The sequence below is a fragment of the Osmia bicornis genome, chromosome 10 (genome assembly GCF_907164935.1).
Source record: "Osmia bicornis bicornis chromosome 10, iOsmBic2.1, whole genome shotgun sequence".
Lineage (NCBI taxonomy): Eukaryota > Metazoa > Arthropoda > Insecta > Hymenoptera > Megachilidae > Osmia > Osmia bicornis.
The window spans coordinates 8,019,406-8,558,027 of NC_060225.1; the positions used below are offsets into that span (position 1 = coordinate 8,019,406).

The window sequence follows — 538,622 nt, forward strand, 5'->3', positions numbered from 1 at the left end:
GAAGCGAAGGTTATCCGTTGGTGTTTCGCAGCCTTAATTGCGTGCACCGTCAGCGGATAATTGATGAAGTAACGCGATTATCCGTATGGTCGGATAATTCTGTGGATTGTTAGGAGACCGGCCATCCTGGAACGTTGATAATCGATCGTCCATACAATTGGTTCGCTCTATCCCCTCTGGCAATAATACAATAACCGAGCTATTTGTTTAACCACCAAAATTATTCTCTTTTCCCTCGTTTCTCCATCGCCGCCCTTATGGGTGCCTATAGGGCGTCGCGTGTCGCGCCCTGTCGCGTCATCCGACGAATTTTCTTTCGCAAAAAGAACAGGCTATACAAAAGTAGCAGAGAAAATGCTTTTTTTCCTCCCTTTAGATTCCTTCACCGTTTCCTTTTCCTTTTCCTTTACCTTCCCCGGTCTCTCGAGCTTTCCGCTGGCGGCGGATCTCGCGACAAAGCGAAGGAACGATGGAACTCACAAAGGAATTCCATTCGAGATGAATTAACACATATTTCTCACGGTAAACGGAAAACTTTGTTATCAAGACGAGCGCGTCTGATGAACCGTCTTTGAGCACCAGTTTTATACAACAAAGAAAAATCTCTTACATCCTTCTGTACGAGTAATACTGTTTCGTATCATAGAAAAGTTTTACTTGAATTCCCCGAATGCAACTGACGGAGGCATCTCTCGACAAGCAAACAGAATTGCTCGTTTCAACTCCGGACAACTTTCGATCCGTCTGAAAGCAAGTTGGAGTTCGCGGTTCAACTTGCAGCGGGAAAACGAGCTATGGAAGTGACTCGAATAGCCATCTTTCGGAAGGAACAAAACTCACCATTGGTAGATCTACAGTCGAAAGATAAATAATCAACTTGCAATTTTTCATTTTCCTTCGACGCAATGCACTCTTGGATGCATTGCTCGTATCAAACGAAACACGTGCAAAATAATAGAGCGCCTGAGTAATGATATTTTGTTCTACTTCTCCGGTAAAGCAGTTCCCACTGTTATCCGCCCGAGATAAGAGCAACTATGGAAAACTATGGAAATTTTCCAAAGAAAATCCAACTGAACTACACGAATGTTTAGGAAAAATTTGAAATACTACTTTGAAAAATTGAAACCGTATATTTATTCTGTTTACTCGATTAAATTTACAATTTGTCTTATCACTTCCACAAATTCGCAAATCACGTCGTTTAATCTTCTTGATGGATCTCGCGGGGTGGTTGCGCTAATTTCTGCAACACCAATTCGGGAATACGCTTTTCCTCCAGGTTTCTTGTCCCGGGCAGCTTGGCAGGCACTTGAGACTTTTCCAGCAGATTCAGTCCTCCGGGTAATAGGAAGGGCTTGTCGACGACCAGCTTCGACAGAGGCATCTCTTTCTCCTCCAAATTTTCCGCGAGGAAAGAGGTTCCAGGAGCTGCCGAAGCTCCAAGCGATCCGACGAACAGCACCAAGAAAATCATCTGTAACGATGTCTCCGATCACTGTCGAGAACCTGTTACAACTATAACGATCCTCTTACCTCGATCATGTTCGCTCGGATAGCAGCGGCCAACTGTGCTCTGATCGGAATCCCGGATCACGATACTTTTATACAGGTAGACGGGAACATACGTGGCGACACACTGGTCCCACCACGTGAATCGACGTTTTATTTCGATGAGTCGAACGACCACGACACTCTGCCCGGAGCAACGTCTTTCCTCATCGAACTGTTTTCTTTCTTCAACAAGCATCTACCTGTTTTCTTGCAAGCGCCAAGACTCGGTGTAAATAAGCGAACCGAATGTTTGCGCGCGAAATCAAAATTGCACCTTCAACATAAAATGCAGAAATAATTTTCCCATTTGGTGTAAATATTGTTTCAATAGAAGAAAACAAATGTACTGCGCGCTAGGTGGTCTTACGTCTATTTATCTAAAACCGAGAAACCGGTGAAATCGAGATTCGTCGAATCCCTCTTTGGTGATGACACGATACGATGACCAAGAACTTTTTCTCATCGTATTCTTTTCTTTATTTTCAGGATCTACGCAGCGAAGAAGCAATAACGCGACTGACTCCTACACCATTTTTATATGTCCACATATCCTGTTACCTTTTAAGGTACAACGACACTAGCCCATTGCTAGTCGATAACGATTAAAGGCGCGTAGTTTGCGGTCATTGGAAAGGTGACGTCAGTTTAACCCTCTTCCAGTCGATTACTCGATTGTTACGAGCAAAGCTAGCCCCTCGTCACCGTAAACTCGAACTTACGGAGAGAAAAATGACGTCAGGCTGTTCATGTACCTTGACATTTCTCGCGTCACAGCCAACTTTTCTCTCTGCCGCGTTTCCGAACGAGAAACAATGCGCCCCCGCTGTGTTCGCGCGTCGTTGCAACCGAAGCAGAAAACCTCGATCGACGTTTCCTGCAATTTCGGGAATCGTTTAAAATAAACTCCACCCCTGGCCCCTTCTTTTACCCTGCCTCGGCAAATCGTTACGATCGATCTATTTGGATCGTAAGACCGTTGAATATTCTTCGGTAATCGTTAACGTAAGGTAAACAAGACGGCGGCCAGACGTTTCGCGACATCCAAACACACCAGCCGTTCGAACGCGGTAATAAGTGAAATCGTATCGGTAACAATCGAATATTCGTTGAAAGCGTTTCGTTTTCCACGATTCTTAAATTAGTCGTTGCTCAACGGTGATTCGCGTGCCGACGCGTGTTTTAACGCGTGTATTGGTAACGCGTTCGTTTTCATCTCGAAACAGAGAAAACCGAAAATACACGGGGTTTGACGTAGAAAGCAGAGTTTCAAAGTAAGCAAGCAACCAAGGAAAATCGATCTCGTATTTGTTTCTTTTTGCCTGTACACTCGAGGAACCGTGGCTCGAACTTCGACGGACTCTAGGAACAGCTCTAATTTCGCCAAATCACCTTGCGATCTAATTCTACGCGACCGTACGTCGTCGACGCGTTTCTCTTTCTGCGTATTTTCTTGCTCATTTTTCTTTTCCAATTAAAATGAGCCGTGAAGCGATCCCGAGAAGAGCCGCGCTCTCGTTCACCGCACTCGGCGGTATTTTGGACATGGATCAAATTATGGAAAGCGATACGTGGCATGATATCAACAGATTCATGCAACAGAATTTCAGGCAACAAGTGTTGAACGAATTGAGCCCGGAACGCGTCGCAGAAGGTAAGCAGGACAAGATTTCACATTAACGTCCTTCGATCGATCGATCATTTATAACTGACGACAGGTGATGAATACAGCGGAAAAGATCGAAAGACGTCATCTTCCAGGAAACCTCGTGCAAAAGGAAAGAGTCGAGAGGACGAGAAAAAGTCGACGGAGACGAAAGAGGACGGAGGTCAAGGGTCGCAGGAAAATGAAAAAAATCAAGGGAAAAGGAAGAAGGGTGTTAGCCAGAAACGGATGGTAGATGGTAAAGGCAAAAAGGAAGGTAAACAAAGGAGCGTTCCGAAGGAAAAACCGAGTAAAACTTCAAAGGCGTCAAACAATCGGCAGAAGGTTGAAAACGTTTTGAAACCGAACCCCAAGGTAAACTCAATCTCGAAACCAACCAGGAAGAAGGCGGCAAGTGCCGCTAAAGATATGCAAGCCACAGGTACTGAAACTGTAAACGTAATAACAAATAAAAATGAAACGATGATAACCACTTTGGGAAGCATAAACTCGCAGCTGCCCGTCAATACTAGCACGCCGAAGAGCAAACGCGCGCAAGTTAACGATTCAATAGGGGAAAAGGAAGCAGAAAAGAACGCATCAGGGTTGAAAAAAGCTCCCTTCTCGACGGACGCTTCTTCCAAGAAATGTCGTGCGACGGAGATTTGTCCGAGAAAAGATTTGAGTAAAAGGAGGGATGAAGTTACAGTCGGGAAGAAGAAAAACACAAATGCGTCCGTAAACTGCGAAACTGAGGAGACTAAAAGGAAAAAGGAAAATAAAGAACCCGCAAGTTCGAACACGGGAAAACCACTGAAGTGTAGCAAGCAAGAGGAGAAAAACACCGAGACAGGTAACTCGTTACATTTTTTCTATCGACGTGCGATTTTATTATGTCACTTCGATAACCGTTTAGTGGTTCGACAGGTAAGAAGAAGATCGGAAAGCACGAGCAACGGCTGATCGAAAAGCGGAAAAGACGAGAGGAGAGAAAAATCAGACGCCACGAGAGAAACGCGGAAAAAGCCATGAAAGCATTCGCGCATCACGTAACGAAGATTGTTACGAAAATGGGATACCTGCCAGGTAGAGTTTCCGTAAACGTTACTTTCAGCACAGGTGGAAATAAACTTCCGGTGAAGCGCGATTTATGTTGTGTATTGCTTTTTCCCAGACAGCGGTTCATACCCGATGGACGATTCCGATCTTTCCGACGAGTATTTGAGCTTTTCCAACAGCTCGTGTTCCTGCTCCAGCACGTGTTCCAACTGCAGCTGCCATCTGAATAAATCTTAGTTTCCAAAGAACCAACGATACCGAGAAATTTTAAAAACTTGACAATTTTTAATACAAGAACTTGGGCGTTCTAATTCAACTTATTTAAATGAAACGAAATACACGCGTGTACAGGTCATGGAATACAGAAGTTAATGACTAATCGAGCACTTGAAGTGGAAACGTTTAATCACGCAACGTATCGATCCTTAACCCTTTCTCCAAAATACGCCTGCCAGATACAATAAATTCTGCTGTTGTATCCTGAATTAAATATGTTTCGTAAACGCTTGGGAAGCTATACCCGGTTGTATAGGATAAAAATAGGTGAGAGTTAGGTGATCGAATACTGGTAAGAGCAGTTATATTATACAGAGTTAATATCCGTAACAATTCATAGCATTGTGCGGCACGTTGTCCGCGGCTATTTCTACCCTCCCGGTCCACGTGCTAAGGGAGCATCGCAAAAACAGCTGACAAGACGACTAGTCTCGACTCGATTGAAAGCAATTCATAGGCGAAGACAAGATGTCAGGATTTTACCGAATCGAAGCGAATGAAATCGAATCGAAACAGTTATACGATACATCGTATTACCTACTTCCATCGTAACGGTTTTCTCTATTTATATCTTCGATATTGCCGTCGTTGCACTGGTATGTACGATCCATCCCTATGGACATTGTATACTTGACATACATTTTAAAAATACTTTCTGGTTTAAATTAAATTCCACCTCGGGTGTACGCGCGTTATTTGGCGATCGGTAACGCGTATTATTTGGCCATCTCGGGCGTACCAGACTCTTATAAATTCGTAGCCGAGGATCGTTCCCTTCGAAGTACCGTTTTAACGATACCGACGAGAAGAATTACGAGACCGCAGTTACACACCTTTGCACGTGCTACCGGGAAAGCGCGGGAGTACTTGAAACGTCTAGCTGAAGGAAATCGAGCTAACACTGTGACCGTCACTGTAGAAATAGCCGTGACTAGCACGGCAGACGGTAATTCGAATTGTCAAGGATATTAAATATTCAATTTTCTATTTTCATTCCCTTTGTTTTCCATGCCATTTGATTCAATCAATTATTTTCTACCTCGTCACTGACATTTTCTATTTCAAAATCAATTCCCTTCTCTCGATATCTTACGATTTGAAATTTTTGAAAAACAAGGCGATTAGCACTTCCGAAAAGATTTGTAGAGTATGTTTTGCTTACGTGTGAGAATTTTCAGCGGAACGTTTCACAAATACGAGGAATCGGTTAACGGTCAGTTTACAATGAACAGAACGCAGTAAGATTCGATTTGTAAAAAAAATAAAAAGAATGAAAAGATGGAGAGCCGAGAGTATGTTTGATCCTCGCATCAATGTTCCATACTCTTTTCCGATCTACGTCTGCGCGTCTCGGCCGGGTCTATAAAAGCGACGTAGGGCGTCGCGACGACTCCAGACGCGACATACGCGCATTACTGAAAATGTGACATCGGAACTGGCCGTCTTCTTATCGACGCTGACAGTTTTCAAATTTTCTGTGAGAAGATAATTAAAAAGCCGATAACATTCAGATCGGTTTCTTCTACTTGACTGTTTACTTCGATTATTCGGTTGGTGTGCAAATTCGTGTTTCATTATAGCGACTTGTACCGGTCGCGGTGAACATGTAAAAAGGATCGGTAGAAACGATCCTCGGTTGAACAGTACAGACTTATCAGTGAATTGTATAATCAGTGACACCTTTAACATTGTCGAAAGGATTACTGCCATCGTGGTAAGTTTCTAGATTCAATGCCATCTCTGCGTTACTGCTCTACTTACTCGCGTAATTAGTGAATGAAATTAACCGTATCAAAGGCAACCGGTGACGTTCAACGATAACGCGAATAGTAAACGCGTAACGCGATTAATTTAAATGAAATTTATCTGGAAGATGCGCTGCCTTTCTTTTTCTTCAGGCAACCACCCACAACCCCACCTACTTTCAATCCACCTCTTTTACTCCGGGAACCTCTTCCTCACTTTCTGAAAACGCGTGTTACGCATAAAGACATAAGCCAAAATATTACTTCACTAATGTCTCTCGCGCGCGCTAAAATAGTTCTAGTAAACAGAAACGCTAAATATAACTGTGTCCAAAGCTTGTCAGAAGTAGCTAGTAAGAACCGGTAAAGAAGTGAAAAAGAAAACGAAAAAAATAATCGACTTCTACGAATCGGAAACGCGAAAATCGGACGGTATAAAAATACAGAACGAGCCACGCGATACGAAAGCAAAAAGAAAATTAGTTCATGACGAATAGATCGTTAGACCGACGATTACGTTGAAAATATCCTGGAATAGTTAGTTGAAATCGCGTGCGGATTTTTGTCGACGAGAAAATACTACGAATCGATTCTCTCCCTTTTCTTCGCCCTTCTTCTGACGTTAATTCGAATCGAGAGGGTAGAAGCGATAACGAAACGGTTTGACGCGCGTTGCCGCAGCGAAATCCTTGCTATTGATCTAGGCAGCTCAAAAGGTCCTGGGTTCACCCGGCCAACCTCCGGCATTCTCCCCTTGCCTCCCCCACCCTCCGTCTCGTCCTTCGCCCACACAACTCATCGACTCGAATTTTCCTCGATTTCGTGAAAAAACACCCTCTCTTCTCTACTCGCGAAGGTCAATCCCTCTTTTCATTCCTAGTATCCTTTACCTTCCTCGTGACCGTGCAAGGATAACAGATAGGAAGAAAGAAAAATAAAGTGAATTTTTTGCGAGATTCACCCTAGTCTCGAGAGTACGATGCCCTCTTCGATAAAAATCGTTCCAGGCGTTAAACGCGTTTCACGCTCGATCGGTCGGTGCGAACGGCGTCGTGACAATTTAAAATAGTACCGATGACGTAAAACGAACGGAAAGGTTTACGCGAGCGAAAAGAAAACGAGAGAGGGAAATACATATACATAAAAATTCATCGCGCCCGATTTGATTGCAGATGAAACTTCACGAGAAAAAGGAGTCCGGTATACACAGGGTGCAGGAGATTCCTCTGGAGGAGCTCGAACTGTCGAAGGAGTACGATGTGGAGAAAACCCTTGGCGAAGGGAGCTTCGCGAAAGTTTTATTGGCGACTCATCGAGCGACCCGAACGAGGGTCGTGTTAAAAGCCGTCCATCAGGAACTGACCACGGAGAAGGACTTTTTCCGGGAGTTTCACTACTCGTATCATCTTAGCCCGCATCCGAACATTTTGTGCTCGTACGCGGTCGCGTTCAAAGCGGAAAAGTGTTTCGTTTTCGCGCAGGAATACGCCCCGCACGGTGATCTAGCGGCGAACGTGAAAGCCGGAGGACTTTCGGAGGAAGGGTGCAAGAGGATCGCCGGTCAGCTTTGCTCCGCTCTCGATTTCATTCACTCGAAACAGCTGGCACATCGCGACATTAAGCTAGAGAACGTGTTGGTATTCGCCGCGGACATGTCGAAGATCAAGCTGTGCGATTTCGGCTGCACCAGACGAGAGGGGACTCTGGTTAACAAGATCCGATGCACCTGGCTGCCGTTTCAACCGCCCGAGATCTACGACATCGTGAAGAACGAGAGGTACGCGTGCAAGAGGAGCGCCGATTGCTGGCAATTCGGGATAGTGCTGTTCGTATGTCTAACAGGAAATCCGCCCTGGCAGAGCGCCGACCTGATCCAGGACCCGGAGTACTCGGCCTTTCAGAGATGGCTCAAGAGGAGAACCACCAAAATTCCGCCCACTTTCAGACGATTCACGCCAAGATTATTGCGCTACTTTAGGCGAACGTTCGAACACAAACCGGAGAAGAGGCCGCACGTAACGGAGATCAACAAGTATCTGAAAGACTCGTGGTGCGTGAATAAAATAAGTCACAGCGCGACTTCCACGTCGGTGGACGCGAGCGAGACGATCGCAAGGAAGGGCGACAGTTTGTTGTACCTGGACACGATCCTTGACGATCAAAGGAACGTGGATGAGAACAAGAACAAGCTTAGGAAACTTCTCAACAGTTACGGCCTCGAGACCACGATCGATCAGAAGGTCGTTACCAAAAGGATCTGGGAATGGGTGATGCAGTGCGATTCGAACACCGCCGAACCAGCTTTCGTAGGTAGCCTCGGCACGGAGACCATGTGAGGGATGGTGAAAGCTTCCAGCGAACCCTGTCTCCGAAGCGATCGCCGTGAAAGAAAGTACAGTTTCGGTGGTTTCAATGGATCCCACGATGGACACTCGCCATCTCTGGTGCACCGTGACAAAGCAACGTTCGAAAGAACTCGTCTTTTTCGAGATTAGAACGCGTTAGTGTCTTTCTTATCCGAGATTCGAACGATCACCGTACATGGACGCGAAAATACGTGTGATAACCCCTTCATTCGGTACCCTATCCTTATTCCTCTCCCTTCGCATCGTCACCTACGTTCGCCTACATCCAATTCTTACCCCCTTTCCCTCTCCTTCTTCTCCTGCATCAGTTTTCTCTACGAGCGGACCAATTATCGATGAATCTATCGCGGATGTACATATATGTGCGTATCCACGCACCCATGCGAAACACGTGCGCACCCATACGTGTATGTACATAATTATGTATTTACGTACGACGCCTTTCGCACATTTCCTGTCGCGTGACACAGCTTCGAAACGACAATTGCCGAAAGGTTGCTCGCCAATAGCCGAATTCGCAGGCGATTCTCCTCCAATTTTCCTTTTTCTTTTCTTTTTCTTTTTTCTTTCCAGTATAAAGAATACGAAACGAATGTGATAACAAAAACTCGTTAAGACTGCGGCGAATGAGAGCGTAACTGCGATCGGTGTTTTCGGTGTCGACTATAGAGACAATAATGACTGCGGATTTCCTAGTAATTTATTACGTTACGATAATTAATATAGTCTAACGGACAGTAACCGGTAGAAGTCACTGTACGAGGCCTTGCGTGAGATCGTTTTATCGGGATAGTTGTTTGGAAAAGAATAGAAAGACGAGCGTGGAAAACGCTCGTTTCAGACGAGAACCAAGATGGTTGAGGATTTTTGAAAATCTTTGTATACAGGTCGAGCGACACGTTTAGCGTTACTAAATAATACAGTGCATTCGTACACATAGCGCGCATATATTCTTCTAGCAATTTATCGGTAGGAATGAATATAGAAAAAATAAAAAAAAAAGATCGGTGATGCAGTTTGGTAGAGCTCTCTTATTACAAAACGTGTGTGACACAATTCTTTCCTCGTGTCTATTGAATAAAATCGACGAAACCGTGTCGAAAGGCGAAAGGAAAGAAAGGTGTGACAAAAATGACGCGTTAGGCCTCCGTTAACGCGAAGCAATGTTTTCTATATAAAAACATTATCGAAATAAACGCATTAAAAATGAAGATTATTGTATAACGTGTACGATACGTGCATATCTCTTCCCATTACTATTGTTTTATTTTATATAATGAACATTTTTCAAGCAACGTTTCAGGGAGAAAAGGTGCCTCTTCCGGTGCTTCGTTCCAAAAACTTGGAGCAAACTAGCACGCAGAAACATTTACTTTCTATCCTTGGACTGTTAAATGTAAAAGAGAGCAATTAAGAGGGTCATCAACGAACACTCGACCTATGACCTTTCCCTTTTTTCCGAATCCGCGACTCGTATCGCGAACGTGCCACTTATCCAATTTGACACACCCTTGACCTACGAAACACATGTATCCTTCTTTTTTTCACTTCTTTTTCATTTGTCGAGTGTTCCAGTGCCTACATGACACGCGTAGCGACAGACTATTTGTTTAATATAGGTACTCAAACGAAACCGCGCTAAATCTTCTGGGTTCTGTTACGAGATCAAACGCAGCGGTGAAAAACGAGGAAATATAAAAAGAGAAAAATAAACGAAAAAATGAAAAGACACATGTATTACGTGCGCAGTTTTCTTCGAACTGATTCACAGCTGGTGGTGGAAATCAATGTATTCGCATAATTTATCGGTCGATTCGAAGTAGAAACAAACGATTCGTGGAATCATTTGGCGATATCCTATCTAACGGAGCGAACTACAGTTTCCCTGGGGTATAATGAATTTTCCTATATGGCAGCGCTATTGACGTGGACAGGATACAGAGAAAATCGGATTAAGGAACGTCAAATGGTGGCAATGTGTATCCGGCTTTCATCGTGTCTGGATACAATGCGTATTTTCGGCCTGCGCGTTTCTATTTCCATACGTCCCACGGTTATTCTCGATCCTCGGCTTCGACAGGCTTTTTCTTCCAACGTGCGAATATACCTGCTTCGCGTCACGTACGACAGACCGGTTTATTCGGCATCACGTTCGACGACGGTTTTAAAAAATGAAAACGAAGGCCCGGCGAACGAGAGGTAGAACGAAAACAGTTAGAAGACCGTGAATTTTCGAATAGACAGGAAGGGAAAGAAAGTCCAAGGAACACGGCCGACTGGGGGATACCGTCATCGATCCTCCGGTCCAACAGCCCGACGTCTATTTTCATACAAGCTAAACTATTTATATATACGGACAATGTTCCACTTCTATCACACGCTGAGAGAAGCTAGCAACGTCGCGACTAGACATATCTCACCGTATCACCTATTATCAGATCGATCGGATGTCCAGAGCAAGCTTCCAAATTGCATTCAGCCGTTTCCATTCGAACCAACTATCCTGCGGGTATTTCTGTACCCGGCACCCGGGTTATTACGCCTTCTACCGCTAACGTGCTTTCGAATTTTACGACCCCTCTTTCGACTTCTTTGACGTCAAAGAAACACTCTTAAGACGATATCGTCTTTCATCGGGTACCACCCGGCAAGGAACCCCAATATCCGAACCGCCTCTAAAGCGATTCGGATAAAAGCGGTAGTGTACGATTGTAAACGTTAATATGTTACTTAGCCGTTAGCTTAAAAACTTAGGCTCTGATTTATTGATTAAAATTCTGTTTAGTAAAGTATAGTAAAATGCCGGTCGGGCAGTGAGTTACTTTAAGGTTTCTTGCAATTCCGGACATATAGGCGACTGAAATATCTCCCACAGCTTGTCGAATTCGTCGACAAACGGTTCAACCAGTGAACGCTGATTAGTCACCAAAATATTATCGAAATTTCCAAAGAACCCAGACATTGTCCAATTCGTGCTACCGGTGATTAATACTTCTTTGTCCACGATCATAAACTTGTGGTGCATCAGGACGTCCAGCTGTTGCACTCGAAGCGAGACACCTGAAACGTGTATATTTTTATTAGTTATTCAAAAATATGAAAGAAAATTCGGCTGATAATGATCGGACGCGATTGTGTTCCGGAATAATCGAACAACACGTACTGTTACTATAAAATAGAGCAAGTTGCGTGGCGTCGTTTTGTGCCATGTTCTTGTCTAATATCATTCTAACAATCACGCCTCGTTTGCGAGCGTTTACTATCGCCGTTGACAAAAATTGAGAAGTCAACATGTACATACAGATGTCTAAACTTTCTTTCGCCTGGTTTATGTAATTTTCCAAGTTTCTGTAACATTATCTATCGTTACTCAAATTTGAAAGAATTAAAATATAAATATTTAATATTGCAGTTAAACGATCAAGCGATTACCTGAAATACCGAACGGGACAATTACTTTTAGGGCAAACTTCCTCGGAAGTAGCGTGCGCTCGACAAAGACTGGAATCCTTCGTAAAAAACATCACTTCCGAGATGTTTTGTTTTGGTTCATTGACATCAGCTTGTGAAATTCCGCAGGTGTTTGTAGTGTTTGTCCAGAGGTCGTGAAACCTTTTGTACAATTGCCAAACAAGCTCGGAGACAAACGCTATTCCTCCCAGTAGCAGAAGTTTATTATTTCTCACTTCTAAAATGAAACATCTATAAATGTAGCTGCGTGGAATTTTGTTGGAGCCACAGTTTGATTTTCGCGCGCTTGAAAATCTCGCGTTACCGCGAACTGGTGAGCGCTAGCAACAAATATCGCTAAAAAGTATCACTTTTAACAATGTTCTAACGATTCGATTAGAAAATGAATAAAAGTATCCAATTTTCTCGTTTAAATAACTATCAATTAGCTCTGAAAAGCAAGATTAAATAAAAGTTGTACGTCGAAATACTATAACCTACAGATCTACACTTTAACAGGAAAAGTATTAACAGTTATGAAGTAAATTTATTATATAAAGTCAAGTACGATGCAACATACCTATGCATATGTTTTTCATTGTTTCTAAAGTATGATAATTCTCATTTGGGAAAGAAAAACAAAACAGAAATTACAATCCTCACTTTACCGCCAATGAAAATATTATACAACTTGAAATTGGCTTTATGTTTATTCAGGAGTGACACTACACCCACGATAAAAAGCTAGGATAAAGGCGAAAACCCCTGGAAGATCGATCGAGAAGTTGACAAATAGTTTCCACTGTTTTTTAACAGATAGCACCGCCAGTTCACTTAGAGTTTAGAAACCTGTATTACCATCACCCGACATTAGTTTCGGAAATTCGGTTAATAAGTTGTTGAGTAGTTTCAGCCGTTTCTTAATAGATGCCATTTCCATAGAGCCATTTTCAGCCTATTCCTGACAACCATAGCTTACAATTTGTAGTTCGAAAGAAGACGGAGGAAAAGGTTTGTACGTCAACGGGAGGAATTAAAACGAGATCCAAAGATGTCTCGAAGGGCGGCAATTACAGCAATAAATTGGACAGCGCTTGCCGAGCGAGTCCCGGAATCTGAAAAAGCGTCATTTTCCGCTTTTAGATCTAAATCTGATCAAATTTTGCAACGGTTAGTAAGATTCACAAGATCAATTCATGTTTGGAACATGAATGGTTACATAATATTCCCGCATGCATTGCTTTGTTTTGTTCAAATTAAATAATTTAAGAAACAAATTATTACATGTTTAAAAATTCATACTAAGATTGTATCGTCTTTTAAGTTTCTGCATAGGAATGTACTCCACGATGTCATAACCAACTTTCGTTCAAAGACCCACCGATAATAATTACATTGTAACAGCAAGTTTAAATTAATACTAAAATCTGTATTAAGCCCTTAATTTCAATAAAAAAAAGATGAGAATATAATTTAAAACCACTTTATATGTTAAATCAAACAAAAAGTAAACCACCATTTTTCTAAACAAATTAAAGTACAATGTAGAAATTGTTAGAAAGAATTTAGGGATATAAAGTCAATTTTATATTTTACAGCATGGTGGCTCATCCTGAAGCTCCACCAACAATTGATTGGGAATATTATAAGAAACATGTTTCAGCTACTAATTTAGTGGATAAATTTCAGAAAGAATTTCAAGCACTATCAGTACCATATCCAGCTGATAAATACACAGCTGACATTGAGGCAAAAAAGCAGGAAGCGGTAATTAAATTTATTATTTGTTCATATTATATTACCTAACACGATTATTTCTGTTATAGGCTAAAGATATAGAAGCATTTACAGAAGAGGCCAATAGAGCTATTAAGGAAATTGAATTAGGAGGAAATAACATAAAGAATATGTTACCATTCAATTTAATGACAATGGAGGATTATACTATCTTATTTCCAGAAGGAACCTGGAGTAAAACGAATATTTCATTATGGCCTCATACAGAAGATGCTCAAGATTCTCCTGAGGATGACCTGGAACCTGATGATGATCATTAAGTTCACATGTTGAGAATTATCATAGTCCTGTAATATTGAACATTAATAATCAAATTTTGGCTTTGAATTATTACATTTCTCGTGTATTTAACTGTTGATAAAAATCAAGTTTAGCAAAATTCAAAAACTATCAAAATGTTAAATGCACGGTAATATAAATTTATTCATTGTGTTTTTGTAATTTAAAGGAAATCATGTTTAATCTGTATGTAAATCAATTTCAGTCATTTATTACAATAAACCATTATAAAACTTATACAAATATAATATAAATAGAATGTCATGATTTATATGTATATGTATATGAGAGGACAACTTGCAGAAATATTCTTCAAGGCTGATTTTCAAATGAAGTCATTTCAATATGAATATATATTTTTTTAGTGTGTTACAGATAAAAGTACTTAGAACCAGAAATTTACATAACTACGTATATTTTTCGTGTATTTATTCATGTAGTCAGCGATAAGGTCATTGCTAAATATATCATCTTTTTTTAGTCGATCCGACCAATCAGTTATTGAAATTAAACTCAACATAGTTCGGTGCTAATTTGTATTGGTCCAATTTTTTTTTAATTGATTCGACGTTTCATTGTAACTTGGTCTTACTGTAATACGTGTTAAAAACATATGTATGTAGGTATCAGGCAATTACAAAACTTTAAATAAATTTAGGAGAAAGAATTTTAAGAATGAAAAGGTAGTGTCAAAATTGCTACATGTTTGCTGTTCACTCAAAACACCTCAACGAATGGTGTAAAAGGTACAATACATATACTACTAGTAAATGATGTCTGATCCTTGTCACCCTTCTGTGGTTGGTCTTTGTATTTTATTAAACTTTACAAATTTGAACGAATTACTTAATACTTTTATGCTTAAAGCAGTTTACGAGTAAAATCGTGATATACTTTGGTTTTCAACGATTAGTAAATTCTTTGTAGGTACACTCTGTTGATCGGTTGTTGTCGATACGGTGTGTACCTATAGATTGAACGCGTGGAAAATCGGTTACAATACCGTTTTTCTCATCAGTTTCTTTTTCGAATATCAGTATAAAATATTTTCGATGTAAGATCGAAGTGTGCTCCGCGCGATTGCGATATTGCATTTCAAAAAGGGGAATAAACCGCAGCAGTAGATGCTACGCTATTAGTTATTCACCTTATAAATTTGTATCTTTTATACGTAAATAATTTGATCATTGCTGCTTTTATAGTAAATTTGTGATTTATAAATACAATTATCTTCTTTTTTCGTTATTTTATATTTTTTTATCATTTTATCATCGAACCTCTTTATACGTGAAAGATGTGGTTACAAATGATCTAACCTTAACAATATGTGAAAGTTTAGGATTTTGATGTTGAACTATATTTAGCTGTACAACGTTTGTGATTTTATATTTTTTTATTACTAATCGAAACTTATATCAGTACTTGATCGGTATACTATTAATGCAAAGTGTAGGTTATGCAGATTGTCTGCAGAGTAATGTAATGAATAGCTGTGGGAACTCTAATATTAGCACGAAGCTACGTGGATCTAAGTGCTCGGAAATACAGGAAGAATCTGTTAGCAATAATCGTGCTGGAGGGTTAGAGAAAGGAGATATAAATGTTTTAAGTGGTTATAATGCAAATGATTTTAATACTCCAAGAGGCACACTGGTCATTTGTCAAAGAAATACACACACGTATTCGTCTGAGCATAATTTCTCCAGATTCAAACCAAGGTAAGTTGGATGAATCTTTAGCTATCATTCGTAGATGTTTAATTCTTTAAACTTTTTCAGAATCGGTGCTGTTCCACGCAATGAATTCCGAATGGCTCGTGGAGGCAGCTCTGGAGATCGTGCCAGGGGCACATTACGGGGTAGAGCATTTAAAAAAACACCTACCGATCGCGACGCGAATTCCGAAACCAGCTACTATCCTACGACTAGACCAAAATTTCAAGAATCGTTGAAAAACCAAGAAAATGCACAGGGAAAATATTATGATGACAAGAGAATATACGGTTTGTTCATTTTGGACCCTTTCGAATACTCGAAATGTAATATCTGTATTAAGACCAAATTCTAAAAGATAATTTTATTGCATTGCAGAAGATTCTAGAATTTCTAAACTGATGAGGAAATTATGTCGGGAAGATGATTACGATCACTTTATGGTGCTATGTAAACAAGCGCAAGAAGGTATAATAGCATCTGAAAATCAAAGGTACATACGACGAAATTTGGATGTTATTTGTGATAGTCTATTAGATTTATTACATACTGGTCCTGGACCGGAAGCAAAACAACAAGTTGCAAAATGTTTAGGCCGCGTCGGCTATGCTGCTGAGCAAGATTTTAAACGGTAAATGAAGAATTTTGATTATACCGTCTACATTTATTCGATTTCTGGAATCCCCTTTACTTAAAGTGAAATTTTGTTACATTTATAGCTACATGGATTGGGTTTTCAATAAATGTTCGATGGAAAGGAAGGACGATATAAAGTCCCTTTTGATCAGGTCCTTTATCGAAGCTTTTAAATTGGATGCAGGATCTCCGAGACTAAAAGAATTCTCAGTGGTATTTAACTTTTTCTTTATAATTATCAAATGGTTTATGGTAGATATAGCGAATGATGTTACTGGTTGTTACAGCTAATGATGTCACAGCTGCAATCAACGCTAGAGAATGTGGATCGTTCTGATTTACTGGTAGCAACGGTGGATGCTATATTGCTGATAATGGAATCTTATCCTGAAACGTTTTCAAATCATTTTCGCGATACGGTTGACATATTAGTGGGTTGGCATATCGACTCGACACAGCAAAAAGCGATTGCGACTTACGCAAGTCGTAGCTTGCAAAGATTACGAAGCTTTTGGATAGCCGACTTACAATTTACTTTAACGCTATTGGGACAGTTTTTAGAGGACATGGAAAGTTATGACGAAGAATTATCTTTACCAGACTCTGGCAGAAGTTCGCCCGGAGATGAAACATCTCCAACGCCCAAAGAATGTATCCGTCGCATTACCTCTTTGATTTCAGTGTTCAATACAGTCACGAAAAGTATATCCGAGCATTTGAATCCCAATCTGACTCCAAACGTACAATGGTCGTTTTTATCCGATTGTTTGTCAAAGATGTTGAAAACAGTCGTGAAAGCGATTGAATTAGACGATGACAATGAAATTTTGCTTGCAAAATTAACCCTTTCATCCGAGGGTGCTGACGAGTTGCTGAAGCGCATCCAAAATGTAAGCGTTATTCCGGCAAGAAATTCGAATAAATCGGAGTTAAACGAAGAGGACATCGTCAGTATGTTCAAGTCACTGAACCTTAATAAAAATGATTTAAAAAACTTGAAACATAACATCGAGAAAGAGACTTTATTGAAAGAAAGAGAATCATTGTTAAGCATCGTACGATGGATGGAATTGAAAGCAAAGAGAAACTTAGACTTGACCGAAGAAAAGGAAGAATTAATAGTAGTCGCGAATGAGTGCGCATTTTTATTACTGGGATATCTCCAGAGTCGTATAACGAAAAATCACGAATTACTTTACAAGTTTATCGATCTTCAGTTGAAAAGAGTAAACATCTTCTGGGACGACACGATCATTTCTATGTTGAATACCATTTCAAAAATAATAAAAGAGGTCTCTGCAAATCTACCACTGGAACTGGTACACAAATTGCTGGGAAAAGATTCTGTATTACTCAAATTAAGATTTCGTGATTCGATTTCCATTCAGAACGCCAGCCTAGGCGTATATCACAGTCTGCTTAGCTTGAAAAATATCCCACTGCTACAGGAATCGTATCGTTACATATTGTCCGATTTAGAAATTGCTTATAAACTTATTTTATCGGACATCGAAAGTTTAGTTGTGGATAATCCGTTACTCAACGATGTAAAATATAAAAAAAATGACGCGGAAATCGTGGTTATTTTCTTGTTGAGAGCTCTTTCTGATATAGGTAAATATCACAAGGTGTTGCAGTATAAAAGTCGATTAAAGTAAAACCGTTTAATCGAAAGTAAGCTAATTTGTTATATGATATTTTTAGCGAACGCAAGTAATTCGATCATCGGTATGTGGGCACTAAAACCAAGCATCTTGGAGTTGTTGGCAGTCAAGTTGAAGCTTTACGACAGTAGTTTATCAGCCTCCAGCCCGCTATTACAATATAGTATTTTGTATTTGTTGTATGCTCATTGTTCCAGGTAAAATTTAAGAAGAAAAACGTTGTTCAGAAATTGACCTCGATGTTGCAATTCAACTACAGTATCTTTTCTTTTTCAGATACAACCACTTCGTACCAAGTTCAAGCTTAATAACTGGGACTACTGCTTGTCGTCCGATAGATATGTTCCCCGCAGCGTTGGACGTACCAACGACATCGCCTACCAGTGGTCATCTCTCTATAATTCTGAATCTGATAGCTAAAAGTTACAACGAACATACACCTGAGCAGACATTGTTGCTCTTGTCAACGTGGATGCAAGAAATTTGTATACAATCGGAAAATTATATCGGTATCTTAAGTAAAACGAAAGAATATGAGAACGTTCTCGCTAGTCTGGTTAGTTGTGGCGCTACCATCGATCGAGATATCTCCATTGCCGTTTGTAATCTCTTTGAAATATTGATGAGCGCGAAGAATGTTACGTGGAAGGAAGAGATTTACGGGTACATCGTGGATCTAGTGATGTTGCATTTAACTTCACGAGACGAAGTTGTAAGGGAAAAGTATGGTTCTTTATTGACACGCGTACCCCTGAACATAGTAATACCGAAACTCAATAAAGAATGTGTACTGTCGGAAACAAAGGTAAGGTCGTACGAGAATCTTCTGAAAAGTACGTTTCTAGTTAGACTTTATTTTCTTATAGAAATATATGGGTATCAAAAGTTACTCGACCGAATCCTTAATTCTCGCTCAGAGATTGCATATGCGAGGAAACAATAATGGAGAGATGCAAGCTCAACATTTTAAGACGTACATGGCCTTTTTATTGCAAGAACAGTATCTAGATGCTTCGGAATTATCAGAAATATTTACATTATGTTGTCCAATTTTGTAAGTAGAAATCCTAAAAGTATTAGCGGATCAAACGTTCGTGTCAAGTTAGCTAAAGAATGACAGAAACGAGAGCAACAGGTATGACGTATACATTTGTATTCGTAGGTCTGAAAACGAGACTACAAGGAAGATGTATCGATTGGCATTGGTAAATCAATCCTTCTTATATTTTTGGGCCGGTTTCGAGGCAGCTCAACACTGTGTGACCAACAAACTTCGCACATCTTTGGGAAAGCCACAGGAAACGTTCACGTCGATCGAAAGTGCCCTGAAAACATTGGCCCGCGAGATATCGTACAGCTTGGAGGTAACCAGGAAAGAAAAGCGAAGTTTGGATCATCTATTGAGCGAACATACACGCGTCCGATTATTCATCGAGTTTCTCGAACATCTCGAAAGGGTGATACACAACGCGGCCGAAGGCTGTGCGATTGCTCTGTTGCCATTGTCGAAACCAGTTAGAACCTTTTTTCACACGAACAAGTCGACTTGCAAGGAATGGTTAAATCGCATTCGATTAGCATTGTGCGTAGTGTCGTTGCATTCTGGCCTGGCTAGTAGCGCTTTGAGAAATAGTCAAAGGTTGCTGGAAGATCTAAGCAACAGCGATAACACGCAGGGTATCGAGTTCGAAAGGGCCACGCTTTGCACGGCACAAGCGATGGTGATACTAGGTGAAGCGGAAGCGTTACAAGGACTTTACGTTTACACCAAAGAGAAAGACAGAAAGTTTCCTTGGCTGAAAGCTGCGATGGAAGAAGCTGCGAATCATTACGAATCCGCTGCTGAAGCGTACAAATTAACTATCGAGGAACACGTGCGTGTCTCGAATAATCGTTCGAGAAGAGATTCGGAGCACGAAGAAGAGGGTGAGGAAGAAGGCGAGGGTGGAAGTAACAGTGTTGACGGTACTAACGTCAGCGAGGAACTTTCTTCCGATGGTAAAGGTAAACACACGAAGCCAGAGGGTGACAATCAAGTTCTTAGCTTTTGTATGCAACGATTGTCTCATTGTTACGAAGCGATCTCCGATTGGACTCAGTTGGAAGCTTGGAAACAACAGCAAGCGGAAATCCTTTCTCGAGATAAAAATGCCTCGCTTAAAAGGCACCTGCCAGCTGAGAGTAGTACCCATCGGCAAGCGAAATGTTTAAAAAGCTTCGAGAACGGTGAGGCTATACCTCTAGAGGATCTAACAAACTGGAATTTATTGGAAGGCGAAACTGGGAAACCAGGTAATTGGAGTTGCGCGAAAACTCTGGTCGAATGTAGTAACACGTTGAAAAATATCGCTCTCAGGATTTATCTGAACGATTACAAAGATCATTTCGAGGAAGAGATCGAACGATGCCGGAAGGTGTCGGCTAAAATAATGGAAGAAGGTCTTAGAAACGTGCCCTCGGAGTACTTAAACGAATCGATATTGGTACGCTTTTCAGCTGACGGATTGAAGAGCTTGTTATCGGACCGAGAAGAGAACGTGTTCGAATTGTATAAGAGCGAGAAGGTCGACCATATGGATTCGAGCGTTTTAACGCGAACTCTTTGGTGGTCGGAATATTTCGGCAGGGTAAGAAAGAAGGACTCGAAACCGTCGTTGAACAGCAACGACGTAGCTGATTTACGACTGCACATTGTTCGCACTGCTAGGAAGGAAGGTAACTTCGAGCTAGCGAAACGCGAACTCCTGAATTACTTGAAATCCGAACGTGAGCTTTGCTGGTTCGAGGAGAACAAGGGTGGCGAACGAAATTATCGCGTTAATCTTGACTTCGATCAGGTAACCGGCGACATTTTGAAAGACGTGATGCACGTGAAGTGGTCGAAGAACAATATCCGAGCATTCCGAGAGTATTCGAAACTATTATACGACATGGAATGCACTGACAAAGCTATGAAACTTTGCAGCGCGACTGCGCTTGGAATATCACGATCGATCGTCGAAGGAGAACAATCGTCCGAGTTACGAGAATACGGTACGATTCTTCTCCTTACTCTCGGTAAATGGATCCAGCAAGAAGCAGGTAGTATCGAGAATGGTCAGTTGGAACAATTACTCGATTTCGAAGCCGCTCACAACGACGGCTTGATGAACAAGTTATTCGGACCGACTACAAGTGCTATACCCGTCTCGGATATGATAATCGGTAGATTGACACAGTTGGGTGTAAATCAATGTCCTGATCTACCCTTTGCTTGGTACAGCTTCGCCAGTTGGTGTTACAAATGGGGAAGGAAGATCGTGGATAATTCTAATTCTGGTCAGCTGACCGATGCTGACAGAAAGACTATACGGGACTTGCTACCGTTCGACACCGACGAGACCGACTTGAACGCTGTCTTTTCAATTTTATCGCAAAGCAAAACGATTCCAGAAGACGAGAGCGACATCACAGACACGTCCAACGACGTGAATACCTCCGATATGATAGAGAATCAACTACGAAGCGTTCCTGTACTAGCTGGCGCGAGTGCTGATCGCCTAGGAATGCTCATAGACATCTGGAGGCAAGCGCAGAAAAGGATCTACTCGTATTACGAGCTTTCTGCAAACGCATACTTTAAATATCTACAGTTGGCCTCGATCAAAGACGCCAACGACTGCGTTACTATTACGGCTACCCTTAGATTGTTAAGATTGGTTGTGAAACATGCTCTTGAGTTACAGAATGTACTGGAGTCCGGACTTTCGTCGACTCCCACAGCACCCTGGAAAGAGATAATACCACAATTATTCTCGCGACTCAGCCATCCTGAGTCTTACGTGAGAACACGAGTTTCAGAGTTGTTGTGCAGAGTTGCAGAGAACTCTCCGCATTTGATCACCTTCCCGGCGGTGGTCGGAGCCGTTTCCGGTCAGAAGAAGAATTGCGACAAGGTTCTGTACGAGAAAGCCGAGACCGATTCTTCTCAAAATGATCTGGATTTCATGGAAGAGGAAGAGGACATCGGCGCTACCGATAGTTCCGCTGCTCACGGTTACCAAGACGAGCAAGAGAAGTTTATGGATTGTTGTTTCACTCAATTAGTAGATTGCTTGTCGAACCGAATCCAAGATTCCATCGAACAGGTAAAGATACTGGTTAAGGAGTTGCGTCGAATCACTTTATTATGGGACGAGCTGTGGCTGGCTACTTTGTGCCAGCATCACACAGAAATCTCTAAACGATTCGAACAATTGGAGATGGAGGTGCAGAAGGTACAAGACAACGTCTGGTTGAGCGCCGAAGATAAAGATAAGTTGATCGCTGAAAAGCATAGAATCATATTGAAACCCATTGTCTTTATATTAGAAAATCTATCGGCTATGACTTCCGTGCCAGCTGAAACGCCGCACGAGAAAAACTTCCAGGAGAAATTTGGCCCTTCGATAGAGGAAGCTATAAACAAATTAAACAATCCAAAGAATCCTGCTAAACCCCAAATCGCCAGTATGTGTTTGAAGCAGTTGGAAAGCAAACTTGCCCAACGCGTGCATAGACGCGCTACTTATACTCTCTCTATGAACGACATCAGCCCGGTGTTGGCCAATTTGAGAAGCACGTGCATCGCTATGCCAGGTGTTGCTGCCAATGATAATAAAATCATCACCATCGAGTCGGTCGACAACAATGTTCAAATACTACCGACAAAGACCAAGCCAAAGAAATTAATTTTCCATGGCTCTGACGGACACGTTTACACGTATCTGTTCAAAGGACTGGAGGATCTTCATTTGGACGAAAGAATCATGCAATTCCTGAGCATATGTAACACGATGATGTCAAAGAAAGTCGATTCTAAAAAGGTGTACAGGGCACGTCATTATTCTGTTATACCATTAGGACCACGATCAGGTTTGATACAATGGGTCGACGGTGTCACGCCTTTGTTCGTACTTTACAAAAGGTGGCAGCAAAGGGAGAGCGCTGTGCAAAATAAGACTGGTAGTTCAGCGATATTGCGACCCTCTGAACTGTTTTACAACAAATTAACACCTTTGTTGAAAGAGCGAGGGATCAGTTTGGAGAATAGAAAAGAATGGCCGATTCAGATTTTGAAACAAGTGTTGGCCGAGTTAATGGCTGAAACACCAAAGGATTTGTTGGCAAAGTTAGTTGTTTTTTCGAAACGATTCTCTTTCCTTTTACCCTGACTTCCTTCTTTTTTCATTTTCATTCCCTGGTTCTGTGTCTCTTATACAACTGAATGATGATACTAATATTTTCTGTTCTTATTACAGGGAGATTTGGTGCAACAGTATAAACGCTGGCAGTTGGTGGCAAGCAACCAAAAATTATTCATACTCCGTCGCTGTAATGTCGATCATTGGATACATCATTGGATTGGGTGATAGACACTTGGATAACGTGTTGGTTGATTTGAACACAGGAGAGGTTGTGCACATCGATTACAACGTTTGCTTTGAAAAAGGCAAAACTTTACGAGTTCCAGAGAAAGTGCCATTCAGAATGACTCCAAATATAAGAACAGCGTTAGGAGTAACTGGTGTAGAGGTAAGCGAGCTCTCTTACCACCACCCTGGTATCAGTCTACAAGATTTACATAATTTATTCTGCTTATTTTTTCAGGGTATATTCCGGTTAGCGTGTGAGAATACGCTTCGAGTGATGCGCAGAGGACGAGAAACTCTGTTGACTTTATTGGAAGCGTTTATTTATGACCCACTGGTCGATTGGAGAGCTGGCGCAGACAACAGCATCGCTAGTTACGGAGCGTGTCAAGCTAGAGCAAGGTGCACTGGTATTGGGAGAAAACAGCTGGAACAGGAACTGACGCGAGCAATGTTTGCCGTTCGAACAGCGGAAATGCGTGCCGAATGGTTGGCAAATAGGTTGGTGAACAGTAATCAATTATTACTTCTCTCAGTTTAATTTTATTTTTAACTATTAACTACATCGATTGATTTATTCTCTAGGGATGAATTGATTAAGATCTTTCCATTGTTGTGTCACCATTTAAATTGTTGGATCGAAGCAACCGATGCCACGCGTCAGTGTCAGGATTTATTACAAGACAGACACCAACAGCTTGCCTTGGTCAAGGAGGCACAGGCAATGGGACGTAATCATCCTTTGTACTCTGTGATCAAACGTTACAATTCGTTCAAACGAGCACGCGATGCTCACGAGAAAGCGAAAGCTGGATTGAAAGAAAAGATAGAAGATTGTGAGAAGCAGATCAACATGCATAATGTAAGTTAGGTTATTTTTCTGTTATCTTAATTGTTAATAATCTGTCGTATTGTAATATCAGATGGCACTTTCGGCGGTACGGGGCCCTCAGTTGGGACAATGGCTGGCAGAATTGGGAACGTCTACGAATCAGGAGGACCACGTTGTATTTGATCTCGTGAAAGAATTTTTACAGAACGCTGGTCAAAGTCAGATGATTCTTCAATGCGAACAATCGGAAAACGAACTAACTCAATTGGCCACACAGCAATCTATTTTAATACGAAGTTGTTTGGACCTTTTGAGTCAGTACTCGGCAATTTGTAGCCTTTATCCGTTGAGTAACATGTCGCAACATCGTACAGTGCGTTATCACGGTTGGGCTAATCAGCTGTTGAGTTCTGGAAGCGTCGAGGCGTGCTGCGATGTCATGGCACAGTTTGAAAATACTTTCGATCCGATAAAGAGTTCGAACAATCAGCAAGTACAACAGATAATAACGTTTTCGTATCAGATGCAAGCGATTCTGAACGAAGCAAACGAAAGATTGAAAAAGGCCTACGAGCGAATGGTCTCGGAGGGTTTACCAGATTCGATTGGTAGAATAGAGAAGGCGTACTCGGAATCAAGATTGCAGATTCAGAACTTCTTAAGAAGGGAAAAGGGAGCGGAAAGAGCACTAGAGTGCGTTAACATAACTGCTTTGTGCGCTCTGAATAAAAGGTACCTGATGATGGAAGGTGCTGCCAAGTGCGCTGGGGATTGTTTAGTCGATCTCACGTCCAGAGAAGGAGATTGGTTCTTAGACGAAATGCGTTTAATGTCCTCGTTAATTGCTGAGTTGGTCAGCTTGATCCCGGATTGTCACAAAACTAACAATGATCCCAAGATATCTCTTATATTAAAATGTTTAAGAGGATCCGACTGTATATACAAAGGGTTGCAAGAGTTGAATTACAATTTCCACACGATCATTCTACCCGAAGCAATGAAGACTATCATAACGGAGGAGCCGACAGTGATCAGAATGATCGGTGAACTGACCGAGATAATCGTATCGCCTGGAATACCGCTGGGGGATATCTTAGGACAACTGGAAATGCATTTAAGATTCACCGTCATGGAGATGGAAAGTCCTCACGCGGTAATACAGAGCATAGTAAATAACATGAGATTGCGATTCGAGGCTTTATTGTCTCGGCCTGCCGAGATTCAAGAACCAAATCAAGACGAGACTTTAACACCTGGCCAGATGCTTCTGATGGGTTTCAATGGGTTATTCGAGAAACTCCAGATGGAAGGTAACGCGTTGATCGCTACTTTAAGCACCCTCGATATTCCACCTTCCTGGCGTAAGATCGATCAAATTCGAGAAGCGAAAGAAATGTCCGCGCCGATATTCAATAAAACAGCTTGTCAGGTTTTGGAAGACATGTTCCTTGTCAAAAGATTGCATACTATACAAGAGTTTTTCATGATGTGCAGAGACATAGCGACCGCTTTCAAAGGCGGTTTAGCGAACGTTTACGACGACGAACGATTAAATAAACCAATAAGAATATTTACAGCCGATTATGTGTCCAGGCAGTTGCTCGGTGTTACCTCTCAAACGTTGGCCATCGGTCTTTGCTTCTTACTGCAGAGAATGGGGCTAAGCGTTACCACCGAGATCGAACAGAGGGATATCGGGGCCGAGAGTAAAGTATCTATAGAGGAATTGTGCAGGAAAGTAGTTGATCTTTGCATGAAGAGAGGTTTTTTCTCGGGATCTGTTCTGGCACAAGCGAGTGCTCTTAGTAGTACTCTTGAAAGCGCTTGGCGAAGAAAGCAGAGCGCCAGATTCGCGCAACAATGCGTCGAGGTAACAAGAGCTAGTATGCAAAGACTTCAGTTGCAGCTAACTGCTCACCATTGGTTGCACGAGGACAGTTTACTAATCAGGTCGAACGTTAATTTAATGAATCCTTTGAGTAAGTACTTCTTGTCCTAATGCTTTCTCTATTAATAAGACACTCTAAATATTATTTTCTGATTTATGTCTTTTTTACTATTTCAGATCGCTCCGCGTTTATGCTGGAATTACGAAAAACCGCCGCAGCGTTGACTGGTTTACAATCTCGAGTATGCGAAGCGCGTGAACAGCAACAGAATCTCGTTTCTAGCGCAGTCCAGCGATTAAAATGGGCTGCCGGAGCTAATCCAGCACTCGGTGAGGTGATGTCCGCGTTCGATAACGCCGTGCTCGCCTCCTGCGAGAAATTAACCCGGCAACACAATCTCGCGACCAGCGTGATCAGCACTTGTAACTCGATACTGCACTACGAGGCTTTGCGAACCAGAACTTCCGAAAGCGTGACCCACGACACTAATTTCGTTAAGCTGGTCAAGCATTGGGAAGAAAGTTGTATTTTGACAATAAATCTGAACATTACTGTAACCGCGATCGAGGAGAGTCTGGTAGAATTGTTACAGATGGAAAGCAACGTTGACATGAATTGGTTAAAGCAAGCAGAACGATTTATTTCCGAGGCGATACTCGATGTACAGAAGAAGCTACAAGAGAAACAGGAAGGTTTGCTTGCAGCGCAGGAACATTTAAGGGAACGTGTGTTGAATCTGCAAAGGGTGTTGACCGAACATCATAGGCTGATGTCAGACGTTCGAATTTTACTGCGTTCTATGGTGAAGCAAGAGAACATTGAAGGTTTGCAAGAATTTCTCTCTTCCTATAGATCTTTCACCGAAAGCATATCGGCGATCGTGAAGGAACTCGAATCCGATATCCTCGACGTGAACCGAGGTAGAGTAATTAAACAAGACTTGGAGAACATGGCAACTACGGTGCCGAATCTGTACAATGAACTATTAGAGTTTGCTAATGAGAGGAAAATGAATTCAGTGAAGATGCTCGAGAAACAAAAAGAGACTGAGAAAGAGAAAGAAAGGGAAGGAGAAAGGGAGAATGAAATAGAGGCTTCGAACATCGGTTTGATGAAGAAGAAAGGGAAATTAATGAGGCAAGAGGGTGTGTGTTACAGCCCTAGAAAGGGAGTTCCATTGGCTCGAGATCCAACCACGGGGAAAGGTAAATTTAATTTTTTTCTAGACTGATTTTATATTTTACTTGTTTATTATTTTATCTTTAATGTTTCCCTTTGTAGCTGTCCAAGAGCGAAACGCTTACGCCCTTAACGTATGGCATCGCGTACGAATGAAATTAGAAGGATGCGATCCACATCCGAATCGTAAATACACGACAGCTGAACAGGTGGAATACGTTATACGTGAAGCTCAGAGTACCGACAATTTAGCCCTTTTGTACGAGGGTTGGACGCCATGGGTCTGAACGAAAGCAGATCGACGCGGTCGCGTCGATGGTTCAATGCTCGTTACACACGGTACTCGAGTCCGTACCGTTCTTCGCTCTACGCTCGACGGAGCCAGCTCTCTGTCCAACCAGGTGTGAAGTACATCTTCGTATCACCTGGAAGAGAAAGTCTGTGTCCGCAAAGATGCCGCGTGAAGTTCGGCAGCGCGCACTTGCATTCAGGGAAATCCTTACGCGATCCGTGATCCGCGATCGAACTTCGATTTTGGCACCGATTCTATGATTATCTCAAAAATCTCTCGTTAACTGTGACGTACCGTACATATTATCTAATGACATTTCGTTTTACTTATGCTTCAGCTACGAAATCTTAATCGAAACAACTTGTACCAAAAATTATTGATCAGATTGTCGATGGAAAAAAAATATAATATAGAAATAACTTTGGGAGAAAGAATACATCGATTCTGGTATGTTTAAACGATTACGATAGATTTGAGAAAAGCATAGAATCTGCCATATCTTTGGGATAACGAGGCAACGACTGGAAGTTTAGGCAGCGATGCGGAGAAGCTCGACGATCAATGCGTCGATGGTGGCACTCGAAACTTTAACGAGAACATCGGTGGTGACACGTTAACTGCCACGGACATTCATTCATTCATTCGAAGAAACGGCCCTTCTCTTGACAATTTATATATCATTTCTCTAATATTTTAGCCAATGTATCGGTCGGTCGGTCGAATTTTATTGCCGTTCGCTTTACGTTTATAGATTTCTTTGCAATGATTCAAAGCGGGACCAAGAATGACGACGTTATTACCAAATTACTACAACGTAACCAAGGTTCGTTATGATATATTTTACGTATTCGTATTCACGATTTGATATGATTTCTAAATCATTGCGATCAACATTTTTGTATTTCTTCATTTTCATTGCCGTTTCTTAAATAATAGGACGATGCTTTTTCAATCAGTCGACAATTTAAACACTGCTTTACAACAAATACTGAATTTTATATTTGCAGGAGTAAATTCGTCAAAATTATTCTTCATTTTATATTTAACAATGATTTTATTGAAAAAAAAATACTTTAACAACGGTTGTAATAATCGATCACCGATCTACAATAGCCCAAAATAGTGAGAACATCGAAAAAAATGATAGCGTTGCAAATACCTTACAGAAATTTGTTCCTTTTTGTATTTAAAAAAAAAAGAAAAAAGAAAAAAAAAATGTACGATGATCAGAACGAATACTTGATCATCGATTTTCTCTTTTTATTTGTGAGGGAAAAGGGGAGGGAGAGAAGGTCGCAGTTTATAATTAATAAAGTTTATGGTATATATAAAACTATGAAGAAAGATGTATTCCCTTCGGTTTAATTACACTTCTGAGAAGCATTCTTGTCTGCGATTCATTTACTGTATACCTCTTTTCAATGCAATGCTAATTCTTTCCTTTTTAATCAGAATTCTTCGAACATTTTTCTACTACTTCATTGAGAAACATTTTTTTTTTAATTGTATATCATAAAAAGTTTGTATTTAAAGTCCTTCCCCTCTTTCTCACATTTCAATCGCTACTCAGAAAGGATCATACTCATAACAGGTACATAAAATAAAACTCTCAGTAAACGAATAAATGTAATTTTTTAATAAATCACATTGTACAATTCTATATTACAATATCGAAAACTTTATATTACACTTTGTATCACGTTGCTTATCTTATTCTACTAGTATACAGTATACGTGTATACACGTGTCCAAGCACAAAGATTGATTTCAACAAAAGTTCATCAAAGAACCGTCCACCCTGTTACGATAGTGCTGAATTGCAATGCAAAACTTTACATTACATACTTTGCAATTTTACAGAAAATTATGTGTTAAAACGTAACCTTATCGAATACAATTATAAGCCCAAATTTCTCAAAAGTATTCACCATGGAACACGCAAACAGCGAACAAAATTTCATTTCCTTTCACTGAATCTTAACCTTTAATCTTACATAATTTACATAATTTGCCATCAGTCTCTCCAATTTACGGTCTTTTACCTTGTTTAAATAAGTTTCGGCAATTTCATTGCGACAGAATGGTACACCTATCTTCATCGTACCTACAGCTTCTTAAACTGCTGATATCATTACGATCCTAACTTGCCTATTGTATTTGATCAATCAATAAATTTAATCCAGAAGAATTTCAAGTATCTCGTTTTAAGAGCTGATCGATCTGTGTTTTATACATCTCTTTGATATCTTCAAGGTCCAAACGTAGTTCTTGATTCTCCTCCATCTTTTCTCCGTACATTTGTAACAATGCATCGTATCTTGTCTGTATATCGTGTAAACTTTCGTTCAAAACCGTAACATCCATAACTTTAGCATTTAATTCTTCGATCTTTAACGTTAACGTAGATAATTCCGTATTCAACGCATCTCTTTCTACGTTACGTCGTGATAATTCCCATTGTAGTTGTTGTATTTCACCTATAAATTCAAACGTTAAGTCGAATCAAAGGTAAACATATAGTTTGTTATTAACAAACACTTGAGACGTACCATCTTTCTGTTTCAACTGAGCTTGTAAGTTTTCAAATATGGAAGTATTACCGGCTCCTGTTCTGATATTATCGAAAGTCATCGTATACGCATCACTACTGTCTTCCGTAATAGAGTTCCGCAACTAAGAAAATAAAATTTATATTTATAATCTTGCAATTTAAATTTTATCGTAAAAAAGAGTTAGTTGTTCGTAAATATTACCGGCCAAATACTGTCTATAACATCCACAGGGTCTTCTTCCGTGCTACTATTAGGACCAAATGATTCGTTGTCTTCGATATTTTGTCGTTGCTCCAACATCGCATGATTTTTTCTCCTTTCTGCATCTGCAGCTGCTTTCTCTACGGCTAATTTATTTTCTAACGCGACAATTTCTCTGTTTAACTCGCTTATTTCAGACGAATGAGACTGTTCGAGTGTCTGTATCGTTTGCTGGTGCCTGAAAATAAGATTTTATCATTTTAATTTTGCTGTGAAAATAAACTACAAACTATACTAATCTTTCTTACCTCAGATTTTGTTCAGCTAACTTCTCCTTTTGAGTCATCAATTCGTCGTATTGTTTTTGCAGTTGTGTTTTTTCATTTTCTTTGACAGCGAGTTTTGATTCTAATTGCGATATTTTAGATTTTAAATTAATATTTTCTTCTTTAAGATAACGATCAGTTTCCATCAAATTCTCAATCTTTGTTTGTAATTCAATATTTTTGTCCGATAATGCTTTCTCTTGTTTCATAAAACTGTTAGTTTTATGTAATAAGTTTGCTTGAAGCTGTTCCAGTTGTCTTAACAATGGTTTCGTGGCCATCGATACAGATTCTGATAGTTCTTCGCTCCTAGCTTCGGCAGCTTCTAAGCGTTTTAATAACTCGCTGTTTTCATGCTTAAGAAACTCTTCTTTTCTATACGTAAAATAAGATAAAAAGTGAATAATATTAGAAATTATTAAAAATTACTTGTATAGACTTACTTGACATGCATTTCCTCGGATTCTCGTAATTTAAGCTTTAGTTCTTCTGTTTGCGCAAGAAGTTGACACGTTTCCCCAGCACTATTTGCTACTTCCTTTAATTCCGTTTCCGTCGCTGTTAAAATCTTTTTCGTTTCACTTAACTCTCTGAAAAATGAAGTTGGATGGAAAATAAAAGGGATGCGAAGAAATGAAGAAAAGTAAATCGCTTTACTAACATTTTTGCAGCGTCCAAACTTGTCTTATATGCATCCATCTTATGCAAAGTACTGTCTAATTTTTCCTGCAGTGTTAATATCTCCTTTTCTTGTTTCTTCGTTTTTGCCGTCAAAGTATGAACAGCTTCTATTTGAGACCGTTCAACTTCTTCTTTAGCGTGCAATGATCTTTTTAAACGTTCTAGTTCTGAGCTCTGTTCTTCTATTTGCTCTCTGCAATTGTTATGCTTAATTAGAGACTACTAATTTATTTGTTCATTTAGATATTTAGAATAAGAAGAAGGTTAAACAAGGAAGAAATCAATACTACTTACGTACTTTTGACTTTTGATCAAAGCATCGTTTTCTTTTTCTTTAACTCGCAATTTTTTAATGATATTACTATGCTGAAGTTGTTGTTTGCTTAATTTCTCTCCTTCTTCTCGAAGTTCTTTAATAATTTCGTCTTTCTCGGCACTCAAAGTAAACATTTCTTGGGAGGACAAACGGGTAGCCGCTTCCACTTTTAACTGTTCCAAGTTTTTCCTCAACGAGTCTCGTTCTCGTATCGCTTGCTGAAATTTTCTTTCTAAAGCGGATAATCGTTGCGTATATTCATCTGTGATTTGGTTTAAATTTTGACTTTGTTCCGCGTGCTTCTCAAAATTATCGAGTTGCCTGTAAAAAAAGTAAAAAGCAATGTAGCAAACTATAATTTGTCGAGAAGTGAAAAACAATTTATGCGTATATTGCACAAAATTTACTTCTTTAAATTATTATTTTGCTCTTGCAATTCGACGTTCATTCTGCTAACGTCGATGAGCTTCGATTCTCTCGCTTCTAATATCTCTGTCATTTCTTGTATACGTTTCAATAACTTTTCTATCTCAACATTTGCCTCGTCGGATCCAACACTAATTTCGCTCAATTCCCTGGAATGTCCTCTGGTTTTTAAGGTCTTCGTCAGGAGATCACCGCCCTTTGTTAATTTTGCCAAGCTCTGACGAGACTGCGTCGAACTTGAATCCCCGTTTGGACTTTTCTCAACAAGAAAACATTTGTCATTAAGCTCGATGTACATAATACAAAATACACTCATGAATTATAAAATACACGTTATGTGCATACATACAAACGCTATTAAATTATAACCGTACCTATACCTGGATATGATTTCAATATCGCTGGATGTTGTGGTTTCTAATTCGTCTCCGCTAGTATGCCCGCTGGTTTGATCCGAACCAATTTTAACTAAATCAGAACGACTGCAAATAAACGACATGAAATTTATGCTATTTATATTGTACAACTGATGATACCGTGTATTTTATTTATACCTTTCCGATGAAATCGGTGAATTTTCTCGAGGCATATCCGCACTTTGTGCTTCTGTCTCAATAATTTCTCCCTTTTCGATCATCGCATCTGCTAACATTGTTTTAACATAGGAACTAGCGCTTAGGGGTACCTCTAAAATCTTTTCCTCTGATTTATGCATTAACTGCGGGTTCTCTTCTGAACTACTCTCTATCAAAGTTCCTTCGCAACTTGAATCCGTTGACATCAGGTGCTGATCAGTAAGCTCCAGTGTATCAGACTTAAACGGATGCGTTCCTTCATCGGTAGAATACCGATCAGGTTCTGCTGGTTCTATAGTAGCGTTTATCAATCGGTCGAAGCTGCTCAGATCGCTTTCAGATTTTTTATTATTTCCATCAAAGTATTCTGATTTACGAATAGGTTGCGTGGTAATTGCTTCGATCGGCAAATGTAAATTATGTTTCTCACTTAACGAGTCTAAGCTTAGATTCAAAGAGCCATCGATGCTTCCTCTTTTCAAAATCTGCTTACCATCTGAACATAAATCATGCATTTGTCCGCTCGAAGAAGCATTCATAGGCATTTCTATTTTACTCTTGACTTGCTCTTTATGCTGAAACGATTCCAACATCGTCACGACGGTACTCTCTGAAGCCGAAGTATAGGAATCTTCTGCTAAACTAACTTCATCTGGCTCGTTTGTATCGTGTGTAAGTTCTACGTTTTCTGATGAAGTTTCTGTTGCATGTCCAGTAGATAGAATTTTGTTAGGGTAAGGTATCGCTTCTGGATACGTTCTCATTGATGGTGCGCTGTCTATAGTGTCTGTGTCCAAATTATTATGCGGTGTTTTTACTTCTTCCATGGGAGATTCGTAGGGGGAAACATCGGAAGATGATGGATTCGCCTGATTCTCCTTGCTTACACTCTGTGCATCGTTAATATCTTCCCAACAAGGAGTAACTGAATCGTCCCTTTCTAATTCGCATGACGATTCAGAATTTCTCGGTTCTACCGGTGATATGTAAGGACTGTTATCGCTTTTCCAGTCTCCTAAAATTTCTACCGAACTCGGAGATGTTACTAAACTGTCTGGTAATACTTCGACCGAATCAGAATTTACTTTAGTACCCGCAGTCGATGGACTTGCTAAATTACTAAGGGAACTACCCTCCGACTCAGGAGTAGTGGTACAATCGGTATTAGAACGAGAACCAAGAATCTCAACGCTTTCAAGGCTTTTCTTATCGCTTCCGGGAGATAAAAAAGACAATTTGTTAGAAGCAGAACTTTCGGAATTTGAATTCTGCTCAGTAATTTCCGTCTTTTCACATTCTGACTTCTCATCTTGATTGTCCTTAAAAGCTGTGTCTTTTTCAATTAAGCAAGATTCAACTACATTAGCTGATTCTTCTGTAGTACTTGTTGAACACTCTTCAAGTTCTTCATTGTTGTTGGAAGGTGTGTCTGCTGTATTAATGGTACTAGCTGGAATTAGTTGCATTGAAGCACTAGAAGTGGATGCACCAGCAATGTCTTGACTAGGAACATTGTGAATTTTGTCATCACTGATTTTCTCCTTGTCATCTTTTATACCTTTAGCATTTTTTAATGGACTTGATTTTTTACTTTTATAGTCTTCTGAAAAGGATGAAGAGGATACAAGTTTCTGTGTCTTTGTTTTTTGACTTTCAGTTGGTGTAGTTTGCAAAGACTTTGAATGACCTTTTGCATTATATTCCCCTTCGCTCAATTTTGGTGATTCAAAAAATGATCCAGTAAAACTACCCCATATGCTGTTCGCAGTTTCTTGTTTAACATCTTTGTTTTTATCATGATGAGGGACATCTTCCTCTTTTTTCAATCCCCAAGATGCAAAGAAGTCAGATGTATCTTCCTTTTGATTCTCTATAGGTTTCTGATCTTCATCTTTGATATCTAATGCTTTATCAATTGTTTTCTGAGCTTCCTTTAAAGCTGTCATAGCCAAATTGGCAAACCCTGTAGCATCAAACCAGCTCATTCTTTACTGTATGTAATACTGAAATGAGAATAAGTATTAACCAAATTTATTACCTTTAAATATCCAACAAAATTTTAGTTTTTATTAATATTTCCTCAAATGTTTGATACATGAATTAATGTCAAGAAGATAACTTACGTTGTATGGCATCGTCGAAGCCGAATAAAAAATTGATTCCCCAAAGGAAGGGGTTACGTGACGTTTCCAGAGGTTAAGTCACCTGTGATGACGTTTATAAATTACAGATTTCGTTTAAACGATCTTCATGGAACTATGGATCCACAGAATGATTGCGAAAAACTGTTGGAAGAAGAAATTGAATACAGTAAGTAAGACAAAATAAGACAAGCAACCAGTGGTTGTATTTTCGAGTAAGGAATTTACAACTACCACAATAAAGCGAACTAAAAATAGTACAATTATTTTGTGACCTTACTTTCCATCGATATCAGCTTCATCTCCAATTAAATAAAGTTATTAACGTCAAGAGAATAACAAAGTTTGTACAGGTAAAACATATTTAATTGTTGACAATGACAGCAGTGACTACAGATGAGATTAGATCTGCATGCAGAGAGCACAGCCAGTATGATAATCGTACCTGTTTTATCAGCCCCTCTTTTACCATACCTTGCACTGACAACTGAAAAGACACAATTTGGACTCCTTTTGATTCTGTTTTTTAACAAGTGAGGCAAAATCAGCACAAGACCGCAAAATTATTAGAATAATTATTTGACAAACTTATATTTTGAAAAGACCGCCAAGTATTTTTAAAGTTCGACCACTGCGCCATCTATACAAAAGCGGCGGAGACTACTCAATAAATTAACGACTTATCGACTGAACTTCCGACAGTCGGTAATCGACTCTTCGGCAGTCGGTAAGTTAACGAATAGTTTTCGCCGCTTTTATATAGATGGCGCAATGGCCGATGGCGTGGGGTATTAGAGACCCCATTGACTATCCCCGCGCGTCGACCTAAAATCATCGTGGGGTTTCAGGAACCCCGGTGACTCTGCGCACCAACGAAATAACATCAGGGGTGCCAGGGACCCCGTTGGCTTTCTCTGCGCGCCGACCTAAAATTATCATGGGGTTTCAGGGACCCCGGTGACTTTCTCTGCGCACCAACGAAATAACATCAGGGGTGCCAGGGACCCCGTTGCCTTTCTCTGCGCGCCGACCTAAAATCATCATGGGGTTTCAGGGACCCCGGTGACTTTCTCTGCGCACCAACGAAATAACATCAGGGGTGCCAGGGACCCCGTTGCCTTTCTCTGCGCGCCGACCTAAAATCATCATGGGGTTTCAGGGACCCCGGTGACTTTCTCTGCGCACCAACGAAATAATATCTGGGGTGTCAGATAACATTTATGATTATATCCCTCTTCTGGGTCTGAGGCGAGGACCCCATTTATTTTACTTTTTCCACTTATTTATATAATTTTATCCCTCATTATAGGCCAAGGCCATCCCAGTATCCCTTACATCCCTGCATACCTTATATTCCTGCAAATCTTAAATAACATTTTTTTTTTTTTTTTTTTTTTTTTTCGTGGTGGAAATCTTCAGAAAGACACCTTCAGCCCCCCTGGGGAGGGGCCGGAGGTAGTGTGGGATTTTTACCCACTAAAACCACCACGGTGGCCTGCACTAGGGCGGTAGGGAGGGTCCTTTGACCCTCTCCCATGTGCCAAACTCCGCCGACATCGGGGGCCACACCCGACGCCGGCACACCTCGGGCCGCGTGCGGTGGAGACCGGGGCCCCAGCCCCGGACCCCTACGGGATTCCTTTACATCCCTCTTTCCGTTTCATTTCTGCATTCTTTTCATCCCTAGTTCCGTTACATTACTGCATCCCTTACATCCCTGCATTCTTTTCATCCCTACATTCTTTTCATGCCTACATTCCTTTTATCCCTACTTTCCTTTCATCCCTATATTCTTTTCACCCCTACACTCTTTTCATCCCTAGATTCTTTTCAACCCTACATTCCTTACATCGCTTCATCCCTTTCATCCGTACATTCTTTTCATCCCTATATACTTTTCAACCCTACATTCCTCACATCTCTTCATTCCTTAAATCCCTACATTATCATCATCCCTACATTCTGTTCATCCCTACACTCTTTTCATCCCTAGATTCTTTTCAACCCTACATTCCTTACATCTCTTCATCCCTTACATCCGTACATTCTTTTCATCCCTACATTCCTTACATCGCTTCATCCCTTAGATCCCTACATTCCTGCATCCCTTATAATAAATATATTATAAAGATGGCTTCCAGTAAAGGTAAGTAAAGGTAAGTAAAGGTAAGTTAGTTCCTTTTTTCGCCACCAGAGGGCGCTGATTCGATGTCGAATCAGCGCCATCTGGTTTTGGAAAAAGGAACTAAATCATGATCCATTTTTGGCCCTCTAGCGGCAAAAATGTGAACTAAAATTTCGATGTCGAATCAGCGCCATCTGGTTTTGGAAAAAGGAACTAAATCATGATCCATTTTTGGCCCTCTAGCGGCAAAAATGTGAACTAAAATTTCGATGTCGAATCAGCGCCATCTGGTTTTGGAAAAAGGAACTAAATCATGATCCATTTTTGGCCCTCTAGCGGCAAAAATGTGAACTAAAATTTCGATGTCGAGTCAGCGCCATCTGGTTTTGGAAAAAGGAACTAAATCATGATCCATTTTTGGCCCTCTAGCGGCAAAAATGTGAACTAAAATATCGATGTCGAATCAGCGCCCTCTGGTTTTGGAGAAAGGAACTAAATCTTGCTCAATTTCTGGATTAAAAGAATGTAGGGATGATAATAATGAAGGGATGTAAGGGATGAAGCGATGTAAGGAATGTAGGGATGAAGAGATGAAAACAATGTAGGGATAAAAACAGCGTAGGGATGAAAAGAATGTTGGGATGGAAAGAATGTAGGGATGATAAGAATGTGGGGGTTTAAGGGATTAAGAGATGTAAGAAATGTAGGGATGAAAAGAATGTGGGGATGATAAGAATGTAGGGATGATAATAATGTAGGGATGAAAAGAATGTAGGGATGAAGTGAATGTAGGGATGGAAATAATGTAGGGATGAAGTGAATGTAGGGATGGAAATAATGTAGGGCTAAAGAGAATGTAGGGATAAAAAGAATGTAGGGATGCAAAGAATGTATGGATGGAAATAATGTAGGGCTGAAGAGAATGTAGGGATGAAAAGAATGTAGGGCTGAAGAGAATGTAGGGATGAAAAGAATGTAGGGCTGAAGAGAATGTAGGGATAAAAAGAATGTAGGGATAAAAAGAATGTAGGGATGAAAGGAATGTAGGCATGAAAAGAATGCAGTGATATAAGGGTGCAGAGATATAGTGGAATGAGAGATATAAAGGGTGCAGACAGAAGTAATAAAATCAGCACGTTCGTCCTCCTAATGAGTTTATTCAATAAGATAAGAAGATAATTACTGGTAATTAAATAAACGCAGAAAATAAAATAAAGGTATATGTATGCCTTTAGCTACCTACATGAAGCTAGCCGGAAGGAATAAGAGAAAGAAAAGGACCTCGGTTTACAATATTTATAAATAATATATAATATATTAAAGTATATGAAATCATTTATCTTGTCCACTGCGCCATCTATACAAAAGAGGTGGAAACTCTTCAACAAATTACCGACTTATCGATTGAACTTCACACAGTCGGTCAAAATAATGAATTATGTCTAAATATACAGTATCCTATAACACCCGTACATCTTTCATTTTCTGCATATTATTATTAAATAAATACTAATTTTTATTAATTAAATAGTCACATGACTTAAAACCGTTATTGGGAGCAAAATTTCCAACTGCTCCAGTGGCGCAATTGGTTAGCGCACGGTACTTATAAGACAGTGAATCGTGAGCAATGCCGGGGTTGTGAGTTCGAGCCTCACCTGGAGCAATTTTTTTTTCCTCTCTTCTATATCATGTATTACACTCTAACTTCCCCGCAAAACAATTATCTAAATGTTACCTACACCTACGATACACATTTTTACTCTATATTTTCAAAAGTAAGCAAGTACCGAAATGAAACCAAGACGGAATTGTATACGAGTTTTAATTGTATTTCTTACATTCACTATGATTTATGAAAATCGGATTGGCAAGTACCAGGCATTTAGCTCTGAACAAAGCTTCAGACCTAGTGTGAACAATGCGACTGATGCTAATGTGCTTGTGACGAAAGGATCGCGTCTTAAAGCGCGGAGAACGCAGGAAAGAGAACAAGTGCAGACATCATCAAAGTAACGAGTACCCTTATTCAACAAATATGAATCTACGGTGCGCTGTACTTCCTCGAGTTTACGTATTCTATTCTCTAAAGGAAATATATTAATAATATTAACATGATATACCACAATTGTAAAGAAATTACAAACTTTTTGTTAACGTTTGATAAAGTTATACTTGCTTCGCGATATACGCCGAGGACAGGATGGTTCGCATTCGTCTCGAAACATAGCAAACTCCGTTACCTCGTCTGCAGCTTCTCTCTCCAACACTTCTTTATCCATTTTCTTCACTTTACCTGTTTCATCTGTGCTAGTCGTTCTATCTGTTGCATCTGTACCAACAGCCCTATCTCCACTATCCATATCATCAGTCTGCAACCCTGTCGCGTCTGTAACTTCCTGTTTCAACGTCTCTTTGTCCATTCTACTCGCTCTATCCGTTTCATCCATCCTATCCACACCATCAATTCTATCTGTACCATTTGCTTTATCTATTCTATCTATTCCATCCTTTTTATCTGCTCGATCATCGCCATCCTCTTCATCCGGTTCCAACTCCCCCTTGGAATCGGATGTGTACATAAAAGTCTGTTTTGCGGCATCTGTTTCAAACGGTCCATCGAATCTTATGTTAGGTAATGGTTGAATTTAGTTGAATAACTTTTATATAATTCCCGGATGTACCGATGGGTTTTTACCTTCTATAGCATCGCTCCACTGCGTTCCAGACGTTTCTTTACTTCTCTTGATACCCGATTTATAACTAGTCGGGGTTTGCGTTCCATCAACTCGCTTGCCGTCCTCCTCAAATTGAAAATCGAACCTCCCTGTTGCAAATTTGTCACCCACGGTTCGGAACAAAGCAGCTGCCGTGCGATCGCCGGTCATAGCTCTTTCCCTCAAGATCCATGGCGACTCGAGAGCTGGAAGCTTTACCGATTATCTTTCAGCAATGATTCGCGCGGAAACAATATGAACGAACGTGTGTTCAAAGGAATAATATAACCGAAACGTTGGTCGTACCGATCTTCCTTAGCTGTCTCTTTACTACTGGACACCGCGGTTCACAATCAGGCATTTAGATAAGCTTCAAGAGTCGCTCGAAACAAGTTCCATGATCGAACTTGCAATCGGAAAACCGATATTTCTCTGCCGTTTGACGGCTCGTTAATATAGGTTGACAAACGACTTTCGTGCATTCAATTATCCTGTCACTCCCTCTCGAATTTGTATCACGGAATATTCGAAACGAATGTGTTCCAGATTGTCTCCGGAAAATCGCAAAGCTAGTGTTTGCGAAGGACAGTGTCCTGAGAGTGAAGTCTCGAGGCCAACTGATTGCGAATATTACGGAGAATGTAAAAGAACGATAGATATTGATCAAGAAGATGATCAATTACCTTCGCGATATTTGGAGCAAAGAATCTTTCATTTATTGTTACCAGCGATAGAAGAAACTCTTATAGAAGCATCGAAATGGAACGCTCTTCGAGTACTCTGACGCTTATTTTTTAATTATGTACATTAAAGTAATTAAGGTGAATTATCGCAGGTACAAAAGTGTCGCTTCAATGGTCTCGATTATATCGCGGAGCTTTTGTGGAATCGGAATCCACGTCGTTCGAAGATATATTCGCCTATGCTGAATGTTTTTGAGATACCTCCGTTTAAAGAATACCTGCTTAAACAGTGTGTAAAGGTGTACAAGTAAATTTGCATATTTCTTATTGTGTTTTATTCTTAGTCCTAGACCGTATTACCCAAAGTCGTGGTTATGGTCTGAAGAGGAAGCAGCGTTGCATATACAGAGATATGTACGAGGATGGTTGGTAAGGAAACGCGAGGACGTTCAAGAGATGAGGCAATTCTGGAAGGTAAATAACATACTTTATATTAGTAATATCACGTTATATTATATCTATCGTTTAAAACAGGATATCGCTGGGAAAAATATATTTGGTGAACCTGATCAGTCGCTAGGAACATCAGGTAAACTTTTCTTTATACCTGTGATGTTAACACAGCTACCAGAAGATATGATTGCAGGTGAAAAACAAGATCCAAAATTGATCCGCTGTGAAAAGTATCGTTCGATGTTTCTCAAGTACAGAACGAGGCGATTGAAAACGCTTTCTGATTCGAAAAGACAGTATCAATAAGGAGATTTTCGTTAAAAGAAATATTCAGCGTATGTACATTATTCTATCATTAAATCTATTACATACAGACATTTTTTAAATGCATTCAAGATGAGTCGTCGTATTTAATATCTGCATATAAATGCGGAGTTGCTGGTTTTCCCAGGCCCATAGTTACATCGACCGTGGGAGTTTCACCCTCTTTGGCCAGTCTATAATTTTTCTCGCCCGTGAAATTATATTTCAATGGCAACTTCGGTATATCAGTTTTGTTCTGTTTTCTCGCCTCGAGACGGAGCATTTCTTTTAGTAGCGGTGGAAATTCAACGGTGGCTGGCATAATTTTAAGTTCCGGTTGAAGATCATTGAGAAATCGGTATTCTTCATCTTTAGGTATTAACACATAATCTGCTTTAGGGGTCGCACTGTCTATCTGTATAGGTTTTGTGCTTTTTTTACCTCGGAACGTCTTTTCAACAAGCGCCATTACTTTTCGCCCCTCCTAGAATACGAAAATCCATCGGATAGATTGTCATTTTGTTTTTTAATTAATTAAACGAGAAGTAAAGTATGCAAAGCATCTTACGTGTGGATGTTTAGTGGTATCTGGTAATGCTGCAACTTTCAATATCCTCATGAAACACGGTTCTGGATATCGCTGAAATCTACTTCGTATCACCATTCTACCTACACCATGATTCTTTAAATTTGCCACAATTTCCCACAAAGGTTTTCCTTTGAAAGTGGTCGTGCGGCCAACATATTTTATCGGCATCTTTTCTACCCTCTAAGTCGTTCAATTACGAGCAATCAATGGTCTTCCAAATTGATTACAGCCTAACCTCTTCTTTACAAACACCAATTTCAACAACATTCGTTCAAGCAATGACTACAAATTACAGACACAAAGAGATTGAACGTTTTTAAGAGGTTATGATTTTCGGGGTTCAGGCAACCCCACGCGCATGCGCGGAGCACGGTCGGTAAAACAGGCGCCCCTGTTGTACGAGACCCTCTTTTATCAGACGTAGGAAAAAAGAGGTCCTTCTGCTACTGTAAAAGTAAAAATAATCAAATAAATCAAAATGATAATTTTCATATTAAACATCGCTTATTTCGTTATTTATCCATATACTCTATTTGTTCATGTCCTATCCACCTTTCCTATATGCAAAACTGTATTGCTTCTTCAAATGCATCTCCTTAATAAGGGAATGTAAAACGTCTATTTATCAATCGTTATGCAAATGAGACTAAAGAGGAATTTCTACAAGTACCTAAACCTTAGTGAATTAAAACTAAATCATATAACTTCGATCCAATATAGAATACTATTAACGACTGCTTATTTAACTGACAATAATTATACTTATACCATAAGCCAAGTTACATTGCAGATTTATCGAAATAAACCATAACGGGTGATTAGTCAAAGTAATTGTGTTCCATAAGGAATCGAATACCGATATAGAATTCCATATTATGTACGTAACCTACTTAAATTCTAAATATCCCTGTCCATACGAGTGCTCATAACTACTGATATAACGTATTCTATATAAGTAATAATGCGTCTAGATAAACACTGCAGTCTTTAATCGTTAGCTTTTCTCCTTCGACTATGAAACGGAGTAATCACTAACGTCAAATGGTCGTCTAAGTATTTAGTAACAGATTGAAGAAAAAAAAAAGGAAAGAAAACTTCAAAAGAAATAAATTAAAAAATTAATTATCAGGATTTCATATTGTTCATTAAAATGTAGTTACATAACAAACAGATTGCAAATAAAATGCATTACTCAACGATCCGAATACATTTCGAATCACGTTCAACAAGAATAATTAATCCATTCTATACCCCACGTGTAAATTAAATGGAAAACAAATACATTGGAATTAAATTATACACACTTACAAACTATCGCAAATAATTACGCGTTCTTATAATACATTGAAATGAAAATCAGGGCAAGTTGTATGGGGATGTTAATAACGATTCACGATTTGCTGAATCCAATCGAGATAATGAGAAACGCGAGCATAGACACCAGGAACGCCTGATTGTCCACAACCGATTCCCCAGGACACGATACCAGCGAGTTGCCAACGACCGTTTCGTTCGCAAACCATCGGACCACCGCCATCTCCTTTGCACGCGTCCTTTCCTTCCTCTCCTCCGGCGCAAATGAATCCTGGATGAAGATTAAATCCCGGACCCAATCTCGTTCTTCTCATTTGTTGCTCGCAAATTTGATTACTCACTACAGGCACGTCGACCTCTTTCAAAATGTTCTGATATTTCCCGAAATCTCCAAAGGCGTCTTTGCCCCAACCGGTCGTCCAGCATCTGCAACAAATTTCGTGCGAAATGTTAGAAGGAAAAATGAAAGTTATCCAGGAGAAAGTACGAGAGAACGAGGTTTTACCTGTTCCTCGTGAAATCCTCGCGTGTGTTCGGTAAACAGGCAGGGCTGATGTGCGGATTCTTTTGGAAATCGACGTCGTGATCGATCCTAAGTATCGCGATGTCGTTGTAAAGGGTTCCTGCATAGAATTCCGGATGCACCTGGACACTTGCCACGTCTCGTTCGATGTAGGGATAGAATTCGACGTCGTGATTGACGTCCCATTCCCCGAGTCGTACCCGGAGATCTCGAGGAGCGTAAGTTTTCACGCAATGAGCAGCTGTGAGGATGTGCCGAGAGGAAATGAGAGTTCCTCCGCAGACGTAGACGCTCTCCGTTGGATCTTTCTTCAGAATGGCAACTTGCCATGGATATTCGCCTGCGCGGAACCTTTCCAATTAGTCTCGCACAAATTGAAACGCAAGAGAAAAGTAGAGAAAAATATCTACCGAATTCAGCATCTCCATCGACGTACGAGGGAGTTTTTATTCTTCCATTGATACCCTGAGTGTATCTAACTCCGCACTGTCCAGGCTGTGGTTTTCTCATCGGTTGCCTTTTCGAACAGCAAACGTAACCGGGCCCGCAAGCTCGTGGAGCGCCGAGGAACTGTCTCTGTTGAGGAAGCGGAATTCTCGTGAAACATTTTGAAATCGTAGAAAGCGCGTGTCGTGTCGAAGGTGCAATTGCAACACGACTCGGATTCTTCGAAGAATCAGTCACGCGTCCGAGGGAAATGTTGTTCTCCTTTCGAATTTCATCGACGACCATTCGACTTTCGTCGATGCTTACCTCGGTTACATCTTTCGATAATTGCACCTCGCGTTTTCTTCGGCTCGGAAATGATACTTTCCCTGTGGACTGTTTGTTACCGTTGCTACGCGCGGAACCGTGATAATTCTCGTCGTAATCGTAATCGTAATCGTCGTCGTCGCCTCGATAGTAATCGGAGTATTCGTGGTGATGAGGATAAGGTGTCTCGTGATGGCCGTTATAGTGATGAGGGGGATAACGAGGAGGTTTCACGTAGTGAGGTTTCTCGTGAAACTCGACTGGTTTCGAGGGATAGTAATGCGACGCGTAGTTATTCCCGTAATTATCGAACAGCGTTTCCTTCTTTTGTGACAGCAGATGACCGAGTTTCTGAACGAGATTCTGATTTGGCGTCACGTGGAGATTGACAAACGGTTTTACCACCTTCTCGCCGTATTCGTCTTTGGTGAATTGCACGGCTAGCAGAGGATTCACGGAAACCAGGCCGAAATTTATACCTTGATCGGCCGTACCGTACCCTCTGTACGGATTTACCAGGACATTGTCACCGTGAGGACCTATCGGGTACGAACCACCGGTTTGAGGTAGACCGAAACTGATCCCCCAGGTTGGCTTGAGGTTTAATTTCGAAGAGTCCAGATCGCTAGCATCGAGTCTCTGCAACCAGAGAGTCGAACAGTCACGCAGATAGAGATCCGAGCTTCTAATTTCCTCCAATTTCGTCAGCATTTTAATCGATTCGTGAATGCAACAGGACCGGTAAACCGCGTACATTTAACCCGGACCTGCCCTCTGACGTTTACTATTCGACTTTTGCATTCGCGAAACCGCGGATTCCGAATAAATAATCGCGGTTAGAAGAGAAACGCGCGAGAGAAACGACGATTGCATCGCGAACGTTTCTCTGATTATCATCTAAGAAGATAAGAAGATTTGCTCTTACCCCTTCACCGTTACTCTTCTTCCTGCCCTCGATGTTCTCAGATTCATCGGTTCCTCTCTTGCTCCTCACATTTCCCTGCGATTCTGTCTCTTCCTGTCCAGTGCTTTCCGAAGAAGCGTTCGAATCGATCTCGGTACTCTTCGCCACCCGGACGATCGTAGATGTTCCATTTACGACCACCTCCGCATTCTCCGATTCGATATTCTTATTTAAATTACGGGGATCGATGGGTAGGAAAAGATCGTCTTTACGTCCAGCGTGTTCTCCAGGGCATTGATCGTATGGCACGCAAACGCAGTCGGAGGCAAAGCCCGCGGAGAAATCATTTCCAAAATTCCCATTGTTGTTACCATTGCCATAAGAGTTGAAATAATTATTGTTCGCCGATCCGGAAGCAGTGTAATCATTGACGTTACTCTGTACCGCGTTCGAAGAGACATAATTACCCGGAGAAAAGTACTTGCCAGTCTTCTGAGCGTCTGCTTTACCGAAGGAAAAGTCTCGTGCTGGCTTCTCGTAAACGGGATACTGTTCGGCATAATTGTTCGTCGAGACGGAACCACTCAAACCATTTCCATCGTTGCTCGTTCCTTTCACTTTGAACGCCTTTTTATAGTCGTCGAAATCTTGGAAGCCACCGGCGTTAGAAACCTCTTCGAAGCTCGTCCCAACGGCTCCGTAACTGGCACCCTGGCCTATCGTGCTCGGGACGAAGGAGGATCCACCCGCGCCCTCCGGGTGATGATAATGATGATGAACGTGTTGTTGAACAGCCTCGGAACCAAGGGAAGGTCTCAGCGAGATTTGTTTCTTGTCGATGCCATCATAACTGAATCCTTCGTTCAACAACCCCGATTCGAACACCGGCTTCGATCCGAACGACGGAATCGGTCCCGGTTTCTTGAACCCGGGGTAGGAACCAATTAAACCTGGGGGGAAATGCGAAATCGGTGGATGCGCCGCTCCTGCTGATCCGTAGATCACTTCCGAGGGTGGTCCGGAGGAGATAAAGCCAGGAGAGGGTGGGCCGGGTTTTAGGGAAACTCCGTAGGGTCGTTTAACCGGGATAGCTGGCAGTGGTCTTCCGACTGGCTTGATTGTGACAGGTTGAGCGTAAATTATATCCTGAGGATGTATACCGCGATGGGGAGAGTAGTAAGGTCGACGTCCTTCGACATTCTCGCACTGTTTAAATGATTCTTATTAGATACATTTTATTTTTATATTCTAAATGATCGATTCTTTTATACGTACGTTCATTAATCCCAGCGAGCATAGTTTATCTCTGATGTACGATCTAGCGATCGTATCGTTCCCAAGTTGAAGGGCGTTCTTCACGTTGGGGTCGGAATATATTTGATCGTAGCCCTCGATGTTGCGACCCTGTCGATTAGAAACGAGAATTTCCTCGATCACGGATTCCACCTGCAAACGAATCAATCGCGTGATTTCTTGAACCGAATTGTGTAAAATATAATTATTTACCGATGGTTGGGCGTTTCCTTCGACGATTAGCTCTGCATTCGTATTCGCACTCGTTTCTGGCACTTCTCTTTTGTTCCCTGGTCCGCTGGATGATGGAAGGTCCTCGGTTTGCCAGGACCACTCCGGTTTTCCTGTATCCAAACGCAACGAGGATGGGGTGTCTATGGGAACCATAGTCGCGACGCTGCTCCCGGCTACGCCGAGTAATAAAAACGCCCACAATCTCATCCTGCAACTAAAGAAATACACTTAAAGTCGTCGCGAAATGAATCGTTAGAGGCTCGTATCAATCGGTTCACCAGCCTTTTTAAAAATTCGCGGTTGAAAAGTTCTCGATCGCCGCGGACGGTCGACTGACGGTGAATCGTACGGAACGATCGGAACAATGGGCCGGGCGACCGACAAACCGGCAAACGAAAGCGAGAGGATGTCGGAGAAAGTCGGTAAACTGGTCTTTGTACGATGCCTTGAGTCTCGTACTTACACGCCTACACCATCGCGCGTCTTTCGAAAATTTTCGAACCGGTGAAAGTTGTTACGTAACATTCGCGCGACACGAACCGATCCCTTTTTCTTTCACCGAATATAGATCGACGGAATAATAAATAAATTGCGTAATAAATAAAATAAAGAAAAATAAGAAGATTGAAAATAATATGCAATTAAAAAGAAATGGGAAAGTTGAGCGAATATAAATGTACGAGAGTAGGAGAAAAAGGAAAAGTTTCTACACGACTCTTACCTTAACTTCGTCCTGGATTTACCGCTGTAAACTTCTCACTAATTGAAGATCTATATAACGAGTAGACTGACAACGGATGTCTCGCGATGAGTCGAGTTTCGCTCTCTAACCAAACGCTTTCTCCATGAACGAGGTTACTCTGCGCGTTCACCGATGCCATTCGTATCTTATATAGACGTCCCTTTCGGAGATGCTGAGAAGTCGGTAAAAGAACTTACGGTGGGGTACGATCGTGACTCATCGTGCTGCCGGACATCCGTTTTGGATAGGTTCCTCGAACCGCGTACCCCGGCGCCCAAACGTTTTCGCAATCCTCGCACGATCGTTCATCTTCTTTGACTCCTTGATTTCTGAATCGATTATTCAATCTTTCCTCAGAGTTGAAGACTATAATACTACCCTTTTTTTCTAATACATATTTATCATTTAATATAATTTACAAATGGATAAAATTAAAATTAAATTCTACCCTTCTCGAGGGTGAATCACCGTTTCAAAAGTGACACCGTTACGCAGATGAAATTAGGTCGACAGCGATCGGTTTCGATAATAACACGTAACAATGCAAAATTGAAATGCTAATCTATCGATGGTTTGAAAGATTCGTTTACGGTCACAGTGTCGGAACACGGTGACACGAGGCAGGCTACGTAGGTGCGTATGGATGTACGCAAGCACATTGTGTAACTCGGGATTTTCGTTAATAGACTTGCGTAAGATCCACCACGAAACGTCCTCGTTTAAGAATACACGACGATTCTTAGATCTGCGCAGAAAAACCTTGATTAGCCAATTATTAAAATATAAACACGACGATGGATCAAACTCGACGAGTGTTTATTAATAAAACCACAGGATAGGTAAATGTCACCTGGTTGTTTTGATAAATGTACGAAAGTCGATGGTTTCTTTCGCCGAAAGATTGGCACAGGATTAACTCGTTCCGAGTTTGGAAGCGAACGAAAGCTTCCAAATTTTCAAGGAAACCGATAGTCGTCTTTGAACGCCTCCTCGACGACCATTTTCGTCGTAGCTTGTGCCATTTCGAGATCCGGGTGAAAGTGTTTCTTATTTCTGTTCATAGACGAGTCTTACAATAACAAAATCATCGATTGTTTAGTTAAATAGATTTTTCTTCGTTTAATCAAATCCCATAGATCCGGTTTAGCGTTATAGATCGAATAATGAGTGAAAGAGAAACGTTGAAAAATGGACGACGAAAGGTGTGTTGCACCGGCAGGTATTCGGTTGCGCAATCTGGATTTTCCACCCTCTCTCGTAACCCTTTGGGTTTTACGCGTGCCAGGTCGCGGTGAAATCGGCGTCGAACGATCTTTTGCCAACCGTAGCCTAGAAACTCCAGGAAACAAGAATATTTTGCATCGAAAACGTCGATGCACCGGAGGATTTCTTATTCTTCGCGCATCGTTCGCCAACCGCGCGAAAAGTTTCGTTTACTCAGAGAAAGCTGGATCTATTTTCACTTTCGATTTCGGTTGCAAGTTCGAAAAAATGCGAAAGGGAAGACGGATGACGCATCGAACAACCTTTCTATGGAAAGAACTGTTTTTATTTCATGGAAGAGGAAAAAAGAAACTTGAAAATGATTACTTGAACGAATTTATCGATGAACGATACACGAAAGTGAACGGTGAGAAGCCGGTGCTGCGTAGTTGGTAGATCTACCGCGGGATCCAGGACGGTGTTGCTTTACGATCCTCGACGTCAGTAGATAATGCGATAACCGTGCTGTTCGATCGAGTAAGTGGACGGCGCTGCTGCTAGCTCGAGAGATCCCAGAGCTGGTACCGCGTAAGCGTACGGGGAGACCTGGAAAAGAATGAAAGTTAGCGAAAACATGGAGGATCCGGCGACCTATCAATGATACAGACCTGAATCGGCGAAAGAATGGGCGCCGCGGCGATTGGGGAGACCAAGGGTGGTGCCACCCATTGGGTCAGTTTTGCCGTCGAAGCTGGAGTCCTTATATCTGATATCAGAGCTTTGGCGGACGAGGCCGGGGGTCGTGCGATCGGCGAGGTCGATCCTATCGTCGACGATGATGAGAAACGATCCTCCGACGTGGTGGGTCTCGAGGATGGCGCGGATATTTCGGAAGATCCCGCGGAATCCATCGGGGGCAAAGTTGGGGCTGCGCTAACCGTAGCGAGCACGACGGCGAAGAGAATCTGCAAAGGCATTACCTTTACCCTTTTTCCCTTACGAGACGCACAGTACGGAAAAACACGTTCGAGGGTTTTACTCACAAATCTGAACATGGCGAATACGAGATTTCTACGCGTACACGCTACGAAACGCTCCTTTATTTCTGGACGAGGCTCGACTCGAAGCTCTGGTACTTATAGAGATCCCAAGGGTGCCGTAAAAAGGAAACCCGTCCCGTTTGCGAGTAGGGACCGCCAGTTCCTACACGTCGTTATATTCCTCTTCGACTTTAGAGGGCGGGACTTATCGAGCATCTTCGTTCCTCCTTGAATATGCACACTTGGCTCTATTGAAAATCTTTAGGGAACAGTATTTTATCGATATCTCCCCTCTCGACGATTGGTCGAACCGAGGGAAAATATTCGTTTCAGGAACTTTCTTCTTTGAAAATTCAATATCTACTAAACATATTTTTCTAAGGACCTCTAAGATTCCACTTATCCCGAGTGGAAAAAATGAAAGAGGGAAGGAGTGGAAATGATTTTTACAAGGAAACCCTGTTGGGAAGAAGGGACGAGGGCGTGCCTGGCTGGACGAGAAAAATCGGCCCCGGTGATTGTAACCGGTTCGCGGGGTTGATCTCGGTACTTTTCTCGTCCCTCCTCGAGGTCAAGTTTATTATCCAGCAGGCAAATTTCTCGAATCTTCGAAGGAGCTGTCGACTAGTTTCGCAAGGTATACTCGGTACACGATTCTCGACCGGTTTCTCTCTGAAACTCGATGAGAAACGGTATCGAGTTCAGGGAAGAAGGACGGAATCGGAGTAAAAACGGAAGGAACGATGGGAACGAAAAATAAATTCTAGTTCGAGTTGAAAATGAGCAAAGTTTATTGATGATTAACCGACAGCGTCGATTCTCGTGGCGCAGACGGTAGGATGCGAACCGATCGTGGGAACGACTTTGTCGGAGTAGCACGGTCGACTAGAGCGGCTGGAGAAGCGGACCCGTTGGTTGATTCGGCATTGTTCAGTATGTGTATCCAGCGACGATCGGTGCGTGTGCGAGGACGGTTGCGGCCGGGGCGGCGGCGACCAGCGGAGCGGCGGTTTTCACGACGGCGGCGGTTGCAAGAGGTGCAGCGGCGATGTACGGAGCGGCGGCTATCACCGGGCTCTTCACCGAGACTTTGTAGGTGTTGGCGTAGCTGGTGGCGACGGGAACGGTGTGGGCCACCGCGACCGGTGCGGCAGCGACGACCGGCGCGGCGTGGTACGCGGCCGCCGGTGCCAGGATGCCTGGTGCTGGTTCCGGTGCCGGTGCGGCCAAGGCACAGGCGAACAAAGCGAAGAGAGCGACGAATTTGTACATGGTTGCGACGTTGGTTGTCGTTGCTTTGACGATTAACGAACTGATGCTTAACAGCTGAGATCGCTGAGAGTCGAATGATGCTCGACTAACCGATCCGCTGCCCTTTTATTCCACCGCGCTGACCTCTCCCACCATAACGCAACCATCTTCGATTATATGCACCTCTGTGTTTCGCTCCATTCCGTTCCACGCTGTTCGATTTCTTTCCTTCGAGACAGGACTATCCCAACCACTTCCACTACCTCCGGCGACTGCAATTCAGGGTCTCGTTTCTTTTCGTTCTCCACCCAGCGAGAACATTGTCAAGGACTACGCCGCTCGGCTGGATCCGCGTGCAACGTACCCGAAAGGCCCCGTCCCTCTCCCTTTTTACTTTACCATCCGGTCATTGACGATATCATCGACCTTACAACTCCGTCTACCCTTCGTGCGGTTCCTTGTGTTCCGAAAGATTCCGTCTTTCGAAAGGAAATTAAGAACAGACGGATCCGACGATTATAGGATCTATCGGCTATGTCTATAACGGGCAGACCCCCCCTCGCATACGTATTTCGAGATAACTCCGATTAGTTAACCGACCGTTCGTTAATTAATACACGCGAATCATACCCCGTAATCCGCTCTCTATTTCCACGCTAACGTAACGTCGTTGTACTGGTCGAAGTTAATACCGATAACGTTACGTTATCCTGCATGTTTACTTCGAGCCGCGACGCGATTGAGTAACGATTGGTAAGCCTCGTTTATACGCCCACTCCGTGGCGTATGGAAGGTGCGTCGCGACGCATACCGACGCGACGCGAATCACCTAGAGAGGTCAGTTGGCAAAATAGGGAGGAATGAAAACGAGGATAGTTGTGACATTGTTTGCGAAACTTTACGGCGGACTCGAGTTCACGTATCGTGACAATCGGTTGTTCTTTCCGGAACCAGTCCACCTCGTCTAAATTTCTCTTCTCTTTTTCTTCGCTGTTACTCTTTGGTCCTCCTTTTTCATCTGTCAACCACTGGCCGCGTGTTTCATAGCAAGGTCGTATTTCGTAAATACCGCTCCTTGCTCCGGCGTCGACAACGATCGTCCTCCAATGTTTTCATTTTTTTTTCAATTATTCTTATTTTCTCGCGTTGACCTTCGTTGTAACTCCTCTCTGCGCGACTTTCGGTCGTTGGGAACGGTGGATCGATGGAGGCCGATCTACAGGTAAAAAAATATGAAAGATCGACGATAGCTGTTCGGGCTTAGCAACGCCCAAATCCGGAAAGCCTTGGCCTGTCCGATACCGCGAACTTTCAGATTACTGAACGAGACAGTGATTCCACGCCTGTCGGCTCGTTTCGCCGAAAACTGACCAGGTTCTCTTCGAAGAGGGATGCTTCGGTGTATAAAAGAGCTCGACACGCTAACGGGCGAATCACTCGTGAATCGCGAGCCGATTAAATGAACGACCGTCTGCTCGAAACACGATACACTTTCGGTTATTTTTATCTTCCGTAATAAATTCCTTGGATTTATCGAATGAATTTTTAATAAACGGTAGAAAAGAAATAGAACCGAGAGGAAGAAACCGGAAAGATGAATAAACGCGATAACTCGAATGTAATTTCCGAGACCTCGACCGATCGAATGTGGAACGCGTACCGACTCTAACGATATCGTTGACAGACCGTTGTTTTATTCTCGCGTAAGAAGCTCGACGATTCACTCGGGTGTATGATTTTCCCAGTTACCGATGTATCAGCAGTTTCCAGGGAGCAAGCGAGCGTGAAAACGCGCATGGACGCGTGTGAAACCGTCTAAAACGTGGGAACAGTGTTCAACCAGGTAGCACGGCTTGAATCGATTCTGTTGAAAAATAAACGTACGCTTGTTTCTTGAAAGTCTGACGTTCAAATAGCTTCTGCGATGTTCCATAGTATATTTAGACAAGAAAGCTTTGGAGAAAGGGTGAACAAATTACAGCAATAAGTTACAAACGTAATTGGTACACTTCTAACGATACGATCAACGCTGATGAACGGACTAAGGGATTAGGGGAAGATCGGGTGGACAGGAAGAAAGGATAAAGGAGGATGGATGGAAGTGGTCGAATGTGTGTTAAGGGTGTTACGAGAAGAAAGCTATTTCCAAGTTAACGCAGATAACACCGCAAAGATATGAAACTCGCATTACATTTCTTTCGGACGAGTTAATCTCAAGGGTTTTCACCCTCGCCCTCTTCCTCCTCGTCAAATTCGCCTTCCTCTTCCGCTGTTGCTTCTTGGTACTGCTGGTATTCGGACACCAAGTCGTTCATGTTCGATTCCGCTTCTGTGAACTCCATCTCGTCCATTCCCTCTCCCGTGTACCAATGAAGAAACGCTTTCCGCCTGAACATCGCGGTAAACTGTTCCGATACTCTCTTGAACAATTCCTGAAAAATGAATTCAATGTTAGAAAGGTTCGAACGAATATTCACGAATTTACTTACCTGGATGGCTGTCGAGTTGCCGATAAAAGTGGCCGACATCTTAAGTCCGCGAGGTGGGATGTCGCAGACGGCGGTTTTAACGTTACTCGGTATCCAATCGACGAAATAAGTGCTGTTTTTATTCTGAATGTTGAGCATTTGCTCGTCAACTTCCTTCATCGACATCCTGCCCCGAAATACGGCCGCCACGGTCAGATAACGACCGTGACGAGGATCGCAAGCCGCCATCATGTTCTTAGCATCGAACATTTGCTGGGTGAGTTCGGGGACAGTGAGAGCTCTGTACTGCTGCGAGCCTCTGTTCGAAGAAAAATATCGGGTATCGTTCGAGGAAATAAATGAAAAATTAAATTAATTTACCTGGAAGTTAGCGGTGCAAAACCAGGGATGAAGAAATGCAATCGAGGAAAGGGCACCATGTTTACGGCGAGCTTTCGCAGATCGGCGTTCAACTGTCCGGGAAATCTCAGACAAGTGGTCACCCCGCTGAGGGTGGCACTTACCAAATGATTCAAATCGCCATAAGTCGGCGTGGTCAACTTCAAAGTACGGAAGCAGATGTCGTACAGAGCTTCGTTGTCGATGCAATAAGATTCGTCCGTGTTCTCGACCAACTGATGCACCGACAAAGTGCAGTTGTAAGGCTCGACTACCGTGTCGGACACCTGTAATGGATTTTTTATATTAGAAGATGAATACGAAGGAAAAAAGGAAGTTGTACCTTCGGCGAAGGAACTACGCTGAAGGTCATCATGATCCTATCCGGATACTCCTCCCGAATCTTCGAAATGAGCAACGTTCCCATTCCAGCCCCGGTTCCGCCGCCCAGGGAATGGGTTAACTGGAAACCCTGCAGGCAGTCGCAACTTTCGGCTTCCTTTCTGACAACATCGAGAACGGAATCAACGAGCTCTGCGCCTTCGGTGTAATGCCCTTTGGCCCAGTTGTTCCCGGCTCCGCTTTGTCCAAACACGAAATTATCAGGTCGAAATATCTGACCGAACGGTCCGGAGCGTACCGCGTCCATCGTGCCGGGCTCCAAGTCGACCAGGATCGCTCTAGGAACGTATTTCCCTCCGGATGCTTCGTTGTAATAAACGTTTATGCGTTCCAATTGTAGATCCGAGTCGCCATGGTAAGTGCCGGTCGGATCTATACCGTGTTCGTCGGAGATCACTTCCCAAAACTGATAAGAAAAATTCTTATTAAATGTATTAATTCATTTTTCGATATCTCACCTTTGCTCCTATTTGATTGCCGCATTGGCCGGCTTGCAAATGGGCGATTTCACGCATCTTCCTTCTATCTATGGAAAATTATATTCTTTCTTCGATGTGCTTCTTCGCTATCTTTACCTTCGCTCCGTCGATTCTATTATCTCTTCTTTTCCAAACCGAGCTAGAAATTCTTCTAAAACCAGGAATTCGTACCAGACGCACGCGTGGACATTGAAAAGCTCGAAACCGAAGACGGTAATCAACAGGTCGTGTTTTGTTTCACGGTTGCCATGGATCTTTTGTTTCGCGATCAACCTCGGAAACTTCGCTCTGTTCCCACCGATCGGAAATTGCATCCTGTAAAATTAATCAATTGCCAACGGAACTATCCTATTTCCACTGAAAGCTAATAATAGATGAAACTTGACAAAATAAAAACAGAATATTTTGTGTGTGAAAAATTTGTTTATTGTAACATTTTACAAAATTGAAAGATCAGAAAATGTTGATTATTAATTAGGGGCGGAAATTCAAAGAGGACAGAGAGGGAAACATCCAGAAGCATCGTTAGTTTGATCTAATTCCAGTTTGGTGTCCATGATCTGCACGGTGGTGAACAATGATGGTATCGAATGTTGGGCAGTTGTTTGGTGGCTGGACGGTGGTTGGTTCGAACGCAACCGGATGTTTCGCGATTCGTCCTCGAATGGTAACTCGAGCAGGTACAGTTTTCAACGTCTGCCAGCGAAGTAAGTCGCGGCTGGGAGGTTGGTGTATGCGAGCGGTGCAGCAGCGTGGGCGACCACGGGGCTGGCGATGTAGGGTGCAGCGATCGCGTGGTTAATCGCGTGCGCGTTGTAGCTGGATGCATAAGTCCCGACAGTCAGAGCCGCAGGAACGGGTGCCGCTGCGTAAGCCGCTGGTACCGCGTGCAACACTCCGGCCGAGCAAGCGGCGATCAAACAAGCGAAGAGAACCTTTACACAAATAAAGAAAATACATGTTAGTTTAATGTTTAATCAATAGACGAATTTAGCTAGGCTAAATTCTCCGTGAACTTACCAAAAATTTCATGGCAGACATTTTGCGATTGGAGATCTCGAAAGTGGTTCGAGTGGTTAGCTACTGAATACTGTACTGACATGTGGATTAGCTAGACCTCTTTTATACTCGGTTTCGTCCAGGACACACTCCCACTACATACATATTCGCGACACTGGTTTGTGGCACGATGCGACAGTAACACACGCTTCTGCATACCAGATTACCTTTACTCGTTTTAAGCCACGCCCGAGATTACCAACGTTGACCCTACTACTTCGTATGCTCGAATCTAACCTTCTCCACTTTTTTTTCCTTGTAACAGTGCCCCTTGGGTTGCGTCGATCGACGTCACGATGTCGATCACCGCGTTTGACCATGATCAAATCGTCTTTGTTCGAGCACCTTTGTGCCTCTTACTTCTTAATCATTCCTGGAGTGTCAATTATTTCTTAGGGTTATTCGAGTTTACAGAGTTTAGAAATTATCGGGGGTACCTCCCTTGGAGTCTAGAAAAAATAGATGGTACCTCCCTTAGAATTTAGAGAAAGTTCGGGGTACCTCCCTTAGAATCCAGAAAAAATTCAGGGTACCTCCATAGAGTCTAGAAAAAATCGAGGATACGTCCCTTAGAATCTGGAGAAAATTGGGGGTACCTGCCTTAGAGTCTAGAAAAAATCGAGGGTACCTCCCTTATAGTTTAGAAAAAATCGAGAGTACCTCCCTTAGAATCTGGAGAAAATTGGGGGTACCTCCCTTAGAATCTAGAAAAATTCGAGGGTACCTCCCTTAGAATCTAGAGAAAATGAGGGATTCTTGAATAGATTTCTACAAGAGGTGGTCTTTATTAGCAACAGGCGTTAAATTATAAAAATATCGAGCATGTGAATCATACGGATCTCTCTCATTCGGTTTCCCGAAATAATCTGAAACCTATGTAATCGCAATAATTGCAATTTCAACGGGTGATATATATGTTGGGTGCGGCTCGCGCACGTTCTAAATACGAAACGCGCTCGTTTTGCGTTTGCGACAGCGATTGGGACATCGTAAGTTTCGAAGATAGTTCATCGAGCGTGACTCGAATTTCCTACATAAATCGTCGTCTCGTTCATCAACTAGCTCCCGGTTTCAACGCATCGGAGAAACTTTCCCTCGGTTCATCGATACTACTCTTTGTCCTAGACGAATTCTTTCAAGTTCAACTTTTAGATGTCGTAATAAATCTCGTGAGCAAAGTATAACAAAGAGACATGGTAAGAAAGCGTATAATTAATTAAATTTATCGCTTCCGTGTCTGCGAGACATAACGAGCCAGGGTCTTTAATTAACAAAAATACTGAATTTTATTTCAGTAACTGCGTGTTTTCTTGATATACTTGATAAGATACTCCAAGCCAAGTCTCAGCTTTAACAATGGGTACGAAGAATACGTAGACCATAACGATTACCCATCGATTAGAACCATCAGAATTTTTACTCTATCATCTTAGTTCATAATTAGTACCTTTGCGAAGCTGGTAACAGTCATAAGTCGTATCGTTGCATCGTTCTACTTTGAGGAACATGGAAAGAAAGGTTTACGAAGGTTGTAAGAAACGTAAGAGTAAATTGCTGTTGTGTTCATTTGCTGTTTATTCCATAAAAACGAGAAACTTAACGTAGGGGCTGAGGTGTGATGTGGTCATTCGGGGTATTCAATAGGGGTGGTAGGCGTAAGCAAGGGGCGCGGCAGGTGCGGCCGCATATGCGAACGGTGCGTGCACGGCATGGGCTGCTGGTACGGCTGCTGTCAGGGCAGCGGCTGCTATGGGGGCAGCGGCTACAGGGGCAGCATGGACGGCGGTGGTGTAAGCAGCGAGTGGTGCGGCAGCAAACGTGTTATAATTCCTAGCGACGACCTGGCTGCTTCTAGCAGTGACGATGGGTGCGGGTAAAGCTGCCACATGTGCCGGAGCTGCGATCAAGGGAGCTGGGGCGATTACGCCGGCAGAGGCGACGGCCGCCATAAAAAGGACGATGCACTGAAAACGAAGAGAAAATAATCAATTCTCAAATGATAGTAGAATTTGAAAGAAAAGTAGTATATTTGTTCTTTACAGCCACTTACCGCTAACTTGAACATGTTGAACTTGATGTGATTGATTCGACTTTGCAGCGAACTGTGCAGATCCGTCGAAGCGTCCAGGTTTTATACCAATGACCACCGCTCTTCGAACAGAGAACTTACGAAAAGTGGATGCGTCGCTTACGAAAGTTTTCACCCTCCTTCTCCTCCTACCTCTCTGTATAGGTTCGTGTCAACCGGCGCATTGAAATGCCGAACGCGCGGACCGTCCGCGTTTTCACGCGCCCCCTCGTCGTCGATCCTCCGCCACGGGGCCGTCGTATTTTCAAACCGCTCGCGTTTCGTCGCTACAACCGGCGACTAATGGGATCGATCGATTTCGATGACCTTGATATCGAAAGAGAAGCACAGGACGGACGGACAACTTCCACGAGTATCGTGAAATTACGTAAGCCACCACGCCGAGCAATTGTATAACCCTTTCAGCTACGTGCCTGCCCGCTTGATACTCATAACAAGGTTATAACGACGGCCCACTGATTACGCCGATCGTTCCGCTTCCCACACGATCTATCTCCAACTATTTCGCTTAGTTTTTCACCACTTCTGATCGAATCTTTCCATTCCATTCCATAGTCCGCGTTCTAAACTCTGCTTAGCTTTGTCTATATTAGCATTCGTCGCCAAGCGGATCTTTCTCATTCGATCAGCATGCTTTTTGTTCGCGTTGTCTCATCGACACGATCGTTCGATTTTAATCGATTTTTTCCGTCCCTCTCACTTAGCTGATCTGGTCATTCGCATTCCTTCTTCTATCCTCGCCTCTTTCTCTTTCCGTCTTTTTCTACTGTACCACAAGGCCGCACAGCTTCAAGGCAAGGCGTACGCTTTTTTCTCAAGTTCAAGTTCGTCGAGTCTGGCTCGAGGGAACGTCGTTTCCCCTTAAACGTATGCGCCTTGTCTCCCAACCGCGAGGATTTCTTCAAAATGTCAATATCCTTTGAGAATTTCTTCTCGTACCCTGAAAATTGTCAAAGTTTCAGAGGAACCCTTATTATTTCAAGTCCTTTGTACTCGATTCCCCGATCGTCTGATCGCTTCCTTCCAAACGGACCGGGTGCAAGGACAAATGTAAACGCCGCAGAAAAGGGAAAAACCTGTTTACTCCTGGCGGAAAAAAGCCGTGCCGAAGAAGGGACTTGAAAACGATGGAAATCGCGCGGAATTGTCGAGATAGGTACTGGTACCAGGGTAACCTTGAAGAAATTCAGGATCCGCTGATAGTTGGCTGCTGCAAGGGAAAACGTATCTCGACATGCACAAAGGGAGATGTGGATTGGTCGGGAGTCGGTGGAGAAAAAATTAGTAGTAACCAACAAGAAGGAAGCGAACGTCCCGTTCACGGTCTGCTTCGAACAACCGGCTGTTGCCCTTCGTGGAACACCGGAGACGGATAAAAGGAACGAGATGTAGGAAGATGGGAAAGGGAAGGGATACCTGGAAACGCGAGGATATTTCTTTGTCGCGGTTTCCCCTATATAAGCTCCGATTCCTCAGGATTTCGAGTATCATCGTTTCAGCTCGTCCATTGTACGCTCCTACGTTCAAACTACCTACAATCAACATGTTCAAGTCTGTGAGTGAGAGGAACGAATCGGATTTGAAAGGTAAGCGATAGAAGAATAAAAATCTAATCGAATTATTTTCCATTCAGCTGTTGTTCGCCGGATTATTGGCCGTCGCCATGGCCGCCCCGTCGCCGGTACCAGCTCCAGTTCCGGCTCCGGCTCCAGCTCCAGCACCAAGCTCAGCAGCTTTGATCGGTGCTCCAGTCGCGGCTGCTTCATGGGGGGCGGCTTTGAGCTCCAACATCGCGGCTCCTCTCGTCTACACGAGTTACCCACCGCCCCTACCCCTAGCCGGTTACATACCCTCGTCGCCTTACATCTATAAGAGCTACATTTACTAATAATTACACCAACAACAAACCGTCCAAGCAACCGATCCTCTCGTTTTCCCTAAACTTTGAAAAAAATTACTAATCCTTGTACTTTTCACGAAGGTGTCGTTTTCCTACTTCGATTCTCCGTCAATGTTCTGTATCTCTAGACTTTCGTTTGAATAAAGTCGTTTAAAGGCAAGATCGTATCGTCTTCTTATTCGAGAAGCCGACCTTCCGCTTCTAACGTTTCCACGATTATTTGCTTAATGAGAATCTGTCGCGACAGAGCTTGTTACGCGATTCGTCGTTGTTACTCTGTAAATCCAATTATGTAAACGCGTACGTAGGCGTGACCGCACTCCGAATAATCGCTCTCCACCCATTTGTGTCATATAAATATGTGTATGTATCTGCACGATCTGTCTTGTACATATGTGAAAGTATATACACATAGGTTCGTGGTGAACGTAGATGGAAAAGTGTCGCTTTCCATTTGTGATTCGAACGGTCCCTCGTCTAATTCCGAAATCTATTCGCATTTGAAGCGTATTAATAGTTTAAAAGCTTACACGATCGATACGAAGCGTTCTCCGTTTCGGGACGTTTAATCTCGTATCGGGACGGTTTCCTGTTTGAAACAAAGCATGAAGATTCGTTAACGATGAATGGGGGATGGAGCTTTGTGAAAATCGGACAAGGCCGGTGACAGAGGGAAGTAGCGTAGGGTGACGCAGCCACTCGCAGTCGCGAAGTGTGGGAGCTTTTGTTTTTTACAAACGACGAATCAATTATGCAGTCGACAATAACAATACCGGCTCGTTACGTAAAGGTAAATGCAACGTCCTCGCAGTCACGTATATCGAGCGAAGGGATGCGTACTGAATCCATGATGGTTGCTTGTGTTTTGTTATCATTAAAGGGAGACGCAGACGTCGATATCCACTTGAACATTGATAACGAATAAATCTCGCGATCCATATGAATCACCGTCTCGTCACGTTGCGTTTTCAGACGGCAACGTGTTCCGTGTTTCAATATTCTTGGCACCTGAATACGTACCGACACAACAATACCGAGAAACTTTTTCTTCTCGTTCCTGGAAGAAGAGGTGCAAAGTCGAATAAATATCCTCCCACGACGAATGAATATTGTTGCGATGAAAGAGCAGCGATTGTTCCGTAACATTGGGTGGATTTGAGAAAATTCGTTTAACAAAATTCATATGCATCGTTGGTATGTTTACGAGCTTATTGATCGTCCGGGTACATCTAGCTGTGGCGACGATGCGATCAGGCCGGATGGTGCATCCACCCCTTGGCGATCGATCGTCGCCTCGGGTTCACCGACCTTTCCGCTTCGAAACGCGATACGATACTATTTCTGCCCTCGTTACCGCCCTCTTCTCTCTTTATCTCCGATTCACTTATCCCTACCTGCGTACACCCTTAACGCTCTTTCAACTATAGCTTCTAATTTGAACGCGTTCGGAGAATCGATCGATCACGAAATCTCCTTCTTTATTGCGTCACGAACGGACATTTCCCATAAGATACGAGGGAGAACAATGATCGAGCGTGTGAATAAAAAGGATGATTGTGACGAGAAACAACGAGGCGTTAAATCGGCCATCCCATTCATGAACCACCCCCGCGTGGAGGCTCGCAACGCTCGATCGACGACAGCGAATCAATGGCGATCATGTTGGTCGAATCGATCGAGGGGGTGAGCGTTTGAAAACGCGTCGCGACGCGTACGCCGCGACGTCCGCGTCCCAGCGCGCACCGCTGGCACCCTCACGTGGAGCAGAGGACATGCGCGCACCCTCCGCAAAGCCGGAACGGTATAAAAGAGAAGACCGCGAATCTTCGCATTTCAGTCCGTCTACGAGTACGCGATAGACACTTGCAACTAACTCGATAGACGATACACATATTGGCGTGTTTTGCGATAAGAACTCTATCGTTTCCAAAGCAATCAACCTTCAGAGGAAACGTGCAAACACATTAACGATCGCAGAAGAGATTTTCTGCTAGATACATCGCATTCAAAGAGTGTGAACGTGGTGAAAGATTTGTCAACGTTTGAAAAGCGTGGCTGTTTTACCCCGCGTACACTGTGAAGTGTTTTATCAAAGTATCAGCAAACTGATCGACAGGGAAAGGAGAAGTCTGAGCGTCGATTTCGAATCAGAGATGGAAGAAACGACGAGACTAACCGATCCCGAGACAGATCGTCGCCGAGATAACCAAAAGAACGAGATGAAACGAAAGATTGGTCCCATCAGGGGGGCGGGTCCCTCGAAGCAAGAGTTCGGGGACGACGAATCCAGCACCGACAGCGGTTGCAGCAGTGGCGGAAGTTCCGGAAGCGCGGAGAGACTGTCGCGTCGCGGAAGTAGCGAGCGATTATGCCGTGCCACAAGATCCCCGCGAACGCACTGTTATCTGAACCGACTTCGTGGTCGTTCGACTCGATCGCAAGACCGGATATCCGGCATTCAAAGAAGTTCCGAACGAGTTCGAGCCAAGTCGTCTCGTTCGTGGAGCCCTGGAGATGTGAGAGCCGTCGCGAGAACATCCGAATCGCTCTCTTACTCTCCCAGCCCTTCGGACGCTCAAAGCAGCACCGACAGCGATTCATCGAAACGATCGTCCACCGCGGACACCCTTCGCAAAGCCTTCCAAACGCTCAAATTATCCTCGAAATGGGAGGGCAAGGAGCACAAGCACGCGAAGAAGAGCCCTAAAAGAATTCTACGCAGTCCGGTATCTTACACCTACGTCAGAGGACTGTCGGGACTGCCGACCCAGAGGGTGCCAAGGAACGTCGCCCAACAACTGACGATGCCGTGTTCCTGTCAAGACTCCGTCGCTCTCTACCGATAAGAAGTCCACCCGATCAACCGGTTCCGATCGATTCTATTATTCGATTCCATCCCTATCCACTTCGTGTTTCGTTGCGCGTTTCACTTGAACCGTCGATCGCGCAAACAAAACCCTCCGCTCTTGGACCATTTTTACCAGCGATATTTTCGAACCAGCCCTTCGAACGATCCACTTGATCGCTAACACTCTCGCGTCACACCGCGCGTACCTTCGTGTACGAACACGCGGCCGTTTCTTCGGCGCCGACTTTTTTAAGCCTCGACCAAACGAGTGGATCAAAATTGTATACGAGACGAGTCGTAGAACAAAGAAAATCGTTACTTCCAATACGTAGCGAACGTTTTACGAGACGCGTCTTCTCGTCTTCCTCGGTATTCCTGAGGAACGATGATATAGAATACGACGCGATCCTTCCACGCACCCTCTCGAGTCAAAGGAAAGATGAGACAATTCGGGTGCGTCGATGTACCGCGTTTTTAAGTTTTTCGTCTGTTATTCGTAAACGAGATAGATTACTTAGAAAGAACGTAGCTATGCAAACTTGTATGTACTTTTTGTAGGAACGGTTAGTACACCGGATAACATGTACACTAGACTTTATTACTAGTTGAACGATTCGCTGATCCATGTTGATCGCGAGTAAAAAAAGAAAAAAATCTTAATGGAAGAAAGAGGAGAGAGAGAGAGAGAGAGGAGTTAAATACGTAATACCGATACGACCAGTCGACTTACACGAATTCTATCGAACTATCGTTTCGCGAGAAGGTAATATTACTCGCGATACACGAGTCAATTACATATGTGAATGCGTCGAGATCGCGCCGAATAATATATGATGAGCATCGAGTATGTAATGCGGAATGAAGAAAACAAAAAAAATGATATATAGAATTATAGAAGTAAACGCTCGCGATCTCGCGCGATCTTTTTCGCTGACCGTTACCGCTTTAAGGTACGGTCGTGCACGTTTCGAATAGATCCTAGAAACACTTGTTCGTTAAGGGTACTTTTTAAACATATCAAGGTGTTTTTTTCGTTCGACGCAACCTGTCGATCGAGACAAGCAAAACGACGAATGTCGCTTGTTTCGTTAGAGTGGTCCAGTCGGTAGTCAAAATACATTTTCGGCGATGAAAATTAAACGACTCGTTTCGAATTCTCTGATAAGTAAACGATGGAAAAATCAGGGTAAATCGATCGATTGCGACGAAACGAGTCGACGATGAAAATTTCTCTCTTAAATACTATCGAAAATTCTCGTTTACGTAAAGGCGAACGTAATCGTGAAACGTATACGCGATCTTTCAGTGCCTTGTAAATACGAAACCGCGTGAATGCACGATATGTCGCGGAACGATTGGCACACGATCTTCGCATACTTGTACGATATATTGTAAAAATCCAAGAAAACGCCTAATAAGTATCTCTCGACGAATTTCTATTCGCTAAAGCGCAATAGTTCTCGCGGGCGAAAACGAGAGAACGCGAGAACGCGAGAATGAAAGAGAATGCGAATTAAAGCATATTCTCAGGACTGAATGTTTTATATTAAGTGCTATGTCGATACTATTCGTAGTTTACGTATCAAATAAACGTTTTTCATTCTAACAATTGTTTAATCATTAGAAAACCATTTTAATTCCTCAACTCCAATTTCATTCCTTGAACCGATAAGATGAAAATCTAAAAATAAAACAGAAATGTTTCTGGAAACGGTGACGAGCTACTTTGCGCGAAAATATGGATAGATAGAAGGGAAATTCAGGGAAATCGGTCCGGAATGGATTCGTATGCAACGTGCCTTTGCCGGAACACGATCCATGGACACAATCGTGGAAACGTGGAAGGACGTCCCTGTTCCGTTTATAACTACGGCCATGACAGAATCAACGAGTGACCCACTTGCAGGGGGTTGCACTCCGTGACGTCACACGAAGCAAGCGACGCCATTCATGACCCTACTTTGACCCAGATCACCGTTAGTATCGTCCTTAGGAAATACCATAGTTCATTCAAGGATCTGGTCTAACCGGGATGCGCACCTCCGCGTTACCTTCGAACCGTCGTACAACTATTTTCCAGCTACCAAACTCTTTCTTTCTAAGCCAATGTTCCTAGTATCAATTCGCTTTTATTCTTCGCAGGATTTTCTAAACGATAGAAATCAATGCGTAAGCTAGGGAAACAATCGAGCAATTCTTCCCTGTCACGTACGCGATTGAATCGCAGGTTTCGAGTCCGTTTGGCCTAGTTTTCCTTTCAAACCAGTGACGTCATCGACGTCATTGAGAAAAGGCCGTCGACAACGTGTCCTAATTTCGAGCTTGCGATTGAATAAACCCGGTCGCAGCTTGCTATCCGTGCTTCCTCGCTGCGTACGCACGTCACGCAAACGTACGCGTATCTCTAAACGGATCCCGAGTCTTTTTGTTCGTTCGCGATAGAAAAGGCTCGTTGAAACATTGTTCACGTTCGAACGGGCAGAAAAATCGTATGAAACGAAATCATCGGGTTAGTTATCAGCGGTACCGTTCGCATAGGCGAATCAATTGAAACGGGGACAATCGGAAAATCCGCACCACCCCCATTCACCCTGCGATCCTAGCCGCGTCGCGAGAACGTACGGTCCGGGGGTCGTTGCGCTTTCCCGGTGACGTGGATTATTACGTCACGTCGTCATGACTACCCTCGATCCCCGCTTCGGGAAACTCCGTGAAAATTGGGGCTTCGACCTCGAATTGGGTCGACGTTGCTCCACTTTCGCACCTCGACGCCCCGTCCAAACGTCTCCCTTCTTACGATTCCTACACCCACCGCCCTGGATAGCTGTTTACCATCGATACCACGAATCTAGACTCTTCCTGTTAAGCCGCGTTCCTTTCAAAGACCTCTTTTAATTTCGCAGATACCTACTTGAAAATATATAGAGGAACAAACGTGATAAGGTGGAGTAAACAACTATAGGTAGGCATCCTTGCAGAGGGTGGTAGATGGGGTGATTTTGAGTAACTCTTTCCTTTACGGAATTGCTCGCGAAGGCTTGCTTTCTGAATTATAAATGTAAACGTCAACTGCTCGGTAGGAATGTCGGCTATGAACTGAGCTCGACCGAAGTCACGCATAGCTTATCAACACCGTTTGTAAATACCGGTTGTAAACCGTCGAACACGATTCTACCACCATTAACCCCGATTCCACTATTAATAACTGAGGAACTAAGATTGGGATTTTGGTAAAGGTAGGGGTTGTTAAAAATCAACCCCTGCAGGGATACCCACCCTTAGCTCAACGTCCTGTACATAAAAACGATAGAGAATCATAATGTAAGTAATGTATATTATTTTTCTCAACGTAACACGATATTATTATCATTATCATTATCATTATCGTTACAATTTTTTCTTCTTCTTCGTTCCTCCCGATGCCGCCGTCTTAAGCAATGCTTGAAATAATGCTGATGATAACAATAGTAATGGTAATAGTAGTAGTAGTAATAATCATTATCATCGGTATAATTATAATGTGAAACATTCGAAGATTACGATACTTTCCGTACGCGCGATACATAGGCACGAGTGTGCGCGTTCAAGCGTTCGATTTCAATCGGTACCGATCGGATAACAATCGAAAGTATTGTCAAAAGTACTATTCCCACAAGATAATGATAAAACGTTTCGAAAATGACGACGAGCTGCTCGAGCTATCTAGAGGCACTATCGTTGACGTGTACTTTCCTTACGCGAAAAAACTTTCCTCGACGTTCGTCGTGTTTTGTACGGATTATTTTTCGTCTAAGAAAACGAACGAGGAGAACGAACAGCCGGAAGAGTTTAAATAGAAGAATTCGAATCGGACGATTCTCTAAAGGGTAGAAAATTTTCGAAACACTCGACAGGGGATAACCCGTTAACTAGAATAGAATATTTCACCGAAATTCTCTTCCGTTCTGTTCATTCCGTTTCGTTCGCTTCGTATTCTCGTTCGTGTTCGTTTGCATTGATTGAAAAAAAGCGTAGCAACGGTAGCGGATAACAGAGACGTGCTATACGACGTTCGAATCGTAGATAAATCGTGAGATTCTCTTTTCCAAGAACCGATTCGTACGACCGATTCAAAAGGAGAAACAATTCGTTTGCTGGGCAAATGATCCCTGGACTCGGTCAGCAGAGACAACCACTGGACGATTTTCGCTCGAGCCCTGGAGCCTTTATGTACGTCCTATAAAACAATTCGATATATTTCATTAAAACATAGAATCATTAACCGCGTTATATAAACAAGTACCTACGATTGCTGGCATTCGTATGCATCTATCATGAAGAAAAGCGATCGAGTTACTTATTAAGAGCAGACAGATGAAGCGTTCTTTTTTTTCTATCCACGAACAATCCAAACGATTAGTATTTAGAAACAGGCAGAAGTAAAAAGTGTTCGACACGAATTCACGCGTTTTGCTGTTATTAGAAAGAGAAACTGGTCGTTCATGCGAAAGTATTACGATAGGAAAGGTTCTTTGTCGTTAACAACTTACCCATCCTATTCACTGAGCACTGGCAGTAGAGACCTTACGCGAGGATCGAATTAAAAGAAAACAGTATTAGATGAACGTACCGCGAATATTTCTTAATTTTATATGTTCGCTTTTCCAGAATCAATGAACGATTGAAAAGAGAATGATACTCTGTTCACTTACAGTTCGATGCTCTGAATGATAGACGCAGGACACATGCTGTCCACCTTAACGTGGCAATGTTTGTGACACTTCATCTGACAGTCTCTACACTCGTACCCTTGTTTGCCCAATCTTCTCGCGAGGGTTCGTTTGCATACTTCGCACACGGTCCCTCTGAAACGGAAGCCTTCGTTAGAATCCCCCTTTCCTTCTCGACATACATTAACGATCCAAATTTACCCAGACATGTGTTTCGCTATAAACGTGTGGTCGTTGAATATGTGAAGCTTCGTGCCCTTCTTTCGCCATTTACTTTTCTGTGCGAGCGACAGCGGTACTAAGTAATGCCTGAAAAATCGACGCACGTGCGTTATAAAGGATTCATTATCCTCGGTGGAAGGATCTATATCTTTGTCTGTTTACTTTTTGATACCGTTCTCTAGGGTTTCGAGAACCAAGGTGGAAGCCTCGTTAATGTAAGTTCTGGTCGACGCTCCGCTTATTCCGGACGCCTCGCTCAAGCTCGATCGCCTCGAATGTTCTTCCTTCCCTGGTATCGATAAACGAGCTATAAAATTTAAGCGAAACAATCGTATGCACTTCCTAGTTGTTAGACACGCTTGAAAAGCGTTAGCATTATCGGCGCAGCGTTTACATTTACTTTGGCGGCATTGACATTTATTGAATCCAAATCACACTGGACAATGTATCGTTACGCAATCGATTACGGAACGGTTCCTATTGCTGTTGCATCATCGCTAACAAGGTAATCGTACTCACCAATGTAGCGTGCCATCGTGTAGAGGTTCATAAGCGGAACAAACAAATAGAATTTTAAGAGCTAACGACTTCGACTACAAACGGGAAGGAACTCTACTCTAAAAACACTTGGTACAATCCTTTTCAATTCAACCGAATGTGTGCTATTTAAGAAACATACCGGAACCTGGATCACGGGCTCTGTCCGCGGATATAGATCTCGAGTGAGCATCCTCGTGATTCGCATCGCCTTCCGGTCCGACCGATCTGCTTCTCGTCTTCGATCGACTCAGTCGTTTCTTTATCGTGCCGAAGAAGTCGCGTCGTTTCCTTCGCGTTCTGCCTCTCTCTGTGTAACGAAGATAATTAGAGAAACGTAACAGAGAGTCGATGTATAATTAATTACCTTCGGAATTGGAGGAGTTTGGCGTACTCTCTGGTCCCGAGGTCACGCTGGTATCTTTCGGCCCGTGCTGAAATAAATAAAGTCATACGTTTATACAGGATTAAAATCGTAGGCGTAGACTTTCTCCTCGGAACGAGTGTAAACACAATTAGCGACGTTAGAGAGGGAAATTGGAACAAACTTAAGATAGAAATAGTCTGGTATGAAGTCGTATAATTACCTCCGGTGATATTTCTTGCCAGTTGCCGCTTTCCGTCAGGGCCACCTGTGGAATTAGTAAACACACGCCACTCAGCTGACGATAATTAGTGTTGTCGTGAAACAGAAGCCTGATTGATTTCCATAAGACGGGATGATCGGATGTGACAAAGAAGAATTAAGTACACGGAGAACGATCCACGAAAGGAAGAAAACAAAAATACAAGCTAGATAGATTTTAATTATAAGGACAAGGTTGGCGAGCAACAATGCAACCACAAACAGAGCAAAAATCGCATTGTAGTGGAAGGTGAGGTACGTCAAGCGATCGCTTACCTTAACCACCTGTCGCTCCGGTTGCTGCAAAAGAAAAGTGACAACAACAAAAGTAGACGATAGTCAGTCGGTGTTAGTAAAGAAAGAGAAATCGAACGTGCAGAATGATCGAGCGTACCCTTTGCTGGCTGTGTACGATCAGAGTTCCCTTGTTCCCGTTCGATTGACCAGTTCTGTACGGAGATTCGACCGCGTTGCCGTTCGTCAAATAGTCTGTAAAATAATCGATACTATTATCACAGTTAGTCGAATAAACGATAGGAAAAATTCGACCTACCGTCGAAGGATTTACGAGATTATTATCTACTTCCGTCGTTCTACCAAAAGCATCTTCGACGCCCGTAATCGTGTCATTTCGCTTACCAGATGGTTTATCGCGTTTGGCAACGTTTCCTTTCTTATGTAATCATCGTATTCGCTGTCATCGCTATTCGCCAGGTTCGCTACCCTGGTAGTCGAAATAACTTGCTGGGATTGACAATCGGGGAAAGTATTCTAACCGGAAGTAGGCGAGCGTGAAATCGTATCGCATCGTGCTAGAGGATCGTTAAAGTGTACGTTAAAATAACTGAGCAGAGAGAAGGAAGGGCAAATGCAAACAATCTCAGATACTATCTATAGTATTACAACGTGTGCTCTTGGTGTATAAACACATAAATATACTTCATGCGTAGAACTACATATCCGGAAGACCGATCCCACGTGCACGAAATGCAGACTCGTACGAAACAGGAGGAATACCACTAGGAGATTAAAGTAAAACGGGGCTAAACGTAGATTTACGTCTCGTTCGGTATCTAAAACGATCACGTTTCGTTTCAAGGTGACTAACTACTAACGGGGTATCACTATGTTTCTCACACTCGTGAACTCGAACGCAATGCCTTTCAGATAAATAACTGGTAATTACCCCCTTCGGATTGAACGGTAGAGTCGTACAAGATAAGAGTGCTGTTACCATTGTTGTAATTGTAAGCGAGATTTGTCGGAGTATAGATACGAGGAGTCGGCGACGGCAGCTTTATCGTCTCCTTCACCTTGTAAGGTTTGCCCCCGACCTGAGGCACCTCTGCACCCTCGATGAATAGAAACTGAGAAAATATAGAGAGACCAAGAAAGGAGGGGAAAAAGAAAAAGAAATGAAAAACGTGTAATACCGGACACCGTGAAATAACACCTTTCGTAGATCTCTCTTACCTCGACCGTCAAGGTACCAGTAATATCTTCCTCTTCGTACGGTCGATTCTGGAGCGGGATTATCTGCCTCTGACTCGGATTCGCGAGCAGCTCGTCGATGCCGACGATTCCTAGACCGAGGAATCGTTGGGATTTATTCACACGGTCGTAGACTTCTAATAAAACCTCGGATGTGTTGCGATTTACATCACTATGGATAAAAACGACAGCTCAGTAACGTTCGATAGAAGATCAATATATTAAAGATAAATATACTGACAATAAGAACGCTTCGTCCCACTGTGGATTTCTGGTATCTTTCTTGACGGATGTCTGGTTCTTTTGGGAAGGTTCGTCCAGCTCGACCACGCAATACGGTTCCACGGATCCTTGTTCTCCACCGAGTTCTGCCGCTCGTACCACTTTCACGAGTAATCGTTTGTCGCCTACGTGTTGATGCTGCGCAGTCGTTTGATTCTGACTTTGAACCCGTTGCCGCAGAGAACCACTCGACGTATTCTAGAGAATGATCGTAATCGTTAGTGGAAAAAGGATCGGGTTTAGTTAATTGGTAGGAATAGAAGGGTACCATGCCGTCGTAGTGTGTCGACATTGAGTAGGCGGTTTGTTGCAGTTCCCTCCATAACCGCGGACAGCTTGGATATTGGAATAAATTCAGATGAACATTGGTCCCCCTTAACGCCCCTATCACGATTTCGGTCACGACTTCCTGTAACTGGCTCTCGTCGAAATCCTTCTTTATCGTTCCCACCTGAGCCAGCGACACTTTCACCTAACAGAAAGGAAGCTTAGACGGATGCAAGATTACCAGGTCGAAGAGAAAGGATAAAGGGTATCGAACCTCCGGCCAGCCGTCGCATTTCAAGTCGAGCTGAAGTTTCTCGGTGATGCAAATGACGTTTAATCGCGCTCGAAAGCGATTCACGTTTACACGGTAGTGGTTGACTTCTAGTTTCTCCGCCTTCCTGCGGAACGCTTTCAATTGTAACGCTGGAGTAGCCTCGCAATCGCACGTGATCGTCTGAAATGAAAACACGGTTGTATTCGATCCGCGCGTTCCCCTCGGAAGGTACAACTCACCACGTCGTCCTTGGAATCGCATTCGCAGAAGATGTTGGAGAGATTCGGTGGATGGGTCTCCGGAAGAACGCGGACAAACTCCACCACGACTCCGTTCTACGAGAGAGAAATATGGAGGAGAGCGTTAAACGAAAGGAAGCGCGATCTTTTCTTGGGAAAAGTTGCTCGAGAACAGCCACGCGCCGCTGAAGAAGGTCGCGTTGCTTTATCTAGTCTCTGTTTCGGGGTCGAAACAATTATTTGCGTGCTCTTTGGTCACGAAGAGGTGTTCAACTCACCTCTTCGAAAGAATTGGCGGTAACGTCGTTGAGGGAGCCGACCCAAACAGCGAGTAGCTCGTCGAGGATAGCCGGGTCGGAGTAAAGCCAAACGATCACTTCGTTTACCCAACGGACCGCGTCGGGGTCAGCGCCCGTGGCAGTCGGTAGATGCAAACTCCTCGAGCTTCTCGCCGGGCTGATCAAAGCGCCGGAACTCTTCCTGGCTGTTAGACGTTTGCGAACTGGAGGAGTCGGCGGTACGTAAGAGCCGGAAGGGGTTGTCGCGGTGGTACCGCTACCAGACGGATGATTAACGACACCGTGGGATCCGGAAACAGTGGCGCCAGAACCGCTACCACCACCTGCCCCGGGCACCGAGGTAACCGATGCCGAGGATAGAATTTTTTGTTTGCCAACCGGAACCGTCTTGCCGACGCTACCACCACCGGCAGCTCCACCACCACCGGTACCACCACCGCTAGCAACACCACCACCGACACCGACGCTATCGCCGTGAATGATATGGCCGTCCTTGGCGGTAACAGTCGTACCCGTGGATAGCTCGTTCAAAACGAAACGATTGTACACGTATTTCCCGACGCACAGCACCACCAACCCGAACAACATCCAACCGAATATCAGCATCGATAAGGTATCCATGGTCGTGTCACCAGCCGAGTCGAAACTGCATATCAGATCGTCCACCCGCTCGGCCAAGTCGGCCATATTGCCCCATCGTTCGGCCAACCAAGTCCAATTGGATTCCAAAAACATTCTTTTCTATTTTCACCCGCTAGCGAACAGCGCCCCACTACTACCGCGTTTCAACTTATTATTAGATCATACGTATACCCTGGGCCCCCAGGACTACGGCACTGCCTCCTCCTCGATTACGTTTCGCGCACGCACCGGCGATCCTCTTAAAGTCAGTCGACGATTTCCTCGCCGATGCAACCGGTCTAACGTTCTCCGGTTGATTCAACCCTCTCGTTCCCGGTCAGTGTACTCGACGAATCGTTTTCTTCCTTCGACTTGGATTATCTAGGCCAGTTTTACCGTAAAGTCCGAGGCTGGTTTAAATTGAATCTCGACCGGCCAAAGGTACCGCTGCTACCACCGTGATCGTGATCGTGACCGCAATCGTGATCAATTCCACTCTGCCAAGCCACAGACACGTTCGATTTCATTGCCGCGTCTCGGAGCTGAAACAAGAACGATCGATCGGTCAATGAACGCGCAGGGACTAAAATACTTTTTTCGTTCCGACTTGTTTGCCCGAGCTGTTGCCGAAACCATCTAAATGTAGATACCAGCGGTTTCGTATCGCAAACGAGATAAAGATGCAATTTATCGGTTCTTTTCTCTTTCGCGCGCTTCGACACGCTGACGCGTGGGCCGCGTGTTGAATGGTCGGCTATTCCCTCACCGGTGTTTCGTCATCGTACGCGTCATCTCCCGCGATTCGCGCATCGCGTCATCTCCTATTCGTGGCATCGGCTTTCATTGTCATCCTGCGACACTGCGAACGCGTGTTGGTCGATCGTAGATCAATAGTCCGCGGATCTCAGTTAACGCGCGAACCTTTTTGGCTTCGGTTGCCAACGAACCGCGCTGCTCCGATTCAACAGTCGTATCAATCAAATTTCAACGTGTTCGTGCTCGAGAAAACGAAAACAAGGAACTGAATTAGAATTCTTCACCGTTTCCACGACTCGTCATTGATCCGTCGACGCGGCATTAGAATTCGCTCCTCGTTGATGAACTACGCGTATACTCTGCAGAAACGAGAGACAGATCGAAGTCGAATTCCCTGTTTTCGTTTGGAACCGCACATGGACCACCGCCCCCGCCTCCGTTGCTCCCAATCAACTGTCACGATTCTATAGAAACAACTATCCGCTCGATAAGTCTTTCGATTGATTAATCGTCTCCGACCTTTTCCTTTAGCCCATGTCGCTTGCTCTTCGAAAGCTTCACTGCATCGCGTGCGTCTCTCCCGTTTCGTTGCTGGTCTATCGTCGCAACGCGTGGTCGTCTCCCGTATCTTCAAGCGCAAGCGCGTATACGGCTTTGCCGCATCTACCTCGACGACTTTTCCTTCCCCGTTCGCGTGTTTCCACCAGTCCACCGATACCACACGAACGCTCCTGTCCGCGTTTTCCTCGACTTCCTTTCGTAGACGATGCGCGGCGAGTTTCGAGGACGCGTGCCAAATTCCCGGTCCGGATTAAACCGACTTTCTCGATACCGTCGACGCGTTATCGATCGGCGGCGAAACACTCGTAGGTCGCACCCACGATTCACGGAGCCGAATAAAACGCTCCGCTCCGATCGTTGAACGGAAACGGCACGAACGCGATCGACCAAGCTTGATTTCGTGCTATCCTGCCGCTTTATGCGTCATTCATTCTTTCCCCTCCTTGTTCCCTTCTAACTTCTGCCCCTCTTTTCATCGTGTTCCCATATCCATGCTTTGACCTCACTACGTTTCCTTTTTTTTTTTTTTTATTCTTACGTCATATCTAGAAACAGCTCTTACTCGTGGACGATCAAAGAGCAACGACTAAAGTAGAATCGACGTAATCGGCGATCGTTGACGGTATCGAGAAAGCGGAGTAAAGAGAGCACAGCTGATAGTCGCGCACTTTTGTTATAGCCGATTCGAACGGCACGGATCAATGTTTCCCCGTCGGCTGATAGGGGATTACGGTTCGCAGAAATCGGGTCGCGATCTTATAAATAAACCCGAGGAAAGTATCGGCACGGAGAGACTTTTTCCATCGTGAAAGGGAATGCTCGGTCGAAAGAAACACTTGGGCGTATACTTTTTATTATTGTTTCGTCATTCATTTACAATACAAATATTTTCAAGATACGTCTTAAGAAACAGTGTGTTCGGCATCGATTCAAAACCTCGTATGTATACTAACGTTCGCTAATTGTATTTCGTACAAATTCTCCTCGCGCGTCTGGCGATCGCTTAAAATGCTAATAAAATACGCTATGCGGCCTCGTCGAGCTTCTCCTTCTTTAAGAACGAGTTTAGGATAACGTTCCGTCCTTGCCGTGGCGACCGATCGTTTCGATAGTTCACGAAACAGACGAGCCGAACGATCGCTCCAAGGCGACGCGTTTTTATTTATTGCTTTCCAGCCGCGAATCAACGCGCGACCTCGATTCTTCTCGCTTTACTATCGAAACGACCGGATTACAGACACGGTTTCCATCGCGTCGATTCACATTCGAGCAACGACCGGAAACGGCGACGAGACTCGACGATCGGTTTGCGACGAACCAATGTACAGAAATCGTTGTATCGGAACTGGAAATGAAAATAATGACAGAAAACTGTGAATACTATTTTTATCGAACTTGAAAAACACGGGGTAGATTAATGATAACGAAGAAAAGAACATTATGACCTCTCGTTGCCGCTGCGTCGCGCGTTAATATATAAAGTAGCATTCTCGTACGTAATTCTTTATATCATACGTGTATTTGCTTGTTGCTGATACATTAATTATGATACACACCGTTTATAATGGCCCTGGGGTACGGTATATCTCTCGACTCGAATTAGTCGGTGTCGCGATAAGCAACGTGTCAATCCGTTTTATCGCCATGCTCTCTTGCGTTCCTTAAATAATTTCAATCGTAACAAACACTCGTCATTTTCTTTTTTTTTTTTCCCCTTTTTTCTTTCATTTTTCTTCTTTTACTCTTAATGCTCGCGCGTTAATCTTGTCGTTATTAAAATTATCCATGTACGATGTATGTATATATAAATATACATATGTTAAATAGAATATAAATGCATCTAATACTAGTCTCGCTTTTCTCGATTAGCTGTTCTCGTAACCCCGTGCGATTCGTTTCCTCCCTTTCTTACTGATCGAACTTTGCGTACTTTGCCGCGCCCAAAACTTTCCCCTTTCGAATCCCTCCACGGTTTTCTACACTCCTTTACACCAGCGTCGCAACACGTAAACGCGAAACACATTCACACCCGCGCACGCACACCTGTCGATTCTTTCGTACCTGCTCTCCTGCTTGTTAATCAGTTTAAATGTAGTTTCGCATCTTCGAACGAGAAGCTTCGTCGAGTCGTTGTTTTTTCTCTGTTCAAAGATCACGCGATCGAACCGTAACATTGTGTTTAGCTTAAGAGCAACGGGGATAAAGTTGTTTTAAAAAAAAGAAAAAATTGTAGAAAAGAAGTAAAAATGAAAATTGTACAATTCCATCGATGGAATACAATTGACGTACAAAATTTCGCGTGTTTACACCGATCGCAAACAACACCGCCGGAATGATTGTGTAGTTATCGCTGGGAAAAGGGGATTATCACCTCTTTCCCCTCTCTTATTTATCGTCCGACCGATATCATTTCAACGCGATTCAATCGTTTTTCGTTGAAAATCCGGAGTCTTTTCTCGGCTGTCGAAAGCTAGGAAACTTGATAAAAGTAGTAAGACCACAAGTAAGACATGCGTACAAAGAACATGTTTATGCAAAGATATGATCGATAGTTTGGAATAGCAAACGTATCGTATTTGAGAAACGTAAAGTTCAACGGGCATGCTTATTACCGAAAACGTTTCGTTTCCGTTCTTCGATTTTCTTATACGACTAGAGAAATTGTTGCGTTAGAACGATAGTTAAAAATTTCACCGATAATACTTATAGTTTTATCTAAAACAAGCCTTCGAACATTTGCATTCTTAATAATTCTGTTAATTTACCGATCAGTCGTTTACAATTCTCCTTATAAATAAAATGAAAAAAAGAAAGATACTTACGCGACGAAACATTCATGCTTGCTCGCGTCATTCAATACTAGATACGCGGGTACTATAATATCACATCATACCGTATCGTATCGTATCGTGAATCGAGTTAAGTTGATATAGCGTTATCAAATATTGTTCGAAAATACATCGATGCTGTCAAGGAAATGGACACGATTATCATTTCTTCACGTTTGTGTTTCCTCGCTTCTTTCTACGCACACTCACGCACACACATTCTCTCTCTCTCTCATCCCCAATTATATTTTTGGTAAAAGCAATAAATGCCAATAAGCCGGTGCAGATCAGCGTATATACGGCTATATTATAGATACATAGAATATATACGAACTGCAACGTTAATTTACTCATTTTTCGTGAGAATCGTACGAGAGACGCGATAAAAAAATATAAGAACGGAGAGTAGTATACAGTATCGGTAGCAAACATGATCGCTCAGTCGCGCATTGAATTTTGAATTTCGAACGATCATTGGATGCGTAAATATAAAAATCAGTGGCAATCCTTTCGCGCTCGGATTAGTGTAAATGTATTCTCGTCGATCGTTCGTTCGTTAGTTAGAAATTCTGGCAGTCGATCGATGATCGTTTTCAATTCTAATCTATCCGTTGCGCGCAAGTACCAAAAAACGGTTTTATTGGTGGAATGTATCGTAGCTGTGCGTATTAGTGAGAAATCTGTACACGGAAGAGGTGGTATGTACGAAAGAAGCAAAAGTTAGAACCGATAGTACGCGGTGCATTTTAAATACAGAATCGAAGAAACGTCGCGTCAGTCGATCGCAAATGAATTAATCACGCGTTCTTTTAGCCCCCAGATTTAAATGCATTTAGACTAGACGAGTCTCTTTAATCGAATCCGGTCGATATTTACATAGAAACTGTTTTCCATTGTGCGTGGGATCAGCGTTACGTTACGTTACATTAAGTTATCCGTAATTTAACTCTAAAACACGGCGATCGTCATTGATAATAAAAAAACAGATTGTACAGTACCACCGAAGATTAATACGCATGCGAACGTAAATGACTGGAGACGTGTACGTGTGTGTGTGTGTTGTGCATCGAACTGTCTGAATTAAAAATGAATTTTATCCAAAGTCTCAACGTTGCTTACCTTCCGTTTGGCAAGCGACGATTGATACGGTTCGCTTAGAACATTAGATTAGATATAACGTACTTACACACAAACATGTCTGATATACATGGGGTATAACTGCATTCCATTCTCGCGAATACGAAGTAAAAAAAATTGCGTACGGCATTGTCGATGGATCGTATCGGCTGACCTACACGGTAGTAGAATCCTTCTCTCTTCTCAATTATACGCGAAACTGGTCCTCGTCTGTCGCATCTTTATCTTCTACTCAGTTCTGCTCTGACCGCTAAAAACATCGTACGAGAATGTAAGGAAACTGTCCATAAGTTTCTCCTCCGATTAGACTTGTAACGCTTACCGTCCACAATGTCTTGTTTCATTTTTTGAAATTCTTTGCGTACTTCCTTGATGATCTCCGCCTTAAACGCCTCCATTTCTTGAGCAGTGAGGACAGCTCCGTCGTTAACGCCGTTTACTTTCAATAGAGTATCCTCCGATGCTGAACCAAACCTTTTGCGAACCGATTTCGGTGATTCGGCACCATTGGAGAATTTATTATTCGAATTATTCTTGTCCCATGATTTCTTGTCGGGCGAACTCTCGGGTTCCTGTTGGAATTGACCAAAAGAAAATGGAAAATATTCGAATGAAATAAAATACAAGTGGAAGAAGCATACCTGCGGTTGTTCGGGTTGCTTCTTCTCGACGGCAGCTCGTCTACGAGCCAAAGTTTTAGCCATCTCGTCCATCATGGAAGCCATACCGCCACCTCCGCCTCTTCCCAACGTGCCGTAGTTTCCACCGCTTCCTACGCTTCCGCTGCTACTGGTACTCGAACCGCTGTTCTCCACCGGCTGTTGCGATGACTGTGAAACAGGAGGAACACGGTTAAACAAGAAGGAACGGAATAAAGAAAAAGAACACGAACCTGTTTCTTTTTTAAACGAGCCTGTAGAGCTGCGGCCAACGAATTAGAGTCTGGAGGCGGGTCGCTGTTGCTGGCAGAGCTGACAGGATTGCTAGCAGGAACTCCGGGAGGAGCAGAACCGGAAAGCGGATTGAGATTGACGGTGTTCATTTTTGGCGCGGGTGGTGGAGGAGGTGGAGGTGGAGCAGCAGGACCGGCTAGTGGTAGCATAGGAGGTGGTTGTGGGCCAGCACTGCCGACAGCGGCATAAATACTAGGATTGACCGGTGGCACGAGATGACCACCGGCATTGCCGCTGTTACCTCCGGCACCGCCAGCTCCGCAATTACCACTGCTACCACCGCCACCGGTGCTGTTGTACTGATTCACCGAATTCGACGGCGTTCCGTACGGATTCGTCGCGCTCGAAACTTGCTGCAACTGACCGGTCCCGTATTGTGCCTGTGCCTGAGACACGACGCTGTACTGAGTTTGATTCGGCTGACCGACGCCGACGTTGACACCGACACCTACCGCGTACTGGCTGGTACCCGTTGCTCCGCTGCTCGCGTACTGACCGAGGGAATTGGTGCTACCGTATTGGCTTCCACTGGCACTACCAGCACCACCACTTCCACCACCTCCGCCGTACTGATTCGCTTGTCCCGACTGTCCGCTCGAATAGGCGTTACTAACTTGCCCGTTGTTACCGTAAAAATTATTCTGATTGCCGGTGGAATATTGGCTCGGACTTTGCCCGATCACGGCAGCGGTCGCGTACTGGCTATTGTTCGACCCGACGCCGTACTGATTCGTTTGACTGCTACCGTAAATCGACTGAGCTTGAGTCTGATTTGGCAGATTAGTCTGCGACGACGGGGATTGCGCGTACTGGTTCATCATCATCGGAGGCGGTGGTACCGGTGCGTTAAAGTTCATCATGGCCGGTGGACACGGCGGGGCCGTGCTTGACATGGGTGGCTGAGGGGGTGGTACCGGAGGAACGCTACCGGTCGACATTTGCCCGGCACCGGTGACCAGAGTACCGGCTACTTGCATCGATTGCATCACGGTTTGTTGCTGAGGTTGCGGAGCAGGCGGGGCCGACGAGGTTCTGTGATGACCCGACTGCGGTTGCTGCTGCAACGGCTGTTGCTGCGCTTGCTGCACCGGATGCTGTTGTTGCGGAGGCTGCTGCGGAGGCTGAGGCGGGGCTGTCGGTTGCTGTTGCTGCTGTTGTTGTACAGATTGCGGGGGCGGTTGTTGGGATTGTTGTTGAGGTTGCTGAGGTACTTGTTGCTGTTGCGATCCGAGGGGACAACTAGGAGAAATCGCGTTCGGACTGTTTGTTGCTGCAACGAAACGAATATTTCCATGAATCGTTCACTCGGGTTCTATCGTATCGCTGCGCTGACGCATATTACCTTGACTCTGTTGAGACATTCTGCGTTCCTGAATAATCGCCACATCCTCCCTGGTCATAGTTCTATATAAATCGATCAATCGTTAACATACATTCGAAAATCAAATAAGATGAACTAATTAAAACGAACCTGTATCCCATATCTTCGTCGTATTGAGCATTAGTCGGCTGTTGCTGCTGAAAAACTGGCTGCTGCTGCGTAGTCGATGCAGGCGCTAGGCTTCTCGATATGTTGCTTCCATTGCTCAACACCTGGACGAAACAGGATTACTAAATCGAGTGATATAAAACGTCTACGTCGCTACTGTTCAACGGTTTAGAAACGCAAAGATCGAGACTAATTAATGCAGAAGTTATGATCGCAAGATACGCTTTTCTCTTGGTGTTTCCATTTGTTTTGTTTCTTCGTACGGTTTAAACTCACATCGAGCGCTTGCAGCATCGCTCTGGCAAATGCGTCGGCGTCGTCCTTACTGGAGAAATTCAGACCGTATACTTGCTTGTTATCTCGCCATTGATGAAACGTGACTGTCGCTTGATTGTATTTCAGTCCCTTCAGGATCGCGCAGTTGATGACGATCTCGTGATCCTGCAACTTTCTTCCAACCACGCGGAAGGTATTGTTCACCTGATGATGGTACAACTGAACTTTCGAAAGTCCTGACGAACTGCCGCTCGGTACCCATTTTTTGTTAACGTCGTCGTAAACCATCACCGACGCGCGAGCGGACGATATGCTCACTTCGCTGAAACATGAAGAAAATCGTTACTCGACAAATTCATTTATATATATTTTTTTAAATCGCGTATAAAGAACCGCTACCACGATCGATATTCTTCCGGAAGGGATCGTTGCGGTCGCCGGAAGCGCATGAATCGGCCGGCCGTTTCTCCGCTCTTTGGTATCATTTAGAAGAATAAGATAAACTAAAATCGAAATACAGTTTATCGGTCAAAGGACTGGTGGATTTCACGTAAAAATCTTGTTACGCTCGTTGTCACTTTCACCGAGTCGCCGGCGAAACGGGAACAGAAGAGAACAGAACGAAACGGAATACGAAAAGATACTGCCACTTCCTCCTCTGCTAACCGTACGATCAGACAAGCCCGATAACAGGTCGAGCCGTATCCGCGATACCATTCTCCAATCTTTTCCGTGTTCTTTATCTAGCGTGCAGTCCCTCCGTGAAACGGCTACCTAAAATTCGATCCTTTCGTTTGACTTTCATCGAGAATCGAAACGGATGAAATTTAATCGGAACGATCCACGCGTGAACCGCCTCTCGAAATCTGCCTAACCCAGGACGCTTACAATCTATTGTTACGCATTATTTGCGGCTAGTTGTACCATCAGACGCGTTACAATGGTGGAGGCACGAAGGAAACGGTTCCCGAAAGTGTAGAGTAGGTAAACGTTCGTTGAATCTGAATTAGTCTAACGATTAAAATACAATGTTATCCCCGACGGATATACGTTTGTATATCGGTACTTGAAACAATTTCTGATCGTCACGAGGCGCGACGTGAATCATAATGTGACTCACGAATCCCCGTAAAAACGGTATTGACCGATTTCATTGATAACTTTTACGGGAACAGCTTTTTCCACGAACAACTCGCCAGGCGTGTAACTTATTCTACTATAAACGAATCGGCGCGTAACGAACACGGTACTCTCTAATCTAACGCTCTATTGACATACTAGTTTTCCTGGAGATTTTTGGAGAAATATAACACGCGCTCGGGAAAGGAATGGTCGAGAAACGAGGATTCTTGTTCGCGGGGTACGCTGCGAAAATACGCGCGTGCGTGCGAAACGACGTCTTGTCTAATATAAACAAATGCTTGCTGAAATTTCCATGTTGCATTGTTTTTCTTCTTTTCTCTAACGTTGGAATCGAAGGTGCTGCGGATGTAAGCGTTGCATGGTCGTACAACCGACATGGTACGTGCGAAGGTGAACAGAGTTTGCGTTTACAATACACAAAGGCGTTGAAACGTGAGCCTTTCGTATACGGAGATGATTCGGAGATGATTTCCGGTAAACGAAATGTAATTGATCAGTCGGTGAAAAAATACTCGGATGGTAAGGATGGAATTGGGAAATGGATGGGTACTGTCACTTTTCTGTATATTTATGAAAAAATGTATCGGTAAAGCTTGTCCCTGTTATTTGTACTTTTCGGTAGATTCGAACGCCGAACGTTCGTCACAGTGCACCGAGGAACAGTGAAAAGATCGGACGCGTTTAGTAATAGAAAATTCAGAAGTCGGATCGAATGTATCCGTCGGTTGACGGTGGTATAAACAATGGTCGAGGGTAAAAAGAAGTGTTGCACGAGCCCATAAACCGGACTGGACTCGGTTCGACTCGGCACGGCTAGACCATCTCTCTCTTTCGATGCTGTGTCGTATACGTGGAACTTACTTCATGTTTGTTTGACTCGGAAGCGTATGCTATGCCTTCATGCAAGCCGTATTCCTGCTTCTGCACAGTATATCACCGATTCCATGAAAACACGCGAGATTCGGGCAGGATTTGCGGTAGTTCGACATAAATAACGTACAGCACTAACACCACCCTGACACCCTACCTATGCACATCTGGCCAGCCATATTGCCGACTCCAGACCCATACTCCTACCACCCTTCGTCTCGATGCACATGTCTACCTAGAGGGAATACTCGAATCGCAAGCGTTAGTACACTCTGCCATTTTTCTGCCACCCTTTTCACCTTTCTTTCATTTCCGTAAAAGAAAAAAGGTCGAAATTAATCATCGGGAATTATTAAAATTTTCAATATCCATTGCGAATGATATTCCGATCGACCGATTGAAACTGAAACTATCGAATCTCGATAACGATATGACGCAATTTCAAATTCGATCATCGATTATCGATCTAAGTTTGATTAGACAATATCTTTGACATTGATCATCGATTTATCGAGAGTTCATCGACAAATTTAAATCTCGTGGCAAAATGTATTTTTCAAATGATCGAACGTGAAATTTTAATTAAAATTAAAAGGGGTTGGAATTGAAGGAATTCGATTATGCTGATTATTTATAGAAAAAATAATAGCGCACACTTTAAAATATAACGAAATGGTAAATGTACGTACTAATTTCTGTTTCTTTTACAGTGATATTTTTTTAATTGCTTATAGGGTATTTTTTATTTTAGAATCAGACTCTGGTTCTTTCGGAAGATGTAAGAAATCGTATTTACGCGATGAAATACGAAAGGTAAAATTTTGTATGAACCGCTGGACCAGTTTAATGGTTACGTTGGACATCAGATGGCGCGGCAATTTGAGTTCTACACGAATACACAGGAGTTTCCACGGGCCCTGTCGCCGACGCACCTGGCGCATCGACCGAGAAACAGAAACAGCTGTCTGTTCGAGGCAACTTCGAGAATATCGTTGGTTGATCGTCGATCCAGAATCGTGTGGATCCTCGTTGCATTATTCGTGGAATGCGGAGTAACGAGATCTCAGGGTATCGTGTCTGTCATCAAACGCGTACTAGCCAGCTCCTTACATCGCCACTCTTTACCGCTTTAGGCGGTCGCTTCGACGATAACGTGCTTGCCTTTTATTTTTCCGATTTCTACGATCCGGAACGTATCTCCCCCTTTCCTCTCTCGCTCCTTCTCGCTCTTTCCCTGACCCCACTTGCTAGTTCTCTCGCTCTTTCCCTCTCTTTTTCTATCTCTCTCTCTCTCTCTCTCTCTTTTTCTTTCACGGATACAGTGTCTCTCTGTCTCACACTTTCTCTCTCTCCCGTGCGAAGTTCCTCTGGAGATTTCTGTGTGCTTCGTCGACGATGTAAACAGAGTGATATTTTTTGGAAGAAAAATTTCTATTTCCTGCCTTTATTTACCGTCACGATCGTTTCTCTATCACTGTTATTGTTACCGCTGCTTTAGTGCGTACACGAATGTGACGCACCTATAGTTGGAGTAACCGCGCATCAACAAGCAGCATTTTCTTCGATGACATTGTCTTTTATCGGTAACGATTTCTAAGATAATTGTTGCATGTATCTAGACACGGGTTCCCGTAAATTTTTTTAGTAATCTTGATTTCTTGCCCGACCCTTTTCCTCTCTACGAGGTTATAGAGATAAGCATTCTCCCGCGCTACAAGATACACCTTTCAAAGATACGAGACGATGTGTTAGAAGCAAAGTTAAGTGACCTTAAAATGTAAACATTCAGATTATAACAAAGGATCACAATTTCTGACTGTGGTATTGCATAAAAAGGAATTGAATGGCTCAAACTTCAGAAGAGTTTTTTATGGCATTAGTGTGTCATGAGTTTAACGACAGTCTTGCACAGCTTCCATTTTTATTTTATTCCTTACGCTTTCATCCTCCTTTCCTTTCTCCCAATGCTTTGCTACAATGTAATGTTTAAGGATATTGTGCTTTTATTTATGCTAGTTCGGTTATTTATATCAACAAATAAGGATTTATCCTTATGCTTTGCGACCGCTTCATATTTTCCATGCGATGAAGCTTTCTATGTTTATTTTTACAGTTACACCATCATGAGTACGGCATAAATGTATGCAATTGTTGTACAATGAAGAGATCATTGGTAGAAATTACCAAGTAAACATGGGAATACCGCTGATAAGTCCAGTAGGAAAATATTGAGCGCATCGGTAGAGATGCGCTTTGTACCATTAGAAAGAAACTGAATGAATAAGCAAAATTATAAGGAATGGTATTCTATTGGATTCTACTGGATGTTAGATAAGCTGAAAAATGTCTGGTGATTCAGGATGGAGCGCTGTTATTCACCATCCTTCGGAATTAGAATTGCAAAATTGGAACTGGGAGGAAAACGATGGAGAGCAGGAAAGGGAGCTCCCATCGACTGTTGATATGGATGCCATAAAAGGCGGAGGTAGCTGGGACCCAACCACTGAACCTAATGGTAGCGGTGCATTGTTTCGTTTAACAGCTTACGAAAGCCGGTCATATATAAATGAATGCTATCATGAAAACTTTGTTTGCGTTAGGAACAGATTCGGTTGATTCAGAAGAGGATTCCGATTCCGACGACGAAAGCTCAGGCGGTTCAGAAGGTAGCTGTTCTTATTCGGATTCAAATTCGGACTCGGACGACGAGAGTAGCGGCGAGGAAGAGGAGGATACAGGATCCAATTCGGATTGTACGTCGGAGCACAGCGAACAAACGTTTTCCATTCAGGAAACAAATTTTGAATCGGTATGCACGCGTCACGATGACACAGTATCGTATCTCTGTTGAATCAGTTACAGTTTTATGTAAGTATCCGTTAAAGAATTAATTAAACCCTGTAATCGCACCCTAGGGAGCGCTTAAATTAAAGATTACTATGAAAGGACCCAAAAAGGAGGATTTGGAAAAAACGAAATCCGAAAAAAACAGGAGGAACGTATCGAAAAAAGTTAAGGCCAATCGCGGGGCTAAGGTAATTTGCATATACTTATTATTGATGCGAATTATTGAATCGTGGTAGGTGGAGTAACGCTACGTTTGGCTGTCGATTCGATCGGATTCTCTGTTTCGGTAGAAGTACTATTTTCTCTCTATCATGTTTAGTCGTCCGAATGCAGTAGCGAGGATTCGGATTCGTCGGAGAACCGGTTACCTTTGCAACACCCTCAACAACAGCAACAGACTCAGCAATCTCAGCAGCAGCAACAGCAACAACAGCAGCAGCAACATCTACCGCTTCAGGAGATCAATCAGGAGGATTTAGCGGCCATTTTACCGGATCAAGAGCACGAAGACGCACCGTTCGACGGATTTGAGGATTCGGAAAGCGGTCGGCTAGTATCGAAAGCAATCGAACGTATGTCGCTTGGAGCCGATTCGGATACCAGCGAGAATGCCGATCAAAACCCTGTACCTGTGTATAGCTCCACTTTATTACAGCAATTTGTCGAGAAAACGGCTTTGCTATCGGAACCGAGAAAAAGGCGAAGTAAAATAGGGAAGAAGGTGAACGATTCGGAATATCCTTGCGTCTCAAACGTATCACCGGACTCGGGAATTCAATCGGTGGACAACAGTCCTTTACACCTAGCAATTAGTCCTGTGAGTCCTCCAGCTCCGACGCAATCACCGGTGCAACCAGTCGTTACGAAGCCAGCGGTGAACGTGGATCGTGTTCTGTATCCTCCGAAACGAAAGCCTGGGAGACCGGCGAAGACGGTATCCGCGCAACCTCGAGGTCCTGGCAGGCCGAGGTTGAAGCCAGAAGTTGTGGAAAAAATAGAGAAGATAGAGAAGATCGAAAAATCTGGGAAGAACGAGAAGGGCGAAAAGAAGGAAGCTTCCTCTCAACAGCAAAAAGTTGTAAAAGAAGAATGCAGTAAAAGAGGGAAAGTAAAGTCGGTGGTGCAACAGAAAACTGGCGCGCCTCGGAGCGAAAAAGAAGACGAAAGCGAATCGGCTAAGAAGTTGAAAGATAAATCTGTTTGCCAAAAGAAACGGAGTTGTAACATTTCCAAACAGTGTTCTCAGGGAAAGGTAAATAGGAAGAGGAATACAAATTCAGCGATGCGAGTCAAGTGCCTAAGTAGAAGCGTTACGAATAAACACGGGAAGGAAGGGATTAAATGCAACGGCGGGACGTGTAAAAAGATGAGGAAGGATAAACCTGGTGGCGGGAACAACAAGGCGACAACTCCGTTACGACGGCAGAAACAGTTAGCCTGCGATCGAATATCTGGCGAAAGGAAGGTGATCAGTTCAAACAAGAGAAGTTTAAAGGAGAACAGAAGCGGTACGACGGGTCCTTTGGCCAAGAGACAAGCATCGTTAAAGAAGAACGTCGCGCCGGTTACGCGACGCGTTTTAAAGGAGAATAAGAACACTAAAAAAGCAACAACCGGCTTTGAAACTAACGGCGTTGGTGTGCAAACTCTGATATCATTGCCGGTCGGCGAGGTGTTGAAAGCGGAGAAGGTGGAGAACGTGACGAACAATAAATGCGACAAGGCAACGCAACCAATACACAACCATTGCCATAAACACCATCATCACAAGCATCGACGACGATTGCTGTTACCCCCGAAAAATCCTATACGCATCCATCCGTGTATCATACAAGAGCTGGAGAAGTTGATCGAAGAATTCTCAAGGTCTTGCAGTTTAGGTAGGAACAATTCGAGCTCGGGATACTCCGAATTGCCGCAGATCTTTCGCGTAAAGAAACTAACGAAGAAGAGGAAAGGCGACGTTACCACCAGCGACGATCAGAAGCTGAAGAGACGCTTGAAGAAGGAGAAGACGCTATCGGGGACCGATTCTAAGAGCAGTACAAACGCGAGTACGAACTCGAATCCGAACGAACAAAGATTACCTTTGAAAAAGAGGCATTACCACGTGTCGAGTCCGCACAGTTCACAAAGTTCGAACGGAAGCGGCACCGACCTGGCCTCGAACGAAGCGAACTCCACGGAAAGTCACATAGAAGAAGCGATCGAAGCGACGATAACTAGATACGGCGGTAGTTCAGCGTCTTTCTTCCAAGAGGACTCCGTTCCAGTCACCCCGAAGAAAAGACACAGGGACAGCGAAAACGCGAGTCCTGACAAGTCGAGTGCAGCCTCCTCGGATTTATTGGAAGAGAAACCGTTGAACCAAGTGGAAGTACAACCCCGCAGAAAGAAGAAGATCGTGAAGGATCTTCGCGTGACCGTCACTAAACTACCCGCCGAGACTCACGGCGCTTTCGACAAAAGCGACAAGCTCGATAAGAGCGATGGTAAAGCCGAGAAGTCGGAGAAATCTTCCAGCGACTCGAAGAGCTTGAAGAGTCACGCGGATAGGAACGGGAAAAGCGAAAAGACAGTTGCAGAAAAATCGATAAAAACTGATAAAAGTCAGACTGATAAGAATGAAAAGAGAGATGCGTCACCGGAACACGTTCGCTTGGACAAGAATATCAAAGTCGACGCGGCGGAGTTCCACGTGACGGAGAGCTTCGACGATAGCGAAACTGCGAACGAAACTAAACCAACGCAAAGTAATCTCAGTTCCAGCGTTCCAAATCCATTGAACTCTTCTGCTGTGCTGGTATTGACCAAGAAGAAGATGAGACGACGAAAGGCCATCAATCGTACCGGTTTTCCAACGCTGAAGAAGAAGAAGAAGAGAATCCTGAATTCGAACGAGACGGATGGTACGAAAGGCGTTAATGTAACCAGCGAGAATGGTACGGACGTCCCTGTCGATGATCAAACGCCTAAGGAAGGAACCGAGGATTCCACGATGGACAGCAAAAGCACCTTGCTGAACGCTGAAATAGAGGACGTGTTCAGCGAGGAGCTGAAACACGGCAACAACAACGCTGTAAGAGCGCATTCGAAATCCAGTATGAATTCCAGTCCAGAGAATACCAGTGCCTTGGATCAGGAGACGTCGTCCGGTCGCGAGCAATCGGAGCCTCGTTCCGGTCAGCTGAGGGTTCGAAAAGACCTCGTCGAGACGGACAGCGACAACGGGTCCAACAAATTATGTCCCGTTAAGTTCGAGAAGATTCAAGACTCGAGGTCGTACGACGAGAACGCGTCCCTGGAGGAGTCTCTCGAGAGATACAATTCCAATCAAAAGGTCGGGGAATTGAACGAGGAGAACGTGAAGAAACTGGAACGCGCGAGTTCCCAGGCGAATATCAAAACCGAGCATTCCACAGCTTTCAATGGAAACCAGAAGAAACGACGAGGTTCCTCGAGTCCTTGCAATCTAGCTCCTAGGAACATAAAGCGTCTGCGAAGCGCAGGCTACGACACGGAGAACGACGTGTTGTCCGGCAGCGATATCCTTCCGGAGGACCACGAGGTCGGCAAACATTCGAGCTCGACGCACACCAGGAAGAAACAGTCCAGGTGGAGGAAGCGTTACTTTCAGGGCGGTATTCTGCAGGACTATGGTAAAGATTACGAGTCAAAAACCCGCGGCAATATCGAGAACATCAATGCTTCTGGGAAGAATAAGATTGTCTGCGAAACTAACGAACCCGCGTCCGCCGCGTTATTGTCCGCCACTTATCAATGTGGCAAATTACTGCGGCAAAGAAAAATGCCTTTTCAATTACCTTACGATCTATGGTGGTTGCACACGCAGTCGAGACTGCCTAGCAGAGAGTCCGTACCGTCGTGGAATTATAAAAAGATTCGTACGAACGTTTATTACGACGTGAAACCGACTACTCTGTACGAAGCGCAAGCTTGCGAATGCAAGCCGGAGAGCGGTTGCGGAGACGATTGCATCAATCGTATGATCTTCAGCGAATGTTCCCCACAGCTTTGTCCCTGCGGGGAGAAGTGCGAGAATCAGAAGATTCAGAAGCACGAATGGGCACCGGGTTTGCAGAAATTCATGACCGAGGACAAGGGTTGGGGCGTTAGGACCCAACAGTCTATCAAATCCGGTGTCTTTATTCTGGAGTACGTTGGAGAAGTTGTCTCTGAGAGAGAATTCAAATCCAGAATGGCGACTAGGTACGCCAATGATACGCATCATTATTGTTTGCAATTGGACGGTGGGTTGGTGATCGATGGACATCGCATGGGAGGTGATGGAAGATTCGTGAATCATTCCTGCGAGCCGAATTGCGAAATGCAAAAGTGGAGCGTTCACGGGCTTCCCCGCATGGCGCTGTTCGCTTCCAGAGACATTAAACCTGGAGAAGAGTTAACTTATGATTATAATTTCGCCCTGTTTAATCCATCCGAGGGACAAGAATGCAGATGCGGTAGTAGCGCTTGCAGAGGAGTAATTGGTAATGAAATTTTGTTTCATTGCATTTTCTCTCCTTATTCTATCATCTTTATTAATTATGTCTTCTGTTCGCAGGTGGAAAGAGTCAAAGAGTTTCAAAGAGTATCGCTACTCTTCCGGCTCAATGTGAACCCACAGAGAGAAGATCCGTTGGGAGGCCAAGAAAGAACGTACGAAAGTCTAATACTGTACAGTCGGTGAATTCAAAGGGCATTTGTAAATCCCGCAAAGTGGGGGACACTAATTTGATTAACGCACCTGTTCTGAAACCCATGTCTCATCAACAGCGATGCTTTGCTCAGCAACATCATTGCTTCTTATTAAGAAATTTAGAGAAAGTCAGACGGGTTAAGTCGTCGGTAAACCAGGTACAGGTACAGAACGGTAAAACGAAATTTAGTAACGCGGGTACCGTGAAGGAGAAGAGCGTTGGCGATGCTAAAATCCAATCCGATGCATTTTTCTCTCAGTTAACCGCTCTGACTAACACAAATACGCGTACGGTCCGAACTAGAAGATTAGCGCAAGCTCAGGACGACCCGGAAGTACATAAAACCGCAAAGTTAGCTAAAGTAAGAAGAATAGAAATATTCTATAGTTTTCCTTGTAACAATTGTCGCTGATCATTAGCAAGTTCTAATTTGTTTAACAAAATTCTAGGTGCTGAAGGATCTTTATAGCATCGTTGCAACTGCAAACGACGAAAATGGACAACTGCTGTGCACGCCGTTCATGACGTTACCTTCCAAAAGAAAGTTACCGGATTATTACGAGAAAATATCGGATCCTATAGATTTAACTACGATCGATCAGTGCATCGGAACTGGTCATTACAAAACGGCCGAGAATTTTGATCAGGATATGATCAAACTTTTCGATAACAATATTAGATTCTTTGGTAGGACCTCGGAAATGGGTATCGCCGCGGCTAGATTAAGGAAATTGTATTTGGGCAGCAAACCTGATTTTGTGGACGCGATTACGGACGCGACGGGCTGCCCTCCTTCTCAAGGTTTCTTACCTCCTCGAGGTTCAACGGCTGGCGAGGAAGATGTTATCAGATGTATTTGTGGCTTGCACAGGTAAGCAAACGTAGTATTAAATATTGCACAGGTTAGAGCTACTCGTATTTGATCCTAAATATAATTTTATCGCCTTAGGGACGAAGGTTTGATGATTCAGTGCGAGAGGTGTCTCGTCTGGCAGCATTGCGATTGCGTTAAAGCCGACACTAGCGTAGAATCTTATTTGTGCGAGAGGTGCCATCCGCGTCCGGTGGATCTGGAGATACCGTTGGAAGGCGACGAGGAGGAAGAGGGAAAGAAACACTACGTTACTTTGATGCGTGGCGATTTACAGCTCAGACAAGGGGACACCGTGTACGTGTTGAGGGACACTCCAGAGAAACATACGTACAAAACCATTCAGAAACCTGATTACGAGCAGATGGATATCTTTAGAATCGAAAGACTCTGGAAGAATACAGAGTAAGTTCTTTAAGCTAATTAATTCTAATCGTTCTAGCGTTTTGATTGCGTTTGATTCGACAGAGGAGAGAGATTTGTATTTGGTCATCACTACTTAAGACCCCACGAAACGTATCACGAGCCTACTCGAAAGTTTTACGAGAACGAAGTTGTCTGTGCTCCGCTCTACGAAGCTGTCCCGTGCGATTTGGTTGCCGAACGCTGTTGGGTTCTCGATCCTCATACATACTGCAAAGGTGGTTCTTCTTTCCAAATGTCGAACACAATTTTCTATTATATCTTCTGTATATTTTCTTTAGAAACGCTTGTTTTCCTTCTTTTTTTTTTCTTTTTTAACGAAGGACGACCGGTGGGTTCCACGCCAGAGCATACTTACGTGTGCGAGTACCGCGTTGATCGCGCTGCTCGACTTTTCACGAAAGTTGCCAGAGCTAGGCATCAAGTCTGCACGAAACCATACGCGTTCGAAACGTTTCCGCAGCGTATCAAGCATTACCGTACATACTTGGTAAGTACGCAAAGGAAATTGTTGAAAGAAATTGTCGATAATTGGGTGAAATTTTACAGCCACACAGTCTCGAAGGAATACAAGTTGGAAGTAAAATGAATAAAGAGAAGAAGAAAGGGAACAACCAGGACGCGGATACTAATCAGAAATCGGAAACAAACGACAACGCGAAAACGCAGGTTAAAGATCAACAAAAATCCTCCACGAGTAAAGGTAGACGACGATCGAATGAAATTTTATCCATCGCTACTCCTACCACATCGTACGCTCAGGTAACGATTTTGCTTTTACGAATCGGTGTTGTTTTAAAGTGATAACCTTTTTAATACTTTTGTGGATAATATCGTTGGATACTTTTAATTTAATACCTTTACGTGGATCATTCCAGCGAGAAGAGCAAAGAAGAAGGTTGAATAACATTTTAATCGGTTTACTACAAAAGATGCCGAATAAAAAGGATCCTTTGGATCTGTCGTTTTTACTAGAAAGGAATAGGCGGAATCGTAAAAGGCCAGGTGGATTGAATCCGTGACATTGGGTTATACATCAACGATAATACGGTATTATCGTACACGCGTATGTGTTCATGCTCGTTCATGCACACACACACGTAACGCATTGGTACTATGGGCCACTAATTTCTATCGCAGTTACATCTGTAATCAAAGACGATCTACCGATCGGTTATTTCGTTTCGCTACACGTAAATTGATGTCGTTTAAATCGTCGTTTCGCAAAGGAAAACGATAAGCTACGCGTTTTCGTCTCCTTACACTATGACCCGTCCATTCGTATAATTTAATCTTAAAAAGTGAATTACCACTCTTCTCGAACCTAAGCTATATCAGTCGAGAATCTTTTTATATATTGTTTTTACGTGTGTGAAACTATAGAAAATTCGTAGGAATCATGTTTCGATTGAGATTTTCTGTAGTTTCTTGTCATCGTTTTGATATTTTTAGACAACTTCCTTCGCTTGCGTCAGAAGTTAGGTATCGGGGTGAACAAATGGGAACAGAATCGAATCGTTCGATTCTGTTCGAAATATTTCACGGCGTAATGTTACGCGACATTTTTTTATAAGTATTTCGATCGTATAGAGTTTATTTGAGTTCATGAAATGGATCGACCGGGATTGGGAATTTAGATTCCGGTGCCTGGAACAACGTATCAATCGAATTGCATATAACGAGAGCTATTATTACTTCTAATACAATTCTAATATAATTAGAATCGTTAAATTGTATAAAAGTAATTTGTAAATTTCCCTCATAGTGCATATATTTTAAGTGTACAAATTATATACATATTAATTGGGAACGAGGTATGCGACGCGACACGCAGTGACAGTAAGAAAATCAGAACGCGCGGCGGGCGTCCAAGAACGATTTGAATAAGAGAAAGAATATCGAATACATGCGAGGCTTTATTGCACAAAAAGTACCATTATATTTTTCATAATCCCAGTGTTACTTTGAATTAAGTGTAATATATAGGTTTTTAAATTAATAGATAAAACTCTACTAACATATTTAATTTATTCACTATCGCGATCGAATATAGCGAATTGTTGCTATAAAGACAAATATACATACGCAGGATTTCGTATTTATTATTACATTATACAGTTAGTAAATACATATTATTGAAAGCTATTTAATACGTATAAGTCTTATTTACAATATAATATACATATATATGTATATTTATATATATATATATATATGTTTCTACGCTTTGCACGATGTCCGAGTTTGTTTTTATCGAATGAACACACACTACGGCTACCCTGTTTCTGTTTTCCAATGTTAATTACACAAGCATGTCGTTCTAGCGCTATCGTAAAATCATGTACGACGAATTTCAATGGCATGGAAAAAGAAATATTTATCTTTATTCATTATTACTATCGATGAAACTAATGAATTTAGAATTCGTTACGCTTTAATTGATCTTTTATCGAACATTTTGGAAATGTTTTAAAACGCGAATTTTATTTAATATATATATATATAATCATGGAATTAACGCTTGTTCTTAGCTCACGGATAACTGAATGATTTTGGATTCTCATTGAACTTTCAATAGTTGTCTTAAAACAAAAAAGGGTATCGTTCTTTTCTAGAAATGATCCATTAAAATCCAAGGAGATCATTGCAACGGAGCACGAAGCTTTTTCCGCATGGAATGGCAGAAAAGAGAAATGTTAGAAGAGCTTATAATTTTACCGATACAATTACCTATGCGAGCTACGAATGAGAATATCTGCGCAATTACACGGAATATGCGTTTATAAATGTCATTAGATATACCAGAATTGTGTACATGTAAACCAGTTTGAATTAATTTAAACTCTTGTTCGTAGATTAAACAAAATGGTCAACATGGTCGATTACGTTGACGATTGCGTTAAGCGTGTGCGAAGACTGAATTACTGATACAGGATATTTCTAGCAGGTAATTGCGCTGATCGTATCTGGGTTGTAAATAATTTAAAACACGAAATAAATAGAAGATATTTTTTATTTTTACGAATAAGTTTGTACACTTCTGTCAACAAGGTAAATTCTCCGATTACGGACTAATTTTGTGAAATCAATATTGTTCGATCGTACATGAATGATAGAAATTAATTGTTCTTAATCATCGATCCGTGATCAACGCATAATAAGAATATAATTTGAACTTGGTCGACTTCGAATCAGGATCATCATTTTTCGTATAACATGCATGGAAAATTAATCATCTTATTTGAACATTTCATTTCTTTTAATCTCATCGTACTCTCATTTCGCGCGCCGTACCACTTATCGGAAATCTATTTTAAGTTCGAAGTCTCGCAAACTGTACAAAGTATTGTAGAAAAAGGAGGTACAAAGACAATCATCCTGTAACTACGAAATAATTGTTTTTCCTTTTTTCGTTATTACTGAACTAACAAAGGTATAATATAAAACGGGTACTATACTTTATTTGTAAGCTTATTTGAACGAATCGGTTGGGATAAAGCGATACGTAGACGAAGCGAAATAGAGAAAGAAAACGGTGATAAAGAACAAGGAGAAAAACGATGTTAAAGAAAAAGGAATTAGGAACAGGAGGAAGTACGTTGGGTAACAAGAGCGTATCTGTTGTTTATAGAACGATGTTATATAAAATATAAAATTCAATTTTCAAACACAAAACATGATCTGGTAATCTCATCGATACAATAAAACGCGCGTGCATATAAATCAAATCTAATAATAATTTATTCGTGACACGATATATATTTTTTTTTTTCCTTTGTACATCATCATTAGCATTAGAAAGATAAGTCAAAATCATACACGGTATCACTCTCGTGGTTGTCTCGAGAACATATTTTTTGTGTTTTTTTCTTTTTTCTTGTTACATCGTATTTTGCTATTAATGTATAAACAGACTTCCAGTGAACGTTCCGCATAATACGTTTGAAAATCTGTACATATTTACACGAGTCTTTTTTCGAGAGCGATAAATCATTGCAAAGGTGTTGCGGTTGTAACAGCTAACTGCATAATGTACCCATACGTGGAATTCTTCCTCTTGATCGTTTTTCTTTAAATCAAAAATCGTTACAAGACGTTATTATACGTTACCCCCTTTTACTCGTTTAAAAACTACGTATTATAATACGAATAGATTTTTGTCGTTACATGCATCCAATTACGATTATCGATCACCAACGGTGATCAATAACAATAAAATTTATTTAATATTGCATTTCGCAATGCAAAACACTTGTATGAGGTGCATGTGTAACGGTGCCTTCACTCGATAAAATCTAAATTCTTGATCGAGTTATAAAATCGCGATAACTTTGGAATTCGTACACTGCAAAATATACGAACGAAAAATGTGAATATATTGTCGTGGAAAAACTTGTCCATCTATTTGTGTGCCGTCAAAACCGATGTCCTGGTATCGACAACACTCTAATCAGGAATTTTCCATATATCCTCGTCGGTCTCGCGGTTGACTACACCCCCATCGTGGAATTGTCAAACGAAGCGGTTCTTACACTTTCCATTCTACCTGCCTAAAAGAATAAACACGAACGCTCTTATAAATTATCATAGAATCCCTGGAAAAAAAAAAATACGGTGGTTAATTTGATACTTTCATCAACCAATTGATTTCTTCTTAAATTATTATTTTATCATAAATTTCCTACGGAACCATCTGTGTAGCAAAAATATCTTAAATACCTTACTATTCCACTCTCCTAACATATCTCGGCGGATTATTGTTTATTTGCAGCCTGTCTGCTAGATGATGTTGTTGTTGTTGTTGTTGTTTGTCCACTCGGCTGCTGTTGGCCCCAATACTGATTATAATACTGCTGATTCCAACTATTGCAGTTTCCATTGCCATAACCCTGATTATAATTGCTGCTGCTGCCGCTGCTGCTGCTGCTGCTTTGAGCGTAGGAGCTTTGCCCGTAACCCCTCCAGTTACCACCCCACTGCTGCGATCCACCCCAGTTGTTTTGTTGACCCCAACCACCCTGTGATTGACCGCTTGACCAGTTACCTCCTTGGTTCCAACCAGACTGTTGCGATCCTTGATAATTCCTTTAAAAAATGAAGATAATAATAAGAGAGAGTTAATCACTGAACAGTGAGAAATTGAAAAGTAAGAAAAAAATATAAGTACCACGCTGGAGCCCAGCCACCACCTTGACGAGTATTCAGAGAACGACCTCTTTCGCTTGATACTATTCTTCTATCCAAATTACCACCACCTCTACGATCCATTCCACGATGTACGGACGGAATAGGTGTCCCTCTTCCTCTTCGTGGTATCGGAGGACCATAGCCACCACCGCCGTGTCTTACGTGACCTCTTTGTGGTCTGTCTCTTCGAGGCATATTACCTCCACCGCCGCGCCAAAGAGGAGTACGATTTCTTTCAACATCTGAGAACATTTATCGTTAAAATGTAATTTACTTTTATTTATACTTTCGTTCACCGCTGTATTTTATTACGATTCGTACAATTATTTCGTCTGTCACGATAATCTCGACTGTCCCTGTTGTCCCGGCTACTTCGCGAATCGCTTCGATGTTCACGGCCACTGTCTGATCTCGAATCGATTCGCGGTATTTTACTCGACTGCTGATGACCATATCCAGCTTCTTTTCCCTCTCTGTTGTACTTCTCTATAAGTTTTGTACCCTCTTCTTGGTCCAACTCTATCCAGTTAACAACATCGAAAGAGTCGCCAACAACTGGAGCTCTGAAATTAGCTGAAAACACAGAGTGCATAAAATATAATTGCTTGATAGTGAAACTCGTATACGTATCTCGTTGTAAAAATCAAACAACGAACCTTTCATTTCTAACAGCATCGACTCTGTGATTTCTTTGCCTTCGATCGGCTTATGTTTGCTACTACGCGACTTAAATTCTTCTTCCGGTGGAACTACAACTATCGCCTTCCTCTGATATCCATTGAAATTCTTCATCTTACGTCTTTGTGCGGAGGGGTACACATTTGTCTACCAGAGGGAAATAAAAATTCTTCATAATATAAAGTTCATCGTTAAAAAATCAAATATACATACCTGATCCAGTATATAATTACGTCTTCTACTCGAAGCCATTTCCAGCAATTTGTCCAAAGCATAAGTGCATTTCTGAATAAGTATCTTCCATTGTGCCTCGTAATCTTCTTTGTTAAATAATTCTGGATCCTTAAATAGAATTTATCATTTAAGTAAAATGAAGGATACCATATGTTACATTTGTCTGGAATACGTACTTTCATTTTATCAATCAGATTGCCAAGTCCTAAGACGTTGTACATTTTCTGTGGATGCTCGGCCGCGTATTTTGTTGCCCAGGTGGTCTTCCCGCAAGCGGGTAATCCACACATCATTATCACTTCGCATTCTTCTTTCTTCTCTGGTCTCCGTGGACCAGGGATTTTATACTGAGGTTCTACGTTCCCGATGGAAACGTAGTCTTGCAAAATTTCCTCGGTCCATGGAGTTTCTTGACCAAAGTTACAAGCGAAGCTGCAATTTTTACTCAAAATATGTGGGAATAACGGCTTGTCGCCAAGTTCTTCCTTTGAAATATTGAACGCAATCCCTTGATCTTTTCCGTTTACGGTATATGATAATACAACGCTGTTCTCCGACGTTGCATCCAAGTAACAACCGATTACATCATCTTTACCAAATTGAACTCCGTAATCTTCGTACTGATTATCTGTTAATTTTTTACCGGTACTACAATAGCCGTAGCTGAATTTCTCTTCTCCAAGTTGCATGGATGTGTAAGGAGTGGACCAACCGATCCTCAATACATGCGGATATTCTTCATTTTCTGTATTGACTGGGCAATGGTCTACTATCTTTGCTTCGTAGTATACCTTCCCGCAAAGAAAACCATAGGATGCTCTAGCACCAGCCCACATGTGTGAAAATCCATCGTTGTGCATAGGTGTGGCAGTAAAAAAGCCTTCCTTATCGATAACCAAATTCAAATCGGAATCGTCTGAAAGAATAAATAGAATTGACGGATTAAACGAAGACATCTGAATGGAGCATAGTATAGTTATCTTCATTTATATACCAACATACACCAAGATAAAACTAAAGCAGCATCGTCGATTTCGGGTTCGTTTTCAGCTAGTACAGGCGGCGGTGTATCATGACGATCTTCTAAAGGACTGGGAGACCTTTTCCGCTTTCTATCCCTGTGGACAGGAAGCTTCGATCGTCGTGCTTTCGTGACTACATCTGTATCCTCTTTGTGTTTTATTTCTGTCATCTCTACATCCTTTCCACGTAAACGAAAATAGTTCAATGATTAAAAATAATATTTCCTGTAGGTACAGTAACATTTTCGTGTAACGAAATGTAGAGGACGTAGCTTTACGCGAAAACCATCCGCGATCTCCTACATTGTTAAATATGAAAAATATATATTTCCATTTTCTGAAATATGTTTCAACTGCTGTCCTCTATATTTTACTGAGATCGCGGATAGTATCAAGTATTGCAACAATCAAAGAAAAAATTACAAGGGGCATATCTAATAAAATAAAAATTAAAGATATACCTGTTTATCTTGTTTATCATCGACATTAGTGTCCGCTTCTTTTTCGCTACCAAGTAAAATATCTTCATCCATTGACTGATCGTCATCTTTTGCTTTTTCGCTTTCGATCATAATTGTATCCTCTGCTTTTTCGCTTTCGATCATAATTGTATCTTCTGCTTCTTCAACTGTATCATTTGTTGGCTCTTCTGTTTCAGGAATGTCAGTTTTAGTATCACAAACAGGTTCCGCAGTTTCAATATTATCTATTGGATTTATGTCCTCCTTTTCCTCATTTGCAACAGATTCCATTGTCACGGTATCCGTTTTATCGCATGCATTATCATTTTCTGTCAATGTATCATTCTCGTGCGCATTGGGTGTAACGTTTTCATCCTCCCCCATGCCTGAGGTTTCTGATATTTCTTCTTTTTGATTATGATCTATGTTATCTGTATCATATTTCGATCCTTCTATAGCTGGATCAACGATATTGCTACACTTTACAGGAGACTTTACAACAGATTCTTGTGAAATATTTATTTTACTCTCATTGTCAATATTTTCTTTAACATCATTATCTTTTACTTCTTCTTTTTTAACTTCCATAGCGTTTGTACCTTCTTGTTCTACTTCAGCTATTGATTCTTTAGTTTCTATTTGATCATTCTTTTCAGGTAATACAGATTTTTCTTCTTGCATAACAGTTTCTTTTTCTACAGCAGTTTCTTCTTGTACCGCCGCTTCTTGCGCCGCGGCTTCTTCTTGTACTGCAGTTTCTTCTTGTACTGTAGGTTCTTCTTGTATCGCAGTCTCTTCTTGCATCGCAGCTTCTTCCTGTACTGCTGCTTCTTCTGGTACTACAGTTTCTTCTTCTATGGAAGTTTCTTCTTGCGCAGCAGACTCTTCTTGACTACTAGATTCTTCTAGTAACATGGACTCTGATATCGCGGGTGATGGCTCTCTTGACATATCGTTTTGATCTGATTTTTTCGGAGATGTTTGCTTTCTAGAATACGGAACTCTTGTAGTTCTTCGTTTCTTTATCGCAGGATCCTCCCGTGGTGTTGTTACTGGCGATCCTTTGGATAATCTACTAGATTTTTTTGGTGTCTGTGGCATTTTGGTTGATTTCGTAGATTTTTCATCATCTTCTTGACTCATAGCATCATATTCTGCATTGGTATTTGTCTTCTCTTGATCTTCTTCTAAAAGAGTAATATAATATATCATTAAATGATTTGCAAAATTAAAATTATACATCTAAGAAATACAATATCGACAAAATATCGATTAAATACGAGATTCTACAACGTATAAAAATATCTAATAGCGACGCGGGTACAACTCGTACGTAAACAGAAGAAAAGGCGCGTACATTTCGCATCTATCTAACATTCAAAATATTGAAAATAAATGTTTCACAACCATCGATTATCTCGAATAACGGCTGGAACAGGTTATCGCATCTAACTCTAATGTAATATAACGGGAAAAGTAAAGCGCGCTGAACGAAGATCATCTGATTTGAATGTTTGTCAACATTGAGATAACTGGGAACGTTAGTTATCGGTTAAAGAATACTGCGATTAATGAATCGTAAAACGTCGTAAATACGATCGAATGGAACGACTGGAACGTACGGTTTGCATTTTCTTCATCTATCGCCTTGCGAAGTCTCTCAACAAGCACTGACTTGACGCCTTTCGTATCGAGTCCACGCTTAGAGAGTTCCATCCGTAAATCAACTACTTTTAACTTTTCCGGATCCATTGCGCGTGATACTTTATGGTTTCTTTTAGCCCACGCAGTTTTATTCAACAGAAAACCTCACGAAAAGCCCATACACGCGCCAGTGACCCGCGTTAAAATATACAATATGGCGACCCAACTGCAAACAACGCGTTACGTGTAGTAAATGGATTTTATTGGCCAAATGTGGCATTTTTTCCAACTAACGCTAACTTCACTACTAATGGAATTATTTCTTCCCCTTGCATTGGTATACTACGACAAGTCTTATTGGTTATCTTAACGCGGGATAGTTGTTGATTCGTTCAAAGATTACGGATGCAAGCAGTTCTAGTAGAAAGCATTAGTCAAACACGAATCTGTGTTTGCTCAGTAGTTGGACTTGCTGGAATTGTCCAGTAAACGGTGTTGATAGATGAAACAGAAATTCTGTGATTATTCCCTGAGTTTTCAGTAGTCAACAGTTTGTTTAAAGTATAAAAGAAGCGTCACTGAATTCTCTTCTCATTTGTTTATCAACATCTTAAGTTATACAATTTTTCAATTGGTAAATGTCTAAAACTTCAAAATGGCACTACGGTGTTACGCCACTGTCATAGAAAGCGTCGGTGTCTGTTTTGTACTTGTCAATGTTTATCAATGATTTAGCATAAATATATTTTTTTATCACCTCGATTTTTTCAACGTTCAAATATGAACGTAATAAATGCGAACTGGTTACATTCCGTAGAGGGAGAATCGTTGATGCATCATTTTTATGTGAATACATCGAAAAAGAGAATATTCTATGGTAAAGAGTAATGGTCGTACGAATGATTTATCATCACGTAAATTATTTGATCATCATTTTATTCGTAGAAAATTTCTAGGCATCCTGGAAAGACCACCTCTACCGTCGTCGATAGAAGAGGTTACGTATAAAATTTTTATGGTTGGCAGATCTGGGGTAGGGAAAACTTCTGTTGTAGCTTGTCTTGCTGGTACACTGGACTCTAATAATTACATTGAAACTAATGGAATAAAGAAAACAAACGTATTTTGGCCAGTTAAAATATGGGATAAAGTTGTATTATTTAAATTACAATTTTGGGACACTTCAGAGACAAGTATTAAAAAGTACAATCATATATTACCTGTAGGTAAAAGATTAAAATTTTATGAAGCACAGAAAACACGAGCAAGAACCTATGAATACCCTTCAAATTTTTAGGCATGTAAAGACAAAGTTGATGCTATATGTTCAGTATTTTCTTTTGATGATGCAACAGGTTTCAATGATATACCGTACTTGATGAATACAATGGCAGCTATTAAAGAGAAACCAGCAAATATAGTGATAGGAACAAAGTAACTTTTTACAATTTTCCCTTTATCTTCTTTTATTTCATCTACATTTATGCAGACAACTATAGTTGTATTTCATTATTCCTTAATCAGATCTTGATATTTTGTAGATTTAAACCATGGTCCGGTTCTGCTGTAGAAGATGCACAGATAAAAGAATTTGAAGATAAATGGAAAGTTAAAGTTATCAGAGTCGACACGAACAAACTTTCTGCGAGATCGGAAATATTTGATTGTTCTTATCAGTTAAATGCTATATGCAATATTCTTTGGAATAGAGATAAGGAGTTTATATCGAAGCAAATGGGACAGGGTTAAATTACGGATACAGTATACAATTGTGATGATAGCCATGAATGATTTTTGCATGAATTTTAATACAAAAACATGTTTAATAATTCCTTTGCATCGTTTTTCATTTTATCCAGGTGGTCGTATTTAAATAGATAATGCAAGTAGTTTATCGATTATCGAAAGATCGATCGATAAATCGTCGAGTAGGTTCCGCCATTTTTATATAGATGGCGGTATGATTAATATTCTAAATTTTATACGTAATAATTGAAAATTGTTATTTTTTTTTAAATCACTTTTAGTAGTATTCTCGTCAAAATTAATATTTTAAGAATTCCTGCTTTCTCTGTAACCCCATTTTCCCCGAGGAAGCCTACTCGATACTGTACAGTTAATGTTAAAGAAATATGGCTACGGTTTTCGAAAGTTCGTTCTTATCGAACAGATTACATCGTATCGAAGAACAGTATGAAGAATCAGCAAATGCTTTTGGTCGATGTGATTGTACCAGTTATAGTTATCTTGCCCTAAGCGTCATACTGTTTACTATTGGCACAGCTATCACTATTTTTGCTCTGAACGATAACGCGGAGGGGCACATATTTTTGCAACTCGGTCACATGTGGTTTATCGGTCCGATATTCGTCTGTTCCGGGCTAATGGTAGCTGTCAAGTGTATGCTTTATCTTCGAAGAAAATCAGTCATACAACTAATTTTTCGTCAACGGCAATTGTTTAGAGTAAGTGTTGTAAAATTTATTTTTAATTTCGTCAGTTTACTTATCAATGAATTTATCAAAGGTATTAACCTTACAATTTCTCGCATTAAATCTATAATAATTTTCAGGAATTAACGGGTACCCGCGGCCTGGAACACATTAGTACGATATCATCGAATCCACCTTCTTACGAAGTAATCGCCCGCGAAATATCAAACGAATTACCTCCACCCTCTTATGAAGAAGCAATAACTCTTGTACACAAGAGTACAGAAAATAGTAAATATTTTTCCATTCATTATTAGTATGTTATTTCAACGCGTAATTGATCGATAAACATTTTTATTTTTACTTTAGATGCCAAATCAAATCGTGGAACTGTTTCCTCTGAAGGTATCTCCATTGCCCAAAATATCAGGCGCAAACCTTGAAACGGATACTGTTTTCGATCGGAAGATCGATGGCCACAAATAATTCCGAGTTATCCTTCTGATCTACGAAGGATTCACTCGTGCATCATTTTTCTTTATTGTAAGCACAAAACTGATGCACGAACGAGAATATTTTCAAAGGCAAAGGTAAAATTCGTAAAATCAACACGTTCGTACTTATTGTTAGTTCAAACATCGATCGAACGGGTGAAGGATCTATATTTTCTGTTCCTCTTCTTTATTTTTTCTACAAACAGAACTGGCATTGTTTGTAGTAATTTGATTTTAAGAATGTTAATACAAAACGTACGCGATAATGATTTTGTATCAAATATTCACTGCCCTTGGTGAATTAATGATCTATTAATACAGTGTAAGAAGTAAAGATCTGACACTGCGACTGTAATGAATTTTCCGCACTGTATTACTGATAATTAAGATCTAGATATTTTCATAAGAATAATCAACTGTATATACACATAAATATTTTTATACGATACGTGCAATGTATTTGAATTATTTAATTACCCGAAATTAATAATTTGAAAGGAACAAACGTTAAATCTGATAAAAAACAGAAACGAATTTTTTTCAAGAAAAAACACTGCCCATCTCGTACAATGTTTATTCTTCTTGTAATACACGCATTAAAAACAGAACGAGGAGACAGATATTTTTACACGTCCTTCTTCGTCTAACGAAAAATAACACGTACAGTTTATTAATGTACAAAATGTACTGCTCCTAATGCGTAAAGATTATACAAAGAACAAGAGGTGGTAGAGAATGATTACAAAAAGAAAAGAACAGAGAACTTAAATGTACTTTCTCAGGACTGAGCAACAGCCAACATTTCTTCTTGATGAATGAGATGTGTTGTATTATTGACAAGGCTCATTAATTTCGATAACGAAGCGGCCCACGCATCTAAAAGAGCAGCTGGTTCCTGAGTTCCAGTGAAACGAACTACACCAGCTGGACGATCCGTCCGAGCATTTATTACACCAGTTTCCACTAAACTGCAGAGGCACGCTTCCGTTTCTTCAACCGGTAAGTCCAATAACTCGGCCATTCGTGTTAGAGTGATTTTCGTGTAATATTTAGCCATAATTCTGATATTCTGTGAAATTCAATGAAAACAGAGCCGATGTCTAATGCCAGGATAATTCGTGAAGAAGTAGAGTTTGGAATCTTGCGAACTTACATGTTCCACGACACGATTTCGAAGATCGGCCCATCGTTTACAACCTTCTTCGGTCGAAGCAGTAAAGACCTCGGTTGCCCTTAATTCTTTTTCGTAAATTTCACAAAGGCCGGACCATTTAATCAGTTCTGGGTTCACGAAAAGGCGTAACAACTCCCTAGAAAATATCAATATATATACGTATGTATATGTATTTATTGGTATAGAAAATAAAACTAACGTGGAGTTTTGTTAAATAGTCAATGCATAGTACTTGTATGTTGGTATCTCATCTAGAAGTTTATCCGTAAGCAGTCTGTGGGTCAAATCAGCTTGTTCTGGTTCGTGTGGCGCGAGTACCAGGTAAAGAACAGCCCGAGAGAGAGCAGTGTGCCTTTTCTTTGGATCATCTCTAACAGCCGGAGTTTCGAGCACAGCTCGATTATGCCTACACAATTCTAAATGCCAACCTTCGTGGCGGGCTAATTCCATCATCAAACTGAAATTAAATAAACATTTTGTAACTGTAATAATTTAAATTTTACTCTAAGACAGGGATGAGCAATTCGCGGCCTGCCACACTTTCTCGTGTGGCCGTTCAAAGATTTTATATTTTGAATTTTAAGAATTCCTGCAGTGTTAAATTTGTAGCTGGCACGTTGTAAAAAAAGGTTGCTCATCCTTGATCTGAGATATCACCGTGACAACAGTTCACTCACTCGTAATATTTCAGTTTCAGGGTTTGCGTTTCTTGGTCGTTATCGTCATTGAAAAATTTAACATTAATTTTCTTAGCGATTATTTGAGTACGCATAAAATCTTTCTTCGCCAAGCATAGCCGCATTTGTTCCAAGATAAGGGCCGCTTTCTCCAAACGTGACATACTACCGTATGTTTCGACCTAAGCAATATTTTAACATGATTACGTTTAAATTATTAATACTTTAGCGTCTTTTCTTGAGAATTACATACTTGTAATTCTAACATAACAGCAGTAGCGCCCGAAATATCGTCTTCCTCCTCTTTGATTTTTGCCAAACGATGGGTAAGTCTAGCTCTTTCAACTTCCACGTATATCTTGAATAAAATAATTACGTCGATTTTTGAAAATCCACTTTGAAGGATAATAAAATCCGAACTAAAACAATTACCTTTCCCTCTGTAACTGCGCGTAGAGTTTCTATCAATTTCATTTTCGTTTCCTTATCAGGCATCTTATCCACGTAAGTACAACATTCTTGGACCATCTTTGTAACAGCTTGTTTTAACTGAGACCGTCTTTTGGACAGTAAAACTACATGTTCATTTAATGCTGCCCAATTTTTTGCTTCTAAACAAATTTCAACGATAGCTACAAGAATTCGCGACGTAGACGACACATCCGCACTCTAAAAAAAGGTATAAGATCTTAATCAATCTTTATATTAATTAAGTAGAACATCAGGACTAAGCTTTACCGTTCGCGCTAATTTTTCCAAGGTCAACAACTGATCCAAGGCATCGTGCAATTTTCCTTCTTGTGCCAGCTTTTTACATTCTGGAATTTTTGTATCACAATTACCGCTGTAATCCACGTCCATTTTTACGATCTTCCCGGAATCCATCGTGCTTTCGGGCATTGTGCCTGTATTTTCTATTGAAGAGGTATCAATCGAAATAATAAATACCAAGCCGTACAAAATCACGCATGAAATACGTCGGCCAACTTATCTGTAACATTTGTAAAATATAAATTAACTCCTAATCTCCGGTAAATCGATGGATTTAATTAAAAGAAGCAAGTAGTCACCTTTGTGTAGAAGTTTGTTTTTCACACATAAATCGCTGTTTTCTTTCCGTACATGTACGATCGAGTAACGTAACAATATCTTTAACCATGTAAAACCTGTAAGAATGATTCCTCGTAAATTTGATACTCTCTATCGTATACACATGTTTCAAAAATGACTGTCATGCAGTATACCTAAATACGCTGAAAACAGTAGGACCAAACGATGAAACTGAAAATGGCACGAACAAATGACCTGAACCTGGCTTCTATTCTAAAATTCATTGTTGCACAAGTTTACCCTAGAGAGAGCAGCACTGTTCATAAAAGATGGCGCTGCGAGCTTCGTAAAACTGAATTGCAATTTTGATTTCAATAAAAAACCGAAGCAAGACTCGGGCTCCTGAAATCTTAGGGCCGGTCCTGGTTTCAGCTCTTTTTTAAACGTGTTATGATTCAACTTCGCGGTTGAAATCGTGATTCTAGGATTCGAAAAACACAACCTCCTGGTCCTCGAATTTATCATCAGAAACATGTAGAATCATTGATGATGGAAAATGATCCCAAGAATGACCAGCTAAGGCTAAAGATAACCACGTGTGACGGTATACAAGTTCTTTTTTACTTTTAAACCATATATCCTAATGGAAATACGGCTTTAATTAAAAACAAAATTAGCCTATACCGCGATAGTGCTTTTTCAAAACATTTCCTGAAGTCCCTTTCAGGTCGATTATCCTTGTTTCTAATATTCCTTTTTACAGATCTTTCTATGCTATTAATTATAAAACAAAAATACTCGAATTAGAAGAAGAAAGAAATGGATAAAATTGACCAATGTTCCCCGAACGACTATAAACGAAAAAAAAGATTGGAGCGCAAACTTCAATTCGATCAAGCAATTTCGAAGGTAAACGTATTATTTCTATATTTATATTTCTAAAAGCGTAAATTATGATAATTATAGGCAAATACGATTAGAACTTTATCCGAAACTCAAGACTATTTGAAGGAAAGAAAAATTTTCGATATATTCCATTTCCTTCTCGGCCATTTGATCGTTCATCGACCACCAAATCCTATCGAGTATTTGTATCAACTCCTCGACGATTGTATATTATTCAGATCAGGATTTAAAGGGCCACGATTATTTTGGATGGAAAGGTATACTTTAAAGATATTATATTTAAAATAACATCGCGTTTCATTTCAATTTTAACATCAGACACATCGAGGCGGTATTCCAAAAGGTCAGTACCGGTACCCCGAATTTTCTGTCGGAAAATCGTTACAAAACTGCAATGAAAATTTTGGGTATACCCTATCGTAATATTTGTCCCGAGGAACGTGCGCCAGGACACGTAGACAAGGAAACATTTTGCGCGGAGGCGTGAGCATTTCTTCCTTTTTTTTTTCTTTCGTCGAACCAAATTTACTAAGCTATAATTAATTTCAGATTGAACAGCATGGAAAATGAATTCGCTCGTATCATAAGGCCAGCTAATCGACGCGGGTCCCCCGATTGCGTCTGCGACACGTTCGACGTATAAGGACAGTTTAGGATAGTAAAATAAGCGCAACTAGTATAGTAAGAAAGAAAGGAACGACGACTACAGTTCCAGAGTCTCAGTCCATAGGAAGTGGAATACCTTGTCGTCCTAAAAGACGCGTAACGAAAGGAAACGGAAAGGGAGAGAAAAAGATAGGAAACGATGATGGTAGCTGGAGGGGAGGAAAGAGAGAAGAAGGGTGAGAGTCAAAAGACGAAGCGAGTCGAGGCGAAACGAGTCGAGTCGAGTCGGAGCGGACAAACTAACGACTATCAACGTGAAAAGAATAACAGGGAAGGGAGAAAGCGGACAACGGAATACTCGAAAAAAATAATCGTGTATATACGAGTGTAAACCAGGCTTTACGACACCGATTACATTATTTCGATAAAGAACAACCAGTTTTTTACTGCGTTCGACGCGGTGCAAGCATGATCCTTCGGCTACGTTCGATCTGGTTAGTTGTGCATAAACGATCGTACGATCGCGCGACTGGAAGGTTCAGTGCAGAAACGAGAGCGATCATTTCGCAAGAGTGAACCGCGCAAGGACGTTATCAATTCGTTGAACATTTATACTGGGACATTCCTTCTGCGTATCGTTCGACGATGGTGATCAATTCTGAGAATAGTTACCCGGAGCTGGCAATATAATGGCGATGGAATCGCGTTAGAAAGGTGAAAGCCCTGTATCTAAGGAGCGAAGACGGAAGATAAATCCTGGCGTAGATTTAAATACGCTCTGCACCCCTCTTGTTTAAAAAACGATTTCCTCGAAGAGTTTCTTCAAAAAGAAACCCACTATGAGAATGTCTTTCGAGCTGGACAAATAAACTCGAAATCGAAAGTCTAATTATTATTATTATATACATATATGTATGTATATATGGACGAGAGGAAGGAAATTGAAATGTGCCAGGAAATTTAGTCGAAGCTAAAAGCGAAAAACAAGGATGCTTACGTTCATCGCTCGTTCAATGCTTTTGCTATTCTCATTGCTGCTTATTAGCATCGTGTCATCGGCCCCAACCTACGAGCATGTTGCGCTCCAAACCACCGCCGACCAGTGCGACTGGATCGGAAGGTTAGTATTCTTTGTTTCATCGGTATCAGCATTTTTAATCGACGTAGCTTTTAAAAATACTTTTCTGCTTTTTTTTATTTCACGGCTCTTCTTTCGTGCCGTCGTCAGTTTCGACGTAAATAGGGTACGTTCAACAAGCGACAATTCAACCGTAACTTTATCCAGCGATTTACGAGGACGATATCTCGTATTTCTTTCTCTTTCCCCCTTTCGATCCGTGGTATCTGTAACGCAGTTTGATAACGGGGAACGAAAATGTGTACCATTATTAAACGCGAAACCAGTCGCGCGACTTAACGTAAAACCGGTTCTCCTTCGTCCAGTCGGTCTACAAGCAAAACGGAGAAGGAACGCGCCGAGCTAGCATTCGATTTATCATCTCTTTCCTTTCTAAGAAGGAACGACAACCGGGGTATGCATACGTGTATATGTGAGTGAAATGAAACGGGAGAATGGTTACGTGGCGAACCGCGACCGCGGTAGCAACAACATTAACAACTGTCATTGTCAAAAAACATATATCAATCTTATATGCACGAAGATTCTAAAAATTATTTCTGTTAAACTTTGTATCAAAGGGTTAATGAATAAATAAATATTCTTTATTTATATTGCAGCGGGGGCGGTGGCAGAGGAGTTCGACCGGTGTACCTCCGATGTTCAAGAGGCACCGTACTCTGGCGTTATCCAAGGGGAGCTCTAAGGGTAGTTTTATCGCCCCCCGTATCGACCGGATTCATTTCCAAAGTCCGCTACGAATTCATTGGGAAAAAGAACAAGTACGATATCAGGAAGAACAACGTCAGCTCAGTCGACGACGACAACGCCTTTCGGTTATCCGGATTTCGTACGTGCACCAAGGTGTCGGGTTCGATAAGAGTATACTTAGAGACTCATGGAAAACTACGACAGGTGTATTCACCAAGGGACGGCAAGCACAAATCTACGCACAGATGTTTCCGCGCGAAGAAACAACCCGCGGCGCTTTATATAGAGGCAGAGGAGACTGGTATGACCGGTGAACGTCATCAGGATGCAAAGTTGCAATACGATCTAGAATTGCGTTACGTGGACGATCGAGAGGGAAGATCGCAGCTGTTCGGCGAAGAGGAAGAAGAGGATTGCCGACCCTGTTCCATGGACGAATTGGCTAAAGCTTATTGCCAGAGCGATTTGGTAGCCAGAGGTACCGTGAGCGCCGTTCAGAAGCAGCCGAGTTTGGAGGCTGCAGAACTCGTCCTTGGAGTAACCAAGATCTTGCGTCGAATCGAAGAGAACGAGGTACCATGGTTGTCTACCACCTCCTACCTCCACCTCCTTCTTGCTACTTTCACCAGTAACTGAAAAATAACACTAGTACTAGTATTGGTCTAGAATAATGTAACGCGATTGTTATCGTTTGTTGCTGAGTAAAACTGTAAGAGAAAGCACGCGGTAATATGCGATTGGTATAAATTGTTTTTTTGATTTTTCAACAGGGCAGCAACGATGCGGACATAAGCGAATCGTACGACCGAAGGAACGTTCGTGTAAGGGTACCAACCGCCTGTGACGCTCGCCACGGTCAGGGGGAATTTGTGATAATGGCCAAACGGCGACTCGGTGATCTCGTTCTCGTTTGCGCACCGAGGCTCGAGACTTGGGTTAAAGCGGTCCACGAACTGGACACTGCACCCTGTGTTCTTCGAAGTTAGCGAGTTACTCGGCACGCTAGCCAGAAGTTTGCAACCAGATGTTTGTAAATACTTTATATTTTTCTATTTTTTACGATGCGAATTATCGATCTCCGAACTGTGATATTGTTTTGTAGAAATTTTATCGCAACAAATATATCCGTATCTGAAAGTCAATCGACGTCCCGACTCCTCTACGACGTTCCGTTTGACATAAAAGTGAAAATTATTTAGGGATTCGATTAATTATCCAGGCGAGTAGCAGCTTATATGATTTTCTTTTTATATAGTATTCGTACTCGCATATACAAGAATTCCATAAATAAATTTTACTGGTACGCTCGATCGTTCAGTTCAGTTTCATTACACGTTCGTTACAAGCGTTAATTACACGTTGAAAATATGCAACAGATACGCGGTTACATGGACGTAAAACCACAGCGTAAAAACGTAATTTTTAATCGCACAACTTACCGTGTCAAACGAACGATACACACTCGAACAAACTTTTTTCACATGGTATTATATTATTACACGATACAATTTTCGCCAAGAAACAAGGACGATTAGAATAAATGCGCAATTTTACGGCCAACGTCGACTAGATCGATTCACAACAATTATCCCGTACGTCTCTCTGTATCCGTCAGTCGTCAAGAACGACCGTAGGCAGAAAGGATAAACGATCCGCAGCAAACGTTCTAACGGACAACGCGGCGCATGGTCCCAAAATGATCAAAGATCAAAAATACTTAAAAAATATTTAAAAAGCTATCGAGATAGGTGTAGATACACCGTGTATCTGAACATAACGAAAGGAACATCTCGTGGCGAATATCATTAATTCTTCACTGGCGGTACCTACGTTGCGTTCGTAACGATTTAAACAGGACGTTCGATGTTCTTACCTTAACTCTTTAACGAGGAAACGACTACCGCGTAGTCGTATAAGGATAATTAGGACACAACGGCACAACGAGATCGTCCATGTTCGGTAAAACGACAAGCTTTTCAAACTCCCTGAGTAACTTCGCTTCTATCCATTTGGTTACGTAAACGATGTTTACCGTTCTCTCGCCGACCGCCGGTTTTACGGTAAGGGTTACTTTCGGCACCGGCTTGAAACCGTACCATAAACGATCGGACGGTGCCGGCGGAATGTTCACGGACAGAGAACCTTCTATGCTAGAGACGGTAACCATCAATCGGATCTCCGTATTAGAGACACCCTCCATGGCTCTTCGGACGTAGGACAATTCAGTTGCCTGACGATTAAAAAAAAAGAAACAGATATTTATTAATCAGTCACTGGGAACTGAAGTAAAGATTAAACTCACATGTTGAAAGTATTTATTAGCAGCTATTTTGTCAACCATGCTAAGGAACTTTCTCCCAGACGATTGTGTAGCGCTATAAAGAAAATATGAAAATAATTAAATGATACTAATGCTGGTTTCTTTACGATTATACTATATTATTATTGCTTACGTTGTTTCTTTGGCTGTGTTGCACAATCGAGTCGTAGAATCATCCTCGTCCTCTGTTGAGGTTTCCGGGGTATCCTCTAAGTCGCTATCAAAAATCGCTGACCTGACGATCGACTCGTCTTTCTCTGTAGGAACAATAACGTTGCTGTTACTTGGAACCGAACCGGTCCTCGTTAGTTTCATCAGGTTCAATTTCGTTTCGACGGTCATTGTTAAAGATCCTTTGTACATTATATCAAAATCTAGCCAAAGACCTCTCTCGTTGATTATCGGTTTCGTTATGTTACGTATCGTGGGCGCTCCTTGACCTATCGTCACCTCCGAAACTAAAAGGCACTCCATAAAATAGGGTAGTTTTATGCTAGACAGTTTCCGTTGTATCTTATCCTGTATAACGTTTATAGTTTCCGGACACCTGTGTATATCGAACAGCACGCGAGCTATTAAACAATTAAACCAAAGTGTATTGTCGGTAGTGGCGGAGCTGGAGTTCTCCAGCTTGCTCGTGCAACCATTTGCGTCCAGATATTTAGCCATGTAAGCATTGTAACTAAGTTCAGGCACGCTTTTCTCGTGCGAACTGTTAGCGGAAAGGGAACCCTTTGATTCCGCGATGACGTTCCTCTGAGCTGTTAACGATGTGTTCGACGTCGACGACGCGTTCACGTTAAAGGACAACGAATCTTGCTTCTTAACGCGTCGAGACGCGGCTGAAATTAGACGCCTGTACCAATCCTCCTTCTCACGGTCAGCCCTGGCGAAAACAAATATTTTTAATTCGTTTCTCTGCTTGGATTTCTTGTTCAATTTCTTAAAAGTACTTTTCAGTTCTATTCTCTCTCCTTTTTCCGCATCGATACCGCAGTCATTGTCATCGTCGGTCATCTTTGCTTCGTTACCATTTCCTTTGTCTACCTCGTCAAAGTCTTTTCCCTCCTCGTTCACCTGTTGCAGCTCCTCGTCTACTTCATCATCATCGTCGTCTTCATCCGCGTCATCTTCGTCGTTATCGTCGTCATCGTTATCATATTCATCGTCGTAGTCATCGTCATCGTCGTAGTAATCTCTCTCCGCGTCTACTTCATCGTAATCCAAAATGAACTCATCATAATCCGCCTCCTCAGCCTCTTCGTCTTCTTCTTCCTCCTCCTCATCTTCCTCCTCGTCTATATCCAATTTATTCCCTACCATCGTTTCCATTTCCACGTTCTTATCTTCCTTTTCATACCTCTCCTCTCCATTTTTTCCTTTTTCCTTTTCTTTCTTACTTTCCTCTTCCTTCTCATCCAGCTCTTTTTCCTCCCCTTTCCAATTCATTCTGAAACTTTTCTCAACTTTCTTTCTTCTTTTACGTAAGTTCCTCCGTATTCTGTTCAATTCTTTTTGCTGACCCTTTTTGTAACACCTACCCTTTCTTCTTCTCTCCTCCTCTACCATGTACTCCGTTACTCCTTCGTTCTTTAAAAAACATTCCTCGTATTCTACGTAATCATTGTCAATGTCATCGTTATTCGTATCGCAATTGTAATAAGAATCTTCACCTTCATCTTCCACATCTTTCTCCTCGTCCTTCCTTCTACCTTTCGTCGATTCATCACCCTCTCCGTCGATTAAACTTTCCTCTCCCCAATTTCCCACGCGTTTCCTATCAACTTTGTATTTCACCCGCCCTTTCGATGCTCCCTTACGATAATAATCGTTGATCGAATACTCCTCGTTGATCGAACTTTTCAATGTCACGTTACAAATCAGAGCGCCCTTCTTCAGAGTTATGCAAATTGGATACTTTTTACTCCATCTTCTTTTTCTAGCTAATCCATAGGGTACCAGTTCTATCCTTGCCCCAGCCAAGTTGTACACCCTTCTTCTAACGAATTTCAATTTCTGTTTAGGCTCATCCCAGACAGCCTTCTTCGGTATCTTCATCCTCGTTTCCATGATACGCAATATGTTTCCTTCCAATCTAAAAAATACTGATTTTGTACGTGCCACGTGATAATTATTCGGTTCGTAATTATAGGGCAATTCGTTCAACCAGCCTTGGAATCTTTCGATCACAGAATGCTCTTCCGCCGCCGGTATCTCTAGGACAGGTATTATCGTAGGGGAATCGAACTTTTCTTCCGGCATGGTTGTCAATACTCTTTGAAACTCCGTTAACGTACTGCAAAATGTAACCGTCGCGATGATACCCATTATAAATCCAAGTAAATATTCCGGTAAAGGAGCTACGTGATAAATAGAAAAAATGGCAATGAAAATGGCGACAGATTTGTACGTCGTTTGCAAGATCAACTGTTTCATCAAGCGTAAAAATACTGTTTTCAAATCTATTTGTTTTGGAGACGCAGCGAAACGCGTACAGGACTGATGCCGCAGTTTGGCGTAGTCGTCCTCCCTGTTGGAAGATGCTTTTGCCGTTGAAAAATCATTTTCCGGACAGGAAACTATGTCCTCGTTTACGCTTTGAGCAAATTCCGAGGCTTCGACGCCGCTCTCCACCGATTCGTCTTGCAAACTTTTGTCCTTTAAACCAGTCTTTACGTCGGAGAAACCTACGTATCTAACCGGATTACCTCTTTGATGACGACCCATCATCGTAGATGACTCCTCGTTTACCTGTTTACCTTCTTGTTTTTTCTCGCAAGGAGTAACGCTTCCTTGTGTCTCCTCTAGATCGCTCGAACTTTCTGCTTTCGAGTGGCGCCGTTTCTTTTTATCGCTCTTTATCTCGGACAATTTCTCCTCGAACGTTTTCGTTATCCTTCCTTTGAAATCTGATAATACTTTCCATGGATCTAACGAGGGCTGTGTACCCTCCGGTAATACGTTCTCTGTACCGATAGATCGAGTCTCAGAATTATTTTCCGAAACATCCGATTCGTGTACACACCTCTTTTCGATGCGTTTCGACGAGGTTGAGGTTACTTTTGATACATTCGTTTCGCACTCCGGTGTCAGCCTTTTCTCTTCCTCGGAACTTGGATATATCTCCTCCAATTCATCGTCGCTGGCATGATAATGGATCACAGGAACAGAGGTCGTGATAGGTTTACCTTTTCGAAAGAAGAAACAACGAAACACATAAGTATCAATTATTGCGTACTGTCGCGTCACGATTGCATTTTGCATAAATTCGTCAAATATTTATGGCTTTGATTATTTTCTTACCTTTTATCATGGCCAGCGTCACTTTTCTTGGACTCTGTTTAGTATTCATGATTTTGCCGAATCTTTCTTTATTTCGATGATCGATCAATACGTGAACATTATTAAAAATTATAATGCGAAGAATCTCAGCTATCCTGTAGTTTCACACGATCGATGCGTAATTCCGTGTTAAAATTACACGAAATCATCATAACAAATACAACAGACGACAACAGCTGACAACAATAATCAGATGACTCCGTATTTTATCGACGCGTTTATCTTCGAGCCGTCTTTTCATGCGCAATTGATCGTAATCAGCAACTTTTAACGATATCCCACGTCAAATTTCACGTTTCATAATTTGATAAAGACATCTTTAATAAATTTCAAGCATAAAGACCATAGCACGAAATTAAAAAACTATCAAATCAGTGATAACATTGGAAGGTCCTGTTTCTATACGTTTTTACAAATTGGCCTTTCCACGCGACCGCCTTAAACTTTATATATTTTTTTAAATTACAATTTATTTCGGGCACCTGTATAGACAATTGTTTTTTAAATTTTATATCATTCGATTTCATTTCGATTTTTCAAATTTAAATACGTTTACAGGTAGTTTTTAAATAAAGAAACTCAGAACTTCCCTGGTGTACGATCTCCACGCAAGATGGCGGATCGATCGCAATGTGTTCGAGTTTGGAAACTTCTCTTTAAACCGACAATTCGATGTCTATCGCGTTGGAAGTGTTCCCCCTTGACGTTTGACGTTAGGAATAATTATCGAACAAGTTGTAAGGTTTCGCCAGAATAAAAATGGTGTAAGGAAAATTTGTGTGAAAAAAGATGAGCAGGATAGCGAAGATGGCCTGTCCTGGAGGTGGCTTGTACGTCCTCGAGGGCGAAGTCTGCCTCTTAGCGACGGCTATGAAAAGGGGTACTCGTTGGTCTTCCCATTCCCATCAGGTTAGATTAGTTTTTAAATTGTTCATTTCGAAAGAAAACGTGTCGTCATATACCCATCGTAATTTTCACTTAGCCTCATCAATTACCATCGTCAATTATCGTCACGTTTGTGTAAGGTTAACGAACGGATTCATCATTAACAAATCAAACAGGTTGTAGCGAATAGTTTGGCATGGTGATCGGTTCAATTAAATGATCCTTACAAATTTTATTCACGTTTGTATTTACACATGATTATTTTTAAAGGACGACGACCAGGATGCTCTTCTGAAAGGACTCTGCACTCTGAAAGAAGCTTTGAACGAAGCGAAAGATCTATCTTATTTGGAACCAGGAGTGTTTTTAGCTCCGTTTTTAGAGATTATAAGGTCGGAGGAGACAACCGGGCCTGTTACGAGCCTCGCCTTGTCCGCAGTGAATAAAATCATATCCTACGGTCTGATTGGTGCGTAGTATGCCAGAATTTTTGAAGGAAGGTATATTTGAATGATGTATATTAAAATGATCTAACTGCAGATCCTGATCACCCAGCGATAGCGCAATGCGTGGAGGCCGTAGCGGATGCTGTTACGCACGCGAGGTTCGTTGGTACCGATGCCTCCGGAGACGGAGTCGTTCTAATGAGAATACTTCAAGTTTTGAGGGCTCTCATGTTATCCGCGGCTGGAGATTCCCTTTCGAACGAAAGTATCTGCGAGATTATGCTCAGTTGCTTTAGGATATGTTTTGAGACGCGTCTCAGCGGTAAGCAGATTCGACGGGCTTAAATTGTTCCTCGATCGTTTGTCGATTTCGTTCGTTTGGTTGTAGAGTTATTGAGGAGAACTGCCGAGCATTGTTTAAGGGACATGGTGCAGCATCTTTTCACTAGATTGCCACAATTCGCTGACGACACAAGGGTTCTGTTAAACATGAAGGTAGCATGATCATTTGTCTTTTAATCGAGGGCTAGAATGAATGAAATATAAACTGTCTTAATTATATAAAATGAATTTAAGTTTTAAGTTAATCTGAGGACGATAAGATCCTATAGAATTTTATATATATAAATTTATAACGGGTATAACGTTTAGATGTGTTGCTCATTTCTATAGAAAATGAGGACGAACAGTATGGAGAGCGGTCGCAGCAAAAACAGAAGAAACAAGAATCATTTGAAACAAAAGGCAAAATCGAGCTCGGATAATGTAGGTGATAGCGAAAGTCAGCTTCAAAGTCCTGTCGATAGAGTGAGACCGAGTCATTTGGCGACAACACCTGTTACTACCGCAGGAAATATTGTCGACATGCAAGGTGCTTTAGATCATGGGGCTGCAGAGAAAGCGGACGAGGAAAAGAATGTTAACAAAGATAAAAAGGATCCGAACGACGTGGGTGAAATCAGGAAGCAAAAAGACGAGTCGAACGCGAAGATAAAGAGGGAGGATTCGAAGGATATACCGGGGTGTAAGGAAGGTAACGACGATACTGAGAAGGAAAGAGGTAGCTCCGTGGAAAAGGAGCAAGTTTTACAGGAAGAAAATAAGAGTATAGAGAAAGAAGAGGTGGACGAACAGAACGAAACGGAACTGAAGAAAACGGATGTGTCCAAGGAAGAAGGTCAAGGTAGGTATTCGTTGGTTGCGATACCGATACAATTATGGATGAAGAAATATCGTTATCCATAATAATTTCACAGAGGGTCGGTCGGTGGAGGATGAGAAAAGTACAGATTTAATAACATCTCCAGCTGGAAGCGTGGAAGATTTATCAGTAGATGAAAGTACAAATGGTGCGTCTAAGACGTCGAAAACAAAGGATCCGGAACAAGTCGAGGAGTATATAAATGCTCAAGGAGTACGCTTTATGTCGCTCCAACAATTATCCCCCTACGGTGCTCTGTGCGCTCGTGAATTATTTAGGTTCCTGGTGTCTTTGTGCAGTCCTCTCGATAAACAGAATAACGAAGTTATGACGCATCTCGGCTTGAGTTTGTTGCAAGTGGCTCTGGAGATCGCTGCCGATGCCCTTTCGAATTTTCCCTCGTTACTCGCTCTGGTGAAGGACGATCTTTGCAGGAATCTTATTCTGGTAAGGATACGGTGTTCCTGTATTTATTCATTATCTGTAGGCAAAGAAATTGATACAGAGGACGCGCGATAATCGCGATCGTATTTATTAGCTTCTTGGCACAGATCGATTGTCGATCCTTGCAGCGGATCTGCAGGTCTCCTTCCTGCTGTTTGAATCTCAAAGGGAGCATTTAAAATTTCAAATGGAACATTACACAAACAAATTGATGGAAATAGTGAGCTCCGATTCGAACAGGATATCGTACGATCAACGAGAACTAGCGCTCGGTATGAATTCTATCAAGTTGGAAACTACTTCAAATCAGAGCCACGTGATTTTGATCTTATTTTTCTTTAATTTCAGAGGCAATCGTCCGATTATGGAAAATACCTGGCTTACCAGCGGAATTGTACTTGAACTATGATTGCGGTTTATATTCTACCAATTTGTACGAAGAATTAATGAAATTATTATCGAAGGTAGGTTGGTATTTATTTGTAAAATAACGAACAAGTTTAGACTCGATTAAAAAAAAGCAAGTTATTGTACATTGTTGATAGAATGCTTCCGCGTTGATGGGAAATATGCACAATATGCAGTTCATTTCTTTGGACGCGATAATTGCGTTGATCACTGGAATGGAGATCAGATGTAAAGGATACAAGCTATTGTGCAAACCTTCTCGACACAATGCTTCACCGAATCTTCCTTCACGAGAAGAGTTACTTTCTATAAAGGCGAACAAGCGGGTATGCGGATAATTGCAACGTTGCTTCATTTCATTATTGTTCGGTAAAAACAATCGTGTAACAACTTTTTATCGATGTTAGTGGCTGGTACTAGGCACGGAGAAATTCAATGAAAATCCACGGGAAGGGATTGCTAAACTCACAGAGCACGGTCTCTTGGGTGGGAGTCCGGGTAATCCGGATCCAGAGAAAGTAGCGAAATTGTTGAAGGAGAATCCTGGGCTGGATAAGAAAGCAATCGGAGAATACATTAGTAAAAAGGAGAATAAGAACGTCTTAAATTGTTTCGTTCATAGTTTCGATTTGAAAAATACACGAATCGATCAAGCACTCCGGCTTTATTTGGAATCCTTTAGACTCCCCGGGGAAGCGCCGCTTATCTCGTTGTTGCTTGAAAAATTTGCGGAACATTGGCACGTGAGTACGTCTTGCACAAGCGATATACTTACCTAGGCAATCGATTCGGTGAGGACGTCGCAAGAACGAATGAATGAACGAATGAATGATCATTATTTGCAGGATAGCAATGGAAAACCGTTCTCTTCGGCAGATGCCGCGTTCACTTTGGCGTACGCTGTGATCATGTTGAACGTTGATCAACACAATTACAATGTAAAACGGCAAAACAATCCCATGACTGCGGACGAGTTTAAAAGGAATTTAAAAAAGGTGAACGGCGGTGCTGACTTTGACCAAGATATGCTGGACGAAATATATTATTCTATCAAGTAAGGAAGTGAGAGAAAGAGAAAGAGAGAGAGTAAGGAGCGGCATACGTTAACACACGTATCGTTTTCTTTCGCGTTCTCTTGCAAACAATAACAAAATTAGAATTCTTCGTCGAGATTCTATGGTGTACTAATCTATTTTATTAGGGGCGAGGAAATCGTGATGCCTGCCGAACAAACAGGTTTGGTGAAAGACAATTACCTCTGGAAGGTGTTGTTACGCAGAGGCGTCGGCCCTGAAAGTACGTACCTAAGAGTAGGAAATACAGGTGAATTCGTGGACAAGGAATTGGTCGAACAAGCGTGGGCGCCCATCGTGAGCGCCCTTTGCAGAGCGTTCGACAAAGCACCCGATCGATCGTTGCAACGTCGAGTTGCCGAAACATTTCTCCGGTTCGTTACGTTGCGTATAGATTCTGGAAAGAAGAGATAAATGGTAACGTTGTTATTTATTTTCCATTTCAGTTGTGCTTCCATCAGTGCTCATTTCGGTATGAGCAGCGATTTAGACATGCTGGTAGTAAGTCTGTGCAAATTCACGGGTCTCGCGACCGGTGGAGAACCCGACCAAGTGGTGCTACAACTCGGCGGAAGCGGCAAGTGCCAGTTGGCTGCTCGTACTGTGTTCACGATAACACACATGTTCGGGAACGCGATGAGAGCTTCCTGGAAGAACATCATCGATTGCTTGCAGTCGTTGTACAAAGCAAGATTGTTGCCAAAGAATCTGACGGAAGGGGAAGATTTCCTAGATTCCTCTGGAAAGGTGTCGCTTCTTCGAGAACCGGCTACGCCGAAACCAGCTCCGGTTGATCAAGGAATATTGTCCAGTTTGTATTCGTACATAGCTCTGGATACGTCTCGAATGACGCATCCCGCGGAGACGACAGCGAGGAAAAGGGCCATCGAATTTATCAACAATTGTTACCTGCGACAAGTGATCGAGGAGAGCAGGTTCTTGGAAGTGGAGTCCCTTCGGTCGATGGTCGGAGCTTTGGTGTTCGTAAACTGTCACGAGGAAGACGTCTCTGTATTTCTACTGGAATTGCTGTTGGAAGTGACCATTCAGAATCGCGATCGAGTTACATGCATTTGGCCGATCGTTCAAGCTTATCTGGACGGGTTGCTGACCAGCGCAGCGCGAGAGAATCATCCCTATCTTTTGGAAAGAGTAGCCGTTGGAATGCTGAGGCTAGCGATTCGATTGTTGCGAGGAGAGGAATGCGCGTGGACCGTTCTGCCGTCTCTGTTACCGTTAACTCATCTACCTTCGGTGAGCAGCGCGCCGCTTGCCCGGCAGATCGCTTACGGTCTGTTCGAGCTGCTTAAAACTGGCGCGGCGAATATCCACAGCACGGAAGATTGGCGGGTGGTGTTCAATCTGTTGGAGTGCGCTGGCGCTGGAGCGTTATCGCCGAAACAATCCAACACGGTGTTGGACGAAGCGAGCAGCTGTAGAACGTCGGTGTTGGATCCGAGACCGATCAGCCCGGTGCCTGAGTGGGTTCTGGTGTCTCCAACAGGGACAGAAGCGCCGTTGCCCGTCGCTGCCGACACGATAGTGCTCGACCGGGATCTGCAGCCTCACGATCCTCACGCTCTGATCAAATGCTGCGAGAGCCTTATGTTCCTGGTCCGCGACGTAGCCCATGTAACGCCCTTTAACTTCGAACTGTGCATTCGTTGCGTGAGAACGTTCGCCGAGGCGGTCCTCCAGTGTTCCGGTAAAAGGACCAAGATGCACGGTGGGAGCGAGGAGCCGGCTGGCTATCAACATACCCCTATTCAATTATTGGACCTGATGTACACGCTGCACACGAGAACCGGCCAGGTGTTTCGCTGGTGGGCCGAAGAGGGTAACACGATGGAGGGAGTATCGCTTTGGTCGCAAGCGTGGAGACCTTTGTTGCAGGGTATCGCGAGATTGTGCTGCGACACCCGCAAACAGGTTCGTACGGCAGCGATCACCTATCTTCAGAGCACTCTGCTTGCTCACGATCTAGCTCAATTATCCGCGGTCGAATGGTCCCAGTGCTTGGAACAGGTGTTGTTCCCTTTGCTGGCACAGTTGCTGGGACCGATCGCCTCCAACGATCCCATCGGCGTCGAAGAGACCAGAGTCAGGGCGGCGATGTTGTTGTCCAAGGTGTTCCTTCACCATCTGAATCCTCTGTTGACCCTTCCAGGCTTTCTACCATTGTGGTTGACGGTGTTGGACTTGCTCCGCGCCTACATGCACGCGGACAATAGCGAGCTCCTTTACGAAGCCATACCAGAGTCGTTGAAAAATATGTTACTGGTGATGTCCTCGGCCAACGTGCTGGCTCCAAATTCGAATCTCTGGGCGCCGACCTGGAGAACCATCGACGGCTTCTTGCCAAACTTGAAAGCGGAACTGTTCCCGGAACCGGCACCCACGTCACCGCCGCCTCCACCACCTCCTCCACCACCCTCGGAGCCTTCGCAGCCCTCGCAACCTACACAGACTCAAGAGAACACTGCGCAGGTGATCAGTTTGGTCGAACAACAGCAACCATCCTTCTCTGGATCGATAGCGCCTCAGCCGGAAAAGAACGGATCGCTCGATCCAAGTAGGATCGCAGCGTTGCCTGGTCAAGAGTCGGATGCGAAATCGATCGTGTCTTTAAAAGAAGCTGCCAGACCTGATACTCTACCGATTTCGATACCTCTAACGCGTCTACCGTTCGACAATAACGGCAAAGAATCGCAACAGGTGATCACGTTGGTCGCTCAACAACCACCGATCGTATCGAGTCCGGTTGCAGTGCAACCGGTCGTGCTCGCGACATCTCCAATCGACGCGTCCAGGAATGTAAACGATTGGTCCAGTACCGACTCTGGAGTACAACGACCGTCGCGAATACCGATGGAATCGGATCCCGAAGCTACCTTGCCAAAGATTAGTCAAAGTAACGAGCCAGAAATGATGATCGCGGCAAGTAAATACGAAGAAGAAAGGCAGCAGCATCAGCAGGTTTCGTTAGAATCGCAATCTATACCGTTATTACCACAAAAGCAACAATTCCAAAACGCTGGAGTAGCTAATTTTTCCCTTCGAACAAACTCGTCTGAGGTAAATGATTGTTTTGCAGATGATCAAAAGCGTAAATCGGCAATAATCTATTGTTACATCTTCTTTACAGACGACGAACTTGGATTCCGCGGCAGCTATGTTTAATTCTGCAGCGTATTTCAGCGAAGATCCAGCGGCTGATCGATTGTTCGCCGTCACTAACCCTTGACCACTGTACATTCGCTATGTATATTGTATCATTTCCACGGAAGAGAAATTTTCGAGCGTACTTTTAACGAAAGAATAATCGATAGATAGAATCTTGTCTTGTACATTTGGCATTGCGATATATTAATAACAGTAGTATATCACAATGAATATTTAATATTACTTATTATATATACACACATGCTCACGCACCCTCTTTCCTTTGCTTCATACATTCGACAAGAGAGAGAGAGAGAAAGAGAGACATACATGTAAATGTTATATACATTATACACACACCTATATATACATATACATACCCACATGTAGACACGATTGTACATACAAATAATTTTTTTTTTTTTTCAAGGTACACACTATGCACGCATGATTCCGTGGAACGCGAGTGACTCTCGAGCTTTAAATGTACACATTCTTCTACCTGTACATTTGTTAAGTGGTAAACAGCGGTAAGAGGCAGACAAACAAAATAAATTGTCCGTGCTACCTATAGTTTAATTTACAGTTTCTTCTGGTTTCTTACTGAACGCGGATCACGCGAACGTGACGCAAGTTGTACGCACACAACGGCCACAAATTGCGTTTCGAACACGAGGCGGCTATAATTAGTTGACAGATAGAAGACGCGATTTAGATGCGTTTCGCTATCCGTCATTCGGCAACTTTTCTTCCTCCGCGCCTCTCTTTCTCTTCCGTTCTATTTATCTATCCGCTCGGCTTATGTATAAGAAATCGATCGGGAAAGAAAAATAGAAGTCGGCTTTATTGGTCTTTTCGACAATAGTAACCGAGAGTTTTACATTTTTGGCATAGGTGCTGTGGATGAACTTTGCTCTGGTCGGACACGTCCAATCCGTCCGGTTTCTCCAGCGGCCTCTGAAAGCACGCGAAACGTTAGAAGATTCACGTTCGTCTCCGCTGAATCGCAATCGCGAGGCGGCGGAAAATAGTTTTAACGTAGCTGCCAGAGGTACTCGTGTTTTGAAACTTTTGCTCCCCTACTAAAAATAATGCGCTGCCACGAGGAAGATTGTTATCGCTATGGCAACACACGCTCGCCGGAATATCGTACCTGTTTATGAGGGAAGACGTTTACGTGACACTTGATACATTCTTGGCCCATATTGGCCCAGCTGTTGCCCGACATCCATTTGCGTTTACACTTTGGGCATTTGTACTCTCCGAAGCAACGTTTCTTCCCCTGGTACGGCGTCAGACCCTCGCCCTTCGGCCGTCCCTACAATGGAAAGACCGAGACACGTTTCACGCTAACGTCAAAGAGTTGGCATAATAAGAGGCGACACTCTGAGAGAGAGACTACTTGTAGAGAGAGACAAAGTGATACAACCCATTTATAGGTCCGGTAATCTTTGTTTTCAGCTGTGAACAGTCGTGAATTGTTTGTATTCTGGATTTACGTATTTCAGTTCAGGAGAGTCCATAACTACGAAAAGACCAGTTTTCGTTCTTTTCTGCGCATCTTCGCCCTGATTGGCGATACCCCCACTCCTATAACCTATACGCTTGCGCATTGCGTCGCTAAGGCGCCTCCACGCGGTGCATCTACACGAAAGTGCATCATTTGGAGTCTATAACGGGTAACCACAGGATATTCACGTGTATTATTCTGTATTCTCGTGAAAGAACGGAACTAGTTACCTTTTTAGATGATAATTCGCGATTATCGGAAATTTTAATTACTTGTAACTTCTAAGTGTATCGACCGATACTCATAACTTATTTGAATCAACGAAAGACATATTTTAAATTTTCGTTATAGGCTCGCATAAAGAAGTTGAAAAATTGCTTTTTACTATTTCTTTCCTGATTTCGGCAAATTTTAATTTTTAAAATCTTAGTAAATTAATTTGTATAGCTTTTCGAGAAACCTGAAGTCATTTGGTCCAATTTTAAACTTATATACGTTTTATATAAGTACATAAGAACGAATAATTTAGATAAATGAGAATAGATATTTTTGATCTATTATGCTTGTTCTTTAGCAATTGTAGGTCCATCTCATCAGGGAGACATTTCATCATTCGGCTTTCATGCCAACATCGATATCTGCAGGTACACCGAGGAAGCGTAAGCTCGAAAATAGAATTTCTTATTTAGAACGCGAAAATTTCGAATTAAAAGCGGAAGTGCTAGAACTTAGAAATAACCAGTCTAGTTTAAGTACATCTCAGCGTTTATGTAAAAAATGTCAATACTTCGATTAACAATGTACAGAAAAATTGATGACGCAAAAAGGTTTCTAGTTATTAAAGATTGTCATGGAGAGAACCCATTTAAAGGGACAGCGAATCGTCGACATCAAAGGTGCCATCGGGAGTGTCGCCTCTTGTTATACCTCCTCTTTGCTAACGTTCTAATTAACGCGCGTTAGTCATCCGCGTATTTTAAGAAGCGACGCGGCACGTCGCGTGGACGCAGGCTGCATGGTTCGACCCACCGGCTGCACTCTCGACAAGAAGAATGAATTCGCGTTGAATCGACCACAGTGGAATCTCGTTGGTTAGCAAGGATAGAGAGATAAAGAAATAAACATCGAGTATCGCTCCATTCGAGCGCGCACCTGTGGACAATCTTTGATGTAGTGACCTTTGTTGAAGCAGAGGTGGCAAAGATAACTGGGCGGAGGTCTTTTCGTCGGCTTCCTGTCCAACAGGCTGAGATCCGTGAAACGATCCGCAAGATCGTCGCCGATGTTCTCCGTGAAACTACTCGCTATCCCGGCGGAGGAGCCGAGCGTTTGAACCCGTTGCAAATAGCTGTGCGACCTGGTTGCTGGAAATCCGTTCCAGATACCCGGCAGCAGTTTGCTCTGAAGCGAGAAGAACCAGGCGTACGAATCGTTTGAAGATGAACAGTGAATGGAAATGGAAACGCGCGATGCCGCGGACGTTTCCGTGCCTCTACCTGATCCGGCGACGGGACATTGTGATCGGCGATCGCGAGATAGATCCAATTGAGCAAATGCGGCGAGTAGTGGGTCCGTTGGACAGACTTCTGTCCCGGATTAGCGACGAGGTTGTTAACCGATCTAAGACCGAGCTGGATCGGTTCTTGAAGCTGGTGCAGCTGCTGAATCGTCGGCTTCGGATGGCAAGTGGCCATACCTGAGCCCTGGGCCCACCTAATTAACCCTTGCTCCACCCGATCCTCGATCACTTCCTACGTCGTGCGCGCGATCTATCCCGGTCCTTACGGACATTTTTGGCTACCGAGGGTATTCGCATTTATCGTTGCGCCGACCGAATATCTCTGTCGGAATCGCGGAAAACTTTAGCGCGCACTCGATACCACTAAGTTGATACACCTCGCGTTCTTCTTCAAGGGTAACTTAACATTTTCACATGTCGTTCGAAGGAAACACACTGCTGCGTACGAATTGCCCGCAACTCCCACGTCCTACGTTTATTCGCGGAACGGCAAGATAAGCAGCGCTTCTTCTCGAACCAATTTCTTCGACTCGTTTCGCCTTCTTTCGAGCGTTTGCTCGTTTTCCTCTCGAGGCTGTTACAGTGTGTCAGAGTGGGGACGGTGGTCGCGCTTCTTCCGAACATTCGACAATGTTTCCCGACGCGTGAATACGTAAAAACGCGTTCCGACGAATCTGACCGCCGCTCGAAGACCCCCGCCATGTGGTGCGGCTATTTCAGTTCTTGCTATCTACCGTCTAGCTCGCCACGAGACACCGAGTATGCCGTATACGCTTTTCATAACGCCTTCGAGTCTTCGCCCGGATATTCTTCACGAAATCGGTCGAGAGAGGGACGAATTCCTTCGGCTTGTTTATCGGCTCTAGGAGGAGGAAAGTTTCGGATGCCTCGCAAGTTTCGGCGTTTGCGATTAGCATACCTCGATCGTGTCTTCTCGCCTTCGATTTCACGCTCGAGCCAGACGAGCTTCGAAAACTTGGCATCCAGCCTCTCGACCTTTCGACCTTTCGAATCTGCGATAGAATTCGCGGTTTCACGGTAGCGACCCGTTTTAGCAAGATGCGAACAGGTTGTAAGTCAACCACCGATGGATTAAGGAGATCTGAAAGGAGGATCTAGAATACAGCGATTTTTCTCCGCTGAGCATTTGAATTAATTCTTATTTCAAACCATTTCCCTTGCATTCTTAAGCGTCGAATCTTTTGCGCACCCCCTAAACTCAGCTGACCAGCATTACACGGCCACCAATACCCCCCACCCCATTGTTTTCCTAAAAAAGCCGCGAAAATGCGTGATAAAAACCATTTTCAGAATCTTCGAGGAGTACAACGCGTCGCATATTAATATTAAAAAGAAGGAAATTTATCAGATTAAGATGTCATTCAGTGACGAAGATATGGAAAATGAAAGAAGCGATGAAGAAAGTTATAATGACCTGTATGGAGTTCGAAATGGGTCAGTTTTTGTGATAGACGCGACGCCCCCGATGTTTGAAAATGATCCGCACGAAGGAATTTCTTATTTTCTACAATGCATTAGAGTATGGGAATCATTTAATCTATATTATTTTGTAATTATAAGTTTCTGATATTTATTGCATTCTATATTACATGTATTTTATAATTTAATGTTTAATTTAGCAATATAAAGAAATCCTCAAGCAAAAGCTGTTATGGAATAGACAAGATTGGATGGGTTTGGTCCTATTTGGGACAGAAAAAGGGGATACAGATTCAGGAATGGAACATATTTTAACCTTACAGAAATTCCATCCTGTATCAGTGAAAGATATAAAACAAATAATGGAAATAGGTAACTAGTTTTGTTATTACAAATAATGAAACAATAAAATAATTTTGAAATACTTTGTTTAGATGAAGGAGGCAAGTGGCGATATTACCAAAGTATTGCTTCTACTACAGCATATCCATTATATGATGCTCTTTGGCAAGCAGCAAGAGTATTTACTTCTGTCTGTGTCACTATGCCACTTAGAAAAGTACTTTTATTTACTTGCCAGGATAATCCACCAATGACAGATAACAATGAAAAACATAGAATAAGAGTAAAAATACCAGATTACAATGACGCAAACCTTCAATTATTTGTTGTTGGTTTGGGTGAAAATTGGAATCATGATTTGTTTTTCAAAGATTTAGAAATGATATCCAAAAATATAGATCCTGATGATTATGAAAGAATGTCTTTAAAAGATGTATTACAGCAAATAAAATTACCATCTAGAAATATGGCAAAACTGCCTTTGAGATTTGGAGATAATGTGAATATAAATGTATCCCTCTACAACTTTTGTGTGTAAGACAGAGTTTCATTCAAATTCATTCTGCTCATATAAACTATGTTAAAGAAAAAAAATGGTTTTAGTAAAACAACATATCTAAGGAAGAAGAACATAAGTAAAGAAACAGCTATTCCATTAAATACATGTTCATATTTACAAATAGCCAGTGATGGGGTATGTATTTTACTGTAATTTATCATTTTATCTTACAATCTCTAATAATTTTTCTAATCTTATCTTTAATGTTGTAGATAGAATCTGAAGATGAAGAAAATGCAGTACAGCCATCTCACGTTTTAGAAATGGATGTTCAGAAATATCAAACATATGGTGGTAAAAACATACGTTTCACATTACCAGAAGAACCGTCTTTATGTAGAATGCAACAACCAGGCATTGATTTAATTTGTCTGAAACCCATTTCTTATCATCCATTGTACCATTTTGGACCTCCATATTTAGTTATACCTACCAAAAGTAGCAATAAAGGTACCAGTAGTTGCAACTTCGATGAATTATAAATGTTAGCAGCTAAATAATATTACATAAATTTGAATTTTTGTTTCAGATCAAAAACTATTATTTGCGGCGTTACTTCATAAATGCGATGCCAAAGATTTAATGATAATATGTGCGGTAACGATACGAAGACGTTCTTCGCCACTTTTATATGCTATGATACCACAAATACAAAAAGGGTTTTTTTTTATACAATATACCATTTAAAGGTATAAGTTATTTTAGTATATAAATTTGATCTATACATAAAACGCAAGAAACAAATAGTCCCTTATTTTTTTCAGAAAACGTTCGAGAAATCAGTCAACATTTGTCAGAATACATATACGATGACAATAACAATCTACCTCCAACTGACGCAAATGGAATTGAAGTACTTGAAAAAATGATAAATGAATTAAGTATTGAGTATAATTCAAATCTTTTTTCAAATCCTAAACTTCAAGCTCAACTTCAGACTGTAGAAACATTAGCCTTACAGTTAGAAAACAGTGATCCAATAATTGATACTACACGTACGTTGTATTTAAAAGATAATAATACTTATTTTTTCAATTAATAGAAACTTGGTAGCTGTAACATAAAAAAAGTAGCGTGCAGTTAAAATTTCATTTCAGTTCCAAAAACTGAGGAGATGCGTGAACGGGTGAAGGACTTGTTGGTTGAATATGATAAAATATTTAATGAAAACACAGATCATCCGACAACAGGATCATCCAGCAAAAGAAATAGAAGTGCTGATGTAACAGTAGAAAGTACTATGTTAGAAGATTCAGAAAAAGTACACAAACTTGTAGAGACTGGACAGGTACAATTAAACATCATTTGAAATATTAGTAATTAAAATTTATTAATTTCATTTACTTATACAGATAGAAAAATTCACTGTACTGCAGTTAAAAAGTGCGTTACGAAAGCTGTATTTGAAAACGTCTGGTAGGAAAGACGAATTAATACATAGAATCACGCAATATTATAGACGCCGTCCTCCGTATTATTAATTGTTGTCTAGTGTGTAAGAGAAGATATTTTAATATAATATTTTTGTACAATTTATAATAAAAGATGTATTTTCATTAACTAATGACGGTGTTTAGAGAGACAGAAAGAGAGAGAAAGAAAGAAAGTGTGAAAGAAAGAGTGAAAGAAAGAACGAAAGAAAGAAATGCCTATGTATGAATTACGGTTTCAGAAAAGCCTTCTAGTAATAGGGTAGCAGAATGTGTAAGGAGATTGCAGGAATATCTGCGCAGAATGGCTGCGCAGTAGATACGTAAGACAGTGGTGGGGGAACCTACGTCTCTGTGGCCTGGTAGTAGGGGAGCAGACCGTGGAAGGAGGTGCACGTTTCTTCGTCAAGTGTGACAGGTTACAAAGTAAGTAATTATTTATTATTAATTACACAATTATTGCTACTGACAGTGAGAATCGGGCTTTTACAATCGACGATTTTTATAGATGTAACATTGTTTTGTATTAATATACGCGTAAATCGTGTATCTACGCATTAGAAACTTTCACTAATTTCTCAAGTTTGTGAACTATTTTGAACATATCACTTTCTGAACTTGTATAATTGTATTAGCAGAAACAAAATTTGCACGAATTTTTAATACCAATTTGATAAAAATTGACTTTATCGTTAATGCGTAGTTACTCCTATTTCAACATTATTCGTAACTAGTATTCATAACATTTTCGCGCCTTCCTTGTCATGAAAGATCTATTTTACATTGTCAAGAGTCATCCATTTGCTGAAATTATTCTCGTGATAGTAGGATATTAGGAAAGTCAAGAAGGTCGATTGAACTATTCATTTTGTGCCACTAACTCTGGTTATATTTTCTTGGTTATAAGTGGTCAAGATGGCCGACACGCATGACGCGCAAAAGTGGCGGGAAATAAAGTGCGCATGCGCGAGAGGGACAGGAAGCACGATGAGGGAACACGGCTTGGCGTTCAGCAATGGCTTCTAGTACCAGGACAACGAGAGGACTAAGGAGGTTTGCTGCTGCGTCGTCTACAAATTAAAAGGTAAGTGGTAATAATTATACATTTACCGCTGTTCAGAATTGAATTTTTATGATTGATTTTTGAAGAATGATATTTGATACCTAATTTTAATTAAAATCGAATAATTTTAATAATAATAATAAGATGGAAAATCGAACAATGGCAGTTCAGGAAAAATAAAGCTGCTGGTTTTAATCGAGCCAATCGATTATTTGGCTTGAATCGTTTTGATCGTTTTATTTATTCGTCTCTCGTCTGGATACACAGTAGTTTCGGTATAGAATTTTAATTACAATATTCGATATTATTTTATAAAAGTAAATACAATTGTATATCGTTAACAATAATAATAATGCGCATAAATCGGTAACACACGCTCCGACATTGGCTAAAGCATTCACGTTCATCGTAGGAATAATTACAGATGTACGCTCACTTACGCTTAACGCTTAATGTTTAACGCTTAACGCTTAGTCGTTCTTTCAATTACTTACAAAGGAATTCGATCTTGAACGTTTCGCGGCTTATGTACAAGAGAAAGGTAGAACTCGAAATATCTAAGGGGTTAGCGAAACGATTCGCGATCGCGCGAGCCACGTGCGAGCTTCGCGAACAGGAGATTTCCTCGATCGACGAGTTTTCCGTTTTACGATCATCTTTTCCCTTAACCCTCGATCGATCGATCTCCTTCGTCATCGTAATCGTACTTTATCGTCATCGTTCAATCTTTTTCCTTCGAACTCGAAACGTTTCGAAATTACAGAATAAATTTCGATCGGTATCCGATTCGACGCTGTTCTATTTGCGACTTCTGTCTTGTCGTTCGGTCGTTCGCTCGAGGGTCAATCCTGATATCGATCAACGCTATTATATTTATGCATGTATTCATGCGTGTGTGTATGCACCTACATAATCTCGTTAACGATTCTCCTGCGGGAATTTCAGGTAAATGTCGCGATTTTACACGCGGTTTCTTCCATTTTGTTTGTATACGTACAACGATCGACGAGTTTTTTTTTTTTGCGGATGGTTGTCGATGCTTCGAGCACCTCGTATACTGTCCAAAGAGGTTTCTACATTCACACGTGTTTACATTCGTCGATTTGACGCACGATTTTAGCGTCACGGGATGAACGATAGTCGGGAAACAGTTGGGGAAAAAGGTTCGGAAAAACGCAGGAAAAGGGAATGAATCGGTCGAGCCGCGAGAGGAAGATTTCGTTCGTGTTTTGGGGTTGCCTTTCGTTTTTCATCTCGGTTTTATCCTTGATATTCAGAACTAATTGGAATTTAACGAACCAAACTGAATAAAAGGAGGCTTCACCTTCTTTTTTTTCTTTCTCCTTTTCAACATTAATTTCACCTTGTTCTTAGACATTTCCTACCTTCTTCGTATCGGTATCTTACGTGTGTCCCCCTTCCCTTCCCTTCTCTATCCGTTCTCTCTGTCCGTTCCCTCTTCCTGCCTTTGCTCTCTACACTTTCCAGTTCTTTTGCAATCGTCTTATTGTTTTTAACAACTGGGTATTGCTTTACAGTACGAATAAACTGTCATAAGGCACTTTAATCTGCATTGCAAATATATATGTATAGAGAGAGAAAGAGAGAGAAAGAGAGAGAGAGAGAATGAATCGTTAAGTTCGGATTGCGAAATACGAAATACGTAAAGAAAGCATCGAGGTTGATCGATGAGGAACGAAACAAAAGCGATTGAATCGCTTCGGAAAAACAATACCTATAAGCGTCTGGAGAGCGTGTATAAACGTATTTTCTATTCAACATAGGAGAGAAAGCCGCGGAAAACTTCCAATCGTTAAATCGTAGAATGGTTCGTAAATAAAAGAAACTTTAACGTACGGGTATATACAAGTTGTGTTCACGTTTCTACGCGCGGTTCAGTGTCAACGCCTATTTTGAATCGTTCATTATTTCTATGCCTCTTCCTCCTACCGTTTTAACCCGACCGATTTCACCCCTTTCTTTTTTCTTCTCTTCTCCGCTCCGCAATCGTCGTCTGAATCGGTAGATCACGTTTTTCGTTACTTTTGCACGATCGATCTATGCGAATCGATTCGTTTCGAAACGGAGCATCGGAGACGCGAGAACACCGATCCAGATGACGATAATGTCGAGTAGAATTTTTCAATTGAATCACTTATCAAATTTTCTACGTTCCACTGTTCTTTTTCGTTCGATTATTTTAGCACCTCTGCAAAAGTTTCGTTAAAAAGAAAACAGTAGACTTGGTTGCTCTCGGCACTAGGGATGAAATACATCGATTCGATTATTTGATTCGATCATCGATCGTATCGCTTACGCATTATTATCATTATCTTTATAGTTATCATTATTGTTACTATTACTATTACCGTTACCGTTACCATTACTACTATTATTGTCATTGTCGCTATTATTGTGGTTACTGTCGTAATAGTGTTAGTAGTAGTGGTAGTAATAGTAATTAGTAATAGCAGTAGCAGCGATAGCAGCGATAGTATTAGTGGTAGCAGTACCTCTTGCCATCGTCGTTGTCATCATTATTGTTTTTATTGTTATCAGTATTACTGTTTTTTTTATAACTGTGCTTCTTTCCATTTTCTGTACTCAGAGAAATATTTTTTAGAAAAAATTAAGCAACAGCAATTATTAATTGCTAACGAGACCAGCTACGATGACGACGATGATAATTGCAGGTACTGCCTATAATAGCAATAGTCTTAATAGTAGTAATGTTAGGATTAGTGGTATTAATAGTAGTGATGATAATAATAGTAGTAGTAATAGTAGTAGTGGTAGTAGTAGTAGTAAGTAGTTGTAGGAGTGATATTAGTAGTAGTAATAGTAATAGTAGTAACATCAATAATGCTATTAATAGAATCAGAAGCATTATCAACGATAGCAGAAGCAGCAGAAGCAGTAATTTTAGTATTAATATTAACGTTAATATTAGTGTTATTACTAGTATTAGTATCAATAATGGTATTAATATCGATAATAATATAAAAATAGTCATAGTAATGGTAGTAGAAGTAGTAGCAAGTGTAAGAATAAAACTGGTTGTGTTAGTAGTAGCAGTCTTAGTAGTAAGAATACAATTATTAATATTATTGTTGTTTTTTTTTATTATCAATGATGGTAGTACTATTAGTAGCAGCAGCAGTAGCAGCAATAGCAATAGTAGTAGTACTAGTGGTAGATAATAATAGTAATAATAATAATAATAATATTGGTAGTAATGTTAATAGTAATATTATTCTTATTCTTATTCTTATACTTTCCACCGTTATATATAATCGTAGAAGTAGTATTAATAATAGAAATGGATGGTAGTAGTTTGTTGTAGTTAATAGTAGTAGTAATAGTGGTGATAGTAATAATAATAGTAATAGTAGTAGTTAGAAGTAGAAGTAATAGCGATAATAGCAGCAGCAGTAATAGTAATAGTAGTAGAAATATTATTAATAATAATAGTAGTAGTATTACGGATTGTGGTCGTAGTAGCAGCAATAGTAGTAACAGTAATATTAATATTAGTAATAGTAATAACTGTAACAATAGTCGCCGTAAAAAGAGAGAATAGAATAGGTTGCGGAAGAAGAAGAGATAAAAAGGAACAAGGAGAAAATTTCCTTAACGATATTAGAAATACAATTGCTTAAATTTCTTTTAAATATTACTTTTGGACGCAATCAATTTTTTTTGGCTAAATGAACGACGAAACGGTGGATACTTTGCCTCTCCCTCTTTTTTTCGATGTGATTCAAATGAAATTCTATTCTTCCAATTCTCGTCAATTTTCTCCCAATTTCTTGTTACTTGAAAATTTCATTTTTCCTTTCTCAGTGGTATAAATAATTGAACTATCCTTAAGAAACGAACCACAGAAGGCTCGTTCTTCTCATCCCTTAACGATTATCCAACCGTTTTCGCCGTCACTTCTGTTACCTGTTTTCTTTTTTGTTCGTTTATTCGTTCAAGTACTTAAGCTTTATCGTTACTTTAATGGTTAAATTTAATAGTGATGCGATAATACTTTAATAAGGCCCAATAAGGCTGCGTGGGTTTTGCGAACCGTCCCACGGTAATACAAAGTACGACTTTAGCGTTAAGAATTACCACGTGTTACTTTTTTCCTTAATTAACCGCCTAACTTTTTTCTCTTTTTCTTTTTTACTTTTTCTTTTTAAACATTTTTATAGCGCGATGCCTCGCATCGAGTTCATTGCACGCGAAAAAGTGCCGGACTTTGTCCGTTAAAAGGAAACAAGATTTTTCACTTTCGCGTCTCGTACGAATTACACTTTCAAGTAGCGAATATTAACGAAACTTTGGGAGAGAAAACGTGTATACTTGTACACGCTAGCTTATACGTATATAAAAGAATGATCGCCTCGACTGTCGAGACTTTTTTTTTTTTTTTTTTTTCAAGACTTTCGATTAGTTATTGTCACCTTGTATTGTTCATTATTCGCAGCTTATACTTTTCTTATGGAAATTCTCACTTTCGCACAATTTTTAATCGCGTTACGTCTCTTGCGTGCGCGTCTCGAATTATTCTCTTTCCTATTTATTTTAATTCATTCGAAAGAGTATCGGGGGAACACTTGATTTTCTTTTCTTTTCTTTTCATTTTTTTTAACGTGTAGTTGCCGAGTACACGTGTGTAAGTACGTATGTAATGTGTATGTGGGTGTGTCGAGTTAGGTGTGTAGATGGTGTGAGTGTGCTTAATTTGCGTTCAAAGAAGTATAACTTTTGAAACGTTCTTAAAATATACGTGGTAGCGACGTGGGCAAACACGTGTGATACTTGTATATTTTTTTTCTTTTTCTTTATCATTTTCTTTCTATAGATGGACGGTAGAATTAAAATGGTTATCTGAAAAATACATCGAAGAATTTCTTTATCGACGATAAGAATTTGAAAAGTGTATATATAAAAAAGCGCGAGAAAAATCCGTTGGACAGATCATTGACGAACCGCGTATTGTCATTGTGTATTTTATAATTATTGCCTATTTATTAACGTCGCAAAAATCTGTCACGCGTAACGCGTGATTGCAAGTTTATCGACGTTTTTATTCCGGAATTTCGCGACTCCTTTTCGAAACTTATACACGCATGCGACGTCTCTCAATCTCAATACTCACTTGCATCGACTTTTACACATAAACGCCATTGATTATTTACTCCGTAAATAATAATAATCTTTCACTTGGCTTTTTTGAACTCTTGAATTAGCCCCGTACCCACCCCAGCCCACCCAACTTTGCCCTTATACCCACCCGCCCGTCCCTTCTTGCGTTAAATGCACCCTCCCTTACCTTTCTATTTAGATTTATATTCATATTTATATCTATATTTATATCTATATTTATATTCATATTTATATTTATATATATATATATATATATATATATTTATATTTGTATTTATATTTCATGTACCTACGTGTACGTACAATTTTAATAGTACTTTTCTTCTTCTCTCTTTAACTTACTAAATCATTAATCGATACTTTCATACATTCCGCATAAAAAACAAGGCAATCGGATTGAGTTTGATCGTTTACACGTTATCCTTACACCCATCTTTAAGTACTAGTCGATTGAATCACCTCTTATGTCCGCTTGCGTTCACGCTCGCGCATTTCTCTACCTGTACATGTATTGTATATGTATCATACATACGCGACACATGTACAGGTATATGGATAATTGATGTATACATAGTATATATATGTGTATATATATATAGTCTCTTTTACTTTCATCAATTTTTACGTTCTACTTTCCTCTTTTCATCGCGCAGCTAATAAGAAAAGATTAAGCTCTTAGTAAGAATACTTTTAGTAATTTTTCTGCTTTCATACACGTATTTTGTAACTCGTTTATTAATTTCCACCCTCTACTCTTTACCTGCATTCTCGTCCGATCATTACCTCTATTTCGCCTTGCTCTAGCGACGCGGCACTTTCTATTTTCCTTAGACTTTCGTCGAATTCTAGCTGAAAAGCGGAGGAAATATGATTTTCTCATTGACGGGTGTTCGATGGACCGTCGGTTGATCTAGTGTCGTCTAAAACCGACGGTCGTTTAAAACGTCCTCCCGTCTGGTCATACTTTCTCGATTGTCCGTAATATTGGCGTCGCGTCGCGTTGCGTCGTCCCGTTTCGTTTCGTTTCGTTTCGTTTCGTTTCGTTTCATCGTAATCGGATTGCCGACGATCGAGAATCCGTTGTAAGGTAGAAAATTGCTTTTGGACCTGATTCGAGGACACACGGATCGTTTTTCAAACGGACTCTGACCGTGTCTATATCTCCGTAATACTAGGAACGAACCCTAAAGGAAACCGGATCGAGGCTTGTCTGGGAACGTGCCGAAAATCGCGTAACACGAGCCCCCTTAGACCGGTGGTGGCTCGGCGTAAGGGTGGATCGCGAAGGGTCGATAGAGGTGCGGACACGATTGAAACCGTTTCTTTTCTTTTCTTTTTTTCTCTTCTAATACACGCGTAACTCGGCGTAACTCGTTCGAAAAGTTTCGTACTAGATACTAGGTATACTTTCGACGAACGCGGAAGAAAACGGTAGGTGGTATATATGTATAGAGAAGGTTTTGATTGGAACACGAAAGTCGAGGGTAATATTCGATGGTAAAGCGGCGCGAACCCTTCGTTTCGTGGTAGCGGTATCGAGGAACACTTAGGGACATCCGCATTCGTCCACCACCATCTTTGGTAGATCCCTTTTGATGATGTTGGAATCGGGGCCGTAATAGATTAGCGACATTGGCGAGAATTTTAGAGGGGCACAACACGGTTGCATACCGGCCAGTCGATCCATTTTCCTGTATTCCTCGATCACGTGGGTGTAGTAGTTGAGGAAGGTGTCCGGCGTTCTATGCCCTGTCGCGCAATCACCCCTGCAGTAGTTGGCGTAATACCTGCAAACGACGAAGAAATACACCTTCGAGTATTTAGTCGGTGTCGCTTTGCACGCTAACGAACGTAACGAGTATCGCGTTCCTTGTTAGACCGGGGTAAGCCTTAGATGACTACGCAATAATTGCTTGCAAGTTAAGGGTTTAGGGACGTTGCACTTGTAAGCGACACTCCGATTTCACGGGATACCTTACGAGTGACTCTACACAGTCTACAGTCTACAACGATCGACGTCGCGACGGCTATCCGCTCCGCGAAAGTGTTGTCGTCGCGTGCCGTCGTCTAACATTCCTCTTCCTCCTCGTCATCGCGTGTTATTTCACCGACGACGAACAAGAACAAGGATCGCACGGTTGTAAATGAATTAGTAATCTTACCCCTGCGGAGCGATTATCCAGTCGTCCCAACCGAGTTGAGAAAAATTCACGTAGAACCTTTGCTTGCAACATTGACCCTTTATCGCGCCGCTGCATTCGACCGCCCGTCTTCTAACTCTTTTCACAGCCGCTGGATCGGTGCGAACCACTAGGAACGGTCTGTCCGGGTCTTGAGTACCTGAAACAGGGAATCCTGGGATAAAATATGATCGATTAACGATGATCGAAAGGGATATTCACCTTTTGCGTTAAACGACGAGTCGATCACGTGCGGGGAATGACCATTGAACGTCGATACGTGGACGTGCGAACCACATCCGGTACAATCGACTAACAGTGTCAATTTGTCTCTGGTCGAACCTTCGTTAGTCGTGTACCAACTGTTCACCACTCTGGTGACATCGAACTTTAGCCACCCCAATTGACCGATGTTCACACCTAGGGACGTTACCATTTCCAGATGTTGCCCGAGCTCCTACGAAAGCGCCTATCGTGAATACCTGTTCTCCTTTTTTTCTCTCATTCTTCCTCTTTTTTTCCTCGACGGTATTTGTTTGAAGCTTCCCGATCGAGCGAAACCCGACAACCGTAGCCGATAATATCGAACAAATTATCGGTAAGGCGGCTTAAGATCGCGGTACGTTTTAATGGGATTAAATTCATATAAATCGGATAAAAGTGTGAAAGTCCTTCCTTTCTTTTCTTCCGTTCGGGTAGAAAAATGACCGGGGGAAAAGAGGGGATGAGAAACGATAATCGAATAATCAAGGGATTAAAGTTACCTTTCCACGCAAGTGCGTCATGTTGCCGCAGCGTACCCTGAATACCCACAGCGTAATGTTTCTTTGGTTCGTTTCGCCCTGGCGATGGTGTTGATAATGATGGGCGTGTTTGAATTCGACTCGCGCCCAAAGCGTTGCCCTCTTGATTTTCAAAGGTTCCAACGCTGGTTCCCCGCTGGACATCGGGAATTCCAGTAGCGGTTGTCCGTTTAACGTTCTTCCTGCAAATTAGACAAATTTCCTACATTCGCATCAGCTGGATCGACCGTCGATTTCTTCCAAGTTAGATTTCTTTTTATGAGAACAGGGAAAGGGTGGAAAGGCGGGTGTCGAAAGATATTCTCTCGTGGGGGGAGGCTCGGCTCGATGAAATACAACATAGAGGAGAGAAAAGGTTGTTCGTCTGCAAACGTAACAAGAGATACATCGCGGCTATCGAGCAGGGTGTACGTGTGTGTGCGGGTAGGTTCACCCGCACGGATCTGCAAATATCCGCGATTGTGTGCGTACGTTGAGTGAAAGCAGGGCGGCTTCATCCCTTAACGGTTTGGTGAGTCACGGAGCGGGAGTCGCTGGAGGGGCGGGGATAAGCACGGGTTGTCTGCCGCCCGTCTGCCTTCCACCATCTCTTCCCCGCGACCCACCTACTATCCCTCTCTTTCCTTCTCTTTTCCCTCTTCTTCCGTTTCGTTTCGTTTCGTTTCGTTTCGTTTCGTTCCAGTCCGTTCCGTTCCGTTCCTTTCCTTTCCTTTCGCGTCTCTCTCCTTTCTTCCCCTTGCTCAATCTCCCCTTTACAACCCACCACCGCTATCACCCCATCCCCTTTCTACCCTTGCGCAACCAGCCTGCAAGCACTACCGACACCGACACCGACACCGACTCGATACGGGCACGGTCGAAGACTCTTTTACGAGAGCCAACGACATCCACACCCTCGCCGCAACTTCAACCCTCGACGAAAGAGCGCCGCGACGTTAACCACCAAGAGATTCAACCTACCGGCCTGTTGGTTGTACACGCTTAACCCCTTAAGTATGGACCAACCGATATACGTATATACGTACTTTTACATGCATAGAGAGACACGAGGATGCGTTTGCACGCGTGCATACATACAACGAGTACCTAGAGTCCCCCGTTTCTCTTTCTCGCCCGCTACTTTTATACACCCGGCAGACTTTCCGTATTCGCACCTATTCACTTTGCGCTCCTCGTTCGCGATCTTGCATCTGAAAGTCTACCCTCACCCTTCCGTACGTACACGCTTTCTCTGTCTCCGTCGCTGTGTCATTATTGTAAGATCGCGTTGGCCGGAACAAATGGAACGGAAGTTTTTATCGCGTGATCAATATCGTCCGTCACGTATCGCGACGAGCGAGGTTTTGGCTCGCGGATTAGGAGAGCTGCCACGAGACTCCAGGACGTCGTCGTTTCTCGGTATCCTTGTTTCAATAAGACCGTCGCGTTCGTTCCCGTCCAGGATTTCCAGATAACGAGCCGGAGAAGTTTGCTTCGAAAGGAGAGAGATCATCGATCGTTAGCGCAGGGAATAGAATCGATGCTTTCGCGCCAAAAGCACCCTTAGGAAGCGGAGGAAATTTCTTAGACGCGTTTGTCCATTTCGAATATGTATATCAAGAATATTTCTTCCCCTTTGTTCGATTCCTCGCGAATGGCACGATTTGCGTGGAATGAAAAAGCATCTTACCATTTTCCTTTATTATCCCTCGAATTGAGACCATTCCGCGGATCAATTTGCGAAACGCAAAATTTTTACCAATCGTCGTCCGCCATTTATATACGTACATATGCATAACAGTTGGACCGAGAGATTTAAATGAAATTGGACCGTGATACTTAGCGAACGTTCGATTAATCTGTTGCTCTTTGGCCGCGACGGGGGTGGCACGGCGCGACCCGTTGGCCCAATGCCGCCACGTTATTCCTTTCTCGGTGGATGATTTTCATTTTTTCGCTTCACGAATTCGTAAGAAGCAGTCGCGACAGAAATTTGTCGTACGAGTTAATGGTCGCTAGCTCGAGAACCGATGAATCCCGGAGGGGCGTCGTTCGACTTTCGTTCGGCCTCGCTCGAGTTTCGAGTGGATCGTGTGTCGTATACTTTTCGAGGTCGGTACATCGGCTACTTTTGCCCCTGCGCCGCAATGCGACACCACTCCGAATCTACATTCCCATTTTCTCGCGTTCCCGTCGCATCTTTCCGACCAGTTAATTTTACGCTCGAGACCGTCACTCGATCGAGCAACTTTGTCCGTCGATCGTTTTCGATTTCTTTAATCCTTGCCTTCCCGATTCATTACGATAAGCTGTCGCTTTTTTTCTCGAAAGGTTTAGCCAGGTTGATCGGTTGAATCGATATAAGTTCATCAGGGCGAAACGTTCACACGATCTAGGAAAAGAGTTTCATTAAAACCGAAAAATGGAGAGAAGGAAATCGAACGTTGAACTTTCCGTGAACTTCCTCTGGTACCGCGTTGAATTAGCACTTGGATGTATAACGTGACCTCTTTAGTTATAGTCCCAGGCGACATTACCATTCCGTATCACCGTATTTCAGTTTCGATCAGTGTCTTTTTCGGTAATTTTCATTTTTCTGATTGCTCGGACGCCTCGTTTCTCCGACGATACTTTTCATTGTACGTACGTTCGAAGGAAAGACAGGAAAACAGGGAAATTAAATGCTGGTTCGAGGGATTAAGAAATTAGAAAGCAGGGATCCTCAGAGGATCCGGCATCTCGATCTTGTATGGGAATCGACACTTTGTAACAGGGGATGACGGAGTATCTATTTCTACGATTTTCTCTTTTTCTCTTTCATCCCCCGGCTTTACACTTTCTTTCTCTTTCTGTCTGTCTCTCTTTCGTATCTGTACGACTGCTCGTAAACGAGGTTAGCGCGATCGCGGTAGAATGTGACCGTAAATTTGGTGCGGGAGCATGTCAGCGACGAAAAGAGGGGTCTCCTCGTCGCCAAGTCGTCCATTTAAGACGTCGCGCAGTATAGTAACGCGCTGAGGAAAACCGCTACGAATGAACAGAGCGACGAAAGGATCGAGCGCACGAGGGTGGAGGAGAAGAAAAGGAAAAAGGAAAAGGGAAGACGGAAAGCAAGGGTAGATGCGAGAAAAAGGAGCCAACGGAGAGAAGAGGAGAGAGAGAGAGACGAAGATATTATTCTTAAGATAATGATCCACGGTGGCCAAGAAGTTGTCTGAGAAAAGGCAGCAACGTTACCGACTCTATCCACGCGGATGGACCGTGCGCCGCGACGCGCCGCGTCGTGCGTCGATCGAACCCGCCGACTAAACTAAATTGCACCAGCTAAACTGTAAGGTCAGATCGTAAAGAAGAAGGCAAGTGGGAAATCCATTTTGGTGAACGTCTCGAAACCATCGGACGTTCCTCTCTTTCAAATTTTCCACCCGCGATTTTCTTCGAACAACGACGATTTTTCGAAACACGAGACCAGAAGCTGCGAAAGATTCCCTTCGATATGGAAATATTTGTACTTTCTTAAAGAGAGGAGAGAAAAAATATCGAGGAATCGAAAAGCGTTATCGCGCTGAACCGACGCGACGGACGATGAATAAACGAACCAGCAACAAAGGAGGAAAGAAAATCTTATTTCATCGTCCTGCAAAACGAGCTAGAGAAATGCTGAGGCAACCGCGTAGAGGGGAACGAGAAGCTAGGATCGAGATAACGGCTGAGGTTTTCGCGAATTTTTATCGCTCGATGGACAAAGAAGAATCGGGCAAATAAATCGTAACATTTCGGGCTTGCGAAATTGGTCTACTCGGATTCATCAAGCAATTTCTTCTATCCGGACAAACTGGAAACGTTTCGTCGACGAAACATTCCAATCATTTCATTATATTTACGACAAGAACGTTGCTCTAATGAAATTCTCTTCGATTTTTCCACGATGAATCGCAATGGAAAGTGTCTAACCCGAGCGTTGCTTCGACCTCGGTGCGAACCTAATTACGGAACTACGGAGAACGCGATACTGACGTGTTACTCTGAATAGTATCGCGATGTTTGCGCACAGACCGGCGATATAAGTAGCTGTTCAGGTATATCGTGCACCTTAGAGGGCCGGGGCTAGTGACCGTAATACGGTCAGTCAAATAAGAGGGTCAGATATAGCTTGTTGGTAACCCTGATCCAGATTTATCGCCACGTGGTCGCTCGCTAGGTAGCCGTCCGTATCGCGGGTTGCCATTCAAATCACGTGCCGCGATGCTGGTGTATCCGAATCGCGTTGCTTTACCGAAAGGGTCTACTTCGTTACACCGCTGTTTCTTGCTGCATAGTACACGCGAAAGAAGCGAGAGGCAAGTTTTGAAAATTATTACCGGAACGGCGCAGAAGGTGGCGTTCGTTGAAAAATCGTGCGCGTTGGAAACGTCGCGTGCCGAGTTGCCACCTGAATCGTAAATCACATTGTCGCGGTATTATCGTGCATGCACGCGATACGTCGCGATACAGGTCCGCGAACAGCGATCTTTCCACTTTGTTGCATTTTAAAGTTTTCCAATAGGAATAGGGAAAACTGGGCGTTTCCGAGCGAAGCAGCCGCGCCTCGTTGATGGAAGAGAAAAAAAGTGGCCAGGTTCCTTTTCGAAGGTAACGAGAATCGCGGGTAATTAACGCGACTAGCGTATCGAACTAATCTCTCTTTTCAACGTTTTACAACGATCGGGGTGAAAAATGATGTTCGCCTCTCGAAGAAAATTCGATTTTCTTTCTCTTTACGATAAAAAATGTCTGGAGCGAGCGCGCCAAGCCGGGATCGCGAAGATTAAACGGATCGAGTACACGGGGTTGGTGAACCGTAAAACTCACGCAGTTTGGACGTCGTTGGATTACGCGATCGGTTAGTATGCAGATCGAGATCTTCGCTGTGTGCCAGATAAACGATAAAAAATCAAGAAACCTCCAAGTGGGAAGGGAAGAAAGAGACGAGATAAGAAAAGAAATCGAAGAAAGTACCTTCAAGATGAAGGATACGTATGTAAAGACGAGTAGAAATGGAGAAGTAGAGAAAAGTAAAATAGCATATCGCTGAATTCTATTGTAGAGCATGTAGCGCGGCAGGATGAAGAAAGTCAAGAGAGAATAAAGGGGGTGTAGCAGGAGATGTACGAAGAGCGGCGCCCCGCTGGAGCCACGTGCATCGATCTGACTAGAGGCGCCAGCCGTCCTATCCGTCGGCTCGTTCGTCCATGAGTTCGACCCTGTCCCACTCCAACGCATCTCGAACCCTCCTATCCCGTCAGCCTCCCTGCTCCGATATTCCCACCCTATTCTTCCCATTCCCATTCCCCATTTCCCGTTCCCCTTGCCTATCGCTCTATCGCAACCCCTCGCGGCCATCTCCTCCTCTTCCTCTTCTTCTACTTCTTCTCAACCCTTTCCAATCTCTCTTCTTACACCAGGAACCCTTTGTCGAACGGCAGGACACAGAGAGAACAAGGGAGGATCTCTCCCTTTTCTTCCTTTACTATCACCGTCTGGAAGGTCGTGTCTTAACCCCATGCACGCGGGTTCGTCCCTTGGATTCAACCAGGTTGAACGAACTCGAACGCTTTGGTACACGAGTTTCCTCGCGCAACGCAACTGCCCCTAAATCTCCTGCTCGCGAAATAAAACGCAACTCCAGTTGAACGATCGTGACACTGAATTTCCGGATGTAACCACGCCTTTCTAGTAGAAATTTAAGCCGAATTTCCCGATCGAGATTCTTTTTGCCTAAGAATTTTCGGAAAGGAAATTATGTATCTTTAGTTTCGAAGAAGAGAAATCGCGGAGGGTTGGTTGTTGTTTCGAAAATTACACGACAATCGATCGAACGAGATTGTTCGAGGTGTCCAGGGTGAAGGAGTTCGACCCTGTCCCGCTCGAAACTATCTTCAACTAGTTGTCGTCCTGGTTCGTCAGCCCCGATGTCGTGACCTTCCAAGACTTTCCAGTATCCTCGACGACCATCCATCGTATGCGCACGCGAATCCTCTTGATGCCACGGCATCAAGCGTGAGGGAAGGGGTTGGAAAATTCGTTTCGACACCGCCCGCACCGCGGATACGCGAATCGATTGGGGGAATCGATAAACATCGGTTAGACTGATTGGGTTAGGTAAAACGATCGCTCGTCTTAACTCGGGAAATTCAAGGTCAAGGAAACGTCCCTGGGCACACTTTATCGCGGCGGATTTGGAACGGATTACCGAGGGTGTCGCGTTTAATGCGCTTCGAATGGCCGCGATTACGTCTCGGCGTATTACTTAATCGAAGACTTACGCTCGTTTCAGTCGCGTCGCGTCGCGTCGGTAAACAGAACGGTGCTAATGAGATGCTGGGAAGAATTTGTAAGCCTCGTTTTTAACGAGTAAATTCGTAGCGTTAAAAAGTAAGCTTTCAAAATGGAACCTTGCCCCGTGAAAAACACGCGTGCCTTGCCTTATGTAATGTCTTAAGGCACCCGCTGTGTTTCGCTGTTCAACTCGAACGTTGGTTAAACGCTTTATACAACGAAATGATTCATGCAACTTTAATTATTGAAAAGGAAAAGGGAAGTAAAAGGAAACAAAGAACGAAATTTATTCGTTTGAAAGCAGCTAAAGGCCTCGTTTCCCATAGATAAGAAGAGGAAAAATTCGTTTTCGGTGATGGAAATTGAAATTTTCGTGGCAGGAAAATTTGTGCGCGCACCTAAGAGGAAACGAAGAGCGAAAGGGGTGGAGGAGGGTGAAAAACAGGGAGCAGGACGCGACGGATCCATCTAATTAACCGGGGCAAATGATTGTTGGCAGAGCGTGTTGCGTGGGGCCGCCAGCCATGCGTACGGACAAGTTAGTCGTCCGTTTCCAGGCGCGACTATTACTACGCTTCTGCAATTCCCTGTCACGAGTAATGGTTTCCTCTCGTACATGAAAAACTCGATGCACAATAAACCGCCAAAATTATGACCGCAGGCTTACGGCATAGGCGATGCTGATAGAATGGACCGGCAGATACGATGGTTCCGAGTGGACGGGGATAAAATAGAGGAACGGTTCGAGAAAAGAAGCCGGAAAACGAGGAAAACTGGCGGCAATGACAAAGCTGTTTCGCGACTATTCCATCCCTCAGCTTCTTTCTTTCGTTCCTTCTCGAAATTTTGCCAAATTTTCTGGTTCGATTTTTCTAGCCCGAGGGGAGAGAAAGGAAAACTTCTAAACGTATCCCGTCCGTGCGGTTTAATCTCGCGCAATGCGACGTTCTCGTTCGGAACGAGTTTCACCGAAACGCGTACAGTTCAATTATTTTTCGTTTAAGACTTTTCCAAACTCGTTTTGCCACGTTTCCCTCAGGATATTCGTAATTAACTAAATTTTAACGAGGAATTGCGCGTCTTTTCTTTACGTTTCTTCTCGAATTCGAAGGTAACGCGTGCGAACAACGGATTTCTCATCCGATGGTGATTCGATGCTCCGTAATTCCATCGTCTGTCGCATTAACGAAAAAAAGAAAGTCCGTCGAACGAAAAGCTGGTAGCCCGTGCAACCAGGGGAATCAATATCGGAGAAGCGATGGTAGTTTATAGTTTCTTTAGTTTCTTCAAAAAGAATGACGTGTTCACCGGCTATCTATAGTGGAGGGCGACATTAACGTCGAAGTATCACGCATGCCGCATTACGATGCGGTCTCTGATACAACGATATCAGAAAAGCCGAGCAACACGAATTCGTGTACGCGAAATATTCCCTGGTCCACCGACACGACCTCTCCGAGCAATATTTCTCCTGGAATGGTCTGCTTTCGCGCGCGGCATCGATCTGCGGATTGGCTAACAAAAAGAACGATACGCGAGATGCGTCGAGATGACCAGAAATTCGAGTAAGCGAGTGAAAACTGGGGGGGAAAACACGATTTACCGATTCCTTTTCTGTAGAAAATGATCTTCGGTATAGAGGTAGACTGGTAAGAAAGATCGATAGATGACGGTCGGCGAAAAGAAAGTGGTAATTGATGGAATCTCGTTAAAGGCTCGTTAATTAAACCGTGGCGAACGTTAAGTAGGAATAGCGTGGCAGGAGCGTAAACGATCGCCAACATTACTGCTCACTCTCTACCGGCGACTAGCTCTATTACCCTCTTATCGTTAAACTTGGAGTTGCTGAACTACGGAACGAACTATAGACCGCTGTGGCGTGACACCCATGTCCGCGAGCCACGTGGCTCGAGGCGTGTGGCCACGCATGCATGCGAACCAAGGTGTCATTCGTGACGTTACCCTCTACGTACACCTTTCGCCTTCTCCCTCTGACTAACGGCAAATTATCATTTTCTTTCGCGATTCGATCCGTTTCACTTTTGCGAGCTCGGCCGGAGGGATGAAACGAATCGAATCGAATCGAATCACAGGTTTCTCGAGTAGCGTGCCTTGTGGAAAATTGCAAGAAATCGGCCCATCGTGTTCTCCGTAATTCGGGTATCGATAAGTTGAGGGAAATTTTTTGGGAGGATATCGTTATTAAGGCGAAACTTACCGGGCTCGGCGAACGTGATAATCTCGGAGGTTCTCGCGTAGAAATCGTCAATCTCCTCCTGCGAATCTTGAGCGTCGCGTTCTCCGTAGACTTGATAGGATGAATCAAACCTGGAGTTGTCTTTAGCCGAACTCTCGGCTCGGTGATCGAGATTTTTATAGGAATACTCGTCGCCGCCGTAGAGAATGTCCGGGGAATAGACGGTGTCATGGTCGTCGTTCGATCTGTCGGACGGATAACGAGACGAGGATTGTGCCTCGGCTCTGTAAAGTGTCTCGAGCGCCAAATGCCTAGGCACCGTGGCCAAAGTTCTGTTTACGTCCGGTCGCGTTCTAAGGCCGAGTTTAGTTAGTATCTGATGCTTGATCGCCTCCAATCTGAGATCGTCCGGGCTGGGCGCGGCGGTATCCTTCGAACCACCGCCCCGATTCGTCTCGTGAATATGCTGCTGGTGTTGCTGTTGATGCGGGCAACCGGGACAAGTATGATGATGATGGTTTTGTCGCGGTTCTACCGGCGATAGGGTTAAACAGCAAAGCGCTAATCCTATGAGAAGCACGTTCGAAGGTAGCAGGGATCCTCTGTATCTGGAAAGGATACGAGGCGAGGAAGCCAATTGTGGGGGTTGTTGTACTCGACAGTATGGAGCTGTATCGATCGGTGGATCGATCGGAGTTTCGGCGTTTCTACGTCGACTACACTCGTGCGTCTTCTTCCGGAAGAGCCTCTCGTTTCGACCCGCGTTCGAGCTAAGTCCAGCTCCGTACGGCACCTGGTGCATCTCGGCGGCGAGTCACCTCCTCCACCCCCACCACCACCTCCTCCTTCCTTTTCCCTCGGCCTCCTGTTTTCCTCGTCGCCGATCTTCCGTCCCGTTCGCGATCGGTGGATCCGACTCGGTTTCACGCGATCGCCGATCACCGATCCGATCAGGCTCGTTTCTAATACTACCGATAGATCCAATCGAATGGAGATGCAGCCCGATACCGGCGTGCTCGTCGATGCTATTACTACGATCGAAGGGAACCCGATGGTCGGCGTGTTTGATGGGAATCCTGGCCTCTGGCCGGCGGTACAGGGACAAACGGTTACGCTTACAGGAACCTGTTGACAGGCTAAAGATCGGCGATGACGATGACGACGACGGCGACGACGACGACGACAGGGAAGAGGCATTCTCGCCTAAACCCCCCATTACCAACTACCCGGTGCCGCTGTATCAGGATCGATCTCACCCGCAAGATGGACCGCCGTAACCGGGTACACCCTATTCGCGTTCTCGGCCATTCGCGTTCTCGTTTTAACCGTCTTGCACGTCCACGGGTTACGCGCCTTATCCTTCTTTCTTTGCCTTCTTCTTATTCTTATTATTTCCCTTCTTCTTTCACTCTTCCGCTTCCTTCGTGTACCGTTTCCGTATTTCTTTTCCGCTTCTCTCACTTTACTCTTTTACTACGTTGACACCTCGTCAAATTATCCTATGCGTTTTATACTAAGTACGATCGGAGTAACATGACAATTTAGGCCTGCGATCGGGATTATTCAACTCGTAGAGATCGCGTTTGACTCCGATCGGTTTCGATACAAACGACTAGGGTCTCCTCGACTTTCTTGGACACTTTCTACGCGTACCTAATATCTCACTACGACTAAGATCCTCGGAATGATGCACCATTTAAAAGCCTGGCACGGCTACACGAGTAACAAGGGGCATTCGAGCCGAACCGATCCTTTCCTCGACAGGATGGATCCCCCTGTGCCTGTGCGTCTGTGTATGTTTCTCTAGCTTTCTTTTTATCGGCTTTCAACACAGATTCTAACCGTTCAGTGTAACCGCGATCCTCCAAGCGACTTCTCGAGGTTCACGAGCCATTGCGGAACTATCGATCTACCCGCGTACATCCTCGTCGATCTATCGGATGCGGCACGGCTAGCTAAAAGGCCCGTTTCGCTGTACAAGGGGTGGAAAATATGATCAACCGTAACTGTCCGTTGCTCGCGCGTCTTTCTAATTGTCGCGTGTTTTTTCTTTCTCCTTTCTCTTGTTTCGGCTCGTCGATATCATCCACGATAACAACGAAACGCCAAAGGATCCCTATTACGACCGAAGCACGCTTGTCGGAGGCGCGCCGGACACTGAGGGGCATCCACCACCACTACCAATACCGATACCACCACCGCCGTACCATCACCGCCAGCAGCAGCAGCACCAGCACCACCGGCACCAGAACCAGCAGCAGCAGTAGCACAACCACCACCACCACCACTATCGCCACCGTAACCACCACCGACCAACGAAACACTATCCACCCACCCACCACGATATAGATACCGCAACAACCGGCTAAACTCCCCGATAACTTTATACAAGCGGTCCCCTATACCTTTACTTCCAACTTGCCTCCGTGCCTTTTCTCTTCTACCTCGATACACGGTTACTTACACGTACATACAATACTCGAACCTCGTCGCGTTCGTATCCTCTTTCTTACGTTCTTCCCTTTCACCACTTTGAGTACCTGAAACGGTACATCCTCCGGCTGACCGAATCCTTGGACCACGTGTTCCAACCCCAGCTGGAAAGTCGGACTTTTCGAAAAATACGGGGTAAACGTAGGGATAACGTAGAAACGAAAGGGTGGGAGAGAGGAGCAAGAAGCACGGACCTCGAAGAGTCACCACGTGGCTCACGCGTGGTACCGTGCGCTACGTGTATCCTTCCGTTTCGCTCTTCCGTTGAATCGTTCAACCTCCAGGGTTGTTCTACAAAATTGCGAGTTTTCTTAAATTGAAACTTCGATTTCGTGGTATTTCGTAGACCATAGTTCGATTTCAAAGAAAGAAGCTAAAGAGCTTCGAGGATGGTTGTAACGGTGGAGATTTTCTTTGCCCTTTGCTTTTCTTCCTTTCGATCGACGAATGTAACTGATAATCGACGTGTCAATAGCGGCTGTAACTTGAACGGTTCGCATGTAGACGGTGTAGAAAAGCAGCAGAATAGATTGAAAGAAAGATAGAAAGAGAAGCGAGCTAGCTGTAAGCATATTGATCAGAAGACGGTAGTTGGCCTCATGCCACGTGGTGATGCTGCGAGAGGCGCCGGTCTTTTCTCCTATTATGAGCCAAGGTTTCTATCTCCTTTCCTTACTTTCTTCTAGAATCGTTCGTTTCTTCGTCGTAATCTTTCCTAAAATCTCTCCCACTTCTTTCTATTCTCTCTCTTTCTGTCTCGGGTAACATACACCCATACAGAGGCGAGGGTTGCCCCGCGCACTCCACCCCTTTGTGTTTCTTGCTTTTCCATCGTTTCCATCGTTCTCCTACGTTTCTCCTTACGCGTCAACCGGGTTACCGAAACGCTTGTAATCGTTTCTACCGAAAAAGGAACTGAAACGATGGAGACCATCTACGATTTCTACCCGATCCCTGATCCCTCGGCATCCGCACCGAAAGGATAACTTCGGGATCGCTTAAATTAAGACGTCAGGTTAATGAGCTAACCCGCGTCGTTCAGGTGTAAAAGGTTGCTGCACCCTCTCCGTTCCTTTCTTCTCCTTATTCGCTTCTTTCCGCTCTACCTCCGCCGCGATGTTCCCGTATCTGTGTGTGTGGTACCGACATCGCTAACCTTGAATAAAGGAGAGATTGAAAAAAAGGGAAAAAAGGAGCAATGTTCACGTTATACGAGCGAGACCAGATAGAAAGGGGAACCGCCTTCTTGGGTGGCTACAGGTTCCGCGATTGAGGCTCTACCGCCTCGCAAACGCGCTGGCCCTCCATCGCTTCTTTTACGTTTCGTTCCTTTTGCCGACGCCGAGGCGTCGATAAGAACGTCCCTCTTACAACTTGCCTCTTTACCAACGAAGAAATTGCAATTTCGTTCGCGACTTCCGTTTATCGTCCACGGAAAACGTGGAGCACAGGGGTCGTGCTGCTATTCTATCGACGGTCGCAAACCACTTTCGTTTATTACAGAAACGAAAGGTAGCAACGATCGATCGTTACAATTTTCTCGCCTCGTAAAATAGGGTAACTGAAATTGCCCGGCTAGATATCGAGCGTCTGCTTTATCCACGGCTGAGAAACAGTCTCTGCTTTATCGAAAGTCGAGGCTAGCCTGTGTTATCCTGGGATAGGATCGATCAGAGGAGTTGAAAAAATCGCGATCGCAGCGGGATCGTACGATTTTTTCGAACGATGAGTGTATCCGTTCGTCTAGATTGACGAAAACTTTTTTAACGTGGGTTTACGTTGTTATTGTTTATCGATGAGCTGTGAATCGAGGAAGGCGACGATCAGACACGTAGTCTCGTCGAATATCAACGAAATAAGAATGCAGAATATATCGTAGAGGGGATGGGAGATGCGAAGGAGAGAATCGCGAGCTTGTTCGTGACGCGCGTCTGGGAGCATTCGAATTAGATTGATCTATCATTGTCTTGTCTGGCAGTCGTCTCGACCGTTGATTGCAACCGGAGCAAATATTATCTTCCTAGAACTGTCGTGATGTTGCCGATCGTATTTGCACTACTCCCATCGATCATTCGGCTGCCATTTCTGATGCGTACGACGAAAAGGAGACGCAACCCGCGGAAATTTCGTTTATTTCGTGAAAGATTCCGCGGTGGTAAGGATTGTGGTTGTCGGTGAAGCTCGTTTTCGTGGCAGAAGGGAGACAGAGTCGAAATGAGAGAAAAAAGGAAGAGACCGAGAAGGGACAGAACGAAATGAAACAAAATGAAGCGAAACGAAATGAAACGAAATGAGGAGAGAAAGAAAAGGAAAAAGATGGAACGAGGTTCGAGACGGTTTGATCGAACGCGGATGTGCGTGCAGTCGGCGTCGGCGGCGGTCGACGATCACGAATCGGGGGAAAATTATAGGTACTCCTCTTTCGTAGGCTGTCGGTTCGATGCTATCTGTCTTCTCCTTCCGGGAATTTCGCGGCATAAATAGGAAACCGTGGTGCACGGGGTCTGCTGCGAGCCGGAACGGGGCTGGTTACGACTACGGCTGGGGCAGCATTGGAAAACGCTAGGTAACAAGGAATATTCGGCACTCGCCACGATTTATGCACCCCTCGCGACGAAAAAAAAAAACTAGATTCCGAGCTGCACGAAAGCCTTTCATATCCTCCCGGTCGTGCAGCCTTTTTACCCGTGCACACACGGTGCAAGCTTGATCGATATCGGCTACGTCGTTCGTTTCTTGTCTCTCTGAACTTTGATCCACCGGCGCTTCCCTCCGACCGCGACAATTTCTATTAAAGACACCGGCGTTATCTCGAATATCACCGCCGTATAATTATATACGCAAAGAAAGTGTATCGGTGAAAGTCGCGGTATTGAAATAGTCATAAGAAAAGAATAAGAAAAGAAAGAAGAGCCAGGGAGGCGTAGGAATAGCGGAATGATCCCGGGTGAGCATTCAGGTTTCGGTCGTTTGGGTGGCTGCCTGGCTGCCCGTGTTACCCGATGCCCCCTTCACCTTCACTGCACATATAAGGGCTGCCAGTCCCACGCACGAACCAGCGAAAAAACTGCATACGCATACGATAACGGGGGTGCGTGCCTGAGGGCTATCCTTATGGGGCTTGGGGAGGCCATACAACACTTTAGTAACCCCGTAATACCTCCCCTTTCAGGCAGCCAACTAGCCTCCGAGTATAAAGTAGCCAGCCACTGCGCCTCCTCTCTCTTGGCCCGTGTATACCGAGATTAAAAGGCTGCTGAGGGACTCGCGTCGAAAGGGATGCCACCTATCTCGGAACGGATATGTGACTATTTATCGAGTGCTACTCGGAGGAGGTCCCTCTATTGTTCGAACGTAACGACGTTGGAATTTTCAGACAATCTCGATCGAGTCGAGTGTCACTCGGCTTTCTCCATCGAGGACCGTAAGGATTGCGTTTGCCCTCCCTCTGCCCCGCGTTCCTCCACGAACACGACTCGAGTCGAGTCGAGTCGAGTCGAGTCAACTCAACTCAACTCGTTCCAGTGCGATCGAATGCGTGCTTCGTTGCCTTCGTGTAATCGCGCGAAACTCAAGCAAACCGAGAACCTCGCTATTCTACTTTCTATCGATCCTTTCGAACAGGAAGTTCGACGTCGAACCCAGGACGTTTACTTCGTTTCGCGGTTTAACAAATGTCGTTCGCGAAGGATGGATCTAGAGATCGAAGGGCGGACGGGTATTTCGAAAATTTCCGAATTCCTTCCGGCGACGTGCACGCACGATAGCGCGAACGAACGTTCCGGAGCTAAACGCAGAGCGCTAGAAATACACCGTAAGCCGTAAGTTAATTCAAGTGCATCGCCTTCGCTGTCGCTACGTAGATATCGTTCGCTCTTTTCGCGAGCACCCTCGTCGAACGAAAATCCCGCAGCCCCGCCTCGTTTCTCCTCGACGTTGAATACCTTCGAGGATTCCTCCCCCTCCGTCTCCCCGTTCGTTTCCGTTTCGAATTCTCGACCAAAGGCACTGCCGGAAGAGTGCCGCGTTTACCAAACTTTTTCGGTATCTCTGCTCTGTCTGCTGAATGTTGAAAAAAAGAATGAAAAGAAAAAGAGAGAGAACAGGTCGCGCATCCCCTTTTATCGTTCGGAAGCATCCCTCCGTCGTGTTGGTGGCGCGCTCCTTCGGTGCTTCAACCCTTTGCGAAAAGTCGCAAGGTTGATGTACCCTGACGCTGGAGAGAAGGCACCACTTCATTCGAGACACTAGAACAACGAACGAACCCCAACGTTTCTCCTGGAAAGCTCGAGTATCCTTCTCCAAATACCGTATCGCATTCCTTCCGAGTTTACTTTAACGAGTTTAAACTTTTAAACGTACCGTTGTTGTCGAAAAACTTCGTTCGTACCGTCGGGTAAATGGCTAGAATCGAATAGTCAGCAAACGATAGAAAGGCTGACATTAATTATCTTGAAACCGCTCACTCGTAAAATGCAAATTCACTTAATAGCTATGCTCCGTTCCTTTAAATCGGCTCATTAAACGAATCGTAAAACGTAGCCGGCCAACTGCCATTGCCATTATGCCATTTGTAATGATAATCGCATAATGGGACTGGCTGACGAAAAATCGGCGAATCGGCAGGAAATGCACCTTTAGAGAAGTGGAAGGAATGGAGGGAAACGAATGGTAGATCGAACGGAAGGGGACTGTCGTGTCGAGCGATAGTTGTTCGAAATTAACGATCTAAATACAAACGCTACTGTGAGAGACAATCGCGCCTTGTTCCGAGTGCGAGATTATTAAGACACGGTCTCGTCGCGACGCGTCGCGTCGTGCCGTGTCGAGAGTACATGCCGTCTCCACGGATTGATGGTCAGGCCAGTGGCATCGAAAGCTCGTTGCCATTCGTCCGAATGCACAACTTGTACTCCGATTACTCAATCGCATCGTGAAAGCAACCGCCGACGTTGATTATATTATCTTCGTCTCTCTTCTCGAATTCTTTCGCACTGAAAGTCGAAGGCGTTCGTCGTTGAAACTCGAACGATTAATTTTTATAAAAACCTTGAAACGGTTAAATAGGAATACGCTTATAGTCGACATTAACGTCGACGTCAACGAGGATTTTCGCGTTTCTGTTTGGACGAAAGGGGAGCAGTAACCCGACCGTCGGCAAGGACGAGTGCTTGTCGCGGCGTCGAAGAAAAACAATAAAACGAGAATTGGCACGTCTGGCGAAACAGTTGACTGCCGTAAAGTCAACTGGCTGACTTGTCCACTTGTGCATCCGAGGATCGCGTTATGAGCAACATCTCGACGGTGCATTTTCTCACTTTGTTCTCCCTAATGCGAAGCCAGTTTTGCCCGACACCGTCCAACTGCGCTTATTTCGTCGCACTCCAAGCACCGATCCTTAATCGGCACGAAAACAAAGGAACGATAATAAATTAAAGAATGAAGAAATCGAGTAAACTCTTCTTGTTTGCCAGCTCTTTCCGCTCATTTTTCGGTAAACATTACCGATAACATTGACAATGATTCGGCCCACTGACGAAAAGAACAGTCGGTCAGACGAATGGACGGTGCATTCGTCAGAGATAGAAGCCGGTCATTACGAATGCCTAAAAATTGTCAATTTTTCCTCACTCGCGATTACCGCTTTAACCTTTCGACGGAAAATCGCGTACGTCGCGATTGCTTCTTGCGTCTCGCGTGAACAACTTGTGCGAGAGCGAAGAAAGCTCCTTCTATATTGGGTCACCGAGCGTGGTATTAATACAAACGAGATAAAAAAGCACGTACACGCGTACTTTCTCAACAGAGATCTCTTTCACCGCGGAAGCGAGATTCTTCCTCATTTTTTTTAACATTTTTTCGACCTTCAGTTATCGAGTGACTTTCAGTTGCACCGATTGCACTTGCATCGAACGGATGCAACGCGGGAAAAGGTAAGGCGACGATCGTTGTACGCTCGGTGATACGTGAATTGCGTTTCAATTATTTCTCCTCGTTGTTATCATCAACTTTTACGTACAATTCACTTACATCGGTGTTTATTTTCCGTGCGAAGGCCGTCCTGTGTTGGCAAACTTCTTTCCTCGTTCGCCTTTGAATTCGCGAAACCGATTTAGATACCGCGCCTCCCCCGCAAAAACCGGAGACATTATTTTAACCGAAGTAGCTCTAAATTGATCGCGGATGTATTTCGGGGTAAATAGAAGATCGCGGCATTTTTCAGATTAAAAAAATACTTCAATGAAACGTTTCAAACAAACAAGCATCGGACGCACAAATGATACTCGGGCTCGTTTAACTTTGACCTTAAGATATAGATTAAAAATATCGATATCAAAAAACATTTGTTCGTTGCGAAGAAATAGCGGATATGCAGCGTAAAACGAACCACTGGCTTTGTACTTTGTCGTATCATTTTTACGTAAGTATTCTGCGTGGGCCTGTTCTCTTTTCGTGTTTGTGAAATTCTGGAAAGATTAACGCGGTAACGAAAGTTTATCGCGGTAAATGGTCACCGTGAACCTTACGATTAGACAGAGAAGAAATCAGGAAAAGTGGCGTGCAATTAAACAATATGTATAAATGAAAAACAATCGAAATATCATCACTGGTGTTTCCTGTGTCGAACTTATCGAGAGGGGCGAATAAATCGACACACTTTTCATCGAAAAAACCATTTATTTCAGCGAATAAATATCCTATGAATACTTTCTACCTAGGAAGTACACATTTGTGTGTATGTATATGTTTTGTATGTGTTCGTATGTGGTGGTGTACATCTGTGTATAAGTATGCAATATTCGCCGCCCTTGTCTGGATACTGGAAGTACACAATTCCGTTACTTATTTTTTTTTTTCTTTTTTTTTTCTTATCTTTTTAATTATAGGTACATTGAAAAAGAAAACAAAACAAACAAACGGAGAACAAAAGATAAAAGGACAGAAAGATAGAACAATTAATGTACCAATTTTTTTCACGAAATTACAAAGAGAAACGATACCGTTGGACGTTGAAACAATAAATATCGTGTATCTTTGCGCCACCGTTTTTATCGGTAATACAAGGTTGAAAATTGATTGCGAAATTTCGTGGAAAAGAATGAAAAATCAGAGGAAAGTATTTTTGTCTCCGTAAGGATTACGATAGATTATCGCACACGTTTACGGAGCGGAAAGGAAGGAGGAAGGAAAGTAATAAACAGCGGTATGTTCTTCCGATCGGCGTACATTAGAGCCAAGCAGCTAGATATCACAACGACACTACCATAATTTACCGAATCGCAAAACGACGCGGTTTGAAAATACATCGTCGAACCTTGTCAATTCTAAAGTGTACTTTTCGATCGCGTCGAAAGTGACCAAGTTAGCCGCGATATAATGTGTCGTACACACGTAAATAATTAATTGCCGTTGACGCGTTCGATCGACGTGGACAGTCTAACAAAGTATGCACAAGATAAATCGCGAATTACGTGTAACACGCTCGTCGATCGCGATACATACTATATTAATTGCTGTATACCGATTGCCGTCAACAAGTATAGATACTTAAAGATACACGTTTATCCGTATAAGTGAAATCCTCGCGAATCTTTCGCGAAAGATTCGGAAAGATTGGCTGAAAAGCTTGGACACGACGTTATTTACACAGAGCTTCGTACACATTTTCCTATGCGTGCAATCACACGGTTTCTTAAAAAAAAAAAAAAAAAGAAAAAACAAACGAAAGGGAAAAGGAAGGAAAAGTAGGCGCATCTAGTGCGAGCTTATGGGGGATCAGGGAATCGAAGGGGTAAAATGTGAAAGAAGTGAGGAAGGAAAGCGGGTAAGAATGGATGGAGAAAAGTGGGAAACACAGGGGGGGTTGGAGAGGAAAAAGAAATAACGATTCACTGTACACCGAGATCTCGTAGCCAACACGTTTCCACCGATCAGCGACGACTACCAAAAACGAATCGTGGTTCCGTATTCTCGCGTTTTGGGAAGGCATCGATGTGCGAAGGGAAGATTACGATAAAAAACGTTTGCTTCATCAGTTTTGCGCGATTCGTAAAAAATTCTAACTCGGTAAAGATCGATTGTCAAAAACGGTATCCGAGAAACTCGATGCGATAGGTTCCCATATAAAAAATAGGTTCTTCCGCGGTCGTTCTCTAAGATCAGGTGCAAACGCATCGACAATCTTAATAATAATACCGTGACTCTAGGAACTATCCGCCTTACCATGGACCTATAAACGACTTTCGATATGCCTTGCTACTATTACTAGCCGGAAGGATGGACGTTTCCCGTCCATATTTTATGTCTTTCATCCAAACTTCCGTATCATTGTCCATTGCATTCGTTTTCATTTTTCTCGTCGGCGTTTCGCGAAAGGTAAATGAGCGAAATGCGTAAATTAACCAACTCGCGGCACTGAAACACCTGCGAACACCCGAAACAAGGCACTTTTAGTCGATCGAACGAGAGGTATCGTCGAGGATCGCGCAACGACGTCGCAGAGCAACACCTTTCTTTCTTTTCCCCTCGGAAATTATAAACGGGTGTACACGGGTGTATATGCGATGAGAAAAGTAGAGTAAAGTTGAGAAAATAAAATAATGGAGAATAGAGAAGAGAAGCTGGTACGTCCTTGGCATCTTCCTCGGCGTCGTTGCTCTTCTCGAACCAGAAGCTGGACTATGAGCATCCGCATCTCTCGACGACCATGCCTGGTAAACGCGAGAACACGATCTGGTACTCGTTGTCGAAGTACAGCATCGTGATCTCGGAGAGTTTCCTCGGGGCGCAACACGGACCGGAGTTATTAGGAGGTTCCGCCAGGCTGACGATGTGGGTGTTCGGATAGGCTGGCAGAAAGGCCATCGGACAATCGCCCGAACAATAATTCGCGTCGTACCTGAAACAGATGGAAAAATATCGCGACGCGTATAGTGAAACGCGTGCGAAGGGCGTAATAAATGGATACTTACTTCTTGGGTGCAATTATCCAATCCCAGCCGAACTTCTCGAAATCAACGGTGAGCTTGTAACGGCAACACCTGGTTTCTTGGCTGGCCTCGTCGCAATTAAGTCCCACGTTTCTCTTGATCCTGGCTCCCCTTCTCGAGTCGAGTTCTTGCGTCTGTACTTCGAGGTAAGGCGCGTATTCCGCGGCAGGATTGGTCTCGACCAATTTCGAGTTCCTGCGGTGATTGCCACCGGGGCCGGAAATCTTGAGCGCCACCCCTAGATTGTCGCGCGGGTGTTTGAACCATTCGGCGACCATTCTCCTCAGCTCGATCGTCACCCAGTTACCCTTGCGACCGATCGGTCGAGGGTGTTTGGTAGTCAAAGGTGGTCCCAAACTGGCTCCCCCGTTTTCGCTACCTCCGCGAAGAATCCTTTGCAAGGTGATCGTCACCGGACCACCATCGTCCTCGCGACCCTCCCCGCTCTCCATGTCGATCGGCTCGTCCATGTCCGAACCGTCCTGCTCCTCCACTCCCCATATCCACAGCGACAACTCGGCCCTCGTCACCCGATGCTGCACCACTTTGTCGGAGAACTTGAAATAAAGAACGTCCAGGCTGCCCTTCGAGTGCCTTAGCCTCTGATCTGCAACCAAGAGATCGTTGCCAACGATTCGTTAAACGAACGCGAGATCCGTTAAATCGACGAATGGAAGACGGTACCGGAGTCTCGAAACGGAAGGAGCGAGAATCGATTCCGAACAAGGTTTCACCGAGGATGATCGAGCACGATGCTTAATCAAGCACCCGTTCCCGGCATCCACGATTGGCAATAAATCAAGAACAACCGGGAGAAAAGTAACCGCGGAGTTTCTTGCCGCGCTGGCCGAGAAGTACGAAGACCTCGGTTCAACCGGCGCACGTGCGTCCGACATTTGCAACGAGAACCCCGACGACATACGCGATCGCTAGCAACCACGTTTCTCGTCGCGATCGAACAGAGGTAGATGGAAAAAGGAAAAATAACGTTAGTCGCGGCTCTATTCGGGTCATCGCTGGTCGAGACCGCTTCCATGAAGGGTAAAGTAACCTCAAATCGTACCGTTACGCCAGACTACGTTTTTCCTTTGACGATCAATCGGCGACCTTCTCTACCGTACCGATACCTCTGCCACCGTTTAATCCATCTTCTAACCCGGACTCGTTCTGGTATTCGACTTGATTCGAGTTCGCTTCCCTATTTTTTTTTTCTTCTCCTCGCGACACCGATTGCCTCGAGAAAGAGACACGATGCTCGGGTGATCTGGGTGCTGTTTTTTCTGGGTGCGAGAGCAAAGGTGACGTTATTGCACCGCGTACCTCGGCATGGCGTGGCATGCGACAGCTAATTGTCGCGCGCTCCGTTCCAGGGAAGTTTCTCGTTTAATTATTACGCTCGGCAGCGCGTCACACGCGACGATCGTTTGTTCGAGTTCGAGCCCCGGTATCGTTATCGCTGTCACTGTCATACTCCATGTCGTATGTACGTCTGATTTCCGGCGACGTTACGAGATAATTACTTATCGGTGATTCCCCTTCCTCTCACGGTCGCATCTACTTTCGATCCCAGCGTCTTCTATTCTCACCGCGTCCCGACGGATTCCCACGTTTCACGCTCTGTCAAGGAGACGAGCAATTACCATTTTCCAGCAGCAATCCGTCCGTCCAACGCGAGAGAGACCCTCTTTAAATCGATTTATCGCCGGTAATTGCGCGCCGCGTCGATGGAATATCGCGTCCGTCGCCTTCTGACATCCTCGAGACGTCTTTTCCGTCTAGCTAGCTAAGGTAACTCGATTTCACGCCACCGTTCGTTCGAGTAATTTATACCAAATGTTACTTCCGATCGAACGCATCAACCTTACTCCGCGTTGTCTGGAGAAACGAAACGAGAAGCGGCAGGAAATTTCGATCTACCGGAGGAGTGGATCTTCTTTGTTGTTTACGGGTCAGACGCGACGATGAGTCAGGCGGTGTGCCGAAAAGTCGTGGATGGGAAAGAGCGGCGAGACAGAAGAATGGCAATTTTATTTTCGTCCAGACCCGGTGACTACCCACCGTCTGGCGCAAACGAGACCTTTAAAGCTACATTTAACGCCGTCGCGCGCGCTTTTTCGATGCACCCTCTCACAGTTTCTGCAAAAACACGCGCAAAACTCGCGGAATTCGCGGGCTCGAAAGGGATGTTCGATCGGTTCGAGGAAAAACCAGGCGACCCGACGCTCTCCAACGGATAAATTGCGCGAACGGAGGCGAAAGGGTGAAAAAATGAAATAAGAGGAACCGAAAATCCAGGAGGAGTCGAAGGAGAGGGAACGAGCGAAGAGAAAAGGGGATGAGAGACAACAAAGCTAAAGCAGCAAGTACACATCGTGCTTCGGAGCTTGAGATAAATATAGTTTTAGCAAACGGAGGTCACTCGCATTGCTCGGCTATACTACACACGCGTTTTCTAGTTTCTTACACCGTAAGTCGCGTTACTTTCGTTGGAAATAACCTGATCGATCGATCGATCCGAGAATTTTCTCAGACGGTGTTAAGAGAGGAGATGCCGAGAGAAATGCCGGCTCGGTTGGAATTTGTATCTCGCGTGGAATGCGAGAAATATAAGGGAAAGCGAAGAGAAGAGACAAGTTCGAACGAGTGGAAATGATGGAAAACAACGGTGATACCGCGGTGTCGTGGCCCTGCCTATAAATAAATGAAGAAATAATTGATACTGCACGAGCTTCTGCCCGTCCCCTTCGCAAACCGCCGCTCCTATCCTCCATGCACTTTTCACCGCTATCGGTTCGGTTCTTTCACTCTTCGCCGCAGTCAGCCATCGTTCTAAGGGCGACGACGTTTAAAAATATCACGCGACAAATGGTTTAGCGGCGTCTCGTTGGTGGACCCAACTAAACGAGACTACGTCCAACTCGTCGAAATTTAATACCGAAATCACGATCTCGTCGATCGCTAAGGATATCCTCTCGAGTACCTACGAAAGGTACGTTGATTACGAAAAAGAATATTCGTAGGTGAGAATCGCGTGTTCACCGCGTGTTTCGTGCAACTCGTTTCGCATGAACGTTCGAATCCTAGTGGTCAACCAGGGAGCGAGTAAAATCAACGAAACTGCGGTTTCCGTGCGACTTACGAACGGTCGTTACGACACCCGGACTACAATACAATCGGCGATTGGATCGATGATAAGTTTTAATTCGCCTGGTACAAGAAAATTCCTCCGATAGCCCGACCAATCTACAAGCAGTTATCGTATTTCCGGTAGCGATTTCAACGAAAGGGCGGCCTTTTTCCGCGGAAAGATCGCTCCGTACGCGGAAGGGTGGGTACCGGCGAGGGCTGCCGTTCACCTGCCGGGGCGGACGTAAAAACAACCGCCCCCTCGAGTAATTTCCATCGCGTGACGAAGCCGCCCTGCAATTGCGACTGCACTTCGACAGCATAACAGCGTAACTCGATAAAATTCGCATTTGGGTCACGCGCCTTCTCTCCCTCTCTCTCATCCTCCCAACCTCCCTCATCCACACCACCTTACGAATACCCGTCTCTACCTCACACCGTTATCTTAACGCCATGCTTCGCATCCATCCTTCCTTCCTTCCTTTTATTTCATTTCATTTTCTCGAAAAGAGCCTAGCAAGTACCTCCTGGCTAAAGTATATCGCGTGCGCGTCCGACAAACTCCTGGGGGGGCACCCCTTTTGAAACGCGGCAGGACACGGGATAGAAGTAACGCACGGAAACGCCTCTTCCCTCGTTCGATCGATCGTTCTTCGCTCGATATTCTAATAAAATGAAAATTTCAATTCGGTAACGAAGGGAGAAACGTTCCCCGTTTCGAGATGAAATCAGAATCCGCGTTAGGTAGCGGTAACGCGACACCAGTTCGACGCCGATCTAATATTGTAAGCACACGTCTAACCAACGATAATACCCATCGAATTGTTATGTAACCCTAGTAGTCCTTAAATGCGAGCAGTCGCGGTGCAACGTTGCACCGATATCCGTCGCGCTCGCGCGAGCGCGTTTTAATACTCGCGGAGAGAACCGGGAACACGACAAACTGGTTCTCTGGATCCACGTTACCACCCGATCGATTCGATAATACGCGCACGGATCTATTGGGCACGATCGGCGAACTAGATCGTCGATGAAATATCGAATGGATACCGAAACCGTTCCTTTCGTCCACGCTTTGACGGTTCAATTTTACGCGCCGCTTTACGAACAGTACGATACTCGAAATAGACAGATGCGATAGATGAGTTCGATGGAAATACTGGTGGCATACCTTCTTGAAACGTACCTCGACAAAGTGGACCGATTGAGAATCACTGGATAGCATGGCGCCTGTCTGCGATGCTGACCGCAGTATCACCGTCTCTACTGTCATTATACAACGGCTAATAGATCCGTGTTTGAATATATTAATCGGGATTAATGTCAGCTGGATTGCCGCGTTTATTGCTCGAATCGGAGCGACGAAAAAATGCGAGGGTTCTAACAGCGGCCTGACTAACTCGGAACGCCAGTTTAACGCGATAATGAGCGATGGGCCTGACCTAGGCTATGGCATCGACCGTGACCTTCCCAACGGATCGAGCAGCCTGGTTCACCGTTCTCCAGCTACGAAAAGAAACTTTCGAACGGAACGTATTCGGTACCTAAATGGTGATGACGCGATGTTCGTGGATTCCTTTCACGAACGATCGGTTGAGATTTATCTCGCGAAGCTTTCTGGCAACGCAGTTGCCGATGCAATTAACCATTTATCGTTGCCGCTACGATTCGCAAAAAGAAAACAAACAGCAACGCAAAAAACGATTCCGTTGCAATCGCGGGGCATGGGAAATCCGTTTCGATAAAGAGACAGCGCTAAGCGATCGACGATCATCGATGTTTGGCGGTAAAAGAAAGACGGTGATCGATCGCGATCGCTCGAGGAGCAACTGGCAAGAAATCGAAGGTAGATCGAAGGGAGATCGAGAGGAATTCGATCGGTTGAAAAGCGCGGAAACGGTGGCGATTAAAGAAAGAAAATTGGGTGAACGGAAGAGATGGAATGCGGTCGTTCCGCGGCAGACGAGGAAAGAACGAACGAGACGATAGGGGAATTCGAAGAGGAGCACACACGAAGATGGTAAAAGAGGACGGGTTGGAAGGGAGGGACTCGGTGGAAGATGAAGCTGGAAAGAAAAAAGGAAAAAGATTGCACGAATACCAGAGATGATCCTGCAACGGCTTTCAGGCGTTCCAGAAGAGCGATATAGGTCGCCCGAGGCGATAACCCTCTACGAATTCGATAGTATTTCTTCCTCGACTTCTTCGATTATTCTTTCGACCGGAATCCGTAGGTAGCTTCGAGAGTAGCCACGTTTCCCGGCGATCGGCTACTACAGTACGTGTACGCGAAATCAGGGGAGAAGACGATACCGAGCAGTTATCGGTTATTTATCCTTTCTTAATGAACTCGTTCCGCCCGCTAATCTTACCGATAACCAGACCACGGACATAACTTTCGAAACTTGGACAGTTTTAGCTGTCATTATCGCGGTCGTAATAAATTTCAACTGTCTCGTTCGAGATTCGAATCGAAACAGATCAACGTACGTACTTAGGTACTTTTATTCGCGCGATATATTTCGAATCGAGCTCGTCGAGAAATTCCAGAAGAAACCGAGCGGCACAGTAATTTCCATCCCGATTGATACACAAAAGATTGGTTACGAGTGATCGCGGAGAAATTCCCTCCTATAATTACGCGAACGCTGCTAAAGATACATCGAGCGGTAATAAATCGTTGATACGTATCCTTGATCACGCGATCCGACAGGACGTTTAACGTACGATAAAATAATCAGTCGCGTACCGTGTCTTGTCAACCGGTGATCGCAGATAAACAGGGTATTAAAGTTAACATCGTTGGCGAAACGATCGGTTTCCAGCGATTCGATCGAACAGTTGATTTTCCTCTACAGCGAGCTCTTGATTTCTTGAATACGAGGACGATTAAGCAGAGATTAACGCCCGGTACGTGACTATTACAGAGTCGTTTGCGTTTAAAGCGTCGAAGATGAGCCTGCCCGAAAGATCGTAACTTCTGCCTAACATCCTCGATTCTCCTGCTCCTCCGTTTTAGATTCGTTTTTGCATCGATCATGCATAAAGCGGGATTGGCTCTTTTTACGGTATTCGTCGCCTACCGGTTTCCCGACGATCGACAACGCGATGAAAGACCGACTCGGCTCGGCTCGACTCGACTCGGTCCAACTTTTTGAAGAAGGTGCCCTGTTGCTCGAAGCAATTACGCTCGAGACGCGGAGCTATAGGTGGTCCGATAATAGGGGCCATTATCGTTGCTTCGCGACCAACTAGTCCTCGAAGCCTGAAGGCAAGATCGAATTTCAAATCGATGCCGTTGCGTTAGAACCCGCACGAAGGAGCGAGGAAGCCCGGAATATTTTTCAGCCCGACGAAAGGGTTCGAACGAGACGCGAATTTTCGAGCGAGCACCGACGCGACGCGGCGCCGCGGACTCAGCAACCCTTCCACGCGCCGACTCCATTTTTCATCGAGAAAAACCGTGTAACCTTGTTACCAGTTTAACTAGCGTCAATAGAGACAATGTAACGAACAATTTATATAATTATTGTTTCAATTTGATCGGGCTATCGTTTGCAACCGAGTGCGTATCAATTGAAAGGACAATGTTGCAAAGTGCGGTGTAACGATCACGTCGGGCACCGCCGGGTTGAAAAGGTTAATTCGGCTAGTGTTGCCAAGGAAAAACATGGCAGCTGCAACGTAAGAAGTTTTATCGTTGAGATTACAAGTTGCATCCCATTGCAAAATGCATATTCCAGCGAGGACGCGTTCTCGTCTCACCCCTTAACTTAGCTTCGATTCTAGGAACTCGAAACTCGAGGGTTAATTAGGAAAACGAATGATTAGAAACTTACGAGGTTGCGCCAGAGCGAAAACACTCTCCGTCTTGGCAGCGTATTCGTCGATCTCCTCGTGGTGGCTGATACCAGGCTCGAGGGGTTGAGGTTGATCCGCCTGCATCCCGTACATATCCATCAGCTTCGAAATCGGCGGGATCCTCGGCAATGCTCTACCCGTCATGTTCGGAGCTTGTTTCAAGCCAAGCTTGTTCAAAATCTGTTCTTTGATCGCTTCGAGGCTGAGCGCACGTATCTCTTCGTGCATTCTGCAAGCGTTACAGGTGTTACCGGCCATCACCAGGTATCTGACACGAGCTCTTTCAATGCCAGGAGCATCGAAGGCACCGAGGAGGAACAGCGAGAGTAGTAGCAACGCCCCCCTGACCATCTTGCTCAAGGTCACCCTTTAGTTGGATCAGTTACGATGGGCCTTCCTCGCCGAACCAACTATCAGATACTCGACTTCATGATCCTTGCACCTTGTCAATTATTTCCTTCGGCTCTTACTTTTCTCCCTGGTCCTCTTCTTCTTCTTCTTCTTACGATACTACTCTTACTTCTACTTCTTCTTTCTTCTCTACTTCCTCTTTTACTTGTACTTGTTCGTAATTTTTTATTTTTTTTATCTCGCGCGGATTAGAAATTCGTACGCTTCGGTTGCTTTTACTTCCTCTTCTTTTTCCTCTTCCTCCACTTCCACCTCCGCCACCGCCACCACCGCCGCCACCACCACTACCACCACCACCACCCCCACCTTCACCTCCACCTCCACCTTCACCTCCTCTTCCTTTTCCTCTTCCTCTTCCTCTTCTTCTGCTACTTCTTCTTCCTCTTCTTCTTTTTCTTTTTCCACTTCCAACTCCACCTCCTCCTCCTCCTCCACCTCCTCCTGCTCGTCGTCGTGATCGTCGTCGTCGTCGTCGTCGTCGTCGTCTTCGTCGTCGTCGTCGTCGTCGTTGCTGTCGTTGTTTTCCTTCTCCTCCTTCTCCTCCGCTTCCTCCCCCTCCGGCTCCGTCTCCACTTTCACCTCCTTCTCCTCCACTTTCTTCGTTTTCTTTAACTCCAACTTTTCCTCCTTTTCCGCAGTCCGCTTCCGCGACGTGTGCTTCTTCTTCCGTGATTTATCCGGCCACGTTACCCCTTTGACTTTGCGAAATTTCACGGTACCCTTTTCGAGAAGATTCCTTCGGCAGCCAACGCGCCGCTCCTCCTCGCTTCCGTCAGCCGATGCATCACCGACGCAAGGCGAACAGCCTCGGCAACGATCGCGATCTACGTGATCCAGTTTCGTTCTATTCTTTCCTTCGATCCGTGTAGCCGCGAACCTTTCCGCGATCGTTTTTCCCTGTTTTCCTCGTTCGACCGGCAAGAAAACGATCGTTAGATCGATAGAAAAACGAACTCGGTTCTTCCACTTCTAGTTTCGTTCGGTTTCTTTTTAGTTTCACTATCGTTCCTTCACGGCGAACACCAAAGAGATCGTTTCTTCAATTGTCACGCACTAAAAGCACCAGGACGATACCTTGAAAAAATCACATTTCACTGGAGGATCGATCGGAATCGCTTTCCCTCGCGGGATAAAAGCCTCCTAGATCCTCGCGACTTTCAGCGCGAACTTTAATTCAAACGTGTGCGCGCTAGCGATACGCCACTCTATGTTTACCGATGCAACGCGCATCTTGTTGAACCTGTGACAAACATCGCGATGACCCGAGAAATATGTTTCTTTTATCACAGTCACCTTCCTCTTCCTCGTGCGATTCCTTCTATATATTCGAACGGACTTCGATTGTCCACCGGTGGACGAGTGAGATCGATTCGCCAATTTTTAACGATTCGATCGGCCCGATTGGACGTTAGACGATTAAGAAGATAGTGAAAGATACGAGACCGAAGAGAAGAGATCGTAGAAGGATAACGCGAAGGAGAAAAACGACACAGAAAAGAAGAAGCGTTTACGCGCGTGGCAGTGGCAGGCAGCTGGTGAAACAAGCCGTGTTGCCGTTCAAACAACTCCACGGGATCCTAAGAGCTTGCTGGCTTGTCAAGCACTGAGTCAGGAGGCGCGCGTTCTCACCGCATATATGTCGACGCGGAGGCCTCCTTCTCTTCTTCTCTCCTTCTACTCGTTGCTCTCTCTTTCTCTATCTCTCCTTCTGCCCCTCTCTTCTATCTCTCTCCATCGTTCTCGTTCAATTTCCATCTTCGTTATTCTCGTGCACGTTTCGTATCTTTCCTCGTCTCTTCTCTCCTGTAGGTAATCTTACGCATTCGCATCTACCAGCCGAACGGTGTACTCTATATGTACTCGCTTGCACCCGCTGCCACCTAGATCCACATCTTCTGTTTCTCTTTCACCGCCCGCCACCTTTACCAATTATTCCACCTTCTTCCTCACCTCCAGCATCGCCTTCGTGACCGCAACCGCAACCGCTACCTGCCACCACCATCACCATCACCATCGTCGTCGACGTCGACGACGTTCCCTTCCACCACCTCCTCGTCGTCTCTTCCTATCTCGTCTTTCTTCTTTACCAGCTCCTCGCCCTCTTCGCTGTCAGTTTTGCCTCCTCCGCCTCCCTGTTCTTGCAGCCGCCTGTAATGCCCCGCTACCCCCAACCTGCCATCCCGTTCCCCCTTCGGCCACGCGGTCCATCCATCCCCCCCTTCCCTCCATCACGCCCTCCGAAGCATCGTCCATTGCCGCCATACTATCTCTCTTCTTCCGACTATCTCCCGCCCTTCCGCCCTCCTAATTTACCTTACCCCTTTCCATTTCTCTCTCTAGTAACCTCTGCTACGTTCACCCCTTCTCTTTATACATCCGCCCTCTTCCTCTTACCGCTCGGTTACGTTCGGTAAAATCATTTTTCGAAGCATAGATATTTTCAAAGAGTCCATCGGTAAAAAGCGAGATCGTCGAAAGGAACTCCGTTCCCCCTTGCTCGTCGAAGGTCCGCGATTGCGAAAATGAAATTTATGCGCGAAATGTCAAGGTCCTCGAAAGGAGGAGAATTCGAGCGAAGAGAAGCAACGCGGATCGAGCGAGTTTAACATAAGGGATGATTTAAAATTCGACGAGGACTTTCGTGCATACAATGTTTGCAATTTCTGCACGGGCCATGGATCGATCGAATTTTGATGTCGACCGATTCGATGCCACCGCCGATCAGCCGACTACGATAGCGAACCGGAGGTTGAACAGAAAGGAAGAGAAAAAAAATCAGAGATGTAAGAAGAACGGCGGGTGGGCAGGAAGGAGGGAAGAAAGAGGAACGAAGGGAATAGAGATCCCGGAGATAGGGCATCGATAGTCCGTTCGTTTTTCGCAACATTTAAAATCGAAATCGACTTTCAAAACGATTCAAATCATTCACCGACCGGCACAAGATGCACACTACGTAACGCATTACAAAACAGTGAAATCGGCTATTTCTGTACAGCGACGTATACATTTCGATCGACAAAGGAAACGTTTCTAGATCGAATCCTCGCTGAAATATAATTCGGTCGTTAGGATTATTCCGGCTTTGCGACATTGTAGCAGAGTCGAGCGACGATCGGTGCAAGCTTGAAGAAGATAAAGAAAAAAGAACGAAGAGAGAGAGTAGAAATCGAGGAAATTGGAGCGACCAACTGTGCGAGGGTGTCAGACGATCCTCCACATGTTTCATCCAGCCCCCACGCGTCGCTGGCCATGAGCCGTCGCGATCGGTGGTCGAGAGCGCAGTCCCCGTTGCACTTGCATCTGCATCACCATCAACACCAGGTGGCTCCAAAAGAAATGATCACCCGTTTACTTTTTTCCCATCATATTTTTTTTCTCTCTTTTCGTATCGCGTTTACGAGCTACTATACACCATCGCTCGCTCTGAAAATCCCTCTTTCCTGATTTCTTAATCTTCTTGGTTTGAAACTAACTTAATGAGAAGTTAATGAGCGCTGTTTAATTAACGCGATTTACCGCGTGCGCCTGAAACGTAGGACAAATTCTGCTTGGATCGTGAATCTACTGATTTGCAAATTACCGATTGTTAATTACTCGTCGCGTTTGTTCGAACCCCTTCGATGATCGAAATCGTCGTGCGTCGTTCTCTAATTGATCGAACCATGCAAACAGTTGGCAATTTACTTGGATACCACTTTGTTTCCTGTCTAGCCATTTCATGGTAGAAAACGAGGAACATCGCCTGGTTACATCGATTCCTTTCGTACCTAATTAATTTAGAGTCTACAGCGTAGACCGTACGAGGAATCTGACCAATTTTCCGTGTACCACCCACACACGATCCGGTCAAAATACTCGTATGATTCATTCGTCTAGACATGGATAAGTATAGTAGCATTAGGGGAAAAGGGGGTTGACGAGAGGGAAAAGAAACTAGTCGGCTGGTGCGTGCACCGTAATAAAGGCGTTTCTTCGCCGAAAATGCAGAACGATTTACCGAAATGCGGGACCATCGACCGGCCAGACAGGCCACTACCAATGGACAGACTCACGCACTGCTCGTTCTAACCACGCTCGTTTATTCCCTCACCTCTGATCGTTATTATTCTGGTATGCCAATTATCGCCATTCGAAATTCATTTTTTCTCATCGTCGAAGTAAAGTATCTTTGTTCAATTGAATTTCTGAAAATCAATGGGAAATGAAAAGGAAAATGGGAAATGAAACCAACAGTCGTTATTTAATCATTTCTTTATTTGATTTAAACGCGCGTCATCAATAAACTCGAGATCGTTGAGTGATTATCTGTTCGATCGAAACAATCATTGATCGATTTCTTACATCTTCGCGATCGATCGCGGAACCTTTCATTCTCATTCGTCGGCAAACTGAATTGGGAACCACTCGGAACATGGAATTATACAACGGTCGGAAAGAATCGCTTTCCTCTTATCCACTATTACGCGTTCGATGTTGCTCGAACGATGTAAATTGTAAATGTAAAAGAAAGATTCATGGCACATCGTTTAACAAACACCGTATCGATTAAGTTGTACTTACATCGAAGAACGAGCTAACCTGGGCCGACTAACTTATTCGTCCCGATAAAACTTTCGATCTCGCCGGTTCTCGACGGTTATACATGTAAGCGCGAAGGATCGCTATCGACATTCTATTTATACAAAATAATTACTTAAATTATACGACAAATTCAGTTAATATTTAATACGTTGTGTACAATCGGTGTCGTACTTTCTAGCCCGCAAAAAAAAGTAAAAGCTTTCTCGCAGGCTCGAACGGCGAACTTTTTACGCGACAGAAGCACATTGAAAAATGTCGTCGCGGAAACCTAACGCGCTACCGATTTCATTTATAAAATTAATATTTCTCGAAGCTTAACACTAGAGTTACCTGGCCGCTTACAATCGCTCTGGCTCATCGAGATCGTCGAAGAAAGCAAAGATAAAAGAAAGGATACCGAACGTGTAAAGTCTGATCGTCGTCTCCAACGGATTCCACTTTCTTCAGTTTTCTCTCAATTTCTTCGTATACCTTTCGAAGAAGGTAACCAGACGGCGCGATATGTTTTTACTGGGAACATACACGAATCGATTGAGTAACACTGATTCCACGTATAAAAGTGAAAAATGACCGTTCGCATAATAAAAACACAGCTCCCTGTTGCGGCACAGTCAGATTGGGATAAACGATTACTCGTCTCCGACGATCGCGATGAACCAAGCGAACCACCCATCGTTTCGCTGCCGATTTTTATATAGGACGAGCGCGAAATGGTCCTGGTCTGCTTTCAAATCGCATCGTTCGAACGAAACAAGCGAGAATTCAGTACAATGGGAATCGTTTGATAAAGCTTCCGACGTTTGTCCGGCAAACGTCCAGGGACGCGCGATTTCTGCCCTCTCCGCAAATTACGAACGCATCGCTTCAGCGAACGAAAGGAACTCAGGAGATAATTAGAAGGGTGGCTCGGATAAATGGAAGGGTGTTGAAAATTGTTGACGATCGGCGGCTTCGAGAATCGAATGAAACAGAATCTGTTTAAACGAAGAACGCGTTACCACACCTCGCACTTGTGAACAGGATTCATTCGCGAGCCTAGCGCACACCGGAATTCCGGGGCGAAATCCGGGAGATTCGATAACGGTCCTATCACTCTATATTTCGGTGGACAGTGAGAATCTTTCTCGATCTGAAGGGCTATCGCCTCGGAAGTTATCGCTGAACACCAGACCTATGAAGACAAACGAGTCTCATTAGTGATTATAGAGAAAATAACGAGCTATTCGTAATTCATTACCTGGGCAAAATTTAAAAAGAACAATTGACGGTGCGTGAAATCGAGACCAGGTAACAACTGCTGATCCTTGTAACTCTTCGAGGTTGTCAGATACGCGTGGTAAGCCGCTTTGAGACCTCCGTTGTCCGCAATATTTTCTCCTATAAAACGACAAACCATTGGACGCATAAATCGTTAGACAGACGAATCGTACAATTTCTTCGACTGACCCAAAGTTTGTCGCCCGTTTACGTGTCGGCCATGTATCTCGAAATTATTGTACTGCTCCACGAAGCACTCTGTTCTGTTCTTAAACCTCTGGATCGTGGCGTTGTTCCACCATTGATTCAAATTTCCATGCAAGTCGTATTCTCTTCCTGCGTTAATATTTATTTATTCATTACTAAACGAGATTAACCCTTTGGTAGAAAATTTTTTATAGGAGAAAGAAACAAGTATGTACCTTGATCATCGAAAGCGTGAGTCAATTCGTGGCCCATCACCACTCCTATGCCTCCGAAATTCAGGCTCTTCGGATTCTCCATGTCGTAGAAAGGACTTTGTAAAATACCAGCTGGAAAAACCATTTGATTTTTCGTAGGCCTGTAGTAAGCGTTCACCGTGGGCGGTGTCATGATCCACGTGGTCTTGTTCACCGGTTGATCGAGCTTTTCTAAATTCTTTCGAAGATTATACTTGTTCACCCTTATGTTGTTCAGAAAGTATTCGTTTTGTTTAATCGACAAGTCTCTGTAACGCTCGTCCAGCTCCCGTGGGTTCAATATAAAATCAGGGAAACCGATCATATCGGTGATCGCGTTCGCTTTCTCTTCGGCGGCGTTCCTCGTTTCCGTGTCCATCCAATCGAGGTTCTTCAGGTTCTTGGTGAACGCTTTGCGGACCTGATCGATCATCTCCTCCGCCTAGAATCGAGGGTTCACAATCGTTACGCTCGCCGTCTAACCGACTTGGCTTATCGTTAGATAGAAGACAGTTAATGAGTATCGATTAACCATGGGTTTGCTCTTGCCACGGAACACTTCTCTGACGAACATCGCGCCGATCGCGAAACCCATCGCGTTATTCGTGTCGCTCACGCAATAACGCCATTGCTCCTCGCGACCTTCCGAACCGATCAGAGCTTTCCTAAGTCCTTTGTAAGCATCCCGGAACGGCTTCGACAGGTAAGCCGTCAGTGATCTGACCGTCTGCCAAACCAGATAGTTATTCAGTATTCTGCGAAAAGAATGCACACTCTTAGCAGAGGAAGCGCTTATTTCGTCGATCCAAAGTACTTACATTTTTCCCTCGTCGGTCTTGTTGTATTCCAAAACGAGCTTGGACAGTTTCTCGAAATACTCCGGCGCGAAATTCACGATCATCGCTTTGCTGTTGATCTTCTTGCTGACGAGACGGGTCGCGTTTTGAAAATAGTCCACCCAGGACATCTAAAATTAGGCGAACAGTTTCCTCGGTTACTGACGGAACGGTAGAACCACCATGGCACCGTGTGTTACACTCACGAATGGCGCTTTGCGTTGCAGATCGCTCAGAGACATCAGATTGTAAAGCTTCTCCTCGTCTCGACGCTCCTCCGGTGGCGTCGTGATCTCCGCAAGCTTCGTCTCGAACTCTATCACTCGTTGCATCTGCTTTCGCGTCGAATTCTCCTCGCCACCTAACAGCACCCCGATCTGAAAACGTGTACGAATTACCTGTACGCGATTTACCGGCGATTAGAAAGATCGAGCGGATCGGTATCGCGTTTCCGGTGTACCTTTGTCATGTATTCCAGATAGGCAACCAACACCTTACCGTGCTCCGTGACGTTTAAATAATTGTCCGCGGTTGGTAACGTCAGACCTCCTTGATCGATCTAAAGAGAGAAAAAGAAGGATTATTATTAAAAATACACGCGATTGATTACGCGTCGTAATCATGTAGGGAGCTTTAACGCGGGAACTCACTTGTATAATGTGCCTGCTGCTATTTCGATCGTCTTCGTTCACCGCCCATGTAAACAAACCGTCCATGTTGTAGACGTTCTGCAGGATGTGCATGCTATTTTGCAACGACCAGGCGGTCAGATTGAATTTCCCAGAAATATTCCAACCACCGATGCTGTCCAACAGAGTTACCATCGGTTTAGCGCCGAACGATTCGATAGTGTCGTTCGCGTCCATGCAAGAGAGGAAGTAATACTTGGCCTTCTTCTCAGCTTTCGAGACCATCTCGCTGAACGGTTTCTCTGTTGAGAAGAAAAGCAAACATAAATTTTAAAGAGGAATTTCATTGGTATACGCGTCCAAATATTTGGCGAGAATTACCGAGAACGTTTTTCACCACCAGCTGATTGTCTTGCTCGAGTTTGCCGAACGTTCCCCACATGCTGTTCCCATCAGGAATCGGATTCCTCTTGATCCAACCACCGCATGCGAACTCGTAGAAGTCGTCGCACGGATCCACCGTGCGATCTATACTGTTTATGATGGCCGCGGCCACGGTTACGCAGTGCTCGGTTAAACAAAGCGCACCGTCTGTAACAAGATCGACGAGGGATGATGTCCATTTTTTCGGGATTATTCTCACCAGATGTCGGCTTACCTTCGTCGTGCGAAGTGACGCGAAGTATCTGCTCCTCGTTCCAACCGTTCTCGCTACCGATCACGATCGACAGCATCACGACCATCAACAGCAGGCCGGCGCACACGATGAAGAGACATTTCTCCAGTGCGCTCCTCGCTCTCCACAACGAGGTTCCCTGTCGTCGTGGAATGAGATTTTGAGAACAGATGGCGGATAGAAAGGCGATCGAATTCCAAACAGACAGCTCCTTGTACGCCCACGTTTATACCTACCGAACGATATCTGATGTGCGTTGCAGAGGTGCTGATACCCTCGCTGTTCAATGCCACCGAACCGATGCTGCTACTGTCCTCGTCCTCGAACTCTGCCTGCTTGTACATCATCATCTGCGGAAAGAAAGACAGATCTGCGGAGGAAAGGGTGGTTAGCGTCGACGGCCAATGGATCGATCGTGTTTACCGTCGGTTCCCGCCTCGATTGGCAAACCTCGGAGAGAGACGCATCGACGCGACGCGACGCGACGCGCGGCAAAACGCGACCAGTCTACGAAACGCTTTAGATAAACGCCGGCCTCTCGGCCAGTTGCACAATGGCCAGCATACGAGATAACGTAATTAGTAACTCGTAAATCTTTCCACCAACGAAACCGTCGTCTCCTACACGGAAGCGATCTTCGCTGAAATCGTTCGACTACGTTGAAGAGTTAAAGAGGCGTAACGCGCGAGGAGGAACAGGGGCAGCGAATTCGAGGGAAGAAGGAAAACGCAGTCGACGGTGACGCGTTTTTAGACGAAACTAAAAATACGTACTCTCGAGTGGTCGGTTGCAATGGTAATATCGAGCCTCTCTCCCTGGTCCGCGCCCTGTCGCGCGACCCACAGAACACACAGAATCTCGGACGACTAAATCACGATTTATACGCCGTTTATTTATGCCGCTAAACGTTCGCAATTACGCGACGATAAGAGAACAGCAAGAAGTAGGGCCTTTGACGTCGAACAGATAACGTAGCCGGCACCGAACCTACTTTTAGTCAATCCATAGAAAAATTGACCGGCGAAAACTATCTCGAGCGTTCGCGATGTTGTTGCTTAATTAATTAAACAGATCGTCGACTGACCAACACACTCGATGAATGTTCCGTGGATGAATGAAACCTGACGGATCGTCGTGTAAATAGCCGAAGAATAATACCGCGAGACGTGATCGAGGATCGTGCGGGAACTGCAGCCCGCCTGCACGCGGAGAGTGCACGCGTGCAACACGAGGATCTGGCGTAAGCACGCGCACGCGTATGCAGTCGTGTTGGACGTTTCGTCTCCGTTCGTCTGCTAACAGGAAACGGACACTTGTGGCGCCGTTCATACGATTAAAATGCCTTTTGCTGGAGCGTAGCTTCGACCAATTCGCGACGCGTCTATCCCAAAAGGATAAACAAGCGTCGTCGTCGTCGTCGTCGGCTTATTAAAACCCCGTTCGTTTGAAATTTCGCTAAGATCATCAACGCGTCTCGATCCTACTTCCACTAACGAGCAACGTTAGCTGTTTCGGGACGATCGAATTAACCTTCCGCGGTCCGCGTTTCTCGTAACGAGGAATATTCAATGTTCCAACCCGACCACTCGCCACGATCGTCAATTCCGTAACGCGTCAAGGTTCGTTACGTAACACGAATACGCAGTTCGCGAAAAGACATTTGGATGGACACTGGTACGCGTTCTATTTCCGTATGTTCCAGAGAAACCGACGAGGCCGCGCGAAATCGAGATCGAAATCGCGTTTTTTCGTCGTCTTCTTTCCAGGTACACGAGGTACACTCACCTTCACCGACATCTTGATGGACACGATCGGCTAATCACCGCACTCGTCACTTTAATTGTCGGTTCGCACTGTACTGATAGTAGGTCGGAACGACTCCCGGGTGAATTCGGAGTCGACGCGAACCGCAACGGCGAAGAAACGGGTACGATCGAGGTGGTTTTCCTCGGGATCGTTCGTCCTCCAGGCTGCAATATTTTCCAGCCTTTTTCACCGTTCTCCCGCCTCCTATATCGGTGTTCCTAGCTTTTCGTCGCTGCCTCTCATGGGGATGCTTCGACGCGCCTCTCAACCCCTCTACCGGTCTCCAACGCGTATTGATTTCCTCGGCTCGTGGGTGCACCTGCCATCTCTTACGCTCGGCTTCGCGCTGCTAAACCGTCCTCAAACTTTACCCCGTGTCCACCTAACCGACCCTTTCCTCCCCCTTTCCTTGTCGTCCATCGTTGATAATACCTACCGATACCGAAACCCTCTGTCTTCCCTTTTCGAGCGTACCGAGTGGAAAAAAACCTGTGACGAAAATTTTCAGCGATCAGAGGATTGCACGATCCACTATTGACGTCACACGGCTCGCAAAGAGACAGCGAGACGTTATTAAAGTGTAGAAGAGATAAATGCAAGGTCGAACAACCGGACCGACGAATTTCAAATCGGGTAACCGGACCGACGAAAATGAAAACGCGCTTTTCCGCTTGATAGTCGATTAATTAAAAGCAATCGCACCCTTTCCTTCCTTTATTATATCGTACACCGTTACCTGAATAAATACTTTTGTCTTTATTTCAGAAAGACCACTTTTTCGCGTGAGGTACAATATAGGTATATCTTGTAATATATTAATACGAATATGATTGCACGTTACGGTGGGAGGATCGTTCGGACTAGTTATATCGTTAAAGCTATATAATACGCAGATTACGCACGCACATAAAATATAGTGTTTCCTGAATCTGTACAAGACCCAATGATTCGGAACGATAATTATCCTGGCCTTACGCGTTAAACATTTGTTCAGGCGGATAATTAATACGGCTCGTAGTCCGCTTGGATCGGTTAGAAAAAATAATTTTACGTGTTACGTGTTGTTTGGATCAAATCAGGCTTATAAAACTTCGAATTTTTACGATATTAACATTGAAAGTAATTTGAAAAGAAAATAACATCATTTTTAATTATTACGTATCATAAAATTTAGCGTATAATTGAAAAGTACGAGTAACAAAGTAAATATCAATTCAAATTTTCGCGCGTCATTTGTGCCCACCCACAAGCGGCGGTCCGCCAGAGGCCTATATATAGGGGGGCCCCTTGCGTAAGCGGTCAGTCTCCCCAGGGATGCCTGCGGGGTAAGATGGGACCACGGGGCATCGTCTCGCCTGGGAAAGCCTGATTTGATCGCGAATGTATATGTATTGCGTGTGTATAAGTATATAAATATATTTATATCGTGTTTATTTTTATATTTATGCAAGTACACGCATATGTGTTTTCTTTTTTTTTTTTTAAACTAACACCTTCTTTGTTATCTTTTTTTTTTCAGGTAACACCTTGGCTGTGAGATCGAGTTTACTTGCTTTCGGGAGATCGATTATCCCGTTCTACTCGATGTTACACTTCGTCCAACGGACTCGTTTATTGGCACGTACGCTGTTTCTTTGGACCGCTGTTACAATCGAAAATTTAGTTGAAAACTTACAGACACGGCTGCGCGTCGATTCTCGTCGTCGATCGCATTCGTGTTTAAATAATAAGGTCGTGTTCCATCCGCTTGAACACAATTCGCGGCCACCCGTTTTCATTTCCCATTCACAGCATTTCTTTTAACAACACGAATGAAATCGAGCCGCGCGATCCTTCGTATAGGTACAACGTGAAACGAATCTCTAGGAGAATGAAAGAAAATATCTACCCCTATAAGCTGTCATCACCCGTAAATCCTCTAAAGCTACGTATAATCATCTTCAGACTTAACTTTCCTTGGCACTCTCTTTCCGCTGCGGTTTATTCGTCCTTAATACAGCATTTTCACTTCGCTTATCTTCGTTATCTCGCGCCGAAATCGTAATAAGTATAATAACGGACAGATCGGACCGGACACCTTCTCGTCACTTACACACCTTACAATTAATAACATACATATATAGGGTCGCTGCGCTTCGAATGGAATCGTTCGAACCCTCGTAAATATCGTAAACTGCATAAACGTGCACATTAAGAAATCGGTAAAACGTTTAAAGTGTTCGATCGAACTGAAAAGCAAAGTACACGATTTCATCTTTGGAAGAGAAAACCCGCGGTTCAGTATCGTCGAACACATCGTTTGTTTCTTTCATTTCATTTCATCCTCTTTTTTTTTTACTCTTAAATACTTTTGTTATAGAAAATACGACGCACGAGACGATCGGTAAAATTTCACCTATCGATTAGATTTATTAGGTAATTAGAATTATATTGAAAAGTTGTGTGGTTCGTAAAGTGATGTGGTTCGACGAGGTGCAAAGATTAGAAAAAGGTGCGCTAACGAGTTATTATTGGCATACCGATATTAATGTAAGGACGATCAAGTACAGCGTCGGACAACGCTTTTGCTTTTTGTGCGTAACTGGAATCGATTCGAGCCCGTTCGTACAACAAAACTGAACGAGACGACACACGTATATGTTTCTATAATTAAAAATAACCATAATAAAGTATTCGTTTCTAAACGGATATCCGACGGTTAAGGACGCGTACAAAAATACATATTCACGATTCGTTCAGCTACGCTTGTGTCGCGTCAACGGCTGCTGATTGATAACAAATTGTTCCGTAATCGATAAGTAATCCGGACAAATTGAGACGGTGTTAAATGATCCCGTGGGCCCCTTGTTCGAACGCGAATAGAAAGGTAATTGCATCGGTGATAAATATCAGACACGTAACGCGGCAAAGACACCTTTTATCTTAATTTATCATAGAATTAACGGGAATGCAAAACGGTGCCTTTGGGAGAAACGATGCGCGTCTCGAGGGCAGTTGGATAGATCGGAAAAATAGTCAACGCGATCGACGGACGTTAAAACGTCCGATTTTCTTGATGTACCGTGCGATCGACGAATACCACGGCATCGAAGAATCGTTTAAAAAAATAATACCGCGTTCGTTTTAGTAACCTCGATTAACGGGTGTAAACTTGGCAGAATGAACGTTCGCGGCTAACACGAATCGGTTTTAAGGTGTATACAAGAATAAGCGCTATGTGTACCGACAATAATAACAGTAATAGTAATAGTAATAAGAATAACGATGAAAATAATGATAATAGTAATAATGATAAAGTGTCTTCAGTGTTCAGTCCAACGATTTCGATCGGTCTAATCTATGATTACTTTCAAGATCAGAATTTGTACTTGTACTAGTATTAACGAGACGCGAACGACCAGCCTCGTTATCGAGATTCTCCGTCGAGGAGGACGAGCCGTTCGCGTCGAAACGCGCTAATATCACATTATTGGATGGATTCGATTGAAAAGAATTCGCACTAACGTTAACCGTATTCAAGCCCTGCGACGAGCTCGCGTTACGACGATTCGCACCCGTTGCTGCTGGCTCGGTATTGATCAGCCCGTCGCAGGAATGGGGCATGATTTTCGACAAAGCGTTCTCCGCTGGATATTCCTTGCGCTTCGCTTGACCAGCGTATCTACCGATCGCTCTCAAAGAACCACCGTACACGCGATCGCTCTTCGCGTATTCCGATTCAAAGTCTTCCGGCGAGTCGACGGTAGACTTGGAATCGTTCGTACGGTTCGAATCCTCGGTGGTATTGAACGCCGACGAAAAACTGGCCTCCGTCTCTGACCTACTTTCACGCGTTTGTCCTCGATTTTCTTCGACCTTTTCGCTGCCACCTCTTTCCACCTTATTGCTACCGTGTATCTTGGAGATCGATCGGTCGCTCCTCTTCCAAACACTCTCGTCCTTACTGCTACCCGGTGTACAATCGATGTTCACCATTGTGCTGTATCTCTTCGCGTTCGATATCTCGTAGCCCGGATTCTCAGGATCCGGTGCGTCGGACGGCTTCTCCATCGGATACGGAACGTAATTCGTGGAAGTTGCTTGATAAATTCGATTAAAGCTATCCTCGGGAACGAAGGCCGGCGGTCGTTCCTGGTAGGTGAAAGGTACGCACACGTTCTGACCGATCGGCCCGTCCATACCGAGGCAGTATTGCGGGAAATGCGGCAGAGGAACGCATTCCGGATTATCGAGCTGTCGAGATGCCACATTACCGTGACGATACTGCGCCTCTTGTTCTGCTGTGTTATTCAATCTTGCCGAAGAGTTGCAAGCATAAGAGAAACATTGTGGCACGCTTGAATTCGCCGCGACCCCCGCAGCCGACTGCATGTTCGGTTGCATCGTAGTCTGCGTGTTCGAATCCGGCGATGATGCTGGATTTGATATCTTACCACGCGTTTGTGCTATCACAGTCTCGTAGCTTGGAGGCGGACCGTACAATTGATAATATGGACAGTTCGCATCGTTCAACACGACGTTCACGTTCTGATAATTCGTCGACGTTGTTGCGTTACCATTGTATACGGGCACCGTTCCGTTCCTTTGAGGACCTACGGTGATACTTGGGATTAGATACGGGCCGTTGCCCATTTTTCTACCCGATTACGACTATGATAATTAGTTTCAATTAGACGAGACCATCACTCGCCTTTCCACATTCGATGCAGCAACACGGTATTCCGTGCTGAATTATAAGTGATACGAGCTCTTTGCCCCTGGCAAGTCGGCCCTCGAAGAGGATTTTGCCCACGGGGATTGGAAGTTCTGGCCGGAATGGCTGATGTAGCCGCTCGGTATCTACCTTGTAACCAATATCGATACCACCATCCTCCGCCGGAGCATACCAGGAACATTATTATAACTAATATCCTGTAACAAAGGACGATAGAAATTTTCCTTTTATAAAATCAAAATATCATTCGAATATTCCACGTACCAATAATACCATAAATGGTGGAAGTGCAAGCCAGGTGATACACAGCATCCAATACCGCAACAATATTCAGTTCTGGAACACCTAAAAGCAGGCAACCGGAGATGCGCGTGTGTATTTAGATGCGTATGCATATACGTGGTTGCATACTTTAGGGGCGATATTTATTGTGTGTGGAACTCACTCATAATATTTTATTTCTCCAGGCGTTTCAGAGGCACAATATTTTGCTTCTGCCTAAAAGAAGTTATTTTTTTAAATCGTTATGAATTATTATTTCGTTATAATTCTAACGCGATTGCTGTTAAATAACAATCGAATTCAAATCGGAAATCAGGAAAAGCGCGTTAAACACGTGCACGAAGAAAAAAGACAAAAGAAGATGAGATTCGAATGATCGAAGCTCGTATCTGTTCGTAATTGATCGAAAGTAAAATTCGATCTTAAAATTAAAAAAAAAAAAGAAACTGATGTTTTAGAGCAAACGATATCAGAAACGAACACGAAAGAGAACGCTCACGTATATTAAACACTTGGATGTTCCAGCGAATATCGCCAACTTCTTCTTCGCGTTCCGAGCCATCTTCTTCGACAAACATTCACACTGTCGTTCCTAACAAATAAAAACGATATGCTCTATCAGGATGTTTTGACATAATCACCATTTTGTTCCGACTGTCATGTGCACACAACATTGCACACCACTTATTGATTTCAATTTCGGAACTTTACAATGACGTCATTGGGAACAGAGTTACCAACGTGAACGAGGTGAATTTTAAACTGATAACGCTATATTGTGTGCCTGTGCTACCAAACTGTACCACATCAACCTGTTAACAATGATGCGTAATATAGTACGCATTGATTGAACATTTTTCACGTATTACTTGCGTGATAACGTTGAGGATTTTATTGGAAATAACTTATCGAGAAACATAGGTGCATAGAAACAATATTTATTACAAGCAAATCTTTGTTTTCTACATTTGTACAACATAATTCTCTGTTTTTGTCGATTCCTGGTTTGTTACGGATACTGTTAGATTTTCCTGTGGTATAGACATTAAATTGTAATTAATTTTAAAGTATCTTTTCAAGAAAACACCATAGATTCGTCGTGAGTTGCAGTAGAGGTAAGCACAGCACAGTGACATAATGGCTATTGCTCCAAAAATGATTGCCCTGTTAATATAAGACTTTTGTCAGTATTTATTATCATTATTTGCATACGATATTATATTAAAAAATTATTGAACATACCCTATAAGTAAAGTATTAAAATTTGTTTCTTTGCAGCAAACATTATCACCACAACAATACTCCTGTGTGCCACACAGACCCCAAACGCAATAATGCGACGAACTCTGAAACGAAATTAGATATAGTTTAATTGTACCTTATACCACCTTGGTATATGAAAATATTTAATTACCATTGAAGAAAGAAAGATTGGAAAGTAAAGGAAACAAATTTTTTACATGACAACTGATGACAACCGATCTGTCATCATCTAATCATAAACTACGAAAGGTTTAGATAGCTGTAGCATAAAAAATACCTATCAAACTTAAAGGTTCCTTTTTCAATGAGCGATATCTCCGATTATCGATTTGTCCACAAGAGGGAGCTTAGAGACTCAAATAACTAGCTACGTAGTTCATCTAGTATTTAGAAAACATCGTAGATAAGGTTAGGTTTGAACATTGCTTCTTACCGATTACATGCGACATTGTTGAAAGTAATCTTGTAATTGTCTGTAAAATATTAATTTCAACGATTTACGCTTAATAATTTTACAAAAATGGCATTAAGTCCAGGTACAAAGCAAAAAATTGCCATTGTTTTAGATGTGAGCAAAGTTATATTCCACTGGGGATTCATTCCTGCTGTATTATTTTTAGGTTAGGTTCAAGTTGGTTAAATTATTTTTGGCAAAGTTGTTTTTAAATAATTACAGATATAATTGCATGCTTACAACAGTTTTACAATATAAGAAGAAAACAATTTTTTAAACAAAATAACATGTTTTATAGGATTTCGAAAGGGTGCTGATCCAGGCATGCCGGATTTATCGATTATGAAGTAAGTTTCGATATTAATATACACTATTTCTATGTAAAATAATACATTTATTATTAGGACAGTAAAGAATATATATACAATTTTGTATTTCAGCTTATTATGGTAATAAATACACCCGTCTCAACATTGTTCCGTCTTATTTTTCATAAAGCATTTCCATTGTTGCATCAAGATGTATTCCTTTGTTACTGTTAAGTTTTATATATGTTTACCTTTACAATTATAACATATTTGGATATTAGTAAGATGTTATTCTCATGTTGGATCTGTTAAAATAAAAATTTCATAGTTAAATATTAAATTATAAATTCACTTTTAATAAACTTTTGCAAGAAGCTATACATATGCTTTGAATACAATTCAAAATCTCACAATTTCATAATCAGTGTGTCCATGTATGAAAATAAAAAGCACTATATCTTTTTGAAATTCTTGAGAGTTGTCGTTGTTGAAACGTAAAACAACATGAGAGTAAAATATTTATAAAAAGTTGTAGATAAAATGTAAAATCGAATAAAAATATGCATTGTTAAATGAAAACCTTCGTAATTGTTGACACGTTGTTTCATGTTGGTAACACTGGCACCTAACCTGTCAGAAGTAAAGTAGCAGATTGCAACTGTAGTCAGTTTTTGGCACAGAGGTATAACGTTTTAGGTTCGCGGTTTGCTGTGCTTGTCATCGTTTGGAGCACAGCAGTAACGAGCAAAGGCAGTTCAAATTTCTCGTTGTAGCGTATGTAGAGAGAGGTAGCAGTAATTCTTAAAGGTGGCTACCACGTTTTCACAAGAATTCCCTTGTCCAACCCTGCCTGTTATGCGGTGGTGAACGTCGACAGGTGAGTGCGCGCTTTCTGTCTCACGATACTTTCCTCATTTTATCAACGAAAAAAACGTTTCCTCTCATGGCGAATGGTTACAATGGTGTTATTTCTACCAATTGCTCTTTGTGGATCTTCAATAGTGACGGATGGTAGTGTTATAGCACGAAGATTTGCGATGTTCTGAAGTTTCCTGACGAAAAGATTCGAGCTACTGCTAACGATGTGCATCCTGATGTAACTACATCGGTATGGACCTTCCAATTACCGACTAACCTTTTTTGAACAAATGATTTTTTTTCACGAACATCTTTATTCGGGTCGAATCAACGATCGCTTGTCCTTAACTTTCTTGTACCTACACAAAGGTTTCATATGACATTATTTATAGTTTTGTACAGGTTTTCAGCAGCTTCATATACGTTCATTAGTATATAGTTGTAACACTCACATTTTGACGTTATTTGTAATTCGTTTAAATCATCATGTGTAATAATTCACTGAATTTATTGCCTTTTCTTTTTCTTTAATTATCATCCAAATCATCAAATACTTGGAATAAACTGATATTGTATTTCTGTTTCAGTTTTCTTTTAATTACCTAATCCTTTGTTTGACGTATCTCAACTTTGCCCGAAACATAATCCAAGTTCTTTTTATATCTTCTGTGCAGAAATTACGGTAGAAAGTAGAAACAGTGACGCTCACTCGACAAGCACATAGAAAGAAAATGTCAGGGCATAGAGGCGGTGGAGGGGCTGGGAGTCATCAAGGAGGCCCACCAGGCCTTAAACAAATAGATTTAGATCAAATCTGGGGAGATCTACGCGAGGGTATCGAACAAGTCTATAACAGACAATGCATGTCTAAACCAAGATATATTGATTTGTACACGTATCCTTTGTAACATTTTTAAAAGATAAAAATGATTGACAGCAATCTAGATTAATTTCCTTACTACTCTATATAATTTGTCAGACATGTATATAATTATTGCACAAGTGTTCATCAACAATTAACTAGAACATCGACCAAAAGTAAAAAGGGACAAATTTCTCAAGGAGGTGCACAGTTAGTCGGTTTGGAGCTATACAAACGTTTACGCGAATTTCTTAGAAATTACCTCATTAGTTTATTAAAGGTAATTATAATATTGGAAAATGTCACCTGTTTACGTATTCGAAAATAATTCACGATTAATACGGCCGATTTTTAAAATTTTTTACGTAGCACGGAACTGATTTGATGGATGAAGATGTATTACAATTCTATACAAGACAATGGGAGGAATATCAGTTTAGTAGTAAAGTATTAAATGGTGTATGCGCTTATTTAAATCGTCACTGGGTACGCAGAGAATGCGAAGAAGGTCGTAAAGGAATTTATGAAATTTACCAATTAGCTTTGGTGACATGGCGAGATAACTTATTCAAGCATTTAAATAGACAAGTAAGAAATTTCACTTAACGTAGGATTACGTAAGAAATACGATTTAATCGAAAAAATGATGAAATCATTTTTATTGTATTTAATATTTCAGGTCACAAATGCAGTGCTTAAGCTGATCGAACGAGAACGGAACGGGGAAACAATAAACACACGTTTAGTCAGTGGTGTAATTAATTGTTACGTAGAATTGGGTTTGAACGAAGAGGACCCTGGTGCTAAAGGACAGAATCTTACCGTTTACAAAGATTCGTTTGAAAATGTCTTCCTTGAGGATACCGAAAGATTTTACACTCGAGAAAGTTCAGAGTTCCTCAGACAAAATCCAGTGACAGAATATATGAAAAAGGTATCGAATGACATTCTAAAATGTATGCGTTTTTAAAGAAATTATTTATACAACTACCATTCTATTACAGGCGGAACAAAGGTTGCTGGAAGAACAAAAACGCGTTCAATTGTACTTGCACCAAACAACGCACGATAGATTGGCGAAAACGTGCGAGAGAGTGTTAATTGAAAAACATTTAGATATCTTTCATTCTGAGTTTCAAAATCTGTTGGATGCTGACAAGAATACAGACTTGGGTCGCATGTATCAACTAGGCGCAAGAATACCGAATGGTCTTGGGGAATTACGAAACCTTTTAGAAGGCCATATAGCTAATCAAGGATTTGCGGCTATCGATAAATGCGGCGACTCTGCAGCTAATGTACTTTTTTTTTTTACTGATCTATCGTACTTGTAATAAATGATCGTCAAATTAATAATACTTTAACACAGACTTTTACACAGGATCCAAAGGTCTACGTGAACACAATTTTGGAAGTTCATAAAAAATACAATGCTCTAGTACTTGTTGCATTTAATAACGACAGCGGGTTCGTGGCAGCTCTTGATAAGGCTTGTGGAAGATTTATTAATAGTAATTCGGTAACTAGAGCAGCGAACAGCAGCAGCAAATCGCCGGAGTTACTAGCAAAATACTGTGATCTGCTACTGAAAAAGAGTAGTAAAAATCCGGAAGAAGCAGAACTCGAGGATACACTCAATCAAGTTGTGAGTAGAAATCACTTCTACAAGAAAGTGAAAAAAAAAGAAACCTCAATTAAACAATGATATTACATTTTGATTATAGATGGTAGTATTTAAATATATCGAGGACAAAGATGTATTCCAAAAGTTCTATAGTAAGATGTTAGCGAAACGATTGGTACAACACATGTCCGCCAGTGACGATGCGGAAGCGTCAATGATTTCTAAATTGAAACAGACTTGTGGTTTTGAATACACTTCAAAACTACAACGAATGTTCCAGGTACTGTATTAGACTATAAAGTTACAATTCATACGTATAAATCGCGTTCGGTGCCACACAAGTTGAATTTAATGCTTTTTTCTGTAGGCGAATATTTTCACGTTATCTAACGATATCGGTTAAAATTATATAACATTATAATTGTAGCAGTCTGTCCACAGGATATTGGAGTGTCCAAGGATCTAAATGAACAATTCAGAAGGCATTTGACGAACTCCGCCGAACCATTGGACATAGATTTCAGCATACAGGTGTTATCTTCCGGTTCGTGGCCGTTTCAACAATCGTTTACATTTTCATTGCCGACAGAGGTAAACTTGATTAACGAATGATTTATTCACGTTTAAAAGTAAATATTATTATAATGTTGTATTTTGTACATTACAGCTAGAACGATCTGTACATAGATTCACTACTTTCTATAGTTCACAACATAGTGGAAGAAAGTTGAATTGGTTATATAATATGTCTAAAGGAGAATTGCATACAAATTGTTTTAAAAACAGGTGATAATATGTTTAGTTGTTAAGTCCTAAATCAATAAGCGTTTTGCAACGTTCGTCGGTATATTTTTATAATTTAATCGTAGATATACGTTGCAAGCATCCACTTTCCAAATGGCCGTCTTATTGCAATACAATGGTTCTACCTTGTGGACGATACAACAGTTACACGATGCTACACAAATAAAAATGGACTTTTTGCTTCAGGTAGCTTAGAAACGTGGAAAATGAAATTTGAGTATTCGATCGTTACAAAAATATTTTCAATGTTTCAGGTTATTCAAATATTGTTAAAAGCTAAACTATTAACTGCAGCTACGGACGATGAAAGCGAATTGACACCACTATCGACGGTGGAACTTTTCGCAGGATATAAAAAGTATGTACATTTAATTACGCGCGATGAATATTTTTTGAAAAATTATATATTGATACATTGTTCTTGTAACAGTAAAAAGTTGAGAGTAAATATCAATATACCAATGAAAACAGAACTAAAAGTTGAACAAGAAACGACACATAAGCATATAGAAGAAGATAGAAAACTTCTGATTCAGGCAGCAATTGTTAGGATTATGAAAATGCGGAAGGTATTGAAACATCAGCAACTGGTCGCTGAAGTATTGAATCAGTTAAGCTCTAGGTTCAAACCACGAGTACATGTTATTAAGGTAAGTATTTAAAAAAATATATTTTTTATAATATCTTATATTTTCAGAGTATTTTTTGAATGCGGGAAATTTATCGACCGATTGCGTGTATTTTTTACTTTTATCAATTTATCATGACATGATATCGATGATGACTCGGAATGTTTGAAAATCTATTGTTGTGAAACAAAGGATTTTATCTTAACATAAAGGTGATTCTGCTCTTTCAGAAATGTATAGATATTTTAATTGAGAAAGAATATCTGGAGCGCACAGAGGGTCAAAAGGACACTTATAGCTACCTGGCATGATCAAGTTGATCTAGGACAACGATACAGCAGCAACCATATACTCGAACGAAAGATGACTCTTCAATCTCATTGCTACCATGCTGTCACAATATTTATTTACATCTCGTACTTTGAATCTCGTACATTTTCCTTGTACATGGATGCCTTTGTACCATGTTGTCCCTCTGGTCGCATTTAGAGTCTCGATTTTATAATATGTTAATAAAATCATTTCATAGTCAAGCTGCTAGGTGTGTTACTGTCTGTGACGCCTTCGACGGAAATCGAAACATCGCTGAATTTTTATACGATATCGTGTTATGAAATGAAAAATGCACGAGTTAAATTTTTTTTTAAATTCATAACATTACAGAGAACAATATGAATTACATTCTTGGAGTTATAAATTGTTTAATAAAACGGAAAGATATAAAGCTGATTGTGATAAGAATGGAATGATATAACATCCTACGAATATTATTAAATTTATTATAAAATGATTGATATACGTTTAAGTTACACGTTGATTAATTAGATAAAAAGCTGGGCTCTTTTTTTTTCTCTTGTTTTGATAACACGAAGTCAAACCTTTCGTGTGTGACTTTCTCTTTGAGACTGTAAAATAAGAATTATAATCTTACCACCTATGTGTATTATAGCATGATACAAAGTACATAAAAGTTACATAAGCACGTAGATGGTAATGCAATTTAATGCAGCAGTCATGAATAACAAACATTAAACGTATTTAAAACAGAACAAAAATTTTATACCAGTGAATTAAAAGGAATCTGTCCTGGCAATATAAAAATCCGAGTTATTTTTAACTATCAATTTAAAGTGAACTTTTGTAATAGTTGACAGAATTTTGAAAAAAGCATATTATTATTTTCATAAATAATTTATAGTAATAATAATAAATGGAAAAATTCATGACTTACTATATAAAGATTCGATAAGATTAACGAATATAGAATACATGTTGTATATACTATGTCTAAAGCTTGAAAATTCATTTTTCTTATAGAGAGAAAAGAGCGACATTCAAAGTCTTTTCAATGACAAATATATCAAAATTTCGATTAATCATTTGAATGTTTTTAGAAATTGATATGAAATTCAAAGTGCAATATAAAATGATTTAAAAATGCGTACTATAACGTGACTTTAAGTGCAGGCACGAACAAAACTTAACACGGAGGATGAAGTAATTGTTGTTGAATAAATATACAATGTAAAAGGGAATTTTGTGACATTCAGTATGTAGAACAATTGAAAACTGAAAATTTTTTAACTGATAATTATTATAATCAAAAACAAAATGATAAGGGAAGAAACGGGGCAGATTGTACTAAACATTGAAGAGTGAGTAACGTATTCATATTTAATTATAAACAAAAAGCTATTAACTTAATGTATGTTATTAAATAAAATACAATAATTTTATAATTTTATTCAATAAAATCTTACATATTCAAATATTGAAAAGGTAAAATAAAATTGTTCAAAGGTTGTGCGAATAACGTTTAGTCGGGAGTACCAATACGTGTATCATCTTCACTCACTTTTTTTTTTAAATATCTGACACTATTTAAATAATTTAGAAGTGGATATTTTTTAAATTATTCATTTTCTTCTGTAAATAGAAAGTTCACGAAACATTGTATTGTTTAGATATGTAATTAAAATATAAATTGAAATTTGTAAAATCGATACAATATTTGATTTGAAATGACAGGTGTTTTCCGAATTTGAGTAATGACATGTCTCTTAAATACATACGTGTTATATATTATATACACATGAAATCGAAATGACTGTCTAACAAAATATCGATTATGGAATGAAATGTTCTAAATTTTTGTACATAACAACCGATCCTTATCGTTAACGATTTTATTTCTCGTGCACAAAATAGGATTTGCGTGTAAATAAAAATTTAGTGAATCATTTAAAATGATCATAAATTAAAATTGTCCAGTTCAAGACAGTTACAATGGAAATCAATTATACATTTTCTCGTAATTTTGTATCATGATGTTTTTTAAAAATGTTATGCGACAGTAATGAAACTTCATAAAACGGTATGATTTCCATGGTGACAATATTTATACTTTTTTGTATTTCACTGTAAGACCTATTGCAGATCTTCATCATTCAAATGTTATCACAACTGTGTGTAGAGTAAATAAATAATTGCTATGATTATAATATAATTATAAATTCGTTTATTTCAAATTAAAAGGTGTTAAAATGCTTCACGAATTGAAAGAAATTTTTTCGAATAAACACAAGTCTTGGGTTAGAGAACGCAAGCATTTAAAATTTCATAGCATCTGGCAGGTAATGTATAGGATACAAAATTTCTGTGAGGAATATCATTAGAAATTACATGCTGTAATATAAAGTTGTACAAAACGTGTGGCTATGAAATGAAATTATTCCAGTTTTTGCAATGTATAAATTGTAGTAGTCATTCAATAAACGTTTTATATACAATTTATCATATGTATTGAAGCTTTTGGTCCAGTAATCTTGAGAAATCTTCTTTTGTAAATTTCAATTGTCCAATTGTTATTAAGCATGCCTTGTTTGTACAGAAATATCGAAATAAGTAAATAAAATAATTTCATATATTTGTGTACACTAACAAGTGCAACAATTACTTACATTTTGTTTCTTTAAGTTATCTATAATTAACATTTGTTTTTTAAATGCTTGTAGTACTTCTGAAAGTTGTTTCCCCAAATTGTTAACAGTCAGTCTCTTATCTTCTTGTAGTTTTCTGATTTGATTTCTTAATTCCTAAACATACATCAAGTTTCATGAAAATCTAGAATGATAAATTTCTCTGGTTGTATCAAGTACATTTTATAATTTATACCTTTTCTTCTGTTTGAGAACATTTGAGTGCACTTCTGAGCTTATCATTTATTTCCAAAGACCTATTTAATCTGATGTTATAATTACTGGCATGTTGATCTGATATTTTTATCTGTTTCTCAAGTTTATCCAGCTCCTGTTAAAAAGATATCTTATAAATACATATAATTTATTTTCTTACTTTTACTAATGATTTGTACTTTTTTCATGTTTAAATTTTCAGCATTTAATGCTTGACATTGACACTGTAATTCTTTATTAGTATTTTCTAATTTTGTAACTGTTCCTTTTAATGATTCCACTTCATTTTGTAATTTTATTTCCAGTTTCTTATTTTCAGACTCCAAACTTTTACAGATATCACTCTAAAATAACATTTAAAATATTAGTTAAACAACTTCCTATATACTTTTGTATCTACAAAAACTTTACCTTTTTTTTGTATTCAGTTTGTATTGTTTGTAACTCATTTTGTAGTATATCTATTTTACTTTTAAACAAATTAATAACAGTTTTATTTGCCAGGTTTCTTTTTTTGGAAGCTTCATTCACAATTTCCTCTTGTGCTTCTACCTTTCTGTTGTAGAATAATAATACAATTACAGTATATTTAATATTAATAAATAATTATTTTCTATCGATACTCACGATTGTGCAAAAATATGAGGTAAAGACGAGTTTCGTTTAACAGGAACTTGAGCATTATTTTCTGTTTGCGCTGTTACATCTTCGTTTGTAAAATTCGGACGATATATTTTTGGATCAAAATCCGATAATCCATTGTTATAAGTATTGATAGCATTATCTATTTTTTCCATTAAATTATGCGCTTTCTCCTCGAGTTCTTCATTTAACTGCCGAAACCCTTTCTCTTTGATCAGTAAATCTTCGGTCATTTTTCGGTATAGTTTAATTACTTTTATTAATTGTTTAAATATTTATACAGGGATACAAGTTTTTTAATATGTGCATAAATTGTACTTCAGTATAAATACTGTATATCAATGTAAGTACATGTATTCGCTCGTTGTTAGGCATTTTGTGTACGTACATTTTATTCGAAAAAATACATGATTCATGTTATCATCTTGGGGTCCCAAACACCCCCAGGTCAGGTTAAATCTGCACGTATAGAGCACAGTTAGTTTAACAGTTGTGCCTGTTTTATCCGCCTCTCTTTTATCACACCTCGCACTCACAACTAAGAAGACAGAATTTGAACGCCTTTTAATTCTATTTTTTAGAAATTAGTCAAAACCTACGCAAAGCCAAACAATTATTAAAATAGTCATTGTTTGACATAGTTGTGGTTTAAAAAGCCCGCCATAAATCAAATTTTTAAAAATTCAACCCTATCGCCATCTCTACGAAAACGGCGGAAACTACTCAACGTTTACCGACTAGGTTTTTCTAAAGGAAACTACCAATCGGTAAACGTTGAGTAGTTTCCGCCGTTTTCGTAGAGATGGCGTTAGGATCGAATTTAAAACACCACCCTTCTGGCGGGAGAGTTAATTTTGCAATTAAATTGTATTATAATTAACGTTTTAATTTGTAAGTCAATTGTAAAATATGAAAATAAGCATTTTAAACTAGCGATTTTATCGAGGAGGTAGCATTAGTTCTAATAAGCTGCTTGCAGTGACTTGCTGACCTCGAAATACTGAGTGATGCCACAAATTCAAGATCCCTCGAAAACAAAGGCATGTCCAAAGGCGGGACTTTTCTGAAGTTGATCGATACAAAGGAAAAAGAAAAAAAAAGAAGACGTTAAAGGTATCGGTACCATGTATAACATTCAAATTCTGATGACAAATAAAAATGACAGCGCGTTTAATTATACAAGGTATGTCTTTTAATAATAACAGCAACACTCTGTTACTAACGAGAAACTTTTTTCTTTTACAATTTTTATACTAATAATTATTGTTTCTTTACAGTTTTTGATCAGTATCAAAGAGCCCGTCTTTCATTCGTTCAATCTGTTGCCGATTTTGCGTCGAAACCATACAATGTAGAATGTTTAGAAGCTGCTGGGGCTTTGGATCTATTGTATCCTTTGTTAGCAGATCATGTACCATCCATTCAACACATGGCAGCTGTTGCTTTAGGGAAACTTGCGAATAATAATCATAGGATAGCACAAACTATTATAAGAAAAGACATGTTACCTCAGTTATTAAAGAACATTGATAAACAAAATGTACGAATGTAAGCACATTAATGATAGAAAAATAATTTTTAATATAAATTATATGAATCTCAAGTATATTTGTTTCAGAAATTTTATAAAAAAGCAGCTTTATGTGTCATACGTGGAATTGCTAAACATTCCCCTGAATTGGCATCTATAGTGATTCAAAATAATGCATTGGATGTCATTATACTTTGCTTAGAAGATTTTGATTCTGGAGTCAAGGAGGCTGCTGCTTGGACATTAGGATATATTGCTAAGCATAATAAAGAATTAGCTGAAGCTATTGTTGATGCGGGTACTTAGATTAATGTTATTATATCGATTGATTTTGTTAGGTTTCTCTACTAATAATAATGTTAATAGGCGGTGTACCTCTTTTGGTCTTATGTTTGCAAGAACCAGAACTATACCTTAAACAAATTAGCGCATCCGCTTTGTTTGATATAAGCAAACATAGTAATGATCTTGCAGAAACTGTAGTTGATGCAGGAGCAATTCCTTTTCTTGTGAAAGCATTAGCAAATCCTGATAACAAATTAAAGGTGAAATGAATTATCATGTTCGATGATTTTACAGTATAATAATCCACTTGTTACTGATATATCCAGCACCAAGTTCTTTCTGCTTTAAGCAGTATAGCAAAGCATTCTGTACAACTGGCTGAATCAGTTCTTGAAGCTGAAATTTTACCCGATATTCTGGTACACATGGCGCATCCCGATGAATGTGTTATTAAAGCTGCGGCAATATTAACTAGAGAGATTTGCAAACATACAATAGAAGTAAAATAAGTATAAATTTTTTGTTCGTTTATTTTTGTTAACATTATTTATTTTCTTACAATTATACTTTCTTTCAGATGGCCCAACTTGTTGTAAATAACGGCGGTATCGGTGCACTTGTCGAATTAATTGCTACTCCAAAATTAATGGCCAGATTATCAGCAATAATGGCAATTGGATACATTGCTGGACATTCGGATCAATTAGCTATTGCAGTTATAGGATCTAAAGTATATCATTTTAATATATCTGCTATTATATTTTACTGACATACCATATTTTTGCAGGTAATCGATCATCTGTCTCTAATATTGCATAAAGAGACAGATAATCATGTACTTGCTGTAACCGTATGGGCAATTGGACAAATCGGGAAACATACATCGGAACATGCAAAAGCAGTTGCGGTTGCAAATGTTTTTCCAAAATTATTACAGGTACATATAAAATTTTATGCTATATTACTTATGCTTGTACATTACTAAATAATTCATAGTTAATCCTCAGATTTATAACGATCCAAGTACTCCAGAGGATCTTAAAGCGAAATGTAACACAACGTTAAAACAGGTATTACAACGATGCATGTACGTAGAAGCATTGGAACCTTTGTTACACGATTCGCCTCCGAATATATTGAAATATATTCTTGGACAATTTAGTAAGGTAAGAGGTGTAATAGTATTTTAATTTGTACATCATTCTTCGCTTTATACATGTCCCTTACAAATTGTTTTTAAAGCTTAAAAATGATAACGGTATGGTAAATGAAATAATATTTTTCTTTTATTATTTATGTAAATGATACAAAACCAATATCATAACAAATATTTTTCTATGCAATACAAAGGATTTTTGCATAAAATTATTGTACAATTATAATTTCTGATCTAAACATAGTTGCATAACAAACTATATTTATGTATATGTACGAAATATTATTAAGCTATCTAATATTGCTCTACTGAAAAATTGGTCAAACAATCGTATAAGATGAATGTTTCTCTTTTGTCATATAAAATCTGTTATACTATAACGTCATTCTAACTGTTAAGATTCTAATTTTGTGATATTACTCTGATACAATGACAGTTTATTCAATAGCTATATATTTTGTTCATAAAATTTTTTGCTGTTCAACTTTCCTGTATGCATTTTAATTTGACATTAGTTAACGTAGATATCAAACATCACATACTTTTATTTAAAATTAATATTCTCGATATGCTGTACATCCTTGTGTTTAACAATAGATCGATAGGAAGTGAAAATATCGATAGTAGCGTCGAAAGGTCCGAATTACTTTTTTTTTTCATTTCTTCTCTTTTTAATGCTTGTCTAATAATTACTATGGCACATATGGTGCCCTGGAAAAGCACATTTCTCAGTCTTACGACAATAAATGGTTCGGCTAATATAATGAGGACGATTGAATGGTTAAGTGCCTGTGGATTCAAAAGTTCATATTGGAGCGTGAAATATTTGAACGTACTTTCTGTTGAATAAATCCTTTGTTTCTAATGCATCGTGATGTAAGTATCTCGTAATGGCAGTATTTGATGTAGAGAAACTAGCAAGTATATATAAACTTTGCAGATGTAAATTAAGTACTAATGAATGAAAAATTTTCTGTATGAAACTGTTTGTCAGTAAGGCAGTAATTTGATACTCACACTAATATTATAAATGTAAAAAAACCTTAGTATTATTCGCTTTGAATTATAATTTTTGACAAATATCGATTCCATCGACTATAGCACTGTTAATAAATGTTATTGCATTCCGGGAAAAAAAAACAAACGAACCAGCATTTATCTTTCGCTCTAATTAAAAACTAAAAAAACTAAAATACCGAGGTTTACCAAAATTTTTGTTGCAGCACAATTTCGAATTGTAAAGCAATTAAGGCATATACTCGGTTCAGAACATGCAATCTGTCCAAGTATCTCTGAAAAATGAGAAAAATAAAAAGTTATGTTATGCCGCTAAAGTTATTGCATAGATATAAAAAATCGCAATTAAGTAAATATTTTCACAGCTAAAACAAGATTTAAACAACATATTTTTCTATCTAGAATGATGAAACCGCGTAACAGTAAAGCAATATAAAACAGAAAATGTTTTCGTTACTTTAATATCCTTTAAATAGAAGGTCCTGCTTTGTAAAGACTAGAATGTGTGTTAATTTGTGCTGTAATTTTTAAACATTTTATAATAATATATCATTCTTCCATTGTATCATTATAAAAGAAATATGAACGTCTTATATCAGTAAGTAATGGTAGAAAAAGCACATATGATACATATTCGTATCATATCGATTTTAATAATAATCTACATAGTCATTGTAGCAAACAAACTTCAACCTAATATATGACGATTGCACGTAATTAAAAGATAAACATTTACCAAGATAATGTCTTGTGTAAGATAAGCTTTTTTTTAAGTAGAATTATTATTAAGTACAAAATCATTGCCTTAAAAAAAAAAAATTAATATTTTATCAAAATAAAAGATTAAAGTTGGTCTGCTACTTTATCCATGCAACAAAATTATTATTTTATTCATCGTTATCATCGTTAGGTTTAATGCTAGCGTAATTGTTCATATTTCTATTCACCCTTAACATCTTGAGAAAACTGCCTAGGACAAGTATTGTTTTTCTGTGCCTTCTGAAGATCCCCGCATAAAGCTCTTCGCGCACATCCCTTCTATCACTCACATCGGAATCAATACTCGATACAGAGACAACAGAGGGCTTTGCTGAGACCGGTTGATGATAGTTGTTGGTCTCACCGGAATTAAGAATAACACAATGTTGATTATTTATCATGTCTATTACTAGTTTCCCACTTTTTCTCTTTGATATCAAACCGATGTTCTTTATACCGTATCGTAGTTCACAGTATTCAAGAAAACTTTCTCAAGTTTTCTTCTCGTATAGTCCATGAAACTTCAGTCATTACACTGCACGATTTTCCGTTCAATTAACTTCTTATAAGTTACAGATTTCTACCTTTCTGATATCAGACATATTTGCTAGGCTTCTTGCAAACAACACCATTTAATATACAATACTATTTGACTGTCGTGTATAGTGATGTCATCTCTCTTTATCACTTATATCATTACTTGTTTGAACTTTAAGGCAGCTGTCTTGTTATCTTTTAATTACAATGCTTTAAGTCTCTTAATAATCTTCAATCTTGATTTTCATTTCACGTTTCTCCGAATTATTATTTCAACTATTTGAATAAAAAATCGTTGTATTTAGAGCTGTGCTTATCATTTACGTACGTATAAATGTTACGTATATTTTTACTATGTATTTAGTAAATTATTTAAAAATGCTTCAAAAATTTCAGGACCTTTCAACTTCTAATATGTACAAATTCTTTCGGATTAAATATAAGTAAAAACTTATGATTTGTAATAAAAATCGACAGACAGTTACAGTTCAAGTTCTGATAAGAAAAATGGTCTTGAATTTTCTTCTATTCCTTTAGCGGCCAATCTTTAGTGCCACATAGATCCGACTGAAAAAAAAAAAAATAGTATTTCATTATTATAATACTATTATAAATTAATAACATTGGGACAATGAAAGAGCTTCGAACAAATCAACAGGTTTACGACGAACATATTCTTTCGCAACGTCGTTCTGGAATTTTGTTTTCGAAAACAAGATATTCTTAGCGACGAAGAAAAATAGGGAACCTGGACAGATTTGGCATCGGTCATAACGCGTTACGTACAATGTTTCTAATATAACGTTAAAAAAAGAACATTACTGTACTCGTATAAAATATTCGATAATTTATTGGAATATTATCGAAATCTAATAATTGATATTAATTACAAAGTTCCTTATATATTGTTATCATCAATCTTCGTTCAGATTGCTATCAGTCGAATGCGACAACGGTGTTGAAAATTTGTCTGATTTGTACATTAGATAAAAACAGAATGTTGTAATACAATTTAATTTTGATTCGTTACTGATTGAAATATCTAAAGAATTAACCCAGGTTTTACTTTTAAGTAAATATTATGAAAGAATATGTAAGTCATGTTTGAGATGCGTTATTTTTAAACGTGTTCAAGTACAAACTGATTATTAATAAATGATAAGAACATTATAAGAAATCATAAATTATCTTAATTTCTCTTTTTTTAAGAATTTCTTTTTCCACAGATACTGCCTCACGATGCCAGGGCAAGAAGACTATTTGTGATATCCGGTGGCTTGAAGAAGGTGCAAGAAATTGAGGCTGAACCTGGTTCAATGCTCTTAGAATATATACAGATTATCAACTGTTGTTTTCCGGAAGAAATTGTCAGGTTGTTTTTAACTTACATTTCTTATCAATATTTTTCCAGTCAAATATATGCAGTACATATAACAGCTATTAATTATGTTAATAACATACAACAATTACAACTTCACTGTCTGAATTATATGGAATTTTATATCCTTTCAGACTTGATTATTACTTTGCGACTGTATTTGGGTGTTTTTAAACTGTCCTTTTCTCCTCTTTTACCTATAAAATATTTTTATTTGTTAAACTCATTAAAATTTCAGTGCTTGTTGGGTATATAGAATTTGTATAATGATGATATGAATGAGTAATTATCAAAAACACTAGTTGCTTTTGATCCAACCTTTTTAAAAATTACTTACTGAAGAAATCCGGAAACGTGAGCTTTTGTTAATGAAAAAGGTCCAGTCTTCTCAGAGTCGTTTACACGAGCAACGAATATAAATAACTGCACTTCTGTTTCTAGATCGTGTGTCTTAATTTAAATCGGGCAAGTAATCTACGGCGTGATCGCCATGTTGTCACAGCTGATTACATTGGAAAAATATAAATTCAGACTTTAATAGATCAATAACTTTACGTTTTGATGCAATCAAAACACTGTTTTGTATTATCGTACCCATATTGATACGCTATCAATGTACAAGCGGCACATTTATCATTGTAATTTTTACACGTTTAATAATCATTGTTCATCGTTTAAATTTTTATATTGAAATACTATTTTATTCTGTATTAACTTCATTAGAATCAAAGTTTAATTTTAACAATTAATGGACACAATTTTTGTTATTAGATATTATTCTCCTGGATATCCGGACAGTCTTCTGGAAGCGGTTGAACAGTATCAACCGAAATGCCCGTCCTTGTTCACGTTGGATGAACATTTATCCTCCGAGACTGATTCCAAATCTTCGTTATCATCTCAAGTTGACGAGTGTTAAATTATACAATTACATATATTGTTTAACGATATATTAAAGCAGTATGAAAAAATCTTTCCAAATGAACTGCTCAAATTAATGTGGTTTTGTATTTCAGAACAGAAATATACATATACACGAATAGACTATTATGTATGTGTTAGAAAGAACTATGTATATGTATATACCTTTGTAATACGATTTAAGTTGTTTCTTAATCAGTTTTTATCGCTGATATCTTTAGATAAGTGATAATCACTGAACCACAGAGGAGGTATAGGCACAGACGAGATTTCAGATAGAGCAAGTAACTTATGAAAGTTTGTGTTTTATGATCTGAAATATCGACATCATCTATAGAAGTTCTTCAAATGCCATCTAACATATTTCCCGTGTAACTCAAACTGATTTCATCAATAATTTTAAAAATTGTATTATTTACATCTCCTTTGTGTTTTGGGAATTTAACACGTTGCGGTTTAATATTTTATTGTATCGAGTATTGTATTAAATAAACCATGGAAGTTAATGAAAGGATCGTGAAGAAAAGAAAGGTAAATCGTGCAAAGCAACCTGTAAATATGGTACACCGAGAAAAACGCATGCCTTCGAGGGCATTGTATACTAAAAAGTTTAAAGCACCTTTGAAGAAAGTTCGCAAAAATGAATATGATCCAAAAGAAGAAGCCAGGTATAACAAAAATGTATAAAATACTTGGAACTTGTTTTAAAAATCATCATGTAATTTTGTACAGGTTAGAAAATATCGTATTTGGCGATCCCAGCGATATTATAAATAATTTGCCAAACGAAGAAGAATCGAATGAAAGTAAAACTGTTACTACAAGTAGCAATGATTCAGAACATTCTAAAGAAGCAGCATGGGTTGATGAAGATGATGTTAAATATTCGTATGTACATTATGTTTACTAATGGAACTTGATAGTAAAAGGATACATTACTAATTGAAATAATTGATTTTTACTAGAGTACAAGCTGCTGCAAGGATACAAGGTAGAAAAATTGACAGCAGTGTACCACAAAAGTTATATAAAGACTATTTACACAATAAATATAAACAACTTGTGGGTACTCCAAAGTGGGCAGAGCTTAACAGAGTAGACAAAGAATCTGATGATTTAGACAATGAAATATTAAAGGTACTAAGCTTCTTTCAATAATTTGTTTAGATTACATATGTAAATACATTATTTTCTTTTAGCATAGCTGCCATTTAGAGAAACCTAAAGTAAGAAACTTACCAAAAGATATAATAGATATAAAAGCACTGACTCCCATAAATAAGCAAACACATACAGAAGGACCAATTGTATCCAGTGTTGAATTTCATCCAACTTCTACTGTTGCCTTAGTTGCTGGTTCATCTGGAATTTTATCTCTTTTTCAAGTAAGCTTGTGGGAGTTAATTATAATTTGAAATAGAAAATCATTAATATAATTGTAGGTAGATGGTATTGAAAATAATAAACTGCACACAATGCAATATAAGAAGTTTCCCATTAGTACAGCAAAATTTTTGCAAGAGGGTACAGAAGTCTTGCTTGGTTCTCAATATTATTCGCATTGTCATTCTTATAATTTACTCAGTGGAAAGACATATAAAGTACTACTACCACATGGGGTCACTAATATGCAGGTTTTTATTATTCAATAATTTTTGTGGTAATATTAACAGTCTTAAATAATAAAATTATTAAATAAATAATTTAGAAATGCGAAGTGTCTCCAGATGGGAAATTATTAGCACTTTGCGGACGATTGGGTGAAATTTTCTTATTAGCAAGTTCAACCAAAGAACTTGTAGCTACCTTAAAAATGAATACAAGATGTAGGGCATTGTGTTTCACTTCAGACAATAAGAATCTTATTACACATGGTGGTAAGTTACAGTTTTTAAACAGTTCTTAATTTTTGTTTAATCGTATCTTTCCATAATTACAGATAGCAATGAAATGTACATTTGGGATTTGAACAGTCGTATGTGTATTCATCGAGCTGTAGATGACGGATGTCTATCTTGTGAGTCAATTGCGATGTCTCCGAGTGGTCAATTTTTAGCAACAGGTAGTAAAGAAGGTGTAGTTAATTTGTACGATACTAAAACGGTGTTAGAAAATCAAATTCCAGTTCCTTTGAAAATTGTTTTAAATCTTGTAACGTCAGTTACCAGTTTGAAATTTAATTCCCATTCTGAAATATTAGCAATGTCTTCAAACAAAAAGCATAATGCTTTTAAGATGATGCATTTACCATCATTTACAGTCTTTTCAAATTTTCCAACGTTTCAAACAAATATAATGATGCCAGAAACCATTGATTTTTCACCAAGCAGTGGTTACTTATCAGTTTCTAATAGATCAAACAGTGCTTTTTTGTATAGATTAAAACATTATGGAAATTACTAGGGATAAATCATCTGGTAAAATATAGTAAAAATTAAGAACACGTTTCGGATATTGAATAGATTTATTTATATACAAAGTGCATATGTCTATAACAATTACAAGTGTTATTCTTTTTGTTACTTTGAATACATATATACGTATTTTACTCAATGGATTACCTGTACCGCGGCATATTAATGTCGTATAAAATCGAATAAAAAATGTTTGACATTTAATGGGAAAATATACATGTATGTATATTGAAAACAGTAGATAAATAATACATTTTCGATTAAATATCACATTTATCGTGTATTTATATCCGACAGAATTTTTTTATCTTTTTCGGTGTGTTGTATACTATGTATACAAAGTCAGGAATTAATTCTAACACTTTTACTAATATTTGAAGCCAATAAATGTTAAGTTCATTTACCACGTAAAACAATGATTTGAAGTCGTGTAAATATTCATAATGCGTATTCAGAAGCGTAATTACCTCCTTTGGTCAGTTTTCGATTTTTATAAGAAAAAGAATAAAACTATTTATACAAGTATATTTCATTATGTGGAATACAATAAATGTATGTATTCGCACATAAACACACACTCAAGTACGCCATTCGCACATTATTCTTTACTTCTATACTTATTTGGTTGATGAATTTTCATTAATATTTTATACTATTTGTTGGCTTTAAAAAATGTCAATCTTCGTGCAAACTTACGTACAATCAACATATGTATATACAAAATATTTACTACCATATATACAGAATATTTTTTGACCCTTTGGTCAATAAAGAAATTTTTCTTAAGTCTTCGTCTCTTCTTTCAGGGTTGAAGTATCTATGTTAGTTTGTTCAGTATCTATATTCCTTTGGTGAATAGGCGTGAGAAATACTAGCTATTGGTCCCCGGCGGTGGTTGCTAGCGTAGTAGTATCTCCGCTACTACTTTCTACTATCAGCATTACAGTTTCAGCAGCACCTCTTACACATTCCACTTGATGACCCGCCCAATCCTTGCGCTGACAAAACGTAGAACAATACGGCGTTCGTCTGCATAAAGAACATTCTGCAAATGCTTCTCTATTACAGTTGGCACACTAGAAACAGTAAAAGCCAACAGTTAAGAAAGGATAAGCTGCTTAATGCTAACTCATCATATTCATTAGACACGTTTCGTGTCGTTACCTTTTTATTATGAGAATCCGACGCTGGTTGCAATCCAACAGTTTCAATAACATCTCCTCTACCTCCTAATTGAGCAACTAATGCCTGTTCTCTTCTTTGTTGTCTACTTACTTCCTTAGCCTCATCCAAGGTACGCCTAAATTCATAAGCTAATTTTAACATTTTATTGGACATCTCCTCGAGCTTTTTAAATATATCATCGCCTTGTCCATTTTCAGTTTGATGTACAGTTTGGACAACGGTATCTTCGTGCGGTTGTTGCACGACTAAACCCTCTGCTGAAACAAACTGGGGCCACACTTCTTTATCAGGTATGACTACTTCACCGTCACTTTCGTCATTGTTACTACCATCCCGCGAGTTATCACTTTTAAGCTTTCGGGATGGCGTTTCCCCGTCGGAGGTGTCTCTGGCTCTTCTTCTGCGTTTGTAGGGTGTAAATAATCTTACTGGACCGGTCTGGAATACGTAGAAATTTTAATACAATTTGCAAAATAGAATTAGCTAGGAAGTAGTATAGTGTACTAACTGCACTATCGTCGTCGCAGCACGCTGCGCACGTGCAAGAGGTAGCGTGTGGCTTTAAAATTTGTTCGTCGATTAACGTCTGTAAACTTCTACCGCCAAATCGAATACTGCGCTTCCAATCTTTACTGGATGCTCTTCCGCAAAGAGCTTCGAATTCGCTCGGCGTATACCAATCTTGTCCAAGTTTGATGCATCTTCCTCTTCCTCCAGACCCGAATCGACTTTTATGCAATTCTGCATTCGTATTTTTACATCTAACTGGTAACACTGCTAAATTTGCAGATTCTGACCAGCTGCATATTGGTTGTGCATTAGCAGTCGATACATGAATTTGTTCAGATTCTTGTTCCTCTGTGCTATTTTGAATTACTATGTGGGTTGCTTTTAATTCTCCGTTCCAACGCAATGGATCTGTATCCTTATCATGACGCGGTTCACAGATAAAACCATTGTCTACGCATAGCATCTGTTTGAACTGCCCGGAACCAGGTAACTGAAAGGATGAAACAGAAAAAAGAGACAAAGTTACGTGCCTTGTTGAAATTCAATTCTTGCGCATAATTTCTGTTCAGGACAGAATACTGATACGTTCAAATAGCAATACACAGACCATTGTAATTGAAATTATGATTATTAAGATTGCATTTAATCTATGTCGGATACATAAAATATTGATGTACAATTATTGTTAAAGGAAACAGGTGTTTTTCTATTACGATGCGCGGGCAGGCGCAGTTTATGTTTTGTACGCTATACGTGTTCATTGGCACTTGAAGGCATAGAGAAAAAGTAAAACTCGAACTCATCTTGGCAGCGATTCTTTGACGAGGGTGTCGGTTGTCGTTAAAATTCTTTCTGTACAGGAGAAATGTATCGAATGAGTGGAAGTTGAAGCAATTAATAATTCTTTCGTTTCGGGGGTACCTGTAGTTGATCCGATGTGATGACGTTGAAGGTCGTCCCGTTGGTCGAGTTCGCAACACCAATGATTGAACCAACGGGTAAAGAAACCGGTACACCAACTCCTGGAACACCAGGAACACCCGCTACTGGAGTGACGCTCGCCGTCACGGCGACGGGATGCGCCTCGTGCTCGGTCGTTAGGGCAGACGCCTCCTCGGTCTCGCTCGTCAACGGTTCGGACATGTCCGGTAGCACGGCGACACTTTCCGATGTTTGACTTTCCTCCATTTCGGCTGTTCTCGCCTCACGCATACACAATGGCGTCAGCGCACGCTTAACGCAGCGCCACGATTTTCGGCTAGCTATGATTACACGCGATCACGATACTTGAAATTTACTCAACATCGGTTACAAAGTAATCACAATCGAATCGAAATTAACAGTGCCGTCAAACGAATTTCCTATTAACTAACTCAATTGTCATTATTTCTCTACAGTTTGCGACGGAATCTTTACTTTTTTCGATCGCATAGATTCTAAGTACGAGTACCCACTGTTGAGAGCCATCTTTACATGCGTCGAGCAGCGCTAGGTTTAAATTATCGACGTTATATTTTGAAACTTTCATCGAAAAGATGTATCGTTTTAAAAACTATACGGAATATTGATTTTTAACAGAATTGATCGTAGAGAAACAAAAAATAAATTCGAATACAATTGTAAATGTGTACAGTCTTATATATAAAAATCGTGAATTTCTTCAGATTTTTAAAACACCGATTTTTCTAACCTATTTTCCTGTCGTATCGAACCGTTATTTCTAGCTTTTTAATAATTAGTTAAGAATTAACGATTGATCGCTATTGTACGAGGAAATCGTCGATCGATTATGTTGTCAAAAAGAGATGCAGAAGGCGTAGATAATTTAAAAGAGATAGAAGAAGCTAAACCAACCGCATTAGGTATACTTATTGCTATAGTAAAACGAAAAAATCGAAAATAAAGGTATTATTCCGCTACATTTTTTCGTTACATTTTACGATTTTCAGAAAGTTGCATAGATCAGGTTACAATATCATCAGAGACATGTAGCAGGAACGGTTCAAAGGCGACGAAAGAAACTTCTACGCAAACTTCTTTAACAATGCTTAGATATTTGATACAAGCGTCATCGGATAAGCACTTTGTCGACTCAACAACTTCACCGGTGCGCTTTGACCGGATGTCTGAAGACAAAGTGAAAAATCACCGTGGAAACACGAATCCTTTCCCACACATGTTTGTTGAAAATCAGGTATATTTTCTATATCATTTTTAATTTTAATTTAAAATTATTAAAATTGATATCGTTTAAGATGTCGATCACAGTCAGCCCCGAAGCAACGATACAGGCAACCGGGTTGCGTCCATCGAGAATCAGGGCACCTAGAGATGTTCTTCAAGTATCTACCTCTTTCTTATCGAATAATTCTGGTATTAAAAACGAGGTTTTAACCATAACCACCGATTACGGTAGTTCATCAACCGATACACGTAGCACGTTGGTAGATGCGATTAATCAGAATGGTATGAATTTATGAATTTTTCTTTTTATCCTGGTTTAATTTTACCATGACAATTGTTTTTCCTCAAAGGTAACCGGGCTCTTCATTTATCTCTACAAGAAACTTACGCAGCTGCGCCTGTACCTATGCCACCGTTACCGCACACCGGTTCGAGGAACAACTTGTTCAGGCGCAGGTTGAATCACCGATCGTGGAACGTCATGGGATTATTTAACAGTTGCTTAAGATGCGTGTGCACCGTTAATAACGAAGTATTGAATTTCACGCGTTATCAACATTTGCCAATGTTTTTGGCGGATTGTACAAATTGTAAAATAACGATTTACGCGATAGTCAGATACGCATCCTTACGTTAGAGGTGCACCCCCTGCTTATTCTACAATGTATGCAAATCATAGAACAACGATGCGCAATTGGAGACCTTTTCGATCCGAGAGTCAACCTTCATTCGTCGCTCCGGTACCACCGCCGAGTTACGCTCAAGCTCAACAGATTCGTCAAGCTTCTTGTTCCTTGGACGATTTGCTTTCTCCTTCGTTTGATAGTATATATATTTAAAAAGAAGTTACATCTGTAATTGAGGTGTACCTAGACTGACCATGGATTGTTTTATTTTTTAGTAAATCGGAATAGAATCTGGGCATCAAGACCCGTGACTGCGATATGTCCACGGTGCACCACGATCATCGTCACCACCATAGAAGTTCGCCAGTCGATGATCACTCATATCGCTGCTCTCGCACTTTTCCTATGCGGGTATAGAATTTTCAGTGAAATAGTTTCATTGCCTTTTTTGTAACTTCTTGTTTATTTAAATATTCTTCCTTGCAGATGCTGGCCATGCTGCATGATTCCATATTGTTTGAATTCGTGCAAAAATATCGACCATCGTTGTCCTGTTTGCCGGGCGTATCTTGGGACTTACAGACCATGGTGACAAACGTTTGAAAACAACGTAGAAAGTTGCATTCCCGTCTAATATTCGATGCATTTCTCCACGCGTATTTATCGAGATAATTGTGTTGTGTAATAAGAAAATTTTAAACGAATTGTCTTGTCGAAAGATCTCAGGAAGATAAGTACTTTTACTTTTCCAAGAGACGTTCATTAGTCGCTGGTAAAGAGAACTGTTCACGTTTCTTTAATTACAACTGAGAAAGTGAAATTATCTCGTCTCGAAGGATAAGCACAACGAAATGTCGCCGGTTAAATTTCTCGGTTTTCCCTTTGTTCTTATACAGTTAAACGCCCAATTTAAAGCAAATAATCTCGTCGCTTTCTTTAATTTAACGCGCAGCCTGTGTAAATACATACTTAGTTATATTACCCTTCGAGCCATTTTTAAGTCAAAGCGCGTTCGTCTTGAGAAGATTTTCTCAGCTCTTCTCGAACAGTGAAAATATAAATCGTCGCTTCAGCTTTGCCGAGTTCCCATGATGCTAAAACATTATATCGTTGTATTTTTATTAAATTACATTGTAATGTGCAACAACGTTGACGCGTGGAATTCTTTAAGAAGGTATCGACATTTTTGGCAAGCAAATAATTATCCTTCGAACGAAACATCGTCGAGTACCCCCGGCAGAGAAAAACGACGTAAGTTTACATAGAATTTCTCATTTACAACTTAACGAAAGAATTCATACGTTTAGTTTTCTCGCTGTTCACTTTGGTAAAGTTCGACAATAACGTTTGCGTTGGGGCAAACGGCGAAAATGGCACTTGTTTGGCAGCCTCGGAATGCTCGCAACGCGGGGGTGTATCCACTGGAATGTGTGCGAACGGTTATGGAATTTGTTGCATCGGTAAATTTCCTTTATTATATTATTTTCTTTTCTCTAACGTTTAAATCGTGATCCATTTGTATCAGTAACTGTGTCCTGCGCCGAGACGACGATCAACAATAACACCTATTTCGTTAATCCGAATTATCCATCGTCGTTCGATGGTACTTTGTCTTGTCAGTTGACACTGATTAAATCGCATCCAGCTGTGTGTCAATTTAGGTAAGCTATTACCTCTTACCTCCAACAGATAAATTAGAAAACGACTGTAAATTGGTGTACGTTTCAGATTGGATTTCGTGCAGTTTAACATAAGAGGCCCAGAAACGACTAATCACCAATGCATTTACGATCAGTTCATCGTATCGGGAGGCAATCCAGTGCCCACTATATGCGGAAATAATGCTGGAAATCATAGTACGTGGTAACCGGTTTGTCATTAGATATATTCAGATTCTTCTTTCACTTAATTAAGATACCATTTTTTGTAAAACAGTATACGTTGACGCTGGCCTTGGACATACGAATCCGGTTACATTAACATTCGTTACAAGTGGCAGTTCTTTTCCTCGATCTTGGAAAGTACGGATTTCTCAAATTCGTTGCGATACTATATACAGAGCCGAGGAAGGATGCTTGCAATATTTCACCGGGATATCTGGTCAAATTAATTCGTTCAATTATGATCCAGTTAGTGGATTGCAATTGTCCAATCAGGATTATAGTATTTGCATTAGAATGGAAAGGAATTTCTGTGGTATTCAGTACATGACATGCCCTGTTGAAGGTAATAAGTAAATTAAAAAATTAGGGTTTCAATGTATGTATTTAACTCATTGTTTTGCGATAAGGTCAAGCAATGATGCCTAACGGTGCTGCTCCAGCACAAATGATACGCAGCAGTGCGTTCACGCTAACAGGGAACACGCAAGGTGTACAGATTGCATCAATGACAGGGGCAGCCTGCCAAACCGACTGGTTAACTATTCCTTGTTCATTCAATACAGGTAGATTACCGACATCTATGATGATGTGCGTTGATCGATTTTGCGGGGGTACGTTCAACGCTGAGAATCAAAATTTGAACGCGTCTTCTGTTATCAGTAAGTTTGTTATAATTATTAACTAGGCTGCCATCCGCTTCGTGAATGACATACTGGAGCGAGGCGATTGATAGGGAAAAATCTCTATCAGTAGTTTAATAGCAGAGCTTCGCTCCAATTATTTGATAGTATCCTAATAATTGACGAGGAACACTGTGCCCTGTATTTCTCAGTGATACATGATCTAACTTGCATTCATTTTTCAGGTACAGTGAAACCATTCAGATTAATTTTTCATACGGATAGCATCGAGGCACCGAACGACGTTGGAAACAGAGGATTCTGTTTGAACTATGTGCAACAACCTTGCACCACAAAGTTATGATGAATGAAAAGGTGAACAGGAGGACATAGTTAACACATTTGCAAATACATCCATACTTTATTAACTCACCAGCATCTGTGGATTTAACGATTCAGGACAACACATGAAATATGCTAGAATTAGGTAACACGAAATCACAAACACTAAGATAATCCTGTATGTTATTTAACACAGAGGTAGGTTTACTTTTAATAAGTAGAAATTCTGTTGGTCAGTCGTTTTTCGTCATTGTAATTTGTAAGGCAAAACTGAAAACGAATATAATAGTATAAGTGGGACCCGTTCTGTAATCGGAATCTGGCTCGTAAATATTCAATTCACAGTTCCAAATCCTATCCGCTTTTTTTCAATGAACGAAATCCCTTTCGTCTTACGTTCGTTTAGTCTCGATACTTTGTTTCCAACGATGAGATGGTTAATTGCAGATGTTAGACCGAATCTAGCTTTCAGGCCGTTGAAAATCTTTCTGTCGATCGTTTTAACGATTGTAGGCGACGAAACGAATCTTTATCGCCATATAATAAATACATAGGCTAAAATTGAGCTTGCATTGTACGTACGTTTCTTTCTCTTCTTTTCAATTTCATCAATGAACCACCGTGCATTAACTTACAACACTGATTTTATATATACAACTAATACTTAAAAACTTTTCACAATTCACTTCAAATCCGTGTCGTACGTACAATTTACATAATTTTAATATTTAATGTAACACCAACATTCAGTATAATCAAATAGCCAATACGTAACTTGTTTCCGTTTATCAGAGTAAATTATACTCGTCACCGGTGCTAATATTATCGTCGTTATTAGTATAACTATTATCATCGTTACATTATTATTACAAATTGTCCTCGCACGCTGCAATTCGCGTACCGTAATAAATGGTACAATTAAAATAAACAAACAAGTTTATAAAAATACGAGTGAAAGTTTAAAAAGTATATATATATACATAATAGTATATAATATAGTGCGTCGTATAAAATTGGTCAGCCAGTTAGTGTGCGATAACGGTGCGAAATGTCTTATCATCGATGAAATTGTTACGAAAATTGTATCAACGGCGATCGATTAGAAAGAAAGGTGATTTGTTGTGATATTTTCTCTTCGATTTAATGATACTAATTCTACTTCGACATTACTGTATTGAATGAAAAAAACTAAACCAACGAATAATTGTATCGTGCTAAAAAGAGAATCTGATCAAATACTGGCGACACCATTGTATCAAGATATTCTAATGATACTTGATTCGAAATTTTCTCTATCTAAAGTGATGGTTTAGTTTTCTTTATCAGGGCGTCGAATGATTCAAATGTGTTTCTAAATCTCAATTCAAAATCTCTCGCGATTAAGATTCTTTCGCGTTTCGCGCTTGGATGAAGTACGTCAGTAAATCGATAGGCAGCGGGAACACGATCGTAGAATTTTTCTCCGCAGAAATGGTATTGAGAGTCTGAAAGCGATCAGTATATAAAGTATTTTTAATATAGTTTTATTTAAAAGAACGTACCTGTAGGTAACGAAGTTGTAACGCGGCAGGGGAGTCGCCGATCACCTCCGAGGCTTCTCTCAATGCACGGCTAGCTTTCTGTTCACCCTCCGCTGCTATTACCTATGGTAAAAGATAGATCGATGATTTTTTATATTATCTTTTCGAATTCGAGAACAAACCTTAGCGCGAGCCTCGCGAGCGGCTTCAGCCTCCGCAGCCATGGCTCTCTGTAGTTGAACCGGTAGTCGCACGTCCTTGCTGTAAAAAATGAAATCGATCGCCGTTGTAGAAGGATTCTATCGATCGCAATTAACACTCACATTTCCACTCGCTCCACTTTTATTCCCCATGTGTCGGTGGCTTCGTCCAGGGAGACCTGACGTTCGATAAACAATTTCATTAAAACGCCCGCGTGTTTAGCTTTTTATAACGACGATCGAAGGAAGCGTATTACCTGCATGTTACCGGAGATCGTTTCACGCTCGCTGAGTATCTCGTGAAGCGGTCTGGTACCCATGGTGTTTCGAAGCGTAGTCTGTGCCAACAGCCTGGTGCTATGGTGAACGTTCTCCACGTTAGCGATCGAGATCGTCGCGTTGTTCACACGATAGTAAACCACCGCGTCGACGGACACTGTTACGCTATCTTTCGTCAATACCTGATACGTTGATCAAACTTGTCTATTTAGTATTTACGATTTTCTCTTAATACTCTTTCGTATCGATTTACCTCTTGCGGCGGCACGTCGTACGTTCGTGTTCGCAAATCGACGCGAGCATAATTGTCCACGCAAGGCAATATGAAAAAGATCCCTGGAATTCGATCGATGAATTACCTTGCGATTACACGATCGAACGGGATTTTAAATGTATGTCTTACCTGGTCCTTTAGCGCCCCCGGAAATAAGTCGTCCCAGTCGAAATATCACAGCCCTTTCGTATTCCTGCACCACCTAAGATCGTTTTATTAATCATTGCGTATTAATTACAGGTGCTGTATCCTTACCTTGAAGCAAATGAACAAGGAAAACGGCATCGTCAGGATCACGATCACCCAGGATAGCGCAATCAGAATACTCCCACAGGTGTTTTTATCTGGTGTCGCGTTTTCGTTTGCTGAAACAGGACGGAATAAATGATCGACCGACGGAGATTTAGTTTTTATTCTCGTCAAGATCGAGACGATTAGAGGAACGTTTAACCATTCATTCCGCAAATGGCCTATTCACGCGCGGATCGATACACAAGTCGCGGTCAGGAAAATACGACTATAGAAGCGATAGATCAAAACTCTTCGACGAAGTTTTTCAACAGCTGGAAATTTTCGTTTCCGTCCGCTTACCGTTCGTCATCTCGAACCAATTAACAAACTCGATACGTAAATCGAGCGTGATAACCACCCTCGGTGTGTCTCTGAACTGAGAATAAAGAGGAGAGAAGGGCGGTGGTCGCGATGGTCTGTTCCACTGGGTAGGAAAACGAGGCAGGGCAATGTGTTATTCGCGTTACACGGTTCACTATGACGAGGTTGCCTATCTCTTGTTTAACCACTCGCATGCCTCCGTTTTTCTTTCTCTACCTTCCACATGTACATTCTCTGTGTACGTGACCACCCTTCTCCCTTTAATCGGACCAGCATGCGCGAAATGCGCACACCCCATCAGCTTTTCCTCCTTTCAACAGCTAGTTTCCCTTTTCGTTTCCTCCCGTTGTCCCTTTCGCCTTCCTCTCGATTCGACGATTATCGGTGCTTCTTTTTCAAGATAGGGGTGGTTGATCCTTCTTTCAGAAAACAGAATTCGCATTGCTTTTTCGCGAGTGATTTAAACAAATTCATGTTTATTGTTTTGTTCATCGCGATTCCGCCTTCCGTTTACACGTAATATTTCTATCGATTTGTTGTTAAAAATAACTCGTTAAACGTGTTTATAGTCGTCTATCAGAATTCAAGCGCAGGGTTAATGCTAAGAGAGTCAAGTTTACCTATGCCAGGGCTAGTATCGGTAATGATTGACCGTTTCTACTGGAACGATAAATCGTCGCCTTCGAAATTCAGCGATAGACGTGCGTCGTAATTTGCATAATACGATTCGTAGTTAACGCTTGTGCATCGAGTAATGCGCGATTACTCGAGGGTGAGGGTGCGAAGGATCGTAGAATAATTGACGACCTTTAGCGTTCTTGTAAACGGGAAACCTTGCGGCAACGTGTACGGAAAGATTCGACCTTCTTTACACTCGATTAATATTTTATAACTCATAAGCTGCGCAACTAGGAGAAGTAGTTCGATCTTGCCGAATTTGACACGTAAGCCGTAAGGTGGATGGATTTTCGATACCAGCGATGTTTTGCTCACCACCGATTATGCGGTTCTGAATATCATCCGGCCGCGTGTTGATCTGTACCGTCGACCCGTTTCCATTACTCATCGTGGCCATGGGAATGGACATGTCAATGGGGTTGACCCGTGATTCGAATCTCGCCACCTGAATTAAGAAAGTGAAATGTAAAATGCGTTTAATAATAACGTAAAACTTGCCGCTTGATAATTTACCGATTTTAATAATTGCCGCGAGCAATCTTGCGAATTTGAATTTCATTCGACGGAATCTTCCCGCTTTCGGTGACAAAAATCACCCCCACGCGTTAGATTAAATACGCGTTAATTGCGTGTAAGCGTTCTTGTGATATAAAAGAAGGTGGAAATTGATCAACGATATCAAGACACTCGAGATCCGTGTAGAGATAGAGGTTCCGATCCGATTTATGGAAACGCGAAGAACGCGGGAAAATTGGAAAATTCAGAGAAACAGGTATTCACCTTGCGTCGATTGTTGAGCGCCGTTGAAAGAACTAACTAGACGAATGAGGGGAGCGTCGCGGCGTCGGGACGCTTTATACGGGGACGGCCGCCGCCCTAACTAGTGATATAGGAAAGTACATAGCCAGCCCGGCGTTCGTAAACGCGGTGGCTCATTTTCGCTATCCTTCACTTTGGTAATTGATAGAAATTTCCGGACACGCGATCGAAACGATTTTCTATCTTCTAATCGAAGCTTTCAATAATAGATGCGCACTCGGCACTGTTTCCTGTAAAATGAAATTATTTTCAACTCCACTGCGCATTGACAGACGCGCGAGTGAAGTTTATTCTTTATCCGTTGCGTAACTATGACTAAAATATTCAGTCATTGTGCGTTCTATCTAAAAGCGAGATATTAAATTCGCCTCGTTCGTGACTCATTCCTATATTTATAGATCCGCGCGATACAATTTTGGATAAACTAATTCTAATTTCTAAGGTGAAGGATTGGAATGAATAGAATTCGTTAATTAAGAGCATACGTTTATTGACATACTCTTGATACTTATAACAATATTACTGTATGATACATCGCGTTTTCCGATTCAATTGTAGAAACGAGCTTTTATTATAAATGACTATAAACCGTTTTTTGAACAGCGAAACTTTATATCCGAGGGAATATAACGTTAGTTTTTATCGACTTTCAAGTAAACTTTCTCGAGTATCAAGGTACACCGATAAAAAGTGAGATACAAAAATGCACCAATGTACCATTACTGTTCGAGTTTCTGTTCGGTTAACACGGGAGGAGCGAAACGAATGCTTCGTTTATCTCCTACGAGCGCGTTAACTCTTCTGTATCCGGTTCGATATCTTCTCGTGTATGTAAGTGCAATACGCTTACAGGGGGGCACAGGTATACGCGCGTATCGACGCGACGGGAATTGATTAGGCAAATTATTATTACGATGCGTTTGAAAAATCTAACGCGCGACGATCGACGTACACGATTACTTCCGCTGCTAGTTTTGGTCTTTGTCGACGCGCGACTGGACAGTGCAAGCCGGGGAAGATATACGCGTGTATCGTGAGTAAGTTTTCAAAATACTGTCTCGCAACTTTTTACAGTCGTCTCGTTACCGATCACGATCGATGCGGTCTGCTCTGCATACTCGAATACTCGGCGTTTAAAACGCAAGACCCGCTTCGGAATAAGTGGTGAAGATCTTTTCGATCGAGTTTACGTAGGCTGCTGTCCTCAAATCCAAGCCAAGATTGTATTTCATGGCTGTCTTCATGATAGCCTGCGAAAGGTACGAACAAGATTATCAGACAATTCGGATTGATATCTAATTAAATTAAATAAAACAAAGGAAATAACGTTACCCTAGCGGATCTTTCCATCGTGTAATCTAAACCAGAGTGGACGATATCTTTTTCAGATGCACCAGAGATACGCTTCTGGAAAGCTTCAGAGGGTGTAACGGGAATTCGACCACCGACTCTACCAAACCTACGTTCTAACGATTCCTGAACGGATTCTACGAAGAACAGAAAGCGATAAGTGCGATGGTAACGTAGTTTCTAATAGAACAGTTGTTAATAAATATAAATGGTTGCTACCTAATAAATGATAATTTGATTCTCTCTCGTATTTAAAGGTAAGACGACCGTAAGACACGTGGTTCAGATTCTTCAACCATTCGAAGAAAGAGACTGTAACACCACCAGCGTTGATGTACAAATCCGGTATGACCAAAATATTCCTCTCGATTAAAATTTTATCGGCAGCTGGAGTTGTTGGCCCATTGGCAGCTTCGGCGATGATTTTCGCCTAACAAGAATGTTAATTTTACAAGGATTCATCCCGGATGAATAGCCTAAGAGGAAGAACTTCATTTACCTGAATGCAACCAGCATTTTCTTTGGTAATGACTTTCTCAACGGCGGCGGGTATAAATATGTCGCATTCCTCGAACATCAGTTTATCACCATCGGGGTACGGTTTGGCCCCGGGGAAGCCGACGATGGTACCATTCTCTATGCGATAATCTTCCAGTTGCTACGGGCGAGGGAACAATCTAATTAAACTGTTCACATCACAAGATTGTTTTCTCGTGATTTTTTTTTTAACAAAGCTTGCCTTTGGGTCGATGCCCTCCTGGTTGTAGATAGCGCCGTCATGTTCGATTACTCCTATACAAGCGGCACCGGCACGGTGAAGGTAACGCATCGAATGAAGACCGACGTTACCGAAACCTTGCACGATGAACGTCTTTCCGCCCCAACCGGGGGTGGTGCCTGTTTGAAATTAACCAAAATTTCTTATCGAATTTCATAGCAAATTTATCTTGAATTCTTACTAATTTAATCCCTTCCTCACCGATCATGCTCATGTAATTAGCTTCATTGATAAAGTTCTCCACTCCGTGAAAGACTCCGCGACCGGTCGCCGATATTCGTCCGTGAATTCCTCCTTGATTGATAGGCTTTCCAGTTACGCAGGCGTGAGCATTGATGTCCGTGTGCCCTATGGTCTTCGCGTAAGTGTCAGCGATCCAAGACATCTCGCGTTCTCCGGTACCCATGTCGGGAGCAGGAACGTCCAGGCCGGGCCCTTTGAAAATTCAAATCCGGATATTATCAATGTAGCAATCGCTGGCACGCGTTCGTCATTTTTACACGGTGCTCGTCACCGGAGAAAGGATTTGAAAATTTAATTAACCGCGTGATTGCTTCTATTGCGTGTTGCGAGATACTTTTAGAGCCAAGCGAAATTTGATCGACGGTAAACAGTTTCGATCGAAACAAATAGATTTCGCAACGCATCTTGGCCTTCCTCCGCTACTCGGATTCTTCTTTTTTCTCAATTCGTCCTCACCGATGAATCCTTTCTTCGCGAGTTCTAAGGTGAATCTTCTGGTGATCTTCTCGAGCTCGTGCTCGGAGTAGAGTTTCGGGTTAATCTTGATCCCCGCTTTGGCGCCCCCGAATGGTACGTCCACGCAGGCACACTTGAAGGTCATTAGCGCGGACAAAGCCTTCACTTCGTCCCGGGAAACGTCCATCGAGAAACGAATACCTAAAATGAGAAATAGCATTGTTATGGCGTAATATCCGTGGGATGGTGTATTTCTGGCTCGACATAATCATGTTTGCGTACAAGGGCTAAATATAAATTTTATTTGCTAACTCGTATCTAAGATTGAAAATCTCGAGAAGGGGGCTATAGCATTTAGAATTTTCGTCACTTTTGTACAGGCCAAACGTTATGAGTTATAAAAAAAAATTCTTGCGCCATTGTACTTAGTGGATCAAAATTTCAATGGCTAAATTTTTTTTTTATGGGGGGGCCACTTCCGGTCTGACCGGAAACTTGCTCTAGTTCATTTTTTTCACGATAGATCTACGATCGATCTCGTCTGAGCCTCATATTAAAATATACGATAAGGACTGTATCTCGTGAGTGCAACGGGGGATAGATATTGATCATGCTGGATTATTTCGCGATTGATACGGCCTTGCCTGATGGACAGGCGCGTAGATAGCGCAGTTATCGATCGCGAATCGAACTAATCCGCGATTGTACGAGAGCAATCGATTATCGATTTCGAGCGACAAATCTCGGAAGATGGTGTCTCGCGGAAGCGTGTGTCTTAAAATAGCTGATGATTTCTTCAAACAAATTACATAACGAATTGTTGTTCGTGAAAACAGCATCACGCGTGGACGTTTCTAAACACGTGTTCCGGGGCACGCGTTTCTCAGTGTATATACGCGTACGGGTATACGTAAGAAATTACTATTTCGATCTCTAGTAAAAAAGCGAGGAGAAGTTGTGAATTAGAGGTCGAGGAGAGTCAGCAACGTTATGCAAATAGCGCAGTTCCGAAATAGCTTCACCACTGCTTCTCGTTTGTCCGCATCTTAGCGTCCTTACACACCTCGTGACCTCGTTAATGACTTTTTTTAAATAACAAGGCCGGCCTTGGCGGCCATCTAGGGTCCCCATAAGACGATTTTGCGTCTAACATAAGAATGCAAGAAGGGTAATGTTTACTTGAATATTAATCGATGTAAATGCAAATCTAAATTAGTTATACAAGCTTTAATGTTAATTTTATAAATTTTATTCGAGTTACTTTTTTTACGTCATACATGTGAAGGGGCCCTTTTTCCGAGCTCGCCTTGGACCCCGAAATCTCAGGGCCGGCCCTGTTAAATAACATCTCGAAGCTATACCTAATCGATATACGTATCCGCCTAACGTCGCAGCAAATATTTTTAGCGCGTATGGTAAGTACGTGCTTGAAACGAATTTACGAGCCTTGTTCCCTAATCTGTTGCTAACGAATGCATGTAAAAATCGAACGTTTTCCTCGACGAGAGCATTGACCTTTTCACCGTCATTCATGACATTGACACGGTACACGTGATTGCCAAGCTCTTAATTTAAAACACGATTCAAGGTAGTTAGCTAATATTTGGCAGGGAAGAGGAAAACGACTAGACAGCTTGGCATCGCTAGCAATGAGCAATGCCGCTGGCTTCTTTTAACTACAACGAAAACGAATTTTCAATTCCTATTTTTAATTTCGCAAGACGAGCGACCAACATAACCCCTAAAAATCATACAGATAACAGAATTCAGATATGCAACGCTTAATCGGCGAGCATCGATGAACCTAGATTATATCGATACTTATCATAGTCGACAGGTCGCACGTGACTGCCAAAGTCAAGTTCGATAAAACTGGCATCCAACTGAGTTTTATCACAGACAAGGTCACCGTTTCTTTTTAAATTTATTTACTGTGAATTTCGTGTGTTAAATGAGATCATTGTGTCGTTTAAAAAATTTTAATTGCCATCGTACGTCATAACTTAAGTGTATATAACAGCAGTGCTTAATCGACGTAATGCGATCCTCGTGAGTAATAAGTATGGCGCGTGTTTAAACGTATACGATACAATAAAACGTAAACGTCTGCGTGTTATTTATCATTCTCGATCCATTAGCAAGGCGTGCGTCAAAAACAATTTTTTCAAATCAACTTTCCCAGCAATTTAACGACTAAACGAGAAATTATTTTAAGATGATCGTTACGTATCCCAGTAGGGTTAGTCGCGTTTTTCAGCCGTCCTCTGGAATCGAGGTTAAAACCGCGTTATATATCGGACGAAGCCACAAAATTGTCGCAAGTGTTACAGACTTGACAGTATGTACGCAGTACAATGAATACCTAAAAGTAACTGATCAGCTGTGGTAAATTCGAGGGTTAAGTAGAAAGAGAACCGGTGAAAGAAACCTAAAACGTTTATTGTTGTTTCCTTACGCGAATCTCTACGATCAAGTCGATTTAGAATTCTTTCAAATTCGCTACGTGTCATAGTCGATGACGTAATTGGTGCGCTTACCAATATCGAATTTAAACAAGCACAGGTAATTGCGGCAATGAAAAATAATTAATTTACGAAAACGTGACGTCTGTATAATGTATTGGTAAAATAAAATATAAATGCCTGCGAACGTTGACATTATCGTAATCAGAATTTAATAAGGAATAATTGAAATTCGAAACGTGGCTGATTTTACCTCCTTTGCAAGGTACTCTGTGGGTCGAATGCTGTGCGCGGTAGCCAGTAATCATCTCGTAGTCGCCAGAATCGAGTCTCAGGGGAAACGTAGTCTCGAGGATATGATCACATGGTTCCATCAACATCAAGATACCCTTTACCTTCTTCTTTCTCTCTTCCACGCTCAACCTCGAACGTTTCCCAATATCCTCGACCAATTTGTCCTCGACGATCTGACAAGCGCGATGAAAAAAGTATTCGACCATGTCGAAGAATTTTGGATTTGGATCGTCAGGGATGTTCTTTAGTTTATCGGGTATTTGATGGTCGGCATAACCGCGTGTTTGAAACGCCGGTACGATGCGTATCAATGCGTTGTGCAGGATGTCATTGCACGGCACTTGCTTCAAAGCGATCGACGATCTAGTCAGTTTCTTCACGTGAAACATTTTCGTTGATCCTCTATCACCACTGTCGCAGACGCCTTTATTTCGATTAAAAGATCCTTCAAATATCTGATTCACAAATTAAGTACTCGATTCTTATTCTTATCCTTCGATCCTTCTTTCGATCCTATCGGAGGTACACTCTTTCGTACGACTGGCCGAGCAATCCTGTTACCTTACCACCGATCGAAACAACCTCACTTTTCCACCGCTCTCTCGCGACACAACTTCTCAACCTACACACCTCACCACCCTACTTGCCAACTACACATACTCCAAATCGCTTTTTACATACTTGCCAACTGGAAATTCTCCCCACGCATATACGACCGAGTTACGATTGCCAACTTTCACCATCGAATTTACCTACCGTGTAACTAGGACAAAAAATTTATACCCACTCTTTGGCTACGATCCCGATGTGTATCGTTGTTTCCTTTTCTTTACCTGTAAACAATCAATTTTTCAACGATATTTTAATTGTTCATTGTTGGATTTTAAGTACTCCTGACAAACATCGATTAGTGATAAATCGAGTGCGATCGTTATCGATTGAAACAACCGAAGCAGGAAGAATTTGAATATGAAAAATTAAACTTCGAAAATCGTGGATGGTTTTTTTTATTTAAGTATGGATCGGTTTAAAATTTTATTAAAATTGTGTAAAATTATAATCGGGATTATATTTTTGTTAGGTTTATAATCTTTTCGCAATTAAGCGCAACACCTATCTTAAGATATGTAATTTTTTTCATTCCTGGAATCTTATCGACGAAATTATACGTTGTCAATGACGATTTTTTTTTTTTATTTGCTTATGCATATAAGTTAACATGAACGTATGTATTTAATCATGTATTTAAATAATATATGTACTACTACTAGGTAATAGTTAAGTACATTAAATTTTTCATCATCAATTTTCATGTATATTCGAATGAGTGATACATATAAAATTGAAATTATGTCAAAAGAGTCAAATTTCTCAGATTCTGGTAGTAGGAAGCAACGTGTACCTCCTGTAAAAGTTGCTCATAAAAATAGTTACAACGAAAGTGAGGCAATGCCTCAGTGCTCACGACTCCAACAGGAGGCAATAAATTGTAAGGATAATCGCAAGAATGTTGCGAAACAAACTTCCAAACAGGTACAGCTGAAAAGTTTCTCTAATCATTTATTATACACAAGCAATTAAAGTATGCCTATTTCTTCCAGAAAACCCAGAATGATCGCAAAACAAAAAAGAAAAAGAAGAAGCAAAATGATAAAGAAAATCCAAGTATAGTTTATTCTGAGGAGACCAAAGAAAATGAAACTGATGTTAAAAAATCGAAATCCTTGAAAGAAAAGGAGACATTTCCAAAATATATACCTACAAGTAAAATCGATGAAATTTTAATGCTCAAAAATTCAATGGATGTACAGTATGTAGAAGGATATCTGCGTATTAATTCTAGATATAATAAGCATGCTTATTTATCTTTATTCGACGATCAGTGCGATCTACTGATAATTGGTATAAGAGACCGAAATCGTGCCTTGGACGGAGACTTTGTTGTAGCTCGTATAAATCCTCCAGAAAAATGGCGCACGCATCAAGGACAGATACAGAAAACAGGCATTGTTATTTGTATAAGAGAAAAAATACATTCAAGGAAAGCGGTTGGATGCTTAAGACAAAGGGATTCGTCCGTATTTTTTTATCCTAGAGATCAACGCGTTCCGTTGATTAAAATACATCGGGAATCGTTGGAACGATTCGCTGCAGATTTAAACTGTTGCGATGATACATTATATCTCGCTGTTTTAACTAACTGGGTGAAGCCTCAATTTGCGTTTGGGTATGCTAGAAGTTAATCAATTTATAAAATGATTTATAGAGATAGATTTACAGAGATCATTGTATTATATTCTTTACAGAAAAATTGAAAAAGTAGTCGGAAGTATAGGTGATGTAGAAGTTGAGTCTAATGCAATATTACTTGAACATGATTTGGATGTAACACCTTACAGCCTTGATGCAATAGAAGGGCTTCCTAACAGCGACTATTCATTAACAGAGGATGATTTAAAAGATAGAGAAGATTGGAGAGACGAATGCGTGTTTACCATAGATCCGTCCACAGCAGTTGATTTAGATGATGCAGTTTCTTGCAAACTTTTAAAAAATAAAAATTATGAAGTAATTTGTTGTCTATTAAATCAAACTATCCAGTTAATTTGTATTATCCGCAGTTATTACATATATTGTTTTAATTACAGATCGGTGTACATATAGCGGACGTTACTCATTTCCTTGATTTTGCATCGCCGTTGGATGTCCAAGTTTCAAAACGAGCAACAACCATTTACATGGCGGATAATGTATACCATATGTTACCAAAACAGTTGTGCCAAGTATGTTCCCTACTACCAGGCCAAGATAAATTAGCTTTCTCTGTTATTTGGGAATTGACAGAAGATGCTAAAATTGTCAGTCATCGTTTCGCTAAAACTGTAATAAGGTCGTGTTGTCAAATGGCGTATCAACATGCACAGAAATTCATTGAAAATCCAGAAAAAAAATGGCCTAAAAATTTCTTAAGTATAAGCGGAAATTTTACTCCTGACGATTTATCGAGAAAAGTAAACATTTTAAATAATTTAGCCGTTCAGATGCGTAATAAAAGGTTTGAAAATGGAGCACTACGAATAGATCAACCAAAATTGCATGTTACAATTGATAGGACCACGCGTTTACCAGTATCGTACAGTATAGAAGAACAGCGAGATAGCAACAGGTATTTATTTCATTTTTTAAAACCAAGATAATAACCAGAGACCATATATATACATGTATTCGTATATGTTTTAGACTTATAGAAGAATTTATGTTGTTAGCTAACATGACGGTTGCCACTCATTTGTATGATACCATTCCCGAAACCGCTTTGCTACGTAATCATAGAGAACCATCGCAGCGTGTTCTCAATACGACCAAAGAAACTCTGCAAAGATTTGGAATTCATTTGGACGTTAAATCGTCTGCTTCCTTGCATGCCAGTATCAAACTTTACGAAGAAGAGATAGATTTTCAAAGTAGCGAGTCTAAAACTATGACGAAGTACAGAATGATGGTCATCAACAGTCTTTGTTCCAAAGCTATGGCAGTATGATCACTTCCTTCATTCATTCCCAACATTCTTTGTTTTTCTTTTCTCTTTTTTTTTGGTTTTTAAAATTACTAATTTCTACAGCGTGCGACTTACAAGTGTTCCTCGACTGTTAACACAGAGGACGACTTGAAGCATTACGCTTTAAATGTGGCCCTTTACACGCATTTTACTTCTCCGATTAGACGGTATTCGGATTGTGTAGTACATCGTTTGCTATATTGGACTATGCAAAACGTAACATTGCCCGAGAAATGGTCGGAAAAATTGTGCAAAGAGTAAGTTGGTTGTTAGGAAGAAGAAAAGTAATTGATATAAAATTATACCTTTAATTTTTTTATTTTTATCGCAATAGAATAGCAGCAATTTGTAACATCAAAAAGTATAATGCAAAAATGGCTCAAGAACGTAGCAATGAATTGTACTTTACGTACTTCGTGGATTTGAACGGTCCTATGATCACTATAGGCATCGTGTTGAACGTAACAGAAAATTTTATAGACGTTATACTATGCCATGTTGGTATAAAGTTAAGGATTTCTCTTTCAGAGTTACGGAGTTCGGCGGATATTGAATATTCTTCAGAGTATTCAGTTCCGACGATACGTATTTCTTGGAAAGAAACGTCTGCTAGTCAGGTAATATTAAAAAAAAACATATATTACCAGTGTTGCAAATATAACGATTCGAATGATATTAATTTACCCGCTATTTCCAGGTAATAAATGTTTTTACTTTATTGTATTTGCAAGTTGAAAAGCATCCCGAGTTTTTTCAACTGATTGGTACCATTCTACCACCGAATGAGGAGGAAATAGAATCGTAACAATTTATGTTGTGAATCATGTTTTTTTTTATACGATATTTACATGAAATTCATATTTTGGACTATATACATTTGATGGATGTTACGTTGAATTTTAAGTGGCTGCTTAAAGACAAGTGGATCATGATTAGATATAAAAGAGACATTATTTTGTAATGATATTTTAGAAGATGGATCATTCGAAACAGGTAAAAAAGAAATATATGAAATTTCTTCTCAAGGACATTCTTTATTTCACATGTGTTGTAATGTACATCGCGGGAACGTCTTTACATGTTTATGATCGGGCATTTTCATTCGTTTCTAAACGATTGGTACGTGTACAAATAAATAATACTTACTTGTATCTAACTTTGTACATAAAATTATATATACCACGCGTAAAGTATATATTCTAATTTTACGTGAAATAATTAGCCGAAATTGTTGGAATTTATCACATTAGAAGATTTAGAAATACGACCTCATTTTATTATGATCAGAGTATAAATTTTTCTCTTTAATTTCATACAAGTCTATGTTAAACGTTAATGTTTTACAGTAAAATATGTCTATGTTATTTCATTACTAACAAATTTTCGGTTAAAACGTAGTCTTACTTTCATAGTGGCTCTAAACGTGTCATGCAACTTTAATTAAATTTTGTACGTTATACTTTAAAAGATCAAATATATATATATATATATATATTTTTTCATATATATAATCTATTCAAAAAATGTTTTATTCGATCAGTAATAAATGAAGTAACGTTAATCTTAGATCTTTTTGAAAATCGTGTCTATTCGTTACCGCGCAAGATGCTGATCGTTACTTTCAAGCAATGTATCTTCGTTCGAATAAAAAAATATCGGCATTCGGCAATGTATCAAACGCAAAAGCGATACATCGGATAACAGTCTTTTTAATTTATTCAGTATCGCTTACATCAATAAATTATAATAGAAAGTATTAAAGTATAATTAACATAAGTTAACGCTCGTTATGATTAAGCGCGATAGAGAATGTACATCAAAGAATTTTTTTTTTTTTGTTAATTTCACATCACCGTTGAGAATCAAATTATACCTAGAGCGTTAGCTCGATGCCTGCGGCTGTTGCTGCGATTGAGACTTATTTCGATGTTCGTAATTTACGAGTCTTTTCCCTACCAGATATTTATCGTTCTTTATGTGTTCGTAAAGTTTTTTAAATTGTCGAATTTGGAAATATATAACGATACACACCAAACTTACTAATAAAAGGAAAGGATATAAATGTCTAGCGATAAGAATTTGTGTCTGTAAATTTGTGATCAGAAGAGGAATTATACCGTAGGCTACAGCGTAAGGAACAGCCAGAGCAAGACCAAAGCAACATATTACCGGCGCTGCCAATTCCATAACGATGAATTTCAAATCTATTTCTCTAATACCGTCATTGTACGCCCGTTCAATTGCAAGACGAATCCTCCAATCTGGCCCCATCATGGTAATGGCGGTTGCTATTTTTGTGTATAAAACGCCTAACGCCCAATCTTGCCAGATAAACAAAATCGGATTTTGTTCTAAGGGTACCCGCAATGGTACTACGACAACTAATTCAAGAAGAAGACCAAACAAAAGCGGTATTAGGCCAATAAGTAGGAAAAACGCTACCGACGCTTTAACACCTATGATTGCCCAATGTTTTACCCTATCCAGAACAGCTCTTCGACCGCGGGGTAACCAGAAAAATGCTAAGGCTAATCCTCTCGCTGCAGCCCAACATACGTACGTTCCACATGCCACGGTGTACACCTCGTGTACTCGTCCGGATAGAGCTACCGTGGCTTCGCTGGTTTCTGAAAAATGATAACAATGAAAAACAACATTATTCAAGGAAGGAAGAAGAGTACGAAGTAGGCTTTAATGTAGAAAATCCATAAACTTACCAGATCCGCTCAAAGTAGGTGGTAAGACCGGCGGAGACGGAGCCGGAGCTCCGACCATCCATAGTGCCATTACTCTGCGCCCGAGCCAAACAGGGAGAATCATTGCGATCAAACTAGCAACGACAAGGGAAATGCAAACACAGAATAAAAGGCCGACTAGCCGGGCAGGGAACCAACGTGGTCTGATGTACGGTTGGAACCCTTTCGGCGCTTCTCGTTGCGATAACGCCAGATGTGCGGCACCTAAATCCGGATGCTGCGGTTCCTCGATCACCGCCGGGTCTGGATCCTCGGTTTGGTCTCTCAGAAGATACGACTGAAGATCTAATATCCAGGCCACCACTCGACACCAGCCTCTTATCAAAGCTTTCAACCATGTTCGCGTATGAGACTGTTCCAGCAATGCAGGAAGGATGACTTGCAGCAACAGCAATTCTAATGACAATTCGCTCACCTGATTTGAAAAGAGAATAATCATTGAAAGAAAAATTCATCCGTTAAGAAAATATAATTATCATAATTTGTTACCTGAGCCTCGCTTTGGACAGTCACTGTGTATGGTAAAAATCCTGGCCAAGCCCATCTTAAAAGTTTCACCGGTAGCCAAAGCATTAATAAAATAGCTGTTCCAAATATAACCGCGGATGTCACGAGTCTTCTTACGTGTCTTAAAATTGGAAGATGTATCATTTCTTGGATAGGAGAGAAATCGGGATCGTTCAAGTTTCTCAAAAACCATAGCACTCCTGGCCGCAGCACTTCTCGTAAAAGCAGAATAAACGAAGCAACGTAATATATGTAAATCATTCCTACCAGCCAATGTATAAACATTGATGTACCAGGAGCCAGTCTGAAAGAAGATTCCCTGTCTCTAAGAGTGGCGTCGAACATTGCTAACGAACAAATGTCCAACCACCAGCCACAAACCAAAGGAAGTACACCTATCTCGACGACACTCAAAAGAGAAACTTTTACTATGACATAACATAAACCCAATATACGCTGAGAGCGTTGGAAACCTAAAAGAGCAGCTAATGTGTGAAGAACTACCAAACAGACTCCAATAACGCAATAACCACAAAGTGTGGTAACTAATCCTTCGAAGTGCGATGCAGCCGCGTACTCTTGTAATCCCAGACCCGTTATAGCGAAACTGCCAATATGATAGGGGCAGAAAGCGAACACCTAAAAAATAAAGAAGAAATACACATTTTGGACTATAGCAATACGAAATTAACTTCATATTTTGTAGTAAAATATTGAAGTAAATACCATGATGAAGAGGGTATTCAGCGAGACAACCCAAAATACGTGTTCGAGAAAAAGAAGAGATCCGTCTAAGCCTAAAAGACGTTCCCAAGTTAATTCCTCAGCCGGTCTATCCCACTCCAGTGGAATCCAATTTGCTTCTTCGGCTTCTCCTTGTGCCTGACCTTGCACTTGATCTCTCCAACCTTCACCGGCACCCGCATTCGCTTGTTCAGCTTCTGCAGGCAACTCTTCTCTAGGTGGTACTGGTTGTTCGATATCTTGGGCCTCCATATCTCTAGGAGGTTGCTCTGCTTGTTGTACGCCGCTCCTGGCGGGCATTTGCTGTTCAACATTGCCACCAATTCCTTCGGCATCGGGTATTCTTTGATTATCGGACACGTCGATTTCCTCCGCCCTGTGTCCTTCTACGTTTCTTAAATTATCATTGTTCGAATGATCTGGCAAGATCGGTGGCTCGTCAACGAACGGTGGGACATTGTTATTGTCTTGAATCTCCTGTTGTTGAAGAGCTCTTTGCTCTTGATGTTGTTGCGCAGGTACTTCTACGCGAGGCGGTGGGTTATCGACGGGCGGCAATTGTACGTTGTCCCTTTCGAGCCAGTCAGGACCTCCGGCATGTAAAATTTGTTCTCGTAACCATACTATACCGATAAACGCGAACAGTGTGCAGGTGACTACGAAACAACCGTGAAACACGTCTGAGGATATATTTTCTGTAGACAGTATGTCCATTGGTAATGACATTATCTGTAAACGGAAATACAATTGTTAAATATAGGATATCTCTTGATGCTCGATCTTCTTCTTATAGAGGATAATTACCCTAACTAGATCCAGAGGTCCACTGAACAAAGCTCTGTAAGTTCTGCAAGCAGTCAATGGAACAACCCCGAGCCAAGCAATTGCAACTAAAGTATAATGCAACCAATATTTTACTGCTCTTACAATGCTAGAAATTAATCCACCGATAACATCTTTCAGTGGCACGCGCCGTGGCATGTCTGGACTATAAATTGGCGTGAATGAAAACCGGTATCCACAAAGTTCACAATATTCTTTGCGCGAATAACGCATCCATTGTATTAAACATTCTTGATGTATCCATTTAATACTGCCTGTGCATATACAAGGATGGAAAAGAGGTCTATCTGCAAGGCCTTCAGAGCGGCAGACCCTGCAGATATCTGCACCTAACATGTCCTCCGTCATGTTTGGCTTCTTTTAAAATAACTGATTAAAGTAACAATCTCACTGAAACAAGAACAATAAGACAATGTATTATAATATTTGGAATATATGTTTACAAAGTAACCGAACTTAACGAAATCGTGAAGTTGGTTAAATGGTACGTTATTACATGGAAATTTGAATGATTTAATTAAGATCAACAAAGGTCTGATGAAATTTTAACGATCCGACTGTGAATTAAATATAAGAAACGACGAAAGCCACGTTGAATTTTAATGATTATTGTCGAGAAAGAGAAAAAAAATAAGAGACTATGTTGAAAACATCGTCGAATAACGGATATTGAATACGTCCAGCATCTTCTTCACAAATTGTAAAATCACTCCATGAACTACGTGTATTATTTGGAGCATTATGGTATCAACTTACGCATGCCTTGACAAAGACGCATGAAACTTAAAGTTATTGTGCAAAATTCTGAAAATGTCTACTGCTACTTCTAGCTCTTTCCTTTTTGCAGTGACTACAGGGTCACCAAGACTGGACATGTCTTCGTTTTTGAGGGGTCAAGATTTTTAGGGTCCCAAGGTACCCCAAGGTAAAGTTAAGTATGCCTGTAGAGAGCACAGCCGGTATGACAGCCGTGCCTGTTTTATCACACTCCACAGGGGCAAAGAGTAAGTATATATCATTTACGTAAGTTATATCAAGAGTAAAGATATCATTTGATATCTTGATATTTATTAGAAGATATTCCCCGATAAAGGTAATAAAAATAATAAATTTCAATAGATATAACAATAATTTAATTAACAAACAATTGTAAAATTGAAAATAGTAATTAAATAAATTTGAATAGAATAATCAAACAAAATTTTGCAATATACCCACGAGAAAATGTAAAGAAATAAACAATTTAAATAGATATAACAATAATTTGATTAATAAACAATTGTAAAATTAAAAATAGTAATTAAATAAATTTCAATAGAATAATTAAACAAAATTTTGCAATATATCCACGCAAAAATGTAAAGAAATAAACAATTTAAATAGATATAACAATAATTTGATTAATAAACAATTGTAAAATTAAAAATAATAATTAAATAAATTTCAATAGAATAATTAAACAAAATTTTGCAATATACCCACGCGAAAATGTAAAGAAATAAACAATTTAAATAGATATAACAATAATTTGATTAATAAACAATTGTAAAATTAAAAATAGTAATTAAATAAATATTAACAAATATCCGATAGAAATAGTTAAATGTAACTAGCCGCGGAACCGGTGAAGCGGAACGTCATGCTTGATTGGGCGCGCCGGTACCCCATTATCAACAGCTCGACGAAGCGCGACCTGGAGAAGGGGCAAATCTAGTCAGTCTTATCGCGACCGCTGAAGGATAAGGATCGATGTGTCAAACATATACCGGTACGGGTTGATACCATCGATATTCGTGCATGGATTTATTAGTGTGTTACTACATGTGTTACTGTGTGTGTCTATGGTGTTTCCTATGGTGTTTCCCATGTGTTTTGGAATATTTATACGGATATATTAGTGCGTTTTATGGTGTGGTCATCCATGTGTTTTGACATTTTTATACAAGTGCATTACTGTGTCGTATGGTGTGGTACCCCATGTACCTGCATGTGCTTTACTGTGTTTTATGGTGTGGTTCCCTATGTGCTTTGGCATATTTTTACGGATTTATTAGTGGGTTTTATGGAGTGGTACCCTATGTGTTTTGGCATATTTATACGGATTTATTAGTGGGTTTTATGGAGTGGTACCCTATGTGTTTTACTATAATTTTGCAAATATTATTTGCATTTTTGATCTTCATGTGTTTTGGAATGTATTTGCATGTGTTTTACCCTGTTTTATGGTGTAGTTATTCCCATATAGCTTTGCATGCTTCTTTTTGAATTTTCCTATGTATTACCATATTAATTACAACAAATTGAGAGAAAACATATATCGTTCAAGAATCGTGATTTTTATGCTTTCAGATGAGTGCTTTGCCAGTGGAGGTACAGTTACTTTGACGAGCCAACATACGAGCTATGGATCAATTATGGATCAATCTAAGATGCGTGGCGAGTGCAGTGGTACAAGTCAACGATCGGTGAGTCGCATGCTTTAAAGTTCCTCCGATTCCCATCATGTCGTAGGACGAATGGTCCGTAGCGACACGGGAATTGGTTGTAATTTTTATTTTTTGAGCAAGCATAGTGACCCACGAATATCACTGTATTATTTAATACAATGATAATCGTGCAAATTGTTTTTTTGTGTATTTTATGCCTTAGCTCAGGATAGGGTTTTCTTGTACATATTTACATATATAGATTTCCAGTTTAAAAATGTAGAGAAGTCGGATGACCCTCCGACTTCACAATACATTTTCCGTTTTGAGGAATTTTATGATTTTGGCGGGGATTTTGTTGTTCAATTGTTATTTTCTCAATTATTGCTGAAATTTCTGTTTCAACATTTTATAGTTTCAATTGGTATTTAATGTTGTCTCTTTTTGAGAATTTTTTTGTTTTAGGTGGGTCACGATCGTAGCCACCTCCACGTGGTGTGACCCGGTAATCGATATCGTTTTCTAAACATTTATCAGATGATAATTTTAGAAAACGATATCGAGCTGAGAGCTACGATTCGGTTAACATAAAGTAGTAAAATCAATTTTTCGAGCATACATACCAAGATATGCGATTTATTCATCGAGTTCTTTATTTTTCTTTGGTTCTTTCTTTTCGAAACGATCCCTCGATCCTTCAACCCCTTGTTTAGTTCCTAAAATCACCGTCCTGAATCATAGAGTGTGCCACAAAATGACTAGCAAGAATGAGGTTCGAAGCAATCTGCTATTACCATCAAGGTGCATGAGATTGTGTAGTGCGAGGTGTTTCACATTTTTATACTATAGAGTACATGTTGCTCGTTTTCGAGCTACAAATTCACTCTTTGTCGATCCATAGTCATTGCTTCTCGTAACAACAAACTTGCAACATTCACAATTAAAAAGTTACTAGTTTTCGTTGGGCACCTCGACTATAACATTTATTAATTTGACATTTATTAATAAATGAAATTTATTAACAACTCGGACTTCAGCTGAATTAACACCGTTTTATAATCACTGCTAATTACTAAGTCATTGATAGTTTTCGTTCAATAGAAATTATCTTCTTATTATGTTTCATTTACTGTTTAATACGACTGAAGTTGCCGGGCAATGTCAATGGCGGTAATTAGAAGTTTTGTAACCCTTTTTTGCAAGTTACATTTAAAACATTATGAAAAAGTTTAAAACGATATGAACTGTTGCGCTTGTCGAATATGATTTTACAGTATGTAAGCTAAGAATACAGTTATCTTTCGTTTTATTTATGACAGTATTTTATAGACGTATTAAACAGTTTATAACCTTTTAGAAATAGGAACCCGGAATCATGTTGTATTTTCTTTATTATATTAATTTTATTACAAACAGAAGTAACATATCGAGAGTAAATTTGTATAAATCAAAACATTATCAATTATTTCTCGCAAGGTTCAAAAGTTCTGTTAAGGTGATGAAAGTTCTTAATGTTGCGGAAAAAAATGATGCCGCGAAAAATATCGCAGGCTATTTATCGAAGGGTACTTCTAAACGGGTAACTTAAAAATTATTACGATCAAAATGTAAAAATTTTTATCTACAAATGTTACTTAATATTTTTCTATTTTATAGAGAGAAGGATTATCCCCATATAATAAAATTTATGAATTTAATTCACATTTATGGAATCAGAATTGTGATATGATCATGACTTCTGTGTCTGGTCATTTGTTGGGTTTTGAATTTGTTGGTACATATCGAAAATGGCAGGGTTGTCATCCGTTAAGTTTATTTGATGCACCTGTAGTAAAACAGTGCATAGATGATACTTTCATCAAGATTAAAAAGACTATAGAGAGGGAAGTACGAAAATGCAATGCATTAATTATTTGGACAGATTGTGATCGTGAAGGAGAAAATATAGGATTTGAGGTCATTGAAGTCTGTCAAGGAGTTAAACCTAATATTCGTGTATATAGGTGGTAGAATAAACTATTAATGCATGATAGGATATTATTTTATTTTATTGTAAATGTGTAACTTTTTATAGGGCAAAATTTTCTGAAATTACACAAGCATCTGTAAATAGAGCTCTTCAGAATCTGATAGAGCCAGACAAAGCAGTCAGTGATGCTGTTGATGTAAGAAGTGAATTAGACTTGAGGATAGGTAATTAATAGCAGTGATTCAATCTACTTTAGAATTAATCTATTCATAAAATCTTCATTTAAATCATTGTAGGTGCTGCATTTACAAGATTTCAAACACTGAGACTTCAGAAAGTATTTCCTAGAAGTCTGTCTGACATGTTGATTAGTTATGGTAGTTGTCAGTTTCCTACTCTAGGTTTTGTAGTTGAAAGATATTTAGCAATAGAAAGATTTAAGCCAGAACCGTATTGGAAAATAAGCGTGACCGATATCCGCGATAATCTTTCTGTGGACTTTAGATGGGCAAGAGGAAGATTATTTGAGAAACTACCTTGTGAAGTTTTTCTTGATATGTGTCTTGAACAGCCTAATGCCACTGTACAGAAGGTAACATGTAAACCCAAGAGTAAATGGAGACCGCTTCCATTAGACACAGTTGTAAGTAACATAGCAATCAGTTGAACAGCAGGTATGTTACAAAGTTTATCCAGTGTAATTAAATAATTCTAGGAACTGGAAAAACAAGGTTCTCGAAAGCTTCATTTAACCGCTAAAGAAACTATGAGAATTGCAGAAAAATTATATTCTCAGGGTCTCATCAGTTATCCGCGTACAGAAACAAACATATTTCCGAAGGAATTAAATTTAACTCCTTTGGTAAATCAACAAGTAAATCATCCAGCTTGGGGTAATTTTGCGCAACAGTTGCTAGGAAAAGGATTAAATCCTAGACAGGGGAAGAAAAGTGATCAGGCACATCCTCCTATACATCCAACAAAATATACTGATAGTTTAAACGGTGCGGATACAATTGTTACAATTATTTCATTTTTATTTCATTTTAATTAAATATGATTAATTATCTTATGATAGGCAACGAAGCGAAAGTTTACGAATTCGTTGTTCGACATTTTTTGGCTTGTTTATCGGACAATGCCGTCGGTCAAGAAACATTGGTAGAAATTGATATAGCTGGAGAAAAGTTCATAGCTAATGGTCTACAAATTATCGAAAAGAACTACTTAAACGTGTATATATATGAAAAATGGAGCGATAAAGAAATTTACCAGTACCAAGAGGGACAAGTATTTAGACCAAGTAGTATAGATATGGTACAAGAAGAAACATCTCCGCCGCAATTGTTGACCGAAGCTGACTTAATTAGTTTAATGGACAAATATGGCATCGGTACAGATGCAACTCACGCGGAACATATTGACACGATAAAGTCGCGTCAATATGTAGGTGTAACTGATGGAAAATATTTAATACCTGGCAAACTTGGAATTGGACTGGTGATGGGATATGATCTTATGGGGTTTGAAATGTCAAAACCAAATTTAAGAGCCGACTTGGAAAAGGGTCTTAAACTGTAGGTTGCCACTTTATTATCGTTTATCGAACAATACAGAAAATGTTGAAATTCTCAAATGAACATCTTTTTGTTCGTAGGATATGCGATCGACAAAAGGATCCAAAAGTTGTGTTAGAAGCTCAGATAAATACGTATCGTGAGGTGTTTAAAATAGCAATAGAACGTGCTAATTTAATTGACAGCGCCTTAGCTGACTATCTCGATGAACAACCGGCAGAAGTACAACAGATGGAGAGGATTAATCCGCCTGAAGAAATCGCTATCTTTAAGTGCCCTAAATGTGGCTTAAATATGGTCCTTAAGGAGAAAAAAGATAAGGCAAAATTCATTGGTTGCATTAATTTTCCAACTTGCAGCAATGCAATTTGGTTCCCGCAGAATGTTGAATCTGTTGAAGTTCTAGACGAAGTTTGCCCTCAAGTAAATATGATATATATTAAGAATTATTAGTAACTGTTATACGATATCTAATGATGATTTTTTAGTGCCCGGGGGATATGCGTAAACTAAAATTCAAGTTATCCAGAAACGCTTATCCAATTTATGGTACTTCTTATACAACTTGCATAGGGGGCTGCGATCCTATGTTCAACGAATTATTGAATATAAAGAATGAGAGTATTAAAGGCATCTCTCAAAGAAATGAAAGTGGTTACTACAGTATGCCCGATGATACGAGATCAGCTATCATTCTAAATCCAACCGTAGTAAGACCCGGAAGTAGTAATAGTCGAAGTGGTGGAAATAAAACAAATTTATCTAACCCCAGTACGTCTGTAGGGCTCGTTCGAAATCAAAGTAGTAACCGTAATACGACGAGTAGGTCGACTAGTACGAGTGTTAAAAAACAAATTGCCCCTAAACATAATACATTCGTTAACACCAATAATTTTAATTCATCGATGGTCAGTCCAAGATCAGCTGAAAATGAACCGAACAGAACTTGGGGTCATATCGATAACGATGCCGTTATTATGTGTAATTGTCATGAAAATGCGATTCAATTAACCGTAAGAAAAGAAGGACCAAACCAGGGTACAGATGATTCTCTTTTTCATTTTGTTCTTTTTAAATATTTACAATGAATTCGATAGTGTTAGTGCTTCTTGACTTGTTTCAGGAAGATTATTTTATAAATGTGCAAAACCTCAAGGCTCTGGTTGTGATTTCTTTCTTTGGGCATCAGAAAGTACAAGTCAAACTCCAAATCATATAAGTAATAATTCTCGTCCACCATTCATTGCAAATACAAACCCTGGTCCAAGTACAATGTCATCAAATGATATTAAATGTCATTGTAATCAACCAGCAAAGCAGTGAGCAAATACTTACAGTAAAATTTCTTAGTCTTTCTTGATATCTTGATGATATAATTCATAATTTATGCAGGCGCACTGTACAGAAAGATGGTCCTAATAAGGGGCGTTTATTTTATTCGTGCCCCAAAGGCATGAGCGATTCTTGTAAATTCTTTCAATGGGCGGATGAAGATAGTGAGAATTTTAACAGTATGCCTACTGACAGTAATACAAGAACAGCAACTAGAGGCAGGGGACGAGAAAATACGAAGAAAGGGTCTCGAGTTGGCACTGGTAAAAGAAAATGCGGAATTTGTGGAGTAGAAGGTTTGTATTTTATTTGTAGAATGCTAAAAGCCTTAAAAAATCAATGTTACTCATATTAGAGTATGAAAATTTATGTCCAGGACACACAAGAAAAACTTGTCCAGAAAATGTAATGGATTAATGAAGGTATGTAAAATTTGAAATTTGCCTTATATTATCATTATAAAGTGTACATATTGGAGTTGACGTACGTATACGCGTTCGCGTACCTTGACGTGTGGTATTGTACAAAGGAAGTATAAAGGAAGAAATAAAACACGAATTAATTTAATAAATTTTTATATCAAGAATCACTATCTTTGTTATAAGATGAATTTCTTTTTAATCTATCTAGTTCTTCCTTTTGTGAGTTGAACTCTGCAGTTGATTGTGTTAACTGTTGAATAAAAAGAAGTATTAATATAAGAAATAAATATGAAAGGTTTTATAAATATTTAGTAGTTTGAGTAAAAATAAAAATTAGTTACCATATCCAGGAGTACTTCAAATTTCAGTTTTAATAAGTTGTTTTCTTCTTCCAGTCTTTTCATTTCTTTCTTTAGTTTTTCATTTTCCTTGTACGTTCCTCCAATCTTGCCAGATTCTAAAATAATAACATTCTTATTCGATATATCGTTCGTGCTAAACTTGTTTAGTAAAGTATCGACGTTTTACCCGGTATCCATACACCTGACTCAAAAACAGTTTCCTGTTCTCCTAATTTTAAACGTATGGGTCCAATGTTCGGTCCAAGTTCTTTTTCGATACGTTTTGGGCTAAAATCTTTATTTGCTAAAAAGATTCCTGCCTTTCTGGTAGGCGTCTTTTTTGGGGAAAACTTATTTGAAAATAATGGCATTGTATTAGCTACCTAATAGCAACGTGTTTCGCTGTTATACTGTACTCGAAACTTGTGAAAACTATTTATTACATATTATTTTATTGAATAGAGTAACATGTTTCATCGGCATTTCGTATATTGTATAAACAACGCGTAAACGTCGATACTGACACTACATCTTCGATAAAATCACTAGGATAGGGTTGAAGAATATAATTTCCCGCTTCGCACTGAAGCGTCTCTGGACTTTGAACAGGTAGGAGTATTTGATTTTACATTTTACAATTAGTTTACAAATTAAAACAGTAATTACAATTTAATTGCAAAATCAAATCACTCTCTACTTTACCTACTTTCGAAATTTCGGTCGGTAAATTGTCGAGTAGTTTCCGCCATCTTTTAGGAGATGGCGCAGCGGTCGAATTTCTGATTAGCTTACCGACAATTAGTTTTTAAAAATATGATGTAGAATATTGCTATTTAGCTGCATAATACATTACTAAAATGGATAGAAATTAATTATACGTATATAAAAGTATTTTATCATATTGAAAATACTTAGATGTATTGAAAATGTGAAAGGGAATATTGAAAGTGGAAAAGGAAAACATGAAAAAATGAATTAACTTGCTGTAGTTTCAGGATGTTAAATATTTTTAAAATAGACTGTATGTATATGTATAGTGTGTATTTGATATAAAAATATTTAAAAACATTATTAGTTTTTACACGTATTTAATAAGTTAAACTTTAAAAATATTGAGAATGGCACATATTTAGTAAATTAATAGTTTTTTTTAACATAAATTACTGATATCAGCCTTTGAATCGGGGCTCAACGAGCTCCAATAAGTATTAATACACTTCTGTAATTTTAATTTACTTCCAATGTTACTATTAACATTACATACTTTGTCAATTTCATAATGCTCTTCTACTAACTTGTCTATCCACTTATCCAAATTCGAATTAACATTAATTTCGTCAACTGCAGTATAAATATTTCGTTCGTAAAAATTGATGGAACTTAATAAATGTGACCATTTTTTATTCGTTTCTTCAGTAACATGATAACTATCTCCAGACGCAATATTCACTTCTTTAGCTTTCTCTGTAGAGATCTTTTTATTTTTCCAATATCCCAAAGGAGTGACCAAAAAATTCATTTTTGCTATTAATAAAGAATCAGTGACCAAGAACAAATGCCAAGTACCCACAACCAGATGGTCGCTGAACTGTGGTTTAACATATCCTGTCTGAAAACAAACATTGCATTAATCATCCAAAGAACATTAAATATAGAACAACTAATTGAAAAAGAAATTACTAAAGTTGTTTCTTCCAGTTGAATGTAATTAACATCCGCTAATTTACCATAGGGATCCACCCATAGTATAGATAGATTTTGTGGTGTCATAATTCCAACATCGAATTCGTACCATAAACCTGGGTACGAATATGGTCCTATACTTCCCATTAAGTTTCTAAACATTTTCTCTTTTTGATCGTAATCAGTATTAACTGATAAACTTTGTATCTTTCCCAACCACTCTCGACTAGTAGAAAAGTTACGTCGTAAATATACCAAACCTTCTATTTGTTCCACGTATTTTTCTTGAGTTAACGGTTGTACCGTAGCTTCTGCTAATATTAATATTCCAACAAATTGATTGTGACTGAAATAGGCAGTAGTTTCCAAAAGGCGTATATTCTTGCAGTCAATATTTAGCTTACGAAAAATCAATCTAGCTAAAGAATTTGAAATAGTTAATTGCGCGTCGTCGGTCAAAGGACTTAGATCAGCTGTATGGTACAAATTTTGCCAATAAGCATCGTAACCCTTTGCAGTGACGGTCCTATTTATTTTCTCCGGATACAACCATTCTTCTACTCTGTCAATGATTCTTTGATCAATGACAGGTTCAAATTTTCGTGCAAAAAATAAGTTGCGGTCAATCGTATTTCGAATTCTGCTAAAATCCTCGAGCTTGAAATCATTCGGGCTGCAACCACACCAGTCTACTACAGCTTTATACTGACATTTACACCCCAACTTTCTTTTCCAATTAGTAACATGTAAATTGTTATCAATATACGTATTACAAAATCTTGAGTTACGTAAGACCGTATGGAAAAATGACTCGGCGGGTAATAAAGTGTATTTGAATACTTTTAGTAGATCGGTCACTAATTCATCAGGATTTTGATTAGCAACATATTCTACAAATTCTCTGCTTAAAGCTACCCAATCGCTACCACCGTCTATCTGAATACCTATAAAGAAACAACAATCGTTTATGAATTAAATAAGGTGAAATGATAAAATTAAAGAGTGAAAATTTACCATTTGGTAATTTACGATCGCCTATCCTCCACATGCGAGTTTCACATTCCACAAAAGTCTTATCTAAACCTTGTTTCGTGATAAAACGTTGAACCTCTCTTCCATGAGATTTCACAAAATTCATCCCTTTATTCAGACTAAGGAATTGAGTTAATTGTGCATTGTTTTTGATAGGATAATCAGATTCCGATAGATTGACGAGAAAATCCCAATGTTGATTATGCTCAAGCATTTGTTGGGCAGATTTCAAAAGAGTCGTCAATAGACTAGCACCTCCCCAGATACTCGCATGTCGTAGATTTTCTCCTCTTGCCACTTTAATGTTATTCGTTTTGCAAGACTTCTCCACTTCTAACATTTCTCGGTAAAGATAATCTTGACGCTAAAAGCATGATATACATTAGTTACAATAATGTATTAATTGTAAAATGTATTCATCTCATTACCGCGTCAACATGAATGTAAAATAAATGTGTAGGATGATAGAGAACAGTGATAAGTCTCTTCACTTGTCGACTGGCTCTGCCGTTTACTGTTAATAAATAAGCGATTCGTGCAGGTTTTTCATTTTCACTGTCTGTACTTGCATTTCGAGCTTCCTGTGCTTTAAATCCTGTTGATTACACAAACTTGTATTATTATCAAAAGTTAGAATTGCATTGGCAATTTTTTCTCTATATTTCCTTACTCTGAATTCCAGTCAAAAACACATTAATAGTCAAATATCCACCGCAGGAATATTTTGGATTGCCGGAACATTTCATATTGCAACTAGAATCCGGTAATCGTTTTAACTGCGACGGTTTTTCCATTCCACAAAAGCATTCAACTCTGAAATTAAATGCTCATTACATCAGGTTAATTTAAAGAAATTGATATATTTTATCCGTACACTTACGAATATTCAGTACCGGCGTATAAATATCCTGATTGAAGACACAGAAAAGCACAGCGCTCCGGCGAATTGTTCCCTTTAAAAATATGGTAATAACCAGAAAGTATTCTTAATGTTTTATCATCTTTAAAACATCCTAAACTGACTGGTTTATTTGTAAACCCTGGAGAATGAGAGCACAGAGACTGTATCCTTTCTGGGTATAATAATCCCTGTTGATTAAGGCAAGTCACATTGACAATGCTTTGTTTGCATTTTTGACTTTGTGCACGCGTTACAGCGCTCACTGCTTCTCTGCCAGTAAATTCGCAAGGTGGGGTAAAGTTTAATGATTTATGATCTAATTTTATTCTAGTAGTATGGTTCTTCTGTGATTGTGATACTTTGTTCGAATTGGTATGTTTATCCGGTGGAAGCTTCAATTGACGAAAACCTTTTGGTAAACCTTCATCTTCTTCGAATTGGGATAAATCCTGTATAAAGTACAATTTATGTTACAATATAGCAGAGTATCCTTAACATTATTATTAAGAAACTTACTTCTCCTGAAGACAGTTGGCTGGTTTTTCGGTTTCGAATTTCCAGACCAAAAAATGTATGTGCCAAATAAATTTGTACACATAGTACTGTAATACCGAACACGAAAAGTATTCGGTACTTTCGTAAACAACTAGAAGATCGACTTATCGAATTGTTTTTTGTTATAGCCATTGTTCTTGCGCTAGGTAATTCAAATGAACCATACCCTTAGAATTTGATTAATTTTATAATTGTCATTGACCAAATGACAGGATAATCTTATACAAGTTGTAAGGAACATGTTGCACTTATATATTATACATACAATGTTACATTCACTGTATTACCATTACTTTATATATATTTATATAAATAGTTCGAGCAGTAATAAATTACTGAAGGACAATAACAAAGTGTAAAATGTAGGTTTGATAAAATATTTTGATATGTATAAATATTTATTGAAATAGTTACACGCGTTTATCTTGCTCTCAGTTCCACCAGGAGATATAGGCTTAAAAGTTTAGAAAAGAAAATCACGCGGTAAGACATTATTTCAATTGGTATTATTTATTGCTACAAATTAACAAACATATATACATAAAAATCTATATATTGCATCATAACGATAACTTGTCGCAACGATATTTCCGGCGAATTCACAATCAATCGGAAGGGTCAACCTTATAAAGTTGATTCTAGCTCTTTTTTCTCAACAAGAGAATCACGAAATGTAACTAGATATTTTTAGTAACTAAATTACGGGATTACCCCCCAAAGAATACTTATTGTAATTTACTCATTGCAGTTATATGTAACGAGTGACGATTGTTTTGTGTTAGTATTGTTACTTTGTATTTTTATCTCTTTTCTAATCGTTTATTTTATCGCTGTTTTGGTACTTAGGAGAAATGCGATACTTTTTTATAAGATAAAACGAACGATATATCAGATTGTCTACTTATAGTTCGGAAAAATTAAAAAAAAACTCATGTCGCAATCGTTTTCTCGAGGTTGTGTTGGATCTTTTATATGTGTATCAAGTATTAAAAGATGAACAAAGAGAGGAGGAAGGAAGTAGGAAAAGAGGGAGAAGGACGGAAAATGATAGAGGGGGACAAAATGTCTGCTGATCTCAATATGTTTACTAGCAAACGTTTACATGCAACGTGACATGCTTGACATTGTTCAAGAAATGACTGATGAAATGATAGAAAAGCAGTGGCGTGATGGCCGTATCGTTTAATCGGTATCTTATTTTACCGGAAATCGAGAAGAGTGAGTTTAAAATATCACAAGAGAACAAACATAAATACACGGATGAAAATACAAGAAACTCATCAAATGAGCAAAAAACCTCCGTGATACCGGCAACCGTACCCTTATGTGTCTTGGGTGATGTCCAGTTACGTTTCCTTTGCCCAGATGATCTGGAGGAAGTACGGGCACTCTGTCAAGATTGGTTTCCAATTGGTATGAATGTTTCCCACCAAGTTTAAATAAATGATACCTTTACAAAGAGTAATTATATTGCTTCTCGCATGTAATCCTTTTTGGTTCTTTTTTTATTGTTTTTAAATTCCATTGGTGTAAGGATTTCTTAGCTCTCCGTATGATTTTTACTCTGCATATTGAACTAGGTCCAATTCCATCAACATAATCAAATATAAATGAAATTAAAACTGAACCAAAAATGATTAATTACTAAAGGTATTGTAAACCGTTTTAGTAGATCATGAGTGTGATTGTACGTTTCATTAACTTTATATTAAAGATTTCCTTAATATGGATGTTAAAGTATTGATTTATTTTGCCATAGATTATCCTTATTCATGGTACGAAGATATAACAAGTTCCTCACGGTTTTATGCACTTGCAGCTGTATATGGCGGAGTAATAATTGGACTTATTGTTGCTGAAATAAAGCCTTATGCCAAATTGAACACAGAAGATCGTGGTATTTTGTGTTCGAGTTTAGGAAATGATTGTTTAGTGGGTTACATACTTAGCTTAGGTGTGCGTCGAGCGTATAGAAGAAATGGAATTGCTTCGTTGTTACTTGAACAATTATTAGCACACGTTACCGCTCCGGAACGTTCTTCCGTAAAAGCAGTCTTCCTGCATGTATTATCCAGCAATGCACCGGCTATCTTATTTTACCAAAGATGCCATTTTCGATTACATAGTTTTCTCCCGTATTATTATTTGATCCATGGCAAATGTAAAGGTGGTTTCACGTATGTTTTGTACGTTAACGGTGGACACGCACCATGGGGTATATGGGATTGGTTGCGTCACATAGCCAGCGCGATGGCTAGTCTTGGACCGTGCAGAGTACCACGTTGGATTTGGCAACGGCTTCTTTGGGCTACTACTATTCTTTCATATCATAGATGATACTTTTCGATGGCATACCAATGTTAAACCAAATACTTCCTTTTTTTTGCCTTATTCTTTTTTAAACACGCGTATAGCGTAGTATATGCCAATTTGGATGTTACGCCGGTTCAAGGAATAAAATTATTAGCTTCATCATTGTTTTTTTACAATTTTACGAATAAAATCATTTACCGCTAAAGTGACAATATTTAAATCGATGAACATTATTTTATATTCGATTGAGGGTAATATTATATATTTGCTCCATTTTATAGTTCTTTCACCATGGATTATATTACAAAGTGATTCAGTAGCTTAATGTTTAAGATAATTAATATGAATATATTAAAGATAAAGCGTTTAACTGCCAGAGAATTTGATCGGTTCGAAAACGAACGTTTTTTATTAAACACAATGTTTGTGTGCCAGGGTTCATTATACGAGATATTCAGAAACAGAATTAAGCATTGGTGATGGGTTAGAACTTCTTAAAATACCATTCATTTTATTGAACATTTTGATACATATTGTTTTAATGATATGTAGCATTGTATATTTCAAATCAGTAGCGTAGTGAAATTGTTACATAATTCTAGTCAGATTGATTGACTTTTGAAATAGCTTTCTTTATTGTGTATATTTTGTTTTCTTGTTTTTCTACTCTGATTTTTATTTGTTCTGCTTGTAACATGATTTACCTACTTATTTGATTCTTAACTTTAGAAAATAATATTTTCATGTACCTTGTTTTAGATCATTGATCAAATGATGCTTTTTCTAACTAAAGATATGTGATTCTGGGGCCATTACCCATCACCAGTTCAAATACAATTAACAACACACTGTTCAAACATCTGTCTTATTACTAGTTGAAAGATTCTAATGATCACAATGTGTAGTTACATAGATGTTGAGACTGACATCATTTTTACTTAGTTTCTTCACTGCATACTCATGAAAGCAATCATTTTCTAATCTTTCAGTTATCATTCTTCATCCAGATGTTACAGTTACATCTCTTCCCTTAGCATACTGTGGTATTTTGGAGTATTTTGTACTCCTTTTTGAAAATTATTATTATTTTAATTGTATAGTCAAAGTTCAATTTGTTGCAAAACAAAACAAAAATCTTTCCAGTGGGTATATTAAAATATATGAGATTTAATTACAGCTTTTACAGAAGCAACAAGCAAGACTGATGTTCTTGCAAATAATTTATGATATCCAAATAAATTTTTGATATGATAAAATAAAAAGTTTTGTTGGATATTAAGTGACCATGGATATTGTAAATTTTGTATTTTAATAGATGAATGTGCAATATGTACGCATTTACTTATACTTCTATGCGTAAATTAAAAATAATCTGATTTATGTGGAAAGGAAATTAATTCAAAGTTTAACAGTATAAAGTAAATTTATTTTGAATGAATATTACATAAAACAAAATCAGTATTTTCCATGGTGATAGAATAAATTAAGTTGCTTCTTGTTTTAGGCTGTGCATGTATTCTTTCATTGAAAATATTCTAAGACATCATTTGTATTTCGTAATCAGCTGATAAAAAAAAAAATAGCATTGTTTATATTTATATATTCGCATAGAAAAAGCTTTTGTATCAATGATATATATGAATGTGAGTCATGAATGTGTGCGAGTCTTATTTATACATAATTGTACATATATATATTAAATGTATCAGAGTAGTGTACATACTAATGTATTGACTTTGTTTGTAATAAATTGACATGTTACAAGTTTTGTTTCTTCTGAACTATTTTCACAGAAGAAAGACTTACAATCTGTGTGCAATACACAGTTACATATAGAATATGAAGCTTTACACATATAAGAAAAAGTATAGGTACATATACACAATGGTGGTATATGTGACATATTCACCTTAAATAACGAATTACTGTTTTTATTATTATATAAAATAATACCATCATTTAATATTACTGAACCTTCCTACAATTTTAAATTAAAATACAGTAGAAAATTAAATACTATTACGCATGTTCTTGATATGGCCAGTGATAACCTAATATCATCCTATGTAATTCTGCAAGAATAGCAGTGACAGCTATAAATAAGTTGATATTAAGTTGAAAAAGAATTAGAAACAATGAATTTGCTACCTAAAACACACGAGGAATTTAGCCAAGTCGACTATTGGAATACATTTTTCAAGAAACGTGGTAAAAAACATTTTGAATGGTATGTTCTGGTTGTACTTGTTGATAAATATACATTTCTATTAATAATCGTTATTTATCTTTCTCTTTTAGGTATGGAGAATATCCAGAATTATGTAGCATACTTCTAAAGTACATGAAAGTAAAAGATAATATTTTAATTGTTGGTTGTGGTAATTCAACGGTCAGTATGTGTCTATATGATGCTGGTTATAGGTAATTTCATTTTATATTTAAACTATAAGAGTTGACTTTGTATATCATGTCAGGAGAAAAATGTATGACCTATATTGTTCATATACATTTATGTAACTTCCTTTTAATTATAGAAATATTACTAATATTGATATATCACATATTGTCATTAAGCAAATGCGTGATATTAATGCATCTGTGAGACCAGATTTAGTTTATGAACAAATGGATGCTACTCGATTAACATATTCAGATGATACATTCAGTGTTATATTGGATAAAGGTACTTTAGATGCTCTTATGCCAGATACTAAAGAAGAAACATTATCTATCATTAATAAATATTTTAAGGTATATTTATACATATAATGAATTCATTTTAATATAGAAAAGAATGACTATATATTATTATTATTTCAGGAAATTTCAAGAGTTTTACGTAACGGTGGTAGATACATTTGTGTCTCATTACTTCAGGAACATATCTTAAAAAAATTGCTATCTTATTTTCCGTATTCTGGATTTATGTTTCGTATAGTACGTTGCCACGAGGCGGAAGCAAAGACACGAATAGAAGAAGGAAGTTCGATTCCAGTTTTCGCGGTGATCGCCACAAAATTTATTAATCTACCTCAAACTGTAAGCATTTGAGTAACAACATAACTTGGTTAAATATATAATTAAAAGACAATTTATTTAATCAGTTTATAAAATAAATAGGTTCTGGAAGTAGCATTAGTCGATGGTCCTCCAAAGCGATTGTCATCAATAGATGACATGGTGTCAGCTATTTTATCAGTACAACAATCGGCATTGATTTGTAATAGCCTTCAAAAGCGTAGCGTGGCCGATGTTGGAGAAATCTCATTAGATTTGCATTATCCTGATGATAAACATCCACGTTATACAATTTACGTTTTAGACCAGCCTAGAATTCGGGGGACAAAAAGTTATGCGGCATTTATAGTGCCACAAGGAAAGTAAGTCTATAATGATTCTAGAGAACTGTTTATTATCAGGATAGAAAATAATTTTCTCCTTTTTTAGGGAAACGGATTGGTTATTTAGTACCAAGGAAGGAAGACAGCAGGTTCTTAAAAGCGCCCAACAAGATAGACTTGCTATTGTTACGTTACGCAGAGAACATAAATTTGATAGTTGGGATGCTGTGAAAAGTGAACTGGAAGAGTGCATTTTAAATTTAGCACCAGAGGGTTTATCTGGTAAAACTAATATCCCATTTTTGTCGTTGGGTTCAGACGTAGGTGTTAGAAAGACGTGTTACGAAGGGAACAGTGATTTAAGCGGTCCTTTTGTTGTGGAGGAGATCGAGAAAGATGGTTGTGAATTTAGGAGATTGATATTCTTAAATAATCCTTATGTAATTCAAAGTGAAGCTCGTCTTAAGCAAGGTATGCAATTCTCTTATTATGATTATACGTTTCAAGCATGTCTCATACATGAAGTATTATTTTCAGCTAAATCCAGACGAGGTAAAATGAAGAAAATCATTGATCCTGGATTTTTAGCATGCGATCATCATTTGTACATGAGCATCGGTGTTACTGCAGCTATAAGTGTTAAGGAATGCGATGAAATCATGATCATAGGACTAGGTGGAGGAAGTCTATGTACATTTTTGTACAACTGTTTTCCTAAAGTATGTATATACACCCTTGATGATATTAAAAGTATCATTCCTATAAAATTAATTTTTATATTCTTTCCAGTTAAACATCGTAGTGGTTGAAATTGATGATGCGATGTTGAAGATTGCTACTGAGCACTTTGGTCTTATTCTTGATAATAGAATGAAAGTTGAAATTGCAGATGGAATTAGGTTCATCAAGGAGAGCGCAACGAAAGGAAGGAAATTCAAAGCTGTACTTTTCGACGTAGATAGTAAAGACACCACAGTTGGAATAAGTTGTCCGCCTAAACAGTTTTTAGAAAGTTCTATTATAAAATCAGTCGCTGATTGTTTAATGGATGGTGGTTTTTTCGTTTTGAATTTAGTCAGTCGAGATCAAAGTATAAAGATGAAAGTGAAAAACGATCTTAGGTCTGTGTTTAAGTCCATCGCGTGTTATTCGGTGCAGGACGAAGTAAATGAAATTGTAATATGTTCGGTAAATGAAAACGATACTGTTAGATGGAAGAGTAAATTACAAACAGCTGCCACGACACTAAACGAACAAGTGTCTGTAAGAAAGTTATTAAATAATGCGGATACGATTGATTTATCATCTTTCATGGAAAACTTGTGCATAGAGTCATAGTTAAAAAGATCCTATTTAACTATCTGAATTTTTGTACATAGTAAAGTGTCTTTTATAAAAAATCTTTCATCCCTATTTTTATTACGAGCCAAGAATTTTCATGATAGAATGATTCTCGCATATTTTATAGTTCTCAGAAAACGTCACGTGAAAATAGTGTACAAAGCAGAGTAAATAACGTTCCGCGACCCTTCATGTTACGATATGTTTGATTAAAAATCAAAAAAACGCGAGCTCGGTTCACGACACTCGCATATTAGAAAGATTGCGTGTTATTAAAGTAACGTTAATCGCGATGAACACGAAGCATTATCTTTTATACAGATTTCATGGTTATCGCATAGTATATATATATAGTTAGTAATAATAATTAAAAGTCTATCCTTCAAATCTAAATATCTGATTCTAAAATCAGTCATTTAATAATTTAATTTTAGATCAATCGATAATGTCGGTAATATCGATAATGCCAAACGTCATAGTATCGATACTAATCAAAATCATAACCTGACTTCAGTATCATTTGATCTTACATGTCGCACCGTCATTACAACGAATATATTTTTTGTTTTTACAAAAGCTTTCGCGTTCATTGATTTTTTTCGATATCGTTATACAGGTAGAAATGACATTAATAATTGTTTCGTGCGGAGTCATAAGTAGGATCGTGGTAACACATCGTTAAAACGTCGAGTAAAAGCGAGTATAGTTATCTTTATTTTTACAATCAATGATGACCCACATTATCAGCCGTCGTTTAACATTCTTTTATCGATTTCTTTCCATTTATTATAATCACTTTTGCGGAACAGGTTTGTTGATCAGTCTTGAAATTTACGAGGGTCTTGCATTATTCATGTTATTTATTTCAATACGGTAAGCAATTAAAAAAGGAAGAGAAAGAAAGTAATGTTTATAGAGGGGTATGTGTGAAAACATTAAAGTAAGATGTTTTATGATAGGGGTATGTAAATGAAATTTGATTTTGATCAATTATTTAAACGACATTGACAAAGAATATTGAATTTCAGTACTTTTTCTCATATTTACGATACTTCAAATTTATATGACCTTATCTCACAATTTATCTTTTATTATATTGCACGAGGAAATTGAAATTTGAAAATTCAAACTTGTCATCAGGTATCACCGTGAAGCGTTTAAAAATAAATAGTTTAATATTTGTATACTGTTGAATAATTGTGACATTTGAAAAGATCCAATTTTCACTCCCTTTGATTCTATTATTTTTTCCAAATCGAATAATTATTATTATTATTATTGTTTGACAAACTTGTATTCACCTCATGCAGCTTGATAAATAAATCATTTTAAAAAAGCAATTGAATTCTTATTTAATTTACCTAATTTAATTTCTGAATTATTTATTTAATGTATGCAATTTCTTTTCTCAGTTATTTATTTAATTGCCTTAAATATTTTTATAAGAGCGCAATCGGTTCAACGGGGTCTCTGACACCCCAGCATGAATCCAGGTCATAATGCAGAGAGCGTCGACGGTGCATTGGGGTCCTTGACACCCCGGATACCTACTGTCGGTATGCAGAGTCCCACTGGTGTTTCGGGGTCCCCACAACCCCAAGGTGATATGTCGGTATATAGAGATAACCACAGATGTATCGGGGTCCCGGACACCCCAGATACCATATTGTCGGTAGGCAAAGAGTGTCACTGGTACTTCGGGGTCCTCAACACCCCAAGGTGATATGTCGATATATAGCTAGCGCCAACGATGCATTGGGGTCCCTGACACCCCGGATACCATAATGTCAGTATGCAAAGAGTACCACTGGTATTTTGGGGTCCTTAACACCCCAAGATTGTATCCTGTCGGTATACAGAGACAGTGATCGGTGCTTCGGGGTCCCTAACACCCCAAGATGATATCAGATCGGTATCCAGAGAACGGGGAAAGGGGAAAAGCATTTATGACTTTATCCCTTTTTTGGGTCTCGGCCGACCATCCCCTTTATTTCTCTTTTTCCAGTTATTTATCATTTTATCCCTCTTTATAGGCCAAAGCTCTCCCTTTTCAGTTATTAATTATTTTATGCTTTTTATAAGCAAAGACCCACGCTTCCTAATTATCTATTACCTTACCTCTGTATCCTTATAACACTGCATCCCTTACATCACCATATCCTTTACATTCCTGAGTTCTTTATATCCGTTGATCCTTTACATTCCTGCATCCCTTGTATCGCTGCAACCCTTATAAAATATATATTATAATTATATTATTTATGGTTGCTGGTTCGAGTAAAGGTAAGTAAAGGTAAGTAAAGGTAAGTAGTCTCGTGTTGAACAATTTTAAGTTTAAATTTTCGTGTAAATTTACTTCCTTTTTTTGAAACCAGATGGCGCTGATTTGACTTTCAAAATTTAGTTCACATTTTTCCCGCTAGAGGGCCAAAATTTTAGCAAACTTTAGTTCCTTTTTTGGAAACCAGATGGCGCTGATTCGACATCGAAAATTTAGTTCACATTTTTCCCGCTAGAGGGCCAAAATTTTAGCAAACTTTAGTTCCTTTTTTGGAAACCAGATGGCGCTGATTCGACATCGAAAATTTAGTTCACATTTTTCCCGCTAGAGGGCCAAAATTTTAGCAAACTTTAGTTCCTTTTTCGGAAACCAGATGGCGCTGATTCGACATCGAAAATTTAGTTCACATTTTCCCCGCTAGAGGGCCAAAATTTTAGCAAACTTTAGTTCCTTTTTTGGAAACCAGATGGCGCTGATTCGACATCGAAAATTTAGTTCGCATTTTTCCCGCTAGAGGGCCAAAATTTTAGCAAGCTTTAGTTCCTTTTTTTGAAACCAGATGGCGCTATGATGGGATGTCAGGATAAGGGATGCAAGGATGTTGGAGATACAAGGATGTTAGAGATGCAAGGATGCTAGGGATGTAAGGATGTTAGGGATGTAAGGATGTTAGGGATGCAAGGGTGTTAGGGACGTAAGGGTGGCAAAGTTGTAGAGATGCAGGGATGTAAAGGAAGGAGGAAGCTAAAGGATGCAGTGATGTAAGGAATGCTGAGATGAAAGGGGTGGCAAAGTTGTAGAGATGCAGGGATGTAACGGAAGGAGGAATGTAAAGGATGCAGTGATGTCAGGAATGCTGAGATGAAAATAATGCAGGAATATAAAGGATGCAGTGATGTAATGAATGCTGCGATGTAAATAATGCAGAGATGTAAGGGGTGCAGAGATGTGACGGAATCAGAGATGAAAGGGATGCACACAGGAATAATAAAATCAACACGTTCTTCCTCTTAATGACTTTATTCAATAAGCGAAAAAGATAAATACAGCAAATTAAATGAACGCAGAAAATAAAATAAGGGATATGGATGTTTAGTAGGTAGATATGCACCCTTCGGCGGTCGCTATAAGACTGATGGTGTTTCACCTCGCTCTAGGTCGAATGGTTGATAACGGCGCCGCAGCAAGCTACCTTTGTACCTTTATTTACCCAACGGGGTAAATTATTAAATTAAATTAGACCGCCATTTTTCCTACGGGGACCTCCTGGGGTAGTCTAGGACCCTTAAAATCATGACCCTTCGAGAACAAAGGCATATCCAGTCTTCTGGTTATGTGTAGTCACTGGTGGGACACAGCAGGTGACCATTGCTTTCTGGACACCGGAAAAATGTGTAACGACGAACTTTCACTACTTAATGAGACGTTTATACAACGAATGACACAGAGAAGAAAATGCCGGCAGAACATCCATCTTAGAATAATTATTTTTTAATTAAGAGCGCCTGCAGACTTTCGCCGCAAGATAAATGGTCGAAGAAGAATAACGCTTATTGGTCATTATGATTAGCGCGAAATTTGGAAATGGATATAACAATTCTCTTTAATATAAAATAGATTATACTCCGCGCATCATGGTGCTGAGAAAATGCTAAAGGAAAATTGTACGTGAAGTCTTAAAATAATAAAATCCAATTTCTTGGTTATACCAGAGTCGAAAAGCAATTTACAATGAAATTCATGGAAAGCAACAAGCCAGGATTGAAAATCAATGCGCACCGTCGGTTTATTACGCGCTCCCATTTCGGCTCGTCTTTTTCAAAGAATTCCTACGATCTTTTATAATTATCTGGGAGTCTTTTCTCGTGAAATTCGTGGTTCTTCAAGTCTTGACCATACCAGGACTATGTTACAGCTTATTCTGTATCATAACCAAGGTTTACGCGCCTCTTTTACCACCCTAACCTCTCTACTCGCGATTAGCTGATTGCACTTCATAACAGAGACCGTCTCCGTCTTACTATTCCTTCTCTTTTTAAGTATTTCCTTCTAGGAATACCTGACAGGTATCCCTAGAATTATTTTTAGACGAAATCTTGTATGCAAATAGAATTCAATCATTTGTGTAAAGGACAAACAAACCATTAGTGAACACTTGACACCGTGTCACGGTGTCCCCGAATTTTCATTTTCCAAAGGACCTTTTTGATTAGCATAAAATAGAATACCGAAGTCCACTAGCTTGACATCGATTTTAAGGTGAAACTTTCGAAGGTGTAACCCAAACAACCCTTAGACTGACGAATCTACACAATGAAAGTCTTTAGGGGGTGAATGTAGAAAAGTTAACACAGGTGTTTTGTTGTGCTAACAACGTATCACGTTCCAATTGATTTCTCTTCAGAAATAACAGGGAATCGTGTAAACGATGCTTCTTATGCAAAATAGTTTGCTATTAGAAAGATTTATAAGCGTCATGTTAAATATCGTGAAAGATTATTTAACACTTTTCAGTTCCTTTTACATAATTTTCATGACTTTCGTGTCCCTAATCGTATTCGATAATGTCTTTTGAATTGTTAATGATCTAGCTATGTATTTCCATAGAAAATATCCCATGAGGGATTCTCTATGGAAAATGCTCTGTTTGCTATAATAATGGAGCTAGCCGCGAGTTTGATACCAGGGGGAATGGAAGTAATCGTGTGACACGCTTTCACATTGTGTTTTATAAACCCCTGCGGACGGATTGACCTCAGGGGAAGTAATTACGATAAAAAAAGCGTATTTCCGTTTCAACTATTAAAAATTTAAAATAGCAAGAGTAGAAAAGTCAATAAGAAATGATTAATTGTTACTAAGTTCACATGAAGCTAGTCGATAAATCAGTATTCAAGAGAGTAGCAATTATGACTGGAATAATTCACGAGGTCGTAAACTTTTTAAAGCGTATCGGATTTTTTACGTGTTATTTCCGTTCCTTTCGAACTAGAGCTAAATTAACTTCGGTTCACTGATGCACAGCTAACACGAGTAAATCAATATATAGAAAGAAAGATGTCATGAACACTTTTAAAACTATTAATTGTTATTAAAAGTTGTAGCATTTTAATTTCTGTTTAAAAATTTTTCATTTCCCGCGCCACTCTTTAGGTAACGCTGTACAAAATTCTACTTTACCGATTGAATAAAACAGAATATAAAATCAAATCCATTTAAAAGTAACATGAAATAATTTAATTTCTTCTATAGAAACGAATAATTATTATTTTGTAAATGATATTAATGACCAGTCAATTGCTTGTAATTGGTGTAAAGAAATTTGTATAAAAGCTTAATAATGTTTCTATAGGTAATGTAATCACGCGATAGAAAGGACTCGATACCAGAATTACCGGTAAACGATTAACATAAAAATTTCAGGTCAATGTGGGAGGGTTCCCGTGGAGACCCGTGTAAAAACATTTATCTGTTGTTCCCGTGAGGGAATTCTCTTCCTAAGAATGATTTTAATCATGCCTTTTCTATGTCGCAAGAAACGTGCACGATAAATATCGACAGTGAATTGTACCCGTGGGGGTGCTAAATAAAAGATAAGTCGACTTCTTTCATCATGTTCGTTCTTTTCAAATAATAGTTCTCTCTACTATATTTACGTTATTTTCTAGAATCACTTGAACGGAATAATAGACGTTTTATAGACGGCACTTTATATCAATTCTATTTAAGTTTTTATCCGATTTCGAATCATTTTTATATTTCTGCTTTTGTATTTGTGCTCGATACTCGTACTCGGTCGAAACGAGCCTGCATAATCAGACCATGTAAGCGCAGAAACAAAGAGGTATAAGTGCACGATGAACCGTACAGGAGCGAGTCGAGATTAACGACGCGAAGGAAAAGCCGCGTTTCCAAACGACTGCGTTACATTTGCTGCGTCTATAATTATAGGCAATAAAGCCAGAGACGTGGAAACCAGAGCGGTATTGGTCTGCACCGAAATGTTCCTTATTCCCTAGAAGTGTTTCCAGAAACTGTGCACCGTGGTTCTTTAGCACTTTCGCGTAGAATTTTAATAGGAATTCCTAATAGGAATTATTATCGAAAGTCGAACTTTCACGAATTCCACTTTTCCTAGTATAATGAAACCGAGGCTACCGTACTTTCAATACCGTCGAATGAATTATTTTTAATTAAGGAACGACGAATAAATCATCTACCGATTCGTAGAAGAATCAGTGGAGCCAGGTCGGTTGAAATAAAAGGGGGAAGATCGTATCTCGGGTAATTTATCTTTTTTTTTTTTCTATCGCGCTTTCATCGGTTATCCGTCGAAGGAGGCGTTCACCGTTGGTAATTCATCCCTACGGGCTAAGGATAATCGTCGATAATCTATTATACTGACTGGGTTATTCTTTTTTCTCACCTGCTTCGCTCGGAGGCCTCTGTCAGCCAGAAACCGGGTAGAGATGTTTCAATTAAAAAGTTTAACTACCTGTATAATTTTATATCACCGCAATAGCGTGGGTTTGAAATCATTTTTAAGCTAGTCGCGTAGCGTGTTGCGTGTCGCTGTGAAAAAAACGCTATTGTTTACATAGTGGGCATTGGTAATAGCCAGGTCGCGTCGCACCGTATGACGTTAACCGTTCGACGGTGCACCGAAGATAAGCGAAACGCGACGACACCCCTGCTTATATACTTACACTTATCCCGGTCACGTGATCAGTTCAAGTCACGTGATATAGCGCGCGAAAACATTAACGCATTGAAAATGGATGATATGATTTTCTTAGCGTTTGATGTTTTAAATCTATTGAAAGGATATTTTATCGTGTTAATTAATTATTATAAATTATTGGTTGCAAGAATGAATTATAGCCATAAATTATAACCGATACCATATTTATACAAGTTATAAACATATTTTTGGTTTTACCGATTAACACAAATCTGTCTTCACGCATTTGACAGTCATTCGATTATCACGCTCGCATTTAATTAAATCTATTTATCTCATCCGCCTCGGTTTTCCATCGCTAAAACATTTGTCAAACGTATAAACGCAAATTTCGTAACGATCCAAGGATTAACTAATCGATTTATCTAAATAAAAATCTCCTTCACGCGATTACAAAGACACGGTGAACATGAGATCGGACAAATTTTCATTACAATCCACGATTCTTAATTAATCGATCACTTAAACGCTAATGGTATGATACAATTCTGTACGCACACGGGACCAAAGTCTTCGGTTAATTTCCTTCGGGCTGTTTAATTTCAAATTATCCAAATTTCGAATACACCCGAATAAATACCTTTCGACCAGGTCCGACTTATTCTATCTTTGGTCCTCTAGCCGCTATGATTCTTTGCCATTTCGAATTTTTTTCCACTTCGTTCGAATTCGATGAGACTTCATTATACATATCTGTTTCATTTTTCATTTACCATTTGAATGTGCGCCTTGACGATTCAACCGAATGGAAGATATATATATATATATCTATAATAATTACTCTTAATTTCCTTCGATATTCCTGCATCTATTTCTCACTGGTAAAAGAAACACGTATCCTTATCGATATTGCCACTCGAGTGATTAATAAAAATCGCTTTCAAATGTAAGTGGACGTAGATTGAAACATTTCAAAAACCCTGCACGTGCAATTGGTAACGCTAGCTGGTATTAATACATATACTAGGCACTTGCTATGCATGTCTGATATACACGGATTTGTGCGCTCGAGCACTCACACACGCGCTGGTAATGATACACGAGGAAAGGGAAATGGGATTCTTTAAATTTCTTAATTTTAATTAATATCTTATTTCTCGGAGAAAAGATTGTTCATACTCCAATGTACTCCCTTTCACGCGTGTACGATTACGCCACGCATACATCATGTAAATATATAATATATACATATACAATTTTCTTCGTTATTATTTCTATAAATGTACGTCTATATATACAGCAATTAATGGACGGTTAAAATTCCCTATCTCATAACAAGGCATCGCGTAGAAACCGAACGCAATATCATGTATCAGATCTCTAATTTAGCTTAAAAAATATGCAAAAGCGAAGCTCTCTTAAGGCGCGTTTCCATTGTCGAACGTTTCGAAGGTATTTAAATACCGGTTACCAACGGAGGCCAGGTAGTAGGAACAGGTGTTCCTTATACATTCTACCTAACGCATTCGTGCTAGACGAAATTCCTCGAGATAAACAAAAACGACTTCTTCCACTCTCACCGATTACTCATTCTAATGGACGTATACGTTTTTTTCTACGATACTTTCAATAACGATAATCCTCTTCCATTTTGAAACTCGTACCTGTGCCGTCGAATCTTCTCCGAATTGTATCCAGGGAGAATTCGCGGCTGAGAAATTAGTAGATCCGCACGTTTAAAAGGACAAAGGGTATAGGGATAGAGATTGAAACGAAGACAAAGATATGGAGAGGAGAAAATGATCTCAACTGTTACCGGGAACAGGGATAACGTGGTAGGAGGTTTGCTGAAGTGGCGGTGAATGTTTCAGGTCGTTCGGTTGAGAGGGTAGCTGAAGGGAACGATAGTCGAGGGCCGGTGCCGCTGGATGCTGCCCTTCCCGGTGTCTTCGCAGGTCGACCTTCCTCTGGAAAGCTTTGTCGCACAGGCCACACTCGAACGGCTTGTAACCCGTGTGTTTACGCATATGTGTGATCAGATTGCTGCTCTGTGAGAACGCTTTGCCGCAGACCACGCACTTGTGAGGTTTCTCACCTGAAACAGACGAATTCCAAAGTTATTAGAAATGGTTAAAGAAATTGTATTTTTCATATTGTATGAAAAGGATCGAAGATGTTCTTCTTCTTTAACTTAGGTCATTCGAATGATTGATGGATAGGATGCAAATTCGATTAACCATGGAAAGAAAATGATTTAGAATAATGAGTCAAGGTGAAGCAAGCACACCTGTATCAACCTATAAATCGTGGCAAGGTGTTTGTCATTTGTTTGACAGTTCGAATAATCTGTTTGCATGGACGATGAGTAAAGCTCCTTCAATGATCGTTCCTTTTTTCAAAAGTTACACCGATCCGCAGACGCAATGTCAAATTTTGTATTTTTGTATTTTGAGCATCGAATTTTTGCGCTTGCAACTTTGTTGTTTTACGAATTTCGAGGCCATCGCGCCCTGCAACTTTGCTAGCCTTTGCGCCGAAGTAATTTTTGCGATTTGCAACTTTGTTGTTTCATCGCAGGCGGATTTTTGCGGCGTGCAACTTTGTTGTTTCCCATCTAGGATCAGTCCCCAGGACCGCCCTGGTTATCTAGTTGCACCGATGAACTACTCCCTACCTTTCTTTTTAATCACCCTATTACACCGAGCAAGAGAGGCCATAAAAAAGGAAAAAGATGATGCCACAGGAGATTAGTTCTCTCCACGCGAAGCATATTTTTCCGGGAAGCTTTGTTTGCGCTTGCAAATAAATAAATGTTCCCGGTAGCGTCGAAAATGAATTTCTTCTCGATAGAATCTTAACAACAACGATGCCCTGCTCGTACGCAGCTTTCCTTTTTTATCGTCGTTTTACAATCGTTCGACCGTTTGTTTAGAACGGCTGTTTGCACGAATTATCAAACGATCATCGTTAGACGAACGCTCGAGGACTTTTCGAACGAGCTTTTACCACTTTATCGGTAGCCCAATCCGTATAAAAGATCGTTCTCCGACGAACGATAATGGTCTTTAGCAAATATTTAAGTTACCTGGAATTTCTTATACAGCTCACCGAGGAACGAGTTCAACCCTTCCCGATAAAAAAGAGAAATTTCTTCAAACAGCTTTAATTTAATCAATACTCTGAAATTATGGAATTCTAGAATAATTATACTATTGTCACCTAATGAGAATGAATCACCTGTATTCGCAATAATCGTAAAACGAGTATTGTCACAGTTATCAATCGATCTGAAGCTGCGAATGAATAGCGAAGTGTGTAGGTAGATCGCTTTTAATTTGCACGAAAATCATTTCGATAATAGCAGAATGGCACTCGAGGTTGGTCGATGATGCTCACCAGACAACCATCTTTCATTAGTTGTAAAAGGGTTAGGCAGATCGGAAAGCGAGCGAACAATTACGATAATGGTATTTTTCCTCGCGTCGTTCGGCCGCGATGACACAAGCTCACCGCCGCGTCGCGGCGCTTGCGATAACAAAGCGTCATCAACGCCGCGCTCTGTTTTATATCCATTGTTCGTATTTATAACGAAGACGATAAGTCTGATGATATATCGATGCAAAATCGATGCCAAATTAAATAGTCGAAGAAATAAAATGATTGCCATTCTGAAACGTTACCTTTCTGACAATTTTATTTATCATTTTCTCTCCCTTTTCTAACACTGATTTGATTAATTAATTAATTAAAAAAGAAAAATTATTTCTGTCGAGTTTATATATGACGCGCTTTTGTTTTTATATACGAACAATTGTACGCGGATATAGACTGGGCTTTGAATGTGTTTTCGAATGACATTACACTTCCGTTTCTAGACAAAGTTCCTCTAATATGCAAAGTGGAATTCTTTCATCGACGATAGAACGTTCTGCCTGTGATCGGAATATAAAGACGCGAAACCCTTTGCGAAAACTTTTCTGATACAAATGCCGGTGTTTCGGATGAAACATAGCAAATACCCGTTTAATTCCATTAACAAAACCTTGATATCACAGTTGTTATTTAACGATTTACGATAATATTGTCAGAAGGTACGCGTATGCTTCAACGAGTGACATAATACAGAATACCAATACAGATGTTTGTGTATACAGAAATGTACGATTTTTAATCGTTGCAGATACAACGAACGATTGGCGATATGAGTTTTGGGATTTCTAACATTTTAGAGTAAAAATGACCCCGTAGGATTTTGCATATCTGCGAGAGTTAATGGTTCTCGTATGGAAACGAGACCACAGACGGTTTTTAGTAATTGATAATAAAAAAGAAATATACGATTTTTAATCATTGCAGATATATCGAGTAATTAACGAAATGAGTTTTGCCATTTCTATCATTTTTGGGTAAAAATCATCCTGCAGAATTCAAAGTTAACGGTTCTTGCATGGAAACGAAACCACAGACGGTTTTCAGTAACGGATAAAAAAAAAAAGAGGAGGTGTCTTCGACGAGCACGCGTACAGCCCTTATGATGCTAATTAAAAAAGGGACGCGATCCTCGTGGCAGGCACGTGTCTGACCGGAAGCTCCCTCGAACCGTGACAAACAGCGCGTTTCCCATCAGTCGTCCATCTCCTTCCGGTTACTTTCTATCGCGAGAACACGATCAAATTGTCCCTAAAACGTTTCCCCCCGTTCGATCAAGATTTCTTCACTGCTCTTTCATTTTTCTACGTAACAAACTCGCGTCTGAAAGTTGTTCGCGACGTAGACGTCGCATAATTAGCAGGCTAGATAAAATACACGGTTACTATTGCGTAACATAACCCTGGAGTGTATAGTAGTGTACACTTGCAGTGTTTTTCAAACGAATCGGTGAACAGCTTTTCAACGTGTCTCTGCTTTTTCGCGGCGCATCGATAAAAGCAGCCTTGACAGATAATTGCGCTTAATTACTCAGGAATTATAAAAACATGGTAGCGATGGGTGTCGAATTTTAATAGGTCGATGAAAGATGAACCCCGGTTATAATTTATTAAGTAATCCTGTTAAATTCAAATTACCTATTTTTTTAGAATTTTAACCCGTTTTAATAAAGAAGAAATAGTAATTAAATGAAGAGAAATCAAGTCGTTGAATGATTCTATAATTTCTTTTCTATCTCCTATTTTCTTTATCTCTGAAAATTTATCACTTTTTTAAGTCTTTCTATTTAGTTCGACGAAAATAAGTAACCTTTGCGAGTAATAATTGTACTATAATTTCTTTTCGTGTCGTTAAACGACGTCTAATTAGCCACGTGTAATCGTTACTTCGATGAAATTTCGTTTGACGTGAAGCAAATTGTTTTAAACGAAATTTGTAAGGTAAAGGAGTTTTTAAGTAAATATGAAATTGTTTCAAAGATATCCTAACAGTGACATAACCGGAAAAAAAATTGTAATAATTACTTTCGAACAGGGAGCATCAGTTTGGTTCGAACAGTGGTTACACAGAGCTTGAAAATTGTCTACCGTGGGTTTTTCTGGCTAAAACTTAGCCCATCAATAATTCCTATGGGAAATATGACACACCTTATCACCCCATGCGAACTCATCGTCCCTTTTTCAATTCACAATTTCAGATTTAACTCGAAAAACAGATGAGTGTATTAAATTTTCAAGTAGAACATCAAGAGAAAAATGATGCAATTATTTTAAAAGAAAGGATCATTTTTTTTTTCGATGGAGAATTGATCGTTTACGATGAAGAAGTTTTCTGCACGATCTTGAAGAGAAATTGGAGAGAAAAGAAAGAGGAAGCAGAATCTAAGAATGGTTATCGATAGTTTCATTTACGATACTCTGCTATCATGATATAGGGTTATCAGAGGAAATTGCACGACAATGCACTCGGAAATACCCTTTTGCTGATCGTAATGAGTGTATCGAGGAATTCTAGGGTCATTTGTGAAAAGTTTCAATTCGAAGTTTTTACTGTTTTCAAGCAGCAATCTATAGTATCAATTTACTATTAGTAAATGATATACATTTCAAGCATTTGCAATGGGAAACGATGCATATAATAAAAATAGGAATTTTCCTAAATTTTAGAATTTTAGGATTTTGGAACTTAGCAACTTTGCAACTTTGGAATTTTGAAATTTTGCAACTTTGCCACTTTGGAATTTTAGAATTTTGAAATTTTGCAACATTAAAATTTTGTAGATTGCCACTTTGGAAATTTAAAACTTTGCAACTTTGAAATTTTAGAACTTGTAAATTTTGAAATTTTGGAACTTTGAAACTTAAAAAATTTTGGACTTTTGGAATTTTAGAATAGGAAGGGGGAAGTCGAGAATTATCTAAAGTGGGCAAACCCACTTTGCCCCCTATTTAATCACACCGACACCTCCACTACCACTTTCCACTAAAAAATAATTACAATCATAATTACCACCGTTTCATAATAAAGTGTGTGTTCGTGCACCACCTTCACCTCGCACCGTACGCTTCCACAATAATATCTACAGTATACTACAATAACTTTGGCCCAAAGTGTACGTTTCTCAGTTTCGCTCTTTTTTTTTTCCAACGACGTGGTAATCCACGCGACGCCATTACATGAAGTTCATTAAGCGATCGCTGCATAATTAAACAGGGTGGGCTGCTACCAAAACACACGTACGGTATACGTACACACGTGTAGCAAGGTATCCGGTGCTATCATTAAAATCGGCCACGAAGTAAACGTTTCAGACGGTAAATATTTAAGTCGACCGGTAAGGGCTCAGTAATGAGAGTCGAGATGGATCGATATGGACACGTATAAAACAACCGTATACCATATGTATCCAACGTATATGTACGTTCATGGGTCGCCGACACTCTCGATAAATATTACCAGTTCGGTTGAAAATTGCTTTCTCATTTCGTTCCTCCTCTCTGCATATTTATGCAATTACAAGTTTACCGTAAGTAATTCGACGCTTAGCCACCCAGGCTCTTCTTCCACGCTTCTCGAATCCTGTTTTTAACAACCGACCGTTTTAATTACTAATCAAAACGAATATTAAACGGTCTTACAATTGCAATTTCCCGATTACACGAATTTCATTCGTCTGGATGAACGAACAGCTTCGACAAATTCAGCTGCAGAAAAATCACTGAGTCTTCAGCTTTGTTTAATTATCGATAAGTGGCTGTTAACGATCACCTGAACTGCAACGCAGAAACATTTGGGCAAACAGAATGGAAAGAGATTACAATTTTTACCGGTCTCTGATTGCCTCCTTTGCGACTTGGCATTAATCACCCTGTCACCCGCATACGATTTCACGGATACACGCGTCACATTTTTCCTTATCGCCGCAGCGAACGAGAAATCGACTTCCAAAATACTGAAGAGGAAAAATAGACGACGTCGTTTGCGGAGGAAACAGAGAAATTCGATGCAGAGTTATTATTACCGCGTTAACAATTAGAAATAATGTATAATAAAATTGAACTAATTATTGCGTAATATATTGCAACACGCAACAGATACTTCCGTATCATCTCAATTAAAAAGCACGCTGATGATCCGTCGATTAAAACGCACGTGGCTCGAACGAATCAAATTTAGAAACTAATCTGATTTTTATTATGTTGATCCCTTTCTTTTCCGGCTTACGAGCCTACCGGTTGGGATTAATTCAATTTTTCTCCTTCTTTTTACGTCTTATATGTTCTATCAGTTATTCCATAGATTTCGTTCTTTTCCTCTTTTCGAAAATAATCGAGCAAGTTTGTCAAGTTTTCCAAAAGTTCAACTAGCCTGTTAGTAAAAGAAACTTGTTGTACGCTTAATTTTCAATTATTCAAAGTAACCGTCGAGTTTCTTACATGCTCGTTCGCTTGTTTAATTATTCAAAACACCATTGTTACTTCTTGTTCTTTCAAAAAAGAGGATAACTTTCGAAAGAAAGCTATGGATTGAACTTTTTATAAGATACAAGTGACAAATCAATCCTCTTCCTATTTGTATTCCATAAAAATTCGATAAATATTATATCGATGTAAAATTACCCCCTTCCATTCACTCGTATCTCTTTATTACTCAAAATAACAGAAATTAGATGGCAATACATTTCTACCATTAAAAATTCTACGATCCATGCGTGATTCACGGGCATATGACACTCGGAATACACTCGCGATATGTGTATGGATATACGAACGGGTGTGTGTGCAACAAACCGAGGATGCATTCTGTTCTACGCATTATAGTGCACATTAACATGCACGCGTCTCGTCGATCAAAAAGGCGCGGTCTATAGAACATGTTGCACGACATCAGCTTTTTCGGTGTCCAAGAAATGTGCATGCTAGGTATTCAATGCGATATGTATGATAAATATTCGACGAGGGAATTTTAGAATTTTACGATTTGAAACTCTGAGATTTTGAAATTTTCAAATTTTGGAGCTTTGGACATTTGGAATTCTAGAATTCTGAAATTTTCAAATTCTGGAGATTTGGAATTTTCAAATTATAAATTTTTGGAGCTTTGAAAATTAGGGATAATAAAATTTTGGAGCTTTGGAAATTTGGAGTAATAAAATTTTAAAACTTTGGAAATTTAGAATAATAAAATTTTAGAGCTTTGGAAATTTGGAATAATAAAATTATGGAGTTTTGAAAATTTGAAACTTTGAGAGTTGAAATTTTAGAATTCTGAAATTTTCAAATTCTCCAGCTTTGGAATATTAGAATCATAAAATTTCCCCGTGCCACTAATGTGTACTTAATATTTAAAATAATACTTGGACTCACCGGTATGAATATAAGTGTGCTTCTTCATGTCCGACTTCTGGTGAAACCTTTTGCCACAGTATTGACAGGGATATGGTCTGGTGTCCGAATGGATCAGTAGGTGAGTGCTAAGAGTACTCGATCGTTTGAACGCTTTTCCACACTGTTTACACTGTAACAGAGTAAAACACCATCGTATCATATTCAACGTTGTATCGCCAACCTATTATCCTCCCACTATTTGCCTTTCCCATACAATTCCTATGAGACTTTCTCACGTAACCAATTGAAATAATTGTAACATAATAAGAATCGAGGTAAATTAATAGTATTCGCCAATCGAAATCGGCGTGGAATAAGAAGAAGAAGAAGAAGATGAAGAAGAATGACGCGCCAGGCGCACCTGTGTTCACGAAGACCCGAGTCTCTTTCTTTTCTTGCTTATTGTCACACGGGCGCCAGTCCTGACAATGCTGCCGACCTAGGCGTGTCTCCTTTCACGATACACGCGTTGAATCGTGTACCACCATAGAATATTATTACCAAGGTGCATCGGTACCGGTAGACCAGGCATGATTCACATCCCTCCTCGATCAATAATGACGAGCGATGATAGTCTTTCAAACACCGTTACACTTAGCTAATTTTTTACACTCCAAAATATTTCTAACATGGGAGAATTGAAATTTTCATTTTTCTATGAATTTTAAAATCCGTATCCGCAATTGGATATTTTTGAAAATGATGAAAATTAATTGATAAAAATTGTATCGCACGCGGACAGAAGAAAATGGTATCGAACGAGACACGGGATGTTTTTTAATTGTTACCATCGATGTTTCTTCTGGGAAACCTCGAAACGTACGATTTATAAGCTCTTTAGAAGCCGTTACACGTTCTACGGTGTCCCAAAGGGACAGCCGAACGAGTTTCGGTGGACTTCTTCGATGCCGTCCAAATGCAGTAAGCGGTGCATCGCAAGGTGCATTCTGGATGACGCGGCTCGTCTGTGACTCGGTGACCAGACGATGGAAGAATGTAATATTTCATGGAAAGTTATTTTATATCCACCGTGCATGACTCGTTCAAATAATACAATTTCATATATATTTTTTACATTTACTTTACAGAAAATTAAGCCAGGAAATGGAACAATACGTAACCCGAAGTTACGCATCAATGTGTGATCCGATAGACCACCCGTTCGTGTGTATTTGCATATACGAGGAGAAATCCATCGGAGTCACGCGACGGTGGTTTTCACGGGTGAACGCGAGTGTGTCCAAACAACGAGGAAACGGGTCAAACGGTTTGACGAATGTCGGCAAAATCTCGACAAAAGGCGACGCTGCAATTACGGCTGATTGAATGGAAGGTCTGAAACTCGTCTTGGCCACCGTTTTACGCGCGACATGTAACTGCGAGCGGACATATTAAGATATCTGGGCCACACGCTCGTCGTACCATCCTGATTCTGACCGAAAAAAAAGAAAAAAAAAAAAAAAAACAACCCGTCAATAAACCGGATCGTGTGTCAAAAATTTTTACCAAAACCCTGCACACGTACGTTCTTTCCTTTCAGAGGATCGGAAATTTCGCAACACGGAAACCGCAATGTCGACGTTTCGCTTTTGCTCCCTTTCACGCTTCCCGAAAACGTGTGAATTTAAACGCATCGTACGAGACATAGAAAGTCCTGACACAATTTCGTGGCACGATATTTAGCGAGTGCAATGATGCAGCTCAGTACACTCGAGCCCGTGGGCATTGCAACGTCCGTAGGGCAATTTCGTGTGCACGTATGATTTAAATTATTAATCACGATATCATAGTTTAATCATTTGATTTTAGAACACTGTAGAAAGAAATATTTCAGAAACGCATAAATCATGTACAATTTGGCTAAAATATACAATCATATATTGATCAGGGCACCTTTTACGAGGCTGAAATTTTAAGACCAATAAAAGTACGAAACGAGTATTTACGAAGCTCGTAAAACGATTTCACACATGGACAGAAGAACATAAATACTCAAATAAGATATTTGTTTTCCAGTGGCAGTTCGGTGATCGACGAATGACCTAATAAAGATTTCCAAGAGAGATATCGATATTGTTTTCCAGAAAATCATTGACCTACTGATCGATCTCTTTCAATATAGAAGGAGAAAATAAAAATTTTCAAAGAGAACTCACTTGGAAGGTTCTTTCCGAGGATGACGGGGGCGTCAAGGGTGAATGATGAATTTGTCGGGTGATCACGGGCGTGGAGGATGGACTCCTGGAAGATGGTATCCTGGTCTCCTTCGCTTCCCTCTCGCAAACAGTACCCGGTGACCAAATTTCACTTTTCCTTCCAACGCTGGACGAAACATCATTCGGTTTGGTGCTTAAATTCAAAGGAGCTTCTTCCTCTGTAATCAATCAAATAAATTTTCCTTCGATATTTCATAAATAAAAATTGAAAATTTCAAGGAACAAACAAGAATTCCTTCCCCGTTACACTTAATTTTATCTGTAAATATAACAAGTGTCGTGAAACGCTTTATCGTGGAAACACGAACCTAATTCGTTATCAGTCGACGAAACGAAGGAAGGTACAATCATTGGTAATTACTGAAATCGAAACGTTGTACAGCACCGAGAAACGATTCGTAATTGCCAGTTCTTTATAATTATAATTTTAACGCTGCTCAAAGAATGTTTAACATTTATTCTTACCGAATTTAGGTTTGTCAGGGGTGCATCTTCGGGGTGAGCCAGCTCGGGACGAATTCAAGGCTTCCGTGTGAATGGGCGAGCAATTTGCGACCGGTGTACTGGTTTGTTGGCTGGTGATCCTCGAGGGTGGCAACAGAGAAGGGGGCAGTAAGAGACTCACGTGTCGTGCCCACCATGCAGCTCCGGTTGACCCATAACCACCGTACATTAACCCGCAGCGCATCTCTGTAACCCATGAAATTAAGATTCGCCCATCTAATCGCGCCTCGATGCGCCCTTAACGATCGTAACTATCTTACCTCGTGGCGTGCTGCTGGTTAAAGGTAAACTCTGAAGTCTCGCGTCGGGATTGCAGGTCGAGACAAGGGTGAAAGCGCTAAATCGGTCGGGTGCCGGTTGGCTGAGGTTCACGGAGGAAACCGAGGAGGGATTGGAGGATGTCGCGGTGCTCAGGCTGTTTCCGGCTGCGCCTGGACTCCAAGGTGAAGGTGGCAGAGTGACACTCGGACTGCTCGGCGGTGAAAGTGTGGCTGGGGGTGACAATGCACCCGCCGGAACTCCGATCGCATTGCAGTGAAGTTCCGGTTTCATGTACCAAGTTCGCGGCACCGCTTCTGATAAACAGATCAATAACAAATCTATCAGTACGTTTTTTAAATACTCGTTCCTCTTATTTTATGTTGTAGTTAAAAACGATGTAGAGTTAATGCATTATTCTAGCTGCTCGTAGTCGGTGGTGGTTATCAGATTTGGAAGGAAATCACAAACACGCTTCTCCCTCGAACGAGAATTATAAATAATGTATCGCGGAACAGGCGTGCGTGTGTTCATCCGTGAGACAGAGTTGCAATCTGATCGCGAGCTCGAAACGGACGTGATTGTACGATCAACTTTATTCGCCAGGAAAATCACTGACTATTAAGTGCTCCTCTCAATGAAAAATTTGAAAAACTTTGAAGAAATATAGTTTCAAGTGACTCATGAAACGAAATATCTGACTTTAAGATTTCTCCAGTCTATTTATCGTCAGCCTTTGTTTATTGAATAATTCTAACGTTAAGGTTTGTTTGATAAATGAACGCAGATAAACAAGTAAATCGTTAAGTCGAAGGTTTTCTGGTATACTGATAAGTGGTCGGTCGCAAACGCGGTTAATAAATGTGACTGCTCGTTGTTTGAATAAATCTGTAATACGATTTGCAAACATGACTGTGCAAAATACTCGCACATAGGAGCGGGCTTTGAATTAACATAGATAACTGAGCCACAATGCCCGAGTTTCATGTCAATCACCGACTGTCATTTATTCCTTCGAACTTAACACCACTTTGCCTTGCTTCTCTTCGACGAAAAGAAAAATGAATCTTAAAGAGACAAACAAAAATATGGTAATGAGGATCTTCGAACGAAATGACGTCAAAGGGTATATATAATAATTCACAAGCAAATGACGTCAAATTGGGACAGGAAATTAAATATGAATTATTATCGTAAGAAGATTTATTCTTTGCTATTATTATTCAACACACTGCTGTTCGATTTAATTATTCGATCGAGTGATTTAAGTTTGACTATTGCAACTTTCATTAGAGATGGAAATCTACAATACCTAATTCTAATTAAGAATTATATTAAATGTAGGGTCGTTTTCCCTAAATCAGGGACCATTTTTCTCCAGAAATAATGGCTACGTTCCGGGATCCTATCTTTCCCCTTTGACGTCCTCGGGGAAACTGACGAATTAGCGCATAGGGCCTCATATAGGTATATAGGCCTGTGGTGGCCCACCACTTGGGTTCGCGCGGCAAAATTTAAATTATTATTTATTCATTATATACTAAATTTTATAATATTTAATAATTAAAAATTATATTATTTTTGTTTCCAAATTACTTTTAATATTAATTTTCGTCGAAATTAAGATTCAAAGAATTTTTGTTCCCCCTGTATTCGATATAAGAAAGTCAGAAATCGAAATCTATGAAACCTTGACGAACAATTTCGAATTTCTTCGACTCTTAAAGAAAAGAAAAATAAGAAGCAAGTGTTTGTACAATCTGTTCTGTGGTAGACACACATTCGTGTCAGATTTTAGTGGACAGCTGTTCTTATCAGTGATTAAGAATCTCCCAGAAGCGTTCATTAAAAAGGAAGACGGAAACGTTGACACTTTCTTACTTTCGACCGATCGATTTCGACCTACGATCGAGATTTTCAGGGGACCTTCTTTCGTAATTAGTGGGTAAACATTGAATCGTCGAATCGATCGAGAAGTCTGCTATTCCGGGAATATTGACGTTTCCTGTTCTTCTATTTTCAAACTCGAAATGCGAGAGAGCTGCGTTTGATTAGTAACATATACATATGTAAATTAGAAGAATATTCTATTTGAAAATGTCGATTGGAAAAAAGATTTGTCAAAGTCTCAGTATTGATAAATTTTGATTAAAGAAGAAAATGCATTACCATGAATTTTTTCAAATATTTAAATAAGCGAAGAAAGTTGTTTTCTTTTCAATATCTGCATTCTTTTAACATATTTTTCAATATAATAGATAATAATTGATACCAATGGTGTCCGAAATGCTTGGAAGTTAAATGATTTGTTTAAGAAAAAATAGAAACGTGTGTCGTAACTCGTAACTCAATTTGAAAGTTTAATACCTTGCTGGTAGATGTATTTTTAAATCTATTGTTTTTCAGCGTCCGTTTCATCAGAATAATTTCTGAAAATTAATAGCCTATTACTAAATGATTTAAGCTCGCTTGAGAAGATTAAAGATCGTGATAAACAAATTAATACGAGCGGTATTTTTCACGGTGAAAAATCATTAAGGCGGGTATGCGGTAAGAAGGAACGATCCAATTAATCCGATACTATCGCTCATTTTCGACTTAATTGAATGCATAATCTTATTCGACACTGCCAAGGCCGTATTAAAAAAAACTGATACACTTTCGTCTTTCTTTAGAAAGAATACCACTATCATTAAACATAACTTCTTTACTAATAAATAGTACACCCAGGGTCGTGTTTATTCCTAGACAAAATAGGCGCGTACCTAAGGCCCTACTGCACGAAATAAATAATTCCCTAATTTGAATAAATTAAAAATATATGTAAGAAGGGCACAATTTTAATTTACATGCCTAATCTCTCCTATCACACAAAAAGCACAGCGAATAAATATAAGTACCAGGAAGAGACTCACCGCACATTACGTCCAATTCGTCGATCGATCCCTACTTTAGATCATCCGACAGTTCATGGAGGCTCCGTAATCGGCACTAGATTTCCAAGCTTCACACAAATCCGCGACACAATTAACCCCACAGAGACGGTTCACCTACAGTGTCTTTCCATTCACTCTCGCGATCTTGCACGTGGCGTTAGGTTAGGTCGCGGTCTCGTGTTTCCGGTTCGCGCGGAAGCGTGATAACAGCACACTTTATATTCGATGTCGAATTGATCTGATGAAAATGTAAGGAGAGTCACGGGTAAAAGTAATTTCTGACAGCTGCTCGATGAGATGCTCTCAGGAACGTCCTGACTAACAGCAAGACCCTGACTGACCCTGATCTGGTCGAGAAGGGTAGACGCACGGTCTCGCGTGGAACGCGCGTCACAGTCTGCTCGCAACCGAGCCGCTTACCTGCTTGGGTTTCTCTCTTCTCACCTGCACTCTTCGCTCGCACCTCTTCGCTACCTGGAGGCCACGCCCCCCGGGCTCACACGCGACCAGTTTACCGGCGCCACGGTGGGGGAACCGCTTCCTCCCCTCCACCCGGCGAAAAGGATCTTCCTTCCTGTTTTGCATACGCGGGCAGCTCTGCGCTTTTGATTGCGCCGCGCCAAAGAGATACGCGCCGCATTTAACCTTTAACATGGTTAGCTGCCGTGGAAACCACTGGACACCGATCTGAAAAAAATTGAAGAAAAATGTTAGTATTAATTTCGTAGATTATAGTATCTTGTAGACAATTACAAAATTGTTGTTATTATCAAATAAAACTGACTTCTACTGAATCACACTTTATTATTACAAAATCAACCAATAACCTTCTTTCCCGTGTAAATCTATTGGACCGTCTCCTAGCAACGGCGCCCAAAGGGCAGGGCGTTTTAAAAAAGGCGCGAATTTTATCTTTTGAATCCTAAATCGCGATTGTAAAACAAGCATCGAAAGGAAATTACAGATACCATTCATGTATTATTAGAATATTCAATATTACGTGGAAGTAGAGGTTAGGCGGGAATAACGATGAACAATAAGGTTAAAGAGAAAATGGTGCTAGAGAAGGAAATCGTGAGGGTAACTGAAGCGAGACGATTCGGTGAAACCAATAGGAAGTCGGAACGGCGGAGCAAGAGAGATGCGCGCGCATACTAGGGACGCGAGTAGTAGATTTGATTCGGCGGGGGTCGCGCGAAGGAGTGCCGTCACTGTGCATGCGCACGATGGACACGTTCTATTGGGCCGCCTTCCTAGAATCGGATCCACCTTCGATGATCGCGCACACGATTCTAGGTGAATCTAGATTAAGTGGCTACCAATCAATGACCTTGAAACCCTCCACCGACGAATAGTCATTGAGGGTCTCTGCAACAACCGACTTCGCGTCGATGTAGGTCAGGACCGTAGCCTCTCGCTACGTCTTGCGTCTCCGAAACTTGAATCGATTATTTTTTTTATTTAACTTAATTTGTAACTTTTATTGAATGTTTACAACTGAATGAAAATGAAAGTCAAATGATTTGTAAGAAGCAGAGTATTTTTCGTTATTATAGTATAAAAGTAGCAAATAAACTGTACACTCATTTACAATTAAAGATCAACAATGTATTCAATAGCTTATAATTATCTTTTCACGTATCTTGTTTTTGTTGCTACCTTTTTCCATGTATAGAAAAACTTGGTGTCGTGGAATGTGTTGTATACACGTTTCTTCTTACTCGAACCCAAGATTTTTATTAATTTTCTGATGAGGTTACGCATTACAAACGGGACAATCATGTTCGGAGCGCGTTAAAGCATTACATTCGTTTCGAAATTATTTCTCGAATGATGGGAAGAATTGAAAAACTCTGGTGGTCGGGTTTAATTTCCTGTAAATTACATTGACCAATTTGAGGAGACGATGCTTAATCGTTAATTTCCACCTTGTCAGTCGCGATGTACACTCACCTTTAAGATAATTAAACCACTTTCTCGGCTGGTCAGATATATATTTACCGTGACTTTTATAAATAAGCCACACTGTAAATACATTGTTAATAACATATAAAACTTAAGTTTTTTAATATTCCTCAATTATAATAAAAAGCGTTAATAATCTAATTACCTGTTCATTAGAAGCACAAAAGTTTCTATGTCTTTCATAGAAAATTATAAAAATAATTTATCATTTAATCGAATGAGGTTCATCAATGCTATAGAATATCAGCGGAAAGAATCAATGAACAAAGGGGATGCGAAGATAATGGAAACTCCTTGAACGAGGAGAAACGTCCGCGTAAGAAGAGAAAGGAAATGAAAGAATGGTACTAAGGGAGGAATGTATTGAAAGCAGGTCCCGATGTCCTTAACCCACTGGTGCACTTGCATCCCGCGATAACAAGCTACCTGGCAACTTCGGATAAGTGAAACTTGCATAATTGGCCGACCAAGGTGGGACAAGGAAAGAAGTCGACCGGTCGGCAGGTAACTGCACCTGCGATGTCTCCAAGGTGCGCGCGTGTGCCGGCGCGGCCGTGTGCTTTCAACCAGACAACCGCATATCCTGAACAACGTTCAAAGAACATCGAATGTGTTTGCGGTCGAACGTGCACGATCGATTGGAAGCACCAGTGAAATTGGTCGAATGATTTGTACATCCTTCCGATGCTTGATTTACACCCACGTCCCACCGCGGACTCGGACTGGAAATTTCAACGGGTTCCTTATATCGGAGTTACATATATTAAGTCGTCGACATTTTTGGCACGTTGACTGCTCGTACAGGGAAATTTGTGGGATTCGTTTCGATTCGAAACGGAAGTAACGCGTCAAGAGAGCGATAAAGATTTCTGAGCCTATTTTGTATTAATTTCATTGATAACTATTTTCGAGATATTAATATTCATATTTATTCGGAGAATTCTATCTCCATCGACGTGCCAATCAAAGGTTTAATTATTAATTCGTGTGCTCCAAGAATTATCATTGATCGTGTTAATGAGGGAACTTGGAGATTGATACGACGGAAAGAATACGTTTGAGACGGAAGCAAGGGTACCTACAAGCTGTTCCGTTCTTTGGGCGATAATTATTAATCGGTTTCGAACGGTACACCATCGAGATTTGTCCCGGTCGAAAGCTTTTAATCTCCCGTCGAGATCCAGGGATCGTTACGAAACGGTGCTTAAAATGCAGGTGCAAGGGAGAATACCTAATAGCGAGTGCAGCTTGAGGGTTGAGGTGCAGCAGTAAAAGGAATAATTAACGAGTAGGAGCAATTATCACGGAGCAGCTTGCGCTCGCGACGTCAAGCGCCATCGAAACTTCTTTATCATTTAATATAATTACCTGCCGATACAATGTGTTGATAATTGAACAAGAAATTATTACGTAGATCTATCATCGTCCTCCTCCCCCTTGAATCTGTGATTCTATTAGATCGCAGATAGTATTCCTGTCGCGATGGTACCTGATTGTCGAAACTTACACGAGTTCAACGTCCTTAAAAACGGCCCGTGAATAAAGAAAAATTCATTTTCGTCCTTTGCCGGCTTCAATCGAATAACGTTTCTGTTACACCTGCACCGGCGGAGTGAACGGCAGAAAAAAGTAGGTGTGCAGAAGGCAATTAATGAGTAAGCGTAATTATTGGTGGATGGACAGATCGGGGCTGACATCGTGATTGCGTGGCTCGCGTGTTGCCACCGCTTCCCGTTACCTTCGGGCTAGTCGGAAATCATTCGACATCTCGTGGACTCGTTCCTCCACGTGTCACACGTAATTTCTTCATTTTCAATACGAGAAAACGATCTTATCTCTTCCCCTGATATTTCAACTACTATATTGAAACTACCAGCGGGTACCATTATTACCATTTTTACCTTCAAGGAGTTGCATGCCTTTAGGCGGCAAAGATCTATGAAGAATGCAGCAGCGATCCATGACCATGTGGGCACGTGCACCCGAAGGATGCACCCAAGGATGCACCGAGCGGAACGCGCACCCGACGCGACGCCGAGCAGCCAGCTAGCGCACCCGACGACTTCCCTTCCACTTGGCTGGTAAGCGGATCGTCCATTGGCGTATCACCTGCCTTTCCGTCCCTTACGATTACCGGATTTTCATTCGAGGGCCAAATGTCGGCCCTCGCGTTCCACGGACTGTATCAAAGTCGGAATCGTTGCTTCCAGCGGACCGTTATTGCTTAACCAACGCCATCGCGATTATCGCTTATCGTATCTACGATCCAATGTCCCCGTCCTCCCTTCGGTGGATGGTGTAGAAATTGGACGTGAATATGGTAATTTCAAGTTAGAAAGAGAAACTTGAATCCATAGGTTAAATTTTGTCGGTTTATGGAAATTTGGAAAATGAAGATGCAAAATTTTTCAGGTAGATTTTTCAATGGAAGGAAATTGTAGCCGTGGATGACGGCAAGTTTTTATTTTGAGGTCGGTGAACAAAATGGCGCCAACTACGCCAATGATGGACAGCACGTGACTACGGGGCACGCGCCGGCACGCGCCACATTTATCACAGAAAGCACGCGCCTTTCTTCCCCTCTCCTTTTCTCTTCCTTCCTCTTCCTGCCGTTCCCCACTTACAATTTTCTCCCTCCCCTCTCTTTCCTTACTCCTTTTCACCTCCTCCACATCCATGCAACCATCTCTCTTTTCCAATCCCACCTTGTCTCTGTTCATCTCTCCCCATCGGAGACACCACATCTTTCTCCCAAAATAAAATCTTAAATTTCTCTTGTCAGTTCCCTCATCTTTCTGCTCTTTTTTTTCCCTCCTTCTCACGGAGAACATCTCTTCCCTACAGTTTTCACTCGCGATCCTTATCTCTCGAATGATTTTTCAATCGATCCTTCGTTTCTTTCTCTCGATGATAAATGCCCGCGCGCTCTTGTGTGCCACATGCGCTGCAGAGGAAATTTAAAGGTTCAAAAAGAAGGCGAGAAACGAGCCCGCGATCATTTATTAATCCCATTGACGTGGCCTCTTCGGTAACATTGTTTTTTCGTGGAATTATAAACTACAGGCTGAAGTTATTAATGATACGATTCAGCCTTTAATCTGTCCATTGAATGATTTCATAAATTGCTTTGAACATAGATTATTTTTGCCGAGGATGAAAGTCATCGGTTAATTGGTCCAGCTTCGTTTTTGTCAAAAGTCGACGCTTCGATATGTTCCTTTGCTCGAATGATTAATATTTCCATTTTGATAGCAGACACCAGTCCCATCGTTCAATGATTAAACTTGATGCGGCTCTGACACGACCCACGATACACTCTGTTCATCGGCAACATTGTAGATAATTGAACAATTGACAGCGACATCAACGAATAAAATTGACTGGTCAATAATGGCGGAATCGTGTCCCCACGATGGTATCGAGACGAACGGAAGAAACATCGCGGACGATCCGTCATTGTAACGAGGTGTCGGACGAGCATCGGGAAGAAAAAGAGCATCGCGATTTCGGTAGGGGCAGACAGTCAGTTTGCCGGGGCATTTTTCAGTCTGCGAGCGGATACGCTATCGGTCCTGGCATCCAAAAATCCTGCCCTCAACAGCACCGACGTCCCATGCATTATTCAAAAGGCTGCGTGCACGCAGCGCATGTTCCTCGTTCCCCGTGTTTACGTATGTAGTACACAGTGCAGGCGTGTGTAGACGGGGGCCCTGTACAGTTGACGTCACTCTGCTCGAGAGAAGATACGAAACGCGGGGCACGCGTCCCTCCACCCTGGGCTCCGCACATGCACAGCGAAACAGAGACACCGGACCGACAGCTGCGCTTCTCATCCACACGCTACACCCGCGCTGCCCTGGCGGGCAACGCGGATTAAACGATCCCTCCTGACCACCGTCTATGCTTTCGATAATTATATTTACCACTCGAGAAGTAGACGCAATGATCGTTAATTACAGCGACCGGTTGTTTCAACCGGCGACGTCTTATGACGCCATCCGAACGGGGAGAGAAATTTTTATTCGTTACTCGAATAACGACCAACAGGAATACGTAGATCCAAGCTGGTGATCTTTAACCGTGGGTTAAAGTTTCGGTAGTCGGTGTAGGGCGATGGGGGCGCAACAGTGTTTTACGCTTGGTTTCCTCCGTGAATCGTGGTGCTTCATTTAATCACCCTGCAGGGGATGAGCGCACACCAGCCCCTCGGTTTCGAGCTAGGTGTCCGTGCCGTGACACCGGCTCCCGAACAGCTGCTCCCTCCGGTTAAGTGCTTTCCACTCGAAACCACGATTTTCAACCATTTTTTTTTATTTACAATATAATTTCGCTATCGACGTAATTAATGTCCGGTTCCGTGTTCGATACGAGATGCAAATTTTCCAACTTACAACCCGAATTATCTTAAAGAGCCGATCTTTAGTATTACTGCAGAGGCATCACGAGTGTCGTGAAAATAAAACTGTCGTCGCGACGAGCGACATAATCGTTTTCCCACCTCGGAAATAATTCATTAGGATGTTTACGAGTGGTCGCGAGCCGTGTTCCACGTTATCGAGGACTTCGTTTACGGCCGTTCGCAACGTCAGGGTCAAACGGCTGCAAGGAGGATGATTTGTACCGGCTCGTAAAGCCGTGAGACTCGGCCAAACATTTCACACCTGTTCTTAATATCAACGTTCACCGAAATATTCCGAGGAATGAAATTCCAGGTGGAACGGTAGGGCTCGCACGAATCGACGGAGGGAAAAGGAACGGTTGGAAAATCCCGGAAGAAGAGGATCGACGGGATGACGGAAGAACGATTTCGAAGGCACGCGATGGGCACACGCCAGGAGGAGAAGGTGGGTGCTATTCCAGGGGCCCGTATGTCGCGCGCGTGTACGCGTCGGGGGCAGTGTGCCGACGTTGGTTGGCCGGGTGTCATCTGGCAAGCAGAGCAACACATGGGCGTTTTGTCTCGTGCGCCTGTGTGTTCGAACCGAGAAGCCTAACCTACACCTATCCGCATAACGGTCGAATCTGCCGATTCGGCATCTCCGAACTTTCCTTTCAACCATTTCAGTTTTTTTCGATTCGAAATTTGGAGACAAAACCGAATCTCTCTCTCTCTTCGTGTATAGATAGCACCGAATCGGGTGTCTCGGAGAGATTACAAACAGGTTCCATAATTGGTCGCAAAAATGGCCCATCAGCTGTACCGATAAAGTCAGGCAACGACGTTGATTTCAGTTTCCTCGATTCGAAGTTTTGAGACAAAACCGAATCTGGTGTCTCGGAGCGATTACAAACGGGACACCGGGTATGTTCCATAATTGGTCGCAAAAACGGCCCATCAGCTGTACCGGTAAAGTCGGGCAACGGCGTTGATCTTGGCAACTGTACCAGCCGACGAAACCGTAAGATCCGCTTCGATGATTTCGAGCGGTTAATCAGGCGAGCGTGCACGTGCTGTGGACAGGGAACGCGACTCGTTCCTTTTTAATTGAAAGCAATGGACGGAAAAAGCTTGATCGGTCACGATGCGTATGCCCGCGAAATCGAAACGAATTTTACTGGTAAACGGGACTCGGTATACGTAGACGGGGAACGGGTTGAATAAGGAAACCGAGACCGATGCGGAACGAAACAAGACATCACCGTAAACGAAGGATCTTTGTTTAACCAATTAATACACGCTTACGTTTTTGGCATCGTTCGAAATTACGAGCCCGTACTTGTCATCTGCCGTCATTTTTATTATCGTCATTAAGTTTTCAATGAGTAGAGGCACAGCTGGAAGGAAATGAAATCATATTTCTATGCAGAAAATAAGTAGAATTGTATTCTGTCGATGATGCGGGAGACCATTTTGGTCCCTAATAATGTCATTATAATTGACACAAGCTTTCCTACGGCAAAAACGAGCAAACAGTTTGATAGTACGTTTTTTTCCTCAAGGTACAAGAATCGTTAACCTTTGGTCGGCAAGACTGTACAAGGCACCGGTTATCATATAATAAGGACCAGTTTTTCAACGGCGTGAATTGGCCTGTGTTTTCCGTAAAAGAAGTACCATTATAACCGTGTTTCGTACGTCTTAATTGGATGAGATGGTTCTTGATTTCGGATAACGAACTGGTTGATCGTTGAAAGTCCAGCTTGACTTTTCTTCTACGTTTCCTTTCGTTTACGTAACGCGCCGTGTGCCGTTTTCAAAGATTGCTGCACGTCGAATCTTGGTTAATAATTAAAATTCAGATTAAATTATTGCGATTCGGTCGTTTTTTAATTTACGAAATACACGAGCGATCGGGTTTTATCATTTTCGAACTTTAAAACGTCGATGAGTTTGATTAACGGCGATCGATGTTTCGCTTGTTTTATCGCGTACACGATCGACGCTAATTATGACGGAACAAGGTATGATCCATATACCAGGTGTCCGATAAAATGGACCGGTAAGGAAGCTGGAAAGCGTTAAAATTCTCGTTTCGGGCGATTCATTTGCCGGTTGAAGAGGAATCGGGAGCTTTCCCCCGGCAGAGATACGTTCGCGATAAGCCACCTAAGGATCGAGAGAAATAGAGGCCTTTTCTTGAAAAGCAGAACAGAGATAAAAGAGAAGAGAATGATTACGTAGCCAACTGCACGCATGCGCTTTCAGGTTGCACCTGACCATTCAGTGCTTCTTTTCCAAGCGCGAGCACATATCCGTGCCGTTTCATTTCGTTTCGTTTCGTTTCGATCGAGGGTTCGTTAATGAGACACTGCCTCGATTTCTAATGAGAGGTTTTCCTTTGCCGTTTCAGGGCCAACCGATTGCGATCTGCCGTACGTATACGTCGACCCAGATGCATATGTCCCCGTGTCTCTTGGAAAAATTGTATCGTTAACTGATGCACTCTGGCCGAAGGGTGCCCGATGGAATTATGCGAAAGGTGGTTGTTCCAAGTTTTTGTTGCCATGGGCGATTATATTCATCGAGGGAAATATTTGAGAATTTTTCGAATTTCAAAATTTCAAAATCTTACAACTTTGGAATTTAGAAAAATTTGAATTTTTAAATGGTAAGGGGGTACCAGTGGACCTTGTTACGCCACTGGTAACGATAAGTAATAGTGTACTTTTACAATAGACGTTTACTCCGAAGGACTACGGCAAATTGATCTTGGCAATTTAACACTTCATTCACGAAAACGAGCTGCGGACTTTTACGACTTCATTCACAGTCTGCGGATACTTTTGAACGGGCCAACGGCAGACGGAAGTGTAGCAGGCTCTTTTCTTACACCCTTCGCTTAACCCTGAAGCGGTTACCATTTTTACACTCCGTCGATTACACCTTGGAACGTTCAATTGTAAACGGATAACGAGGGTGTAATTTCACTCTGTGAATTGCATCGAAACCCTTTCACCGCTACTCTTTCTTTAATTACTTGAAGAGTAAGTATCGCTGAAGGGAATGACGGTAATTTTGTTCTCGAAGATGGTTTTTGTATCACTCAATCAATTAAAATTCATATTTTATCCTAATGATTTTTCATTTCACATTTTTCTTCGAATCATTAGAATTGGTAATCAATTTTTTACTCTCCTAGGGTGATTCGAAGTACAAAGACAAGAATTGCAGGTTCTTAATAAAAAGGAATGCGGAGGGGCCATTAACTAAAAAGATCAGCTGTTCTTCGGGATACTTCCTGAACGAGCAAGAGGAACCCGCCCCTTTAAATCTCTGTGCAGGACCGTAAAAGATTGGACGGCTGGAGGATGCCACGGTCGTTCGGCTGTGCCCATTAAAACTTAAGCATTTATGCTTCACCGTTATGAAATTCCTTCGAACCATCCGCCCATGATTTTTCATTTTTTCTTTCTTACATCGAAATCGTGTAACATACCTTTGCTGAGGTGCGTGAAAATTTCTTGAATTCCAATTTCTTGTTATCGATATTCAAACATTCGAGTACTCGCAACCCAGACACCCAAGCACCCAAGTATCCAAGTACTCGAGAAATGATTTTTCAGAGGAAAATCAGTGGTAGTTGAAATTCAACTGGGTTCTTCGCACCGTATATTCAGGTCCGCCGCGAAGGGCGAACTTGAACGAGGGACGAGGAAGACTGGTTTGGTAATTGAATGTACCGAGGTGTATGATTTCGTCGATTTATCCCTGAGGCGCGAGCGAGCCGCGGCTAATTTAAACTAAATGCCTGCCGGTTAAACGCCACACGCTGCTTGATCAGCTTCCCTTGATTTAAGCGTTTCCAAAGCATCCTCTGTACTTTCGTGTCGTTAAAGGGAACTAATTAAATATCATCTCTCACCGGATTGACCACCGTTCGCCCGATTCCTTCCCTCCTCTAAAGCGTCGGGATAAAAAATCGAACAAAACCGACTGTATACTTAACCACGGTTATTGTCTGCCTAATTATCGTCTTACGGAACGATTAACCATCAACCACTTCTACCTGGACAATCATTGGTCCGAGGATATTATAAATCTCTGGTATGGCTGAGCAGCTTGTTATCAAAATCTATTATACTTCCCGTAATTCTAACCTGTACTCGTTTCATTTTAATTGCGGTCAAAAGAACGAGCAGTGATTACACGAAACCGAGGATCATTATACTTCGTCTATTGCCTTGATGAGGTTACAATTTGTTTGTTTTAATTTTATTCGAACACGACACGGTAGCGAAACTGATCGTGACTCAGAAATGGGATTGGAAAATTTTTTACTTGTTGAATAAGGGGGATTATTTTCAATGGTATTCGAGGTATTCTACTATACGAATTATTTAAATACCCAAGCACCCAAGTATCCAAGCTCTGGGTGCCTAAGTACTAGAATATGCAAGCATCCAAGTATTCAAATATCTAAATATGCAAATTTCCAAATTATTAATTCCTTCTTTTCGTTCGTTCTGGACCCGATAAAAAAAAACGCTGAATCGATGGTAAAAAGCGGAACCCGTGCAATCGTGATCGAGAAATCGAAGGAGATTCAAGGTGAAAGGGTCGATAAATGCATCGGGAGAGGAAGATGGGGAGTAATCTGCGGTGCGCGGCGTGTCGGATTGTTCGCTGTTAATCTTGACAAAATGCCCGCGGAATATTAATTCGTGAAACGGCGGCCGGTATCGGCACGCCGGGCTACCTAATGGGGCCGTGACGAGGGGAGAACGGGCCAAGTTTCACGATCGCTCTCCACCACGCAACCGCATAAATTTCCATGCGTTCCGTGTATCAGGAACGCGTAATATCCAGGTGATTTTCAAAAGAATTATTAACTGCAGATGCGAATGGAAGAAAGTGTCGCAGATCAAATTTGGCCCCCATTAAAGAAACACGGATCTCGTTATTCACGATCAGACTTTTCTCTTTCGTCGATCGGAACTAGGTCGTAGCCGCTTTCGGATATTTAGCCATTTTACACCGTGAAATTTATTAGACCGCTTATTACAGGCCCTTTCAAATTACTCGAGACGCGTTTCTCATTTCTGTATCATCCTGTACATCGTATTGCACTTTCTGTGTAACAAGTGGCTGGGAAGTCGAAAATGGACAGATCCGAGCGAGAGGCGTAAGAATCGGGGAAAGTGAAACGATTTTCAGAAAGGAAACGATGACACTTGCCGAAGAATAAGAGGGTCTCTCGCACGGTAAAGTTACGTAAGGGGATACGGTAATATATTTGTGTCGCAGGCTACGGTTTCGTAACTCAAAGTCTGGCACGTGGCCGGACAAAGAAAACTGTCTGTTGCACTTCTTACGCTCGACTTCTCTCTGCAACATTAATAATGCGCTTGTTTGCATAATAAATGTGCACCGTGTGCGGTGACAATAACGAACCGCCGTCTGATAGGAAATCGAGTCGCCTTATTTCGCGACGATACAATCAAGAAATGACGTTCCCATCGATAACGCGCCAGCTATTTTCATCGGCTTGATTAACGCCTTTAGAAATCGACCACTAATTGTCGCCAACATGTGTTTCTAAACGATTGCCGTCTCGAGATAACGCAACCTTTCGTGTCTTTGGCTGATATTTTTATTTCCAACAAATCCAAAGACGTATACTTTGTTTTTCTGCATCCCAAAAAGAGCACGTTCATTCGTTGTAATTTCATTTTATCGAAACAACGATCTTTAATTATCACCCTTTCGCACGAAAACGCGAAGGAAACGGTCACCGCGAAGAAAAACCTTCCACGAGTTCTGATAAGAAGGAAAAAAAGCACTACTGAAATTATTAAAAGTTGATTAATGAAAGGAGATGCGTACACGTGTTAACAGCGGGTGGTTTCTTATACGCGAATGGCTTTTAAGAAGGTGCGCTAAGTTTTTGTAGCCTCGAATTTGCCCGCAGCCGCGGAGGATCACGCGTGCTGAAGAACAAAGGCGGTAAAAGAGGATTATGAATCCTTCGTGCCGCCACCCTGATAATCCTCTCGAGAAAAAGAGTAACTTGAACGGTTAATCCGAAAGACACACGCCAACGGCTGTTTCTTCCTCTCTCGACCCTCCCTCTTTTCCTATCAATTGAATTTTAACGAATTATTAACACCGTCACGTATCACGCGATATCGCGCGAGTTGACTGGTGAAGAGAAAAGATAAATTTACGAAATTCAATTTGCAAAATAGCAAATTGGTAAACCTGGTCCCAACTAAAGAAACGTGAACGAGCAGACAACAAGCGAATTCCTTTGAAGCACCGACACCATACGGGAAACATCTGTTCGTTCACGTAGTTGCACGTTTTCGCGCAATATCCCGTTCATTGAGCGACGATGCAACATTTGCGGACGTATTCTGCGGTTTGTCGCTGTAATCTGGACCTGATCTCGATGAAACCTGATCTCCCGATTGCTTCTTCACCTTTTTTTTCCCTCCTTCAACCTGGTTCGAATCGTTCCTTGCGGTCGCGCGACGATCGTCTTTCGATCAAACTTGTGGCCAAAGCTAATTGAGCCTGTTAGAAGCAAAAACCATCCACCCTATCTTTTTGCGGATCGTTTAACCACGAATCAAAATAAAGATAAAGGAATGAATTTTTAAATAAAAAAGGTTTCCATACGTTTATTACAGAGGTAGACTTAAATTGCCCTCTATGAAATTCAGTTTCCCGCGTTAAAACGAAAGTCCCGTTAGACTTTGGTGTATATTCTAATGTAAAAATGCTGAACCGAAGAAACGGAACGTGGAAACGAACGCGTGGACGAGATGAAACGACAAAGATAAAGAGGAGGGGCAGAGCGGAGATAAAACGGAAATCGGGTACGCTCTCTGTTCAACACCTGGAAGTGACTGCTGGTAAGGATCGCCCTGAAGGTTGAATTACGAGGTAGCGAAGGAGTAGGGGGCACCTGTGCGGCAGGTGACCGCTATCCTGCGAAGCATAGCGGAGCTTGAATATTCACGCACAGACAGACGCGTCTCGTCTTGGCTCGTGTGCGATCGCTATCGCCTACGCCTACCAAGCGTTCGCCTCGTTTCTAATTACCCCGCAACGCAACGCGCGGCCAGCCGTATTAACCACGCTATATGTTTACTCGCTATTACCCAGTTCGCTCTAAATGGATTTCGAGGGAAAAAAAGAAGAGATTCGCGGGTAGAAATGCTATCCCCCTGCGTTCGTGGTTTCCGTGGGCGCATTCGTTACCCGTGATTACTTGCGAGGCTGCGCAGATGCTTCTGCGCAACGAAGTGAGACGCGCATGCGCGCTGGATATGCTTTTACTTATTTCTAAATTTCTAAATACATTTCTGAATATTATGGCAATTATGGGTCAGGGAATTATAATATTGACAGAAATGAACCAATTTGCTTTAGCTTCCAGTAATAAAATACTGTTATTTTAATTACCACTCGACTTATAGCCACTCAAGTTCTTCCACGCTCATAAATGGTGTCGTAAAATCTGAATTACCTTCTAAGATGTTCGAGGTAATTTTTACTAGTCCACCCTATAGATGTTCACGCCCAAAATGGAGAGCTCATAAGGTGTCTGAAGGTGCGCCTTAATTTGCTCATTTGCATAGAATCGACGCGTTAAAAACCGGCCGCGAAAGGGAGAGATTTTCGAAATGGAACACGTTGAAAGAAACATGGTTGCAGAAGATATGCAATCCCGCTAATTAGAAGGCGTGCGATCGCCGTCCCGTTCGATTCTTGCGAATTCTGCGCAAACTGTGTTCGGTAATAATTTGCTGGCGGCACGATTGTGAAAGAAAGCCGGCACTTGCTTGCTAAGAAGGACAGAACGAAACCGGCCAACAAAAAGGGTTTGTTGGACCGCGTTTGTTAGGGTACCGTGATTGGCCCTGCGACGGGGACAGGTGCGTATCATCGCGCGAGCACAAGGCTCGCTTCCTCATTTTTTACGCCCCGGAAATCTTTACGCCCGTGTAATCCGCGTTGAGTAATGATACGAGCTGGAAACGACCACGATTCCACCTCGGGAATGAGATCAATTTATTCTGGCATTGTTGCGCCTTGACCAAGAAACTGGTTGGTAGAAAAACCTACAGGTATTCTTTTACACAAGTGGGTATCGAAGAAAAACTATAACTAAACTAAGATAGAAAAATAGCAACTCGAAGTCAATTTGAATTCTGTATCAAAAACAATAATTACAGTATTTCCAAAAGCAGTAACCCATAAATATGCGTTTTCTTAAAACGTGTATTTAAATAAGACAGATTTATCGATGCTTTCATGAAAGACGAGTTCATCGTCCTGAATCACGAATCTCAGTCGACCTTCATCATCGAGCGAGCAATTAATCGAACAGGATTGGAGAAAGGGACGAGCCAGGGTGAGATCCGATTGCGATAAGCATCAGGAGTTGCCTAAATAAAGGTGGAACGTTAATTTTAGAAGGGGCCTGCCCACTGGTCGAGCCAGAATAATGAAAGCAGCACGAACACCGGAAATCAGATGCGAGCAGCAACAGGAGCAAGAAGTTGAAACGCCCACCGAAGTTTTTCGCGATGAGTGCACATATTTCTTTTCGACGCTACTTTTTGAAACACTGTAACCATTTTTTTGTACATACATGAATAATAATAAAAAAAAATTTTGTTTTAATTCTTAAAACCGCCTTTATATAATCTTCCTTTAAGAACGTTCTCTTACGATTGGTCGCAGCTGGATGATCCAGGAACGACGGGACAGGGGTGTGTAACTAATCCGGCGTCGACGACATCGTTACCAACCTGACGCGCGATGCTCGCCTCGAGCGTGTAATTAATATACACAGGTTGCTGGTAACTCAATCGACAAGGTTGCTGCACTTGTACCTTCTATGGCTGCAGCATGCATCGCGGTATCGGTAGGACGAGTATGCGCGCGCGTGGACCCGGGGCGCAAGCGTGTGCCCGCCGTGTGTGGCAGCGTGCGTGGCGCGTAAGCCCCGCAACCGGACACCGAGCAGAGGCTGGCACGCGCCGAAAGCCAGCTCCTCGCTTTTCTTCGCTGCTCGCTCGTCAATTTACCGCTTCGATACTCTTTGCGTCGGGGAAAGGTGTTTCGAGGACGACCGTGGCCCATCGTGGAACACGCAAAATCAAACTACGGCTAGATAACTCGACGTTAAATAATCGATCGTCGGAAATAGGAGAAATTTCTTAGAGTGAAAAGTTTCGTACCGACAACCGTTTCCGTGTTTCACAGTTTCGGGTGAAACGTTGCCGCGAGAGAGCCGGAAATCAGTTGCTGATTCGTGATAAATTTCGAGCAGGTGAAATACACACGTGGTAAAAGGCTCGAATGTGTTTTATATTTCGAGCCGTGCACGTACACGCGGACAGGCGTCGAAGAAAGTAGGCGCGCGAAGGAAACGTACACGCGAATTCGATAGCTGAAAATGACCGATAATAATGATTCCACGTTCCCGTTTATTACGGATGATATAATTTATAGATCGTAACGGCTCGTGTTTCCGATCCGGCTAATAATTTGTCACGGCGTAACGGGATTCACGAGAATCACTTCCCATTTTCGCGGGAGCAGCTGGAAAGCAGGATTTCGGCAATTAACTGTTACCACTACTTCATTTTTAAAACTTGTCGATACGACGCGGAGATCGGTTAATTGATCGATTAAGAGGAGTACACGCGTGTCGTCGCCCGTTCCGGAAACCGTCATCTTATCCTTCGTTTCCGGTCCCCTTTTAACTTCAACCCTATCGAACGTATGATCTTTGAAATACCACTTGTGATATATCAAATTAAGGCTTAAAATTTACTGAAAACGAATATTAGGTATTTTTAATTATTCCTAATTACATTCATTATTTTACCATATTCGGTATTATTCGTTTGATTATTTATGACACGATTTACGATCTGGTACGCGAACATACGTTACACCGAAAATTTCACCAGTGACATTTATTTAACTTTGGGTACTTAATGATATTGCTGTTATATTGCAATATTCCAAAAACGTGAATTTTATACCTCAGCTTGATGCAACCTTGTTAAAGCCGACGTATAAATTACACGACCGACTTAATTATCTTTACGTTTATCGATCCAATGAATACAGTTTATCGATTTTAACTGCTAAAGTAAGGTTACAAGGTATAATAAAAAGCGTTTCCCTTCTGTCTGCCACGGAACGACCTCCTTTTTCCACTTCTCCTTTACACCTGGCTAAGATTCGTGGAAACATCCAGACTCTAAGATAATTTCATCACATAAAAGTGTCGTCAAATGGCACTTGTTATATATCAATTTTTAGCTTAAAGTTCCACGAAAATAACTACATAAACGCCCTGTTAATATTCTTAATAAAATATCACTAATTCTGGTTTGCAACGAACAATATTGTCAATGAATAATGTCTTCGAATTATCTCTCGTTTAATGCTACCCAAATTCTTATTGACACTTGAAAATCCATTTTTCATCTCGCGTTCAATCAAAGGATCATCACCGAATGATTTGATAGACGTTGAAATTACGATCGGTATAATTTACAAGACGAATTTTTCTTCGTGTAATAAGAGAAATTTCGAGGAGTAATTTTTGAAATCTCCTCGGGTAGCTGTTGCCAGAGACGTTTTTGGCATCGTAATACGATCGGCGGCCTGTAATCAGCCGCACCTCGTACTGCGTTTTATTGTCAGGTACGAATGTACGAATTTTCGTGGCTATTATGTGGTTAGTTAGTTAGATTTTTTACCAACCTCCACCTCTTGTGTACTTAGTCGATTTTTTTGCTGGAACCTCGAAGAAATACCGCAGAGGAGATTACCCTCGGAAGTACGAGAAATGATTAAGCATAATTTAATTAACCGAGATTTAAAAAATAAAAATAGTATTAACCTATGATACATAAATTTCGATTATTCTGCTCGTTCAGAATAATCATCCCGATGAAGGTTTATTAACGTTCGAAAATATTGATAAGCCTTTTTTATTGTTTACAGCACTTTCGTTAAATAAACGCGGTGAAATGTTTCATCGCCGTAACTGTACTTGATTATCGTGGACCAGAAATTTCCATGGATAATTTCTGGAACGTTTTTAAAGGCACGGAAGGAAATCATGACCGTCACGTGAACGGCAATCACCGATCGGTAATCAACCACGCGAATGACCACTCTTGCAATCGAAATCCCAAGTGGATCGAGACGGAGGGTGCATTCGAAATGACCGATCGATCTAAATATATTTTTACCATTCATTTTGTCAGCGATCCTAGTTCGACATAATTGTATTTTTATCAATTTTTAAGTCGATCAAATAAGAATCAATTATTCGAAAGAAAAAGTAGCGAGGGTTTAGAAATAGTTACAAACGCGCGCAAGTAGTAAAAGTCAGCCATAAACGCGCGCAGACAATGTACAAACGCGATGGAATAAAATTTTCCCCGAGGAAAATGACATCACAGGTGCCCATCCTTCCCCCTAGGCGTCCCCGGGGAGACTGACAATGCAGCGAAGAGGGCCTCGTATATATAGGCACGTGGCGGTCCACCACTCGCGCCCAAGCATTTACGCGGGAAAATTTGAATTAACATTTATTTCCAAATTCGTACTTTCCAGTTATGTACTAAATTTTATAGCGTTTAATTAATAATAATCGTATTATTTATATATTCGAACAATCTTATAGCCATCGCTAGATGGAATGACCGAAAGCGGAAGCCCCGAAGATGTGGGTCACTCGTGGCTCGATAATGGAGGGAATTAACTCGGTAATCACCGCATTCGGCTCTTCTCCACCCACATCGAAGAAGAAGCCGACTGTTTGCCGCCGCTGCCGGCTGATTTTCACTCTCTAGAAAATTTTCGAAGCTGCCAATTACCGATCTGAAATCGGCATGGCTAACGGGCCTGCATTCCGTCCCTTGCATTCCGACTACTTTATAGATTTTTCGAAATAATTCTCGTTAGAGCGGTCGGGTTCTCTTGGGAAATTTATCGTGAGAAAGCTCGTGAGAAATGGAAGGATTCGCGAACGGAACCAGATGGAGAATCGGAAGACAATGACGACGGTAGAAAAAGAAGAGTCGCAATTATCGTAAGAATTATTCGCACGACGGCTACCGAAACAGCAGCTGCGATCCATTGTCGGCCGCAATTCTTTACTTCAATTCTTGCGTCATTCTGTGAACGTGAGTACACCCGCGTGTAGACCGGGCTGATACTCCGTTTAAATACACTTGGCAAAATGGTAAAATTGTAAAAACTGGTAACGCGATGGATAATCCGATGCAAATAACGTTCTAATATTATAATCACACATAGATAATCTATGACCGTTCGCATCCGGTTTAATGCGTTCCTTTAATAAGAATTCCAGGACAGCGTAATCCGATTTGAATTTGAGAAATAGAACGCGTTAATCGGTAAATCCTTTGTCACTTCCGAGCGAAACATCTGTCATCCGTGTCTCAAGGAAACGTTTTATTCCTTACGTACATAACGAGCAGCCTGAACAGAGTGTTCCATATTCTTTCCAACGTTCCTCATTGTTACCATTATGAAAGAACATTTTTTCACAAAAGACAGAGCATCTTGTTGAAATCAATTTCCTGGGGCCATTGTTTCATCGAGTACCATTTTACCAATTTGGAAGAATAAATTTTGTTTTCGAATACAATAGAAATTTTCAATGAATAATGGAATGAAAAGAGATAAAAATGTTATCCTCGAGGAGACAGCTAGGAAGATGTATCACAAGAATCTTGTGAAAAGTAACGAAAGCTAATTACCCGAGTGGGACGATCGCATCGTAACAAATTAAGTTAACGCTTGATACATCGACGGTGAAGAGAGAAGAGCCGCTGAATTTCGCGATGCGTGAGAGTGACGTGGTGCATGGTCAAGAGGTTTTTTTGCACTGAATATAACCAAAGGGGGAAGACGAATCGTAATTACGAAAATCAACCGTGACGGAGCAGCTGCTGCCTCGTTCGATTAATTGTCGTGCAACATCTCCTCGAGGCTGTTCGAAAACTGGCCGATGCCACGCTTCCTTACCTGACATTTGATCTTCTCCAAGGTAGCCGTGTAACACAGCCCGTTCATTGTTTCCTCGATACTGCAAAAATAAATAATCGATTAATCCGAATACAAGATAAAGAAATCATCTTAGACATCTCGTAACTGAAATAGCACAACATTGTCCGTTGCGATCCACGATTACTCGTCTCGTATAAAGAATATCGATAAATCTTTTGCACCTTTATTTTCCTTATACTTTAACCTTTAAAATGATATATCGCAAGTCATGTTTCCCGATACTTTTATGTTATCAAACTTTCTATAACATGTTTCGAAATCGTCCGCGAAAGTTCAAGTTCAACGGCAAGCTGTCCCGGATAATTATATTATCCAACTGTGAAATAGAACTCCTCCTCCGACACGTGATACGACTTTGTCTCCGAATGTCCACCCTGACAGCATTTATCGGCAATTTTCAGATACAGGGAGTTCCTCGGTTTCGGGGGAACAGCTGCACGCGCCGCGGCGCGCCGTTACGTGAAAGTGTCGACGTTTTTCATGGCATCGAGAAGAGAAATCGTAATCGGGATCGGTTACTCCTTTCTACTTTGTAACGACCACCGAATAAGTACAAGATGAATAATTTGAACGCATTAGTTCACCTTGCCATGTTCATTATACCGTCGATACAACGGGATAAGAATTTACTTTTACCGACTCAATCGAAAGATTTCCATGCAATTAGAGGAGCAACGAAGAAACTGTTCGAATTGCAGTTAATTAATGTTGATTTCAAATGAACCATTCCCTTGCTTCTTAAATGCTTTCTTTTACTCTCTCGCCTGGCTTATTCCAGGGTTATTGATGAGTGAAATTTGAATATTCAATAAGCCGTATAATCAGTTAGAATGGAGTTAATTATTCCGAGTGAAAATTAATGACATAAAAGTACCGCAAAGTAGCACTTGTTATACATCAATTTAAAGCTTAAAGTTTCCTGAAAATGGCTATATAAACGCCTGATCGAAATTCTTATTATAGAAATTAATTAATGATCCTGTATTGTTCGTGTACGCTTTTCTTCACAAAGAACAGTAGCGTCGTTATTTCGATGGAGAAACCGAGCCTTGAGGTAGCATTTTACGTTTCAATTACCGCGTCGAAACTTTAAGCCGACAATTTATGCGAAATTGTTGAAACAACGTGTTCCGAGAAGAAAAGAACGGCTCGCGTGAGTCTCTTCGTATCGGGGACAAAACGAACCACCTCCGAACAATTCATCGATTCTTTGCTCCGAACGAATAAAATTCTCTTCTCTATGAAAATTAGCCTTTTAAAGACAGGCATTTGATTGGGCAATAAAGCACGGGGATTGGTAAAAAGAGGCAAAGATTCCAAGAATCACCGATGCCGTATCCACATCGGCGAAGTGGTTCCGGTTCTGGTCGAGCGGAAAGTCCAAAAACGAGCTGTGCCCGGTCGAGATACCGAAATATCTGATCCGGATGATTCTTACCCGGGCCCCGTTTCTTTTCTCTCGATACGCGGCACTTGCCGCCGCGTATTTGCAGCTGTACGCCATTTACGGGCCTACAGCAACGCAACGTGCCGTTTTTTTCCCCCTACGTCGCGACGCGTTCACTTTTGACAAACAACACCGGCTACACGATTCGTGCACCGATCGTTTATACGACGTTTCACCTACTCTTCCCCCCTCCGACTTTTGTCTTTCCACGAAATACGTATTTTCTTTTCTAAAATGTTACATAGAGCGCGAATAAAAAGCAGTCCTTCCCGAATCGTTTACCGAAAATGGAGGCAGACCTCGCTTCGAAAGCTTTCGACTGTAATTAACCATCAATTACGCTCTCATAAATCCACCATGCGAAACAAAGAAGCAATCGCACGGTTAAATATATTGCTATCGATCCTTCGGGAGGGATAAGGTTGTGGAAGAAAAACGGGAGGTGTTTAATTGTTAATTGGATACGCGGCAGGGACGAGAAAACGTAAACGGTAACACGGTTAAATAACTGGGTCGATCGCGTGAATCCGATTTCGGTGGGATCCGACACAAAGGAATGACGAAAATTCGTTTTTGAATTAACTAGCATCGGACACCCGTGACGAACGAGTTTATCGTGGATTACGTATCCGACCCGGGAAACCGTGTCTCGTGATTATGGTTACGTTGATATTAAATGCCATAGGTGTTTCTCGTCGCGAGACACCGTAGGTGTATTTAATCGTGGTGCAATCTTCGCTCGTGCCAAAATGGATTCGGAGAATGAATAATTGCGGCGGCCGCGAGAGAGCGATTCGATTACAGCACCTGTTGATATTTCCGAACTTTTCACGAGGAACCTGTTTCACGATACGATAAAGCTGTATTTGTTCATTCTTATTAATTACAATTTTTAATTAAAACGCGTTCGATAATTATTTGTATTTGGAACATCAGAAGTAAATAAAATGAATACTTGTTATTTATATTCCTGGTTCACGTCCTTCCCCTTCGGTGTCGATATAGGAATCTGGACCTATCAGATGTGTCTAAATGTTTTCGCAGGAAAATTTGAATTGTTACATATTTATTATTCATACTTCAATATTTAATAATCACGAATTATATTATTTTTAATTCTAAATTATTTATAATATTCCTACATCCCCTGATTTAATCACGAGTGTGGTACATATAGATACAAGTATTCCGAAGTCGTTTGTCCGAATCCTTGCAGGCACGCTTTCACCAAGATCGAATTTCTTATCTTCTTTCGTGACTGGATCGAAAAAGAATTAAATGACTCGGTAATCTTTCGAACGGGCATTCTTGAAATTATAGCATTGTCCGATCGTCTTATCTTATATAAAGATAATAGCCGATGATGAACAGGTGGATATAAAATGATCCGCCAAGAAGTAACGAAAAATAAAGTTTCTTTCCCATGGTAAAAGGACGAGGTGAAATTTCTAATGAAAATTCAAAGACTCTTCGAACAGATCAGCCTTAAAACCGGATACAAAGCAGGTGTATAGAAATGAAAGAATTAGGCTGATTATTCAGCCCCATGGTCGCACGTGCGTGAGAAAAGTCATCCCCTAAGAAGAAACTGTAAGAACACCTTAAACAGTGTCTCCAAGTAAATGTCACTTGAAAACATGCGGGAAGAACTCAACGGTACACACGTGTATTTTATAGTATCTCTAAGTCTTCGCCACGTGTCTTCCGCTCGAGCGAGCATTCCTTAATCGTTAAAAATTAATCATTCCGAAGTTAAACATTTAAAGAAATCGAAGGATCGGTAATTGAAACGTCACGGTTCCCACGCTACCCGGTTGCATTTTAATATGCGGGTAGTAATAATAAATTGTTTCACACGGTCCATCGGCGTTGATCCAAAGAAGTAAGGAAACCGAAAGGAAACGATGGACACGGTACACCTGCGAAACGCGTATATACTCGCGTATAATTAAATAGATCGTTGTCGAGGGGTATTTTTCACGAGCTCCTGATACTTCGAAACATCGCGAAACGTTATGCATATTCAGGCTATCCGATCGCGCGGGATAATTTACCGGATTCCACTTCCGTTTTACGCGTCTCGCTTTCCCGTTTCCCTCCTTTTTCTCTCGATACGCGTTTACATAAGAAATTGATTTTATTACGTTAACCAGTTTTCTTATTGCAAATTGATTCTCGAGTATATTTGCAAAAAAGAAGTGGCGCCGAAACGAGAAAGAGAGAAAGGAGGAGAGAAGAAGGTGGAGTGCAGAGCACGAGCCATGCGGCTCCTGCACCATCTGTTGCACCGTTTCGCTGCACTACACGGACCTTCATGGGACACCATATGCTCTCTCTCTATTGCATGTACAGCCGTTCCCGATGCAGGCATGCGTAATGTTCTACCGGTTCTCTCAATCACACCGTTTCGTCATGATTTCCGTAACCCAGGGATTCTGGGTTGATTTTCGGTCGATTTTCCAAAAATTTTTAATAACATTTTTCTTTATCGTATTTGGGGTGATTATGGAATGGACGGAGGGTCGTTCAACGTCCTCGCGATATTCAGTGGGTTGTATGTAGAAGCAGTGTTCGGTTCCAGGCGACAGACGGAGGAGCATCGGACCCTCGCAACTGTCCCCCGAGGCTAGCACGCGTCGCCACGTGGCCAGGTAACGAAAAAATAAAAGAGGAGCAAGAAAGGTAAAAGCCATCGACCAGCGGCAAACTTTATTTCGTCGGCCCCGTTTCATCCACCTTCTATCACGGCAACAATTTCATTTCCCATTCCCCCCATCCCTATTTCGACCGGATTACAAACCCTATCTTCTTATCTACAATTTAGCTACTTTATGGCAAGAGCCCCTTCCTTCGATATTGTAATTTTTTTTTCTCGATATTACTGTTATTTTTTCGAATAAATATATGCACGGTGGCAAAAAGGGGGAAAGGAAAACCGCAGAGAAACGGGTGTAAAATGCAATCACTGATGACGGAGCATCTGCCCCGTATATTGGCTCTAAAACCATATATCTAACCCCATATATAGTCTGTCATGGGATCTCGGAGCGTTTTATATTGCCACTCTGTGTTTGCTGTGGGCTGCGTGCATGGGAACTCCGGAAAAAGCAGATACTCACGAGGTACTTCGTTTCATTAGAATCCATCGTGACAATATAATTATTACAGTAATTATTGAATTTTTATCAGCAGAAGGGTTAGAAGAGTTAATCGAGTCTATTAAGAGATTAAAAAATATTTTTTTAAATTTCAGGAAACACTGTCGGGAGTAAATAACTATTTTCATTTCAACGTGACAATAATTATTGAATTTTAATCAGCAGCAGGAGGATTAGAAGGGTTAATCGAGTCTCTATTAAGAGATTAAAAAATTTTTTTTTAAATTTCATAAAACACCGTCGGGATTAAATAATTTTATTGCACCATCGAGGATAAAAAGTGCAAGTATCAGGTTGGGAATACCAGTAGTATCAACGATCAAGCAGAAAATGTAATGTTATGTATCAATGGTGGGCGGTTCGCGAGACTTCCGAACGGCTACGTGGAACATGAATCTTCTTTTATTTCGTTGGGATCCAATTAATACGCCACATGACGTTTCCGACGAACGGAAATCGCCGAAGGGACCGGTGGGTAGAGAAACGAGCCAGACGTCCAACTCCTGGAGGGTCCTAAGTTAATTGTTAATCTGTAATTCAGTCTGATCGTTCTGCCACGCTACCGTGGAAACGTCAGTTGGACTTTCACGATTTTTTTCAATCAAAATCTGCCATTTATTCGAGGGGAAAATGGAAAAAAAAAATCTCCTTGTATATTTTGAAATTCACGAATTTGGGTTTAAAAGAAATTTGCCAAAGCTCGATTGTAATCTTATACCCATAACGCGCTTTCTATCCCCTAAATTAATTGCAAAGTTAATTGCAAGGTTTGCGGAAACCGATACCATCGACGCGTAACGTCTTCCTCGTTTCGCTTTAAAGGAACAAAGAGTTTTGCTAATTTCTCGCTAACAATCTGTCTGCGGGCGCGTGCCATGTGGCAAACACAATTTCACACTTCGATCAGACACGCCCGATTTTCCCGAGATCCTAAGTGGATGAAACTACAAAGACGAGCCTCGAGAACGTTTAACGATTGTGTGTATAACGGCAACGTTCTAACTGGCGAAGAAAAAGGTACACCTTCTGGTGTTCGCAAAAGCTTGAAAATTAAAAGAAAAAATACCACCTTTTGGGATATCTAGGATATTATTAGAATTCTTCTTTTTTTTTCTAAAAAAATGTTTTCTGTCAATAGGGTGTTGTAGAAAATCGGAAAGTTGGTTGGCGAAAGAGAAACGAAGATTATTGTGCCTGCAGTGGTAATTAATAAATGAAGGAGTGTTTTGCACCGATACGAATTGCGATATCTCTTCTTGCCAAGACGAACCATTGAAAACTGGACCCGGCATACATAACTTTAAACGAACCACCGGAGATGTACCATCACCTGCCTCTCTCGCCCATTTTAATTTGTCACCACGTTCTCACCATCGACGTCGCCGAGTAAGACTTTCTCTGTCTTCTGGCCTGGTGTCATGAAATCCGAACGCACCCGACCGACAGAATTCTCTTCCTTTTTCGCGAGAAACCATGGAACGCCAGCTATGTCGTGCAACGAAACCGGCTGTACTGTTTCTTTTCACGACCATTTATCTCGGCTGGCAAAAAAGAGATGGTCGACTTTGTACAGACATTCGATCAGAAGAATAGTTGAATAACTAATAAGACAAATGATTATTTTCTTAGCAATTATGTAGCCAAAATCATTGGGATTACGAGGGTTTCTTCTGGGATGGGTCTCTTGGAAATTTTGGAATTCTGGGATTTCGGTTTTGAAATTCCTAAGTTTTGGAATTCTGGAATTTCGGTTCTAAAATTTTTAAATTTTGGAATTTCCAAATTCTGAAATTCTCAAGTTTTGGAATTCTGGAATTTCGGTTCTAAAATATTTAAGTTTTGGAATTTCCAAATTCTGAAATTCTCAAGTTTTGGAATTCTGCAATTCCAGTTTTGAAATTCCCAAATTTTGGAAATCTGAAATTTTGCAACAGTAAATCTTTAGAATATTAAAATTTCTACGAAGTTGGCTCGCAAATGCTATAATAATTTTCGAGCTGTTCAATTCGAACGCCAACGTCGCGTGATGATCCCTAGAAATGGATTTACGCGGATATCGAGGGAGAAGCTTAGCCCCGGCATCGTCAAAGCAAAAATTTTCCCCAGGGATCGTGTTCCCCCTTCGCATTTGTCATTAAATGCGCATTAGCTGCATTGCATCGTGTACACGTGACTTTTAAACGAATTGATCGACGAAATGGGATTCAGCAACGCGAACGTGATCGTTTGAAACAAAATATTTAGAACCAGATTGAAAATTTTAACGTTTCGGAGAGAGAATTTATTTATCCGCAGAGCAGGTTTCTTTTTCTCCGGTTAAAATTCGCCGATGTGGGAGCAGAAAACGGAAAAGTATACACGTAAGGAGAAGATCGGTACAGGTGGCAATGGAAAACGGTCAGCTGCGCGTTCCAAGCCACCGAGAACTGGCTTGTACAGGTATAAATCGCTTGTAGACACAGTTGCAAGGAAACAACCACGCTACCCGCATATCCTCCGCTTCTTTTGCAATCCGTTCGATCGTTAACTTCCAACACGATTTCTATTATAATTACGCCGACGTCCGAACGCTTCCGAACGTTAAGATCGCTTCCGGTCATATGCCGGTCCATTTGGAGCGCAAAAACAATAGCTATCGCGATCCTCCGGCAATTATTAATTTTTTGAAAAATTTATGCACTGCGAACTATACGTAGAATTTAATTGTCGGCGATATTTAACTGTTGCAGTTGTTCAACTAACGGGACGACAAGTTGAATTTACGTCTGCCGTAAAGTAGCCTCAGCCAAGCATTTTGTACCTGTTGCATGCGTGGACCCGTTCGCTTTTAAACACAGACATTTCGCGGGCGTAATTAATAACGCGTTTCTTAACCTGGAAACGAGCATTGCGTGTGCTTTTTTTTTTACTTCTGCGTTTCGTGCACCCGTCTTTCATTACGCTCATAAATTTCACCTCTGCGCGAAATGTAACACAGGTATTCGTTTTTGGTAAACGAGCGATATCTTTTTACCATTCTAAGGTTCGAAAATTGAAATTTCCAAATTTCACGTTCCCAAAATCGCAAACTCCAGAAATTCTAAAATCCCTAAATCTCCAGATCTCTAATTACACCAATGGTAATAACGCCAGGTGTGATTAACTTTCAGGACACCGTGTACATTAAAACACGAGAAGTGCGTGCGCGGTGCGTTAAAACCGGATCGAGTAAGACGCGCGAATTATTTATTATCATATACTTGGCCCAGTTTAAGGCTCGCTCGTGTTGATACACGAGTATTGAACTTGTGTCACATCGCAAGTTTCCTGCAGTCTTGGTGAATGATTTAAATCGTAAGAAATATAATTCACGACAAGTTTAAATAAGATTTGTGACACTGCGTATAAAGATAATCACATACCGTGGTGAAAACATAATGTAAATAATCGTTCGAAAATTTTTAATTTCATTTTAATCAAACCGAAGTGTAATTAGCCTTCTGTTAAATCGTCTCAATTACTCTGCAGTAATTACTTTTGAAATTGATTTTCTCGTCTAATAAACTGACAAGAGATCGTGCCCGGTGTCGTTGATAAATTAAGAAATATTTTATTTATTTCTGTTATAACCGATCGAATGAAAGGAATAAATCCTGTTGATATTAAAAAATAAAATTTCAAGATCACATCTGAATAATTTCTTCATTTACCTTATTCCCTACTTGTACCACTTTTCTTCGAAACGAAAGTGAGCATTACATTATCCAAATTTCCCAGTTAATTCGGTTAAAGCAGCTTGTGTATCGTCGAAACGATATTTCCGACAAATAATCCGAAGCCGGATCGAAGCGATTCAACGATCCCGCATCGGGTTCGCGTAAATTCGTTCCCTTCCACCCATACGTACATATACGTCTTCACCTGTTCGTCGTTATTTACGCGTCTCGGTAAAGCGAGAAAAGAGCGGAGAAATTGAACGAAGGTTAACGGAGAAGGAAAGAAGGAGAGAATTGTTCGAAGGAGGAACGCTGACCGTCGACTTACCTTCCCGCGTGACATTTATTTTTATGCCCGCTCATTTGCGCCCGCTTATGGTCGAGCACGTGCTACCCGGATCGATTGAACGGAGTCTCTGCCGCCTCCATAACCCATAACGAACGTACAGCCCTGCCGAGAAATCGTTTCGTCCCCCCCTATCGTAACCATCTTCTTCGATACAGTGGCCACGAACAAAGAACGATGATCGTTAGCTTTGTCATCTTATGACGCCATCCGTGCCGAGAGTGTTAAGGAATACGAATCTCGACCGATCGATGCCTAATTGTATAATTGCAATAAAATAATGATGAATTAGCGCTGGCCAATTGGAATTTTCATCCCTTAACATTTTTTATACGGATGGCGTCATAAGACGACAAAGCTAACAAACGGCCATAAAATTATAAAGCTTGCCGGTGAATACGTAACTATTGGGTCATATTTGTCCCCGAAGATTAATTCAAGCTTATTGCCTCATAATCACGAAAGTAGATATTTATACACGTTCCTTGATAATGATTGATTAATTCAATTATATAACTAAATTCTCAAGGTGCGTTTCCGTATATTTGAATACAGATGTTTCTTCACATCTGACTATTTTATCTTATTACCGCGTACGGTGTTTTAGTGGAGATCGGTCACTTTAGGCTGAATATTTTCATACGATAAGAATCTGTCCAGGTATTTACAAAATCCTAATGGTAGGAAGGAAATATACGGGGCGTCCTATTTATCTTTGCCATACTTGATTCCTTTCGAAATTTTACTAATATTTAGTAAATTAAATTTCACTAATTTTTTAGCTAGTAACCTATATAAAATAACTAGCGACGCACCTCGTGCGTCATATATTACTAATAACAATCATTTGTTCACGCGCAAAGATTAATACTAAGACGAAAATAATGTTCGATCGAAATAAAGAATGGCAAGGAAAAGAAACCGAATAAGTGGATCGACGTTATTTTTTTTCTTTTCTTGCACGAGAAAGTCGCGTTGAATTATTATCGAAGCACAAACGTTTCTTTGTTCGTGTTTTCAACGTCGAAGAAGTTTATATTTCATACCTGTGAGCACAACGTCCCGTTGCTATGATTAAGAAGCTGTGATCTGATCGAAGATTTTTATCGACGTACACCCGGCTCGAACGTAAAATGATTCACCTTAATGCGTCTGTACGTTTTCGAAATAAAGTACCTATATGAACATACTTTGACCATTTCTTTGATCCTTGAAAAACAGATGTTCAACATCGTTTTATCATTTTCTACGAGAAGAAAATTTCGAGCTTACTAATTAAATAAACGTTTGCAATATTTTTGTAATGGTTACGTAAAAAGAAAGATGTCGCGCCTATTATACATTCGTACTACTGCGGATTTATAGATCCACATTTCTAAACGTTCAAAATACCTAAATTTTTGCTTCGATAATTTTTCTACGAACTATCCTAATTAATTTTAACATACTTTTCTTAAAAATATTTTATTTTTATTAATTCTTCGTAGATCCTTATTAGACGTCGCCCATATTGTACGTTTGTACTACTGCGAATTCCTACCTTCCTATTATCTAAATTTCCTGCCATTAATATCGAAATTTTTGATTCGGTTACTGATTTTAAAAAGTGAAATTTCTTTTATAATGAAAGTACAGTGAATCTCTGTTTGTGTAACTAGACCACACTGATCCACGGACGCGGTTTATCATGGCTCCTCGATGATTCGGGGGCCGGTTTTTTGCAAGAGTACGATCTTTATCGAGACCGAGTCGTCGGTGTAATTTTAAATTCGCGATGCGTCGAAGCGTCATTAAAGTGGTTTAAGAGGTATCGGACCGATGTAACCGTGCGGTTTTTTGACTTAAACACGTTGCCTCGAGGCGCGTTTAACTCCGATTTCAGAAACTTCCACCGATTGCAACTTTTTGAAACACGACCCGGAATAATGTCTCTCTCTCTTTCTTTTTTTTTTTTAAATTTGCATGGATTTAAATAGCGTTCTGTTAACAAATTATCGCTCGTGTAATTAACTCGTTCCTCCGTACGAGATTTATATAATAGGAAACGTGTTTTACCTTTCGCGACCAAAATGGTAAAAATGGCAAAAATGGTAAAAATGGTAAAAATGGCAAAAATGGTAAAAATGGTAAATCGTTTTATCTTTCAAGGGTCACACCTTGAATGTATTTAAACAGTCATCACAAAGGATGATTAAAAATTCAAGTTAACTAAAATTTCATCACTGGGCGTGATCAAGCACTTCCGTGAAACGAGAACAGAGTAGAGCGTAATAAAACGGCGGGAAGTTCCGTGAACGCGATTCCGTTGCAAGCTGCAGAATGCGATAAAACGATTAAACGGATGATCGTGAGTTCGGTATGGCAGGTGCCAATAAAAATCGGTTACGTCTTATTACGGGTGACCTAGATTTGCCCACGGAACTTACAAGCAACCTGTTGTATGTAATCTTAATAAGGTGATGCACAGTGCAACGGCTCGAGCCGCTTGTCGCGTGATGATTGAATAATTTCGCGGAAGAAAATGAGAGGCGATGTTCGCGGAAGTGAAATATATATTCAGACACGCGACGCTCTTTCCGCTTTCGCTTTGAAGCGCATCGATCGTCACACAAGCAAACCCACAGGGCTTATGATCCAACAAATAACCATGAAACAACCAGCTTTCACGATTCAACTGAAAGATATTGTGATCGGACGATTACATTAACGAACAATTCTAACGATATGTAAATGGAAAGTTGTTTCCTTTCTTTCTACATTTCAATGTCAATTTTTAAAATACTTTTATGTCATGAAATTATTATCAGATTTGATGCATTCCAAATTTAATATTTTAAACGTTCGATTCTCATCGATAATTGATCGCGATAATCGATTGCGATATTCGACTATAATGGCCACGCCATTTTGCTTCATTCTAAGAAGAAATAAAACCGATACTTTTATACTATTATCATTATGATTTCCTTTTAAAATTAACAATTTGCAAGCATAAATTAAGTTAATGAAATTAATTATTCAACTTAAAGATTAATAATCATATAATAATTGATATATCCCTAACCCTTTCCAATACACTCACTACACACCCCTTGCAATTATTAGTGAAAAAGCAATTTGAGATTTCATTTCTTTGAACTTAGAAATCCGCAAGTTTAAGAAAATACGTATTAAATCTCACCTGTGTATGTCTATCGATAAAGAAACCCTTCTTTTTTCTTTCAAACACACACCATATAACCACTTTGAACGAACTAACGAAATCGGCCACTGATTCACCATCTGTGGTTAAAAATGAGAATCATAATTGCAGTCGCAACGATTCGGACAATTTCAAGAATGTAGTGTCTCCATCTGTTAGATGTGAACGGAAAGCAAAGGTAGATTGACACAATTGGCACAACGCGAGCGTAGCCCTGGGATTTGGTTGAGAAAAGTAGAGAAATTGATATTTGGTGCATTGTGTGTGCATCAGAGGAAAAATAGTTCAAAATGAAAGTGCCCTCGTGATAGGAATTTCGGCGAGAGGAATAGAATTTTGGTGCATTTGAATTTTTTTAGTTTACACAGATTTTTCAAAACGCATCGTTTGCCCAACATTCAACAGCATGCTATCCTTTTAACCATATCGTGAAACGAACGAACCCGATCAGATATTTTATTTATCGTTCGTTAGCTGGGAAACTGGCCAAACTGTACAGAAATTCGTTCGGCTTTGTGAATCGTACGTCATAAACCCTCGTATCCATCATACAGTGAGTGTCAATAATGTTTTCTACTATCACTTTCTCACGCCTATGACTCGACGAATTTTCTTAAAAACACTTTTACATGAACCAGCGTAAGGATGATTGTACGAGCGTCAAAAATGCTTCTTGAAAACCATGTCATTCGCCCAATACACAGTACCTTGTTTGTAATCATCTCTATACTTTCTGTTTCTAAATACTATAATGTCAAGAATTGTCCACAGTGTACACCCATTTATACTTTATGATGGTTGTAAAATTCAAATTGAAAGAGAGCACTGTATACATATTTGTATATCTGGCATTTCATATTTTGGGTTGAAATTTTGGTGCCTCTAAGACTTATAACGCTTTGCACGAAGCTATTAGAATGTTACAGGATACCAGTAACCATACACATCCAGTTAGGATTACCTTTTGAACAACACCAAATTCAACAGAAACACTTATATACAATCAGCACTTTCACTTTCATGTAGCGCAGACTTCCATATTTGTATTCTCTAATACAAGTCTCTTTGCATGTCTTTTACGAAGAACATCTTTGGCAAGCCTGGCTGTTGTAAAGATGACGACGGAAGGATATTTTGATTGTAGGAATTTGAGAAGATCAGAAGGCCTGGTACAGGCACGTTCAAGAGCCGTGGTGGTTGGTGAATGGTGTTGCAGATAGACTCGGTGTGGGGTTGGGCGTCACCCCCGCTGCGCCTCCAGCTAGGGGGGTCTAGGGGCGCCTCGGGGAGAGCGGCCGCGGGCGCCCCGTCCTCGCAGAGGATGGGTGAAATGGTCGTGGAACGAGCGCCATCCCCAGCCCGCCTCAGTCATACATCCGAGAAACATCCTCGTGCTACGCTCACGGAACTGAATGTCCTTCGTCGCCACCGTGAACTCTGCGATGTTGTCCTCAACGTTGGTTCCAGAAAAATATTTGCGCACCGGGTTATTCTATCGGCGTGCAGCCCGTACTTCAGGTAAAACGTTGCGTTCAATTCTAAGAGAACTGATCACTTCATTCTACTACAATGTCTTCTTTTCTTGTACAGAGCAATGTTTACTGGGGAGCTGGCGGAATCTCGACAAACTGAAGTTACAATACGTGATATTGACGAAATGGCGATGGAATTACTAATAGATTTCTGTTACACGTCTCACATAATCGTCGAGGAAGCGAACGTTCAAACTCTCCTTCCAGCAGCGTGCCTTCTCCAGCTAGCAGAGATTCAAGATATCTGTTGCGAGTTTCTCAAACGCCAGTTAGATCCTTCTAATTGTCTAGGAATACGTGCGTTTGCGGACACTCATTCGTGCCGTGAACTGTTGAGAATCGCGGACAAGTTCACCCAGCATAATTTTCAGGAAGTATGTCTTCCGTATCCTCAGAGTTTCATTCTGATTCGTTTTCCATTTAATTTATACGTTTGATCTTAAACGCAGGTAATGGAAAGTGAAGAATTTCTATTACTACCTGTCGGCCAATTAGTAGATATCATTTCGTCGGATGAATTAAACGTACGAACGGAAGAACAGGTATTCAGCGCTGTTATGAATTGGGTTAAGTACAACGTGACCGAGAGAAGGCAACATTTGGCGCAAGTCCTTCAGCATGTACGATTACCCCTTCTTAGTCCAAAGTTTTTAGTTGGAACTGTAGGCTCTGATCTTTTGGTTCGATCCGACGATGCGTGCAGAGACTTGGTGGATGAAGCTAAGAATTATTTGCTACTCCCTCAAGAGAGACCGTTGATGCAGGGACCCAGAACACGACCCCGTAAACCAACTAGACGCGGTGAAGTTTTGTTCGCCGTTGGAGGATGGTGTTCCGGCGATGCGATAGCTAGCGTAGAAAGATTCGATCCGAACACCGCCGACTGGAAGATGGTCGCGCCGATGAGTAAAAGAAGATGCGGCGTCGGAGTGGCCGTATTAAATGATTTGTTGTACGCGGTTGGGGGTCACGATGGACAGAGTTATTTAAATAGCATCGAACGATACGACCCGCAAACGAATCAATGGTCTTGCGACGTTGCACCCACTACGTCGTGTAGAACTAGCGTAGGTGTTGCAGTATTGGATGGTTTCCTTTATGCGGTAGGTGGTCAGGATGGCGTCCAATGTTTAAACCACGTTGAAAGGTAAAATATCTTTGTCAAATTTTTTATTTCGTTCCTTCCATAAGAAATGACAAAGCATATTTCTTCTTTTCAGATACGATCCCAAGGAGAATAAATGGTCCAAAGTATCGCCTATGACTACTAGAAGACTTGGAGTGGCTGTTGCCGTGTTAGGTGGTTATTTATATGCCATCGGCGGGTCTGATGGGCAATCACCTTTGAACACGGTAGAAAGATACGACCCAAGACAAAACAAATGGTCTCAAGTATCCCCTATGTCTACTAGACGTAAGCATCTAGGCTGTGCTGTATTTAATAATCTAATTTATGCCGTTGGAGGAAGAGACGATTGCATGGAACTGTCCAGCGCAGAACGGTATAACCCTCACACGAACTCTTGGAGTCCGATAGTAGCCATGACATCAAGGAGAAGCGGAGTAAGTGAAAAATACTTTTACTGTATTATATATTCAATTCAATTGCTTCCGATTTTTCTTTGTTAATAAAAGAAATTTGTTTCATCTAGGTGGGATTAGCGGTAGTGAATGGTTTACTGTATGCCGTTGGTGGATTCGATGGAACTGCCTATTTGAAAACTATCGAAGTATATGATTCGGAACAAAATCAATGGAAATTATGTGGTTGTATGAATTACAGGAGGCTCGGCGGAGGTGTGGGAGTAATGCGAGCCCCACAAACTGAAAACTACATTTGGTAGCTCAGGCCCCCCTCTTCAGCCCAAATGGCTGAAACTCCTTTAACACCTCTCACACCGATAACCCCTGTTACACCTGTCACCCCTCCCGCTCCTGTATCGGTTCCTGTTGTTATAACTAATACTAGAAAACGCTACCGCCGATCGATGAGCATTATATAAGTAACATGTGCGTTTAACAAGACTTTGCCTTTCTAAAGTCACTTTTATTCGCGTATCTGTTAGCCTTCATTAACTTATCATTCATTTTTAGACATCAGTCATTTTATTTAAGATTCATATTCTACTAAATATGAATGTATATTTTTTTTTGTCTTAATTTAAGAAAACACATTATGCTCCAACTGCCACGATTTTATCATTTTCTTTCTAAGTAAGATTTTGTAAGATATTATTTCCTATATTATTTACACATTCTTTTATGCATTACGAGATACATTTGATTCCAGTCGTTTTAGACTTAAGTGTTATATTGTAACTTCTTTTTCTTTTTTTTTTTTGTTATAGCGGAAAGGCAAAATCTTCTTTCTTTTTTTTCTTTAAACTAATATTTTTATTTCAATGGAACGTTCGCTGTTTCCATTCTTTTCAGTGATCGAAGAAAAGAAACATATTTCAAAGCCCTCATTAAACACCGGAAGTACGTTACGAAGGGCTGCTTGTGCACCAATTGATACAAAGAAACAAAAATAAAGATTTAATCAAACGAAACGTTTCTGTCTCGATAGTATGCTTTTTACAACGTATTTTTATCAACAAGACTGAACTGAAACCAAAAGTTTATGTATATCTAAATAAATGAAACAAATGTTTCAGGCTCTAAGCACACTTCTGTTTTTAAGACAATGTATGAAATACACTAGTAAGTTATAGGATGAATTTTTATTAAGTAACGAATGTGTTGTAGTTTCGAAATTTAGGTTTCTTCATTTTCTTTCCTGTACTTCATTATGAAAAAAGAAGAGAAACTTGATAAATTTGCGTTTCGTTCAAGATAATTAGTCTTATTGTACAAAATGGTGATAGGGATCATTAATCCAACAATTTCATAATGTAACGTTTGTGATAATAATCTAGTAAGAGTCAGCAGAGTTCGGCTGAATGTGAGCAATATTTTACTAACAATAACGAATATTATTTTATAATTATTTGAATAGAAAAATTATAAAGAAAACTGTAAAGATTTTTCTTGATTGATTACAAAATTGAAAGTTTCACTAGTTGTGTTACATCTATGAGATTGTTGACAAAAAATAAAAAAATAAAAGAACACATGACTAGTATAAGAATATACTGAACGATACGATGTAACTGTCTATAAATTACTTGTTACAAAATATCATTATTAGAAACTACAAATTCTCAACATTGTATCATGACATTCTTCAAACGGAACCACCAGTTTTAATTAGAAGTATAAATCGTGAAAGAATTTCTATTTCTTCATAAACACGGTAAATTTGTAAAATCAATGTAGCATAAGCGAAGTAAATTATGTTGAGTTCGATTAATCAAATTAGCGAATTAAAATGGTACAAATTATTGTAATTGCTAAACCGAAGTTCAAAAAATAAGTGTTCAACATCGGATTCGATTTTCAAGTAGTTAAAAGAAAACGTAGCTACGACAGAGAATGTTACTGTTTTCAAAAAATTTCAAATCCTGCACAATTGTAGATGTTTGTTTTTCAATGACATTTCATTTATCATCTTTCAGGAATTTTTCATTGTCTGTTTATGAGTCCTATTATCGGAGCAGACAATCAAATGAATATCAATGCAGAATAGAATGTAATATGTGGGAAATTGAAAAATTCATTGATTTTATGATTGTATGTAAACAAGTGCAAATAGAAATAAAAATACAGTATTAAAATGTTACTTTGCCCAACTTTAGTTATTTTCAAAAAGTTCAATTTATTCTACTCCAGCAAAAAATTACATTCTATCCTGCATAATAAGAGAACAAATTTTTTACTATCATTTTTCAATCTTCAAAAAAAAGTTTCATATACATTATCTGAACAAATTCTGAGAATGTAGTACAAAACAATATATGAAGTACTCTTTTCAGTTTTTAAATGGAAAGAGAGAGGAAAAGAACGAAAGAGAGTATGATAGAAAGTATGAACGCTATGTAAGTAACGTTACACGATTTTACATTTATTTTTTCTCTTTTGTTATCGAAACAGAACTCCATAAATACTGTCTCAGGTAAGAGACATATTTACTTATATCTGCTATGAACAAAATAAATAAGTACATTATTGTATGTTCATTACATACACTTTATTTGCTAGTTTTTATAAACTTTATTTGTAAATGGGTATTTGCTTTTGTATATATTAAAAGTCTGTCCAAATGTTAAGCAAAAATATAATGTTAAAATAGAAGAAAGAGAATCTATTGGTGTAGTGAACCTTTTATTAATTAAAATTTCAGCATTCAGTTTATGTTAAGATGTTGCAAATTTCTCAAAATCTCAACAGATACTATAGAAATGAAACGAAAGAATTAAATTAATATTCATTTAATTTGAATAAATATTCTTTTGTGTACTCTACTCTTATTGGAAGATTTCAATTATGCCGCCTAAACGTGGACGAATAAGATATAGCCAACAAACAAGTAGAAACTGTCAATATAATATATACATTTTTTCATATATTATTAAAGGAAATTAATACAAAGATTTTTCATCTATCAAATAACGCGAGAAAATGAATAAATCTTTTAATGATGATTTATATTTATCACGTTATCACGATATGTTTAACTATAGCATTCTCGAAGCCATTCTGATATGCGATAAACATGAGTGGACATAGTAACTGATCACTTATCCAGAATCCTGTATTTGTATTAAGTTTTAATATATTTGCAAAAATGTCAATAGAAAAAATTTAAATGTGATTGGGAGGGACTAATATATAGCTGACGAATAAATGCTTTTATTCATTCCGTAACCTAACAGTTCCTTTTTTAATTTTCCGACCGAATAATGTACGCTTTAACACAAATTTTGTTAACGCATTTACTATTTTCCTATTTTGTAATCGGCGGTCCCGAAGAAGAGCAAGGTGTAAAATATGCGAACAAGTGCGAAGGTATTGTTATACATATTTAGAATTTTGTTCTATACTCTACACGATACGTTCTTTTGCAGTTTGCAAAGTTGTTGCCACGGAATTAGAAGCAAGATTAGATGAAACTGGTAAAACGCGTGATGTGCTCGAGATTGGTTATTCGGTCGACGATGTTTTGCCCAAGAAAAAGATGGAATACAAAAAATCGTAAATTCCAAATACGTTTAAAACATTCCACTATGTTACACCATTATAAAATTCTTGACTTTCATTTTCAGAGAATTACGTCTATTAGAAAGTATGGAGGATCTTTGCGAACGTATATTGGAGTATAACATTCACAAGGAGCGTTCAGATAGTACAAGATTTTCTAAAGGAATGAGCCAAACCTTCAAAGCTCTTCATGGACTTGTGTAAGATAATATTTTCATACATTCAGAATGATGGAGGTAAATATGATTGTATATTTATACAGGGACAAAGGTGTCAAGGTGGAACTAGGAATTCCATACGAATTATGGGATAAACCATCAGTGGAGATAACAACTTTAAAATCACAATGCGAAGATTTACTGGAAAATCATGAGTCTGATATTGAAGAGTGGTATTACAATTATCAAAGAGAAATTCCTTTAATTAGGTACTTGTGTTCAGAGAGGGCATTGAAGGGTGGTGATGATTCTTGCCTTAAAGAAAAGGGTGAAACTAACAGTGATACAAAGGAAAAGAAAAAGAAGAAAAAGAAGAGTACAAAACCTGAGGATACCAAAAAAGATGTTAAAGAAGAATTATAAAAGTCCTAAATGCATTATTACATCTGTTAATAAGATGATGAACTTGAAGTTCTATATTAAATGAAAAATACCCTTCTTCATAAATTTAACTAATCTATTTCTATCTAGTCTGTAAATAATACACATTTTGCCAAATTTCTGCCATAATTAATATTGTATTTTTAATCATTTTTTAATAAATAATTTTATGTTTAATAACAATGATTTTATATGGTTGCAAACTTAATATTCTGAACATAGCCACTTGATACTATATGCAAAATGATTTTAATTATGAAAATACATATTTTATTATTTTTACTGTTCATTAATTTGGAGCTATCTAAAAGTATACTGCTCAGAGGTAAAAGAGCTCAAAATGGTCAATTTCCTTGGTTAATACAATTTCAAACAATAGCACCATGCGGTGGAGTTCTTATATCATCTGACTGGGTTTTGACCGCAGCACAATGTGTACAAGACAAGAGAAATGTATGGCACAAATTATTCTTAACGTTAAGAAAACCGATATTAACGATGTAATTTTTAATTTCATTTATGTAGTCCATTGTTTTATTTGCAACTGGGCTAAATGGAACCGATACCAAACAAACTGTATCCGTGAAAGCTACATACATACATCCTCATTACGAGCCTTACTCTGTTCTTCCTGATCGAGATTATAATATAGCTCTTATGAAACTAACTAAACCGTTTGACATGTGTAATGGTAAAGTAATATTACCGAATATACCCGGCAAATATAATAATAATTATACACCGTGTTTAATATTCGGTTGGCAAAGCTACGTTTCACCATCCTCAAAAGTTCTGGCTAAACCAATTCAATACAGCGAAGTGATTCTTAATTCCTGGAAATTATGCACGTATATGATAAAGACAAGTGTGAATTATACGAATGTATTTTGTGCAATGGTGGAATTTAAAGATGAAATGAAAGCATGCGCTGGAAATCCGGGTTCACCGGTTGTATGCGAAAATCAACATCGTGAAACATCTTTAGTCGGAATTGCATCCTGGACAAATTTTTCTTTAGAATGCGGCGATCTACCAACGTACCTTGATCTTGATGCATTTAGGTATAAGTTTGGGAACAGAGTTTATAAATTTGAAATACGATATTGAAATATTAATGTACAATATTATTTAAGGATATGGATAAATGACTTGATTTTTAATGATAAAGAAATGGATAAATTGGAAGACAATGATAGACTATCTGGAAGAGCAATATCCTACCGCAAAACACCTACAGAAGATGAAAATCTATCTCACATTTGGAATAAGTTATATATACCTATTTTTCATCAATTTAATCCTATAAATGAATCCTCTCGTATTCATTACATGCCCTATGAGGAAATTGCAAAGGGAACAATTGTTCATAGATACGAAGAAATTGGTAAGAGTAAAAATCTTCCCAATAATCAAATGATAAAATCAAAGAAAAATCAATTAAGCGATTCAAATAAATCAATGTTATGTAAAAGTAAAAAGTTTGATCCAGTTATAAGAGAACCTGACATAGATCAATTAGAAATAAATGATTTTGAATTCTTATTACCAGTTAATTCTAGGATTACTGTTATACATTCTAACAGTTTATATTTCCTGTACCTTATATTTTTATACTTTTACATTATTATTTACATGTAATATATTGTATTTAAAAGTATATATTTTATATAAAATACACAATTTCATTGAGAAAATAAGAAAACTTATTTCTTATTTCTCAGGTATACTGGTACCCATTTTGTTTTACCACGGAGCTCTCTTAAACGTTCATATTCATCGTTGAAGTCTTGATGTTCATCTCTGAATAAACCATACTTTCTAAGATTCTTCATCAGTAATGTCGTTTGAGTGTGACGTGGATAATAACTAATTATATCTGCTCGTTTATTTATCGGTTGTTCACTGAACATCTTAACAACTTTCATCGACTTGTTGTTTGTTATTCTTGTTACTTCACCGAATATTCGATTACTTAAACGATTCATATGCTTCGCGTAATTAGTACCCACATTTTTTAGTTTAATATATTTATCCATTTTGAAACTTAAAAGTATCCTTTTAAGAGCGTCGCCTAAATCGTATAATAAAAGATTAAGGTTACAAAGGTTAAACGTTTGGTACTGTTTGCATCTACTGGGTGAATGTCAAATATACATTTATACATACGAAATGTAGCTAATTCTGGACATAAATTTCAATATTTAATTAATGATAGTCGATGATTAAAAGTTGACAAATCAAGTTTATAAGTATTATACCGCAGTTCACCAGAGTTCATAACTGCGACGCGCTGCGCGCAGGTTGGAAGATGGTGGGGGAACGCAGCGAGCTCTCTGCTAATCGCTTTCCACTTCGTTTGGGAGTATCGCCAATCAGGGCGAAGATGCGTACTAGAGATGCGCGAAGAACGAAAACTGGTCTTTTCGCAGTTATCGACTCTGGTGAACTCCGTTACTTCCGGTTCTCTTCTTAGTTGCGTCACTCGCCACTGAATGGCACCATTGATACTGTTTTCAAATTGCACAGCAGCGTAATTGTGCAAACTTGAAAAACAAATTAATTCAGTCCCAATAAAATGTGCTCGCGTGACTTATTTAAGAATTAAGTGCACAAACGTTTAACTTGAATAACTGAATTTAATTAAATCCGACGGAATATTTTTCTCAAACAACAGGGCCACCCTGTAAAATCGGAAACTAGGATCTATCCGGATCGGAATAGTATTTGAAACGATTAAATTAAGTTTAGGAGCATAGAATAATATTTCAAATACTATCGTGTTTAGATAGAAAGCTATTTCGATATAACTTTCGCTTGAAATATACTCATAATTCATAATTCTTTCAAGAGGAATCTGATCGCTGTGCGATCGTTCTGGAAGAGTCGAGGGTTGGATTGAGATCCGAGGCCGGATTACTCGTGGTAGAACATTCGCCGCAGAATATTCCAATGACAACAATGATTGAAGATATCGGCAGGTAAATTACCAGCAAATTAGATTGCCGAGTTTTGTTGAGGCTTCTCGTAAGCGAATCGAGAAACCTGCCAAGAGTCAGCGCTTCTCAGAACTTCACCGACCTCGGGCAAAGTGAGTGCTACACGAAATTATTCGACGGACAAGTTTCCAAACGGACCTTCCGTGACACGTGTACTACCCGAGTTTCCTGTTCGAACCACCCGCCCGCTGGGTAAGTGTCGATGATTGTCGAAAATTTACTCTCAAAACGTAACGAAAAATTTGTACAACGATCCGATCGAACGTGTGAAGTAACACTCGAAACGCGAACGAATCTAGGCCGAATGATAACACGTATGTATTTTGTTTTGTAATAGCAACCGCTTATTATAGAGTTCTGTGAGCTGAATACAAATTTGTAAATCCTGTTTCTCCATCACTTTCAATTTTCAAGAAATTTCAATTCAAGAAGTAGACATCAAACATTCTATTGTGAGTACATTATAATTCGAATGAATTCTAGAAATTTTTCTAAGTATACTGGTATTAATTTAATAAATATTTTAAAGATACCTAACCCCGTTGGTATTATAGGTGACTGTAATGGTTTATTCCAAAACATGTACATTTCAAAATAGAAAATTGAAAATGATGGCAATTATCTATGTTAAAGAATATTGAATTATGTATTTTAAGGGGGAAAAGTGCCTTCGCAACTCGAACAGAACTCGAAGGTTGTGACGTCATAAGCCGTTCAGAGTAACAGTGTTTATTTTCTCAAATTACGAAGCGATTTTAAGTAACTGCCCGTTTTTGTATACTCAACGCCAAATTAAGAATAGTAAACTAACCAAATTCCATCTAAACGCTGTTACTTAGAACGCGATACTGAATTTCAAATCGAAATGCGAAAAATTTCGAGATCCCGAGCATTTATATGGAGGAGTTCGGGTTCTTGCCCGATCCCGCCCGACTTCTTCCGACCCAACGTCATCCGAGTTGACCCGATTCAACCCGAGCTCTGCGTCGGGCAATCTCGGGTACTCACGCGTCTAGCTACCCAGCATTTACCCCTATCTCATTAGGGAGGTGACTAATGACCTAAGATTTAATGATATTTACGCAGAGTCCCTTGTACAATGATTAGACACTCAATGATGAATCCCAAACAATGATCAGTCTATATTAACAGAAAATTCTTATTTTTTTTTTCTTTCTTTGGTATATGAGTTTTTGATCAGACTCGATGGAGACTGGTATCGGAGAAGAAGTTTATGGACCTTTCCTCTTTGAATCGAATTTTCTATTGCCAGTCTATGATGACGTAGCTGTACCGTTCCTATAACAGGAGTCCCCATGTACACTTTGGTTCTGTTCTATTGATTTTTCGTAGAGGCGCAAGCGCTATTCGACTGTTATCTGGCAAAAGGGAGGCGCGGCTATAACCATGGATCCCAGTGTACTCGCCAACATGGATAAGGACGCACTAAAGAAGCAGATCGAGAACATGAAGTACCAGGCCAGTATGGAACGATGGCCCCTGTCGAAGAGCATTACCGCGTAAGTCCATCAGCTTCTTCTTCCCATTCATATATCATACATGTAATTTGTATTTTTTCACTCCTTTAGTTTGTTTTTCATTGAAATTTTATCCTATTCGATACATTGCTCGAGAGGTATGCTGGATGGTGGTCCATGAAGAGCTTTGCGTTACAAGTCTGACAACCTCATTTATCTCCGACTTCTCATACCATTCATGTTTTTCACCATTTTAATCGTTTTCTATCGATATTAATAACAACTTTTTATCGTTTTGTAAAAAGAAATTGATGGCTGCAATTTATTTTCATTTTTCTCCCTTTCGATTCATTGATTCTCATGGAATATGGTTTCCTATTCGGTTCGTAGGCATCCGTTCATCTGTTGCTCCAATTTATTTGATTTTTTCCTCGGTTTGTTTAGTAATAATCAGACGGGGTCGTGTTTAAATTTTGTATTCGTTAAGATAATGAATGATTGATTCGAGCATCGATTGAAATAAGAATTCCGAATTCTTTGTTTAAAATAAACGATTATCGATAAATGTTATTTTTTAATGTCTACGTTATACTGGAGTAATGGGTCAAATCGATGTTCAATTTTCCGGGGCTTAAATAGTTTTCCATTGTTAATACAAATTCGAAGTTGTAAGATTAATTTTGCGATAGACACAACATAATATTCTTCAAGCGTTCTTTTTATAATCAATTCATATCCAGTATTAATGCAGAGTCATTAAAAAGCTTCTGTTAAATGTTAACTGAACAAACAATATTTACATTCTAACATCCTTGAAGAACACTAGTTGAGATAATAATAAATCTTCTTTCCTAACTTTTCATCGAGTTTATCTTACGATTATTCGATCAGCTTCAAATCACTGGATCATGGCGGACAATGTGTAATATTTACATGCAAATGAGGATATAATTCGTGTAGAGTGTGTTATAATACTCGCAGTAGCCGAGAACCAAGGCTGAACTGCGCTGGCGTTTCCATGTTACATACAGAGAGAGGATCTCCTTGGACGTGGAGTGTCCACAGTTAATTACATATTCCCTGAATAAACAAAATAAAACAAAACATTTGTCAGATAAAAATATCTTCATTGACAAACTTATTTACTAAATTAACGCTTGTCAATGAATTCGATAAAGAATTTTACACGATGACTAATGTAACCGTTGATGACTACGAGATGATCGCGTTGCTATTACGGTGTAAATAGTGCATTAAGGTCGTCGACATTCTCCGTTCGACAATGTTCCGATCATAGGAATTACTTTTACAAGGACTTGTTACGATCACTATCCACCGAAGAATACATCATCAACGCTGACATAGTTTTTGCTCTAACATTCCTGGTAATCTCGAGTCATATTTCAACGGTTTGATCTATCAATATTTCTTAATATATTATATCTGATAATGAATTATTATACTAAAAACATCTATGAAATCTCATTTATCTGTTCGCTCGAAACTGCCTTTTACTTTGCAACTAAGGTATTAATATTGATACGTAAGTGGCAAAGACAATCTTGATCGTAAGTGCGCTCGAGATACACGTAATTACTCTGGAATTCCATTCCCTTTAAACGCGTGTTTAAAATTTTATTTCAATTTTCATCAATTATGAAACTCGACAAATTATAAATAAATTTACTAGTCAAAGAAGAGAAAAATTCTTTCCGACATTTGTCAAGTTTTATATCTTAACTGCTAATACGTTAAAAAGTTAATATCATAGATTTGTTTGCTGCATCCTGTGCAATTAATTAGTCTTTCATTCTGAAGCAAAAGTTTGCAAAACGAATCACGAAAAAAAAAAAACACCCCTGCTCCTTCGAAGCCCAAGAGCAGACTGACTGGCCTCCGCGCGACGCTATTGGCTTTATCAGGTGCATCTGACTCATTTACCTAGGGGTAAAGTAACGCGCCCTGTGATTGGCGGATCAGACGAGCGCAGCTATCCGATTGGTCCAAGGGGTTTAATCAGTAGGACTGTTGTTCGAATTTGTACGAATTTATATTGCCACGCGAAACTTCTCCGCAAAAAAAACCATCTCCGGTTGCAGTCTATAAGGGGCTGATCGAAATTTCACTCCCAACTTATCCATTATCCCCCTATCTCATAGTGTCACATCATATGGGAAGTTGATGGTTGTTCCTGGTTGCGGAACAACGCGGAACCGCGTTTTAACAGCTCTGCTATCCCGTAACTGTGGGTATTCGAGGCGAATCACACGCGACGGTAAAAAAGTTACCACGGTTGGTTTCTCGGAGAGTGCCAGAGTGAAAGGTACCTCCCATTTTTGTCCTCTATTCCCGATCAAACTAATCCCTCTTTCTCTCTCCCTCCCACTAAACTCGAACCCTTTCTAACCCCCTCACTTTTTCCCTTTACCGTGGCGCGATATCTTCGAGGAAACGGTATTGTCCGTTTTATTGTGACAACTGGTCCAGTTCGGAAAGGAACGACCATTTTCTAACGGATTCATTTATGGATCGTTTCTGTTACTTTTCTTTTTCCTAACTTTGGACTACTTACATAATTTATCATTAGTTTTACTTCGTTACATTAAAGTGCACTCTATTTTACAAATGATGTACTAATAATAAATTTTGGAAACTTTTTAATTCCTTAAATAGGATAGTGATTTTCTAGGGTATTAATCAAACTAATAAAGGTAATAAATACGGTGAACGCGTTAGAATAAAACGTTGATTGGAATTAGGAACGTCGGAAAGCAATCTGTGCTGGCAGCAACAGGTCATTAACCCACATTCGTTTCTAATACAACAGTGATAAGTGAAAGCCTATAATTTTCTCGTATTTTCCAGTGAGCTCGATCCTGATTAACGAGAACAAAAGATTCTATCGTTATTTATTAGAATACAATTGAGAAGATTTCGATTGTTTAACACGATCCTTATGTTCTAATTTATTATATCAACGGAGTAATAAAATCCTGTACGTTCGGAATTCGCTAATAAATCTGTGCAATTAGTCAGCGGATAAACCGTCGGGGGAAAAAGGGGACACAGAATCGCCGTAAACGTAACAAGGTTCGAAGCGATGCAAAAGAAAAGTGCAACGAATAGTTGGTGGTCGTTTCCCCGCGACGACGGCTCGGTGAAAGGAACTCGGCTACTATGGCCGATTTTGCGTTCAAGGAGAATTCTGTGTGTTCCGAAGGAACGCCGATTGCTCGATCAAACTGATTTTTCGTACTTCGTTGGTAAATGTCTCTAGGCACCGGCAACAGGTTCGCGAATTGTAACGAAATCCAATAAAGTCCATCGACTTTTATTTTTACCAAATTTTGATTTATTCGTACTCTGACCTTTCCGCCAGAAATCCTATCCCACGCGAATTTCATTAATTTCATTAAAACGAAATTTAAATTAAAAAAAAAAAAAAAAAATTGTTTCCTCTAGTGAAGTCATCACTGGAGTTTTGACTGTAACAAAATTTCTTTCCAGAATGAGGGAGTACGTCGAAGAGAACGAGAAGACTGACCCGTTGATACACGCGCCCGATAAGAAGAACAATCCCTGGGCCGAGAAAGGCAAATGCATAATCATGTAATCAGGACGTAGAACCGCAACAGAGTAGGGGAGGAGAAGAAAAAGAGCAGGCATCGACCAACTACCATCAGAGAAGCGGGAGATAAACGAGAAGAGGGTCTTTTTAACTGCGGTCGAAGAAACTATTAAACAAAACCAAATAAAAAAATAAAGGACGTATAACAAGGAATGATGAGGAGGAAGAAAAAGAAGAAGAGAAATCGAGAGACAGTTACAACGGAATTGTGCAATGATATAAAATGGTGGATCAGGAAGGAGCCAAGTGTTGTTCGTAAACACCAAACATGGAGGAGCGAGGCTAACGCGGAGGAGAACCAAAGTAGCTGGAGCAAATTATTCAACAATCTTATTCTTCGTGGTTACCTGTTCGTAGTTACTTTCCCGTTTGGTATGCAAAGTAACGAACGCTTGAATTGAAGCTCGGTTTTACCTTCGAATCGCGTGAAAAATCTACTAACCCTACCGCGAGGGTTAATTTAACCTCCAAATTCGAACATGACATTTTAATTGCGGTTAAGCTTTTGTCTTATCGAATGTTTCGTTTAAGGACTAAATGACAAAAGAGGTTGACCAAACAGGGAAGTATACAGAAACAGGGACATGATTTAGCCTCGTTTCCTGTTACAACTTCCGCCTCATCGTTATTTTGATCTCGATGTATTCGAACGTGTTATACGTCGTATACACCATGTGCAATTTCGAATCTAGTACCATGAAAACTCTTTTTGAACCGTTCATTATATCGTAAGGATTATTTATTCTTAAGTACACTGTGTAATCTAACGTCATTCTATGTACACACGTTATACCATATGTCGTCGGATTAATATGCTATGCATATTTCTTCGAATTTCTTACGGAAAATATAATAATATATTCACATCGTTTAATCATTGCTTACCTTTTTACAACACGTGCCCGATCCTTTTGGTATCCCCTTTGTAAACCGTAGAAGAATGTTAATATATTTGTTGTTTTATTAATTAATAGACTGATAATTGATTTATATTCGGAAACGTACGAATTAATATTCTACATTCACTTCATCAGACACGCGACCCGCGCGTACACACACACGCCGTCTATCCGAATACTGAAGGCGGAAGGAGGGGATCCTTGCTAATCGCCCACCTATTGGCGCGGCAAATTTAAACGGGCATAAAGTATCTATCGTACAAAATTGAATTTATATTCATTTATTATTATTGTTTCTATTTTATGTTTCCAATGTTTATTTTAAAATTATTATTCAAATATTTATTATTTATATTGTTGGAAAATATATATAGTTGCAATTTAGTATAATAATTAATTTTGTGGAGTCAGTCTTTGATGACTCCCCACAGCTAAATAAATAGATAAAAGTAAAAGTCAGTGTTCTGAATCGTCCAACTCTATAAAGTAGATGTTATAAATACAGTAAACAGGTTCTGCTTAAATTAAGCAATTCGCAGAAACTGGAGTCGTAGTTTGGCTTTTTTAGAGGCTCAATTATGAAACGATTGGTGGCTGACAATTTTAAAATTACTACTCACCAAATTTTATTTCTCCATCGCAAACTTTTAATAGGAAAAAAAAATTATCTCCGTTCGAAAATCTTGACATTTTAATATTTCAAACCTTCTTTTATCGAAGAGGAAAAGATTTCTTTGTGATTTATGTAAAACGAACAAATACATTTGATCGATCACATTATACTTTGAAGCGGTTTATTTTAGTTTCAATGAAGTTGTACGAGACAGTATCGGAATGTTATTACACAAAGTGGATCAATATCGATGATCGATACTATTTCCTTCGTAGCGTTATTTTGTAACGCTTGTGAGAACATTTTCATGGCAAGCAACTGTTAAGCATAAATGCAACAGACTTTCTATATTTTTTCACGGTGCGACATTGCGATGTAAATACGCTAACGATTATTATGAAAGAGTTAAAAGCTTCTTATTTGACAAGCGAACTGAAATATTTCTAATACCATGAATTGGCGTAACCAGGGAGAGAGTAGAAACTGCCCCCCTTATCATCCTAAAATTTCAGATTTTTAATAATCTTTAATTTTTAAAAAATTCCTCGTACCCAGGAAAGGATCCCAGTTACCCAAATGTCCATAATTCTCCTCTGAATTTGAAAAGCAATTTAAGATATACCTAACCACCAGGAAGGTCGCGAATCGAATGGAGATATCTAAACAATTTCCTAAACCTTATTCGCGTCCTACAAAGTTCAAAGTTGCCCAGGACATTCGTGTTTCCTTGCTGTTGGTGAAACCGGTTCGCAAATCCTACGGTCCACTTCTTACCAGGCGCATTTGAATTTCATTTGCGAGCGGTCTTATGATAAATCGATGAGGGAAACGGAATGATACTCTGGATTTTCCAAGTTTCTGCCTTTCAAACGAATAAAACTTCATCTTAAAACTGTTCAAATATACAGGGTGTTCCATGTAACGGGGCCAGAGAAAACTTGGATCAGCTAGTGAAAAGAAGAATGTTCTTAGATATTTTGTAAGTTTCCAATATTTTGGAAACAGTGGTATATGTGTATTGTGATAAGATAATAAGATATCTTGCGGTCTACTTTTGGTCTCATTGTAATTCTCTATGAAATAAACCTTTTTCACTACCAGGTTCGAAGGCTAATGAACTATGAAAAGGATTATCCCAGTCCCTTCCTAAGGAACCTTACTCACCCTTTCCCTTCCTCGTCATAATAAAAATGAATTGAAATAGTCTAGCAGCCGTCTATGCGGCTTTCTATAGCATCGTTCTCCATCGCAAACTGTACACAAAATGAAAGGTGAGTTTAATTGTTCCGAGGATCGAGGAGTACAATATCGGCGCGTCTACGATTGTCGTTTACTTAATTCACCGTCAATTAACCCCGGGGGTAATTGGACAGGAGAGAAAAGAAAGTAAGAAAGGGAGGATCGACGTTTGAATGAGGCTAACGAAAGAGGTAGAGCTCGTTCTCTTCAAAGAGAGAATAAACTAGCAAGCAAGTGTTTGCGCGTGAAAGAGGGAAAGAGGAGGGAGAGGGGGAGAATGACAGCGAGCACTGGTTCACTACGGTCAGTGCTTTCTGAACTGTTGTCAGTGACAGTTCTTCCATCATGCGGCGGTGGATCCACGATTATTGATTCAGCATCGATCACGATATTTTTTCATTCAATCATCGAACGGACACTGTTTCTCGCCGCTCACGAACGCTCGTTGTTTGCCCGCTCGAGCGCGATTTATCAAACGCGTTTCTCGTCGACGATCTTGGTGCTACTTTCCGCTTTGGGAGCGTTACGCTTGCACGAAATACTAGACGGATCATGGTGAGTGTGATTTTCCTATGGGGATGATTTTTACGGGGTGGACTCGGGGGGAGAGACGAGGAAAATCAGGGAGAGACTCGTCGAATTTTCTCAATTTTCCTCATCGTTATTATTATAAATTTTCATTGAAAATTCAAGAGTGGAGAGCCTTCAGAACAAGGAAGAAACTGGGAGAGACTTGGATCACATTTTTTCTAAATTACAGATTATCCTTTTTTGAAAAAAATATTTCTTTTCCAACGCGAGCCGGCTCCATTTTCAACCTCGTTTTATTTTTTCCATTCGAACGATATTACATCACGCGTGGATTCATGTAAGACCACCGTGGAACCGGTCTGAAAAGAGATCGATTCGGAAAGGATTAAAACATACATCGAGATCGTGACAGGGCTGTGTGACCGTTTTTTTTTTTTTTTTCATCTTTTTCCTGGCCAGACTGATAGGATATTTCGGCCAATTAATCCACGTGTCGACGTTGAGCGAGTTTGACAACTGAAACCGTTCGTAGCCTCTTGAAATCCTTAGAAAGTGTCAAATTGGATAATTTTGATTGATTTTCATATAGAAAACAGAAAGTTTGAAACTAACGAAATCGTCCGACTGTTTTCATCAGTCCGGGATAATTTATTCAATCGAGAATAATTATTGTCAAGGTTCGTATACCTGCGAACCGGAATCGTTCGGGACAAGGTTAAGAAACTTTTTGGAAGGAAAGTGAATCGCGAATAGCGTTCGCCGATATATATGTCCCGTAAATCGGTCGGACCGCTGACAGTCCTCAGCCTACGCGTTCCTGAGGACCTTCGATGTAACAAGTACCGAGAACTCGTTTCGTCCTTCCGGGTTACCCGAGCCCTCTCACTTTCGTCGTGCGACGACCTCGTGGGTCGATTCTGTTCCTTGATAACCGAATAAATTCGAAACGAGATTGAAAGGAGCAGGATATTGTACAGGCTGTCCCATGTGACTGGGTCAATTCGATAAAAAGCAGAAAAAAAGAAAAGAATTATCACTAGGAAAAAATGAAACGGTATCGGTTCCGGAAGTGGAGGTGTACCAAAGATTTCAAGGTCATTTTAAGCACAAAGAGTTTTTTGGTCAAGAAATTATCTTGAACGTGTTAAACAATTGTCAACAGTGAAGAAGAAAAGAAAGTCGAATATAATCAACGATCGCCTCCATGAGGTTCCTTTTGTAGCTCAAAATGGCCGATACCCGGTGGACATCCTCGAATGCAACGTATTGCGCTGAATTATTAATGAGCGTCCCTGGCAATCGCTAATCGTGACTAGCCGCGTAACGGTAAAGAAAAAGAGAAAAGTTGTTTCTACATCCAATGACACCGATCGGTGAAACCTCCGACAGCCTGGTTCGCGCGGGTCAGCCCGTTCACCGGGATATTTTTCGCCTCTAAGGACGTGCCATTTACAATTTCATTAATTAATTAAATTACCTATCTTAAATCACCTGCTATCCTGGCACCCTGCTTTTGAAAGAGCCTCTATATATCAAAGCGACTGGAAACTGGAACATCGGCAATTTCCATGCAAATGAAACGTTACCGATCGGAATCGATGCCGGGAATAGAAACGAAATCCGTGACAGACTTAACGTTTGCTTTTTAGAAAACATCGGCACGGTTGGTTCTCGCAAACGCATTTATGCTCGCTCGTTGCAACGCGGCGGGAGTGAACGCAGCAAGGATAGGGTGCACCGCGTGCTTAGATAGAAATTCGACCGGATTCCAACTGCTTTCTACCCGAACTTTTTTCTCGCTCAACTCCCCGCGGAATGTACCGAGTGCGAACGGACAACTAAACGAACGCGTTTTTACCGATGGATCTAAGAATATAATCAGAGATACCGGAGCTTTCCTCATAGAATTTTCTCTAGTTTCTATCATGTTATAAAGCAAAATATTTTCAATAGAAAATGAGGAACGACGGAAAAGGAGATCGAAGAAATTCGATAGATTTCCCGGGAACGTTCGCGCGACAGGAAACTGCTGAAAGTTTCATAAGCGTAGCTCGGTACCGCGAGCCTCCGGCGGAAGTCGAGTGAAAACGTGTGTGCCTGGTAAACGTGTGTTGCCTGAAAACGATAGGTGTGCTCGGTGTTCACGGCAGAAAGAAATTCTCGCGACCGCGACGAACAACGAAGTAGCCACGAGTTTTTCCCTTCGAACAGGTCGGCAATGTTTTCAGCTTGAAATACTGTTGCTTTGAGAACGAACAACAGGTCTGACAACTCGCAACCTTATGTAAGATCCACGAACGGCTGTACACCTACCTATTGCGGTATTGTACTACTATCTGGAAATAATAGATCCTGCGAATGCATCGGATTTCAATAAGATAATATTATAGATGTCACCCTCCAATCTGTATTCTATAAATCTAAGAAGATCCTGTCCTAAGGCACTGGTTCTTTACCGAAAGCCGAATTTTTTTGAAAGTGATTTTTATAATATAGATATTAATTTAAACGTTGATAAAAAAATTTGATTTAAATCTTCTTATCAAATATCAAATATTATTTTGCAAAATCCTTATTTTTTTAATTAATTTTATTTTTTTTGTTATGTAATAATCAGTTTAATTTTTAATAAAAGTCATGTCTGTATATTTTTTTTCTATTTCATCAAATATGTAAACTATATATTTTAAAATATATTAAATATATTGTTTCTCCGCAAATTTTTCATATAATCAAAAGTGTTCCCTGATATTCTCCTAAGGGGTAGACATCGAGTACCAAGCAAAGTAGGCTTCTCTAGAACAAATGGAATCCTCGGAATCTTAATTTTCAAGGTACTCTGTTCGAACTCGTTAATGTAGTCCTCTTAATTGATCAGAGATGCCTGGTAACGAAGGATCGAGAAGAAATTGCCGCGTGATTTCGTGTAGCTCGCCTGGTGCGCACACTTTTCCTTCGTAAATGCTCGTATCGAAGCGAGGCCACTAAAGTCGGTCATTGCCTTCTTTATCGGCTCGTCGCGCAAAGCAGACTGATCGCAAAAAGTTCTTTTTCGAAAAGCGATCGCAAACCTTGCGAATTTTGAAAAAAATGGAACGAATGCGAAAAGAAACAACAAGCCCGCAGAAAAGTTGTCAATAAATTCTGTTATACGTTTACGAATATATTTGCTACAATTAACACATGGAATTAGTAGCCCCGGGCCACCTAGAGGTCACTTCCGGTCTCTCTTCCTACTTTCACTGAAATTTGAATGTTGCGAACATTTTCTGCGAGAACCAGGTTGCAGATTTTATTAACAGACGGCAATTAACGTTTAACCTGGAATCGAGTGAAAGCCCGGAGAAGGATCTATTATTCTTTCGACCGAGCTCTCCACGCTTTTGGCGAAGAAATTCTTTCGCCTTGATTTATGGAAAACGTAGAAACGCGGCTGTATATATATTTTTTTCAACTGCTTTTCCTTAATTAATTGCAACAACGCGATCGTACAGTTTTGTTTCTGTCACAGTCGAAGAAATTCAACGTTCCGTTCGGTAGATTAATTGACCATCCGTAAAAATTTCACCGACGCGCGACGCGTTCGATGTTCCAGATTTTCGCAACCGCGGCGAACGCAACGAAACGATTATTATCGATTCTCCGCGAGCAGAGAAATCGATTCTCAAGATCGCCTATTAAGGGGAGAACGTAATTATTCCTTCGATTATATAGTCGCCGGATATCGGCCGCGACCATGCGGTTCCTCTTTTCTTTCCCTTTTCTCCACTTTTGTCTTTTTCCAACGTCACGCTTCGTTCGTTGATCTTTCTCTTCCCTCCTCTTACGTAAGCTAATGTTTTACGAAATTTCCTTACGTGTCGCTCCATTTCAGACGTTCGATAACGAACGAGAGAGTTCGTATCTCTCGACACGGTTCAATTGTTTTAAGAATCATTTTCTTTATCGCGTTCCTCGATCAGATCGTTTCTCGGTGCGTGAAAAATCGACGGTGACCCGCGTTACTTCGGCTGAAAGCTCGGTTGAATGAAACGCGACAAGAATTGCGAAGAAACTTGAAAAGACCGAGGAGAGAAGCGTTTTCTCATCGCGACAGGGAATGAAGTACCGTAAACGTGTGCTTAGCTTTCTTTTACGTCCTCCTACCATTTTCACCTCCTTTCTTCTTTTCGTTTCACCAATTTCTTCTTTTGATCGCGACAATGTTGATAAAAGATCAAAGAATTTTCTCTGTCTTATCGAAAATTCTTCTTCCATTTTAACTCGGATGTCCGACTTCCGATAGCCATATTGAAATCGAATAATAAGCTGAAGATTCGCCACGAATCCTGTCGATCAACGAATATCTTTGAAGCTTCAACACGATTTCACCGTGAAAACACATTTTTCAGTATGACTGTCATGGATCTCCGGCAAATAGCCACACGCGTTTCCGGCGCACAATCGACCGGCTTCCTGTCTCTGTCTACTTTGTACTTACATTCCATCGTTGTTCGAACGACTCTCGAGAACCTTGCGCTTTTCCCATCTTGCAATCGCCTCCATCCTCGTTGCTTCTCTGAATCCTTCTTTTCTTTTTTTTCTTTCCTTTTTTTTTACCTCCATTGTCAGTCTTGTTTCAACAACGTCGTTGCTGCAATTCTTGCAACCGTTCGAGATTGAAATCAATGCAACCGTTGCTCGAGGAACCTATGTGTATTACAGTAGAAACTGGTATATAAAACTTCCCCGTCGCGCGGTTATACGTTAAGAACGATTCATTTTAATTGATTCTGCTAATTATAATTGAACGACATACGCGACGTTCGTTTTATTCGCTCGACGATAAAAGCGCACGGTTAATCTCGTTATTTTACAAGTCGATCGATCTGTTTTATGAAAGCTCGAAGACTAGAGTTTTTCATTAGTCATTCGATCGACAGAAATAATTAATAGAAGCTGTGCTGACGTAACGGTTAATAACAGTATCGTGTAACAACTTATTCAACTCGAGACTTGCTCAACCCTTTCTCTGCGAGCAACGCGTATACAGGGTGTCCCGTTTTAACACTAGATTGCCGGTGCGAGTCAATTTGACACATTTAGGATTTGGATAATTTCTTTTTTAAACATGTTGGGTTTTATTAGAATTACTAATTCCTTCCCCTCTTTAGTTCCAAAAATCCATATGTGTTGTACCTGTTTTGACAGATGCGAGTAGTAGTTAATCTATTTATCATTTTCTACTACATCTCTCTTGTCTCTCGGTAATTGTCATTTCTCGGCCGACAGGTCGTAACTTAGGTAACCCATGCGGCGGGAATTTTAATGAAAAAAGTGCGTGCCGCAAGGCGTTAACATTGTATAATAAGGTCGGTATTCGTGAAAGCTTTTAACGCGACGAAGGTCGATGTTCTCGTTAATTAATGCGACGGGCATACACGCGGCAAAGTTGTTCTTGCAAAACGTAACAAACGATTCGTTCCTTCGCGTAAATTTCACGTTTAATTTATATAACGATTCGTGTGTCAATCGGGATAATTCAGGGGTGGGCAAATAACGGCCCGCTAAGAATATTTTTTGTGGCCCGCCAAGACAGAAAAATCCGCCTTGAACCGAGATTTATATTGAATTTATATTTATTTTATTTATTTTAACAAAGTTAACTTATTTTTAAAGGTGCGGCCCTCCGCCAACCTCCGCTTCCACAAAATGGCCCCCGAGCCAAAAAATTGCCCGCCCCTGGGCTAAATAATCTTTATCTCTCGTCGAACGCACATCTGTGCCCGCAGCTATGCCCGCGGGCCGCTTTGGGCGCTCGCGCCATTTTCCATTATCGAGGGGCGCATCTGCTTTCTCGATGAAATTTAGCAGGTTGAAAGGTTCTTCTATGCTGTATTGCAACGTTGTTAAATATGTACGCGGAGGCGTGCAACGAGCGAGAAAGAAAACGAGAGCTGAAACGAGACGGATACCGATAGATTTCTATGCTGCGCTTTTAGGACGGCTCCTTTTACCATGGCGCACGACTTCTCGTGTTATGTAGTCAGTCAAGTATCCGTGACTAGACAGGACGATAATTTTCAACGTTCTCCTTCCAATCCAGCTCTTACCTCGTTCAGGTTTCAAGATTTACTGAAGCACGACTATCCTTTCGATAGTATTTCAAATATTCCAATATTATGGATAAAAGCGTTCGTTCTTGAGCATAGGTCAGGTTAGACGACCTAACCTTACATTATCTCGCGTAAACGATCAACTTTTTAAATATCATATTCCAGAGACTTAAAAGGAATACAAATGGTTATCCGACGAGATATCTTTTAATTTCTAGAGTTTTCTTTTCATAAATCATGCTCGCAGTGTGTAAAGAAAAAGTAAAATCGACGGGAAAAATCTGTTCTATGTAAATGAATCAACCAGGTGTCAGTTTATTTATCTTCTCTCGATTGGTATTAATTTATGCTCATGCCCGGTGCTTTACACTAATTAACCGAGTAAAGATAACGATGCAGCTAAAAAGTATAACGTGGAATAATTGCGAATATAATAAAACCTCTCATCAGTGTAATTGCTGATTTAAACGACAATGCTGTGAAAATACCTTTTTCCACTTTGTTACGAAACTATTCTGAATCACATTCCATAGGTTCGCTTAGATTCCAGATGCGAGATTGTTGCACGAAACACTTTCATATTTTACCATGCATATATTACAATATACAAGGTGTAACAATAATGCATGAGAAATGTTTTGAAAATGTTTTTTTTTTTATATTTCAGTAATGAGAGTTTTAGATAGAATCGTTCTATTTCGCGGGCGTTCTTTTTATTGTAAATTAACGTGAGTTACGTTGAGCCATTGACTATTGTAAAGATCATAAGCGCGTTTCTATGCCGGGGAAATGCAAAGAAAAGCGAAAGGACTAAAAGCGATTTCGAAGCCGATTAATGTTTTAGAAAACGTATACGACTTACCGCACCATTGCATTTTACGTTTCTATTTATGTCAACGTTGCTTTCCCTTCGTTGTTACGATTAAGTGTCACGAGAAGACGAGCAAACGCTCGGCAAGATCTCTCTTCGCATTGTGTTCCAATTGCAGTTAAATTAAAGGTTGCCAACTCGTTCGCCTCGCTGGTGTTAATTATCCCTGGAACACTTTCGGGGTCATGGTTAACAGGACACCGTGAAAGATCATTTTTAACAAAGTTATAGTTACCTTTTAAGGAGCCGTCGATCTCTACAGGATGTTCCCGGTTTGGCGGCAACCGGAAAGGGGTGAAACGCGTTTGCGACGCCATCTATCGTGAACTTCTATAAACGCGCGCTTTTCAATTTCGTCGATAGATGCCGTCTTTACACTTGAAAAATCGCCACTTGAAAATATAATAAATATGAAGTCTAAATTTATGAAACTCATCTAAATTTATATAAGCAAAAGTATAGTACCGTTTAATTTTGCTTCGAAAATATAATAAACTGCATTTTTAGAAGAATATAATAATCTCAGAAAGGGAACTTTCTATGGAATCTTCCTCAATAAAATGATCCTTTATTTCTTACTTAAACGATTACCTCTATCTTGATCCAACAAGGAAGTTTCAATTTTCGATTGAGCATCGTCAAATATCCGCTCGGTAACCGATCAAAGAAACCGCAAATAACTTTCGCTACTTTTTATGACACGATCTCTCGTGACTAGCGTTTTCTTGTCGTCTCTTTAATTTCAGGAAGCGTAACTCAAGGGCGGTAATAATCAGTTATTTAAAATCCTTATTTCGTTCTAAATGTATATCGTAAGATAAGGTAGGAATCCTCAGGGCCGGTTATGGGAATCCTTATATTTGAGGTCAGGAAATGTTTCAGTATTTCATGTTCCCGTTTTGGACGAACGTTCAAACGCAACAGAACAAATCAGTTACGCGTTCACTTTCTTTTCAGGTGTTGACCAGCAGAATAACCTGTTGGCTGCTACTCGTCTGCTTGATCGTACTTTTCGGCAACCTTGACAATGCAGAAGGTAATGTACAGCAGTCGGTGCCACGTTCCCTAAATAAATGAAATAATAATTAACATAGAAACATACTTGGAATAGGTGCACGAAAAAGATTTCGCAGGCCAACAACTGCCGCCCCGTCGATCTCGAACGATCAGGAAGTCTCGGCTAGCGTGAACAGGTTCAAAGTCACACGAAATCGTATCACCAACAAAAGTAAAAAGAATGAAATTCAAATTGGAAAATCGGAAGACTACAAGGTAGGTACGATAATGAATTGAACGGCAGAGCTGAGTGAAATCTAATTAAAATGAAATAAACATCGATTCGATTTCTGTAGATTGTATGCTATTATACCAACTGGTCTCAATACCGGACGAAACTTGGAAAATTCATGCCTGAAGATATACAACCCGACTTGTGCACTCACATTATCTTCGCGTTCGGTTGGCTGAAAAAGAACAAACTGACCAGTTTCGAATCAAACGATGAAACTAAAGATGGAAAGATCGGATTATACGAGAAAATTGTAAATCTAAAGAAAGCTAATCCGTCTCTAAAAATTTTACTTGCAATTGGTAAATTCATTTCTAAAATATATCTATATAATAATTATGTATTGAAATTGATTAATTATATGATTATTAGGTGGTTGGTCCTTTGGTACTCAAAAATTCAAAGACGTATCCTCGACCAGGTACGCAAGACAAACCTTCATTTACAGCGCTATACCATATTTAAGAGACAGAAATTTCGACGGTCTCGATATCGATTGGGAATATCCGAAAGGAGGTGACGACAAGAAGAATTACGTTCTTCTATTGAAAGGTAACTTAAGGATCGTAGTACTACAACCCTAGCTTTTATTTTTATTAAAAATCGTTAATCTTAAATTTGCAGAGCTTCGAGAAGCATTCGAAGCTGAGGCTCAAGAGAAGAAAATGCCAAGACTTTTGTTAACAGCTGCCGTGCCAGTTGGTCCTGATAATGTTAAGAGTGGATACGATGTCCCAGCTGTTGCCAGGTAATGCAAGATATTTAATAATATACTTCAACCGTGACATTAACATTTCTCCATAATTGTCCGTCAATATTTCTTCAGTTACTTGGACTTCATCAATCTAATGGCGTACGACTTTCACGGTAAATGGGAAAGAGAAACGGGTCACAACGCCCCTTTGTACGCTTCGTCGTTGGACTCCGAATGGCAGAAGCAGCTGAGCGTAGACAACGCAGCTTCGATGTGGGTCCGTTTGGGTGCACCCAAAGAGAAATTAATAATCGGCATGCCAACCTACGGACGATCCTTCACTCTCTCGAATCCCGCAAATTTCCGTGTTCATTCACCTGCTAGCGGCGGTGGAAAGGCTGGCGAATACACCAAGGAATCTGGCTTTCTTGCCTATTACGAGGTATTTGCCAATCGCTTCGCTCGAAACGTGAGCCATCGTTGACAAATGGTGCCATTTCGAGGAGAGGAATTTAAATTGAAACGGATATTTTATCTTATTATATCAACCGGTTGAATGATCTTTGTTACAAGAATCCAAGCTTCCTATTTTTCTAGATTTGCGAGATGCTACAAAATGGCGCGATCTACATCTGGGACGACGAGATGAAGGTACCTTATATGGTACTGAACGATCAGTGGGTCGGTTTCGACGACGAGAAATCAACTCGAATTAAAATGGACTGGCTGAAGAACAAGGGCTACGGTGGAGCTATGGTGTGGACTGTTGATATGGACGATTTCAATGGCACCGTTTGCGGTGGAAACGTTAGGTATCCTTTAATCGGAGCGATGAGAGAAGAATTGCTGGGAATTTCTAGAGGTTCCAATGCTAAGGACGTTGATTGGAGCGCTGTTGCTTCTACCGTCTCGGAAAATATCTTGAAGAAACCGGAACCGTACAAAATCTCGGTCAGCGATGTTCTTAGTAAAGCGAAGAAAGTTCAGAAAACATCTCAACTTGTTATCAGCCCTCCTAACAATGGTACTTAATCTATTACTCGAAATTCTATGCTATGTTCGGTTTGAAACAAGAATTCCTTTCTTCTTTGCAGAAAGGGAAGCCCAATCTTTTTGTTATTTAACAAATTGGTCGCACAGAAGGCCAGGTGCTGGTAAATTCATGCCGGAGGACATCGATCCTACTCTTTGCACCCACATAGTTTACGCATTCGCGACCCTGAAGAACCATTTGCTGGTGGAAGAAAGCGATAAAGACGCGGAGATGTACGGACGACTGATCGCTCTTCGCGATAAAAATCCGGATATCAAAGTACCATTTTTATTGACGTTCCTGAAAATTCGTTTACCTTGAAATTAAAATTGTAATTTTTTAATTTCTCAATTACAATGTAATAGATACTATTGGCAATCGGTGGCTGGGCATTCGGATCGACGCCATTCAAAGAATTAACCAGCAATACTTTCCGTATGAATCAATTCGTCTACGAAGCCATTGATTTCCTGAGAGAATACAAATTCGATGGTCTAGATGTTGATTGGGAATATCCTCGGTAATTTCTTTCGATTTTCCTAATGTAATTTTTATGCGGAGGAAATTTTTATGAGAATCAATTCTTCAGAGGTGGAGACGATCGAACAGCCTATGTAAATCTTTTGAAAGAACTTCGACTCGCTTTCGAGGGTGAAGCGAAGAGTTCCAATCAACCAAAATTAATTTTGTCAGCGGCTGTGCCTGCTAGTTTCGAAGCAATTGCTGCTGGGTAAGCTTTGAATTTTTCTTTCTCTCCTTTCATACATTCCTACTCTTATTTTTAATTATTTTAGATACGACGTACCTGAGATATCTAAATACCTAGATTTCATCAACGTCATGACATACGATTTTCATGGCCAATGGGAAAGACAAGTTGGTCACAACAGCCCTCTGTTTCCCTTGGAAAGCGCGACCAGTTATCAGAAAAAATTGACAGTTGATTATAGCGCGAGGGAATGGGTGAAACAGGGTGCTCCGAAAGAGAAGTTAATGATCGGTATGCCAACATACGGAAGATCTTTCACATTAGTGGACAAAGAGAAGTTTGATATCGGTGCACCAGCATCCGGAGGAGGTACAGCTGGTAACTTCACTAATGAATCCGGATTTCTCTCCTACTACGAGGTATATTTACAGGATTAACTTCCTCTTAAGTATGTTACAACGTGTTTACAGCGCTAATGCTATTAAACGAACACATGTAGATCTGTGGCTTCCTGAACGAAGATAACACTACCCTAGTATGGGACAGCGAGCAACAAGTACCATTTGCTTACAAAGACGACCAATGGGTCGGATTCGATGATGAAAGAAGCCTTATAAATAAGGTATACATTGTGTGAATAATTGTTAATAATTTTGATTTTTTTTTTTATTAATAAGTATTGATTAATTATGTTAGATGCAATGGCTGAAAGAAGAAGGTTTCGGTGGTATAATGATCTGGTCCGTGGATATGGACGACTTTAAAGGAATCTGTGGATCTGGAAAATATCCGTTGATCAAAGCAATGAAGAAAGAGTTACAAGATTACAAAGTGAAGCTAGAATACGATGGTCCTTACGAGAGCAACCTGAGGAATGGGAGATATACCACCAAAGATCGTAAGTATCTCGTTGTAACAAATTATAATTATTTATAAATTCAGCAATTGAAATAATGGAATGAAATGTTTGCAGCTCATGAAGTGACCTGCGACGAGGAAGATAACCACATATCGTATCATCAGGATAAAAACGATTGCACCATGTATTACATGTGCGAGGGTGAAAGGAAACACCACATGCCCTGCCCAGTGAATCTGGTATTCAACCCCAACGAGAACGTCTGCGATTGGCCAGAAAATGTCGAGGGTTGTCTGCAACACACGCAAGCGCCACCAGTGTAACAAAACGATACGCGATATTTAAGAAATATTTTCTGCGGCACACGCGGTTGTGCTATAAAAATACGCGAGAAACGATAACAATGAATTTGAACGATTCGTTGAGAAATAAGTTGATAATTTGTTACCAATGCGTTGCCGTGAAATTTTGTCTTTCCACGAAATTTTCTTTCTCTTATCCTCCCCTTCCTGGAATTCCTTTTTTTATATCCTTACGCCTTTCTTTTTATCTTACCTCTGTCTCTGTCATCTGTATAAAAAAATGCACGATATCGAACTACCATGATGGTTACGTTTTGTAAATAAAAAGAAAAAAGATTTTACAAAAGAGACAATTTCCTTTCTCCTTTCGACCGGTGGTTAAGTGTGATAGCAAAGGGAAAGAATATTCTGCGTACGATTAACTAGTAGTTCTTCGTTTTACTTTGTAACTTTACATAAAAAATCATGATTTATCGTTCGTACTTCTTGTTCTTATATTTGGCTGGAAATTCATCCCTGTCTTTCACTGTTCTCTTTTAATCTAATAAGATTAATTCTAAAGTAAACATACAATGTCTAATGGTACCTCTTTTTTATTTCCCATTATTCACGGCAGTAGGTATAGTTTTAAGGAGGGTACACCACCTTCAAGATCTCAAAATTCCTTCCCTTTAAACATTCCAACGATTCCAATCCTTTCCTTCATTTTAAGTCTTTATAAAATTTTAGTAGATGCCTTAATAACTTAAATGAAATTCTACTTTCCTATGTTAATTTTCAATCCCTGTTTGAAGTAATGTCTCAGTTATTCAAATGAAGAGCCAGTAGAGTGACTCCAAGTGAGGAACTCAATATGCAACAATAGTTAAAAGAATAATATCTACTAAGGCCAACCAGGTGGTAGCTAATCTCTCATAATTGCCAGAGCTAAGGGCGGAAGCCTGGCAGGCAGTGTGAGGAGTTCCTAGAGTTAACAAAACTTTGTCAGACGAATGAGACGGAGTGGTCTCCGTGCAAACAGCTCTCCCAGCTATTGTTCTCAATTGTCTAGCATCCGACTGAGATGCTGTATGAATTTGCCTGGATTCGCGTAGCCATCTTCTCAACCACAAACTGAGCCATGCTATTTCACAATCGCATTCCAACGGATTTCCAGACACTTGCAATCCTCCTGAAACATCGGTACATTTTTTTACATTTCCTTCTTTAAACTTTGGAAAAAAATGTTCACCTACCAGCAACCATATTGGTCCCAACGCTTTCCCATGAAAGATTCCCATAAATGACAGAGGGACTAAGCTCGTTAATGTGATTGTTCCTCAAATCCAAAGTCAATTGTGACAATCTTTTGGTCAAAGAGAGAAAAATATCAGATTGCAATCTTCTTACTCGAGTGTCCTTGATTCTTAATATCAATTCACCACCTTCGATAGTGGAGAATGCTTCCGAGGAGATCATTTCCAGATCATTTCCAGAAATCGTCAACTCTCTCAACTGTTTAGAGAAGACATTTTGTATCTGATGTTTCAATAAGTGTTCTGTCACTTGAATCTCTACGGTTCTCAATGGCAATCCGGTTAACAGGAAACGAAGGTGAAAACCATCAGCTTCGGGCCAAGTTTGAATTCGAAGATGCTTCAGGTATTTTAAGACTCGAAGGCAGTCTTTGTTCACGGACCTTATTTTATCTAGATTCCTCAGGTTCAGTTTTTCTAGCCTTGGGTAGCTCAGGAAACTTTCTTTTGTTAATTCCTAGATAAAAAGTTCGTGTAGAAGCTCCAATTATTGAAATTAAAATTTTTAATGAAGATAAACTCACCTCTATTGGATTTCCGGATACATCAAGTTCCTTCAACAGATTCAATTTAACATTTGGCATAGAAGTCAACGAGTTATTAAGTAACAAAAGAATCTTTAACCCTTTTAGATACTGAAACTCCTTATCAGACGTCGAATCAATATAATTAAACGACAGATCCAAAACGTTTAAATTGGTCAACGGTAGAAGAGGAATATCTTTGAGACCACAACTGGCCAAGTATAATTGTCTCAAGCCAGGTAAGTAATGGAAGAGCTCTTTAAAATTCGCCTGAAGAATATTTTGAGATACATTCAAACTCAGAAGCTTTCCTAACGAGACAAACGAGTTGTCCGGTAGTATAGTTAGTCTATTATGAGCCAAATTCAATGATACTAATTGAGAAGTTGGAAAAGCGGTGGAATCTAAATGATCCACGAAATTGTCCGCCAAATTGAGATCCCTCAGAGTGTAGCCAAGTTCCAGAAAAGATAGCGAGGGAACTACGGTGAATTTATTGCTGCTCAAATCAAGAATCTCCAGTTTCGTTCCCTCGAAAACGTCTTTAGGCAATGATCTGATCTTGTTCCTTGATAAATTCAAGATTCTTAGATTCTTTAGATTGCGAAATTGCTTCGTGGATAATTGACTCAGCTGATTTCCACTTAAATCTAATTGTTGCAATGACTCCAAACCATGGAACGATTGCTTTCTTAAACTTTCTACCTTGTTGTCGCGGAGGTTTAATGTTTCCAGATATTTCAGAGCAAACGTACCTGAAAGATTTTAATAGAAACGTTATTAATTTATTTTACATTTCATTTTAGTGAAAAAGAAATTGTAAAATCTACCGGGTTCAAGAACAACGATAAAATTGCTCTCCAAATCCAAACTCTTCAAATTTGGTGTCCCATAAAACGTGTCAGCAGGCAAATGACTGATATTATTAAAGCTCAGGTCCAAGCTGGTCAAATTATTCGTCGAGCCGGCAGAGCTTATCAAAGAAATAGCGTTGTAAGATACATTGAGAACAAAATCTGGCCCACCAATTTCAGCGATGGCATCCAAATCGAGGACGGTCAATTTATTGAACTCCATATGAAGAAAATGTAAACTTGGTAAACCGTAAAGGGCGTTCTTCTCCATTTTGGTGATTCTATTGTAAGCTAACGATATGGTCACTAATTGTGGACAATCCATAATGGAACAAGAGGTAAGAAGCTTTATTCTATTTCCAGTCAAATCCAGTGACCTCAGTTCGGTCAGATTATGGAAACTAAAGTCTGGAATCGCTTCGAGGAAATTGTAACCAAGCTTTACGTCCTTCAATTCCGGATGAACGCCGGATAGAAATATTCTTTCCGGTAGATAATGGAGACGATTCGATTCCAAATTGATGTATCGTAGTTTCTGGAAGGAATAAAACGCGGTTGCTTCAATCGTTTGGAAGTTATTGTTGTCTAGGACCAGCCATAGTAAGTTTGAAAGAGGTCTGAGGGCTCGTTGAGGGAAAACATCAGTGGCGAATGCGAAACTTAGCTCCAAAATGCCCAGGCTTTCCTCGATACCCACGAAACAATCGTCATCCAGCTCTGTTAGGTGGTTAAACGATAAACTGAGCTCTTTTAGCTTACCTGTAAACGATATTTCAAATTATTCTGGTAACAATTAACTCTCTAAAGAATGTGTCAGATAGAATGTTATCCAAAGCACAATTATCGACAGATAAAGGAGCTTACTTGCTCCTTTGAAGGTCTCCCCTTTCAATTTTGTTAAGATGTTGTTCCTAAGCAAGAGAATCTCAAGGTCCTCTGCCCATTCGAAATCACCTGGCTGAATGTGAGAGATCTTATTGTAACCGAGGTTCAAATGCAATAGCCTCTGGCATCTATTTCGAAAAATGTTCAATATAATTAAGCAATACCTAAGATATTTAAAAAATAAAAAGAAATGAAACCTACTTGGATAAAGCTGCAACCGGAACTGCATCCAAGTTATTCGTAGCGAGTGAAAGTGCTCTCAAATTTTCAGCAAAATCTTGAAACGCCTCTCCAGATATATTCCTAATGTCATTACTAGCCAAATACAAATATGACAATTTTCTTAAACGACTGACCGCTCCAGGGACGCTTGGAAGGTCATTAGTCTCCAAATTCAAGTACTCCAAAACGTCCTCCAATCCACGAAATGCTTCATCGTCGATATTCTTAATGGAATTCGAAGATAAATGGATCCTCTTCGTTTCTATACGATCAAAAATCCCAGCCGGTAAGGTGGATAGTTTATTGCTATCCAAATTGAATTCCTTGATCTTCAAGGTTCTATTATTTGGAACAGATGTGCTGATCCATTCGATGCAATTTTCACTCACGTCCACCAGTTCCAAATTCGAGCTTTGAAAATCAGGCAACTCGAGATTCTTGAAGTCATTGCCTCTTAGATATAACCATGTTAGGTATTTTAATGTTTTTAACGACGATGGAAAGGATTTCAGAAGATTACTGTTCAAGCTAAGTGTGTACATGTTGGGAGGTAGACTGTCTTCTGATATGTCTTCAATATTATTGTTGTCGAGATTCAACCAGACTAATGATTCGAATGTAGAAAATACTTTTGGTATTTCAATGATTGAATTGTCACCGAAGAACGCGTTCGTTAGGGTGTCTTTTGTGTGGCCCCAGTCACCATCCAACGTTGTTAGGTGGTTACTGAAAAATGAAGTTTTCTTCCCTTAGTTTTGTCATTCAGAAATTATTTTTTTTTAATTACCTATGCATGTTTAACCAGTTCAATTTCTTCAAATCTCGTAAAACCTTGAAAGGTACATCCTCCAATGCATTGTAACTGAGATCCAACGTACGTAAGCTATCTGCAATTCGCCTAATCACAGAATAAATAGGTACAAATGTTGCATTAGGTGAAAAGCGAGGAAACCTTTGAAGCCCGACTTACGAAAATGATTTGTCGCCAATGTTAGATAGTCTATTGCTCATCAACCCTAATGCTTCAACCCCAACCGAACTTGTAAGCGCATCGTTGTCTATTGCTTGCAATCCACTACCAACGACGTCCAATTGTGCCACATAATTTACAGAAACGTCTGCAAAAATAGTAATAATTTTTAAAGAACTATACTAAGTTTTCTAAAATGGTACATACATGGTATCCCTTGGAAATAAAAATATGGAATTTAATTTGAAAAAATTTTATCGGAATTTTGTATCTTGCTATATACCAATCGAAGCGTATTTTTATCCTCTATAAAAAAGTGTTAAGGTACATGGGTCGAAAATTCATCGGTTCGAAAGATATCTTAGGGAGAGACAGGGAGAGCCTGATGGTCTCTCCCTAAGATATCTTTTGAACCGATGAATTTTCCACCCAGGTACTATAATACTTTCTTATAGAGAATAAAAATACGCTTCGTTTGATATATAACAAAGTACAATTCCTTTAAAAACAAATAAATTGACCTTGAAGTCTTTGGTACCCCTCCACTTCCGGTGCCGACACACGCATCACATGGTGCTTCATTCGACACCATTTCATTTTTTTTTTCTATCTTATACCTTTTTAGAGCTACCCAGTCACAAGGGACACCCTGCATGTTGTTGTTGTATGACCATATATACCTGGAAACTTGGCAAATGGTATTCCCATACAAGAGATGTCCATTTTTGTAAAATCTTCGTTGTCCTGTACCCAACACATGCACATCGTGTTGAATGTACATGGCACACTGTAGCAATTTTTCACGGTTAATGTGGAGAGAACGAGGAAAATTTTCATGCAAACATATTCCAAATTGCTTGACAACATCTGCAATGAAAAATTGCGGTGTATTATCTTCGGATGGACTTCCGAAAATGGGTCACCCCCGATTTCGATGAAATTTTTACCATAGATTATACCTGATTAGAGAATAAAATCTGATTAGAGAAGAACAACGAGCAAGTACGAAACAGGAGGTGAAGGTGAATGATACTGAAAGGGCGCAGGTGTAGAACCGGAAGAATTGAAAGCGCACGCGCATCCGGCTCTATGGATCGAAGCGGAGACCAAAGAGGGAAATTCCGATACTAATTAAAACAGTAAATAATTTATTTTATTTAAAATCACGGTCATGGCTGCGTAAATAAAATATTTATATATCTGAAACATAAAATAAAATTATTTCATTTGACAATTTCCCAATTTCCATCATTGTACTTTCATTCCAAAAACTCTGATCATTATTTATTATATTATTTTCTTCTTATTATCATCGTACCTGGTACCTGATAGTACTAATTTCCTGTTCCACCGGATTTATGCCCTGGTAAATGTTACCTGCAAAACAAGTAGTCTTGTGTAAATAACTTTCACGTAGTTTTAAGAAGAAAAATTGTCACAGTGACTCTAGATTACATAATATGTTACATTTAGATGTTTATTAGATTCTGACCACTTTCAAACTGTCTACCATTATAAGATTAAAAGGTATCTTAGGGAGAAACTCTGGCTGTTCCCAGTCTAATGTAAAATAGAAAAAGATGTCATTAAAAGAAATGAAATGGAACACCAAGTAATGAGTTTCTCGGTACCGGAAGTGGAGAGGTACCAAAGACTTCAAGGTCAACTTTTTTTTTTAAAGGAATTGTACTTTGTTATACATCAAACGAAGCGTATTTTTATTCTCTATAAGAAAGTATTATAGTACCTGGGTGGAAAATTCATCGGTTCAAAAGATATCTTAGGGAGAGACCATCAGGCTCTCCCTGTCTCTCCCTAAGATATCTTTCGAACCGATCAATTTTCGACCCAAGTACCTTAATACTTTTTTGTAGAGGATTAAAATACGCTTCGATTGGTATATAGCAAGGTACACAATTCCGACAACATTTTTTCCAATGAAATTGTTGTATAGGTCATTTTGAATACAAAATATTTAAATATTATAAAATAAATTCTAATCGTTTAAACGATTCCTGTTTCTAAACATTCTAACTGTGTATCCGTTAATAGCCGTAACACATGGATAGAAGAGAAATTTCTAGTTAATATATCGAAACCTGAAAATCAAGTTTCGTAACTGAAATCGCCGAACATTTTTAAATATCTCCATTTTTATGTCTTTTAATAAATCTTATGCTCTTCCGTCTGGAAGTTCCTAAAAGTAATTTTATTTTAATAATACAATAGGTAGCCACTGTTACAATATTTTCTTCTGCTGTTTTCTTTTTTTTTTTAAATTGTAAGTAGAAACCTTGATTTAAGGTAGGTACCTTTCGAATGAAGAAAAGGGAGCACATTAAACAGTACGAAAAAGAAGAAGACAGTTGTCGAATGGAAAAGAAATGAAAGGGACGAAAAATAAAATTAAAAAAAGAAACCAATGACTCATGAAGAAGTGAAAGGTTGTCTGTTTGTATGTACATCTGTCCGTATCCCGGTTCGAACGGCAGATCTTTATTGAAATCGAAAGGCATCCCTCTCCTTGGCACGTCGTGCTTCTGAAAATTCTTACCGGAATAGATTAACTGAAGACAAGCGGGTCTCATGATTCGAATCGATGATTTTCGTTAGTTATATACCGACTCTCGCTCGATCCACTTCTCTGATTAATTCTGAACGACACTATCTCCTTTCATCTGAAATAATAATAATATTTCTTCAAACAAACCTGTACAATTCTTAATGAAGTGTTAATTAATCGAAAATTTTGAACATCCTGAATATATAATTAAATGAAATTATTTAGTGAAAGGATCTTGTGAGAATTTAAATTTCATTTTAATTGATGTTCGAGGATTGAAATGATACGAATGCGACTTGGGAGAATTTAAATTTCATTTTGGAATAGCTTAGTAGCAACAGTAAATAAACATTGATGTGTACAGTGATTAAATTTGTTTGGAAGTGAAAAATTGATTGCTGCCTTATTAATTGTGACTGGAAACATGGAAGATGAAGTTATTCGTGTGGAAGACGAATATTTGGTGGATAGAAGAAGAATCCGAATTTTGGAAGAATGTTCTCATATTATTGGGGTGAATGGAGTGGCTCGTTATAATAGAGAGACGTTCAGGCAACTTTTATTAGATCAAGTGAGTAAAGAAAATTAAATTGAATTTTTTAACTACTGAGGGTGATTTTCTTTTAATACAATGTAGTTTTCTCAAAATCCTTCCAAGACTAAAGACAAACAGTAGGTGATTCCTTCTCTTACACAACAGATTAATACCGAGTCATCTTTGGTCCATAAAATTAAGCTTTCCAATACAAAATATTATTTAATAATTCCAATAGTATACTGAAGCTATTTCCAAGAAATTTAAAAAAAAAAAACAGAAAAAACTGAAGGATAAGAAATAAGTCAAGGTCGCGTTTCCATTAAAAGTAAATACACAGCAAAGTAAGAGATGCGAAGAATGACTTAACGATACCCAACGGAGACAACATAATACGGGATGAAAAGAAAATGGCAACGGGATCTCTCGATCGAGGGCCAAAGATTTCGATCAAGGTGGCCGATCGCCTCGGGTCAAACAGGCCTTCACGCCTCGGGCGTATTTGATACTTGGTCGTGGCCACTTTAGCCCAGAATCCACCTAATCATTACATTATTCATGATTATTGACACACCACCGTAATTGTTACGTTTATTCCTAAGGGATAGTTACCATAGTCCATCGTTGATTACTGTAGCTAGAAAATTTCATATGGCTAAGAGGGTAGATCTACGTGGTCGAGAGCTTCGTTTCACAAAAATGGACTTTTTTCCTTAAAAAATAAAAGTTTGATAAAAATATTTATGGATAATTATTTTATGAATAAAAACAGCTCGAGATATCATACACACCGACATGTTCCAAATTTGCATGTTTGTTATGAGAAACCATGTGGTACAGCAATCTGCAGATCATCTGTTCTTCAGTTTATATTAAAAACCTCAAAATGAAACCTTCCATTTACAGAGGACACATCTGTTACAGGCGAAAAATGTACCAAGTGTCAACAGTAAAGAGAAAAGACAATTAATTTTCTATTTATAGAAGCATGCTACAAACAGGAGATTCTGAAATGGACCTGTAAATCATCTGTTGCTAAAATAAACTATCGTTTATATTGCACTATTTATCTCCAAACTGTTTAGAAAATTATGTTTTTTATGTGCATATGTTACAGGCAAAATATGCATAGTATTTTACCTAAAGCAGTTTAGGTCATTTTGAAAAAGTATGAAATAATGATTTTACTTTAAACTTATTGTTTGTCTGCAACACATCTTTTTTTACCATCTTATACATATTTCTGGCTAAAGCTTACCACCAGAAAAAAAACTGTAAATCAAAAAATAAATTTCAGACGTTGTTGGGAAAATTATTCTCGCTTTTCGACCGGAATCAGGATATGCTATTGACCCAAGATGAATGGATCGAATTTCTGAAAGGAAGATTTACGTAAGATTTACTACATTTAATTTTACTGTAAATATAAATATATTATTCTACTTACACTTTAACAAGCCTCAGAGTTTGTACATGGTATTATTGTAGGAATGAAAAGCACATTGATTTCATTAGCCACATAGAAAGCGTTGCGTTTAGCTTATGCGATGACAATCCGATAAGCCTAATGAAATTTCAACAAATATTCTCAACTAAAGAGGTAAGCTTTTAATGTTTCATTATTCTACAAATTTTTCTATGATACACCAAGCGTTGACGATCGATCACGCGAAATCGTACAAAATTATGAATTTTGTACTCGACCTCTTCTTCGTTAGGATCCCTATGTTACAGATCGTTGATAAATTGTACCGACTAATTGATGAAGAAAATGTAGGATACGTGACATCCTCTCAGATAATGGAATTTATTTCCAGCATCAGCGATGCAAGGTATTTATTTCTTATTTTTTAATTGCAAATCTTCCTGAATAATATATCATTCAAATGTTAAAGGCCACGAGCTGGTTTCGATAAGCGAAGTTTAGAATGGCTAGAAAAGATTTTCAAACAGACGGTGGGCAATGAGAAAGAAATAAGGCGCGAAGAATTTAACAAAATCGTCACTTCGAAGAACGTAGGCAGGAGGCATAAGTATTCTTCATTTGGAATTTGCAGTTTAACATTTTCAATTTTTATTCAATTTACTTTCTTCTTCATATTTGATCTGAAAAAAAGAAAAGAAAAATGATGAAAGACGATTAACTGTTTAACTGACACACTTACTTATATTTTCAGCCATTCTTCACTGACAGAGTGTTCCAAATATTCGACAAGGACAATTCCGGTACCATATCCTTACAGGAATTTCTCGACGCGATGAATCAATTTGCAGGAAAGAGTCCTGATGACAAAATCAAATTCCTTTTCAAAGTTTACGATATTGATGGTACGAAGAAATGTAAAAAAAATATTAGAAATGAATTCCCATAGAACTCCTCATAAAAAATGTATTATTTTCTGAAAAGGTGATGGTTTAATACAACTTCGTGAACTGGAACACGTAATGAGAGCATGTATGGAAGAGAATGGAATCCAACTCAGCGAAGAACAAATTGAAGAATTAACTATAGCACTATTTGAAGATGCTGATCAAGCTAACAGAGGAGCCATCACGTTTGAAGCTCTGAAAAATCAATTAGAAAAGCACAAAGGCCTGTTGGAAAATCTATCCATCAGGTACATGAACTATCTTCAAATTATATATGAAGAAAACCATTAAAAGAGAATTTAAATTGCAGTATCGACCGATGGTTAGTGCCACCGAAACCAATATCGAAGAAGAAGACAGGCTTGGAGTTATTTGCATCGTTACGACCGTATCAATTAACAAAACCGTATATGAAGAATAATTACGTCTATATTGCATTTATTTCAATCTTCATCTCCATCAATACAGCTTTATTCGCGTCGAGACTTTACCAATATCGACGATCCAATGGCTATGTCATGTTTGCTCGAGCCTGTGGTAAGCTGAACGTTGAATATTCAATTTCTGTAATATCTAAAAAAGATATACACTATTAAAACTATGAATTCTCCATAATAAAAGAAATTAAAAAGTCCTGGTTGAAGTGTAGTTGAATTTCTAAATAGTTCTAAGTATTAAAAACTAAAATTATAATAAACCTTTTAATGCAGGACAGTGTTTAAATTTCAACTGCAGCTTCATCTTGGTTCTCATGTTACGACAATGCATTACCTTCTTAAGAACCCATGGATTCAATTCTGTACTGCCTTTGGATCAACATATTTATCTTCATAAGATGACTGGAGTTCTAATTGGTGTTTTTAGCGCAGTACACACACTGATGCATCTTCTGAATTTTGGTATGCTCAATTTGGCTGCTCAATTTTCAGATAAAAGAATTCAAGTGTATCTTAGAATCTTTTCAGGTACGGTAGTGATACACGATGATATTCTTAATCACGATAATTACACCATGTCTGAATGGTTGTTGACGGATCATCCGGGTAGGTTCGGTCTGGTGAACGGCTATGCAAATCCAACTGGAGTAATTCTCGTTTTTATTCTTGCCATAATGACGATATGCTCGATGAAATTTGTTCGTCGAGGAGGATGTTTCGAGGTGAAAACGACTCTATAACAATCACACTTTGAATTAATATATTAATTCATTTCTCTCATACTTTATAGATATTTTACTGGTCACACCTGCTGTATATACCATTCTGGGTGTTGCTGATATTACACGGACCAAATTTCTGGAAATGGTTCGTGGGACCAGGTACCATATACCTTTTGGAAAGAACCCAAAGAATTGCCTGGTCGCGTTCTGAACTTGGAAAAACATACATAAGCTCGGGTCTTTTGCTACCGTCGAAAGTGACCCATCTGGTCATTAAAAGACCTCCTCATTTCGACTTTCATCCGGGCGATTACGTGTTTGTAAATATCCCTGTGATTGCTCGTTACGAATGGCACCCTTTCACCATCAGCAGCGCTCCAGAACATGCAGGTCTGGGATTTTAATAAATTTAATTAATTAGGACTCAAACTTTCAATGGCCAGCTCCACTCAAAACATCTCTTCTTTTTTCAGATTACATATGGCTTCATATTCGAGCAGTAGGAGAATGGACCAACAGTCTCTACTCATATTTTGAGAGAGAACAAATAAAACTTCAACGAGAGAACATGTTTCCAATCGAAGGATGTAGTAATTCTAACAGCTCTGATAAGGTGTAAGCATTTACATTTAAATATCATTTTTAAGTTTAATTACTTTAAAGATTCATGATATTCTTCTTCTATACAGATTTCTTAGCGAAAAACAAAGTCTGAGCCCGAGTAAAAAAGTGGTTTCAGCTAACTCGTTAACAGGAAATCGTCGCTGTTTCGACAATCCTATCTTCGCTTCAGACAATGAGAAGATAATCCAATCACCACACTCGGCAATTGGTAATTTATCTCAATAAATTAGTCGTAGTTAAATTTCACAGACTTTCTTCTGTTTTGCAGGTGCCGCAGATATAGAGAAACGTTCAGGAGAACCGAGACTTCATCGTTTAATAGTCGGTTCTAAATTACCTTTAGAAAAGTCCGTCTCGGTACCAGACATGCAAACAGGAAACATGAAGAAGGAAAGATTGATAGCGTAAGAAGTTTGCATTTTCTGAAACGGGCTACATATTTTCAGTATCAATAATCTTTTTCATTCTGGCAGACTTCGTGATTATACGAGATCCGAATCAGAAAGAAGCTTCGACGAACGTCAAATACGATATGCTCGTATGAAATCTTCGGATCAAGCTTATTCCAGTCCACAGAACAAAGGGTTGGCGCGAAGCTTTCGATACATGAGAACCAAGCCCACGATAATTGCTTTCAAAACTCCGAGTTTGGAAAATTACGATTATGAAGTGGGAACACCTGCGGATAAAAATAGTGAGTACACGATGCACAGTGAAATGGGAACTTGAAAGTTATATACATACATTAATATAATAAACTTTTGTGAAATAGCTGTGTCACAAACAAGTACAAACGAATGCAAAAGATTGTCAACCAATATAATCGCTATGCAAGTGGCAGTAGAGGAAGGCAAATTTCGCACAAAGTTTGAAGAATTCTCAAAAAGAAACACGAATGATACCTCCTCCGAGGTAGACTCTAATTATGCCATAGGAAAGCCATTGGAGGTAGAAATACTAATGTCTTTCATTACATTCTTTAATTTAATCTTCTGCATAGTTCAACTGATCATTGTTTAGATCTTCCTGGATGGTCCATATGGAGCACCCTCCAGTCACATATTCCAAGCGCAACACGCGGTTTTAATTGCAACAGGAATCGGAGTGACGCCTTTTGCATCTATATTGCAATCCATTATGCATCGTTACTGGAAAGCCAGGCACAGTTGTCCAAAATGCAAATTTTCTTGGGCCAGTGAAATCCCTCCTACTGTGATGCATCTTCGAAAGGCGAATATCATTTAATTATTGTGTCTTTCCATCTTCTCTTATTGAAATTTTATTGTATCTTTTTATAGGTGGACTTTTTCTGGATCAATAGAGATCAGAGATCGTTCGAATGGTTTGTGAACTTGCTATCTCAATTGGAAATGGAGCAAGCAGAACTTGGAGATACCATGGAACGTTTCCTAGAGATGCACATGTACATCACCAGTGCTCTTCAAAAACATGATATGAAAGCAGTCAGTTTGCAACTAGCTATGGACTTGGTTCATCAAATGGTATGTGCTTTCAAGGAAAATTAATTCATATTAAAAATAATGCTAATTAAATGAAAGAAAATCATATCAAGTATCTAATAATAAACATATAGGCTTTACCTTAAACGATTGATTGTGTTCTCAGGAAAAACGAGATCTTATAACGGGCTTGAAAACAAGAACAAACGCTGGACGACCAAATTGGGATAAGGTGTTCAAACAGCTCCAAGACAGGAAAAGAGGGAAGGTGACGGTGTTCTATTGTGGCCCACCGCAACTAGCAAAAATTTTACGTTACAAATGTGATCAATTTGGTTTTAAGTTTAAGAAAGAATCTTTCTGAGTATCTATTGTCTTACCTTGTTATTTTTTTATCATAGCGAGATATATTTATTATAGCTCCATTGATTTTACGATTCGTTAGTATTTAATATTTAAGAATTTTTTAATATTTAAAGCTTCTTCAAGTACAAGAAATTCACTTCATATTGTTCATGATTCGAGATGTTTCATGCATCAACCAAACTGTTATTAATATAAGAAGAAAATTTATTTGTCGTTCTGTCATAACTAGAAAATTTGTTAACATGTGTCTTGCAAACTTTGAAAATGATTTTTGGATAATTATTATTAATTATTCGACCAACTTCAAGTACGTAATAATATCAAAAGCACTCTATACAATCGTCGATTTTTTTACCAAAAAATATTTAATAAAATCCTTTCCTTCGAATAATAAAATAATAAAGGCAATGTACGTAACGATATATATTTCCATACATCAATACAAAAAGATATAATAAGAATAAATTAATAAATTATTTTCCATTTACTTACAATTACACTAAATATTTTAGTCACTAAGATAACATTTTTTTATCTTTCATCCTTGGCATATTAGTATAATATTTTTCTATTCATAAAACATAACAAATTTTTATTTATCCTAAGCCAAACACTGGAATGTACATAATTAAATTCTTGTAATAAATAATTTAAGTATCCCTGTTCAGTGTATTCATCAACATAAGTGCTTTGTTGCAATATGTAATGTTAAATTCGCAAGGATGTTGAAACCATGGTTCACCATCAATTTGCATAGCACAAGATTTTAGTAATTTTACCTGTATCGTATAAAATGTTTGCTTTACTTACGTCCTACGTACTTTTCGAAAGCTTAATATTATGCTAGTTAGATAAAATTTCAAATACCTTTATGGAACTCGCTTGTCCAAGCCGATAAGGCTGAGAAAGCCCTACTTGAAGTTGAGCCATATGAAAGGAAGAGTAAAGAGCAACTACTTCTAGCTTTCCATCGTTAATACTTTGTACTCCATATTCTTCGTGACCTGTTTGATATTAAAAAAGAAGTTAGAGACAAAATAATAACACAAATTATCAATTTAAATTCGGGGGAGGGGAAGACCAAGACACAATAATTTTCCTTGAGGAAGCCTACCGTGCTCGGTACTGTACATCTCATACCTTCTAATCCTATGTTCCAAAGGTTAACACCAGCAGCCCATGACGGAATATTTAATATTACGATACTTTCAATAGAAGGCAATTCTATTTTCTTCCCATCCAGATATATTTCTATAGTTTTATCAAGATCCTTACATTCTCTTTCCACTACTTGTTGAGTGCCAAAACATAAGTACAATAGCTGTGAAAAGTATGACATACATTCTGTTATAGCATTTTTAAATATATATCAAATAAGATGTATTACCTTATTGAACAATCTACTGCTATAAAAATAGAAACGGCTTTCTCTTGTACGATGAAAATTTAACGTTACTTGTGCATCAACCCCTACACTTATGTAGTTGTACATGTAGAATGTTTGAAGCGAATTTCTCAGTCCCAGTCCACCATATGGTTTCACTGTCACAGTCCACCTAATGAAATATTAGAATGAATATAATTTACTGAAGAATAATGCAGATCTTTTGTCTACCTATCTAGTTCCACTTGTTTTGCTGCCTGTAATTCCTGTAGGATCTCAGCAGGATCCTTGTTCGGATCGTGTTCTTTTCCCCATCCTAATACTCTCGATAAATCATTTCCTGTTCCCAGAGGAATTACTGCCACAGATGGAACTGGCTATTCCATATAAAAGCATTAACATTAGATGAATGCAATTAAAAAAAAAATACCTTTTTTTACCTCTAATCCGAGTTTATGAATAGTAGTTAAAAACCAAGCTATTGTTCCATCTCCGCCTGCTACAAGAATAGTACACGATATTTTTCCAAGTAAACGACACCACTCGAGAATAGCTACCGGATCGCGTTCCGATAAATCAACAACCTGAGCAGGATTTATCAATCTTCTAAACAAAGATAAAATTTCCGCCCCATCATTGTTTCCAGATTTTTTATTTGCTAAAAGAAAAATTTAAAAGTTTATTATCCTTATGTTAATCTTACAGTATATACTAACTTACCAACAACTATAAGAGGTCTCCAATGAGGCCAATTTGGTGGTTTAACCGAGCGAATGCGTAATTTACGTCTAACAGTACTTCGTAGATTGATCACTTCCAAACTGCTCGGCGGTATTACCATTAATTTAAATCTACCAAAATCACATATCTGAAAAAAAAATTACCGTGTAACAACTAGATATTACATAGACGCGTAAAATATATATATAATTTATACTTCAGAAAGATTAGCTTTGCAAGTGTCGTGAACACATCTTTGACACCAGCAACACCACCAATCTGTTAAACCAGGTTCCAAGTCACACTCCTCGTTACATACTTGACATATCGCAATCAGAGGTAAATTACCTTGCGTGAAACGAATAGAAATTAGCTATAATTCATATAATTCTTAAAACTTAAACTCTAAAAAATAAAATTCAAAAAATAAAATACACATTTGGATATTAAGTATTTTGTGTAGTGTAAAGGGTACAACATACCTTTTATCCAATGATGTTTCATTGGTTTATCTGTACTTAGAGTAATAACTTTACACTTTAATTGTTTATCCGCAATCTTGACACATGTAGGATCAGCGCATACGCCGCATGAATCGCAGATCAAGCCATTAATATTTAATAGCAAACTTTCACAAATATTGCAATAATATGACTGTAAAAAAAAATTCATGTAATTTTTATACAACTGCTTGTGTAATATATAAATACCTTTGTTTCTCCTCTACCAATAGATTTCCAACTGTGCTGTTTGGTAACATCTCTAATATGAATAGGAGGCTCCCCTATAAGGTATCGAAACAAATTTATTGTAAATAAGAAAAATAACATTGTAGACAAAGTGTGTAGAATAATAGTAGTAAATCCTTCCTCTAACATGTTTATCCAAATAATTTTTTCTCTCAAACTGATTATGATTCCCTGGAAAATAATCAAAATTAATAAAAACATCCAATACAAAAAGATAAGTTGTTATATTATATAAAAATAAGGAAAATTACATATAAAATATATTCTATTATATTTGAATATTTAAAATCACAATTTCAACCCAACTGACTAAACAGAAATAATAAATAAATACACAAATACTTTTATTCATTGAGTTAACATGACAATAACATACTGATTACTTCTTTTGGGAAAGGCGCAATAAAAATGGTTATTAACGAATTAAATTTATTAGCTTCTATAATTTTTTTTTAATTTCAAGTCATTTGAATTTCATTCGTCACCTATCAACGCCGCAATTCGGTATTATGATTTGAAGGTAGGTATTTATTATTGACCCTACTGTATGTACCAACATAAGCTTGAGGTATCATACCCCTTCGCTATTTTTCCTAGAGGGACGCCGGGCCACTCCGCATGTGCAGAACGGATGATAACTCTTTCAAACGAAATCCGAATGGACAGGGAATGGATCATAAATGGATCATGAATGGATGCCGTATGATAGATAACCTCTCCTTGTCACTTGTTTTGATTTCCACATTGTCAAAGTATCAACAATTTTTACTTGGAATTTAACATTTCATTAGGTAAATTTAAGCGTAAGTGGTACGAATAATAATGGAGCTGTCAAAAAACACCATTGATGGTCTTAACGATATTCTAAACACAAATACTGTTACAGATGATAATTTTCAGCAAATTTTAGATACAGCTATTTCTTACATATCTGAAAGTCCAGCAGAAATAAGATGTGAGTATTATTGAAAGCTGTGGTTATTAGATATAAGTAGCGATTAAGCAATTGAAATATTTGTATTGCAGGTACTGTCAAAGCAGCAAATTTAAAACCAATTTTAACAAAGAAGATTGTCGCTGACACGGCATGTTTGTTTATAGAAGCTGCTCGGCACGATTTAGACGAGGAAAACTTAAAAACTTTTCTATGTCAAATATCTAGCGACGAACAGAGGATTAAAAAATTATGCGAAAGATACGTTAATAACAAAACAACGATACAGTGTCACTTAGAATCAATAGGCAATAACCCACCACATATTGTTGATGTAGACTGGCATTTAGATTATTGCGTTAAGGTAATCGACCGGTGAACAGGATACCGATCGTTTCATTCACAGATGATTTATTCATTCGTATTCACAAAAAATTCTTTTTAGTTGGACACATGCAATTCCCTGGGTGTTCCTCTGTATCATGTACGATTTAGTACTAAAGAAGGAGAAACAATGAATCATGTAACATTTTCGTGTACGATACAACAGTTACAAGAACTAGTGTTCAAACTTAAGGATGCCATCAGATACTCAGAAAAACTGACTAATGTTTAGTTATACATTCAAGTTATGGATCTAATTTCATATGGGTACAAGACATGTACAATATTTGAAAATTTTCATACTTTTCTTTTTTCTGTTATGCAATCTATAGAAATAATTGTTAACAACTTATGATATTATACATGTATTCTTGTATAAATGAATCATTATAATACTTATTTAATAATAAATTCAATTTGTACGTATAAGTGTAATGGTAAAATTGTATACGAATAACAGACTCTGTAAAGTATAATCAACTATATTTTTATAGTTAAAAGAACATTCTCTACTTCACGTAGTGTTATTACTGTATTAATAATAACGCGCGCGCGTGTGAGAGCGTATGCGCACGCATACATAGACAATTCGCAAAATACATACATAAATTTTCAAACAAACGACGATCAACGTTTCTATAAATAAAAAAACAAATCTCGAAAACTTCGTTTGAACTGTATCAATTCAAACGGGATATACTGAAATTTTCTTTATACAAAAAAATTATACACACGCATTGGTTTTTTTAATCTTTTTCACTCGCTCACTCACTCAGGTACACCTTGTATACAAAAGAGTCGCGCGCGCATACAACTAATAACTTATTAAAAATACGTCGTTTTTTTGCTCTACAATCAGGCATCTTTCTAAAAATTGCTTTCCCGTATTAGACAAAAAATACTATCGTTACATGTTCTTAAATCCTAAAAATATGCATGTTAAATTACATTAATAATCGATAATTTTTTATATCTAATACGTGATATAGATCTTTTTTTCGAATCATTATACACTATTTACAAGTAAACATATCTAAAAAAAAAAAAAAAAACACGATAGTCCATTATTAAAAATTTCTTCATATATATATATATATATTAACTTTTTCTTTCTTTCCGGCACTTAGCAAAATTAATAGTGGATTCCTTATCCATATGTGCTGTTTTAGTAATTCGGTGCAAAACGACACATTGATAATGTTAATTAAGCTGGAAAGAGAGAAATCACTCGCAGTGTAATACTTTTTTATCCTTTTCTTTTTCTAAATCATTTAACAATGATATTCTCTTGCTCAATTTTCTTAATATTATTTATATATATATATATATATATATATTTATATACGATTACTGTGATAAGGCCTCGGATATTTTAATATAGTTGCATTTTTTTTTTATAAAGAAGGTATGCAGATTACAAAGAAGGTATATACTCGTGTAGCTAAAACTACCTGGAAGATTAGAGTAATTCTCGAGGCTTTGGTTACATATCCAGTTGTCGAAGGTGCATCAACAAATAAGCAATGAAATTTGTTCAAAAATATTAAAAATACTGTAAACTGACAGATCTAATAAAATTATAAAAACTTGTCAAATATTGCATAAATAATAATTACGATTCATTTTCCCTACATAATCTTTGTATAGTGTTGATGTGTTTTTACGTTAAATATATCTATTTTCCTTTCCTTAATTCATTCGATTCAAGCATGTGTTATATTTTTAATTAATACGATTTTTAATCGCAATATAAGATTTTGATATTAGCAATACATTAATCACAATATTATTTTCTTAATATATTTGTCTGCGAGTTAAAAATCGTACTAATTAAAATTGCAATATATATATACTATGTATTCTGTTAAATTTGGATCAAGACTATTACGGAAAAAGTTATCAAAATCGTGAAATATAAAAAGCTGAAGCTTAATAAAATCTCCTGGCTACAATAGAATATAACAATAACCAAAAGCTTCGGTTATATATACAGAAATATACAAGTTAAATGACTTTATCAATTCATAAATTACGTTTCCATTTTGTTGACTTGGCTTTCAGACTTCTTCCCTTGTTCCTCGTTTCTTTCGCATTCCTCGCTTTTCGATTCGTCTATTTGCTGTTTCGCGGTAGTCTTATCCGATGTTGGTACAATTTTCTTATCGTTTTGTTCTTTTTGTTGTTCCGTTAATTTCTCTACCGACGCATCCTGTTTACCCTCGTTGCTGAGATCTCCGTTAATCTGAAAAACTAACTTCTCTTTCTTTTTATTATTTACACTATCACTATTTTCATCGGACTGTTTCTTTTCCAAATTTTGTTCTTTACAAGTATACGAACTATCTTCTTTGCATTTCGCGATTTCCTTATCCGGCTGTTCTTTATTCTGTTCCTGAACAACTGTACACGGCGAACAAGCATCCACCAACTTAGTCTTTGAAGTAACTTGAACGGTCGGTGAACGTTTACCCTGTCCAACGTTCGATATGGAACAAAGGGTGGTCGATTTAGAATTATTTCGTACAACTTCCGTCGATGTCTTAACGGTTTCCGCGTTACAGAAGCTTCCAGTCTTAGACAAATTAAATGCACTGACATCTTCCTGTGACGTGCTCTTCGGAAGAATCAGATTATTAGTTTCAAGTGACGTTGCTACGGTTTGCGTTTCTGGCTTGACCAAACCGTAAGATGTGGGCGACATTGCTGTTAAAGAGGTAGTTTTAGGCGACTTGGGTGAAGAGTAAGTGCTCGGTGGTATTCTCTGGACTGTCGGCGGTTGCGATACCGGAGAGAAACCAGTCGTTTGAGGGATATAATTGGATCGTTGATACAACTTATTAATCGAAGGTGGTAAGCTACTGTGGAAGGCACTGGGAGATGGAATTCCTATCGGTGAACGTATCAACGGATTTGGAAACCTGCTGGCATCTGGAAATGGCGGTGGAAAATGAGGATATATTAATCGTGGATTTATGTTCGGCGTTGGTGAAGGTATAAAAGGGCTCGTTGAAAGCATATTTACCGGTGAATTTTTCGGAGATATCGGTGAACCGGTACTTCTACAAATATCTCTCGAGAACGGAGGATTCGGGTAACTTCTTGCGCTAGGAGAATACGGAGGTGGCGATACGATGGGTGAATTAACCGTAGAAACAATCGGTGATAGAGTTTTAGGATCTATCTTCATCATACTTAAATTTCCATTTTTCGAAGCGTTCGATGCACTCGTCGTGGTCGTTGGCGTTATCGCTGATTGCTCTTTATCTTTACATTCGTTGCTGATCCCGTACATTGGTTTCACTCCAGACGCAGGATTACCTAAGTATCTCGGCATGTTTCTCATCTTGAAGATCTTGGCTGGCTTCGACTGAATCGTTTTACTTCTCTCGAAAAGTGCCGTTTGATGCAACTGATTCTGTGCCTCTTTGTTCTGATTTTTAACCGCCACGTAGTTGTTCTTGGAAAGCGTTGGATTCCAGCATCTAGGAGGATCGCGAAGCGTTTTGTATCCCACCGCTTGACTTAGCTTCTTGGATACGGAAGAAGGAACCTTCTGTAAAGAGTGTGACGTTACTGTCGGGGAACTAGATACCAACGATGTAGCTCTGAGACTATCCTTCACGTTTACATAAACATTCTTACTTTCCACCGTAACTGGGTTACTATTGGGAGCGTAAACTGATACACTTGATATATTTGGATGTTGTTTACCAGAGGAATCGATCATCACCGACTGCGAGCTATTCTTCCTTCCGATTTTCAACAAATCCGGTATCTCAGATTTGCTTCTCACTTCTATCTTGTTCTTTTCCTTCGAATTCTCGCCGATTTTAGCGCAAATGTCGTCGATCTTCGAACCGGACGCTCCGATTTTCGCGCAAATTTCATTCAGATTCAGACCTTTCGTTATCAGCTCGTTTTTACGGACAGTTGGTTTCATTAAAGAAATTGGAATGGCATCGGGACAAGGAGGTACCGAATACGTACCGGTTATTTCTAAATTTCCCTTCAACGCTGACTCCTTTGAAGCGGTCATCACTGAATTCGAATAATTGTTTTTCGACGAAGATGAAACGTTTGCAGAAGGCATATTAAATGTTACATTGTTATTCGCTATCGTACACGTGACTATTTCATTTTCCGAGGACGTGGATACAGATAACTTTTGACCGGGCGATGTTAAATTCTTCAGGGAATTTTTCAACATCGTACTGTTCACTAAATCTTGAACCATGTAAGGAAACGTACACATCGATTGATTTATCGTCGACGTGGAGGCTGAACTTATACCATTGCCAACAGTTACAGACATAGATGTAGAAACATTCGAAGACGCGAAGTTCTCGTTTGTCAGCGATTCGATTTGCATGTACAACGATTTTTGGGAAACTGTGTTCGTTTGTCCATTTGTTTTCTGCGAAGAATTTTCCTTTTTATCTTGGTCGATCTGTTGCGCTTTTCTTATATTGGAATCTGTTTCGTTCGCTTCAGAACAAACCGAGGTGCTGGTTAAATGCATCGACAAATCGAAATCTCTGCTTTCTTGGGACTCCGAAGTTCCTTTTTGTGGTGTTGTTTTTGTCGAGTACGGAACTATCGATTTATTTATTGCAACTCCACAATTATTTGTCGTAACCTGTGCCTTTGAAGCATCGACAGAATTTTTTGCTTCTGTAGATTTCGTACTTTCAATGGTTTTTGCATCTGCTTTTTTAGACGATTGCGCTGCAAGTTTTTTATCTTTTACAGTTTTCTTCGAGGACACGTTATTGTTAGTATTAAATTGTTCGATTTTCGGTTGAAACTGTAATTTTACACTTAGGGCATTGATTTTTGATCCTGTATTTACAAATTTCACTTCGTTCTTTGAATTCTGTTTAGACGTTTCTAATTTATTTTCTTCGATTATAATATTATTGTTATTTCTCGAGGAATCCTTTTGATCCTCATTCTCGATATTATTTCTAGTTTCACTATTATCTACACACTGCGAGGTTTCTTTTAATTGTGAAGTTACTTTATCATCGGCATTGGTACTATCCGAATGACTTTTTGGTTCTTCCTCGTTTTTACAATTTACCATAATTCCTGTTTCCTCTGTTGAAATCTTCTTACCTTCGGTTTGATTAACGTTTTTCTTGTCGTCGAGTTCATGTAATTTAGAAGAAATATCACAATCATCCATAATCTGTTTATCCGAAGAGTGCTCGTTTTTTTTTCGTAATCTCAAATAAATTGTTCCCGCTATTATTATCTTCGGTGATCGAAGTATTTATTGTTTCAACTTTCGAAGCAATCGAGTTTTCGAGTGCTGCACTTTTTTGAAATTGTTGATTCGATATATCCGTAATACTCATTATACCAGTTTCCGAGATTTTTAATTGAACCTCCTTCCATTCCCTTTTCAGCGAGTGTTCGTCCTTCGAGTCGATGGAATCAATTCCAGCATGAAGTAAAGATGTTTTATAATTGACATTGTCCTCTGAAAGTTTTATTCGTTTCGGAGAAGATTCGAATATCCTATAACTTAAATGCAATGGCACTTTCTGAAACAAATATAAAAAGAATATTTGTAACATTGTAACTGTTGATCTTTTGAAATAACTTATACGTATATATAGATATAAAAATTTTGAATGTTTACCCGCCTCCAATGATAAATATACATTACATCCATTAATGTGTAACTATTGGATAGTGGTTCCTCCTTATACATTATATCTACCCTGTGTGCATCGGTTAAGCCATACTTAGCGCGTATTAGCTTTTGCAGATGAAAAATTGTTACTGCCGCGGGACAACGAAGATATCGCCTTAACAAAGGTTTTACAGGTACTCCTTTAACATCTTTAGATGGACTAAAATATTCCAATGACAAACTAAGGGATTCATCGGGAGAATATATATGCGATTCGGTTGGCTCGCCCCTTGCTTCTGGAGATGTTGCTTGAGTGCACGCTTCAGGATGTTTGGAGTAAAATTCTCTTCTGCATCGCATCTCATCTGAAGCAGCCGATATCGTAGTTAATCCTTGAAATTGTGGATTATTTTAATTAATTTATAGGACTTACTTTGATAACATCCAGGTACCAATTTATACACAATGTCCTGCAAAGTGTAGTCTGGACGAATGTTAAGTAGTGGTTTACTTTTGTGCACCTGTACCTCGCATATTGGACAATATTTATTGTTTTCCAGATACTTGACGATACAGCTCCTGCAAACTGTAGTGCGACATTAATCGCCGCTTACATGAAAATGCTTGAATCGTCGCTCAACCCTTTTGTAATGATGAAAAAATATATTTATTCACCATAGACAAAAGGATTAAGGAAGCGACGAAAGAATACACATACACGAATGTAAGCACTCTATAATTGTAGTGGCATCAATGAAATATCCACCGCATAGTTTGCAAGTCAGTTGATCATTGAGTTTGGACAACCGCAAGCGATGCCCTCCACTCTGACCCGACATCCTATGGTAGAGAAAATAAAATCACATACACTTAAATTCTAGTTAAAATAGAAGTTGTAGTAACACACAGGATTAATAATATTACATGGTTTTAATGGATTATTAAACAAAAACTGAAATGATACTTTCAGATGATCTCAAAGAAATTTGGTGTTGAAAACATTGTACTGAAAATGTTTGGTACCAATTTAATTAACTATCATGATTAAAATATTAAACTTACGTGGCGAATGACGCGAAAATTGTACGTTTTATCTAGTAATCGCCATTTGATCAAAGAAGTCAGGAAAGTTGGGTCAGAACTCGAGGTGAAATCTCACAAATCCCCATGACGAGAACATTCATCGAAAAAAAAAAAAAAATACTAATCCAAATTCGTTGGAAACAATATCCTTCCGAACTACGAAACGTCGTCGGATTCAATGATATTCTTTTTTAAATTCGAGTCAATCTAGTTCATTGTAAAATAGGCCACGATACCAGGAAAAACTCTGAGGACGACAGCAAAACAAAATGGTGGATAAACAATCCTGCCAGTGACATTTCCAAAAACATGAGTTTCCTTCAAAGGTTTCTCTTTAACTATATTTTCCAACAGAACGATCGAAATATTACAAAGTTTACAACAGAGAAATCAAAAAATAATTTTGTTAACATAGCAGATTATTTTAAAGGATGTATATAGATGATACAAGCTGCAAGTTGCAATAGATTAACGGTATCATTTATCGGTATCACTGCTCGAGTACTTTATGCAGTTCAAAGATGACGCTACAAATTATTTAAATTCACAAGCGACGCAAGCGTCGAAGCAGAACTCCGAATACCGCATCGGTAAAACAGTCCATGTTTCGACAGAAACTGATTTAAGCGCCATCTGAATTATTGCATCCAACTACGTTACCTTTCGCAAATACCTAAATGATACATGTATGCTATATATATAAATACATAATTAAACAATACTGACCATGCATTCATTATTATTAATTTTCTTTCCGTAAAATTGTATTTGCAATGTGGTACACTTCAGAATCTTAAAGACATAGTTCCTGAAAAAAATATAACAGCGATTAAATAGAAAAAAAGCATTTTCGCAGCCAATTCGCTCGTATTATTTGCTGCATAATTAATAAATATACCATAGAAATAATGATACAGTTATTAATTAGTCATCAAATAATAACGATTGCCCAGGTCTCACCACGGGGAGGTTGCTGCGGATGGAGACCCGCCCTACCTCATCCCATCCACCCTCCATTTATGCAAATTTTTACTTTTATTCAAAAACATCATCCTCTTGATGCACATTTGCAAAACGTTTCGACTGTTGTGCAAACGAACAACAAAAGGAGCATTATTTTTATTCACTACCTACCTGTCTACATATCTATACATATATTTACGTAGATTTTTTTTTTATTACAACATTTTTTAATTTTGATTTTGATTACAGATCTGTAATTAATAAATATGCAATTGCATATTTGTCCTACATACTTATACTACTAAGAATATCGACCTATATGAGCGCTCGTAATTATATTAAAAATTCGCTTAAATCTAACGCTTCCTAATTAAACACTGCAGTGTTTGACGATTATATCTTAATGACTATATACATAAATAAGTCCAATGAAGTTGTTGATTTTGTTGTCCTCACCAGAATACTTCCTAAAATAAAACTGAAAAGGATTAAACATAATTTAAGAAAATAATAAGGCTCGTGAAGCCTTAATCATAAATTTACAACCTGCCTGAAATAAAGAGAAAAGGATTAAATACAATTTTCGAAAATAGTACGGTTCAAATATTACCACTTAGAAGAATGACTTTTCCTTTTCAATCATTTTCACCTTCTTTTACTTAATTGGATACATTGAATTCCATTTATGGACGATAGATTTTATAATACATATCTTCCAGTCGATTATCCGATATTATTATTTCACACTTCCTATAAAGATATTTCTCTGTAACAGAAACTGATTAATTGAATCCAGACAAAGACAAAGAAAAATTAATAGCTGGAAAGAAGATACATTAGTAACAATAAAATTTTATAAAAGTCAGAGTGGTTGTTAATAATTCAAAATTAATTTGATACGAAATATGAATTTAAAGCAAACTTCAGTACCAAAATAAAGAGAAAAAAAATCAGAAAAATATATATTTGAGTTAAGTGATTTGAGTTAAGAACATTAATTATTTCATTTTATTGTATTTAATATTCGTTCATTTCGCGACAAATAGCACACAATATTTTAATTGAAACAACTGCCTTTTACTGCAATATAATATAGTACGTACAACCACGACTCTACTCGACTTTATTGCATTATATTATTCAATACACCTTTCAATGCAAATTTATTGTAAATGGAAAAACTGAAAAACAAATCACGAGTGGACTTTGCTTTTCAGGAAAAGAATTTGAAAATTTATAAAAGTAATTTAATTAGCTTCTCCGTAAGCTTGAAACAAAACATCGCGATCAAAAATTAAAATTAAACAACTCGAACAACAATTATCCACTACTTTTGTTTAAATAAAGAAGTATTAAAATTTAATAAGCTATCTCGAATGAACAAATATTCCTTGAAATAATTTATCACCAATCATCAGAAAATAAAATGAACTTTCATTTTAAATAAAACTTTAAATAAAGTTCTATTTAAAACTTTATCGTATTTAATAATATTCTGAAAACATTAAATTCATATATTATTTAACAGTATTTCCAATAAACGAATGCTCAAAATTTTCAAAATTAAAAAATGGGAAGAAAAAAGAATGGGGGCATGGCAGTGGGAGGGAGGGTACAGGGGAAGCTGAAAAGAAAAGTTTGACTGCCCATAAGAGCAATCCCTAAGCAAACCCTATAAAACAAACCGAAATCACACGCAACACTAATTTCAAAATTGCAAACATTCTGAACTATGACAAAACACCGGCTGGCAACGCAGGGTCTCACGCCCCCTAGTCTTACGCCAGACGCTACATACCACCCACCCCGCCTGGACGTCGTAACGCCAGGACAGGATGCACCCCTTCGCTAAGGACGCTACCCCCCCGTCCAACACGTTGCATCCAACGGTGTCAGATTGACGGACGCCCATAGTATAGACAAAAGGACTGCAGTTTAGAATATGGTAACATATTTTCATATGATCCGTATTCTAATACTGCGCCTGCAAAGGCCTAGTAATGCATGGGTTTGTCTCCCATGAGATGGTGTTCACGGTCTCAGGCCGCGGAATCCTTAAAAGGACTCCCACCGAATGTGAGTCATAGTTACTTCCACTAATTAACAATCGCGAATTCATTCGCAACACTAATTTCATTAATTATATAATATGTACAAAAGCGTACGCGTGAAGGCTGCTTCAGTATGCGCAACGCTAAGCTGAAAAAAAGAAAAAAAGAGAAAACGCGAACTGTAACGCAACACTACTCAAATCTACCGAATTTTGTAAGACGCAACACTAATCTAAAAAAGGGGTACAGCCAATCCAAGGCTGTACCACGGCAGCTGGTCCATAGCTGCCTTATGGACCATGGCAACTCCACTGGATCGTTTTTGGGCATTTCTAATGCAAAACGCGAATATTCATTACCGCAACACTAATTAGGAGGGAACTCTATAAACTAATGCAAAGCAATCGCGTATTTATAAGTCGCAACACTGGGAAACAATCGCGCTAATGTCATTCGCAACACTATCTTTAACAGACATGCAATTAAAATGCAGAAAAGGGGGATTCTCAAACCGTGAATTTTTTACTCGCAACACTAATTTCATTAATTATATAATATGTACAAAAGCGTTCGCGTGAAGGCTGCTCCATTATACGCAACACTAAGCTGAAAAAAAGAAAAGAAGAGAAAACGCGAACTTTAACGCAACACTACTCAAATCTACCGAATTTTGTAAGACGCAACATTAATCTAAAAAAGGGGTATAGCCAATCCAAGGCTGTGTCACGGCAGCTGATCCATAGTTTCCTTATGGACCATGGCAACTCCACTGGATCGTTTTTGGGCATTTCATCATATATCGCAACTCTAATGCAAATCGCGAATATTCATTACCGCAACACTAATTAGCAGGGAACTCTATAAATTAATGCAAAGCAATCGCGTATTTATAAGTCGCAACACTGGGAAACAATCGCGCTAATGTCATTCGCAACGCTATCTTTAACAGACATGCAATTAAAATGCAAAAAAGGGGGATTCTCAAACCGTGAATCTTTTACTCGCAACACTAAAGCAATGAACATTAAAAAGCAAAACTCTGAAAAATCTTAAAGCAATCAACATTGAAAAGTTAAATTCTATTTTAAAGCAATGCAAGAAAGAAACGCGATATTTAAAGTTCGCAACACTAAATGAAAATCGCGATAATCATGCATACGCAACATTAAATTGAACCGTGATCGATATTCATTCGCAACACTAAATTGAACCGTGGTCAATATTCGCAACACTAAATTGAAAACGCGATTTGCCCAAAATCATGGGGGTCACGGGCCCCCTCTTGTCCTGAAATTACAAAACTACAACTACAGGCAAACACAGTGACAAAGTAGTAACGATAATGATTTCCCATCCTTTTTTTGCAAAAGGATGCAAAATCATTAGTAGTTCCCCTCTTGAAAGACAGTTTGTCAGGGCGCTTCGGCATATAGCCTTTTCTTTCTTCGGGCGGTCCACCCATCTGAAACTTATATCTAAAGCTCGAGACTTGCAAATTCGCAAAACAAAAAAAAAAACAATCAACAAAAATGAAAAATCGCGAAACTCTAATTGACACCTGGACGAAAAAGGACTTTATATGAGTCGTTGTTCGTGCACACGTGCCGTGCTCGAGCAGAACTTGTGCGTTTCGTGCTATCGCGATCGCGTATGACGACTTATGAAGTCGCCAAAAATTTGAAAAATTGTACAGATAAAATCGAAGGCGAACGACATACTCCGTTCGTATCGATAGTATCGTCAACTCTTCAAATATATTCCAGGTACAGGTTGATCACGCGAAATCGTGCCTACCCGACCAAGAGACTGTGACAACCTGTCCCGGCCCTACCTAATTACAATCTATCACACACACCAGAAGGTATACTACCTACCTACCTAACGCTATATTTAAAAAAGGCAAAATCACATTCTCACAAAAATTCATTCCACGACCCCCATACACTCCACCCGGGCGCAAGACCTACACTAGAGAGAACGTCCCGGGACGCCTCCGACACCCGAGTTTCATCTCACATCACACTCTACGGTACGTACCATTTTTCACTGAAATCGTCTGGCAAGGCTAGCAATCATTGCGTATAATGATAATTACAAAATTTAATTAACTACTTTGATATAGAATATTTCATAATAATGGTAATAATCATGGTAATAATAATGGCAGTATAGTAATAGTAATGGTAATAATACTATTTGGTTTGTACGTTCATTGTACATCTTGTTGAATAAAATATTATTTCAAATTAAAAGTTCAATGGAAAAGTTATTAAACCGACGCAATCCCACAGCCTAAAAACACACACACCATATGTGGAAATTACGTCGTGCACGATATACTAACACAATGCCAGCCGCTTATTAATTATTATTCTTATGAACTAGGTCATCGTGCCCATTGCCTCTACCCATCCAAGTAGCACCTGGGCACGTGAATGGGCTTTGGCAATAAACACGGAAGGGGTTAAATCTGAAAATCCTGATCTACAAACATGATTAGTACATAAACATCTAACGGGCTAATATTTCACTATTTCAATTTAATAAAAGAGACTCGACTTTATAAATATAAAGCTTTAAGAACAAATACTGAAAAAAAAAAAAATAGAGCAACTATGACGCAAACATGGTGCACTGCTAATATCAGCTGGCAACGAAGGGTCTCACGCCCCCTAGTCTTACGCCAGACGCTACATACCACCCACCCCGCCTGGACGTCGTAACGCCAGGACAGAGTGCACCCCTTCGCTAAGAGCGCTACCCGCCCGTCCAACACGTTGCATCCAACGGTGTCAGATTGACGGACGCCCATAGTATAGACAAAAGGACGACAGTTTAGAATATGGTAACATATTTTCATATGTTCCGTATTCTAAAACTGCGCCTGCAAAGGCCTAGTAATGCATGGGTTTGTCTCCCATGAGATGGTGTTCACGGTCTCAGGCCGCGGAATCCTTGTAACTAATTTGATTAATTAAATAATACATAGGATTGAGTTTAAAAACCAAAAGGATTCCCACCGAATACTAGTCAGTGCATCGTCACATTTACTCTCGCGTCGGAAATTTCTCGCAACACTAATTTAATAAAGGCAAAACTCTAATAAAAAGGAATTTAATGTCAAAATTGAATTTGATATTTTATTAAAAGCAAAATGACTAATTAAGAATTCTTTACAATGAAAAAAGAATTTATGAAAATTAGTAAAAAATTAAACATCCTCGGGCGACTCCCTCCTCAGAGTAACTTTTCAAGAATACGCAAAATCTGTTGAAATAGATCACTCTGACTTGGAACTCTACCCGTCACGAATTGTCTTCTTGCACATAAATTGTTCATTTTTTCATGAACGTGTAAATGAGTTAAATTACTCGGAAAAAATTCTCAAATTATATTTGAATTTATAATGTACAAAATTAAATCAATGTAATAGCATCATTAATATGTATATCCAGTATACATATTACATAATACTATCAATATTATATTGCTTTGAACTATCGCAATAATTAAGTCAGATAGTATTTGACTTCTCTATTACAGACAAACTAAATAAAATTGTTTCGGTATTAAAATATTCTAATTCCACAGTTAAGAACATTTAAAAGCATTCATGTATTTCATAAATATCTATTGAAATATGTGGAATTGAAATTATATTAAAACGCGGAGTACAAGAAGACCTACCCTAAACTAAATGAAATGAAACAATAAATATGTTACTACTCATGGGTATAATCATACCCATGGTCACTATGTTTGCCAAGCACATATACAACCAGTAGCCCGTGTCGATTCGGACCATTCGTCCTACGACATGATTGGGCACCAGAGGAACCATAAAACATGCGACTCACCGTTCGCAGATATACTCTTCTTCCGACAGTCAAGTAGGAGGATGGACAACACCAGGTAGGAGGCTGTAGGAGAAGATTCATCTGTAACAAAAAAAGAAGAATTACGGTTAATTTGGAAGATTATCAATCCTTATTGTAATAAAATTATATGTAAAGTTTGATTTTATAAAATATTAGCAATTAAAAAGAAATCTCAATTATCAAGTTGAAATTGTAAATTATTCTATTTTAATAAAAAGCAATTAAGTGACGTACCAAGACGGAAGTCGTGAAGAAAGCCATCATCAGGATATCCAGGAACTCGGCAAAATAAAAAAATTCATCTGTAACAAAACAAAAAAGAATTACGGTTAATTTTGCAAATTGTAAATTATTCTATTTGAATTAAAATTAATTAAATAAAGTAATAAGATACTTACACTCTTTCCTTATGGAGCAACGCCCAAGACTCCTCTTCAGTGGTGCTTTGACTCTAATTCCGGATATATCGAGCAATTAAAAAAAAAAAAATTAAAAATAAAAATATAGATATGAAATACTAGTAACGCGACCGTGAATAATTTCCGGCGAACAATTGTAGTGACTCTACTTTCGCGATGAAAAAGGAAAAAGCAGAGTCGCGATACTCTAGAAAATATTTTATAATACGCAGCAAACACTGACTCTACTTTCGCGTGATTCCTAGTTGTATGTACAAACGCAACTCTATTCAGGGCCAGTTCACCCTTGAAAAAATCAAAACATTGGAACTATGTTCGTACAAACACTGACTCTACCGACCGCCTTGCGCGCGGCCACAACAATTCCTGGAAGAAAAGATTAGTGAGGAGGTTGGGGATGGGTGGAAATATACAAAACAAAACCAACATTCTTCTTATTGAACATTCCTTAAGGAAATACTGTTATGTGTAAATGGAAATATCAACGAACACGAATATTATTGAAGTTGAATATTGATCCTAGATTATCTCGTAATAACGAAATGTATTAAATAATTGTTGATAATTATTCCAATGAATATTACAAGGATAAAAGATCATTGTTAAATACATATAATAAACTATTTTATTAAAGCAGTGGATTTTTGTTGTTAAGATTGTAAGCATATTAAAAATTGTTGGAAATTCTATTACGTAGTAATTTATAAATTATCTAATTCTTTTCAATAAGCAAACTCCAATAATTAATCATGCTTAAACAGCATGTGATTTAAAAACGTGATTCTATTTTAATTTAAACTTGCATCGAAAACTGGATATTATAATATAATTACTACGATTTAACAAAAATAGATTGTTTAAAATAATTAATAATTGCAGAAGAGAAGCAATCATTTGCAGTAGAATACGAATTATTTCAATTTTGTTCTAGTTTAAAACAAATGTATTAAAATACTGGACGAAATTATTTAATAAAATGAAAAATTAATTATTCTTTTTCTATGAATTGGTTAAAGAAAAAAAATGTCTCTAATCTTTTCTTTCTTGACTTTGGTAGCAAGTAATTATCAAAAATGCTTACAATTAACAACGACTCAATAAAAGACAAGTGATAATAAATGTTAATAATTGATTAGAATAAATTCTTACGAAAACCTATTTCAAACCCATATCATGGCGTCCTTTCAACATCCATCAAATATCTGTAACAAAAAAGAAATACGAATTTATATACATAAAATGTAATCAAATATAATAAACAATCGAACTATAATTTATGCAAAATATTTTAATAGATACAATGCTCACTTATTACTTATACGGAAGGATGCTCTCAACACGTCTTGTCACTTCGACGTTCGCGAGAGAAATGGCGAGACCTTCCTTCCCGACGAAGACCGGTCGGCATCGCTTCGGTATTATTCGGAAATGTTCGTCCCCAGCCGAACCGAAGCCGGTAGACGAACAGATCTCATAATATTACGATGCTCAAGAAAGAACGTTATTAAATATCAAACAGTAAATTGTGTGAAAGAATATTAAAAACGTTCAATATTGATTAGGAAATTAACAATATAAAAGGGAAAGTAATTCAAATTCTGCTGTTCCAACCTCATTATACAATCGCGGCAAGAGCACAAACTTTCAACTCTTGTATTTTTAAAGATAACTTCGAATTAATATCAAAAATCAGGAATTTAGACTTCTCTCAAGCTATTCTTTCTATTTTTTGTACTTTTAACACCCGAAAGACAATTTAATTTAATGTTTGAAGATAATTTAATCTTACCTGTTGCAGACGCGTGGAAAGTAGATGAAGCTTCGAAGAGGAATGCTGCACTGCTCCACAAATCGACGCACTCGCTCACACAACGACGTGTCTGATTGGTCGAAATGAGAAGACGCCAACATGGGACGACCAATCACAGCCATTGGTAGAAATTTCGAAACTGTAATGCTAATCGTAATGGAATCGTTTATACAATAAATATCAGCGAAAAAATCGCATAATGTAATAAATAATGGGGAATATTGCTTTAATAACACTTTCCTATGGCGTGATTTTGATACGAAATATTTAAGAACATATTATTTCAGATATAAATTGTGACACTTATGTGCAATGTATGTATAAGCGAAATGTTAATATGTACAAAAATTATAATCAATCGATTCGGTCGACGCACACATATTTACATATACGAGCTGCGAATGAGCGTGCCGTCGAGTGCAGAAAACGAACGAACTGCGCCCTTCAGAAAAAACGAGGAACTAAATTTGTGGTCTGTTTTACCTTTTCGACGTCTTTCACGAATGAACAATCAACGAAATCGTAGTTCTCAAATTACTTCTTCCTGTTTAGAAATGACGATGTAATTTGAGAACTCGCGTCTAGGGATTTTTCTAGGAACTGTCGGTAAAGTTTTCGACGCTCGCATCACCTTAAGCGCCATCTTAGTTATTGCATCCAACTAACGACATGTTATCAGTTTATGTATGTCAACCCGTTTAACCAGAGGTTAAAAATAAATACAATATAATCTATTTCGTAAAAGTATGAATACTGTGTAAAAACCATATTTCTCTATCATAAATATATTATTTTCATTTGTTGTATTCGCCCGTATGCAAAAAATTCTTTTCGCTTTACAGGTGTAACAAAACCGAAGGCAGATAAAATTAACCCTCTATTATTCAGAATGGCATGTCGTGTATTTTCTGTGATACGCACTAATAATGATATTAAAAAGTGTTTTAGGTAAGCTTTGATTCATTTTCCTGAAAATTTAGATATTAGGTTACAATCTTACAATTGTATGTAATTCGAAAAATGTAATTAGATTCCGTTTCTTAGTTTAACGAAAAGATTTGCTGCTGGAGGTTCAAGTAAAACTAGTCAAGGAAATGAAACAAGTTTAACATTACCTAAAAATAATGAGGAGACATTTATGGAGAAAGATGAAGTGTTGTATAGGGATGCTATGAAAGCTACAGTTACAGTATCTTCGGTAGAAGATGTTGGATTGGTCTCAGGTGTTCCGGAAGATCATATAAAAACTCGTAAAGTTCGTATTTTTTGCCCTCCAAAAAATGCTATGCAATCTGGAACAAACAATATTCATTTTTGGCAAATAGACTTTGATACTCGCGAACGTTGGGAAAATTCCCTGATAGGATGGACATCGACGTGAGTATAATTAAGAATTTTGTTTTTAATTATCAATCTTTACCTAACATTACGTTTTCGCCCATAGAGGTGATCCTATGTCCAATCTCAAGGTGGAATTTGCTACAGAACAGGAAGCCATTGCACACTGTGAAAAAATGGGATGGGACTATTATATTCAGAAACCAAACGTTAACAATCCTAAGCCACGTAACTATGGCTCTAATTTTGCATGGAATAAGCGTACTAGAGTATCGACTAAATAAAAAATGATTTGTTAGGGAAGGATAACTATAGCTCTGTATATAGCTCTATATATTTAATTGTTCTTGTATGTAAGATATTAAGCGGTAAATAAATTTTTACAAGAACATATTATAAACAAACGAAGAATTTTATAAGAATAATATTACACAATTTGAAGAAATTTAATTGATAAATTCCACAATTTATTTTTTAGCAATATTTATATAATATCATCCTTATATGGTTAACATTCTTTTTATTCACCTCGTTTATTATTAATATTATTAGTATTTATAATATAACATCAGATTTAATTAGACTGTATATTTTAAAATTCAGTATTTGCTTGCTCATATTACCTTATAAACTATATCAAGCATTGTCGTTATCACCAAGAAAAAATGTAATTGATTAATAGTAGATCAGAAATTGCTGAAGAAAAGATATTTCTAAGTGTAAACGTGTGAATTAATCGTACGTGAAATGAAAATGCTTGTTGTAGCACTACTAACGAGGTTTCAAAAAACCATTGTTATATAGAATTTGAAAACTTGAATTAGAATTAACGTGTATGGAAGAACAATGCTTGAGTCTTTGTTTATAAATTTATGTGACAAAACGGTCGTTTTTGCAGACTAACGAGGATCATTAATCTATTTACAAGTTTGATCTAAAGGAACGTTTCACTGCTCTTTCATTGAAATTTTCTTTGTCTGACGAATCATTGCAACGCTAATGTAATATTTTCTGCTCTGTCTGTTTGCCTGCTCCTTCGTTATCCTTCCCTCGGCCCCCATTTTCATTCTTTTCATTGTTCTTATAATTTTCATCATTGTCAGATGTTTTAAACGTTAAACTTATTCTTTCTCATCTATGGTCAATTTTCTAACAGTAGAATAATTTCAATACTAAGCTAAAATTGAAATTATTAATTATCAACGATAGAATATTCACCGTTAAGGATAAACGATACCAATTATTTTGAAATTGTTACGTTTAAGTTTACGAAAAGCAAATCTTGCAAAAACGTAGAAGAAAAGAAAAAAGCTAATTGCTTTCACGATTTCGATTGTCATTGACCCTGTACCAATAAATGTTTATCATTTATCATTATTTATTAATAAATTTTTCGTTAAATAAACGCTTTTTTCTTTTCACTCAAACGATAGAACGTTCGATTATCTTTTTTTTTTCTTTTTTTCTTTTATACATATTATTGTATTATACTGCGTGAACAATATTGTCACTTTGATTATTTTTTATCAAAAAACGTGAGAAACGTTGAACGAACTGGAACGAACGATCAACTAAACGATCAATCGTACGTGCCAGCATTTTTTTTTTTAAAGAAAAAAGCTATAAATTGCAATAATAATTGAATAATTACTCAAGTGCAACCTGACAGTGTGTTTTAAGTACGCGGTAGGCATTTTGAGCAGACTTTATCCTATCGAATTTTTATTCACACAACACGCACGCAGCACGCAGACACGCAGAAAAATGCGCAGAAAAGCTATAATATCTAAAAAAATTGTCGGGTTCCCACAGGATACCCGATCGTGATTGTACAATTTATTTTATTTTTTTTTTTTTTCTTTGGAATTTCACTATCCTCAGGTATTGGGATAGCAAGGTCATGTATGTCCAGTCTCTTGTGTTTTGGTATATTTATAAGTACCTATAGTATTCTAGACGTATCGCGTGTAAACACGTCAGTTACGAATTAAGTACAATATATTTATGCCTTTAATTGACATGATGCATACATTTACGCTTCGTGTCCTGCAAAGATCACATTTCTGGAATTGGATTTCTTTTTTTCTTTTCAAAAAACATTCAATTTTGCTCTTTGTTGAATTTCTATTCGTATGATTCATTAACATTTCTTCTTTTTTTTTTTTCACATGATCCTCGATGCTATATTATTTTGTAATTTAACACGCGAAAAACAGATTTATCCAAGCATTAAGCATCAAATGCTAAACTCTAAAAGTAACGTACCGTCGTACGTTCTAGCAAGAGGTTTACATAAATTTAACTCGTACCATTTTTCCTCGTACGAATACATTTCTTTTTTTTTTAATATGAAAATCTAATATACATGTTTATACTTCTGTATATGTATATTAACTCACAATCGTTTTTTGTTTTTGTTTTTTTTTTCTTCTAATAGGCACTAGAGGTCGACAAGAGGTCGTGGCGTGTTAATGGCAATAATTATTTGTGAAAAGGAAAATTGAAAAAGGTAAAGATGAAAATCTATCCTCATCTAAATCAATAAGTTTTCTGTTCTTATATGAGAGATCTAAATACTAAATAAACAACTAAAGACGGACTGATAAGGTTACAGTAAAAATGTAACTAATTACTACAAAATTCGTTGTTCCTTTCTCTCATTTTTTTTTTTGTCTTCTTTTTTATACTTTGTGCTCTTTCCCATCATCTCTATCACTTTCTTTCCCTCTCCTCCTCTTCCTTTCCTTTTTTTTTTAAATCTCAGCTTTCAATTTTATGTTATATGCACAGTTGTTTGCGATACATGTTCCTTCGTTACTTTGTTGCACAAATTTAAGACGAAAAATTATGTCAAACGCGAAAATTATTTATACATATTTATACCATAGCCAACTTTTGAATATTCGATCTATTATCGATATGTATATCTATCGAATTCATTCGATACAGTGAACAAAATTTAAAAATGAACAAGAAACGAACAATTTCTGTATATTATTCGAATTAATTACCTATATTATTCAAATAAAAGAATATTCGTCATTTTCGAATAATTTTCGTTTTATTTGTAATTATCATTCGAATAATATGTGCAATTATTCGTACAATCTGTCAAATTAAATTCGTTCCGTATTTAAAACACATAACGCGAAAAACATTAAAGGGGCGTAGCTACCTCTTCTGAACATGATCCAGCGTTCAATAATATTAACAATAACCAACAATATTTGTATATTATTTAACAGATTTCTTATTCTGTTGCTCGCTAGCGATCGACTTCACGTTTTCCACTTAAATGTAGAAATTAAAAAAGATGTAGAAAATTGTACTTGTAAAAATTTGTGAGTAAATTCATGTGCAAGTAATTATTTATCCTTATTTTAATTTGTGCAAGATTAAACAAAGAAATGGTGTACATTTGCTTTGATATTAATTAAGAAGAAAATATTGACTTGAAAATATTGATTAATGGAAAGCTTAATATCGATCACTAAGCTGTTCAATGGAACGTGTCCAGAAGAAAAAGCTTTTTTCTTCTCTTTTCTCTTTTCTAAAAGGTACAGGACGAATCTCACAAAATTGTACGCTATAATGTAAGCATGTAACCTCATTACGTATTAGGAATACTGTAATGTGAATAACTTTTTCGGTTAAGCCGAACCTCCACATATACATTAATGTTCTACGTTAACTGGCATCGCACAGGAAGTCGATAGCGATACTAGTAAAGCTACATTATTATTTTTTGTTTTTTTTTTCTCATTTTAAAAATGTGAAGAAACAGTGATATAACATCGTTATAACATAATCGTTCATTATTTTGGAAAATTCGCGCGTAGTTTTCCTCTTTCCATCTTCTCTTTCCCTCTCTTTTCCTTGTCCTTCTCGTATTTTTCCTTCAAAACAATTATAAATTAAAAATTCTATACTATTCGAGGCAGTATTATTCTCTATTTTTTCATTGTAACTATTATTAATTTGTCTCATTAATATAGCGAGTAGATTCGTGAATCTAATCGAGTGATTTAAGTGAAAAAGGGATCGGAGTTTCAAGCATATCTCGTTAAATTGGTCCAATCGCTTTCTTAAAATTGTGGTAGAAGAATCTCGGTATCGAATCAATTTCAAATATTCGAGCTATACTTTCGATTTGAATATTATACCTTTACCGCGTAAGGAAAAAGATTTTAAGCTCGTTACCGAACGATCGTTAAAAGATTAGAGTTATTCGCTAAAGGTGCGCGGATCGTCCCCGAGTTACCAGAACTTTGGGACGGGACGGAAAACTTTTAAACTCTGCCCATTTATCACAAACGAATAAATAAATAAATAAATAAATAAACAAATATCACAGTATCGAGATCTCGCCAAGAATTTTCCGTTCCGTCACCATTCAAAGTTCTGGATCTCGCGGGCTCCTATTACTCACTAATATAGGATTCAAAATGGCTACCAAGATATTGCTTTTCTAAGAAGAGAAAGAAAGGTATACTCGTGTCGTATTTGGTGTCGTTCGGATAAAATTGAAATATAAGAATAAATACGTTTATAAAGTTACAAAGTGTAGATAGATTGTAAGAAATAATTGTCAAAAGTATTCTAATACTTCAAGTGAATCCTTTCCAGTATGTTCTAGATGGAAACAGTGAAAGGATTCCGAGATGAACGATGAGATAAGGCAACCACGTCAAAGAAAGGGGGAGAGGAGAAGGAACCGGATTAAGTATCGAGGTTACCGTAACGCGATAACAAAACTTGCTGGCTTTTCAAGCCTAGCCTCTCTCTCTCTCTCTCTCGTTATACACTGATATTCGAAAGGGGGTTGGTGTTTGTTGAGCGTTTAAATGGTCTAAGATCAACTAGCATTTTCCGGTTGCGTGTCTCGGTATTCTTCGCTCTCTCTGTGAACGAGAACATGTACGACCGTAGCGGCGGATTGTCGTCTAAGGAGTGCTGGTCTCGAGGGTGGCGCTGTATTCTCTGGACTGGGTTCCGTGACAAGTATGCTTACGTCGGTTGATTCGATTGGCAGCGGGGCTGGTTCAGTAGCTGGTTGATGTTTCTTTCGAAGGCTACCGCAACGTCTGCTAAATGCTTCTTTGATATCGCGATGTAACGTGTTCAGAGAGAGCGTTGTGACACTCGGTGGAAGTGATCTGCGCTTCGTAGGAAGACTTGGAACTTCCTCGTCGGGATAACTTTCAACGGCATCTTGTCGGCCGAGGGTCGGTCCCGCGAACGATCTACAAATAATCGTATAAACATCGTTACAATCTTATCTTGTTGGAAATTTTATAACGGATAGAAATAGATTGACGCGCAAACCTGGCGTGTAGATCGGAGGAAGTAGCACTAGCATTAGAGGAACCGACAAACGATTGCTGTTCGGTGGTTGGTGAGGGACGGGATACGGTCAGAGCAGGAGGAGGCAGGTCCTCATGAGTACCGGTGGCGCCGGAGAGCAACAGCAGAGGCAAATTTGGAAAAAGCCATGCCGAAGCGGCACCGAGCTCGCTGAAATCGCTGGCGTCGCTGGCCCTCGAGGACTTGCGGCTACTGGCACGGCTACCTCTATGTACATGCAAAAAAGCCGATACTTTGCCACTCCATCCACCCCCGCCCCTACCCTCATTCCCAACACCAGGGCTTGACGTTTGGGTCTGTGAATCCACCTCTTGAGCAACCCTTTCGCGTTCCTTCTTTGCCCTAAACATCGTTAAGTACACGTTATTTTTATATCAATAACACAACAACACGATTAATGTAAGAAAAAATATAAACTCACATTATATAATCCCTGATAGTACTCTGAATCAATCTAGCAGCTTTGTCCTGACGTTTCCACATTCTCGTTGAAGAAACAATTTCAAGTTCTTTACGAGTAGGAAATTGTTTCTTGAACTTGATGTCCATCTGTTCCTGTAACTTTCGGAAATCCTCGGACTCCTCGACGTGTCCAAGAACGTGCTTGACAAGTGCGTGCAGAATGTCCAGACAATGAATCTTATTACCCTTAGCGATAGGAAGATTGAAGCTAACCAACGCAACCATGTTGGGCTTCGATATTCCTAATGGTGGGTCTAGGCTCGCTATGAAATCGCTTAATTGCGAAAAGTTTATGAACTGTGTTGCGTGCGGATCATACCTACGAACCAACCATCGTTACATAATATTACTACACTATTCAAACAACTACAAATTAAAAAGAAAAACTATGTATATATATATATATATATGTACACAATTAAGATAAAAATAATGGATTCTTACTTGGACCATCGGATGTAGAACATTTCTAAATCATCCTCGACGATACCGATCTCTTCTTCCTGATGGGCCTGATTAAAGTTTTCAAGAATGATGGCGATATACATATTGATTACGATCATGTAACTGATTATGATAAAGGAAGTAAAGTAAGTTATTGCCAAGAGAGGGTATCCGCAATTTCCGTTCATTTGTCGGCTAGTCGGAGTCGGATCGCAATCTGGTGGTTGTACCATCAGTGACTCTAAGACGTCGTTCCAACCGGCTGATGTCATTAACCGAAATAATAATTGCATGCTTCTACCGAAAGTTTCGAAATTTACCTAAAGAAAGAAGAAAGAAAGAAATAGAACGGAATAGACCGGCAAAGATCCGTACATAAAAAGACTTTCAAAGATGAGAAGATAAGAAAAGTTACGTTATAAAAACGTAGAATTTAGACAATTGATTCTTACCATATCGTCAAGAGCGCCTTGTTTCTTAACATGACCAAAGACCGACATGCCGATAATGGCATAAATAAATGTAATCAAGGCTAATAGGGCACCGATGTTGAACAGCGCTGGAAGACTGACCACCAGAGCGAACAGTAGTTTTCGAATACCTTTAGCGGCTTTGATTAGCCTCAAGATTCGACCGATTCTGAACACTCTCACGACTCGCAGGAGCGTCGGGGACACAGGAAAGTCTACCATAATATCCTCCATTAATATTCCTAAAATCGAAGCGAGTACCAGAAGGAAATCGAACAGATTCCACGGTACGGTGAAATAATGATATCGAAGTCCTATTATCTTAACGATCGCTTCTAATCCGAATACAGTCGTGAAAAATGCGTTCGACACCTCGAGGACGAAGAAAATCGGATGCGGCTGACCGTAATGCTCGATTCCCATAGTCAGCATGTTTAAGAATATCAAAATAAAAATTGCTATTTCGAATCTGTAAAATAACAAAAAAGAAAAATATAGGAATCGTTTCACAGGTTCGTAGGATAGGTATTAGATAGACAATATAGTATAGGTGAATTCAATTTACCTGCGGGAATTCGATAGGTCGTAAAACATTGCGAGGATTTGATTCATCGGACGCTTGATCACTTTTTGCGGCTTTTTACGGCCGAGCTTTTTCATGGCAGTGTAGTAGTGCTTTTGACTTTCGGTCAAAAACATTTCTAGCACCCCACCTTCGTACTGTAAATTGGAACATAACGGGATCGAAGGAAGGAATACGTTTTATCCATTGTCTAAATTTCAAATTGTCTTATTTCCACGCGACACCTACCTTTTTCTTCAACATGTTAAAGTTGTCTATAATAACTCCGATAAATAGATTCAGTGTAAAAAAAGAGCCGCAAACGATGAATATCACAAAGTACAAATACGCGTAGATATTTGCTTCTCTTTGAGGCTGAAGATCTACCCCTCTTGCATCTACTGCGTCCTGCATTACCTCCATCCATCCCTCGAACGTGGCTACTTGAAATAGGGCCAAGTACGCTATCCCAACGTGATCAAAAGTGATTTTACTATTTTCCCACGAGTAATTTTTTCGCAGACAATCGTCCCTCGTATCAACGATCTATGAATCAATTATTTATATTCGAGTTTTACGTTCATCAACCAGGGTGCCGCGTTACGTATACTGTGCTTTTTAGATGTTTTCGTATACTCACCGATATATCTAACAATTCACCGTACTCGTCAACGCATTTAAAAAATTTCCCGCCAAAAAATTGTACACCCATTATAGAAAATATCAGCCAGAACACGAGACAGACGAGGAGCACGTTGAATATACTAGGTATCGCATACATCAACGCGTTCACTACGATCTAGCAAATAAAAAAAGAATACAGTACTTTCTAGTTTATCAAGCTCTTTGAAAAATCTCCTATAGTGATTTAATTATTTGGGATGTGCTGGTTGCAGGGATTAGGGGCCTCGGGTCGGATCGGAGAAGATCGGGCGAGATCGGGCGGGATCGGGCGGAGAACCCGAAAGCATATTTTCCCGCTCGATTCCGTCCGATTTCAACGATCTGACTCGCGGCTCGGATCAGGTTTCGGTTGATTCTCTATTAACTTGTAGTCTACGAAGCTTACCCTCATGCCTTGCCATCTCGATATCGCTCGCAATGGTCTCAGTGCTCGTAGAGTTCTTAAAGATCTTAACACTTTCAAATTTTCGTTCTCTTCTATCAACAGACTAAATGTTGATACCTGTTCAAGAAAAAATGCCAAGATGTTCGCGTATTCTTTTTAACAGATCAATTAATATTCTACTCCTACTCTAATATAATCTATCTATCTATCTAATGAAAATAAAGCATACCATAAGCTTAATGAAAGAAACAAATACTATATTCTGCAAGAAATTAATTGAGTAATTACTTATGTTGTTTGGATACAATTAAGCTGGATCATAAAGATGCGTCAGATGTTGAGGCAAAGTGATGAGTGAAATGTTTTGAAGGTAATGGAATGATAACGATGGATTTTTAATTTCTTTCAAGGTTCTCCTTGAATTGAAATGTGATAATTAAAAAGCGTGAGAGAGAAATGGGGTTCAGGTGCATTAGAAGCAACGTATTAATTTTGCACGTACCTGAATCCGTAAGGCGACACGTATAAACAATTCAGAAAAGAAACGCATAGAAAATGAAGAAAGTAGTGACGGTAAACAGCGAAATCGTAATTACGATGGTTACGATTGGCGGAAACGAAAAATTCTCCATGCAGCAACGATGGATATTAGATTTATATCACATGCGCTTACACGCATATACGTTTTGCTTGCACACATATATATCCAAACAGACATACACACCATGTACAATCAGATGCAATATAGGCTTTTTATAATTAAAGGGAAGTGTAAAAGGAGAAGCTCACTAGTTGCCTTTGGCTTTAGGAGAAATCAAGATTCCAAAACAAATAGTCTAACGCGAGCTCTGAAAAAGAGCCCCTTCGCATATACGACATAAAAAAGTAGCTCAAATAAAATTTATAAAATTAACATTAAACCTTGTATAACTAATTTAGATTTGCATTTACATCGATTAATATTCAAGTCGTCTTATGGGGGCCCCTAGGGGGGCGCCTAGTCTGCTTAGACCCAGGGCCGGCCCTGCGCTTCTCTTTTCAGGATTACTTGAAGATCAGATTTAAGAAAAGCGTGTCAAATGTTTTGGAACTCGACTTCTTTTACTTGGGAAAGCCTAATCTACGCTTATGTATAAATAACATTGGGAAACAAGGCAAACGGTGTGGTGTTTCCTCTTCTCCATTTCCCTTTAACTAAACCATGCCTAAGTTCCACGTGATTGTACATAGAAAATCAATTCATTTCTCGTATGTAACAGCTCTACTTACAAAAACGATTATAAAATCCAAGATAGTCCAAAAACTGGTGAAATATTTGCAGAAACCCAGAGCTAGCCACTTGAGTAACATCTCAATACTAAAAAGCGCACAGAAGCCAAGATTGGTCCAATAGAGAATTTTCTTCAAAAAAGGATTATCATCTAGATAAATATCTTCGAAACAAAGTGTTATGGAGGATGCAAAAATGAAAACCAATATCATCCATTCAAAGCCAGGTGTATCAACGACCGATAGAACTATCGTTCGTAGTCTGACCCATTTTTTGCCGATAGTCGTTGCAACGCATCGATCGATGCAGGTACACCTAAACATATAACATTTATCATTGTTAAAAATCATGCAATAATGAAAATAAAAAGAAAAAAAACGATAAGGGAGTAAGGAGGAACGAGAGAAATTAGTTTCTTACTTCTGGTAACACTGTCGTGGAAAACAATCTTGCGGTTCCTTACGACGATTGTTCCTTCCAAAACCAGGAAACGATCCCATACCATCAATGTACTTTCCTTTACTGTCTCTTCTACCACCTACGGTCAGTTCGTCTACGTAACTAACCAGGGCATGCCATGGTCGTTTTGGTACACGATCTTCGCGTTTTGGAAAAGGATCCTCTTGAGGTAGCATCGCTATTCTTTCCTCAGCCGGTGCTTTAGTCGACGAGTCTTTTGTAATCTCGTGCTCTTGATATTCCTCTAAATTACTTTCCTTCGATTCGGTTTCTTTTCTTCTCTTCGAATTACCTTGGTCGCCGTGCGATTCCTCGGTTCGTTCCTCTTCGTCCTCCTCCTCCTCCTCCTCCTCCTCATCCTCGTCTTTCTCCCATTGTTCGTATTTCTGCTTCTCCAACTGAGACTGAGAGTACACCGAGTCGTAAGTAAAAACAGGCTGATTTAAACTTTCTTGATAAGATCTATTGTATACGTTATCTTTTGGAAGGCTGAGCACAGTCTCTTGAATAGCGTAGTTAGTCTCGTTGTCGGATCTATCCATAACGCGTCGGACAATCTTTTCCAAACGTGCATCCTCGCCTCTGCTCTTCGTACCCCCTTGGGCAAAACGCGAGCATTTGTTCTTACGTATGATGGAACGTATGCGATCGAACGATCTTGCGAGTTTCGAATCTTCGCCGACTTCCTCTTTCTTCTGTTTCAGCTCCTCCGAGTTGAAACTGTTGAGCAGCAAAGCAAGGAAGAGATTCAGTACCATAAAATTACCCATGACAAGAGCTGGCAAAAATATGGCGAAACAAGCCTCGGGTCCGTCTTCCTCTTCCGCTCGCATGCAATCCCACAGAGGCTCGATCCATTCGCCGCAAAGTATACGAAATATCATCATGAACGAATGAAAGAAATCGTTGAAGTTCCAACGCGGTACCGGGTCCGGATAAAACTTGTCCAATGTATAGTCTTTGCTGAACAATTGCATGCCGATCACGGCGAATATATAGATCACGATCACCAAAACCAGAGTCAGGTTTCCAAGTGCACCGATCGTCGAGATGATGATACTTAGGAGGACCTTCATCGTCGTCCATGACTGGGCCAATTTTAATACTCGAAGAAGTCTCAGTCCGCGTATCACAGAGAGACCGTCTACCAGCTCGAAGGTAAGATCTATCAGAGACGCTGACACTATTATCAAATCGAAATTGTTCCATCCGTTGGCAAAGAAATCTTTGCTCAACGCTAACAGCTTCAGTAAACATTCAAAGGTGAAGATACTGGTGAACACTTTGTTGCCGATGTTCAGAGCCTGTCGTATAGACTCGCTCATCCCGTGGTGTTCCATCGCCAGGAAACCGGTGTTCAGGACGATGCACAGCGTGATCGTTAACTCGAATAGCGGATCTCTCACTACCTAGATACGAGTCATTGGTCAATCGAGAGTCAACGCGTTTGATTATTGCTTTCGCATGCATCAAGCTTTTCTATCGGATGATATGGGACAGATATTTAACCCTTTCGCTCCAGACTGCTTAAAAAATATTAGATTTTTTAAGTATGCGATAATTCGTGTCGGCCACGTTCAAATTACGCGTGAAAGGAGCGCTCGAATCCCTTCGGCGAGCCTCGGGACCGTTCGGCAAATTTCGACAAAGATCGCCGAACGTTGCGGCGGCGAAGACGAAATTCAATCAGTCCGTTTCCGACGCTGGTAGAGGGTACACGTGCAGCTCTACGTTTCGTCTTCTCCATCCAATCAAATAAATATTTATCTTCGTACGTATACTTTAGAGCGAATGAGTTAAAATACGAAAAAAAGAGATGCAAACTGGGTAACGAATATCGAACTTGCCGAATACTTGCGTTCATTTCGAAGACATTCCTCTGTCCACGATACTTTCTGACATACCTACCTTATATAAACAATTCTGAAATCGTAGCCAACCCTCGTAATCTACACAGCATTGAATACACTTCTCGCAATTTCTATCAGGAAGATCATCTATGCACAAACAACGTGTTATTAGAAATCTTGCGAATCGTTCAAGTACAGTCGTGCCACGATATCTGCGCTATAAAATTCAATTGAAACTGTGGCACGACTGTACGAATAACGAATAAAATTTACTATCGTACCTAAAATAACAATATGCGACAAATACTCTGGGGGCAGGGTGTACATTTGTTTCTTTGTTTTCACACCGTTGCACTTGAACACTCTGATCTCTCGCGTAGTTCCGGTACCGAGAGAAGCAGAAACGTTTGTAGAGGCACGAAAACCACCGGAACGGGAAGGTTGTGATTTTTCTCGGTCACCTTCGGCCTCGTTATTGATACCGTTTCTCGTTCCTGTACTAGATTCGGCATTGGCATCGCCATTATTGTTAGTAGCTACTTTCTCGTGCCAGTCGGATCTAGATTCTTTATTGTCCCGCCTATCGTGTTCCTCTACAGACGTTACGTCGTCGGCATCGTGGTCGTCGACCACCCCTGAGTCGTCCAACGACGATTGTTGATTACTGTTGTTGCTTGCCTGACGAGAATGAAGCATCCCACGATTCGGTGCCAGCCTGTGAACGGTATTGTTCTCTACCGTTCGTGGGCTGACGTTTTGGAGAGCTAAATGAGATGGTCGGACATTCGAATGCCTTGGACTTGGACTCGGGCTCGGTGTTACCGATCTAATTAAACGTAAGAATCATGAGAAAATAAAAATCTAAGCAGGTTTTATATTATCCCAAGTTGTACCTGCTTGGCACAGAACCGCTTCTATCTTGACCAGACGAGCTTGAACCAACGTTGCTTTTTCCTCGTCTTCTTCTTCGCGTTTTCTTACGCGTGTAACTACTTAGAAGAACGCCTTTCCTAGCATCTAATTTCTTTTGTTTCTCTTTAGCAAGTGTCTTGACGTTGATTTTTGTCGGGTCGAAACTAAACGTCGAGTCCTCGCGATGGTCGGTTAAATCTTTCCGTCTTTCCTACAAGGTCGGATGCAGATTGAAATATTTGGAATATCATTTAAGAGAAAATTATGAAATTTATCTTATACCTCGTTCGTTATTTCGGCTTCCTCTTCGTAGCTCAGTGCAACGACCGCGAGCATTAGATTGATTAAATAAAATGAGCCAAAAAACACGACCACCGTGAAGAACGAGACGCTGATAGGTCCGCACGCCGACAATACCTGAAAGACGTCGTGCAGATGCGTGACACAGGTAGAGTATGTCATCGGTTTTCAATGGTTTCATTGTTGAAGGAAGGTATATACCTTATTGTAGACGTCTTCCCAGTAGTCCAATGTAATCAACTGAAAGGTGGTGAGCATTGACCACAGGAAGTTGTCGAAATTTGTATACCCGTGGTTTGGATTTGGGCCAACGCAAAGGCAGATATAGCTCTCGTTGCAGTGCCTGAAAGGTGAAGTTTCTTTGTGTTATAAAATCGAGATGTCATATCAAGTTAGTTGGCTGTCACGAACGAAATTTGGCTAACCTGGCGCCAGTTGCGTTACCGCAAATTATTGGTTCTTCATCTTCGTTGAATGCCCAGTTGGATGAGTTCCAAGTCCACCTGTAGGCGAGACAAGATACTGGTTAATGCCTCTCGAGGCTCAACAAGCTATTGTTTTTTTTTCTTTTACAAGCGTGTTCATCAGGTTGCTACATATCAAACATTGTTCTAATATTAATTCGAAACTTAAGATCATACGTACTCGTGCCAGTCGATTTCTGTATTATTAGACTCCAAATTTTTCACACATTTGTTTCGAAGCTCGCCCATGTAAACTTGCAAGGCGAACAATGCAAAAACCATCAGACAAAAGATCGTGAGCGTCATTACCTCGGCAAGTTGCTTAAAACTATGTAACAATGCGTTGATGATGGTTTTTAAACCTGCAAAACGTGTTGAATAAACGGTTACAATTGTTCTATTTTTTTAAAAGGAACAGAAAATGGTCGGAAAATGGAATGCCACTTGGAGCAAAAATTCTAGAATATTTAACCCTTTCGCTACTAACGGTGACATTAGTCACTTGTTAAATTTCACATTCATTTTTAACTTTGGTAGAGCAGAATATTATTAAATACATTGGTATCAATTTCTATTTTATTTTATATCACGAGATTATTATTTTGCTATTTTTATTTTTTAACTGCGTCTGCGTTAGGATTGCCCCGTACCGGAACAGCGCATTCGCGAGCAAGTCCGCCGTAGCGAAAAGGTTGAAAGGGTTGGAGGTATTTAGCGCAAGACGTGGAGGGGCGCCCGAAGCAGCAGACGGGAACTAGGCCGCCCTACGGGCAATTTCGATTGCATGCTTGATTTAGAGAGTTTATATTTTATATATTAAACAAGTATGAACGTTAATTTGTCGAGATTCTTACCAGGCAAAATTGAAACAGTTTTGAGGGCTCTCAAAACTCGAAATGTTCTAAGTCCAGCTAAATTTCCTACTTCCATCCCTATAGTTGCATAGCCGCTAGTGATCACTACGAAATCTAACCAGTTCCATGGATTTCGCAGATAAGTATACTTATTGAGCACAAATCCCTTGGCTATTGATTTTATTACCATTTCGGCCGTGTATATAGCTAAGAATATATATCTGATAAAAAAAAAAAAAAAGGAATAAAACGTGTCATTTAGGGGTTCAATCAGTTAGAAAAAGAAAGAAAAAAAAGATGCTTACTCGGCTTCCTCGATAGTTTCCGTCATGGCGAGGAAGGCACAATTTAATATTATCGTAGCCATGACCAAGTAATCGAAGTACTGATTCGTGCTTAGGAAGATACAATACCGTCTTATAGGATTCCATGGAGAAAATATGAACCAACTGCTTGTTGCCGTAAATCTGTGAATGTAATTCTTACGAAACCTCTTCGATACCACGCAAAATGTCTGAAACATAAAACAGAAATGAAATCATTTTATAAATTACAAAGAAGTTCTCTAATTCGTTCGTTTATTTATTTTTACAAAATTATAGCAGGTAGCTCTGATTATTAAAATGGCCGCCATTGTTATCGGCGGCCATTGCTTCACATATCGATAGTGCGATTTGAAACGTATGAAAACAGGGTCGAACCTGGGCCTAGGCAGACTATAACACAATTTTACGTCTAAGAATCAAATTAGAATGCAAATCTAAATTAGTTATACAAGCTTTAATGTTAATTTTATCAATTTTATTTCTGGTAATTTTTCGGGGACCCCCGAAATCTCAGGGCGGCCCTGTATAAAAGCGTGGGGAAATAAGTCAATTCAATATTCGTTCTTATTTCCATAGAAAATATGCATAAAAAATGTAAAAATTTACCTCGTCGTATATAAAGTTGTCGATTTCCTCGAGTGGTCTACCGTAAAGTTCGGTCGGGAAAGGTTCGTATTTGTTTGGAAGCACCGCGCCATCCTCAACGGACATTCGTCTCTTCGGTTGAAAGCCATAATCCCTGACGAGTTGCACGGTTCTGTTTTCCAACCTGTCGAGACTTTCCTTCGTAAAGAGCTTCACTGTTTGCTTATTGTTTCCAGTTGGTGTCTTAATAGACGATTTACTGGTGGCAGTACCGTTTCCGGTTTCGTCCCTTCCATCGCCGGAAGAATCGCCGGCAGTTGTTACTCGAGGTGTACCGATAGGATCTACTTGAATTTCTGCGCTTCCGGAATCACCGGTTCCGGAATCGGCCGATGCGCCGGCAGCCGCTGTCAAAGGGGGTCTTAATCTTGCTACGTCCCTGAATCTCGAGGTTACCTCGTCCGCGGACTTTTCGATTACCACGTTCGATTCCGACGGCTCCTGGTGATCGATTTGCCTCGATCTACCGGTACCAGAAGCTTCCTCGCGGTCGACAATCGAAGATTCGAATCGATTCTCTGATCTCAAACGATCGTCTCGTAACGCGTATCGAAGCTCCGTGTCCAAAGAGGAAGATCGTCTATGACGCGTTTCTTCCGCGTATGATGACAAAGGATACGAAGGAAAAATCGGCGACGGGGTTTCACTATTTTCGTACTCGTTTCCCCTATATTCCGGCGGACTGAGGCCCGTGTACGGTGGTGGGGATGGCTTCTCCACCTCTGGTGGGGATATCACGTGACATTCACTAGTTTCACTGGCGGGCGATATGAGTATCGAAGCAGAAGCCGAGGGAAAAGTCGAACTACTTTCTTGACCTCGCCTACCGGCATAATCGTTATTCGATACTTTCGAATTGTCAACGTTAGATTTCATCCACGCCGTTTCATCCGAACGCGGGAACTCGAGTAGGGATCCCCGAAGAGAATACGCGTCGGTAACACGCGCGACGCGTTCCTCGTGACGTTCCTGTTCCCTCGCGCGAATTTTTTCCGTGGACGACGACGACGACGATCCATGGTAATCCCTTCTGGGTCTGGACTCGTAACGAAACCCGCTAACCTCCTCTTTCCTCGATGGTTGCGGCGTTCTCGATATCCCGATCCTCGAACGATCCAAAAGCTCGAATTCTTCGGGAACGCTGGTAGGAAGGTTTAAACTTCTTTGACTTCCAATCTCTTGCGTCGATCTCTCAAGAATATCTCGCGCGGTACCATGAGATCGAGTAGTTTCTCCTGACGAGAATCGAACGGGCTCTTCTCTGAAGAGGTTCGTCGCGTAAAGGCCCGCCACTCGAGGTCGATTAGCGAAGCCATTGTCCTCGGAGCTGTTGCTCGGAGGGTTGGGAGAACCTTTATATCCCTCACGGCCAGCTTGCGAAGGTATCATTGGAATCTTTGGTTCCTCGGCTCACCGGAATTTGTAGCTTTCATCGTTGCGGGTTTCCTATATAGAGCTCGTCACTTCGTTCGTTTTCCCTTAGTTACCTTCCGTTTCGCTCCTTTCGCTCCTCGACGATTTCCTAACCTGTTCCTACATTACTTTCTTCTACGTTATTTGTCCTATATAATTGAAACACATAATACTGTCTTTAAGTAGCTCTTCCTCCTTAGGATCCTTTAATATACACCACGATATACGGTGGGAGGGCAGTTTCTTTCAATAGCTTGTTCGTGGCTCATTCCAAGTCCACGGTCTCCTATGTTTCGACCCTCGCGAATGCTTCCTGCTGGTGGTTCTTTTGAAATTTCAAAGGATGCAGCTGCTATTGACTGAGCGCGAGCTCGAATGTGTGTCGCGGTACAGTATGTATATAGATTCTTCTTTTTTCGTCGATGACGATCGTGCCACTGTGACGCGTTTCACCACCAAGCGATAAGAAAGTCGAAAAGTAAATCGAATCCGCAAGAAACGATTATGTGAGAAGGGAAAAAATCAGAGGGTGAGAGAGAGGGAGCAAGAGGCAGAAGGAGAAAAAGGAGAGCTATAAGGTTGAAGCAGGAGAAACGTTGCAGGATTTCCCTTGATGTTTCGTTGCGTGTTTTACTCTTAATCCGGTCTGTCCTGCGATGTCGTCCCCTCGATATCATTCACACACGATTCCACAGTTAATTGCATCGCGACGTTTACAATGATATCGAACAACAATAGGATGGAAAATGACACAAAATCAATCGGTTTCTTGCTGGTCACTCCGTATAGCACTGGCAGGCCATAGTTACCACCTGTTTTATCCAAAGTGTTACGAACATCTCGTCCTCGACATCGTTCGAACGAGATGACAACGATGCGACGATGAACGATACAAGGTGAGGGGAAAAAAAACGAACGAAGGTTGATAAGATAGTAGGTGTTACGAGTGAAAACAGAGACGGGACAAGGGTGAAACGTGGCCCATATGTAAATATAATTGGTGGGTAAGAAGAAGAAGCGGTAAATAGAGGAACGGATTGATAGGAAATAAATAGACTGGGAAAAGATAGAAACGAAGATAAAGGAGAACAGGAATGGAAACCGTGGTGCACCCTTGTCATATATTGTTCAGTGAATTCTCACTCGAACAAGGGGTGTAAAGTCACAGACGTCTCCGACGAGAACTTCGACGATACTATGGACGAAGTCGATTCGTTTCGCGCGCGCGCGTATTGAACGACCGAGGGAAAACAGTCTTTCAGGTCTCTCTTTCTCTGTATAAGCGAATCTATCCTAACACGTTATTATACGTTACATGCACACGCGCATCAGGGGATATCGCTGCCGCGAAACTAACTAGCGAACCACCAGCCAGCACGAACTCTTCGCCACTGTCGACCATTTCTCCCACCACCTAAATACCAACTAACCCCTGCAGGTGATATTGCGACCAGTGAACGTCACGGATTCTACCCCGTTTCCACACGTACCCGACACTTTTTCTCCCTTTGGGATACGTAAACAATGTTAATAATTAAACGATACCACGATTTCTTAGCAATTTGCCAAAGGACCTGATTTCCATTCATAATCACCCGAATTTATTCCAAGTCACGAAACTGATTTTAACTACTCTCGACTTTACGATCGACTCCCCTCTGTTGCTTCAATTTCCGGAAATTTCGTAAAACATTTTTTTTTCCTTCTTTTTTTTAAGTATCCTCCCAATAGATGGTAGAATAGTTACTTCAATCGAGATGAATCTTTTATTTCTTATATACATGTATGTAACACATCTGGTATTCATCAAAACTTTTTCCTTTGATCGATTTCAAATTTCAAATAAAACGTTCCACTTCCTCGGGCCATATAGCTATAACTATGAACTGTCTTTCAAATACTTATTGATTTATTCTCTAGTGCTGCATTTGCCAGATGAAATATTTGACGGGAACCTATTTTATACTAAATCGTACTTAAAAATTTTTATGTCAATGGTAGTTGCTGTTGAATTTTCATAAATGCAGTCATTTCTTCGTATAATCGTTTATAAAGAAAAACATTCGTTATTATTGCTCCTTTATGAGATATCAATTTTACATAACATTTATTTTCATATTAATATTTTAACATTCATACATATTATGACATATATATGTATATATAAACGCGTACGCATTACGTACTATATTTATTTGTATATATATATATACATATGTATATTTAGAATGATTTATCATAAATATAAACTTTTGGCATATGCTTATATATATATTAATAGGATTGTAATAAATATTTCAACAATTTTTTCATGTATTCCTTTACTCTAAAGAAAATAAATTTTTTCCTTTTAATCGGAAATGTATAAATAATTACAATAACGTATAACATGCTCACAAGTATTAATACATTGTATATTGCATATTTAAATTACTTTAGAAAATACAGTGCGTATGAAATCCGCACTATTTATTTTCCAAGAAATAAAATTAATATAATTCCTAACATTTCGATATGAAATATGTTTAAAAATTAAAACGAACTTTTAATCATCAAGGTTGCTGCAAGGCAATTTTAGCCATATCTAACATAATCTACTACGCGTTCTCTATGTAATATGTTTTATACATATGTATGTATCTTATCTTATACACATGTATAAGAATTTTGGTTCGTTCTTCATCTATACAGTAAAGTATTATTGTATGAGTTATGTACTTTGTATATTAATTTAGTAAGATCCAGTATTTTACAAAAGTCACATTGATTAGCAGTGTTAGTTGAATGTATATGAAATTATAGCAAATTTAATTTTTTTTTTCTTGTTTTATGTAAAATAATATTTCTCTCAAGACCGAAATTTGCTGCATATAATATAATAGCCATTCTTGTTTTCCATTCTATTTATCAATTAAAATAAATTTTTGATAGTTAAATGAACGTATCAAAAATCATTATTAACGTATTGTATCTAATTCCTCGATCGATACTGCATATTATAAAATATCGTATTTTTCATATATACATTTTAATTAAACAATACAGAATTAGGATCTTCGTTGTCAAGTTGCTTCACGTGTCTGAGTACGTCCTTCTTCGTGATAACTCCTAGCAGCCGACTGGGCAAACAAACAAAATGATAAAACATAAATATTATATATAAGACAGGCAATAATATTATGAAAAATAATTACCCATTATGAGTAACAAGTGTTTGCCTTAATCCTAGCTTTCTAAACATATCAACAACGGTTTCCATTGGCGTTTGATCCGTTATGGTTATCGGTGCCATATCAAGAATTTTCTTTAACTTAAGAGGCGGAGGGGAATGACTTTGAATATTATTTCCATTTGTAAATATGACTAATGATTGTCCAGTTATCTCTTCCGTCATGCGTTTAGCATTTGCGATCGCAAGATTCAGATCTCTTCGTAAAACAAAGCCAACAAGGTATTGTGATTCCTTGGATACTATCACAGGGAAACCGTTGTGTTCCGTCTCTTTTAACAGATTCTCCACATCTTCCACCGTCATTGAATCTTGAGTAAGCACGTGAAGGGCTTCGTTACGTCTGGAAATGATTGAATAATTAATTATAGAAGAATCAACCTAAGAAATTAAAAGCATTTTAAAGAAGTAATATAATGTGGGGATGGAGACCTCCAGACCCAATGATAAAAGGAACTGTGGAAGTAGGAATATCAGTGGATTAGATGACGTAGTAGACAAGGTTGACGTCCCTATTTTTTCACGAAATCCAACAATAATAGAATTACATACTTGGGTTGCATCACGTCGGCCGCAAGAGTAGTATGCTGAAACTCGTCTTTGCTGTCAAGAAACGGATACCCGTTCAAACCAATGTGAGCATCGTAAATACCTTGCTTTCCAAGAGCATCGCCAACCCATTTACTTGCCATAGCGGCTGCCATTAAAGGCACGATATACCGCACACCTCCGGTTAACTCAAACATTATCACAACAAGAGAAACAGTCATTCTAGTAACACCGCCGAGCACAGCTGCAGCACCGACCATCGCGTACAATCCCGGGGTTATACAATCAACGCCGGTCGAACATTCCTCGCTGAACATCCAAATATGTGGATAATTGTACGCAAGTTGTTCCATTCCGATGCCAACGATACGACCCATTATTGCTCCCAAACAAAGCGAGGGAATAAATAATCCGCAAGGTACTTTCATACCAAATGTGAATATTGTCATAACAAGTTTTAGAATCAACGCCAATACCAGAAGCCATATCGCTTTGTAGACCCCAGGACCAGCTGCTGCAATTTCAATTGCTGATTGTGCAGCAGTGAAATTTCTATTATAATCACTGTACAAAAAGAAATGAAACTGTTAGCATATTTTAAATCATAGTTTAAGAGTTTGAAAAAGTTTTTACAAACCATAAAATGTCGGCGTTTGATACTCCACATTGGCTGAATAACAAATAAATCAGCTGACTTGTACTCATTCTTGTATACGGATTTGGATATCCAATAACAGCAGTTGCAACAGTCACTATCAAAACTTCGGTGACCGGATATTGACCCAATTTTGAAGTTTTACGATATTGACACCAAAATAAATTCGCCTTTATGAACAAGGTAGCTATCACTCCCTGTCAAAGTACAAGAGGGAAAAGAGGACTGAGTAATTCTTTAACTTCTTATGGACGTTTATAAACAGGAATACTTACACCAATTATTCCAAGCATCACGAAGGGTATTAATTCAAAGAATATCCAAGGTTTATTGTATTCGACGTAAAAGAGCACCGAATGTTCGTTACCAAATGGATTTATCGATCGTAAAATGAATGCGGCTATCAAGGCGCAAAAAAATGATCGCCACAATGTTTTCAAAGGAAAATAGTAGCTGACCTGTTAAATTATTATTAGACATTTTTAATTATCGTGTACTCTAATATCTCTTTAGCGTTCCTTTTTCTATTATATACCTCTTCGAGACTAAAAAGAACACCACCGATCGGAGCTCCAAAAGCAACTGAAACTCCCGCAGCAGCAGCTGCCGATAAAATCTCCCTTTTCTTCGCTTCGTTTCTACCGTATTTTGGAAAAAGATACGAAAATATATTTCCTATGCAACAAGCAATATGAACCATCGGTCCTTCCTTGCCCAAATTCAATCCTGCCGAGACTGATAGAATTAAACCTACTGATTTAATTATCAACGTCCACTTTCCCAAATATCCGCGAATAATGAATCCGCTTAGAATAGTTTTTATCTGAAAAAGGAAGAAAAGATTCTCAAGGATAATTTTCAAATATTCCTTTCCTTCTTTTAAATATACTTACCTCAGGGATACCAGAACCACAAGCATACGGGGCGAACATTCTTACTAACGATGCAGAGAGAGAAGCAAATAAAAGAGCCCAAGCTATGTAAAACATATACGAGATCATGTAAGGTCCTGCACCATCTTTTGACTGATTAAATACTTCTGGCCATGTCCACCACTAGAAAAATGAAACAGTAGATGATAAACTTCAGGATTCTAAAATAATAAAAGGAGAAAAAATAAATAAATAAAACTAATATACCTGAGGACAGTTACCACCATCAAAAGTTGTTTCGTTGTAACTCCAACAACATTGTTCTTTATCTAACCAAAATGCTTGTGGGCATATGCCAAATTTTAAATCAGTCATCCAGGAAGCCCCTATATCAATGATACCTGCTGCGACTCCTGTACAGAGACCGACTAGTAAAACGCATAACCATCCGGACCATGCATCATGGGCCCCTTTAATTAAACCCCAAATGGAATCATGCTTTTTCTTCACGATATATCGATGACGCATTCTATCTCTGGCAATATCTCTCTGCCAATCAATGGTGTGAAAGTCTTCATATTGTCCAATACCAGGTATGTCATCGGAATCAACTGAAACTGAAATAATGAAGCAACAAAGACCAAATTGCTTTTTTACTTTTATGCATTATATCAAAATGATTACATCATTTATCACTCACTGTGAGAGGAAGCATCGTCAATACGAATACAATGTTCGGAAAGAACAGCGTTCTCTCCTTGATGAGTACCTATATTGTTAACTTCCAGCATGTCGTCGTCGCTGCTCAAATTATTATCACGTTCAGTACTTCGATTTCGTGATCGTACATCCTCTACAAAGTACACATCATCTGAATTTTCCACCTGAAATTAATTAGAGATTATATTTCCAATTTTTCTGTTGTTACAATACCTATTTTACAAATTTACTTTAACTTTACCTTTGCATCAACTGATTGATATGTAGTTAAAGTATGTTGATGATTCTGTGGAATTGTATTATTTGACAATATTGTACCTTTTAATGGGAATTTCTCCATGATATCGTAACCTGAAAAGGAAAGCTAGATTAATACTCCAAAAATTATAACAATTACAATTGAGATTGGGTGCTGACTTAACTGTAAAAATACAGTTTATTCTATAATACAGTTGAACTTGTTAAGAATTTGTACAACACAGTACAGTCTTCTGTGTCTATGTTACTTCCAATCATGCTAAAAACATTGTCGTCTAAGGGATTATCTTCAAGCTATGGTAGCAGCTTACATCAATGAATAATTTATAAATGTACTACATTAAAAGTTGAAGCACCTTTATACTTATTGCTTATTGTACTTACTAATACAAGATGCAATAGATAAAATATTAAGAAACTTAACATTACAAATTAAAAACAAATTTATTAAAATACTTTATACGATAAATATTTTTATTTTATAATCCAAAATAACTAACAACAAAGTAGATTAATTGTCTAAAATCATTTAACTAGGAAATAACTTTTTAATTATATAATAATTTGACATGCAATTCAACCATTGCTTCATTACATATGTTACATTAAATGTACAAACTTATAATAATCAATGCTGTGATACATTGTTTATTATAAAATATATTTATGACAAATACAGTAACAAAAGTGTTTGAAGATTATTTTCAAAAGTTGTAGGAAATGCTGAAGTGCTCAATAACAATAGATTACAATATATCTAATTTCTAACAGAATATTTGTTACCATATTGTTATTACATTCATTTTCAATGTTCAAGCGTGTATAAATCAAAAGAATAACAAATAGAAATGGGCACAGAAGTGAAAAAATTGAAACTTGAGAAAGAGGTTATCAACATCCGTGTAATTTGTAGGAAAAGGCTTCTGGAAAAAAAGGTTAAAATGAACAGATGTTTAATTAAATTACTGCAAGCACCTGAAATCTTTCTAATTTTAATGACAAAGTAACTTTTAATTGGAAAAATTGTTCTTGGGAGGTTATTAACACCATATTTTCAACTGTCAAGTTACCAATTTGTACTTACCATTTTTTTAGTTAATACACTTCTCAGTTTTCTAGTCATGAAGTTTACTTTTTCTTTTTTATTGCTTTAACATTGAATCATATCATTGATATACTTCCTCGAGATAATTTCAACTTAAAATTACGAATATCTCTTTTCGTCACGGAGAAACTCCGAGAATCAGACTGAGCAAGACTTGTCAAAGCATTTTCTTTCTCTCTCTCTCATATGGTTAACTCTCTTCTTCATTCTTTATTTAATCAAATTTAATGGTACAATGCGCTCCCCTTGCCAATTTCTCTTTAACAGGTAGTTTAATTGAAATAGTTAATGAAAAACATTATGGGGTAGTTCTAATTTACTACTATGAATGTTTATGATTTTATGTGAAAAAGAAAAATATGAAATGCTATAATATTGTGATCTTTATTGAAAAGAATAATACAAATTTTCTACATTGTAAAAGATTGTAGTGAATTGTACTCAAACTACTTCTAATTATTTTAACAATAAAAGATTGATATAGTTGGGTAAAATGAGTACAGAGAAAAGGATTTAAAATATAAAGCAATTTTTCCTTATTTTTCTTTCATTTTCTGTCGATACATTAAAGGAAAGATAAAATTTCATATTCCACTTTCTATACCCCTGAATTCTTCTTTTGCTGTAACATTTGTAAAACCTTGATATTTGATAGGGTAGGCTAGTTGATTTCCTTTATTCCAAGTATAAAGTTCCTAAAACCAAAAATAAATTTAATTACAGAATTCCAAACCATGGTTTTCTTTTCTAAATCAAACAAATATTTTATACTTTGGTCTTGTGGTTATAGCTGACTGCTGTAGTTTTATGATAAGGGTTTGTAAATGATAAATGAACAGGAATTGTAATATTCTTATAAAGATCAAATGACAATCTGGAAAAATAATAACATTAAATAATTTAATGATTTGAACAACGAATTATTATTCTTCTTCTATCATTTAATTTATACCCTATTTTCATCGTTTCTTCAGTTACACTATGAACAGCATAAAGTACTCCTCCAGCAATAAACATTTCTCCAAATTTATGATTATCAATACTAATATTCCATGCGTGTTGTATATTCATGTTATTTGCGTCCAGTTTTACAACTACTGTATTGTTTGATGGTAAACCATATATTACCCATAATCCTATTATTGAAAACAAATGATATCATTAATTTATTCATTTTCGCTAAGATAATAATTATTTGACAAAATAATAAAATTACCATTCTCGTCAACATTGAAATCAATGTAATTAAAATTATGATTTGGCGTGTACAGATAGTTTCTTGTATTCACCAATAATCCAGGAAGATGCAACTCGCATCGTGAATATTCCTTATCGCATATATGATCGGACATGGAATGAAGATTAAAGCGATAAATTGAAGAACGATTAATGGGATTGTAAAAGAAAGATCTATTATACACTACATGACCATTTCCCTGTAAACAAATGAAATTTATTATGAGCTTATTATAAAGAATTTTCAAATGATAGTATTATACCTGAAATGGATAGGGTAATGCAATAGGATATGAACTGGCATTTTTAAAATAATCTTTTGATTTATATTCAAAAATAAAGGAACTTTCATTCTTTCGAGTAACCCAGAGTTTGTCGGGAAATCCATCAGACTTAGCCATATCATGCATCCAACTTCCATAATGATCATCCATCGTGCCTTTTAATACAGGTTTTCCTACTGCTTCAATTACACCATCTGTAATTAACATTATTTCAGTTCGTTTCATTCTGTATACAGAAGAAAACACGAATGATCCTAAAATACCTGCTAATCGCGGTGGAAGGCCAGTGAATGTGACATTTTTCAGAGGCTGAATATTTAAATATTCAGCAACGTCTGTAAAGGTACATCTTAAAACGGGACAAGCTGTACAAGTTTCATGCGGTGCACAAAGTTCTTCTAAATCAATACTTTGCGGTGCAGGCTTTCCGTACGTAACGTGTTGCTGTTTTCCTATCTTGAATTTTTCCATACTTTTTATGTTGTCTAAAATATTTCAACGTCAATTTTAATAATTATTCGAAGAGCATAGATTTAAAATATACAATAAATGTCTAACCATCGACTATAAATGAACCTTTAGTAATATCTATATCGTTTTTAACAACACAATAATAGGTACCATGGTCCGCCAACGTTATTTTTGTAATTTTCAAACGCATTTTAAGCTGAAAATAACGAAAAGATATACAATATTATCATACACAATATCGTCCTGTATTACCTTATATGTATCTCTTTTATCATAAACTTCCATTCTGTATTTATCAGACATTTTTAAACGTCCACCGTCTTCACGTTCCCAAGAAATAGTTGGTTCCGGAAATGCCTCAACTTCACATTCTAAAACTCCAGTGCTTTGGCTACGTACGCGAACCATCTGATTGCGTATTCGAATGAAGGGTGGGACTAAAATATAATCCTTTGTTTATTCTTCAATTAAAAACGGAAATATAAGATAATGTACCTACATTTAACTTGGAGTCTGAATTTTTTCAGTGCTCGAGGAGGAACTCCGTTGTCAGCTACGCAAGTATATTCTCCCATGTGTTCTCTATTCACTACGCTGATGTTAAACGTATGTCCAATTATAGAAGTCACTGTGATAAAATAACTGTAAATTATCACAATCAATATTATAATTATCGTGTCTTATATTACCATGCCAAGATCCTATAGGAATAACGGCTCCGTCGCTTCTGAACCATTGAACAACAGGCTGAGGTTTTCCACTCGCTGCGCATCTCAATCTTAAGTTGGTTCCCTCATAAACGGATATTAATTCGGTAGAATTTACTGTCGTAGGCAACATACGGTCATCTGTAGAATTTCATTGGAAAGAAAGATGTTGTTTAAGAAAGTATAATCGAAGGATTTATCGTTTAAAAAATTCTTACCTAAAATGGAAGGTGGAATTAGTAAATCGTTTACATTGTAATCATTCATGTTCACCTTCCAGGCTGTTATCCCTGGTCTGCCATCTTGTCCTGGTAAGCCTGGTCTACCAGGAGGACCCACTTCTCCTAAAGTTGTTTACATCAACAACGTATCTCTTTTTCATCCATGTGCAATTAGTATGAGGGAATTTGAAATAATTGTTAAGTTACCGCGCGGTCCAGGTGGTCCTTGTGGTCCCATTTGACCAGGCCTTCCTAAAAAAAGGACAATACATTGTTATATTTCTAAAAGCAGTAAAAATATTCGAGGTAAAGAATAATTAAGCGTTAAGCGCATACCGTCTGTGCCATTTCGTCCAGGCCGACCAGGAGATCCATTTATCCCTGGTTTACCATTTATTCCAGGTGATCCATCTAAACCACTACGTCCGGGTATTCCGTCGAGACCAGGTTCACCCGGTACTCCGTCTCTTCCATCGAAACCGGACGGTCCTATATCACCTTTTGGTCCACGAGGTCCAGGAGGACCAGTTAAACCGGGTGGTCCTTTCGGACCGGTCATTCCCTGTAATCCCGGAAGTCCTGGTTCTCCAGGAGCTCCTGGGCTTCCCGGAGCTCCTGGTAAACCTGGAGGACAATATTTCATCGAAGAGCGGCAAAAATTTTCGATCGCATCAACCTAAAATACAAAATACTTCATTACCTATACAATATTGAAACTTAGTACCCTACTGTGTTCTATAATTATTTTTAAAAAATTAATCAACCTGTACACGAGTATCTGCATTCAACCATACCCAATCGTGTCCCATAGGAGTGATTGGAGAAGATGTCAAACCTGACTTTACTGTAGGAGATGAAGTTACTTTTTTAGATTCTTTCAGTGTATCCTTTTCTTGCCAAATCTATAACATAAAATTAAAGAGCAACTATAAGGAACAATTCTTTATATAATGCATATTAATGATACATACTCTGGATGTGTCTGAAACTTTATTATCTTCTGTTACAGGCAATGCACTACTTCGTTTTCTGCGTTCCAGTTTCTGAATTTCCAGAAGATCTTGATTTCGCATATTAAAAACATCTGATTCCACACGAGCCACGTAAGTATAAAGATAGATATTTATCAACAGTTGAATTAGAAATTGAATTATTATAAGAAGAAAAATACTCCAAGGTAGCAATATCCAGGGTGTTGATTTCATATTTTTCTTTTCCATATTTATGGTTCACTTTGAGCCCCTGAAAATGACATATTTATTCTTCTTATAAAAAAAAGATATTACTAACTCACCAAAGAAGAACTGTGTTTCTGAAGAGACCAATATATCTAATACATCAAATAAATTAAAAGGAGGGGGAGAGCAAACAGATTCAAATTGACCGATTGGTTACTATTAAGTAATTTGATGAAGTATTAAGCTTCTGTATTGTGTACTTTCTATCTATTCAGGTGTTCTACATTAATAAGCTAACATGTCAAAGAGAAAAACTAATTCATTTATACATAAATAACATTCTATTTAAGTTCTTAAAAATTGCATGATTAATTAACTCAAGTAATTCTTTAAATATCTTTCAAATACATGAAAATTGTTCACGAACAAATTACTTGTTAGTCAGTATAACGTATGTAATGAGAGAACAAAAGAAAAACTGAAAATTCATCTTCTAATCTACCCAATGTAAACTGACGCGTCTAAAAAATCTGTCACTTCAGCCGGCAATCAACGTTACTTGACAAATGATTACGCATGCGTGCATTAATTTCGGCTGGACTAAATATACAGAGTGTCCCAAAATAAGCGTACAACTCCAAAAACAGCATATCATGTTGTCCCAGGTCAGCATTCTCAGAGGGAAGCACGCACACAGCTAATCGTTTGGTAGCACAAGAACGGTTATTCACTCCAGTCATTTCCTGAGATTTTAAAAATCAGTAGATACTATTAAATCAAATATAGCTCAAAATACGTATAAGTATCTACAAATATTATTTTATTCAAAATTTAATGCATTTCAGTATAAAGGTATATTTACAAAAAATAATTATTAGTTTCATATGAAACATAAAAAATAACAATAACTTTATATTTCTTCAAATATAATGTATTAACAAATCCGACAACTTTCTTTACCATTTTTTCAATTTTTCTCACAGCGTTTTTTATCATTCAATAATTCAATCTCAATACTTTTACCATTACTCTCCGTTTTTATTTCTACATTATACGAATTGGCCTACAAAAGCAAAAACATTATTAAAATTTTCATTAAATTTGAAAATATGATAATAAAAATGAAAAATACCAATTGCAACGAAGCTAAAAAATATCTGGCTACTTCGTAAGTGGGTTTATCTTCAACGATGTTATCAAAATTAATCTTATTCTGTTCTACTGTTTGCAATGTGCTTATTATACGAGAAGCATAGTCATGAATTCGAAACGTAGGTCTGATTTCAGCTTCCAATAATTTTGGTTGCAGAGAAGCATGCCATTTTGCTACATTTTGATCTAACTCTGATGAAATATCTGTTTCTTCACAAATCTCTTTCATTTTATCCTCAATAAAATTTTGATAATCTGGCAAGGAATAGGATAAATTAATTTCAGAACCTAAGGATTCACACCAGCTGTCATGTAAATCGGGGGATTTTTCCATCATTTTAAGCGGCTCTTGATGAGTCGCTAATTGTGATTTTGTACTGCTAGGTGAAGAACTTCTGCTCATTATTTCTTCATCATTATTCTCTATAAAATCATTCTCATTTTGAGAATTACAACCGAGGGTAAAATTTGTCACGGCAGTACGTTGAGTGTTATTATTTTCTTTTTCCGTACCATTAAAGCATTGATCAAAATTTCTCATAAAATCTTCTAATTCCTCTAGCAAAAAAATAAAATAGGTTTATTTTAAAGCATTATAATGTTTTAAAATATCATTTCAATCTATCTTACGTTTTTGTAGACGTTTAAACTTTGGTTTTGTTTGGGTAACGATATCCTTTTTTACCCGTAGTTCTGTTTCTCGTAAAACGAGCTTTGCTAGGCACTCAGATTTCGGTATTTTTGATGGAAGCTTACGTTTTTTCTAAAAATATAATATAAATTATATAAAACGCACGTAATACAATATATTACAAAAGAATGAAAATTAGCTGTCTGCACGTACGGAATCAGCGTTTGTTTTCAGAAGAGAAATATGTTCTGGAAGTTTCAATACAGATGTATCGTGAGAAAAATCTTTTTCCATTCCTTTAACGAGTGGCATTGGTCTCCAATCTAATTCATTTATATCATCTACAAAATGTATTGACTTTTTCGTTGCTTGTTTCCTAATAAAAATATCAAAGTATGCATTGATTTAATATCATGAATTTAATAATATTAATATCTTTCAAGATATTATACCCTCTTTTCCGCGTGTTAAGTAATTCTTCTTTTCCTTGTTCATTATTTAGTTGAACTTGATCTTTACGAGGACGACCTCGTTGTTTGTTATTAATTATTTCATCACTAGTTTCATTATTTTCAACTCGTTCTGGACTATCACTTTGATATTTTTCTCTACGTTCATTTGTATCATTAGAATTCATAACTGTGCAATGTTTATCATTAGAATTTTGCACTTCGTTTGATTGAATATCTTGCTCTTTGGATAAATTCTTTTCTGTATTTGAAATAATTGTAGCTGAGATACTAGTGTTGGGAGGTTCATTATCATTATTTAACATATTTTCTGATTCATTTAGCGAGGGAATGCTTTCTGTTTGCAGGGTAAAATCGTGTTCATTTTCACAGTCTTCATGAACGGATGCGAGGGAGTGATTCGGCGAAGCGGCCGAATGATATCCCGATGTTCCAGTACCAGGAGTTTTTGGTTCAGAATACGACGATAAAGAATTCCTTCCTTTTTGAACATGAGAACTAACTATATGAGTAAAGTCGTGTAACGTCAATTCGTCTACCAACATTCCAGTTGTACTTACAGCTTGATTGCACCTTAAAAATAAAGAAAAGTTCTGATACAAGAATCAAGCCCAAATCAACAATTACTTACCGAAAGTCATATTTCTTTCCAATAACTTCTCCTAAAACATCGTATACCTGAATAGGAATACATAATTGCATTGTGTTGTTTTCTAATTGAGTAAATCTGTGACTTAATAACTTTATCTTTGTCTGTCCTTGAAACTGATTTTTCTTATCAATGTTTCTTCCAATACCTTCCTCCAAATCGATAATTACAAAATTATCAAAATTAAGGCAAACCTTTTTCAAGCCTTTTTTTGCCTGGGACCTAGACATTTTTGTTTCTTCTTCCCTAATAAAAGGATGAATCAACTATTAACTGTAATATATTTATGTTTATGCTACATTTAAAATTAATAGTTACTCATAGCCAAAAAATGTTTGTCTCAAAACTTCTGTTTCGTTAAATAGACGTTCAATTCTGCGTACATATACATTTGTTGAATTCTGCAAAACAAGTGCTGCTTCTCCAAAATTAATGTTACATGGTTCTAATAATGTATAATATTCTTCTAAGATCTAAATGAAAAAATAATAATACCATTTTAATATTACACTATAATCAAAATAATATTATTGTGTACCTGAGACAATGGAAATTTCCAGTCAGCAAGATCTTTTGCTGGTTTCATAAGTTGTACACTAATATCCTGTAGTGTAACCATTTTTAAACTTTCAATATCTACTTTTCTCAATGGATATTCCTAAAAAATAATATTATTTGGGTTCTAAACAACAGTAACATAAATGGTTTTGATTAGTCTGTTGATCCTGAACAATTAAACAGAATATACTTACATTAAACTTTAATCACTGTATTGATATACATCAAGTCATTAATTAAAAGTGGACACCAAAATAATTACTTTATTTTTTATCACATATGTTATCTATACATTTGTAAGTAGTATACATTTATGTATATATCTATCAATATCTATAGTCACTGTCGTTAATGCGCAAGCGCTACTATGATATATACAACATTTGATTATAGTCCACATTATTTTATCACGTGTATTTATGTTGTCAATTATAAGTCATTTTTATTTATTATTAACTCGTTTCATTTTAGGAGAAAACTCATTGTTACTTAATAGTTAAAGTTCATTTGTTTGTATAACGAAACAATATTAGTTTATCTTAACCTGCATCGTTATAAGGAATATTTTGGTTAGTGTGTTAAAAGGATAATAATTTTATTATTAAAAATGCCTGTCGATCAGAAACGAATTAATGGCCCAGAAGTAACTGTACCGTATCATATTTACGCTAATTTAAACAGTAAAGATAAGGAAATAAAATATGATCTCAGTAAGAGAAGCGATGAACGTGGTAATAATGAAATGAGGAAAATATGTAAGTTCATGGTGTATGTAAACTTTTTACATCATTAGCAAAAGTAATTGTTTATTCCTTATTTTTGTAGTTTTAAAAACTGGTGTAGTCAGTCAAGCAAAAGGTTCTGCATACATAGAAATGGGAGAAACAAAAGTAGTTTGTTCAGTATTTGATCCTAGAGAAGTTCCAAATAAAAATGGTTACGGTGTTCAGGGAGAAATTTATTGCGAATTTAAGTTTGCACCTTTCTCTTGTCAGAAACGAAAAATTCATCAACAGAATGCAGAGGAAAAACATTATAGCTTACTTTTACAAAGGGCATTAGAACCAGCTGTTTGTTTAGTAAATATCGTATATTTACATAATATTAAATTTTATACATTTTTTACTATTAAAATATACAATTATATTGTTATCCTTCCAGCAAGAATTTCCTAATTTTCAAGTAGATGTATATGCAATGGTCTTGGATAATGCTGGATCTTCTTTAGCTGCTGCAATCATGGCTGCTAGTACCGCTCTGGCTAATGCAGGTGTTCCTATGTTTGGTTTAGTCACAGCTTCCACCATTGTAAGTGATGTCATTAAAAAATTAAGTCTTATCTCAACTATTAATATAATCATAAATGCAGGGTATATATGGTGATTCCTTTTTAATGGATCCTATGGATACAGAAGAGACAATGTGCAATACACCAACAGAAACAAAGAAAGATAATTTCAATCAGGGGCTAATTACACTAGCCAGCCTTCCACAGCATGATCAAATTTCCGAAGTATTTCTAATCGGAAACGTTGATACAGATTCTATTATACGTGCAACAGATATTTTAACGGCAGCTAACGAAGATATCTGTCCTGTACTTCAGCAATGTTTAGTAAAGACTGTTATGAAGCTGCATCATTAAACAAATAAAAACAATAGAATATTGAATGAAAAAACACTTTCTTATTGCAATTAAATATATATATTTTTATAATACAAAATTTGTATAATTTTATATTTATATGGTTCTCATTCTTTCTATCATGTTTATTTCATTTTACAATATATAAAAATGTAATTTACAAAATTACTAATGTTTCAAGAATGCAAATGGTAGTACATATGTAATATTATCGGTTAGTTTCTATTTTAAAAAACTCCTCCATTTTTTCTATTGCTTGTAACTTGTAGGTAACAAAGTATTCACTGTTCTATTTCTATCCAGTCACAGGAACGTTATCGCGCTTAATGCGATAATAAAAATGTTTGAAATTAATAATGCTTATGTTATATAAATACGTATAAATTAAAATGAAATTCTAAAGTGACGACTACCCCTCGATCAAGGCACCACATTATCGAGAAGACACATTTTTTTCAAAGTGGTCGGCATTCTTTCATCTTGCCCTACGAGAGAAAATGGTAAAATTATATTTTTAAAAGTTATTTGAAATTTTATCTAAAGTAACAAATCCATTATTTCTTAAAAATAATTGTAATACAAAAATTCAGGGCATCTTCAGTTACATTTTTCATTGCATATTTAAATTTGTTCAAAATTATTTATAGCAATTCAAATAAATTGTTTTTAATTTTTAATAAAAAGCAAAATATCTTACCTAGATTTTGTCCATGTGAAGCAGAACTTCAATGCATAAAAAATAAGGTCACTGTTTCTTGAAACTTTTTAGAATTGGATAAATATTATCAAATGCCTCATAGATCTCTTGTCGAACTTTTGCTCCTGTTCAGACAATAGTACATTATAAAATACGTACATAAAATGTACATAAATATGCAATTAACATGTAACATTCACCTGTTAAAACTACTTTCCCTGATACGAATATCAACAAAACAATTCTAGGTTTAACCATTCGATATATTAATCCAGGAAATAGTTCCGGTTCGTATGAGGAGAACTGTCCATGAGTGAGTACCAAACCCTCCAGTCTAATTGGAAATTTCACATCGCAACTTCCTACCATATTTTGTATTTTGAAGTCCAGAAACTTTGCCTTTGAAACAAAATTAAATTGGTAATAATCAATTACAAATGATTAATAAACATCAAAATATTTACTAACAGGGAAACCAAGCTTCTGAATAATTCTGGCATACTTTCTTGCAGCCAATCGCGAATCCTCTTCACTTTTTGCTCCTGTGCAAACCATTTTTCCACTACTGAATATTAAAGCTGTAGTTCTTGGTTCTCTTATCCTCATAATGACTGCAGCAAATCTCTTTGGATTATACTCTGCATTTCTTGCATGAAGAGCAATCTTTTTTAAATCTAATTTACAATTTAAATTAACTGTGGAGACAATATTCCTGCAATATCAAGGAAAGGTACTAATCATATTTAGTTTCTAAATTAAATTGTTTTTCACTTACTGAAGTTGTGGTAATATCCCAGGATCCGCTGAGGCAGGTGTCATAGGAGTCATTGGACCAGGAGTAGATGGTCCTATTGATGGCGGTGCTATGTGATTTGTATTTTGTACTAATGGTGACATCATATTTTGCTACAAACAAAACAGTTTCTTTTTACATAGTGTCAATTATAATAATTTCATTTCATTTCATTTCAGGTAATCTTACCGGTGTTTGTGGCTGCATAAGACTTTGTGGTGTTGCAAATGTAGGTGTTGATGCATATGCATGCATAGTTTTTTGCGGTGTTCCAAGCATAAGCATATTTGGACTCATGGCATGCAGTTGCTGTAATTGATATTGCTGTTGTTGAGGCTGTTGTTGCTGTGATTGTTGTTGCTGTTGCTGTTGTTGCAATGCATTAGGTAAAATTTGTTGATCTTCTTCAGGTTGATGTAAAGGAGTTCCTATACTGGGTATACTAAACCCAGGACTTGGTAACATCTGATCCATTATTGCTTTTTATTGTTTTACAAAACAAATAAATTAAGATTCAATAATTTATTTATTTACAATTAATTAAAGAATTCTTAATAAACTGTAACCTCGTAACAAAGTTTCATAACTTCAGAAATGCCCACATTTTAAAAGACATTTCACTAATAATATTTACAGGTTACGTTTGAAGCTTCACAGTTTTATCTCTCCAAATACAGAAAATATTAACAAACGCACTTTTTAAATGAAAATACATATAAATCCTTGCTATACTTAATTCTCATTTCTATTTCTCTTTCATTATGTACCCCTTGTTTGTTTACAACTTTGCTTTAAAAATCGCCATAGACTTCGAAAAAGTAAGATAAACGTTTTGCTCTTTTATTCTAGTTATATTGTGAATACAATTAAAATTCATGAATTTTATAATACATATTACATAACATTTAAAATCAGTCAGTCATAGACAAAATTATTTATTGTCTATTTATTGCATTATTTATTATTATTCATTCAAACAGAACCCATATTTGTTCTGCAACTTGATTTCGTTCATTGACTTTGAGTGCTGTCGATAAGGTAGTAATTAAATTGAACACTCTTATTCAAATTTTGATAGCTATCAGATTTATTAGAAAAAGAATGTAATTTTTTAATTAACTGTTAAATTAAACATCAATTTTTATTATAACACATCATCTTTCATACAAATTGGAGGCAATTTTCTTCCTCCAGTTTTAAGATTTTCTATGTCATACTGTAGCAACTTTTTCTGTTGCATTTGATGATCAAGAATATTTTCAAGCATATTTATATCAGCTTTATATTCTAGTTCAGTTTGTACCATATTTTCCTATAATAAAAGAAAGTGCACTAGACCTACTTTAAATACTATTCAATTAACATACTTCTACATATAATAAATTTCTTACTTTTGGAATTAAAACACGTTCTAAATCTTTTCTGAGTTTATTCTTTTCTTTTTCTAGGATTGTCAGTAAACTTAACTTTTCAGTGTTATCTCGAATTACGTTTTCCAAAACAATTAATGCTTCATCATAATTCTCTTTAATACCTAAAGAATCACAGAAAAAATGTAATTTAGAAAAAGATATATTAAAACAATGTTATAGAATAAAAAGCTTTTTTTTATATACTCTTTATGTCTTTGTTGTAATTTTTCATAATTTTTCGTACATCCGTTTTGGTATCATAAATTAATCTTTGCAAAATAGTTTCGTAAAGGTTGATGAGGGATACTTCTCGACCAAATTTTTGTATCATTTTCTCCTTTATGTCTTCTTTAAGTTTTTTGTTCTCACTTTCCATGTACTTTAAATCTAATTTTATTCTTTTAAGGTGTGTTTCATTTTTTCTGTAATAGAGATATAAAATAGATTTATCTTTATAAATTATTTTGTACTGTTTTTCTCGTACCTGCGCTTTTCTTCTAAATTATATGTTTCTTCTTGTAGTTCTCCGATTCTGCTGTACAGATTTGATAATTCTTTCTTATTAAAAAGTACACAATTTTGAAGTTCTGTCATGTGTTCAGAATCTGACATATGTTGCAATTGATGAAGTTTTAATACAATTGTTACATCAATCTCATTTAATTTTCTTTGTTTCTTTAACTGTTGAAAGTAGAAAGAAAATTAAATTCTAAAGTAAAAACATCGTTTTATATACCATGGCACAAGATGTTTTCAAATACCACAAACTCTTGTAATTCTGCTTGATTACTTTTCAAACTATTGTCAATAACTTTTAAATGTTTTGTATCAGTTTCCAGTTCTTTGTGTAGTAACTCTATTTCCCTTTGTTTTTCTTTGATCTGAAATTCACACTCATATCGTTTTTCCCTCATAAAAAATGCCATTTCATATAAGTCTTTATCACACCCTGATGGACATATACTTTCGTCAAGTGGAATATGTTCTGTTTCGGAATCTACCGTATCGTCCGATTCTTCAGAACTGGTTTCAGACGATTGCGTTTCAGAATCTAAAGAATCTGAAATTATAATTAATTTGATTAACACAAATTATTTTAAGGAAAAGTTGAAAATAGAAATAGTAGAATTTAATACCATCTCGTTCTCTTGTAGCTGTGTATTTCTTTTTAAATATTTTTTGAAGAAAATCGTGAAATTTGTTCTCAAATATAGCTTTAGCAAATTCAGCAGCAATATCTTTACTTCTTGTGTGTAGTTTTCGAATCTCGTCTTCTTTCATTGAAATGTTAACATTTGTAGTTTGTATCTGTTAAAATTAAATCATATAATAACAATATCAATCAATTGCTGTATTTATTTTTATAATAATAATAACTTTTAGCATCACTGTGGAACGCTCGTTCAATTTTTCATCAACTTTCTTTTCAAGAGTACGTTCAGTCGCTTCACATTCTCTTAAAATGATAAATTCTTCATAGAGAGTTAGTAAATATAGATTCATGTATATGCTTCGATACGTAACATAAAGTCTATATTCCTCTAATTCATTTAATTCATTCTCTAATTTTTTATAGCTAACATCAATTGAATGTAGAATACAATCCTGTTCATATAGCTTTCGCCACATTCGTGAACGTTTCATTTCTCGTTCCCACGTAGTTTGAAAGGAATCATTTGTAGTAAGACTTTGAAGTAAATCACTGTGGGTCATTTTCATCTTTGAAGAGGAAACTAGAGTGGCGAGACTTTCCGCTTCATCGCCAAAGACCCTTTTATTACCACCATATAATGCTTCATATTCTAAATCAAAAGGATCCCCTAATTGATTTACAGTTGATTGTTTTCGTTGTTTTACTTGTTCCATTTTTTCTGACATTGACATGTATTTTTCGATCTGTAATAATACTACTTTAAGAAATAATTTGCGATTCTTTATTTGTAAGAAGTTAAAATTACCTCAAGGTGGTGTTCAGGAAACTCAGTATCAACATTTAGTTTTGGTAAATCTGGTAAAGGTTTTATGTTCTTCCATGGAAGTTCCATGTGAATTCTTTTAAGAATTTCTGTCAAATCATTAACTTCTTTCAGCAACTTTTGTTTCTCTGACCTAATCGACCTTAATTTTTCATTAAAATCTTCTCGTAGGTAATAAAGCTACAAAAAATAATTACTTTTAATAATACTGTAATAATAAATTCTATACTAGACATACCTTACTTCTACAGTCTAAAAGTTGCTTATATTTTGAAACTGCTGTTTCCTTTTTCTTCATTAAATTGAAACCTGTATTGATCTTCAAATTATATTCGCCAATAGTTTCTTTGGCCTTATCTAGGAAAGCTGCATCTTCCAGGCGACTCTTTTCTAAATTTGGTTTTTTCGCATTCAACTTTTGCCACTGCAAATGATATAGTTTTACGTGATGTACAGTATTAGACGCGATCAGCTTACTTCTTGTTGTCTTTGAAACAATTTTAATTTTTGGTCTTTATATTTCATTAACACTTGCTTAATTTGCAATCCTAGCCCAGTCGACAAATCGCTATAATCTTCACCTAAAAGAACATCTATTTGTTGTAGTTCCTCTTCATATGATTCATATTTTTCCATTTCTACCATTTCTTCTGTTGCTCTATAATTAAACAAGATATACTGATATACCAGTAATATATCATTATCCAACCATTCCTGTTTCTTGAAACATAATTTTTAATTCTAAAATTTAATAGAAAATATATATAAGAGCAAAATAAGAATACGTGTCTGTTTTTCGTCCCATTTCGCTATGCTTCATTTTTTCAATGCATTTTGCAATATTTATAATATTCAACTTTAATTCTCTCAAAGAGTACACTTCTTTATCTCCGTGTCTGTTTTCAAATTTTATTAAACACATTTGTAATAGATTCAATTGAATGTAATTTAATATATTGAAGAAGAAAATAACTTACAGTATACCACGAACCGCAAAAGGCAAACAGGTAATAGACGTAACAAAATGATTCATAAGTTTTCGTAATTCTAGTTTACTTTTCTCCATTTGATATTCCAACTTTTTTCGGGTCAAAGTTATATGGGCTTTCAGTTGTTGTTTCAAGTCTGCCGTTATTCTGTGATCTAATTCAAACTGTAATATTTGCTGTGATGGCAGAAGATTTTTATTCCTAGTTTAAAAAAAAAAGGAATATTAAAACCAATTATCATTACTTACAAAAAGATAAGAATATGTATTATACCTAGTAGTAATTGTAACAAATTCTTCTGTTAAATCACGTATAATTTGAAGAATTGCTTTCTTCTTTCTTTCTGCAATTGACATAATTCGATTGTGCTCTCTTTGTGTAATTACTTGCTCCAAACTTGGATGTTCAGGATCTTCAATGTCTTCAATATTCTTGGGCTGTATTTATACAAATAAAAATTATTCAATTCATTTTGCTTAATTTAAAGATAATAACTGAAATCTCACTAGTGGAAAAGAAGGTGTTGGTTTTGGTATTATGATACTTTCATCTGGTGTATCATCATTAATGTTAAAAGAAAATATATTTCCATCATGACCACACGTTAACAACATTGTTTTATTATAACTGAATAAAATTTTAGACATACGCCCATTATAATAATCATGTATAGGCAAAATCCAATAATCTGATAAATCTAATGGGTCTTCTTCATTTACTTTACTAATGTAAAGTTCTCCATGTTCTGTTCCCAAAAATAAATATTCCCTGTTTTTACTGAAAAAAAAAGGATTTTTCTTATTTTCATATATTTTTCATCTTTTCTAAATATGTTCACATTTTCATACTAAAAAAGAAAATTATAAATTTCTGTATCTATCGCATTTTCAATTATTCTGATTGTAATTGGTTTCGTATGATGTTTCATTTTTCCAGATAGTGGTCGTAAATATTCATAAATATATCCTGCATCAAAACCAGCCATAAATAGCCATATGTTTCCATTAACACCATATTCTGCTACTAAAATTTGATTGGGAACTTCTGGAATATAAATTTCTGGGAGAATCATCTCTTCTTCTTCGATTTCCACTGAAAAAAAAATTATGCTAACTTATTTAAGATGTCAACTCCTGAAATAGGATTACAAATAAATTATTACTGAGAAATGCTTCTTCATCAATTACAATGTGCGGATTTTCTGCCATTAGCTGTTCCATTTCCTTTCTTTTTTCTTCCACCTTTTCCTCTTTTCTTTTTTCATATTCTTTTTTAACAATGTCTCTTTGTATCGAAGATTTTATCGATTCAAACTTAAATGTTGCAGAACTACACTTGACGAGTTCATAAGATGTAGTTGTATATAACTGAGGTATTGTAGGTAAATGAATTTCTACACAGTCTCCCCTCAGGCATCCAATTAGTATAGTTGCTTCCTGTTTAAACCAAAATTTCAACACTTTTTCTCTTGTGCACCTTTGACAAGAAATTATAACACATGTACTTACTTCTTGTGGATTCCATGTCATACAAGTAACAGGCGATGGTACTTTCACGTAACCGATAGGTAAAATTTTGGGATAAATTTTCGTGGATTGAATACTAAATGCGAAGATAGTTGCATCGTTACCACCTGTTACCAATAAGCTACAAGATGTATTTAAACACATTACAGTAATTGACATTGAATGTGGTTTCAAAACTTCAATTAGCCTTGTATAATCTCCTTTTATATTATCTTCAGTAGAGCTTGCTTGAATAGATATTGTAATCATTCTAATAACACCACTTTCAAAAGCACATACAAGTGTTGAACCCGTTTCTTCAATCTAAACATTCTTATGAGGTAATATATGTTTTAATTCTCCCAATAATAAATTGAGATATCTACCTTACATGGAAACCAAATTACTTGACTTCCAATATCATTAAACTTGTGAGTAATATTTAATTTCTTTTCAATATAATTATAAATATGTAAATTGCCGTTTTTATCGAGTGTAGCTAAGAAAGGTCCCCAATCTGCTACATCCATATCAACAATGGGACCAGCATGACAGGTGAAAATTTTTCTTTGTATGTGCTCTTTTTTATTAGTGCATAGATCAAGTAACCATAGTCCTCCATTTCCATCCTACCGAATATTTCTTTAAATATCGATATTATATTTTCATAATATATATTTACCTGAGCATACCAGTCTGTTTTTTCTGGATCATCTGGCTCTTGCTTTTGAATACACATAAGCATTGCATTCTCTTCTCTATCTGCAATTTCAAACTCATAAATTGGCTGAATTTCAAGGAACTTTTCTTCGTCGGAAAGATTAGCATGATCTATCGTTTCGTAAAACCAAAATCTTATCAATCCATCTGATCCTACAATTTCAAAAATTTGAAATTTAATTCTCAATCTTGTAGTCATTATTAAACACAAATTATATATATTATTACCAACTGAAATAAGTTCTCCATTAATGTATTCAAATTGAGTGATATAGTTAATATGTGCTGTTTCTTTATTCTTTCTACATGCTTCAAGTTTAATTAAACTTTCATCCCACAAAAGGATATTTCCCCATTCACATCCTGATATCACCTAAAATATACACATAGTACACAAAACTTCATTCTTCTAAAATATTGATTTCATGATTTCTTACCGTTTCATTTGGCATGGGATGAATTGCTATAATATCAGACATCTCTGTATTTCCAAATTTACCCACATTACCTTTAAGTTTTAATCCAGTGAAAGTCCTGCATATTTTCCAAAATTTAATATGTCCTACTCCACTGGATGTTAACTGGCCTGGAGTATACTTAGAAAATGTTATGTTGTATACATCTTGGACATAAGATTTACATTGTAAAATGATCCTTGACTCTTTCCAATTCCAAATGGAAACATAATAGTCAGGTTCACCACCTTGGGATGCTAATAATAATCCATCTGGACTACAATTAAAATTAATTTTCATAAATAACTTCATCTTATGAATCAGTTAGAAAATAATATACCTGTATGTTAAATATGAATAACATTTAGTTGTTCCTCCTTCTAATACAGTTATAATTTTCATAGAGGGCCAATTATAAATAGCGATTAAAGGATATTTCCCATTCACTCCAACAGCAATATGTTCAGAAACAGGATTTTTCTATCAAGAAAGTATAAGTACTTTGTTGAAATCCTTATATAATTATACAAGGTATACTAATTAAAGAAATATCTTGATATTAATACTCACTGATATATGACCAATACTGTTACCTATAGAGGCCTTTTTAAACCAAATCTTATTTTCTGTTATGTTAAAAAACTGAATCAGGTTGCCAGAAGCAAAGGCAATAATATTACTATCAATTCTACAGAGATTGAAATACTTTCGACAATTATATGCATAAGAATAACTGATAAATGTTAAGAAATAATATATAAATATATAAAAGTATAAAAGAAATGTAAGGTCAGAAAAAGAAATAGAAACTGAGTAAAGGAAAATGTCTAATTTTCTTTATTAAGGATACAAAAAATTTAATATATTTTCAGATATGGTTCCATTTTCTGGTTTCCTACCCATGGATGAATATTCGTCAACATAAATCTTCTCATCTATTTTAAATTCAATTCCATCATCATCAGCCATCTTGCTGTGGTGAGCCGATATCGCAAGAGTTTAAAAATTTATAAGAAGGAAAATGCAAATGTATCTTTTTAAAAGCGTTTATAGATTTTATTTCACTTAAAATCTGTATATTATTTCCTTATGGATAGTATTGATATAAACTAATTCTTTGTAAATTTCTAGGTTTTGAAGTGATTTATATTTTGCGATCTCGATAACCTGGGGGCGGCAACAAATGTCACTCAATTGTATATATTCTCATTGATTATCAGTTGTCAAGTGCACAAATTCTAATATTGATTTATTATAAGTCAGTTTAACCATGGCAAGTAATTAATTAAATGCTATTAAATACATTTATCTTTATTATTATAATATTCAAATTTATAATTACATCCTTTCCTCACATCAAAGGTTATATTGTATTTTTACATAGCTATTGATTAATTAAATGGAAGAAAAGTAAAAAATTCTAATCATGATTGTTTAAATGTATAGATTCGCTTCATCCTCATTCAGAATAGAGCTGGAAAAACAAGATTGGCAAAATGGTACATGAATTTTGATGATGATGAAAAACAGAAATTGATAGAAGAAGTTCATGCGGTGGTTACTGTAAGAGATGCTAAGCATACTAACTTTGTTGAGGTAAAGTTAATGTAGTAATTTTAATAATTAATTTTAAGAATTTTAATATATTTAATGTTTTTACATTTTAGTTTCGTAACTTCAAGATTGTGTATAGAAGATATGCTGGTCTGTACTTCTGTATTTGCGTAGATGTCAATGATAATAATCTGTGTTATTTAGAAGCAATACATAATTTCGTTGAAGTACTAAATGAATATTTCCATAATGTCTGTGAATTGGATCTTGTCTTTAATTTTTATAAGGTAACATTTAACTTTGATATATGTATATATTATAGTAATTTAATTTTCTCTTAAAAATAAACACTTTTTTACAGGTGTATACCGTTGTAGACGAAATGTTTCTGGCAGGTGAAATAAGAGAAACTAGTCAAACAAAAGTACTGAAGCAACTTTTGATGTTAAACTCATTAGAATAAAATTATTTTATGTAATTTAATTGTGTTAAATGTATGTTATATATGATCTGAAGATGTAATAAGTAAATTTCCTTATGAGCAACAAATTCTATAAGTTAATTAATTAATCTTCATTGTGTCTTTGTTTATGAATTGACTTTGCAGGAATATAGGTTCAAATATGTATGTTAAAAATTTCAAAGTAATCTAGTAGTTCATTGATGATACGATATTATAATGATTTATCATATTTTTTAATCCAATTGTTATATGGGTTTTTTACAATATTACTTTATAAGAATTTATTGTTAAATGGATGTAGAAAGAAAGAAATATCTTTAAATTAATGTGCCAAACATTTGAAATGTATGGGGGCAAATAATAAATGAAAAATTAAAACAAAGTTTACTGATCCCATTCTATGAAAAGAATGAAATTTAATTTATAATCAATAAATGATTGCTCTGAAGATTTAAATTTTGAATAATTTGAACTTAGTTGAAATTTTATAATCGATTAATCGATTGTTTAGGTTATCGAATTGTATGTTTCATGCAAACTTCAAGGAAGTAACAGAAGTAATCTGCATATACATATTACGTATAATTTCAGTGTCATATTTGACAATTTATTTTTTTTCTTTTCATATAGAAGCATTGTTAAAAATCAATTATGATTAATTTAGTAGTATGAACAACACTTTTTAAATGTTTGAGCACGACTGACCATGTTTATATAATTTGTCAGTATTTACAATTTGAAACCAACCTCGTGTTATCAAGACTTTAGAATCACGGTGGTGTTATTAAAACTTCTGAAAAGTATTTTTGTATCATATGTGATAAAAAGACCTAATAATATAGATAATGGTACACAGAAATTTCCTGCTACAATGGATTTTGGTGGTGATATTCATAGTCACTATCATTTACTTGAAAATGAAACTAAACTTCCTGGAGGATCACTACAAATTATTGCGTATGCGTTATAATAGACAATTAATTTTATCAATTTCTGTTATTAAAAGCTTCATCCTTTTAATATTTTGTTCTGTTGAAGGTGATGGAATAACATAGGTATCCTATCCTACTTGCAGACAATGCCATCACACAAGAACAAAACAATATTCAAAGTGGGCTTGAAGTTAACGAGATTTCTTACAAATCAACATTTGATGATCTCATTATTATCTACAACAGGGTACCAAAAACAGCATCAACCAGCTTTGTAGGTTTGGTCTACGATCTGTGCAAACAGAACAAATATCATGTGTTACATATTAATGTTACCAATAATATGCATACTCTTACACTTGCTAATCAGGTAATATTATATCTTCTATCACTTTCTCTTATACAATTATTTATCTTGTAATTTGGGTTAAAAAAAAAAATTGTAGATTCAATTTGTAAATAATGTAACTGGATGGAGTGCAAAGAAACCAGCATTTTATCATGGTCATATTGCATTCCTAAACTTTGAGAAGTAAGTAAAATAAATTGATTATTACTTGATAATGAATTTTTACATTGCTGTCAATTATATTTATCATTTTAGATTTGGTGTCCAACAAACACCTTTGTATATAAATCTTTTACGTAAACCTTTAGATAGATTTGTTTCTTATTACTACTTTTTGAGGTATGGAGATAATTTTAGACCACACTTAATTAGAAAAAAGCATGGGGATACTAAGGTCTGTATCCAGTAGTTATAATTTACATTCAGTATATGGATAATACTTAATGTTATAATTTTCTAGACTTTCGACGAATGTATCGAAGCGGGACAACCAGATTGTGATCCCGATAACATGTGGTTACAAATACCATTTTTGTGTGGTCATGACCCTGCATGCTGGTAAAATGAAAAGAAAATGAATATAATAATTAAGGCATAGTTTCAGTTCGTTTATAATGAATAATTATTGTTCAACAGGGAAATTGGAAATAATTGGGCATTAGAAGAAGCAAAAAGAAATTTACAGAAACATTATCTACTAGTAGGAGTAACAGAAGAATTAACAGAATTTGTAGAAACTTTGCAAATTGTTCTTCCGCGATTTTTTAAAGGAGCCTATAATTCGTTTTTACATAGTAAGAGAAGAAAAGAAAAGAAAAAGCAATATAAATTATCAAGATACTAACAATTAATTAAATTTCAGATAATAAGTCACATTTACGTCAGACTACACAAAAAATTAATCCACGGCCTGAAACTATAGAGAAGATTCAGAAATCTGTTGTTTGGAAAATGGAAAATGAATTATATAATTTTGCTTTGATGCATTTTCACGCGGTGAAAAAACGTCTTATAAATGCATCGCCTCAAGATATAAATCAGCGGTTTATGTACGAAAAAATACGTCCAAAATAAATGAACTTTCTTAAATACGTGAAATTTTTCAAACTGTTTTTGTACAAAATTAAACGATGCTTAAATTTGTAATAATGAAAACTACAATTTATAAGACGTACAAATCGTAAAATAATTTATTTAATATTTTTAACAAATTCAAGATTTATTAATGGGTTTCAAAGCAAACATATAAACTGGGTATAATCCACGTGGAAATTTATGTTGTTGTTCTTCTTTGATGCACATTAAGTCAGATTCCTCAAATATGCTGTAAAATTCAGACAGAGGTCTTGTCACAGATGAATCCTTTGTATCAATTTCTAAGTTTGTAGAAGTTGTTACATTTTCCTTGATCACGATTAAACCATCAGATTTTAGACCCATCCTGTAGAGAAGTTATGATACATAATAGTCCTTTGTAATTTATAACAACTGAATATGTACTTACGAACACTTCTTTAGAAATTCTATTAAATGATCCTTCTTTAAATGGCCCAAAACCCACTGACACCATACGACATCATACTTCTTAGTGGTAAAACAAAAATCTTGCAGTCCTTGAAATGTGACTCAATTAATTGAATATTTTTTGTATGGTTAATAAACCAATGGAATATTACCAATAGAATAATAGTTGCCAATTCTTGTAGAATAATTTTTTAAACACGTTTTTGCAACTTCTACAAATTTTGAATTTTGTTCCACTAAATCAACATGTTTGAAGTGATTTAATAATAGATTTTTCGTTATCCTTCCTATGCCCGCGCCGCAATCTAGCGCGTATGTTCGAGACGGTGGAGTTTTTAACTGAAATAAAGTCAAAGTTTCATTAACAAAGTCTTTGAAAGAAATGATCAACAAACGTGTGAACAGTAGTCATTGACACATACTTCGAATAAAGATTTCAGAAATCTTGTGGAACCCTTTATATCAATTTGAGAAATAAATCCAAAGCCACCCAGCATTCCATCCACCGTCGGTGGAATATGTTCCCAGTATTCGGCAGCTGCGGTATAAAATCCATTTTCTTCAACTATATTTTCTTCCTTTTCCATTGTTTAATAATATTACATCCTACCGATTCAAGAGCGATAAATCAAAATGGATAAATAGTTAAAATAATGTAGGTCACGTGAATTTATAAAATAATTTTAAAATGAATTTATAAAGAAGATAAATAATTTTAAAATTTACCAATCAATGATCAATCGAAGTATATTTACATTTCATTATCGATATCTAACAAAATATGGATATTATCGATACTCGACTTGTCGATTACAAAATTTCGATATACTGTTCGTTCGATTTAATCGAAACATCGACAAGGAATCGATATCGCATATAAAAGTCACCCAAATTTTAAAGAGAGAATTTTATTACGAAGAAATGTTATTTATAAGAAATCTCTTGCTTATTTATGACACAAGCATTAAAAGATACAATTTTTAAGTAAAGATTACATAGCATGTAATTAAAATACACAGTATATAGGAATTATACGTATGTACTTACTGGTCAGTTTGGTTAGGATAAAATCGATGTTAGTCGTAGGCAAACAGTTCCGTTAGGATCATGGCAGAAGTACGCCTTTATGATTCAACAATTTGTCGATTATGTGCGGAAGATAACGGCAATGGAGAGTTACTTTACATGGATGATACCGAAGATCCAGATTTGAGTTCTATGGTCAATCGGTACTTGCCACTCAAGGTATGAATCTTCGAAATATTAGACTCTAACTTGACTTCCTACTTTGTACACAAATACTACCTGACTCAAATGTTTCATGTTTCCTCCTAATGATATTTGTTATTATTTATGTTGCTTTTTATAAGAAAGTTTATTGTGCTATGTAAAAATTTTGTGTGGGTGTGAAAAAATTTCTTCCTTCATAAAATATTTAAAAGGTAATAAATACTCCAGTCATGCTTATAATCAACATTATGTATATTTACATTAACATATATTAATTACTAATTGTTCTAAGACTTAGCTTCAACATTTTTCGGTACCAATTTATCCAGTGAAAATAAATTTTCATTCAGAGTGTGCAGGATTTCAGATCTGTAACAGGATCCTTTCTGTTGTCAGAATAATAAAGATAATATATATATATAAAATTTATTAATTTTCTTTAGAGGTTATGATTCTATAAATTATATAAAACAAATTATTATTATACAATCTTAATTTCAGATTCGAGATGATGGTAAGCTACCACGAACCATATGCCCTGGTTGCAATATACAACTGGAGGCAACGATACAGTTCTTCGAGTTATTGGTGGATGGTCAAAGGAAAATTCGTGAGTTGTGGAAGCATCAAGTAGAAGAACAACGTAAAGTCGAACGAGAGCGGCTTCGTGTTGAAAAAGAAACAGAAGGCATGGCAGAATCATCAGAGTTAGATAACGTTTCTCAATACAACGAGGAAGATCAGTTTGAACAACAAATTATAATAAAAAGTAATATTTGAATTAGTCGAATTTTCAGGTTCTTGCGCGTCTCTAATTAAAAAACCACTAACTAAATTATTTGTTAATAGTAATGCCAGATGGTTCTATGTACGCGGCCGAACATGAAATGAGTTTGCAAATGGAAGGATTGAATAAACCGAAACGAAAGAGAGGACGTCCGCCGAAATCTCATGCAGAAAGCATGTCTATGGTTAGTAGAAGTAACAGCTGTTCTTGATTCGGTATTGTTTTAAATATAAAATTATAGGATTTAGGGAGAGGAGAAGTAATGGAAGGGATTAGTCAAGAAGAAGAAGATAAACAAGAGGAAGAAACAGATGATTTGGACGGGGATGGTAGACGTCGGAGGAAGCGTAAGGTTCCGAAAAGGTATTTTTTTAAAACAGAAGCAATTCGAAGTATTCACCATGATTGTTATAATACGTGTATTTATAATAGTATGGAATGACGTAGATACATGGAGGCGGTTCAGGGCAAAGAATTAGAAAGAATATACAAAGAAGAAGGCGTAATTGACGAAGAGGATGACGATGAACCCGATAATTTTGAAGATTCCGAGGAACAATTGAATATTTCTGTTCCTGATAGTCAGGAAGGTAAATGTTGTGGAGTTTCGAATTAAGATATGCAGTAACTGTATTTCAAGAATCATTTATACGTTCATTTCAGAAATAATTGGGCATTTAGAATCTGAGGAAGGGAAGGATTTAGGAGAACTAGTGGTAGTTAATCGAGGTAGGGGTCGAGGTCGGCCAAAATTACGCCGTCGAAAAAACAAATTTACATGTCAGTTATGTGGCCGAGGATTTCTTCAACGCAGTAGATATATCGTGCACAAGTAAATAAACGAATCTATTTAATCATATATGTTACATGACTTTCAGTAAAAGTAATTCAACTATTTTTGATAATTAGGAGTTTTCACAAAGGAATAAGATACGAATGTTCAGAATGCAAAAAGTTATTTACAAATAAGGAAAATTTAGAATTGCATCAGAAAACAACGCATCACACTGGGGACAGTATGTATCAAAAGTTAGAACATATTCAAGAATCAGATTCCGAATCAAAACGTCATTATCCTGAAGAAGAACACGTATCTAACGTACTTGAACAAACTCTGCCGGAAGAACAAGATACAAACAGATCATCGGAAAATTCCGATTCTCAGAAAACATTTTCATGCGAACAATGCGACAAATTATTCGAAACGAAGCAAACTTGCGATTTACATTTGAAAATGGTTCACGAACGTGATAAATTATTTATTTGTACTATTTGTAGTAAGAGTTTTACCCAACAGACAGCTTTGAAAACTCATATGGCCATACACGAGGTAAGCGAATAAAAATACTGTAAGTAAATAGAGAAACGAATATTGAATAATTTTTATCATTATTTTAGAAGAATAAACTAGAGAAAGAATATCCTTGTGATATATGTGGAAAGATACTTAATCATCCGAGTTCTGTGGTATATCATAAGGAAGCGGAACACAATAATGGTCGACGATTTGTTTGCAACAAATGTGGGAAAAGTTTTAAACACAAGCAACTGTTACAACGTCATCAACTTGTGCATTCGGATGATCGACCGTACATCTGTAAATCTTGCAATGCCAGTTTCAAAACAAAAGCAAATTTAATTAATCATCAATCCACCCATACAGGCGAAAAAAAATATTTTTGCGAAATCTGTGGACAACAGTTTGCGCATAAAACTAGTCTCACGCTCCATTACAGGTTATTATAAGAACACAGAAATTCGATTATTAACAAACAAGTAAATAAACGAATAATTTCACATTTAGGTGGCACACGGGTCATAAACCTTATACGTGTGAGGTATGTCATAAAAGTTTTTCACAAAACGGGAATTTACAAGAACACATGCGGATACATACTGGAGAGAAACCTTATTGTTGCGATTATTGTGGAAGAAAATTTACCACCTCGTCGCAATTTAAGCTTCACGTTAAACGACATACCGGCGAACGTCCATGGAAATGCGAATTCTGTGCAAAATGTTTCTTGCATAAAGATACATGGAAATGCCATGTGCGTAGACATAAAGGAGAACGTCCGTTTCAATGTGCTCATTGTAATCGCGGTTTTACAGAACAATGGGCTTTAAAAAAACACCTTCGTCTGCATACGGGTATGATTTTTATTGATTTTCACTAATATGTTTACTAAACGTGTTCAATCATATTTAAAGGCTTTTTATTTGTCAGGTGAAAAACCTTATTCCTGTGATGTTTGTGGAAAAACGTTTGCAGATTGTTCGAATTTAACGAAACATAAAAAGGTAAGAATTTAAGTGGTATTAATAAGAATTCTCTGATTTTAGAAATGTACAATAATGTGAAATTATTATTGAGCTGCTTTTAGGTACACAGAGAAACAAAAGTTTCTGCGATAGGGGAAATAGAAGGATCTCCGATCGGTGAAGTCTGGCAAATTTTACCGAGTTCTCAGGAATCCGATGAACATTCTTTAACCGATCAAATGGCTCAAGTTATTACAGCGGATGATACATCTGGAGATGGTATTCAACAAATTATTTATGTATCGTATCAAGATCCAGATGATCCTAATCAGTCACGGACTTTACATTTCGGTAAAGCTAGTTACTTACATAGTATCAGATTTGATAGAATTCTTTTAATGATCAAGTTGATATTGGTAATATTGTTTTCTGGTGTAGTTGATGCTGGAATAATGAGAAATAAGGAAGAAAAAACGAATACAAATCCAGCATTATCACATTTAAACGTTGAGAATAATGGTATACTTTCTAATTCGCCTCATGCCAATGCGAATAATAATTCAGCTGATCGAATAAATGTTGAACTGTCGGAATCAGATCTTCAGCTTCAGGTAAAGATAAATAAAATGTCTAAGAATTGCAAACAATTAGTAAAGAGAAGAAACGAGATAGCAATGATATTTACAGATTACAGACGAGGAAGGTAATCCGATTCCTCTTTCGATACAAGATGCCCGACAGCTTTTATCTCAGAGTCAATTCGTTAATCAACTTAACGAAGGGCAAGAAATTAGAATTCATCCGGGAGCGATTACCGATGAATTAGCAACGCCATTAAGTATGCACGTTAGTCAAAATTCTGATGCAAAAGACGTGGACATTTCTAATACGATTGAACCAAAAGTGAAAAATATTTCAACTATACAAACAGATGCAGAAGCAATTGTAAAGACATTGGAGGTAACGTTTTAAATAATTAATACATTTAATTGTTAAACACGGTGCAAAAATATAATATATTTATTTCACTGAACATTGTCGTTAAATATAATACGCAGCTTAATTTATATAATGTAGGATGAAGATACAGATGCAAATGCTGTTGCCACGATCAATCAAATGGAGGAAACCGAGCAGTCAGGGATTACCGAAAACGAACAAGCGATTGAATTCACGACACAAGATGGTCAGAAAGTTCGTTTAGTTGCTTCTTATCACGTTGATCCGATGCACCTTGCTTCTGAGTACCTGACTATTGTATAAAATTTTAACATTATAAATTTATATAAATAGTTTTTTTAAATCTTATATTAGGTTACTCGAAACATAATTAAAACATAAGTTTTTTCTTATATTATTTTCATTCGGTAGGTTTAAAGAGAAATATTTTAATTTTCAAAATAATAACAGTTCAGAGCAACTCATAAAAAATGAATTATAGAGGAAAACAAACGTTTGATATATATATATATGTTGTGGATATGCGTAAGCATGTGCATATATGTACATATACTTACACGTAATAAACCATTAAAATATTTATTATTTTGAATTATAATCTTTAACAATTGTACAGAATAATTACTTACTGGACAAGTTTGTGAATTCTTATTTATTAATGTACTGAGATTATATCCATTGATATCCAGGAAACCAGCGCTTTTGCAAAGCTGATACATTTCATGTAAGTGTTTATTATTTTCAACTGCATGATCTTTATTTAATAACTCTGTTTTTAGGGAAGAACCAATTATATCTTTATATCCAATTAGTTTTGTTCCAATTTCCAAAGTGTTCACCCATATTGTGTTTCCCAGATGTAAATTTACCTGTTCATTTAATTCTTTTATGATTTACTTGTAGAAAATTGTAAAGATGAATGAAAAAAGCAGTTTACCGTTCCAATTACATAAGATTTTTCATCAATATTTTCTTTAAACCATTGATACACTGCGTCAGTCGCACAATTATTCCAAACATATTCCTCATCGTGTGGAGCTATACCAACTAAAAATACTTCCATTACTTGTACTGGATACTTTACAAATTTTTCTGGTATGTATAACAACCTGTATGCCTGATATAAAAAAAAAAATACATTAAACATTAGTTGTATTATATTTTTCTTTACTATTATCCAAGTGGTATATTTCAACACTTACATTCAATTTTGTTAAAATCATTCCATTATCAATACATCTTACATCAACAAACTTCGGATTTCCTGTTTCTTCGTCTTTTATAATATGTAGCACTTGAACTCTTTTGAAACTGTCTACTGGTTCTTCTAAACCACATATACATCCCACTTCTACCGTGTCAGATCTCTTTCTACAGTAATATGTAAGTTTAATATAAAAAATACATTACAAATATTTTGATTAATTTGTTTTTACAAAATTAATATATTAACCTGTTTTCTACAGATGAATAAAATTCTTGAATTTTCATAGTAATGTGCATGTATTCTACATTAGAGAATTCTATTTCCTCTTCTGTATCAAATTTAATATATGACACAACTCTGGCAGAAATATGTGTTACATCATGCACACTCACCACTCTGAATTTTACCTTGTCATTTCTAAAATCATAAAAACATTAGTAATTGAACATTGTTAACTAATTTGTAAGTAAAAGTTTTTACTAACATTTGAATATCAGTAATTGGTGCATCAATTTCAGGAATTATTCTATGTCTGAATATACAAGAATGCTGTTTACTACAAAATCCCCAAGATTTTATATTATCACAGATTGGATAGTTTTCTTTTTTCTTGTCTAAAGTAGCTGTTATAAACTAAAAAGGTGTGTTAGTATGTGTAATATTTTTCTTTAAATAAATTTGACGATACATATGTTTTTTAATCAATACCTCGATATTTTCTGATATATATTGAGGAATCAGAACATTCATACGTTGCAATATTTTAATTATACTTAAAAATTGGATGTCACTATTGTCATCCACTATAATAGTTACTTTACAAGTACAGCGTTCCTTAAAAATTTTGAAAAATTCATTACTTTTAATGAAACTATTTTAACTTTTATGATTGTAAAGTAATATACCATTTGTAAATTTTCTAGTAACGTTGAAAATCGGTAATTAAACCGAGTTCTATAATGCATATTAATTGAATAGTGTATCAACCACGTTACATTCGTAATGCTTATATCTGATAAAACATCATCCGTGCATATCAAAATCGGATAAGAACCATGCACACTCGTATTCCAACATCGTTTGATACCTGGTTGCAGAAAAATATTCCATATCATTAATTGCTCATGTAATTAAAATTTCAATACATCCTTGATCTTGACATATTTCTTACCTTGTAAATGAGCAAAGTTGTTGCTTTCATGAATTAAAAGAGTTTCTGCACAATTCGCTAAAAATTTATGTAATTTTTCAGCCTCCTCATTATTTGTGCAAACTATTGCAGTTCTCGATTTGGAATATTCATTACCTAATAGACCTATAATAAAATGATCGTAAATTATTTAATTCAATTAAGTAGTTAAAAATTTCTGAAATAATTCATTTTTACCTAAAAGTTTTTCATCTCTACTCTTAGAATTCATTAGATAAACCTTTGGACATACGGATTTGAAAACTGCAGCTTCTATAAATGATGTTATACATATATATGGATTATTCATTAAAATATAGGCAATTCTTTTTAGATACGGTGTCCAATGTTTCGCGGTCACTATAATTTGTAACATTATCTCATTATGTTTATCTTCTCTATTACAAATAATGTTATGCTTTTTAAATAATTTACTGATCTAAAAATAATATTTTTTATTATACTTGCAATACATAAAGTTATAACCGACAATTTAAAAATATTTACAGAATCAAAATATTTATCCAAAATAATGTCACCACCATCCAAAATTAAATATCGAAGATTTTGAAAATTTAATAATTTTCTGTTTTGATCCAAAAAACGTGCCAAAAATCTTGGTGTAGAAATCAAAATCTGGCATCCATTAAACATTTCAGCCTAAGAAAAATATAGCAAATTTAAAGGTATTTTTATTTATATATTCATTTCAAAAATATTATTTGAACAATTGACTTACCACTAATGATCTCTCTGGTTTGCCATTAATTGCAGCAACAGATTTAATATTTTTATAGCTTTGTAATAATTCCATACACAAATAATGTACTTCTAATACCTCAGATGATGATGAACATAATATCAATGCAGATGGATTTACTCCTTGAGGAAGCTGTTATAAACATAATTATAGAAATTTTTAGGTACCCTCTTGTATAGCTGTTAATGGTAAGATAATGAATTATTTTAAATCAAATGTTCTTACATTTTGGATTGTTACAAGTAGTCCACACAATGCAAATGCATATCCAAAAGTTTTGCCAGACTTTGCTATTCCAACTGCTATAACATCTAAACCCTTTTTTATAGCAGGCCAAATATATGATTGAATTTTTCTGGGCCTTGATGAATTTACTAACGATCTCCAAGCCTTGAAAGTATAATGTAAATTATTTTTTTTAAATCTTAATAATTATTTTACTTTAAAATTATACCTTGTGTATTTCAAGAGGAAATTTTGCATCTAAAGTGGAATCTAAGTATTCACACTTATCTTCTGTATAAATTAATACTTTCTCTTGGTCCCTTTCAACTTCAATGGGTATGTGTTTCTTCTTTTTAAGAAAAGAAGGTTTAACAGACTTTTCTTTGTGTTTCTGATTTTCATTAATAGTCTTACATTCTCTTTTAATATTCATATAAAATATAGTCTCAGAATCAATCATCTTTTTATCTAACATTTCATAACTCTTGGGATTTTTTATGACCTTTAATAAGTCTGTGTAGAAATAAAATATTAAATATTAAATAAATTTAAAACATAATTTAATACTAATAATGAGATATTTATATTTTACCATTGTCTAGGTAAACGGCATAATTATTAAAAGTTAAAACATCACTTAAGCGTAATACATTATTGTCAATAATGAGGTAAAATTCACCATAAGGTCTATCACATTCATCAGATCCTAAGTGATCAAAATAAATTGCATCTGATATGCTTATTACTTTTCTTGTGTATTGAATGGCTGACTTGCTCCACTCCTCTAAAATTCTTGAGATACATATAAAATGAATATTCTTTATGTTTTGTACAAATGTTTTATATTGATTATATTAATGAATTTTAATTGATTCATACATTAACACTTTCTTATCTGTTGTTGGATCATTGTCTACAACAGCAGGTAAAATATTATACAAACCAACTGTATAACTTAAATATTCTTCTGTAATTAAATCAGGTGAATATATGATAAAGTCTTCTCTTTGTAGAAGAATTGAAATACCATGATCAGGTAAAAAAACATTATATGTATCTTTTAAATTTTCTGCAATATTAGATATATATCCTCTACACAGCCAGGTATCTAATTCCATGTCTAATTTATTGGGTACTACAACCATCTAAAAATATAATGTTATTCATTATCTAGTTTAGTTAATTCAATAGTATAATTTTAAAATCTTACATCTCCTAGTTTTGGTTTTGTAAGTTTTGCGTTGCTATCAAACAGTATTCCTCTTTTCATTGATAGTTTCTTGCTAATTAAATGTAATTTTTCTTTGTACCCTTTTACCTCAGAAATTCTCATAATATATGGTGTTAAAACATTTGTTACTTGAATCAATGTTGCTGTGAGAGGTAACACAGTACCTGTAAAAAATCAACATTTTATGTATAAATCATAGAAAAGTAAAAATATAAATTTATAATAACCTTCATTAATAAAATTTTGATGATCCATTTGTGTTTCTGATTAACAATTACAATTAAAAATGTGTTAGACAATTTGTTTTTAACCATGTAAAAGAAAATACAAATACTGTTTATTTTTGTATTAAAGAGTTACGGTAAATTAACATCGCATAAATTAGATATGGATAAATATGGATCTAGAGGTCTCAATCACACTGATCTATGATTTATAGATAAAAGTGAGTATTAAAAACAAATGATCTGATGTTTTGTTATAATTATTGTTGAAGGTTGGTACAATAGTAATCAACAATAAATGGCAATTTATGTAAATGTTTTATTTAAATGTCTACTCTTACAAATACATAACCAGCAGATACAGATATACATATTATCTATATCTACTGACATTTTATCTCAAACATCTACTTGAAAAACGTGGTCTATGAAGTTCAGTGCATCAACACTGATCAGAACGTACTCAGGAAGCAAGTAATAAGGTACAAATAATATTTAAATGTCTAGCATAAATGCTATGGAAAATGAAAATGATCCAGTGGTTAAAGAGGTGCGTAAATCAATTTTCCTTTTATTCTAATTGTTTAATTTTAGATTAATTCTAGGTTATGTGTACACAGTGTATACATTTTACTACATATAATGTAAATTTTTGTAACCGTAACAAACAAGATATCATTATTTATTGTCGTGGCATTCAAATAGGTTTACACCGCATTTTTGTACTTTCTTTGTTATTTGCAATCGATTCATAATTGTATATAATAATACATTGTTTCATCGAATAATTAAATTAATTAAAAGAAGAAATATATAACGATCAAATCATGCGTTTAAAGATAAAAAAAAAAGAAGAAATGTATTTTTTTTAGATTCCAGTCTTCCTCTCAAAAACACTTGCTGATAAATTATTTATTTTTCAATACCCGGTTCGTCCGGCTCGAGAGGGCTATGATAATGCAACTTTCCTAAAAAGTTCTATAAAACCAGAAAATCAGGAGGTTCTTATAGAGGTGGCAATTGATACACAAAGCGTCAATTATGACCAAAGTAAAGGAGAACAAATTGCAATAAATGCGGATGGAGAGGCAAAGAGTGATCAAGATGAGGATGAGAAGGCATTTGATAGGTATTTAAAAAATTATTTAATTTATCATTTATTTTCTTTACATTGTACCATATAATATGCATTTCATGTTACAGTAATTTTATGGATAAAACAGTCTTGCAATCTTCTCGAGCATTGCCTAACTGTTCAAATTATGCAGTTGGTATTTTTCAAGATGGTGAATTACATATAACACCTTTGAAAGGAGTCATTCAGATGCGTCCACAATTTAGTTATCTTGATAAAAGTGATAAAAGGGTTAGAGATGAAGCTAAAAATATGGGTGAAGAAATTGAGGAAGAAGAAGAAGCCTCAAAACAAGTCACTGTATCTTTTGCTAGACAGAAACCAGACTTTATGAAAAAGATGCAAGAGCAATCTTTTCAGCATCATACTCAAAAAAGTTTAGGGGAAAGATGGATTCATACCAATTATATTCCAACAAATGCCACACAGGCAGAGGTAAATATTTTCAATTTATTATATTACTATATAGTCTCTTGTACTTATAATAAAAACATGTATATTTTCAGCTTACACGTTTGGAAATGTTCTGTTCTACCACAGATGAAACTGTAAATACATTAAATCTATCAAATCAGCAATATTTAGAATTACTAGCACCACCAATGAAAGAAGAGCTAAAAACAGATGTCTCTAGTTGTACAACATCTCTTAATTATATTAGAACTTTATCTCTTCTTGATCAGATTAGGACTCTTATGAAAGATGGTAAATGGTTTTAACTCATTGTACACATTGGTTTTTAATTATTATGTATTGATTCCAGTGCTCTTCTTTTACAGCCAAAGTTTTGTCCTTTGCACAGTTAAGATTAATTCTATCACCAGAACAAGAAACAACAGCTGTGTTAAAGTATTTGCAACAGGTAGCAGTTTTAGTTCAGGGGAACTGGATTGTAAATAGTGAACTTATATATGCAAAGGATACCGTTTCATCGTATAACGGAATTCCTGCGGAACTTATGTGTAGAGCTAGAGATTATGTTGTAAGTATGGTGTACTTAAAATATTTAAAATGTATACATTTATGAATGTACTAAGAACAGGCGGTTTCAGTTATTATCATTCACCGAACACGAGTACCTACATAGAAAAACAATTGCATCGGTTATTAAATTGCATACCGATGAAATTAAGGAAATATTTACAAACTTAGCAATACACGAACCAAAAAAGGGATGGCGTTTAATAATTCCACCTTGTAAAGAATTTAGTGAAAGGTACTATAGCAATATCTTTCTTACTATTTAGTTTTTAAATTCGGCTCAATTATGTTTCGTTACTAGTGTAACTTTTTCTATAGATATCCGGAAATAGCTCAGAGACAAGAAATGTTTTGGGAAGCGAAACGGAAGTATCTTCGCGAAGCTATGGAAGTCCAAAATCAAATTCCGCAACGTCAAAGACGGAAATCGAACAGAGAATCTATTGGGTCCGAAAACGAAGAACGAAACGTAGGACGCGGAAGGAAAACGTTAAGGGATTCTTCCGTGTCGGATAACGATAGCGCGACAGAGCCAGTGAAACATAAAAAGACTATTCGATCTCGTAAAGTATCAGAAACCACGTGACCAAAGTTGATGCGCGATTGAAATGTATGCTTCTACGTGTTGATAACATATTATTACATCGTGTCTGCTTTGATACACTGCCAAAACTTCACAGTATAATTGTATATTTTAAACGACTTAAGTAAAATATTTTCTAGTCTCAAGTGATGGATGAAGAAAACGACAGTATCGACTGTTCGTTTGAAAAAATAAGAATTTTACAGTTTTTGGTTTTTGGAAATTGATTTCAATTTAAAAGATATTAATTTAAATATACAGAAACATAAACGTTTATCCAATCACGCGATCATTGTGAAATGTTCATTGGCACACGTTATGCTGTCAGTGGTGAATAAGCAATCAGATACTTTAACGGAGTTGTAGAAAGCATTCATTTATCTTTTCCAAGAGTTACTTTCTGCGCATCGTTGACCGATGTCGCACCGAAAGCACTGACTGAAAAATGACTGATGTTTTTTATTTTATTAAAAATATTTTTACGAATAAAGGGTAACATGATGAGAAATCTGAAATCGTGATCAACTTTAGGTAGAAATATATGTATAAAGTACCAGAATCAATAGTATACTGTATTTATTACTGCGGTATTTGATATTGTACATATGTATGTATGTATAATTGAAAAAGGTATTTCCATGGATAATTTTTATGCTTTATTTAAGCTTGAATTATGAAATAATCGAAAACACACAGTTTCTTAGATGCAAAGTAGTTAGTGAAAAGTAATCTTAGGAACGTGATCGCATTCTAGGAGACACCTTTAATCTGTGTAGAAAGTAGCACCTGTGTAAGAGCAGGAAATAGTTAAAAAAATCAGTATAGCTATGTAAATATATTTAATGCCAAGCAATGTATACATGTACATAGTACACATATCAGCATGTGGTTTTCCGAATTACTTGTTCGATACTAGTTCGTTTAGTCCTTAATGCCGTTTGCGTATTATGCAACTATTTATCCTCCTTCTTTATACGCAAAACGTGTTTATAATAAAATACGTCTTTCTCGACGTGAAATTATGATTACATCTAGAGTTGTCCGATGCTCGAAACTTCATTACTTGCACACCTATGTGTAAGAAACTAGTAATACCATTATCCTTGAAGTGTTTATAAAGCACACTATACTTCAAGTATATTATGTTGCTCGTGCATATATCATGAAAAGAGAATGTAGTCACTAATCTAACAGCAACTCTGTACTTTTTACAAAACAAGAATGAGCTAAGCCTTTTTTACGGGAAAGTCATTTAAAAAGGAAATATACGTTGATCGATTGTGAAATCATTGGAAAATATATATATAAGAAGGATAAAAAATAGTTGCCGCTGTAATACTATCTTATATTGTAAAAGAAATGTATGTATTTTACATTTCTTATTAAATAGTTAAGGATATATTATAGAAGAAAATCATTCATCAAATATGGTAATTATTTTCTAAGTAAGGTATGCAGAAGGAAAGCCAAAACGATTGAATGAGATGAGGTAATCGAGCTCTGCGGTCAGAATACAATGTTTCGCTTAATTAAAGTATTAACTATCTCGTTTCCCTCTTTAACGATCGCATTCGCGTATCATAGGGGCGGAACAGGGGGCGAACGCACTTTCTCTTGTAGTCAGTCGGTGAAAGTATTTCATACGCATTTATACATTCGAAGTACCGAAATATCTGTTACTCTATCAGAACCACACCTATAGGATGATAAGGCTGACTTTTTTAATGAATCGTGACCAGATTTTAATTCCATTTCAATTACATCCTGCTCTGTATTAAAATATTAAAAAGCTTTGCAACAGAAGCATAGAGACAGATTAGAAAATTAATTAAGAACATTTTTATGCTCTCGTCTCGGTTTTCCTTCATTTCTACTCAGCGTTTTATTCTTTTCTTCTAATATCTCTTTATGTTTCAGGTATCCACCGGTTTTACTCGGCAAGAAATTGCAGGAAAGGTAACGGAATTGCACGGTTCGCCGATAAGAAGAGGAAACGTCGATGGCACCTATAATCTGAGGAGTAGCGAAGAAATGGAAAGAAAGTGAACGACGAACGTTCAGCAATCTCGTCGATCGTTCCTGGATATCCGTTCGGTTCAAACAATGACCTTCGATGGGAGTCCCTGGAAGAAAGAAAGTCCGATCTGTTTCCATACGATTTTCATAAATTACACGCCAAGTAGCGCGTTCGATTCGAGGATTCACGCGAAAGAAAAAAGAGATCGAAAGTTTCTCGGTGGTCATCGATCGTCTCTCTTGTTCCGATTTCATTTGTATGTACCATAAACATGGGTTTCATTGTAGAACTGGTTTGTTTCATTCATAAAACATTATTTCGGCGCGTAAGCTGATTTAAAACACGTAGCAAGGTGTAGAAAACACGCGTTCTACAAGAAAGGTGATGGAATCGAGCACAGATAATACAACCTACTTTCGACAATTCAATGGCACACTGAGAAACTCGCGATTTAGGTGAAAAGCAATTAAAGTTTATGTGCAAAAGCGCAGCTATAAAAAGGTAATCTCGAAGAAGTATATTTCAAGACGCGACGAATTTCTCCGAATTCTGCTAATGAAATGTTTTCTTGGATAAATAGGAATCATTCGAGATGAGCTTTCATGAATTTTAATAAGAAGAATAGAAAATTATAGCAAGAGGAAAATGATGGAAGTGGAAGATGAGACAAATGTGCAGTCTTCGAAATGAAAAGTTCCTGGTTGCATGTCAGAATTAAAGTCACGTTCGAGGAATGCAAATAAAGCCCGAGCTGCGATGTAAAATTTGACGTCGACCTACTACCGAAAGGAAATTTTCGTCTGTCACCTGGTAGAAAGCCATTTCACTCGATTTCGTTTGGTTCCCCATTGGTATTGAAAGCACTTTGCGGAAACGATCGGTTCTGGGCTATCACGATTGTACGTGTGTCCATAGAAAATGTAAAAAGTATCGAAAGACCAGAGGTATCGATGATGTAAGAATTGCGTTCGAGCGTGCAGCGAATTTGATGCTTTTTTCTCTTAAAGTACCATTATCAAACATTGTCAACTTGATTTCCTCGAACCGCAAATTGTATCTTACGCCTCGAATCAATTTTATCTCGCAATGCGATTCGTACATCATCCGTGAAAATAGTAGAAGCTACTCCGAAACGAAATTTCACTCGATGTTACCATTTTAACGATTCGAGTACGTAGCATGCAGAATTTGCGAAATGCCATGCATAGCCAAGGAAGAATTTTTCGATAGTTCACCGATAAGATCGGTGAACACATTTCAAAGACCGGTTTCATTACTATTAGAAAACTTCGATCCAACAATGAATTGTTACAAAACGAGAAGGAATATAAACTCAAGCAAACGAGAAGAAACTTTCCCTTTATATTCTTTTTTCTTTTATTAAAAAAAAGGGGGTGGTCTCTTGTAGGTAAGCATGATTTTAATACACCATATTTTATTCTACCAAGATATTTCATAGAAAGTTTTTATCAGATCACTGCTCGCTTCATCCAGGCTCCAAGGAAATTGCGTTCAGCCTGTCAAACATGCTAGGCACCACACCTTCGTTTTAATTACATCATTACAGGTATTCGATATTTGATGTAACCAGGTATTTGTTAACAGTTATAATATTTCAGTCCTTTTTTTTTCTTTTAAGATCAATTTATTTTATTGGATGGAGCATTATAGTTGATCTCTTTTCATTGTTTAAGATGATCATGTGCGGAGGCGAGATTTGGAGAACACGTTGTTTTACCATATAACGAGAGATTGTCTCCCACTACCCCGATGCGAAGCCAGATATTAACTGGTGGAGGTAACTTTCAGCGAGGCATGCTATATAAGAGAATGAAGAACCGGCCGGCCAAGATAAAGCTTGAGTGTTGTCAATTCGTTCGTCGTGCCGTTACTCCTCTACCTTCTTCGTTGACAGGTAAGTGGGGTAAAAACGAGAAAAAAAAAAAAAGAAAAATTTGAAAAAGGAAAGAGGAAAGTCAAGGAGGGACGCGGGACCAGTGACGAGAACGAAAACAGTGCAAGTGTCTTCTTCAGGAGATTCGATGAAGCATTTCTTGGCTGTTTTTATCTGTGCACCATGGATCTGATTCTATTACTATTCGCTATCAGTGAACTATCGTTGAAAATCACTGGATAAATCTGCGAGGAAATCGATGAAAAATTGGCGAAACGAACGTTGTCACGCATGGTGGAGCAGAAATGACGGCACGTGCCTTAGAAACGGGGAAAAGCGAACCGGTCGTGCGAGGGCGATCGGGAACTGCGGTTAGGAATTCGTGAAAAATCTTAGCTGTTCTAGCGGATTAACGTTACTATGCGACACTACATATTTTATGAGATATTCAGTCTCTGCGATTCGTTCCTCGAATAGACTATTTTGTTTTTAATACTTTAGTCTTTTGATTATATTTATTAAAACAGTTTGTTCAATTTTTGATTAGATTTTGGACGAGTATAAATATTGAAAAATCTATGTTTCATTTAATTCTTTCACAGTTTACTATTTTCTTAAAATTTGTAATTGATAATTGAAATTGATTCTCCTTTGAATTCAAAAAGTTAGTTATTTTAATTAAGTATTTGTTAATGTAGATGGTGTAAGCAGTAGGATAAGGTATTTTAGTTAAACTCTGAGAGAATTAGCCAATGGAAAGCTCTCTGAAAATGGCGTATTTCGAATGCCTAAAATTCTGGAGCATGACATCGAATGCGGCTCCATTTACAAGAGTAGTCGAATACCGCAATCTCTGTTCCACCGGGTTGAAAAATGTCGCCGCAAGTATAAAACTTGCTCCAGATTTCCTTAAGAGCATGTTCAAGTCTGGCCGACCAGTTACGCGTGCCCTCCACTGATTATATTATCCCAACCGCGTTCCTGGCGTTTGTACTTGCCCGACAACTATCTCTTTTTTTTTATTATGCAATTGCTTTCTTCAGAGTATCTTTCGAGAAATCCCTGTGGATCAACTTACTTCTCATACTTTTGTAATTTGACCCGATTCTAACGATTTGCTCTATTTAATCCCTTCGCTTTTAATAATATTTAACATCTTTTTTCCTCGAGGGCAGTGGCGGCTCGCGTATAGGCACTATGGAACTGCAGCATCCTGTATTTCCACTTGATATTATCGATAACATTTAATATAATGAGTCCTTTCTTTTTAATTCTTTCTTTATACTTGTGCAATATATAATCCTTAAGCTTAATATCAGTAGCCATTCCCCAGTTTATGAAAAAGATATAAAAATCTTTGTATGGAACTGCGCGCTTCACAGTTCCAGCGGCATGGTGTTTGATCGTGTGCGCATGCGCACATAGGAAGCTACGCACGAGGCTGCGCAGAGAGAGAACACTGTCGCTCCCGCAGTGCCGGTTTTAAAAAAAAAGCAAAAAATTTTCTGGAGCAGCATCCCCACTAATTTTAGCTAGGAGCCGCCACTGTTCGAGGGTGTATTTTCAAATCAAAAGGGTGTAATTCCTTCGTAAAGAATCAAAGAAATCCACACGAAATTATCAAAGTTCATCAAAGTGCAATCATAGAGAAAGTTTCAAAGATATCGGTGAAACTGAAACAGAAACGTAGCATGAGAGAAGAAAAAAAAAAAGTTGCCTCGACCAGGCGATCGAATTCTTGACGGTTCTTCGTAGCCGTTGGATTAAAACCTCTCGAAGGAGGTGTCCTTTCTAGGCGCGAACCTTGGACGATATTGTTTCTCGATCTGCATGCTCTTACACCATAACATAATTCGCAACACCCGAGACAGATACGTTCCAATTTTTCTCAGCCGGTAGGGATTTTTTACACGCAGGCCCTCTCACTTTCACTCGAGCTACCGATCGAGCCGACCACTTAACGATCGACCGGCCGGTTCGCGGACTCGTGCCTAGTAAAGACAGGATTCTCATTAAGAGCGACAACTTACGTTTCTCCTCGTAAGTCGTCGCTGACCAATTATTAAACACTTTGTACTTTAAATGGACCGGTTAATCGGGTAAATAGCCGCTGGAATTACAAGATGACCCGCAAGAGCCGGGCCGAGCTAACGGGTTGCGTAAAAGTCTCATGAAACAAGAAAAAAGCAGGTTTCGTTCGACCTTTATACTGTATCCAGGAAACGCTAGCGCGGTTCGCGTTTCCTCTGACAGGTTGTTTTTCGTCTTAAAAAGAAAACGAGTCACGGTAGGTAACTAATTTCATTTGACGTCGGTAAAAATGTACCCGCAAATTCCTAGTGCATACAGAGAAAGCTGATGCAAAGTTTGTTTTGCGTTTAGATCCATCGATGCTTGCGATACTTTTTTTCACATTTGTTACGGTCGCAAGAAATTTCTCCCGAGAATTTTCCACCGCAGTATACGGTTCACTTTCGTAAATGGAACCTTTCGAATTTATCGAAAGCATCGAATCTCTCGCGATGCATCATCCTCATCGCGTTACGAACGAGATATCCTCAACGAATCGTGAAACCACTGTCCATGTTTTACGCTCTTAGAAAGTTACGTGCTTTCCACGGCTATTATCCGTTCGAGTGTAAATGCACATCTTTCTTTCGAGCCAAACAATGCGCTGTCATCGAAAGGATCAAATAGGTTTGTTCTACTTTTCTACAAGGGGACAGAGATGGGATTGTACGATTTATTTTCGAGACGAAATGGAATTTCAATGAAATTCACTGTCGATGCGTGCGAAGAATGAAAACTATAGCAATCAGTGCATGAGATCCATGCTGTTTCACTACATTTCTCCGTAAACATCTTTCGCGAGAATATTCTGGGTCATCGATGTGTGTAAAGTACTTTCAACGAAGATCATTAAATATCACTTTTCCAAAGGATGACTTACATCCTTCTCTCGATTGATTTCCATGCCAAGAATCCGTTCGCTAACGAACTTGCAACGATAAATTATACATATTTAACCGTCGCGCTCGGTGAATCAGATTGTATGGAAGATGGTCACTTTCCCTCGCACGTGTTCGTCTTCGATCTCCTTACTTTTCTCTATTAATATCATAGAACACGCGTGTCATCTCGAAGGATGACCATTAATCATTCAACTCGTTTTTCTTTTAGCAGAATGCATTGGTTATGTCTGGCAGCGTTAGCTGCAACCGTAGCAGCGCAAGGTTCTTACGATTTAGACCCAAGAGTGTCTTTTACTGGGAAATCCTCCAGTTTAGGACCTCTTTATTCATCTAGCCTTAGCAGTGGTCAAGGTTTTCGCGATAATAGTTACGAGGATAATATTGTAACGCCAACGCCATCTCCCTCGCCTTACCGGAACCCCTCGAATCAGCAACCCGTAAGTAATTCAAATTTTTTCGCGGTATTTTTCGTTTAAATTTTACTCTTCTCTTTTGCTCGAATTATAATAATTATTAATCGCAGCATAAACAGTTGCATCACGCGTTGCATTGCGTGTACCTGTTACGCGTTATGCAACAGCTTACGTAAAAATATATCGCTCTCCGTAGATTTAATGTACCGGTTCGCACATGTTTATCGTTGCGTGTAATCGCGTACAAAGAACGCTCATTATTACGATCAGATACCGAAAGAATTTTCTGAATGTTTTCGCAGTTGTATCGTAAACCATCTGGAGGCGGATTGGATCAGACGGCAATCAGGGTGAATGGACCACCGCGTGGTATTCTTCGAGGAGGACAATCGCAAAACCCACGGGTACGCGGTATTTTCTCTTTTATAAGGAGCCCTCTCAATAATGCGCACAATATGTTGACGAAATTCTGAGAGTCATAGTGGGTGCAGGTGAAATTGTCATTCTACGTACGTCTTGCAATAAGTGAAAGCAGTATAAGAAATTCTTGCATCCATTGTTTGCAGTTCCACACAATAACTGGCTTATGTAATAACCAGTTACGATGAGAAGAAAGAAATGTTTCTTTGTAAAGAAGTAAATCGGTATGCTTGGTGCTTTTTTTTTTTTTATCGCGTGATTTCTAACAATTACGCGGTCCGTCGTTATCCCTGAACGGTCGTCAAAATTAAGCAATCATCTGCGGTAAATCGCCCGGTTGATCTTGTTGCACCCGTGTTCCTTTTTTCTTCTTGAAAGAATGCAATTGAGAAAGGGGAGCATCTTACGTAAACGCTTGATTTTGCGTGTGACTCGCTTTCTTTCCTTTAAAGTACAATGCTCTTAACCGTGTTACGTGTTTGAAGGCCGAGGTTGAAGAACTGGAGGAAAAGGAGGAGCCGGATCGCTTGACCCTTCTTCTGCCGCAAAGTAAATTTGATTGCGTGAACAAGCAGACTGGATATTACGCTGACGAAGATCTTAACTGCGAGGTCTTCCACTATTGTCAAGATAATGCTAAACACTCTTGGATTTGTCCTGAAGGATTCACGTTCCATCAGGTGAGGTCAGGTCTTAACATAATTAATTTAATAATAATGGAAACTATCTCGGTGAAAGCATTCGCTACTATAAAAATCCAGAATTTCACCCCGCCCATACGTTTTCACCTTGCCACTTCCGTTGTTATATAGACAGCGAAACGGGTAAGTAAGGCCAATCATAAATCGTGCGATCGGTTTCCCGATAGCGGGGGCAATCGCTATGCGTTTCCGGGGTAATCAACCTACGCTCCTTTTCTCGCTGGCAAGGATGCAAATAAAGCTAACGTCTATCTATCGCATGAAACACCTTTCTCTTCAACAACTTCGAGGCCGTTACCGTTCGACTAACATGTTTGCATTACAGGTTCACCTGATTTGCATGCCGCCGAGCGGTGACATAAACTGCAAGAAGAGCTCCCAATATCACTTTGTGAACGAGTACCTCTACAAACCATTGAACTTGGCTGAAGCTGAGACGAGACCGAATGTAACCTTGAGATACAGTGAAAGATATTTCCCTGCAGATATTCATCCTGACGAACGTGATACTGAAGACACTTATTCGTCTGCGCCAGTCCGTCGTCCTGCACCAGCAGTAAGGCTTCCTTGTTTGAGATTCTTTATTTTTATTTTATACGCCTTTAGAATGAAGTTAGATGGTGTAATTGGTATAAATGATTGGTTTTTAGATATACTCTAGTCCTCAGCCAGCTACTTTGAATAGTATTCCTCCATCAGCTCGCCCACAACCAACGGGACTTCCACAATTTCGTTTACCGATCAATCAGGTTTTCCGCAGTCCTGAAGAGGTAAATATACCCCTTCAACATAGACGCCCACAACCCCAACAGCAGCAACATCAAGCTCTGAGAAGATTCCCTCAAGTACGACCCGATGATGAGGAATACGAGTAAATTTTGATCCATCGTCGTTCGACAATTATTTTATCATTCATCGTCACCCTCATCGTCGCATTTCAGTCGTTAATTATATCGCAACAATGTCATCATATACATTCCGTGTTGAAATTATCAACGAATAACGATAAACATAAACGCTATGTTTATTCGAACGAATTATAATTATATAATTCTGTAGATTAATTGTAGAATGTAAATTATTCTATCTTTTCATTTATCATTTTATATAAATTCTTAATTACCGCGAGCAAATGTAAATTCAAATTCCTCTAAATTCGTGTAATTAATACACAGATTCTATATTCGGTTTTATTTATAAATGAAATTACACTAATTAAATGAGAATTACGTAATATTGTATAATTTAGCAACACGTGTGTCTCAATATGTATCTGTCAAAAAATAATCAATGATTTTAATAATATAACAAACATGCTAACGTATAAACATGTAATCGATATTAGTTTAATAGCGATGACCAATAAATTGTTATTGTATTATTTTTAATAGCATTATTATCGCTACGACACTGTTACAAATGTTTTCTTGAGAGCAAAAATAGTCAATTCACAATTTAAATAATATGCATGTAATATAAAAAGGAATAAAATACATATAAGTTGCGAAACATAATCATATACATTTTTTTTTCATTGAAATACATAAATAATTCAATAGATCTTATGCTTTTACGTATTACATTTGCGAACTGAGTTTTAAAATCAATGAAAAAGAAATAATTCAATTAATCATATTAAATTAATTATCAAATCAATAATTTAATTAATCAAATTTGCGAAAACTATGAATATAATAAATAAGATCTGAAGAAATTAATAAAAGGTAAGTGCATATAACTTTAATGAATGTAATTAGTAATAAAACCATGTAATGATTTTCAAATTAAATGTTTAATTTAATTAATGCTCCTGGTAGCAGGATAACGGATGTGGAAAGTGGGGGTATGATTTTTGGGGTGGCGGAGTGGGGGAACCTACGGTTCGAAATGTACTCCTGGTATCAGGATTATAGGATGTGCAAAGAGGTAGCACAATTCGCGCGTGCGCAGTGGTCAGCCGCCCACATGCGCAGAACCGGCTGCGCAGTAGACCGGCCGAAAATATACAGGTTATATAGGATATACAAAAATCGTTAATTACTCATTTACGGCTAATAAAAAGTGAACTTTTACGATTGATTCTTAAAGAACAATGTATGCCGAATTTTCTCATATCTTCTTTGTGCACATTTCTCCTGTAATTACTTAGTTATTAAGAATTATTGTAGCAATAATGTAACTACGATTCGCATTAAACACCCATTGAATTTTTATTAATTTTACCGAATACAGCAATAATTTATGACACTTTATGAGCGAAACAGAAAGAGCAAGGTTCGAACTACATTCTTTAATCATTTTTAGTAACATTTTGTGCGTTACTATTTAATAAACATCGATTCTTGTAACCACCATATTGCCACATAACAAGCCCGCTAATTTTCATTAATTTCTCAATTTCTAGGAACATTTTGTGCACTTTTATGACTGCATTAGAAAGAGTAAGGTCGAATTGAATTTCTAATATCAGATTTGTAAGCATCTGAGGCGTTGAGACGTAATAATTAATCATTATTTCAGTTCGACTTTTTATTGTAGCTTATTGTAACATTTCTCATTAATTTCTCGTAAATTCGACACATTTTATGAACTTTTATATTTTGAAAAGATAGATCAGACTTTAAGAAATCTATCGATACCTATATTGTATGAATTAACAATCTAGAAGCTGAGAAATTTGCAAATAATGTAAACCCTGTATCAGGGTACCAGGAGCACATCAAAATGGAAGTTGGTGGCACAGAAATCTGCGCAGAACAGGATGCGCAGTAGATTCTCGCGCCCTTGCGCAGAACCGGATGCGCAGTCGGATGCTGGGGGTAGCATGGTGGGGGAAACCTACGGTTTGAAATCTACTCCTAGTAACAGGATCACAGAATAGGCAAAGAGGTTGTACCCGCCAAAATCTAAAAACTAAATCACTAACGCCACCTATAAAAATATAATAAAAACTACTTGTAGATAACTTAATTGATGAATTATCGACTCGGTAACTTGATGAATAATCGTGATAAATACAAATAAACCCTACAATTTCTACCGCGTCCGTAGACAGATGCGATAGATTGACGCGCCTAAGCGGGAAGCGGATAATTATGACTTATCTTGCAGTTCTTTTTTCCTATTTCAATTCTACGATTCTAAAAAATATAGAATCTGTCAAAAACAAATAGTTAGTTGAAGTACGAAGCAATTCAAAATTTATTTCATACAATTATATTTACTGATTAAATGAAAACAAATATAGATTTTCTCTTGTTCGCTCGCATATAGTTTCTGATGTAAGATATCGCCATATTGTTTGCTACACTACCGCCTTCTAAAGTAAAAAACTTTAGGAGGGTTATAACCGAGTATCGTCACTTCGTTTTCGTATTAATTGTCCATGTGAATTTGTCTTGTTTTGAAGTGAATTTACTCCATTGTGTTGTCTAGTGTACATACTTTTCATTTAATGCACGAATAAATCATTCAACTTTCGTGGTATTCGTAGAGAAATCGTTGATACACTATCGTGTATCCTTAATACACGACATTCAATCAAGAATTTCGAAATATGGCTGCTGCTGCTGCTGCTGCTCTGCTTGATGAGCTTATGGGAAGAAACAGAAATGTTCTTCCCAACGAGAAGCCTAAAGAACTTAATTGGGAAGATCCAGAGGTGAATCTTCGAAACTCGTAATATTTTGATTGCCCCGTCAGTAACGGGCTCAAATTTTTACATTCTTTGTACTCACTGCATTTGTCTTTTTATTTTTCAGTTTTGCAAATTGTATTTAGTCAAATTTTGCCCCCACGATTTGTTTGTTAATACGAGAGCCGATTTGGGCGCGTGTTCCCGGGTACACGATGACGAGGCCAGGGAATTGTTTGAAAAAGCGCCATATTCGTACCGAAAACAACAATACGAAGATGAATTTATTAGGTTTTGTCAAAGCATGTTGAATGAAGTTGAAAGGAAGATAATCAAAGGGAAGCAACGATTAGCTCTTATTGGAAGAACAGAGGCAGTAAGAGTACAAAATATTTTGTGGAATTTACCAAAAATAATAAGAAACTTATGTAGTTTTTAATATCATTTATTTAGCCTACTTTAACACCAGCACAAACTCAGAGAAATGAAGAACAAATTGCACTTTTAACCGAAAAGATTAACAAGTTGGTAGAAGAAGCAGAACAAAGCGGGATACAAGGCAATGTGGAACAGGCTCAAGGTTTGATGAGACTATGCGATCAGTTGAAAGAAGAACGAGAAACGTTAAGAAAATCTAATGATAATAGTCACTATAATCAGGTAAATATAAAAATACTTTTATAATTTTATATTTAATATTTTTTATATTATTTTAGAAATTAATATTCTTATTTTGCTTAGACCGCTGAATTGGCTGCTGCACAAGAGAAACAAATGGAAGTGTGCGATGTTTGTGGTGCATTTCTCATTGTGGGAGATGCTCAACAACGAATCGACGATCATTTAATGGGGAAACAACACGTTGGATACGCCAGATTAAAGAGTGCCCTTCAAGAAATTATGGTAATTTAAAACTTTTTTTGTATCAAAGATTTGTATAGTTTAAATCGTATGGGATAACAATCAAAATGAAATGATATTTTTCTAGAGTAAACGTGAAAAGGCTAGAGACGAGAAGGAACAAAGAAGAGAAGAAGATAGAAAGCAAAGAGCACGCGCTAACGAAGATCTTGATAGGCGAAGAAGAGACGACAGAGATCGGGATCGAGAAAGGGATAAACGTCGCAGACGCGATGACGATAAAGGTAGACACGATTCAAGCAGCCATAGGTAATTACTTAAATATTTCAGATTAATCAGTAAACTTAACAGGATTACTTTATACTGTTCGTTATGTTTAGAAATTCTGGACATAGAAGCAGAAGCAGGTCAAGAGATAAACATGACAAGCATCGAGATGATGATCATCGACGTCATGCTCGCGATAAAGGTAAGTTTTAAATGAAATTTTAATCATTAAGATATCAAATTAATCAAATATTCTACACTTTAGGAAATCGTGATCATCGTAGCTCGAGTCACCATAATCGACGCCGCCATCGATCTAGAAGTCGAAGTCACAAGTAACTACTCTTGATTGGTTAGTGAGTGAGAACTAAGCCAGGTATGCACTAAACAATATATACCATATCCGTCTCAATTACTATACAGGTTCTTTACCAGGTGAGTTTCATTAGATGCACATAATGTATACATGATAATTATCTGTAATTTTGAAGAATGGCATAGTCACAGCGAGCCAGTCCTCTGGTCCTGCCTATTAATCGGAGAAACACTATTACTAAATTTCATACGGACCTGACTGTGTACAGCGTTTAATTTTCAAAGTGACGAGCTTGCTCTATGTAACATATTACCGAAAAAAAAAAAAAAAATGGTGCATCAAGGTAATGTCGAGCAAGGGATAGTAAAATTGTGTTCCCATACGAAAGGTATTTCTATCATGTAGTATTATAGATATTGTCTACAGAGCAAGATAGGAGAAGGTATACCTATCCTTGCTTTGATCGGTATAATGTCTTCATAGGGTAAATCAATGACATATATAATTTCAACGACTGCATAGCTTTTTTTTGTCGAAAAGAAATTAGTGGTTTAGTGGAGGAAACAGTGCCTACTTCCGTAGACCTGCTACAACAGTGCCCTGTGTGACTGTGACTATACAATCCTAGCTTCTACTACGCATTTCTGAGGTATTTATATCGGAATGATAATACCAAACATGTCCTTTTATTAGGAAAGTTAGACATTTTCAGAAAACGGTGACCTTTATTTTCGAGCGATATTTGATTGCTTAAAGTTATGATAACAAACTCCTGCTCTTACTTTCCTTATTCCCTGATTGTAATTTATTCGATTGTAATTGTAATATTCAGTTTAAAGTTGAACAATGGTTTTTACCAATTAGTCAGGGAAGATTTCTACGATAGGGCCAAAGAAATAATCATGATAGTTGAATTCACCTACTCTATGTAATCCAGAAATGTAATATATTTTTATTTAATAGCCGTCTGGCAATGATTTATAAACCGTGTATATTAATTGTTATCTTTAGAACTTTATTTAAAAAAAGTTCAAGAAACAATATGATGCTGCATATTCTTCTTCCCTTTGCATGCATTTTTTCTCCGTTACTTTTAATTCTGAAAGACAGGACTTGGCGAAGCTCAATCGTGTTTTCTTGTTCGAAAGTCTTGAATATCAATTGTTATATTGTCATGGTAAATCATTTGAAGGTTGCTGACAGGTCACATGGATTGTGTATTATGGCGATCCAAGGATATTCCTTTTAATCATATCTTGTCTTATTCTTTTTGTCACATCCTTCATTTCGGCTTGATAGAAGACTCATACTTTATACGCGCACTACATTTGTGTGATCTCGTGTTTGTTCGCGATAAATTATTCATCCCTCGATTAATCTGCTTTTGGAAGCAACTAGATTTCGAACAAAAAGTAGAAAAATGATAGTTTAAAAAAAGAGAACCGTCTTGTATTGTTACATTGGGATAAAAGAAAAATCCTATTGTTAAAAGGTTTGTAAATAATATCACATTTAACATATTATTTTCATTTAACTTTCGCATCATTCTGTTATCATAATATATTTAATTATAAAAATTAAGTAATTTACTATGTAACAGTAAAGTATCTAATTTTATTTTTATTCTAAACTTACAAATTAATTCTGTTTATTTCCAATGTTTCAAACAAAGATGATCAGTTATATAATCTGCTTTTTCACACATGTAGCCGACAGAAGTATGAAATAATTTTTTTTAATATCATACATACAATATATATACATATATTAGGGCAAGTTAACAAATAATATACAAATATGTTATCCTGCTGTTTGGTAATGACAGAAATTAATATGATAAAATTCTATTGAAATCATGATTTCTGAAGGATATGTTGTCTATTTTCAGACAGAAGATATGCCATGGGGATGTAACCACTACACGGACTCACTTGCACACTGCTTAATATAATATTAAGGTAAAGATTTTGCATAATCTAAAAAAATCCAACAAATCAAATTTTATTCACTTGCGTTTGAATTCATTTTTACTGCATTGCGCTATTTCGAATTTAATTACAAAAGTCAAGAACTTAAAATTTAATATAAAGTATTGTTATCAGTGTTATATCATGAAATCAAGAAACAGTTCAAACGATTTATTAGCAATTCATTCGTATTTGATGCAAATGTTACTTTGGATTTTCTACATATTAAAAAAAAGACATCAAAGTAAATTATCTATAATTTGCATTGTAATATTCATAAGATTGTTAATTGGAATTAATAAAACAGTACTGCATTGAAGATATCGGGTTATTTAAAAAAAAAGACACAAACATTTTTAAAACAGTCAGAGTTATATACAACTTAACAAGACCATCTGACACTGTACAATCTCTAACAGATTATAAAATTTATTACATAAGTATACATGTATATATATGTATTAATAATACATTATTGAGCGATAGAATATTCTATCTGAATACTGTACATAGTAGTAATATTTGCTATAATACAATTATCTGCTAATAATCAAATTATCTTTGTACAAATTAAAATACTGTACATCAAGTGTAAATATTTGTATTGGTTGAATGACTTTGATTCTCTCGTGCGTATTTAATTCCCTCACTTCATGTCAACAGACGCCAAAAAGTTAAAATAATTAGACGGCAGCAATTTTATTTAAGTCCAATAGTTTTTGTAACCTGAAGATAATATATTATTTAATTACTTAGTGTGATTTGTTTTAGAATTATCTAGACAATAAAAAAAAAACTTAAAAGGTTTGACAAATTTGCTACCTCTTCGTATACAGTCCAAGCCATTGCAGTCACTAATGTCCTTCTCAACATTCTTGGAACAATGCCTTTAAAATACCCTAATACACCGTATTTTTCATAAATCCTAAATACAGAATTACGAACACCATTAAATTCATTCGGATACAGTTGTATTTTCGTTTTAATCACATCTGCCGGTTGTGTTACAATAGAAGCAAATATTCCTGCTAGTATTCCACAACTAAAATGAACTGGAACTAAGGATTTATCGCAGAGCGAATCTAAAAGTATGATTAAGTATGTTAAAAATATTGAATGACAGAGATAGAAAAAAAATTTGATTTTCCATTTGATCAAAGTTACCTGCTTCTATAGCTATACTTTTTAATTGAGTATAAAACATAAGGTAAAGACCACTGAAAGGGGCGTCTCTTAATAATGTCGGTACTAATCCGCGTGAAAGACCTCTTACTCCTTCCTGCTGATAAATTAATTTCAGTGCTTCTCCTACACTGTTATATTTATAAATGTCGCTCTGTAAAATGAAAACTAAACTGAATCATGTATTTTGATAGAATTTGTATTAAGTAGAATATTCTAGGTTTATCAATATCAATATTTTTACATCTTATTTCATTTGCTGTGCATCTTTTTTTATGACATAATATTCCATACGATATAAAAGATGTAAATATATTTATAATTGTTATACGTACTTCAAAACGCGTTTTCACCACTGTTATTGGAATTAATAAAACTCCAGACATAGATCTTGCTGTAATACCTAGTAATGTAGCTTCTATAGGTGTGAGTGGATCTTCTAGTTGCAAAGTGTGTTTTAACCAATGTAACAATGAAAAATATAATCCAACACCAGGAACAACTCTGGTGATAGACTGAAAGAAAAAGAAAACTCAATTCATGCTCCTTTCCGATTTTATTTAAATTCAATAATTGCCATAGTCTTACCGGAGTCATACCCCTCCAGAGTCCAAACACATTTTCTTTTTTAACTATATGAACGATTGTTCCTAAAGTACCACTTCTTGAAGCACTGATTGAAAAGTAGGTAATAAAAACATAAGTGAAAATATAATTTTATTGCAAATAATTGAAAAATAGAATGTTGCTTTTAACTTACTCCAGGTGAAGATTTACTCTACTTTGAAGTCTTGTTTTGATAAGGTCCAATGGTTGAAATAAAATAGTTGACAAAGTACCAGACAGTGATCCCGCGAGAAAAGACTTCAAAATAGGATACTAAAAAATAAAGGAAAAAAGGGTTTTAATTTTTAAAATGCATTTGAAAATGAATGACCTTCAGTTACTGAATGTTTAAAACATCACATACATAAGTGTATCCATATTCGTTTAATTTGAAGTGATAAATAAAATATATGGAAGCTACCATTAAATGAAACATACAGATAATGATATATCAGTAATTGCTGTTGTAATAAACATATGTCATTGCATATTATCTTGCACGAGTTCACTCACGTGAGTGTAAAGTTTTCCTTAAGAAGTCAATATCATTGTTATCTACATAATGTACATAGTTTCATGGATTGCCATTCATTACAAGATTGTCATTTTTTTTCCTCTCTTTTTTTTTACTATATTCTAATTGTAATAATATATATGTAAAAGAACTTTGTACAAGAATTTTGTTACATGGAATGTATAATGTTGCTGAATAGGCATCATTAATATTACTATGATATACTTAGAAATTTGTTTCCATAAATATGTAACATCAAAATATAAAATTATTTTATTCAAGTGTATGGTATTAAAATTGTATGAAACTTTATTTCTAACCAAATTGAATTTTATTTAAAATTGTATATACATTTAATTTTATAATTAGTCCAATTATTGTAATAGTCGTAGAATAGATAATTTTTTATTTTCTTTTTCAGCTAATACTTGTAAATTTGGGACATCAAACTCGCAAACTCATAATGCAAATGAACACATGAGATACTAAACGGTGTATACTGCTCCACATAAATCATCCAGTACACCTCTTTTATAATTAGAGGTATTTTTTATTCAAATATATTAATATTATGTTTGTTTTAATTAGTAAGATTTATCAAGTTTTATATATTTACAATTAAAATACTAGTTAATCATTTCAGCATACTTATAATACCAAACTAATCATAAAAACATGTTATAATTTTACTGAAAAATGACTAGTGGTATGAATGGAAATATTTAATAAAAGTTATTAAATACAGTAATGGCTTGGAGTATGGAAATATTTATCCTCCAATAACTTTTATTACCATTATCCTTAACATACCAAGAGTTTACATTGCAAAAATAAGAGAACAAGTTCATGTACTAAAATAATATAATTGGGATACTTACAGTTCCCAAAGCTTCCATGATGATATAAAATTTACTGGAAGCTTGAAAAGTAAATATATTTCAAATTGCAAGAAATTGTACTACTTTCTTATTTAAATACAAAACTCAAGGAAAATATTTCTTCTTAATGCTTCCTTTGGTGTTACTGAGGTACTAAGAACATTAAAATCATGACAGTTACTTACATCTTCTTTTATCTTCGCTTCACCACTTTCGGGGTCAATAGAATAACCCTGCATATCAAAACATATTGCAGCAAAAAATCCAATAATATCAAACTGAAACGTGAATTAAACGTGACTTAAAGTCAAACGTGACTTATTTGATTACATGTTTAATCTTAGGAGATGAAAAACAAAACTTTATTGTCAAGTATAATAATACTTTTATTATAACATAACTACTACTAAAAGTATTAATAATATTATATAAAATAGAGTCTATTGTAAACTTGTTAAGTGTTAATAAAAGTATTATATTTATTAAATAAAATAAATTTCATGTATTTATACATAATGTGTATGTACATGATATATATATATAAATTAGTTTGAAAAATTTTTTATTAGGTTAGAATTAAAAAAGTGGAAACGAAAAACTGTTATAATAAATGTGCATATCTATAATTTTATTTTTTATAAGTAAAGTACTTATTTATAATTACTTTATGATATAAAATATAAGTGTATGGTCAACTCGCGTATTTCATACGTGGTTATTGCACATTAAAAATACATTTAGTTAAGAAATAGAATAACGTCAAATGTAGGAAAAAATCACGATACTGATAAGGTTCTTATCTATTATTGCAAATCCATTGTTTCAAAACGAATTTGCCTTCACTGTTATCGATTACGCATAAATGCATAATCTCGTGTGCTAAATGACGTATTGTTTGCTTCAAATCCATCATTGCATTTCACAATCAAAATAAAAAATGAAGAGAATCTGATGGCAAATATGTTGCAATGTTTGTTGCAAATGCATTTTGGATATATTTTTTATTATATAAGCAAGAAATTTTGTTTTGAAAGTGAAATTATTTATAAAATTATCAGTATGTCTTAAAATAAGACAGTGATAACATTTATGTAATGATATAGGACAGATCAAATATTCTTATTCCATATGTTATTAATCCTTAATGTATTTCAATATAATTTATAGTAATTTCAAATTGTATTCTTTGACTTTTAAATAATGCGCTAATTGAAATATGCCGCTTTTCCTGTTTAAGCGCTGTAATCGTTTTAACACTTCAGCAGTACGGGAAGCAAGTTCGGCCATTTCTCTTTTGGAACGTGGCGTGGTCGGTACTGCAACAGCAGTGGGTGAGATTTGCTATTTCTCTACTAATTATTACTTAATATTTATTTCACTACGATTAAAATGTACAATGTTACTGAAGTAGCTATAATTTTAATTAAAGTAATATTTTTATTTGAATCCTTACGCTTATTAACGTTTTTTCGAACACGTGGTGTTCAATTACCACGTGTTCGAAATTAACTTTTTTGATGCAAACTTGTAATATTAATAAAGGATTATTATTCAAGATTACAAATTACAAAGTTACACAATTTTTGCGTTAAACTATGATAGCCTAAAATATTTTTGTATTAAATGTGAATTAGGTAACGACTACGCAAAATGGTGAACGGAAGGATCCCATCAGTTTTCTCGAAAACTTACGTTACTCCTAGAAGACCTTATGAAAAGGCTCGTTTAGATCAAGAATTACGAATTATCGGTGAATATGGTCTTCGTAACAAACGTGAAGTATGGAGAGTAAAATATACATTGGCAAATATCCGTAAAGCCGCTCGTGAGCTTCTTACTTTGGAAGAAAAAGATCCCAAACGTTTGTTCGAAGGTAAAATTAAAATTCTCATTATTAAATTATATACTTTTCTCTATTAAAATATGATGATTCATTACGATGACACCTCTTGTCTGAATATTGTGAGGATATTTGTAGTATTAATGCTGATAAAATTTTGGATAATACTTTTTTTCTTAAGTATTTTTGAATTTTTCCTCATCAAAAAAATCTTTTTCAGGAAATGCTCTCTTGCGTCGTTTGGTGAGAATCGGTGTATTAGACGAGAGTCGTATGAAACTCGATTATGTCCTTGGTTTGAAAATTGAAGATTTCTTGGAAAGACGACTTCAGACTCAAGTATTTAAATTGGGACTTGCCAAATCTATTCATCATGCTCGAGTATTGATTCGTCAACGCCATATACGGTAGGTTTTAATTAAACAGAATATTTAATGTGCCTTGAAAACTGGGCAAGAAATGTCTGATCATATACAGACAGTTTCGAATCTTTAAGGCTATATTAAAATCCTGCTTAATCACCAGATAAGCAATAATGCTTATTTGGTTTCATAACTGGAAACAAATTTTTCTGAAACAGAAAATATATGTTATAGTTACTGAAGGTATCCAACCAATTTTTCAGATTGTCTACTCAAAATCATAAAAGCAATGTGACTTAAAATGTTGGATGAAGAGCTATGATGCTTAAGAATCTACAATACTTAATTTGAAAGCTGTTTTCTTTCAGGCAGGCCACTTAAGTGTCCTAATATTGGCACTTAACGTCTGTTCGTATATTAATGGATACTTTATGTATAAAAATTAATTGGTATATTTTTTGTATAATGCATTAAGATGCCAACTATACATAGTATTTAAAAATAGAAACATGGAAAGTATGATATTGTTTCAGGGTTCGCAAGCAAGTTGTGAACATTCCATCTTTCATCGTGCGTTTGGACTCGCAAAAGCACATTGATTTCTCACTGAAATCTCCGTTCGGCGGTGGCAGACCTGGCCGTGTAAAGAGGAAGAATTTGCGCAAAGGAAGCGGTGGAGCTGCTCTTGAAGAAGAAGAAGATTAAACAGTTTTTTACATGATACTTTAATAAAAGTATACGTTAAGCACTTAAAAATTATTACAATTGAAATTTTATTTAGCTACTTCTCCTATCCAATCACTGTTGATTTCCTTTCCATACTATTTTCATATATGTGCAAACTTGAGAAATTGAATTCATATGTATGTTCTAAAGTAATAAAATGTAAATAATTGCAATCTTCTATTTTTTGAATATTCTCAGTAAGACACAAATGTAATTATAGATTCACAATATGTTGATTTAAATAATTATTTTTTATTTAAAGAAGTCTCATTTTGCAGCGAGATTTATTGAGTCAATACCTACTAACTACATGCTATCCTCGTCTGTGAGGCGCTTCTATTATTAGGAATGCATGAAGGTAGAGGAGTATCGCTATTTGCAATGTGTGGGAGAAGGATAGCGATAACGAACCGCCAATATCATCCATGAATTGGTCCCAAAACTAGCTTCTGGTATCAGGATCACAGAAAGTGGTAGGAGGTATCAGCCAAGTACGGAAAACCGCGTGGCCAGTGGGCGGTACTATCCTACAATGGTAGCCATGACACGCCTTTTTCATGATGGCCGCTGCTTACAAATCAGAATGATAGCCATGACACGCCTTTTTCATGATGGCCGCTGCTCACACATCAGAATGGTAGACGAAAATAACAACAAATTACTCACTTATTGCGAACAATTGGTTTATTTTTATAATTTATTCTAAAACTACGTGATAGTAAAAACTATTATATGTAAATTTTAATAATAAAATTATTATATGTAAAAATGATCAACAATTATATAAACAACTGCTTGTTGTGTTCCGTACAGTTGCTCTGTTATTACACATCCTGGTAATTAGTTTGCGATGGTTGCTGCATATATTTGGCTTCTATTTTATGAATTATAATTAATTTTTTAAATAATTTCCAGGGTATGCAGTTCGGGGAGCTACTGCTAGATGGCACCACATTCGATTTTGCCGTCGACGAATACAAATCGCTAGATTTGGAGTAGAGATATCAGGAGCTTCGAATGTGCAAGGAGGTCTATCGCCAGGAGGTAAACCAGCGGGAAAATATGAATTCTTCACTGTTTTCTCAGAACATATAAAAATAGGATAGAAAATTGGTATAATTACAGAGTAACAAATACAGTAATGTTTCAAGAATAAATAATATTAGATTTACGTATAATTGTATTTTCTTTTTTATTAAATGTAGCAAGTGATCAAAAGCCGTGTATCATCAGGAGTGGCAACCTTCCACATACTTGAAGTTGTGACCAAGAAATCTTGTGACTATTTTTAATTAAAATTCCTTATTTTCTAAGTTTCCTTGAAGTTTGATCTTCAAGCAGATTAATCGACACTTTTTTAATCGTCTTAATGTATTAAATATTCTGTATTATTTTAATATACACTTTATATAGTATTTGATATTGCGGGATATCACGCAATTAACATTGTCCATTAGGATAATTTACAACTAACGTAAAAGTTTCTACAAATAATATTCTTAATAAAAAGTGATTGAATATCTAATTGATGCATAATAAGATTGGTTATTTTTAGATATTATAAATTACACATCACTTTGACCGATTCCATCAGGTTGCATTAAATGCAGAAAGGCAACTCTCAGCCATTTTCATTCCGTACCTCGTGCATTTAGAGGTTTCCAAGATGGCGAAGAAAACGGTAGCGGATAAAACACCTCAAAACGAAGATAATATTAAAAATAACGACGATATACTAAACGATGATGAAGAACCGAATTTCAGTGATCCTGAGGGATTTGTGGATGATATCACTGATGAAGGTAAACACGATTTTTCGTAAATGACAATCCGACAGAAGTCGACGAACGGTGATTGAAAGCATGGCTGGGTATAATCGTGAATGTAGCATGCGAACTTAACCTTAAAGCATTTTCTTCGTATTAAAATATCGTATAAAATCAATATTTGTATATTTTTTACTCGTAGAACTTCTTGGTGATATTTTGAAGCAAAAACCATCAGAAACAGATGGTGTAGAATCGGTGATTGTTATCGATGGAGTGCCCCAGGTTGAACCAGAAAGATTGGAGAAACTTCAATCTGTGATTAGCAAAGTTTTAGGAAAGTTTGGCACAATTGTAAATCAATACTATCCTAAAAATGAAAATGGATATACTAAAGGGTGGGTGTACCTTCATTTTATGTGGTACCTAGTATAATTATATGTTGTAAAATATATTCAATTTATCCTTCTTTTAGGTATATATTCCTAGAATACAATAACCCTGTTAATGCTTTAGCAGCTGCTCAATCTGTAAATAATTACAAAATTGACAAACAGCACACTTTCAAAGTGAATTTATTTACTGATTTCAAGAAGTTCGAAGATATCCCAGACGAATGGGAGCCTCCAAAACCACAAGAATTTAAAGCTGCAGCAGATTTACACTATTATCTTTTAGAACCAGATGCTTATGATCAGTATTGTGTACTTTGTGGTAATGGTTCTTCTGTTACTGTTCAGGTTTGGCAGAATTCTGCCCCTGAACCATCATTGCTCGAAGAACGTGCTGTAAGTTATCACATTTTAATACGCGGTATAAATTGTTTTGCTTTTTTAAAACTAACGAAACTTGCATATTTTTAACAGCGTTGGACGGAGACGTATGTTAAGTGGTCTCCATTGGGCACGTATCTGGCAACATTTCATAAATTGGGTGTTGCATTATGGGGTGGTCCTCAGTTTGTACAGCAAGCTAGATTCAGTCAAAAGGGTGTCGAATGTATTGATTTTTCACCTTGCGAGCGTTATCTAGTAACGTACACTCCTCGAACTGATCTCGGTTCTGATCAGAAACGTCTTGTAATTTGGGATATTCTTACCGGTCAAGAGAAACGTTCCTTCTATGCGGACGGTTCATCGGTGTGGCCCATCTTCCGCTGGTCGCACGATGATAAATATCTTGCTCGTATGGGAGAAGATATTCTGAGCGTTTATGAAACACCTGTATGCTTCTTTCTTTTTTATTATTCTATATATTTGATGGTAAATTGGTAAATTACATTTATTATAAATGTTGCAGTCATTTGGATTATTGGATAAAAAAAGTATAAAAATTCCTGGAATCAGAGATTTCAGTTGGTCTCCCACTGATAACATTCTCGCATTCTGGGTACCAGAAGATAAGGATGTTCCAGCTAGAGTTACCCTTCTTGAGATTCCAAAGTAATCAATCCATCTATTTTAACAAATATTAACATTATTTTATAAATTAACTACCGGTTATTAATACACGATATATGATTTCAGTCGAAACGAAACACGTAACAAAAATTTGTTTAACGTAGCTGACTGTAAAATTTATTGGCAAAAGTCTGGAGATTATCTTTGCGTGAAAGTCGATCGTTTCGCCAAACGTAAGGAAAAAACAGAACAAAAGTATACGGTATGTTAAACTGATCATTGAATATAACAATATATGTATACATACCTATCTTATAAAAACAAGGTTTATTTTTACATTAACAGGGAATGTCGTACAACTTTGAAATTTTTCATATGAGGGAGAAACAAATTCCAGTTGATAGTGTAGAAATAAAGGAACCCATTCATGCTTTTGCCTGGGAACCTGTCGGCAGTAAATTTGCTATTATTCATGGGGACATTCCAAGTGTTAACGTTAGTTTTTATGAAGTACGATACGGCCATCAGCCTGCACTTCTAAGTAAGCTCTGATTTTGTAAATCTAAATTATAATTTTATACCAACCATCTGTACCTCGACTCCTATTTTATATTTGCTAGAAAAACTAGAGAAGAAGGCTTGCAATCACCTGTTTTGGTCACCTTCTGGACAATTCATTGTCCTCGCGGGATTGACAACCATGGCAGGAGCTTTGGAATTTATCGATACTAATGATTTTATCATCATGAACTCAACCGATCATTATCAAACATCAGACGTAGAATGGGATCCTACCGGGCGGTGTGTATATTTACTCACTCCTGGTTAAATAATTTACAAAAATTATGTAAATCTTTTATTATAATACATATATGAATTTTATTACAGGTATGTAGTGACTGCGGTCTCTAGTTGGAAAACTAGCGTTGACAATGGATATTGGATATGGACGTTCCAAGGTCGCATCTTAAAGAGAGTTAATCTTAATCAATTTAATCAATTGCTATGGCGACCACGACCACCAACGTTATTAACAGCGGAACAAATTAAAGAAATTAAGAAAAATTTGAAGAAATATTCCGCGCAGTTCGAAAGCAAAGATCGTATGCGATTGACACGTGCATCAAAGGTATTTAAATATTATATTAATATATATTTAATCTAAAGAACGCTTTTATTTGAGAAACAACTATTTTATAGGAACTGATTGAGAAACGTTGTGCTGCGATGAAAGCATTTGAGGAGTACCGTTCAAAACGTATTCAAGAATGGAACAATCAGAAAAAGCGACGTTTAGAATTACGCAGTGGTATGTATTAAAATATAATAATTTTATTTGATTTTCAAAATGACTAAAGTTCACATTATTGACACGATTATTTTTCTAGCTATCGATACCGATGAATTAGACTCTGATTCCAAGAATGTAGAAGAAGAAGTAATAGAATTTTTCGTCAAAGAAGAAACATTTGTCATTGACGATAAATAAAACTTTGTGGACAAAGTTTTCCTGTCTGCCATTTTTGGAAATCTCTAGTGCAAAACCGATCCAGTCATTTGTGAAAAGTGTTATCAAAGTAATTATCTCACGGGGCCGCATTAACTGTGGCTCTTAATAGTGAACTGAAATGATTGTTCTAAGTGGTTATGAACAGTTTCTCTTATACTATTTCAGCACTTTAATTGGAATTGCTTCCATTTTTTCGACGTTGCGTATGAAACGTCGTAACCATAGTACCATAAAGTTTTATCACGTTCCATACAGGATAGTAGTATGTCAATCAACAAATAATGATTACCAATATAAATATATACAACGTACCATTTTATTTAACGAACCCATAATTTGAATTATTTTAAATTTAACATATTTATTAATTGAAGAGGGACACCAAGATTTTTTATTTATATTTTTTCACTAATTTTAAATATATTGTAAATGATAAACGAAGAAAGTATGAATTAATAATCCGATTGATTATTTATTTTTTTATTTTTTTTATTTCGTACAATTGTTTTTTAGGAAACAATTAATATAAATAGATGCTCCCCTATTCTAGATTGTAAATTAGATTGCATGTGGTAGATATTCCATATGAATAACGCATGTTTAAAAATAATACCTAAATAGAACAACCGCAGCACATACCCACGCGGGCGGACTTCTATCCCGTTCAAGAAATGTCTTACTTGTTACTCGCTTCGCATTCGAAAATAGACGTTCTTGTTCTTTTTGCAATTTATCCTGTAAATCTTTATTTTTCGTCACAACTGCAATTTGAGTTTCTAAATCTCTCCTAACTGATCTGTAACCTGAAATTAATTCTTTTAATAACCATCATCTTGTATCTATTTATCTTCTAATGTTTATACGCTACCAAAATTGGGGGATCCAATGAGTGTAAGATAAGGCTTTTCTTGATGCGGTAAAGAATACCATAATCCTTTTGCATGATACGTCCAACCTGGCTTAACAAATTCCCATAAAGTGACTCTATTTTGCTGCCCTAGTTTGTTACAGGATTCCATGAACGATTCTTCTAATCTCGTATATGCTGTTGGAATGCTACTAGCTAAGCCTTTTGCCGCTAAATACAATTTTTATTCCACATTATATCATGAAAAAGAGAATTATTTATATATTTTCATAAAATTAACATACAAAAAAAGCCATTGGTAGTTGGATGTGCAGTCAAAAGATGACACGTTCCTTGGCAGTGTTTAAGTAATGCATTACTGTATTCGGAAGTTAAATTAAAATAACCAGTGGCTAGTTTCAACGTCGCACCAGGGGGTGTAGTCTGCAACACTTTCAGTGTTATCAGACTGTCATGATAGATATTTAATTGACCCATCTGTATCAAAGGAAAGATCCAAGTATCTGTATCTAAATCTTTTCCTGTTAAGATAATTAAAATTACACTATAATTCCATGTTCCTTATATCTATACATACAAGTCGTACCTAGTTTTTCAAAATCAGAACGTTCTTCTATTTCCCTCTGGAACAGAGTTCTCATGCTATCCGCAGCATGTTCAATGAATTTTGTAGGAGTTTTAAGAGGATGGGCTTTTATAGCTGAATTTAATATTGTACTTCCGTCGGGTTGAAGTACAAAACTAAAATTACCTACTCTTTCGACTAATTCGTCATAAAAATCACAAAGATCTTTACAATCTTCAATCAGAAAATAACGATCTTGTCGATTCGTAAAATAATCATTGCTAAGATTAGCACTAAAATGTTAAATTCAATTAAAAATGTTTTCCATATAACTGATCACATATTGAAATAACTTCTTGTAGAGGATCAAAGATTACCCGCTAATTATTATATCATTATCTATCATGTACAGTTTCATATGCTGTATCCCTACTAATTCATTGAAACGATCTGGTATGATCATTTTTAGAAATCCACGAAGTTTGGGAGTGTGATAGAGAAAAACTTGACAGCAATGGCCATGTTTTCCATTAAGTAACGGTTCCAGCATTTTACGCGAGTTTAATTTACCCCTAGATCCTCTCATAAAATCTAATAAAATTTTAACTTCGATGTTGCCATTGTTTACACTTAAAGCTTGATCTATAGCTTTTACCTAAAACAAAAATGCATTACCTTCAAGCTTTTCATTACTCAGATATTTACTAAACATCCTTACTAAATTAGATTCCAATTTTCCTGTGCCTAAATACAAGGACGCAAATGTTATTCTCTTCTTTGCATTTTTACATTTCTCTATGAGAGTAGAATAAAATATGCTTGGTTCATGAATGATCTTAATCTGAAAAGAGAAAAATGAATATGAAACTTATAGTTGCTTTAAGTTAAAAATCATTTACCTTTGATCCATTGATAGGAAAACAAGGAGCACTTTTGTGCAACCAAGACAAGGTGTGAAATTCAGGCTCCACTGTTTCTAATTCTAAATCTTTTTCTTCCGCTAACATACTAATTTGTGTAATATTTGTCGTTACGGGTGAACAAGAGAATCTTAATTCTGTTTGTTCATTTATTAACAGCTTCTTTGTATGAAACCTAAAAATCAATTTGAGATAAATTTCATGTTTTTGAAAAAGGTCTATGAAAGGAATATTAATCAATGTCGAATCAATAGGTGTATTCAAGTCGAGTATAGTAACATTTAAATAAAATTGTACGCGTTGAAAAACTGTAGCGTCACATGCACAGTATATACATTTCTTACGTCAAATCTACGTACGCATAGGTTAACACATCTTTATCTGTACTAAAATCGATGTAATTTAACACGACATATATCTTGTTATCGTTTGTCGCGCTTTACTTACCGCTTTAGATTTTTTGCGATCAAACTATGCATGAGGGAATCTTCAAATAAAGTAAAGCATTAATAAATAAAGGTTTCAAATTACAAACAATTCTTCCCTCTCGATCGCTAAGTTGCAACGCGCGCAATCTTTTGGACTTTCCATGTGTTACGTAAAAATATACGAATTGTGTTTGCATTTTTATCAGATATTCAGATAAAAAATGTTATCAATAAAGTATATGAAAAACAGTAAATCTACATTTTTTTTATATACAAATAAGTTGTTAGTAAACTGGTAATCTTCGTAGCATTTTAAATTTCAAAAATGTTAAGTTTCTTGTATAATATTGTATGTATTTTTTCTCAGATTTTTTCTCTGTGACGTACATGACATTCAGAAAACATTTCGTTATTAACAGGTACAACCTGTTCGTAATTTAATATTATACGCTACTTATAAAATATATTTTGCTTGAATCGTTACGTTCTACTTGAAATCAATTTTCAAACCTTATATGCGCAAACTGTCGCGAAGCGCCTCTTCACGGAAGCACTCAGAATTAGTGGTCGATAGAAAATAAAGAGTAACAGGGGTGATTGTAGAAGATTCATATTGAAATAGACGTAAAATGGATTTCAACATGAAGAAATTAGTGAAAGATGCTGGTGCTGCATTTAGCAGGGTTGTACAGGTAACAAAGTCTCGTTACAACAATTCAACATATTTTCTTTGTCAAGAAAATATTCTTGTTAAGATACTTGCGACTTCGATCACTGTCATTTCTGACATTTTATACCTTTTACAACGAAGAACAATTCTTAATGAAACGATGCCAAATTGACATTTAATCTTCGATATTTGTAGAATAATATATTTTATAAACAGTTTTCTTTAGCGTTCACGATCGTCATAGTTTTGTTCGGAACTTTCGCTAATTATTCTAAGTTTAATTGATAACCGAGGTTAGTAAAAAATATAGTAAATCTCGATAATTGTTGTGTTCTACACTGTGCTATTTGTTAACTTTCTTGTTTCTTATGGCATCATTTCAATGAAGTAAGTCTTCTTTCTTGTTTGTTGGCCTTAATAATAAGAGAAGACAGATTTAGAATATCTCTGAGTTAAATAATTAATCATTCGATGACTCAGAACATATCAAATAAGTTGGATGACTAAGACCATTGCCCTCTTTAATTTAATGATGTCTTATAATGTTTCTCTTGTACATAATGAAGAGATATTTAAAAACAACAAAGATACTTATATTTTAATTTAATATTTCTATTTTTCCAGTTGACTGAAGAAACACTGGGAACATCTGAGAAAACTGAATTAGATGCACATTTAGAATATCTCTCAGAAAGAGCAAATGCAACAAAAACATGGACTGAAAAGATTCTTAGGAATATGGAGTCTGTGCTTACTCCAAATCCAGGTAATATAAAATTGATTATACAGTTGTTAAGATAGTATAATTAATTTGAAATATCTTATTGCAGGCAATAGAATTGAGGACTTCTTTTTTGAAAAGATCGATAAGAAGAAGCCTAATAGATTGAGCAATTTAGAATATGTAGGCATGGATATGATAGAAGCTGGAAATGATTTTGGTCCAGGAATTGCTTATGGTTGGAATAAATGTTACTTGCTTAATTCATTGATTCTTACATGTTTATTTCTGATAAGCTTAATTTTATAATGTAGGCAGTGCACTGATAAAAGTTGGCCAGTGTCAACAAAAATTAGGTCAGATCGAAAGAAGTTTCATTGAAGCTGCAGCTAATTGTTATATACACCCCTTAAGAAAATTTCTGGAAGGTGAAATGAAAACTGTTATCAAAGAGATGTCTATATTAGAAAATAAACGGTACAGATTTCATTTATTCATACCTAAATATTATTTAGTTTTAATTGAAAATTTCGTTACTTTTAGATTGGATTTAGATGCCTGCAAGAACAGAGTGAGGAAGGCAAGAAGTATGCTTGGCCAGCAGAGTGTAAGTTCTATTATTTTACATTTTATTTAATTATGCCCTCTGTTCGTTTATCATGTGTTTGTCCTGTACTTTGCTGCATTTCATAGGAGTCTGGTGTATCACCTGAGGTGTTATTAGACCAGGTATTAACGTAACTGATACCTTTAATGGTTTTGAGAATTTATAACTAGTGTTATATTTTTTTTCTACAAAAATATTGTTATAAATGATACCATCATCTTCGAATCTGTTCACTCGCTGTATCGCACCATTTTATTATTCGTCTTATCTGAAACGCGTATACTCTTTGCTTTCGTTATATGTATAAACAAATCAGACGCTATATTTAGTACGATATTTTAATTATAAACAAGCAATAAAACTGTTTATTGCTCTACTCAGGCAGAGAGGGAGCTGAGAGTAGCACAGTCGGAGTTCGATCGTCAAGCAGAAATCGTGAAATTGCTACTTGAAGGAGTTTCGAGTTCTCAGGCTGGACATTTGCGTTGTTTGCACGAATTCGTCGAGGCCCAAGCCCGTCATTACGCTCAGTGTCATGCGACTATGCAAGATTTACAACGTGAACTTGCCGGGTAAGACGACAAATTGATCTTGTAAGTTTTTTTTTTTTTCTTTTCAAACTATCTCTTAATTATCCTGCACCATCCCTTATACAGCTATCCCACTCTCTGGTGATCCGAGTGAGTAATGTTTAACAATTATTCGATGCTATGTCACGTATGACAAGTGAAAGTATTTAGAAAAAGCTTAATAGAACCATTACTCATTCGCAGAGATCATCGTGCTCTGTAGATACTTATAAATGTAAATTTGTTACCCAAGCTTATTTCTATAAATACACAGATTAACTTTTCACTGTTTCTTTCTTTTAATAGTTACCGTGTTTTGTTGTAAATATATACGCTTCATCGTAGGAGTTGATTTATTTTCATTTCTTTTACAGTTCTATGCTTATTATATTAATTTACTCCTTTAATGTACTCTTTCTATTCTCTATCTTTGCTTGCATGATTGGGATTGCAGGGGGCGTCAGCCGAGTCCTTTGCTGCGAGTCAACAGCGAAGATGTGATCGAGTTAACACCTTCGTCCTCCCAATCCCAAAGTTCCTCTGTATATCCACCACTAGCTGATTTTACCTATGTTACTGCCACTTTTGAAACCACCGTTACCGAGACCGATACTTCAAAAGTTTAGCCTTAGAAATCGATAATTCTATTCACACTAAAGGCAGTAACTGATCCTTGTATTTGAAATACATATATGAGAAACAAGACAGCTTAGGGTACAGAATTTGTTCTCTGTAGTGCAGGGTATTTGTTAAATCGTACAACGATTCTAGAGATACGTTGAATATTTTTAGTCCATACTGTCATTGTTGAACTTGTAATTGACAGAAATCAACTAATAAATTACATTTTGAAATGTTCAATTACAGTTATTATCTTTCTCAAGATAGAGAGCTACAGTTTCGTTGTATTTTCTGTTAAAATTATATTTGATCAGTCTTCATTTCTGGTGCATGCTGTTAATTTTATCTATCAAGCAGTAGTTTCTAACAAGTGTTATTTCCCAAAACTGTTAATCTAACATCTTTCCTTACTTTGTTTTCTCCTACTCGTCTGATTGCTTATGCCTCTCTGTGTGTATCAATATAACTATCAATTAATCTCAATTAATATTCGTTTACGTTCAGCATGTTTACTGTATAAAATATACATTAAGTATATTGGTAGCATAATTAATGGAAGGTTAGATATATTTTTTATTTTCAAAATTTCATATTGCTAATCCTAATATTGAATTATTCAGACATAAAACCTCGAACAATAGTTTTATGGTATTCTTACATATACCAATACTGACTCACTCTTAAGAGCATGTTCAGCATACTCAACCAAAATTGTACTTTATCCTACCCAGCTTATCTGGGGGTCCTTATCATCCGACAACCCCACCAACATCCAACGCTTCAGCGGCAAATGGTCAAGAACGTGCAAGGGTATTATGCGATTATGAGGCGAGGGATTCTAGTGAATTAAGTGTCATGCAAGACGAGGTAACAAAATTTGTGATTTAGACAAGAGGTAGCATGTTCACAGTATGGCCATACAAATGACATGTGTCTCGTTATTAGAAGCTATATTGAATTTATAGCTTTTTCTCGATTTGAAAAATTTGCTACCTTTATTTCAAACAATTGATTTTCAATTTAATTTCATCGGTTCTGTAAGAAATTCTTTCTTTTCTAGAAATTTTGTAGAATAAAATAACTGTATAGTTATAGCTGCCAGATTCAGTGCAATATGGTACATTCTTACTCCGCTATTAATATTAATACTCTCTTCGTAATAATTTCTTATTCTCACATAACTCAACATCGAATTTTCAAACATATTCGTAGCTTACACGAACTTTCCATATGTAAAATAGAAGTAGAATGTTAAAAAAAAGAATGTAAATAAATTCCTATACTTTTATGTATCAATGGAATTGCAAGATATTGTAAAGTATGTTAGGATTATGTATGATACTCAAGTAAAATAGCTTAAGTGTTCTGTATGTTAAAATCTGCATTTTTATAGTTTTGGCAATATACTTTTAAGAATTGTGCATGATACCTGTATTTTAATTTTAAGTTTTATACCGAGCGTTCGGTTAGGGGTGGACATCCTTTCAGGGGATGGTAGCTGGGGTGAATCTCAACCATTTTTTCCTTTATTAAAATGCTTGGTAAGGCTTAGTTTTTGAGTTATTAATTAAAAATACCGAGCAATCAGAGCGAGCTCTGATAATTCGGTGTTTTTAATTAATAACTCAAAAACTAAGTCTTAACGAACATCTCAGGGGGCTACCACCCTTTCAAAGAATACCTATCCCTAGCCGAACACCCTCTATATGTATACTAGTTTTCTTATTTTTGTTAAACTTTATTCTTAGTGTTCGATATTCGCATTTGTTCTGGTTCGTTTGTATATTTGTTTAGATATCAGACATTGTTATGCATATACATCTATTAAGCAGCATAAAAATAAATATATATATATGTATATTTATTCAAACTTTGCATGTATTAAATAAATTTTCATTTCATTCCGTTAAATGTATTTCATGTGTTTTTAACTTTACAGGTTTCTTCAGCTTCTCTGGCCTTTTAATTTCAGCTTCTTTTTTTTATTTAATTAACACAGTTTAAAATTTGACGAATATTAACTATCTTTTAGGTAATCACTGTTATTGAAATACCTGGTGACGAAGACTACGTTATCGGTATAAGAGGAAATCAACGAGGAAAAGTACCCAAAGCATACTTAGAATCGCTTCTTGTTTGCGAATGAGAACTTAATTGTTAATTAGCCTTAATGCACATTCCATTGTATTTTAAAATTTTACTCTATCGTTCAATTGAAACTGCCTTATTCGTGTAGATACATTCAACAATTTCTCTGCTTTGTGTAATAAATTTGAAAAATACCCTAACTTTCAAAATATGAGGCGGTAAAGTCACACTTTTTGGAAGAGTTTAATTAAAAATGTGGCACGAAACGAATACTATAAGCTCAAGCTGCATATCAATAAATAAAGAGTCAATTCTGAGAAATATAAAGATCTAATTCAGTTAGGGAATGTTTCTGTAATTACAAAACTGTTCCAACTAAGCACCTGTTCTACAAATATTGAAACCATGTTATATATTAATACTGTCTATAATATCAATAAAATTATTCGTTGTTTGAAATAAATATTGCTTGATGTAAGAAAGAAAATCCTTAAAAAATATTGTTTTTATAATTTTATTGATAATCAATAGAATATAAAATTACTTCTTTTTCGATACACCGACTGTACGTCCACGACGACCGGTGGTCTTTGTATGCTGACCGCGTACGCGAAGACCCCAATAATGACGCAAACCTCTGTGAGCACGGATCTTTTTCATACGTTCCAAATCCTCACGAAGTTTCGAATCCAGATAAGAGCTAGTGAGCTACAAAACAAGAAAATTCTTTATTAAAAGTATCAAAGTAAGATATAATATATTATTTATAATTTATATGTTGCACATTAACATTCTAAGTTCCAGTATGCTATTTAACTTGTCAATGTTAATTAGCAAGCCAATGTGCAGTTTCTTTTGCACGCAATACCAGCTAATCTATGCTCTAAATACATATGATTAGTCGTGAAGTCGTGCTATATGTTAATAAAAATGATAATTTTATCCGTACATATAATAGTTTCCTGATCTTACATACCTGGGAGTATTTACCATCAACAATATCCTTCTGCCTATTCAAGAACCAATCAGGGATTTTGTACTGCCTAGGATTGGCCATTATGGTAACTATTTTTTCAACCTTGTAACAAATGAATACATTTATAATTACAGGACAAATAAATATTTGAAAATTTTAATTATTAGTTCTTACCTCTTCCTCTGAACATTCTCCAGCCCGTTTGTCTAAATCAATATCAGCCTTTTTCAAAACAATATTGGCATAACGACGACCAACACCCTTAATTGCTGTCATAGCGAACATGACTTTTCTGTTACCATCGATATTCGTGCCCATGACACGAAGAATGTGCTGGAATTTCTCTGGAATTACGAGCGACTACAACAGAAATTTTAAACGTCATATTCCTGATCAAGATATCAACGTTAACGTGCGATTTAATTTCCAAAGAAATATATAAATGTTATCGAATTATTTACACAATTACTTTTGCATCTAGTTAAGAAGAAATATAAAGTCATAAAGCGTATAATAATAAAACCAATACATTAGGATTTTTTAACAATAAAATTGTATCACCTAGAACCTAACACGTGATGAAATATAACATTTTCAGGGAAAAATTCAAAAATATTTTCATAATTAATTGTGTAAATAATATTTATGTAATGTATTTTCAAAATTTATTACATATTACATAGGATTCACATTAAAATTATAGATTTTACAATGTAATAAACAAAACTCACCATCTTGCCAATCCGTTTTCCACCGAAAGAGACAGAACCGGAAGTGCAATCTTTTTCCTAAAGAGGGCACAAATAGTCGATTATCGAAGTCGTTGATCGATAGATGGCTCTGCTAGTGCAGTGATTGGAAGCTACGCGTGCGCATCAAAAAACCGTAATGTATATTTTAATTTAAGATATTCATTAGAATAATTATCGTTCATGTATACGTTTAACATATTCTCCTTGTAAAATAGAAAAGGTTTATATATATATTACTAACATTAGTCTATAATTGCAGGTGGAGTTTCGATGTCAATTGTTCGTTACTGCAGCATTGGCGGGAAGCATAGTGAAACAAAATGAAGTAGTATTTACATACGAATGCACAATTTGCATAATACTATTAAGGTAGCTATATTTTATCCACTAATAAGTAAATTAATGCGACATTAATGAAAATATATTTCCTAGAATATAGGTTCATGAAACGTATTGGACCAATACACTCTTAGTCGACAAGACGCCATTAAACACAAACACTATAGAAAGGAGGGAAAACAATGGAGGACATATTGAAATAAATCGACACGTGTTCATTAATTAAGGTATTTACACGTTAACATCGAACTGCATGTAAGATCAATATGTAACCTAAAATTGATTTATATTTTTCTATCGAGTTAAATATTTTTCAATATCGTAGCGAACGGTCTGGCGAACGTTTCGAAAAATTTTTGAACACGTTCGTAGTAAAATCTGTCTCGCGGGTATAGTTTCGATAACTCAATAAAAAGCGAAAGACTGAAAAGTAATCGTGTATCTGCAGAGCGAGATGGGGAGGAAGAGGAGGGCAGTTTTCTATGGGATACGATTTCCTGCTCGGCTTTCCGTACATCTTCCCTTTCTTTCATCCCCGGATCCAAGAGGGTGGAGGAAAAACGAGCATCCAGAGGGTAATCGGGAGAAGGAATTCCGAGGTATGATACCCCTCTGATTCGTTTTACGATGGTCGTTTCCTCGAATTAGGACGGAATAAGAAAGAATTCGTCAATCCACTGATTTCGAGCAATCCAGCTTTATCCTGTTCGCGCGCGTACACGGATAGATCCCATAAAACGTGGAAAAGTTCATATACGAGCATGGGAAACAGGAGCATGCGTTGAAACGAGACAGAGCTTTTATTATACGTATTCTCGAGTAGATTTGCTATGATGTAGATTTTAATAACATTCAACAAACGCGTGGAGAAGTTTATAATGTTCAACGCGCGGCTAGACTTAGAAAAATTTAAATATCTTTGACTGCCAAACTATTAATATTTATTTTTGTATCATTTATGAAATGATTTCTGATAGAAAAACAAGGTAATTGAAAGTAATGGTAGGTGTGATTGTGTTAATATCGTGATTTCTGCGAGGAATAAAGGAAAAGTTGACCGTTCAGCCGTGTAACAGAAGAGACATTCAACGATACAGAGCACCTATGGTCAGCGGCACGTGCTGACATATGGGCTTTAGGGCTTTACTGCTATCCAGTGGTCTCTTTGCGGGGGTGGTAAATGGGGTGTCATCGTGTTAAATGGCCCTGATGGCCGCGGATCTATTCAAGGTTTACCTTCGCCAACACTCAAAACCAATTCTTGCGGCTAATTTCCGCCGTTTATACGTTTAATTGCCTTTTCAAGCCACCTGGACTACACCGGGGGGCTGCACGACGTTAGGAAACCGATTTCATCCGATAGAATTTCAAATTGTCTCGTTTATAGATTCCCGAAACCTATTGATTTTCATTGCCATCCAAGATTGATTTAACTCTGTCGTTCATCGCACAGGACATCAGTCAGTCGAATAGTTTTTTTTTTCTATGATAAATTGTTGATGGATTTATAGCGCTCGCAGTTGCAGTAAACGCAACCAGGGATGCAATTTTACGACCCAAGATGGGAAAGATTCGTGCTGCTTCCGTAGCGAAAAAAATAAGGACTACCGTCAAATGCGTTGCGATGCGGTTTTATGACGATGAATGAGAGAAGTCGTTTCCGAGTTGAACAGAGGCCTCAGTGTACATCATCTTCTCGTACCTGCATCCTTGTCGCCAAGGTCGTTTCCTTCTTCCTAAAATCGACTTTCCAATCGGCTACTGAACGCCCTATTACCTGACGTTACTCTTCCCTCAGGTAACAGCGGGGCATAAATCATGTCCGTTTTATCGACGATTATTATTTATCATAACTTTCTCTTCTCAGCATCCCTTGCTTTCTAATATCCTCCTTAATTTTTAATAAAATTCTTCAATGATCAATAATGATTATAGAGGACCTCTTTGTTTTCTATTACATCTTTTTATATTGAATAAAATATCGCATCTTGTTTAGTAAATTCGCAGCTGTGGAACGATTGCCGTAGCTCGAAACTTTCTACTCCTCATGGAAGTATGATCGGCAATAATGCACAGTACGATCGCGTTGAAACGGTGACCGTGACGAAAGTTGATTTCCCAGCACGGTACCATTTCCAGCAGCCTCTTCGGCTTTGCAAGAGCCACCCGCAATCTTTGTCGGTAAACAGGGACTCGTAAATTACGGTACGAACGTCTCAATGTTGGCAAGGGACCCTAGCCTCCCCATTGTCTACGAGGTACCGACATGTTAGACACGCACCCTGAAATCCGAGTTAACCGAAACAGCTCTTTCGAACAGCGGACTAGGCCAATGGAAGCGTTAAGTTTTCAATATAAAACGTTTATCAAAAATCATCGTCGATAAGATATTTCGAACGCGTTTTAAGCTCGAGAAACCGCTACGAAATTCATTCGTTTTCTTCCTCCGCATCCTCTACCCCTTTGATGGACGCGTTTCCTCGCACACAGTGATAACATCGTTGCGTATATACGGAACATAGACGCAGCTAAGGCTGCGGCGTCGGGACGCAGGTGGCGATGCTCAGAGCCAATTATGCGAACGCGCCCCGACGTCGGCGTCGTTCTCGCAAATCCCTATCCTCGCGTTTAAAGCCGCGCGAGGGGTGCCAGAGAGAGAGAGAGAAGTTTAACTTGTCTACGCTATAACGGATTAACGGGCACGATTTATTCGCAAGTAATTGCTTCCGCCCTTTAATTAACTCGCATTTATTTCACGTAATGGCGACCGCTTGCCAGCGGTACACGAACTTTTCGACGAAAGAGCCTCGCGAAAGAAGACGATCCTCGTTCGTTACCTGCGCGAACGTCTCCTCGTTTCAAAGAGAATCTATCTCTGTTTTCAATTTTAACTATGATTAGTTGGATAAACAAAAAGCTCATCGGTTAAGGGTTAATTTAGACCGGGCGTTTTGTAAATGGTTCCCTTAAGTTTCGCGTCGCGACGGAAAGATGCATTAGGGTAGCGTACATCAATGGAAGAGATTCAAAATTCTATCGGCGATTGATATCTCTGGAGGGTGGAAATTTTACTCGAACGGCCCGGGGAACCTGGGGCTGTCGGATACGCGGAGAGACTCATAGTCGCCATTTTGAGAACGATAAAATATCCTAGGGGTTGAGCCTTATCTTTCCTATTATCGATAGCTGGCAGAGGACCAATATGGCCACGGTACCAGTCGCCATGGTTACTTCGGGCATACTTGTTCCAGCAACGGCAATCCCATCATCCCTACTATTATCATGCCTTACCATAAATAAGAAGAAGCCACTCTTTTACTTTGTCCAAGAAAATGTCCAAGTCCTTTGGAGAATTATACTTTATCGCGATTGGGAAAAGATTTGAAATTTTTAAAGCGAGTCTTCCGATTGGAATGACCGGCAACCATTTGATACGATTAGAAAATATAACAAAATCATTTGTACAATCATTTTCCTTGGACTTCAAGCTTTAAATTGATGCGACACAAGTGCTGTTTCGAACAACTTTTATGTCATGAAATTATGAAAGATCGTTCGAGCCGATATTAATAGCTCCATTGTTACAAGTCATTTTCACACATAATCTTAATACATTATCCCCCGGATAATCTGCGAAAAGTGGGAGGATATTCGTTGACAAAACAGCGTTCAGAAGAGTCACAACAATCGCCGTGGGAGACATGGAATAATCAGCTAGATCGGAAAGAGGCCGAAGAGGATTCCCAGGAGGGCTTTCACCGGCACGAGTGTCACGCCGTCAAAGATTTTCTCGTCTCGGGATTAGCCATGGGCCCACCTCCTGGGCGAGGATACTTGTTATCCTGTCTAAGGACGGCACGTCAAAATATTGTGTCAAGGGCACCTGAACCATTGTCGAAGGGACATTTTGTACAAGAGCGCCGTGTACTTCTAACACGTGGCGAACGATATCCATCGACTAGCAACATCGATTTAGAACCTCTCATCGTTTTATCTAATAATTTCCTTCGAGCGAGTCAAATCCTCTCGTTAAATCAGCAAGCGCTCGATAAAAACTCGAGCAACAGCTACTGAAGTTGCTCGCAAGATTATCTTCCGCGCTGGCGGAAACGACAGGAGACGAAGCAATTTCCAGTTATCATGCTTTCGGTCTACAGAAACAAGAACGTGGAGGACGATAAATCTGTTGTCTCCTGTCCACCCGTCTCCTCGTGATTCACGATTCCCCCAGGATCGGCTGCATTCTGGCACGATCGCCGCGCCTCTTCGTTCGCTTCAACAGCGGCATTATTCAGACTTTTCTTCAAACACCGCAGAATCGAAGGAGAATTTATCTGCGCTATGTCTAACAGCAGCTTTTTAAAATTGATACCCCCGAGAAATATGGGATACTTGGAAAGGGAACGAGCGAGGTATGGAGAAGGCCCGTTACGGCACTGCGGCTTCCTTATCTCCCGGGTGAATCCCCTTCGTGGGGGATGAAACGAAGGTCCGCGGGTACATAATAGCCAAGATGGCGGCACCCGGTGTTATCACTCGTTCAGAGGGAGTATGGCAACCGAATTGGATTGGGTGGCAGCCAATACGGCGGCTCTCGTCAGCGATATCATCGCCCTCCGGCCTTTCCATTCTCTCAAACAGCAGCCCCGATTCGAAGTTACGTTTCGTCAGTGAAAAACAGTCGTACCCACGAAGCTTGGAGTTTCATGAAAATCACGACTGCGAAGCCGAAACGGCTTTAGATTTCTCGATTTTCCAGCGTTACAACATTTCGGATCGAAGAAACGTGTTTCTTGAAGGATGAGGACACGCAGGGTGGCGTCCTTGGACCGATGGCAGTCGAACGAGGGAAATGTTGAATAGAGAAACTGGGTTGGTGTGTCGAGAACGGACATAAATCTTCTTTTCCTCCGCCGATCTAGGGGACTCGGTCAATATTTCCAAAATATTTAACAGGCTTCCCGTGGTGCGGGCACGCGCCACTTTGGATCACCAGCATCCACCCTTCTTTCTCTTTTTCCACCGACGAGTCGAAGATAATTCGAAGAGTCTTGCTGACAACGACCTTGACCGAAAGCCGGAAGAAGAAAGTTTTATTGGGGCATAAATACGTCGTTCGAGACTTGAAGAAACATTTACGACCCTTTCACATTCTCCTTTTGTACTGCACTGCTTCCTACTTACCGGGCTTCCGAATTTTTACCGGAGAAACGAACCTTCTCCACTGTCGAGAGATGGAAAGAACGTTAGGAAAAGGAACGCGGATACGATTGGTCGGAGTCGGTACGTCACGCCTCACGCACATGGATTCTAGATCATCGCGCACTAATGGCCGATGCGATCACACGCTAATCGCGTTGCCAAAGAAGAAAAACGAAACTTCGCGACAAAGCGAGGATCAAACGTGAGGATTGGGCGGAGCGTGCGAAGTGCTCCTGCTAGTTTCAGTTTATATTAATCAAAGGAGGGTTGGAAAATTCATCTTTCTCTATTTTTAGAGAGATAAATAAAAGACTAAATGCAAGAGAAATTGAATAGGAAGGAACAAGGTCTATCCAATACAATCATCATTAGTGAAACTTCACCGTTAGCAATTGTGTTTGGGAACATTAATTGTCCAAGTATGGACAGTTATTCTCAGTAGTAGTCAAATTGTGAACGCCATACAGTAAACTCCTTCTTTGGATTTTCTATTGAACATTCCTGGGTGGGCAGTAAAGGTTCGTTGACAGTGGGTGGTCAACGAGGCACTAAATCGAGAATTTTGCTTTGAAAATAAATTCAATTATAGGTTCGTCCAGTTTTATGGTTAATTAACACTGAAAGTGGTAGGAAAAGCGTGATTTAAAATTACGTGTCATAGAAGGGTTCTCTCTAATTGGATCCTAAACGGTTCAGTCTCGACCCCTAATTTGCGCTTGTTACGTCATATTGCACCTCGAATCGGCTCCGTATCGGTTCGTGTTAACTTCCGGCAGTTTCCTCAAGGTTAAAGCGAAGGAAAGCGAAAGAGTATAGGTGGAAGTTTCGAAGGAAAAGGCAATGGGAAAATGGTAAGCCGTGCAGGAGGGTTTGGTTTGCGTGAGAGCTACCGTGCGTCCAACTTTTCCGATGATTTACGGAAGCCCGGGACAAAGCTACAAGGTAGCCTCATAAAATAATAAACCTTCTATTAGGGCTGACTCGTTTCCTCTTCGACTTCCTCCGCTGTTACGGTTATACGCACCGTGGCACTTACTCGGACGCGACCGATACGACAGCTTCACGGTGCACTGTTATTTATAACGGCTGCAACTAATTTGTCGATCTATGAAAAATCGCGAAACCAGGAAATATACGGTGGAACATTCATTATTCTAACGTTAGTTAGACAAGATTCTGGGTAATTAACAGGCGTTTGTAAAAATGGCGATGTTCCGGCTTCCATCTTTTCCCTTCGAAATCGCGGGGGAGACTGAACAATGAGGCTAATAGGGCCTTATATATACAGTCGGGGACGAAAATAAATGGACACTGTTTAAAACAGAATATCTTAATTAAAATTGGACCAAATCACTTGAGGTTTCTCGAGAAGCTGTAAAAATTAATTTTGTTGAAATCGTGAAAAATAAATAGCGAAGACAAATATTTCGTCAACGCAATTAAAAATTATAAGTAATTAAAATTTCCGAAAATCACGACTTTTCACCTAAAATTATAAATAGCATACATGTAACTTATTCGAATCTACGAAAGACATATTTTAAATTTTCATTATAAAAATAAAAAAGTTAGAAAATTACTCTTCACTATTTTTTTCCACGATTTCAACAAATTGTAATTTTTAAAAATGTCAAAAGCACATATTTTAGCTTCACTTATTTTCATCCCCGACTGTACATATAAGTCTTCGGGCGGGAAAATTAGAATGAAACATCGAATAAATTATGAACGAACAAAAGTTAACAATTAGCGTTGTAATTAGTCTTAAGAGTGAGATATAAAAGATCGTTCTGGCAACGTGTATAAAGAGATAAAGTTACATAAAGCCGCGGATCTCATCAGGACGTAGGTCGATCGTAAAACGAGGCAAAGGGTTTCCACACGTTCCCTGTGGAAGCTAATAAAGGTTAGAGAAGAGACAGCAACGTAGCCGGCTATAGGTGAGTTAATTCCATCAAGGGAGACCTGATTCATTATCCAATATCGGACCCCGTAAATCCTGGCTAGGCCAAATAAATTATCGTCCTGAAACCGTGTCGCGTTCGCTTCCCTCGCTTTCCCGCATTTCCAAGTTATCGAATCCCTTCTTTCCTACCGTTACCAAGTGTCTAGATTCGAGTTGCAAAATTTTATTTTACCGAAACCTCATTGAGATAAGGTAATTCGGTCCACCGCATTGGCCAGAACCTCGGTTCGTCCTTGCGTGTTTGCGGAAAAATTCCTTGGAAAATGTGGCTCCTCTACGCGAGGCTGCGGCCTCCAGATACAATCGGGGGTCGTAAATTTTTTCGAAAAATCCTGCCTTCGAACAGAGGTTTATGCGTTTACGCATTTATGCTCTCGCAGTTTACCAGGTTCTACCTTTTTGATCTTCCACCACCTGAATTCGCTCGTTCGAATTATCCATCATCTGCCTCTTTCAACGTGTTTATTGAAAATAAGAAACAAGATGTGCTAAGATACACGTGGTTTAATTTATTTCATTCCGAGGAGTTACGTTTATTGACACTGTCGGACTGTAAAGTATGATTTACAAGATATGGAAAATTTTGGAAAATTCCTGCGCCCCTGGAATATTCTTAACCGTACGACAATGGACTGTCGGAGGGTAGGTTTTGGTAGAAATTACTGCGTTTTGCAGTCAACTAAGAAAGGTCCGTGCGGACGGGCATTGGGTGACGAAAAGACTTGGCAGCAATAAATCTTCGGATGGTTTTATTTTGGTTTATTATCTGTCCAGCCTTTTCCGTAGCTCGTCTTCTCTCTCTCTGTTGTGCCTAGGCTTTGCCGAGTTTTCCGAGACTAGCGACACAGTCTGTGTATTGCCTGTAAGAGGTAAAGGAAAACAACGAGAGGAAGATCACAGCGGATGCCTCAGCTCGATTTTTCCCCCTTTTATGTGCCCGAACAGAAACTGTTTCGTAGCCGCTTTCTCGAATTCGCAAAAGTCGTTTCCAAGTTTCGGTACAATTTCATCGTTTTATGACGTTCCACAGGAACTCCATTAGAGAAGGAAACAGGAAATTGTTGAAAATTCTTCTTATAAAATTCTAATAAGCAGATCTCTGAAACATTGATCGAAGGTTCCCACAGACCAGAGGGCACCGATTAGTTTCCCGAATTAATTCCCACAGTTATACTTTGTATCGGCGTCGATAATCGATCGACAAAAGGACGAATTGGGAGCAAGGAACTCGAAAAGATCCGTCACGGTCTGTATCGAGAGTCAGTTGGAAACTAATAGGGCAAAGTTATTTATTGGTACCCGCCGCAGCGAACATTCGCTATGCTTGCCGTTTATGAGGGAAATATTATCCTATTAGAGATCGAATCGACAATTAGAATTAGGGATCGTCCGCGTGAAATTGATTCGACGAATCCCACTGATTTGCATAAAACGTATGGTATTTAACACTATTTCTTCATGATTCCTTTTTCCCTTCCATACTTTACCTTTCCATGATCGCTAGTTACAATATTTACTGGAAACTATCGTTTTTTCTTTTTTTTTCAAAAACTACCCTTAAAACCCGTGCCGATATCTCTGGTACGCGATGGACAGAAGAATCCGTCCGCGACCCGCAGCGGTACTTTTTTTTTCTGGGTCAAAAAACTGTGCCTCTTAGCAAGCCTGTTAGAAAAGAAGAAAAAACGGTAGAAAAACTGGGGCAAAAAGCGTGCCCTAAGAGCAGTAAAGAAGCTGCCGAACGTAGTTGCGGCTATTTAAGCAAAAAAAACATTGATGGTAGAAAGGGTTAACTTGTTCGAACGAACGCTAACTGGACGCTTCATGGACATCGTAAAGGGGCCCGTTTTTTCCCCGCAGAAAAAACCGACGGTTCGACCAAATCTTTCGGTTTGTACCATTTATGACAGTAACCGGCTGTATAACCTACCCCATGGCTCTTGTTGCCTAACAGACTTCTATGGGGGTCCTGCGGGGGCGAGTCAATAATTTTCATATTTTTCCGAAATAATAATACAATTTTTTCCTCCTGTAATTAAAATAGAATAATAAGAAAAATGTATTAATATTTATATAAAATTGGGGGTGTAGGGGTAGTCGAGCCACAGAAAATTTTTATTAATACTTGTTGAGTTTGATTCAATTCAATAACGTCTCCTTTCCGCCGGTGAAAATTCGTGAAAACAGATTTCGTCGGAAAAGGTGTGCGTCTCGTAATGGTTGAATCACAGTCGGGGGGCAGCATCCCCCTTTTTGTGAGAGACTCCCCGGGACGTCCCGTAGGGTGGTACGCCTCCACGCTTTCACGACTAACAGGCAGCTCCTTTCAGCAGTTTTGACTTTTCAATTAGCCACGGTTCGCCTTCACCCAAATATTGTGCCTAATGTTCTATCGTCACGCAGCCCCAAATTTATTCCCCGAACAGGGCTCCTTAGTCTATCACGGGCGGATATTTTCCAAATTTTCTATCGGTAAAATAATTTTCCTTTCCCGATAGTCTGTTCTTATTCGTCGAACGAACGACCGGAACGTTTCAACAGGCTGGAATTTCGTTAAATAGATGTTTCTCGCCGGTCTCTGTCGGACAGAACGCGTGAAATCGGCGATTCGATTCGCAAAAAGATACGTATCCGCTCGGGGCTTTCCGTCTATCTCGCGCGGACACGTAACTTTGTAGTTCTCAGCCACGGGAGGTCTATGGAGACATGACCAAAAGCTGTCGACATTTCTTTACGTCGACGAGACAAACTCGATCACGGTTTAAACTCGTCTCAGAAACACGCCGGTTTCCTTTTCTTTCCCGGGGACAAAAAAGATCCTACCGTGAAGCGTTTCCTGCGGTCGCAACAACCCCCCCAATCGAACCCACTTACGATTCTGGATAACGAGAAACTTTCCTTTCGAACGACGATAATTTGGAAAAATTGAAGGAAGGATACGTATTAAATCAGGAAAACGGTCAGGTTTGATATGCAACGATTTTGGATATCTATAGTCCCCTTTCAGTGAGAAGAACCCCTCTAAATAACGCCATGTTAGTATCGTTATCTCGAAGCAGAAACTATCGTGAGCTTATTGTCCTGACGCAAGGATGCTGCTCCTTTTCCACCCTCCGAGCAATACTGCAAATAGATTGTTAGCAAGGAATCGTCTAAACGACGCTTAATGGCTCGTCAGATAAGATAATACAATTCGACGATCGAGCGTGATTCGTCGAAGAATGACCGGCATCTAAACGGAGGGATGACGATCCGTTCGAGACGAGGGGCGATTTCGAAGGGGGATGATTCCTCCATCGAACGTATAAATTGGATATTAATATTTGATGAACTCGCACGGTAGAATAGCACGCGAACAGAATGATCGATCCAGTGATAGGGATTGATTTGTATCCAACAACCCTTACATTTCTTTATCGCGCCTTCTTGTTTCAAGTAAATTCGGTTAATCCAGTTTGAGGGGAAATAAAAAAAAGGGACAGTTGTTATAGCCCTTAAAAATGGTTCGAGGGTGAAGGTAAAAAAAAAAGAAAAAGAAAATATTCAATGCGCTAATAGGTACCTCCGTGACTATTTGACCGTCGAGGAATATACTAAAACGCTTTACAACGATAGGATAATATAACGTTTAAATTATTTAATAATTTCCTGACGAACCTTTTTTACCTCCACTCGGCTGATAGGCTTTGCCGAAAAATTTTTTCGATGATTTTTTTACGGGCCACCAACAAAACGGCTCGTTTTATATTTATGACGGTAGATCAGCGTAGCGATTTTTTTTTTCTTTCCACCCTAACTCGGTACCGAGACTCGAGATTTTATGATTTTACGAGTGGCAGGTATCAAGTCTGGTTCATTGCATTCGCCAGTGCGATGTTCAATTCTCTGTTTTGCAATTGCAAGCTTAAAACAGGGTTCGAGTAATTAATCTTCGATGCGAAGGAGGAAGGAAATAAATAGTTGAAGTCGTGTTTGCGCCCCCTTCTGGTGGTCCATGATGAATAAAGAGAAACGAGAGGGAGATGTGGGTGATAGTAGGCTCATAGTTAAACCCAAATGGGTTGTTAAACCGGCGGCGTTTATACGGGATTATCTCGTTTCCCCGGGAAAATCGTTGGCAAGGTTAATTAACGCGGCCACCCTCGGAAAAGCTAAAATCCCGTTCCTCAAAATCTGCTTGATTCGTAATTTTCATCCATTTATCAACACGACTCGATAATTAAAAATTATATCATTTTTATTATTAATTAGGTAGAGTGAAAGTGGGATGAAGGTGTGTTTAATGAGAAAATAAAAGTTTCGATTGAATTGAATTTAATTATATATTAACGATTAGTTAGCAAATTTGTAGATCATATATAATATTTATTCTTTCTTCTTTGATGTAATATCTTTTTAAGTAAACACGTAGATGTCCAAGCATAAATACCGACAATCTAACGGAAACGTTCGTGGCTACTCGCCATTACTAGTAAAATTGCGCGTCGAGAGTTTCTCGGGAAACTTTTCTCATCCTAACGGATAGATTCCAGTTGCTCTACAAACTCGGAAGATAATGATCATAATAAATTACTTAAAGACTCTATGTACATCGCTACGTCGCTAATCACTCTAACTTCACACTTAATCGTGTAGAATTTCTTTCTTTCCATTCTATACAAAGGTCGCACAGCGATACATTATCCTTATCAACAGGTACAAGATTTTTTTTTTAAACAATCAGTCGACATATTTACACCACGAAACACATACTCAGTCTCGTCGATCCGATTGGCAGTCACGATCGATTACTTTTGTACATACAAGGGAGACTATAATACACAGGGGATTTTGTACAATTTCGTAGATCGATCTAAAACTTATAATATTTACATTTACATCTAACGCGTCGAAAGGAAGATAAAAATCCGACTGGTAAATTAGAATCGCGTTTCCTTCGAAATTTCGGCTGACAATTAACATTCGCAAGGATTAATACACGATATCAATCACCGGTCGTACATCCCCTATCGTTCAGAAGCCAGCTTCGTATCTCAAACGATTCCCTTCGATCTTCTACGCTCTCTCGGAGATGTCGTTCTTGTACGGCTGGAACAATTTCGGTGGGTCAATTTTGGTCGTCTGCACGGTCGGCGTCGAGACGATGCTGGCGTACGGATTTTTACTTTCGAAAGCACCGATCGTCTGGATGCTGGTTGGCAAACCCGCGATGCTCAGGCCCGATGGTAGCTTTAGGTGCTGGGACGGGTGGGAGGTGGGCAGCGGGGGGCTGGTCTTCTCGTGTATCTGTTGCCCGTTGGCGTGGTGCCCCGGGTGATGTGGCTGCGCGCCGACGCAGTCGCAGTCGCTCGACGTGTCCGAGTGAACGGGACTCAGCTCGGGCAACAGGGTAGGCCTGTAGGTGGCGGCCGCGCTGGTGGGTGGGTTGTTCACCTGGAAGGCGGTGTTCGCGACCGTAGGAACGCCCAGGCCCGATAAGTGCAGGGGCGGCAGCGACGGGTGATGCTGGAGGAGATGAGGGTGCGCCGGATAAGCGGCTGCGGTGCGCGGATGCGGCCGATGAAGGGACGACGCGCTGGTGGTTGGAACACCGGTAGGATACGGCGTGTATCTGGCCGCATAGTACGCGGCTGCTGCGGCTGCCGGGTAACCCGGGGCCAGGTGAGAAGTCGGCAAACCTGGTGCACCGTGATACGGGGGTGGCGGTAGGGTTGCCGTCGCTGCGGCAAGCAGGGTGGCAGCGAGCGTCGGGTCCGTGTACATGGCGTACGGCCATGCCATAGCCATTCTTTGCCGCTTGTCTTTCATGCGACGATTTTGAAACCAGACCTGCAATTTGAAAAATATGATTAGATTAGGAATTATTAATGAACGGTGAATTTGTTTAGTATAGTCGGAACCGAAGGGTGTGCACACGTTGGGTTGATAGCCGTTGAAAAGGGTTAAAAGAGTTGGAATTAAAGGTATAAAGTTTCGAAGGTATCCTAACGTTTCTACCATTTAACACCTCGATCATTTCCATCGGTAGACGTTTTTATAGCTATTGTGTGCGGTCCGAGCGGTGCGAGATGAGAAATTAAGGGATCCATTAAAGTCAAAAGGTAAACCGGGAAAATCGCTAATTAAAGTGCTTAACACCTCGCAACCGGATCGACCGGTCGTGGTCGAAAGAAATTAAGAAGTCACGGAAAAAGGATCAAGGGGATCGAAGCGAGCTAAAGACCGAGAATACTTTTGTTTGCCCTTCGTGATTGACTGTTTGCTCGGTTGAAAGATAGATAGAAAGAAAGAAGAAACGTGGAGGAGTTGGCAACCGAGACTCTGCCGAGTCTTCTTCTCTTCTTCGAGCTATAATCGTCGATCAAGCACGACGATTTCTCTTAATCTTGCTCTTAAATCTTTTAATTTTGCTATTTTTAACACGGCTTCATTTGACGAAATTATTGCGTAACGAGGAACGAAACAGCACTCAAGGCTTTTCCCTGTACACCTTCGCGACTGTCGATTACCGACATTAATTAAACAGACCGAGGTGTTAATAGAACACTTTTCTAAACGTAGATCGTGAGATGAGCTCATTGTTTACTCTACTTTATTGCTATACGTTTACTTATCCTCGATAAATATTCTGTCGTAATAGCGCGGTTAAAAACGATCATCTAATTGATCGATCAATATAATTAATACAAAATCTGGACGAACCTTGATCGTGGATTCCGGTAGATGTAATTGCGCAGCCAATTCGCATCTCCTCGGTCTGCTCACGTAATTTTCCCGATGAAATTCTTTCTCCAAACGAGACAATTGTTCTCGAGTGAACGCCGTACGGTATCTTCTGATGTTCGGATCCATCGAGGACAACGGTTGTTGTTGTTGCTGTTGCTGATGCGACGGCGAAGATTCTGTAATAAAATCAGTTCGCGTTTAAGTACCAAGCTCAAGAAAACGCTTTGCTTTCGACCGCAATTTGTCTCGGTAAATGGTTCTTCGAGAAAAGACGGTCGCTTGTTGTTTTCGCGATGCGGTTACACACTGTCGCCTCCGGAAGCAGCGGGTGATCGCATTTTAGAATCGTGTTGACGAGGGGAAGCTGAAAGGATCTAGGAGGGTCGCTCGACTTCACCTGGACTCCTTTCTTTCACATTTTCTTTGCTTCGCCGACGATGTAATTAACCCTTTCAGTGAATCGAAGAAGCAGATATCGCATTGTAAACGTTTGCTTTTTTAATTACCTCGTTTCGTTAATTTCGCGTTCGATGGCAATTATTATTCCCTCGATTGGAAATTAAATACAAGGGGAAAAAAGTAGATGCATTATGCGATTCGAGGCAAGGTAGTACACTTAAAGAACCGTTACTGTCTTTACGAAAGAGAAACACAAAGGCAAGGGGTGCCAATCGAAGTTTCTCCAAATACAAACGACCAAATCCCAGGGTAATAAAATAGATGTTCGGAAACGAGCCTTGGAGAATCAGGGGAGTAACCATAAAATAATTACCGCAATAAACCGCGAGGTCGCTTTTCCACGAAGGGATTGGACGATTTACTCGAGTCTTATTTATTTTCATGGTCAATTCTATTCTATTTTCAATGGATTACCACGCTCGAGACCTACCCCCTGATAATATAACTACCCCTTAATGTGAATCACCTTAGCTACAACTAACAATCAATTGGATTAACCGTTCGTGTAATTAACGCTCTAATGTCCGTGTATCCTTAATTACCTACTAATTGTGTCCGGTTTGATTTTTATTTAGTCGCATTAGGAATATCTTCATTACTTATTAAATCAATAATTGAATAGTTGACAAAATTTCAAAACTTTTCATCCGTCGGCCGAAAATATTTAGAAACATATTTATCCAAATTTTGCAAAAAACATATTTAATTGGAATTTAGAAATTTACCTTTTTCCGGTGTTTTCGGCATGTTCCCCGGCGGCGGACTGTGGGGTGGGCTGAGTTGATACTGCGGCGGTACGAGATCTACAACTATCGTCTCCTCCTCTCTTTGATCTCTCTGTTGATCCTCGAAATTCCTCTGATACCCTTGCATTTTGATCACTCAATCTTTTCCAAAGTTTTTCAAAAATTATGCACTCTGATGATCGTCCTTTTTTCGTACACCACCAATCACAATTCCTTCGATCGTCCTTTATTTTTCACACTACCGTCGACGTTCCATAAAGTCGCGAAAGGGGGAACGAACCAGCCCCGTCTTCGCCGCGGAACTTATTTTACTTTGTTTTTAAAAAAAAAAAAAATTCGTTTCTTCGTACCGCGATATGTCTATGGGAACCGTTAACGTTCGACTGAAAGGACGAACCAGACTACCAGCAATTTATACGACCTTGCCAATCCACCGAGCAACCATCGTTCCGTCACGCTCTCCCATTGGTCGACACCTTGTGCATCGGCTCGCCATTGGCGGAGGGGAGCCTCGCCCCGCCTATTTTCTCCCGTTTCATCCCTACAACATCGCTCCGCTCGGAGATGCATTTTTCCGAGATGCACCAACAGCATCAGCTTATGGATGCAAGCTCCCGGAAATTATCTGTCGTTATTTCCTCGCGCAAATTCGGCGGAATTGGTCCTCTGCGAACTTCCAACGCGCTGATGAACTTCAATTTTGCAAGTGCAAGTTCTCCTACAAACTTGTACAGTTGCAAGATTGCATTTCTTCTGCTTTCAATTTTATAGGAGTCGTTTTATTATTTTTGGAAAAATTTTTAATCACAATTCCCCTTCCTTGGCATCAATATTTTAATTATACTCTTCGCTTTAGAGGCATGATGAACCGAGATCGTTCGAAAAAGTATGCATCTGCCGCGACCATTGTAGCAGACATGCCGGAAGACAGAAAATTTGTCCGTAAGAGAGGTTCGCAATAACGCCATAAAAAGGAAGGAACTCTGCTTCCACCGCTATTACGGTGTTTCCTTCAAGCGCGACTGTCCTCGTAAAAACTTTGCTCCATTTTAAATGACCCTACAATTGTAAAAATTGCATCGTTCCGATTTTCTCTCGCTTTCTCTCCACCTTTCCTTTGCCAACGACATGCAAATACCCTCCGACATTCGTAGACTCTTACTTTTTAGTATCTTCCAACGTCCATGAGTGTAATAAGCTGAAAAATGATCATTTTTACCTCGAATCTTAAATCATTTTAATAGACAATGGTATTCAGAAATTTCACCGCCTAATTTTAGTGTTTGGGTCGCAATTGACCTGGCTTCGCTATTCAATGGTTAATAGTACCAACGTCGTGTTCATTTAATTTTTATTCTGTTTGCGTCCATCGATTGCCCATTGTTTGCGATCAAAGGGGTGCAATATTAGCAAGGTATTGTCACCGGTCATTAGATTAAATTCCATTATTTAGTCGACCCCTTATGTTTCCATGATTTTCTCTAGCTCGTTCATCGTCAATATGAACAAGCAATAAATCATCGAGGAGAAGTCAAGAGAATTCAGGTATACAGTGGCAATTTCTACGAAGCAACGGCTTGCACGAAATTGGATCAGAGATTGCTAATAATTTTTGCACAAACTCCGACCATTCGACGTTTACGACGACACCGAAATTTCTACTTCGAGTTAATCTTTAACGAGCTTCTTTCACCGACCAACTAAACCATCCGGCCGTATTTTGATTCGGTTTTAATTCATCAAACGGGAACCACCCTTCGGGAGAAAAAAAATGGCACGTTATGCCACGCGGACCAATGAAATTGAATATTTTCTCTATTAATATTCAGGGGCGATGGCAGTACCGTGAACATCATAATTCTGCCTTCAATTTCTTATCCGGACATCAAAACTGCACTCGCCAGCTTCAGTATCAATCTACGAAACGTATTTCACATTATTTTCATTTGGTACATTTCTTTTTTCAATAGAGGTTTAGGGAACGAAATATGAATATTAATTCAAATTTTCCCGCGTGAATGTTTAAGTCCCACGTGGTTGGGCACGACTCCTATATACGGAACCCTCTTCGCTGCATTGTCATTCCACCCCGGGATACCAACGGGGAAGGGCGGGTACCATTTTCCTTTCGAGAAGCCCGATTCGATCGCGGGTGTACCTACCTGATGGTGTAACGAGGCGTAAAATTTTATGTCATCTAATTTCGGGTCGAAACCAAAACTGGAGCAACGGTACCACCATTTAGGATCATAATTCATGTTTCGGGGACGGAGAACTGATCGATTTTTATTACGACCTACCTACCGTCGAAACGGTATCGATCTTCTTCTTCGACGTTTCTTTTTTTCCTCTCTCAAAACGAACATTAGTTTTCTACGTATTTTACGGGGGTACCGTAACTTGAATTCTTTTTGAAATACAACTAGCAGTTAAATCTGGAGCATCTTTTTTCTTCGCCTCGTCCGTCCGAAGGGGAGGAAACAATAGTCGGGTGTTGTTGGTTCAATTTAAAATGTAGCACACCCTCCGTTACTCGACTATGGAAATCTGAATGGTGAACGGTGCTTAAAGAAATCTTACTACAAATTATTGCCTCGTATATTTTCCATAAGTTTCGCTGGAAAATCGGCTGAATTTTCTATTAGAAAATGCAAATTATTGATTTGTAAATGCAAGGGTGGCGAAGGTAGATTTCCCCGAAGCTTAACCAGACTCTAAAATACTTAATCCCGTGAATCGTTTACCTGTAATTCTTTTTCCTTTCGAAAGGTATTCAAGGGGTTAATTCGAAAAAATTTTAACGTCACTACCTTTTTCCGCGTGCAAACAGATTTTCACCGATATAAACATCGATTATATCGTAAAAGCTCAACCCTTTAGCCGAAACTCTTCTCTTTTTTTTCGAATCTATAATCCGCTTAGAAGAGGACCGTAAGAATGGCCTTTCTTTGCGACGGAAAAAAATTCTACAATGGTTATTTCCTCGAAACCGTGACGGCATATTTTTATAAAACAATAGTTTTAGGATAGAAAGAAGCAGCGAAGGAGTTGAAATTTTTGAAATTTGAAAGCGATCGTAGGTTAACGCAAGCTGCATGGGAGATAATTGCCGCGAACAGAGTCAGTGCAGATGCGGTCGCAATCATGCCGCTGATTAAACGGTTTGATTAACCGCCTAATTTACCTGCGTGTACGGTGTAACTGTGCTTTATGCGAAATCTATAAAGCCCCGGTCACCCTCACGTTCGTGAAAATTACGTGCACAGGAACGGCGTGACGAGACCGTTCGCGTATTTTACGCGCTACCAAATAATGTTAGCCATCTCGTTGAACGATCTATTCTGATCGTTGCAAGCGACGAACCATCAGCTCCGAAACGAAGAAAGGCTTTTTCATAAACGAAGCTTAACAATTTTATCGATCTTCCTTCATTTTCAAACGAAATTTGCAATTTTTCTTTTAATTAACTATCGGGATGTTAACGAATGGTCAATAAGAAACTAGTCAACGTTGTTTTCACCTGCTATTATTGCAGCTCACGGGTCCCGTAAGATCGAGCACGGGACACAAGCGCTAATAATAAGTCGATAGCGCCAATAAAATTAAGGCAAAGCACCTTTAACGGACCTCTCAGACCTTTGTTCGGCAAATCGGATTAGTAAGTTTCGGGTTTACAAACACCGTGAAGCGGAATCGGAAATAAGCATTACGCACATTCTAATATTTGTACCGCCTTTCAATATCTAATAGGATTAACTCCATAATGATCATCGGTCAACATCGTGCGACGAGCCTTTCAATAAACATTTCAATCGACACAATGCTCGAATTTTTCCTTACCATTGTCTTCACACGAGTCTAGGTATCGACAGGCATCAATGGGGACCTATTTACCCTTCGGAGCGTTATAAAAGTCATAAAAAGTTCATTTGTAAAGGCCGAATTACTTTTTCAACTCGCGAACGGCGGACTATTGAGAAAGTCCCCGGTTTAACTTTATTAATTCTCTTTTCATCGGGTCCTGGCTATTTGTTTATCTTGTCTAGGAATGTTTATAGTATTTATTTGTTAATAAATAAAAAAAGGAAGGTAGTTGAAAGGAATCGTTTCGGAATTAGCCGCAGAACGACGCCTGATATACGGATATCACCGGGCCGGCCAGTTGTTCCAGATTATTGGCGGGAGTACGCGGTGGACGGTTGAATTAAGCCAATTATCGGCGAATATCCAGAAATTAGTGTATCACGTAGCGGAAAGGGTTTATTGTGCCAACAAAACGCGGCTTTATGAGCATGCTAATGGCTTTGTAACTGTCGAACTGGCGGAACGCATCGGCACGGGTCAACTTTTACCGGGTAAACGTTCGGATTAACAACTCGACGAGTTCGATCGGCGTGCATTCGTTCGGGGAGCGCTTTTGTAATCAATAGTCCGTCCGTTTGCGTATTTCCCCGCGTTTTTCTTTTTTTCCGAGACAACAAAAAGGATAATTAAATTTCATTTCGGGACGCAAGCGCAAAATTATCGAATTTTTTTCCTAAGAAACATTAGGAAGTTGCATTGTACTTTTAATTATTCCACTCGGGAAAAGATGTCCCTGGAGGTATAATTTATAGCCGTCCAACTCGTTTCCCAATAATCATCGTATTTTTATGGTACACGTTTCCTCGGCTTGTCGGTTCGTCGATATTTGACTCGTAACTCGTAGATGCCACCTTTTACGGGACGGCCGGGCTGCACAATAACAGTCCTGGTATCCTTAAGGATCTCCGAAGGGACATTAGGTATTGCCCAAATTTCGGAAGTGTCTCTTTGTTGCCGCTGGCCAGGCTACTTAACGATGCGACGGCTGCTTTAATGGTTTTATGCGTATATTGCGCCTCCTCGAATAACTGTAAAATCTCTCGAGATCGGTCCTTGGGTGTCCGCTGAAAAATACGCGACTTCCTTCGCTTCCGCTCGACCAAACGCGATTCCTCTCTAATTTATTATAATTTTAAAGAAAGTCTCGCGGGGACAAGGTTCGTTCCCAAGAGCACCCTTTCTCGTCTAGAACGTCGTAACATTTGGACGGACACTTATTCGCTTATCGGGGCTTGATAAGGAAAAAAATTGACGGAAATACTGGCATATGGATATACTTGAAAAGAGTAGCGACTTCTTCGTATTCTCTTTCATTGTGCTTCTCTCTCACGGCTACTCGAAACTCTCGAGAGTTGATCTCAGGGTGGGAAGAAAAAAAAAAAGCGAAACGTACCGTTTCGTGCATTCGAACAGGCGTTAAAATTCTCAGGCTTTTATCTCTCCTGATAAATTGATACTTCTGATAGATCCTCTCGCACTCGAGCCGGTGACGAATTTTAAACGGTGAAATGGTTAAAATGGTAGCGAGGAAGGTAACTGGTAACTTGTCTTCGAGGAAAGACCAGGGTAGGTGGGATGGCGGGCGGCAAAGATGAAAGGAAACGCTTGCGTTCTCCGTTTCCCATCCGCACGCTTACGAGATCTCATCTGTGACGTACTAGTTTACCATCGGAAGAATGTCTGTCTGTATGTGTCACGTACGCGCGAAGGTTGTACGTATTTAGTGCATCGACGCTAATTGGAAGACGCCACAAGAGGCCGAAACTGGAGAACACCCGGTAGCAAGCAATATACATTCGCTTTTCACTTTATTACGCTCGAGCATCCGGATGTCCGCCTTAGCGGTTAATTCACCTGTCGTTACGTGACATATTTTTTTATAATTCATCGATATTTTAAACTAATAGATCGAAGAGTAATTTAAAATAGAGCGGAGACGAAATTAGAAGGAAATTAGGCGAGCCACTTAGACTCAATTGGAGAGCACTTTTGTACGAAGGTGCTTCTCTTTTAAGCACCGAATATCCTGCTTCCCTACTTCCTGTCTTTTTTTTTTCGAGCTCGTCGTTTGGAGAGAAAAAATATTCCTCTATCTTCCCTATCGTTTATCGTGACGGACAGATGCATCAGAGTGCATACGCGAGGCGCATCATGGAAGGAACGACATCCGAAACTTACACGAAATTTTACTTATGAACGTCGTCTATGAGCGACGAATTTCTGGATTCGTTCGACGGTGTTCCAACAAACTATAACTTTAAAGGAACACCGTATCTCTTGATGGTGGCCATCATAAGCAGCGATAGAGAGTGGGCGAGCGAAGGTAGAGGAAAAGGGAGAAATTTATTCCCGGGCATAATACCGAGTTTATAACCGAGTTAGCGAAATCGGCTTCGCGCTCCGCTTATTCCGCAGCCGGGAATAACGACGGAGAGCGGGGGCGTAGGTGGAGCGAACGGGGGTGGCGCCTTGATTAAATTAGGGGATGATCGCGCGAAATTAGAGACATTAAATTCTATACCGCTCCGTTCTCCCGACACGCTTTTCGCTATCGAACTTACAAAAAATCAAATCGCAACGTTCGTAGAAAAAAAAACACTCTTATTTTTCATACAACGCGTTGCAGAGTTTCGCACAGAAGACGCAGGCGATTATGGAAATAAATCGTACGGAGGTAAAAAGTACCCGAAGGATTGAAGCGCGTCTGGTTGAAAGGGATAATGCGATACTCGAGTGTCGAGATACTGTTCGACTAATAAAATCGTTGAAGAGGCTGCGATTGGCTGCTGAAATTGCGAAAGCTTTACGACATACCGACTGTGAAACAGACCTGCGATATCGCTATACAGGATCGTTAATGGTACTTGCTCGCTCATTGCGCGTTCGCCTTTCGACCTCGATCCCTCGGACCACTGATAACCGATAATGTTATCCGATCGCTCTGGGAACTCGTCTCTTAGAGGAATTATTTATTTAATAGAACGCGTGGATTAAGTTGCTCTCAGCTTTGGGTGTGCGGGTAAGAGATCGTTAACGGGGAAGATCGAGGAGGTCTGGCGGTGAAATTACATTTTTTAATTATGACCGGAGCAAGTTCATAATTGGTGCTCACTACGCGGGGGATGAAACTTATTAGTCGGCGAGGCTTCACCGTCCCGGGGGATGTAACATGGCCGGCTTGCGGAAGGATATCTTCTCGCCACTTCCAGGAACGTGTCGGAACGTTCGATAAAACCTAGATAATAATTTCACAATTTTATTCTTTTAAAAATAAAAAATTGTATTAATATAGTTTGTAGAGTTAGCCGGGTCTGACGCTGATCTCGAGTTAGGAGACAATATTTTCTCGTAGAAGGTAAATACTGGTATTCCTGGTCTTGCGCAAACCGGGGGTGCGTTTCTGAAGCGCCGAGGAAGAAATTAGATAAACTATTTCATAATAATTGTAGGGAAAATAATTTGTTGGATCAGAGTAACAAAGCAGCGCGGACGACGCGTGTTTGTCTAGCGGTGAAACTGGTTTCCAAATGAAATCCGCGTTGCTTTCTGAAATATCATGCTCGGTAGGTGTTAATTTTCCTGATTAACGCTGGCCGACTTAGTAGCATAGAAATTTCTATTCTCCCTTCGCCAGTCGGATACCACCGGGCATCCTCCGAGGCGATTCAAAGAATTTTTATTACCCCCCGAGATATTCTCCGCTGTCTTCGAATCGAAAACACCTGAACTTTAATATCGGATAAATAGAATATAAACGGGCTCCCTTTCTTCTCTATTTACCCTTCAATCTTCATTTCTTTTTTCCCGGTTTTCGACGAGCAGGGCTGAGATGGGGTCGAGCCTCGTTACAGGGTGGCTGGTGTGTTAGTGAGGATACATGAAGAAGTAAATAGACAGGTGGTGCGAGCACCACGTACACAAGGGTATCGTTGGTTAAGGCTCGATGGCGCGGTAGTGAGAGATTCACGGGGGTTGAAGGGGTGGCTAGGTGGTAGGTAGCAATAAGGTGCTGGGCACCGCGCAGTTACGAGCTCTGATCTAGTGATGTCATGTATGAGGGAATGGCTTCCGTGCTGAAAATTACACGAAATTCTTCCCTCCAATTAACCTCCACCCCTTTCTAAATACAATCTCTAATTGCTCATTAACTGTGCATTGAAATTCGAAGATGTCCTTTCGTCCAATTCATTTTTAAATATAAAAATTCCATTTGTTAATTATATTATCTTCCCTCCAATTAACCTCCACCCCTTTCTAAACACAATCCCTAATTGCTAATTAATTGTATATTAAAATTGGACGATTTCCTTTCGTCCAATTCATTTTTCTTCGTAAAAATTCCATTTGTTAATTATGTTATCTTCCTTCCAATTAACCTCCACCCCTTTCTAAACACAATCCCTAATTGCTAATTAATTGTTCGTCCAGTTCATTTTTAAACATAAAAATTCCATTTGTTAATTACATTATCCTAAGTATCTTTTCATCATATTCCAGAATATTTCCTGAGATTCATAGCAAATGAAGGCGTAGTCCTAACTAGTGAAACGCTTATTAATTAACAAGCTCACACGGACCAGATCATTATAAGGGTTACGGGCCTCCTGTATACGTAAGTGAACGTAAATTTTACCAAAATTTACAATATAATTATAATCAACGAATTGAATTTACAGGTTGCTGGTGAGGAGATCCGTTTTGAAGGGTATGATATTTCCAAGGGAAGGCGTGAAACAACGTTGAAAGTGGAGTCAGGTGAAAAGAACAGCCGCCGGGGGCCATGATGGCTCTGACCTTTCTCGCTTATCTGCGGCCTGAGAGAGAGATACCGGGTCAATACTTCTCGGGAGGGTTTCCACGAGGAAAGAGGGGATTCGCTTGGCCACCCCTCGTTCCTCTGCTCGCCGACGATTGGCGGTGGCAGGAGGCTGGGTGGTGGTCCTGCGAGGCTGCAAACTAACAGATAGGTATTTGATTGTACGAAACAACTTTCCTTGCCTTTATATCCGACCGACTGGTTAAGCGAGGAAAAATCTTTTCATGTACCTACGTCAATATACATTATTATTTTTTCGTTTCTTGCATGACTTAGAAATTAGGAGTTTATTAATTTAGTTCGTTTTACAATTCGTTGATTTAGAACCTCGTCACCAGTAAAGTCATTGATGATTTTTACTAACTAAAAAATTTTATTTACAGTGATATTTACTAAAGTATAAAAATTGAAATAAAACCCTTGACGCTCTTCATTAATATTATACAAGGTATCCTCGAACTGATGATGTAACCATTCAACCAGAAAATCTCTTATCTCCTGAAAAATAATTAAGAGTCCCAGAAATACAATATTAAATTTCATTTCAATGATTATGATTTATCTTATCTCGGTTTAACTCGACTGGGAGCTGGATAACAACTCACCACACCTCGTTTCGAAGCTCGACGACGATTGGTCCTGGCAGATCCCGAAGGATGGGGGTGGAAAAGGTAACAGAGAGATGAAAGCGCGAGGAAACGTTGCGGGGTGCCGTCGAGGGATGTTAAGGACGGAAAGAAAGTTAGCTGATAGGAGAGACGAGGACAAAAGTATTCGCCCTTGAGATCGGTGGAGGATGAGACTCCTCGTGAAACGCCATCATCAAGCATTCATAAGGTGTAGCAGCCTGTTTATCAGAGGAATACTTTGCAGTAGATTCCTTGGGAATAACTGGCTGTTACGCGCTCTCTATACGAACAAGAAAGCTTTAAAAAAAAATAATATCTTCTTGCTCTTCAGTTTTATGTTAAAGGAAAATTAGATTTCTTCGGACGACCTGGTTAAGTACACAGCGTGATTTATTGTCCGTGCAATCCTTGAATCACCGGTAGAAATTATACTTTTCTTTCAGGATGAAAAAGTGCGATTCAGCTGTAGCTATCTGGAAAATTGATGGTCCTGCGAGATGACTCTTTTATCCTCTCTTTCAACAACTAATGATGTGGGCTGAACGGTCCTTCATCCCGTACCATCCGCGTGAACACGAAGGAATCGTCATCATCCATCACAATCGAATCTATATCCTGACACCCTTCGATTTTTTTCTAATACACTGAAAATAATCCCCGTTGGATCAGATAGAAAATTACTTTCACGCGGTAATGTTATTCTCGATAACGAGAATTGATAAACAATTTTATTTTAATCGTGCTAGAGTTTCTAATCCACCTCGTTATTTAACGATCAATTGTTTTTTGGGGGAAAAAAATACAAACGTTATCCGGAAAGCGTTTTTATTTTCAGTGGCGTTGTTTAAATCACCGTGGATTGCAAACCTTTCGAATCGTTTCGACGATAAAATGTTGGGTCCTCTGGTGGAATGATTAATTCCAGAGATAGACGATGATTTCGATCGAGTTTAATCACGTTTCACTTACAGCGCACCGCTACGGCTGATGGTAATTCGAAATCCCTGGCTGACATAAAATTGCTCGACGAATGGTGCAGCATATGCGTGAATGTAACCCCCTGTTTTCGAGGGGCTGTTGTCACCAACAGTGGCTGTGTCCGTTTTGTCATTGGAATTTGATGATCCACCGTCCCATGGGGGCCTGGCTACATAAATATTTGCCTGGTAATCCCTTCGTCGATCCACTTGCCTTCTCGACAACGTAATCCCTTTTCTTCTGACTTATACACCATATTATTTTATTGTAGGGATCCTTTGGAATACGTTTTGCTTTCGATGATGGATAATTATTCCAATTAGCATACAATTAAGAAGACTGTATTATTAAAAAAAAAAAAGAATTTGTAAGTTATTGCAATGATTTGTAATTGGAAATTATAGAAACTCAAACCTTTATTTTATTCATTTTTATTTATTTTTATTTTTTAAAATAATACAAGTTATTATTTTTCAGGCCTTGGTCATGAATTGTCACGCGTAACAAAGGCCAGATTATAAGCTGAACGATTTCATGCTCGATTAATTTCATTAACAAGGATCAACCCTTCCTTTCCCTTGTTCTGTGCGTGACAGCAGGTATGGATTACCCTTTCGACGAGTGCAACGCATCCCCACAAAATAATAAACAGGATCATTGCCATATGTAAAGGGTGGATATGATGTTACCAATGACAGTGAGCATGTTCCCCTGTGAACAGTTTATATCTATCAATTTGTCTATCCAATAACATCTAATATTAGTTTATTGCTGTCTAATTTTTAATTATTCTTTTAACTTCAATTATGAGTTTTATATATATAATATTATAAATTGTCATTTCTTAGTAAATTTTTGAAGAGTTGCACAATTTAGACAGTAGCATATGTTAGTAAATCCTCCAAATGTCATACTAATCCTGTTTAAGGCAATGATCATGTATAATGCAGTGTTCATTCAATGCGACACAAAGATGTAAAGACATGATTAATCGTTTTCATGTTGTCCCATAATGTTCTATGTACTTTTTTTATCTTTTTTTTCATATTCTATTGATTCAGAGTTTGCCAAATGTTCTACAGACATTTACAGTGATCCATGGTTTATTAATAAAATTAATTTCTCTCTGTTTCAGGGGAGCACAATTAGGAGTATCGAATATTTATATTAATTATGGAAACATCAAACTATGAATATCAAATTTCAAGCATCGAATATGAAATAGCGAATATCCTATAATTCAAAGACTGCTCTCATTGATTTTCATAGTAATATAAAGGTAATATATTTGAATTGAAGAATTTCAGTAATTAATTTTCGACGGACAGACTCCTAGAATATCATCGTCATCGTCATCGTCGTCATTCTGTTGGAAACCGGAGAGATAACGTTGGAGTAGAAATTTCTATAAACGCATCGAACAAATTCGAAAGTCGTGGAATTAATTTAATCGTGAGACTGGCACACGACGATACTCCACGTCAAAATGTCGTCGTTATCAACGTCCTGTTCACCTCTCAGCTGACATACCATAAATCGCGCATTGACGTGCACCCGCAAAAAAATCGAACCAGAACGAGAGAGACCAGGACCGTCCTCTCTTGCAATCTCCAGGAAAATGAACGCCATAAATAAGCACGGTCGGCCAATAATTCCGTCGCGATCGAGCAACAAGAGTTTTTCATCGGTGCAGCCAGAACGGGGTAGTGGACTAGACTGGAAAGTAGCAATGGAACCGATTCGCTGTTCAATTTCATTTCCGATTCCAGTGAGTATCTTTCTCGTCTGCAATTCTATTTCGACGAATTGAAAGTGCAACGACAATACTAAAGTTGCGTTATGGTATTGTATTTAATCTCTACAAATGTTAAATTACAGAATCAACGAGTTTTTTATTGTGGAGGTTTTATTATCTTCAATTGCACGAGTAGATTAGTGGTACAAGAGAACGTTAATCCCATCGCTAGCTGCAAGGGCGAAAGCACGATTGTAGTGGAGGTAGAGGAGACGATGCCGATGGTAGGAGGGTGCTACGACACGTTTTGTAATCAAATCTAAAATTCCCAGCGCGGAGGAACCCGATGAAAGAGTAACCAGCGGACACAATCGAATCGGTCTACATGCTTGTCACCTGACTTCAAATAAGCGACCACTGCCCTCCGTTTTCTACCTAGCGTTATCTACACACCTTCAGCTTCCTCCTTCCTTTAGATTGACCTCAGATTTCCCCGGAGATTAAAAAAAAAGGACTATCAGAACCTTTCTATACTATGAAAGAGTTAAAACGGAATCCGCTGTTACGATTTTCTTTTTAATTCCTGGAAAAGATTTTCTATTTTTTTAAACAAACTAGGATTGCGTTACGTGTAAGCAATTTTCAAAGGTAGAGGTACAACGCGTTTTAAATTGCTCTATGTTCATTGCTCTATATGTGTGTATACAAATGCGTTTCGTCGCACGAATGTGTTTCAAAATTGAAATTCTAATGATGAGGTAATAAACGTTTAATAAGATATTCAATGTTTAACTAATTCTTTTATTTCTTCTTAATGTTAGATACAGATTTGTAATAGCGTTCTTTTTATGTGTAATAATTTTAAATTGAAACGCGTTTTATTTATCCACACAGCTTGGCTAGGATTTTATTGGCAAAAATAGTGGACATCCTTTTGTTTCCGATGGATCATTATTTTTGGAGTTCCAGTCATTCCCAGGCAACAGTCGTGCTTGTTTTATCAGCCCCTCTTTTATCATATCTTGCACTGACAACAGAAAAGACACAATTTGGACTCCCTTTGTCAGACAAAATCAGTACAAGGTCGAAAAATTATTAGAATAATTATTTGACAAACTTATATTTTGAAAAGTGCGCCTAGAATTAAGTATTTTGAAAGTTCGACCACTGCGCCATCTATACAAAAGCGGCGGAAACTACTCATTAAATTACCGACTTATCGACTGAACTTCCGACAGTCGGTAATTGACTCTTCGGCAGTCGGTAAGTTAACGAATAGTTTTTGCCGCTTTTATAAAGATGGCGCAATGGCCGATGCGTTGGGGTGTTAAGGACCCCGAAGCACCAGTGATCCTCTATGAATATCGACAATATGGCATCCGGGATACTAGAGACCCCGATGCGTCGATAATACTCTGCATACCGACCTCATATCTTGGGGTTTCAGAGACCCCGTTGACTCTTTCTGCGCGCCGATATAATATGCTCTTGGGGTGTCAGAGACCCCAGTCACTCTTTCTGCGCGCCGACGTAAAATCATATTGGGGTTTCGAGGACCCCGGTGACTCTTTTTGCGCACCGATATAATATGCTCTTGGGGTTTCAGGAACCCCATTGACACTTTCTGTGCGCCGACCTAAAATCATATTGGGGTTTCGAGGACCCCGGTGACTCTTTTTGCGCACCGACATAATATGCTCTTGGGGTTTCAGGAACCCCATTGACACTTTCTGTGCGCCGACCTAAAATCATATTGGGGTTTCGAGGACCCCGGTGACTCTTTTTGCGCACCGATACAATATGCTCTTGGGGTTTCAGGAACCCCATTGACACTTTCTGTGCGCCGACCTAAAATCATGTTGGGGTTTCGAGGACCCCGGTGACTCTTTTTGCGCACCGATATAATATGCTCTTGGGGTTTCAGGAACCCCATTGACACTTTCTGTGCGCCGACCTGAAATCATGTTGGGGTTTCAGGGACCCCGATGACTCTTTTTGCGCACCGACATAATATGCTCTTGGGGTTTCAGGAACCCCACTGACACTTTCTAGGCGCTGACCTAAAATCATATTGGGGTTTCGGGGACCCCGGTGACTTTCTCTGTGCATCGATAAAATATGATCTCGGGGTTTCAAGGACCCCGGCGACTCTATCTGCCCACCAACATAATATCATTTTGGGGTGCCAGGGACCCCGTTGACTCTTTCCATGCGCCAGCCTAAAAATATCATGGGGTTGTGGGACCACATTGACTCTCTCTGCGCATCAACCTAAAATCATCTTGAGGCGTTATAGACCCCAGAAACATGAGTGACACTCTGCATACCGACATTATGGCATAAATGGAATAATACACGTAAGTTCCTTTATTAGCGCCAGTGCTGGGCGCCGTGGGGTTTTAGTCAGTAGGAATCTGACACTCCCCCGCCGCCCTCACCCTGAGGTCAGCGGGGGGTCTTATGCAAGATTTCCCCACGAAAAAAAAAAAAAAAAAAAAACAATTACTTTAAATCACAGCATCCTTTACACTCCACCATCACTTACATTTCTGAAATCACGCTTTTGGGGATCGCAACAATGTTGCTAATCATAAATCGTGCCTCGCGAAATTGCAATATTGTTGCGAACGCGCGATCCCGGCCTCACGTTTTGCAACTTTGTTGCGCTCGAAAGATCAAGTGCCTCACAAGAAATTATAATTTTATGATGCACTTGAACTTTCGAGCGCAACAAAGTTGCAAAACGTGAGGCCGGGATTGCGCGTTCGCAACAATGTTGCACATCGCAAGGACCTCCGCGAAATTGCAACATTGTTGCGAACGAGCAATCCCGGCCTCACGTTTTGCAACTTTGTTGCGCTCGAAAGAGCAAGTGCGTCATAAAATTATAATTTCTTGTGAGGCACCTGATCTTTCGAGCGCAACAAAGTTGCAAAACGTGAGGCCGGGATTGCTCGTTCGCAACAATGTTGCACATCGCAAAGACCTCTCGCGAAATTGCAATATTGTTGCGAACGAGCAATCCCGGCCTCACGTTTTGCAACTTTGTTGCGCTCGAAAGTTCAAGTGCCTCACGAGAAATTATAATTTTATGAGGCACTTGATCTTTCGGACGCGACAATGTTGCAAAACGTGAGGCCGAAGTTACGCGTATGCAACAATGTTGTGGTCTCACGAGATTTTACTTACCTTTACTTACCTTTAATTAGCCCTTACTTACCTTTACTCGAACCAGTGTCCATAAATATATTTTTCATAATATATTATTATATTTATAATATATTTATTATAAGGGTTGTAGGGATACAAGGGATGCAGGGATAAAGAAAGCAGGGATGTAACGGATGCTGGGATATAAGGATTTTTATTGTATTGGCTGAAGTTAGCCATAAGAAGTATTTTTACATAAGTGACAAGTAGAAATGACAACACGAATATTTTCTGGAAGCAAATTTTCCAGTATAGTCTAATTCATTGACAAGATTCTGCGAAATTCTGTTTACATATTGCAAACGATTACATTACCAAAAAACTAACGTATACATTTTTTTAAATTATATAGATTCTATAGTCGATTCCTATTAATTTAGTGGTTTATACGTCAGAATCGCTGCAACAGAACATGTTAATTAATTTTCTATCATATTTGTGATGATATTTTTTAACAACGTTTAAAAAGTACATTAAACATGTCATGTAATATTTGTCAAACAAAATTCTCTTTCTTCACTAAAGAAGTAAGTGACATTTCTTTATAATCTTTTAGTTCGCATTTAAGGTTATGCTATCTTATTACAATAGAAAATCGTTTTCCACAACTTTTAAATAGATAGTTTAAGTATTAACCCTATTAGAACATTTTTCCAATCTCTTTGTTTTCATCGTTTTTAATTTCTCTTTATGCCATATAGGTTGCTTGCCCCAGTTGCGGTTTTTCATATTGCAATAAGTGCCTCAAATATAAATGTAATATTCCAGATAAAGGAGTGAAAAAGGTCTGTGGACGTTGTTTCAGTAAATATAATTTTACAAAGAATTCAAACTCTAATAGTAGTATGGATATGTCTGATCAACACAGCGAGCTTTTGCCTCCAGTTGATATTACAAAGAAGTAATACATTTCTTACAAATTCTTCTATGTATTCCCATTTTACATAATATATACAATAATCAATAATATAATTAATTTGTATCATTTGTTTATTAGATTAGATTCTTTGGAAAATCCAGCTAAACCTCCCATTGTAATGTATAAACACACAAATCATTGGGATAAATTTAAAAAAGGTTTAGAACCTGCAGATCAAGAGATAGTTGATAGATTGCGAAAATTGAAAGAGGAGGACAAAACTGTTGCCTTAAGTGTAGATGAAATAAAAAGGAGATTAGCTTTGTTAAAGGACGAAGATCCTGGTGCTAGCAATCACAAAGTAAATGTATGTAAATTCTAATAACAGGTTTTGTTGTATCATATAAACAGTTATTTTATACAGGTAAATCAAGTGGACACTAGAACAGATCAACAGAAAGCAGATGACTTGATACAAGAATACCTTGAGCAGTTAGAATTGTCCTCAGGTAGTGATTCTGTTAGCGAAATGCAAGCAAGATTAAGATCCCTGCAAGGTATTGCTGATAAACCTCATTCGGTAGGTAATTGATATATAAACATGATTTATAGATTGGCTGGTACACCAATAGATTTATAATTTTTCTAGCATGCAAATAAGAACCTTGATGACGACGATGATGAGGAGAGACACGTAGCAAAGAAATTAATCGCGAAGGCTTTAGCCGAAGCAGAATTGGAGAAAAAGTATGAAGAAGATGTAGATGAATTACAAGAAATGGAAATCGAGGTATGTCGTACTAATCGTTTTAAATCAGTAGCTAATTTATATGTAATTTTGATTATAATGGTAACGAATGTAGGAAGGAAAATGTACAGACGACGAAGAGGAGAAACCATCATGCGTGACCTGTGATCAAACTGAAAATTTAGAACGATGTCTAGGCTGTCACGGTGATCTGTATTGTCCTACATGCTTCGAGGACAATCACGATGATTTCGAGATGCGGAAACATAAAAGAGAACCAGCTACGAAATCAAATCTTCATTAATAGAAATATGTTCAGATATTGCTTACAATTGGTATTATTAAACGAAATTTTATTAACGGGACACGGCTGTGTGATTATGAAAGGTTCATGAATAGTATTATTATTTGCGATTTTAATATTATCATCACACTGGTATAAAAGCATTCCTCGCATTGTACACAAAAAAAAATTAATATAGAAATGTAATCAACAACGTAGTTGTAAGTTTCAAGCTGATATTGTGATGTATTCTTAGAAATTTAATCTCTGCTTTATGTAATGAAAACTAGCTTTCTAATAACATTATCAATTTCATGTATTTAGTAATGAATATATATGCTTTTACTAAAAAAACTAATCTGCAGTAAAGAAATTTTCTGTTCACATTTCAGAACAAAAATACAAAAATATTTAATTTTGCAGATAGTAAACTAAAGGAGATTATGGACTTTTTTAAAATTAATATTCACAATTAAGTTGGAAAGAAAGGAAATAATGCAATTTAAGAGAGCGGGACGCTTGAAGAATTGAACTTGTTAAAATAGTGTTTCAGAGAATTGCTTCTAACTACACTTAACTATTATCTTCCTGGTTTAAATGCCAAGGTGAACTCAACGACCTGGCGTAGATGTCAGGAAAGACATCCACCGACATGTTCAACGGGATTTCCCCGTGGTAGGTGGTCGACGTCGCGACGCAAAAACCTTCTCAAAGTCTAAGCAGGTCTGCTATTTTTAGATGACTCGTATGCATCTGCTGTGCCAAGTTTTCGACGACGTTCGTTACTAACGAAGGAAGCATCTATCTTTTTTCACACCGATTCATTTGATAATCCTATGATTTTTTTCATTTATTATTATTACACTAAAAGATGCAAGAGTTGCACAAAATTGATTACTTCTTCGTAGGAATGTTTGTATCAAAAAGCTAGAATATTACACCTAATTATTTCATTTCTTAAAATAGTATTCAACGCTGGTTCTCTTTTAATTCTTTCTAAAAAATCAATTCTAATCAGCTAATTATAACCAGTTTCAGACCGAGATAATCATATCACATTATTGATGCCTTTCAACAACAATTTATAAGGCAACGAACTTAAAAATCCGTCTGCGTCACAAGGAGAACTACGTTTGCGCAAATACAACACGTACATTGAATTTTAACGATTCTATGAACACGTGTTCATAGTTTGCAAAATGATTGTCAATTAACGATAAAGTACCTTGAACAGAATGAATTCTTTTCTATAATACAATTTCAGTAATATGTAAGTCATTTCAATTCTTAATGCAACAACGAATCCATCGTTTATTGACAATTTCTTGCAATTTATATCAAATTACTAGAATATATGAACAGTTCAATTACTTCCTTTGTCTTGCAGTCGATTGCTTTCTTCTCAGCATTAATACATCAAGGAGGGATGTTCAGTTTTACAAATAATTCATTGGAATTTGGCAGTGAACAAGATGTGTACACGCAGCGGATGTTGTTATTAGCAGGTCGTTGATACCCGGAATTCCTTCAGCACCAGGAGTTGCATTTTGTTTTTTCAAAGAAAGCACGCTGCTATTTTTCTCAGCATTCTTCTTTTCAATTTGATTGAACTTATCTATCGAGAAATAATTATTTTCTATTATAAATTACACGTGTACAGTAGAATTCAAGAGTTAAAGAGAAAAGCAAAATGAGAGCTGTTACTTAAATGCGTTTCAAACTCGTGAAAATTTTCAGACAGTGACATTTTTGCTTCGTTTTATCACACTGGACCAAAGCCAAACTCTATTTCTCGACTTCGAGATTCGCTTTGCATTTTACACGGTAAATTTTTCAACGAAAACGATTTTTTACGTCTCGAGTTTGAAAGAAATTTAAGGAAGGATACAATGGGAATCGGATACATGTTTCATAGCCAGTTATTTGACGATTCAAAAGACCAGGCTTTGTATTTTCAATCGAATGCGTTTCTTCATAAAATAATTACAATATTTTACCGCATTTATACGTCTAATCATTCGTTCTGTAGTTTCGTTTTATTTTAATTTGCTTACTGCACTGTGTAAATTCATACTCGCTCATTCACTCGAAACACACGCAGACTACATTCACTTTCTCTCCTTTTGCAACACGTTCAAAAAATACAAAATTTCTGGCTGAAAGAGCATATCTCTACAGATACGTAAACATCATACAGGAAAAATAAAGAAAAAGAAAAAAAAACAAGACGAGAAATAATGAGTATCACCCTGAACAAGGAACCATCAAAATAATGCACCCAATGTTGCCTTTTGTTACTCTGTAACTCTTTCTTAACCCTTTCACTGCCAGTATTTTCAATAAACCTAATTTATTATTGTTCTGATAGGAGTATTTTAACTTAGAGCCCATACATAATAGGCAACGTGGCAGTCAAAGTGTTAATCATATTTTAAATACAAAATTCATGACAGAAAATATAAATCAATTCCAAAGATCACATGCAATTTGTAATTATAATAAATTTCTCTATCTTTGTATGTACGGGTCACGGGTGACCCAGTATCAAACAAAAAGTAAAATATCAATAAAAGAATTACCTTTCAAAATTATATAATAAAGAATAGGTTCATTATGTCTGAATGAAAGTTTACTTCTTCTTCTGTTCTTATTAATCTAAGGGTAATTAACTGTTAACAATGAACAAAGGATGCATCATTTTATACAAGACGAACACATACGACCCTAATATGTACACGGTTCGTATACCACACAAGTATGTTTTGTTGGTGACACTAGATATGATACAGAGCGTTGCAGGAATTCGTGGATACTTGATGCTAGATGAATAAATAAAGTTCAGTTTATTTAAAATAAAGGAGACTGTTCTACAGTCATACCCCAAAATTATTTTCCAAAAAAGAAAAATAATAATTACAGAATTTATTTTAGAAGGAAGAATTGATAATACAAATTTTTTATCTAGGAGGCTTGTACAGTATTAATTAATATTGACCAAGGATATGATTTTATAAGTCCACGAATTTCTAAAGCGTATCAACACCCTATTACAATTTCTCGCACGAAACACGTGCCTGAATCGTTCAGCAGGCGCGCAATAAATTATAAATAATATTTTATAATAATAATAAAGTTAATTAATTGTTATGCCTCGAGGCGTGCGCTGTAATACTTCCGGAAACGTACACGTTCATTCCTTGCTAAACGAATCATTAATAAAATTCCACGTAATCGTATGAAATTTCGCCCTATTATCAAATATCGACCAGGTCAGTCTCGATAATACACTAAATACCGGTTCCTTAAAAAGTTGAAAGTAAAACAAAGCTTCAGCGCTTATCTCTCTCTCTCTTAATTGAGATCATCTCTCAATTATCATCAATCTATTCCCTTTCTTTTAACAACCCAGCCAATGGAGTCGATAAAAGAAAGGAAACGGTCTAATAAATATATAGCGTTACTATAAAAAAAAAAGAAAGAAAAATAAATGAAAATCACTCCTATCATCTAGGAGACTGACAATTCAAAGTAATTCTGCTGTTGCTGATACAATTCGAATAAGGCTTACATGGCTGTTCTTATTTAAGTCTCCTACTTTGTCCTTTTGGAAATTACAAAATTTCTTAATGCTATCACCTCAAGGATCCAAATATCCATATGTATCGATAAAACATGCAATTATTAAATTTTAAATATCCCAGTTATATTTCATGAAAACAGTATTGGTCCTCAAGGTGTCAACAGAAATACAGTAATAAAGCTAAAGAAAGTATTATTGGTACCCACCAATAATTGTAAACTAGCATATATCATGCTGTAGTTAAATGATTGTTATACAAACTGGCATTCTACGCACAGTCATTCTCACTGCGTCAATGCTTACAATAAAAAAGTTTCAAATAAAATTCTTAAAGGACATAGTTTACAATCAGAAGCAGCTCAATGTATTTGTTGTTCAAACAGCCTATGCCTCGATGAAACTCTAACGTAAGTATGGTCTAACCACAGTCAGGCTCACGATGCGAGCAATCAACGAAATTGAACAAAAGAAACAATGCTCCTGTTCTCTCGTTTCCGCGACGATTGTGCAAACACACGTCGATCCACGACGCTTTCGATCCGACACCAAGAAATAAATTGGGAAACGAGAAAACAGCAACCACCAGAGGCAACGACAGACTAGGTAAGAAACAACCTAAATATTATTTGCCTCTGCATTAGGAAGTGGTTCTCTTCTCCCACGAAGCCAAAAGATTCACGTATCTCTCGATGCACCAGACAGTTCTTTATTTTCCACCTTCAGGTTTCTGAAGATTTACTTTGCGCTCGCAGCAGTGTCTTCCGGTGCTGGTAAGGGTATAGCTTTATCGGAGACTGCAGCTTGCTTCTTCGTCTTCTTGCCCTTCTTCTGTGTCTTCGGTGATTGTTTAACTTCACTGTCTACCTCCATCTTCTCCTCTTCTTTCTTATTTTCCGTCTTCTCAGACGCATCCTTCTTCTTTCCCTTGGCTGGTTTCTCTTCTGCTTTGTGTTCAACTACGCTCTCTGGCTTCTTCTGTTCGTCAACAGTGTCTGCTTTCTTCTCCTCCACGTTCTCCGTGTTTGGTTGCGCTTCTGCTGGCTTGGACTTCTCGTTGGAAGTCGTGTCCATGGCATCGCCAGAGGTCTGACTAGTCTCTTGTTGCTGATTCGCCGTCTGGTCGTTGGGAACGTTCGCAGGAGACTCTTTAGTCTCCTCAGGCTTTCCCTCGGTCGATGGACAGGGAGGCAAAGGTATGGGTTCTTTGGACTGATTCTCTTCCTTCTTCTCACTTTCTGCAACTTCAGTCTTCTCAGCTTTACCAGCCTCTTGATTCTCTGATTTCTGTTCAACGTCCATAGACTCAGCGCTCTGTCCAACCTTCTCAGAGTCATTGGAAACTTGTTCCTCTTCCTCTTTTTTCTCCTCTGTAGAGGTCTGCTGCGTTGGAAGAGGCGCCCTGGATTCGAGCAAGCTGATAGTCTCTTGTATAGTTTTAATGGCGTTCTTCCTTGCTTGTCTGACGTTGTCTCTACCTTCTGTTTCTATGTCATCTAATTTAATCAACTCCCTCGTCAGCATTTCATCCAGATACATATAATGTTTATCCGTCCTTGAATTTCCGGTGTACTGTTTAACCTGTTCCGCCAAGGAGTCTATTTCTTTCTGAATTAAGGCTACCCTCTCCAGAGGATCCTTTGGAAGAGTGGGCTTAGGCTTTGGTGGAGGTTCTTGCTGCTGCTGAGGCTGAGGCTGAGAATGTTGCTGGGGCTTTTGCTGCTGCTGCTGCTGCTTCGGTTGTTCGTACTGCTGTTGCTGAGGCTTCTTAGGCTGCTGGAAAGTGGAAGGCTGCTGTTGTCTGCGCGAGGGATGCTCGAACGAGCTTGGTTGCTGGTAGAAAGTGTCCTGGAAGTGCGGAGACCACTGGTGTCTTCCACCGAAAACATCCCCGAACGGGGCCGACCTCTGGAAGTGAGGTGGAGTGTGGAACTGTGTGGGAGATGGCTCTCTCCGGAAATTCGGTGGTTCGTCGAAACTCCTTGGCAGCACAGGCTCGTCTCTACCCTCTACAAAGATAGGTATGTGCCTGACGTTGCCTTGCTGTTGAGGTTTCTGTGGCTGCTGCTGCTGTGGCTGTTGCGGAGCTTGATTGTGCTGCGGTGTTATGTCTATCCTGGAGACGTACCTCTGTCCAGAAGGCTGTTGGCTCTGTTGTTCCTGCGGCTGAGGCTGTGGCTGAGCGAACGATTGTCTGTTCTCTGGCGGAGCTGACATCGAACGCTGTCCGCGATTTCCTTTGTCCGTGTTCTCCATGTTATGATGGTGTTGGCCTATGTCCACCGTATTACGCAAGCCGTACTGAGGTATCTGATTCTTTTTGGGTGTCTGCTCGGATGTTTGCGACTGCTGATTCTGATTACTTTCTGCCTCGCCGTGAGAGCTGCCGCTCGCCCCGCTGGTCGCGCTGCTTCCACTCGCTTGGCTCCTCGCGTCCTCGTCCGAATAACCCTGCTGCTGCTGGTAGTTGTGGCCACCGTTGCCAGAGCCACGATTTCGGTTGCGGAAAGAGCCTTGGAAGGGTATATCACCCCAGGGGGGGCCGAGCAGGTGGTCCGCGAACTCCGGATGCCGGGCTGCTAGGTCGTCCAGGTGGGCCCGGATGTCGCTGCGTCGACCAAAACTGTCGTCGTCGAATGGAAAACCCTGTGAATGGAAAAAAGATTCGCTGGTCAAAAATTTTTGTTCCCTATCGTCATTTGATATACTATATATTATTTTAATGCTGCAAGTTAGAAAAGCAAGGTAGTAAATGTATCGCTAATAATTCTAATTAAAAATGAACTTGGCGATTCGATAGGCGACAATGGAATCATGAAAAGTCTTATAAAAGGTAAGGAATGTCGCTCGCAAATGAATATTCAATGCAGATCCAGTCAGCTGGAAATTCTTCGAACCCTACACCTAAGGGGACCAATTTTATATTATAGGTCAGGGGGTAAGTCCCTACCTAGTTACACCATTCAGCTGCACTTGGCTGTACAAATGACCATTGCTATCTCCATTCTGATCAAAATTAGTAAACTCCTGTTAGATAAGGAAATGTCGGGACAAAGAAAATTCCTAAGCAGACACAGCTGCTGGTTCAGCAAAGCAATTCTAAATATAACGATCCAAATATACTATACTCTGTTCTTCGATCGGGGATATCTTCTCGAGTCTCATTTTATTCTCCTCCTGATTTACTTAATACGAGAGAAAAATCAAAGAATTCGCATTGGTGGGCGTTCGAACACGACCTACAGTCTATAAAAAATTCGTGTCAGACGCGTAGCTGAGGAAGTTAGAGAGAAAATAAAAGAGCAGGTAGACGTAACATTAACGATCGAGTGTGAATCATAGGGGGAACTAAATGAACTGCGCCTTTAAAAGGCAACCAGAAAGCTTTCCATCGTTTCGGGCAGATAGAATCTTTCAAAAGTACTTGTAAGGAATGGAAAATGATTATTTTATGAGCTAGGATAATTAATATTAATTAATTACTATTACTACTATTGCTAGATAACGAGGCAAGTGTTTAGGGATAATAGCTAGAAAACTATTAGGGTCTAATTAATTAAATTTATTCGCTTCAAGATGGCCGACCGTGTCGGTAACCTAGGGTAAACATTCTAGTTCCAGTCCACCCCTGAAGATGGCCTCTTATAATATATAATATATTGTTTCTTTCGAATATTTGACAAATTATTTATACAATTCACCAATAAAACAGAAGTTATTATAAAAAATGTGTCATAAGGGTTGCAACGATGACTATACGCATGCGTGTACGCACAGAGAGGGAGAAGTCAGCGTGGCTATGGGTGACCATAAACTGGGTGAATGTCAACGTCTTCGCATAAAATGATCCTCGCGAACAACTGTGTCATGGCCTCTGAAATCGAGACAGGCGCCGCGTTTACACTTTATTTCCTGATTTCTTCGTGGCGCCATGTCTGCGAGCAACCTAACCCTCGCACTTTAGGGAAATTTGAATAGTGAAAGGCCCTAGAGAAATTATATTCAAAGTCAACCGGAAATGGATTTCAATTTCTCTTCCAGCGCGAGCAGCTTAACCGCCCACGCGACATCCGTCACTTTTAAACGTCATCGACGGTACTGTTTATAAGAACCGGTTTCTTTTTTTGCGCGCGAAAACTCGATTAGATCATAAGTAAAAATACCATGTTATCGAGAAGCCTGAAACGTTATCTTAACGGTTATTACGGATATTAATTCCTGATAAGCGGAATTCGTTTTCTCAAAGAAAATGGAGGCATGCCTAATACGGTTGAGAATGGCCGGATAAACGTATCGGCTGCGATTATGTTACGTTTTTCCTATTTTTTTTTTTCTTTTTCTTCTCTTTTTCTCCCGATGCGCGGCCACGTCCTCGACAGAGAGAGTTACCAAGGAGAAACGTCTCCGTTAGTTTATTATTAGCGTCAACACGCTTGTGTTTTGGAGGAATGGACCTTGTTCTAGGAGGAGCGTGCTCGAAACGTTCTCGGCTGAAGCTGTTCGAGGAAATTATTCGTGCCACATACTTGGAATTATCGATAAATTATTACACAATTTTTTATCACACCACTGTACAGCGTTTTGTTATTTCATAAATAATTTTTGGTAAATTCCATGCAGAGAACAATTTCACGCCATTTTCCATGGAAGATACCATAGAAAAATTGTAACAATTACGTGCAATGAAGCAAAGATTTAAAGCGGTTGAAATTTTTTGGTTAATAGAAAAAAAAAAAGAAGCTTACGCGATTATCTGGTTCACGGAGAAAGCGAGAAATCCACGGCTCGACAAGTGACCGTTTCGAAGCAACGAAAACGTACGTCACTCTTCACGAATTCTATTTCTAACTTCCACGCGATCTCGCGGAACGCGAAAGAGAAGGTCGGCGACTACGTTACATGCAAAAACGAGAACACCGATACGAGCGCGAAACTTCTCGCTGAATTGCACGAACAACACCTGAATTTTCAGCATAACAAGCGATTATGTCACGCGCGACAAGTACTGTTATACGGTCCGGCAAGCAAAAGCGTGCCGGAAGAAAAATCAACATTCATAATGTTAAATGTAATCACGTAATCCGAATAGTACGTGAATTTTAATACAGATAAATCGTTATCTAGAAAATATATCGAACCTCGAATGATCTGGAAAAGTCTCGCAAGCTTCACAGATAAACGGCAGAATTTGAACCGCAGACGTTGGCGCAGACGTTATCGACGTCTTCGATACTCTAACCGTAGCTTCGATTGTATCGAATATCGAGACTTACTTGATATCTCGAATACGCGCAGAGGTAACCTAATTTAGATAACCTATATACCAATGACATCGTGTATACCGTTTGTAGCATCGGACACACGCGAATGGAAAAAAAAGATTGCACCACTTACGGGGAACGGACGATCCAAATCAATCGGTTCTCCGAATTCGGATGCTTTGTCCACGATGACAGGCGAGTCCATTTTCTGGACCTTTTGGTCCGTGCCTGATTTAGAATACGTGATTTCCTGTTTTTTTTTTTGTCTTTCTCACACTAGGGAGAAGTTTAGTCGTGGCCTTTTTTGCAGGTTAAGTGTTTTTTTTTCTATGGTTTCAAAGAATCAGCCAAGAAGCTCACTAAACAACAGTGCCGGCGTGTTAACAAAATGCGAACGAAAATTAAAGTTTTTTTGGCAGCACACACTCGTTTTTTTGTTTAAGGATCTTTCAAAATTACCGAGAGAACAACGCGTGACAGTTGTCTCAGCTCCTACGTTCGATCTTCCTTCTCCCTATTTCTCTCTCTCTCTCTCTCTGGCGTCTTCCTTTTCGTTATATAAGAGAAACACTTGTGTTTAGTTCCTTGCACTATCACACACTCGCGTATCAAGGTTTTTTAGTCTTGGAAGGAATTGTTCTTCTCGAATAATCGCAAAGACGCACGCGTTAACAACCTACACGATGCAGGTCAATAGTGAAACTGTCAGTACGCGGCCAGAGGACTTAAATATATTTGTTGTGTGGGACGCATTGGGAGCCACGTGACTACCTGGCCGAACGAGGCCGAACGGTCACGGAAACGATCGAAGGAACGCGCCAGAGCATGCTAGAACATTCGTCCCTGTTTGGTTTTTTCGAGAAACACCTAACGCGACTATTGACAACCATTAAAGAAATGATTAGATTCATAAATTATTGTTAATACTGTCTATTTTATTTGTAAATAATTAAAACTGGAAAATGAACCGAATGTAACTAATAAAAAGAGAAATTGTCATTATTATATGTAATACAATGTAATTATTCGAAATGCATGAGTGGTAACATTAAAAATGTTGTCTTTTCATCTTGAAAAGGCGTTGAAATATCCTTTGAATGTAATTTATTGCTCCCTTTCGCGTTTCCTTCGTTTTCGTTTTATAATCAACCTGCCAGGCAAGGCTGTACCCTGGACTTGTTTACCTATATCCTTTTATAGTAAGCACGGATTCTCCTCGATTTCGTATTACCATCCGAAAAGTTGGTCAACATACTTTTTCATCGTTTATGTATACCGCTATATAAATAGATTACCAATTAGTTAATCAAAATTGATGGTCGTAATTACCAGCCGAAAAATTCGATCTACATTTTCTGATTTTTTATTTAATATAACCGTGAATCATCAAGCGTGTATTAATAGCATGTGTCTGATTCAAAGGACACTGCTTCATCGCAAAATATATAGATCGCATATTGTGCCCGATAAAGAACTGAATCGAGCGGTTAACAAATAAATCGAATCGATCGAATGTATTTTTAGAATCACTCGAGCCATAAATAGAATCGTTTGAAACCTTCATATGGCATTCGTGAATCTATATGCGAGTCAGCAGTAATGTTAAGTGATAACTGAAGAGCCCTGACTAACCGACGGTGAACATGGCCTCGACGGGAATCATTTTTATCGAAAGAAAAACAGAATTAAAAATAATTTCACGGTTCATTTATTAATCCATATCGTTCCAGGAACTGTTCTATCGTTCTAACCTCAACTTGGCCTTTTAATTCTCGATCGCGTTACCAATGAAGTATAATGTCCGCCATCAAAATTATTAGTCATGCGATCGCAGAATTTGGCGCTGATCCAAACGCTTCTACCTGCCGTGAAAATATATATGCATATCGCATGGACACTTCACGATCAAAATTTTACGTTATTATCAGAGGGAAATCACCAAAAACATTCTGAAGCATATAATAAATTATAAAAAAAATTTCGAATTGTACGGTACTCATGTGGTACGTCGCCCCTTTCGCACGGCATTTTGATTGACACGGAAACATTATAATGATTCAACTACTCTAAATATCCAAAGATAATCTGATCAACAATAAACTGAGTCATGATAATAATTACAAGTCGATCATATTTGATACAATCAACAACAGTGTGACATAACTTGGCATGGTTATGTCAGGGACGGATCCAAGAGGGGGGCCGTTACATTGGAATATAATTAACACGTTCCCTCACGCGATATCGCGTGGGCCTGTTTATAGAAATTTATCAAATGATGCTCGACACCTTGGATATATGCCAAATTGGACTAGGAATAGGGTTTCATAATCTAATTTACGATTTCAAATTGCTCAGGCTTAGAGGAAACTTCCTCTTCCTTCCTGTCTAACCATACCTCTGAAGATTTTGAAAAACTCATTCTTGGCGCCACTTACCGATTAACGAAACGATCTAGCACCACGTGTTGTCGTCGCGAACCGTCAGAGTACGATTACGATGATTTTAATTAGCGTTTCGACGATATTTTTTTCTATAGTTTCTCGAATGCTTACACTACACTTGACAATAAGCAGGAAATACAAATCGTATCCCACGCTTCAACGAACATCGTCGATTCACGCGCACGTATGAGCTGCTCGACAGATGACTCACGGGTCCCCTACGAGATACAGATTATGTAATCGATCGAATGGCAATACATCAACGAAGTACCATCTGCGGATTCCACGAAATGTTACGCTTCGGTGGTCTACGAGATCGCGAGAATAAATTAGATGTATCTGTTGATACTTGACGCTTCCAAGTATCAGCAGGAACGTGCGATCTTTAATTCCATCTTTCAGATGTTTCAGATTATACGCTTTGAATTGCCATTCATGAGATTCCGCATATTTTCATTCTAACGCGTCTAATCGCTGTACAAACACGAAAATTGTGTACAAATTATTATTTTTTTAATGACACGACTAAACAGCTGAATTTTCTATGACCACACAATCGTTTTAATAAAAACAATTTTTGTCTGTAACAAAGATAAATGAACATCGCTTGCGTAACGTAGATGTGAAACGAATCGTGAAACTACCGCCTGAGCTCGTTACACGGAATGACTGAAAGGATTGGCGCCTAGCAAGGCGCAACTTTTGAGGTTAGACGCAGTGTTCTAGTTTCTAACAGGGGCGAACAAATTTAAGGCGTTTAGGACGATTCCCCTATTTTATAAATCTCTTCAATTTATAATTAAGTTGATGAATAAAAATAAATAATAAAATAAATACTGATTAGTAAATTGAAAAGTATCTACTGATTTATATAATTGGTCTTAGATAATTCAGAAATTTGTTAATATTTTGCGCAGAATTTCGTTCATCGTTGAGCCGTACCTGAACTAGATAGAATCGATTCGAAGAACTTCCGCCACTTATCGAGTCTAACCTTGCAATTTGAAATAGAATTAAAATGAAAATAATATACCGCGTTGATGTATTGCATATAATTTTGCATATAATAATTTTGCAGATTATTAATTGCATATAATAATCAAGTGTTAATTCGCATTGAAATATATAAAAAATAACATGCATTCTTTAGTCCGGATAAAGCAGCTGGTGTCTAAACACCTGAACACAAAAAGTGTTGCCATCTAACGATACACCGGACAAGTTGAAAATACATAACTGCAGGATAATAAAATTATAAATAACAATCTAACAAGTGGAACTGTTATATTACCTAGTCATTATCAAACTGTATATTACAGTACCTAAACACACAAGTGAAAAAACACCTAACCTAATTTTCATACTAATTAACAATAGTTATTGCAAAACAAGCACCAGTGTTCTCTTAAAATATTGCAATTTTTAATTATAATATATTGTTTAATACTTAGTTTCTCGTTTGAGCTAAAGAGAGGTTAGAATCGATAGAATCGATTGATCGAATGATAGATCTCGAGTTTTGAGTACGCGTGCGCCAATTGGATCTCGCTTTCGATCTTGTTTTTCGATTCTGTTCACGCGTCTCGATCACTCGCACGATCATCGATAATGATGATCGATGATCTACGGTGATCGATAGTAGTGTCAGGAGCGCATGAGGCCCGAGGAAGTTGATTCTACCACCACTTCACGACCCAACGCAACGTTTTCTTGACGTCATCGGGCTTGTAGACAGGTTCCCTTACGTTACACGAGTATGATACATTCCCCTGTTGCGTACACACGCATTCTAGCACGTACGAATGCCGCGTGCATTTCATTACACATTGAAAGCAAAAGTGCTACAAGCGCGTGGCGTAAGGAAATCATCAAATTCTACTTACATCATAAAAACGTTGAAATAATTAAGTGATAAATGGCTAGTCGCACGAAAAGGTCTGACCGTAGATTCATATCAGCGCAATTAAATTATAGCACGTATTCGATTGCGCAATGGTACTAAGGTTGATTGAAATATCCCTAGGTAATTCTTCAACGGAATAATTGGTTACCGGATAATTGGACGGTACTTAACAAAATTTCATTCAAATAAAAAAATAATTAATGATGAGATATAACTCTAGGTGATTGGGTAATAGGAAAGATATAAATCAGGAGGTTCGATGTGCGCATTTTCGCACGCAACGAAGCACCACGTGCACGTGCTATTCAACAGTGAAAGGAAAAGTGGAAGAGGAGATCCCTGTTACAGTGAACCCGGAATGCTTCAATGATGCCCTATATGATACTGGCAGGAGTTATCGATATTGGCCCCCTCACCATTCTTGAAAAAAAAAACCCTAGCTATCCCAATGGTTATCAAGGTATTAATATTGCTCTTATTAAAAACCTAATAGGCAAATCATTTAAAAAAACTCTATCCCCTCTGTCTCTAGGCTACAATAGCAAAGGTGGATCATCATCCTTGAGATTTTCCCAGTTCAATTGTGTAACCGATACAGGAGGGTGTGGCGCTAAAAGCTAAAAGCTTGCTAAAAGCCTGAAAGGTCAAGGTATATTTACCAGATTCATTTGCCATCTGTAAAATCAAGTTTCATCTGCTTCTTAGAATGTATGCAAGAACACGATCGCTGTAACGTTACACCAGGATCGTCGCGAACAAGATAAAGCACACAGCTGACTTTTGGTATATTTCCCTATCATTAACACCGGTGGGTCGTTATAAAATTAGAAGCCAAACGAAGATCCAATGAATCACTGACACTGTTCTTTATTTCAGTGTAAGATACTCGCATGCTTCAGGTGAATTCTGAGTGGCAAATCATGCATTATGCAGAGGGTGATAGCAGTCTTGACGAATCATCGAGTTCCGTGGTTCATGATCCCAGGAGTAACCGCGACCTACCACTCCCCGATAACGAACCCAACACGTAACATGCTCTACGCGAAATAAAGTAATTTCGGTATAATCAATATCAATTAGAATCGAGGAAATTAGAAAACAGAAAGCCCTTTCCCTTTGGCGGTTCACAGAAGAGACGATAAAGAGGATTGGAATGTTGCTTTATGAATGACTCTGACCAAGGGAAAATGGAAGGGATAATCAAGGGTCTGGGACGTGTTTCGTGGAACGGAGAAAGAGATCACTCGCAAGATCCATCTCGATGACTCATGTGAGTCATGCGATGAAATTCGCGCCGGGTCATCGGCTGGGAAACCTGAGGAAGCTCCCATTCATGAAATTAACCTTCTTACGCAAAGATATCTTTTCATTTTCCCGCACAGTTCGAACAGAATGGACGGAGTATCGTTTGATGAAACTTTTTCATCCACCAGACATCTGTCTCGATATTATTTTCCAAGCCCGATATTCGAGGGAGAAGCGAATGAAAAGCGTGGAAAAATGGGGAGAAAATCGAGCCGTGACGGCGGTAATCTTACCAGTGCAAATATTGATGGAAGAACCAGACGACTTGATACGCAACGAAAGATTTTTCTTTCACCCTGAAACCTCTTACAATTGCAGAAAGACGTATCATTTTTATAAGACCCGAGAATGAGGTAGAATGCCGGGAGCACGATAATGATTTAAAATAAGAAGAAAAATCGAGGGTGCAAGAGAGGCGAGTAAAATGTCGCGTGTCGAATCGACAGATTGTTCTGGATCGAAATTCTCGGTCTGGAATGGCGAGAGAATCAATGGCGGCTATTTTGAGGTCTCGGCGTCGGCGACGTCGTCGTCGAGAATGTTCTCGCGTCTTCGAAGACGTTGAAGATCGCGACGTCTTCGACGCGTCTTTTTCGAATTCAAAAATAAGACATCTATGCAACTATTTCTTAATTTTACAATATACACTTTTCTAGGATCCCTTATAAAAAAAAGTAATCATAGGTGTAACCGGTGGATTAATTGTAAATCCACAGAATTCCAAAAATTAGAATCTTAAAATACTGAAGGAGCCCAATTTTCTGGAGCTCCAGGCCCTACTTTGCCCCCTATCTAATTACAGCCTGAACAATTAAAACTATTTAAAAATATTTTTTACAGGAATGTGAAAGAACTTTGGTTCCTCTTATCAGCGGATCAATGAAACGTTTTAATACCAAAGGACAGAAGAGAAGAGGGTCGGTGTTGCACGTCCGTCGAGGCGAATAAGTGGTAAGTCATCTGCCTGCGAGCATTTGGCAACAAACGCGTTATTTCTGGGTCCTTTGCGAAGTGTGTGCGCTTCTGAAGAGGCAACTGGCTCTCTTGAGGCAAGTGCTTTCGAACCCTAGCGACGCACTATCAGCCAGCATGGCCAGCATATTGATCTCATTTCGAGTCGTCAAACGGGCCACATCGTCACCCTCTTCCATAGGGACGTTTAATGCAACTGGGGTGCTTTTAATAGCTCCGTTGCTTCTATGAGCACGCTATACCGAAGACATCTGCGGCAAAGATCATTTTTTCTACAGTTTCTTACACTCAGAATTGTTCGATAATTCTTAATAAAATGTAAGCCAGTCGACAGAAATAATGCGGTTGGTTCTGCAAGAATTGAAGGCAAGGTAGCTGTACTAAGCCAGTAACACCTTCCAACTTCGAGCGATCGGCAAGGACTATGATTGCTATTTTCAACCGTTTCTTCAAGTACAAAGAAATCTCGTTCTTCGCCGTCTCGTTCGTCTCTTTCGCTGCTTCGAATATCGTTTGCCATGTTTAACGTGCACCGTTTAATGGTGCTTTCGTACGAGCGTGCCAAGTAAGCATAATGGCGCGCGTTCGAGTATTTTAAGTTGTGAAGCACGTGCCCCGAACGAACCGCGAAAGTTGGTTGCCTCGAATTTGAAAGTCAATCGCCTCGACGTGTACCACCGTGTTTTCATTCCATCGGATTTCGCGATGGCAATGAAACATATTCCATAAATGGACGAAACAGAACTTTCCCGATTGAAATAAATACACTGATGATTGGGGGGAAGGGGGGCGACCTGGACCCCTAAAAAATGTACGCTGGTATACATCTCGCTATTTAAAAATTCTCAAATTCTAATATTCTAAAAAGAAATTAATTTAAAAATAGAATTTGAGAATTTTTATAAAATACCGACGGTAGGTAACTTTCCTATTTTACGACTAATATCACTAAAAATGTCACTAGCTAACTAAAATTCGTAACTAAAATAATAATTTATATCATTATGATCACAGAAGGCGAGGAATATTCGCTTGTTTACACGAAAGTAAGGTCACTGTTCAAGCCGAGCATCGGAATGATCGAGAGAAACAAAAACACTGAACCCTGATCTAAATTTTCTGCCAAAATATTTGCTCGATATTTAAACGGTAAAATCTCAGCGATACGTATCTAAATGACTACGATAAGATAATTGGGAAGACATAACGATGCCAATTTTAACTATAACGATCACGAGACCGTCAGCAACTATGATAATTGGCTCGCTGATAATGCGAAACAGGTGATTTACTACAATGACCGTTAGTTTCTCATAATGTTGAAACAAGTGTAGAGAAAATGGTGAATCGCATGAAATTAGTCAACGTAATTAGTGAAAAATGTATTCCAACATGGTGCTTGCACGATTTGAATGAATGGCTGGTGGCAAAAATTTTAACCTGATTGTTAAATGAGAAAAAAAGATTTTCGACGCTATATTAGAAACTATTTATTTATTCGTATTTTTATCACTCGACGTACTTCGTCGAATTCCAGTGTCTAACAAACACGTTTTCCATCGGTTCTTTGCCTTCTGAAAATATCAAGATCGCGGCAAGAATAACCGGCGAGCAAAGAAAACTAAATACACGTCGTTGAAACGACGTAGAAATTGGGCCACTCTATAAATAAAGAATTTTCGTACGACGGTATTCAAATCGTGCAACGACAGATCGATATCGATCATTCCGGTAAATTGATTGTTCTTCGTTTTCATTCTTACGAGTGTAGATACTCATGAAAACGTAACACGTACAGAAAACAAAATGGTGACTTATTGAAAATGTATGTCATAAAAACTCACCCTCGAAAAAGAGGAATGTCGTTCAAAGGGATCTCGTCCTGATCTGGTGGTTGGTTCGAAGAATGATTTACTGTCCTCGTCGAATTGCTGTTTGATTTCTTGTAGAAGTTCGTCACCGGATTTACCACGCAGTCTGTCGCTGAATTTCGGCTTGTCGCGGAAGTAGAACGACATTTTGTCATGTATACGCACAATAACTTTTTACATGTACAGTGAGAACGGTTACACTTGTTACTATTCGATCGACACAAAATTTCAAATTGAGAAACGTTTATTTTCTCACGGCGTAACAAAAATCGTCGAACGCTTCATAAATACCTCCCTCGAGGTGTTGCGCGTGACTGAAACCGCGCGCCGAATTGTATGGGGAGTAATCAAAGCACGCGCATGCGCGCCGCGTCTTCTCGTAATCGTACCTTTTCGGCGCGAATACGCGCGCTTATTGGCCTGCTTTCGATTGCTAGCCAATCACAATCCGTATCGTCACCGATTTATCTACCCAAAGAATCTCGATGCATGTTCTGATGCACACAACGCTCGGCTTCTTACAATCTAAATTTAATCGCTGGCTATTTATGTTTTGTATTTTTTTTTATTTATAAATTGACACAGAACGTATCGCGTAATACTTTCGTTTATTGCAATGTAATCGAGAAGAAATTACGTTCCATTTTATGTAACCCACCGAAAAACCAATAATACAATTATCCCTTTGTTTCTAATTTTAAACATAGCGTTTTTAGAACGTAATTATATTGCATGTATTTTATTCACTTGTATATATATTACTATTTGTTAATTATTAATGTACCCATTAACAATGTATCAACAAAAATTTATTTGTATAATTAATATAAAAATTGTGATGGTTTAGCAAATGTTTAATACAAATAAATTTTTCACATAATATTTAAAATAATCTTTCATGATTATTTGCCTGCTTTCGATATCGACTTATTTCTATATCTATCAAAGATCTTCACGTGGACGTAATATGCGTTGTTTCTACTGAACTATTCGGTGTTAAATGCAATAAATTGATCTCATTATTTAGTACTTTATATCAAATAGTATTAAACTGTGAATGTTAAGTTTAGATATAATTCATTGTTTCAGTGTGTAAATGTTCCAATTTCTTTTATTGAGTATTTATATAACCTAACAGGTTGTGTCTTTCAAAGGTAAGTTTAAATTACTACATGGTTGTTTTTTAATTACCATCTTTAGAAATATTTATTATATTTAATTTTTGTTATAGGTACTTGAAAAATAACCAATAATTTTATATCACATAATAAATAATTTATGTTATATTCCATCATTATTGTAAACACACATGCAATGAGTATTTGCATAACTCTGTTGCAAAATGAGTAGATTGTACCAATGTATTATCTGTCAGTACATAAATACTTCTACTATGAATTTACATAATCATCATGTTCAACACCATAGTCCAGTAGAATTATCGGAAACTATTATCAATCTCCAAGGTTTCAAAATATTAAATAATGTGAATAATACAGAAAAGAGATATTTGAAACCAATTAAAGTAGGTGACAATAACAATAATATTCATAATAACAATGAGAATTTATATAATCGTGTCATTATTAAGACTGAAGAAAATAAGAAATTCTTACATGATAAAGCAAGTTGCTTATTAAAGTGCGGTCAGTTCATTCCTTGGGAGCATGAGCTAAATAAAAGGAAAGAGATAAATGATGAGGAATTTGTTAACATTATTGAACAGCTTTGTTATGATTTAAGTAAAAGAAAGCAGAGAGGAAGAAAAAGAAAAAGTGAAATAGATAGTACAGAAATAAAAAGTCCTGTTAAAGATATTCAGAATGAGAACATTATGGGTACAAGCAATAAAATTATGAATAACTCTGACATTGTACCTTCCCAAATTTCTACAGCAACAGTTTCATCTTGGAATGCTAAGAGCTCAACTAATATGGCTGATGATAGTATTCTTAAGTTAGAAATTGATGAAAAGGAAGTGGACACTGAAAATAATGATTCTATGACATTAGAATTACATAACATTGATACAAACAAAGATGTTTTAATCTATGATCCATCAACTGGTAAATTTTCTTGGAGTTCAATAATGAGTGGAATTTCTTTTGAAAACAAAGCAAGCACGAGTTAAGAAATAGAATACTAGTTTTGAACCTCAATAAACTTTGCCAAAGATCATCATGTAAGAATCTACAAAATTGATTCAAATAATTTTTTTTTTTTATGATAAGCATGATCTTACCTTTTAAACTTACAGTTCCCATATTATGAATTTGTTTATATGATCACAGATAGGAAGCTTTTATTATTTTTTTTTTTATTATATAAATGCTATATATTTTACAAAAACAAAATTTTACATTAACGATTGTCAGTAATAGTACTAGTTGTTTAGTATGATACATGTATAAAGACTAAACTGATCTATTTTATGTTAACTATGTACACCATAAATGATGTTTCTCTGTCATACAAACCCTGTAAAAAACATTGTACATTTTTCTATGTCAAATAAATGTATTTTTAATAAAATACTTTTAATTAATTTCGTCCGTAAAAATAAGATAAGAAAAAGTCGCATACCATAGTTCCATAGGTGTAAGTTCTATTTTTGTAGAATCGAGACATTTTATTTATAATTAATAGCAGTCCATTGAATTCACGTCTCCTTTTTTATACACAGTTAATATATCATCTATTATAGATTCAAAACTAGTCGTGTATGAAGACAACCATCGATTCCTATCTTCGATATAAGCATCGATATCTGAGTTAAATATTCTTTGAAGAAAAACTTGTCTAGTAACACAAGAAATAGATTGAAATGTTTTTTCATCCATTTCTTCAGTTTCTTCGTCCATTTTCATTGATTTTTTGCAAATAGAAGCAAGTAAATTTGTATCATTAGCATCCACAATTTCTTCTATTACACTAGTAGAATTACTATTCATCTGTTTAGAAATGGAATTCGTAATATTATCGGGTGGTTCATATTTAACATAAGAACTATCTATTGTAGCAATGTTTTTGGGCAGAGGCAATTGTGGTAAAGGTTCATCGAGTTTGTACTTCAAAAGGAAGTCTTTTAGCTTCTTTATTATTGTTGCTGACCTTTTACACACTTCAAAATCGCTTTCGTCCTCAAGAGTTATCAAAAGTACCTGCAATTTAATGAAATAAAATGTAACTTATCAATTAATGAACAAATATAATGAGTTAACTTACTCCTAAGCAATTTTGCCTTGCTAATTCATCCAATGCTTTGTTAAGCCTTCGTTTTATTTCGATTTCATTTAAAGAAACGATCTTCCTATGTTCTTTGGAAAACGTTACGTTCGGAAACTGACCATCGAGTACTCCTTGATCAGATAAATGCGATTTTATAAACTCTATCCAGAAATTAAGAGCATTTATCTTCACTTCCCAATGGAGATCAATAACAGCAGCTGTTGACATTGCTCGTGACATTAAATCAATAACGTTTTTCCTAAATAATAGTGTAATCAACAATTTTGAAACAACACGCGCAAAGTTTTGAACAATTTTACTTACTGCCAGTTATGATGTACATATAATTCCTTCATTAAAATTACGGCTTCTTTTCGAACTATAGCCTCACTATCGTCACTTAATAATTTCATTGCCATATCCTGAAATATAAAGGAACAATTTTATTTTTCTGTACGCCTTAATTAGTAACTTTATACAGAAACGTACAGGTAAATTAAACTCTGATAATTTTTCATCCCATAATTTGTTAATTCGAATAGTACTTGAAATAAACGTTAAAGCAGAAGCGCGAACATAACTTTCAGAATCTGTTTTAATAATTTCAATTGCCACTTGGAGAAACTGATTTGCTAATAAAAATTCTTGAAACGCTGGATATTCTGTAAATAATTATGAGTGTTACATATTATACGAATTACCCATTTTATGATATGTGCTTGATTGCTTACTGTCTTCTGAAATGATTGCAATAGTGTTTAAAACTTCCAGTACACTATCCCTAACTTCCCAATTTACGTCATGCAATCTTTTGAATAACGTCGGCCCTATTTCATTCATGTGGCTGTCCGTTTCAATCAGTAACACTAAATTAGATGGCATAAAATTTTGAATTGCTAATTTGCATACTTTTAAAGCTTTCACACAGATCTGAAATGAAAACTTTACAATATACAATGCACAAATCAATTTTGACAAATACCTATTTATATTTAAAATATACCATAGGCAACGTTCCTGGATGATTTAAAATTCCTTGTGCTATAGATAACAAGCATATGGTTTCTACACATTCTTGCCACTTTAATTTAAATTTCTCTGTCATAACTGCTAAAGCGTTCAAAAGCGATGCCAGTAATATAGGATGATCAACTATCGGATCTCCTTCTAGTGGCGATTCAAACGCCGCATTTTTCTTTGGTCCATTATCCATGTTTGTCCAATTACTCATCCCTGTGTTATCTGAATCTTCACTGCATGTATCTGGTACATAATTTTTTAGTACATGAGACAGTATTTGAAATGTAATAACTGCAACATCCTGAGGAGAAAATATACAAAATACTCCATTATCCTCTAAATGTAAAGGTGTTAATTATAAATATAATTACTTCTCATTATACATACCCTATCCATAATATCTACTATTTCTAAAATCATATCGATAGATGTCTTGGCAATCTGAACTGCAGGTAAATCATTCTTGATAATAGTATCTCGTACATTATACGCTAATCTATGTATAGCTGTAGATGTAAGATCACATATTTTAGTAACAAACATACTGAAAAAATCAGTATCCTTATATGTGTGTTTAATCAATACACACAAAGGTAAAACCTGTTGGTGAAAAAAATGTATAACTTGATTAAATGTTATAAAAAAAGGATGATATAAAACGTGCTTACCATTAGAGATATCACTTGATGTTCAAACTTATGTTCATGGAAAAAATTAAATGATCGTAATGACTGAAGTTTTTTCCAGTATATCATTAAAAGTTTATTCATTTGTATTACTTCTGTCAAATATGATTTTGACAAAAGCATTAACAGTATATAAGTTAAATCACAACAGAATTTATGTGTTACTTCTTGAGTAATGGATTCGTTCTCTTCTTTAATCGCACGTTTTATTGGAATGAATAAACATTGCAGTAACAACTTTTCAATGTATGGTACAAGATTTGTACTAATACATGCCTCAAAAAGAGCCTTTGCCCTCATTTCTAAGTCAATAACTTCTTCGCATAATTCAGGTATTATATTATCGATATCTACAAATAATGTATTTTCTATAATATTATTCAATAAATCCAATGTAGTACATAATAGTTTATTCTGATCTAAACAATTATCCTTTAATGCATAATATATTTGTGACTCAATAGTAGTGGTTATTAATGGTGAAGCCACTTCTGCAATAACTTCTTTACAAAAATTTCCATTTTGTTGTTCATGTGACAACAGAAGCCATATAAACTTTTGACTTGCACGTGTAACGTACAAAGTATGATTCCAATGGGCATACTTTACAATGTCCTTCCAAATACCTACAAAACATATATTTTTAAAGCATACATTCCTACAAGTTCTTATAAAAATGTATTATATCAATTACCAGCATCTATAATCCACTGTCTTCCACTTCTGTGTGTAATCAGATCGGATAACATTGTAGTATAAGCCATTTTAACAGACACTGGTATATTATCCCCGCGTAGTTTAAAAGTATCACATAGTCTTTTATATACATCTTGAAATTGCCAGTAATGAAAACGTAATTCAACACGTGAAATTATACCCACAAGTTTCAAAGTAAATACAATTACAGGCTGTGAAGGTGAACCTTCAATACTCCAAACATTCAATGCCTTTAATACCCACTTTTGGAATAATTCACAGTGCTCATAATCATTTGTGTCACCTGAAATTAAGAGAATACTTACTTTTAAAAAAATGGAAAAATAGACATATTCATAATGTAAGTTTACAAAAGAATATAAAGGATATGAGGAAACATTTCTAATGATTAATTAATAGTAAAAAATATATCCTTACACTCTTTTATATTCTCTGAAATGTGTGACAACATAAGATCAAGATAAGTTGTGGATACAATGTTGTAATTAGGTGACAAGAATAACTCCAAAACTTCGGATAACCTTTCATCATTATTCTGCATTGTGCTTTCGTCTTAAATTTTTATTATTTACGCAATTTACTGTATATTATTTCTTACTTTTTCTTCCCTGCTTTAGTAATGGATGCTACTTTGAATACTCACATATTTACCAAGTTTTTTCCCAAAAATAATATATAAAAATAAAAACTATTTAACAGCAGATAAATGTTTATTTTTAAACATTTATTCTTTAAACACTCCGAAGATAAGAAATAACCTCTACATACACATAAGAATTAAGTACCATTTTCATCAAAAGATGTTTATTTGCCTGTAGCGTCACCTGACATTAGCAAGAAGCTCATTTTTAACACGAAACACTAGATGGAGTCACATATTTATAGCGCCATTCTTTAAATATAGAAATTTTAATGAATATTCAACATACATTAATTTGCAAATAAGGCCTCCTATCAAAAAATGTCACCCTACATTTTTAATGTAGGTTTAGATCCTTTCTGGTTGTGCCATTAAATCAAAAACATTCTGAATATTTAAATACATACCAAGAAATATTCAAATGAAGTTGAGAACCCCTAATGAAAGTGATATTGTTCATTTCATTCCATTCTTTTAGCAACAACAAGCACAGTTCTATTCCAGTGTGACGGATATTTATCGTGACTTTATCTTTACAGTGCAATGAACTTTAATTTCTTATTTTATTCATTATAAATGAGAGAGATTGTGACTTTATACAAATGGTGATAACATTATGAAAATTTTGCCCAGTTCTTCCTAATAAGATTTTAATAACAAAGGTATTCGATTATCACCGGACATCATTTTCTCTCTATACAATTAACGATCTTTAATTTGTTAAGTTTGTTGTTGGAGTTCTCTGTTTTCATCCTAAAGCATAACATTATTTTTTTATTGTAACATTCTTTGTCTTTGTTGCAGAGAAAGTGTACTTCATTACTTGGCATTTACTAACTTTATCTTCTTTGTATAGTCAATATGACAAATTTTCACTGCTTTGTTCGTTATAAATATAGTATTATACTTTTAAACAATGATATTAAATTTATTAACCCTTCCGTAATAGTAGAAATATCTCTGCTATATATATAACATTAACGAGTTTTATCTTCGTATATACAATAAATCGTCTTGTATAGTCGCTTCATTATGCAATATGCTTCTAATTCTTCTAATTAGATTCCATTAAGAATATGTTGATTAAATGTTGATAACTATTAGCGAAAATAAATTATTATGAAATAATTAGAATTTTATAAGGTATACGTATATGTATGTATACATCACATGATTAGATTACATTACCAAGAAGGAACAGTAAGATTCCTTTGTTATCTGAAACTGTGTTACTATATTTATTCATTTTTGCTCAATCAGCAGTTTGGAATGTAATGACTTAAATATCTTTAAACACTTACTATTATGATTTAAGTATATTCCTTTCCAGTAAACTTGTGTATATCATTTTTCTAATTTTTGTAGATAATTAAAAATGGCATGGACACATTATCAACGTATCTTAGCTGTTCTTATGGTGGTTACTGGATCATTTAATACTTTGTCTGTAAAGTGAGTAAGCTATTAAATTATAGAAATAATAATTAGGTAAGAAAAAGAATAATGCATATCATTTTATTATTGTAGATATGCAGATCGACAAATTGTACCTGGCGAAGATGGTCAGCCCAGACATTTTAATCATCCTTTCATGCAATCTTCCTTCATGTTTATTGGTGAAATGATGTGTTTTTTAGTATTCAAGATCTTGTATCATTATTATAGTCGCAGAGGTGTAAGTTCTATACATTAAATACGCATGTATTTACATCTAATACAATGTTTAATGTTTAAATTATATGATTGCAGGATAATTCTGTGGATAACAATCCTTTAACTAAAGGTTCACATGTATTTAATCCTTTTGTTCTACTTATTCCTGCATTATGCGATACATGTGCCACTTCTATTATGTATGTTGGCCTGAACATGACATACGCAAGTAGTTTTCAAATGCTACGTGGTGCTGTTATTATATTCACAGCTATACTCTCAATGAGTTTTCTGGATAGAAAATTAGGTTCTCGAGAATGGATCGGTATAGGAATGGTTATAGTTGGTTTAGCTCTTGTTGGACTCAGTGATATAATAACTATGGAAGATGCAAATGTTAGCACAAACTCTATTTTAACAGGAGACTTACTTATTATATGTGCACAGGTAAATTTGTAAACTTTCCTGCTTGAATAACAAAGTTTTTTGTTTAAAAAAAAATGCAATGCTAATACTAATTATTACTGTAGGTTATAACTGCAGCTCAAATGGTGATAGAAGAGAAATTTGTAGCAGGACAAAATATCCCAGCATTGCAAGCAGTTGGTTGGGAAGGTGCTGCATAATATTTCAAAAATATCTGTTTAAAAAATGAAAGTAATTGAAACATGTACATTGCGCAGGTATATTTGGATTCATCAGTATATGCATCATCATGATTCCTTTTAATTTTATACACGCTTCACCTCCGTTTGCTGACAATTCTCGAGGCACTCTTGAAGCCACTAAAGATGCATTGATCCAGATTGGAAACAGTGGACATCTATTGATGGCAATAGTTGGTCAGTATATGCATTACATTTTATTATCATCATTTATTGAAAACTAATATTGTAAATTATTTATGACTAGGTATATCGTTCAGTATAGCCTTCTTCAACTTTGCTGGTATTAGTGTTACCAAAGAAATAAGTGCTACTACAAGGATGATTTTAGACAGTGTTCGAACTATGTTTATATGGATTTTTTCTTTAATATTTCGGTGGCAATCGTTCCATTATTTACAGGTAAATTTTCTATTTTCATCGTATTTTCATTTTTTATTTTATCCTAATGCACTCGCTTATTTTATGCAGGTAATTGGATTTGCTATCCTACTTGTAGGAATGTCGTGCTACAACAACATCATTATCCCACAATTAGTAAGAAAATGCAGATATCACTTAGGCCGTCATAGACCACCAGCAAACGACTGTGAAAGAATTATCAATACTGCAGCAGACGACATTCCAGAAACTCAATAACGTGTATTTTATCCTTAACATATTTGAATATTGCTAATATCGTGATATTGAGAACTGTTGTAGTTTCTCTGAGGAACGGTGAAGCCTGTGATCTTAATCATTTGTGAAATTATAATTAGCTCTCTTTGATTCTGAAATTGATTACCGCATTTAATAGTATAGCAAAATTAAAATATTTTTGATCAAGTGTGCTATCCAGTTTTAGAATAATCTTTTTAAATTAATAATTTCTAATCTACTGCTCCTGAATGGTATTATCAGGCCTGTACAAGTAGTGTGTTTTGAATAGTGAGCACTTACCATCAGAAGTGATTGAGGGGAGTAGAAGTTTGCTCATTTTCTTTCCTATTCTGTCAGTGTTAGATTTCTATTGACATTAGCGCGGTCACTGGCTTTTTCCATTGTGCATGGCTGCTGCTCTTTATGGCGTAGTTTATTCAATGGGGTACCGAGTTGCACGGGCCTGGTATTATAAATGAAATAAGAGTATTTTGTATCTATACATTTAAATGTATTTTATTACCATGGAAGAAATACGTTAATAGGTATCAATGTAAAAAAATTAATTACTTCACAATGTCCTTGTTATTTTTTTTATCCTGCCATATTTATTAAAAAATTATATTAGAACCATTTGGTAGTGTGTAATGGACATTTGAAATTAATTTTTATATTCTTCATCTGTTTGAAGATACTTTCATAGAGGGCAAAGATTTCTTTTACAATTCATCCACAATGATGAGGCTAAGTAAAAGAGGGATTCGTATTTCAATATTACACTTGTTTATTACTTCCTACATACTGTATACGTAAATGATAAGCTATCTTGTGCAAAAATTGTTGATGTAACATAACATATATGTGTACATCACATATTTTGTACATACATAAAAATATATTATATATGTAATAATACAACACCTGTATGCAGGTACATGTATATGTACAGATACATAATAGTTTTCTAAATAAAATAACAGTGACATTTTGCATTAATGAAAAAATGATATATTTTTGTGCTACCTTCAATAAATTGTCTATAAAAAAAAACAAACATGTTAGGTTGGTGATCGTAGTATTTCATTTACTTACATCCCACCTCCTGATCAAGTTGAAGATGCTGTATGGAATGTTTCATAACTTTTTTTACTAACTTTATGTTTCTCTAATTGCTGACACATTGCTGTCAATTTAGAAATTTTTCAATGACGTTCCCATCGAATACAACTTCGATTTCTACGGCAATGAAAAGAAGTATGGCATATCGTACGACAGCATTCAATATAAATTGATATTACAATATTTAATACCAATACTACAAATCAAACATGATATATCCATTCTAATAATTAACGTGTCCTCGCAGCTATAAGTAAACCACGCATCGCATGACCATCAAAACTATCTAAGCTTTAAATGAACTCGTAACATTTATTATGCATTTACGACAGACAATGTAAATGGAAGATGAATTTAATTGTACTGCTCTGGCAATACATAGGAAATATCATCCCAAGGATGCCGGTATAGGCCTTGTTTCAATCTCTTTTGATCCATGAAGTGACCTACGACAGTAAAACGGAATAGATTGAAATATTTGTACATAACTTTTTATAATACATCGTATTAGAAAAAATACCTACCGATAAAACCTATACTCCTACCAAGAACGAATAAACTATTTATAGCACCGATTTCAATGTACTCCTGTGCTTCCTCTCTCGTGAAAGTTCCGCTGTTCCTTAGCATATCAACGAAGGCACAAGCAATTATACCATCGACATTTAATATTAGATTAGGTTTCTTAGTTGTTGTTATTTTCTCAACTTCTAATGCATATTCCACTAATGGTTTCGCAGGGAAGTTTTCCATTACGTATTCTTTAATAAGCTTCACCCGCATATCTGGATTGTTTATAGATTTGATACGGTGACCGATACCCATGATAAGTTTACCCTTTTTACGTGTGTTATTTACAAATTCCTGAGGATGTAAACCGGCATCGTATGCTTCGGAAAACATACGAGCAGCACCGTCTAATGCTCCACCGAAACGATCACCCTGTTAAAGTTTACACAAAACATTAATGTCACTATTATATTTCATACTAATCAGCTTCTCATTTACTTACTATAGTTAAAAGACCGGACACGAGGGAACTGACTAAATCTTTACCAGCTCTTGCACAAACGATGGTGTTGTGCGCTCCTGACACGGCAGGACCGTGATCAGCTGTTAACATTAAAGACATTTCAAGGAATTTACAATAAATAGACGGCAAGCACCGTTGGAACCACAGCAACGAAACTACGCCACCGATCCCTACGTTCTGCTTGAGAACTTCGGTTACCGGCATTCCAGCGTATAATAATTCCTGACCACGTTCGTCACAGATGGACGTCATGAATGAAGCTGGTTTTCTTATCAAACCAAGCTCCTAAAAAACACAAAAGATTCGATTTACAATCGTTACTTCATAAAAATGCGAAATTACAAATTATGTAATTACCCTAGCCCAATTATAATCCATGGGAACGGTTGGCGGTGGTACTTCTGGTGCTGGAACAATGGTTCCCTGTTTGACAAGTTTCTCGTAAACGCTCTGCAGCAGATCGCCAAGGCTGTCGAAACTATCAGGAACGTAAGCACCTGCTGCTTTCAATGCAGCGTTCTTAGAGGAAGCTGTTTCCAAGTTGCTATGAGCGATCGATCCAGCATGACCGAATTGTACTTCGGAATTAAACATGCTGGCACAAGTACCGATACACCAGGCAACCAACGGTTTCGTAATTTTCTTTGACTTCAATGCCTCGCATACTTCGTATTCTTCTACACCGCCAACCTCGCCAAGAAGAACAATAAGCTTTACGTCAGGATTCTTTTGATAACGCATTATGTGATCCATGAACGTGGTTCCTGGATAACGATCTCCTCCGATCGCAACACCCTCCAACACACCGTTCGAAGCTTTCGAGATGATGTTATTTAATTCGTTAGACATACCACCGGAACGAGAAACATAGGCGACGCTGAAAATTTAAGTTTCTTAGTGTACGAAGTTAGATATTGAAAGGAAGATCTCGTGTTGAATAAGATAAATACCTGCCAGGCCTGTAAAGTTTACTGTGAAGGATATTATCCATCATTCCACCGGTATTACCAATTTTAAAGCAACCTGGCTTAAGACCACCAACGGTAGCCGGGCCGATAATAGCAACACCCTTCTGGTCCGCCATTAAAATTAATTTTCTTGTCATATTCTCTGGTATACCTTCGGCGATAATGGCAATCGTTCGAATCTGAGGGAACTGCATCGTTTCAACTGCACTGTCGTATGCAGATCTTAAAGATGCAAATGTAACCATAACATCTGCATCCGTATGTTTAGCCATGGCATCTTTCATTTGTTTGTAGACGGGAATTAATACCTATTTACAAAAGGAAATTCATTATAATTTCAATGAATTCTAATTGATTTTAACCCCTTGCCCTACATCGTGTCACACTCGTAACGCAATCTACAGTTTAAATATGTTAAATTTGGTTGGTGCTTTTAGTATGATTGAATTTTGAGTTTAATTTTAATTATAATTTACTCAGTCAATTATGCACGATATTTAATTTTTCTTTATTTGTTTCAAAATTGAAGCAATAAATGATTAGAAAAATCATAGGCAAAGGGGTTAAAAAAGAATTTTATATGTACCTCTTTATGACCCCAGTAAAACTTCTGTTTGTGATCACCGGTGAATGGGTATACGATAGCAGCTACGGATGGTTCAGATCTACGGCAGACGAAATCAAAGTCTAGCATACTCTGAACAGCTCTGTTTTGCATTCCCCAGATAATAGCTCTGGTTTTATTGCTAAAAAGCTGTTTGTCCGCCGATCCATCAACGGAATCGCTCGATGCTAGTTTGTATTGCTTGGTAGGCGAAGTGGAAGAAGTACTTTTTGGAGGGGCTGCGGGTCCTACATCTTGTCCGGATGGTAAGAGAAAGTTCGCGGTGGAAAATTCCTGAGCCTCGGGATCCGGGATCGGTTTTTTACCTAAAGCCATCGCGCATATCGCTGTCATATGAGTTTCTGGACCGAATACATAAACTGGTATGACAAGTCTTCTACCAACTTCGCGTATTATTCTAAAATTATAAATAAAAATGTAGCGATGAGATTTTCTAAATCTCGCAGAGGCTGAAATTAAACCATCTAAACAGGCTTATACCTTAAACCTTCTTGGTAATTAGGTCCTGCTCTTCTTACGAATATCTTCACGTTATGCTCGACGAGTTTCGGTTGAAACTCTTGTAGCGCTTTTACAATACCCTTGAAGGTTGCAGCAACGTTTGTAAAATTAGCGATACCTCCGCCGACAATCAATACCTTCCCCTCTTTTCGTTTCTCCTTCGTCATTAAACCTAAGATCGTTTTCGCGTATTCGTAAGTCTGCTGTTCACTGGGCGCTCCCGAGTATTCGCCGTAATTAGCTAGTTCATTTGCTGCGCCCAAATCGCAAATGGTATCCGAGTATATCACCGATGCACCTGGAAAATATTAATTCGGCAAATGAAACAGACGCGCGAGCAGGAGAGGATTTTATCAGAATGAAGCATACGACTTGACAATCACAATTTGGTTAGAATGAACCCGATTAATCACGTAAATGATACTGCTGTGCGCTTCTACTGACCACCGCCAGCAACCATCGTCCATATCCGACCAGCTGGATTTAGAATAGTTAGTTTCAAACTGGCTCCCGATTTAGCATCTAAATCAGCAATGTACGCCTCCTCCGCATAAGCATCCCTTCCGAACGGTGGTGGGTAATCAATGTCCCCCCAGTCTGGTCTGCATATGAAATCCGCGGTTGTGTCCAATTTAGCAGCAAGATCGAGCACGTAAATCCCATTTTTCGTTACTACCAATGGATTTATTTCTAGGTAAGTGAAATATAAATTAACGTAAAACTTGTACAAGGCGTCTATGAATTTTGCAATTGCTCTGAAAAGAAAAATGATATGTATTATTATCAAGAACATTGTATTTCAAATAGAACAACGCTTTGATTCAATGAATACACACTCTTTTCTTTCACTCGCCACATTTACTAATAGTTTTTCCATTATCGTATTCTGATCCGGTGCTTCTTCTCCAACAGATACTTCCAATTTTAAAGCCTTCGCATCGACGTCTCCGATATCTACACCTCCTTCATGGTGGAATAGAATAGTATCAGCTTTTCGGTGAGAATAGATGCAAACATAAGCTTCTTCTTCCTATATGCAACAACATTTGTAGTCTTTTAATAACTGTATCTTTTTCTTTCATTACTTTCTCTTAGTAATAAATAACTACCTGTTTATGGGGAACAAACGGCTCGATGATAAATGTTCTCAACTTCCCTGTTGCTTTTCCTACTTGCTGATCTTTGTTCATTCTTTCTGCCACCCATTGTTTCACTGTATTCAAATCTGCATTCACTTTAATCAGACCAAGTTTTCCACGTCTCTTGATTAGCTGATCAGGTTTGACAACTAATTTCTCTGTCAGCAGCCATGGATTATCATTTACAACATCTGTCCAATTTGTAAGTTCTGTTATTGTCACAAATCTGGATTTTACTGCATTTGTGCCAGGAGAAAGTTTACGATTAATCAGATCTTTTCCAGTTGCCTCACGAATTGCCTTTGCTGACATTTTATATTATTCTCCTGAAATAACAAACTATTTCAGTAAACAAAAAATGGAATACAAAGTAAAAAATTACATTTTTAGATGATGGTGTTGTTGTCAAAGAGAAGAGACTGGTTTTAAAGATTCTCAAATTGAACCAAGTAAAAGTCGGTCGACCGAGTTCCAACGTTGAACGAACACAATTTACAAAATACGCTTTTAATTCTATTGTAGAAAAACGAATATTCTTTGAATAAAAATATTTTAAGTACACTAAAAATTAACGCAAGAGTTCCTCTTCTCTGGGAATACAATGTATGTATGTATATACCATTATACAGCGTTTCAAACTATTTTTTACGTCACGACACGAAATTTAAATAATGTATACATTTTTTCGAATACGACTACAAACCTTACATAATCATTATGGATATTTACATCGTGTACGTAGCCGCACGTATGAAAAGATTTTGAATAATTACCTGTTCGAATTATAATTTTAAAATTTCGAAAGAAAGAAAAAGGAAAATCGACTGATTAGCGCTTTGACTAAAAATGATGAAAAAAAAATGTTTATATAAGAACTATTATAGTTAATATATGAGTCGATATTATAATACAACGCATCAAAAAGACGTACCGTATTTAAGAACAAAAAAAATATTTACTTTGGAATGCAGGTAAATCAAACAGTTATGTCAGCCAGGAACTGACACTAAAATTATAATTTTAAATGAGATTCGTATGAGAAAAGTGCGTAACAATAATTTCAATACCTTGGACGTTACAGGCACGAGGATTTAATTAAAAAAACATCCTCGTTATAAAATCTTCCCGTTAGAATAAAATATGTAAAAATGAAGAAATTAGAAATTGATAACTTTCACTTCGAAAGGAATGGCTACGTGGTCGTTCACGTAATTATATTTAATTTCTTTCACATTTTTCTATATTAAAAATAGGAACGTACAATTTTTATACGCATCAAGTTTTTAATTTGACAAGATGAAATTTCATTAAACGACCGTTAATTAACGCGGATGAAGTAACTTACTTGAATTACATATACAGAATGGAGGGATACGTAGAGAATATTGAATAAAACCACACTCACTTTTTGAAAAATATGTAATAAACCACGTTCGAATTTCGAAAACCTTTCGAAAATTCGAGTTCGACCGGTAAATTTCCTAACCTAAGAAATTTCGATTAGAAAGTAAAGAGAAACGTCCACCACGCACTAATACTGGCGGTTAACTGAACGTCCAAAGTGACACTGCGCGCCTAAGTAATATCGAGACCACACGATATCTCGAGATATCGTACGATTCTACCATTTTTTTCTCACGACTGGTCGTATTTTAACCTATTTTCTTTTTTCAGCGTTACATGTTGTGCTTTTTGCATTTGAAAGGTTGAAATGTAAAATATTCTATAATAAAATAATACAATTCTAAGAACAATTTTTTATCTCCTCCATTTTTAATGATAAAATTAACCGCCAACCATTTTAAAAAGTCGGTGTGTATCGTCAAAGTACAGCAAACAATTTTGCATAATTTGTGCGATAGATTATGCAAATATTGAAAATAGGTTATACGATAGGAATATATGAAATTCTTTTGTTCGAATTCTTTTTACATTAAAAATATCTAAATACATTTAGCTATCTTATCGCATACATAACGTTACAATCTTAAAAATTGTTCATTTTTATTTTTTTATTTCCAACGTAATCTGGATCAGAGGAATATTTTATATCTAAGTTCAACGTGTCGATCTTTTTAGTTATCATCATTCGTCTTACTTATCTAACAACAGAAATATATAATTCTCCATTTTTCTTTTTTTTTTTCTACGCATATTCAAAGACACTATAATGGATGAAAGTTACGTATCATATCCGTGATTATGATATGTAATTAAGTTCCGCTGCTGCACCTAATGCATTATTTATAAAAACCTCTTAAGGAACTGACATTTTCATTAAATTATGTTAGCATTTAGACAAAATATTCCAATTTAGAGTATCATGAGAATTAACTATTCATCACGTGACTTGTAACGCGATTTCTGCTTACCACGTGGACAGATAGCAAAGTATTCAAACTTCTTCATTATTATGCAATTTTCTCATGATTCTATCGGCTGATATATTATATATAAGAACAATATTCGTCTGCGACAAATAGATATTTTTAACGATTAATTATAACGATTATTAATACGCAAATAGATATTTTTAACGATTCGCTAAATGTAAGAATTTAGAATATTTTCAACTTAATTGTCACGTGTACTTTGATACGAAAGCTAACGCAAAAAATAAAGAACAAAATTAAGAAAATTAAATACGGATAAAGTAACTATTAGAAATATAAAAAAATTGTCTAATTCGAATGTATTTATGCATCCTAAAAAATCAGAAATTCCATACATTATTCGACGCGTTCTATTAAATACAAAGGTGTGAATTTCATTAGCATTTGCAAGAATCATCGAAAATTTAAGCGCACGATTAATAGCAATTATAATGAAGGTAAAATAAATTGATGGCAAAAAATGTCACATCAATCATTCTTGAATTTATTGTATTTTTATGAGATCACGCGGCAGCAGCGCTTTGGTGTCCATTACCTTCGTGATAATCACGACTCTTAAACATTAATTTAACGCAGTGGTCCTCAAAATGATGTTATCAGTCTTTGCAAAGTATTAATTTTTGTTTAAGGATTTTACAGTTAAGATATACTATTTTAGTCACAAAACGTATGTAATACTTTCCTTTTTTACAATAAAAAATTTTATACAATGAATGAATACAAGTTTGATCGACTATTCTCGTATTTGACGAATTTAAATTAAATCTAAGCTGTTATTTCTCACGGAAGACTTCTACTTGTCGTTCCACTTGTAACCATCTTCTGTATTCAAGTGCAACCTTGACCTTTTTAAACGACTAACACATTTGAATATAAACTTCTAAGTGTTTTTAAAAAAATTAACTTATAAATCAGTCCAAAAGTACTTTACCGGTTCGAATTCAGGAAATAATATTTAACGATTCGGTATCCGGTAACTAATGAACAATGTTCTATTATTGAAGAATTTCTTACATTATGATTAATTTTTATCATAGCTTGTAACTCGCGTTACAAGAACTACAAGACGAAATAGAATTCTCTATGTAAATGATTAACATTTTCAGTGTCATGACAAACTTAATAAAATACTCGTTTCTCTGATACTTGAAATTAATAAATCTTTAAAAAGATAGTAAACAAATATATTCTACATTTGACACGAGATAACAGGATTATTACAGAGTATACATATTATTTGTTGATAATCTTCAGTTTTTTTCAATGATATAATTATTGTCAGAAAAAATATACTAAATTGCAAGGACTTCGATATTTTCAACTTTGTTTTTATGACTATCTGGATTAAGGTTATGTTTCCATAATGTTTGATACAGTATCATTGCACTAATGCAATTATATGAATAACTTGAAAAATATTCTTCGAAAACTAATTATTACAACATTTTTGCTACCAGATTATTGATTACTGATATACCAATACTAATAATACTAAAAATATTCTTAATTTTCGTTAAATATTAAAGATGTTTCTTATGAAGTATTTAAAACGATAAGGTTAGATTCGTTGTATCGATTAGTAGGTGGAAGTTTATAAATATAATACTTACGAATTAACAGCCTCCTTAAACAGATGTGAGAATGTTGAATGTGCTAAGAAATCTTTACTTTCTCAGAAACTAGATAGAGATGCCTACTTAAATCACAGGCTGATGAAAAAAAATTACTTTACATTCTTAGCTGCATCGATGTTATTGGTGTGAAGTGTGATTCAAAGACTATTGACGTGTCTTTCGGACTGAAATCACAATATGTACATATTATATTAATTATCTTTCAATATTACTAGCGAAATAAATATTCAATTTTACGATAAAATTACATTGAATTAATTTAAAATGTTATTAATCATTCGTCAATTCTGTTTAAATATTACGGGTCACTGTGACGTATTTGTGACGTAGCGGCACTACGTCATATCGTATGATTCTTGTAACCGCTACTTACACATGGATTTTAGATTAATTAAGATTGATATAAAAGAAAACTGTAATAGAAAACTCAGCAATTCATAGAATACAATGGATTTTATTACAATTTTTTTTTAAATTATACTAGAAATTATTTAGTATTAGATGTATAAAATAATAGATACATACCAAACAGTATAATAATCTGTTTAGAAAATATATTTATTATGACAATTTTTGTTATCTCCTATAAATAGAAATGAAAAAAAAAAATACTGAATTATATAAAAATAATAATATCACGAAAAATGTTTACATTAACTGGTGCACAAAATCATATGAAATTATACTGGTTTATAATTTACATACCTCTATCAAATTTAGTGATACATACTATCACTGTATTTACATATTCCAACCATATGTAGCTTTACAATTTACATACTTCTATCAAATTTAGTGATACATACTACCACTGTATTTACATATTCCAACCATATGTAGCTTTACATATTTTTATAAAAAGTGCTCAATTTATAAAACTGTATTTTATATGTGAATGTTATACAATATACGTATATGCAAGTCAGTTTCTATGAAAGGACAAACAATTACGTTTGTCCGGTAACACAAACTTGTGTTAAAATACTTCATCGCGGTTACGTCATTAATAACATCATATAAATATGATGTAATTTGGACTTCTTGATTAAAATATTCATATTTACATATTCAAAATATATCTGAAATCTTATTGATGAAAAATTAACTTCCTATAAATATTTTTCTTCCTTTCTTTTAAGTATGCAGCATCTCAAAATGATATGTTTAAGTAATGCAAGCGTTCCCAGTTCTTCTGGTAAAAATTTCTATTCTATGTTATTGCATTATATAAATCACGTTTCCCTTTTTTTTCATAGTAATGAAGCTTTTAAACAGGTGTGCATAATATAGGTATCAAAAATTGTCTGTACATAAATATTTAAATTATTGCTTTGAAGATGATTATGCTCTGTTCTCTAGTTTAGCAATAAGATCATGTACATTCTCTATAACACTATATATGTACGGACGTTCCATAGGATTCACCTTCAACATTGATAAAATCAGAGTTTGCATGTCCTGTAAAATTTAGAATCCAAATATTAGATTCTGTAACATCAATTACATGGAATGAAACATAGGTACAGAACCTCATTATATGGAGTGTCCTGTGGGTATGTAATATTTGCGCTTATAACAGCTAAGGCAACACTATCCCCTCTTTCATATACTGTATCAAATGGTGACTTAAAATAGCACAGTGCATAAAGAATACAGCCTAAAGACTGAAAAAAAAACATATTTACAATAAATAAAGTAATCTATGGAACAATATATAAATAGTAACATTAATTCTACCCAAATATCCGTTCGTTCATCTACCATACAGTAACTTTCAACATTAAACAATTCTGGTGCTCTGTAAGGCATAGAACATCTTTCAGCTGCTTGATCTTGCAATGTTTGAGCTGCTTGTGATCCACATACTTTAACTCTAGCTGGAGCTACTGAACCTATAAAATCAATTTAATGACACAACAATATATTTTTTATTTTATATCCTACAAAATGATTATACCTAAATCCATTATAACAGGTGTATTTCCATCTCCTAAAACTATATTTGCAGTTTTTAAGTCCCTATGAGCAAGAGGTTCTGGTTTTGCTTCATGAAATGCCTTTACACCCTCGCATATTTGTATAAAAATATTTAAAATCTCTAGTGGACTCATGTAATCTTTATTTTTAGCGCGTCTTTCTAATTCGTTTGCGAGGCTTCCTCTCTGAAAAAGAAACATTTTGTTAATTAACTGTAACTTATGACTATAATCCTATTAATAATATTGTAACTTACATGATAATAGGGTAATACAATTAATACTTCACTGGTAGCATTAATAACCGGATCAGCTGTTCCTTTGTAAGTAGAATCAATACATTCTATTACATTCGGATGTTTAACAAGATTATGATATTCTATTTCCTTTGCAGCTAATCTCTGGTCCTCTAATCCATGACAGATGATCTTCTTAATCGCGTACTTCTTATGAGTTGATGTATCTTCGACTAATAATATAGTACTAAATCCACTAAAAGTTTATGAAAATTAAATTAAATTAATCGTACAGATAAATCAATTAATCCCATTACATAATGTCAAGAATGTTTATAAAAACGTTAGAAATATTATGTACCATGAAGTTTCTATGAAAAATATGGTAGATTAAGGTTAATTAGGCTAACAATAAAATTTATCCTAATGATAATGGTATTAGGTAATACAAAATATTTGATAAAAGAAATACATTAACATATGTTTCTAAGGTATATCATAGTAACTTATGCAAACTTATTTTGTATAAAACTTGCCCTTCTCCCAGATGTTCACGAACTACATAATTTCTTGAATTAACCGTGATAGTTTCCTTGGAGCATATACAGCCCATTTTTAAAATTAAACTCAAACCAAGGCTGTTCATTTCGATACACGCATAATAAAATAAATAAACAATAAACTTGATATATATTTTTTTTTATCACCGTGCAAACATCTTGACACACATTACATGCACCACAAGAAGCCTCAGCTAAAGCTAGATAGATAATCGCATATCAGCTGTTTGCAAACATTATATATAGTATATGTATTTAGCGTTCAAATTGATTGAATCAACAGTTTAATAGAAAATCTGTCATGTTAAATCATACAAAATTTTTTACCATGTTAAAATACCTCCAAATGAATTAAAAATTTAAATTTAAAAGGATCACACAGTACGCGGATATTCTCAATATGGTTAAAGAAGAAACGAAAATCGCTTTCAAAGTAAATTTTTATTTTTTTTATAAGTAAATCATGCTTGTATCGCTATTGGAAAAATGTTATTAAAAGCAAGGAGGAAGTACTTTTGTTACCCAGTTTCTTATACTATTAGGTATTACACACTGTCCTATGGATATTTTTTACAAGTTATTATTACTGGGGTGAAAATGAAGAAACTGTAACAGATCCTATCGACGAATCTGGATGGGTACCAGATGGAGCATTGATAAATACACTTCAACCTCAACCTCTAGCAGGAGATGAACAGACAGCAGAATAAAGCTATAAGCTATCCAAAATTTTAAATTATATTTTATCAGCACATACATTGAGTACCTTAGTAAATGTTTATGAAATTATGCTTTGTATAAATAAAAGATTGATTTAACATGAAAATGTAACTGAGAAACCTATTTCGTGTGATGAAACATGATAGTTTTCTAATAAGTATCTGTATGTAAGTAATTTAACAGGAATTGTTAATTGTCAGGAACAAGTACATATTTTTTTTTTAAATTTTAACTATCAAAGTCAACAAATAAGATTGGTTTTGCTAAAAGTGGCTAAGAATTTGTTGCATTGGTATCTTCATTTGGAACATCAACGATGTCTTGATCGTTCTGCAATTGCGCTTGCCACATCGAATGATAGATCCCTGTATGGGAAATAAGTTCCTCGTGTTTTCCTCTCTCTACAATTTCTCCATCTTTCAACACGAAAATTTCATCAGCGTGTATGATCGTTGATAATCTGTGCGCTATAATGATAGTTGTACGGTTAGCACAGACTCTATTTAATGCCGCTTGAATGTTACGCTCTGTTTGAGTATCAAGCGCGCTTGTTGCTTCATCCAGAAGCACAATTGCTGGTTCTTTTAATATCGTACGCGCGATAGCAACGCGCTGTTTCTCTCCGCCACTCAAACGAAGTCCTCTTTCACCAACCTATATAATTGAAATTAAACGACGTTAATTTACAATATTATTAAACATCTTTTCTAATACTAAGAAACACAAACCTGTGTATCATAACCATATGGAAATGATAGAATTCGTTCATGAATATCTGCATTCTTAGCAGCTGCTATTATATCTGCATCCACAGCCTCGATACGGCCATACTGAATATTATATTTTATGGTGTTATTAAATAATACTGTATCTTGAGGTACAACACCGATCGCGCGTCTCAGGGAATCTTGAGTGATGGTTTTAATATTTTGTCCATCAATTAAAATCGCACCGTGTTCCACGTCGTAAAACCTGAATAATAATCGTACGATCGTCGATTTTCCAGCTCCTGATGGTCCAACCAGAGCAATAGTTTTTCCTGCTGGTGCAACAAAGCTAACATTTTTTAGTATAATTTTCTCAGGAGTGTAGCCGAATGATACGTTTGAGAATTCCACATGACCATGTTTTACTACCAATGGTTCAGCACCTGGAGCATCAATTACTTCTTCGTTTTCCCTCAGAAGATCAAACATATTTTCCATGTCAACGAAATTTTTCTGAATAGATCTATCAATATAAATAAGCAATTATATTAAACATAGCTAAAATTTTTATACAACATATCGTCGATATATTTACCGGTAATAAGTTCCAAACCAATTTAGAGGTACATAAAGTTGAATAATATAACTTGCAAACAAAACGTAACCACCAATTGTTAAACCTTCGTTATATACAACCTACAATGTAATTTTTTAAATGTAGTCCATTATTTATTTAATTTAGAGTAGTTAAATATAGTTCTATACCAACCATGTGCAAACAAAGCAATGATCCAGCTAACAGACCACTGCAAACAATTATATTTTGTAGAGTATTTAAAATATTCAGTGTAATCATTGATTTCCATTCTTCAACCTGATATTCTAATATTGCCTTTCTATAGCTATCTACTTCATATGATTCTGCTCCGTAATATTTAACAGTTTCAAAGTTGAGCAAGCTATCAACACTTCGTGCTTTTTGAGCGTTGTCGGCTAAGTTCATGCGTCTTTGGAACTTGGTTCGCCATTCGGTAATCATGATTGTGGCCGCTAAATAATACATAAAAGAATATTAATTATTCGATAATATTTTATGGTACTTTTTTTGTAAAAATATGTTTACCTATATAGAGGCTCATCGTTAGAAACACGATTAAGCCAAACCACTTATTAAAAGCAGTAATGAAGAATACAACAGCCACAATAATGTCAACGATCGTTGGTATGATTGAAAATATAATATAATTTAGAAGATTGCTTATAGAATCTGTACCACGATCCATAATCCTTAGAACCTCTCCCGTTTTTCGTCCAAGATGCCATCGTAAACTTAAGCTGTGTAAATGTCTGGAGGAAAGTTTACGTAAAATTTAAAACTTTTATTATAAAATTACTAAAATAAATTCATAAACGAGACAGTTTACCTAAACAATTCCACTTCAATTTCTCGAGTCGTATACTGCTGTATACGGATCCACAAAAATGATCTTAAATTGTTCAATACTCCCATACCACCTGTACCACCACCTTGTAGAAATTTGAATGCCACGTATATCAGGACAAGATCCCACCTATTATACAAATATCCCATACATTATAATTTCTCATGTATTATTCAAATTTTTATTAAGAATTTCATGTACCTGAATGTTATAGGAGTTGCAGAAACACTATCAACAATTTTTGAATTATAGATTGGAACATATAGATTTATCAAACGTCCTGCTATAAGTAATCCAAAGCAAAATATGACTCGCAATTGGAGCATAAAACTTTTTGGCCACAAAAACGGTGACAAAGTTTTGATCTTATACCATGCATTTTTCCATGCGGAAGTGTTATCCACAGGTCTCTAAAACAGTAAATTACCAATATTTAAATAAACATATAAATTTCTATGTTTAAATTATATAGTAACGTTTATATTTTAATGACTTACACCTTGATAATATCGTGGCCGTGTAGTTGGACCATCAGGTAGATTACTGTATTCACTGTCTACACTACCAGCTATTCCTGGAGCTTTGAGTCCTAGAGCAAAAATGATGAGGTTGCTAACGTAACGTAAAACGAACAGTGCCATCTCAATCTGGTCTGTTAATCTGTAAATAGCACACACAAACACACATAAGAAATATCTTACTAGGTACAGAAGTAAATATAGATTCTCTATTAACAGTATCAATAGAAGAATATAATTACATATGTAAAATATGTTATAGATTTATTTTATTCTTACGTATTTAAATGAAACCACCATTCAAGTTTTCCAATATTAACAAAAACAAGATTTTCTGAAACAAATGCTAAAGTCCAAAAACCCAACAATACAAGTCCATGACCACGCGGTGGCACACTTGGTAATAACTTGTGCCTCTCTACCCTTAATATATACACAGAATATGGATAAACAATTACAGTTGATACTGTTGTCAGAATCTAAAACAATAAGGTAGTTAAACATTGTTAAAAGCAACTAGTCAAGACATTTGAGATACTTACCATATAGCCATAAATTTTTTTGTCATCCAAAATTGTTCCTTGCAAAATTATCCTGATTATACTAAGTATTGGAACAAAATATAAGAAAAACTTTTGTCCAATATACAATTTACTCTTTGATAATAATCCTGCATTAATTTCTGTTCCATATTTTCGGTACATCCCAAGTTGAATTGTACCAAATATTAATAAATATAAGGAAATTATACTAGTACTGACAGTGTCCATAAAACATTTGGACATGCCATGTTGTACCCAAATGTCTGTGAACGTTATGTTTGGAGGACAGTAACTAAACGTTGTATTCATTTTTAATTTTAATTTTAATACTGTCAAAATATTTTGAAGAAAAATAAATTAATAATGTCTCTTTTTTGTTAATTTAACATAAGTTTTCTCTTCTTCCTATTATGTTGCCTATTTTATTTATCATTATCTTCGTATATCATACATTTATTGTATGAAATTTAATGATGTTCAAAGCTTCAATTACTTTGTAATTGAAGAACCTGAAAAATTATATGAAATATATTAGTATCAGTTATTTTATTTTTAGTATATAAATATGTTATGTATGTTTCTATATAAAATCATTATTGCCAATTGCAATCTTATAATAATTAAAGTATTATCTTATCATAATGCAATTATATAAGCTTCATTGCTGTGATTGCTTAGAAAAATGAAATCTTATCTTTACTTTTTATTTGAACAATATAAATCTTGAAATTACATATATTATTTATATTAAATTGATATTAAATTTAGCATGTTTCAGCTTTTATTTATTAAAACATTTCAGTAATATATCAATTACTCTGTTTCATTATAGTATTATAAATAAAGAGCTGTGCTATAATATGGTTATGAACATATTATTGCTTGGATAAAAAATTTAAAAAAAGGCAAAAATAAAATAAATGTCAGTTTAATATTTCAATAGAAGAAAGCTAATATTTATGCCATTAATTTTCATGTGTTAAACAATATTTAAAAAAAGATATATATTACCTTTTGTTTAAGAAATTTGCATCGTCATGACAAATATGTATAATTTCATTAACAATTTATTACATACGCACAAATATTTTCGAAGTAGCTTAACCTAATGCAGTTATAGGTTTTGATATATCTAAAGTCACTCTGTTACTCGTGAATCATGAATTTTATCACTGAATAGATAATTCACGTACAGTTACGAATTATTTTTTTAAAATATGCGAAATTTACATTGTTACTAAGTCAGCATGGGCTATACACTGCTATACACGTTTGATATGTCATTTTAGACTGCAGATGCGTATTTGACTTTGAAGTATTCGAACCTCGTGGCTACATAACCTCACATAATCTTTCTATCTCCAAAATATTTTGAAAACACAACGCGTGTTTGAGTATCGGAACGTAACATATGTATACGATTTATATAATAATTCGTATTAGACATCATTTAGCAGAAATTTATCCCATAGTCAGATAAATAATCATGGGTAAGGGTAATAAACATATGAAACGTTTAAAATCTGAAAAGGCCAAAGTAAAACTAAAAGCAAAAAAGACCAAGAATTTACCGAAAGGATTGAATGTCACTGATCCATCGTTTAAAGTTAAAAAGATCGTTATTCGGGAACAATTAAAACAACGAGATGAAACAGAAATTCTTAGCAAAAGGAAGCTCAATGTGAAAGTAATATTACAATCTATTCTTATTAATGAAACTGTACGTGATCCTCTATTACATGTATATTTAATTTGCAGGAGCTGTTATCACGTCTTCAACATCATAATTCAACAGTCCGACAAGATGCTGTGAAAGAACTGAAAGAACTTTTATCAGAGCATTCATTAAAATTATTAAGTTCACAGTTTGGAATTTTGTTGCAAGGCATTTGTGCATTGTCCCTTGATAAAGAGAAAGATATAAGACACGATTCTTTAAAAGTTTTAAGTCTAATTCTTGGTCCAATTTCTAATGA

The 538,622-nt window shown here is 38.4% G+C and overlaps 97 protein-coding genes, 6 long non-coding RNA genes and 1 other non-coding gene across 215 annotated transcripts in view; 49 read left to right on the forward strand and 55 right to left on the reverse strand.

Annotated features, from left to right (window-relative positions):
- Positions 1-1,113: 1,113 nt before the first annotated feature.
- LOC114875605 lies at positions 1,114-2,204 on the reverse strand. Of its 2 annotated transcripts, none has more exons than XM_046287616.1 (3): positions 2,113-2,204; positions 1,537-1,828; positions 1,114-1,477 (listed from the first exon to the last, which is right to left on the reverse strand). In XM_046287616.1, exons 2-3 carry the CDS (start codon positions 1,543-1,545, stop codon positions 1,205-1,207), a joined length of 282 nt encoding a protein of 93 aa, XP_046143572.1. In that variant the 5' UTR covers positions 1,546-1,828; positions 2,113-2,204; the 3' UTR covers positions 1,114-1,204. The 2 variants fall into 2 exon arrangements, with proteins under 2 accessions (XP_046143572.1, XP_029041899.1); XM_029186066.2 differs by lacking the exon at positions 2,113-2,204 and adding an exon at positions 1,922-2,058.
- Positions 2,205-2,541: 337 nt separating this feature from the next.
- Positions 2,542-4,641, forward strand: LOC114875595 (male determiner protein Mdmd(Y)-like). Of its 3 annotated transcripts, none has more exons than XM_029186037.2 (4): positions 2,558-3,205; positions 3,270-4,049; positions 4,124-4,282; positions 4,375-4,641. In XM_029186037.2, exons 1-4 carry the CDS (start codon positions 3,031-3,033, stop codon positions 4,419-4,421), a joined length of 1,161 nt encoding a protein of 386 aa, XP_029041870.2. In that variant the 5' UTR covers positions 2,558-3,030; the 3' UTR covers positions 4,422-4,641. The 3 variants fall into 3 exon arrangements, with proteins under 3 accessions (XP_029041871.2, XP_029041870.2, XP_029041869.2); XM_029186036.2 differs by having other exon boundaries at positions 2,560-3,205; positions 4,371-4,641; XM_029186038.2 differs by lacking the exon at positions 4,375-4,641 and having other exon boundaries at positions 2,542-3,205; positions 4,113-4,247.
- Positions 4,642-4,724: 83 nt separating this feature from the next.
- On the forward strand, positions 4,725-11,047 carry LOC114875596 (serine/threonine-protein kinase meng-po). The gene is made up of 2 exons (XM_029186039.2): positions 4,725-6,245; positions 7,449-11,047. The coding sequence occupies exon 2, from the start codon at positions 7,449-7,451 to the stop codon at positions 8,610-8,612; it is 1,164 nt and encodes a 387-aa protein (XP_029041872.2). The 5' UTR covers positions 4,725-6,245; the 3' UTR covers positions 8,613-11,047.
- A 319-nt stretch (positions 11,048-11,366) lies between these two features.
- Positions 11,367-12,777, reverse strand: LOC114875601 (mitochondrial cardiolipin hydrolase). The gene is made up of 4 exons (XM_029186056.2): positions 12,673-12,777; positions 12,075-12,330; positions 11,806-11,990; positions 11,367-11,702 (listed from the first exon to the last, which is right to left on the reverse strand). The coding sequence occupies exons 1-4, from the start codon at positions 12,689-12,691 to the stop codon at positions 11,461-11,463; spliced, it is 702 nt and encodes a 233-aa protein (XP_029041889.1). The 5' UTR covers positions 12,692-12,777; the 3' UTR covers positions 11,367-11,460.
- Positions 12,778-13,056: 279 nt separating this feature from the next.
- Positions 13,057-14,222, forward strand: LOC114875609 (ATP synthase subunit d, mitochondrial-like). Its single transcript, XM_029186075.2, has 3 exons — positions 13,057-13,262; positions 13,691-13,859; positions 13,919-14,222. Exons 1-3 carry the CDS (start codon positions 13,144-13,146, stop codon positions 14,147-14,149), a joined length of 519 nt encoding a protein of 172 aa, XP_029041908.2. The 5' UTR covers positions 13,057-13,143; the 3' UTR covers positions 14,150-14,222.
- A 103-nt stretch (positions 14,223-14,325) lies between these two features.
- LOC114875607 (serine/threonine-protein kinase SMG1) lies at positions 14,326-29,430 on the forward strand. 3 transcript variants are annotated; one of them, XM_029186068.2, is made up of 16 exons: positions 14,326-14,914; positions 15,617-15,886; positions 15,947-16,170; positions 16,259-16,511; positions 16,600-16,729; positions 16,804-18,130; positions 18,221-18,377; positions 18,457-18,985; positions 19,047-19,234; positions 19,343-23,329; positions 23,460-23,733; positions 23,809-24,071; positions 24,156-24,432; positions 24,494-26,381; positions 26,468-27,496; positions 27,573-29,430. In XM_029186068.2, the coding sequence occupies exons 1-16, from the start codon at positions 14,871-14,873 to the stop codon at positions 27,755-27,757; spliced, it is 11,025 nt and encodes a 3,674-aa protein (XP_029041901.2). In that variant the 5' UTR covers positions 14,326-14,870; the 3' UTR covers positions 27,758-29,430. The 3 variants fall into 3 exon arrangements, with proteins under 3 accessions (XP_029041901.2, XP_029041902.2, XP_029041903.2); XM_029186069.2 differs by having other exon boundaries at positions 15,622-15,886; XM_029186070.2 differs by lacking the exon at positions 14,326-14,914 and adding an exon at positions 14,932-14,968 and having other exon boundaries at positions 15,622-15,886.
- Positions 29,376-35,396, reverse strand: LOC114875608 (TATA element modulatory factor). Of its 2 annotated transcripts, none has more exons than XM_029186074.2 (12): positions 35,261-35,396; positions 34,963-35,124; positions 32,819-34,842; positions 32,645-32,746; positions 32,246-32,518; positions 31,821-32,159; positions 31,503-31,715; positions 31,285-31,431; positions 30,824-31,216; positions 30,516-30,753; positions 30,312-30,435; positions 29,376-30,239 (listed from the first exon to the last, which is right to left on the reverse strand). In XM_029186074.2, exons 3-12 carry the CDS (start codon positions 34,822-34,824, stop codon positions 29,953-29,955), a joined length of 4,122 nt encoding a protein of 1,373 aa, XP_029041907.2. In that variant the 5' UTR covers positions 34,825-34,842; positions 34,963-35,124; positions 35,261-35,396; the 3' UTR covers positions 29,376-29,952. The 2 variants fall into 2 exon arrangements, with proteins under 2 accessions (XP_029041907.2, XP_029041906.2); XM_029186073.2 differs by having other exon boundaries at positions 32,639-32,746.
- A 3,282-nt stretch (positions 35,397-38,678) lies between these two features.
- Positions 38,679-38,771, forward strand: Trnai-uau. Its single transcript is given in 2 exon segments — positions 38,679-38,716; positions 38,736-38,771. It is a non-coding gene; the product is annotated as a tRNA-Ile (tRNA).
- A 194-nt stretch (positions 38,772-38,965) lies between these two features.
- On the reverse strand, positions 38,966-40,135 carry LOC114875550. The gene is made up of 2 exons (XM_029185955.2): positions 39,804-40,135; positions 38,966-39,707 (listed from the first exon to the last, which is right to left on the reverse strand). The coding sequence occupies exons 1-2, from the start codon at positions 39,991-39,993 to the stop codon at positions 39,259-39,261; spliced, it is 639 nt and encodes a 212-aa protein (XP_029041788.1). The 5' UTR covers positions 39,994-40,135; the 3' UTR covers positions 38,966-39,258.
- Positions 40,136-40,260: 125 nt separating this feature from the next.
- LOC114875547 lies at positions 40,261-41,264 on the forward strand. Its single transcript, XM_029185951.2, has 3 exons — positions 40,261-40,597; positions 40,658-40,794; positions 40,850-41,264. Exons 1-3 carry the CDS (start codon positions 40,358-40,360, stop codon positions 41,262-41,264), a joined length of 792 nt encoding a protein of 263 aa, XP_029041784.2. The 5' UTR covers positions 40,261-40,357.
- A 32-nt stretch (positions 41,265-41,296) lies between these two features.
- LOC114875543 (28S ribosomal protein S34, mitochondrial) lies at positions 41,297-42,163 on the reverse strand. The gene is made up of 2 exons (XM_029185946.2): positions 41,830-42,163; positions 41,297-41,745 (listed from the first exon to the last, which is right to left on the reverse strand). The coding sequence occupies exons 1-2, from the start codon at positions 42,016-42,018 to the stop codon at positions 41,350-41,352; spliced, it is 585 nt and encodes a 194-aa protein (XP_029041779.1). The 5' UTR covers positions 42,019-42,163; the 3' UTR covers positions 41,297-41,349.
- Positions 42,164-43,040: 877 nt separating this feature from the next.
- LOC114875541 lies at positions 43,041-47,078 on the reverse strand. The gene is made up of 7 exons (XM_046287581.1): positions 46,851-47,078; positions 46,620-46,790; positions 45,366-46,550; positions 44,441-45,079; positions 44,098-44,263; positions 43,670-44,027; positions 43,041-43,590 (listed from the first exon to the last, which is right to left on the reverse strand). Exons 1-7 carry the CDS (start codon positions 47,076-47,078, stop codon positions 43,230-43,232), a joined length of 3,108 nt encoding a protein of 1,035 aa, XP_046143537.1. The 3' UTR covers positions 43,041-43,229.
- A 2,239-nt stretch (positions 47,079-49,317) lies between these two features.
- On the reverse strand, positions 49,318-49,793 carry LOC114875544 (pectinesterase inhibitor 10-like). The gene is made up of 2 exons (XM_029185948.2): positions 49,485-49,793; positions 49,318-49,422 (listed from the first exon to the last, which is right to left on the reverse strand). The coding sequence occupies exons 1-2, from the start codon at positions 49,791-49,793 to the stop codon at positions 49,318-49,320; spliced, it is 414 nt and encodes a 137-aa protein (XP_029041781.2).
- Positions 49,794-50,629: 836 nt separating this feature from the next.
- LOC114875545 (cuticle protein 38-like) lies at positions 50,630-51,188 on the reverse strand. The gene has a single exon (XM_029185949.2). The coding sequence runs from the start codon at positions 51,126-51,128 to the stop codon at positions 50,787-50,789; it is 342 nt and encodes a 113-aa protein (XP_029041782.1). The 5' UTR covers positions 51,129-51,188; the 3' UTR covers positions 50,630-50,786.
- Positions 51,189-53,320: 2,132 nt separating this feature from the next.
- Positions 53,321-54,891, reverse strand: LOC114875542 (tubulin beta chain-like). The gene is made up of 5 exons (XM_029185945.2): positions 54,835-54,891; positions 54,318-54,782; positions 53,957-54,261; positions 53,597-53,894; positions 53,321-53,539 (listed from the first exon to the last, which is right to left on the reverse strand). The coding sequence occupies exons 1-5, from the start codon at positions 54,889-54,891 to the stop codon at positions 53,321-53,323; spliced, it is 1,344 nt and encodes a 447-aa protein (XP_029041778.1).
- A 415-nt stretch (positions 54,892-55,306) lies between these two features.
- Positions 55,307-55,950, reverse strand: LOC114875546. The gene is made up of 2 exons (XM_029185950.2): positions 55,876-55,950; positions 55,307-55,790 (listed from the first exon to the last, which is right to left on the reverse strand). Exons 1-2 carry the CDS (start codon positions 55,894-55,896, stop codon positions 55,545-55,547), a joined length of 267 nt encoding a protein of 88 aa, XP_029041783.1. The 5' UTR covers positions 55,897-55,950; the 3' UTR covers positions 55,307-55,544.
- Positions 55,951-57,471: 1,521 nt separating this feature from the next.
- On the reverse strand, positions 57,472-58,346 carry LOC114875548 (testis-specific gene A8 protein-like). The gene is made up of 2 exons (XM_029185952.2): positions 57,965-58,346; positions 57,472-57,878 (listed from the first exon to the last, which is right to left on the reverse strand). Exons 1-2 carry the CDS (start codon positions 57,977-57,979, stop codon positions 57,552-57,554), a joined length of 342 nt encoding a protein of 113 aa, XP_029041785.2. The 5' UTR covers positions 57,980-58,346; the 3' UTR covers positions 57,472-57,551.
- Positions 58,347-59,511: 1,165 nt separating this feature from the next.
- On the forward strand, positions 59,512-59,891 carry LOC114875565 (neuropeptide-like 3). Its single transcript, XM_029185972.1, has 2 exons — positions 59,512-59,558; positions 59,637-59,891. The coding sequence occupies exons 1-2, from the start codon at positions 59,547-59,549 to the stop codon at positions 59,889-59,891; spliced, it is 267 nt and encodes an 88-aa protein (XP_029041805.1). The 5' UTR covers positions 59,512-59,546.
- Positions 59,892-61,771: 1,880 nt separating this feature from the next.
- LOC114875549 lies at positions 61,772-64,038 on the forward strand. The gene has a single exon (XM_029185953.2). It carries the CDS (start codon positions 62,057-62,059, stop codon positions 62,747-62,749), a length of 693 nt encoding a protein of 230 aa, XP_029041786.1. The 5' UTR covers positions 61,772-62,056; the 3' UTR covers positions 62,750-64,038.
- Positions 64,039-66,091: 2,053 nt separating this feature from the next.
- On the reverse strand, positions 66,092-74,043 carry LOC114875616. Of its 6 annotated transcripts, XM_029186092.2 has the most exons (18): positions 73,593-74,043; positions 71,676-72,859; positions 71,398-71,493; positions 71,159-71,338; positions 70,886-71,089; positions 70,577-70,815; positions 70,318-70,507; positions 70,031-70,211; positions 69,239-69,333; positions 69,121-69,144; positions 68,807-68,851; positions 68,587-68,653; positions 68,362-68,529; positions 67,845-67,989; positions 67,662-67,769; positions 67,443-67,595; positions 67,281-67,313; positions 66,092-66,967 (listed from the first exon to the last, which is right to left on the reverse strand). In XM_029186092.2, the coding sequence occupies exons 2-17, from the start codon at positions 72,429-72,431 to the stop codon at positions 67,286-67,288; spliced, it is 2,679 nt and encodes an 892-aa protein (XP_029041925.2). In that variant the 5' UTR covers positions 72,432-72,859; positions 73,593-74,043; the 3' UTR covers positions 66,092-66,967; positions 67,281-67,285. The 6 variants fall into 6 exon arrangements, with proteins under 6 accessions (XP_029041925.2, XP_029041924.2, XP_029041923.2 ...); XM_029186091.2 differs by lacking the exon at positions 67,281-67,313 and having other exon boundaries at positions 67,845-67,971; XM_029186090.2 differs by lacking the exon at positions 67,281-67,313.
- A 427-nt stretch (positions 74,044-74,470) lies between these two features.
- On the reverse strand, positions 74,471-82,518 carry LOC114875617 (protein enabled). 2 transcript variants are annotated; one of them, XM_029186098.2, is made up of 8 exons: positions 82,322-82,518; positions 80,318-80,639; positions 80,024-80,145; positions 79,895-79,956; positions 78,492-79,822; positions 78,241-78,429; positions 77,922-78,171; positions 74,471-77,849 (listed from the first exon to the last, which is right to left on the reverse strand). In XM_029186098.2, exons 1-8 carry the CDS (start codon positions 82,324-82,326, stop codon positions 77,821-77,823), a joined length of 2,310 nt encoding a protein of 769 aa, XP_029041931.1. In that variant the 5' UTR covers positions 82,327-82,518; the 3' UTR covers positions 74,471-77,820. The 2 variants fall into 2 exon arrangements, with proteins under 2 accessions (XP_029041931.1, XP_029041930.1); XM_029186097.2 differs by lacking the exon at positions 82,322-82,518 and adding an exon at positions 80,717-81,083.
- A 401-nt stretch (positions 82,519-82,919) lies between these two features.
- LOC114875610 (histone-lysine N-methyltransferase ash1) lies at positions 82,920-94,213 on the forward strand. 8 transcript variants are annotated; one of them, XM_029186079.2, is made up of 14 exons: positions 82,920-83,011; positions 83,082-83,398; positions 84,444-84,845; positions 84,931-85,139; positions 85,246-85,365; positions 85,497-89,688; positions 89,763-90,259; positions 90,348-90,769; positions 90,848-91,174; positions 91,238-91,410; positions 91,516-91,682; positions 91,742-91,954; positions 92,071-92,242; positions 93,808-94,213. In XM_029186079.2, the coding sequence occupies exons 3-13, from the start codon at positions 84,674-84,676 to the stop codon at positions 92,212-92,214; spliced, it is 6,636 nt and encodes a 2,211-aa protein (XP_029041912.2). In that variant the 5' UTR covers positions 82,920-83,011; positions 83,082-83,398; positions 84,444-84,673; the 3' UTR covers positions 92,215-92,242; positions 93,808-94,213. The 8 variants fall into 8 exon arrangements, with proteins under 8 accessions (XP_029041912.2, XP_029041913.2, XP_029041909.2 ...); XM_029186080.2 differs by having other exon boundaries at positions 94,048-94,213; XM_029186076.2 differs by having other exon boundaries at positions 92,071-94,213.
- On the reverse strand, positions 94,188-100,639 carry LOC114875614 (heterogeneous nuclear ribonucleoprotein U-like protein 1). Of its 2 annotated transcripts, none has more exons than XM_029186089.2 (10): positions 100,397-100,639; positions 98,775-99,961; positions 98,294-98,492; positions 97,468-98,207; positions 97,271-97,399; positions 97,036-97,204; positions 96,701-96,952; positions 96,360-96,621; positions 95,912-96,277; positions 94,188-95,787 (listed from the first exon to the last, which is right to left on the reverse strand). In XM_029186089.2, the coding sequence occupies exons 1-9, from the start codon at positions 100,524-100,526 to the stop codon at positions 95,947-95,949; spliced, it is 3,399 nt and encodes a 1,132-aa protein (XP_029041922.2). In that variant the 5' UTR covers positions 100,527-100,639; the 3' UTR covers positions 94,188-95,787; positions 95,912-95,946. The 2 variants fall into 2 exon arrangements, with proteins under 2 accessions (XP_029041922.2, XP_029041921.2); XM_029186088.2 differs by having other exon boundaries at positions 94,188-95,742; positions 100,397-100,638.
- A 139-nt stretch (positions 100,640-100,778) lies between these two features.
- Positions 100,779-102,247, forward strand: LOC114875622 (ciliogenesis and planar polarity effector 2-like). Of its 2 annotated transcripts, none has more exons than XM_029186104.2 (4): positions 100,779-101,295; positions 101,375-101,640; positions 101,716-101,852; positions 101,960-102,247. In XM_029186104.2, the coding sequence occupies exons 1-4, from the start codon at positions 101,199-101,201 to the stop codon at positions 102,165-102,167; spliced, it is 708 nt and encodes a 235-aa protein (XP_029041937.1). In that variant the 5' UTR covers positions 100,779-101,198; the 3' UTR covers positions 102,168-102,247. The 2 variants fall into 2 exon arrangements, with proteins under 2 accessions (XP_029041937.1, XP_046143261.1); XM_046287305.1 differs by having other exon boundaries at positions 101,243-101,308.
- Positions 102,248-102,349: 102 nt separating this feature from the next.
- LOC114875623 lies at positions 102,350-103,792 on the forward strand. Its single transcript, XM_029186105.2, has 3 exons — positions 102,350-102,883; positions 102,991-103,141; positions 103,220-103,792. The coding sequence occupies exons 1-3, from the start codon at positions 102,551-102,553 to the stop codon at positions 103,291-103,293; spliced, it is 558 nt and encodes a 185-aa protein (XP_029041938.1). The 5' UTR covers positions 102,350-102,550; the 3' UTR covers positions 103,294-103,792.
- Positions 103,793-103,904: 112 nt separating this feature from the next.
- Positions 103,905-106,527, reverse strand: LOC114875619 (26S proteasome non-ATPase regulatory subunit 12). Of its 2 annotated transcripts, XM_029186100.2 has the most exons (9): positions 106,440-106,527; positions 106,266-106,361; positions 105,934-106,186; positions 105,628-105,864; positions 105,449-105,553; positions 105,196-105,377; positions 104,751-104,975; positions 104,498-104,654; positions 103,905-104,413 (listed from the first exon to the last, which is right to left on the reverse strand). In XM_029186100.2, the coding sequence occupies exons 3-9, from the start codon at positions 106,093-106,095 to the stop codon at positions 104,123-104,125; spliced, it is 1,359 nt and encodes a 452-aa protein (XP_029041933.1). In that variant the 5' UTR covers positions 106,096-106,186; positions 106,266-106,361; positions 106,440-106,527; the 3' UTR covers positions 103,905-104,122. The 2 variants fall into 2 exon arrangements, with proteins under 2 accessions (XP_029041933.1, XP_046143260.1); XM_046287304.1 differs by lacking the exon at positions 106,440-106,527 and having other exon boundaries at positions 106,266-106,433.
- A 109-nt stretch (positions 106,528-106,636) lies between these two features.
- Positions 106,637-107,794, forward strand: LOC114875624. The gene is made up of 5 exons (XM_029186106.2): positions 106,637-106,849; positions 107,009-107,154; positions 107,212-107,408; positions 107,470-107,634; positions 107,701-107,794. Exons 2-5 carry the CDS (start codon positions 107,065-107,067, stop codon positions 107,792-107,794), a joined length of 546 nt encoding a protein of 181 aa, XP_029041939.2. The 5' UTR covers positions 106,637-106,849; positions 107,009-107,064.
- A 38-nt stretch (positions 107,795-107,832) lies between these two features.
- Positions 107,833-110,727, forward strand: LOC114875620 (meteorin-like protein). The gene is made up of 3 exons (XM_029186101.2): positions 107,833-108,877; positions 109,495-110,158; positions 110,356-110,727. Exons 1-3 carry the CDS (start codon positions 108,747-108,749, stop codon positions 110,569-110,571), a joined length of 1,011 nt encoding a protein of 336 aa, XP_029041934.2. The 5' UTR covers positions 107,833-108,746; the 3' UTR covers positions 110,572-110,727.
- Positions 110,728-110,809: 82 nt separating this feature from the next.
- Positions 110,810-115,663, reverse strand: LOC114875613 (testis-expressed protein 2). 2 transcript variants are annotated; one of them, XM_029186087.2, is made up of 5 exons: positions 115,209-115,662; positions 114,931-115,093; positions 112,039-114,000; positions 111,888-111,960; positions 110,810-111,815 (listed from the first exon to the last, which is right to left on the reverse strand). In XM_029186087.2, the coding sequence occupies exons 1-5, from the start codon at positions 115,255-115,257 to the stop codon at positions 111,483-111,485; spliced, it is 2,580 nt and encodes an 859-aa protein (XP_029041920.2). In that variant the 5' UTR covers positions 115,258-115,662; the 3' UTR covers positions 110,810-111,482. The 2 variants fall into 2 exon arrangements, with proteins under 2 accessions (XP_029041920.2, XP_029041919.2); XM_029186086.2 differs by having other exon boundaries at positions 112,039-115,093; positions 115,209-115,663.
- A 166-nt stretch (positions 115,664-115,829) lies between these two features.
- LOC114875612 (Golgi-specific brefeldin A-resistance guanine nucleotide exchange factor 1) lies at positions 115,830-123,097 on the forward strand. Its single transcript, XM_029186085.2, has 14 exons — positions 115,830-116,156; positions 116,403-116,601; positions 116,673-116,900; positions 116,967-117,073; positions 117,251-117,761; positions 117,835-118,226; positions 118,318-118,495; positions 118,572-118,687; positions 118,769-118,957; positions 119,039-119,374; positions 119,477-119,685; positions 119,833-120,078; positions 120,151-122,779; positions 122,850-123,097. Exons 1-14 carry the CDS (start codon positions 116,037-116,039, stop codon positions 122,946-122,948), a joined length of 5,559 nt encoding a protein of 1,852 aa, XP_029041918.2. The 5' UTR covers positions 115,830-116,036; the 3' UTR covers positions 122,949-123,097.
- Positions 123,098-123,692: 595 nt separating this feature from the next.
- Positions 123,693-126,548, reverse strand: LOC114875621 (zinc finger CCHC domain-containing protein 24-like). Its single transcript, XM_029186102.2, has 4 exons — positions 125,873-126,548; positions 125,529-125,777; positions 124,020-124,184; positions 123,693-123,823 (listed from the first exon to the last, which is right to left on the reverse strand). Exons 1-4 carry the CDS (start codon positions 126,068-126,070, stop codon positions 123,710-123,712), a joined length of 726 nt encoding a protein of 241 aa, XP_029041935.1. The 5' UTR covers positions 126,071-126,548; the 3' UTR covers positions 123,693-123,709.
- A 349-nt stretch (positions 126,549-126,897) lies between these two features.
- LOC114875618 (X-ray repair cross-complementing protein 5-like) lies at positions 126,898-129,800 on the forward strand. Its single transcript, XM_029186099.2, is given in 10 exon segments — positions 126,898-127,435; positions 127,536-127,707; positions 127,770-128,211; positions 128,281-128,371; positions 128,449-128,686; positions 128,766-128,892; positions 128,894-128,925; positions 129,001-129,231; positions 129,334-129,524; positions 129,589-129,800. Coding segments are annotated over 10 exon segments (1,818 nt in total). The 5' UTR covers positions 126,898-127,270; the 3' UTR covers positions 129,718-129,800.
- A 241-nt stretch (positions 129,801-130,041) lies between these two features.
- On the forward strand, positions 130,042-188,800 carry LOC114875584 (cullin-1). 4 transcript variants are annotated; one of them, XM_029186015.2, is made up of 15 exons: positions 130,042-130,092; positions 130,574-130,750; positions 185,023-185,243; positions 185,328-185,490; positions 185,580-185,798; positions 185,890-186,144; positions 186,215-186,508; positions 186,580-186,855; positions 186,935-187,114; positions 187,276-187,425; positions 187,502-187,620; positions 187,704-187,824; positions 187,893-187,996; positions 188,069-188,288; positions 188,498-188,800. In XM_029186015.2, the coding sequence occupies exons 3-15, from the start codon at positions 185,080-185,082 to the stop codon at positions 188,576-188,578; spliced, it is 2,346 nt and encodes a 781-aa protein (XP_029041848.1). In that variant the 5' UTR covers positions 130,042-130,092; positions 130,574-130,750; positions 185,023-185,079; the 3' UTR covers positions 188,579-188,800. The 4 variants fall into 4 exon arrangements, with proteins under 4 accessions (XP_029041848.1, XP_029041844.1, XP_029041849.1 ...); XM_029186011.2 differs by lacking the exons at positions 130,042-130,092; positions 130,574-130,750 and adding exons at positions 184,127-184,367; positions 184,493-184,598; XM_029186016.2 differs by lacking the exons at positions 130,042-130,092; positions 130,574-130,750 and adding exons at positions 184,127-184,367; positions 184,493-184,598 and having other exon boundaries at positions 186,592-186,855.
- Positions 136,929-149,461, reverse strand: LOC114875588 (inhibin beta chain). The gene is made up of 5 exons (XM_029186024.2): positions 147,385-149,461; positions 138,831-139,051; positions 138,289-138,523; positions 138,049-138,226; positions 136,929-137,673 (listed from the first exon to the last, which is right to left on the reverse strand). Exons 1-5 carry the CDS (start codon positions 148,163-148,165, stop codon positions 137,433-137,435), a joined length of 1,656 nt encoding a protein of 551 aa, XP_029041857.1. The 5' UTR covers positions 148,166-149,461; the 3' UTR covers positions 136,929-137,432.
- Positions 156,515-166,479, reverse strand: LOC114875589 (growth/differentiation factor 8). The gene is made up of 3 exons (XM_029186025.2): positions 165,812-166,479; positions 158,829-159,453; positions 156,515-158,755 (listed from the first exon to the last, which is right to left on the reverse strand). Exons 1-3 carry the CDS (start codon positions 166,182-166,184, stop codon positions 158,536-158,538), a joined length of 1,218 nt encoding a protein of 405 aa, XP_029041858.2. The 5' UTR covers positions 166,185-166,479; the 3' UTR covers positions 156,515-158,535.
- Positions 170,481-176,995, reverse strand: LOC114875585 (endothelin-converting enzyme homolog). 6 transcript variants are annotated; one of them, XM_029186017.2, is made up of 13 exons: positions 176,449-176,995; positions 174,900-175,013; positions 174,646-174,802; positions 174,369-174,578; positions 174,009-174,289; positions 173,819-173,917; positions 173,565-173,735; positions 173,341-173,489; positions 173,055-173,277; positions 172,505-172,964; positions 172,272-172,418; positions 172,063-172,202; positions 170,481-171,996 (listed from the first exon to the last, which is right to left on the reverse strand). In XM_029186017.2, the coding sequence occupies exons 1-13, from the start codon at positions 176,458-176,460 to the stop codon at positions 171,820-171,822; spliced, it is 2,340 nt and encodes a 779-aa protein (XP_029041850.1). In that variant the 5' UTR covers positions 176,461-176,995; the 3' UTR covers positions 170,481-171,819. The 6 variants fall into 6 exon arrangements, with proteins under 6 accessions (XP_029041850.1, XP_029041851.1, XP_029041854.1 ...); XM_029186018.2 differs by lacking the exon at positions 176,449-176,995 and adding an exon at positions 175,748-176,222; XM_029186021.2 differs by lacking the exon at positions 176,449-176,995 and adding an exon at positions 175,748-176,222 and having other exon boundaries at positions 174,900-175,033.
- Positions 178,433-182,316, reverse strand: LOC114875586. Its single transcript, XM_029186023.2, has 5 exons — positions 181,965-182,316; positions 181,629-181,681; positions 181,448-181,528; positions 181,160-181,380; positions 178,433-181,061 (listed from the first exon to the last, which is right to left on the reverse strand). Exons 1-5 carry the CDS (start codon positions 182,025-182,027, stop codon positions 179,779-179,781), a joined length of 1,701 nt encoding a protein of 566 aa, XP_029041856.1. The 5' UTR covers positions 182,028-182,316; the 3' UTR covers positions 178,433-179,778.
- On the reverse strand, positions 182,388-183,131 carry LOC114875591. Its single transcript, XM_029186028.2, has 3 exons — positions 182,880-183,131; positions 182,708-182,811; positions 182,388-182,629 (listed from the first exon to the last, which is right to left on the reverse strand). Exons 1-3 carry the CDS (start codon positions 182,880-182,882, stop codon positions 182,428-182,430), a joined length of 309 nt encoding a protein of 102 aa, XP_029041861.1. The 5' UTR covers positions 182,883-183,131; the 3' UTR covers positions 182,388-182,427.
- On the reverse strand, positions 183,556-184,161 carry LOC114875592. Its single transcript, XR_003789257.2, has 2 exons — positions 184,071-184,161; positions 183,556-183,795 (listed from the first exon to the last, which is right to left on the reverse strand). It is a non-coding gene; the product is annotated as an uncharacterized LOC114875592 (long non-coding RNA).
- A 1,962-nt stretch (positions 188,801-190,762) lies between the features above and the next one.
- LOC114875590 (testis-expressed protein 9) lies at positions 190,763-192,715 on the reverse strand. Its single transcript, XM_029186026.2, has 6 exons — positions 192,089-192,715; positions 191,873-192,017; positions 191,641-191,805; positions 191,442-191,576; positions 191,228-191,362; positions 190,763-191,144 (listed from the first exon to the last, which is right to left on the reverse strand). Exons 1-6 carry the CDS (start codon positions 192,334-192,336, stop codon positions 191,061-191,063), a joined length of 912 nt encoding a protein of 303 aa, XP_029041859.2. The 5' UTR covers positions 192,337-192,715; the 3' UTR covers positions 190,763-191,060.
- A 295-nt stretch (positions 192,716-193,010) lies between these two features.
- Positions 193,011-200,198, forward strand: LOC114875553 (sperm-associated antigen 6-like). Its single transcript, XM_029185958.2, has 10 exons — positions 193,011-193,286; positions 193,381-193,643; positions 193,722-193,932; positions 194,001-194,179; positions 194,246-194,419; positions 194,497-194,649; positions 194,707-194,856; positions 194,927-195,085; positions 198,615-198,760; positions 199,538-200,198. Exons 1-10 carry the CDS (start codon positions 193,262-193,264, stop codon positions 199,683-199,685), a joined length of 1,608 nt encoding a protein of 535 aa, XP_029041791.1. The 5' UTR covers positions 193,011-193,261; the 3' UTR covers positions 199,686-200,198.
- Positions 195,184-198,866, reverse strand: LOC114875562. The gene is made up of 3 exons (XM_046287524.1): positions 198,777-198,866; positions 197,040-197,955; positions 195,184-196,367 (listed from the first exon to the last, which is right to left on the reverse strand). Exons 2-3 carry the CDS (start codon positions 197,250-197,252, stop codon positions 196,278-196,280), a joined length of 303 nt encoding a protein of 100 aa, XP_046143480.1. The 5' UTR covers positions 197,253-197,955; positions 198,777-198,866; the 3' UTR covers positions 195,184-196,277.
- On the forward strand, positions 200,176-202,305 carry LOC114875554 (U3 small nucleolar RNA-associated protein 18 homolog). Its single transcript, XM_029185959.2, has 7 exons — positions 200,176-200,355; positions 200,420-200,575; positions 200,653-200,824; positions 200,887-201,072; positions 201,130-201,321; positions 201,396-201,564; positions 201,627-202,305. Exons 1-7 carry the CDS (start codon positions 200,183-200,185, stop codon positions 202,088-202,090), a joined length of 1,512 nt encoding a protein of 503 aa, XP_029041792.2. The 5' UTR covers positions 200,176-200,182; the 3' UTR covers positions 202,091-202,305.
- Positions 202,306-202,612: 307 nt separating this feature from the next.
- Positions 202,613-205,244, reverse strand: LOC114875555 (deformed epidermal autoregulatory factor 1). Of its 2 annotated transcripts, XM_029185961.2 has the most exons (5): positions 204,718-204,810; positions 204,404-204,648; positions 203,795-204,286; positions 203,266-203,724; positions 202,613-203,177 (listed from the first exon to the last, which is right to left on the reverse strand). In XM_029185961.2, the coding sequence occupies exons 2-5, from the start codon at positions 204,404-204,406 to the stop codon at positions 202,977-202,979; spliced, it is 1,155 nt and encodes a 384-aa protein (XP_029041794.1). In that variant the 5' UTR covers positions 204,407-204,648; positions 204,718-204,810; the 3' UTR covers positions 202,613-202,976. The 2 variants fall into 2 exon arrangements, with proteins under 2 accessions (XP_029041794.1, XP_029041793.1); XM_029185960.2 differs by lacking the exon at positions 204,404-204,648 and having other exon boundaries at positions 204,718-205,244.
- A 135-nt stretch (positions 205,245-205,379) lies between these two features.
- Positions 205,380-206,701, forward strand: LOC114875559. Its single transcript, XM_029185965.2, has 4 exons — positions 205,380-205,658; positions 205,746-205,990; positions 206,052-206,262; positions 206,331-206,701. Exons 1-4 carry the CDS (start codon positions 205,586-205,588, stop codon positions 206,615-206,617), a joined length of 816 nt encoding a protein of 271 aa, XP_029041798.1. The 5' UTR covers positions 205,380-205,585; the 3' UTR covers positions 206,618-206,701.
- A 492-nt stretch (positions 206,702-207,193) lies between these two features.
- LOC114875556 lies at positions 207,194-209,769 on the forward strand. Its single transcript, XM_029185962.2, has 7 exons — positions 207,194-207,857; positions 207,914-208,066; positions 208,132-208,267; positions 208,335-208,462; positions 208,542-208,832; positions 208,897-209,148; positions 209,355-209,769. The coding sequence occupies exons 1-7, from the start codon at positions 207,695-207,697 to the stop codon at positions 209,471-209,473; spliced, it is 1,242 nt and encodes a 413-aa protein (XP_029041795.2). The 5' UTR covers positions 207,194-207,694; the 3' UTR covers positions 209,474-209,769.
- Positions 209,511-214,197, reverse strand: LOC114875558 (band 7 protein AAEL010189). 2 transcript variants are annotated; one of them, XM_029185963.2, is made up of 10 exons: positions 213,795-214,197; positions 213,330-213,459; positions 211,980-212,089; positions 211,854-211,926; positions 211,704-211,786; positions 211,429-211,632; positions 211,295-211,350; positions 211,154-211,232; positions 210,993-211,094; positions 209,511-210,935 (listed from the first exon to the last, which is right to left on the reverse strand). In XM_029185963.2, the coding sequence occupies exons 2-10, from the start codon at positions 213,421-213,423 to the stop codon at positions 210,831-210,833; spliced, it is 906 nt and encodes a 301-aa protein (XP_029041796.1). In that variant the 5' UTR covers positions 213,424-213,459; positions 213,795-214,197; the 3' UTR covers positions 209,511-210,830. The 2 variants fall into 2 exon arrangements, with proteins under 2 accessions (XP_029041796.1, XP_029041797.1); XM_029185964.2 differs by lacking the exons at positions 213,330-213,459; positions 213,795-214,197 and adding an exon at positions 212,316-213,323.
- A 105-nt stretch (positions 214,198-214,302) lies between these two features.
- Positions 214,303-220,039, reverse strand: LOC114875552 (glutamate dehydrogenase, mitochondrial). The gene is made up of 8 exons (XM_046287523.1): positions 219,376-220,039; positions 216,661-216,861; positions 216,163-216,396; positions 215,923-216,080; positions 215,683-215,841; positions 215,403-215,613; positions 215,166-215,320; positions 214,303-215,083 (listed from the first exon to the last, which is right to left on the reverse strand). Exons 1-8 carry the CDS (start codon positions 219,803-219,805, stop codon positions 214,967-214,969), a joined length of 1,665 nt encoding a protein of 554 aa, XP_046143479.1. The 5' UTR covers positions 219,806-220,039; the 3' UTR covers positions 214,303-214,966.
- LOC123988260 (DIS3-like exonuclease 2) lies at positions 216,885-224,000 on the forward strand. Of its 8 annotated transcripts, none has more exons than XM_046287521.1 (9): positions 216,885-217,828; positions 220,792-220,949; positions 221,018-221,643; positions 221,723-221,984; positions 222,065-222,582; positions 222,657-222,951; positions 223,039-223,232; positions 223,310-223,592; positions 223,673-224,000. In XM_046287521.1, exons 2-9 carry the CDS (start codon positions 220,866-220,868, stop codon positions 223,778-223,780), a joined length of 2,370 nt encoding a protein of 789 aa, XP_046143477.1. In that variant the 5' UTR covers positions 216,885-217,828; positions 220,792-220,865; the 3' UTR covers positions 223,781-224,000. The 8 variants fall into 8 exon arrangements, with proteins under 8 accessions (XP_046143477.1, XP_046143473.1, XP_046143474.1 ...); XM_046287517.1 differs by lacking the exon at positions 216,885-217,828 and adding an exon at positions 217,851-219,222; XM_046287518.1 differs by lacking the exon at positions 216,885-217,828 and adding an exon at positions 217,851-218,709.
- Positions 223,990-228,691, reverse strand: LOC114875551 (E3 ubiquitin-protein ligase MARCHF6). The gene is made up of 6 exons (XM_029185956.2): positions 228,582-228,691; positions 227,787-228,215; positions 226,965-227,711; positions 226,221-226,877; positions 225,693-226,146; positions 223,990-225,602 (listed from the first exon to the last, which is right to left on the reverse strand). Exons 2-6 carry the CDS (start codon positions 228,171-228,173, stop codon positions 224,857-224,859), a joined length of 2,991 nt encoding a protein of 996 aa, XP_029041789.2. The 5' UTR covers positions 228,174-228,215; positions 228,582-228,691; the 3' UTR covers positions 223,990-224,856.
- A 2,098-nt stretch (positions 228,692-230,789) lies between these two features.
- LOC114875560 (DNA topoisomerase 3-alpha) lies at positions 230,790-235,692 on the forward strand. 6 transcript variants are annotated; one of them, XM_046287433.1, is made up of 12 exons: positions 230,790-231,528; positions 231,609-231,830; positions 231,908-232,254; positions 232,326-232,444; positions 232,517-232,863; positions 232,936-233,224; positions 233,299-233,797; positions 233,878-234,220; positions 234,286-234,835; positions 234,921-235,116; positions 235,190-235,425; positions 235,506-235,692. In XM_046287433.1, the coding sequence occupies exons 2-12, from the start codon at positions 231,627-231,629 to the stop codon at positions 235,544-235,546; spliced, it is 3,171 nt and encodes a 1,056-aa protein (XP_046143389.1). In that variant the 5' UTR covers positions 230,790-231,528; positions 231,609-231,626; the 3' UTR covers positions 235,547-235,692. The 6 variants fall into 6 exon arrangements, with proteins under 6 accessions (XP_046143389.1, XP_046143390.1, XP_046143388.1 ...); XM_046287434.1 differs by having other exon boundaries at positions 230,790-231,524; positions 231,594-231,830; XM_046287432.1 differs by having other exon boundaries at positions 230,790-231,524.
- LOC114875561 (protein chibby homolog 1) lies at positions 235,688-236,681 on the reverse strand. The gene is made up of 3 exons (XM_029185968.2): positions 236,080-236,681; positions 235,893-236,008; positions 235,688-235,801 (listed from the first exon to the last, which is right to left on the reverse strand). Exons 1-3 carry the CDS (start codon positions 236,261-236,263, stop codon positions 235,709-235,711), a joined length of 393 nt encoding a protein of 130 aa, XP_029041801.1. The 5' UTR covers positions 236,264-236,681; the 3' UTR covers positions 235,688-235,708.
- A 237-nt stretch (positions 236,682-236,918) lies between these two features.
- On the reverse strand, positions 236,919-240,208 carry LOC114875538 (xylosyltransferase oxt). The gene is made up of 7 exons (XM_029185940.2): positions 240,025-240,208; positions 239,488-239,957; positions 239,278-239,420; positions 239,036-239,202; positions 238,590-238,971; positions 237,573-238,519; positions 236,919-237,501 (listed from the first exon to the last, which is right to left on the reverse strand). The coding sequence occupies exons 1-7, from the start codon at positions 240,193-240,195 to the stop codon at positions 237,043-237,045; spliced, it is 2,739 nt and encodes a 912-aa protein (XP_029041773.2). The 5' UTR covers positions 240,196-240,208; the 3' UTR covers positions 236,919-237,042.
- A 71-nt stretch (positions 240,209-240,279) lies between these two features.
- On the forward strand, positions 240,280-244,144 carry LOC114875540 (N-alpha-acetyltransferase 60). Of its 2 annotated transcripts, XM_029185943.2 has the most exons (3): positions 240,280-240,546; positions 240,910-241,476; positions 241,823-244,144. In XM_029185943.2, the coding sequence occupies exons 2-3, from the start codon at positions 241,233-241,235 to the stop codon at positions 242,398-242,400; spliced, it is 822 nt and encodes a 273-aa protein (XP_029041776.1). In that variant the 5' UTR covers positions 240,280-240,546; positions 240,910-241,232; the 3' UTR covers positions 242,401-244,144. The 2 variants fall into 2 exon arrangements, with proteins under 2 accessions (XP_029041776.1, XP_046143316.1); XM_046287360.1 differs by lacking the exon at positions 240,280-240,546 and having other exon boundaries at positions 240,832-241,476.
- A 302-nt stretch (positions 244,145-244,446) lies between these two features.
- On the forward strand, positions 244,447-247,355 carry LOC114875539 (eEF1A lysine and N-terminal methyltransferase homolog). Its single transcript, XM_029185941.2, has 8 exons — positions 244,447-244,603; positions 244,675-244,797; positions 244,911-245,127; positions 245,197-245,415; positions 245,497-245,756; positions 245,824-246,188; positions 246,255-246,436; positions 246,507-247,355. The coding sequence occupies exons 1-8, from the start codon at positions 244,512-244,514 to the stop codon at positions 247,053-247,055; spliced, it is 2,007 nt and encodes a 668-aa protein (XP_029041774.2). The 5' UTR covers positions 244,447-244,511; the 3' UTR covers positions 247,056-247,355.
- A 6,877-nt stretch (positions 247,356-254,232) lies between these two features.
- Positions 254,233-288,252, reverse strand: LOC114875576 (zinc finger protein 324B-like). Its single transcript, XM_029185998.2, has 7 exons — positions 288,192-288,252; positions 268,730-269,437; positions 265,817-266,131; positions 265,518-265,742; positions 264,993-265,210; positions 262,816-262,966; positions 254,233-256,115 (listed from the first exon to the last, which is right to left on the reverse strand). Exons 2-7 carry the CDS (start codon positions 268,734-268,736, stop codon positions 255,826-255,828), a joined length of 1,206 nt encoding a protein of 401 aa, XP_029041831.2. The 5' UTR covers positions 268,737-269,437; positions 288,192-288,252; the 3' UTR covers positions 254,233-255,825.
- A 12,007-nt stretch (positions 288,253-300,259) lies between these two features.
- LOC114875574 (kelch-like protein diablo) lies at positions 300,260-305,745 on the forward strand. Of its 3 annotated transcripts, none has more exons than XM_029185988.2 (6): positions 300,260-300,634; positions 301,166-301,599; positions 301,672-301,987; positions 302,063-302,760; positions 302,834-303,176; positions 303,266-305,745. In XM_029185988.2, the coding sequence occupies exons 2-6, from the start codon at positions 301,286-301,288 to the stop codon at positions 303,455-303,457; spliced, it is 1,863 nt and encodes a 620-aa protein (XP_029041821.1). In that variant the 5' UTR covers positions 300,260-300,634; positions 301,166-301,285; the 3' UTR covers positions 303,458-305,745. The 3 variants fall into 3 exon arrangements, with proteins under 3 accessions (XP_029041821.1, XP_029041820.1, XP_029041822.1); XM_029185987.2 differs by having other exon boundaries at positions 301,226-301,599; XM_029185989.2 differs by having other exon boundaries at positions 300,260-300,420; positions 301,226-301,599.
- Positions 305,746-306,102: 357 nt separating this feature from the next.
- On the forward strand, positions 306,103-307,426 carry LOC114875577 (protein canopy homolog 3). Its single transcript, XM_029186000.2, has 4 exons — positions 306,103-306,560; positions 306,620-306,746; positions 306,818-306,952; positions 307,015-307,426. Exons 1-4 carry the CDS (start codon positions 306,455-306,457, stop codon positions 307,331-307,333), a joined length of 687 nt encoding a protein of 228 aa, XP_029041833.1. The 5' UTR covers positions 306,103-306,454; the 3' UTR covers positions 307,334-307,426.
- A 170-nt stretch (positions 307,427-307,596) lies between these two features.
- On the forward strand, positions 307,597-308,989 carry LOC114875582. Its single transcript, XM_046287545.1, has 2 exons — positions 307,597-308,412; positions 308,485-308,989. Exons 1-2 carry the CDS (start codon positions 308,009-308,011, stop codon positions 308,987-308,989), a joined length of 909 nt encoding a protein of 302 aa, XP_046143501.1. The 5' UTR covers positions 307,597-308,008.
- LOC114875580 (28S ribosomal protein S33, mitochondrial) lies at positions 308,905-309,660 on the reverse strand. Its single transcript, XM_029186004.2, has 2 exons — positions 309,518-309,660; positions 308,905-309,422 (listed from the first exon to the last, which is right to left on the reverse strand). Exon 2 carries the CDS (start codon positions 309,385-309,387, stop codon positions 309,055-309,057), a length of 333 nt encoding a protein of 110 aa, XP_029041837.1. The 5' UTR covers positions 309,388-309,422; positions 309,518-309,660; the 3' UTR covers positions 308,905-309,054.
- A 693-nt stretch (positions 309,661-310,353) lies between these two features.
- Positions 310,354-316,327, forward strand: LOC114875581 (guanine nucleotide-binding protein subunit gamma-e). Of its 4 annotated transcripts, none has more exons than XM_029186007.2 (4): positions 310,354-310,539; positions 310,685-310,799; positions 311,701-311,867; positions 315,333-316,327. In XM_029186007.2, exons 3-4 carry the CDS (start codon positions 311,755-311,757, stop codon positions 315,436-315,438), a joined length of 219 nt encoding a protein of 72 aa, XP_029041840.1. In that variant the 5' UTR covers positions 310,354-310,539; positions 310,685-310,799; positions 311,701-311,754; the 3' UTR covers positions 315,439-316,327. The 4 variants fall into 4 exon arrangements, with proteins under 4 accessions (XP_029041840.1, XP_029041841.1, XP_029041839.1 ...); XM_029186008.2 differs by having other exon boundaries at positions 310,701-310,799; XM_029186006.2 differs by lacking the exon at positions 310,685-310,799 and having other exon boundaries at positions 310,359-310,539.
- A 2,204-nt stretch (positions 316,328-318,531) lies between these two features.
- LOC114875572 (chitotriosidase-1) lies at positions 318,532-331,435 on the forward strand. Of its 2 annotated transcripts, none has more exons than XM_029185986.2 (15): positions 318,532-318,759; positions 326,659-326,737; positions 326,813-326,973; positions 327,054-327,291; positions 327,362-327,541; positions 327,614-327,737; positions 327,816-328,125; positions 328,281-328,707; positions 328,778-328,995; positions 329,082-329,236; positions 329,306-329,446; positions 329,511-329,844; positions 329,925-330,047; positions 330,122-330,323; positions 330,399-331,435. In XM_029185986.2, exons 1-15 carry the CDS (start codon positions 318,757-318,759, stop codon positions 330,605-330,607), a joined length of 2,904 nt encoding a protein of 967 aa, XP_029041819.1. In that variant the 5' UTR covers positions 318,532-318,756; the 3' UTR covers positions 330,608-331,435. The 2 variants fall into 2 exon arrangements, with proteins under 2 accessions (XP_029041819.1, XP_046143500.1); XM_046287544.1 differs by lacking the exon at positions 318,532-318,759 and adding an exon at positions 326,550-326,566 and having other exon boundaries at positions 330,399-331,434.
- On the reverse strand, positions 331,435-339,701 carry LOC114875570 (chaoptin-like). Its single transcript, XM_046287542.1, has 15 exons — positions 339,226-339,701; positions 339,047-339,146; positions 338,805-338,974; positions 337,891-338,014; positions 336,655-336,713; positions 336,296-336,463; positions 336,017-336,203; positions 335,337-335,484; positions 335,154-335,264; positions 334,346-335,092; positions 334,124-334,272; positions 333,236-334,018; positions 332,406-333,160; positions 331,822-332,338; positions 331,435-331,757 (listed from the first exon to the last, which is right to left on the reverse strand). Exons 4-15 carry the CDS (start codon positions 337,922-337,924, stop codon positions 331,435-331,437), a joined length of 3,981 nt encoding a protein of 1,326 aa, XP_046143498.1. The 5' UTR covers positions 337,925-338,014; positions 338,805-338,974; positions 339,047-339,146; positions 339,226-339,701.
- LOC114875571 (NADPH oxidase 5) lies at positions 337,957-344,494 on the forward strand. 2 transcript variants are annotated; one of them, XM_029185984.2, is made up of 19 exons: positions 337,957-338,470; positions 339,732-339,826; positions 339,923-340,034; positions 340,169-340,266; positions 340,330-340,450; positions 340,612-340,762; positions 340,842-341,052; positions 341,115-341,341; positions 341,515-341,703; positions 341,770-341,963; positions 342,032-342,353; positions 342,437-342,578; positions 342,653-342,795; positions 342,856-342,991; positions 343,061-343,281; positions 343,360-343,535; positions 343,608-343,817; positions 343,886-344,089; positions 344,214-344,494. In XM_029185984.2, the coding sequence occupies exons 1-19, from the start codon at positions 338,324-338,326 to the stop codon at positions 344,409-344,411; spliced, it is 3,297 nt and encodes a 1,098-aa protein (XP_029041817.2). In that variant the 5' UTR covers positions 337,957-338,323; the 3' UTR covers positions 344,412-344,494. The 2 variants fall into 2 exon arrangements, with proteins under 2 accessions (XP_029041817.2, XP_029041818.2); XM_029185985.2 differs by lacking the exons at positions 337,957-338,470; positions 339,732-339,826 and having other exon boundaries at positions 339,962-340,034; positions 340,153-340,266.
- Positions 340,451-341,654, reverse strand: LOC114875583. The gene is made up of 4 exons (XR_003789256.2): positions 341,576-341,654; positions 341,230-341,377; positions 340,600-340,717; positions 340,451-340,540 (listed from the first exon to the last, which is right to left on the reverse strand). It is a non-coding gene; the product is annotated as an uncharacterized LOC114875583 (long non-coding RNA).
- Positions 344,495-344,820: 326 nt separating the features above from the next.
- Positions 344,821-347,890, reverse strand: LOC114875575 (diacylglycerol kinase epsilon). Of its 5 annotated transcripts, none has more exons than XM_029185996.2 (11): positions 347,820-347,890; positions 347,228-347,301; positions 347,000-347,171; positions 346,735-346,865; positions 346,518-346,665; positions 346,238-346,455; positions 346,029-346,174; positions 345,801-345,969; positions 345,554-345,734; positions 345,281-345,417; positions 344,821-345,192 (listed from the first exon to the last, which is right to left on the reverse strand). In XM_029185996.2, exons 1-11 carry the CDS (start codon positions 347,839-347,841, stop codon positions 345,064-345,066), a joined length of 1,527 nt encoding a protein of 508 aa, XP_029041829.1. In that variant the 5' UTR covers positions 347,842-347,890; the 3' UTR covers positions 344,821-345,063. The 5 variants fall into 5 exon arrangements, with proteins under 5 accessions (XP_029041829.1, XP_029041827.1, XP_029041826.1 ...); XM_029185994.2 differs by having other exon boundaries at positions 347,228-347,437; positions 347,752-347,840; XM_029185993.2 differs by lacking the exon at positions 347,820-347,890 and adding an exon at positions 347,650-347,736 and having other exon boundaries at positions 347,228-347,437.
- LOC114875579 (COMM domain-containing protein 3-like) lies at positions 347,729-349,013 on the forward strand. Its single transcript, XM_029186001.2, has 6 exons — positions 347,729-347,786; positions 347,864-347,966; positions 348,058-348,069; positions 348,153-348,221; positions 348,293-348,564; positions 348,646-349,013. Exons 2-6 carry the CDS (start codon positions 347,885-347,887, stop codon positions 348,814-348,816), a joined length of 606 nt encoding a protein of 201 aa, XP_029041834.2. The 5' UTR covers positions 347,729-347,786; positions 347,864-347,884; the 3' UTR covers positions 348,817-349,013.
- A 37-nt stretch (positions 349,014-349,050) lies between these two features.
- On the reverse strand, positions 349,051-355,782 carry LOC114875569 (GATA zinc finger domain-containing protein 7-like). The gene is given in 6 exon segments (XM_029185980.2): positions 349,051-353,802; positions 353,804-354,130; positions 354,229-354,587; positions 354,656-354,808; positions 354,941-355,062; positions 355,285-355,782. Coding segments are annotated over 5 exon segments (4,149 nt in total). The 5' UTR covers position 355,062; positions 355,285-355,782; the 3' UTR covers positions 349,051-350,613.
- A 9,278-nt stretch (positions 355,783-365,060) lies between these two features.
- Positions 365,061-366,157, forward strand: LOC114876243 (NADH dehydrogenase [ubiquinone] iron-sulfur protein 4, mitochondrial). Of its 3 annotated transcripts, none has more exons than XM_029187484.2 (4): positions 365,061-365,170; positions 365,269-365,374; positions 365,471-365,803; positions 365,871-366,157. In XM_029187484.2, exons 2-4 carry the CDS (start codon positions 365,316-365,318, stop codon positions 366,046-366,048), a joined length of 570 nt encoding a protein of 189 aa, XP_029043317.1. In that variant the 5' UTR covers positions 365,061-365,170; positions 365,269-365,315; the 3' UTR covers positions 366,049-366,157. The 3 variants fall into 3 exon arrangements, with proteins under 3 accessions (XP_029043317.1, XP_029043316.1, XP_029043318.1); XM_029187483.2 differs by having other exon boundaries at positions 365,083-365,134; XM_029187485.2 differs by having other exon boundaries at positions 365,100-365,183.
- Positions 366,158-367,469: 1,312 nt separating this feature from the next.
- LOC114876274 (sodium channel protein 60E-like) lies at positions 367,470-384,018 on the reverse strand. 4 transcript variants are annotated; one of them, XM_029187551.2, is made up of 22 exons: positions 381,177-384,018; positions 380,550-380,758; positions 380,245-380,465; positions 379,572-379,752; positions 379,352-379,429; positions 379,128-379,269; positions 378,909-379,043; positions 378,608-378,837; positions 377,996-378,540; positions 377,773-377,861; positions 375,826-377,273; positions 375,405-375,720; positions 374,136-374,252; positions 373,707-373,865; positions 373,316-373,612; positions 373,070-373,224; positions 372,487-372,973; positions 372,035-372,354; positions 371,550-371,909; positions 371,090-371,470; positions 370,776-371,007; positions 367,470-369,660 (listed from the first exon to the last, which is right to left on the reverse strand). In XM_029187551.2, the coding sequence occupies exons 1-22, from the start codon at positions 382,602-382,604 to the stop codon at positions 369,580-369,582; spliced, it is 7,611 nt and encodes a 2,536-aa protein (XP_029043384.2). In that variant the 5' UTR covers positions 382,605-384,018; the 3' UTR covers positions 367,470-369,579. The 4 variants fall into 4 exon arrangements, with proteins under 4 accessions (XP_029043384.2, XP_029043383.2, XP_029043381.2 ...); XM_029187550.2 differs by having other exon boundaries at positions 369,614-371,007; positions 375,826-376,268; positions 376,338-377,273; XM_029187548.2 differs by having other exon boundaries at positions 369,614-371,007; positions 381,177-383,440; positions 383,772-384,017.
- A 1,115-nt stretch (positions 384,019-385,133) lies between these two features.
- Positions 385,134-390,155, reverse strand: LOC114876276 (H(+)/Cl(-) exchange transporter 4). 2 transcript variants are annotated; one of them, XM_029187555.2, is made up of 11 exons: positions 389,996-390,155; positions 388,895-389,004; positions 388,634-388,817; positions 388,201-388,544; positions 387,955-388,116; positions 387,597-387,884; positions 387,337-387,519; positions 387,044-387,258; positions 386,410-386,970; positions 385,823-386,200; positions 385,134-385,747 (listed from the first exon to the last, which is right to left on the reverse strand). In XM_029187555.2, exons 2-11 carry the CDS (start codon positions 388,991-388,993, stop codon positions 385,657-385,659), a joined length of 2,505 nt encoding a protein of 834 aa, XP_029043388.1. In that variant the 5' UTR covers positions 388,994-389,004; positions 389,996-390,155; the 3' UTR covers positions 385,134-385,656. The 2 variants fall into 2 exon arrangements, with proteins under 2 accessions (XP_029043388.1, XP_029043387.1); XM_029187554.2 differs by having other exon boundaries at positions 388,201-388,550.
- On the forward strand, positions 389,482-396,793 carry LOC123988262. Its single transcript, XR_006829813.1, has 3 exons — positions 389,482-389,846; positions 393,945-394,038; positions 396,714-396,793. It is a non-coding gene; the product is annotated as an uncharacterized LOC123988262 (long non-coding RNA).
- LOC114876325 lies at positions 390,278-394,865 on the reverse strand. 4 transcript variants are annotated; one of them, XM_046287533.1, is made up of 16 exons: positions 394,747-394,865; positions 393,907-394,177; positions 393,700-393,837; positions 393,272-393,611; positions 393,143-393,187; positions 392,933-393,058; positions 392,697-392,855; positions 392,507-392,635; positions 392,260-392,444; positions 392,095-392,203; positions 391,800-392,021; positions 391,516-391,730; positions 391,233-391,452; positions 390,969-391,152; positions 390,788-390,890; positions 390,278-390,711 (listed from the first exon to the last, which is right to left on the reverse strand). In XM_046287533.1, the coding sequence occupies exons 2-16, from the start codon at positions 394,153-394,155 to the stop codon at positions 390,601-390,603; spliced, it is 2,535 nt and encodes an 844-aa protein (XP_046143489.1). In that variant the 5' UTR covers positions 394,156-394,177; positions 394,747-394,865; the 3' UTR covers positions 390,278-390,600. The 4 variants fall into 4 exon arrangements, with proteins under 4 accessions (XP_046143489.1, XP_046143488.1, XP_046143487.1 ...); XM_046287532.1 differs by having other exon boundaries at positions 394,616-394,865; XM_046287531.1 differs by having other exon boundaries at positions 393,907-394,167; positions 394,230-394,865.
- LOC123988261 lies at positions 394,979-397,868 on the reverse strand. 3 transcript variants are annotated; one of them, XM_046287534.1, is made up of 9 exons: positions 397,768-397,868; positions 397,554-397,673; positions 397,334-397,488; positions 396,998-397,261; positions 396,349-396,939; positions 396,110-396,272; positions 395,896-396,028; positions 395,246-395,823; positions 394,979-395,176 (listed from the first exon to the last, which is right to left on the reverse strand). In XM_046287534.1, exons 2-9 carry the CDS (start codon positions 397,632-397,634, stop codon positions 395,081-395,083), a joined length of 2,061 nt encoding a protein of 686 aa, XP_046143490.1. In that variant the 5' UTR covers positions 397,635-397,673; positions 397,768-397,868; the 3' UTR covers positions 394,979-395,080. The 3 variants fall into 3 exon arrangements, with proteins under 3 accessions (XP_046143490.1, XP_046143491.1, XP_046143492.1); XM_046287535.1 differs by having other exon boundaries at positions 397,554-397,697; XM_046287536.1 differs by lacking the exons at positions 397,554-397,673; positions 397,768-397,868 and having other exon boundaries at positions 397,399-397,483.
- Positions 397,869-397,955: 87 nt separating this feature from the next.
- Positions 397,956-399,290, forward strand: LOC114876278 (exosome complex component MTR3). The gene is made up of 4 exons (XM_029187557.2): positions 397,956-398,328; positions 398,399-398,652; positions 398,735-398,881; positions 398,943-399,290. The coding sequence occupies exons 1-4, from the start codon at positions 398,181-398,183 to the stop codon at positions 399,216-399,218; spliced, it is 825 nt and encodes a 274-aa protein (XP_029043390.1). The 5' UTR covers positions 397,956-398,180; the 3' UTR covers positions 399,219-399,290.
- Positions 399,260-401,743, reverse strand: LOC114876277 (TATA-box-binding protein). The gene is made up of 6 exons (XM_029187556.2): positions 400,898-401,743; positions 400,691-400,821; positions 400,384-400,627; positions 400,116-400,314; positions 399,916-400,040; positions 399,260-399,703 (listed from the first exon to the last, which is right to left on the reverse strand). Exons 1-5 carry the CDS (start codon positions 401,180-401,182, stop codon positions 399,964-399,966), a joined length of 936 nt encoding a protein of 311 aa, XP_029043389.1. The 5' UTR covers positions 401,183-401,743; the 3' UTR covers positions 399,260-399,703; positions 399,916-399,963.
- Positions 401,744-401,756: 13 nt separating this feature from the next.
- On the reverse strand, positions 401,757-408,794 carry LOC114876275 (cilia- and flagella-associated protein 44). Of its 2 annotated transcripts, XM_029187552.2 has the most exons (24): positions 408,616-408,794; positions 408,336-408,498; positions 408,106-408,245; positions 407,748-408,042; positions 407,539-407,683; positions 407,273-407,463; positions 406,977-407,219; positions 406,594-406,914; positions 406,248-406,521; positions 405,934-406,177; positions 405,592-405,862; positions 405,359-405,522; positions 405,074-405,286; positions 404,882-404,992; positions 404,574-404,754; positions 404,335-404,520; positions 404,079-404,276; positions 403,498-404,016; positions 403,257-403,428; positions 402,882-403,180; positions 402,605-402,801; positions 402,325-402,542; positions 402,100-402,242; positions 401,757-402,020 (listed from the first exon to the last, which is right to left on the reverse strand). In XM_029187552.2, exons 1-24 carry the CDS (start codon positions 408,732-408,734, stop codon positions 401,853-401,855), a joined length of 5,175 nt encoding a protein of 1,724 aa, XP_029043385.1. In that variant the 5' UTR covers positions 408,735-408,794; the 3' UTR covers positions 401,757-401,852. The 2 variants fall into 2 exon arrangements, with proteins under 2 accessions (XP_029043385.1, XP_029043386.1); XM_029187553.2 differs by lacking the exon at positions 404,882-404,992.
- LOC114876280 (AP-2 complex subunit sigma) lies at positions 408,638-410,164 on the forward strand. Of its 2 annotated transcripts, none has more exons than XM_029187559.2 (5): positions 408,638-408,743; positions 408,897-409,038; positions 409,212-409,361; positions 409,433-409,606; positions 409,681-410,164. In XM_029187559.2, the coding sequence occupies exons 2-5, from the start codon at positions 409,036-409,038 to the stop codon at positions 409,780-409,782; spliced, it is 429 nt and encodes a 142-aa protein (XP_029043392.1). In that variant the 5' UTR covers positions 408,638-408,743; positions 408,897-409,035; the 3' UTR covers positions 409,783-410,164. The 2 variants fall into 2 exon arrangements, with proteins under 2 accessions (XP_029043392.1, XP_029043391.1); XM_029187558.2 differs by having other exon boundaries at positions 408,689-408,794.
- Positions 410,165-410,311: 147 nt separating this feature from the next.
- Positions 410,312-412,154, forward strand: LOC114876330 (heparin sulfate O-sulfotransferase-like). The gene is made up of 7 exons (XM_029187669.2): positions 410,312-410,739; positions 410,858-411,084; positions 411,161-411,246; positions 411,319-411,457; positions 411,524-411,621; positions 411,700-411,857; positions 411,926-412,154. The coding sequence occupies exons 1-7, from the start codon at positions 410,628-410,630 to the stop codon at positions 412,135-412,137; spliced, it is 1,032 nt and encodes a 343-aa protein (XP_029043502.1). The 5' UTR covers positions 410,312-410,627; the 3' UTR covers positions 412,138-412,154.
- A 70-nt stretch (positions 412,155-412,224) lies between these two features.
- On the reverse strand, positions 412,225-413,715 carry LOC114876331 (N-terminal Xaa-Pro-Lys N-methyltransferase 1). 2 transcript variants are annotated; one of them, XM_029187670.2, is made up of 5 exons: positions 413,635-413,715; positions 413,010-413,193; positions 412,740-412,926; positions 412,568-412,676; positions 412,225-412,504 (listed from the first exon to the last, which is right to left on the reverse strand). In XM_029187670.2, exons 2-5 carry the CDS (start codon positions 413,172-413,174, stop codon positions 412,276-412,278), a joined length of 690 nt encoding a protein of 229 aa, XP_029043503.1. In that variant the 5' UTR covers positions 413,175-413,193; positions 413,635-413,715; the 3' UTR covers positions 412,225-412,275. The 2 variants fall into 2 exon arrangements, with proteins under 2 accessions (XP_029043503.1, XP_029043504.1); XM_029187671.2 differs by lacking the exon at positions 413,635-413,715 and adding an exon at positions 413,314-413,627.
- Positions 413,635-418,194, forward strand: LOC114876327 (zinc finger protein 62 homolog). Of its 2 annotated transcripts, none has more exons than XM_029187664.2 (14): positions 413,635-413,832; positions 414,319-414,586; positions 414,667-414,788; positions 414,846-414,967; positions 415,052-415,194; positions 415,268-415,436; positions 415,514-415,934; positions 416,003-416,340; positions 416,409-416,755; positions 416,832-416,905; positions 416,989-417,217; positions 417,305-417,477; positions 417,554-417,826; positions 417,944-418,194. In XM_029187664.2, the coding sequence occupies exons 1-14, from the start codon at positions 413,695-413,697 to the stop codon at positions 418,127-418,129; spliced, it is 3,003 nt and encodes a 1,000-aa protein (XP_029043497.1). In that variant the 5' UTR covers positions 413,635-413,694; the 3' UTR covers positions 418,130-418,194. The 2 variants fall into 2 exon arrangements, with proteins under 2 accessions (XP_029043497.1, XP_029043498.1); XM_029187665.2 differs by having other exon boundaries at positions 416,006-416,340.
- Positions 418,195-418,269: 75 nt separating this feature from the next.
- Positions 418,270-422,758, reverse strand: LOC114876326 (putative ATP-dependent RNA helicase TDRD12). The gene is made up of 17 exons (XM_029187663.2): positions 422,666-422,758; positions 422,418-422,602; positions 422,087-422,352; positions 421,800-421,999; positions 421,437-421,720; positions 421,208-421,372; positions 420,962-421,114; positions 420,730-420,882; positions 420,421-420,661; positions 420,205-420,348; positions 419,939-420,120; positions 419,742-419,867; positions 419,518-419,666; positions 419,280-419,450; positions 419,029-419,197; positions 418,764-418,943; positions 418,270-418,695 (listed from the first exon to the last, which is right to left on the reverse strand). Exons 1-17 carry the CDS (start codon positions 422,691-422,693, stop codon positions 418,288-418,290), a joined length of 3,204 nt encoding a protein of 1,067 aa, XP_029043496.2. The 5' UTR covers positions 422,694-422,758; the 3' UTR covers positions 418,270-418,287.
- Positions 422,759-423,068: 310 nt separating this feature from the next.
- Positions 423,069-426,389, forward strand: LOC114876328 (DNA-directed RNA polymerase III subunit RPC5). The gene is made up of 7 exons (XM_029187666.2): positions 423,069-423,212; positions 423,535-423,791; positions 423,866-424,232; positions 424,304-424,502; positions 424,577-424,779; positions 424,850-425,013; positions 425,097-426,389. Exons 1-7 carry the CDS (start codon positions 423,162-423,164, stop codon positions 425,362-425,364), a joined length of 1,509 nt encoding a protein of 502 aa, XP_029043499.1. The 5' UTR covers positions 423,069-423,161; the 3' UTR covers positions 425,365-426,389.
- A 2,690-nt stretch (positions 426,390-429,079) lies between these two features.
- LOC114876329 lies at positions 429,080-435,280 on the forward strand. Its single transcript, XM_029187667.2, is given in 7 exon segments — positions 429,080-429,250; positions 429,253-429,293; positions 432,456-432,681; positions 432,960-433,061; positions 433,563-433,757; positions 434,104-434,334; positions 434,429-435,280. Coding segments are annotated over 7 exon segments (1,122 nt in total). The 5' UTR covers positions 429,080-429,148; the 3' UTR covers positions 434,654-435,280.
- Positions 435,281-437,068: 1,788 nt separating this feature from the next.
- LOC114876249 (luc7-like protein 3) lies at positions 437,069-445,324 on the forward strand. 8 transcript variants are annotated; one of them, XR_006829763.1, is made up of 10 exons: positions 437,069-437,439; positions 437,540-437,788; positions 437,866-438,072; positions 438,154-438,315; positions 438,401-438,582; positions 438,654-438,742; positions 438,806-438,916; positions 440,745-440,814; positions 443,547-443,668; positions 445,241-445,324. XR_006829763.1 is itself a non-coding variant. In XM_046287363.1 (8 exons), exons 1-7 carry the CDS (start codon positions 437,335-437,337, stop codon positions 438,877-438,879), a joined length of 1,068 nt encoding a protein of 355 aa, XP_046143319.1. In that variant the 5' UTR covers positions 437,069-437,334; the 3' UTR covers positions 438,880-438,916; positions 440,745-441,142. The 8 variants fall into 8 exon arrangements, 4 of the variants coding, with proteins under 4 accessions (XP_046143319.1, XP_046143317.1, XP_046143318.1 ...); XR_006829760.1 differs by lacking the exon at positions 445,241-445,324 and adding an exon at positions 443,769-443,873 and having other exon boundaries at positions 438,806-440,814; XR_006829761.1 differs by lacking the exons at positions 443,547-443,668; positions 445,241-445,324 and having other exon boundaries at positions 438,806-439,505; positions 440,745-441,142.
- On the reverse strand, positions 441,237-445,105 carry LOC114876251 (mitochondrial glycine transporter-like). Of its 3 annotated transcripts, XM_029187498.2 has the most exons (8): positions 444,668-445,105; positions 444,189-444,281; positions 442,766-442,884; positions 442,594-442,678; positions 442,341-442,520; positions 441,988-442,159; positions 441,646-441,905; positions 441,237-441,549 (listed from the first exon to the last, which is right to left on the reverse strand). In XM_029187498.2, exons 2-8 carry the CDS (start codon positions 444,240-444,242, stop codon positions 441,523-441,525), a joined length of 897 nt encoding a protein of 298 aa, XP_029043331.1. In that variant the 5' UTR covers positions 444,243-444,281; positions 444,668-445,105; the 3' UTR covers positions 441,237-441,522. The 3 variants fall into 3 exon arrangements, with proteins under 3 accessions (XP_029043331.1, XP_029043333.1, XP_029043330.1); XM_029187500.2 differs by lacking the exons at positions 444,189-444,281; positions 444,668-445,105 and adding an exon at positions 444,004-444,181; XM_029187497.2 differs by lacking the exons at positions 444,189-444,281; positions 444,668-445,105 and adding an exon at positions 442,976-443,515.
- On the forward strand, positions 445,250-446,964 carry LOC114876252 (40S ribosomal protein S9). 2 transcript variants are annotated; one of them, XR_003789346.2, is made up of 5 exons: positions 445,250-445,334; positions 445,638-445,876; positions 446,064-446,250; positions 446,469-446,654; positions 446,739-446,855. XR_003789346.2 is itself a non-coding variant. In XM_029187502.2 (4 exons), exons 2-4 carry the CDS (start codon positions 445,654-445,656, stop codon positions 446,908-446,910), a joined length of 582 nt encoding a protein of 193 aa, XP_029043335.1. In that variant the 5' UTR covers positions 445,250-445,334; positions 445,638-445,653; the 3' UTR covers positions 446,911-446,964. The 2 variants fall into 2 exon arrangements, 1 of the variants encoding a protein (XP_029043335.1); XM_029187502.2 differs by lacking the exon at positions 446,469-446,654 and having other exon boundaries at positions 446,739-446,964.
- A 969-nt stretch (positions 446,965-447,933) lies between these two features.
- On the forward strand, positions 447,934-451,926 carry LOC114876270 (eukaryotic translation initiation factor 3 subunit B). 4 transcript variants are annotated; one of them, XM_029187542.2, is made up of 13 exons: positions 447,934-447,975; positions 448,137-448,190; positions 448,526-448,733; positions 448,900-449,095; positions 449,173-449,485; positions 449,564-449,920; positions 449,997-450,139; positions 450,224-450,359; positions 450,443-450,638; positions 450,718-450,898; positions 450,986-451,226; positions 451,298-451,406; positions 451,486-451,926. In XM_029187542.2, the coding sequence occupies exons 1-13, from the start codon at positions 447,949-447,951 to the stop codon at positions 451,584-451,586; spliced, it is 2,262 nt and encodes a 753-aa protein (XP_029043375.2). In that variant the 5' UTR covers positions 447,934-447,948; the 3' UTR covers positions 451,587-451,926. The 4 variants fall into 4 exon arrangements, with proteins under 4 accessions (XP_029043375.2, XP_029043376.1, XP_029043378.1 ...); XM_029187543.2 differs by lacking the exon at positions 447,934-447,975 and having other exon boundaries at positions 448,170-448,405; positions 448,487-448,733; XM_029187545.2 differs by lacking the exon at positions 447,934-447,975 and having other exon boundaries at positions 448,170-448,209.
- A 140-nt stretch (positions 451,927-452,066) lies between these two features.
- On the reverse strand, positions 452,067-454,809 carry LOC114876244 (CDP-diacylglycerol--glycerol-3-phosphate 3-phosphatidyltransferase, mitochondrial). The gene is made up of 8 exons (XM_029187486.2): positions 454,408-454,809; positions 453,940-454,135; positions 453,759-453,881; positions 453,418-453,695; positions 453,062-453,333; positions 452,760-452,996; positions 452,476-452,685; positions 452,067-452,410 (listed from the first exon to the last, which is right to left on the reverse strand). Exons 1-8 carry the CDS (start codon positions 454,437-454,439, stop codon positions 452,208-452,210), a joined length of 1,551 nt encoding a protein of 516 aa, XP_029043319.1. The 5' UTR covers positions 454,440-454,809; the 3' UTR covers positions 452,067-452,207.
- A 125-nt stretch (positions 454,810-454,934) lies between these two features.
- On the forward strand, positions 454,935-460,068 carry LOC114876246 (endophilin-B1). Of its 6 annotated transcripts, XM_029187489.2 has the most exons (9): positions 454,935-455,080; positions 455,683-455,824; positions 455,889-456,017; positions 456,094-456,256; positions 456,323-456,386; positions 456,473-456,508; positions 456,768-456,958; positions 458,308-458,443; positions 459,609-460,068. In XM_029187489.2, exons 1-9 carry the CDS (start codon positions 455,018-455,020, stop codon positions 459,720-459,722), a joined length of 1,038 nt encoding a protein of 345 aa, XP_029043322.1. In that variant the 5' UTR covers positions 454,935-455,017; the 3' UTR covers positions 459,723-460,068. The 6 variants fall into 6 exon arrangements, with proteins under 6 accessions (XP_029043322.1, XP_029043323.1, XP_029043327.1 ...); XM_029187490.2 differs by lacking the exon at positions 456,473-456,508; XM_029187494.2 differs by lacking the exon at positions 458,308-458,443 and having other exon boundaries at positions 459,609-459,697.
- A 94-nt stretch (positions 460,069-460,162) lies between these two features.
- LOC114876247 (40S ribosomal protein S18) lies at positions 460,163-461,464 on the reverse strand. Its single transcript, XM_029187495.2, has 4 exons — positions 461,372-461,464; positions 460,815-461,000; positions 460,641-460,742; positions 460,163-460,372 (listed from the first exon to the last, which is right to left on the reverse strand). The coding sequence occupies exons 1-4, from the start codon at positions 461,372-461,374 to the stop codon at positions 460,205-460,207; spliced, it is 459 nt and encodes a 152-aa protein (XP_029043328.1). The 5' UTR covers positions 461,375-461,464; the 3' UTR covers positions 460,163-460,204.
- A 3-nt stretch (positions 461,465-461,467) lies between these two features.
- Positions 461,468-489,597, forward strand: LOC114876248. The gene is made up of 12 exons (XR_003789345.2): positions 461,468-461,525; positions 461,652-461,761; positions 461,825-461,958; positions 462,180-462,330; positions 485,192-485,306; positions 485,371-486,510; positions 486,583-486,829; positions 487,111-487,305; positions 487,389-487,484; positions 487,595-487,716; positions 488,253-488,885; positions 488,996-489,597. It is a non-coding gene; the product is annotated as an uncharacterized LOC114876248 (long non-coding RNA).
- On the reverse strand, positions 473,955-476,957 carry LOC114876245 (segmentation protein even-skipped). The gene is made up of 3 exons (XM_029187487.2): positions 476,810-476,957; positions 475,602-475,801; positions 473,955-474,728 (listed from the first exon to the last, which is right to left on the reverse strand). The coding sequence occupies exons 1-3, from the start codon at positions 476,955-476,957 to the stop codon at positions 473,955-473,957; spliced, it is 1,122 nt and encodes a 373-aa protein (XP_029043320.1).
- Positions 489,598-492,194: 2,597 nt separating the features above from the next.
- LOC114876349 (abscission/NoCut checkpoint regulator) lies at positions 492,195-494,034 on the forward strand. Of its 2 annotated transcripts, none has more exons than XM_029187724.2 (6): positions 492,195-492,589; positions 492,764-492,963; positions 493,060-493,288; positions 493,346-493,501; positions 493,571-493,711; positions 493,785-494,034. In XM_029187724.2, exons 1-6 carry the CDS (start codon positions 492,542-492,544, stop codon positions 493,971-493,973), a joined length of 963 nt encoding a protein of 320 aa, XP_029043557.1. In that variant the 5' UTR covers positions 492,195-492,541; the 3' UTR covers positions 493,974-494,034. The 2 variants fall into 2 exon arrangements, with proteins under 2 accessions (XP_029043557.1, XP_029043558.1); XM_029187725.2 differs by having other exon boundaries at positions 492,207-492,589; positions 492,831-492,963.
- A 1,863-nt stretch (positions 494,035-495,897) lies between these two features.
- Positions 495,898-511,573, reverse strand: LOC114876348 (BAG domain-containing protein Samui-like). 4 transcript variants are annotated; one of them, XR_006829791.1, is made up of 4 exons: positions 505,229-505,891; positions 502,924-504,068; positions 502,668-502,845; positions 500,094-500,175 (listed from the first exon to the last, which is right to left on the reverse strand). XR_006829791.1 is itself a non-coding variant. In XM_046287480.1 (3 exons), exons 2-3 carry the CDS (start codon positions 502,993-502,995, stop codon positions 498,268-498,270), a joined length of 1,980 nt encoding a protein of 659 aa, XP_046143436.1. In that variant the 5' UTR covers positions 502,996-503,149; positions 503,250-503,784; the 3' UTR covers positions 495,898-498,267. The 4 variants fall into 4 exon arrangements, 2 of the variants coding, with proteins under 2 accessions (XP_046143436.1, XP_029043554.2); XM_046287480.1 differs by lacking the exons at positions 502,668-502,845; positions 505,229-505,891 and having other exon boundaries at positions 495,898-500,175; positions 502,924-503,149; positions 503,250-503,784; XR_003789368.2 differs by lacking the exon at positions 502,668-502,845 and having other exon boundaries at positions 500,087-500,175; positions 503,250-504,068.
- LOC114876350 lies at positions 506,499-509,751 on the forward strand. 8 transcript variants are annotated; one of them, XR_006829795.1, is made up of 5 exons: positions 506,499-507,257; positions 507,358-507,597; positions 507,670-507,945; positions 508,014-509,393; positions 509,455-509,751. It is a non-coding gene; the product is annotated as an uncharacterized LOC114876350 (long non-coding RNA). The 8 variants fall into 8 exon arrangements; XR_003789370.2 differs by having other exon boundaries at positions 508,014-508,665; positions 508,761-509,751; XR_003789371.2 differs by having other exon boundaries at positions 508,014-508,407; positions 508,520-509,751.
- A 510-nt stretch (positions 511,574-512,083) lies between the features above and the next one.
- On the forward strand, positions 512,084-513,817 carry LOC114876346 (putative uncharacterized protein DDB_G0274405). The gene is made up of 2 exons (XM_029187719.2): positions 512,084-512,439; positions 512,517-513,817. Exon 2 carries the CDS (start codon positions 512,628-512,630, stop codon positions 513,414-513,416), a length of 789 nt encoding a protein of 262 aa, XP_029043552.2. The 5' UTR covers positions 512,084-512,439; positions 512,517-512,627; the 3' UTR covers positions 513,417-513,817.
- LOC114876335 lies at positions 513,443-517,745 on the reverse strand. Of its 3 annotated transcripts, XR_003789363.2 has the most exons (12): positions 517,580-517,745; positions 517,354-517,488; positions 516,914-517,219; positions 516,202-516,845; positions 515,921-516,133; positions 515,517-515,834; positions 515,245-515,443; positions 515,003-515,175; positions 514,838-514,935; positions 514,511-514,772; positions 513,869-514,446; positions 513,443-513,763 (listed from the first exon to the last, which is right to left on the reverse strand). XR_003789363.2 is itself a non-coding variant. In XM_029187695.2 (10 exons), exons 1-10 carry the CDS (start codon positions 517,475-517,477, stop codon positions 513,925-513,927), a joined length of 2,859 nt encoding a protein of 952 aa, XP_029043528.2. In that variant the 5' UTR covers positions 517,478-517,745; the 3' UTR covers positions 513,443-513,924. The 3 variants fall into 3 exon arrangements, 1 of the variants encoding a protein (XP_029043528.2); XR_003789362.2 differs by having other exon boundaries at positions 517,354-517,745; XM_029187695.2 differs by having other exon boundaries at positions 513,443-514,446; positions 517,354-517,745.
- Positions 517,746-517,937: 192 nt separating this feature from the next.
- LOC114876343 (solute carrier family 35 member F6) lies at positions 517,938-521,110 on the forward strand. Of its 2 annotated transcripts, none has more exons than XM_029187715.2 (8): positions 517,938-518,238; positions 518,942-519,028; positions 519,104-519,251; positions 519,326-519,676; positions 519,760-519,844; positions 519,913-520,071; positions 520,142-520,296; positions 520,366-521,110. In XM_029187715.2, exons 2-8 carry the CDS (start codon positions 518,952-518,954, stop codon positions 520,531-520,533), a joined length of 1,143 nt encoding a protein of 380 aa, XP_029043548.1. In that variant the 5' UTR covers positions 517,938-518,238; positions 518,942-518,951; the 3' UTR covers positions 520,534-521,110. The 2 variants fall into 2 exon arrangements, with proteins under 2 accessions (XP_029043548.1, XP_029043546.1); XM_029187713.2 differs by lacking the exon at positions 517,938-518,238 and adding an exon at positions 518,743-518,847.
- LOC123988240 lies at positions 518,246-518,963 on the reverse strand. The gene is made up of 3 exons (XR_006829796.1): positions 518,878-518,963; positions 518,765-518,800; positions 518,246-518,673 (listed from the first exon to the last, which is right to left on the reverse strand). It is a non-coding gene; the product is annotated as an uncharacterized LOC123988240 (long non-coding RNA).
- A 183-nt stretch (positions 521,111-521,293) lies between the features above and the next one.
- On the reverse strand, positions 521,294-530,109 carry LOC114876334 (ATP-citrate synthase). 5 transcript variants are annotated; one of them, XM_029187689.2, is made up of 11 exons: positions 529,922-530,109; positions 525,889-526,244; positions 525,616-525,809; positions 525,224-525,534; positions 524,759-525,077; positions 524,240-524,675; positions 523,636-523,961; positions 523,043-523,562; positions 522,665-522,970; positions 522,177-522,594; positions 521,294-522,098 (listed from the first exon to the last, which is right to left on the reverse strand). In XM_029187689.2, exons 2-11 carry the CDS (start codon positions 526,228-526,230, stop codon positions 522,007-522,009), a joined length of 3,264 nt encoding a protein of 1,087 aa, XP_029043522.2. In that variant the 5' UTR covers positions 526,231-526,244; positions 529,922-530,109; the 3' UTR covers positions 521,294-522,006. The 5 variants fall into 5 exon arrangements, with proteins under 5 accessions (XP_029043522.2, XP_029043520.2, XP_029043523.2 ...); XM_029187687.2 differs by lacking the exon at positions 529,922-530,109 and adding an exon at positions 527,324-527,487; XM_029187690.2 differs by lacking the exon at positions 529,922-530,109 and adding an exon at positions 527,264-527,487.
- Positions 530,110-531,073: 964 nt separating this feature from the next.
- On the reverse strand, positions 531,074-533,043 carry LOC114876345 (serine/threonine-protein kinase 16). Its single transcript, XM_029187718.2, has 6 exons — positions 532,694-533,043; positions 532,179-532,413; positions 531,903-532,107; positions 531,683-531,837; positions 531,475-531,609; positions 531,074-531,403 (listed from the first exon to the last, which is right to left on the reverse strand). Exons 1-6 carry the CDS (start codon positions 532,801-532,803, stop codon positions 531,287-531,289), a joined length of 957 nt encoding a protein of 318 aa, XP_029043551.1. The 5' UTR covers positions 532,804-533,043; the 3' UTR covers positions 531,074-531,286.
- Positions 533,044-533,139: 96 nt separating this feature from the next.
- Positions 533,140-537,915, reverse strand: LOC114876336 (ATP-binding cassette sub-family B member 6). Its single transcript, XM_029187696.2, has 11 exons — positions 537,658-537,915; positions 536,647-537,155; positions 536,384-536,583; positions 536,084-536,246; positions 535,788-535,996; positions 535,569-535,715; positions 535,268-535,491; positions 534,914-535,194; positions 534,740-534,840; positions 534,166-534,667; positions 533,140-534,091 (listed from the first exon to the last, which is right to left on the reverse strand). Exons 2-11 carry the CDS (start codon positions 536,953-536,955, stop codon positions 533,711-533,713), a joined length of 2,517 nt encoding a protein of 838 aa, XP_029043529.1. The 5' UTR covers positions 536,956-537,155; positions 537,658-537,915; the 3' UTR covers positions 533,140-533,710.
- A 137-nt stretch (positions 537,916-538,052) lies between these two features.
- LOC114876339 (testis-expressed protein 10 homolog) overlaps positions 538,053-538,622 on the forward strand; it is a 21,044-nt gene continuing 20,474 nt past the window's right edge. For all 4 annotated transcript variants that reach the window (XR_006829792.1, XR_003789365.2, XM_029187704.2 and 1 more), the window contains exons 1-2: positions 538,053-538,333; positions 538,405-538,622. The exon at positions 538,405-538,622 is cut by the window's right edge and continues 962 nt beyond it. Coding sequence is in view for 2 of the 4 variants with exons in the window: in XM_029187704.2 (XP_029043537.1) it covers positions 538,133-538,333; positions 538,405-538,622 (419 nt within the window). In the remaining 2 variants the exon portion in view is untranslated. The remainder of the gene's footprint in view (positions 538,334-538,404) is intronic.

Bases quoted from the DNA above. Each gene is read 5' to 3' on its own strand.
- LOC114875595 (XM_029186036.2), top strand. From the start codon at position 3,031: ATGAGCCGTGAAGCGATCCCGAGAAGAGCCGCGCTCTCGTTCACCGCA. The intron at 4,050-4,123 runs GTAACTCGTTAC...GTGGTTCGACAG, and splicing joins GGAGAAAAACACCGAGACAG to GTAAGAAGAAGATCGGAAAG. The intron at 4,283-4,370 runs GTAGAGTTTCCG...GCTTTTTCCCAG, and splicing joins GAAAATGGGATACCTGCCAG to ACAGCGGTTCATACCCGATG.
- LOC114875596 (XM_029186039.2), top strand. From the start codon at position 7,449: ATGAAACTTCACGAGAAAAAGGAGTCCGGTATACACAGGGTGCAGGAG.
- LOC114875601 (XM_029186056.2), bottom strand. The intron at 11,991-12,074 runs GTAATCGCTTGA...ATAATGTTACAG, and splicing joins TGTCCCGTTCGGTATTTCAG to AAACTTGGAAAATTACATAA. The intron at 11,703-11,805 runs GTACGTGTTGTT...TACACGTTTCAG, and splicing joins TGCTCTATTTTATAGTAACA to GTGTCTCGCTTCGAGTGCAA.
- LOC114875609 (XM_029186075.2), top strand. From the start codon at position 13,144: ATGTCTCGAAGGGCGGCAATTACAGCAATAAATTGGACAGCGCTTGCC. The intron at 13,263-13,690 runs GTTAGTAAGATT...TATATTTTACAG, and splicing joins TCTGATCAAATTTTGCAACG to CATGGTGGCTCATCCTGAAG. The intron at 13,860-13,918 runs GTAATTAAATTT...TTTCTGTTATAG, and splicing joins AGGCAAAAAAGCAGGAAGCG to GCTAAAGATATAGAAGCATT.
- LOC114875607 (XM_029186068.2), top strand. From the start codon at position 14,871: ATGTTTGCTGTTCACTCAAAACACCTCAACGAATGGTGTAAAAG. The intron at 15,887-15,946 runs GTAAGTTGGATG...AAACTTTTTCAG, and splicing joins TTCTCCAGATTCAAACCAAG to AATCGGTGCTGTTCCACGCA. The intron at 18,131-18,220 runs GTAAATATCACA...TGATATTTTTAG, and splicing joins GAGAGCTCTTTCTGATATAG to CGAACGCAAGTAATTCGATC.
- LOC114875608 (XM_029186073.2), bottom strand. From the start codon at position 34,824: ATGAGCTGGTTTGATGCTACAGGGTTTGCCAATTTGGCTATGACAGCT. The intron at 32,160-32,245 runs GTAAATTTTGTG...CTTTTTTTACAG, and splicing joins CAAAATAATAATTTAAAGAA to GCAACTCGATAATTTTGAGA. The intron at 31,217-31,284 runs GTAAGTCTATAC...TTTTACGTATAG, and splicing joins TCCGAGGAAATGCATGTCAA to AAAAGAAGAGTTTCTTAAGC.
- LOC114875550 (XM_029185955.2), bottom strand. From the start codon at position 39,993: ATGACCGGCGATCGCACGGCAGCTGCTTTGTTCCGAACCGTGGGTGAC. The intron at 39,708-39,803 runs GTAAAAACCCAT...CGTTTGAAACAG, and splicing joins GTGGAGCGATGCTATAGAAG to ATGCCGCAAAACAGACTTTT.
- LOC114875547 (XM_029185951.2), top strand. From the start codon at position 40,358: ATGTGTTCCAGATTGTCTCCGGAAAATCGCAAAGCTAGTGTTTGCGAA. The intron at 40,598-40,657 runs GTACTCTGACGC...GAATTATCGCAG, and splicing joins CGAAATGGAACGCTCTTCGA to GTACAAAAGTGTCGCTTCAA. The intron at 40,795-40,849 runs GTGTGTAAAGGT...TTTTATTCTTAG, and splicing joins AAAGAATACCTGCTTAAACA to TCCTAGACCGTATTACCCAA.
- LOC114875543 (XM_029185946.2), bottom strand. From the start codon at position 42,018: ATGCCGATAAAATATGTTGGCCGCACGACCACTTTCAAAGGAAAACCT. The intron at 41,746-41,829 runs GTAAGATGCTTT...TTCGTATTCTAG, and splicing joins ATACCACTAAACATCCACAC to GAGGGGCGAAAAGTAATGGC.
- LOC114875541 (XM_046287581.1), bottom strand. From the start codon at position 47,078: ATGAGATTGTGGGCGTTTTTATTACTCGGCGTAGCCGGGAGCAGCGTC. The intron at 46,791-46,850 runs GTAAATAATTAT...ATTCGTTTGCAG, and splicing joins AAGGAAACGCCCAACCATCG to GTGGAATCCGTGATCGAGGA. The intron at 46,551-46,619 runs GTACGTATAAAA...TCATTTAAACAG, and splicing joins GCTCGCTGGGATTAATGAAC to TGCGAGAATGTCGAAGGACG.
- LOC114875544 (XM_029185948.2), bottom strand. From the start codon at position 49,793: ATGCCTTTGCAGATTCTCTTCGCCGTCGTGCTCGCTACGGTTAGCGCA. The intron at 49,423-49,484 runs GTCTGTATCATT...ATTCTTTTCCAG, and splicing joins CCATTCTTTCGCCGATTCAG to GTCTCCCCGTACGCTTACGC.
- LOC114875545 (XM_029185949.2), bottom strand. From the start codon at position 51,128: ATGTACAAATTCGTCGCTCTCTTCGCTTTGTTCGCCTGTGCCTTGGCC.
- LOC114875542 (XM_029185945.2), bottom strand. From the start codon at position 54,891: ATGCGTGAAATCGCCCATTTGCAAGCCGGCCAATGCGGCAATCAAATA. The intron at 54,783-54,834 runs GTGAGATATCGA...TTTTCTTATCAG, and splicing joins GCAATCAAATAGGAGCAAAG to TTTTGGGAAGTGATCTCCGA. The intron at 53,540-53,596 runs GTAAGTAAATTC...TTCATTTTTCAG, and splicing joins GCAACTCGACAGCCATCCAG to GAATTGTTCAAGAGAGTATC.
- LOC114875546 (XM_029185950.2), bottom strand. From the start codon at position 55,896: ATGTCTGCCATGAAATTTTTG. The intron at 55,791-55,875 runs GTAAGTTCACGG...ATTTGTGTAAAG, and splicing joins TGTCTGCCATGAAATTTTTG to GTTCTCTTCGCTTGTTTGAT.
- LOC114875549 (XM_029185953.2), top strand. From the start codon at position 62,057: ATGGAAGAAACGACGAGACTAACCGATCCCGAGACAGATCGTCGCCGA.
- LOC114875616 (XM_029186090.2), bottom strand. From the start codon at position 72,431: ATGTTTTTGGAATCCAATTGGACTTGGTTGGCCGAACGATGGGGCAAT. The intron at 69,145-69,238 runs GTACGCTCGATC...TTTCTTTTGCAG, and splicing joins TCGTACACAGCCAGCAAAGG to CAACCGGAGCGACAGGTGGT. The intron at 68,852-69,120 runs GTAAGCGATCGC...CTAATTCCACAG, and splicing joins CGGAGCGACAGGTGGTTAAG to GTGGCCCTGACGGAAAGCGG.
- LOC114875617 (XM_029186097.2), bottom strand. From the start codon at position 80,802: ATGATACCAAAGAGCGGAGAAACGGCCGGCCGATTCATGCGCTTCCGG. The intron at 80,640-80,716 runs GTAGCGGTTCTT...TTCATGTTTCAG, and splicing joins CCGGAAGAATATCGATCGTG to CGAAGTGAGCATATCGTCCG. The intron at 78,430-78,491 runs GTTCGTGTTCTT...CCTGTTTCACAG, and splicing joins CTCGTTTAAAAAAGAAACAG to TCATCGCAACAGCCGGTGGA.
- LOC114875610 (XM_029186076.2), top strand. From the start codon at position 84,674: ATGTCTGGTGATTCAGGATGGAGCGCTGTTATTCACCATCCTTCGGAA. The intron at 90,770-90,847 runs GTAAGCAAACGT...TTATCGCCTTAG, and splicing joins TGTATTTGTGGCTTGCACAG to GGACGAAGGTTTGATGATTC. The intron at 91,175-91,237 runs GTAAGTTCTTTA...TTGATTCGACAG, and splicing joins AGACTCTGGAAGAATACAGA to AGGAGAGAGATTTGTATTTG.
- LOC114875614 (XM_029186089.2), bottom strand. From the start codon at position 100,526: ATGGATCCGGAAAAGTTAAAAGTAGTTGATTTACGGATGGAACTCTCT. The intron at 97,205-97,270 runs GTATGTATATTT...TCCCTCTGGTAG, and splicing joins GTAATTATATACTGGATCAG to ACAAATGTGTACCCCTCCGC. The intron at 96,278-96,359 runs GTACTTATATTT...CATTTTTTAAAG, and splicing joins GGTGGCTGGGCTCCAGCGTG to GAATTATCAAGGATCGCAAC.
- LOC114875622 (XM_029186104.2), top strand. From the start codon at position 101,199: ATGAACGTAATAAATGCGAACTGGTTACATTCCGTAGAGGGAGAATCG. The intron at 101,641-101,715 runs GTAGGTAAAAGA...TCAAATTTTTAG, and splicing joins AGTACAATCATATATTACCT to GCATGTAAAGACAAAGTTGA. The intron at 101,853-101,959 runs GTAACTTTTTAC...GATATTTTGTAG, and splicing joins AATATAGTGATAGGAACAAA to ATTTAAACCATGGTCCGGTT.
- LOC114875623 (XM_029186105.2), top strand. From the start codon at position 102,551: ATGGCTACGGTTTTCGAAAGTTCGTTCTTATCGAACAGATTACATCGT. The intron at 102,884-102,990 runs GTAAGTGTTGTA...AATAATTTTCAG, and splicing joins GTCAACGGCAATTGTTTAGA to GAATTAACGGGTACCCGCGG. The intron at 103,142-103,219 runs GTAAATATTTTT...TTTTTACTTTAG, and splicing joins ACACAAGAGTACAGAAAATA to ATGCCAAATCAAATCGTGGA.
- LOC114875619 (XM_029186100.2), bottom strand. From the start codon at position 106,095: ATGCCCGAAAGCACGATGGATTCCGGGAAGATCGTAAAAATGGACGTG. The intron at 105,865-105,933 runs GTAAAGCTTAGT...ACCTTTTTTTAG, and splicing joins TGGAAAAATTAGCGCGAACG to AGTGCGGATGTGTCGTCTAC. The intron at 105,554-105,627 runs GTAATTGTTTTA...ATTTTATTCAAG, and splicing joins GCGCAGTTACAGAGGGAAAG to ATATACGTGGAAGTTGAAAG.
- LOC114875624 (XM_029186106.2), top strand. From the start codon at position 107,065: ATGGATAAAATTGACCAATGTTCCCCGAACGACTATAAACGAAAAAAA. The intron at 107,155-107,211 runs GTAAACGTATTA...TGATAATTATAG, and splicing joins TCGATCAAGCAATTTCGAAG to GCAAATACGATTAGAACTTT. The intron at 107,635-107,700 runs GTGAGCATTTCT...AATTAATTTCAG, and splicing joins GAAACATTTTGCGCGGAGGC to ATTGAACAGCATGGAAAATG.
- LOC114875620 (XM_029186101.2), top strand. From the start codon at position 108,747: ATGCTTACGTTCATCGCTCGTTCAATGCTTTTGCTATTCTCATTGCTG. The intron at 108,878-109,494 runs GTTAGTATTCTT...TTTATATTGCAG, and splicing joins CAGTGCGACTGGATCGGAAG to CGGGGGCGGTGGCAGAGGAG. The intron at 110,159-110,355 runs GTACCATGGTTG...ATTTTTCAACAG, and splicing joins GTCGAATCGAAGAGAACGAG to GGCAGCAACGATGCGGACAT.
- LOC114875613 (XM_029186086.2), bottom strand. From the start codon at position 115,257: ATGAATACTAAACAGAGTCCAAGAAAAGTGACGCTGGCCATGATAAAA. The intron at 115,094-115,208 runs GTAAGAAAATAA...TCTTTCGAAAAG, and splicing joins GACGCTGGCCATGATAAAAG to GTAAACCTATCACGACCTCT. The intron at 111,816-111,887 runs GTGAGTTTAATC...TTTAATCGTCAG, and splicing joins CTAATAAATACTTTCAACAT to GCAACTGAATTGTCCTACGT.
- LOC114875612 (XM_029186085.2), top strand. From the start codon at position 116,037: ATGAGCAGGATAGCGAAGATGGCCTGTCCTGGAGGTGGCTTGTACGTC. The intron at 116,157-116,402 runs GTTAGATTAGTT...TTATTTTTAAAG, and splicing joins GGTCTTCCCATTCCCATCAG to GACGACGACCAGGATGCTCT. The intron at 116,901-116,966 runs GTAAGCAGATTC...GTTTGGTTGTAG, and splicing joins TTTTGAGACGCGTCTCAGCG to AGTTATTGAGGAGAACTGCC.
- LOC114875621 (XM_029186102.2), bottom strand. From the start codon at position 126,070: ATGGCCACTTGCCATCCGAAGCCGACGATTCAGCAGCTGCACCAGCTT. The intron at 125,778-125,872 runs GTAGAGGCACGG...TTCTCGCTTCAG, and splicing joins ATGTCCCGTCGCCGGATCAG to AGCAAACTGCTGCCGGGTAT. The intron at 123,824-124,019 runs GTACGATATTCC...GCGTGCTTTCAG, and splicing joins ACGTCTTCCCTCATAAACAG to AGGCCGCTGGAGAAACCGGA.
- LOC114875588 (XM_029186024.2), bottom strand. From the start codon at position 148,165: ATGCACCAGGTGCCGTACGGAGCTGGACTTAGCTCGAACGCGGGTCGA. The intron at 139,052-147,384 runs GTAAGTTTCGCC...TCTAATTTGCAG, and splicing joins TATCACGTTCGCCGAGCCCG to GAAGAACGTTAAACGGACAA. The intron at 137,674-138,048 runs GTAAGATTACTA...CGTCGTTTGCAG, and splicing joins TGGATAATCGCTCCGCAGGG to GTATTACGCCAACTACTGCA.
- LOC114875589 (XM_029186025.2), bottom strand. From the start codon at position 166,184: ATGGTCAGGGGGGCGTTGCTACTACTCTCGCTGTTCCTCCTCGGTGCC. The intron at 159,454-165,811 runs GTAAGTTTCTAA...TCTTGGTTGCAG, and splicing joins TTTCGCTCTGGCGCAACCTC to ATCAGAGGCTAAGGCACTCG. The intron at 158,756-158,828 runs GTAAGTATCCAT...CATCTGTTTCAG, and splicing joins TGGATAATTGCACCCAAGAA to GTACGACGCGAATTATTGTT.
- LOC114875585 (XM_029186017.2), bottom strand. The intron at 173,278-173,340 runs GTAAGTACTTTG...TTCTTTTCGCAG, and splicing joins AAGACCGACGAGGGAAAAAT to AATACTGAATAACTATCTGG. The intron at 172,965-173,054 runs GTTAATCGATAC...CCTCGATTCTAG, and splicing joins GTGGCAAGAGCAAACCCATG to GCGGAGGAGATGATCGATCA.
- LOC114875586 (XM_029186023.2), bottom strand. From the start codon at position 182,027: ATGGCTCGGAACGCGAAGAAGAAGTTGGCGATATTCGCTGGAACATCC. The intron at 181,381-181,447 runs GTACGTGGAATA...CCTTTGTTACAG, and splicing joins CACCATTTATGGTATTATTG to GATATTAGTTATAATAATGT. The intron at 181,062-181,159 runs GCGAGTGATGGT...GTATCACCGTAG, and splicing joins GCTGCATCGAATGTGGAAAG to GTCCTCAAAGGAACGGAACG.
- LOC114875591 (XM_029186028.2), bottom strand. The intron at 182,630-182,707 runs GTATGTTCAATA...TTATATTAACAG, and splicing joins TTTAATACTTTACTTATAGG to GGCAATCATTTTTGGAGCAA.
- LOC114875584 (XM_029186015.2), top strand. From the start codon at position 185,080: ATGTCAGGGCATAGAGGCGGTGGAGGGGCTGGGAGTCATCAAGGAGGC. The intron at 185,491-185,579 runs GTAATTATAATA...TTTTTTACGTAG, and splicing joins ACCTCATTAGTTTATTAAAG to CACGGAACTGATTTGATGGA. The intron at 186,509-186,579 runs GTACTTTTTTTT...ACTTTAACACAG, and splicing joins GCGGCGACTCTGCAGCTAAT to ACTTTTACACAGGATCCAAA.
- LOC114875590 (XM_029186026.2), bottom strand. From the start codon at position 192,336: ATGACCGAAGATTTACTGATCAAAGAGAAAGGGTTTCGGCAGTTAAAT. The intron at 192,018-192,088 runs GTGAGTATCGAT...ATTCTACAACAG, and splicing joins CCTCATATTTTTGCACAATC to AAAGGTAGAAGCACAAGAGG. The intron at 191,577-191,640 runs GTACAAATCATT...TCTTTTTAACAG, and splicing joins AAAATTTAAACATGAAAAAA to GAGCTGGATAAACTTGAGAA.
- LOC114875553 (XM_029185958.2), top strand. From the start codon at position 193,262: ATGACAGCGCGTTTAATTATACAAG. The intron at 194,650-194,706 runs GTATATCATTTT...ATATTTTTGCAG, and splicing joins TTGCAGTTATAGGATCTAAA to GTAATCGATCATCTGTCTCT. The intron at 194,857-194,926 runs GTACATATAAAA...GTTAATCCTCAG, and splicing joins TTTTTCCAAAATTATTACAG to ATTTATAACGATCCAAGTAC.
- LOC114875562 (XM_046287524.1), bottom strand. From the start codon at position 197,252: ATGATAAATAATCAACATTGTGTTATTCTTAATTCCGGTGAGACCAAC. The intron at 196,368-197,039 runs GTGAATAGAAAT...CTCATTTTTCAG, and splicing joins GTTTTCTCAAGATGTTAAGG to AGATACTTGGACAGATTGCA.
- LOC114875554 (XM_029185959.2), top strand. From the start codon at position 200,183: ATGGAAGTTAATGAAAGGATCGTGAAGAAAAGAAAGGTAAATCGTGCA. The intron at 200,356-200,419 runs GTATAACAAAAA...AATTTTGTACAG, and splicing joins GATCCAAAAGAAGAAGCCAG to GTTAGAAAATATCGTATTTG. The intron at 201,322-201,395 runs GTTTTTATTATT...TAAATAATTTAG, and splicing joins ATGGGGTCACTAATATGCAG to AAATGCGAAGTGTCTCCAGA.
- LOC114875555 (XM_029185960.2), bottom strand. From the start codon at position 205,008: ATGCGTGAGGCGAGAACAGCCGAAATGGAGGAAAGTCAAACATCGGAA. The intron at 204,287-204,717 runs GTACCCCCGAAA...TCATCCTTTCAG, and splicing joins TCACATCGGATCAACTACAG to TTACCTGGTTCCGGGCAGTT. The intron at 203,178-203,265 runs GTAACGACACGA...TACTGTTTCTAG, and splicing joins CGGATTCTCATAATAAAAAG to TGTGCCAACTGTAATAGAGA.
- LOC114875559 (XM_029185965.2), top strand. From the start codon at position 205,586: ATGTTGTCAAAAAGAGATGCAGAAGGCGTAGATAATTTAAAAGAGATA. The intron at 205,659-205,745 runs GTATACTTATTG...TACGATTTTCAG, and splicing joins AGCTAAACCAACCGCATTAG to AAAGTTGCATAGATCAGGTT. The intron at 206,263-206,330 runs GTATGAATTTAT...TTTTCCTCAAAG, and splicing joins AGATGCGATTAATCAGAATG to GTAACCGGGCTCTTCATTTA.
- LOC114875556 (XM_029185962.2), top strand. From the start codon at position 207,695: ATGATGCTAAAACATTATATCGTTGTATTTTTATTAAATTACATTGTA. The intron at 208,833-208,896 runs GTAATAAGTAAA...TTTTGCGATAAG, and splicing joins CATGACATGCCCTGTTGAAG to GTCAAGCAATGATGCCTAAC. The intron at 209,149-209,354 runs GTAAGTTTGTTA...TTCATTTTTCAG, and splicing joins GAACGCGTCTTCTGTTATCA to GTACAGTGAAACCATTCAGA.
- LOC114875558 (XM_029185963.2), bottom strand. From the start codon at position 213,423: ATGTCCATTCCCATGGCCACGATGAGTAATGGAAACGGGTCGACGGTA. The intron at 211,927-211,979 runs GTAAGGATACAG...AAACGATCTTAG, and splicing joins CCTTGTTCATTTGCTTCAAG to GTGGTGCAGGAATACGAAAG. The intron at 211,095-211,153 runs GTTTGTTCTCGA...CTTTTACCATAG, and splicing joins CTCGCGAGGCTCGCGCTAAG to GTAATAGCAGCGGAGGGTGA.
- LOC114875552 (XM_046287523.1), bottom strand. From the start codon at position 219,805: ATGTTTCACGTGAAGAAACTGACTAGATCGTCGATCGCTTTGAAGCAA. The intron at 216,397-216,660 runs GTGAGGACGAAT...GAATTTTCAAAG, and splicing joins CGCGAAGAAAGGATTCATCG to GGCCCGGCCTGGACGTTCCT. The intron at 215,321-215,402 runs GTAGCAACCATT...TGTTCTTCGTAG, and splicing joins ATCAAATTATCATTTATTAG to AATCCGTTCAGGAATCGTTA.
- LOC123988260 (XM_046287515.1), top strand. From the start codon at position 220,728: ATGTATATTCGAATGAGTGATACATATAAAATTGAAATTATGTCAAAA. The intron at 221,644-221,722 runs GTATGCTAGAAG...TATTCTTTACAG, and splicing joins AAGCCTCAATTTGCGTTTGG to AAAAATTGAAAAAGTAGTCG. The intron at 223,233-223,309 runs GTAAGTTGGTTG...TTATCGCAATAG, and splicing joins TCGGAAAAATTGTGCAAAGA to AATAGCAGCAATTTGTAACA.
- LOC114875551 (XM_029185956.2), bottom strand. From the start codon at position 228,173: ATGACGGAGGACATGTTAGGTGCAGATATCTGCAGGGTCTGCCGCTCT. The intron at 226,878-226,964 runs GTATTTACTTCA...TTTATTTTTTAG, and splicing joins TGAATACCCTCTTCATCATG to GTGTTCGCTTTCTGCCCCTA. The intron at 226,147-226,220 runs GTAACAAATTAT...TTTTCAAATCAG, and splicing joins CTGTCCAAAGCGAGGCTCAG to GTGAGCGAATTGTCATTAGA.
- LOC114875560 (XM_046287433.1), top strand. From the start codon at position 231,627: ATGTTGTATTTTCTTTATTATATTAATTTTATTACAAACAGAAGTAAC. The intron at 232,864-232,935 runs GTAAGTAACATA...AAATAATTCTAG, and splicing joins CGCTTCCATTAGACACAGTT to GAACTGGAAAAACAAGGTTC. The intron at 234,836-234,920 runs GTACAGATGATT...GACTTGTTTCAG, and splicing joins AAAAGAAGGACCAAACCAGG to GAAGATTATTTTATAAATGT.
- LOC114875561 (XM_029185968.2), bottom strand. From the start codon at position 236,263: ATGCCATTATTTTCAAATAAGTTTTCCCCAAAAAAGACGCCTACCAGA. The intron at 236,009-236,079 runs GTAAAACGTCGA...TTATTATTTTAG, and splicing joins GTCAGGTGTATGGATACCGG to AATCTGGCAAGATTGGAGGA. The intron at 235,802-235,892 runs GTAACTAATTTT...TTTATTCAACAG, and splicing joins TTGAAGTACTCCTGGATATG to TTAACACAATCAACTGCAGA.
- LOC114875538 (XM_029185940.2), bottom strand. From the start codon at position 240,195: ATGGCTATAACAAAAAACAATTCGATAAGTCGATCTTCTAGTTGTTTA. The intron at 238,520-238,589 runs GTAAATTTTCAC...GTTTCTTTATAG, and splicing joins CGATCGTAAATTACCAAATG to GTATTCAGATAGACGGTGGT. The intron at 237,502-237,572 runs GTAATTTCTTTT...GTTTGTTTTCAG, and splicing joins AACTGGAAGAAACAACTTTA to ACAGGATATGTTAAACCACA.
- LOC114875540 (XM_029185943.2), top strand. From the start codon at position 241,233: ATGGCCGTATCGTTTAATCGGTATCTTATTTTACCGGAAATCGAGAAG. The intron at 241,477-241,822 runs GTATGAATGTTT...ATTTTGCCATAG, and splicing joins TCAAGATTGGTTTCCAATTG to ATTATCCTTATTCATGGTAC.
- LOC114875539 (XM_029185941.2), top strand. From the start codon at position 244,512: ATGAATTTGCTACCTAAAACACACGAGGAATTTAGCCAAGTCGACTAT. The intron at 244,604-244,674 runs GTATGTTCTGGT...TTTCTCTTTTAG, and splicing joins GGTAAAAAACATTTTGAATG to GTATGGAGAATATCCAGAAT. The intron at 245,416-245,496 runs GTAAGCATTTGA...TAAAATAAATAG, and splicing joins TTATTAATCTACCTCAAACT to GTTCTGGAAGTAGCATTAGT.
- LOC114875576 (XM_029185998.2), bottom strand. The intron at 265,211-265,517 runs GTAAGAATAAAT...GATTGATTACAG, and splicing joins CCCTGACAAACCTAAATTCG to AGGAAGAAGCTCCTTTGAAT. The intron at 256,116-262,815 runs GTGAGTCCAAGT...CGTCTGTTTCAG, and splicing joins GCACACTTATATTCATACCG to GTGAGAAACCTCACAAGTGC.
- LOC114875574 (XM_029185988.2), top strand. From the start codon at position 301,286: ATGGTGTTGCAGATAGACTCGGTGTGGGGTTGGGCGTCACCCCCGCTG. The intron at 301,600-301,671 runs GTAAAACGTTGC...TTTCTTGTACAG, and splicing joins GCGTGCAGCCCGTACTTCAG to AGCAATGTTTACTGGGGAGC. The intron at 302,761-302,833 runs GTAAAATATCTT...TCTTCTTTTCAG, and splicing joins TGTTTAAACCACGTTGAAAG to ATACGATCCCAAGGAGAATA.
- LOC114875577 (XM_029186000.2), top strand. From the start codon at position 306,455: ATGTACGCTTTAACACAAATTTTGTTAACGCATTTACTATTTTCCTAT. The intron at 306,561-306,619 runs GTATTGTTATAC...GTTCTTTTGCAG, and splicing joins ATATGCGAACAAGTGCGAAG to TTTGCAAAGTTGTTGCCACG. The intron at 306,747-306,817 runs GTAAATTCCAAA...TTTCATTTTCAG, and splicing joins AAGATGGAATACAAAAAATC to AGAATTACGTCTATTAGAAA.
- LOC114875582 (XM_046287545.1), top strand. From the start codon at position 308,009: ATGAAACTAACTAAACCGTTTGACATGTGTAATGGTAAAGTAATATTA. The intron at 308,413-308,484 runs GTATAAGTTTGG...ATATTATTTAAG, and splicing joins CTTGATCTTGATGCATTTAG to GATATGGATAAATGACTTGA.
- LOC114875580 (XM_029186004.2), bottom strand. From the start codon at position 309,387: ATGGATAAATATATTAAACTAAAAAATGTGGGTACTAATTACGCGAAG.
- LOC114875581 (XM_029186007.2), top strand. From the start codon at position 311,755: ATGGATCCCAGTGTACTCGCCAACATGGATAAGGACGCACTAAAGAAG. The intron at 311,868-315,332 runs GTAAGTCCATCA...ATTTCTTTCCAG, and splicing joins CTGTCGAAGAGCATTACCGC to AATGAGGGAGTACGTCGAAG.
- LOC114875572 (XM_029185986.2), top strand. The intron at 327,292-327,361 runs GTAAATTCATTT...TATGATTATTAG, and splicing joins AAAAATTTTACTTGCAATTG to GTGGTTGGTCCTTTGGTACT. The intron at 330,048-330,121 runs GTATACATTGTG...TAATTATGTTAG, and splicing joins AAAGAAGCCTTATAAATAAG to ATGCAATGGCTGAAAGAAGA.
- LOC114875570 (XM_046287542.1), bottom strand. From the start codon at position 337,924: ATGAGACCCGCTTGTCTTCAGTTAATCTATTCCG. The intron at 336,714-337,890 runs GTAAGAATTTTC...CTTGTTTTGCAG, and splicing joins TCTTCAGTTAATCTATTCCG to GTAACATTTACCAGGGCATA. The intron at 331,758-331,821 runs GTAGGTGAACAT...CCGATGTTTCAG, and splicing joins TGGGACCAATATGGTTGCTG to GAGGATTGCAAGTGTCTGGA.
- LOC114875571 (XM_029185984.2), top strand. From the start codon at position 338,324: ATGGAAGATGAAGTTATTCGTGTGGAAGACGAATATTTGGTGGATAGA. The intron at 338,471-339,731 runs GTGAGTAAAGAA...AATAAATTTCAG, and splicing joins GGCAACTTTTATTAGATCAA to ACGTTGTTGGGAAAATTATT. The intron at 344,090-344,213 runs GTATGTGCTTTC...TTGTGTTCTCAG, and splicing joins TGGACTTGGTTCATCAAATG to GAAAAACGAGATCTTATAAC.
- LOC114875575 (XM_029185994.2), bottom strand. From the start codon at position 347,395: ATGTTAGAGGAAGGATTTACTACTATTATTCTACACACTTTGTCTACA. The intron at 346,175-346,237 runs GTAAAAAAAGGT...TATATGGAATAG, and splicing joins TTCATAAACTCGGATTAGAG to CCAGTTCCATCTGTGGCAGT. The intron at 345,193-345,280 runs GTATTTGAAATT...TATACGATACAG, and splicing joins GACAAGCGAGTTCCATAAAG to GTAAAATTACTAAAATCTTG.
- LOC114875579 (XM_029186001.2), top strand. From the start codon at position 347,885: ATGTGCAGAACGGATGATAACTCTTTCAAACGAAATCCGAATGGACAG. The intron at 348,222-348,292 runs GTGAGTATTATT...TTTGTATTGCAG, and splicing joins AAGTCCAGCAGAAATAAGAT to GTACTGTCAAAGCAGCAAAT. The intron at 348,565-348,645 runs GTAATCGACCGG...AATTCTTTTTAG, and splicing joins ATTTAGATTATTGCGTTAAG to TTGGACACATGCAATTCCCT.
- LOC114876243 (XM_029187483.2), top strand. From the start codon at position 365,113: ATGTCAACCCGTTTAACCAGAG. The intron at 365,135-365,268 runs GTTAAAAATAAA...TTCGCTTTACAG, and splicing joins GTCAACCCGTTTAACCAGAG to GTGTAACAAAACCGAAGGCA. The intron at 365,375-365,470 runs GTAAGCTTTGAT...TCCGTTTCTTAG, and splicing joins GATATTAAAAAGTGTTTTAG to TTTAACGAAAAGATTTGCTG.
- LOC114876274 (XM_029187548.2), bottom strand. From the start codon at position 382,604: ATGATACCTTCGCAAGCTGGCCGTGAGGGATATAAAGGTTCTCCCAAC. The intron at 377,274-377,772 runs GTAGGTATGTCA...ACTCGTATCTAG, and splicing joins TTCAGAATTGTTTATATAAG to GTAGTGAGAGATCCGCTATT. The intron at 372,355-372,486 runs GTAAGAATCAAT...TTCTTTCTTTAG, and splicing joins AAGGCGCTCTTGACGATATG to GTAAATTTCGAAACTTTCGG.
- LOC114876276 (XM_029187554.2), bottom strand. From the start codon at position 388,993: ATGGAGAAATTCCCATTAAAAGGTACAATATTGTCAAATAATACAATT. The intron at 388,551-388,633 runs GTGAGTGATAAA...TCATTATTTCAG, and splicing joins TGACGATGCTTCCTCTCACA to TTTCAGTTGATTCCGATGAC. The intron at 386,971-387,043 runs GTTTGTAAAAAC...CTTTTTGTACAG, and splicing joins TCAAACGCCGACATTTTATG to TGATTATAATAGAAATTTCA.
- LOC114876325 (XM_046287533.1), bottom strand. From the start codon at position 394,155: ATGGAAAAGAAAAATATGAAATCAACACCCTGGATATTGCTACCTTGG. The intron at 392,204-392,259 runs GTAATACAGGAC...CGTTATTTTCAG, and splicing joins ATAAAAGAGATACATATAAG to CTTAAAATGCGTTTGAAAAT. The intron at 391,153-391,232 runs GTAATTTTATTA...TTTCAATAATAG, and splicing joins TTTCAATGTTGACGAGAATG to GATTATGGGTAATATATGGT.
- LOC123988261 (XM_046287534.1), bottom strand. From the start codon at position 397,634: ATGGTTACACTACAGGATATTAGTGTACAACTTATGAAACCAGCAAAA. The intron at 396,273-396,348 runs GTATAATATCTT...TATTTTTATTAG, and splicing joins CTTAACACGCGGAAAAGAGG to GAAACAAGCAACGAAAAAGT. The intron at 396,029-396,109 runs GTACGTGCAGAC...TTATATTTTTAG, and splicing joins TGAAAACAAACGCTGATTCC to AAAAAACGTAAGCTTCCATC.
- LOC114876278 (XM_029187557.2), top strand. From the start codon at position 398,181: ATGCCTGTCGATCAGAAACGAATTAATGGCCCAGAAGTAACTGTACCG. The intron at 398,329-398,398 runs GTAAGTTCATGG...TTATTTTTGTAG, and splicing joins TAATGAAATGAGGAAAATAT to TTTTAAAAACTGGTGTAGTC. The intron at 398,882-398,942 runs GTAAGTGATGTC...TCATAAATGCAG, and splicing joins TAGTCACAGCTTCCACCATT to GGTATATATGGTGATTCCTT.
- LOC114876277 (XM_029187556.2), bottom strand. From the start codon at position 401,182: ATGGATCAGATGTTACCAAGTCCTGGGTTTAGTATACCCAGTATAGGA. The intron at 400,628-400,690 runs GTAAGTGAAAAA...TTGATATTGCAG, and splicing joins GGGATATTACCACAACTTCA to GAATATTGTCTCCACAGTTA. The intron at 400,315-400,383 runs GTTAGTAAATAT...TTTGTTTCAAAG, and splicing joins TTCAGAAGCTTGGTTTCCCT to GCAAAGTTTCTGGACTTCAA.
- LOC114876275 (XM_029187552.2), bottom strand. From the start codon at position 408,734: ATGGCTGATGATGATGGAATTGAATTTAAAATAGATGAGAAGATTTAT. The intron at 404,017-404,078 runs GTAATTTTAACT...GTATTATTACAG, and splicing joins TTCCTGAACACCACCTTGAG to ATCGAAAAATACATGTCAAT. The intron at 402,543-402,604 runs GTACGAGAAAAA...TCTCTATTACAG, and splicing joins AATTTAGAAGAAAAGCGCAG to AAAAAATGAAACACACCTTA.
- LOC114876280 (XM_029187559.2), top strand. The intron at 409,362-409,432 runs GTAAAGTTAATG...TTTACATTTTAG, and splicing joins AGCATACTAACTTTGTTGAG to TTTCGTAACTTCAAGATTGT. The intron at 409,607-409,680 runs GTAACATTTAAC...ACTTTTTTACAG, and splicing joins TTGTCTTTAATTTTTATAAG to GTGTATACCGTTGTAGACGA.
- LOC114876330 (XM_029187669.2), top strand. From the start codon at position 410,628: ATGGTACACAGAAATTTCCTGCTACAATGGATTTTGGTGGTGATATTC. The intron at 411,247-411,318 runs GTAAGTAAAATA...TTATCATTTTAG, and splicing joins GCATTCCTAAACTTTGAGAA to ATTTGGTGTCCAACAAACAC. The intron at 411,458-411,523 runs GTCTGTATCCAG...ATAATTTTCTAG, and splicing joins AAAAGCATGGGGATACTAAG to ACTTTCGACGAATGTATCGA.
- LOC114876331 (XM_029187670.2), bottom strand. From the start codon at position 413,174: ATGGAAAAGGAAGAAAATATAGTTGAAGAAAATGGATTTTATACCGCA. The intron at 412,927-413,009 runs GTATGTGTCAAT...ACTTTATTTCAG, and splicing joins TTCTGAAATCTTTATTCGAA to TTAAAAACTCCACCGTCTCG. The intron at 412,505-412,567 runs GTAAGTACATAT...ACTTCTCTACAG, and splicing joins GAATTTCTAAAGAAGTGTTC to GATGGGTCTAAAATCTGATG.
- LOC114876327 (XM_029187664.2), top strand. From the start codon at position 413,695: ATGGCAGAAGTACGCCTTTATGATTCAACAATTTGTCGATTATGTGCG. The intron at 413,833-414,318 runs GTATGAATCTTC...TCTTAATTTCAG, and splicing joins ATCGGTACTTGCCACTCAAG to ATTCGAGATGATGGTAAGCT. The intron at 417,827-417,943 runs GTAACGTTTTAA...TATATAATGTAG, and splicing joins CAATTGTAAAGACATTGGAG to GATGAAGATACAGATGCAAA.
- LOC114876326 (XM_029187663.2), bottom strand. From the start codon at position 422,693: ATGGATCATCAAAATTTTATTAATGAAG. The intron at 419,198-419,279 runs GTTAATATATTA...ATATTACTGTAG, and splicing joins TATTCATCTGTAGAAAACAG to AAAGAGATCTGACACGGTAG. The intron at 418,696-418,763 runs GTAAACTGCTTT...TTAAATGAACAG, and splicing joins AATCTTATGTAATTGGAACG to GTAAATTTACATCTGGGAAA.
- LOC114876328 (XM_029187666.2), top strand. From the start codon at position 423,162: ATGTCTAGCATAAATGCTATGGAAAATGAAAATGATCCAGTGGTTAAA. The intron at 423,792-423,865 runs GTATTTAAAAAA...TTCATGTTACAG, and splicing joins GATGAGAAGGCATTTGATAG to TAATTTTATGGATAAAACAG. The intron at 424,503-424,576 runs GTAAATGGTTTT...CTTCTTTTACAG, and splicing joins TAGGACTCTTATGAAAGATG to CCAAAGTTTTGTCCTTTGCA.
- LOC114876249 (XM_029187496.2), top strand. From the start codon at position 437,335: ATGGCTGCTGCTGCTGCTGCTGCTCTGCTTGATGAGCTTATGGGAAGA. The intron at 438,316-438,400 runs GTAATTTAAAAC...ATATTTTTCTAG, and splicing joins GTGCCCTTCAAGAAATTATG to AGTAAACGTGAAAAGGCTAG. The intron at 438,583-438,653 runs GTAATTACTTAA...CGTTATGTTTAG, and splicing joins CACGATTCAAGCAGCCATAG to AAATTCTGGACATAGAAGCA.
- LOC114876251 (XM_029187497.2), bottom strand. From the start codon at position 443,047: ATGTTTCATTTAATGGTAGCTTCCATATATTTTATTTATCACTTCAAA. The intron at 442,521-442,593 runs GTAAGACTATGG...TTTTTCTTTCAG, and splicing joins TCTGGAGGGGTATGACTCCG to TCTATCACCAGAGTTGTTCC. The intron at 441,550-441,645 runs GTAGCAAATTTG...TATTATCTTCAG, and splicing joins CTTGGACTGTATACGAAGAG to GTTACAAAAACTATTGGACT.
- LOC114876252 (XM_029187502.2), top strand. From the start codon at position 445,654: ATGGTGAACGGAAGGATCCCATCAGTTTTCTCGAAAACTTACGTTACT. The intron at 445,877-446,063 runs GTAAAATTAAAA...AATCTTTTTCAG, and splicing joins TCCCAAACGTTTGTTCGAAG to GAAATGCTCTCTTGCGTCGT. The intron at 446,251-446,738 runs GTAGGTTTTAAT...ATATTGTTTCAG, and splicing joins ATTCGTCAACGCCATATACG to GGTTCGCAAGCAAGTTGTGA.
- LOC114876270 (XM_029187542.2), top strand. From the start codon at position 447,949: ATGTGCAAGGAGGTCTATCGCCAGGAG. The intron at 447,976-448,136 runs GTAAACCAGCGG...TATTAAATGTAG, and splicing joins AGGAGGTCTATCGCCAGGAG to CAAGTGATCAAAAGCCGTGT. The intron at 448,734-448,899 runs GTAAACACGATT...TTTTACTCGTAG, and splicing joins GGATGATATCACTGATGAAG to AACTTCTTGGTGATATTTTG.
- LOC114876244 (XM_029187486.2), bottom strand. From the start codon at position 454,439: ATGCATAGTTTGATCGCAAAAAATCTAAAGCG. The intron at 454,136-454,407 runs GTAAGTAAAGCG...ATTGATTTTTAG, and splicing joins ATCGCAAAAAATCTAAAGCG to GTTTCATACAAAGAAGCTGT. The intron at 452,997-453,061 runs GTACGACTTGTA...TTATCTTAACAG, and splicing joins TTCTGATTTTGAAAAACTAG to GAAAAGATTTAGATACAGAT.
- LOC114876246 (XM_029187489.2), top strand. From the start codon at position 455,018: ATGGATTTCAACATGAAGAAATTAGTGAAAGATGCTGGTGCTGCATTT. The intron at 456,018-456,093 runs GTTGGAATAAAT...TTTATAATGTAG, and splicing joins TGGTCCAGGAATTGCTTATG to GCAGTGCACTGATAAAAGTT. The intron at 458,444-459,608 runs GTAACAAAATTT...ACTATCTTTTAG, and splicing joins TAAGTGTCATGCAAGACGAG to GTAATCACTGTTATTGAAAT.
- LOC114876247 (XM_029187495.2), bottom strand. The intron at 460,743-460,814 runs GTAAGAACTAAT...ATTTGTTACAAG, and splicing joins GAGAATGTTCAGAGGAAGAG to GTTGAAAAAATAGTTACCAT. The intron at 460,373-460,640 runs GTATGTAAGATC...CTTGTTTTGTAG, and splicing joins TTGATGGTAAATACTCCCAG to CTCACTAGCTCTTATCTGGA.
- LOC114876245 (XM_029187487.2), bottom strand. From the start codon at position 476,957: ATGCAAGGGTATCAGAGGAATTTCGAGGATCAACAGAGAGATCAAAGA. The intron at 475,802-476,809 runs GTAAATTTCTAA...ATTTTATTACAG, and splicing joins GCCGAAAACACCGGAAAAAG to AATCTTCGCCGTCGCATCAG. The intron at 474,729-475,601 runs GTTCGTCCAGAT...TTCAAATTGCAG, and splicing joins TACCGGAATCCACGATCAAG to GTCTGGTTTCAAAATCGTCG.
- LOC114876349 (XM_029187724.2), top strand. From the start codon at position 492,542: ATGTCATGTAATATTTGTCAAACAAAATTCTCTTTCTTCACTAAAGAA. The intron at 492,590-492,763 runs GTAAGTGACATT...TATGCCATATAG, and splicing joins TCTCTTTCTTCACTAAAGAA to GTTGCTTGCCCCAGTTGCGG. The intron at 493,502-493,570 runs GTAGGTAATTGA...TAATTTTTCTAG, and splicing joins TTGCTGATAAACCTCATTCG to CATGCAAATAAGAACCTTGA.
- LOC114876348 (XM_029187721.2), bottom strand. From the start codon at position 511,432: ATGTCGTTCTACTTCCGCGACAAGCCGAAATTCAGCGACAGACTGCGT. The intron at 500,176-511,258 runs GTGAGTTTTTAT...TTCCATTCACAG, and splicing joins GACATTCCTCTTTTTCGAGG to GGTTTTCCATTCGACGACGA.
- LOC114876346 (XM_029187719.2), top strand. From the start codon at position 512,628: ATGAGTAGATTGTACCAATGTATTATCTGTCAGTACATAAATACTTCT.
- LOC114876335 (XM_029187695.2), bottom strand. From the start codon at position 517,477: ATGCAGAATAATGATGAAAGGTTATCCGAAGTTTTGGAGTTATTCTTG. The intron at 517,220-517,353 runs GTAAGGATATAT...TCTTAATTTCAG, and splicing joins TTCAGAGAATATAAAAGAGT to GTGACACAAATGATTATGAG. The intron at 515,176-515,244 runs GTAAGCAATCAA...AATTATTTACAG, and splicing joins TGCAATCATTTCAGAAGACA to AATATCCAGCGTTTCAAGAA.
- LOC114876343 (XM_029187715.2), top strand. From the start codon at position 518,952: ATGGCATGGACACATTATCAACGTATCTTAGCTGTTCTTATGGTGGTT. The intron at 519,029-519,103 runs GTGAGTAAGCTA...TTATTATTGTAG, and splicing joins TTTAATACTTTGTCTGTAAA to ATATGCAGATCGACAAATTG. The intron at 519,252-519,325 runs GTAAGTTCTATA...ATATGATTGCAG, and splicing joins ATTATTATAGTCGCAGAGGT to GATAATTCTGTGGATAACAA.
- LOC114876334 (XM_029187689.2), bottom strand. From the start codon at position 526,230: ATGTCAGCAAAGGCAATTCGTGAGGCAACTGGAAAAGATCTGATTAAT. The intron at 524,676-524,758 runs GTATAAGCCTGT...TTATAATTTTAG, and splicing joins AATTACCAAGAAGGTTTAAG to AATAATACGCGAAGTTGGTA. The intron at 522,595-522,664 runs GTAAGTAAATGA...AAACTTTAACAG, and splicing joins TGTCCGGTCTTTTAACTATA to GGTGATCGTTTCGGTGGAGC.
- LOC114876345 (XM_029187718.2), bottom strand. From the start codon at position 532,803: ATGAACAGCCTTGGTTTGAGTTTAATTTTAAAAATGGGCTGTATATGC. The intron at 532,414-532,693 runs GCAAGTTTTATA...ATAAACTTTTAG, and splicing joins CGTGAACATCTGGGAGAAGG to TGGATTTAGTACTATATTAT. The intron at 531,404-531,474 runs GTTCTGTACCTA...TAAATTTTACAG, and splicing joins AGGACACTCCATATAATGAG to GACATGCAAACTCTGATTTT.
- LOC114876336 (XM_029187696.2), bottom strand. From the start codon at position 536,955: ATGAATACAACGTTTAGTTACTGTCCTCCAAACATAACGTTCACAGAC. The intron at 535,997-536,083 runs GTAAGTCATTAA...TTACTGTTTTAG, and splicing joins GGCCACGATATTATCAAGGT to AGACCTGTGGATAACACTTC. The intron at 534,841-534,913 runs GTTGGTATAGAA...ATTACATTGTAG, and splicing joins CATTGCTTTGTTTGCACATG to GTTGTATATAACGAAGGTTT.